Consider the following 576716-nt stretch of genomic DNA (forward strand, 5'->3'; position numbering starts at 1 on the left):
GTATGTCCTGGGAGACGGAGTCATAGCTCCCCAGGCAGAAAAAATTAAAGCCATTACCGAAACTCCTTTTCCGGCCACAAAAAAGCAGCTGAGAGGGTTCCTAGGTCTTATAGGGTACTACCGTCGGTTTATACCTCAGTTTTCCGAGATAGCATTACCCCTGACTGACCTCCTACAGAAAAGCTCTCCAAACAGCCGGCTTACAAACCCCAGTGAAAGCGCTTTATGGGCCTTCCAGAACCTGAAGGCGGCCATAACCACAACCCCTGTTATGATCTCCCCGGACTTCAACAAACCCTTTCTGGTAGCTACAGACGCCTCCAAAACAGGGATAGGGGCAGTATTATCTCAGATCGGGAGGGATGGGATGGAACATCCCTTACTCTCTATCAGCCGCAAATTGTTTCCCCGGGAGGTTAAGTACCCCACCATTGAGCGCGAATGCTTGGCCATCAAATGGGCCATTGAAAAATTGCATTATTACCTCGAAGGTAAACCTTTTATCCTGTACACAGACCACGCACCATTGAAATGGATGTATAGAAACAAAAGCCAGAACCAAAGGATTCTTCGCTGGTTTTTGTCTTTACAACCATTTGCCTTCGAGGTGAGACATCGTAAAGGGAGGGACAATAACAATGCTGACTATCTTTCCCGCACCTCACCTCTCCCCAAACGGGAGATTCCAGGGGGGGAGGTGTGTGACGGTGCCGGGGGGAAGGAACACAGTTATGTGAGGGACTGGTGGGTACCCGATCCAAATTTACCGCCTCTTGTCCCCCCCCAGCAGAGCGAATGGTTTCCATCACCTACCCTGGAGAGACGGATCGTGAAGGACGACGAGGGTCCCTTTAAATGGAGTCCCGAGGACAGCCTAAACACGCCCAGGAGTGATGTCATGACGCGAGAGACGTCAAAAGGAAACGAGAGGCAGCACAGGACGGACGGCGATTCCCGGAGGAGTACTGGAGTGGACCGAAACGAAGAGGAGAGAGGAGCGGACAGAGGAGAGGACGGGAACAGCGAGAAGGAGGAGAGACGCGACTGGGAGGAGGCAATCAGCAGACGGGAGGAGAGGCGCGGTCCGGAGGACGCAGGCCGGGAGAAGAACGAAGACGCCCGAAAGAAGCCAGGAGGCTCAGGACACCGCGATTCGCCCCGCCACACTCCCAGGGGAGGAGTGTGGCTAGAACAGGTTAGGGATCGTTTGGTGGGCTGGATGGGACGAGGGGAGAGAGCGAACAACCCTACTGTGTGAGCTGTACTCCTGTACCCTCTCCCTGAGCGTTTCACTCTGCCCTACCTACCCACAACCTCCCCTCCACCTGCGGTGTATCACGGATTGAGTTGTACATAATCACATGCTTAGGATAATCCCCTCACACCCGGCCCTGGTTTTAGGGAGACACAGGAACACTGCTTCTACTGATAAGACCCTTTATTTTCTTTCCTTTTTGGGGGACCTCATCCTGACCGGTTGGGAAGTACCGTGGCCCTCACCCATCCTGACGAACAAGTCCCTAACGAGAAGAGGAGAGAGAAAACTTAAAGAGACCGGACAAAAACACCATCACGGATCCCCAGAGACTAGCCATTAAGAAAAAGAAACGTTATCAATCAATAAAACCTACCTTACCCATCCATCGAGTTGTGTCTGTCCCTGACCAGTCGTCACAGCCCTATACGCAGGAACCACTGCCAAACTTCAGAAACGACTACAACGCATACAGAAAACCTCCGCACGACTCATCCTCGACATCCCTCGCCACAGCCACATATCCGCCGACCTGAGAAACCTGCACTGGCTCCCCATCACCAAGAGGATCACGATCAGGCTCCTCACCCACGCACACAATGCGCTCCACAACATGGGCCCCGAACACCTCAACAGCCGCATCTCATTCTACACCCCCATCCGCCAACTCCGATCCGCCAGCCTCGCCTGCCACCATCCCACGGATTCGCAGAACCACCGCCGGAAGAAGATTGTTCTCCTACCTGGCAGCCAAGACATGGAACTCTCTCCCCGCACACCTTCGAATGACCCAGGACCATCTCGCATTCAGGAAATACCTCAAGACCTGGCTATTCGAGCAGTAGCAGCACCCCCCCTCCCTTCAGCACCTTGAGACCCTCACGGGTGAGTAGCGCGCTCTATAAATGTTTTTGATTGATTGATTGATTGATGATTAACCTCCCACTTCACATCACCGCCTCTTCTTTCCTTGAGAAGAGGCTCTGATGCACCAAGATACCCTCGTGGGCGATAGTGTGCTTTACAAATACACATATCTTAACATAACAAGAATATAAAAAGCTGGCTGTTCAATTAATATACCTACCTTAGGCAAAGCTAGACACAAACTCCCGATCAACACCGAAATTCCTTGCTGATGGTAGTGTCCTTTACAAATTGATATAATATGACATAGCATAACATAACATAACGTACCGTAACATAACAAGTTAGTATGCTATGATTGTAAATGTAGAATGGATCAAGAGAAATAGTGTAAAAATGGTGAGTAATTACCCAAAAATGGGTGAGGTTTAGGGAGCATTAACGAGGAGTTTGGGAGGACTAAACAGAGGTGCACAGAAGAGTTAGACAATTGCAATTTACTAAATGCACTTCTAAAGTTGTTAAAGTGATAATGGTGTCAAAACAATCTTAAATGTACTCCTGCAAAACATTGGAGTTAGTTAAGAGCTACACAGTGTTAATCTCCGATACATCAAAACACTCATATACAAAATAATTGAGGCTAGGAATTAAACTAAGGCCACATAGTAATTAATGTTACATTAATTAAATTAGTTCAACATATAAATTAGGTATACATTTGTTAGCGATAAAAAGTTAAGTCTGAATAATTATTTTTTATTTAATAATTGTTGGAAAGTGGGTTATTCATAGTGATAAGTAGTGAGTTACCACTATTAATAAGGTCAAAATACAAAAAAAGGATCAGTCAAGGTCTCAGTAAATTGTTCCCTTCCTCAACCCTTGGTAGGTGGCAACGAGCTGGCAGACAGAAACTTAGGAGACAGGTCTGTAAAGCATTTAGAAACACCATCACATTGATTAAGTAAGACGTAACACATAAAAAACAACATCTCGAATTTATAACAATCGATCATATTTTTATGAGCAAATAGACACCAAAACGACAAAAATCCAACGCAGGGAACTGGAGATATGGATTTTTAAAGAATAAACCCTTACCATTGCTTAAAAACATATAGCTTCAACTTGGAACATATGGTTGCACTTGACCGGGACAAAGGCAATGTTTGAGACTGACTCTGATGGAGCTCTGGTCGGATAAACTTGGCAGGAGGCCTCGGTCAAAGCATTACATTTACACATAATCATTTTTCTGGAGCTTTCTATCTCTCGACATCGAGCGAGGCATCTCTTTAGGCCAGATTTGCGTCAACATCATTGGCTTAGGTTTTCTGCAAGGCCCCGGTCAAATCCTTGAAGTCTGGTTTGGGATCAACCTGAAACCTAGGCTAGGTTACGGTTGAAGGTCACCAGCTTGACTCTCAATGTCATGTCGGTCACCTTATGGAGCTTTCTACCACAAAGTTCCCAAATTTCACCAAACTTCTGTATCTTCTTCCAGAAGGTCTCATTGATGGCTCAGTATCCACAACCCCAATCCATGGGTCGAGAATCTCTGAGATGCTCCTTGGAATGGTGGGACTACAATTCTCACAATGCACTAGGCCAAAATTTTAAAAGTTCATTGGTAGTACTCCAGGATGGGGACTACTTGGTGGAGATGAGGCAAGTGGGCTCAGTTAACCTGTAGCTTGCAGGAAGTCCACTCCTTAATCCTCTTGAAGCAAGGCAAAGTCCTTAGGGCTGCAGTCCCAGAATGTGCAGCAGGTGCAATCCCTTAGAGGCACAGATAAGGTTTCCATCAGGTCAGTCCTTGTTCTCTTTGTAATTTCAGGCAACAGATCTGAGTTGCTTGACAACTTTTTCATATTTATGCAGTGTTTCTGGGCATCAAGCAGGGTGCACCCCTGACCAATGGGATGCAGGGTGTCTCCCAGGTGCATGACCATTTCCTCCAAAGTGTGGCATATTCTTTCCCAGAAAGCCCTATTCTTTTAAAATCCAACATGAAGAGATCCTCTCCTTGGAGTTTAGATCAGGCTAAGCCAACTCACTGGTATGGCTAAAATTTTCTGGCACCCCCCTTCCATCCTGTTCCTTAATCCAACTACAGGGTGGCAGGATATGGGGGTAAGCCTGTGCTGTCCTAAAGTGCCATTTTCCCTTTGAAGACCAGTTTGGCTACCCCTCCTCCCTCCTGCCTTCAGTTTCTGCAGTTTCAGTTCTGTTTCCACAGGAATTCCATTGTCTCTCTAGCAGGCTACGTCATGCCTCATAAGAGAGCTTGGCTCAGCCTGACAGAGGTTAGCCAACCAGGAAAGGCAGCTGGAAGGCATTGGCTTACAGAAAAGAAAGTTTAATAACTTTTTTCTGTGATAGGTATTATAAATCTAACAGTGGCAAGTTTTTGGATTTATCCTAACTATCATTTTATGTTCTTAAATTATGTTTTGAGCTCCTTCCGCTTCCTAGCAATATTTATACTTAAAGAAATATTCCAGTATTAGCCCATGAAGCTAATTATCTATAATGGGGAAAATGAATTTGGCTGTTTTCCCACACCAAGGCTTATGAAACATTTTATAATGTCCCCGCTTATAGTTACATGGCCGCCTTCAGCTGGGGCACGTAGGGGAGAGGTGGCTTAAATATACTACTTTGGAAGTACCTTGAATTCAAAAGTCAAATTTGGAAATCTACTGGGCCTCTAAACATCTCTGCCCTATGATATACTAGTGGTGTTTAGGTAGTTTGAATCCTCCTTGCCATATTATATACTAGGGACTTACAGGGGTCTGTTGTTGCCAATTGTAATCATACCTAACCACCACATAACTTTAAAGCAGAGCACTGACCCTGGGTCTGATAAGCAGAGCCCTGGGCATAGTTAGAGTAATTTACTAACAATACCAAGCAAAGAAATGGGGGTAATCAGGGCAAAAAGGATGACTTTCTCACAATAATACACATAATTTTAACAAAATAAAATGACATTATTTTTTTAACTTGTTTTTAAATATATATGATGAATGTATATAAATGAAAAAAATACAAACCTTATTAAACATTAAAGTGAATGCATAAACAAGTTCACTAAAGATTGTAAAAGGGTTTACAAAATCATTTAATATATTTACATTTTTGTATTTTAATACACTTTTATTTTAAATGTATATCTGACATTAAAATATATTTAAACGCTTTTTAAATTAACAAACTTTTCCACAGGGAGATTTACACCACCGGGGCAGGTGAAAAGTTACTTTCAGTACCTTTACAGTCTGAAATGTATTCATGGGCAGCTCCACCACCATTTGGATGGGGTAGCCACATATAAGCTCACATTTAGGGGCTCATTACGATGTTGGACGGAATTGCCACCGAGTGACACTGTCTCAGACTCGGGACCGACTGACACGCGGTTGGCGGTTCCGATCGCCAGATTACAATGCAACCAAACACTCTTCAGTCGGAGGTCCATTGTTCCCTATGGGAGCTTGTGTTCCGCCTGACAACCCGCCGTAACAATGGCTCCTATGGGGAAATAGGGTGTGTTCGGAAAACCCTGCACCCTGTTGCAGGCACCCTATTTTGCCTGCCACACAGTGCAGGGTTTTCCAAGCGGCTCCCTCTGGTACCCCCTCGGCCATCAACCATAGGCCGCGGAGGATAGGGGGGCCCTGCCCGGGCCCCGAAGTCCCTTTCCAACAACCTTTCCGTCTCAAACAGGCCGACACGGAAAGGCTGTTGGAAATCGACATTGAAATCCTGACGGCAGAAACGCTGTCCATAGGGGTGTACGATGCGGTTCCGACCAACACGAATTCTCAGCGAGTCAGTCGGAACCGAGACGGAATGACCAGATGGTTTACATTCCGACCGCAAACATCATAATAAGGCGGTCGGACTGTAAACCTACCAAGTCGGTTGGAAGGGCTCTGACACGGTCGGAAAGCTACCGAATGTCAGGCGGAGGTTACTCGACATCGTAATGAGCCCCTCTGATGTAAATCTCCACCTGGAAATGGTGAATAGCAAAAAAGTAGAGATTTACGTCTAGGTGTGGGAGTAGATCTACATGTGTAAATGTATGTTTGTGAATTGGGCTCTACATGTGGGGCTTGACTAACTTCAAGGCCTGGCTGGAGTACAATTGATCTTGTTTTGTAATGGTTAGAGAAGTTAGTAAAATTAACAGTGTATTTGGTGATTAGCAATTGTCATACTCAAGTCAAGTCAAGGATGCTTTATTCAACAACTTAATGTCATAAAAGTAAACATAATATACAACAATACATTTCATTAAAAAAAAAGCATTCCTAAAATCAGCCAGGTAACCAAATCTTAAAATACGTACAAAGCAAAACATTTGCACAAAATTCAAAATGCAAATGGGCAAACATAATTGAATACAAAGACTCCGCTTATGTTGTTCCTTTGATCCATCAGAAAAGCGAGCCCTGGGATACGTATTGTACAGGGACTTTTATAAAGTGCAAGGTACTAAAGAGATATACTCAAGGCAAAATAGTCCACAGTCATAGCTTACCCGCTAACCACACAAAATACCAGGACCTGCTAAGCATACAGTACAAAAAGCATTGTAAAAAGTGCAAAGTTCAATAGGGCAAACTCATGAACTAGGTTAATCCCCGTTTAGAACACATATTGGGCCTCGAAGTAAAAAAAACATGTAAAAACCATGATGACAGTAAAAAGGCTACACCTAATGGCTCCTGTTAAAAAACTTGCAACCCCAAAACAGACCATGGGGTAAGCTGACATCTGGAGGTAGAGTAGGGCAGGCCTAACTTGAGCAAAATGACAATCTCTGAGTAATGGTAATATGAATTTCGTACGTAAGGAAACATAATAATCACAAGAGAATGTCCTGCTCAGAGAAATTGTCACAGGGGCAAGGTTCCAAGGTGCCAGGTTTAGAAAAGCCCTGAGGGACTGATAGAAACAAATTAGCCATTTGCAGACGAAATCTTGTTAAAACAAAACGATGGAAAGATTTACCAACACTCAGTAAATAAGGTTGGACTTGATTATTCGTGGATAATGTACATAGCGTCTTACAGATGGTTTTAACAGCTCCTCTTCTTCCCTTAGTCCCTGGCGCTTGGACAAAAACTGAAGTTTGATATTTTTAATTGTGAGTTTGTCCATAGGTTTGGGGCTTAGAAATAAGTCAGGACAGCCTAGCCAGTTTGTCAGTTCCTTTAAATACCTAAACCAGGGAATGTGTTTGGCTCTGTCTAATGCTAGGCAGTCAGTGGTTATTATTTGGTTTAAATTTGTAATGGGACTTGCCCATACTCTATGCCAGCGCATTAACAGAACCACTCCAATCTGATCTGATATAGAACCCACCCCTAGTTATTCGTGTGTTATGCATGCAGCTGTGGAGTGCGGAACTGCCAGGACCTTACATAAGAACTTGTCTTCCTCCTGCTGAATGCCCTTCCCTTCTTAATATCCCCAGATGTCACTGCCATAGGTTGCCATTGGGATACATTTTTACTTGTACATCTTCGTCAGGGCCACAATGGGTTTAGTCCCTAGCTTTTTAGCAAAATTTAGTGTGGCCACTTTATCCCTTGCAAGGGTGTTCTTTTTTTTGCATAATTTGTGGGCACCATGACGCACTGTCGTCAAAAATTACCCCCAGGTAAGGGAAAGTTGGGCCCTCTGTTAAGTCTATCCCTTTGCAATAAAACTTTGTCTTTTTTTTAGACTTTCCGGGGCCAATAGACATAGTGTGAGTTTTTTTTCATTTATTGATAAATCTAAAGAATCCATAAAAGCTACAAAAGCATTTAAAAGTGATTGGAGACCCATTGCCGTTCTAGCTAATATGACTGTATCATCCGCATATAATAATGCGGGGATCATCTTATTGGCGAACCTAGGAATATCTTTGCAACTGGCTATTAAAGAGTCTCCCAGATTATTTATGAATTGTGTGAATTGGAGAGGGGCCAGGATACAACCTTGGTGTACCCCTCTTTTCACATCCCAGGTGCGCGTCAGATCCCCATTACTGTTATATCTGACAGCCGCCGTGTTATTCTTGTGGATAGCATGTAAAAAGTCCACAAGCTCTGATTTGAGACCCATATCACTTAGGATAGACCACAACTTTGATCTGTTAACACAGTCAAAGGCTTGCGTCAAGTCCATAAATGCCAAGTGTATTGTTCCCTTTTTGGCGATGGTGTACTTTCCTACCACTAAGTGTACATTTAAGCATTGGCCCAAGGTCCCTTTGCCAGGCCTAAAGCCATATTGCAGGTTGGAAATAACATTTCGGTCATCCAGCCATGTCATTAAACGATTTAGTATGACTTTTCCCATAATTTTGGCTGCAGAATCTAAAAGTGAGATTGGCCTATAACATGTCGGCTAATCCCTTGCACCCTTTTTGAAAATGGGAATAATAACTGCTTTCTCCCAGGATATTGGGTATCCATTTGAGCGCCCAGCGTTAAAAACATTTGTTAAAATGCTAGCCCATGCATTTGGATCAGCTTTGTATAGATCGGCCGGTACTCCATCGGGGCCTGGGGCCTTTCTGCCAGCTGTAGTTACGATTGCTTCATAGACCTCCTCTTCCCTAAAGTGGAGTGGTGTACTAGTTTGTGCACGTTCCCTATACTCCTTTGTTACTCCCAGGTTTACATCGCTAAAAATGTTTCCAGAATGTGATACCCATTTGTCTGCTGGGATTTGACAATCAATGTTAGAATTAGGAGTTTCAGAGAGGAAGGGGCTGTTAATTATCAACCAAAAATTCGCACTATCTTTCAGTATGCTAGCTTGTTGTAGGGCATCCCAGGCTTGTTCTTTTAACTCCTTCTTCCTATTATGGACTGCTATTTTATAAGCTTTTCTTTTATCCCTAATTTCTGTTTTGTCTCTGGGGGTATTTTTTAGGGCCTGTATGAGCTCCGTATGGGTTGCTGAGCATGCTCCATTGAACCATCTTACAGCCTTCGAACGTCTGGTCCCACCAGTAATTGTGAGGTCAGATTGAATTTGTTTTGTTCATTTCTCGAAGGCTGTTAAAATAGAGCTGTCCTGTATGTCAGGGTCTAGGCAGGACTCAATTTCAGGGGCGCAAATTGTATATAAATTGGTTAAAAAATTGTCCGGGACTATCCTTTCCCACTTTAGCCAGCGGGCCTGATCTTTAGTGCTGATATTAGTATTTGTCAAACAGGTAGCAGATTCTCCAACTCTGGTAGCAAAAAATAAAAAGGCAACAGTAAGTGGGTTATGGTCACTAAAGCTTGACCAAGTGACCAATAAATCCTCAGTAAATAGAACTAGTGGAGCGGACAATAGGATATAGTCAATAGTGCTAGCTCTTCCATTTCCTGTGTAAGTGGGTACTGGCACCATATTGTCCGACTGTTGAAGACAGCATACATTTTGATTTGCTAAAATGCCTTCAAGCAAATTACCTGAAGTTGTGTGCTCAAAATGATTTAATGGAAAAATTATTTTCCCCTGGTCCTGGTTTGAGAAGCAATTTAAATGACATTGATGAATGTTAAAAATCCCCTAAAATGATTATTTCAAAATAAACTGGTTTAGCCTCCCTCATAACATTCCAAGAAGTCCTTTATCTCTTGTAGATGTTCCAGCTCATGCCCTCTGGTAAAGGAATTATAAAAGTTTATAACTAACACAGTGGGGCGATCCTTAAAGGACAATTCTACTGCCAAAACATTCTGAGATTTACAGTCAACCAAACATGTCTTACAAGAGAGTTTTAGTGAGAACATCAACAGTAAACCCCCTCTCGCTCTGCCCAGGTTTGACCGAGTGGTACAAAAGGGGGTGGTGATGGACGGAGCATCAGAACCAATCAAACTCTCACACCCAGTCAACAGATCTGGGTTTAATCCATCACCGTTCTTTAGCCCACTCTGCCACCCCAGTTCAGACATAGCCATATGCAAATCAGTCTGACCCTGTGCCTCATGGGAACAGTCCAGCCCGAACTGCCAAGCCATGCCTTCCCTGGACTGGAAACAAGCTTCCTAGGACTGGTTTCTGGCATTTCAGCCGTCTTCAGCCAGGCTTGCTTGAATCCAGTGGCAAAGTGAGCAAGGGACTCACGTCTGAGCATACCCTGCCAACTTATGGCAAACAAAGCGGAACAAAAGGGGGTGGTGATGGACGGAGCATCAGAACCAATCAAACACTCACACCCATTCAACAGATCTGGGTTTAATCCATCACCGTTCTTTAGCCCACTCTGCCACCCCAGTTCAGACATAGCCATATGCAAATCAGTCTGACCCTGTGCCTCATGGGAACAGTCCAGCCCGAACTGCCAAGCCATGCCTTCCCTGGACCGGAAACAAGCTTCCTAGGACCGGTTTCTGGCATTTCAGACGTCTTCAGCCAGGCTTGCGGGAATCCAGTGGCAAAGTGAGCAAGGGACTCACGTCTGAGCATACCCTGCCAACTTATGGCGAACAAAGCGGTACAAAAGGGGGTGGTGATGGACGGAGCATCAGAACCCATCAAACACTCACACCCAGTCAACTGATTTGGGTTTAATCCATCACCGTTCTTTAGCCCACTCTGCCACCCCAGTTCAGACATGTCCATATGCAAATCAGTCTGACCCTGTGCCTCATGGGAAGAGTTCAGCCCGAACTGCCAAGCAATGCCTTCTCTGGACCGGAAACAAGCTTCCTAGGACCGGTTTCACAAAAGGGGGTGGTGATGGACGTTTGACTGAGTGGCACATTTGTGAAATGAAGTGAAACAGTCTAGATAAAAACAATCATTAAATTCCCAGGTTTCCTGAAGGACGGTGATATGATGCAGTGATTGAAACAAAAAAGGAAGGTGCACTAGCAAAATGTACAAGTTAAAAATGAAGTCCTTCATATTTCCTTTATTCTTGTAATGTAAAAATGTGTGGTAAAAACTCAGCCAACGCGTTTCGTTCGAAACATAACATAAGTCAGTCGTTTTCATCCAAGTTTTGGAGACCTGCTAAAGCTTGGACTCTGTTGCACAATGGCAGGTTATCTATATTGGTTTTAGCCACAGGCCTCCCTGGTTTTCGTGGTCATTGCCATTGCATAAAACCTCCTGCCTGACTTGGGGGGTAAAAGTATTGTAATGAGACTACGCTTATTTGGGAGTTTGAACTACTCTGGAATGCACTGCCTAGTAACATCTTGGCTTTTTTTGAAATTAACAACTATACAATCTCCTACACCAACCTTTTTGGTTTGTTGGCCTATCCACCCCACTCTTCTGGCCATAATAATGTCAGATGATATATACTGGCCATTTATTATATTTTTAGTACACCAGTGGGTCACTATATGTATTAAATCCTGAGCGGTTTCCCTAGTTTCTTGGGAGAGAGAGGGAACCTCTAACAAAACTGCAACTAACGGGGCCGATGCAAGGGGCAAGTCAAGAGTGCTTTGGTTCACAACTTTAGGTATGCCATGATTAGGCTGATTGTGTGTGGATAAAAATGCCCTCTCAGGATCCAGGGGTCCTCTGACCTGGGCTACCCCGGGGTTCTGTGCGGCAGGTCCTGTTACTTCAGATATATTTGACTGACATGATCCATTGAGTATACCCTTAGTTCCTAAAGCAGTAAAAATATTTAAACATCGGCCAAGTGGGTCCGGTTGGGTTTGAATCTTATTTTGCAGTGGAATTCCTGCCCCTGCCCCTATTGGTTTTGGCACAATGGTCGTAGAGCATTGTGTCGCGATTAGCGTGTATCAATGCCAGGGTGCGGCGCGTAATAAGAAATGCCTCCTATGTGCCCCCAAGAAACAGCGTGGAATGCGGAATGCTTGGCACGTAAGGGGATGCCGGGGAGTGCGTAACCACAAGACACTACACTTCCTAGCATGCCTATGGCAGCCGAACCAGAATCCGAATTCGGCTTCGCCGCCTGATTTGCCACGATAAAGCACCTCCCTTCCCAGGGATCAGGGCTTGACAATCCTTCCTGCAGTTTTACGCGGATGGTAATCCCAGCGGGATCCTTATTGGTACGAGGTTTCCAAGGGCAGGAGAGCAGCAGGACGGCACGACTTCGCAAGAAACCTAAGCGCCAGACACATTGGTGAGAGAGGTGCGCAGGAGCGCCCCGCCAGGTACTTCATTTGTTCCTCCTCAACCTTCATGAATCATATTGCTATTGTTTACACGTCTCTTTCACACTCCACTGCTGTGATGTAACAGCACTGGGGATTGTGTTTTGGCAAGAAGTCCTTTTCTTGAAAGACTGGGAGCTAGATTGTTACGTGACATTACATTTCCTTGAAGGGCAGAACCTGGTAGAAGACCTGCTCCCCAAAGCAGGTGGACGTCCACAGCCCCTGGTTTTCCGGTGTTTGCTGCTACATGCCCCTGTGAGTGGCTGGGTGAAGTTTTTGGTTGACGTAACAACACGTGTGTGTGTAATGTGGGTGGTCTGGGGCAGCGCTGATCTAAACCCTTCTTGTTTATTTCCCTTATGTAGTTTGTGCCCGGGGAGCTCCCTCTGCATCTGTGCTGAACCCTGGAAACAGAAGCAGAACTAGGAGGCGCCTGGTTGTTAAAGTTGCACTTTCTTAATTTCTCCCCTCCCCTTTTCCCCGGGGGGCTTTCTCACATAGCGGTGTCTCCCTCACTCTGCGTGGGACTGCGCCTCAGGGTAGAGGGGGGATATTCTATGCTCCATCGTTCCCGCCGGTGTTCTCCCGAGGTTAGTGGCAATTCAAACTTTGTGCTGCTGACATCGTGACACATTGTAGGATCTGCCTCTTATGTTGTCCCCACTTTTTTTCTGATGTTTACACTGGTTTCTGGCTATAGTTTGGCTGGGACCCTGCTAATCAGGGCCCCAGCCTCTCTGTTCTCTCTAAACAACATGAAGTGCATATTAGGTGCACTAGTGATTGGATACTGTGGTGCCTTCTGAGTCCCTAGTATAGGGTACCTTAGTTACCAAGGGCATAGGTACTTCACAGGCCTACCAGGGGCTGAAGCATGTATTATGCCACCCCTGGGAAGCAGACTAAATCTGACACCACAGGCCTGCTGCTGCAGCCTGGGAGTCAGCACTCCTCACGGAGATATAGGTTCACTATATCTCTCCTGCACACTCATTTAAACCTATCAGTCACCCCTAAGGCAGGCCCTATCAATCCTGAGGGCAGGGTGCTTGGTTTCCATGTGAGGGGGAGCCTCTGCCTGAGCAGGGCCCCTCTACAGCTCTCAGAGTCCATTCTCTGGGGCTGTTTGTGAATGCAGTCAAACCATATACTCTTAAGTGCATTATAACCTTGCAGTAAATGCTAACTTTGGGATGGCTGCATCAAAACATGTCGTGTTTGGTGTCAAACGCTTTGGAATCATACCCCCACACCAGTAACTGGTGTGGGAGTATGATCCCACCCTTCTAGAGGGATAGACATGTACCTACTGTGGCAACACGGTAGAATCCTGAAGAGCCCTGGCATCTCAAAATGGATGCCACCAGTCACAGACACTGGGCTGCCCTCCTGCTGATGACCGAAACTCACAGTGGAGGAAGCCCAACAATAGGTATCCTGTCACAGGGAGGTGTGACCACCTCCCAGACAGGGTTTAGTGTATTGGGGCTGGGTGGGTGCACTCCTAGAGTGCTTTGAAGTCATGCACTGGGGGAGCAGTAGGCTCCTCTGTGCATACACCAGTTCAAACCAGCTCAGGGGCTACCTGCCCCAGCTCTGGCGTGAAACTGGACAAAGGGAAGTGGGTGTAGCCACCCACTCCTCTGACCCTCCCATAGGTGGGGTCATAGAGCTAGTCCCTCCGTTCCTTCCAGTATAAGTTAGGGAACCCTTGCCATTGCAAACTAGATACCCCTGAACGATGCTCTGAAGACGAATTCCGGACCTTCGACGTTCCACTACCACTGGAAGATGGAAGAATCTCCCTTGGAGTCAAGGAGTGACTCCCCTGCTTGGCAGGCACCAAATCTTGCAATCAAAGGTCGCAAACTTCAGCGCAACTGCCGGAGCCCGAAGTCCCTGCAGCCCAGGAAGAGGATTTCCTGACTTCTCCAAGGCCATCGTGAGTCCCCAGCGACGCTGAGGCAAGTGGACCCCACGAGTGACGAGGAACTGCAATCCCTGGGTACCGTGCACTATTTTCGAGTGCAACCCCTTCACGACGTTCTACGAACCGGTTCTTTGGGCCACGTGTGGTCCAAGCCTCTAGCAGGAATCCTTCCGAAGATCAGAGGCCTACCCCGTCCCGAGTGACCGTGGGCCCCTGTTGAGTGGATCCTCCTGAGGAGTCTTCGCGATCCCTTGCCGGTTGGCTTGTGGGTCCCCTGAAGACTTTCCTACAGTTCCAAAGGGCTCCCCTGGTTGCTCCAGGCCTGCCCTGACTTACCCTTGCTGGGTGAGTCCCTCAGACCTTGCTGGTCTGCACCGCTGATTTTTTATCCTTTCCACAAGACTTGCTGTTACCAGGGCTTGTTGGCTCCAATCTGGTCACCGACACCGCAGTAAGCTGCAGACTTGGTGGGACACGCCGAATCCAGCTCCTGGTTGTCGTCGACGCCTCCTGGACCTCGTTGCTGAAGAGTCAAGACACCCATGGATCACCTGAAATCACCCGACGACTGTGGGCATCCATCTTCCTTGCCCCGGGTCACTGCCAAGTGACTTTGAACACTGTCCCCTCTGCTTTCAGGTCTTCCTTCTTCTGAATCCAGCCTTGGATTCCACCGGACACTTCTCCTGTCGTCACAAGCAGCAAGTCTTCTTTGGCTCCCATTGAAAACGACGCCGCGACCAGACACCAAAAGACACCTATGCACCCAGCTTCCCTGAGTGAGGTAACTTCAGCACTACGGTGCTCCTGTGGGGGTTGGCTCTAGAACGACTTACCCTGTAAGTGACTTGCTTGTAGACTCTCCCGAAGTATCCTTAAACTCTTAATTTCTAATCGCGACTTGCTCCATTGAAGTCAATAGGGATTCAAGGCTGTGTTCTCACACTGCATGAGTCTCCCGTGGGTCCTTTACTTACCTGCCTTGGGTGGTTTCGTGAGGCCCCAGCACTTCTAAAAGCCCTAGGCCTTGTCCCTTTGCAAGTCGTTGTTCTGAAGTCTCTTTTTTAGTAAGTGGTCTGGTACGCCCCTAGGGTCCCAGCCGTATTTGTGCTTAATTTATTGTGAAACGTTGATTTATGCATATGTTCCTGACTTCTAATCTCATAAAGAGATTAGCAGAGAGTTGTTAGTAATAAATACATATATATTGGATATATATACACACACCTGTGTGGTGTCCTTTCATTTAGTGATTCAAGAGATTATAAGGTAAAACAAGCTGCTTTACATTCCTCTAAAGACTTAGCCTGAAGGCTGTTCTCCATAGCTATCACTAGGATAGCTTTCTTGAAAGGTTGTCTTAAACCTACTACCATAAGAGTCGAATTGTACTGGTGCAAGTTGTCCACTTTAAATAGTGAACCGCATTTACCAGGCCAACTTCTCACAAGCATTTATTACAATTGGTGATTAAATTGTGGACTTATTCCTCTACTTTTTCTATTTTTAGGTCTCGCCTAGACAGCGCTTGCGCTGTCTCTCCGAGACATGCAGTATGCACTTTAGTGTAGAAGCTTCATGGAAGTTCCACCCACTCTCCGCCCATCTATTCCATTGGCTTAGGTCAGTAAATGCTGCCTTCCCATTGGTATAAGTCTTGTTAGTCCCGCCTCGTGACGATTATGTCGTCATTTGTATCCTTCCAAGGCTACCGGCCCCTTTACTCATGGCACTTTTCTCTGGCTGCAGCCTAATTACAACAGCGTGCACGCGATGACGTGCTCTCTTCCTGGCCGGCTTTACGGAATGCAGAGGGCGAGCCTAACTGGAGCAGAGTAGAATTTGCATTTGCAATGCATCGGTCTCGCGTTTGTGATCTGCATTAACCCTGCCTGGCAGCAAGTCGCCATGTCTGCCAGCGAGTCACCATATTCGGGGCTACTTTCCTCCGTCTTCTAAAGTTGTTTTGCGCTCACCTCCCTGAGAAGCAGCTGCTTGAAAATCGCTCTGCGCGGCCAGACTTGCGTTGCGGGCGGCCCCTCCGCGCCAGCACAGACTCCCCAAGTCCTGCCTGGTGCCCCCTCCCTCACCTGTGCTCCTCATCCAGGGGTAGATGCGTAGGCTGCTGCCTCCCTTCAGCTCCTGCTCCCGGCTCGGGTGCTCCTTGGCGCTGCTGCCCTGCTTCGAGGGGTCGCCTGCCGGGCACATCATGGGCAGGTTCTGGTCAAAAGGAGAGCACTGCATGTTGAAGGATGCCTCCTCCAGGTCGTAGCTGGCCGGGTAGAGCCCCGGGGTGCTGTGGGGTTGCAGGCTGTTCCCATTGCTTTAAAGTCCCGAGATGTAAGCGCCCTACGAGGCCGGCGCATAAGCCCCCGGCCGCTGGGGGTTAGAGGCAAAGGCGCAAGAAGTTGCTCGGGGAAGACCCCGGACGGGAAGACAGACCCGGTAGCCTGGTATTTGGAGAACAGGACATTGGCATAATACAGGCATAATACAGTTAACTCATAATCCGGCCGGGTGATTTGTGGGCCGGGACGTGTTGGTGTCAGTTTTACGAGGTACCGTGATATATTACGGAATTAAGAGTTCAGATTTACACCAAAAAGGGCCCCCTTTTTCCTTCCGGACCATGTAACTCTGGGGCACGTGACCGGCCCGGGTCCAATCAGGGCTCAGCTTCCCACTGCTCCTGTAATGTTTTTTAGTTGCAGGCAAGCGCGTGAGCATAACATTGACACAGTTGAAATGGTTTTTTTTCACTTTAAGGCAAACACGCATTTCGAAAAACTTCTAACGTTTGAGCTTATGCAGAGTGGGTTTCCAGGCACGTAATCTTGTTTTACATATTAGTATTAAAGCCTCGAGCATCCGGGAACACTAGGAGCCATGTAGGGATCCGGCATAGAATTAGCTTTTTTGTTCGCTGCCAGAGGCATGTAGACACACTCACTGGCGACTCTGCAGACTGCAGTGCCGGATTGTTTTAAGCCTGACCCAAAGATGCCCGTCGTTAGCAATGTGGATCCTCCCTGATGCGGGACTGCACAGGCGCAGTGTACTGTGTGCTGCCTCCTCCCCCGCCACCCCCACCTCCCCCTCCCAGGTGGCTATCAGAGGGATACACTCCGCCAATTAGAACGCGGCTTGTTTTGGCGCCGGCCTTGAAGGTGGTCTGTGCAAGAGCAGGCTGATACTGGTGTTCCCTCACAGCCACACAGACAGTCATGCCCCCCTCCCCCCTTACCGTTAAAGTGATCACAGTGGAGGTGTCTAGGAAGTCAAGGGGACGCAGCTGTTGACCGAAGGTGAGTAGATATCTGGGACAATGGAGACAAGAGCCGTGACGTAGATAGGCATACCTGGATGGCCGATCGGCAGTGCTGTGATGAGGTCCCTTAAAGCTTGCATCCGACTGAGAAGGTGAGGGGACTATGCGAGAGCTGCGGCTCCCGATGCTTGATCCCGGCTGGGGGTTAGTAGTCTGGGAGGCGCAGCTCCCCACGAGAAGCTGGGGGCCGGAGACGCTGCTCCGGACCGGGGTTGTTTCACTGTATTCCCCTCTGGCGGTGCAACCGTCATGTCGAGACATTCAACAAGTGGCACTGCTCGCTTTTGGTCATGCCCGAGGAAACCTATTGCTGCAGCGTCGAGGAGCTGCTACTGGATGCCAACCAGCTGCGGGAGCTGCTGAAGGTGAGGGGGTGAGGAGGGCCTCCGGACCCAGGGTCAGTCACCTGGGGAGGTGTGCGAGTTGTCACCTGTGTCCCGTCGTGGGCACACTGCATCAGGACACCAAGGGGGGGAGGGAATCGCGGGCTGCACCCGGAAACTCGATGCTGGCAATGGAATGACTGCATACTGCAGCGTGTTCCCCACTTTCCTCCTGCACTGTGGGCTGTGGCACAAATGCAGCCTTTTGTGGACAGCTGTGACATGTTAAGTCAGCTCCAAGCAGGCTTTTATTCTTCCCGATGGACAGAAACTGCTCTAGAGCTCTTCATGAGTGAATCATGAAGAGCAGCACACTCTGGTCGCGGCTGTGCTCAGCAGTGCAGCAGTTGACCACTGGCGGGGAGTGGTGCAGAGTAAATATTTTGACTTGTTCAATTACTTGGGAAAAGAGCCAAAAGGTATTGACTCGCAGCTTCATGTCGTCTTTTAAATATGTTGATATGCGTTGCTGCTTTTGTTCTAAAACATGAGCACAGTTTGGATTTAAATTTAGTATTAATACGTGTTAACCAGAAATAGATTCCCACGCGCGCAATCATAAACTGCTTACTGGGTGAAGAGAATTTGTTAATGACCAAGTGTGCACCAAAAGTACAACTTTTAGTTGCCTTTTCCTTTGTGGTTAGTTTTAATGTAACCAGGTATGTTTTTTTAGCGTGAAAAAATATTTTTGCAATAAGGTCTTTCAAGCTCTGTTATAGTTTATAAGTCCCTTACTTTCTTTTCAGTGATCTACTTTTATTTTGGAAGAAGTTGAAACCTATTTATTTTTCAAGTAGCACTATTGCCAGTTTTATTCTAACATACAACTGTTTTGGGCAGCTGTCCCTGTTTGATATGTTGGTTTCGGCTGGCACAATTCTGAGCTACACTTCTTGTGGTTTGTGACAGGTTTTGCAAACTGAGTAATGTACGGAAGGTACTGGAGATTGAAAAACACTCTGAAATCCCCGGACTGGCTTATGACAGATGTTACGTTCTTCAGAGAAAGTTACAATGCTAGGCCTTCTTCACTAGATTGCTTTTTGGTATTAGATCATCATGGTTTCATATGGACAAATTACATCTGCTGTACGTAATCTATTTACGGCATTAACACATTTTTACTTTCAAATCTTGTATTTTCAATGAACTAACCACCCGAAGGCCCTGATTTTATATTAAAAACAGAGCTTTGGACGATACCATTTCCAGCTGAAAGGCAATACTTCTCTCCATGTGTTCCCATACCTGGCGTGTCACGCAGTTTGGTGCTTACTGTCCCTCCATGTTAAACACTAGTAGATGTTTCAGCCCCAGGCTAATGTGCTGCATAGCTAAATGCATATAAGGCCCAAAAGGCGAGACCGATGCATTGCAAATGCTTGTTTGTTTTATTGGCACTTGGTGAGCCTTTTATCATTGATTCAAGCTTTGTAAATAAAGAATCCAGTAACTGTCCTTGGCTCAAATCAGGTTGTGGAGATGGCTGTGTCCACATTTGTAACCGTGAGGATTTCCTTATAGACCTATTGTAGACATTTCGTTTTCTCTTCGGTGGTGGTACATCTGGGGCCGCTTCAATTCCCTCTGGTGTTTTATCGACTAAAATATTAGAAGACGTGATTGACTCGCCAGAAATAAGTATTTGACTTGGGGGTGCAGAGATTGGTAAAACTACTGGGCATTCTTGAGGGACCATGTCAGCCACAGAGTTTCCTTGTTCTCCCTCCTCCCTGATAGTTTGGCTTTGAAGACATTTTCCAGCCTCTAAAGATAGCCTTGACCGAGCGGAGGCTATCTCCTGCGTAATTGCGCGGGCAGCTTTGGTCAGAAATGAATCCATTTTGCCCACCATGCATCCCCCCTGAGTACTCCCGGTGTATCGAGTGTTTTTCCTTTTGCCCATTTTCAGACATTAAACCACTAGAGCCCCTATCTCTGTCTCTGTTTAATGTCATTATGGAGTGCTTGAATGTTCAAATTAAACAATGTGATTAAAAGTTACCTCTCTCTGTGTTAGCTGAATTCCGTTATGTAATATTTGGTATCCCCACGGGATCGGGTATCCCCTGCACTTCGGCCGACTCCGGAGGTCCTGCCTATTGGCCATCTCAGACGAGCCTCCAGCTGCCCCGCCCACCCCAGGAGAAGCGAGCCTCGGCTGTAGCAGGCAGAAGCAGCTGCACACCGAGCAAAGCTGCTGTTGGAAATGCACCTTTCTGCGCTAAAGCCGAAGAGCCATCAAATTCATACAGGGTTAAAAGACACCGAATGTCGATTTCCTTGGGGCATATTGTTAAAATAAATCACCGAATCTGTTCATTGTAATGTATTTACAAATGCAAGAAATCGTATAATTGGAAGTGGCAGTCCTTAAACAGGATGATGAAAACAGTGCAAGTGACCTAAAAGGCTTGGTGGCACGTCTTATATGTTTGTATTATTTTACTCTGAGCCCTTATGGTACGAGTTGTTTTCCCTCTAACTTGTATTTAGGATAGGCTTATCACTCATTTAAAAAAAAGCAACAGGGGAAATTCACATTAGCACTGTGAAATGCGTGCTCCTTGCTCAAGTTTTGAAACTCTCTGGCAGACATTAGTTTGTAATGAGGGTTTTACATCTGTGTAGCACAGCGCAACGTTGTATATTGTCATATGTAGAATGATATTTTAGCAGGTTATTTTAATAAGGGCTTTTGTTAAATGCTACTAGACATCAGACCCCTACCCCAGTGTGCTTTGTGAGTGGGCATGTTTAAAATAGGCTGTCCTAAGGCAGAGCAGTTAGATTATCTATCTATCTATCTATCTATCTATCTATCTATCTATCTATCTATCTATCTATCTATCTATCTGAACTCTGATGCACACTCTATTGAGCTCAGAAGGATGAGATGCTGTAGATATCAGAGGATTGCAGGATCCCAGCTCGGAAGGATAAGATACTGACTAGGCCCCTCGCACCAGCACTCTGTTTGGACTAGATCCAGCTTGGAAGAATAAGATGTCGACTAGGCCCTTCATGCCAGCACTCTAATGTCTGTCTGTCTGTCTGTCTGTCTGTCTATCTATCTATCTTCCAATCTGTCTGTCTCCCTATCTCTCTGCCTGTCTCCCTATCTCTCTATCTGTCTTTTTGTCTCTATCTATCTATCTATCTATCTATCTATCTATCTATCTATCTGTCTGTCTATCTCTCTGTCTGTCTATCTATCTATTACAGAAGATATCGGAGGATTGCAGGATACCTTTACCGTTGTCTTGTATGATATGTGATTCACTTTCCCTCTTCCATCCCTCTGCTACCGTTCTCAATCCAAATAACTGACCAACATATCCACCACTCAAATTGCTTTCATATTTCACTATACAAATTCACCACTAATCCATTTATGGGTTCAGGAGTAGCGTGCTACTCACTGAAAAAAGCACTTCAACACCCCATCAGGGGTAACAAGCGCTGTATAAATGCAAACTTTTTTCCCTCTTCTATCCCTCCACTATTCTTCTCAATCCAAATAACTGACTAATATCCACCACTCAAATTACTTTCATATTTCACAATACTAATTCACCACTAATCCTTTATGGGTTCCGGAGTAGCGTGCTACTCGCCGAAAAAAGCGCTTCAACACCCCATCAGGGGTAACAAGCGCTATATAAATGCAAATACAATACAATACAATCTATCTAGCAATCTATCTGTCTGTATGTCTGTCTATCTGTCTCTCTATCTGTCTATCTATGTAATCATCATGACACAGAACACTGTATCGAACTTGTAAGGATGGGAGGCTCACTAGGCCCATCGTGCCGCCCCTTTGATGCACAATGTATCAAGCTCGGAAGGGTGGGAGGCTAGCTAGTCCCGTCATCCCTCCTGCTAAACAATCTTGCTGTTGTAAGCATGCAGAAGATTGCCAGAATACTCATGCACACTGTACCTCAGAATAAAGGGGGTCTGAATAGCCCTTCGTGCCAGCACTCTGATGCACACTCTATCATGCTTAGAAGGATAAAATGCTGACTAGGTCTGGCATGCCAGCACTCTGATGCATACTCTATCAACCTTGGAAGGGCGGAGGGCGGACTAGGTCTGTTGTGCCAGCACTCTGATGCACACTTTATCGAGCTCAGAAGGCTAAGTTGCTGACTAGGCCCCTCGTGCCAGGACTCTGATACAAACTGTATCAATCTTGGAAGGATGGATGGCTGGCCAGGCCCATCGGGCCAGCATTCTGATGCACACTCTATTTAGCTCAGAAGGATAAGATGCTGATTACTTCTGAAGTGACATACTCTGATAGATCTGCCAGCCATCGAGTGGTCTTCCCCAAACATTTTGCTTTCCTCCTCCATGGACTCTGAGCACTTTACCTCTGCTAACCAGAGCTAAAGTGCATGGGCTCACTCCTTGAAACATGGTCACATTGGCTTATCTCTAATTGGCATATTTAATATCCTTTTAAGTCCCTTGTAAAGTGGGACTACCTTTGCTCATGGTCTGTAAATTAAATGCTACTTGTAGGCCTACAGCACTGATTGTGACACCCACTTAAGTAGCCCTCTGAACATGTTTAAAGTCTGTCATCGCAGAATGTGTATGCTCATTTAAACTGCCATATGAACCTTGCAAAATAAACCTTTTTCCAGGCCAAAACCTTCCTGCTTAATATATATAAGCCACCCCCAGGGTAGACCTTGGTCGGCCCAGAGGGCAGGGTACAGTGTTTACATATCCTGGTAGTCAAAAACTCTTAAATTCATTTTTCACTACTGCAAGGCATACCTCTTCCACAGGTTAGCATTGGTGTTATTTTATTACATTTAATAAGCTGTGATTTCTAAATGGAAGCAGGTTACCAGTTTGTGTTTGGTGGCTTTGAAACTGTATTGAAAAATCCTAACTTATTATGAAGTCAGATTTTAGCTTACAATTTTGAAAATACCACTTTTGGAAGGTTGGCATTTTCCTCCTGCCTTAGCCATTTGGTGCCTGTAACATTTCTCTTAGTCACATGACTGGGTGTAGCTGACTGATGGACTTTGTGTGTTCCTTCTAGACAACCACACCCAATAGGACGCAGCCCTAGTTACTCTTGAATAGGCCATGTCCTGACTCCACTCAAAGGGCTGCTTACTCCAAGTAGTTAGTCTGGAGACAGGGCAGGGAAGGCAGGATGCCTGGGGACTTCAAAGGAAAACCTCTAGAAGTTCCTCCCCACTTTAAAGGCTCAGCTGGATATAAATACTGGACCTCAGACATCAACTCTTCAGTACACTTCTGGAAGTGTGGATACTCTGCCAAGAAGAAGGACTACTGCCCTGCTGTGCTGACCTGCTGGCATCTTGCCTGAGTGAGAAGGACTGATCTGCATCTGTTGAACCCAGGACCCCAAAGTGACTGAATGGGCTACTTAGCAGTCATCCTGACTTGGGCCTCAGGGTCAGAAGGTTCCAGTAGTCTTGAGCTCAATGCCTGGAATGTGCCATTTGTGAGTATACACTGACAAGTGGTGCCACCTCAGTCCTGGACCCTTGTAAGTGGGCCTAAGTTGCTCTGCCAGGTTTTGTGAATCCAGTGGAATGGAAGCATCTTCGCTGCTTCTAAGCGCAACTCTGAGCAGAACCAATGTTTGCCACTGCTGCTTGGAACAGTACCGCAACAAAGAGCTGCATTGTGTCCCAGCCCAATGACACATCAGAACTGCCAATGTGAGACGCATTCTTGGTGCTGGACTTCTCATCTCTCATCGACGGCAGCCTCGAATACAATGCCGAGTGGAGAATCACAGCCTCTTAGCTCCTCAGTACTGAGGTATTGCCCTAACTGTGCAACGCTTCCTTGAAGATGAAATTTGCATGCAAGTCCTCATCAATGACCGTGCAGGGCCTTGCACCGCAGCCTTGCTGCACCTCAGAACCGACGCGTCCCTTCAGCTGGGCGATGCATCTCTGACTCAGAAACACACAATGCTGTGCAAACCAGGATTTAAGGTACTTTGTTCAGCAAGCCTAGCAGGGTCCCTGTGGCCGGCCCACGGTCCATCGGGGTTGGCTTGAAATAGTGACTTTGTCTGGTCCGGCGCAACCAGATATCAACAGTTGGCGCTTAGTGACTTTTGATGCTATTTTAGCTGAAATCCTAATACCTGCATATCTCCAGTTCTATTGATTGGATTTTTGTTGACCTGATCTTCCTTTATTTATAAAAATGTACTCTATTTTTCCAAACAGGTGTGGGATCCTTTTATGGAGTCTTCTCACTCTGTTACTGTTTGAAGTGTTGCACAAATAGTTTACACATTGCCTCTGAGGTGAGCCTGACTGCTCTGTGCAATCTATCCATTCGTCTTTATTCGATCTCCCGAAGGAAGATCATAAAAGATACATACAATAAAAAGAATCATTCAATATAAGACACATATGTTAAAAAAGCTAAAAATTATAAAATAATTTACAGTATGTAAAGTGACAGTGCTACATTTGAAATCCAAGCACAGCCAAACTAAAAAGACAATAAAAGGGGTAAAAAGTAAGATGCCAAGGACAAACGTACGCCTTACAATACAAGACCCACAACACTTCTTAAAATGGAAAATAGAAACTTTTTCTTCAAAATATGCTCCTTCTTTTAGCTAAGACACACTTCAAGAAGCTAACAACTGTGCGGCATACACAGTGGTCATTGAGTTGCAGCAGGTAAAATAGGGCGGCTTTATATTTCAAAAATCTATATCTAGGTAATAAGGGTAATAAAAATGTCCTTGTGTATGCAAATAAAATTGACAAAAGAAGACAAAGTGTAAGATAGTTTGGTTTGAATGCTCATCACATGGACAATTACAAATAGAATCTGAAGAATACTGGCTGAGAGGAAAACAAATTAGCCAGAGGAAGGAGCCTAACCTGAACCTTGCCAGCACTTTTCTCTCATACACATTAATCATGTATAATAAGTATGAGGGAGTAGTTTGCACCATTTGAATGACGCAATAATCTCAGACTGCAGGTTTGGCCACTTCTGTTAGTTCTCTAGTTGCTTGGTTATGCTTAAAAAAACAGTCCAGGACCCAGTTTCTATCTTTCTTCATGATTATGTCAGGGTGCTCAAACAGGCGGGCACATCCCAGCACCATGAAACTCTGTTTGATTTACTTTAACCACGCGATGGCCGAGGCTTGCTCACAGGATAAGCAATCTCTAATGACTGCCTGATTAAGTTTAGCTTCTTTCTTGTACCAAATAGAACACCAAAGGGCCAAGGGTAAGGCATTAATAGTGTCTTGAGCAAACCCAAGCATAACTCCAAATGCAGTGGGAAAATGCGGGGTAGAGGGAGGCACACCTAGTAAACAGCAACAAAATCTATTCTCTTCCGTCTGCATTGCAAGGGCATCCCTATATCCCCAAATATCCATTCCATATGTCAAGATTGGCAAGCATTTCCAATTATAGATCTCTAGAATCGGTGCAATGGGTTTTTTGCCGATGGACATGGCAAGCGAGGAAGTGGTACCAATAGCTTGAGTAAAACGCATTATCCTATTTTTGATACAGGTAGACCAAGTACAGCCATCATCAAAGTCCAAACCCAGGTAAGGGAAGGAACTAACCCTGTCTAATGTTTAGCCAGCGATATTGAAGGTGCGTGTCTTCGTGTTTCAGGGTCCGCAGACCATAGTAAATGTTTTCTTAAGATTCGTCTCCAAGCCCAGATCTTTCATGAAGCTGACATAACTAAAAATAGGTCTCTTAAGGCTGGTGGCCGTCCTGGCTAGGAGCACCGCATCATCAGCACATAGAAGTGCTGGAACTGACTTTTTCTCCACACACTGCACGTCTGCCCCAACGGATACCAGAGTTTTTTCCAGATCATTTGTGTAAAGGAGGAAAAGAATTGGGGCGAGCACGCATCCTTGGCGCACCCCTAGCTTAATTCTAAACGATTCTGTGCATTAATTAGCACTAGCATACCTAACTGTTGCCGTAAGATCATGGTGAAGAAGTCTTAAAAATGAAACTCACCCTTCGTTGACGCCCATATTCTCTAAAATAGACCACAGCGTTGTTCTAGATACGTAGTCGATGGCTCTTGACAGGTCTATTAACGCCAACTGTGTGGAGACTGCTTTAGGAGAATGTATGTCAATACTTTGCATGATTTTAGTGCAATGTTTTTACTTAGCATAAACCATTACTTCGCAAGTTTTAACTGCACATGCAATTATAACGCAAATGGTTATAATGTACTATGGTTTATGCTAATTAAAAACATCGCACTAAAATCATGCTTACACTACACTACCTTACACTACTTAAACACCACTACACTACCCTAATCCCTAATACACTACCCCCTACACGACCTTACCCCTTCCCCCGCATGGCCCATACACTCTAACACTACACTTCACAAACCCCCGGCACTACCCTAAACCCTAAAACACTACCCTACACTACACAAACACCCCACCACTACCCTAAACCCTAAAATACTACCCCCTGCACGACCCTCACCCTTCCCCCAGTCCTCTCTCTATACTACAACACTACCCTGCACAACACCCCAACACTATCCTAAAACACTACCGTACACTACACAAACACCACAACATTACCCTAAACCCTAAAAAACTACCCCCTGCACAACCCTCCCCTGACCCCCAGTCCTGTCCCTACACCCAAACACTACACTGCACAACACCCCAACACTAACCTAAACCCTAAAACACTACCCCCTGCACGACTCTGCCCCTACCCCGAGTCCGTTCCCTACATTAAAACACTACCCTGCACGACCTCACTGACACTACCCTAAACCCTAAAACCCTAAAACACTACCCTACACTACACAAACACCACATCACTACCCTAAACCCTAAAATACTAGCCCCAGCACGACCCTGCCCCTAACCCCGTCAGGTCCCTACACTGAAACACTACCCTGCACGACCCTCCGACACTACCCTAAACCCTAAAACACTATCCTACACTACACAAACACCACATCACTACTCCCCAACACTACCCTTCACGACCCCCGACACTATCCTAAACTCAAACACACTACCCTACACTACTCAACCAAAACCCTACAGCCTAAAAGACTACCACTGCACGACCCAAAAAACCTACACTTACCTCTCTCTCCTCCGTGGTTCCTCTCTTCTCCGTCTTCCAGCGACGTCAGATCTGCATATAGTTGTTTGGAAACGGAAGCGCCTTCCAAACAACGATGTGGATATCGCATACCATTAGTACACATGCATTGTAACAACGCTTGCGATGTTACAACTTGAGTTCTTATGGTACGCGTTGTAACATCACAAGTGTAGTAACGCTTGCGAAGTAATGGCATGCGCACTAGCAGCCACGCACTAAAGGCTGTTTACCCCATTAGCATACTTATATTTGGCCACAATGAAGTGAAGGTTGAGGCACTGCTCAATAGTCCCAAGCCCCTTTCTGAACCCATACTGATATGGGGCAAGTATTCTATTTTTATTAGTTATTAGGGGATTTTCATGTCCGTTGCTGAAGGCTTTTGCATTCCCAGTCCTGTTTGTCCCTTGGATCTCTGTCGTCTCCAGTCAGCCCTCAGTGGGGCCCATCAGATTCCCGACTCACATGCTACCAGAGCACGGAGCATTCGATGAGGTCAAGTACAAGCTGAAAGTTTAATATAGCGCAAAGAGATTCTGTTCATTCCGAGCCCGACCGGAGCAGTTCTTAGCTACAGGAGTAGCTCTACAAGACCTACCAGCACCGCTGCCCGGCTAGGAAGCCCCAGCACACCCCGTGGCCGCAGAGGAGGGAGAGGCGCTGGCCCCGGGACTGCGAGGACCAGCACACAACAACTCCAGCTGGTCCTCTTCCCGTGCGAGCCGCGCCCCCTCCCAGTGCCACGCCCCCAACTGAGCGCAATAACTTCTCGCGGCACCCGCTTCGCGGGTGCCACTCGCAAAGAGATTCTGTTCATTCCGAGCCCGACCGGAGCAGTTCTTAGCTACAGGAGTAGCTCTACAAGACCTACCAGCACCGCTGCCCAGCTAGGAAGCCCCAGCACACCCCGTGGCCGCAGAGGAGGGAGAGGCGCTGGACCCGGGACTGCGAGGACCAGCACACAACAGCTCTCGCTGGTCCTCTTCCCGTGCGAGCCGCGCCCCCTCCCAGTGCCACGCCCCCAACTGAGCGCAAAACCTTCTCGCGGCACCCGCTTCGCGGGTGCCACTCGCAAAGAGATTCTGTTCATTCCGAGCCCGACCGGAGCAGTTCTTAGCTACAGGAGTAGCTCTACAAGACCTACTAGCACCGCTGCCCGGCTAGGAAGCCCCAGCACACCCCGTGGCCGCAGAGGAGGGAGAGGCGCTGGCCCCGGGACTGCGAGGACCAGCACACAACAGCTCCAGCTGGTCCTCTTCCCGTGCGAGCCGCGCCCCCTCCCAGTGCCACGCCCCCAACTGAGCGCAATAACTTCTCGCGGCACCCGCTTCGCGGGTGCCACTCGCAAAGAGATTCTGTTCATTCCGAGCCCGACCGGAGCAGTTCTTAGCTACAGGAGTAGCTCTACAAGACCTACCAGCACCGCTGCCCGGCTAGGAAGCCCCAGCACACCCCGTGGCCGCAGAGGAGGGAGAGGCGCTGGCCCCGGGACTGCGAGGACCAGCACACAACAGCTCCAGCTGGTCCTCTTCCCGTGCGAGCCGCGCCCCCTCCCAGTGCCACGCCCCCAACTGAGCGCAATAACTTCTCGCGGCACCCGCTTCGCGGGTGCCACTCGCAAAGAGATTCTGTTCATTCCGAGCCCGACCGGAGCAGTTCTTAGCTACAGGAGTAGCTCTACAAGACCTACCAGCACCGCTGCCCGGCTAGGAAGCCCCAGCACACCCCGTGGCCGCAGAGGAGGGAGAGGCGCTGGCCCCGGGACTGCGAGGACCAGCACACAACAGCTCCAGCTGGTCCTCTTCCCGTGCGAGCCGCGCCCCCTCCCAGTACCACGCCCCTATAACCAATCACAGCGTAAAGGCGGCCCCCGTAACGCGCATCGCGGGACGCGCGCGGGGCGCATTCCGGGGCGAAGACCGGGCAAAGAGCGGGCCGTTTGAGGCCGTTCGAGGCCCGGAGAGACCGAGAGACTGGCCTGGGCCCCACCCTCTGTAAGTTATTACTCGCCCTTTTCGTATACTTATTGTCCAACTAATACCTATTCCAGTCACGGGAAATTTCACGTACTACATCGCCTTATAACATCACAAGATGGTAGTCACAAGAGGGACAAAAACACTAGCTCCAGGAAGCGTTAGAAAGTTACTGGGCCCTATGGACGGCTTCCTTGTAAAAGCAAATTCCCTCATTGACCAAAGTATTACCCTTATGGAAAAAAGAGTTTCATTGGACTTAGACTTTGCCAAACGATCCTCCCTGGGTAACCTCGCAGAAGCTAGAACCCCCGTCCTGGCAAACAAAAAAGCACCAGGAGCTGCGAACGAAGGTAGAAGCTACTTCCCAAATAATGTAGATCTATCCGTATCTGACCTTGCAGAGTCGCCCTCATCTTCAGAACTAGAAAAAACCCCTGAGCTACCCCCCCGATCCCCCACCCAGATATCACCCTCGGAAGATACCCAAGTTAGAGGAAGGAGAGAAGGAGCAATTAGCAAAAATAAGCCTACCCGAAAAATTCCAACTATACCTAGAACTGCTCCCCCTCCGAATACTTCCGAGGCTTCACCAATTCTTCTACCAGTTTCTTCACCACCACTACACCCAGAACTTGCTACTGCAACTGTCCTTCACGGTCAACTGGAAGGTACCACTCCTATTCTATTGGACTCACCAACCCAACTACCCACGAAAAAGGCCCCGGAAGATCACGAAAATCTAATTTTCATAAATAAGATAACAGAAATCTTCAAACAACTCCTAAGACCTGTAGAACAAAAGCTCACAAAGATAGAAATACAGATCTCAAAGCTTATTTCGCCCCCACAACACAATCAGGGCCCTCCCCCAAAGAAGAAAGCGAGCGCAAATTCTCCCCATAATGCCCTCTTAAACTCTTTGGGTGTTAGCGCAAAATTTTCCATTCCCCCAACAGTCACGCCTCAGACAGTAGTACCCACCGTACCGCTTCTTATCCCAACTTCCCCAGTTACCACGACCCAAAACACACTAAACACCACGACTGTAGGTTCAACCATCTCAAAACAAAGCAAAAATAGACCACCCACAACCACTCGGCCACAATCAGCCCCAAGAAAAACTGTTCCCTTAATGACCCCGGCACATAACCTCTCTCCTCAACCAACCCAAAGAAACACCCAAAGAGGGAGGGGAGAAGTTAGAGCTCATACTGACCTTCCTCCTGAGGCCGCCCCTTACGTAGCAGTTATGATTGGAGTAACTGAACTACCTCCTAACACGACGGAATCGCCATGGTCCCTAAAAAATAAAGTATATCATTGGTTGCAGACAAATCGCCCCATGCCACCAAACTGCCATGGTAGGATTTCCTCTCTTTGCAGGACCCCGTGGGTGGGGAAAGGCACCAAACAATATCTAGGGGACTGCATCATCATCACCTTTGAGGACCCATGGGTGGCAGACTATGTCACCTCTTGGGAACAACTGAATTTACACGGAAGCATTAGAATTAAACCCCTCTCATTTTTCTATCCTTTCATTCAAACCTCAAATAATAACTTCTTTGAGGACCCCGCTTTCCCTTGGGTGGAACCATCCCAGCGCCAACCAACTTTCCGCGACATCAGACAATATGGCGCCTCCCGCTTCCGGGAGCAGGAAAACCCTTGGCAAATAGTCAATCCTCGCCATCAGGGGGTAAACTGGGGAGATTGGGGATACCAACAGCAGAGGATGACCCGTAGAGAACCGCCCAGATGGGTTCCTTGGCACAACATTTTAACAACAAATAGATATAGTCCTCTAGAAATGGTGGATTGACCACCAAGGGACCTAGAACATACCACCCAAAACTTGCCATACTCCCCCTCCTTAAGCAACAACATTGTCACGACCCCACCAATTTTAGCCCCGAAAGTGAACTCCCACACAATACCTTTTTTATTTTGGAATGTGGCGGGCCTACGAACAAAGATCGAAGCCCCCGTTGCCATTAAATTCTTAGAGAAAGGCAAAATAATTTGCCTTCAAGAGACCTGGGCAACCTCAGAGCTCCACCTATTGGGGTACAAAACTTACTCCTCATTTGCAACTCAAAGAGAAACAGGCAGACCCAAAGGAGGTTTAATAACCTATATTGCTAACACTCTATCACATCTAAAAGTGTCCAATCTTTTCACCGACTCTAACTGCCAGATACTCTCCCTCTCCTTTGCAAACAAAGACACTATTACCCTTGTCAATTCATATAACAACTTAATGGAAAACGATTTCCTGACTTTTGTCCAAGAAATGCAGGAGAGACTAAGATCCTTCCAACACAAGGAGGACAACTCTAAAATGATCCATCTTATCTGGGGAGGTGACTTCAATATTCATCCCTGCCCAATGGCAGCTACCCAATGCTGTGGATTTGTCGACGACAATGACGTTCCCCTAGCCCACTTTGTCCAAAATAAATCTGGCAACGCCCTGAATAACACCCTATCAGAGTTTGACTTATTTATCGCTAATTCTCTGAAGGCGGAGAAAAACCAGTTCAATCCAACTTACGTGGCTAGAGGTCACCAGACAACAGTGGACTACATCCTGCTGTCCCATGGTCTCGCTACAAAAATCAAAGACCACCAAGTAATTGGCAACACACTAAGTGATCACTACGCACTGAAGATTGAACTCCATTCATCTGAACATAAAGCCAAGGTCACTGATATAGCAACTGCCCTCGCTCAAGACAGCCTGCAATTGCGTAAACATAATGGTTATTCCATAAAATGGGAAAAGATCGACCCCCAAAACCTCATAAAAAAACTAGTCACCCAGGCGTACTCACATATTTTTAATTGTTTGGACCCAGCCCTAAACCATACGGAAGTCTTACTGAACTTTGCAGAAATTCTGACAGTAGCCAAGAGACTACTCACGGGGAATACAACCAATAAACTTACAGAAAGGAAAGGTTGGTTTAACCACAACTGTACGAGAGCCCTAACTGATCTAAAATCTGCCCTCCACAAAAAACCAAGAGACGTGGGCCTTATCCAATCTCTAAGAAGAAAATACAAACTGGAACGCAAACTAAAATTACAACAAATGAAAGAGAAACTCTGGAATGACCTAGACAAGAGCTCCCAATCAAAAAACAGCAAGGATTTCTGGAGAACAATTAGATCCCCATTCCTCTCAGACAACAACTCTCCCAAAATAGAGGTCGCTATAGACGAGGGAACTTGGATTGCCCACTTTGAAAATATATTCAAAGACCAAGGAACCACAGACCATCCACTTCATTTACAAAATGAAGTACAATATCCAATCCCAATATCCTTTGACATCTCCGAAGTCCTTGCGGCTCTGGAAAAAAGTAAAACAGGGAAAGCCCCGGGGCCTGATGGCGTCCCTGTGGACCTTTTTAAATTTAACCAGGAGCTCTGGGCACCTATCCTGACGAGAGTATGCACAGCAGCAGCCAGTGAGGGCATTTTGGACTCCTGGACCAGATCAATCATGGTCCCCATCTTTAAGAAAGGGGACCGACAGGATCCAAAATGTTATCGTCCCATATCCCTTCTGGACTCCCTTGGCAAAGTGGTGGGGCGGGTCATTTTGGAGAGACTACATCAGTGGAGCGAGGAAAAGGGTATCATCTCGGACTTACAATTCGGCTTTAGAGAAGGCCTTGGGCCAGTAGAGCAGGCACTCAACCTTAGCCTCATAATGGCCAAATACATGCATGCAAAGAAATCGACGGTATACATGGTCTATGTGGACCTGTCTGCCGCTTTTGACTGCGTTGCACACTCCAAACTATGGTCAGTCCTAAGAGAAATGAACGTGGACCCCTCCCTGCTGGACCTTCTTAGAGAGCTCTACTCCGGGGCCTCGGCTAGAGTTCGGTTTGGAAAGAACGGTGAGCTGACGGCATCATTTGGCGTGGAGCGAGGAGTTAGGCAGGGTTGCGTCCTGGCCCCCTTCCTTTTCTCGCTCTACACAAATGGCCTGGAGGAGGAGATTCTGAGGGGGGCTCAGGACCTCCCAAAAATGAAACAGAGATCGATCCCAGCGCTCCTCTACGCGGATGACGCTGTCATCCTGGCCCGAACGCCACGCGAACTCCAGCTCTCACTAGACAGATATACTACCTTTATGAACGCCTTGGATCTAAAGGTTAACGTTAAAAAAACGTTCGTCATGATCACGGGGGGGTGAAGAAAGGAAAAAAAAGTAGTATCTTTCTCGATAGCCAACCATTGGAGGTCGCCACACAATACCCTTACCTCGGGATCATGATTGACGATAAGCTAACCTGGAAACCAGCAGTGGAAGCGAGATGCCACCTTTTTAAGCGCTCAATAGCAGCCCTGCAGTCCTTCTCGAGGAAATTGGGAAGGAGGCGGCCAGCAGAACTCCTAAAAATCTACAACGCAAAGTGCCAAGCGATTGCTCTCTATGGAGCAGGGGTCTGGGGCCATAGAGATGTTGGAGCCTTACAAAAAATCGAAAATCAATTTATAAGATTCCTTCTTGCTACCCCAAAAGGCTCATCAACCTACGCCTCCCATATGGAACTGGGAATTCCGTACCTCCAGGATCTCCTTAAAATCCAGCCATTGCTTCTATGGAGGCGTATATGGACTTCGGATGCTAACACACTATCACAGTCGATAGTGGCGGACACAATGTCACTCGATCACGCCTTTAGATTAAAATGGCTCCGCTACATCAGAAACTTTTTTACAGACATGGGGCTTGAAAAAAATTATCTCCACCCAGAATCGCTTGCTGCCCTCCCAAAAAAGGAGCTCAAGGAACTTACACTACGGCACCTGGAAACACTAAGGCTGTCAACCGAGGCCGCAAAACCCTCAGTGGTTCAGGCGAACATAGTCCAGCTAACTTTTGGCATTCAACCATACCTCACTCTACATACTAAATCTTACGAGAGGATGTTGCTTACTAGGCTCAGACTGAACCTCTTTTTCAGACTGGTTGCTTTTCCTCTAAATAAGGCCTGGGACTCAAACCTGCCTCCATGCCCCTGTGATGCGATATCAAATCAATCAAACATTCACGTCATTATCTTCTGTAAATTTTATCAACCCCACAGAAAACTATGGATACTCCCGCTATGCAGGCGATGGGGCCTAAGACAATGTCGACCGGCCTTCCTTAGACTGCAAACCTTAGAGTCTGAAGAAGTCTGTTACCTGGTCCTAAACTTTTTAAAATGTATTATGAATCATAGAAAAAACCTCTAACAAACTGCATTAGGAACAAACATTGACTGCTAGAAACAAAAAAAGTTCCTTTTTTTTCTTAAACAAAATGACAGCTGTTTTCTCTTTTTTATTGTACTTGATTGTTCTCTTTTATGGTTTTCTCTGTGATAAACCGAATAAAGAATTATTATTATTATTATTATTAGTATTCTATTTTTATTAGTTCAGTTGAGTAAGCGATCTAGGACTAATCTCCCAATAATTTTGGCTGTGGAGTCCAGGAGGGATATTGGGCTATAACTTTTAACGTTGTGCACATTATCTTCTTTAAAGATAGGTACTATTATAGATATACGCCAAGACCTGTGCACCCTTAAGCTACAAACAGAGTTGAATACAGAGCTGAGGACAGGACTCCAGAACTCCTGGTCCTCCCTAAACAGATCAAGCTGGACACCATCGGGTCCTGGAGCCTTCTTACACCTACTATCAACAATTGCTTTCAGGACCTCTTCCTCATTAAACTCCAGGTTTAACACCAGTGGGACGGGTGACTGAAATACATTGTCGGCCCCACCGTCAGAGGAGTACATCTGAGAAAAATGCACCAGGCAAGCCTCCCCCGGGCTGTGAACCTTAACTTTATCTTGCTGTGATGGAGGAGATAAAACAGAATGCACAGCTTCCCAAAAGGCCTATAAGTCCCTTTGTATTTTATAGGCTGCCAACTGTGAGTCTGGGAACATTCGCCAGAACAATAGCGTAGGGGGCAGAGGTGGGAGGTAAGTCAATTACAGGACGCGTGTTTGTGCTGGAATCACATGCTACTGGTGGCTGGACAGCTTGCTTATCCCTTATGGGGTGTGCTTAATTGTTCCTGGATGTTCTGATAAGAACTGGGCCAGTGTCACAGTCAGGGACTTGGTTATCAGCTGCCCCTCCACCCCTAAGATTGGAAGATTGATTAATATGGGGAATGGGGGTGCACTGAGTCTCCTGAGAACAAGTGAATGCCCTGAAGGCTGGTTGTGTTACTATTTTGGCTTCCAATTAGTCCAAGCGATCAATAATGGGGTACAGTTTCATATCCAATAGCTCGCCTATGCGACAAGTAAGCTGGGCCGAGATGTCCTCGGCGGCAGCAGATGCTGGCACAGGTACCTCCTCATTGCAGGGCCTATTTCGGGGGGCCATTTTAACTTTAGCTGCGGGACATTAATTTTTGTAATTTTAACATATTTCCTTCTACGCTTAGGTTTTGGGCTGCTCTCTGGGTCAAGCTCACGGTGTTGATTGCTATCCACCATGCCAGTAGGACTACGCTCAATTGCAATGGACTCAACTCCCTTTCCTATTGCTGGAGGCACCCCCACCCCCCTCCGGGCAGGCCATCATAACACCCTCTCTTCCCTGGTAGAACATCTCCAGGTAAGCCAGCAGGCGGGCTTGAAGCCGAAGTACTAGGTGTACTCAACCGGGCAAGTTCAGGTAGACTTTGAGTACTAGGCTGGAGCGGAGGTAACACTAGGGCAAGCTCCTCACTCAGGTGTAAGGAAGAGGCGTCCTTCTACCAGCCTTATTTCATTAGTGACCATATCCACAGCCTGAGTTAAATATTTTTCAATGTTTAGAGCGAGTACAAGGTGGTGGCAGTGCACTAGTAGCACCATGCTTGAATACAGCAAGTAACACAGTTCAAAATATAAAGAGCGACCAAGCAGAAGAAGATGGAAGGGCAAAAAGCTCAAAATGTGCCCTTGTTCATGCGCCTGGGATATCCAAGGTCAAGTCTCGGGAGGGTGGCCCAGCTCAGTCTCACCCGAGCAAAGTCAGGCCCGTCTTGCCCTAGTGTTCGCCCGGGCCGAGCGCGTGTGTTGTCCATGCAGCAGGAAGCCCAGATGTATTTTGTGGCGCTCGGGCACCAAATCCAGGTGTCACAGCCCCTCCTCCGAGGGCTGCAACTAGTGCAGCAAGTTACGGCGTTCCCGTGCAGTGAGAAGCCTCAATGCTTTTTGTGGCGCTCCGGCACCAAATCCAGGTACACGGCCCCTCCTCCGGAGCTGGAGCTAGTGCGACAGGTTACGGTGTTCTTGCACAGCGGGAAGCCTCAATGCTTTTTGTGGCGTTCTGCCGCAAATCCAGGTGTCATGGCCCCTCCTCCGGGGCTGAAGCTAGTGCGGCAGGTTAATTTAGGGTTTGCGTGTGACTTGACCCTGAGAAGAATTGTGGTTGCTGCTTGAGAAGGGTTTCACCCCCCACTTATTCAGTAACCCAATTTCGCACAAGCTACTTCTAGGGTGGTCTTCAAGCAACAGGATGAAAAATCAATGGCATCAGAAGTGGGATTGAAAAAGATTTTTTTAAAGCGAATTTAAAGCTTGATCTGTCCAATGTTATTTGTTGTAATGTAACTTACCTGTGTATTCTGGTTTCTGGAGTTCTCCTACCTGTTCTGGAGCATTCAGTCATGTAGGTTCTTAGAGTGTAAGGCTGACGGCACTCGATAGATGACAGTTGCTGCTGGATCGTCGAGGTGGTCGGATGCCAGGTTGCGTTCTTCAATAAATCTTCTACTTTTACATCTGTTCTTGGGATTTATTGCAAGCAAGCATCTCAACAATTTTGGCGACGATATCCTCGTTGGCCTCGACGTTCCTCAACGCGACCTGGTGATCCACTTGGTTGTTTCGCCCTCTGTTGCTGCTTGTGTCTTCGTTTGAAAGAGGTGACCGGAACTTGATATTGCAAGAAGTTTACGCGATTCAAGGTACTCTTCTCCTCTATTTGGGATGTTTTCGTTGTTTCCCGTGTGAGTTGGATTGCGGAGCCCGCTCGAGACTCAGCGCACGCTCAACGGCAAAGTCAGTTCCTACGTCACACTGGGTGAAACGCACAGCGTACAGAGAGCGCGCGTCTGGATGCGTGCGTGAGTAACGCTGTGCGCAACGTAGGACGGAAGCTACGTGCCGCCATCTTGGCTCTTTCAGTTTATTAATTTTATCGCGTCACCTCAAGAAGTCACCATAGAGTGCTGCAACTCTTATTTCTCAGCGGTGACCGTTGGTATTGCTTGGTGAGTTCGGAACCTCTACGGACTTTTATTGCTTGGGCGAAAGTGACTTTGACTTTACTTGACAAGGGGGAGAATACAACGTACTGAGACTATTTTTGGCTACTGTGGAAAATCTCTTTATTTGTGTGTGAATTCATTTTTCTGAATCTTCGTTTTTGGTGCACTGTTTATTTACACATGGCGGAATCACACTCAAATGTCATTATGCCTCCTTCCTTTTTACCATCCCCAGGTTCACCCAGTATTATATGGGAAGATTGGGTGGGAATGTTAGAGAATTACATCGTAGCTCTGGATGGTGTTAATTTCTCTCCACAAAGAAAGAAAGCTTTACTACTTAGTGCCTTAGGGAGTGAGGGTCAACGGGTCTTTAAATATCTGCCGGTTGCTATGGGCGCTAATGGCCAACACATGGACGACGAATACAAGGAGGCGATCAAACGGCTTGAGACTAGATTTGCCAAGTCTATCAATCTAGTAATGACGAGGTATAAATTTTGTACCGCAAAAGTGTGGCCGCAAAGGACATTATGCACGCATGTGTAAGTCGTCAGATATGTTAGACAAATCCAAGTATAAGGTGAATGTAGTCCAACCAGGTGCAGGGGTGAAACAATCTATTAATCGTGTATTAGTCTTGGAAGAGGAGACCAACAGTGTGCGTGAGGAATTATGTCAAGACATACGCAGAGTAACTAGACCCATTGAAGTGTTTAATGTATGTGGAGTGAATGTTACTCTTATGGTGGACTCTGGTTCTATGTTCACGATTATTCCTGAATCTCTTTTCCTCATGTTGTGGAAGGGCGTCACTTTATTGGATAAAGACATCAGTCCAGTGAGTTATCAAGGGGAATTGATCGACATTTTGGGTTATATGTCTGGTGAAATCAAATTTGGTACAAGGAGTACTCAAGGTAAAGTGTACATAGCTAAAGATGGTCCACCAATTATTGGTTGGATGCATCAGTATGATTTGCACATTATAATCAATCCGAGGGCTCCAAATCAGATAATGGTGGTTGATGATGACGTGCAAATTGATCACATCTTGCAAGGCGCACACAAGGTTTTTGAAGACAGATTGGGCTGTGTAGAAGGGTATCTCCATAAGATCATCCTTAAACCAAATGCTAGTCCAGTGCAACACAAATTGAGAAAAGTGCCCTTATCTGTGAGACAGGGGTTGAAAGATCTTTTGGAAGATCTACTAAAATCTGGAGTTATTGAACCTGTAGAAGCATCCTCATGGATTTCACCTGTAGTTTTGATGCTTAAATCTGATGGCCGTCTCAGATTCTGCATTGACTTAAGGTCTCTCAACAGAGACATAGTAATGGATACGTTTCCTCTACCCAACATCAATGAATTGTTACAATCGGTAGGTGGGGGAAAGTATTTTTCTAAAATTGATTTGAGAAGCGCGTATCATCAGATTAAGTTACACCCTGATTCTATGCCACTCACAGCGTTTATTACCACGGAGGGAACGTTTCAATTCACCCGCATGCCGTTTGGTTTAGCCTCGGCTGCGAGTGTCTTTCAAAGGATGATGTCCAATATGTTGAAGGGGTTGGTGGGAGTAGTATATTTCCAGGATGACATATTGGTTTCGGGAAAGACGGTGAGAGAACATAATGCTCTTTTGAGACAGGTGCTGTGGAAATTGGAAAATACAGGGCTCACAGTCAACAGGGACAAATGTAAGTTTTTGACGGAGCAGGTTGAATATTTGGGGTATACCATTTCAGACAAGGGATTAGCCCCTAAACGTGACCTGTTGGAGGCTATAAAAGATGCGCCTCTTCCCAAGGACAGGGACCAGCTTAGATCATTTTTGGGCTTAGTCGAGTACTATTCCAAGTTTGTCCAAGGTTTTGCGGATATGCCTGAGCCATTAAGATGTCTTCTCCGTAAGGGTGCCAAGTTTATTTGGGGTGATGAACAGCAAGAAGCTTTAGTTAACATCAAGCATGGGATTTGTAATGCTGGAATTCTAGCTCCCTTTATGCCCAAGAGCAAATCTTTTCTCACGGTGGATGCAAGCCTCACAGGGATTGGTGTGGTATTCTCGCAAAACCAACGTGGGGGGGAGAGAACCATAGCCTTCGCATCTAGAACTTTAACTCCAGCTGAAAGGAATTATTCAGTAATTGAGCGTGAGGCACTGGCAGCGGTATGGGGAGTTGAGCATTTCAGGGTGTATTTGTGGGGTGCAAGATTCGTCCTCAGGACGGATCATAAGCCTCTCTTGAAAATTCTGTCGGCGGGAGTCGCTGGTAAAGGATCTGCTCGCTTAGCGAGATTGGCTGCAAGGTTGCAAGAGTACTTGTATGAGGTTGAATTTATACAGGGATGGAGGAATTTGCAAGCGGATTGTTTATCTCGGTTGTCCTTAGATTGGGAGTTGGTAGACAAGGATTTGGTGAAGAAATCTGGGTCTGAAGAAGCAGTAGCTTTTGTATGTGAAGTTGGTGAATGTAGTTTAGGAACGTTTTCCAAATCTCAGTGGATGCAAGAAATGGAGACTGATAAAACGTTAGAAGTTGTAGCTTTAATCAAGAAAGGTGCTCCTCGGGAGAACATGGTTTCTGTTGCGGTTAGACCTTTTTGGAAACTTCTAGATGAACTCTCTGTGAGCAGCTCCAATGTAGTAATGAGAGGGGATAGATTTGTGCCTCCGGATGGTTTGCGTTTGCACATCTTTAGACTAGCTCATGAGGGTCATCTTGGTCAGGGGATGACTAGTAGAAGAGTAAAACAAGAATATTGGTGGCCAGGAATGGACGATCAAATTCGTAGATGGGTAGAGAGTTGCTCACTCTGCAAGGAGAGTGAGAAGAGACTGAAAGTGGGGAATCAGAAAGTCATGGGACACATTACTGATCCAGGGAAGGCGTGGCATACAATTTGCTTGGACTTTATTGGTCCCATGTCTGAACTATCATCAGACATGCGTTTTGCGGTGGTGATTATTGATGTTCATTCAAGATGGTTGGTGGTGACATTTTTGAAGGATATTACTACTCAATCGACAATTGGTGTGTTGGGAAAATTGTTTGTGGATGAAGGTGTACCTCACGTGATGTTGACGGATAATGGTACGCAATTAACTTCTGGTGAAATGCGTTGTTTCTTGGAGAAGAGTGGTGTTAAACATGCGTGCACTTCTCTATACAATCCCATGGGGAATGGAATGGTTGAGCGGGCAAACAGGTTAGTGAAAGGGACCATTCAACTTGCTTTGGCAAATGGACAGTCTCCTAGACGTTTGGTGGATGAGATGCTTTGGGCATATCGGGTCACCACACAAAGTGTGACCCAGGTTTCTCCGTTCCAAAGCATGAGAGGACGTGTTCCAGGCTCTCGGTTAGTTCCTGGTTGGCTCAGGGAATGGATAGTTTCGCGTGGTGAACATCCTGAGGAGTTTGTTGGCTCGAAGTTTATTGTGGGAGATTGGGTCAAATTGAAGCTTGGTAGAGTCAAGGCGGGGTTGAACAAATTTTCTAGTCCTTGCAAGGTGATTGCTGTAGGGAAACATTGTGTGGTGGTTGAAGGAGGACATAAGTGGAACTTGCGCAGGGTAGCTCTATATCAGAGAGGTGGTTCTGTTGTGGAACGAGTTCGTGATGATGACGGGTGTTCAGGTATGATGTTTATCCCTGATAAGGCGTCTGATCTGGAACAAGAGGAAAGGGAGAAGGGTTCTCTTCCGGAGTAGCTTACAGATGCTCAAGGGGTTGGAGATGGTGTAGATGGGTCCCAAGTGAGGTGCAGTGTTAGAACACGCAGGCCACCTTCATATTTGCAGGATTTTGTCACCTGTTAACTTGCATGTTCTGTGTGTTCTTTTCATGAAGATATATTTGGGATTTCCTTTGTTATTCTATTAAGGAGGAGGATGTGTTGTAATGTAACTTACCTGTGTATTCTGGTTTCTGGAGTTCTCCTACCTGTTCTGGAGCATTCAGTCATGTAGGTTCTTAGAGTGTAAGGCTGACGGCACTCGATAGATGACAGTTGCTGCTGGATCGTCGAGGTGGTCGGATGCCAGGTTGCGTTCTTCAATAAATCTTCTACTTTTACATCTGTTCTTGGGATTTATTGCAAGCAAGCATCTCAACATTATTACTATCAGAATTTCATCCAGTTGACATTGAGACTCTAACCAAGCTTATTTTGAGAATGAAATCTGGTCCTTGCGCATTGAGAAAGCAAGTATGGTCAGCTGCCTAATGACTTCACGGAAGTCCTCTCTCAATCAAGGTATCTGTTGGACATGGCCCTCCTTGTAGGGTCACTCCCAAACTTTTTGCTTTATCCCTTATGTTTTCTTAATTCGTTTTTTTGTTGGCATTAGGACTCACAACTTTACTACTTCCATCCAGTGTTAAAATGCTTGTGATTTCTCCATGAAACACCATGCATCTGATTGGTAAATTTAATTTAATTTATTTCTAAGTCCTAGTATATGTACGGCCGGACAGTGAACGGAAACCGGCCCTGGCAAACAGCTTGGCCAGCCCCCCAGGGAGGGAGGCTGAGCTGTTTTCCAGGGCCGGTTTCGGGCACTTTTGATACAGGGGGCTGATATTACAAAACCAGCCCCGGTAACAAAACCAGCCCCCATCCTGGCGGCCCACTGGGGAAATGCCTGGTGCCCACTTTGGCCAGTCCGGCTCTGAGTATATGGTACTAGATACTTGTATATTAAGGGGCATATTTATGAAAGGTTTTACGTCATCCTTTGGCTACACAATGGGACACAGGGTGAAGCAAAACCTAGACTAAGATTTACGAAGCCATGCAAGGTCAGCTCGGTGACCCTGAGTGACTTGGTAAATCTGGAGTAAGCCTCACAGTATTGTTTTTGTGCAGAAAGATGCCCCCTCCTGCACAAAAACAATCTTGTTTGCTGCTCAGGCCCCTTTGCACAATGGTGCAAGAATATCTGCATTTGTGCTAGGCAGACACAAGTGCACCAGAGCAAGGAAAGAACAGGAATGTGCAATATAATGTTAAATATGGTGCATTCCTGTCGCTAACCTGTCACGCAGCACTGCAAGGTATCTTGCTCCACTGCGTTGCATAACATTTTGAGAAATCTAACCCAAGATGCTATTAGTGGGCCTACAGCACTCCTTGTGCCACCCACTACAGTAGCACTTTAAAACACATCTCTGGCCTGCCATTGCAGTTTTCAACTGCCAATCCGACCTGGAAAAATACACGTTTTGCCAGGCCTAAACCTTCTTTTTTTAAAACATATTGCCTTCCTTGTCTAGTCCTTAAAAAGCCCACAGTGCACTGATAATAAAAAGTAGGGCATGTGTTTTTAAGTTTGCATGTCCTGGTAAGGAAAAATCTCCTAAATTAATTTTTTACTACTATTAGGCCTGTCTCTCCCATTGGATAACATTGTTTGACTGTATTACATTTACATGTTAACTTTTGATTGAGAACAGATAAGGATGTCAAATTTGGACTCCAACGAATTGTAACTTAAAATCCTCTTTAATGGTAACGTTTGATTTTAAGTTAAAATTCAGACTGCCACTTTTTGAAAGATGACATTTTTTGGTCCTGCCCATCTGGTGCCTTCTGCCAGTATACTGGGTCACAAGACTGAGTAGTTTAGCCGTTTAGCTTTGTATATTCCTCAGAGTAAGACAAAAAGGATTAGGTGTTGGCAGGTTGTGCCTTGCTGCTGGGATAGCTGGGGGTCGGGCTGTTTCCTGCCCCACCTATACTTCAAAAGGACTGACTGCCTTCCAACATACACACACAATGAAACCTGACTGGCCTGAGTCTTTTTCACCCCAGAATTCTTAGAGCCTTCAAACCAAATGGATGGGTAACATAGGAAATGCCTCCACTTCAAAAGCCGGCACCAGGTATAACTATTAGAACATTGGATCATCTTTTCAGTACATTTCTGAACCCGTGGAAAACTTCAGCAGGATTTCATGGACCTCCAGAGTACTGCCCTGCTGCTTGAGGCCTGCATTGGTCCCAAGGGGACTGCAATGCTGCTACCAAAGGACTGCCCTGCTGGTTGAGACCCACTTTGCTTCCCAGAAGATTGCCCTGCTTCTAGAGCCCAACCTTTCTGCTAGTAGAGAACTGGACCATCTCCTTGAAAGCAGGACCAACAGATGTGACTCTAAGGGCTAACTGGCTAGCCTCCTGTATAAGATACAGGGGCATAACAATCTCCAGAGACCTTGATATTATCCAGATAATCTCCAGAATTCAAGCTGTGCTGTTTGACCCCGTTACTCACTTTCCGCTTTTCGTATTTGCAGAAGCGAGTCGGAATGTATACATACTACAACGATAAATGCCACTTGGCTTTCTGACTAGAAGGATATATTCGTAACTTATATTAATGGCCTTATTTATACTTTTCCATTGAACATAGGTAGTGGCTGTGTGGTTGTATTTGATTGAGTCTCCAAGGTTTTGGGGCTAAACGTTTGTAAAAAATACCCCAACGGCACAATGTTTATATGCCCTGGCTGAGCTAGATCTGTGTTTGACTTTTCACTTTGCTAAACAGTTCGATCCTGTGCACACACTCATTTATTGTCGAACACACATTGTTATATTCCATATAGGTACTTCGATGTAGGCTCAGGTAACATCTCAAATTTCACCTATATTTTCCCCTATATTACATACACAACGGTTCTTGGGGGATTGACCTTTTACCTAGATACAACACTGCACACAGAACATGGGGTTTCCCTTGTTGCAGCCTCATACATTATGCATGAGGAGTCTTGGAAACTCGGCAGGGCTCATCTCCTGCATAATAACTATGTATAAAGTTAATTCCCCACGTCATCCTAAGTCCAACACTGACAAAGCAAGGTAGAACTCTCGGGGAGACCTTTGGGTATAAAAACCCCACATATTGCTGAGACAAAGAGAGGGGATCAGGACTTCCATGCCATTACACTGACGCGAGACGCTGAAGCTCCCTGCATGCAGATACTTCAGCTCGCAGTGGTCTGACATCCTTTGCGGGGTGTCCAACCTGAGACCAGGATGGGGTCCCACAGTCTAACACTTCAGGTACTGGGGGTTGACTTTATCCTAGAGGGATTCTTGGCTCAACACCTACATACATGCTAGGTACACCTAGATACATCTAGTTAGGATTGCATCGTAGGAGTACGCTTTTTTTGTCATGTATTTTATATACTTGCCTGTATTCATGATTATAGCAGAATGGTAGAAATCTACCATCCTTTTACTTTCTTAATGCTTCTAGTCATTTATATCTGCTGTCTAATAATTGTTACAGCACATCTATTTTACAGTAGAATAACGTCTGTTCAATAAATACTTATTGAAAACGTCCCTACCGTTTATTCTGTGTATCCCTCTGAGACTAAGTGAGCGCGAGTGATTGAGCAAAAAGTAGTACACTGTTTCCACGTCCTGAGGGATCAGGGTAGTCATGTTCGAGAGTTGCCAAGAACTATTCCTTGGTAATAGGAGTTTCTAGTGGCACTGCGAGCTAGCTGGTATACAAGCTAACATACCCAGTGGGGGTGCTCAGAATAAGTCTGGCACCAATCCTACAGTGTATGTTGTCTAAACGAGCAGATCCTATATAGGTCGTATAGGAACTAAACAACAACAGCACAGCCTCATTCAATGGCCAACTCCCTTGAGCATGTCCTTTCCCCTGGCCAGAACCAGCTGCTCTAAACAATTCTTGCTTAGGAGACTTTGTGGCGCTTCATTCATAGGAGGGACTTTGATGGTATAGTGCCAAAAATGGATGTTAGCCCCTTCCGTGCTCCCGTTGGCCAACGGCCATCGCAAGCACTACCTGGCTAGTGCAGCGCATGTCCGTTGGCCGACGCGGCCCAGCCCAAATTTGTGCCATGGTTAAGCGGTTAAATACTCCCAGTCCAACTTAAGAATTTATTTATTTATTTATTGAGTTTTGTACAGCACAAACCTGACCCAAAGGCATCTGAACGCTTTACAGAGTTAGCACAGCAGCAATTACATGAGTTACATAAAAGGCAAATGAAAGCACATAGTAACTATATAAAATGTAGCATACGATAGCAGGATATGTGAATGACATAGCAGCAATTACACAAGTTACATAAAAAGTAAATAACAGTACATAACAACATGATAACAGTATACAAAGAGGTATACAATACACAGTAGGATATGTGAATGTTATAGCAGCAACTACCCGAGTTACATAAAAAGAGTAAGTAGAAGTGCATAGTAACCATATTAAAAAATAGTATATACTAGGCAGTAGGATATGCAAATTATATAGTTATGAGGTAGTTATGGTATGGTGTTGCGAAGATGGAGAGAACAGAGAAACAGTTTTTGCCCAAGGCAGTGGTACTAATATTTCAATGGAGGTTGTAGGGTAGGAGCATTAGGCCAATCAGATCATTTAGTGGGGACGGTTTAGGTATTTATTAAAAAGAAGAAGTTTAATTTTCTTCTTGAAGTGAGGGAATGAGTGATTGTCATGTAAATCCCGAGGCAACGAGTTCCAGATTCTGGGAGCATTACCAGAGAATAAACAGGTGCATGATTTTTCTCTCTTGAATATGGGCGAAATCAGGAGTAAACTGTTGGAGCTTCAAAGAGGTCTCTTTTGGCTGGCTTTTGATAGATTGTTTGCAAGGTTAACCGTTTTTTCAGTGTAGAAAGCTTTGAACATTATTCATGCAATTTTGAATGTACATCTTGAGTGGCTTGGCAGCCAGTTGAGGTACTGTGATGTGGTCTAATCGGCTATCCCCCAACAGGAGTGTAGCTTTCAGAGGAGCTAAGTGTGTATTTGAGGTATCTGTGATCATTGCGTTACCATAGTCCAGTTTGGAGAGGACTAAGAATTGTACCACAGTCTTTAGGTCTTCAATGGGGATGAAAGGTTTTTATTTTTTAAGCATGTTTTAACATATAGAAGGAACTTTTAGCTGAGGCGTTAATATGCTCTTTTCTGGTCAGGTTTTTGTCAAGTGCAATACCCAGAGACTTTACAGAGTTGGAGATGAATATGTTGCAGTTTAATGCGGTGAGGCTGTCGAACCAGATATCAATAGGGAATGACTTTTCTTTTGGGTGTATGAACAGGAGTTTGGTTTTGCTGGGATTAAACTTACAATGGTTGTTGGACAGCCAGGATTGAACCGTGGAGAGAGTGCTGTCCAAATGCTGGATGTCTTTAATTTATGAGATTTTATTGTAGATTTGAGTGTCATCTGTTTAGAGATGATAGACAATTCTGGCTTGTTTCAGGGTCATTGCAAGGGGTTCCATATAGAGGTTGAATAGGGCAGGAGACAGGATTGACCATTGCCGACCTCCTTGTGAGACTGGTGTTACTTTTGTGATTGAGTTATTTTATTTGATTAACTGTGAGTATTCATTCAGGGAGGAAGCAAACCACTGAAGGTCATTGTCATTGATACCAGCACGTTGTAAGCGGAGTTTAAGGAGGATGTCATGGTTGACAGAGTCAAAGGCCACTGGGAGGTCCAGGAGGACTAGGACTAGGAGGCAGTTCTGGCCTTCATCCAGTGATCTGTGTAGGTCATCTACAATGTTCAGTATTGCAGTCTTTGTGCTGCAGCCTTTCGTGAACCCTGATTGGAAGGTGTTGTGCAGGTTGTATTTTTCAATGTGTTTGTTGAGTTGTGCCAGCATACATTTTTGATGATTTGGCCAGGAGGGGGAGGTTGGTTGGGAGATTTACAGTGCTGCATGAAAAGGGACACATGGATAACCTAGTTACAGTTCCTCATGACTTGAAGACACATCCCTTGCAGGCGTGATCTACTGAGAGTGGTTGGCAGAGCTTTTGGCTGGCCAGTTGCACGACAAAATGTTGCTTTAATGGATATGCTGTAAAGCCTCTTTTCGGTGCCCGTGCTGGATTAGAGCCAGTTGCTTTAGTATGTACTCTAGCTCGTGCCTGTCAGCCTTCGAAGTACTCGCTTATTCTTTTTATTTTTTGTGGCTCTATAAGCTACGAAAATAGGCCAACTTTGATATAAAGTTATAAATGGGTAGTAACATTGCAAAAGTGGTGTTTTAAAGATAGTAAATACAAACATAACATAAAAAAGTAGCTGGCAGACACTACCAAGGTGAAATGCACTTTGCTAATGTCAATCTAGGGTGAGGATACACACATACATGCCCCGCCTTACAGGATCGGCAAATTACACATACACACACACACCATCCCCCAAAAACCTATCTACTTCCACTTACCTGCTCAGTGAAGAGGGATGATGTGGTGATGGCTGGTCACAGCAGGTCACCATCATGCTCTAATCTGTGGCGGCCAGGTAGACGGTTGCCCGTGTCTACAGTTCTGCTTGGCTTGCCATGCTTGCTTTCCATCATGCTGCCACTGCCAGGCTCACGCAGCACAGCACTTAGAGTGCTAGTAGTTTTTATACAGTGGCAGTGCAGAGCAGCACATGTACACTGAGTTTGACAGTGACTGCAGTTTGTGGTGGGCCCAGGCCACAAGCACGTAAAGGCAGTGTTAGAGACAGCTTTAACTGGTTTCTAAGCCTGGGCGGAGTTCACAGAGTTCCCCTACGTGGAACTCCGCAAAGTGCAAAAAAACTCTGCTGCGCTCCGCAAGCTGTGGAGTGCGTGAGATAAATACCATTCACAGTGATTTTCAGTGCCAGATGCTTGTCTGCACTGTGCAATTATCACAAATGGCACCATCCACACAGCGCAAGCGGGCCCTGCTTCCTTTCTGCTGCTCGAGTACATTTTTGTAACTCGAGCTGCAACTTTCTCAACGTGTACGGACAGTTTCTCAATGCGAGCCGTCATGAGCATGCGCGACCACTCGCAATGAAAAATCTGACCGCCTGCATTGAGGAATCTCGCTGGGAGGTTAATTTTCCACGTTCGCAATCGCCAACTTGATGTTGACGATCGCAATGAGGAAAAATCTCGCCAGGAGGTGGATTTTCCTCGCTCGCACTCGCCAACTTGACGTTGACGAACGTGAGCAAGGAAAAAAACACTGCTCTGCTGCCCTCCGTTTTTCACGTAACACGAAGTGCAGAGAAATCTGCAAACTCCGCGGAGTTCATCACCCAGACTTCTTGGTTTCAGTTCAGTGCAAGCTGATAAAAACATTATGCTATGCATTTTTAATTTGCTCCACGACATTCTAAAGTTTGTCCTGAACTTTGTCAGCCTGCCCATCTCCCAGCACAGCCATCAGCTGCTCTCGATCACAATTTACCAATGGAATTAGAAAATTATGATGTTCTTTGGTGAAAGGCAGATATGCACTGCTGACATCAATACTTTGATGCGTAGGACTTACAGGAGGTACCAGGAGGGTTTCTTGGCCCCCAAAGCCCCTCAGGAGTAAAGTGGACTTCATCCCCCAACCAGTAATGTGCCAGGAGGCACATTTGCAGAGTGGTGGAGAAAACGGGGTGTAGCCTCCAAAGACCTCTTAGCAATCCCACTGTGTGGGTTTTACTGGAGGTAACAGGAGGGGTAGCTGGCCCCCAAGGACATCCTATGGGGCCAACTACCCCTCCTATTACCTCCAGTAAATCCCACACATCAGAATTGCTAAGTTCTCATTGCAGGCTGTGCCCCCTTTGCCCACCACTCTGCAAATGTGCTCCCTCGAATGCTCTTGGATGGGGATTGAAGTCCCCTTCGCTGCTGGGGGTCCTTAGGGGCCAATTAGCCTACCTGCTACCTCCAGTAAGCCCCACACAGTGGGATTTCTGAGAGGTGGACACAGGCCATGCCTCCTTTCTCCACTACTCTGCAAACACACATCCTGGTGCTTTCTTGGTTGGGGGTGAAGTCCCCTTGCCTCCTGAGGGTCCCTGGGGTCAACTAGCCCTCCTGTTACCTCTAGTAAGCCCCACACAGCTGGTTTGCTGAGAGTGGTCAGAGGCCATGCCCCCTTTTTACTCCACCCTGCAAACACGCCTCCTGGTACACTGCTGCCTGGGGGATTAAGTCCACTGTAGTCCTGAAGTCCTCAGGACACTAGGGGACCTCATCACCCCACTAGCAGTGCACCAAGAGGCACGTTTGCAGAGTGGTGTAAAAAGGAGCATGGCCTCGGACCACCTCTCAGCAATCCCACTGTGTGGAGCTTATTGAATGTACCTGGTGGGCTAGTTGACCCCTAAGCACCCACACCAGCGAAGGGGACTTCGACTTCATCCCCCAACCTAGAGCGCACCAGGAGGCATATTTGCAGAGTGGTGCAGGGAGGGGGCAGGGCCTCCAGTGAGTTGCTGTTTTTTAAAATTCTTTTTATCTTAGGAAGGGGTCTGTGTGGCCCACGTTCCCTTGACCCTTTTGGGCCCCGGGGACCCCATCCCTGGGGCCTGAGCCATTAAAAAAAATATATGTATATTTAAAAGGGAGGGTAGTCACAGCCCCCCTCCCCAGGCCGATTTCAGCCCCAGGGACCCCATCCTCAGGGGCCCAGCAAAACTTTTTTATGGAAGCGTGGCCCCCCTTCCCTGGTCCACTTTTGGCCCCTGGTATCCCATCCCCGGGGCCTGCCCTGCTTTAAAAATAATTTTCTTTTGGCCTTATAGGCTTTAAAAATTGCTTGGCCATTTTTAAATTTCATTTTTAATCTAACGGAGGGGGCCAGGCGCCCCCTTACCATGCCGAGTTCAACTCCCATCATCCAGGGCCTGGCCTTTCTATTTTATTTTTCAAATAAAGGGAGGGGGGACAAGTGGTCCCACTCCCGGGCCATTTTTGGCCCTGGGTACCCCATCCCCCGGAGCAAGGCCATAATGATGGGGACTGCAGGGGGAGCCCCAATGCCCCTGCGTTCCCTGCCAGCTCCTCGCCTCCTGCGGGAGCCGACATTGCTTTTGGGCAAAGGGAGCTGCAAACATGCAGCTCCCTTTGCCCAAAAGCAATTCTGCTTTGCTTCATGGAAGTGAGAGCAGTTTTCCTGCCATAGCAAACTGCAATGTCCCGGGGGTGGGCACCCCGGGACATTGCTGGAGCCAGCCCTGTGTTGGTCACAGTCCACAGGGCCATCTAGGGCTCCTGGAGGGGGGCGTGGGGCCCCCCTCCCAGAATTTACATAGCCCCAGGGAGGTGGGGGTCCCCGGGGCCCGCAACGGACCCCCGCATTTACATAATCTATGCCCCGGGGATTTGGTGGTCCCCGGGGCAGTGTGGGGAGACAGGAGGCCCCCACAACCTTTATTTAAAAAAAGCCTTGGGGAGGTGGCAGGGGCGAGAGGCTTCCCGCATTTGAAGATGAGAGACCAGGGTAGGTGGCAGTCCCCGGGGCAGCGTGGGGGCGGGCAGGAGCCCCCATTCCCTCTTTTTAATAAAAAGCCCCAGGCAGGTGGCAGTCCCCAGGGCTGCAGGGGCCCGATTGCCCTCAGTATATCATTAAAACTGTCCCAGGGAGGTGGTGTCCCAGGGGCTGTGGGGGCCTAGCAGGTCCCTGCATCCTATTTTGGCATTGCCCCCAGGTCCTAGCCCACCCAGGAGCTTAAGGAAACAAAGCGCGGGTGATCGCACTTTTAAAAAAAATATTCTGCAGGATTGATGATAATATTTCTAAATATATGAACTTCTCAGGAACTGTTGAACGGATTTACACCATTTAACAAAAAGGTCGCTTTCTGAACATAGAGCAACCTTTTTGCCAAACTTGGTGTAATTCCGTTTAGCAGTTTGGGCTGTAGCCTTGTCTAAAGGTTCCTATGGAAATTAACATGGAGAAAACGCATTTTGGGACCCCCCTTTTTTTCTCGTCCCCGGCTTGACGATTAACCCTAAAACTTTCAAGACAGGAGCTGACCGGAGCGTCCAATTAGTTTTGAAAATTTTGCGAAGATTCGGCAAACGGCGCCAAAGATATTGGCAAAAGAATAAACACTTCTTGAATAGAAACAAGGTCCTAACTATAACTACCTATTGGCGACCGCCAGTAGTTAATATATGTTATACCAGTCCTTAGTGCTGCATCGCACAAAAATAATCCACAAGTCTACTCTGCTGTTCAACAGTTTATTCAGGATATACACGAATATCCCAACACGTTTCTGAGACATCAGTCTCCTTGCTCACAGGTAAGGAAGCAGACACTCTGCTTGTTACTTATTACTTTCACTGATGTACAATTGACATCGAAAGAGCACTCAGTGCATATTATGAGGGTCTGCAAGCATGGGCACTATTTTAACATAAGTGTGATCTAAGCCATAACATAATGAAAATAATGCAAGTGCCCATTGCTTTTTATTTAGAAAACAAATGCCGTACCATTTTGAGTGACATCTCGCAATAAATACTATAAATACAAATTAAACATTTATCAATCTTTTGGTATGAAATAATGGCAATTCCTAATGTCATGCTGACATGTCTGGTGGTGTCTGCCTACTGCACTTGCTCATAATTTCATGAGACCTAATCACCATAGCGTGAACAATTCAGATATTCGTTTAGGGCATTATTTTTACCCAAAAGCTTTCAATCCCTCATGTCCATTGTGTTTAAAACTGGATATCATTTTCACCTCTCATGTACATAATATTTGAAACTTACTGCGCTAGGCACAGGAGTCTCAGAAGCTATAAGGAGCTACAGGATGCCGCCCCAGTGGGCGTGCATCAACTTCCAATTTTCCAGCGCAACATTTGGAATGCAGTTATAACTAAAGAATTACACTTTTGGTTACAGCGATCTAATTGTGGGTTTAAGACACAGTTAAAATCACCCTTAATAATCCAAGGGTATGCTCAAATCTGGTATGGATGACAGTGAGGTAGTCCAAGAAGGCTTGCTGTGCTCTGTTCGGCACATACATACTGCCTAATAAAAGGGGCCTGTCATCTACCTGTCCTTCCACCAGAACATATCGCTCTTCAAGGTCTATTTCCATGGCCATGCATCGAAAGGGAACTGTCGGCCTAACCCCTATAAAGCCTGAATATGTTGTGCTGTAACATTGACCACACCAATGTTTCTGGATACGCGCGTCTTCCCCTCCTGCATTATGGATTTCTTCGAAAAAGGCTATCTGGGCTTCACGCCTTCTAATATATTTGTGTACTGTGTGATACTTGCTGTCCCCATTACCTCGGACATTCCACGTTAGGATACGCAGCCTGACCATAGCACAATGTGTAGGCAATGGAGGGGAGTTATAGAATTAGGGTGAACCCAAACAAAGTCACTGGGACCTGGGTATAACATAGTACAATCGGGAAGCTGGTCCCAGTGGAACAATTCTAAGTAGTATACTTGTCAAAAAATAAATAGAAACTTGACACTTGCTGTGCATAACTCAAGGTTCACTGTTATTTAATCACATTGAACGCAGGTTCATATATCAACGGAAAAAATACAAATATGTATCAGGCAAGTGTCCCACCAAATAGGAGAAGAAGGGGAAAGAGTATTGTGCATCAAGTGAGGATTGAAGGAGTCAAAAGAGAAAGATGGTGACATTAAATATATCATAACCATTATTTACATTAAAAAGAGGGCTTTCCTTAGCCTCACAGTTAAACAAATAATGAATACAAGGCCATTTTATTTTTGGAAGGACAGTCCAACAAATTGTTGGCTCGGATGGCACACAAAGGAATGTATGTTGACGTTTTGAACCCCCAAATCATGTATGCTGTTTAGATCCTTACGGCAGGGTCTCCCTCAGGACTGGATTGGGGGCACCATGTGCCAACCACAAATGGATGGCGTGAAAATGGTAGGCGGGCTCACTAGCTCCAAGGTCAGAGAACAAAAGGATGGCGCTGGATATAATTCTTGAAGGTTCCACCCTGCTGTAAATCACTCCATAATGCAGGGAAATCAATCCTAAATATTGAAAACGATGAAAGGGCCCAGGTAAATTCAGGAGTTCTAACAATAGCTTATAAGGGGAAGCAACTTCCCAGTTTACTTGAAGCTCCCCGCATGTGTCCGTCTGCTGCCCTCTCTGTGTATCCATCTCTGTCAAACGTAAAAAATGGAGGGGAGGCACCGAACAGTGGAGGGAAGGTCCCCTCATAATTATGGTGGTTGGTAGTATGTGAGGAAGGCAGTACGCATTGTGTGACCTTGCAAACAAGTAAACTAGAACCACTAACTCCCAACCCCAACTGTCCAAACAATCAACAAACAGACCCACAGTTGGGATTATCCTTGTGGCATATTGGAATGCAAATCTATATCTAAGGAGAGTGTCTAGGGGAAGATTGGCATACCGTGATCAGATACAGTACATCCAAAAATCAGCTCGCCATCAAGGTGGTACAGTGACCCATTGCAGCTTAGTGATAGTCAGTTATATAAGAATCTGCTCCACCCAGTCCCAAGCACTGGCTGTTTCAGTGAAGAAATAGCTGGCATTGCTCACCATTATCTTCAATTTTGCTGGGAAGAGTAGCGAGTAGGCCAGTCCCGCCTGTTTCAAGCATTTCTTTACTCCCAGGAAGGAGGCCCTAAGTCACTAGATCGCTAGAATGTAATCTGGGAACAGGAATAATGGCTCTGTGGCCCTACTGCTCTTTGAATGGCCTTTTTATCCCTGTAGTTCATAAGTCTGGCCACCACCGCCGGCCTGGCAGCAGCTTGTGGTGGCGGTCACCGCGCCGCCCCTCAATCGGCGTGCTCCACAAGGTATTGAGCTTATAGTTTCACAGGTGCCACTGCTTGCGCCAACCATGTTTCAAACAATAGCACAGGGTTGGTCCCTTACTCTCATTTGGGGATGTCCTTCAAATGCCAATGAGAGATAGCCCGCTGATGATAGCGCTGGTGCTATATGTGCACCTGTGCTATCTGTAGTACAGAAGGGGCCGCACAATTGTCTGTGGCCCCTTCTGTAATGCCAAAGTGCCCTGGCACAAACACAAGTTGCTCCCCTGGGGCACTTTGTACAATATGGCCCCTGGAATAATTTGTTTCTGCTAAGTAAAATCAATGACATGGGTACATGTGGCAACTGTGGGTGCATAAGTGGAAGCGTCTCTCACTGAATTTCAATTTAAGTTATATTGCATTCGATTTATCAGAGTCATTTCAAGAAAATGTCTATAAATGATAAAGCAAAAATGTAGTGTATGGCATGCAAAATGTATAACATAAATGGAAAAACTATTAGCAGAATACAGGATGAAAATTGCATAACACAGCTTAGTTTCTTTTATGTTTGAGAATGTATTGAGGAAGGTGAAATTAAACCAGAGTTTCGGATATGAAGTGAGCTGGTGAGGAATTGTTCTCCTGACTTGTCATATAGGCCAGTTTTACCAGAAACCTGGGGCAATAATCCCTTCCTCTCTCTTCAATCTACACTCCTCTTTCAGCTGCAGACCAGTATCCAATACTGGTATAGAACGTGACTCTAGTTAGGGCCTCATTCATGGCAACTAGTTAGTTGGACAACCAGGTTATAGGGCACAGAGTAAAGGAAGAGGAGTTCACAGAAAGGTTTGGGGCAAAATTGTACTTGTTCGAGTGTATTGCCTGCACTACTGAGGCTGGAGAGTGCAGACCCACACAATGATACGTGGGAGGATGGAGACTGGGATACCCTTGGAAATTTTATGAGGACCTTTTACCATAGGGTTGCTCATCCTGGATACTACTATTTGATGGTTAGTAGGGGAGAAAATGTGTGCCCGGAGATTCTATTCTTAAAGGTGAGCACGTTTCAAGGCCGGGCCTGCCTTTTTGTATGTCCTTATTGCTATTTCAGGAAAGAGGATGATGGATGATAGCCAGGTGAAGAGACTTCAGACTTCACTATGCCAGTGTATTAGATACTGCTGCTTTGAGCCAGCATCATAACTACGTGTTGTGAGAGACATTATCTTCAACAAAGGCTATGTGATATCTGCATTTTTGCCTGTACTACAGTCAAAGAAGACATCAAAAAAGGAACACTTTAGGTAGTAGATCCACGTCCTGTCTGAAAAATGAGTATAATGGTTGTGTCCAAAAAACGTGTATGTAGTTTCCGTTCCTCTTTACCATGAAAGAGAATGTTTTGCAGAGTACTCACAGAGGTGCTATGATGCAGGGCTGTTATCTGCATGTCACCCAGTCTCACAGAGGTGAGTGTGTATCACCAGAAGTCTTTAAAAATAGCTAGAGAAGCTGTGAGTCCGCCTAGCACTAGGAGTACTGTATGACTGCTCAGAGAGTGAAGGAGAGGGCCTAGGCCTAGCCATACTGTAGGAGAGGCTGTCCAGGAGGAGAAGACCAGCTTTGGAGTGCTCAAAAGAGGCCGAATTATACTGGAAGCCAAGCCTGTGCTATCTGAAGTTGTGTGATGTCAACTGTTTCCCTGTGCAACTCGTGTGGAATTGCATCAAGAAACTACAAGACAGCCAACGGTGTGCTATCCAGCAGTCTTGCAGTGTGCCTGAGGCACTTGTCCAGGTGCTGCCCAATTTGTGGTACATCCTGTGAGAGCCATCATCACTGCTGTAGCGGTACATGGAGTCTGCAACTGACAAAGCCATATATTCACCGTCCTGGCTTATCATGCTGTTCATTTGAGTGGCCTTAAGGATGTGGGAGTCTGCCACCTGATGTTCAAACTCAACTCAACTCTATGCTACTCCAGTGTACAACGCTGTATTACAGTCTATCATAGTGCACACCACAGTAGTTTACTCTATGTCACTGTATACCACTCTACTCCACTCTGACACTCTATGCCCCTCCACTCTACCACAGAATACTCCACTGTATGCTACTCCACTGGACAATACTGTACTCCAATGTATGTCAATGTAGAGCACTGTAGTCCACTGCATGCCATTCTACCACACTTTACTCCACTCTCTTTCACTCCCTCTACACCACTCCGCCCCAATTTATTCCATGCTTCTCAATGACACAGTACTCCACTGTACTACTCTACTCCACTCTATGCCACTCCATGACACTCTATGCCACTCAGCTCTAAGACATTCTATGCAACTCCACTGCACCACACTCCACCACACTGTACTCTACTCAACATCACTTTACTCTACAAGACTAGACTCTATGCCACTCCTCTCTATGAGTTTCCTAGATTATATGACATGCCACACAACTCCACTCTATGACACTTTACTACACTCTATGCTACGTCACTCCACTGTACTCTATGGCACTGTACTGTATGGCATGGCACTCCACTCTATGACACTCTATTTCACTCTATGTTATGCCACTCGACTAGACTCCACTGTACAACACTTTACCCCACTCAGTGTCACTGTAGGACACTCCACTCAATGCTGCTTCACTATACAATGCTCTACTATACTCTAATCAACTCCACTCTACAACACTGTACTACGCTCTATGCCACCGTACAACACTATCCTACATTGTATGCCCCTACACTCCACTGTACAACACTCTACTCCAATCTGTTCCACTTTACAATACTCTACTCTATGCTAATCTACAACACTCTAAGACACACTACGCAACTTCCTCTGGGACACTCCATCCCACTTTACTCCATTTTACACTATGATACACTACTTCACTCTACTCTATGACACACTACTCCCATATACTCCACTCCACTCTACTGTATGCCACTGCACTCTACTCCACTCTATACAACTCCACTGCACTCTACTCCCCGCTTTGACACTACTCCACTGAACGACACACTGCGCCACTTCACTCTACCATACATACCCCCACTCTATAGCATTCCACTGTACACTAGTGTAATCCAGTCTATTACTTTAACATCCACACATATGTATATGTGTCTTTTTATATACAAATATATTTATATATAGGGCTAAATAATTAGTGAAATGTATTCACTTTACCTATTAATTGTATATATTACTACTTTTTACTACTTTAAACTGTATGTATATGACTAAAGTTAGATTTTTGGATGATATTACTGTAACAATATTTTTAACACAATTTTTTTGTTAACAATATTGTTTACCATAAAAATGTGTCATCAAACCCAACTTCCAGGGTTGTGGCCCAATGGCCATCAGATAGGGGCCTGAAATGATGAATACTTAGGTCTTCCTATTGAGTGCTATATTCAATTTGATCTGTCTTGAGGCACACTAGAGGTAGTTTGTTTATGAGTGCCATTGAAGGATCCTTTGGGTAATCTGCATGTCGTGATGTTTCGTAAACTAAGGCACTGTCTTAGATCTACAAGACTTGTTCTCACACTAACAGGTGATACAAGTGAACTTAGTTCAATGCACCAGAGCTTGAATGTGAAAGACAGGTTGTAGCCTTGCACAACCCAATACATAGTTGAAGTTGTGTCTGGCTTTTGGGTTACTAACCAGCAGCAGCAGCTAGTGCCAACATAAAATAGTGTGGTAGCACGGGGGGCAAATAATTTAGAAAAGCACTTACCTGCTAGTCCCCCTGCCGCTCCCACTACCTGCCGCCTCAGTGCTTCTCTCTTCCGGAAGTCCCTGGTCCAGCACAGGCTCCCAAACTCCCCACCCAATCCAGGCACTGCTCTGATGCTATGAGAGCAGCGCCTGGATTGGTCTTAGTGGCCTGGTTAGGTGCTAACTAGACTGGGAGCCTATGTCATTTCACCACCGAGCTGTACATACAGCTGGATTAAGAAATCTAAGTGCGTATGTCTATTTGGATGGCCTAAGATTGCAGACCAAACTGGCATGTCACTTACAAGTGCCCTCCACTCCTACTCCCAGTCCCTGCACTGTCACGAAAGGATTGCTTGGTCCACCCCTAGACTCGGCAGCGTTGGATACCAGTGAAAACTAAAACGATAATAAAATTGTTTTATTATCATTTTATTTCTTATCCTGCAGTGGGGGATTCTCCTCCTCTATTACAGTCCCTAAACAGTGATTCAGAAACGCAGGGGTGATTTGAGAGCCCAGCGTTGTTCTTTTCAATATCACACACAAACACTGCACTAAGAAGAATGCTTTTATGGCATCACTAACAGAATATCGGAAATAAATATGGTATGGACAGAATCTAATGTCAAAAATATCAAGGACGAAACTATTGAGAAGGTATATGCAAATAGGTAAGTATAAATTCACTATTCTTAACTCCAAGTCTATGTACTTTGATGCTACATGGTATTGTCAAGGTACATATATGTGGAGTTATATATAGTCAAACTTTGCTTACCTATAGACATCTACCCTTATGATATTTTTGTCCTCAATATTCTTGATAGGACGGTAAATGGAGAGGGGCCCCCGGACAAAAGGGACAAGGCTCCATGTAAGACTAAAAAGTATAAAAAATCTCCTTTTGGGACTTCAATCAACAACACCTTTGTTTTTACAAACATTTGTTCAAACATTCACCGCAATGAACTCAGACATAATTCCATAACGATCGCAACACTGATCAAGTCAAATACTATAAAAATTGCCAGATAGTTCAGATCTTTAATGCCAAATCTTTACACATTACATTTAGGGCATGTAGGAGAGTAGGATCTGCACTTATGTTGCCCCCACTTTTTTTCTGATGTATACACTGGTTTCTGGCTATAGTCAGGATGGGTCCCTGCTAATCAGGGCCCCAGTCTCTCTGTTCTCTCTAAATGACTTGGTGTGCATATTAGATGCACTAGTGATTGGAACTGTGGTACCTTATGAGCCCCTAGTATATGGTACCTTAGGTACCTAGGGCATAGGTACTTCACAGGCCTACCAGGGGCTGAAGCATGTCTTATGCCACCCCTGGGAAGCATTCTCAATCTGACACCACAGGCTTGCTACTGCAGCCTGTGTGAGGTAGTGTTAGCACTCCTCACTGAGATATAGGTTTCTATATCTCACCATACACACACATATAAACCTACCAGCCACCACGATGGCAGGGCCTATCAATCCTGAGGGCAGGGTGCTTGGTTTACAATGTGAGGGGGTGCCTCTGCCTGAGCAGGGCCCCTCTGCAGCTACCAGAGTCTATTCTCTATGGCTGTTTGTGGATGCGGTTAAACCATATACTCTTAAGTGCATTAAAATGTTAACTTTGGAAAGACTGCATCAAAACATGTCATGTTAGGTGTCAAAGAACTTGGAATCATACCCCCACATCAGCCCATGATGTGGGAGCATGATCCCACCCTTTTAGAGGGGACGGCATGTAAAACAATAGAAATCCTACAGAGCCCTGGTATCTCAAAATGGATGCCACCAGCACAGACACTGGGCTGCCCTCCTGCTGCTGACTGAAACTCGCAGTGGAGGAAGCCCAACAAAAGGCATCCTGTCACAGGGAGGTGTCACCAACTTCCAGACAGGATTTAGAGTATTGGGGCTGGGTGGGTGCACTCCTAGAGTGCTTTGAAGTCCTGCACGGGGGAGCAGTAGGCTCCTCTATGCATATGCCAGCTCAAACCGGTTCAGGGGCTACCTGCCCCTACTCTGGTGAGGAAATCTGAATTTTGTGACCAGTTATGTCCCCTATCTTAGACCCCAACGGCTCCATGTATATGCCACAAGTACATGTATGTTCCCTCCAGTTCCAGTTATGAAGACGCAAATACATGTGCGTCCAACGTCAACATGCCCTCTTTCAGATCCGCCATAAATGGGTCGGATATTTCATTCTTAAGTATGAAAGGCCACCGACTTTATGTGGTTCACTTTCCACGTTTTACAGTTCATGCAAGTAGGCCCTGAATTCCGCCATCAAGCCTTTTCCTGCCTTCTGCCTCTGAAAGCTCCAGTCTGAGCTCGCATCTGTATCCATGAACTTTGTCCTACTCCCTGCGCGGCTACCGGTGCCTGATACGGCCTGTTGCCTGCCAAAAACTGCATCCAGCCTTCAAGTTATCTGCTCCGCTCCTCGTCCAATGCATTCCTGTCTAGCAGTTTAGGTAAACATCCTTCCAACTACCGAGCAAAGGGCCCGGCTTCACTGTCTTCATACAAGTAATTCATAGCCCTGTTACCATGCCCCCTCGCATCTCATGTAGACACTTAGACGCTTGCACACACATTAACAGTCAGTATAGAATAGATTCTGTTCGAGAGACCTTCTCCTTTCGGATAATATAGTTCCTTCAACATAAGATATTAGATATGATTTGGGATTAGGTTGACCTAACCCTCCAGACTTCTGTCTCCACATGTAGAGCTAAATGTCAATTCCCCTGCACCCCCTAGTTGCACGTCAATCACACGTCAATCACACGTCATGCGGCTGCGCGCGCATCTCTGCCAAATATTTCTGCTGACATTGCAGGATTTTCCTATGGATCCGCCCACTTGTGACATCACTCTTAATGACGTTTCTAATATACGCCTATTGACACGCCTTTCCTCATTACGTATGTGTATACTTATCTTTATTATCAGCTGTTACGCCTCCTGCATCTGTCTCAATGTAATGCTTTCCCTATATATGTCGTTACTTGTCAATAAAGTGCCGTCTATCCCTTCCTGAACCTTCGTGGTGATGGAATACGATACCTGTGGTCCGAACCATATTTCCTTGTAAGGAATAAAGCCCTTTAAGAACCTCTAATACCACGGATTCTGCCTCTTATTTTTACTGAGTTATTCTTACTAGACTTTACCGCATAAAAAATAGTACAGGTAATTTAAATATTTACCACATAATTGGCGCCCGAACAGGGACACTTTCTCATCTCACGCGCCGGCGGTGCGTTGCAGGCCCGGTCTCCTGCCACAGCTGAACGGACAACTACGCGTACCCACAGGATTTCCTGTATCTCCCTCCGGCCGAGCGGGGGTGACTGAGGCTGCGATCAACACCCAGACGAGGCGGTGAGAAGTGCGAAGTATCCCGACCAGAGCCTAGCTGAGAGAGCAAGATCCGAGGTATACAGAGGCCCACCAGGTTCCGAAGTTCCGAGTCGAGTCCAGTCCGATCCAGTTCAGTTCCGTTCCGAGGCCTTCCGTTCCGTGCTACCCGGTGAGTACCATTGCCGGGGAGGCATTTAAACGTGCACATAGTTTGTGCCGGTCAAGACGGGTTTGGGTACACAGATCCGGTCTGCACTGTTTCAGCAGTGTATCTGTACTGTTTAGCAGTATATCTAGTATGTCTTATACATAATCCAGTATAGTCTAGTATTAGTGTTATGTCAGTAACTAGTTTTCTTCTAATTATCATTGTTCGTTCTAAATGTTAAATGTTAAATGTTTTAATATGTTTTAGAATTGTGGTATGAATGAGGAGTCATTATTGTGTTTATTGTATTAATTGTGTTCATAATCAAGTAACAAGGTTTAAAGATGCCGCTCTTTTCAAAACTAAGACAGATTAAAACTAGAAAAGGGATACTCGAAGAAGCTGTTCCCATTCCACCTAGGGACACCCCAGGGTACTTTATGTACCATAAGCATGGCTTAGATGCCGTATTATTTCTTGATTTATGGGTGGACTACACCAAGGATTTACCAGAAAGTCAGAGGTGGCCCGCAGCTGGGGCATGGGATGCAGATTGCATCATGAGAGTCGAAGAGGAATTATGGAAAAAGAAAGCCAGACAATCACAGAAAGATGCCATTGAATTATGGCGTAAAGAATTGCATAGACGCACAGAAAAAGCGCTCAGATTAGAAGAGAAGAATAGGGAGAATTCAAATAAAACCCGAGAAAATCTATTACTTGAGGAGGGTACCCGAGTAAAATCAGAACAAGTAGACAGACAACGAAACGCACTTATGAATGGTATGTATCCTCTTCTGGCCGAAGGGTTACCTAAGGCCACCCCAGAAATACCGAAAGACTTGACACCTCCATTACTCCCGTTAAAAGCACATCCCAAGACCGCAAAAGATATTTTCCTTTCCTCCTATTTAGACGATACAGCTCCCGAATATGTTAATGTTTCGCTACACACACCACCTGCTGATGGTGCTCAACGCCAAGATCATCCGTCTGTACCTCCGCAACAACAAACTCCTACACACATTCCGACAGGCCCATCTGTTTCTACCGCTTTTCCCACATCTACAGTTTCTATCTTACATCCAACAAATCCTTTCGTGCCCAGCACCTCAGACGGTGCTACAGGAGGAACGACAGACATTTTCGCCACGCCACCCCGAGGAAATAAATTTTCCCTTAGAGATTTAGCACACCAACGTACACCCAAACTAGCATCTCCCGACATGTTTAAAGAACTTCTAGTGGATTGTAGATACGATCCTGTGCCCGGTAAACGGGACGAAATGCTGCTGTCATCATTACGCATACGACGAGCTACAATGTATTTAATGATGCTACCAGGAATGACGGCCCATCTAGAAAATATATATTACTTTGTCCAATCAGGGCGAGGCCCTGAAAGTATTAACAACGCCATGGAATACCAGAAAGCGGAGGTACAGGGGCAATTGTTACGCTTCTTCATAAACTGTGTGATCAGAAATCAAGACCGGCCTGGGGTAGATCCGGATGAAATGCAAAAACTTGCCACATGGGGTCGGAATATATCAGAAGGGAAACATGATAGACAGTCCTGTATAGTAGCCATGAACCGAAAGATCCGCAAAGAAGTAGAACGAATACATAAAGAAAGATTAGAGACAGACGAACCTGAACCAGAAGGAGAAGAGGAGGAAGAATCAGAAATATCGGCAGGACAGTTAGAAACGGTGGCTTATGTAGGTAGAGGAAGATCTTTTAATAATACCAGGTGCTTTAATGATTCAATGCGTCCGATACGTCCAGAATGTAACAGAAATTTTCAAACCCCTATAATAAATATAAGGTCTCCTGAACATTTATTCCAGGCTGCTGATAAATTACTCCGAGACCGAAGGGGGTATCATATGCTCGATTCCATGGATGAACAAGAATTAGCCAGGTCAGCAGTACTATGGGCTGACAGTCCCGGAAAATACAGTGATGGTGCGTTAGCACACACGTTTTTGAACCTTACCCCAGATGAACAGCGTTTAGCTGGTATATACATGATTCAACACCTCCTTATATTATATAAAGGCCAACATTCCGATCCTGGTCCCCTACCTGACATATTGACAGAATTACTCACGAATAGATGGAGAAGTTCAGGTACTGATTTAATTAAAGAAATTCTAGAATCTCGAAACCAGTACATTGTTTTTGTATGCCCAGAACATGTTTCAGTTCCCATCAAGGAAAGAATAACGTATTACATGGACAGACAGAATCCCTTACGCGAAGTACACCCAATAAAAGGTGATGACAATCAGTTTAAACGTGTGTTTGTATATACACCCATAACTAAAATTGAATTATTAGAAATGAAGAAAGTAGTACCTAGCCATGACAAGGACCCAGCAGGTTTCCACCGTGAGATAAAAGACATGTTACTCATGGGAGAGTATACCTACCCCGACATTATGAAAATATTGAAAGTATTAATGCCTGCCGGCATTTACGAAAAACTCAAGGAAAAGGACTGGGAGGTGGGAGACCAAAAGATAGATTGGACAGCATTAGAAACAGAAGAAAAGGCCCGAGCTCCAGGTTCAGGGCTTGGGGACAAGACTACAGCATTACCGGGACTGCTAGTGCAAGTATTGCCACGTTTATTAACCACGAAAAAGGAAGACTGGGGTGCAATCTCAGCCTGTAAACAAAAACAAGATGAAGACACTAGTGATTTCTATGCCCGATTTGAAAAATGTTTTGGTATTAATAGTGGCATAAAAGCAAGTAGCGAGTCATATCCACATCTGTTTGTGACAAAATTAGTTGAAAATTCCCTGCCCCAAGTTAAGAATAGAGTATTGAAATTCGAGAGTACCTGGCAAGGTAACACCCCGTCACAAATGTTACAAATGTTACAATATCACCACAATAGAATTAGAGAAGAACAAGAACATGAACAAAAACGTATGAAAGACACGAAAATGAAGATGCTTGTTGCCCAGTCAGTTCCAGCTGACAGTCATAGACAGTCCAATGATTCAGTAGGTCCTGTAAAAGGGACATGCAACTATTGTAAGCAACCAGGTCATTATATACAGGATTGTGCAGTTCTAAAACATAATATCTCCACGGGTAAAACTCAGGAGAGACCACGTCCACCTAGACAGGATCAGATCCAACAACGAGCCCCTCAGCAAGCACAATCGATGCCAGCTCCGCAACAGGCAGCTCCATCACAGACCGTAGCAACATCACAGGCGCAGCCTATTGCTGCAACACAAACAACGACACAACAGATGTACCAGTATGCACAAACTGACTATCCCGATTATCAACGATACACATGAAATAGCCTAGAGAAGGAATTTGGCTTACCCCTTATTGAGGTTCCTGTAGATCAAGAGGGACCTTATGTACAGAGTGAAGTATTAGGGAAAGACAGGAAGTTTTTACTCGATACAGGGGCAAGCAGAACAACAATAAGTCGTAGCGAAGTTCCAGGGGCACCCCTCTCAGGCTCACAGAATATTTCCCTTGGATTTTCAGGAAAGCCTATCATTAATGAAGTATCACAACCCCTTCCACTCACGGTTGGTCCATTGACACGAACTACAGATTTATTACTTACTAAATCATGTCCAGAAAATTTGTTGGGTATAAAAACATTGAAAGCTCTAGGAGCTATAATATGTTGTTCCCCGGAAGGAGTACGATTATTTTTGCGTGACTTTAAAGGCCACTACGTATCTAGAGACATGGACCACCGGTTACAGACTTTACCTACACATTTATGGGCACAAGGCCCCACTGATGTTGGTTGCATGAACATTACACCATATCGAGTCACACTCAAAACAGGAGTGGTACTACCACGAATGCGACAATACAAGCTACCCCCAGATGCTGTTGTGGCTTTGCTGCAAATCATTGACGAGCTCATTGCACAAGGAGTGGTTGTGGAAACCGACTCCAATGTATGCAATTCCCCGATAATTCCGATTCTTAAACGAACTGATCCAAAAGCACCGCCAGTATATCGATTAGTTATTGATCTGCGCGAATTAAATAAATGCATTGTACCACAATACCCCGTGGTCCCAGACATCTCTTCATTACTGACAGCCATTGATTCCAAAGCAACGTTCTTTACTGTAATTGATCTCAAGAACGCCTTCTTTAGCGTCCCAATCGATCCGGAAAGTCAATATTTATTCGGATTCAGTTTAAATGGACGAAGCTTTAAATTTGCACGCGCACCTCAAGGATTCACAGAAAGACCCAGCATCTACAGCCAAGCACTGAAAAGAGAACTTGACAGTATCCACATGCCAGTTAACACTGCCCTGCTTCAATATGTCGATGATCTGCTGATCACCTCCCGAAGCGAACCTGAATGTGAAAAAGCATCACTAACGGTTTTACAGTTCCTAGCCGACAAGGGGCACAAGGTGTCCCCTTCTAAGCTGCAATTTTGTGTCCAGCAAGTTGTGTACCTTGGGCACTCGCTGTCCAAGGAGGGAAGACAGCTTACACCTGACCGCATCCAGTTAATCATTAACATGCCGCCACCTAAGACACAAAAGGAGGTGCGGGCTTTCATAGGCCTCACTTCGTACTGTAGGCAGTGGATCCCTCAATATGCATTTCTAGCAAAACCACTCATTCAGTTGACAACACAGGAGGCAGCGACATCGACTGTCCTCCCTTGGACTCAAGAACATACACATGCCTTTGAATGCTTGAAGAAAGCTTTATGTCAAGCACCTGTTTTAGCAACACCATGTTACAGTAAACGTTTTACACTTTTTGTTACAGAACGAGAAGGTACTGCTTTGTCAGTACTCACTCAGGAACAAGCAGGATCACACAAACCATGTGCTTATTTCTCCAGTACACTAGATCCCGTAGCTCAGGCTCTTCCTGCGTGCCTGAAATCAGTAGCAGCAACAGCTTTAGCGATCAGACAAAGCGATGCCATAGTGTTAGGACATCAATTGACAGTACAAGTACCACACGCAGTAGAGGTTCTCTTGAACCGCACACAAACACAACACTTGACTATAGCGAGACTTACCGGTTATGAATTGACATTGTTTCAGCCACACATAGAAATCAGACGTTGCAATACATTAAATCCTGCCACACTTTTGCCAGTAAAGGGAACAGACCCATTAGCACATGATTGTATTGAAATCATTACTATTACGACGAAACCCAGACAAGACTTGACTGATATTCCATTATCAGATCCAGACCTGACATTGTATGTAGATGGTTCATGCATGAGAACAAGTACAGGAGAATTAGTGGCCGCTTATGCAGTCACAACAGACACTGAAGTCATTGAAACAAATTGTATTAACACTCTGTCAGCTCAAGCAGCAGAGCTCATCGCTCTGACACAAGCCTGTATTCAAGCCACAAATAAGAAAGTTAACATATACACAGATTCACGTTATGCATTCGGAGTCGTCCATGACTTCGGCGTCCTCTGGCGAGAGAGAGGTTATTTAACTTCTCACGGTGCCCACATCCAACACGGACCCCTCATTCAAGCTCTACTAGATGCAATTCATTTGCCCACTGCAATATCTATTATGAAATGTAAAGCCCATACAAAAGTTACCGATATCATTTCTCAGGGTAACGACCTAGCTGACCGAACAGCTAAACAAACTGCTCAGAATCAGACTTCTACAACTGACACGACAAAGACAATAGTTCCGACACCAACACATTGCATGACAGTTAAGGATCCCGCTCTTGATGTAATTGACATACAGACACATGCTACACCAGAAGAAATAAAGAAATGGACTGAATTAGGAGGGATCCAAACGGATCAAGGATGGATGACGAAGGGAAAATCTACATGGTTTCTCCCCGACTCCATGGTTCAAGTCATCATTAACACAATACATAGTCCAGCGCATCTAGGAGAGAAAGCTATGCTAGATAGTATTCAACACATTTGGTTTAACAAACACTTGCGAGCAGCAGCTAAACAAAAAGTACGTACCTGTATGATATGTTGCCAGTTTAATCCAGGTAAAAGCATCCCCGTAGAGCAAGGTGGATTTCAACCTCCCGATTACCCTTTTGAAGTCCTCCAGATGGATTATATCCAGATGGAACGATGTTGAGGATTCAAATATGTTCTCGTAGTTGTCTGTGCTCTTTCCCGTTGGACAGAAGCCTACCCGGTTTCAGATTACACTGCCCCGACTACTGCCAAACAGTTAGTTCGAGAATTCTTCCCACGGTACGGTTTGCCCCGTGTCGTATACTCAGATAACGGCCAGCCATTCTCATCCGAGCTCATGAAACATGTTTCACTTCTGTTAGGCTATGAATGGAAATTCCACTGTGTCCGACATCCCGAGGCAGCAGGTCTCGTGGAGCGCCATAATCAAACTTTGAAAATTAGACTGTCCAAAGTATGTAGAGAAAAAGGTGTCGATTGGATAGTAGCTTTACCAGTTGCACTCTTTTACATGAGAATGGTAGCACACTCTCGAACAGGGCTATCCCCGTATGAGGTGGTCTTCGGTAGACCACCAAATATGTGGGGGACGCCTATACCTCGTAAAATCACTGATGTTGACAGTAATATGCTGACAGATTATCTGGCTTCCTTGATGTCTGCACTACAATCTTGTCGTTCACAGGTAGCTGCAGCTTTTCCCGATAACACTGAGGTGAAGCCCCATGACGTGGTTCCAGGAGATCTGGTTCTTGTGAGGAACTTTGACCGGAAGACCCAGCTGGAGCCTAGGTGGCAGTCGCCTAAACTCGTCTTACTAACAACAAGGACAGCCGTGAAGATTGAGGGACGTAAAGGGTGGTTGCATTCGAGTCATATCAAGAAATTTTATGGACTACCGTCCGATGTGAACACTCAGCCCTGCATTCCCTCACAGATTGACTCAAAGCTCCCTTTTGCTGAACAGTCCGAAAGTGAACTTTATAAATTGAAACTAAGGTCTAGCAAGTCAGACAATTTGATTGTTTAAGTCCTCTCCAAGGTGAATCGGTTGAATTTGTCTCTGACATGTATCCTCTAGACCGAAACAGAGAAAGAATTAGACAGAAGCAGCTCGAAAGGCATGCGTATTGTAAAACACTTCGTAGTCACTGCATAGTGACATTATTAATTATGTTTTTTCTAAGTCTTCTAATCATTGCTGCGAGCATACTGTTACACATGTATTATCCTATTTCTAAGCGTGTTTTCAATGCTACTGCCGAACATTCTTTTAGCGAATTACCCCCGCATGAGTTGTCCTATAGATTTGCGCTGCGCAACAATACATTCATTAGTATGTTACATCATTCCCATCAGACCAGCAATGCTACAAACTGTTGGATATGTGGTCGACTCCCTCCTTATCAGAACTACAAGGGAGTTCTGCCTCTCTTTCCGTATCCATTCACACACAATGGCTCCTGTGGAGCATGGTTTAGTTTGATTAATTCCCTAGATTCAAATTCTGTAGTTTATCAAGACAACTGGGTATGGGGAAACCTGAACCTAGTTTTACTTAAAGTCTGCTACCCTAACAAGGAGGGACTTCCCAAAAGAACAGGAACTGATCTAGAAAATGAAGTATATGGATTAGGTAACTTTACACTTAACCTCATGATTCTGAATGTTGAATCTGAATCCGTACCAATCTTGCCCGCCATGTCAGTATTTCCAGTTAAAGGTGAATTATGTGTAAAAAAGAATGGTTCAATACATATGGGCCATAGTAAATGTACCACTGTAATAGAATTCAGTGATCAAGGCAAGTCTACATTTAGAGCTTCTAGTCATTCCTACTTCGTATGTGGCCAGACCGCATATATACGTTTACCTCTAGATTGGGATGGTACCTGTTACATTGCATTCCTTTTGCCACCTGTTTTTCTAGCCCCTCCTGACTATCATAGAAATACTCATTTAGTACACAATAGACAGCAAAGAGATCTCCCCATTGTCGACTACACTGAAACGGCATGGGAACAATACACAGATTTTAATAAAGGTTTCTTTCCCTATATAGGTACAGTCACTAATAGTAAGCTGATACGTAGATTAACCAGAACCCTTGAAGCAGTAGTGAATGAAACTACTTCCGCCTTAGGCAACTTAACGGAGGAGCAGTCTGCCATGCGGATTGTTGTTCTTCAAAATCGTCTTGTCCTTGACGTCATCCTGGCCGATAGGGGCGGAGCTTGTAGGGTCATCGGATCATGTTGCTGCGTTTTCATACCAGAAAATTCGCCGTCAGTATATAAAGCCATAACTCGCCTTCATAAGATTGTAAGCCAGATACACCAGAATCCAGGCACCTGGACTTGGTCCGGTTGGTTTTGGAGCGTGTTGTCAGCCTGGGGATGGAGGATCCTGTCCTTCCTAGGTATTGGCTTTCTCATACTATTCAGTTGTTGCTTATGTCTACAATGTGGGCCAGCGATTTGTGGTCTGTGTGCCACATCGTGTATCCCACCTTCAAGTTTTCATTCAAGATCCCGGAAGAAGAAAGAAGAACAAATGATGCTATATGAACAGATTGATGGATTACTGAAGATCGATATCTCATAAAGGGTCCGTAGGGGACAAGGAGGGAATGAGGAAATCTGAATTTTGTGACCAGTTATGTCCCCTATCTTAGACCCCAACGGCTCCATGTATATGCCACAAGTACATGTATGTTCCCTCCAGTTCCAGTTATGAAGACGCAAATACATGTGCGTCCAACGTCAACATGCCCTCTTTCAGATCCGCCATAAATGGGTCGGATATTTCATTCTTAAGTATGAAAGGCCACCGACTTTATGTGGTTCACTTTCCACGTTTTACAGTTCATGCAAGTAGGCCCTGAATTCCGCCATCAAGCCTTTTCCTGCCTTCTGCCTCTGAAAGCTCCAGTCTGAGCTCGCATCTGTATCCATGAACTTTGTCCTACTCCCTGCGCGGCTACCGGTGCCTGATACGGCCTGTTGCCTGCCAAAAACTGCATCCAGCCTTCAAGTTATCTGCTCCGCTCCTCGTCCAATGCATTCCTGTCTAGCAGTTTAGGTAAACATCCTTCCAACTACCGAGCAAAGGGCCCGGCTTCACTGTCTTCATACAAGTAATTCATAGCCCTGTTACCATGCCCCCTCGCATCTCATGTAGACACTTAGACGCTTGCACACACATTAACAGTCAGTATAGAATAGATTCTGTTCGAGAGACCTTCTCCTTTCGGATAATATAGTTCCTTCAACATAAGATATTAGATATGATTTGGGATTAGGTTGACCTAACCCTCCAGACTTCTGTCTCCACATGTAGAGCTAAATGTCAATTCCCCTGCACCCCCTAGTTGCACGTCAATCACACGTCAATCACACGTCATGCGGCTGCGCGCGCATCTCTGCCAAATATTTCTGCTGACATTGCAGGATTTTCCTATGGATCCGCCCACTTGTGACATCACTCTTAATGACGTTTCTAATATACGCCTATTGACACGCCTTTCCTCATTACGTATGTGTATACTTATCTTTATTATCAGCTGTTACGCCTCCTGCATCTGTCTCAATGTAATGCTTTCCCTATATATGTCGTTACTTGTCAATAAAGTGCCGTCTATCCCTTCCTGAACCTTCGTGGTGATGGAATACGATACCTGTGGTTCGAACCATATTTCCTTGTAAGGAATAAAGCCCTTTAAGAACCTCTAATACCACGGATTCTGCCTCTTATTTTTACTGAGTTATTCTTACTAGACTTTACCGCATAAAAAATAGTACAGGTAATTTAAATATGCATTTATTTAATTGGCGCCCGAACAGGGACACTTTCTCATCTCACGCGCCGGCGGTGCGTTGCAGGCCCGGTCTCCTGCCACAGCTGAACGGACAACTACGCGTACCCACAGGATTTCCTGTATCTCCCTCCGGCCGAGCGGGAGTGACTGAGGCTGCGATCAACACCCAGACGAGGCGGTGAGAAGTGCGAAGTATCCCGACCAGAGCCTAGCTGAGAGAGCAAGATCCGAGGTATACAGAGGCCCACCAGGTTCCGAAGTTCCGAGTCGAGTCGAGTCCAGTCCGATCCAGTTCAGTTCCGTTCCGAGGCCTTCCGTTCCGTGCTACCCGGTGAGTACCATTGCCGGGGAGGCATTTAAACGTGCACATAGTTTGTGCCGGTCAAGACGGGTTTGGGTACACAGATCCGGTCTGCACTGTTTCAGCAGTGTATTTGTACTGTTTAGCAGTATATCTAGTATGTCTTATACATAATCCAGTATAGTCTAGTATTAGTGTTATGTCAGTAACTAGTTTTCTTCTAATTATCATTGTTCGTTCTAAATGTTAAATGTTAAATGTTTTAATATGTTTTAGAATTGTGGTATGAATGAGGAGTCATTATTGTGTTTATTGTATTAATTGTGTTCATAATCAAGTAACAAGGTTTAAAGATGCCGCTCTTTTCAAAACTAAGACAGATTAAAACTAGAAAAGGGATACTCGAAGAAGCTGTTCCCATTCCACCTAGGGACACCCCAGGGTACTTTATGTACCATAAGCATGGCTTAGATGCCGTATTATTTCTTGATTTATGGGTGGACTACACCAAGGATTTACCAGAAAGTCAGAGGTGGCCCGCAGCTGGGACATGGGATGCAGATTGCATCATGAGAGTCGAAGAGGAATTATGGAAAAAGAAAGCCAGACAATCACAGAAAGATGCCATTGAATTATGGCGTAAAGAATCGCATAGACGCACAGAAAAAGCGCTCAGATTAGAAGAGAAGAATAGGGAGAATTCAAATAAAACCCGAGAAAATGTATTACATGTAAAATCTTGTGGAATGATGTAAAAAAGGTGAAAAGATACTATAGTCTGCATTCACATAAAAGGTACCTTCAAGTGGTCAGTGGCTAAATGGTAACAAATGAAACGTAGGGGATAAAAGATATTACAGCAATGCGTGAGATATAGTATTTGGTATCCCCATAATAAATGACGTAAGAAAGCAAAAGGAAGGGTGCTATTTAGCTGAGAAATACTGTGATCACCATTCAACAAAAGACCATGTCAAAATGAATCCTGGACAGTTCTATCCCAAGAACCACAGGGGATACCTAACATTATAGGCGGTATACGTCATTATATTTAGTATCCCCTAAGGGAACAGGGTGAGAAATCTTGTGGAATGATGTTAAAAATGTTAAAAGACCCTGTAATCTGCTATCAAATAAAAGGCAACTTCAAGTGGTCAATGCCTAATTGGTAACCCATCAAACGCAGGGGACAACAGATATTACAGCAATGCTTGAGCCATAATATTTGGTATCCCCATTGTAAACGATGTTAGAAAGCAAAAGGAAGGGTGCTATTTGCAATAAGAAATACTGTGCTCACCCATCGAACATAAGACCATGTGAAATTGAATCCTGGTAAGTTCTAACACGAAACACAGGAGATACCAAATATTATAGCTGGTATAGGCCATTGTACATAGTATCGCCTAAGGCAGTGATACTCAAAGTACGGCCAGGGAGCCGCTTGCGGCTCTCTTGACCTTTATGCGCGCCCCCCTGGTGAAAAGCAGTACGAACAGCTGAACAGTAATATTCAGATTTATTTTTTAAATGAACAGTCAAACGTTTATTAACCTGCAAATAAATGCTTGCCCATTTATTTAACATTTTTGTACACCTCCTTACACAATCCCTGACACACCCAGACCCCCTACTGCCACCCTGCTGGCATCAATGCGGGTCTCGGTCACACCGCAGACTGTATTTTGTGGCCCCTTGGCAACTGTTTGCGAATACCCATGCCCTACGGGAACTGGATGTGCAATCTTGTGGAATGATGTAAAAAATGTGAAAAGATACTAAGGTCTGCTATCAAATAAAAGGCAACTTCAACTGGTAAATGGCTAAAGGGTAACCTATCAAACATAGGGGATACAAGGTATTACAGCAATGCTGAGCTATAATATTTGATATCCCCATAGTAAACAATGTTGGAAAGCAAGAGGAAGGGTGCTATTTGGCATAGAAATACTTTGCTCACCCATTCTACATAAGACCATGTCCAATTGAGGCCTGGAATGTTCTAACCCAAGAAACACTGGGGATACCAGATAATATAGCCAGTATAGGCCATTATATTTGGTATCCCTTAAGGAAACCAGATGCTAAATCTTGTGGAATTATGTAAAAAATGTGAAAAGTTACTGTAGTCTGTTATCAAATAAAAGGCAACTTCAAGTGGTCAATGACTAAAGGGAAACCCATGAAACGCAGGGTACGCAAGATACTACAACAATGCTTGAGCCATAATATTTGGTATCCCCATTGTAAATGATGTTGAGAAGCAAAAGGAAGGGTGCTATTTGCAATAGAAACACTGTGCACACCTATCCAACATAGGACCATGTCAAATTGAATCTCGGTATGTTATAACCCGAGTAACACAAAGAACACCAAATATTATAGGCGGTAGAGGTCATTATATTTGGTATCCCCTTAGGGAACCAGATGTAAAATGTGAATAGATACTGTAGTCTGCTAACAAATAAAAGGCAACTTCATCTGGTGAAGGTCTAAAGGGTAGCCCATGAAATTTAGGGGATATGAGATATTACAGCAATACATTAACCATAATATTTGGTATCCCCATAATAACCGATGTTTGGAAAGCATTAGGAAGGGTGCTATTTGGCATAGAAATATTGTGCTCACCTGTCCAACATAAGACCATGTCAAATTGAATAATGATACGTTCTAACCCGAGAAACACAGGGGATACCAAATATTATAGATGGTATTGAGGTTCCGTGAAATCTGAATCTGCGTTATAAATATCATGGTTTCGTTACGATTTTGGTAACAGCGAACCGTAACTAGTGAGTTCGGCTAGTACGTGTGTTTTCGTCACATTACACCAATGGATTCACTGCGTATTTAGGGTTTTCGTTCCGAACCCTGGGTTCCATTTTGCGCATGGTAGCCATTTTGTGGTTGCCCTCACATAGGCCGATGACTGTGGTTAAACAAGCTCTTTAGTTCTTCGCACCTTAGCTCGAGTTTGTGCTGACTCCTACATGACTTGAGTGAACTGACCTCGTTGCCTGAGGCCGACCCTGCCAAACCCGTTCCCGCCCGCTAGCTGATCTTGATTAAGGGTCAGAGCACGGGATCTCGTAAAGTTTTATTGCACACAAACATGCCCCATCCTACTTCTATCTGTTTCTGTTTCTTCTTTTATGGTCCATTTACGATATGGGTTGTGGTCTCTTTATTATGGGTCTGTCCGGCTTGTCTAAAGAAGAATGTTGGGATTGTTCGATGATTGATCATGGGCCGGACAACTGAAAAGTGGGTTTTACCGTCATGCGATACTTTTGGTGTGGTTACATGCGATTGGACAATTTGTAAAATAATGGGTGTTTGTCTGGAATGTGATGTTTCTGGCATAAAAAGGGATGACTTGCTTTGTAAATTTGAGCAGTCTCCTGAGAACTCATACTGTGATGACTTCTAGGACTTCTGTTACTGGCTGCAGCCAATAAATTCGATCTCTGACGCCACCAAGAAGTATCCTGTGTCTCTGTTTTCTAAGACAGGTGAACCCGAAGACTTTGGGCGTGCCCCTGGCGCCGCTGGGTTCTAAAAACCCGGTTCTTCAGTTGGCGCCCAACATGGGGCGACATCAAGCGGTCCGGTCCAAGCCCGAGGATCGAGAGAAACTTCGTGAGGAAACTCTGGAGGAGGGCCCCCACTTCAGCGACCCCTGCAGGTCGATAACATGGACCGAAGGTCTTTTCCACGAGATTTCCCCCTTCTGACGGCTACGTAAAGACCGCTGCCCTGACTGTCGCCCTGTCTTGGACACCTCCCCTTTTGTGAAACTTCGTAAGGCGAGACGATCGACAGATCTTCTGGGTGGCGTAGCAGACGACTTGGTTAAGTATAAGTGGGTCGCTCCCACTAATTTGTTTGGTTCTTAGTTTTACTTGGTCCTTAGTTTGAGCAGTTCTTGGTTTTGCTTGGTTCTTAGTTTGGTTCTTAGTTTGTTTGGTCCTTAGTTTTGATTTGAAAATTGCAATTTCCAAAGCCGAGGGTCTCGTATATTTACGAGTGTATCGGTAGAGATAGCCCCTTGAAGTTTGAAGCTCGATTAGTGAGCGAAGATGCCTAATCGTATAAAATTTGGTACTTGGTTTTGTTGTGGTTATAACAGGAAGTTCCGATTGGAGGACTCGTGTCCGATACCTCCAGTTGGAACTCCGACTTATGAGCTCTATTCTAAACATGGCATGGGCCCCATTACATTCAATGAAGTATGGGTCCGCTACACTAGGAAAGATGGTGTCTTACGATGGCCCCAACATGGTAGTTTTGATACAGAGATTTTAGACAATTTGGAAGCAAAATTATTTAGGAAGAAAGCCCGGCCGGCAATGTTCGACTCCTTCCGCCTTTGACGCAAAGAAGCCAGACAACGAGAGATAAAACAAGCTAAAAGAGATAAGAGAGAAAAGGGTGTATCGATAATGCAAGCTGCTAGGCAGTTTAAAGAAGATGAAGAAGATAAAGCGATTGAGGTGTCAAATAGGCAACATCATATGGCTATTGACAAATGTTATCCAATTTTGTCACCCCCTCCTGTGAATCCTGTTAAGGATCCCTGAAAAGGATCCATTAATGTCTTATTTGTTAAAGTCACCTCCCCCTTACGTGCAAGGTGCTACTGCACCGATATTACCGCTTGTTGTACAACAGGTTGCTGGTCAGCCTTTAGTCCCTCCGCAACCCCCTTTTCCTGTTACACAGTTGGTTCAGGCTCCTCCGGCACCCCCTCTTCCTGGGTTGCCTACTTTACCTTTGCCTGCCTTGACTCAGACTGCTGTGCCTCTTGCTCCTGTCCCTTCGACTTCCTCCACTTCTGCGTCTTTTTCTTTGCCATCGCAAGGTACCTTTTCTCCTGTTCTTATGACTGCTTCCCCTTCTGTTCGTCGGCGAGTAGCTGACACTGTTGCTAATTTCTTAATTCCTCTATTTGGGTCGCTAGTCACGACCCCCGTTTCTGATGACAGACAGAGACGTAGTCAGCTCCCTGGTTCTGTGGAGCGTGGAGTGTTGGATTCGTTGGCTCGTAGGTGGGTTACGAATGTTTCTAGGTATGATCCGGGAGTGGTTCTGAATACGTTCCTACAGTGGAAAGAGCCGACGCAGCGGTATGTTTTTGATATGATGTGTACTTTGCTTCGGGAACAATGGGAAGATGATGAATTGGAGTTGGCTCCTGTTGGATTGCTTGATATTCAGAGTGAGTTCGCCAATGGGACGATAGTGGGAGCTGGTGTCGAGGATGCGGTAGTGACACTTCTTACATATAGGTCTGCACTTCCTCCCCAGCCATTGTTTGAGCCTGATACCTCAGTTAGAAAGAAGGTACGACAATATCCAATGAGAGAGGTTCCTCCAGTTTGGAGAGAGAGAGGCGCAAACGCTAATCCACCTATTTTGGCTCATTTCCAACGAGTTTGGATACATGTCCCTTGGAAGAGAGCTGAGGTTTTGGCTCTTAAGCAAACCTTACCCGACCCACGTAAGAATCCCGCGGGGTATTATAAGGAGTTCTCCCAGACAGTCGACGCATGCATTATGAATCTAGCTGATGTGGATATGTTATTGGGTAATGTAGTCCCTCAACCGTTGTGGGCGAAGATTCGCCATGAGGATCATATGGTAGAATTAGGTGATACATGGGTGAATATTGCGGCTACAGATGCTAGACAGGTAGGAGGAGCTAAACCTGAGCCTCTAATTGCGGATTTACCCGGTAGAATTATTAATATGATGAAAACGATGCCAGCATTATGAGTGAATTGGGACAAGTTGACAGCATGTAAGCAGAAGAAGGACGAAAGTGTGTCTGATTTCTTCACCAGGTTTGAAGAGACTTTTATAGATCATAGCGGTCAAGATATGAGTACGGAAGGTGGCCAGAGACTGTTTGTAGATAATTTGTCTTTAATTTACTTCCCGAACTGTGTAATAAGTTGAAAGATTCTGAGAGTTCTTGGGCTGTCTCTTCGTCGGCTCAGATATTGGCGACTGCACAGTACTACGAGAATAGGGATAAGGATGAGAAAGATAGATTAGAGAAAAAGACAAAAGACTTAAAAACGAAGGTTCTTCTGCAGCAGGCGTATCCGCCTCGCTCGAATCAGCAGGAATCACAGCAACGTCTACAGTTTCAGCAACCTCCATCGTTTCAGAGACTGTCACAGAAACCTGAGTATTTTCCTCCAAGACCACCTTTGGGTCTGAATCAGTGCGCGTATTGTAGAGAGGAAGGTCATTACAGGAATGAGTGCCCTGTTTTACGACAACATGCGAGCGGTATGTTGGCTCCAAGAGGTCGTGGTAGTTTCCAGCAGGTGTCTAGGGGTAGAGGACGTGGCACGTTCCCTCAGAACGAACGTTCTTTTCCCCCACAGACGTCTATGAATTATTTTGATCAGCAGAACGTACAGACTGGCAGATCTCTGCAATATTATGTTGATGATTGCTAAGTTGAGAATGAGAGTACTGGCTATAATGATTGCTAGGACAGCCAAGGACAAAGAGAGGGAGTAGTGTCAGTTCCAGTAGACCAGGATGGACCTTATGTTGCAGTGGTTACATCGGGTGTGGTAGAGCCTTTTCTTTTGGATACTGGTGCAGCGAAGAGTTCTATCATGCACTCGAAACTCCCTGGCGCACCTTTGTCTGGCTTAACGAATATTTCAGTGGAATTTTCTGGCGCCCCGGTTCGTAATCCAGTTTCCAGTCCCTTGTCTCTTTCTATTGGGCCTTGTGAATTGGAAGCACCCCTTATTTTAACGACAGGTTGTGGTGAGAATTTGTTGGGTCTGGATTTGTTAAAGAGACTGCACGCGACATTGTATTGTTCTCCTTCGGGAGTTTACCTTACATTGGGTAAGAGAGTGACCTCTCCGATGTATCTGTCTAGAGATCAGCTTCCACTGGAATTGCGTTCTCTCCCTGATACTCTTCGGGCTACTGGTCCTAATGATGTGGGTCTTTTGGGGATTCCACCATATGTTGTGACGCTCAAATCGAATGTTAGATTGCCACGTATTCCCCAATATCGGATTTCGAGTGATGGTGAAAGAGCGCTTTTAGCGATCATCTATGATTTAATTGAGAAAGGTGTGATCGAAGAGACAAGAGGTAACGTGTGTAACAGTCCTGTTCCGCCTGTCTTGAAGCGTACTGATTCTTCTCAGCAGCCTGAGTATCGGTTTGTGATTGACCTTCGAGAGGTTAATAAGATTGTGGTGTCCCAGTTTCCTGTTGTTCCGGACATTACTGCTTTGTTGACTTTGATTCCAGCTTCAGCTGCCTGGTTCTCCGTCATAGACTTGAAGAACGCTTTCTTTAGTATTCCAATCGCCGAAGAAAGTAGAGATATTTTTGGCTTCTCTTTGGGAGGACGAAGCTTCCGGTTTAAGCGCGCTCCTCAAGGCTATTGCGAAAGTCCGTCCATCTATAGTCAGGCTTTGAAAACTCAGCTTGATACTTTTGTGTTGCCTGCGGGTGCTGCTCTTATTCAGTATGTTGACGATCTGTTAGTGGCTGCTGATAAGGAAACTCGTAAAGAAACTACTCTTTCGTTGTTACAACATTTGTCTGATTTGCATCATAAAGTGTCACTTTCAAAGTTACAGTACTGTCGCCAAGAAGTGACCTACTTAGGTCATCTCTTGTCGAAGGAGGGAAGAAGGTTGACCCCAGAACGAATCCAAGCGATTGCTCAAATGACTGTGCCTAGTACGCAGAGAGAGGTACGCGCTTTCTTGGGTATCACGTCGTACTGCAGACAGTGAATTCCGAATTTTTCCTTGTTGGCAAAACCTTTGTTGGCTTTGACTTGTAAGGATACACCAAGTCCTCTTCCCTGGTCTGACGATTGTCATAAAAGTTTTTCTGAATTGCGTGACACGTTGTGTTCTGCTCCGGTGTTGGGTACTCCTGACTACAGTAAGCCTTTTACACTCTACGTTCATGAGAGAGAGGGTTGTGCATTGTCAGTTTTGATTTAAGAAAACAAGATCCCTATGCTATTACACAATGGTACCACACTTAAGCGACTTGAGAAGCACTTCCGCGTACGAAGCCGACTGTTTGAGGCCACAAGGTGACGAACAATAAGGGAGGAGTAACTCGGACCTCCGTCACCTTGCATGAAACTGACGATTCGGCCATAAGGTGAGGAATATTGAGGGGGAAATGCCACGGACCCACGGCTATCAATATAAGAATCAGTGTCAGGATAATTAAAAAATACATCTACACAAAACATTTAAAATCTGCAGCGTGCCATTACGTGGACCCACAAGTGAAAACTGAATAAAAATCGGAATATTGAAGTAAATAAACCAGGTCCCTGTAAAATAGAAGAGGACCTGAAGCCTATCACCTGTCTTGATAAAGATGGAATTACAAGAATAACCATCGAAACGCGTCGACGCATCTAAAATAACGCAATCCAAGGGAGAACTGTGGTTGACTGCTAGTAGATATAACGGTGCATACATATCACCAACCACTGTCGTATATATAAGAACCGTTAGGATGCGTAATTTATGACAAAGTGTATTGTCTTCCCTTTTCTTCTGTTATGCGAACTCATAACAGGTTGTGAATTATATCAATGTGAAAATCTGTATAGGTTACTTTTTGTGTTTTTAAGTTTATGTAAATGCACTATTGATTTTATGAATTTCATGTATACTTTTTAAAAAATAAATGTAATGAACATTTGAGGCCTTTTCATATTAATTTGTGTTAGATTCTTAAGTGTGGTACCATTGTGTAATAGCATAGGGATCTTGTTTTCTTAAATGTGATAAGTACCCCATTCCCTTCAAAAGATAAGGGGTCTCTCTCGGTTACTCATACAAAAATACATTGTCAGTTTTGACGCAGCAGTTTGGTGAGAAGCAGCGTCCATGTGCGTATTTGCCGAGTTGCTTGAGAGCTACAGCAGCAGCGGCTGTTTCCATCCGTCAGTCTGCTGGGTTGGTGATGGATAATACGTTGGTGGTGATGGTTCCACATGCAGTGGATTCTTTATTGAACAGAACAAAGACTCAGCATCTTACTAGTGCAAGGTTGTCGGGTTATGAGTTGACGCTTTTGGCCAGTCACGTGCACATTAAACGGTGTAACGTATTAAATCCAGCGACATTGTTGCCGATTTCTGTGGATAGGAATGGTCAAGAACGGCATGATTGCTTTCTTTGGACAGAAGAGGAAACGAAGGGTAGAGTTGATCTAAAAGATACTCCGCTTTCAAATCCAGATGGTACGCTATGGGTTGATGGGTCATGCTACAAGCTCCCGAATGGTGATACGACTGCGGCATATGCCGTGACGACATTGTGTACGATTGTTGAAACTGCACGAGTGAGCTATAATTCAGCACAAGCAGCGGAATTGATCGCATTAACAAGAGCGTGTGCCTTGTCTGAAGGAAAGAGAGTGAATGTATATACCGATAGTCAGTATGCGTTTGGTGTAGCACACAGTTTTGGACGCTTGTGGAGAGAGAGAGGATTTCTTACGTCGCATGGAACTAAAATCCAACATGGACAGTTGGTGAATGAGCTTCTTGAGTCACTTACTCTGCCGAAGCAAGTTGCGATTGTGAAGTGTAGTGCTCACCGAAAGGTTACGGACGATGTTGGCCGTGGTAACGCATTTGCGGACGAAGTTGCGAAAGAAACAGCGAAAAATAAGATGGGTCGAATGTATGTTGCAGGCCCTGCGAGATGGATTGGCGCGGCTGGAATGTGTGAGGATACGATTGAGAGTGTGAAATCGATTCAGGCCGAAGCTACGGAGAGTGAAAAAAAAACGTGTGGAGAGAAACTACGGGTAGATTGGATTCGACTGGTTGATGGGTTGAGTTGTCGGAACACCAAAGATGGATGTTACCCGATGCGTATGTGCTTGCGGTGGTTACGATGGCACATGGAATGTCTCACATCAGTGCGAAAGGGATTTGTAAGCTGTTGGCTCCAGTGTGGGAGAATGGAGGAATTCCCAAGTGTGCGGAGAATGTGGTCAAAAATTGTATGGTGTGTCTGATGTATAATCCTGGTAAGGGAACTCCCAACTCCAGCTGGTCACTTCACGCCTCCGACGTATCCGTTCGAGGTTTTGCAATTGGATTTTATCCACATGGAAAGATGCAACAATTTGAAATATGTCCTTGTAGTTTGTGCCTTTTCTAGATGGGTAGAGGCATACCCCCTAAAAGATAATAGTGCCTTGTCCACAGCTAAAGTCTTGCTCAAAGAATATTTCCCTAGGTTCGGGTTGCCAAGGATGGTGTGGAGTGATAACGGAAGTGAGTTTGTGGGCAGGATCATGAAGAGAGTATGTGAGGGTTTGGGCATAAAGCAGAAATTCCACGCTGCGAATCATCCCCAATCAGCAGGTTTAGTGGAGTGCTATAATGGCACTCTGAAGCTGAAGTTAGCCAAGATTCAGGCGAGTTCTGGTCTCCAATGGCCCGATGCCTTGCCATTGGCCCTTTTGTCAACTAGAACTACAGTGCATTCCCGAATTGGACTTAGTCCGTATGAAATTGTTTTTGGTCGACCGGCAAATGTGTGAGGAGTGCCGAGACCAACAAAATTTAGTGACATCGATTATCCTGTGTTGGTAGATTATTTGTATGACCTGACGGCTAAATTGCGTGTCTTGCATCAACAGGTTCATGATAGCTTGCCACCAGCATCTGTAGACCCAGGTCATACTATCAATCCTGGTGATTGGATCCTGGTAAAGAATTTTCAGAGGACTAAGAACGATCAGCCCCGTCGGACGGGCCCTCACCAGGTGTTGTTGTCTACAAGGACATCTGTAAAAGTCTTCGGAAAAAGAAATTGGATTCACGGCGTACACTGTAAGAGGGTACCTTTACCACTGCCGTACGACCAGTGGATCCGCGAAGGCATCGCAGACACAGAAACTGAGAGATTACCGAAATTCACACCGTTTAGCGACGCTGAATTGGTATGGACAAGGTCTGAGAAAGGAGATGACGATGTCTTGCAAGCAGCTGTGCCTTCACCTTTAAGATTGGACACCACTGAACCTGAACTGTTGTTTCAAAGTCAGACAGAGGCTGGTAAAAGTCGTTATAACCTGCTGTCTAGAGACAATGGACTAATAAAGAACAAATAAATTCTTTCATTTTGAGAACAGCACTCTCTCAGCCGAAGAACTGTTTTGATCCTTTTTTCCTTTTTTTCGAACCACCATCCGGGTTCAGCTGTAAGGTCGCGGTGTAAAGACTTGGGATTGCAGCCGTGTAGACACAAGGTCAATGGTTCTGGTTGGTCCTAGGGCGTTCCCTGGACTGACAGACGCACTCCTGAGCAGAAGAAAACCAACTGCCGCGAACAGCACGGTGAGAGGATGGAATTTTTTGAGGTCAAGAGAGCTATTGAGAAAACAAACTTTAAGATGAAACTATGCAGGATAATGCATCTCAAATGTTTTCCGATTACATGTATTATGATGTTTCTTAGCATCACGTTAGCTTTGGTGGGTTGGATTGTTTTTTCTACCCAATTGACTTCTGCACCCACTTCCCAACCTACGTCTTTTCCTATTACTACTTCTTTGCATTCTTTTCATATCTTACCCGAACACGAGCAGATTAGAAGGTCAGAATTTGTAAATAACTCATTTGTACAGCTTCTGCATCAACATCAGTTGGTAGTGAACATCACTAACTGTTGGGTGTGTGGTCTTATGCCACATACTACGGATAGAGGTATTCCCTATCTGGTTCTGCCGTTTAGTCAGAATGGGTCTTTATGGGCTTTCCAGACGATGTTCATTTATGCTATCGAAGTCTATCCCCTGCGTTCCATAAGAGATAACTCGAGTAATAAAGCCTTGGTGAAGGGAATTGCGAATAGGAGTAGGGATATCGATACGTATAGGACTATTCCTAAGGACGAGTTACTAGCTTATGTTGGCTGGAACGCGACTGGATACAGTGTTAGCCTGAGTGAAAAGCAGAGACGAAAGAGGTCACCTCCGATTTGGATCGTACCCCATCGGGGTCAATTTTGTCTGCAAGGTATTGGCAGGAATCCGAAAGCTCAGTTAGGGAAGAGTGTTTGTACTCAGACGTATGTTTTTACGTCTCAGTCTTCCCCTCCGTTTTTGGCAGCCAAGGGTACGTATTTTGTTTGCTACAACAGATCATATACATGGTTGCCCCCTGATTTTTCGGGAACGTGTTATGTTGGATATTTGTTGCCTCCTATGTATACTGCTGCCGCAGATTACCACAAGACGAGAGTTGTCAGGGGTGTCTTCGATCAGAAAGATACCGCTGGACAAGAAGTGGGAGACTTCTTTAAGGGTTTCCTACCGTTTTGGGGACCTATGGTTAACAGTAGGAGCTTGCGGCAATTGACGAGAGTGGTTGAATCCACCATAAACGAAACTGCCGGTGCCCTTAGTAATTTGACAGCGGAGCTTCAAGCGGATCGCCTTATGACATTGCAGAATCGTATGGTTTTGGATGTCATACTTGCAGATCGAGGTGGAGTATGTAAAGTGATCCAATCGAGTTGCTGCATTTTCATTCCAGATAATGCTCCGACAGTATACGAGGCCATCTCCAGGCTACATAACATCTCCGAGTCAATACATACGGACGGAGGAGATTGGTCGTTAACTGGATGGTTTTGGGGACTGTTATCCGCTTGGGGATGGAGGATTCTGACGATCATTGGTGTGGCTTTAGCGATTCTTTTCTTGTGTTGTCTCTGTGTACAGTGTGGTCCTGCCATATGTGGCCTTTTGTGCTACTACCTGTGTTAGGAGACCGCCTGTCTTGAGAAAGGTACAGAGAGATAAGATGATGCTTCAACAGCACCTTGATGATTTGATGAATATCGACATCAATTCAGATGCAGACTGAGATTGCCTATGTAAGGGCAAAAGGAGGGTCTGAGGTTCCGTGAAATCTGAATCTGCGTTATAAATATCATGGTTCCGTTACGATTTTGGTAACAGCGAACCGTAACTAGTGAGTTCGGCTAGTACGTGTGTTTTCGTCACATTACACCAATGGACTCACTGCGTATTTAGGGTTTTCGTTCCGAACCCTGGGTTCCATTTTGCGCATGGTAGCCATTTTGTGGTTGCCCTCACATAGGCCGATGACTGTGGTTAAACGAGCTCTTTGGTTCTTCGCACCTTAGCTCGAGTTTGTGCTGACTCCTACATGACTTGAGTGAACTGACCTCGTTGCCTGAGGCCGATCTTGCCAAACCCGTTCCCGCCCGCTAGCTGATCTTGATTAAGGGTCAGAGCACGGGATCTCGTAAAGTTTTATTGCACACAAACATGCCCCATCCTACTTCTATCTGTTTCTGTTTCTTCTTTTATGGTCAATTTACGATATGGGTTGTGGTCTCTTTATTATGGGTCTGTCCGGCTTGTCTAAAGAAGAATGTTGGGATTGTTCGATGATTGATCATGGGCCGGACAACTGAAAAGTGGGTTTTACCGTCATGCAATACTTTTGGTGTGGTTACATGCGATTGGACAATTTGTAAAATAATGGGTGTTTGTCTGGAATGTGATGTTTCTGGCATTAAAAGGGATGACTTGCTTTGTAAATTTGAGCAGTCTCCTGAGAACTCATACCGTGATGACTTCTAGGACTTCTGTTACTGGCTGCAGCCAATAAATTCGATCTCTGACGCCACCAAGAAGTATCCTGTGTCTCTGTATTCTAAGACAGGTGAACCCGAAGACTTTGGGCGTGCCCCTGGCGCCGCTGGGTTCTAAAAACCCGGTTCTTCAGTATAGCCCATTATATCAGGTATCCCCTAAAGGAACCGTATGTAAAATGTTGTGGAACGATGTATAAAATGTGAAAAGATGCTGTAGTCTGTTAACAAATAAAAGGCAACTTCAACTGGTGAATATCTCAGGGGTAGCCAATGAAACATAGGGGATACAAGATATTACAGCAATACATGAGCAATAATATTTGGGGTCTGTGAGAAGTTGGCCTGGTATATACTGTCCACTAGTGGTAGTGGGCACCTTGCACCAGTCCAAACAGCCCCTTAGAGGTGATAGGTTAAAGATAACCTTCATTGAAAGCTATCTTAGTGGTAGCTATGGAGAGCAGCCTTCAGGCTAAGTCTTGAAGGAACGTAAAGCAGCTTATTTTATCAGTCTATAATCTTGTGAATGACCAAATGAAAGGAGAACCACACCAGGAATATATATAAAATATATGTATTTATTCTAAACACACCATACTAGTCTCTTTATGAGGCTTGAGGTAAAAGTACATACATAACACTTAATAGCACACAGTAAATTAGCACAATATATGTCGAGACCTAGGGGTGTACCAAACCATATATCAATAAAGTGGTATAAGAACCACAACTTTGCTAGACACAAGGCCAAGAGCCTGTAGAAGTGCTGGGGCCACAAGGAACCATCCAAGGTAGTGACACAGGGGACCCACATGGGACGCGTGCAGTGTCTGAACCCAGCCGCGGATCGCCGGTAACTTCAATGGGGAAAGTCGCGGTTGGAAATTTAAAGATAAAGGACACTTGGAGAAGGACTTTTAGCAAACCCCTTTAGACTTAAGGGGTTCTAGGGCCAACACCCACGGGAGCACCGGAGTACTCGAGTTACCTCACCCAGTGAAGCTGGGTGCATAGGTGTCTTTTGGGGCCGGGAATTGTCATTGTTTTCAATGGCGATCTGCTTCAAAGTGCTGCTGCCATCGAAGTGGAAAGTGTTCGGGGTGATCCAAGCCTGGATCGAAGATGAGAAGAACCTGAAACCAGAGGGGACAGAGTCTGGGTCACTAGCCAGTGACCAGGGGGCACGATAGACGAATGCCCACCGAGGTGAAGCTTAACTCTTCAGCCATGAGGACCAGGAGGCGTTGCCGATGACCAGGAGCTGGATTCGAGCTGTCCCACGAAGGATGTCGAGTGCTGTGGTGTCGGTGCCCGGATTGGACCCAACAAGCCTTGGCAACAGCAGCCCACGCAGAAAGGAGAAAGATGCTTTGGTGCGAATCAGCAAGGTCTGAGGGAATCACCATGCGGTGGGGAGTCAGGGCACATCGGGAGGGTTGCCTTCACAGGGACCCACCAGTCGATGGACCAGGGATCGCGGAGGAGCCTCGAGCGGAGATGCAAGAAGCGCGCTAACGGAACACTCGTGGAGTGTAGGCCCACAATCTTCGGTGCAGATGGTATTCGGGGCTTGGGCTACAAGTCACCCAAAGCACACCTTCAAGAGACGTCGAGAAGTCAATGCACTTGCAAATGTGCACGGTATCCAGGACTTCCGGTTCCATGTCACTCACGAGGGCTGCGGGACTCGGGTTGGCCTCTGAGAAGTCTGGAAATCCTCTTTCTGGGCTGCAGATACTTCGGAGTCCGTCGGGAGCTTCGGAGATGCAGACCAGCAAATGCTTCGTTGGTGCATGCCAAGCAAGGGAGTCACTCCTTGACCCCAAGGGAGATTTCTTTTGTCCTCTAGTCTTGAGTAGAGCGTCGATGATTCAGTTGCAGAGTTTCATCCAGGGATATCTAAAGTCCTGTTGCCAAGGGTTCCTTACTTATACCTAAGAAAGGGGTTGGACTTACTCTGGGGATCCACCTATGGGAGGGTTTGGAAAGAGAGGTGGATACACCCATTTCCTTTGTCCAGTTTCATGCCAGAGCAGGGGCTGGTAGCCCCTGCAACCGGTTTGAACTGGACTATGCACAGGGACACCAAATGTGAAGCCAGTGCAGACTTCAAAGCACTCTCAGAGTGCACCCACCCAGCCCCAATACACTAAAGCCTGTCTGGGAGGTGGTTACACCTCCCTGTGACAGGATGCCTATTGTCCAGGCCTCCCCTGCCGGAGTTTCGATCAGCAGCAGGAGGCCAGACTCGTGTCTGTGGCTGCAGCATCAATTTTGTAATGCCAGGGCTCTTTTAAACTGTTACCGGGTAGACCGGTGTGTACATGTCTCTCCCTCTAGAAGTGTGGAATTATACCCTCGCTGCCAGGACTGGTGGGGGTAGGATTCCAAAGTGTTTGACACCAAACACGACATGTTTCCGTGCAGCCATCCCAAAGGTAGCATTTACCGCGAGGATATAATGCACGTAAGAGCATTTGGTCAGGCTGCATCACAGAATAGGTTCCGAAGGCTGCAGAGGGGCCATGCTCATGCATGGGCACCCTCCCACACGAAACCAAGCACCCTGCCTTCAGGATTGATAAGACCTGCCATAGGGGTGACTGATAGGTCTCTATGTGTAGTGATTTAAGGTAGATATAGGTAGCCTATATCTCAGTAAGGGGTGCATGCACTACCTTACCCAGGGTGCAGTAGCAGTCCTGTGGTGTCATTTTGGAAGGCTTCCCAGGGGAGGCATAATACATGCTGCAGCACCTGGTAGGCCTCTGGGGTACCTATTCCCTTAGTACCTAGTGTACCATATACTAGGGACTCACAAGGGTACCCCAGTAACCAAACTGGAGTGTACCTATAGTACATGTAATCAATTTGGAGAGGAAGCAGCTAGGTTCGGGTCCAGGATAGCAGGGCCCCAGCCAGACTAAAGTCGAAAAACAGTGAAACATCAGCAAAAAGTGGAGGTAACCATAGTAAGCAGATCCTACTCTCCTACAGTATCCCCATAGTAACAGATGTTGGAAAGCAAAAGGAAGGGGGCTATTTGGCATACAAATATTGTGCTCACCCGTCCCACATAAGACCATATCAAAATGAATCCTGGTAAATTCTAATCCAAGAAACACAGGGGATACCAAATATTATAGCTGGTATAGCCCATTATATATGGTATCCCCTAAAGGAAACGTATGCAAAATGTTGTGGAATGATATATAAAATGTGAACCGCTACTGTAGTCTGCTATCAAATGAATGTCAACCTCAACTGGTCATAGGCTGAATGGTAGCCCAAGAAATGTAGGGGATAGGAGATATTACAGCAATGTGTGAGCCACAATATTTGGTATCCCCATAGTAACCAATGTTGGAAAGCAAAAGGAATGGTGCTATTTGGCATAGAAATACTGTGCTCACCCAACCAACATAAGGCGAAGTCAAATTGAATCCTGATAACTTCTCCCGAGAAACACTGGGGATACTACATATTATAGGCCGTATAGGCTATTATAGTTGATATCCCCTAAGGGTACAGATGCAAAATCCTGTGGAATGATGTACAAAAATGTGAAAATATACTGAAGTCTGCTATCAAACAAAAGGCAATTTCAACTACTCAATGGCTAAAGGGTAACCCATGACACATAGGGGATACAAGATATTACTGTAATGCGTGAGCCATAATATTTGGTATCCCCATAGTAAATGATGTTGTAAAGCAAAAGGAAGGGTGCTTTTTGGTATAGAAATACTGCACTCCTCCATTCAACACAAGGCGAAACCCGGTAACTTCTAACCCGAGAAACACTGGGGATACCAAATAATATAGGCCGTATAGGCTATTATAGTTGATATCCCCTTAGAGTACGGATGCAAAATCTTGTGGAATGAAGTACAAAATTTGAAAAGATACTGTCGTCTGCTATCAAACGAAAGGCAATTTCAACTGGTCAGTGGGTAAAGGGTAACAAATGAAACATAGGGGTTACGAGATATTACAGCAATATATGAGTCCTAATATTTGGTATCCCCATAGTAAATGATGTTGGAAAGCAAAAGGAAGGGTGCTATTTTGTATAGATATACTGTGCCACAGCATCTAACATAAGGCAAAGTCAAATTGAATCCTGGTAACTTCTAACCCGAGAAACACTGGGGATACTAAATATTATAGGCCATATAGGCTATTATAGTTGGTATCCCCTAAGGGTACAGATTCAAAATCATGTGGAATGATGTACAAAATGTGAAAAGATACTGTAGTCTGCTATCAAACAAAAGGCAATTTCAACTGGTCAAGAGGTAAAGGATAACGATTGAAACATAGGGGATACCAGATATTACAGCAATGCATGAGCCATAATATTTGGTATCCCCATTGTAAATGATGTTTGAAAGCAAAAGGAAGGGTGCTATTTGGTATAGAAATACTGTGCTCACAGCATTCAACATAAGGCGAAGTAAAATTGAATCCTGGTAACTTCTAACCCGAGAAACACTGAGGATACCAAATATAATAGGTCGTATAGGCTATTATAGTTGGTATCCCCTAAGGGTACGAACGCAAAATCTTGTGGAATGATGTACAAAATGTGAAAACATACTGTAGTCTGCTATCAAACAAAAGGCAATGTGAACTATTCAATGGCTCAAAAGGTAACCCATGAAACATAGGGGATACAAGATAGAAGTGTGGCTCAATGATTAGAGCGGCAGACCCTGATGCAGAGGTCTAGCCCGGGACCAGGGTTCAATTCCCCGCCTCGGCGGGTCTTGGGCTCAAAAATTCCACGGACCTGGTAATTCTCGCCTCGGTGCCTATTCCAATCATGGAGTCCCACTCTGCAACTCTGGGCAATAGCTTGCTTAATCTCCACAACGGCCCCCACAACGCTAAGGATGCCTGGCCTCCACCTTGGGGGTGCCCAGGAGTGGATGCCTCACAGGGAAAGCCAGGATGGGTTCCACAGCGGTATTCGTAGAAGCGCCTTGAGACCCTTGCGGGTGAGTAGTGCGCTATACAAGTATCAAATTTACAAGATATTACAACAATGCGTGAACCATAATATTTGGTATCCCCATAGTAAATTATGTTGGAAAGCAAAAGGAAGGGTTCTATTTGGTTTAGAAATACTGAGCTCCTCCATCCAACATAAGTCAATGTCAAATTGAGCCCTGGTAACTTCGAACCCGAGAAACGTTGGGGATACCAAATATTATAGGCCGTATATGCTATTATAATTGGTATCCCCTAAGGGTATCGGAGTCAAAATCTTATGGAATGATGTACAAAATGTGAGAAGATTCTGTAGTCTGCTATCAAATAAAAGGCAAATTCAATTAGTCAATGGCTAAAGGGTAACCCATGAAACAGGGGATACAAGATATTACTGCAATGTGTGAGACATAATATTTGGTATCCCTACAGTAAATGATATTGGAAAGCAAAAGGAAGCGTGCTATTTGGAATACAAATACTGTGCTCTTCCATCCAAAATAAGGCGGTCAAATTGAATCCTGGTAACTTCTAACCCGAGAAACGAAGGGGATATCAAATATTCAAACCCGTACAGGCTATTATATTTGGTATCCCCCAACGGTACAGGATGCAAAATCTTGTGGAATGATGTAAAAAATGTGAAAAGATACTGTAGTCTGATATCAAACAAAAGGCAATTTCAACTATTCAATGTCTCAAGGGTAACCCATGAAACATAGAGGATACGAGATATTACAGCAATGATTGAGCCATACCATTTGGTATCCTCATAGCAAATGATGTTGGAAAGCAAAAGGAAGGGTGCTCCTTGGTATAGGAATACTGTTCTCCCCCATCCAACCTAAGGCAAAGTCAAATCCTGGTAACTTCTAACCCGAGAAACACTGGGGATACCAAATATTATAGGCCGTATAGGCTGGTAAATTTGGTATCCCCTAAGGGTACGGATGCAAAATCTTATGGAATGATGTACAAAATGTGAAAGGATACTGTAGTCTGCTATCAAATGAAAGGCAAAATCAATTGGTCAATGGCTAAAGGGTAACCCATGAAACATAAGGGATACGAGATATTACAGCAATGCGTGAGCCATAATATTTGGTTTCCCCCTAGTAAATGATGTTGGAAAGCAAAAGGAAGTGTGCTATTTGGTATAGAAATACTGTGCTCCTCCATCCAACATAAGGCTATGTCAAATTGAATCCTGGTAACTTCTAACCCAAGAAATGCTGGTGATTCCAAATATTATAGGCCGTATAAGCTGTTAAATTTGGTATCCCCTAAGGGTACCGGAGGCAAAATCTTGTGGAATGAAGTACAAAATGTGAAAAGATACTGTAGTCTGCTTTCAAATAAAAGGCAAACTCAGTTGGTCAATGGCTAAAGGGTAATCCATGAAGCATAGGGGATACGAGATATTATGGCAATGCGTGAGCCATAATATTTGGTATCCCCTTAGTAAATGATGTTGGAAAGCAAAAAGAAGGGTGCTATTTGCTATAGAAATACTGTGTTCCAGCATCCAACATAAGGCAAATTCAAATTGAATACTGTTAACTTCTAACCCGAGAAACACTGGGGATACCAAATATTATAGGCCTATAGGCTATTATAGTTGATATCCCCTAAGGGTACGGATGCAACATCTTGTGGACTGATGTACAAAATGTGAAAAGATACTGTAGTCTGCTATCAAACAAAAGGCAATTTCAACTTTTCAATGGCTCAAGGGTAACCCATATAACATAGGGGATACAAGATATTACAGTAATGCGTGAGTCAAAATATTTGGTATCCCCTCAGTCAATGATGTTGGAATGCAAAAGGAAGAGTGCTATTTGGTGTAGAAATACCTTGCTCCCACATCCAACAGAAGGCGACGTCAAATTGAATCCTGATAAGTTCTCACCCGAGAAACACTGGGGATGCTAAATATTATAGGCCATATAGGCTATTATAGTTGGTATCCTCTAAGGGTACAGATGCAAAATCTTGTGGAATAATGTACAAAATGTGAAAAGATACTGTAGCCTGCTATCAAATAAAAGGCAAACTCAATTGGTCAATGGCTGAAGGGTAACCCATGAAACATAGGGGATACGAGATATTACAGCAATGCGTGAACCATAATATTTGGTATCCCCATGGTAAATGATGTTGGAAAGCAAAAGGAAGGGTGCTATTTTGTATACAAATACTGTGCTCCTCCATCCAACATAATGCGATGTCACATTGAATCCTGGTAACTTCTAACCTCAGAAACACTGGGCATACCAAATATTATAGGCCGTATATGCTATTATATTTGGTATCCCCTAAGGGTACCGGATGCAAAATCTTGTGGAATGATGTACAAAATGTGAAAAGATACTGTAGTCTGCTATCAAACAAAAGGCAATTTCAACTATTCAATCTCTCAAGGGTAACCCATGAAACATAGGGAATACAAGATATTACAGCAATGATTGAGCCATAACATTTAGTATCCTCATAGTAAATGATATTGGAAAGCAAAAGGAAGGGTGCTCTTTGGTATAGGAATACTGTTCTCCCCCATCCAACATAAGGCGAAGTCAAATTGAATCCTGGTAACTTCTAACCCGAGAAACACCGGGGATGCCAAATATTATAGGCCTATAGGCTTTTATAGTTGGTATCCCCTAAGGGTACGGATGCAACATCTTGTGAACTGATGTTCAAAATGTGAAAAGATACTGTAGTCTGCTATCAAACAAAAGGCAGTTTCAACTTTTCCATGGCTCAAGGGTAACCCATGAAACATAGGGGATACGAGATATTACAGTAATGCGTGAGTAATAATATTTGGTATCCCCATATTGTATGATGTTGGAAAGCAAAAGGAAGGGTGCTATTTGGCTTAGAAATACTGTGCTCCTCCATCCAACATAAGGCGATGTCAAATTCAATCCTGGTAACTTCTAACCCGAGAAACGCTGAGGATACCAAATATTATAGGCCTTAAAGGCTATTGTGATTGGTATCCCCTAAGGGTATCGGATGCAAAATCTTGTGGAATGATGTTCAAAATGTGAAAAGATACTGTAGTCTGCTCTCAAATAAAAGGCAAATTCAATTGGTCAATGGCTAAATGGTAACCCATGAGACATAGGGGATACGAGATATTATGGCAATGCGTGAGCCATAATATTTGGTATCCCCTTAGTCAATGATGTTGGAAAGCAAAAGGAAGAGTGCTATTTGGTATAGAAATACTGTGCTCCTCCACCCAACAGAAGGCAATGTCAAATTGAATCCTTCATAACTTTTATCCCAAGAAACTAAGGGGATACCAAACATTATAGGTCGTATAGGCTATTATATTTGGTGTCCCCTTAGTGTACCGGATGCAAAATCTTGTGGAATGAAGTACAAAATGTGAAAGGAAACTGTGGTCTGCTATCAAATAAAAGGCTAAATCAATTGGTCAATGGCTAAAGGGTAACCCATGAAACATAAGGGATACGAGATATTACAGCAATGCGAGAGCCATAATATTTGGTATCCCCCTAGTAAATGATGTTGGAAAGCAAAAGAAAGTGTGCTATTTGGTATAGAAATACTGTGCTCCTCCACCCAACAGAAGGCAATGTCAAATTCAATCCTTCATAACTTTTATCCCGAGAAACTAAGGGGATACCAAACATTATAGGTCGTATAGGCTATTATATTTGGTGTCCCCTTAGTGTACCGGATGCAAAATCTTGTGGAATGAAGAACAAAATGTGAAAAGATACTGTGGTCTGCTATCAAATAAAAGGCTAAATCAATTGGTCAATGGCTAAAAGGTAACCCATGAAACATAGGGTATACAAGATATTATGGCAATGCGTGAGCCATAATATTTGGTATCCCTTTAGTAAATGATGTTGGAAAGCAAAAATAAGGGTGCTATTTGCTATAGAAATACTGTGCTCCCACATCCAACATAAGGCAAATTCAAATTGAATACTGTTAACTTCCAACCCGAGAAACATTGGGGATACCAAATATTATAGGCCGTATTGGCTATTATAGTTGGTATCCCCTAAGGGTACGGATGCAACATCTTGTGGACTGATGTACAAAATGTTAAAAGATACTGTAGTCTGCTATCAAACAAAAGGCAATTTCAACTTTTCAATGGCTCAAGGGTAACCCATGAAACATAGGGGATACGAGATATTACAGTAATGCGTGAGCCATATTATTTGGTATCCCCATAGTGTATGATGTTGGAAAGCAAAAGGAAGGGTGCTATTTGGTATAGAAATACTGTGCTCCTCCATCCAACATAAGGCGATCTCAAATTGACTCCTGGTAACTTCTAACTCGAGAAACGCTGAGGATACCAAATATTATAGGCCGTAAAGGCTATTGTAATTGGTATCCCCTAAGGGTACCGGAGGCAAAATCTCCTGGAAGGATGTTCAAAATGTGAAAAAATACTGTAGTCTGCTATCAAATTAAAGGTAAATTCAATTGGTCAATGGCTGAAGGGTAACCCATAAAACATAGGGGATACAAGATATTATGGCAATGCGTGTGCCATAATATTTGGTAACCCCATATTAAATGATGTTGGAAAGCAAAAGGAAGGGTGATATTCGGCATAGAAATACTGTGCTCCCCCTTGCAACATAAGGTGATGTCATATTGTATTCTGGTAACTTCAAACCCGAGAAACACTGGGGATACCAAATATTGTAGCCGGTAAAGACAATTATATTTGGTATCCCGTAAGGGAACTGGATGTAAAATCTTGTGACATGACGTGAGAAGGTATTGTAGTCTGTTATCAAACAAAAGGTAACTTCAACTGGTCAATGGCTAAAGGGTAACCCATGAAACATAGAGGATACAAGATATTACAGCAATACGTGGGTCATAATATTTGGTATCCCCAGAGTAAACGATGTTTTAAAGCAAAAAAAAGGGTGCACTGTACTCACTCATCCAACATAAGACTGTATCAAATTATACCCTGGTAATTTCCAACTCGAGAATCACAGGGGATACCAAATATTATAGGCCATATAGGCTATAATATTTGTTATCCCCTAAGCGTACTGGCTGTAAATTCCTATGAAATGATGTACAAAATGTGAAAAGATACTGTAATCTGCTATAAAATAAAAGGCAACTTCAAGTTGTCAATGTCTAAAGGGTGACCCATGGAACGTAGGGGATACGAGATATTACAGCAATGCGTGAGCCCAAATATTTGGTATCCCCATAGTATATGATGTTGTAAAGCAAAAGGAAGGGTCCTTATTGGCAAATGAATACTGTGCTAAGCTATCCAACATTAGACCACGTCAAATTTAATCTTTGTAAGTTCTTACCCGAGAAACACAAGGGATACCAAATTTTATAGGTGGTAGAGTCCATAATATATGGTACCAGATATTATAGCAATGCAGAAGCTGTAATATGTGGTATCCTCATAGTACAATATTATTGAAAACGGAGGGAAGGATTCCATTTGGCAGGAAAATACTTTGTTCACTCAGACAACAGAATGTCATGTACAATTGAATCCTGGTATGGTCTATCCCGAGAAACATAGGGGATACCAAATATTATAGCCCTTATCAGACATTGTATTTGGTATCCTCCAAAGGAACTAGATGTGAAAGCATGCGCAATGAAATCAAAAATGTGAAAAGGTATAGAAGTCTACTAGCAAATAAAAGGCAACTTAAGTTGATATGTGGCTAAAAGGTAACGCTTGAAAAGTTGGGGATTCTAGATATTACAACACTGCAGAAGCCGTAATATGTGGTATCCCCACAGTAAAATATTATGGAAAACACATGGAAGTGTGCTATTTGGCAGGAAAATACTTTGTCCACAGAATGCCTTGTCAAATTGAATCCTGGCAAACTCTAACCCAAGAAATATAAGGGATACCAAATATTATAGCCCAAACAAGGCGTTATATTTGGTATCCCCGAAAGGAACCATATGTGAAAGCTTGTGGAATCAAATGAAAAATGCAAAGTATTAGTGTAATCTACTATCATATAAAAGGTAACTTGTATTGGTCAGTGGCTAAAAGCTAACCGGGCAAATGTTTGGTGACACTTGGAGATGTCCGGGCTTATGTCATTCTTATTAGGCTAGCCCCAAATGCTAACTCCAGAACTGGTGTAGGTTGAACTCCGAGAAGGAGAGTGTTAATTTCACTGGTCATACATCTGGGAGGGCAGTGCACACAGGCTTTGCATAAAGAGAAAAGGATTTCTCCATCTTGGATTTTGAGAGTGAGGGGGCACTGTGGGATTGTTTACAGAAGGGCAAACAGGAACTGTTTCAAAAGTGGGTAGGGTTACCCCTAGGAACTTTTATCCATTCGCTTTGGGCGCCATTAGGAGCAATACACTAGTTGGTGCCAAGCATTAATATGGAAGCTCAGGCACCCTTTTTTAATCACACTTTATGGACCTGTGGAAGAAGAGAAGAGGACCGGACCTGATTTCTGTAACTAGAGCAGAGTCTTGAAGGATTGGACTTGCTTCCCTTTGTAACCCAGACAAAAAAGTAGACGCTTATTGACCTGTGTAGCTATAGGGCCACAACACGCTGCAAGAGTTCTTTTCCATGAAGTGCCCAGCTGACCAATAACAACTGGACCTGACTTGAAACCTGCTGATGGCCTCTCCTGGAGTGAGTCTGGACTCCCAACAGTTGTTTCCCAGGTCCTGGAAACCTGAGCTGTGTCTAACTGCACTTGTCATACAACCTCGGAAAAGTTGGGACCTACAAGGTTTTATATTTCCAGTTCTCAGGAGGACCGGAACACACAAACCCATTCTATCCACCCAAGGCATAGCCACGCTGGTTTGAAGAAAGTGGTTTCTCCCACTTTGACCTTCTCTGCAGTAGCAAATCAGTAGGCCCTGATCAATAAGGTACCCGGCCTCATGGAACTCACCGTCGGATATAGCCTGGTGGCTTGACCTAATAAAGGATTTTTACTTCAATTTCAGAGACTGAGTCCCAAGGAAAAACTCTACTGTGGCCATTGACTATCAATGGTGTGTAATGCTTTTCAGTGCTATTATCATTTTAATCTTCAAAATTCATATCTGTTGTATCCCTTAATGGATTAGTCTTGTTTTGGTGTCATTTTGCTTATTAAATTTTACTCTATTTTTATAATTCGGTTTGGTATTTTTATTGCTTGGTGTTTTTTACTTTATTACTGTTCTGACAGCGGATAAGTACGTCACACATTGCCCTAAATTAAGCCTGTCTTAGCTACACCATCCCTATCAGCGGGTGGAGCTTTGGTTAATTAGTGACTTTGAAGGTCCACGCTGTCTCGAGTTGTGATTATTTCTTGAGATGTATAGTTGTCCCCCCCAAATATGAATCCAATTTCTTGCAATCATAGAAGAAATGCATATTTTTAAAGGACTGCTTTGTGTGCTTCTTGTTTTAGGCCTAAATGTCAAAAAGAAAAAAATACATAGTTGTATTGCTTTTTGGGTTGAGCCTAGGGAACGCACATGTGCTGTCTGGATGACCTATTATATTGATAAAGGAGTTTGCTCATGCCTGCTGCTTACCATTGGTTCAATCCAGTGTCGCTCTTCTTTGTTGCCTCCTAAGTGGTCCATGCAGCGATACCTCACTTCAGTTTTCCTTAGAGGAGCACCGCCTAAATACAGTTTATTTCCCTTGCATTCGTCATCTGTTGTTGGGGAGAACAATTTTTTCTTATTGTTGCAGCGCGGCACGCCATTCTTTATCACTGTGCAACACATGTAAAGCCCAGCTCGTGTGTACAGCTGCCCACCCCTGCATTTCTCTCTTTCCCAGCCCACAACCCCCATTTCTCTCATCAGTCAGTGGTGAGAATAAAATAGTGGAGGCTCGCCTGGATGCTGTGAACTTAAATGTATGAAGTCTGCCCTCTGTGTGACAGTGCCTCTGCTAAGAGCTTTCTCGCTTCTTTCGCTAGTACTTGTTTTGTGTTTCTGCCACTGTATAAGGTTCGCGAGCTCTCAACCATGATTATGATACCTTAACCAAGATGGCGCATCCTAAGCTGATTACCTTCAGCGTTGATAGTACCTTAACTAATATGGCGCCCTTAGGGTGACAATGTACGGGTGCTCCACTGGTCAAAATAATCCAGTTTTTGCCTTCCTTCTGCCTCCGGTGCTGGCTGAGCTGCTGGAGGCCCTGGAAGGCAGCAATGAGCTCATGGGGTCTACGCTGCTGCAACTGGGCCTGGCGAAGCAGGAGTAGGTAACGCCCATGGCCTTGGAGCTCCATTTGTTCAGGTAGGGCAGGGGTGGTGGGCTGTCCAGGCTGGTACAGCATAACAAGTTCGGCAGGAGTGCTTTTTAATACAACACATGCTGAACACCTGAAACTGTTTTCTGCATCTTTGCAAGGCATACAAAATGTTTCTGGTGCGTGCTTTGGGTATAGTTATACTTCTGATTTGTGAGCCTAGACTATTGTTTTTTCAGAACACAGTGCAGCCATATTTCTTCTTCGTAGTGCTTCAGTGAGTGTATGGGACAGGTGTTTGCTGAGAGAATAAGGACTTTCACCTACCCATCAACTAAAGCAGTACATTAAACATTCTGGGGCCGTACTACAGATGAGCATGCCAGCGCTAATTGTCGCTGTGCACCAGAGTATGTCTGTGCTTATTTGCATTTGCGTCTGTGCACTAATGCAATATGTGCACAGACACAAACGCTTATAAACAGAGTTCAAAGTTTTCACCAACATCACAGCGCATTACAGACTGATCCTCTGTAATGCCGTTGGGCGCATAATCTGGCGCACAGTGACAATTAGCGCTGGCACAGTCATCTGTGGCTTGAGCCGGGAGTCTGCACGCTACGTATCTGCACCTTTTAAATTTGCATATTTCCACGATCCGAGGTACTATTGCTGCTATCTTTTAAAGTTGTGTTGTTAAAGTTACTTGTACTGTTTAATGCTGGGCAGGAACCACTGTCAGCTGCACGCTACTCACCAGAGTCTCCTGGAGTTTCCTCGGTGGCAGGGGCCGCCATCTTGGGGGGGGATCACGGTTGGCGGTGCAGCTCCTTTGGCCCTGAATAGATATAAACAGCGCATGATCCGAGCGCGCAGCGGGCGCGCCGAAGATGCGCCTAGGGCAAGCCCGTCTGCGCCCGTCCGCGCTCGGACAGCGCTCTGCGCTGAAATCCCTGAAGGCATGGCTACTGAGTTGAAAGCCTCTATCACTTATTCTAGGATACAACTACTGGCTTTAAACAAACGCACAATTTCACGTGGTTGCGTCTGTTTGGACCTCAAGAGAATGCCTGGATTAACAATGAACGTTTGTACGGGGTGTGAAATAACCCTTCCAGAGCTTGACACCACATATACAGCCAGGAAACTCGGTAGGATGAATTTGAGTAAAAAAGTTATTCCTGCCTTTAATTGCGTTCTCTTAAATGCACGCTCTTTGGTGAAACACAGTACTGAATGTGCATCTTTAATACAGGATAACAATGTTCAAATCGCTTTTACAACAGAAACATGGACTGATGAGGCTTCCGGTCCGGATCTTGTGAAAGCAATCCCTCCAGGATTTCTATGTTATACGGCTAACAGACCCCAAAAAAAGGGTGGAGGATTGGCAGTTATTTATCATAGGTCCATTAAAGCTAGTTTTGATATAATGTTTAATCCTCTGTTTGAAGCTTTATCCTTCTCGCTTAGTCTCTCTGATCACTATGTGTTCAAGGGAATTCTAGTGTACAGACCTCCGGGTCCTAGGAATCTATTCCTAGCAGAGGTCGGCACCCTTCTGGAAGCTGGTCTGACCCTTGACTCGTACACTATACTGGGAGATTTTAATTTTTATCTAGAGGACGGGACGGATAAAGATACGCTAAATCTTTTAGATCTTATGAATAGTGCCGAGTTAAAGCAACTAGTGAAGGGACCTACACATTTAGCAGGGCATACGTTAGATGGAATTTTTACAAATGCTCTATCCCTCTCTGTTTTAAACATTTTACCCCTTCCTTGGTGTGATCACGCTGCAATTATGTTTGAATTGATCATTCAGGGAGGTCGGGCGGGGATCCCCTCTCCAGGAAAACAAAGGAGATTAGAGCCTGGAATAGCGTAGGAGAGAAAGAACTCAATGAGTTACTACGTTGGACCCAGGACTCTCTGCCCTTGGATGTGGAGAAAGCCTCGGTTGCCTACACCACGTGGTTAGAGGATGCCTGTCATATTTTAGCACCTAAAAAATTAATTATTCCAAAGAGGATTCATCCTACGGCTCCTTGGTACTCTCAGGAATTAAAGACTCAAAAAGCGAAATGCAAACAATTGGAACACTCCTGGAGAAAGGACTACCATCTAACTAATAAAACCCTATATAAACAAGGCCTCCTTCAATATAAACAGATGATCTTTAAGGCTAAACGTGAGTTCTTCGCCGGGCAGATACATTCAGCCAATAACTCCTGTATGGAACTATATAAAGTTGTTACTAGGCTTACTCATCCACCACCTGCTATCATCTCTACTAGCCAGGTTCTCTGTGAAGAAATGGCCACTTATTTTCAATCTACAGTGGAAGCTATTTATAACACTTTTAGGGATGGTGCAGGAAATACATTAGGGGTTTTGCCCCATGCTGTTGAGGTGGGACCTGGCCCAAAGTGCACCATGGAGTATTTTCCTCCTATAACTTACTCAGACACTTTTGAGCTTCTTCTGTCTGCCAGATCAGGCTCACCTCATGACCCTTGCCCAGTAGCAATTGCGAAAAAGGCGTCAGAACCTTTAGCTGAGACACTCACGACTCTTTTTAATGCTATGTTTGTTGAAGGAATGTTTCCTAAATTGTGGAAAATTGCGTCCTTCTTGCCACTCCTAAAAAAGCCTAGCTTAGATAGTAAGGACCCTAGTAGCTTTCGTCCCATCTCACGCCTACCTTTGCCCTCTAAATTGGTGGAGAAATACATGACTACTGCTTTGAGCTCCTTTTTGCATGAAGCAAAGGTTCTGGATCCCACTCAGTTTGGGTTTAGAGAGGGTCACAGTACTGAAACTGCTCTCCTTAAATCTACGGAAGAGATTAGGAAAACTCTGGGCCAGGGAGGAATGGCGGTATTGATCTTGCTTGATCTCTCCGCGGCCTTTGATACGGTCCACCATGGGGTGTTGATGGATCGTTTATGGGACTGCGGAGTGAGAGATAAAGCTTGGTCTCTCCTCAAATCCTTCCTCTCTGATAGAAGCCAGACTGTCTCACTTGGTGAGTTTGTTTCTAAACCTTTCTCTCTTCCTTGTGGAGTACCTCCGGGGTCCTCCCTGAGCCCAACGCTTTTTAATGTTTATGTCTCCTCTCTGGCCCCTTTGATTGCATCCTTCGGCTTTGGTCTAACATCTTACGCCGATGACACTCAAATTGTCATCTCTCTGCAACCAGGTCAGGAAGAGGCAACGGGTGAGAGGCTTCACGATTGCATGGGGGCAGTGGGAGATTGAATGCTGCACAATTGTTTGAAATTGAATGCTGACAAAACAGAGGTAATCCGGTCCGGGAATAATGTTAATCTCTGGACCCCTGGTTAATCTCTGTGCTTGGTTTTTCGAGTGCTCCATGATACTGGTCCATTCCATTTGATGCGAAAATTTCAATGGTATGTTCCTGGAAGATCACTACGCTCATTGGGAGCTAAACTTACTGTTGTGCCCATCTCTAAGAGAGTTAGATGGGGAGGCAGAAGCTTTTCCGTCGGGGCAGCTAAGGCCTGGAACAAACTTCCTGTTGGCCTAAGAAACTGTAATGATCTATTTACTTTCAGGAAGGCGCTGAAAACGTGGCTGCTCTAACTATCTCTGGTTAAACTTTAGGAGGATTGTAGCAAGCGCCGGGACACCTTCGGGTAGCTGCGCGCTATACAAGTTTTCATAACATAACATCTGTAATACGGCCCCAGAATATGATATCTTTTATTTGGTCCTCCAATCAAGTAAGCAATAGAGATACTGGGAAGCTGCTGCTGTGAAGGTTCACTCGGAAATGTTGCAGTCCTCAGAACAAAAAGACGGTAATGCTGCCCCTGCTGGGCCAGTCATGCAATCCCTTCCTTGCCTTCACATGGTTAAAAGTTGCAAGGCTCAGGAAACATGTAACATGCCTTTTGTGTGCATGACATGCACCATAGAGTTTACAAATAGGCCTATATTTTGCAGTCTCAATGCCACAGAGTGGCATAATTGTGTTCATCAACAGGGCATTGTCAACGTGTCCTTGCAACGTGCAGAACACCACATGCAAGTGCTATAAATGGGCCCAGTCATCAGACTTTTCCTTAATCAGTCATAATTAGCAACTGTCTCTTGTAAGGTTTGATGGAACACATCATTTAAGATTTCAATGGGTTAAACCAGCGTCCAAGTGTAATACTGTGTTGGAAGACTGCAGATTAGGCAGTCATCCAAGCAGCTGCCAACAAAGCATAGTTTCGGGGTAGGGGAACAAAACCACCACCAACTTCTGAATTGTAAATGGGATTTTATATTTATTGAGATCTGGGCCACCATGTAGCCTGATATAGCTATCATCCAGTCTTGACCAAAGGTCCAATAAAAAACAAAACTTTCCTTTTTATAAATACCAACCATCTGTAACTTTCCTAACCATGCATCACCTACCATCTTTTCATTCAACTGATCACCCAAACATCCATGCATGTACTCATACAGCTATCCATCCATTCAAGCATTCATGCAAATAGCTATCATTCCACCAACCCATCCATCCTAACTGCACCTCTGCTTCTTAAATGCTCATATTATCTAGATGGTAGCCACTACACACCACATACACCGACTCTACTCTATAACACATAAATATTTACATTTACAACGCCAATAGCTATAACTCTCGTTTTCTAACTGATCACTCCACTGCAAACAAAAACAAGCATTTGCAATGCAATAGGTCTCACATATGTGAGAGTTTAAGCTAATGGCATTGTAAATGACAATGCCTTTTATTTATCGGTTTTGTAATCAACACATAAATAAAAGGCATTGTCATTTACAATGCTAATAGCTCAAACTCTTGTAAACACGAGACCTATTTCCTTGCAAAGAAGCAACTGCTATTGTCCTGGACTGCTTGGAAAGTGAAAGCGAACATTCGCACGCTGAATGTTGCAGGAAAGACTGTTCTGCCTACAGTAGGAGAAACTCATTTGAAAATGAGCATTAGATTGTGCTGTGCAGCATGAGGCATAAGCGTGCACCAGGTTCCGTGCGTGAAAACCAGCCATGTGGGAAACCAGAATTAAAGTGTGCTGTGCAGCATGAGACACAAGTGTGCACAAGGACTTGTGCATTAAAACAGCATTATGGAAAACCAGCATTAGAGTGTGCTGTGCTACGTGAGACACGAGCGTGCACCAGGGTCCATGTATGAAAACTATAATTAGTGTGTGCTTTGCAGTATGAGGCATGACCGAGCACCAGGATCTGTGCGCGAAAACCAGCCATGTGGGAAACCAGCATTAGAGTTTTCTGTGCAGCGTGAGGCATGAGCGTGCACTAGGATCCGTGTGTGAAAACCAGCCATATGGGAAACCAGCATTAGAATGTGCTGTGAAGCGTGAGACACAAGCATGCACCAGGATCCGTGTATGGAAACCAGCATCAAAATGTGTGCAGTGCCACGTGAGACACGAGCATGCACCAGGATAAGTACATGAAAAATACCCCTGTGGAAAACCAGCATTAGAGTGTACTGTGCAGCATGAGACATGAGTGTGCACCAGAATCTGTGCATGACAACCAGACATGTGAAAAAGTAGCATTAGAATGTGCTGTGCAGCATGTGACACAAGCGCGCACCAGGATTTGTATAGGAAATCCTGCCCTGCTATGTGGAAAAACAGCATTAAAGTGTGCTGTGCAGTGAGTGACATGAGCGTGAACCAGAATTCCTGTACAAAAACCTGCCACGTAGGAAGCCAGCACCAGAATGTATGCCGTGAGCCCCTAGCATGCACCAGGATCCATGTACGAACAAAGGCAGTAAGGGAACTAGTCCCAGAATGTGTGCTGTGCAGCCTGACACACGAGTGTGCACCAGTATCTGCGTACAAAACCAGTAATATGAGAAACGAACATCAAAATGTGTGCCTCCAGGGTGCACCAGGAGCCATGTATGACAAGCATTTGCAATGCAACAGGTGTCGCATCTGCGAGAGTTTAAACTATTGGCATTGTAACTGACAATGACTTATTTATCTGTTTTGCTAATTAACACATAAATAGAAGGCATCATCATTTACAATGCCAATAGCTCAAACTCTTGTAAATGCGAGACCTATTCAAAGAAGCGGCTGCCATTATCTCGGGCTGCTCTGAAAGTGAAAGCATGCGTGGCACACTGAATGTTGCAGGAAAGCATGTTGTGCCTGCAGTAGGAGACACTCATTAAAGAAAATAGTGCTTACAGACTAAAAATTACGTACTGTGTAACAACTGAAGTAAAAGGGCCAGTCCTCATGGGAGGTTACAAATGAAGACAAGGTGGTACTAAGGAGGGACTAACAAGCCTATTACGAATCAGAAGTCAGCATTTACAAAGGACAATGACACAAGCCAATGAAAAATTTGGGAAGAGAGTGGGCAGGGCTACTATTTCATACTCCAATACATCATGCCACAGAGTAGCGCATGTGCTGCCCAGGCTCAACCTAAAAAATAAGTAAAAAACATTGTCATTTACAACGCCAATAGCTCTAACTTTCACAAAAGTGTGAGACCGATTGCGCTGCCAATGCTTGTTTAATTAGCATGGACACAAAAATATAGGGCAGCTGGTAAAATGCTAAGTATGCTGTATGAGTCTAACTAAACATGCACTGTTATTCAACTTACTGTGCAAGTTATATATTTGTCAAATCACTTTGTAACATATTCATTAAATGAAAATCAAAACACTTTATTTCCCCATTTTAATACTTTGCTTTTTTTTTTACCTTCACCCTTTAATCTTTCGCAAGTTTTGATATTATTTTGCCCTTATTTGAACCCCTGCCATTGTTTCTATTCTCTTCCCCTCATGTTATTTCGTTTCGCTTCAATATGCTTCAGCAATAGTTTCTTTGCTTTCACTTGCTGTTCCCATTACGACTCACTCTCTGTATTTATTGAGCTTTCTGTCTATCTCTCTGTATTTATTGCGCTTTCAGTCTGTCTCTCCGTGCACAAGTTTCAGGTGATTTATCGCCAGAGCCGAGTTTGGCATCCTGTTGAATAGTGTATCCCCCTAAATCAGCCCGAGTAGTAATCAGCTGCTTCTGTCTGAACCTGCCCGGGCCGAGTTTCGTTTCCGAAATGTGCCGAACTGCAGGGGATACACGATCCCTTGGACATACCAGATATTACACAACACCGGTCCCAAACTTCAAAGCACGCTTTGCAGATTATGACCTAAAACAGCCAGGGGAACTGGCCTGGCCCGGCCTGGCCCGGCCCGGCCCGGCCCGGCCCGGCCCAGCCCAGCCCAGCCCAGCCCAGCCCAGCCAGGGGGTCGGGTCGGGTCTGGCCCAGCCCAGCTGACGAGCTGCGGGAACCCTGAAGCTTTTTAAATGCGCCTCCTGGCGCTCGCGCTGCTGTCAGGGTCACGTTAGGGGCGGCCGCGGTGCTGCTGGGGCTTGAAGTTCTCGCTTCCGTCGTCCTCAATGGGCCCCGGTAGTTGCACAGAAGGGCGTCCCGCACTGCCGGAGCCCTGAAGGGTTTTCAAATGTGCCTCCTGGTACTCGCGCTGATGTCAGGGTCACGTTGGCAGCAAAGTACGGCCGCGGTGCTGCTGGGGCTTGAAGTCCTCGCCCCCGTCCTCAATGGACCCCGGTAGTTGCATAGAAGGGCGTCCAGCGCTGCCGGAGCCTTGAAGGGTTTTTAAATGGGCCTCCTGGCACTGGCGCTGCTGTCAGGGTCACGTTGGCGGCAAAGGAGGGCCGCGGTGCTACTGTGGCTTGAAATCCTCGCCCCCGTTCTCAATTGGCCCCAGGTAGTTCTCGCCCCCGTACTCATTTGTGGGAGTATTTCTGTATCTGCGTGACCCTCCCCAAATCCCTCATTAAATATCCATTGGTCCATCCTATTTTCCAGTAATTATTCCCTAGTCTTCAATAGCTCACTCATGCCCCCACATTTACAACAAACCCACCGTACGCCAACATGTGTGGAAAACTCCACCACGGCAGAGATATCAGTACAGAAAAGACAAGGGAGGAGGCTTGAGGACTGCATGTTGTAGTAAGTAAAGAGTCTCTCAGCCCACCTCAACCTCTATCTTAAATACATATGAAGTGTGATTGTCGGTCTGGTTAATATATAACTTTCTGCTTTAGCTGAGCATTCCCTCAGCATTAGTTACAAGTCTGGGGCGTTCACTGCAGATACAATGCATGAGGCAAAGTAAATAGACTTTGCTCTTGCTTTGCTCTTGGCGGCAGTGCCAACCGTGGCCTTGGCGCACTCCGAGATTGTCACACAGCTAGAGAGCGGATCGATTCTCCTCGAGGGTCGTTCCCAAAGGCCTTCAAATATAATAACATCCGGGCATTGACTTCGATGTGAAGTAATTACTTAGTAAAAACTTACTTTAACATCGTAAAGATCGCATCCCCTTTTCAAGAAACTTCTCAACTGTGCTCTGTTAAAAATTTACATCTGAAAGTTCCATTTACTTTACAACTGACCAAAAAATTAAGCGAAGCACAGAGGGAGAGGAAGAGTGAAAGGGCGTCTCTACGGTCCCGCTAAGGATGAAGCGTGTCCCGGAGCCCGAGTTTGACTTCCGCCTGCTCGCCGGCATCCTTTGCGGATCGGCCACTGTGGTCCTGGCCATGAAGTGGATGCGGAGGAGGCGGACGGCGGACAAAATCCGAGCAGCGCAGGCGAGGCGAGAGGAGGGCCTGCGCCAGATGGAGGATGCTGTCCGGAGGTTTCAGCGACAGGTAATGCTTGTACCCACGTTTCTTGTATTGTGCTACATATCGCTGTTGGCCTGTTTCCGAGAATCGTAAATACCCGGGGACATAATTACTCCGTTTAATCGCTCTTAATTTACCTGCCTTGGAAACATGAACGGCCAATTCGGCTTTACCGTATTGAAAGTCGTCGCGGAGTTGAGTGTTCAGGTTCAAGATTTTCAAATCATTTTTGACCAAGGTCTTTCACGTCGCAAAATACAAAATACAATACATCTGTAAGAACACTAAGAACACACTATCAAACACTAAAACCTATATCATTTAAAATTCGTCCAGATACATAAAACAGAGACTTTGCTTTTCACTTCTTCCCTGTCCTTTCAGAGCTCCATTTTGTTATGCTCATCACTACTACAGCTGTGATAGATGCATTTTCTGGTCAGCCCAGTGCTGAAGGGGCACTTTTCAGAGTGGGAGGTGCTATGTTATATCACTCAAAGTCATAGGGGTTGTAAAAATCCATGTGTCACACAAAGAACAAGTGTAGCAAATGAGCCGCACACATTCAGCAGGATAGAGGTAAAAGTGTGGTATGCAGCAACATATTACCAAAGCATGGATTGATAGCACAGTAATTTATAGATAACAGATTTTCCATTGAAATTACCATAAAATTCACACTGGCATACAGTGTTGCTGATAAAACTGTAAAGCGCACAAACCATAATGTGTGGAAATACGAATCAGCAACATTTTTGCATTTGCACATCACCAAGTAAAGTGTCTTTGTTTTGCTCCCATTAAAATCTTTGTTTTCATTACACTTTAGAATTCCCCCAAAATGTGCCTCGTTTGTCCTTTTCTAACTGATGATGTATTTTGAAATAGTTATGCAGTTCATTTACGTGCAGACACCACCCGTCCATGTGGGCTCGGGGCCACGCCCTCCACATTTCTTCCCAGCATCAAGTGTGTCTGTCAGGCTGGAGGAGGAGCCAAGATGGCGACCGGAGCAGACGCTTGAGCGCCCGGCTCCGTCGGCCCTTGGCCTCGGACTATCATCCTGATTCCTATCCTCGCCGATTTTCGAGGTGCAACGTGTGCGACGACGCGCTGACCGCGCCGCCGCTTTCCCGGAGTCTTAGCCCGCCCGGATGCCGGAGTTCTTGGTCCCTTTGTTCTCCGCACTGGACCCCTGCTCTATTGTGGCCTCGGCCGGCCCCCTGGAAGCTCCGCAGTCACCGGACCCGCTGGTGCAAACCTGAGCCCCGCGGTCCCGATCCCGCCTCACACCACGGACTGTCGCCAGAAGAGCCCGGGGAGAGACGCCCGGACACCTCCTGCACCCTGCACCTGACGGGCTGGAGCTAGAGGGTAAGCCCCGGTGTGGCGGGTCTCCTGCCCCGCTCTGTGGACCGCGCTGTGAAAGGCTGCAGACCCCCTTCTTCTATTGCCTAGTCGGCTGCAAAGAGAGCCCGAGGGAGGGGAAGCGACTGTTGGCTTTCACCTGTTGCGGCGCAGACCTGAGGGGAATTGCCTCCTTGTCACGACCCCCCCCTGGCCACGGTACCGTTCAGCGGTAAAACATGGCGTTGATTGCCTGCTCGCTGCTGGGGGGTGATGCTCCGGTCTCGCCCGCTGCCCGCTTCGCCCTCCCGCTACCAGACTCCAGCTCCCCAGTGCCGTCCCGGATTGCTGCCGATGTGGGGGCGCAGCTTCCGCTGACATGCGGCTCCGTTCTGGCTGCCCTGCGGGACTTTCGTCTGCAATTGTGTGTTGGCTTGCAAACGCTGAGTGAGCGGTTCGACTCCATACTGTCGGCTGCGGGTCGTGAGCGCCCCGTTTGTGATCAACAAGACGTGGGTCTGCCAGTGCTTTGGTCCTCTTGCGGGGACGCAACGACTGTGTATAACTGTGCTACACTGGTGTCTGCATCTGGCTTTCCCGGCACCCAGGATCAATCGCTCTCCTGCTCAATTGCGGATACTTTGTTTCCCCGTTCATTGCTGCCTGCTTTGTTGTTGCCTGCCTCACCGCGTCCGCAAGAGTATCCAGCTGAGCTACACCTGACGTCCTCGAGGAACCGTTCACGGTGGCCTACGGCTTCTTTTATGTGGAACTCCTGTACTTTACAGGCCAGGTCTGGATTTTATATGGTGTGCAAGGGGACCTCAATAGATGATCGGCGGCCATTTTGTGACTCTACTTCTCCATCTTCTTCCAAGCGGCCATATTGTCTTTGTCTGCACGGGATGCGGGGCCTTCATGAGGGGGCTGGTCTAATCTTAAGCCCGCGATCGGGCCAGGGCTAGATTGATTTATATCACCATGATTTCACGGACGGGCTGGACTGGGACTGGAACTGTTTGCATATGTTGTGCGCACTCGTCGCGATCTGTCTGCCTTCATTTAAATTGTTGTGACACGTTATCTTCACACGACCGCCTTTGGGTGTAGTGGGGTTTCAGTGTGTGGAGGCGTGGCTGGCCGGTGGTTTCGGGCGCTCCGAGGTTACGTGGGCTCCTCCCCGCTTTCTTTCTTCTTTGTTTTCTTATTTTCTTTACTCTATTCCTACTTTCTCTCTTGTCTATATTTCGGGTTCATTGGGCGACAGGCACTATGCTGGGGGGGGGGCAGGCCGTAGCCTCCGCATTGGTGTAGGGTGGGGGGGTAATTCACTGTTTCTTTTTAGTTCTATGGGCCTCTTTCTTCCATGTCTCTGCGCTATACTTGTTTCGATTCGGGGTCCGGGTGTGGGGTGGATTGAGTGGGGGCGGCTTTGAAGGGGTGCGTATTTACTCATGTGATTATCCTGTTATCTAACTGCATCGCCTCACTGTCTGAGATTTTCTATGGCCGTTTTAATGATGCTGCTGCTCTCCCGTGTAGTGAAGCCATATTGCGGACTCGAATCTCCTTGGTTCTATCCTCTCCTGACTTTTTCCTCGATAAAAGTATTTTGAAAACCTTAAAATTAACCTTCACTTCTCCTTCCCCTGGTGTCAAGGATCTCTCCAGTGTATAACTCCTGAATCGTTGCTAATCTTGACCATGGATGCACAGGGGATGTAATGTTTGTCTCAGTGCTTAACCGTATTGTGGCCGGCCTGATGGTTGTAGGCCCGTATTTGTTCTTTTAATATGCACAAATAAAGGTTTTTAAAAAATAAAAAAAATAAAAAAAAAAAGTGTGTCTGTCAGGCTGAGCAAAGGTCCGCTTGACAGACACTCTTCTTGTTGTGTCAAGCAGCCAGGAGTTAGACATGCGCAAAATGCACAGGCTCCTGGCTACCTGAGCTGATGAACTTTTCCAGGCGGAGGATTTCACAGCCCTTTGTGCGTGACCGTCTCAGCCTGGCAAAAGTGCCTCAAGGCCCTTCCCTCCAAGACAGAGTGGAGCGTCACTGATTGCCTCGGACCTGGGTGCTCAAGTTTTAAGCCCTAAAGTGCCCCGAGCTGAGTGTCAATCAGTGACACCACATCACAGATTGGGGTGAGGTCAGCAGTTTCACTCACCCCATCCCACTCTGCGATGAGTGAGGGGCTGCTGCGTTCCCGTCTACAGCGAAGGTCTGCTTGGTGCATGCATGTATGTATGGCTGTATGTGTATTTGTCAGTGAGTGTTGTGAATGTGTGGGTGGGTGCGCGCATGTGTGAATTCATGGGTGTGAGTGAGTGTATGTATGTGTGCCCCCCGGCCCTCTCCCAGGTAAAATTACTGCCCACCACTGTTTACATGTATTTACATTTATGTCGTGTGCTCTACAGCCTTTCCTTTCATGCTGCTTGTACCCAGCAAGATTTTCACATAGTTTCACTTTACAAAATCGATTAGCTTTGCAGTCAGAGAAAGTGTAGCCAATCTCTAGCATAAAGGAATAAGAAGCAATTTGTCAGAAGGCATGGCCTGACTTTTGACCTGTCTAGGCACAAGTCAGAGAGGGTCGGCTTTGACAGACCCAATGACACTGTCCCCAAGTGTAGTCATTACCTCCCTGCTAACCGACACACAGGTCTGAACATGTTCCCTCACATTACCAATATATCCAATGCTGGGATTCTCCCGGACTCAATCATCACCCCTGACACCCCCTCCAATTCTCACAACAGTCAATTGCTCACCAGCAGGTCCTCACCTGCTTCCTCACCTACATACAATCACACTACAACCGAGCCTCTTGAGGGAGGTACACGGCGTGTGTTGGGATGCTTGCCCCAATGAATGAGAGCACCCTAACAACTCCGCGACCCCTATTCTCACATGCACTGGACTTGCCATGTCTTCCCCCAATACCTATGCAGGATTTATCAATTACACTCTCACTCAGATGCTCCACCGTATGGGTCGTAAAATCGACTCTCTCACAACGGACCTAGCGCATCTTAGACAGGACCTATCAATTCAGGCCATCCATACCCTCTCTCCCAACAATAAGAGCATGAAATGGCCACATAACCCTGTCTCAGTGAAGGCCTTACTAGGCACCCCTTGGCCTTCCACTCCACTGGGCTGGCAGGCTCATAGGCCCCGTCTTTCTCACTGCCCCCTATCTTCTCGGGAAGCTGTGGCACTCAGTGACTCTTACCTCCCCAAGCTCCAGACTACTACTATCAACCTTTCCTCCTCCATTCCAGTAATAATGGGCACTAGCAGAACCCCTGACCCCCTGCCCAACTCAATACCATCCAGCCCTTACAATCTGTAACAGACAATCGCTGCCTACTAGCTTCCTTGCCCGCCAACTGTAGATTGGCTGTAAAGTCTCCGACCGTGGCACACAATCCCTCCACCATCCCAGTTATAGTGGGCATTAATAGATCCCACGTTACTGCTGACTCGCCCAGACCACCTGCTCAATTTACCACCATCCAGACACTACAACTGACTAAAGACACCCCTTACTCCTTATCCTGCTTGCTCCAACTGCAGATCGGCAGCTCAACACGCTACTGATATCGCGGAAACCCTACTCAGTGAGGGAATTGATATCGCCTCCCTCACGGAAACCTAGCTCAATGAACATTCAAATGCCATACTTGATTTTATTACCCAGCCGGGTTACTCCATCATAAAACAGGATAGACAGGAAAAAAAAACTGGTGGCGGTCTAGCCATAATCCACAAAGCTGAAATCCCTCTATCCTTACTAATTAATACTGAATACTCAACCTTTTAATACTTCGGCATCGAAGTTAAAGGTAATAACTTCACACCTATCAAATTCCACACCATCAACCACCACCCTGGAAATCGCACCCTCTGTGCCGAAGAGTTATCAGACTTACTAACTCGGTTCTCCTTAACGGACAAAAAGGACGTATTACTGGGAGACTTTAATCTGCACTGGAACAACGCCGAAGACCCCACAGTCAGGCGCGTCATTAACCTTCTAGAAATGAACAACCCTAATCAACTCTGCAATAAACCAACTCATATCAAAGGTGCTACACTTGACGCGATTACCACCAAAAATGAACTGGTCTCCCTTAGAGACATCTTACCTATAGACTGGTCAGATCACCTGCTCATACTGTTCAACATTGATACCCCCATTAAACCATTCTTAAACTCTTCAGTGAAACCTAAGCAATGGTCCAGAAACATCAAACAAGTCCCTCTTAAGGACCTTGAAGCCCAGATCTGTGAACAACTTTAACATCACCCTTTCTCGCAGAACGTAAACGACCTGAGCTCACACTCTAACACTGCTTTAACTGAAGCTCTGGACCTAGTGGCATCTCTCAAGTTAAAACAACAAAGATCAATCCAATCAAAATCTTGGTTTAACTCGGATCTCAACAACGATAGAAGACATCTTAGGCAAGCTGAAAGGACCTGGAGACAAAACCCATCGTCAATACATCTTACGCTACTCAGAACTGCAAGGATGACATATAAGAAGCACATCTTTGGAGAAAAATCCACCTTCTTCTGTAACCAACTCGACCGCGCTAAAAATAGGCCCAGAGAAGTATTTAACATTGTCAAACGACAAACCACCTCTTCCTCCTCACATGAAATCGTAGCCTCTAAGGAACGCTGTGAAGAAATTGCCAGTTTCTTCACAGACAAAATAATGAAAATTGATCAATCTTTCCTTCCAGTCACAACCCCACCCCCCTTACAACCAATCTGCTCAGACATTCCACACACTACCTCATTCTCTTCCCTGGACCTCGCCAAAGAAAATATGGCTTCTTATAGTACTAGCAGCAACCCGTTCAACATCAAATTGAAAAATAACGCAAATTGGTCTGTCTTCCAACCCATGACTGAACTGGAGGTTTTCAATATCATTGCAAAACTAAAACCCACATCTCATACCATGGATCTCCTCCCTGCTAAAATAGTAATCAACCTTAATCACATTATCTCCCCATGTTGTACAAAAATCATTAACTCTTCTCTAGCCTCGGGCTGTGTACCTGATTCCCTTTAACTAGGTCAAATCACTCCCATTCCCAAGAATCCCAGGGCTGCCCCGAATGAGCTCAACAACCTCAGACCTATCGCCAACCTCCCATTCCTAGCCCAAACTATGGAAAAATGTGTCTTACAACAACTCAATCGACATATTGAGGTTTCCAACCTACTTGACTCCTTCCAATCAGGCTTCAGGAAAGGATGTAGCACTGAAACTGCCATGCTTAATATTACAGATGACATACATAGATCCTTAGACGATGGTGATGCATGCATACTTATCCTTCTTGACTTATCAGCGGCCTTTGACACGGTGAACCACACAGCCTTGCTGGAATCCTTGAGGATCCGTGCCGGTAGAAATGGCATTTTCTTAAAATGGTTCACTTTTTACCTCCAACACCGATCACAACAAATCAAAATTAAGTCTTGCCTCTCGAAACCCACACCAGTCTCTTGGAATCCCGCAGGGCTCAATCCACTCCCCATCACTGTTCATCCTCTTTATGGAGCCCCTTTCTATAATCCTGAAGCAAGCTGAAATCAAATTCCACCTCTATGCAGATGACACAGAACTATACTACAAAATGTCACACTGGGTAATATCCAGTCGTGGTTGAATGCTAACCATTTAAAATTAAATCCCACCAAAACAGAAATTATCCTGTTCTCCCCAAAAGTAATCACCTTTCTATCAAAAATTGGATCAACGACCTGATGGCTCTATACTGTACTCTCACTCTCTCCAATTTGGCTAAATCCTTAGGTTTCACCCTGGATAAAGACTTGTCAATGAAAGAACACATCAGAATCTCAGCCAAAGGAGCGATATACACACTCAAACACCTTAAAAAAAAAAAATCAAACCATTAATTCCCTCGGATGACTTCAAATGGGTCGTTCAATCTCTGGTCCTCTCCAAACATGACTACGGGAATACTATCATCACAGGGACCCCGAAATCGCACCTTGCCCCCCTCAGATCTGTACTTAACATGGCAGCCAGGCTCATAACAGATATTAAACGATTTGAGCACATCACGCCTGCACTCAAGACCCTCAAATGGCTTCCTATAGAAGGAAGATGCAATTTCAAGACCGCCTGTATCACCTACAAAGCCATTCACTTGCACACCCCTCAATACTTAGACAACAAACTAATAAATCTGGAAGTACCAAAGCATTGAGAAGCTCCAACATGCTTCTTCTTGTTCCTCCCAAACTAAAAAAGAAATCTACCCAAGTCCGATCTTTCTCGGGTAACGCTACCTGCATATGGAACTCCCTACCGAAGGACTTACGATGCAACCCTTCCTTCTCTGGCTTCATAAGGGACCTTAAACGCCTGATCCTCAAGATATACTGGAACACTTGATCACTTCTTAACCTTGGTTCTATCAGTCTCTCTATTTGACCCGTTAAACAGATGGCTGTTGATGTCAGTTTTTTGCCCCCTGATTACCTTGAATGTTCGTTCTTCTATCGGACTCTTAAGTGGAGATTTGCCATGAAGCATTAACCGCCTTCAGGGCCTGGCAGCTGTCAGTGTACATAGTGTATTCCACCTGCATTGCCTATTTTTACCAAGTGTATTTATTGCTGTTTGTACATTAGCTTAAGATTGTTCATATGTCAGTATCAGAATCAGAAAATGCTTTATTCGATTTTAGACAATTGATAAAATCATAAAAGCAGAGTTTAAAAAACAATTCATACAAAAAAGATTATAAATACAGTATAAAAACAGCTCACCCGACGATGCATAATTTACAATTTAAAATCTAGTCAGTTATGCTTTTCCTTTTCCTCAAGATGCTTTTCAAAAGTCCGATCATAATGCCAATGCAATACACGTTATCCAATAATTGTAGGAATAGGAAAGCCGGGCGACATTGCCGCCAAGCCTCCTGCTTCAAAAAAGGCTTAATCCATCTAGCACGTTCCTTAGAATAATATGTGCAAAAAAGGATCACATGCATTGTTGATTGTGAGGATATATTATCACATGGACAAAGACTGAGATCCCTGGACCAGTCGTTGACAGCTGGAAATGTAACCAAACGATGGAAACTGTCAAACCTAAACCTAGTCAGGATATATCTGTCAAATCCCCCCATGCACCACGCTAGATAGGGTTGGATGGAGTAGCTGGCCAGGGTCAGTTAGTGCTGGATCACCGAACTTTTATTGAATTCCACTGCCATTCTAAGACACTCAAGATGGGTCAGGCATAAGACTTTGAGCTCTTTCTTGGAAATAAAGCACATTAAAAAAATTACTAACATAATTCAACATGGGGATTTTTTTAACCTGATCCAATCTCATTGAATCCTTAATAATTTCACGATTCAACCCTAGACTGGAGGAGGTCCAGACTCTATGCCAGAGCAAAATTGGTTGCATTTTAATTATGTCGGAAATATGGGAAATCCCCAATTCGCTGTGGCAATTAAATACAGATGAGCTCTAGGGAACAGCTAGGATAAACCTTAAAAAAGCGTCTTCTACAACTTGAAAAGGAGTGGCATCATAATAGCCCCAGACTCCCGCCCCATACATTGCGATGCTTAGGCATTTAGCTTGATAGATTTTCAGAAGGATCCCAGGGGGCCTTTTACCCATTTTTTAAAAAAATTAATCACTGCAGCGATTGACCTCTTAAACAAAAGGGACCTGCTCTTGACTGCAGGTCCTCAGGAGCCTGTATCCTCAAACAAAACGCCAAGATAGGAGAACGTTTTGGTTGATTCTATTCTACCACTCCCAGCTGATAAGCTATTGCATATATTCTTCCCCTTCCCGCACGACATTACAAATGTTTTCTTTACAGTGAGTTTAAGGCCCCGATTATCCATAAAATCAATATAAGTGTCGAGGGCTCTCTGTAGTCCGAGCTGGGTTCTAGCCATTAAAACCGCGTCGTCCGCATAGAGAAGGGAGACAGTCTGCTTATGATTGATTTGCGGGGGATCTCTTGCCCTGGCCACCAGTTCCTCTTCCAGTGCGTTGGTATATAATGAGAAAAGGAACGGGGCCAGGACGCAGCCTTGTCGAACACCCCTCTCCACGCGGAAGGACTTTGTGCACTCTCCCTTTAATCCATATCTCACCTTAGCTGAGGCCCCGCATATAATTGCCTCAAAAATTGCACCAGTGCGGGCTCAACTTTTATGTCCTCTAAAATATTCCATAATCTATTATGATCAACACAATCAAAGGCGGCGGGAAGATCAACGAATAACACGAATAACTTCCCAGCCTTTGCTTGGGTATACTTCTTCAGTAAAACAGATACGTTTAAAACCTGCTCGATTGTACCCATCCCTTCCCTAAAACCATATTGAACCGTGCTTATGATGTTATTATCTTCAGCCCACAGTTGGAGTTTATTCAGAACGACCCTTCCTGCGATTTTCATAAGCGAGTCTAAAAGGGATATGGGTCGATAGCAGGCGGGATTTTCACGGTCCCCTTTTTTAAAGATGGGTATTATCACAGACTCGAACCAGGTTTTAATGAAGCCCTGTGCACAGCATGCTTCTAGAATTCGAGTTAACAAGGGGGACCAAAGCTCTGTCGTGCTTTTGTATAGATCTATTGGAATCCCGTCTGGAACAGGGGCCTTCCCTCCCTTACTTGCATTAATGGCCGCTAATACTTCCGCATGAGTGAATTTCTCAAACCAATTTGCGTATCGGCTTGGGGCAATAATAAAATCTATCACTGAATTAAAGCCTCGCCCAATAAACATAGAACCAAAGTCTACTGGTGGAGAACACAACAGATTGGCGAAACCCAAATCCAAAGATACCATAACTTCATTAAATCTTTCACCCCTATCTTAGTGAGCGAAGTGGACAGCATGGTCATTTTCTTCTGTTTCCATGCCACGTGACCCACATTCAACTTGGGAACATGTGGTAGTATTAAAATCACAGCCCCAGATCAAAATGATATCCATCCCTTTTGGTACTGTTATTTTACACAAATCATCGTTAAGGCTTTTTAAAACATCACCCAGTTGATCCCTGTCTATATTATTATAAAAGTTAACAACCACTATCTCAACTCGAAAAAGCAATTGTATAGTGACAATTTGATTTAAAAAAGTTGACTTTGTCGTTTTAATATTTTGGACCCATAACACATTGGAAATGTAGACACAGATCCCCCCCTTTATGTCTCCCGTGGGCTGACCTCTTAGCTGGAATATGGAACATCTTAAAGCCATAGATATGTAACTCATTCAGCAACCACATCTCCTGGAGACAAAGGATTTTGAAGTTAAAAATAAAATCAGACCATACTGGATTATTCACCTTGGATTGGAGGCCAGCAATGTTCCAAAAAGCCACTCTGACAGTCCCTGGGACCGATACATCTAGGATATCAGTCCCTTGACCACCGCATCCTGACTTTGGCACCCTTCCCTCTGTGTGTCAGAGACCATGTTAGGTTCAACAACTACGCTAGATGATGTGTCTTTAGATTCCCCCCTACATAGTGAGTCATTCTGAGCATCATTTAGTGATCCTACTAGTGTTAAGTGACACGAATTTCGAGGAACCAAAACATCATTATAGTTATGGTGATTAATGGTTATAAGGGGCAAATCAGCTACTGCAACATCCCCGCAGGAAACGGCATTCTGAGATACATACAAATTCCCAGAGGGTTCCATAGAACTTGTCCCCGTATAAGCTTTGGGGACCAGACTTGTTATAGAGTTATACTGATCCTTTGTGGCCAAGAGTCAGTCAACCTCCTCAAGGAATTGTAAAGGCCCAAATCTATTTGTAACCTCTAGGTTATAAGTCAAGTTACTGTTAGGCTGTAATCTTAAGTGCAAGGCTGTGTGCTTATTAAGCATTCTGGGCAGATAGAACTATCCGAGGGGAAGAACGTTAATACCTTCTAGCATGAAATTATTAACACCTGTTCGAGCAAAGATTTCATGAACTAAGGCTCGGGAGTCCAGCGAGAGAACAAAACAGTCCCCTTTACTAGATCCCACCCAGGGGACACGTCTCACCATTTTAAAAGAGGAGAACATCTCTTGTGTCAGGCCTGCTTTAGTCCCTAGACATTGTATAGCTTTATTCCTCAGGGTGATCCAGGATTCTTTTTCACCTTCAGGAAGCAGGGGGACGTTAACCAAGACCACGGGGTAAGGAAGTGCAGGGGGGGGAAGATTTAAGTGAAATAGTTTTGCCGAAAATTCCTGATTTTTTTTACCGCCTGAGTTCCTGTACTGGGACGTGAATCAGGTTGGGATAAATTACCCCGTCTTGCATCGTTAGCGTCTTTTTCACCCCTCTCACCTCCTTGTTAGGTGGGTCGCTAAGTGCAGAACCCTTCATTTCCGTGGGACCCACTGCTCTACTAGTTCTCTCCCTCTCAACAATCTGCTTACTGCATCCCCGGGTACTAACTACAAGTGGTTGAATATGATTTTTAACTGTTCCATCGCCCCCGCTAGATTCAGGCTGAGTGGTTGTCGCTTCCTTTATGCACCCTGTGATGGAAACCAAATCTATTTCTATTTTAAGCAATCTCTTCTCCAGAGTGCCAATGGATTCTTTAACAAATTTAGAAAGGTCAGTCAATAGTCAGACTCATCACCCCCGTCAGGTCATTAGCGGGCTGGCCTTTACCTTTACTTTTGGAACTTTTTGCCCGTTCTTTACCTTTATTGGTAGGTATAAGATCTTTCCCCTGTTGTAACTCAGGAGCCGACTTATGTGTGTTAGAGGTGGGAGGAGCTTAATGTATCAGTGTTGATAGGGTTATAGGGGCGTCTTTCTTTTTGGAGATACACACTCTTTTTGGTGGTGGCAATGGTTCAACATCCGGATCGATCAGAGAAATCTCATCGGACACGATCTGGACGCAGCCATTACAATGTTTCACAGGCAAGTCGTGTAGATGTACCACCCCCCTCTGCACACTAGAAGGAGGAGTTTTGTCCCTACTGTTTTGGGATAAGCCATGTGAGTCTTTATTCAGAACCTCTTATACATTGGAAATTTGTTTTTCGAGCGCGCCCACTGCCCCCGTTAAATATTTCATCAATGTGTGATGTTTGCCCAGGGACTGAATTATGTAGCTTTCTCTTCCCCATGTCGTTATTTCACATGCACCTCCAGCCCGAGCCGAGTTATCAGTCCCCAAAGTCACAGTAATTTGAAAACCGTGCACCTCCTTTACTTCAGTACATGCCCCCGTTTAGATAATACTGCGGTTGGAGCAGTCCTTAAAAAGTCAGTGAGGTTACCGCATTCAGGAAGTCTTGGTTGTTGAACCGAGTTCAGTTATGGTGTGCTTGGATAGCACATACCTAGAGCCCGGAAGGTTAAATGGATTGCCAGGCCCAGCCTCTGCCTGTCTCGGACGGGCTCAGACGGGCCTGCCCTTCGTCCGGGCGCCGTCCACGCACGCGTCCCGCGTTGCGGGAGTCTGCAAGAGTTTTATAGCGCCTCCAGGCGCTGTTGGAATTGCTGGCAGCTGTGCGCCCAAGCCCGAGTGTGAGGCTGTCTGGGTATTGTGGTCCTACAGGACCAAGCAGGAGACAACAGGAACTGTCAGTAACTAAATGTATTGTTTATTTCCTGGCTCCTGATTATGTAAAGCGCTCTGATACCCCCGGGTCTAGCTAGCGCTATATAAAACTTATGATGAATAAATAAATAGGCACAGCAACTTCACTAGATAAAAACAAAATTTGAAAGGCACCTTTCTTGCTCATTCACTGAAGTCCAGCATCATTACTTTTGGGATGCTGCAGCATCCCCAACACCCTTCTTCCAGTGCCTATGGGCCACCCTACTGTTTACACATCATTCCTTCATTAATAAATTAATTCATTCAGTCAATCCTTAATCTTCCCAGCATACTCTTCGGTAGATGTCTTGTGAAGTGCTGTGTCCACTGCACTGCTTCACCACAGTGGAGCGCTCTGGGATTGTCAAACACTTACAGAGGGCAATGGCACCAGAGGAGTTAAGTTTTGCTGGAATATGACTCTGTAGACGGCAGGGTAATAAAGAGAAAGTTTCTGATTGCTTTAAAAAAATACTGTTGGTCACTTTTGTTCAAACTTCAACTGTGAATTGTGCTGTTAATTATTGCAGAATAAGAATGGCCGGTACGTGTATACCTAGACTTCATTTGTTGAATTTCTTGAATAAGTTGCTATTACTAGCATAGAGATCTTACGCAGGGACTGCGACTCTAGTGTCCGAAACCATGATGCTGAAATGTCACGGGCCTATAGTGTATACTGCAGTAGACTACAATGGCAATAAAGGGTTTTAGAACAGTAAGCCCTGTGCCTTGGGTCACAGTTCAGAAAGTTGATTTACTGCCTGGCTTCCATCTCCTGCTTCGGAGCAAGGCGGGGCAAGCAGTCTGGGAAGGACAGCAAGACTTAAATACATCAATTTGTTTAGAGATTCAATCGTATCTCTAAATAAATCGATCTATTTAATTTTTGTACAGGAATATGTATCCATTTCGGGGGGGGGGGGGCACAGCACCAGAGCCCCAATGGACAAACCGCCCCTATGATGCACTCTTGGGATTATTCACTTTGTAATATATTGAAACCTGCAATGCTTGAACAAAAACAAACATTATTTTTAGTTAAGTGCAGTTGTAACTTCCCTACTCACCTCAAGTGTATTGAGTTTATGCAGTTATTACACTGGCTGCGGCCAGATCTAGCTGACTCTATGAACTGACAGCAGGTTATCGAGCAAAATGCTAAGTGCAGTTTAAAAAAACAAAGAATAGATAACTTTTGAGCTCTTTTTTTACTCAGCTATTTTCCCGCTAAAACATTACAGTCATTAACTATCATTATAGTCGTCTGGCTATTTACTGCGCTGCTGGTGTTCCTTACAAGAAAGTGGGATTTTGTATGCATTTTATCACACATTCCATATATTTGCAGTCCTGTTTCAAAGTTGCAGATTAAACTGCTTAAATATATTTAGCAACAATTACAAGCTGAATTTTGGTGTTTCACAGTCACAATCACAAAATTATCACTCTCGTAGTTGGAGTAACTGTATTCATAGGTTGAGGGGGGAAACTAACATGGGTGGGGCGGAGTTAAGATGGTGGCATGTGGTTGCAAAGCATCCACAAAAGCTTGCAGTTATTAGTCTTCAAGCGGGGACCTGGCTGCTGCCAGGTAGACTGGGTTCTGATGCCATCTCATTCTGCAGGCTCAACAAGCTCAAACAATTCAGTTCCTGCTGTTGTGTTTTTCTTCCAACATCACTGTTCAACTATTTGGAAAGTGTTTTGGGTCCCATATCTCTAGGCCCTTCCTGACTGGGTGAGCCCCCTTTCAGGGTACAGAAGGGGTCAAATTTTGTCTACTTAGAGTTTCAGTGTATATAGCTCTTACCTTCGATGATCACGCTTAGTTGTGCCAGCAAGATAATCCAATTGCTACCTTCTTTGCAATCATTCTTCATATGTTATGAACTCTTTATGCCTTTCCTCAGTAGCTTAGGAAGCATCCGGGAAGATTTGCAGGGATTGTTCTTCTCTAGACACACTGCACAGTTTTGTTAGACAGACTCGATGTGTCCCATACATCGTCTCTTTTCAGGATCAACATGAGAGTAGCACTAGTTTCCTCTCTCTGATTGGTTGGCATCAGTGATCTCAGATCGAAGCACCAGGTTGTGATTTTTACAATCATCTCACCATGGATCTGAATTGTTTCAGACACCCAGTTTGCCACAAAATCTCTTAGGTTGTCACCTACCCCGACTTCGGGAATATTTAGTATAAAGATGTTTTATGATGTATGCTAAGGATGTATAATAATGTTGTTGAAGGAGTTTGTACAGGCTTCTATCTCGAATCGAAAGTGCTCTGATGGCAGGCCTGTCACCTCTCCTTCTAGATGTAATCACAAGAGCATGGCAACTCATAACGAGAAAGAACAGAAAGATTGTTTCCCAAGTCGAGAGAACAGGTTGCAGGTCACAGGACTCTTGCTGAGCTTAGAAGGAAAGCCTTCCTTTATGGAAGAGGAAGCCTCACACACATAATAGCTTCATCATCGGCATCCTCTCCCCACCCTGGAAGGAAAGTGCCACCAGTAAAGACTCAACGTCTTCGAAGACTTAAAAGTAGGAGGGAGTTCTTAGATAAAAACTGCTGGATAAGGCGGGATCCAGATAAACTAAAAATACCTCGAGGTTTCTCAGTATTTAATCTTTATTAGTGGGGACCCCAGTTATGACTAAAACCAAAGACGAAGGAGTACACTATGAACATGTTTCTGTCCACCTATTCTAGACTATAATGTCCGGGGCATTCTTCAGGGCTTTGGATCCATTTAGCAGCATAGGCTGCTCTAGGAGTCAAAACTCCATTTTATTATTTTTTACCAATAGCCCAGGTGAATCCTACCTTAGTGTGGATCTATATAAACGTATATTAACCCTAGGCAATAGAGGATACCGGCATCCTGGACTACGAGGGAGCGATGTCCTTTGTAGGCACACATTCATCAAAAGGCACATCACTCATGAATACCTATGTGTCTTCACTCCCAATCACTGGTACATTCTCCTTCTAGAACTTCAGGGATGACTTTCCGCATCTTTGTGTTGTTCTCAGGCAGAGCTGCACTGCCTTTTTAAGCATGCCATTCTTCTGTCCAGCAATGCTACTGTTTCCTACTACATGTCAAATTTAATTTTTAATCTCAATGCGTTCTTGTTGAGCCTATGGATCATTTCACGATGACACCTGGGTTCACAATGACAAGGCTTGTCGTTATTACTTGAGATGGGTACTCGCCACCTTCAACTAATATGCACGTTTTTACACTAATATATCGATCTTCCTTTCACCAGATGCCTCTGGAGCATGTTCAGGAGGTATCAAAGGCATGTTTCACTATGTCTTCCCAGACCCGGAGATAAAGGTCCCTTACACTGCACTTCATCCACTTCTGTGTGTATTCTAGAAGATGTGCATCTTGCATTCATGTATTCAGTCCAAATGATGCTCTCTGTCACAACCTCCTGAGGAATGATGAAATAATTCCCAATTTGGAGCGTACCCATAATGATTCTTGTTTCTGTATGAGATGTTGAATGGTATAATGTTGCAGCATTTGTACACCAAAGTATCATTTAAAATCCTTTATTTAAAACAGTTTGACTGAAGTGCTTCAGCATAAATGTACTGTCTGTGTAGAAACAATGGATCCATATTGGGAAACTTGAAAACTCCCCACTAGCATGTGTGTTTCAGGCCAACAATCCGCACTTCATCAGGATTTTACAGGATTATAATGAAGCAGTAACCCTTACAATATTTAACCGCTACCCGAGGGAGCCAGAGCAGATTGGAAAAGATAACAACACATTGTGCATAAATAACCAAAGACATCACGTTATTGAATATTCTAATAACATTAAATAGTGATAAACATTACAAATTCCACTTAAAGTGGATGCTAAACAGTAACAGAATTGTAAGTATACATAGTTTAGTTACAAGGATAATATTTGGAGATAGTGCTCCAGGAATAAGTATTTAAAAAAAAATTAGCTCTGAAAAGAGGGGTTAGTGTGCATCATGGGTTAATTGAGATCCATTTTTGAGTGGCGTTTCCTGTGAACAATTCTGAGACAGTTTTTATATCTTGCTTGGCAGCAAAGCAGTTGTCTGTCCTTATGTGGTCAACATAAAAACACCTTGAAGAAGCACTGCAGACAGAGGGACATTGGCTCTGCCCACATGTTGATTAGTTTGAGTTCAGGATATGATGGGCCAAAAGAGTGCTTGTATTGCACTTCTATTGGCTACCAGCAAGTGTTTCTTCGCTCAACCAAACCTGGTTGTCTCTTTTAAACATAATTATGTGACACTGGGGGCATGCAAATGGACACAAACCTCCATTATTCTTTAATGGCACTGGCTGAGAGGGATTTCCTCTCACCAGTATACGTGATTCAGCAGCAGTATGGCCAGTAGACGTGTCATGACAGCGTGACTCTGCATGTAAACTATATCGCAGATCAGATCTGCCTATTCATTGCATGGTAGTTTTAGCTCCTGTGCAGTCATTCATTGTGAGGCCTGGCTTGGTTGTGCCCTACTCTTATGAGTGGGTGTGTTTTCTTTAGAGTTGGCATGCACAAGGTGAATACAAAATTTGCTAGTTTTCACAAAAAGGAACTTCAATTTGATTAAGCACATGAAGGTAAGGAATATGCTTCTCTCTCCTTACTGGCAAAGAACAGCAGGCAATCAAGAGCTACCAAATAACTCCAATAAAGGACTACGTAGTCCATTACATTTCATTAACCTAATATCCCTTCATCCACCAATCATTGTTCTTACAAGTCCTCAAAACTATAACTCCAATAAAGGACTACGTAGTCCATTACATTTCATTAACCTAATATCCCTTCATCCACCAATCATTGTTCTTACAAGTCCTCAAAACTGACACATGCCATCTTGCTGCCTCATTCTTTGCCAGACGCATCAACTCTCAATAATGTACAATAACCATCAGTCCAACAGCCAAACTTCAATTTGTCTTGTGATAGTAGAACACTATGCCACTCATTGGAGCCTTCTAATATGTGTTTTGAAAATCACTTTTGCTTTTGATCAATACTTACAAGGTAAATAACAGATATGGAACAATCTTTCCCTCATATATTTTTAAATTATGGGCGGCTAAACAACATCATTAAACCCTAGAGCAAAGCAATACAAGTGCAATTATACAGAGACACAACATGAATAATCAATATAATGAAACAACATACAAATATGCCAAATGCAACAAAACTGTATACAAATTGGGTGGATAATCCTTGCCTCCATGTCCTTAATAGAATTGATAATTCTTGTCGCGAAAGCTAGCAACTTTTCTATTCTGTGGCAGGACCGTAGGTTTAGAGTATGCTGAAGCATCCATGCTACATTCACAATAGCTTTAAAATAGTACTGTTTAAACATTGAATCTGGAGACCAGTCACCTACTTTTAATATGTCCTCTAACGTGGATCCTAAACCACAAGCCTTTGAGACCATGGCACTTCTAGCACAATGTGCTATGCAGCGCTGAACATCAATACCAGCTTCAGCCATCACCCGCTGATCCATCTAGCTATAGTTGCTGAATAGACTGGTTTATGAGGCTTGAGCAACGCAATCAGTAACTGACCATTAAAATCGTACTGAATAGGTCTGGTGCATTCTTCGTACGCCTTGTGCATCTGACAAGACAACATTTCCCATTGTAAAGGAATGCAGGGTACACTATGCATCTTAAAAAGGTCTTTGTTTGTCTGGCAATGAAAATGGACGGGACTATACTCTACCTACTAGGTTCAGAGCTTTGACATCTAAAGCTCTCCTGCAGGAAACAAAAAATAGCCAGTTCACTATTATATCTGCTTTAATGGGATCCTGTTCCAGCACAAACTCAATCAACCTTTCAATGCTGACCTATACCACTTGTGAGAGGGCTGTGTCCAGGGTTGCTTGATGTAGTTTGCAGCTGGCCCCAAAATCCCTGGTATTTGTGATTGTCACCTGACATTTTCTAAGCCATGAGATTCAATTGGCCCTGTACCATCATGGCATGTAGTTTGCTCACAGAACCTTTCAAAAACTCCGGAAACATTGGCAATGATATCAGGAAGTCCCAAGTTCTTTCCAGCAGTATTTCAAGTCATGGTTGCACCTTCAAAATTGAGCTGATCCCAACAGATCTGCTAGTTGACTCATTGCTTGTGCCAAAATTTGTGCTATCAAAGAAAATGGGGGAAATGTGTAGCTCATGCCCATGGACCAATTCTGTTGAAATGCAACCCTCACCTTTGCTAATGTAGCTGGTTTCCATCTGAATAATTCCTCCAGTTGTCTGTTCAGTTTTAATGCAAATTGGTCCATCTTGCAGGGTCAAAGAGCATCCTGGATGGCCAGAAACACTGTTGGGTGCAGTGCCAGTCACTGGCTTCTGTCACGTTTGTTTGACTCTGGATGTATTCTGTAATCACTGTGATCCGGTTGGCCAAACAGAAGTCCCAAAAATATTTAGCTAATTCTGACAACATCTTTGATCTAGTGCTGTCTAAATAGTTTATGTATCTGATCACTGAAACATTGTATATCTTCAGCAGTATGCAACAATTATTTTATTTTGTTAGGTGGTTTTTATGCCCTAGGAGCCTGGCAAGAGCTCCAAGCAGTTGATATGAAGGTCCAACTCCATCTGAGACCACCTGTCTCCAGTGAGGAATTCACCACAGAGCATGCTCAAAACTCGTTGGCTAGTGTCTGACTCTATTACTATGTCTGGATGGGGTCCAAAAAGTGCTCTGACAATCCAAGCTTCCATGTTGCTCATCTACCACTCGAGCTCAGCCTTGGTTTTATCGGAGTTAACCCTTTTCTCAGGTGTTCAAACTTGAGCCGTTGTAATGGTGTTAAGTGGAGAGGACCGGGGAATATTGCCTGAATTGATGAGGATAAAAGACCCACTATCCTTGCAACAAAACATAGGGAAACCATCTGTCTGCTCAGTGCTGACCACAGCTCTTTCTTGATGTCTCTTATCTTAGTTTTGGCAACTGTGGTTGTGCCTGCACTGAAAATACTTGGAAGACTAGGAATTAAAAAGATTGAATCGAAAGGAGAATCAATTTCTTCTCGTTTGTCATAAAATCTAAGTCTTGCAAGGCTTGAATTTCCCATCTCAAATGTCGAGGTAACAACCCTAGAGTCTGTGCTATGATCAGACGAGCACCTTTCACAAACTCTCCACCACCGGTTTCATTACTTTGTGAAACACCATGGCACTGATGAGACAGAAAGGTAATGCTAAGCATTCATACCATTGCTCCCTCACATGAATTGTAGGAAACTCCTGTGAGGCTCTTATATGGGAATCATTAGAAAGGTGTCCTTAAAGTACAATGGGACCATCCAATCATCTTGTTGCAAAACATCTCTCTCAAAAGATGTAAATCTTCCATCTTAAAATGTCTGTACATCACCCAATGGTTGAATTCCCTCTGATTTAAAATGAGTGTGTAACCCCATCCTTTCTTCTGAGCCAATAATATAGTGCTGCAAAACCTCTGTAAGGCTGGGAAGAGGGAGCAAGAGTTTGTTTGTTTAACAACTATTGTATTTCCAAGTCAATAAAACTTGTGTCCCAGCTGGCACTCACCATTGGAAGGGTGTCTTATAGAATTTTAGTATGAACCCCTGAATATTCTCTCACACGAAAGGATTCTGGGGCAGCTTTCTCCAATTGTGCACAAAGGAACTCACTCTGCCCCCAGGGTCTCTTGAGACACAGACAGAAGTCTTGCGTGCATAAGCTTTGTTGGTGGCTGACTGGTTGTTGCCTCTATACCTGCCTCTGGCATATTGGCCTCGCTGATATCGTGACCTGAAGGGAAAGAAGTTCTACAGCTGGAGCCTTCTTCCTAGTTCGCCTCTCTTGCAGAAGTCCTGTCTTCTCGGTGGGCCTTGATATTGCAAATGTTTTGAAAAATTTCCCCAGCTTCACCAGGGCCTTTCAAAAAGGTTGGGATGAAGTACTATTTTTTGAGTGTGCACTAAGCATTGTCCAAGGCTTTAAAGATCTTTACAAACTTGCCAATATCTGACGAATGCCAAATAGAGGCTTTCAGCAAAGGGACTCACCTCAGCTGAAGCAAGAGCTACTAATTTTGGGTCAATACTCGTCCGCATTTATTTTCATTTCTCTGCAGATATAGCGCAACTAGCTTTACCTAACAGGCACACAGTGCACTGGGGTCAACATGCTAAAGTGTCCGGATCGATGGGAAATCCTGTTTCCATAGTCTCCAGCCAGGGACCTGTAACATACAGCGGTTTGGCTTGGCAACCTCACCAAGCTCAATCTATACCCTTCTTTGGGTCCCTTGAATACTTCTTTAAGAAGGTAAGAATACTGTGGTCTATATTACGGGTGCTGGCAATCCTGCCATGTAAGTCCGGTCTGGGATATTCTGCTCTGAACCTTTTGCACACTTTTATATCAAAATTATTTTGTACTCCATTTTGTAAGCTTTTTTATGGGGGTAGGGGAGGAGTTTTCCATAGTGCGAACTAGATCCTCAGGTGTCAGAGTAGTTTACATGAGCACCAGTTGGTTACAGACGGACTAATTAATTCTTGTGAGGCACGGGGGGATTAAGTGATTTGTACACAATCAAAGGATGTTGAGCGTCCTTGCCGAGCCTCAAACCCGGTTCTTCAGCTTCGAGGTCGACCGCTCTAGCCATTTGGCCACATCCTCTCTCCCAGGTTTTCAGGCACTGCTGGGACTGGAGCCCAGTTAGAAGACATCAGGTGTATGATGTCCTTAGGGTCAAAGGCAAGCAGGTTAGAAGCAAGAGGACTAAAATCCTAAGTGTTCATTGGGTCAGTTGGTCTTTTGCGTTTCTGCATGCTGGCTGCATCGTTATCAGAATGGTCTGACTCTGTTGTTCATGTCTGTGGTTGGATCAGACTGATCAGAGGTTTTTTGGGGATTGTTAGGGGCCATACATTAGTTACGGTCACCCATGAAGTTTTGAGACAATCTTGTCAGACTTTCAGCATGAGGCCAGTATCTTGGCTTGGCCTTAGCCTTTTGGGGTTTGTTGACTTAAGTCAGTCCAGAGTTAGAACCAGAGGATTAGTAGTACCCTTGTCATTTGGGATATTGCTGAAGCTGCTTTGTGATGGTTTTTAGAGTGGTAGTGTACTTAAGGCTCATATTTACCTGAAGCAAAGGATTCCCACTTTGCTATCCTGGGTCTTCAATGTATTGCTGGCAGCCAAGCAATCCCAAGGGGTAATATTGGGGAGCAACCCCAAATATAGTATAACTACGAGTGAGTGACTGGGTTTAAAAAGGTAAAGCTCATCAGAAGGAGCTGTAATCAATAATTATTGCAGTTCATCAACTCTGCAGAAGAGGGTAATAAATACAAACTTTGCATTACTGGGAGCTCAAAGAAAGAAAATCAGCCGCAGCAGTCAGTGGAGCAAAGCTACTGGGGGTTTAAGAAAGAGAAAAAGTTGCTATCTTGCATGATTCAGGGGGGCCATTTTGGGATCTTTGGCAAGCCCAGCACATGCTATTTTGAAATATCGTATTAGGCACTAGGAACTCTTGAAGGAGGGAATACAAATATAAAAGTGAAATGTGAACTTTTCAGTACTGGGTCCAGTAGCCCCATATGCCGTAACTCAAGGAAATGCTAAACCTTGGTGTAGATTGGTAAATACTATTATAGAGGCAGTGGCTCCTCAGAATGAAGAAGTGTTGTCCTCCTTCCTAGGGCTTTAGGAATATTATTCATAGTTCTTGAAGGATGTTGCTAGTAAATAAAATGTTTGACATTATTCATGAAAAACTGGTGACAAAGAGAAGCAGTTGGAGCCTTTCGAGATAAAAATTTGGTCTGAATCAAGTGGAACCTGACAGAGAATATATGTTAGGGTTTTGATCACTTACAGCGCCGGCTGTGGGGTTTTAGTACATACAAGCAGATGATAGTAGGATCCTCTAGCACATTTCTCCAGGTCTTCCACAGCATAGCCCTCCTTGGGAGGCGCCCAGTCATTAGTCAAATTATCCCTGCCTCACTACGCATGGTCCATCAGGATCATGGAAACATAGCGGCAAAATGCCATCTAGCAAATCAACCACCAGCAAAAGAATGCTTACATCTTCCATAAGAGTTGATGACTGTGTCATAGTGAAACACTGTCATCCTGGTGGATGTGTTTGGTTGCCCATTGTAATCAACCCGCTCATAGTCATTGAGCTGAATGAGGCATTGGGCAACATGAAGCAAGGAAAGTAGATTATGTGCCAGAATATGTCTTTGTTGAACAGGAATTGAGTAACAAAGGCGTCAAACATTGTTTTCATAGATAGGTGGACTTGAAAGAGAACCCTTTCATTGAAGATTATTTCTGATGCCTTAGGTGTCTGGTTTGGTCATGATTTGCAGAGGTGACTCTGGAGGACTGTGCACCCTTTTGCGCACAGGGAGCTTGGGTCAAGGTCACTTTCCTATTGGGGGGGTTTCTCTAGGTCCCAGCTCCCCTGCAGGAGGAGCCAATAAGAAGGGAGTCTAGACTTTGACTTCAGTATCAGTACTGGCCTTGTTAATGTCATGTTATCCATGAGGCACTTGCTAGCAGTGAAAAATCCCAGCATATCAATTTTATTCCGAGGCAACAGAATATTATAAGGTCAAGCTTCCAGGAGAAAAACCTTGGAGGCTCTCTGTAGCAAGGCTCTGGCCTGGTAGGAAGATTCATGCCGCCCATGCTTTAGTCATCATCTTGAGCTGAAGAGACTTGAAAGAGTCTACACCACTAAATAGGAAACTCTGAAGAGGAACTCAAAATTGAGTAGAAAGTCCTCTGACCATAAACTTGTAGATGATCTCTTCCACTTGGGTCTCCTATTCCACAATATTGCATAAAAGCATACCATTTGTTGCTCTGTTTTTCCTAAATGTAACCACCATTTTCAATTGAGTTCCATATTAGTAGTCTATTTTTGACACAGCACTCTGTGCCTGGCCACATCACACAGGTGCACAAACATGTAAATCAAACTAAAAGTGACAACAAATTACCACAGTGTCTGCTAAAATAGAACAGGTTTCTTCTGGAGTCAAAACAAAATATTCATATGTGCTTAATTTCATTGTATTTGTTCCCTGTCAGAAATGTGTGACTGTAGCCCTGTCTTGAAAGGGTACAAGTGATGAGAAAAAAACTTTTCTATTACCTAGTCCTGCATCACTTTTAGCAGGGGAGTAGCTTGGTCAGTGAGATTGGGGGGTTGAATTTCAGATTTTCTAACAGTAATGAGAGAGCATATGAACCTTTTTGTCTGTGATTATGTAAACATTTCTGGTAAAATCTGACATGCACCATACCTGACTGAAAGCACCTGCACCCGACTTTTTTTAACGAGAAGATACATTTATTAGAGAGGTGTAACACCCCAAATACCCCCCTTGAAGCTACGCCCCTGACTTTCAGTCACCAACAATAAGCATTCTAGAATTTTACTTTGTTCGATGACATCTGCTTGGGTCTTGAGACATATTGTGATATAATTCACTGGATGATCCTATTAAATAAATGCACTTACACTGGAACCCCTTAAAGAAAATCATTACTTGTGCATGCAGTTTGGGTTTGTTTAGAGATTAACTTTGACTTTGTGTCTCTGGGAGACGAGTTAACATACATTGTTTTTCAACTCTTTTATTTTCAGCAAGAAGGAGTGAATATGAATGAGATCCTCTCCTTGTCTCTCATAGAGCTGACTGCACAGCTAAAGGATGGTTCACTCTCCCCAGAGAGCGCTCTATGCGCCTACATGTGGAAGGTAAAAAATACTAAATCTTGTCGTTGCTTCAAGGGTTGTGCTCATGTTCAGTGCTTCAGTAACTCCAGGATCAGCACCAAGGGAACACAAGGATCCTGTCTACTATTAAGAGTCATGATTTGATTAAGTGATTTGCCCAGAATCACAGGATGTTGAGCATCTCTGCCGAGAACCGGATCCGGTTCCACAGCTTCGAGGTCGACCGCTCTAGCTGTTAGGCCACATCCTCTTCAAGACACAGAATTCGAGCTCATAGTCATTTTATTACCTGCTGCAGAAGCATTAGGGTCCTACCCCTAGCCCCCCCTAGTAAGGGTAATAGGGCAGTTACCTGCTCAATGTCTCATTTGAGCCTCCGCCAATGCCTCAGACAGTAAAACTGACTAAAAGAGTGTGAAGAAGCATAGCCAGGAAAGCACATCAAATCCATACCAAATAGCAGCAACAATAAGCACAACTTTACAATGCTCATCAATGACTATTTACATGGCACTATTTTTTCTGTACTTACCCATTATGCAAAATATCTGAGACTTGCTAAGGAACTCCTCTGTTCCCCTCTTTTCCAATTATGTACATGATTTTGGATTTTGCATGATTTCAATACATCCTGATAAGTGCAGAGTGCTCAATTGCATCCTGTCTAGGTTGATACTTGTGTTAATAACACCACAAATACAATGCAAATCAAACTACTCTTACTTTTGCAAGGTAAGTACAAGCCATGATCTACAATGATATGAAACAGCGATCATAAACATGACTTTATTCTTTGCCAGAATAATGAATGGATACCTCCAATAAAACTCAAAACGGACAGTTATTTTGCCCTGGAAGTGACATCACATCTGTATCTGTGCGTTCAAGGGTTCCACAGAAGTGACATTACACTTGAGTTATATGACAATGTTAGTCATTTGACCATCAGGGTCATGTGACTAGGGGTTGAGATGTCATCACAGTCAGGTGACCGAGGCCAGTCGTGTGACCTAGGTTGTGATGTCAACATGGTCAGGTGACAAAGCTGAGTCACGTCACCTGCCTGTATTGTCACCTGCAAACCATGACCCTGAAAGGTCATGTGACCGGAGGGTTGTGATATCATCAGGGACAGGTGACCATGGAAGATCAGGTGAAAGAGTTGTGATGTCACCTGTAAGCCATGACCTCTGCAGACTATGTGGCAGATTTATAAGCCCCTTGCGCCACTTGTGCGTCACTTTTCCCATGTTAAAAATGACGCAAAAGTGGCGCAAGAGGCTTGTAAATAAGTCCCCATGTGACCAGGATGTGATGTTGAACAGTACTCCCACTTTTGGAGGCAGTAAATACATATGAGGAGCTCTCTACAACACACCAAACCCAATAGTTTCTATCGGAAAGAGATCTAACTATTTTTATGAAGACAGAACTACATCACCAGAAAGACACCTGCTACAAAGGTGAGCAGTATTGTAGATGCATTGATGACTCTCAAGATGTCAAAACCGTGTCTGAACACGCAAAATGGGCTGCAGAGTAAATATCTTTATTAACATTTATTTATATAGCAAATCTGTATATATTTAATTTTAACTTACAGATTGTCTTTCTTTTATTTTTGAACCGCATAAACTATCAGCAAAAATCACCAGGGTAGAGGGAATTCAACTGATGGTCAATGCCAATAATTAGGCTAATTTTCACTGCTTATGCTGTTAAAAAAAGGCTGTAGATTCCACAGTCCTAAACAAAGAGCTGTGTAAGAAATGTGCTTGTATGTATAATAACAATGCCAATTTAGAAAAGTAAACTATGGCCTTGCCCTTTGAGGACATATGGCTTGTTAAAGGTTTTTCAGCAGGTGTTGTGAATGCCTATCTCAAATGTGACTTATACTCTCTGTTTAGGTCATAAAATCAATGATCCACAACAGGAGGTGCATAAGTGTCTAAATCCTTGATATGTCAAGAAGTATCCATCATGAATGATTTTTGTTAGACCCACACAAATGGCCCAATTACGATGCTAGTTGGACAGTCATAGTACCGGCATCATTGTGGTAAAGGGACCGACTGACAGGTAGTCGGAGTTCCTGACTACCAAATTAGGATCCGACCACCTTGGAGGTGGTCGGAAACATGCCTATTTGCAGTGAGGCTTGTGCTGCGGCCAGGAAAGAGCCGCTGCACTAGCCCAAATGACAAAAGTGCCTGCCACACAGGGCCTGGATGTTTGTCGGGGCACCATAGTGCCCCATGCCTCATAGCGGAGGTTGCAGAGGTACGGGGGTATTGCTAGGGTCTTCCAAAGTCTCTTTCCACTCTGCCTTTCTATGGCGGTCGGACTGCCATAGAAAGGCAGAGGGGAATGGCCATCATAATCTCTACAGCTGTGCCAGAGCATATTGTGAGAATTACATTCCGACCACTGAGCCCGTCAGAACTACAGCAGTTGGTCCCTCAACCCTTGTGGTTGGACTGACTGCATCTTAATGCGGTGATCTGACCGCTGCTTCAGATGCCGGTGGAACCGACACAGATGTACCTTCGATGTCGGTCCCACCGACATAAGTAATGAGGCCAAAATTCTATAAAATGTTTAGTCTACTGTCTCATTTGACCACGGAAAAATACAAAGAATCAGGATGAGTGATAGTCATTGACGTTGAGCAGAAAAAATATAAAAATGTGCGACTTTGTGACAACGTATCTGCCCCACCAAAGTGATTTGGTACTTCCAAGTACTTTAGACATTTTCGCTCAGTTAAATGTTCCTCCTCTAAGCCACAGCTACTAGGGGTTAATCGCAGGTTTAAATTACTGAATGCTTTGACTGGACTTAAAAAGATAGTGAATTAATTACTTGGGACACCAATCCACCCCAGTTATTGAACCACTTTCTCAGAGACATGTTTTCATATTTTGAAGACAAGGAGCTGGATGGCAACAATAAAGGTTTTGTAAAGAGAGCAAGCTTTGCATGAAGAAGTAAGCAGTTTGACCTTCTCGAATGCATACATTTTGATCTCTTTTCCCAACTCATCAAGGGTATTTGTATTAAGATCAAGCCTAGTGAAACATAGACGCTTTCTGTCACGTCAGTTCAATATAAACTTGTGAAACTGTCTGCCAATTTATTTGTAAAGATGGTGAGAGTGTCATCCAGCGTCAGACTGGCAAATGTTGATGCTTTATAGCTATCAAACATCAAGTATGCTGGTAAAAGAGTTGCTCTGAAGATATTCAGAATGACCACCAGCACAAGGTTAACCCAATAGCCAAACTTTATTTTTAGAACAGCTACCGAAAATTATTATCATTGGTTTTGCAGATAACACAGCTTTTAGTGGACTGCATACCTCAAGCTCTTTTAATTTAAAAATCAACAACATCACATACGCGGCGCTATTCTACAAAGGGGCTGTGGTTCCTGCAAAACCATACGCACCCAACACTGAGGACAGTAATTTTGTTAGGGAATATCTGGGACTGGTTTCGATAACAGAAAAGCATCTGCAGGACTCAGGGGTTGATGTTTCAAGAGAAGGATATGGAGAAGGGTAAATGTTGTTTGCATTTGATTTCATTCCAAATATGTAATAAGGCGACCACTATAACTTGATCAAAAACTCAAATCTAAAAGCTGAAAGACATTTAAAACAACTCCTTGTGGCAAATGTGAATATTGTTGCATTCTGTGTGTTTGACAATATCATCCAAATAAATCATGCCAGACATATTTTCTTTAATTGTTGTTAAAATGTTGTAAAACTGCCCCACATATTCCATCACTCATGACATCTTCTGTGACATCACTGATAAAATCACTGTAACACTGGCAATAAAATTATTGATCAGAAAACTGTGCATGGCAGTGGTATGATTTATACTTAACTCAGGACTTATAGTTTCTTCAGATAACTCTAACTATAACTGCTGAACTATATATATATATATATATAAATATATATATATATATATATTACCTACTGACAGTCGTCAGCAGGTAGTTATAGTTAGGACCTATTTTCCATAGGAAATTCACAACATTCTATTTCCAATAACTTTGGCGCCGGTTGATGATTCTTCTCGAAATTTTCAGAACTCGTGGGGCGCTCCGGTCCGCTCCTATCCTGAAAGTTTCAGGGTGATTCGGCAAGCGGGCACTGAGAAAAAAGGGGGGTCCCAAAACGTGTTTTCCCCAGGCAATTTTCCATAGGAAACTTTAGACGCGGCTACAGCCCGAACTGCTGAACGGACTTACACCAAATTTGGCAAAGAGGTAGTTCTCGTGGGCTAGTTGGAACCCAGGGACCCTCAGGATTGAAGAGGAATTAATTCCCAACTTAAAACGCGCCACAGGGCGTGTTTGCACATATGTCACCTCAGGCCTCTTTCTTTTGTTCTTTCTGCACGTCTTCCTTCTTCCTACACTTTTCTTTGTCTTTGAGGACTTCTGTTGCTTCTTTCTGCATTTCTTTTTCTTCTTTCTGTGTGCTTTTTCTTCTTTCTTCACATGTCCTACCTCTGTAGGCATAGTTAGAAATTAGCATTTAAAAAACCTTAGAAATTAACTGAAAAACCATAGGTTTCAGGCACGTTATAGTTACAAATTAGCATTTAAAAATCCTTTGCAATTCACTGAAAAATACATAGGTTTCAGGCACGTTATAGTTAGGAATTAGCATTTAAAAAACCTTAGGAATTCACTGAAAAAAACATAGGTGTCAGGGGTGTTATAGTTAGTTGGACATTTCACTTGTACAAAACCATAGATATTCCCCCGTTATAGTTAGTTCAGCTAACTATAACTCGCGCTCCCGCAATGCACTGCTGAGGACGTCACATATTACATCACTCATGACATGGTTTGTGACATCACTCATGACATCACTGATGACATCTCAAATGACATCACTGATGACATCATCCTTGTGATAGAGTGGCAGACCTCCTTTCAGCCTAATATAAACTTTGACACACACTCAAAAAAAGAAACTAACATTTTCAAAACAATGGACATACCAATACCACTTACAACACACCTATTTAGTAATTCCAAGATCTACACACACATCCACTCATTCACCAACAGTCCTATACAGTCACTGATACATGTACTCACTCATCATATGTACTCATACACCTATACATCCTGTTACACAATTACACTCCTCCATAGAGTTACTCACACACATAGTCACACATGCAAACAAAGTATCAAACATCCATTAAATTGCATAAACAGTTATACACACACCACCACATTTACTGGTACAGAAACTTACACGTACTTAGTCTCTTAAGCAATCGCTTATAGAAAAACAGACTAATTTATACAGGAACTTTTCCTATCTTTTACTCTCACATATACTCACTTATATACATACTTATATACTTATATACACCAATACTCACATATAGTAGTTTAAAATATATGTAGTTACTTATAAAGACACTATTGAGACAGTCATTCACTCACTAACACACCCATACACACACACATCATCCCATACAGTCCTGCACACATACTGTCTTCAACACATACAAACAGTGACTCACTCATTCATGCATCTATGCACTAAGTATTACCCCCACTGAACCATACAGACACTCAGACACTCATACTGATACTCGAAAAACCAACTAATAACCTATTTAGACACTCATGTAGCTACTCACGAACCCATGCAGCCACTTATACACAAAGTGAGAGACTGATACAGATATTTACATATTTAAACATTACTCACTAACCCATGTGTTCACTAAGATGCACTTAATCAGTCCGTTACACAATCCATTTTACAAAACAAAATCAGCCATTTAGACACTTATATACCCACCTATTCTTCCATCGACCTTGAGATATACATATATAAAAAATATTTAATTTTCAGAAAAACACACATTCACTGGATGATGTCACCAGTGATGCCATCATTGATGTCATTTGAGATGTCATCAGTGATGTCATGAGTGATGTCACTGACCATGTCATGAGTGATGTAATATGTGACGTCATCAGCAGTGCATTGCGGGCGCGCGAGTTATAGTTAGCTGAACTAACTATAACGGTGGAATTTCTATGGTTTTGTACGAGTGAAATGTCCAACTAACTATAACGCCCCTGAAACCTATGTTTTTTTCAGTGAATATATATATATATATATACATACATAGATAAATAGAAACATATCTACATTATCTACTGGCGGTCGCCAGTAGATAGTTATAGTTAGGACCGTGTTTCCATAGGAAATCTGAAAATTCTATTTTGAATAACTTTGGCGCCGGTTGCCGAATCTTCGCAAAATTTTCAAAACTAATGGGGCGCTCCGCTCAGCTCCTACCCTGAAAGTCTCGGGGGGATTCGTCAAGCGGGGGCCGAGAAAAAAGGGGGGTTTTCCCCATACATTTTCCCGTAGGACCTTTAGTCGAAGGTACAGCCCGAACGGCTGAACAGAATTACTTGAAATTTGGCAGAGAGGTAGTCCTCCGGTCAGGGAAGTGCCTTTTGCATATATGGAGTCAATCTGCTCAGTATTTCCAGAGAAAATTGCATTTAAAAGCACATACATATCTATAGCCGCGCACCGTGCGCACCCTAACGTGCGCAAGCGTAATTCTGATTGGTTGTTACATGTCAGTCAACGTTCGAATCGGTCGAAATCAGGAAGTGTCGGCCGCCATTTTGTTTGTTTTCAGTGCGAGAGTGGAAAAGGAAGGTGGCGAACGTGAAAAGGGGGCAGGGTAGAGAGTTCCTGACCCCCTAGCCTTTGTCAGGTGGTCCCTGAAGGACCCCGAAGGCAGAAAAAAACATTTAAATGTTTTTTTAAAAAAAATCGCGGGGGTGCGCGCACCGTGCGCGCACTATGCGTGCACGGTGAAAAACCATAAAAAAAAATATATATATTAAAAAAAAAAAAATAGATACATAACTTAGCATTTAAAAAACCATACAAATTCACTGAAAAAACAATAGGTTTCACACACGTTATAGTTAGCAATTAGCATTTAAAAAACCTTGCAAATTCACTTAAAAAACCATAGGTTTCACACATGTTATAGTTAGGTGGATATTTCACTCGTAAAAAACCAATGAAATTCCCCCGTTATAGTTACTTCAGATAACTATAACTCGCGCGACCGCCACTCTATCACAAGGATGATGTCATCAGTGATGTCAAGAGTGATGCCACTGACCATGTCATGAGTGATGTAATATGTGACGTCATGAGCAGAGGATTGCGGGCGCGCGAGTTATAGTTATCTGAAGTAACTATAACGGGGGAATTTCATTGGTTTTTTACGAGTGAAATATCCACCTAACTATAACATGTGTGAAACCTATGGTTTTTTAAGTGAATATATATATATGTAGATAAGTAGATATATATACACACACACACAAATTAGTCTTGACCCTGATCCCCATGGGAACATTCCAGCCTGAACTGCCTGGCTAGTTCTTCCCTGGACTGTAAACAATCATCCTGGAACCGGTTTTGGGGCATCATCCCTCATCAGATACGCTAGCTTGACTCCAGTGCCATGGAGAGCACGGGACCCACATCTGGGCATACCAGCCCCACTCGGGGTGACCAATGCAAAAAGAACAGTTGATGAACAGAATGCTGATGAATGTCAAACATTCACCCCAATACAGAGATCTGGGCCTAAATCCATAGTTTTTTTGCTCCCTATGCCATTCCAGTTTAAACCCAGCCATGTACAAATCAGTGTTGACCCTGTTTCCCATGGCAACAGTCCAGTTCGAACTGCCAGACCAGGTTCTCCCTGGACTGTAAACAAGCATCCTGGGACCAGTTCCGGGGCATCACCCTTCATCAGCCAAGCTAGCTTGACTCCAGTGGCATACAGAGCACAGGACCTATGTCTGGCATACCCGTCCCACTCGGGTCGACAAATGCCAAAAGAACAATTGATGGACAGAATGCTGATCAATGTGAAACATTCACCCCAATACAGCGATCTGGCCCTAAACAATCATCATAGATATAGATAACATACTTAAAGCAAACTTTTTTGACAAAAGAATCCATAGATGTAGGAGAGTGGCATCGACTGCATAGTTGCCCCCAAAGTTTTGCCGATGTTTTGACTGTTTTATGACTCTAGCCAGGCTGTGGCCCTGCTATCCAGGACCCCAGCCTATCTGCTTCTTCTCTAAACCGATGTGAGTACCTTAGGTACAACCCAATTGGATACTGAGGTTACCCTGTCAGCCCTTGTAGATGGTACCCTAGGTACCCAGGGCATGGGTCCCTCAGGAGCCTACCAGAGCTGCAGCACTTATTGTGCCACCCTGGGACAGCCATATCAAATGACACCACCAGACCACTACTGTAGTCTGAGTAAGGTCCCCCACCTATGTACAACACATATATTCTCATTGGTCACCCCTCTAGCAGGCCTTGCTAATCCTACAAGGCAGGGTGCTGAGATATGTGTGAGGGGGGACCCCTACCTGAGTAGGACCCTCTGCAACCCTTGTAAAACCATTGCTGTCCCGCCTCAACTCTCATTGGTGGGCTCTGACCTGGACCCTCCCCTTATCTTCTGGATAAAGGTGAATGCTGTGTCCCCAGAGCCTCAGATTAATCTTGGACTTTACAGACTTGACCTTCGACGAGCTGCTGCCCAGCTGACTGTAGAAATCTCCCTTGGGGTAAAGGAGTTACCCCCCTGCTTGGCAGGCACCTGTAACACTGCAAGTGACCCGGTTGGAACTTCGCTGCTCCTACAGACTTCGTCGACTCCCAGCAACCTTGAGGTGGGTTTCCTAAGCATCCCAGAGGCCAGTGAGTGTGCACAGCAAGTCTGAGCACCGTGGACCGCGTGGGTGCTGAGATCCCCAATACCCCAGGACACCGGCCATCTCTTGCATAGCACACGACCCTGACCAGTGGGGAAGTTGTGCTTTGGCCCAATATTGAGCCAACCTCTCCGCAGCAACTGTGCCAAAGATCAGCGCCCTAGCCCCCTCCGGTGGCCCGTGTGCCTCCTTTTACGCACTCCAAATTGCTGCCTTCCGCGGTCCCTTGTCTTTTGACTGGTGGGCCCTAGCGGAGGTCAATCTCAACTTTTAAGTGTTCCCCTGGTTGCTCCAGGCCTGCTCTACAGTCTCCTCAAAGGAGACCTCTCACAGACCTCGTGGGTCTGCACCAGTAGCTGATTTGTTCATCTTGCGTGGGTTGCGGTTGCCAAGGCTTAGTGGATCGAATCCGGACACTAACACCGCAGCGACCCTCATCCGTCGTGGGACAGTCGCCCTCCAGAATCTGGCTTTCCTTGAAGACTCCCGGAGCCCGTGGCTGCAGATCCAAGCTGCACCTCTTTCCACTTGAAGCACCCGACATTGAAGGGCTCTTTCCTTTGAGCTCCCTGGTCACTGTGCCGTGACCCAGACTCTGTCCCCTCTGCTTTCAGGTTCTCCTATACAAGATCTAAAACTTCATTCTTCACGACATCATCAACGCTTTTGGCTAGCAGCAGATATGTACATTCTCCCATTAAAAATCAGCCCGCGACCCGACATCGAAAACGACCTATGCACCCGGCTTCCCTGGGGCAGGTAACAGTGGTACCTCGGTACTCTCTTGGTAGTGGGCTCCTCAAAAGCTTAACTCTAAGCCCTTAACTTTGATAGAGATCCCGATAGCAGCTATTTGCACTGCACGCGCCTCCCGTGGGTCCCCTTCCTCATAACCTGGGGTGGATTCTAAAGGGGCCAGCGGTCCTAAATGCCCTAGGCATTGTCTGTAGAATGGTCTTGGTTCTTATACCACTTTGTTAATATGTGTTTGGTCCCCCCCTGGGGCCCTGTGATTCCAGTGCTATTTATTTTATCTATCAATGCTTGTTTGAATTGTAACTTTGCCTCTAGCCTCATAAAGAGACTTGTGGGATTCTGTTTAGAATAAATACATATTTTATATATATATATATATATATATACCTGTGTGGACTACTCTTTCATTTGGTCATTCAAGAGGTTATCTATGGTAAAACAATAAGCTTAACACTCCTTCAAGACTTAGCCTGAAGGCTGCTCTCCACAGCTACCACTAGGATAGCTTTCTTTACAGGTTGTCTTTTAACCTAATACCTTAAGAGTCGAATTGGACTGGTGCAAGGTGGCCACTATAACTAGTGACCAGCATATGCCAGGCCAACTTCTCACAATAGAGTACATCCATACATTTACGGATGTAATCAATAATATACATTTGTGTTACTTTTTTCTATTCTTTTCATGTTTTTTTTTCAATTTTTTTATTTTTTTTTCAATTTCTTCACTGTTTATGGTACCAAACTCAACTCATTTATTTAACATTTCGAACAGATGGAGCAAAGTTACTCAGTGTCAGGCCTGTGCCCAAATTACAACACGTACAATGTTAACTTTACAGAAGAGCGGATCCTTATTCTATTCGCTTTTCAGGTATGAACCTGCACAAAGGGTTCCTCTCATAGACATTTCTAATCTCATTCCTGAACGTTTCATCTCACTATAGGTGCCAATCCACTTCCGATCTCTGTCATCAAGGAACAAAATTATTAAGGACCTCACTGCATGTGCAAAATAGCAAATATATAGCAGTAAAACGTTAATAATAAATATTCAATACATAAAGGTTTTGCACAAAAATAGAAATAGTCATTCTAATATAATATATCCTCTATAAATATTACTGCGAACAAACCACTCTTAAATGTGCTTGAACGCAACATATAACCAATTTCTCGATCCATATCACAAAATCTTATCAAATTCATATTTAAATAACTTAATACATATAAATAATCTATCTATATAAATTACACAAGCACATGTGAAGAGTTCATATAAGTCATTGAAATAGAACAGGGCCTAAAATTCATCTATTCAACATTCATCAAACGGCAATGTAATTCTTCTGAGTTGCCTTCATATTAAAGAAAGCATGAGCAGGCTAACACATATACACAGTAATCTGTGATGCAATTATAATAAGCATTGAAAATGCAGTAGGTCTCACATTTATTTGAGTTAGAGCTTTTGGCGTTGTAAATGGCAATGTCTTTTACCTATGTGCAATGGAGTTTATGTGTGTGGTGTGTAATGGAATTATGTAGGTTGAATTGTAATTGTTAGTATTGGAGCAGCATGAAGCGTAAGTAAGGAGAGTGAGGAGAAGAATAGCATGAAGAAGAAGGAAGGAGTGATGAGTGATGGGAAGAGCAGTGTGAGGCACAAGGAAAGAAAGTGAGGAGGAGAAGAGCAGTACGAGGCACAAGGACAGAGAGTGAGGAGGAGAAGAGCAGCGTGAGACACAAGGAAGGACAGTAAGGAGAAGAGCAGCGTGAGGCACAAGGAGAGGAGAGTGAGGAGAAGAGCAGCTTGAGGCACAAGGAAGGAGAGTAAGAAGAGCAGCGTGAAGTAAAATGAAGGAAAGCGAGGAGAAGAGCAAATGCCACATTTCCAGATAAGCAACCCCAATGTAAATAATTACCTGTGACACTAACTGTGTATAAGTATGTACTATGCAACTATCCTTATAATCTGGTAGGGATCTAGGACAGGGCCATATGAGGGAATCAAAGACCCTAATATAAGCAAGTAAATTTGGTTCTCTTGCCCACTTGTTTCGTATTCAAAAGCACGATGGCAGTGCCGGTGCACGTCACAGTCATCATCCCTGGTGCAACTGTGACTGCTGCACTAATCATTGCCATGGCGCCTATCCAGCCTTCCTGCACCAATAGTGGATACCTGCCCCTTGTATTCTTAATTTTAGCATTGGTACTGTACAAACAAGAAACCTTGCAGCACCGAAACAAAAGCTGCTGGCGCAGGACCCGCCCTTTGTGATAAGAAATCTGATGCAATTTTCAATTGCTACTGTAAAGCCCAACCAAGTGCAAGTGCATATGCAGGAAACCATTGCAAGGTGACTTCCAACAAGCAGATAAATTGAACGAGCACTTATGCTACAAACACAATAACACACTACTCCCACATCCTAAGACTTTGAGAGGACATGTAAAGGACGAAACATTTAGATATTTTAACAAATTAATAGGTGTTTAAAAACAACATTCTATAAAAACTGGTAAAAGTGTGTTTGGGCATTTACTGGCAAGTTACCTCATGCCATTTATTACACATGCTGCGCTAATCCAGTTTGGAGAAATCAGCAATCTGTACGATGGGGGTGATATTCACAAGACCGGGAGATAAACATCGCCAACCCAGGTGAGCGCACCTGCACATAACGCCGTCCATCGCGGGAAACCAACGCCATGTTAACGGCATATTCCCAACACCCCAGCAACAGGTGATAGCATCCGGATAATGCGTAAGATGTCCGCGATAAGCCCACCTGGACGCCGATATGAAAGGAAACCCCAACGTGAAAACAGCTGCGATGGGCCCAACAGCGATAACAACTTCAGCGATAAGCAGTGCAGTGGGGCGTGGTCCACCTGCCTCACCTACCTCATCATCGCCCGGTGCATCTGGCACCTGGATCAATGGGGCACTGTTGCACACACACACATGCGGTGCAATACACAACATGCAATGATTCCCTTACACACCGTCATTGGGCTCCACAGGATCATACCACCTGTGACGTCCATTCACCTGAAAGGTGACTGCAACACGCCAAATGTGCGTCCAACAATGCCCCTGGTGTGTTCGTGGGCTACATTGTACTGCCTCTGGGCCTGGGTTTTAGGGGCACGGAGGGGTGTCCTCATCAACGGGCAGAGTGCATATCCCTGATCACCTCTGAGAGGTAAGTGAGACATGGGTGAATTGTTGGTTCTGCATGCTGCGTTGGCAAACTCACAAGGGCTGTGGTGTGTGAGTAGTGTTACTTTGCTATTCAGATCTGCCATGTTTCACTACTGGCACATGTGTGGGATCAATGTGGAGCATGTACACACACAGCTCCACCTCCGCCCGAGCATGTCCCCTTGGCTGCGCGGTGGCATCACTTGCACTCCCAAGGCATACCATTGTCATGCCCTTCTGCGCATGTACGCATGCCTGACAACAACACCTTCCTCTTTTCCACTCTGAACCGCTTCCTAGCGCATCCATGCATGAATCATGGGAGCTGTCCTTTGCTTATCTGTGTCTGAGGAAGGATGAAGCAGTCACCCCTCCAGGGTAGGGGTGTGATTCGACAGTGGGTCACACTCATGTGCAAACACGTTTAAATGCACGGCGAATGTGACGTGTCAGAGCAAAATCCAGCATGCCCATCAAAGGGGACACCAAGACCACCCTTCATGGCTGTCTCTCATTGCTTACCAACAGCAGCTAACTCATGTTACACAACCAAGGCTGCTGTGCCTTGCAGATGGAGTCACATACTTGGTAGCTGTTCTCCAGGGCGCAACTTGCTGTAGCAAGGTCCTATTCCCGCCCACGCAAGGGAGTATAGGTTCTACACTTTGGCCGTCCATTCCGACCTTGGAAGCAGAGTGCAACATGTTGTTCAGGTACAAAGCCCTTTTGTTCCAACAGAAGGTGACCCTCACTTCCGCCAGAGACACATTCATATTGCAGGTGCCTCGAAACTCGAGTGAGATACAGTCACCCCTTACAACTGACCTCCCACTTCATTGTGTGGGACTAATACACCAAATATGCTATGCAGTGCAACTGAGACGACAGGCCTTGCACTTTTTTTTTAATGCGTGGGACCTGGCATGGTCTCTTCCTTTTCACACTGTATCCGGGGTAATACCAACCTTCATTCATTCTATTCCTCCTTTCGTCTTTGCCGTGTGCCACATGATATTGGTGATGGAAGCTGGTCCCCTGCATATCCCCTATGTGTTTCATAATGACTGCTCACCGTGGGGCTCTGCACAGGCCAGGCCAGCTACAACTGTACCGCAGATGCATGTATGAGGCTTTTGGATGCTTGCCCTTTGCAACAATGGGCGTAAGTTACGATGTGCATATTATACTTGCGTGCAACAAGTGCTTTGTTGCAAGAGGTGTCTCTTCTCCTGTTGATGGCTCCCTTGGCGGCGCATGAGCAGGATTGTAGTGTGGATGTTCAGATGACGCGTGCAGCTTTACTTGGAATCGTGGCTCAATTGGATATCTGTGTGGCTGCGCAGACTTTTCTACAACGTAGTTTCATTGAATATCACGCAAATCTCCCTTTTCTGGTTTTGGATGCTTCAGATCATGAGGTACATGAATGTTCCTTCGACTTACTTAATTGGATGTCATCTCTGTTTTCTGGCAATGAGGGGGATGAAATGTTAGAGGGTATTGCATTCCTTTGCCCACGTACCTTCATGGATTGACTGCTTAGGTCCTCACAACTATGCTGTCTGCATCATTGACTGTTCTTCCAAAATCTCAGTGTGCCTTTGACTCTGGTCGGCGAACATTACATTGTGCTGCCCATTTTGTATTATTTCATTTGACTCTGGTCGGCGAACATTACATTGTGCTGCCCATTTTGTATTATTTCATTTTTCCGAGGAGTTCCGCACAGGTTTTTTAACACTGCCTGACTTTTGAACTCTGTTTTGTTTCTTCTGTCTATGTCCTACAGACTCACCAGTGGGAGGGTATCATCTGGGGTTATGGGGCCCTTTGGATACATTGTTGACATTGCTAAATTAGCAAGAGTGTGCTTGCCACATGCTGCTGCTTTTGCGCCGCCTCTGCTGGAGTTTGTTTTAGTGGCACTTTGCCTCTGCCCTGTACATGTTTGCAGTTTTTTTACACGTCCTCGGCTTTCACTTACAATTCTGTCTGTTCATGTTGTGCAATGTCGATCAACAATGTCTCTTGTTATTCTGTACTGGTTGGACACTATTACCTGGTCATGACATGTCAGCAACAGCTCCAATGTGGAATAATCGTGCTTTGATATGCCGTGGTTGCATGTTTGTGAAACACACTTGGAGCTGTGCTCTGCTGTTCCTATGATGTACACCTTTGGGGTTTCATGTTGGGGGTCTGCTTATCATGCCTGGGGATCCTCTGTTATCTGACAGAACATCTTCCTGCCAAGGGGAGGGTGATTTTGCCTAGTTGTTGTGCCTTTTTCACAGTCATTGTGACATGACGGCTACTTTTGTATTCTATGGTGTTGTGACACTGCTAATGATGCTTGCCGCATGCATTTTGCTGTTCACCGTGCTTCGCATACTGTTTCATCACTATAGTCAGAATAAACGTTTTGGATCTATTTAGTGACTCGGATTTTTCTTATTGTGGACAAGTTTGAGGGTGCGTGAGATGGTCTTGTTCTCCGCTGCCTGGGTGTTTGTCCGGGGGGCGTTGTTCTGGAGTTAGGGGTGGTCCTGGGGGTGGTGGCGGTGGGTGTTGTGGCCCTCTTGTCTCTGTGCTGCATGAATAGTTGCTCCATCGCCTCTATTGGTCTTCAGATGTAGCTCTGGGCTGGGCTCCCATTCTACTGCAGTCTTTCATCCTATTTAAGACCAGAAAAAAGCAGGTCTTGTGTCTCTGCTGCTAATGTGCATTATCGCCTGTTTTTGGCCCATATCGCCGATCTGGCTGGTCATTGAGAATATGGCAAAGTGGGGTTATCATAAATGTTTGGACGGGCACGCCTATTCTGCTTATGATCAGAGTTAGTTGTCACTGTCAGCCTTGCCGTTGTTTTTAGCAGCAGCTATCACGGGAAAAGTGGCGATGTAGGCTGTTTGCGCAGGCTTGTGAATAGGGCGATAAATCTATCGACACTTTAGTGGTCGAAAAATGCAGATAAATCGGCGATGAGTCCTTGTGAATATGCCCCTGGGAGTTGTATCGCTCTTGCCCCATGAGCTCCCAAATTTAAGAATGCTAAGCAATATAAGTTAAAAAAAACACAGAACCGGTACCACGTGACATAATCACAGGTTCAGAGGGTGTATTTGTAATTTAATACCTATTGGTAATTTTAGTGGACGATATTTGCATTAGCCTTCAGCGATAACACCAACCTCTCGTAGAGGCAGACAACGCAATCAACGCCAGGATGAGGAGTGTTACATGCAAGTGCATGTTCCATATCTGAACCTCACCGGGCATGACATGACAACAGAATAGGAAAGGCCTCTCTCCTGGCGCTTGTGCTGACAATGCTCTACCAGTTTTCCTGACAAAGCCCGCCATGGGTCAGGAGCATTAGGGGGCTGCTGCCCACTTCCCGTGCACGCAACAGCAAGCCAGGCAGAGTTCTGGCACAGCGGCTGTGGGGGTGCTAGGAAATAATGTGTGGCCACCAAAACAAGCATGTCACATCCCAAATAAATGAAATGCAACTTCTGGGAATAGTTTACATATACAAGATAAAGGCATGGAAGCAGTGTGTGCATCGCTGCACACACTGCAACCTTACATTAAAAAAACAAATAAAAACAATAAATGGGTGCTCCGGGTGCTCTCACTTTCACAGATGACAAACACTTTACACTTGAAGAATGCAAGGTTGACATTTCAGGAAGTTCCAGTTCCGTATTCATAAAAAAGGCCTGAGGAAATTTACTGATCAGCAGGGAGCGACTCCCCTCTTATTCAATCTAAACACAAATAAGCCACCCTGGGTCAAAACAGAATAATAACGGAGTGTGGAGAGATCCCATTTTTTGGATGAATTCCCTCACCCACCCGTGGGTGGCATGCTTCATCATTGGGAGCCTCCTCGCACTGCGAACCTGGTCGCAGTGCAGGCTACAAGCCCCTCACTGTGAGGGAGGAGCTCAGGGATGTTTTGATTATGGTTGAAAAGAGGTATACTAAAACCTTCAGACAAGCCGAGTATGGAGTTGATATAGATATATTGTGAGCTTCTTTCTCACTTTCAAGTGTCTGAAGTGTCTTTAATGTCACCACATCTGAGGTCTTTAGAACAATTTGTTCAGATGTGCTGCTCATGTTGTGCTCCTTAGGTGGCTGATTTGTCACGCTTTCATTTAAAATATTTAATTAATTTTAATTTTCCTATGAATTTATATACGTTGATTCTAGGCAGATTGCAGTTAAAATTGCTCTCTGGGCAGAAAGTCAAACCAAGGGATAATAACTGGATTTCTACTTGCGTCAGTTGAGTTTCTGTTAGATAGATGACCGTTTTGTCTTTGGATGTTGTTACTATCTCCACTTTTGGCTTGTGCCCCTCTGTTGGCATTTGTTACTTGATTTTCTCCTCTCCCGTCTTCTTTGATTTAGGCACCGCCTTGTTTGCACTGGGGATTTCGAGGACGAAAAGTTTGTCTATATATATATTTTTTGTTTAGCTTATAACTTTGGTGTCGTTGGATGAATCTTCATGACATTTTCCAGACTAATTCTTTGTTCATATCAGCTCCTATGTTGAAAGTTTGGGGGTGATTCGTCAAGGGGGGGCTGAGAAAAAAGGGGGGTCCAAAAATGTGTTTTCTCCATGTTAATTTTCATAGGAAACTTAAGACAAGGCTACAGGTCGAATGGGTGAACGGAATTACCCCAAATTTGGAAGGGAGAAGGGTCTTGGTCTAGAAAGCACGCTTTTGTTTATTTGGTATAAATCCGTTCAGTAGTTTTGGAGAAATATCGAAATTTACAGATATTGATATTTGGGAATTCTGCCCTCTGATTGGCTGAGGCGTTACGAGCACGAGCTTGCTGCTTATTGGCTGCGAGCGATGCGAGCGGTTGCAACTTGGAAGTGTTGGCAGCCATTCTGTGATTCTGTTGAAGCGAGTAAGGGGGAAAAAAGGGCGAAAAAAGTAGGAAAGTGAAGGGTAGAAGCACTGTAACCTCTGTGGGGTGATTAGGGTGTGCTATACAGGGGTGCGAAGCGAACTACTCATCCCTACCGGTCTGAAAGTGCTGGGCTATGGAAATTAAGTGAGGTATTGCCTAGAGTCTGATGCTGCTAAGGTGAGCTGCTGTGGGACTCGGGGATTAAAGCGTGAGCTCAAACCGTGTGTCATATGCTGTGAAGTCATGTGCTCTGGCCGCTGTGCCACATCTGTCCAAGTAGTGTCAGCATGTAGTTATACCTATTCGGAGGAACTTTGGTTTTGAACATTGTAACTTGTGTATGGTACTTAGGGGGTGTTATACAGGGAGTGCGAAGGTAAATTCACGCGTATCAAATCAATTCGGTATTTGTAAAGTACGGGTCTTATGGCGCTGGGGTCATAAGCTGAGCTGCTGCCGGACTCGGGGATAAAGCTGCTAAACTACTGACCCCTAACGGTCTGAAAGTGCGGGGTATGGAAATTAAGTGAGGTTGCCTAGAGTGTCATGCTGCTAAATTGAGCTGCTGCTGGACTCGGGGATGAAATCGTGAGCCCAAACTGTGTGTCCTATGCTGTGAAGTTATGTGCTTTGGGCACTGTGCCACACCTGTCCAAGTAGTGTCCGCAATATTTTATACGTGGTAGGAGGAAGTTTTGTTTGGAATGCGGTGACTCGTATATGGTGCTTAGGTGGTGTTATACAGGGAGTGCGAAGGTAAATCAATATGGTATTTGTAAAGCGCAAACAACTCGCCCCTATGGGTCTCAAGGCCCTGGAGGCCGGCGTGGAAATTATGTGAGCTATTAAGTGAGCTATTGCCCAGAGTCACATGGTGCTGAGCTGAGCAGCTGCCGGAGCAGGGGATTAAACCGTGTACCCTGTGCTCTTAACTCATGTTTTCTGGCCGCTGCGGCATACCTGTCCAAGTAGTGTCAGCATGTGTACATACGTACTAGGAAGAACTTTTGTTTTAAACAGTGTGACTAGGGGGTGCTACAGAGAGAGTGTGAAGTTCAATTCTGCCGTTTCTAATCAATCCGGTGTTTGTAAAGTGCAAACTACTCACTCATACGGGTCTGCAGGTGCTGGGGGCCGGCGTGGAAATTAAGTGAGCTATTGCCCAGAGTCACATGGTGCTATCCTAAGCTGTAGCTAGAGCCAGTGATCAAAGCGAGAGCTCTGTGCTCCAAAGTCAGATGGTCTGGCCGCTGCACCACAGCTGTGTGGAGAATACATTTTGGCGAGGGTCTGGAAGTTGCCGTTACCTGGCCCTAAAATAGCGGGCCTAAGTTGTCAGTTATAGGCTGACTCTAATTAGTTGGAGCTACATGTAGGTGCAGAGGATGTATGACGTTACAACGCATGCTCTTACAACGCATGCTGTTACAACAAAAGTTTTACAACGCGAGTGCATTGACAACGCAGGACATTACAACACAAGTCTTTACATCGACTTGCACTAGATGGCGTGCTAACATTAAAAAAGTGTAATTTACTATTCCAACTCCAGTCCACGTAACAGTAGGGAAGGTGTTGGGATAGTAAACTACACTATTTTTAATGTTAGCACGCCATCTAGTGCAAGTCGATGTAAAGACTTGCGTTGTAATGTCCTGCGTTGTCAATGCACTCGCGTTGTAAAGGTTGTTCCCCAGGTGCAGATGCACAACTTCAGGTTATTCAGAAAAACTCTGTTTCCTTGATCACTTCTGTAGATATGAGGCATATCAAAACGTATGTTGTTGTTGTAGATCGACCCCATTCTAAGATCTCTGAGGTATGCAGACACAGCTTTGTTGAAGATATTTTTCTAGATTTTTCAATCTGAGGAAAAAATTGGTTTGACCATTTCCACTTCTGTCTTTGGCATATATTGGAATATAAAAAGACAGTTTGAGGCAAAAGTAACATCAATTGTGCAAAGGTGTCCTTCATAAGCATTTCCAAACCTACCCCAGTCAATGTCCCTAGATCATTTCCACCACAATGCACAGTCATGAGGTCAGGGTGTGGAAGATGCAAAGAGGTTTTAACCAAAGGTAGCAATTGGTGCCACTTCAGTTCTCTCTGTGCAAACCATTTAATGTCCACCTAGGTCTAAGTCAATACGTCTCTGTTCTGTATGGCTGGAAGGTATGGAAAGATGTCTCTAGCTCATGCAGTTCCTTCGTAGAGTAAGAGGTATGTTTAAAGATGGGGAAAAATCTTTTTTTTCCACAGAAAACGATAATTGATTGGAAGATAAGAAGCATTGGGTACTAAAAACTAGGGTGCATATTAGTTGCGTGAAAAAGCATGTTTGTCATTGGTTAATAAAGAGCAGTCCAAACGTGGAGTACATACGATAGGATGAAATGTGCTCAGCTCAACCAGACGTGCTACTTGCATTTGAAAGGTACATTTGGAACTTAAAACAGTGGTGAACTTTTAACCCGCAGGTGCTGTTACATGTTCAAGAATATGCTGAAAAATAAACCTTACGTTTAAAAAAATTATGAACTTTTAACCTGCAGGTGTCGTAGAATGTTCCAGAAAGTGTGGTGATAAAATAGGTTGAACTTCTGACCTGTATGTGGCGCGGGATATTAAGTAGCTTTTCATATGCAAAATGAAAAAAAAACCAATGGAGATAAGTTTTGGAATGTCGATAAAGGAATGAAGTATTCTGATTTGTTCTTTACATGTATTTATATGTGGAGCGACAGAGAAATTGTGCCATTACTGGTTCCATTCTTGATGAAAGCGGTGCATTACATGTACTGTGTGACAAAGAAAGAATTGCCAGTGTGAGTGACATTTGAAATCTGCATACCAACTACAAAGGTGAGGTAGAAATGAACAAGGTGTGTTATGTGTTCTGTAGTAGTGATTAAGTATTTGAGGTGATATTTTTAAGTTTGAAAGTATTTTTCATTTCAAAATAATTTACTGTTAGAAAAGTGTGGTGTTTCATATTGGCTATAAAATATGCATAAAGATTGACCTGTTGTTAAATAAGTACTTTATATATGTTTAGGACTTTTTCACAAAGAAGTGTAGTTTGTCATCTTTAAAGGACTGTATGGTTTTGAAAATGAGGTACAGCGTTAATTTGGATTTGCTAATGTTTTCAGGCGAGATAAACAATATATCCCACGTTTGTAAATTATACTTTTTGTGGAAATAGTGGGGAAGGAGGGGGTAGGAGATGTATGTATTATTAAGTTAAAAGCTATAAAACCAAAACCAGAAATGTTCTTTGGACAGGTTGTGGTCTCATTTTTGACACTGAGAGGTAGATTTGAATATGAGTCGAGGTAGGTTGTTGTACTGTGAGGCCGTCTACTGTGTTTGGAGATTACATGGAGAGGAGATGAAGATGATAAAAGTGATACGTTCCTTTTATATGTAGGCATAGTTTGAATCATTTGATCATAGGTTGAGATATAATATGAACATGGTTTCTGGTTTGCATTTCAGAATAGTTAATAGTTTTAGTAGTTTCTGCGTAGTGAATAATAAAAAGGTAGATATACTAAAATATATGGTAGTAAACGTATTAATGATTGTCTGTTCTTATGAAATAGAAGTGGTTGGGGAGTGTTTCTTTAGAAGAGATGTTTTATAAATGTGTGAGAGATAAAAAAGAAATGAAAATGTTCGGTATATTTTCTGTATGACTTTCTTGACATTTGTAAACTACATGTGATTATAAGTGATACTAAATGTCAGGCTGTGTCCCTGTGCTGAATATACATAGGTGTTTAAGTGGTCCAGGTTTTTCTGGTGCTCAGCTCCACTATCCCTTTTGAGACATTCGTCAATTTTTTCATTCCATTTAATGTCCTTAATATACATACAGTAAAGGGACGGTAAAGGGACGATCTATCAAAAGTTTGGGAATTAGAACTTTGTTTACTCTCCCCCCCATACACTCTACAGAGTGTTTAAACGACTTTAGTAACGTACAGATGTCTAGCTAGTAAAGGTGGCATAGTGCCACTGGGCTTGTTTATAAACCGTGCTATGGGATGGATTGTGTTTGAATACTTTTTGCTGATAAGCGTTCCGGCAGACACCTGTTAAGATTAACCCTGTGTATGGTTATACTGGCGCTACTAGGAATGGTGGGGGTTTCTGTTTGATTTCGTACGGTTAAGCAAGGGCGGGGGTGGGGGAGGTGGGTATATTGGTGATTAAAACACAGACTTTAGTAACGTGCAGATGTCTAGGTACTAAAGGGTGATGTAGTACCACTGGGACCATTTATAAAGCACCCAATGGCATGGTATATGTTTTACCCGCAAATTTGCATGTTTTAATACGTTTTGCTGATGAGCGTTTCGGTAGACATCTGTTGACATTAAGCCTCTGCATGGCTATAGTGGCGCTTCCAGGTTTGCTGGGGCTCTTTGTTTTATTGCGTAAAGTTAAGCAAGGGCGGGTGTGGAGGTGGTGTAGTGGTACTGGGACTATTTATAAACCGCCTTATGGTATGGTGTATGTTTTACTTGCAAAATTGCAGGTTTTAATACCTTTTGCTGATGAGCATTCCGGCAGACACCTGTTGAAATTGAGTCTATGTATGGCTATAGTGGCGCTAACGGGAGTGCTGGGGCTCGTTGTTTGATTTTGTAGGGTTAAGCAAGGGCAGGGGTGGGGGAGGTGAGTATGTTGATTATAACACGGACATTTGTAACGTGCACATGTGTAGCTTGTAAAGGGGATGTTGTGCCACTGGGTTCATTTATAAAGCGCTCTATGGCATGGCAAATGTTTTATCCGGAAATTTGCATGTTTAAATACCTTTTGTTGCTGAGCGTTCCGGCACACACTTGTTGAAATTAAGTCCCTGTATTCCTATAGTGGCTCTACCAGGTTTGCTGGGGCTCTTTCTTTGATTTCGTAAGTTTAATAAAGGATGGGGTGAGGGTGGTGTAGTGGCACTGGGCCCATTTATGAACCGCTTTATGGGAGGGTATATGTTTTACTCGCAAATTTGCATGTTTTAATACCTTTTAGTGATGAGTGTTCCAGCAGACAGCTATGCAAATCACACAACATTTCTGTGGATAACAAATCTTCGTGCTTATAGACGCTCTTCCACTGTGGTAGAAGGCTGCCAGTATTGATGGCAAATTATTAAACTTGGTGCCATTGTAGATTTAAATGGAAGCTTGGACCATTTCTTTGCTACTATGGTGCAGTCAGGGCTTTAAGTGAGAGAAAAAACTGGGGGGTGCTCTAAAAGGGGCGTGGCAAATCTCTTAAATGGGTGTGGGCTATCCAAGTAGGGGTGTGGTGTAAACCAAGATAACTAGCATTGTGTGCTTAACAAAATCCCCTCCAATTATCCTACCTTCGGAAAACAGACTCTTTAAAGGATTTCCCTTCCTCCTACAACGTGGCTCACCTAGCATGCTGTCTCCACTTCTCAGTAGTGAGCAAAGTAGTGAGCAAAATGAGCATGCGCACATCGATGTGCATGCTCTCACTGCAGTCCAATAAAAAGAAAACTGATTCCTTTGCACGGGCCGAAAATAGAGCCCAATAGAGATCCGTTTCGAGGCCCCCTGAAAATAGCTGCCGGTGCTCAGACCCGGCCCACTTCAAGCCCTCCAACCATCTTTCAATTCATCCATACATTCCTACCTACATACATACATGCATCTTTCCCTGCACTTATCCTAAGCATCTATCAGCCCACTCGCAATGGTAAGCAGTGTGCCATCCATCCAGCCATACACCCATATATCTATACATACATCTGTCCCAGAACCAATCCTAAGCATCTATCAGCCCACCCATCTATCCTAAGTACTGGTCCATGCATCCATTCATCCTTCCATCCATTCATACATCCATCCATCTAGCTATCCATTCATCATCTGGCCATCCATCCACTCGCACTTTATTCAAATATCCGTCCTTATTTCCATGCACCCTCTGCCCGATCCTAAATACCACGTATTATACTCATTCACCCAGCCTCTTAAGGGGCCGAAAAGACTGGCGATAAGCATTGACAGGCAGATGTTTCTGATAAAGAACAAGAAAGCTTTGAGTTCCTCTTTGTGGACCAAAGTTCACCACCCTTCGCTGGTGGGATTTTAAACAAAGGTTGATCCAGCGAAAGAAATGTAAAGCAGCTTATCAGTGTAAGACGTTAATTTAGAAACAACGTTTAGTCCATTTCTATATTGGAACACTGCTTTAAACTGGCCGTGACTGACACATACTGAATACCTGTAGTTCTTACATTTGAGAGAGCATACCAGACGGCTAATTTGGGGTGGTGAGAATCTGCACTTCTATATTACCATGTGAAGCACAGTATAGGAATATAAAGGTAATTCCAAAGCTACTATCTTCATATTAAAGAGGGGGTGTGAGAACTAAGTGAGCCAGGCAAAGCGTGTGTTTTCGTAGCACTAAAACAAGACACTGTGAAAGGTCAGAGCAGGGTTGTGCTGGAGTTGGTTGCCTGTGGTCCTCTCCAGAGGCACAACCAGAGCGAAATTTTGGAGGAGGCTAATTCTTTCAGCAATAGGCAGAGTGGGGATGTAGGGGCTCTAAAAAGGGGTGAAAAAGAACAGAGCCTCATTTACAAGCAAATGGTCTTATGAAGACCTGTGAAGTACTCGGGTGCTGCTCTGTGTGTGCGCCCGGGAAGCTGTCTCAGGGAGTCCAGGGCAATGGGAATTGCGCGCCTAGTGGTCTCTCTGCTAATCACCTCAAGATGATGTTGCACCTGCACTGCAAAAAGAGAAGGGAAATCCTGGGAGAAAATGGCTCTCTTTAAAGGATTTCCCTTCTCCTACAACGCAACTCACCTGGCATGATGTCTTCTCTTCTCAGTAGTGAGCAATGTGCATGCTCTCACAATCTCACTGCAGTCCAATAAAAAAATAAAAAAGCAACGGACTACCTTCGCTAGGCCCAAAACCAGAGCCCCATAGAGACCCTTTTCGAGGCCCCCAAAAATAAACTGCCGGTGTTCAGACCCCCAAACACCCCCCCACTTAAAGCTTTGGGTGCAGTGTTATGTTTGTGAAGTTGTAGATAAAATTGTTAGGCTAATAATGGTAATTTTTGTGTGTGCCGTTTGGTTGATAATATCATCCAAAGTACATAGATTACAATTTTTAAAAATACTATCTATAAAGTTGTCTGTGGTAGGTTGCAGAGGGAGTGCTGTGGGGTGGTTGGGTGCGGCAGAGAGGTGAAAAGTACGAGGTAGTGCAGTTACATATAAATTGTAAAGGTGTATGTAAATAATTAAATAAATACTTGCTGAATGTTCTATGGCACTACCCGTCATCCTACTGCACCCTGCCCTGCTCCATCATGTTGCAGCACCGCCTCTGGAAGCCGTCAGCAGAACTTATGTAATTGTATGTTATATTTTAACATATTAAACAGATGTAAAACATAATTGAATCTATTTTTTCTTTTTCAGAAAATTATTTTGTTTGGATTAAAATTTGAAAATGCCTAGAAGAACTGAAAAAAAGGAAAGAGAAAAAATATATATATTTGAACAAAAGGAAAGATTTTCAATTAGAAAAAAATGAGAGTACTACACAAACAGTTGCTTCAGGTAAAAACACTAGACAATTTCTGAAAAAAATCTTACAAGCATTTAATGAAAATAACAAAACACAAAGCAAAAAGAAGAATTTTTCAAGTAAGGAGAAGCAGACTTCAATTTCAAATACCAGGAAAAGAAAACACGATAAAGAATCAGTATCTGTTACCCGGAGACAAAAACAGTTTCAAGAAATTCGTCAGACGTTTTCGAACTAGAGTGATTCAGAATGTAATGAAAACATGCTGCAAATATAAAAAGAAAGTGCTGCAATTCAAACAGAAGCAGCGTATTGAAAGTATAGTGGATACTGCTTTCAGTTTAAAACAAGTTATTCATTGTGATTTTGAAGAGGATCAAAGTGTTGGATAAAATAATCAAAGTGTTGAAAGAGAAAAGTAGAAGAAAAAGACTTGTAAACAGAACCAACTTTTGCAAAATCTTTAGTGAACATTGGAAACATACTTCTACTAGTGAGCCTTTTTTTAATGAGGAAAGTTACTTCCAGGAAAATAGTTTACCATTTGCAGTTGATACTGGAGGTCGTTGCTACGACGTTCAGGATGGTTGTCCACTTCCAAAAGATGAAATGGTTGGTAAAAGTGCAGAAGAGTTATTAGCTGAAGAAGTGCAAAGGAAACTTACACAAGCTCCTGTGTATAGGTGGGGTTGTAGCAGTATTTGTAGTATTCGACAGGAATCTATTGATCTAATGCGAAATTTGCTACGGGAATATGCACACAAAAGTATGAAACAGAAGATTAAGTTGTTACAAGGACTAGATCCATGTAATGTAAGAAAATATACTGAGAAGCATGGGCATTCTCTGGCTTGTCTTTCAAGAAAAGTTTGTAAAAGTGTTTTTCATCACTTGAGGATGTTAGCAGTACACCATTCAGAAATGCGGAAGTTTGTAAGGAAACTGTACTATGTAAAAAGTCCTGCATTATGTTTAATTGAACTGATTACAGCTCTTTTACATGGTTCTTTATCAGATGTTCAAAAAAAGTGTGATGATATTGAAATGCGATATTTTGGTTCAGAAGAGCAGTCCATAGAAAGTGAAAGTTTGACCATTACAGATGTTGAAGGAGATGGGAAAGTGATTAGCACTGATCAGTTTGAAGAAGAATTTGGAAAGTTTAATGCAGTGTGCTCTAAAATACCAAACTAGGTTTGTGTTTGTTGTCGACGTACTCATCATAAAAGACAAACTAGGAATGTTGATTTGTATTTGAAAAGTGAAAAGGAGAACTATGGTAAGTGGGAAGAATTTGCAACTTACTTGTTGATGGAAGGTCGATTTGAGTTAGGTAGTGATCAACGTATATGTAAATATTGTTACAACAAATAGAAGAGAACAAAATGCCTGCTAGAGCAGTACATAATAACATAGAATTAGTAGCTATTCCGGAGGAACTGGCAGAATTGAATACATATGAGTGGTTCCATCTCAATCTGATCATCCTTTACAAACTATAATTCGGATGGAGCCTAAAACAGGTAAACTGCCAACAACAGACTTGCAAAGAGGGCTGAAAGGAAGAGTGGTGTACTTACCTTTGGATTTTAAGAAAAATATTGAAACTATTGCTGGAGAGAGAGGAAAATGAGGCAGTAGTCATTTTAGTAAATGGTGTACCAATAAAGAGTCAGACAATATGGCAAGAATTTGTGGATGTTAATAAAGTTGAAAAGGCTACCTTATATCTATTATATATGGAGAACAATATTTATTACAAAACTGTAAATGTGGATGAACAGGTAATAAGTTTAGAAGATGAATCTGAAATTTCAAGTGGTCAAATAGAGAAAGTGGACAAGTCAAGGACTGAGGAGATTTATGAACATTACACAATATGTCCTTTGCATTCAAAAGAAGTAATAGGAAGCAGCAGTGAGTTATTTCAAATGAAAAAAGCACAGGGAACTCCAATGAGTGTAAGGGAGAAAAGCTTGGAAGCTTGTTTTCCACAGCTGTTTCCTACTGGAGAAGGTGGACGATATGATGACCGACCTGTATGTATTCCAGCTTCAGAATATCGGTCAACAAGATTTTATTCTGAAGATCCTAGATTTCGACAGTGCATTCCATACACATTTTACCTTTTGTTTGAAAGTGATCTGTCTTCTCTGTCATATGCAGTGAACCACATACTTAAACGTGGAGTTCATCAATCACTTCTTATTGCGAAAGTTTTTGTGGAGAAAGTTCAAGAAACAGTTGAAAATTTAGAAGCACAGTTAATCAATATGATGGCATGTCAACGTGGAACAAATGAGTATTGGTATCGTCATCATGGAGAACTCAAGTGTATGTTACGGAACTTAGGTACAGCAACATGGTTTGTCACACTTAGCTGTGCAGATTATGCATGGGAAGATTTGCTTGAGTTTCTAAGAGAAGCGAATTCCAATATAAAAAATGTTGAAATAAAGACTCCTGGTGAACTGTGTTCATTGGATCCTGTAAATGTGTGCAGATATTTTAATCATAGGTTTCAAGCTATGATATCTTTTATCTGCAATAAAATTAATCCACCTCTTGGAGAAGTTACCGATTTCTTTTGGAGAAAGGAGTACCAAGCAAGAGGTGCACCTCATATACATATGCTACTATGGATCAAGGATGCGCCTAAATTTGGAACTGATTCTGATGAAACAGTATTGTCTTTCATCGAACAGTACATGACATGTGAGATTCCAAGAGAAGAAGGAGATAGAAGCTTGAGACAACAAGTTTTACGTTTCCAAACTCACTGTTGTGGAAAGTACTGCAGAAGAAAATACAAGTCTAAAGGAAAATTTTACACCAAATGTCAGTTTGGTTTTCCACGTCCAGTCATTTGTAAAGGAAGAGTAAATTCTTTTTTTTCTTCTGTAATGCACACAATAACTCTGAAATCTCCAAAGAATACCTACAACTTAAAAAGAAAAGAAATGTCAAAGTATATCAATGACTACAATCCAGTCATTTTAAAAATGTGGAATGCGAACATGGACATCCAGGATGTTGCAGATAACTCAATTGCTGTTGCACGTTATGTTACATCGTACATAAAAAAATCAGAAACAACAGAAATGAAACAAATGTGGGAAGAAATTGCACAAGAGAAAAGCCTTATCAAAAAACTTGTACAGCTTTACTTTGAAAATGCTTTCCCACCGAGAAATTGGATCCTATGAATGTTCAGACCACTTCTGCTCTTCCAGTTTAAATTCAAAGTCACGAGAAATAATTTGGGTACGTTTAGGTCTTGCCTGCAAATGAAATAGTGTTGAAATCATTTGAAGAAATTGAAGAATTAGTAGCAAATGAACCAGACAGTACAGACATTCTTAAAACTAATATGTTGGACACATACTATCCGAAAAGGAGTCGACATCTGGAACAGCTATGTCTGTATGAAGTACTTCAACATTACTGCTTCAAAAGAAATGTTATACAGAATTTAAAAGAAGGAAAATATGCAGTAGTTGGATGTCATGGTTGTTTAGTAAAACATACAAAGGGTAATCTTATAAACCACAAGAAACTCAGTTGTGAAACTCCAGATAAGCGAGAATTTCACTATTTAGCACTTCTCCAACTCTTTATACCATGGCGTAGCAAAAGTGAATTACTTGGAGACTTTGACTGCTATGAAGATTCTTTGAATGCATGTAAAGATAGCATTGCATGTACAATTTTCCCTACATATTTAAAAATGCTGACTGATGAAGTTGAACAGGAAAGGACTATTACAGCTGAAATAGCTAATGAAAGTTCTCAAGATAGTCAAAGGAGTGGTCCATGTAGTCAAGATCCTCTTGGACAACCAATACTAGAAAATGAAGCAGCGATTGCTATGCATGAATTCGAAATTGCAATGCAACAAGCACACAAGGAGAATAATACATTGGAAAACTTAGAAGAACAAGTCAATGTTGAACAGAAAGAAATATATGAACAAGTGAGAGAACAGATAGAACATAGTTTGTTGCATGAAAAAAAAGATTGTGTGTGTTCATCTTTTAAACCTCTTCTGATGTACATCAGTGGTCAAGCTGGGACGGGTAAAGGTTTTTTAATTAAAGTTTTGACCAGTTATCTTCAAAAAACTACTGGTTCACATTTATGTAGTGTGGTAACAGCTCCAACTGGATTAGCTACACACAATGTTAAAGGAGTTACTTTGCATAGATTACTGATGTTACCAGTTGAGCATGATAATAAATTAGAATATCAGAAGTTGTCCGGAGAAGCTTCTTATGAAGTGTCAAGAGTGCTGAAGAAAATGAAACTATTAATTATTGATGAGGTGAGCATGGTCTCAAACTTAATGCTTGCTTTTGTACACTTAAGAATGCAACAGGTATTAAAAACAGATGACGACGTTCTCTTTGGAGGAAAACATTTAATTGTATTTGGAGATCTGCTACAACTAACCCCTGTAAAAGGAGAACCAGTGTTTAAAACTTCTACATGAATACACTAAGAAATCTTTGGGAAGTATTGGAAATGTGAATCTGTGGTTACATTTTGTATATAAAGAACTCCCTCAGAATATGCGACAAGCAAGAGATGAAGATTATGCAAATATTCTAACAGATGTAAGAATTGGTGTTCTAAGCAAACATGGTAAACAAGCTTTTCAAAGTCGTCTACTAAAGAATTTGTTTACAAATGAAAACACACCAGCAGAAGTAACGTACAAGACAATGAAAGACAAAAGTCTATAGTTTGCTTAATGCCTACAGTGGAAGAGTGTTATACATTTAATAGAGAGCTTATGAAATTGGAAAATCAAGAAATAGTTCACATTGAAGCTACTGATAAAATCGAGCATCAAGGAATAACAATTCTTCTTTCAGAAAAACTCCAGACTTAATTGGATTCTTTGGAAAAGTCTGTATCAAAAACTGCTTGCTTAGAAAAAAAATGTAGATGTATGTTTAAACTGTCGTGTAATTTTGAGGCGTAATTTGAATGTAGAAGAAGGTTTAGTGAATGGAGCAATGGGGAAAGTTGTTGATTTTGTGAAATTTCAAAATAGAAATGGAATTGAATTCTTAAAAGTTAAATTTGATCAGATTACAGAGGTAAGACAGATTGCGCATTCTGCTGCATGTTTTTTGCTTGTAAAAGACTTGTATGGTCGTAGAAAACAGTTTCCCTTCTGTTTAGCATATGCAATAACTATTCATAAATCTCAAGGTTTAAGTGTAGCTAATGATTTGGTAAATGAGAAAAGAAAAGATGTAAAGAAGCAGAAAATACAAACAAGTGATGATGTTGCATTATCTCGAGTTAGAACGTTGTCAGGTTTGTAGTTAATTGATTTTAATGAGAACAAGGGTAGTGCTGATGTTAATTGTGTAAGAGAATATAATCGTTTGAGAAGGCTTTGTGCTCCAAGTTTAGGTGAATATCCTATTTATGAGAAACGTGTTGTGTGCTCAAAACGCAAACATGTTGAAGAATCAACTATGGTTGAAAAGCAGAAAAAAAATCAAGAGAAAAGAAAAGATGTAAAGAAGCAGAAAATACAAACAAGTGATGATGTTGTCGGATACCAATTAGAAAATGCTTCTGGTGTCAACTGCTATGGTAATGTTATTCTAAACGTTATATTTTATCTTGAAGATGTTTATTGTGAAATTCTGGAAAGTCAGGAAAAAAGATTGTTAGGCACTTTATACTTTATTTCAAGAATTGAGAACTGATAGAAGTAAGATCCTTTCTGCTTCTGGTATTCGCCAACTGTTGGATACATGTACTGGATCTTTAACGTTCAGTGCTAATATACAACAAGATGCACAAGAATTTCTGATGGTTATGCTTGGAGTACTAGAAGATGAAGGAATTCAGATTGAGAGTTTATTTGGACTCAGTTACAAATGGGAACATAAATGTGAACAGTGTTCATTAACTTCAAGCCCTATAGTTGACAGAGAACGATTTCTATATTTAACAATACCTGACTGCAAATCTGTACCATTTTCCAAATTAGTAAAAGAATTGATCACGAGATGATCTGTTCTCGTTTGAAATCAACAATGCTATTTACATTATGCCTACAAAGATATGGAAAATATTTTATTATAATGCTGCAACGCTGTAGACCAGATAGAAGAAAAGTGGAAACCAAAATTAAAACTTTTGTTGCTGGTCAAGTATCTATTTCTGGAAGAACTTTTGCAACAGTTGCTATTGTTTTCCATGCTGGAAGTACTACTATACATTGTATAGTTTATTTAAAGTGTAATAATGGTTGGAGTCTCTGCAACGATACAGACTTGGAAATTAAAGCGAGATTGCCTTATGAATTACCCAACTCATACTTGATATTTCTGAAACAAAGATTTTAGAGATACACCATTTGGTTTAGTGGGAAGGTGTAAAGATACTTTAAGGAATTCATACTGGATGATTTCAAAGCGAACATTTTGATACATTATTTGGCGTATCGGGAAAATGTGAACAGAAACTACAAAGTTGAGGTGAGATTTGAAGATTGGAAATAGTATTGGATGTGTTATTTGTGTTGATTTTTTATTATATTTGTGAGAATTAGGGATTTTTTTTTTTTTTTAATCTAGTTGATTGTTTTTTTCCCCTGCTGTTTATGATGTGATGTTATGTTATGTTAAACTTTATTTGTTTAGCACACGTACACCAGGTTGGTTTCTTGGCACTGCTCTGAAGGTGTTAGACTGGATGTTGCTAGTAGGCCTGTTTAAATAGCCAAGTTTTCAGAAATTGAAACTACATTGACATTGTAGGAAAAGTCTATTAGTCCAATCGATCATAGAAATAACAAGCAAAAGAAGAAAATCCCATCGTCGGAGAAGAAGTTTATTCATCTTCACAGCTCCATGTATAATTATGAATATCGTAACGTTCCCCCTAACGCTCACCACCACCCGAGCCCAGTGTTCAAAGGAAAACACTCTGCGTGGTCTCCACGAGCAAGATACAAGAGGTGCTCGTGGAAGCCCCGCTACCATGGACAAGATGCAAAGCCACACAGTACAATGTATATACAACAGACATCACTGTGAATAGTGAAGTTAAATAGAAGCTGATGACAGCAAAAAAGGGAGAAAAATTGTTTTCTGAATGTTAAATTATTTTGTATTATTTAAAAAATCACTGTAATTTGTGAAATATATTACATTACATAGCAGTTTTGCAGTTTATGTTATGTAGTTGAAAAGTTAGAAAAAACAGTACTAATGACAAATAGCACAATAGTAGTTCGATATTTAAAAACCTTAGAAATTCACTGAAAAAAACCATAGGTTTCAGGGACGTTATAGTTACTTGGACATTTGACTCATATAAAACCAGAGAAATTCGCCCGTTTTAAGTATACTCCTACTATGCGAACTCAACTCTATGCATACCTACAGTGTGTGTAGGTGTAGAGCCAAAAATCTCCCCAAGGGACGATTCAACCCCATTACTTGATGGGATAGAGTGAAGGACCTAGTCTTGGTCACGAACTGGACACCGCTCATGAGATGTCAGGCTCCTGTGTGGTGATTTCTAAGCATGCAAGGACCCTCGGTGTCAGCGAAAGTTCCTCCTCTGCTTATCTATTGGGATACTCATCTTTGATAATAGAAAGCAGCGTTACCATTTGCGTATAAATTAGTGATGTTATGGACATGAATATAGCCCTGTCACCCGTGCATGAAGATAGTGATGACATTTGTACATAGTGCGAACCGAGACATTGTACATGATGTTCAGGGCATAGTGATAAGGTTGAGCGAGGCTAGGTGTGAGAACAAGTTTAGTATCAGAGAAACGAATCCAACATTGTCGTGCCTGTAAATATGTGCAAAAGGTCACTGCTGAAAATGATATTTGTGATGACAATGTAATAAATAAGGTACTTTGCTACATGGGCCTAACTTGGGATATAACAACTTACAAAGTGTTTAATTGCGGTAAAGAGCTTTGTAGTGTTGTATGTAAAGGGTATGAATGAAGTACAATCGCAAACTTACCTTTCTCTATCGCAAGTGGAGAAAAAACTCCACGGCTCCACAGAGTGCAGAAAACTCCTTTCTGCAAACAGAGTGAAGTTCAATGGCCGGGCCTAATTTTAATGTGATATGTTCTTTCTTATGGGAGCATTTTCACAGCCATTTAAAAGTCATAACTGTGCTGTGTTGGGTGTTTGTGATATATTTATCTAATGTACTCCAGTAGGTGTTGAGCTGCCCTGTGGGGATAAAGCAAATAAAGCAGTAAATGGCAGCCATACCGTCCTAGATAGATGAATCACATGACAATCATGCATTTAACATAATCTAGTGCATTACTAAGATGGTCTGCTAACAGCTCTTCACAGGAAGAAAGGGAGAACAAGATGAAGGTTTGATGTGTTGCCCCTTGATAAACTTTCCATGGCTATGTCAAGACTCCACATAGCTCTACTACTGGTGCTAACAATGATGTTCAGATTTAGGAGCTGCAGTCACAGGCTACAGTGAAGCAGGACTGCAGCCTAGAAGTTATTCCTACAAGATTAAATGGACCACTGAGACAACTCAATGGGATAAATTATTGCCTCTGTTGAAGGGGGTTGTCAGAAATCCTTATGAGAAGTCAGAGCAAAGAAATAGTGTGGAAGGTAGAGGTGAGGCTGAAAAATAAATCAAAACATATAAAAGCAAAGAACATAACAGAAGCACAGCTAAAAGGAATGAGAGGACTCAAATACACTGAGAGTACAAACGTACAAAAAGTGTGTAGTAAGGAAGACCACACAGGTAGGTTGTAATTCAGGAAGATTTATTTCATGAAGATAACAAGTAGTAAGGTTCAAGACATCAGGTAGTTAAGTGGTATATAAGAGCCCCACCAGGAGCTGCCTGTCAGCTGCTCAGCCCATGACCAACTGTCACTCTTCCTCTTTCAGTCCCAACATTCCGAGGCATCATCAGACTCCAACATTCTAATGAGTCAGAGCACAGGCACTGGCAGAACAGGGGAGGTAAAACACCATACAATATATATGCAGGATACTACATATATCCCTTTTCCTTCTAACAGAAGAACAATGCAAAATACGATTAAAGATAACGAGAGTGAACAAAGAACAGATAGCAAGAAAGGAACAACGAAGTGACAGAGAGAACGTCGAGGAGTGTGAGCAAGACTGAGCGAACAGTCAGGTAGGAGAATACGAAAAAGAAGCAAAGAGCAAGAATATACAAGTAGAAAAAACCCAAACACTCCGACAATGAAACGAATACGGAAACACAGGAGAGAGAGCAGAGATAGGCGAAAGAAGCAGAGAGTGAATAAGAACAAAAAGATTAGACGCATACCCATTAACAAAGGGCTAGGAAGGCGAAGGAAGCAGAGGAGAAAAAGAAGTAAACAACCAGAGAACAGGGAGACATAGACGCACCAAGGACAAACCCCCGAACGCACCCACTGGCTAGGCAGGCAGGAAGGGAAGGAAGAACAAGGCACGACGCAAACCGGATACCAGCCTACACACAGACACAGAGAGGAGGGAAAGCGGATCTCCTCCTGAACAGGGAAGAAAAAGAATGAACAATAACAGGAGAAAAGGCTGGAGACAAGGCAAGACAACAGGCAAAGTAAGTCCAGAGACCAAGGATGAAAAACAAGTATGACATCACGAGGAAAGCTGGAGATAAGTGAAAACAGAGAAGAGGAAAAGAAATACAAATGTGCAACTAATCCTCTCCCAATTTTGAAAAAGACAATTCAAATAAATTATGAGAGTAGCATTGCATTGAAAAAACAGCAATATGACTCAATGTAGAAAGACAGTAACAGCCGATGGGACTAAGACCCATGACCGTCCTCTACTCCTACGCAAGAGTGTGAGGAGCACTGTGAATTGGACTGTAACCTATATGACGCCCTATGTAGGGTGACTGTGTAAATGTATATGGGTATAAGACCCATGAAATAGTACCCAGTGTAAGGGTGAATATGTAAATGGGACTGAGACCCAAAATGTGAAAGCCCGTTAAAGGACAACCCTCATGTAGAGGTCACTTGTAGAATAATAAAGGGACAAACACCCATAAGACGCACCCTGTGTGAGGGTAGCGATGTGAGCGTAGATGGGACTGTAACTCATGTAACGGTGCCCTATGTAAGGGTGAAGACCATGTGTAGCCTGTGTAGGCAAATGTATGTGAGAAAATGGGGCTAGTACCCATTCCCATCCCTGTGTGGGAAAAGTAAAGTGTAATGAACACATAGCAAGTAGGCAAATGCGTGCATGAGCTAATGGGGCTAGGACCCATTGCCATCCCTAAAAGAAGGGCGCAAATGTAGTGTGAGCATTAGAGAAAATAAACCCTAAGCCCTCCCTATGTAGGGAAGAAAAAAAAAAGTGTATGGTGTACACATGTGAGAATCACATATAAACCCCACCAAGGTGTGTACCCAGAGCCAAAGAACATAATACCCACCATGCAATCCCCTGTATGACAATGATGGGGATGGACATTACCTAATGTAAAGTAGCAACAAACCAAAATCACGTATGCATAAGAAAGTGTAACAATACAGCACATTAAAATGTAATATGCTGGCAGTGAGCGTTAATGGCGAGAAAGTCACCAAAGTAAAAGTAAGGATGTAAACATGGCGAGGCGTACATCTGGCATTGAAACATAAACGTATTTGAAATAAAAGATGATGCATGTCATAGTATAGTGACAATACAAGCTTGAATGTGCAGACAATGACTTTAAAAATCCTCATGCACAGTCCGCTAGAATAAAACGTGCATTGAAAATGCGGTTGTCATCCACGTGCACAGTAAGTGCAGTTGTAAAACAAGCATATGTTGTCCAGGAATCGAAGGTGTACCAAATGGATGCAGAGAAGCAAAGACAGGAGGTACTCACAGAATTGACCACACATAAGTGAGAGTATTGAGAACATGTTCTGTGTGGGTCACAGAATAACCTTAGTCATAGACGCGCTCCAGAAGTGAAGAGGGAGTGTAGCTCCGACACTGCGCTGCACCGGAGGGCAAAGCAAAAAAGATTTCCAACCATGGTCTGAAAGATGCGTGCAAGTTCCAACCTGAAGATGGTGGTACGCATGGCACGCCATGCTGGGAGGCTCACGGTGCGCTTGTGCGCCAAACTATTGACCGTCAGCAGCAACTGTCGGGATGATCAACTCGTCATCGAGACTGAGGTAAGAAACTCGCGCCATAACTCCCGCATAATGTTTTCAACTGCCAAACTGTAATTCGTCCCAACTGATGTCTGGCCAGTGCCATGGTTAAACGGCCATTATACGTGTAGAACGTAGAGATAAGAAGAAAGACAAAATCACCACAGCAGTTTAAATGCTTCAAAACGCTGTGTCTACCAGAGATGGTACAAGTGGTGCAGCCAAAAGAAACATATCCTGACGAACTTCACCGCTACGCAAAAGCACTACGTGATGAACCAATGTGACAGAAGCAAAAAACAAAGGTGACTGAGGGTCAGGCACATGTGAAGAGGGTGACGGGATAACAAACGTCTGTTACCTCCAGCATGCAGCCTCGATCAAGCACCTCCCACAGCAAGATGACAAAAACGTGGAGATGTGGGGAGGAAGTGCGCAAGGACACACAGCATAGGCAGCCGCAAATGACTCGGACCCCTGTAGTTGGAGGGTGATTCCAGCACATGTATGAGGCAAAGGTTGAAGCCTTAACACAGTAGATGATGCCACCACAGAAATACGCCATGAACCAACACAGCATCCAACACTAGTGCAGCCCCTAACGAAATTCAGCAGAATGTGCAGATGATCACACAATGCAGGGAGCGCAGACCAACAGCGTCAGCCACACAGTTTCAAGTCAGACACTGGAAACTCCCATACTACTTAATGTAGAATGGAGACAGACATTCCACGACCACATCCTCTTACCATAGTTTTGAAATAGTGGTGGAATAGACAGGTGACTGAAAGTTGTAGAAGGCGTACTACAGACTGTAGTGGAAAATCCAATGTCCAAATAGTGTAGAGTAGATGAGCACAGAATGCCTGGGCTAGGGCTGTCCGGTGGTGAGGACACTGGTGGGGCATAAAGGCTCAACATACAAAGGCTGACCCAAATGTCGTATGAGTGAATCACTTTAAGTGATCAATATGAACGACTGGAAGTTCACTCCGAGAATTAAATGAGAAAGCAAATAGTAACCTGATGGCAGTGACAATAACAGTAGATCAGCTTCAAAATGAAACACGTATGTGCGGCAATAGTCTGGCAGAAGGACAGTCATAAAATCATGGCCTCCAGTCCAGATGCAGCATGTTAGATGGAGTAGTGAGAGGAGTACAAAAAGGGTATTATTGATACTGTAGATGAAACACATAGTGCGATGTGAACACAGCAATAGAACAGTCATCATGTGCACAATGATGCAACTCAACATCATTAGCCATCATAGGAGTGCAACAGCAAAGTACTCAAGATGCAAAACCACTTATATGCGATATGCGCGGAACCGTTGAGCAATTACGACTACCCAGATTGAAGTTCAGCAGAAGAATAGTTAGGATAAACAACATGAACATAAAACAAGAACATAGAAGCAGAAGGGAGAGTGCAACAGCAGAAAATTTACAACAGCCACCATGCAGCATAGGCATACCAGTTGAGTAATCACAATACAATTTCTTTTTTTAATCTACCTGGTGCTACAACATTTGGGATAGCAGGGTAATCGCAGATGGTAAACAGAAGAGAACTATATACACTGGCCAGTCCAGTTTCTACACAACTATTCATAAGAAATTCCCTGACCATCTCAAGTCCTGAACTGGATCTTCAAATATCTCCCATAAGTCACACTTAAGGAGCTCCTCTCCTCAAGCGCCCTCTATCAATGCATTAGAATACTCATAAATCTGCCCCACCCCTCATAAGGCCTCACCTGCCCCATCTCAGAATGGATACAGAGCTTGTCATTGCCGGTCGCCATGCCGTCAAGATCAACTACCCTCCCAACCTCTCAAATAAATGCAGCCAAGAAACACAAACATATGCTACTAAAAACTCGACACGCAATTCTTATATCTGACTTTTATTTCTGTGCAAATAAAGGGAAATAACCAATGATTTGATATTCTACACCAGAAAACAGGCGCAATGGAGGAATGTCTTCTACTCCATGCTTCGTATAACAGATACTAGAAAAACACAGGACGGCCTCAAACTTACAGCCTTGCGCTTGTCTCTCTACAATGCGAACACCACCATTTCCCTTTAGAATAACGGGGTTATCCTAATTCAAGCTTCAGATGACAAGTTAGCCAAGATGAATAATATCTTCCCCTTCCTCAAGACTGCTGCTAACTCCAAGCCGTCTCTTTCGCCCTCAAAACATGATCTCACAAACGGCATCAATCTCTCATCCCTCCTCAGGCCTGGGGTGATCAAATCTGATCATAACCCCCCTCACTCGTGAAGCAACTTCGGTTTCATCCAGCCACCTGACTGAGGATCATCAGAACCTACACAGTCCACATCACCTATGAACCAAGCAGCTACTGGACCTACAATTTCTCGCAACTCCCGGGCTCCTCACGGATCCAAACTGGTTCCCTTGGTGAGGATTCCTCTCCCTACTCCCCACCCCCCTCCTCCTCTAGGGACCCTCCCTGCCTGATCCACCCTAACACGCCCCTTTCCTCACCTTAACACCATCTGCCGCACACAACCCCTATCACCCGCCATTCACCAGTGGCTCCTCTCCCCTCCCTAACAGAGATTTATCAAGACCACACTGCTTCATGCATCACCCTTAACCTGCTCAATGCCCCCTTGGTCACCCAGAAAACTAACAGCATCAATTTCAACATTGAATCAAAGAGGGCCCTTCTCCCAATATATAAAACCACAGCCCCACCTGCCCACCAAGAGCCACTCATCCCCCCTAGTTTAAGTCTCAAAAACAATGCATCCTGGCACACCTTTACTCACCTCAATGAAAGTGACATTTACAACACCCTCCTTGCAATCAATCTGTCTAACCACTTCAGTGACCCTCTTCCGCCTTCCATTTTCAAGGAAATAAAAACCTCTATCCTTCCCTTATGGTCCAAGATCTTCAATGCTTCACTAGTGCAAGGCACGATCCCCGAATGTCTAAAAGCAGCACAGGTCTCCCCTATCCTTAAAAAACCTAATGCAGACAGTTCTGATCTGAGCATCTTCCGCCCCATTTCCAACATCCCCACACTGGCAAAACTTCGTGAAAAATGTGTGTTAATTCAACTCTGCTCACACATAGAGAAATTCCAACTGTTGAAACATCATCAATCTGGCTTCAGGAAAGGGCACAGAACCGAATCGGCACTCACGCACATCACAGATGACATCTTAAAATTTCTAGACCATAATGAATCCTGCTTATTGATCCTCCTCGACTTATCTTCTGCCTTTGACACTGTGAACCACATAAAACTACTATCTTCTCGGGAACACAGGATGTGCCTTTCGGTATTGAAGTGGTTCACTTCCTTCCTTCAAAACAGAACCCAAAGAATAAGGATGAATCACTCTCTTTCCCAGCCCCATACAGTAACTATAGGGGTTCCACAGGCGTCTCCCCTATCATCCATACTGTTCAATCTATTCTTGGAACTGTTAGCAAATGCCTTGAACTCCGCGAACATCCTTTTTTTCATATGTATGCGGACGACATTCAACTTTATCTGAAAATCAACCCACCAGAATACATCATCTCACTCAACTCAATCTTGATTAACACTCAAAACTGCCTCACAGAAAACAACCTCATGCTCAACACATTCAAAACTGAATTCCTTCTCATCGCTCCCCCTAATCACATTCCCTAGACTGACCTTTGGATGAAACACCTCGCAGCCTTCAACTGTTCCCCCCACATTATTAAGTCAGCTAAATCGCACGGAATCACACTAGACTTGCACTTGCTGATATCTGTACAGATGCGTCACTTTCTTGTAAATCTGCCCCTTGGAACTCTCTTCCCTCGGCAATCCGTACAATCTCCTCAACCGCTTCCTTAAAAAAAGAAGTAAAAAAAACCTCCTAATGCTCAAGTTCCTGCCTGAATAGGCCTTTACTACTAGAGTACATTACTGCCCTCTATTTGGTCTTCTTGATTAACTTTGGACATTATTATATACCCGGGAATATCATTGTTTAGCATGCATTTTACATACATATGTTCAAATGTTCCTCACCTATTGCTGTATCTGCCCTAACCTTATGTGAAGAGTTCCGACACCTACAGGAGTCTTGCACGCGTCTTGTATAATTATGTAACAAACAAATGTTTTTGCTTCCTAGTACTGTAGCCCCCTCACCCAAAATTGTTAAGCGCTCTGATACCCGTAAGGGTCATGTTCGTACAAAACTTTATAAATAAATAAAAAATAAACTTAAAATAAACAAGGACTGTTATGAGCCCCGATGTAGCCCAATATGGGGCAGCTATATGACCTTTTAGCTAAATTTGTCCTACCTTGCTCTATATAAAAGCTCTGGCGCGGACTTTTTACCTATTTATGTGGCAAATAAATGTTGTGTGGTTTTCTTCGAAAACTAGCCTCATTTATTATGCATGAGGATTCTTAGTATCACAGAGTAGGATTACCATCTTCTGTATAACTCTGTACAAAGTCACCTCTATCGTCATCCTTGGACAACAGACCCACAGTACCATTACGCATCTAGGTAGAATCCCTGAGGGCATTAAAGACTTACATATTTACTGGGCAAACTAGAGGAGAAACGTCCATGCTGACTCAAGACGCTGAGATTCCTGCTTGCAGAATCTTCAGCACACAGTGGTCTGGCATCCCTTTCGGGGTGTCCACCTCATACCCAGACAGGGTCCTTCATTCTCTCCCATCATCTAATGAGGTTAGTTCTTTCCTAGGGGGATTCTTGGCTTTACACCCGCATACATGCAAGGTACACTTACGTGCACTTAGATAGGGTCTGCATAGTAGGAGTACGCCTGGTTATTGCATGGTATCTATATGCTTGCATATATTCCCTGTTTTAGCACCATGGTAGATTTCTACCTTTTATTTACTCTGTTAGTGTTTGCAACCTTGTATATCAGTTTCTGTCTAATGGTTGTTGAAGCGCATATATTGTATACTAGAATGACGCTGGTTCGATAAATGCTTATTGAATAAAATTCCCATAGTTTATTCTGTGTATCTCTCTGTGACTAAGTGAGCACGAGTGACTGAGCGAAAAGTGCTGTACTGTTTCCTTAAACCCTGAGGGGCCAGGGTTGTCATGTTTGATAGTTGCCAGAAACTGTTCGCTGCTTGGTAAGAGGGGGCTTAGGGTGGCACTGGATGCTAGCTGGTCTACAGGCTAACATATCCATTGGGTGTCTGGAATCAGTTTGGACACCAATCCCGTAGTTTATGTTGTCTAAACAGGCAGATCCTATATAAATTTATAGGAACTACACATCAGGACCAGCCGGTGTTACTAAGGCACAGTAGTAAATAGTAACAATTCAACTGAGATGTGACAAGAACTCAGTAAGATTAAAGAAAAGAACAATTAAAAGTCAAGGTCCACCAAAATATAGCGGGGACACATGAGCAGGATAATCAAAACAGCAGGTTCATCCAGGTGCAACATGAGCTAGGTAGAAGTAAAGTTAGTGAAATTGCAACGCAAGTTTCATCCAGATGCAACACGATTGTAAAAATATATTGCAAAATAGTGGTAGGTGTACTCTGTAATAAGATAATCTTATAGGAGAGAAGATAACGAGATAGGACTGAACCAGACGTGATGTTAGTGAAATAGCAGGTGAAAGAAGACAGCTCATAGTATGGATCAACAGACAAGTTTAGGTGTAAAGTATCATTCATCTGTGAAGTGAAAAATTCAATGTCATGTTATAATACAAGCTATGATTCGTCCAAATGGGTCGTAGGTGCGAGCCGGGTCAGCCCTGTAGAATAATCCCTTGTGCCTTTTGCTTCTTTGCTGGTCCTGGCGGTGGAACAAAGTACCTGCATTTGTAAGTAAAGTTGTTCACCAGTACACAGTAAAGACATTTAATTCATACATTTTGTTTAAGGCTTTGGAGGTGCACAGGCAGGTGAACTGCCTGACTGGATACCTTCCTGAGTGTGAGGAGCAAGTTCAGGAGATGAAGAAACAGAAGGAGAAAGGCCTGCTGTATGGAGTACCAGTCAGTATCAAGGAGCACTATGGCTACAAGGTGAGACCCTTTACTAGCACTCCTACATTGATGTAAAGACCTGTACTGTTTACGGCCTCTAGAAGAAATTATGAAAACACTTTAATTTACACAACAAAAGTTACATTCAGAATGCTGTGTGCTAAACAAGAGCAACTTTAGCAAAACAGGCAAAGGTTTATTTAATCAAAGAAATTGTCGCTGTGACTCTTACGATGTTCTATACCAATAGTTTGGGTAACCTTTTCTTTAAATGAAATGTTGGTTCCACATCCGTAGCAATGGCAAGAGGTCGCTGGAAGAGCTAATATTAAATGCCTAAGTGCATCTCTTCCAATGTAATTGTATTTTATTATTCAGAGGTATCCATTACAGGAAGTGCAATATCTTCACACAATATGCAGCCAATAAGGTCTGAAAATTATCAAAGCCATAAAGATTGTAAAAAGTATAAAAACAATAATAAAATTATAGGTTCTTTTGTTACTTAGCATAATCAATCTATGCATATTCGTACAAATTTTGGTTCTGTATTTTCATGTCAATTTGAATTCATATATAGTCTATGTAATCATTTTCTTACTAAAGGCTTCCAGTATAAATGTAGGCACTACCATATATTTAGTATATATCTTCAGTATAACAGAAAAGGATGATTACCTCAAATACCTAATTTGCAAAGTATATGGTCCATATGTTTTCTAGTGTTTCCTGATTCAATTCTCAAAGGAATAAAAAGTAATCAAAAGCATCCTGTTTCATTCCAGACAAAATGTTCTCAAGGCAAATTCTATTAGTTGATATTCATTTTGAGCATTCGACATTTGCAAATATCATGAAGTTCATCTTTCTAACCCACTTCAGTTGTTGTATTGGCGGAGGTCAGGTTGAAAGTGTCAGGTACTTGTACCATGCAATGAGTGAACCATGTGGCGATCGGCGTGTAATCATTGTACTCACTCTCTGCCGATATTTCCTCTTGAAATACTCCGTGGTTGCACGGTTAGTAGATGTACTGTGTAGTGAAGGACAGCTGGCCAGAAATGTGTCAGGATGGGACATTCTTGCTTTCTGAGTGCAGCAGAAAACCTCTGCATTAACTTCTTTCCCATTGCAGCAATATACTAATAGTAACTGAACAACATAAAAGTAGACCCGAATACATGAAGGGCTATCAAGAGGAATAATTCTTGTTTAATAAAAGAACCCTCACTCACCAACCTAGTTGGTGACATGCTTCATCATTGGGTTCCCACCAGAGAGGCCGAGTGCCTCTCCGGTCTTCTGCGACGCCTGACTACAGCGGACCGGTTTGTGAAAGTGCAAATGATAGTGCAAAGGTTAAAATTGCCTTAACCAGTCCAAAGGATTTTTAATGGCAGAGTAGTAAGGCAAGATTAAAAACTGTAGTGAAGTGGATGTTGAGACTGAGTAAATTGGTCGGTCACATCCTAAAAGATAGTGAAGTGTGGTCTACATGTTTCAGCCTCTAGGGGCCTATCGCAAGGCTTTCTTCAGGATCAGGGGTCAGGGCGGTATACACACGCTAAGGAGCACCTTAACCTGTGGCCTCAGGAGAACCGTACTGCTTACGGTTCTGGTGGCGCCTTCAGGACTTCTGAAGGTGTTGCGACTCTGTAAGACAAAAGCACACATGGGCAGTCACACATGTCACTTTACATATATACAAGTAGGCAGTTTTATACCGAGTCGTGGTGTGTGCACTTCGAGGTGAGACCTTTAGTCCTACATTTAGCCTAAGGTGATAGTGCTAGGGTGTATGACTGATTAGACACTAGTCCGATCGCATCAAATCGAGGTCTGGTTAACTAACCAGGAGATTTTAAATAAGCCAATATCATAGTGCTAAATGGAGGTTTATTAGTGGCATTCCAGCTCAAGGACTACCGGTTTGAAGTGATGTTAAAGCTGAGGGTGAACATGACTAAATAAAAATTAAACGCGTTCGTGTAGTTTGTGGCATCAGGTTTGACAAGGGATTAAATATAAAAAAATTGCTGCTATCTCTCTGATGTTCACTGCATGTGCTCCCTCATAGTCACTCAGCTATCGTCTCTTATTGAACTGAGCCACCTGGACTCAATGCACACACCCCTGAACCTCACACAACCTGACGCCTGGGCAAAACCCGAGGTTATAAATAAAAGAGGCATGAAGCTCTAGGGCTTCAGTCCTTGTCATACAACTAGGTGTGTGCAGGTTGTGAGTTATTCTCTGCGTGGCAGCAGTGAAAATGACTAGGCCACACAGAACACTGACGACGAGGGTGGTGAGACACCCCCATGCTTTATCACCAGGCCCTACCTGTAACTCATACCCTTCTCCCCAGAGCTGCAACACCACCCTAGTGCAACACACGCCTGTCGAGTCCCATCCAAAGGGCGCTCACAGCAGCAGGTTGACTGCCAAGGAGACATCAGTGCCCCCTGACATGCCAGGAAACCGGAGGATGATGGAAGAGGCAAGAGTGCTGTAATTAGCAAGGAACTGTGTAGTGTTCTGAACTAAAGTTATTTGATGAAGCCTTGGGTCGAAGGGATTCTGTGGAATGTTGGGGGTATTGGAATTGTGTGGGTAGAAGTGTGAATTGGTAAGGTGTCTGTGAGCAGCATGGGGCGATTCAACATCCTGTGAGCGATGCTGACTAAACTACGATGTTTGCAAGGGCTAGACTGACCATAGCAGGCATCGGGTGTTTCCCCAAGAGGCTGGACGGGTGGGGGTGTTTTTGTTACTTAGGGCTGATTTTACAGCAGTGCTACAATATCAACCACAGTAACAAAAGCAGTAGTGCTGGGGGCTGGTTTAGTTGAGCAGCAGTGTTTCACACTTACACCCTCGACCAAAACCATCCAACCCCTTCCCCCCTGCACCCACCGGGGGCCAGTCCGGTAAAATTGCCAGGGCTGCTTTGTGTTCTCAGTCGGGGTCTTATGTTTGCACATGCCAGTGTGTACTAACATCCTTATAAACTGTCCCAAGCTTCTCATCAGAACTGGAGAATTGCTTCGAGCAAGCAGATCACCTATTGACTGGCTGCTGCAGCAGGAACTACTGCGGTGCTCTGTCGCCCTTGTGTGATAAAAAGTGGTAGCTTGTATTAGAAGGTTTTGAAAGTTGATTCCGTGGACCAGTCCACTGCTTTCGTTATGTCTTGAAAATGGGTACCTAAAAAGTACGATTTCAAGGCAATAGCTGCTCTCATGGAGTGAGCTCCGAATTAACTAGTGCCAAAACCGGCTTGTAACAGAATCCATTTTACCCAAAGTGCCAAGGTGGCTAATCACACTGGATGAAATAGTTGCCAAAGGTGAATTCAAGGTTGACCGCCATAAGATTTTCTCAATTCTATCATATGATCATCATATTCCTTCAAGCATTGCACAATGCACAGTTCTGGATTATCTGAAAAACTAGGATATGCGATCTGTTTTGTAAAAGTCTTTATTCTCCTAATCAAGCCCCAGGGATTTTTTATCTGACACTCTTCAACTGAAAACTAAGCATGGGACCACAGTCAGTTTTTCTGAAAATTGTTTCTTGGATAAATCTGAGGGGTATATTCACAAGAATGTGTGATAACTACTGCAAGAGTAGGGTAACGCAACTTTCAATATTGCAGCCCATCGCGGGAAAATAACCCATGTCAACGTGGACCGGCAAATGTGCACAACCAGGCAAATCACATCTGTAACCCCAGGGATATGTATCATGACAATGCACAATTCCAAACATTAACCTGCAAAAATGTTTAATTCACACATGCAGTGCAATTGGACATCTATTACTGTCCCATGATTGCCACGGACCGACACAATGTGACGTGCTCATGAGAAGTTGGTCTCAATGATGTAGTTACTATGGGCCATTCCTGCCGCAGCTGCAGTGGGATGTGGCCCACCTGCCCATCACCATCATCATCGTTCGGTACCTCTGGTACTAGGATCCATGGGGCCCTGGTGTGAACACAGATGTTGTGCAACACACAACATGCAACGATCATCTTGCACACGACGCCTGGGCTGTACAGGAGCTTCCTACCTGTGCAGTCCAGGCACCTGAAACGTGACTTCAACACACCAAATGTGCGTTCAACGAAGCCCCTGGTGCGTATGTGGGCCGTATTGTACTGCCTCTGGGTGGTTGTGTTCGGGTTCAGGAGGGGTGTCATCAGCAAGGGCAGAGTGCATATCCTTGATCACCTGTGACAGTGCAGGGAAAAAAGAGTCAATACTTGGTTCGGCAGGATGTGTTGGCAGGGCCACCAACTCAGTGACGCCTGTGCTGGCTGTGTGTGGGGTGAGTGTAAGCCAGCCATCAGGGAGTAGCCCTGGATGACCATGGAGTGGTGTAGTTGTGTCTGGTAGGTGGTCGTGTAGTCTGACATGTCGAATGTGGCTTGGTCACGTGTGCATCCCCACTGATGTGCTTTGTGCGTTATTGGCTGTGGGATGTTTGGTGTGTTGATTTGGTACTTACCAACGAGCAGTCCAGTTCCATATGTGCCATACTGGAAGCGCTGATTGATGATGGACTGTTGGAAGATGAAGAAATCGTGCACACTACCTGGGTAGTTTGCGACAACATTGGTGAAGAGTCCCCGGTGGGCCACTATTGCCTGCACATTGATGTAATGCATGTGCTTTCAGTTGCGGTAGTGGTGTGAAGTATCCGGAGGGGACACAAGCGGAACATGTGAGCAGTCAATTGCCCCCAACATGGCCGGGAATCTGGCTATGGCGTAGAAGCCTTGCTTTGTCTCCAGCTGTTCCTGCACAGTGTTGGGGAAGTGAAGGTACTGAGGTATGAAGCTGAGGATGGCATCCAGACTGGCTGTGAGACCCCTCCGACTCTGGCAGTTGTTGGTTGGAATGTCCCAGAGGCCAACAGGTGCAGCACAGCCAGCAGCTTTGTCTGAGGTGGGATGTTGGTCCTCTGCTATGTTGGGACTGTCAGCCTGTGGGCGATGTTGCTCATGATTTAGGGAATGGTTGTCCTTTTGATCATGTAGTGGGCAATGACTTCAGTGGGCATTATGTCTGTGAGAGTGGTGCATTTTCGGTAGGTCCGCTGTCTTACTCTACGCTGCCTCTGTGGTGGTTCGGGGGGGCAGGTCCGGGGGTTAGTGGTGGTCTGCGTTACTTGCACTTAATCTCATTCACCACGGGACTTTAGGATCCTGGAGAGTGTAGCAGCTCCTACATAAAAACATCCCTGAGCTCCTCCCTCACAGTGAGGGAGTTGTAGGAGGAGATACCCAAATGATGAAGCATGTCACCTATAGTGAGTTAGGGTATTCGTCCATAAAGGGATCTCTCCCCTATGGAGAGTTGATATTTAAATATAATCTGTTACAATAACTACACATCATTATTATAGACCCGAGGATTTCTAGTGTTATTATCTAAAACAAACATCCAGTCTTGGTCTCTGAGGAAATCTCTGCGAAGGTTAATCCCCTCCATCTTGAAGTGGTGGTAGAGTATACACCCATTGAACTCTTTCAGATTTATAAATGCAGGGTCGGAATGACAGGGGCAAATGGCATCCTTCTTCAGGAGTTGGAGTACCTCCTCTTGCATATAGTTCCGATTTTATTGGAAAAATGAGAAAGGATGGGAAAGGAAACATTGGCGAGGAATACCATAGAATTCAATCTTGTAACCTGTTTTTATCTCTAGGACCCATAGGTCAGACATCAAAGAACTCCCCTTGAAGAGGAAGAGTTGAGTTCTGTACCCCAATACAACTGACAAAGGACGAGTGACCCTTACCTTGGGGGGGGCCTGTTCCAGTTTTGTGGTTCCCTTGGGTAGAATGACCTACACAAGCTCTTGCATGATAAAAGGTGTCTCTGGGTTGGTCTGTATAGCCGCGACCGCAGGCTTGAGTGGCACTGGGGGGCCTCATAGAGTTGCTTGGCCAGACAATTGCCCTGTATAACTGCTGACCCGGTGCAAAAAGGCGATAGTTGGAGAACTTGTGGAGGGACGACTGGGCCTTGTCAAAAGCCGTAAAGGTTTAGGCGAATTTTCCCAGGTCTTTACAAAATAATCTCTGAAGAGTATTCTGTTGGCCATAGTGCCTGCTTCTGCCATGGCGAGTATGGTCAATTTATGGTCAATGCAAGTAAGGACTGATCCCCGGCGCTCCACACAGAACAGTTTGCTTGTCTAACCGGCATTACCTAACAGTGTGAGCGATGGATAGCCCTCTCGTGGATGGGTCCTGCGTGGAATATGCGTGGTCAAGGGCAGGGCTTGCGAGATGCCTACCATTGCCTCTGTGTGGGGACAGTCGTCAGACTTCGCCCGGGCTTTGCCACTTCCAGGGAAAGGATCTGAGAGACCTGGGGGCCAGGTCTAGAGGGGGTACAGTCAGGGGCATGTGCAGGGTGTACTTTCTCAATGGGCGGGTAAATGACTGGAGGGCTAACTCCAAATCTCATTCGACAGAGTGCATGATTGAAGCATCTAAGGCTTACACCATACTGTCTGCAAAAATGTACCTCTCATCTACGGTTTCGTCATAGGCCATATCTAGGGGGACAGTTCTGTTCTGCCATGATTGATATCAGGTGTTTAACAGGTGGTAGACGTTGAGTGACACAACCCTGAGGGAGAAGGAGGGCAACTCAGTTAACAGGCCGTAGTAGGGAGGTAGATCGTTGTATGAAGGATGCTGCCTTGGTAATATGCAGGGTCCGCATGCCCCAAAGGTCAAACCTGTATATCCTTTGTTCTTGCCCTGGCTGCAGGGCATAGAGACGCGATAAGGACCTGCCTCCATGAGCATGGGAGGAACAGCTCACACCTGCTGAGTCACACGTATGAGCTCACCCACCTTATACAGTTTGGGTTTCCCGCTGCGTGCTGGGAGACAGATACAAATAGGAGAGATTCCTGTCCGTAGCAGCAAAGCTGTTGGATTTGGCCCTTTTTTCAGGGTCATCCCAGAACTTTTTGCCTTCCTCCGGTGTTTTTTCTGACCTGTTGGTGGTGGTTTCACGACTCCGGGCACTTTCTCACTGCTGTTCAGTGTTAAAGTGCATGTGCTGTCTATGGTAAACTTGGTAAGATTGATGTACACCTGTTTGGCGTATTTAATTTACCTATCAATCCCTTGAAAAGTGATATGTCATATACCCGGGCCAGTAAATTAAATGCTATTGGTGGGCTTGCAGCGCTGCTTGCGCCACACACCAAAGTAGTCTTTCAAACCTGTCTCAGGCCTCTGCTATTGCAGGGCCTGAGTGCGCTGTTTAGTGCCGCTGTGACGTGGCACATAAAGTGGTTGCCAGGTCCGTGACTCCCCTTTTACTACATATCCGTCACCCCTAAGGTAGGCCCTAGCTAGCCCTACGGGCATTGTGTGATGTAGGTAAAAAGTAGGACATGTGCCTTAACTGTGTGGCATGTCCTGGTAGTGACAAACAGCCTATTTGGTTTCTCACTGCTGTGAGGCTGCCCTCTCATAGGAATGCATTGCAATTCCCTTATATGTGTTTTTCAGTGGTAATTCCTGACATGAGAGGAGCAGCGTGAACACGTTTGGTATATTTAGAATAGTGGCGATAAATGCTGCGTAATGGTGTTTGCAGATTTATTATCACTATTTTAGGACTGATGCTATTTATCTTTGTGCCTGCCTGTCGTGTATTGACTGTTTGGCCTTAGAGTGACAGGGGCTGGGGAGGAGCAGTGGCTCTAGAGGGTCTGGGTGTGTCAGCGCAACGCCGAATAGGCCTGATCTGAATTTGGAGTAGTCGGAGGAGCAGCACCGAACTTGAATAGGGCTGTGCCTGCCTTCCACAATGCTGGCTCCTCCCCCAGTAGTGTGAATAGGGCCAGAGCCTACAATGACAATGAGGAGTGTTGTGCACTTGATGAGTGCCCCCCAGAGTTGGTTTGGACTGGTCACAGAGCCCTGTGCCAAGGGGAAAAACAAAGACACATTGTGGTATAAATATTGGAGCTGTGACCCCATGTCTGTTGGACTTTGTGAACTCACTGAACTGGTGCTTACTGAAGGACTGCTGGGTGCCAGGAGGAACTACCACAAATGACTTCCTCTCTGCTGGAGGGCCCTGTGAGCTGGCCTACCTGGGCCCAGCTCTGCTCTGTGTGACCTGAAATCCAGTGTGTGGTGAGCTCTGTGTTCTGCACCTCGGGAGCGCTTTCTGGAGAAGAGTAACCTGTGAAGTGCAGCCCCTTTCTCCTGCCACTAGGGAGAAGGAGTGGGGAGTACTGCATTCTTGTACCCCTGAAGTGTGGGGGTCCTGGCCACTAAAAGCACATGGTGGGCACTTTGCAGGTCGTCCCCTATCCCCAAGAAGTGGGCTTGTCTTCTGTACTCGACAAGAGCGGCCCGCGAACCGGAAGTCAGGCAGGGAAAAGCTTGACCGTAGGCGGTGCTCCCCTTGAGGAAGGAATGGGATGATGGGCGGAGCTCCCCCAGAAAGGAGGAAGCCGATGTGCACCCAACAGGGGGGAGCAGCGTCTTCCAGTCCGACACAGCTAGGGGCTACGATGTCCGCAGGAAGTTGTGGAGACGTTGCTCTGAGTTTCCCGATGGTTTAGCACCACAGCACTGGCGGAGTTAGTGCAGCTCACAGGTGGTGGGTGAGTTTGAAGCCTTACGCCTCTATCACCCTCGTGGGGCAGCTGCCTTGAGCAATTGGGTTGTCCATGTGGAGGGGAGACACTCAGTGCCTCCCCTTTCCCTATCTCAAAGGGAGCGTTTCTTTCGACATCATGGACCGGCAGAGAGGACGCCTTCACGGGGGTCCTGGTATGGCAGAATCAGTCAGAGCAGCCTCTCCGTCACGCTTTTGTGCACTAGGGGCTATTCCTGGTAGGGTTAGACCAGGGAGAGACCTTGACGGATGCCCCCGGTAGTTATAATTTCCACAGACCCTGTTGTAGGCAGGCACGTGGCCCAGAAGCTTACGGGAAGGACACCCGATAACCTAAAGAGGATCGCAGGTATCGCACTGGGTGTGGTGCTCATGGAGTAGTGTGCGTATGTTATATGTGGTCATTGCGGTGCACTGTTCTTATGGTTTTCACTGCATCTTTTTGGCTTCACACTGCAATAAGTGTTTTGAAGTGCACTACTGCTGATTAAGTTTTGCATAATATGCTATGCTAGGTAATGCTATGATGTTCATGCCTAATGTGTTTATGCTAAGTGACCCATTTCCAGTGGTTACTGGTTGTCTTCACTAACTGTGAATTATGATGGTTATGGCAGTGCTCTGATTGGCCCTATAGTGTATATAATCCCAGTAAAGTCATGCCAGGTGGCACAGTGTATATATGTGATATGTTCTAATGTGTTTTATGGATAATACAAAAGCTATTTTTACATAACCTTGTGTGGAATTTCTTTTGTGATGTGCCTAGTGTGTCGCTGCTGTGTGTGTTGCGCAAACGCTTTGCACATTGCCTCTGGGATTAGCCTGACTGCTCTGCCAAGCTACCAAGGGGGTGAGTAGGGGTTATCTTCAGTGTGTAACTCCCTTGCCCGGACTAGAGTGGTGGTTTCTGCCTGGCTTAGGCGCATGCCCTAGCCAACTAGAAATCCCATCTCTAACAAAAGCACTCTGTTTCCTGGCCTTACAGACACCCTCTTTGGGTGTGGGAATGTAGCGGCAGGCATAGAAGGCCAAAAGCAAGTTCAAATGAACAGTCAAATGCAGTACATTTAACCAACAGTACATGAACAAAAAAAGTACTTCTCTGTAGTAGCATAAGCAGCAAAGAATGAGGATTAAAGATGATGCCGAGGTATTTTATAAAGGCACAGGCACGATGATTGGTACTGTATGATATCATTACTGGAATTATGGGAAATGTAGTTTAATTTGATTGGCAGCTGTTAAGGATATATCAATAAACAGCAAAGAAACGGAAGCCTCTGGTCCTGACATAGAATCTGATGCTGAGGGACCAGGGGGATGGCTGGCTCTTAGCTCTCCCGACCCTGAATCAACTCCTGCCACAGTGAGGGCAACACCAGGCCGGGCCATGTGACTCAGATGCTGCCACACCGAATGGAGCACCATTATGGTGGACAATGCCAAAAAAGTGCCTGTCAGCCCCGGGTGCCCCTGCTGCACAGCTAGATGGACTGGTGAGTGTGCATAGCTCCTTGGCTGCACTTTAGCCATTCAGCCAATTTATTGACCCTGCCAGTGTGACCCTGGGGTGGAAAACCAGCGTTGTCCTCCTCAACAATTACTTCAGAGTCACAAGAGCAATGGATGACGCCATCAAGAGATCCCAGCTTCTCCACTTTGTGGGTGAAGATATCTTCAAGCTTTTTGAGCCATCAAACATTCTGATGCCGTCATCAGGGTGCTGAATGCATACTTCAATCTCCAGCTAAACCCAGACTTTGAGCAATTCAAACTCCGATAGGTACACCTGTGCGAAGGTGAATATATCGACACCTTCTATGCATGTCTGTGGAAGACCACGTGCACAGATGACCAGGTCAAGGAAGACACGGCACAAATAATTCAAGGGTGTAGATCCACATTGCTCAGAAAACATCTTGATCCTGGCGAACTTATACAACCTCTCAGCATTCCACATGGAAGAAATGGAAGCACTATTAGCAAAAACATCACAGTCCTCGCACTCGTGACAGCTGCCCCATATCCAGTCAGAAACAGTGTATGCCATATGTTCCTGCCCTACACCAAGACATGCAGGCTAGACTGGTCATAGCAAAGGCTCCCACTGTAGGAACTACGGAGCTGAACAACATTCAGTGCACAGGTGTCATGTCAATGGGAATTCATGCTCCAGTTGCGGCATAATATACCACTTTGCCTGGGTACGCTGCAGCAGGGAAAAGGGGCAACAGCCATGAGGGAAATGCACACCTTCCATGGCAATTTGCACCCTCTCCCTCAAGGAAGGCGCACACCGCAGACAAGACAGCCAGACTTTGTGGAGAGGTGAAGTCTAAAGTGACAACACGAGTGATAAAGAATATGTGTTCCTCATTTCATACATGTTAAAGTCGAAATGCAGCAGACACCCCCAGCCGGTGTGAAACGTTCAGATATCCAGCACCTCTGTGAAGGCCCCCAGTCGACACGAGGGTGTCAGTAATGTGATGAGCGTAGGGCAGTACAACTACATGAGCCCTGGGCCAGCTCTGTGGCTGACTGAGACGAAGAACTGCTCATATTGAGGCCCACAACCCTTCCCATTAGCCAGAGTGCTGGAAGCGATGGTGAAACACAACCAAAAAGAAGCACCTGCAAGGTTCCACATCACCATGGAATGAAACGGGACACTGCTGGGCTGCCACACAGCTGAGGACCTTGAGTTAGTCTCTTTTGCACAGTCAGTCCATTCACTCCAAGTCGACCGACTCCTGGACCAATTCCCACTGCTGTTCCTAGGGCTGGAATGCTGGAATGGTGCTCCAGTGAAACCGCTGCCACTCCGGCACAGAAGAGTGCCTTTCTACCTCTGACCGTTGGTGGAACACTTATTGGAAGAGCTTGCATAAAATGAGGAAATCTGTTGCCTTGTATTTTCCTTTTTTTACTTCTTTGTTATCAGCTTAATGGTTCCTTGGCTGTGGGCGTGCCAATAAGCACTGGACATGGTGAGCTTGTCAGTCGAAAAGGTGGGGGTGTTCTGGATTGCTTTTTAAATGGCTTTGAAGATGGTGCAGGCTGGAAATGGAAGCGAGTGGAGTTACATTAGGGTGGGGGTGACATGGTCAGGTTTACTCATCCCCAAGATGAGGTATGCTGAAGTATGTTGGATTTCAGAGGGCAGCCCCATTATTGACAGGGACACGATTATAACATAAATACCACATTCACGAATCTACAGGATTTAGTCAACGAGAAAGGATTGTGGAAGTCCTGCATTACTATTTAGTGTACCCAATTTATGTAATAATTGATTACAAATTGTATAACAGTTTGATCATTTTGAAATTATCTGGATAGATTTAGAGTTTGACGGACGAGTTACTCGGTCTCAAAGAACGGCTATCCAGTGCCATAGGATATAATGCACATGTAATAAGGTAGACAGAATATAGTCATGTTTGTGACAGAGTAACCAGTGTGCCAAACTGTAAGCCAGGCCTATAATCTTAAAAGAGTAACAGGAGTAATGGTGACAGACTGTGAAGTAAAAGTGCAAATAGTGCACTTAAAGAGGGTAAGTGGAATACATTTCACATAGGACAGTCTGGCAAATAATGGCTGTTTAAATCACTATAGGCTTCCACTGAAACAGCAGCCAGGTCTCGTCCCCTGGCTCTGCCTGACCTCCTTTTAGTAACTGCCTTCAGTTTTATGTCCCATTAAACCAGATCTGCACAGTTATTCCTAAATCCATGGAGTTTAACTATTAATTGCATGGACTCATGGGGTATTATTTCGTGGTACTGGTAAATTCAAATACAATTGCATAACTACAATTAGAATTGCAACTACAAACATGGGTGCTGAGTTTGGAAGCTGACACTAGTGTGCAACTCGTAATGAGGGACTAAGTCAGGAATGACAGGTGATGGCATGCAGGATGCCCTTTAGGGGGTCTGTGTGTAGTCCATGTAGCAGGGCATTTTGCCATCTAGAAGTGGGAGTACAAGGGCTTGATCTGCAGTTCTAACGTTGCTTTTTGGGAAGAACGTTGTTGCTTTCCTTAATTAAAAAGATGGCACCAGGCCATGTTTAGGAAGTGTTCCTTGAAGATGTTGGTGTCTGTAGTGACCTTGGGCAGGGCACTAGGACCCTGCAGTGAACCATGGGGACCCCAGGGTAACCGGACACCACATCCGGTCAAGGGTGTGGGGAGGGGACAGTAGAGGGGACGAGGAAGCGTGGACAGACGTGATTAGGAGCAGCTCTGTGAAGAAGTATAATAAAGGAAAGAGATAGCCCCTACCTGTGTCCTATGTCTCTGTGGGATCATGGGGACACAACAACTGGCGACGAAAGCGCGCGTGATTCAAAGGAACTCTTGCGAGAGCGGCGGCCATCTTTAAGTCAGGCAAAATGGGCCAATAGGAACAAAGAACAGTGTGGCAGCCATTTTGAAGTCAGGCAGCCATTGAAATCAATAGGAAAACAGAAAAAGAGAGAGAAAAAAGGCATAAAAGAAGAGAAAAACAGCGAAACAAAGCAGGATACAGTGGAAACAAAGGGGCAAATAAAGAACTAAAGAAAAAATAAATAAATACAAATAAATAAATAAATAAAAGAACAGGGGAGAAGGACCAGAGAAGGAAAATGTGCGACAATGATGAGAAGACGAGCACGCAAGCCATGTTCCGCAGGCCTCTACTGTTGAGCCTATCGGAGCCACAAGCGGGCATCCGGTGGGAAAGATGGATCAGGAAATTTGAGCGCTACATGAGCGCCACGGACGTCCCGAATAGCAAGCAACTGCACCTGCTTCTGAATCTTGCAGGGGATGAAATAGAGGATTTATTGTTAACATTCCCCGCCGATCAAACGGCGGATTACAAGGGAGTGATAAAGTGTCTCACTCAGAAATTTGACCCCAAACGAAATGTTGATTTCGAGAGATACACATTCAACGCTGCATGCCAACAAGGAGAAGAGAGTCTAGATGACTTTGCAACGAGACTGAGAAAATTGGTCACGTACTGCGAGTTTGACAAATTTGACAATGAACAAGCAATAAGACTGTGCATCATCGAAGGTTGTCCATCGGAGGAGTTCAGAGCATGCATTCTGAAGGAACCAACGACGCTGGAAAAGATATTGACGATGGCTCGCACGGAGGCAAGGGCCACAGAGCACGCCAAGCAGATGGAGCTAGGAAAAGAGAAGAGAGTAGCGTTAGCACATTGCGTCTCTGGGAACTTCAAAAAGAAGAAATTCCAGGCGCAGACTGTACCAAAGAAGGGCGAACAAACATGCTACCGGTGCGGCCTCGAATTCCCACATGTCGGTGCCTGCCCAGCTATGGGTCAAAAGTGCACGGTCCTTCTCAGGGGCTGCTCCTAGAATATGGAACTCTCTCCCACCAGACATCAGAAGAATTCCCTCACTGACTCGTTTAAAAAAGGATGCAAAAACCTTCCTTATGGGCACATATCTTGTCTAACATTGCCTTAACTACTTTTATGGCACAAACTATGGCGGCCTTCCCCCCCCCCCCCCCCCCCCCTTCCCCCCTCCGAACTACCGGATCTCCTCTAACATCAGAAACTTGGGACCTGTTCAGTACAACTAAAAACTTACTCGTAAATACATGCCCCTCTTTACCCTTATACTCCCCACCATTGCTACTTGAGCTGTAATTGGTTGATTCTAAATCTGTCTGTATATAATTTTCTCTCCTGTAAAGCGCTCTGATACCCTAACGGGTCAAGTTCGCGCTCTATAAAACACATAAAATAAAAATAAAATAAAGTGCAACAGGGACAACCATTTTTCAAGCACGTGCATGACTAGACAATTCAGAAGTGAAAGAGGCAGAACAATGCGACCAAGGCTGTCCAGCAACAGGTAAGCACGACACATGGAAACAGCAAATCGCAGCTCCTCCGACGAAGCAAAAGAAACGGCAGCTCCTGTGTCGAAAGCGAGACTATATCTCATGTCAGATGCACCAAGAGAAGGAAAAGAGACAGAACACATTCATCTTGTGGAAAAACAACAAATAAAGAAGACCGCCACGGTGGACATCGGCGTAGGGAGCCACCAAGCTAAGTTTGTACTTGACAGTGGAGTAACATGCAACATCATGTGTGTGAGAAGTTGGCCTGGAATATGCTGTCCACTAGTTATAGGGAACACCTTGCACCAGTCCAATTCGACTCTTAAGGTGATAGGTTAAAAGACAACCTTTAAAGAAAGCTATCCTAGTGGTAGCTGTGGAGAGCAGCCTTCAGGTTAAGTCTTGAAGGAGTGTTAAGCTTATTGTTTTACCATAGATAACCTCTTGAATGACCAAATGAAAGAGTAGTCCACACAGGTATATATTAAAAATATATGTATTTATTCTAAGAATAATCCCACTAGTCTCTTTATGAGGCTGGAGGTAAAGATACAATTCAAACAAGCATTGATAGTTACAATAAATAGCACTGGAATCATAGGGCCCCAGGGGGGGAACAAACCATATATCAAAAAAGTGGTATAAGAACCACGACAATTCTACAGACAGTGCCTAGGGCACTTAGGGTCGCTGGCCCCTTACGAAACCACCCAAGGTAGTGAGGATGGGGACCCACGGGAGACGCGTGCAGTGGTGCAAGCTACTGTCGGGATCTCTATTAAACCCTATGGGGAATGTTGCGGTTGAAATTTGCAAAAATCTAGACGCTTCTAGGAGGAGTTCAAGTTCAAGAGTTTAGAGTTAAGCTTTTGAAGGGCCCACACCCACGAGGATACCGAGGTATCAATGTTACCTGCCCCAGGGAAGCCGGGTGCATAGGTCGTTTTCGATGTCGGGTCGCGAGCTGGTTTTCAATGGAAAAACGGGAAGAACTGCTGCTAGCAAGAAGCGTCGTCGACATCGTGCAGATTGAAGATGTAGATCTTGAAGAGAAGGACCTGAAAGCAGAGGGGACAGAGTCTGGGTCACGGCACAGTGACCAGGGGGCTCAGGAGAAAGAGCCCTTCAATGTCGGGTGCTTCCAGGTGGAAGATGAGTAGCTTGGAAAAGCAGCCACGGGGTCCAGGAGGCATCAAGGAAGGCCAGCTGCTGGAGGGCAACTGTCCCACGAAGGATGAGGGTCGCTGCGGTGTTAGTGTCCGGATTGGATCCACTAAGCCTTGGCAACCGCAACCCACGCAAGAATCAAGAACAGCTACTGGTGCAGACCCACGAGGTCTGAGCGAGGTCTCCAGTAAGGAGACTGAAGAGCAGGCCTGGAGCAACCAGGGGAGCCCTTGGATGTGAAGATTGACCTCCGCTAGGGCCCACCAGCCGAGAGACAAGGGACCGTGGGAGGCAGCAATTTGGCGTGCGTAAAGATGCGCCCACGCTTCGCCGGAGCTGGCTAGGGCGTCGATCTTTGGCACAGATGATGCTGAGAGGATGGCTCAATAATGGGCCAAAGCACAGCTTCCCCACTCATCGGGTTCGTGTGCTGTGCAAGAGGTGGCCGGTGTCCTGGGGTATTGGGGATCTCGGCACCCACGGGGTCCACGGTGCTGAGCTTTGCTGTGCACACTCACTGGCCTCTGGGATGCTTGGAAACCCACCTCAGGGTAGGTAGAAGTCTTCGATGTCCGTAGGAGCAGCAGAGTTCCAACCGGGTCACTTGCAGTGTTTCAGGTGCCTGCCAAGCAGGCGGGTAACTCCGTTACCCCAAGGGAGATTTCTTCATTCAGCTGTGCGGCAGCAAGTCGAAGGTTCAAGTCTGTGAAGTCCAAGATTAATCTGAGGCTCTGAGGACCCTGCACCCACTTCATCCAAGGATTAGGGGAGTGTCTAAATCAGAGCCCACCAATGAGAGTTCAGACGGGAGAGGGTGGCTACACCCTCTCCCCTTTGTGTGTTTTCCCGCCTGGGCAGGGGACAGGATGCCCCTGAACCGGTTTGAGGCGGTGTATGCAGAAGTAGGCACTGGATAAGCCTACGTGCAAGTTTGAAAGACATCCTATGGTGCACCCACCCAGTTCCAATCAACATAGTCTGTCTGGGGAGGTTGGAGCTCCTCCCTGCAACAAGATCCCTATTGTCCAGCTGTCGTGGCTGGAGTTCTGCCCAGCAACAGGCAGCCAGAGTTGTGTGGGTGGCGGGTAGCATCCTTTTTGTACTACATGTGCACTTTTAAATTGATGTCTAAAATCTGCCGCTTTTACCATATCACCCCTCTAGCAGGGGGGGGTTGTGCCCTCACTCCCATGACTGGATTGGGGGTATGATTCCACGATGTTTGACACCAAACATGACATGATTCTGTGCAGCCACTCTCAAGTTATCACGCTATCGCGATTACTTATAATGCAGTTAAGAGTATATGGTATGGCTGCACTACAAACAACCTCACACTAGTTTTAACGAAGGTTGCAGAGGGGCCCTACTCAGGTAAGGGTTCCCCCTCACATATATCTCAGCACCCTGCCTTGTAGGATTAGCAAGGCCTGCCTTAGGGGTGACCTATGAGGATATATGTGTTGTGTGTAAGCGGGATACAGGGTACTTATATCCCTGTAAGGGGTGCAAGCACCACCTTACCCAGACTACAGTAGTGGTCTGGTGGTGTCAGTTTATATGGCTGTCCCAGGGGTGGCACAATAAGTGCTGCAGCCCCTGGTAGGACTCTGAGGGACCCATGCCCTGGGTACCTAGGGTACCATCTACAAGGGGCTAATAGGGTGTCCTCAGTATCCAATTGGTATGTACCTAGGGTACTCACATCAGTTTAGTGAGGAAGCAGATAGGCTGGGGTCCTGGATAGCAGGATCCCAGCCAGACTAGTCAAAAACCATTCAAATACCAGGAAAAAAGTCGGGGGCAACCATATAGTCAGATTCCACCTTCCTACATAACCCCCTCCCCCCCCCCCCAACAAAAGGAGATAAGGCTAACCATGTCCAGATAAGCCTTTATTTCCTGAGTGGCCATATAAGGAAGAACCTGCACTAGCATGGTTGCTCCCAGTCTCATGGTCCACTGAGGGAATCCTACCCCAAGGGGTTTTAGAGTTTCTCCAAAGTCTAGGGGAATGACCTGTATTGCGTTTTGGTACAGAAGCAGGCTGGTGGGGTGCCTGAGTCTGGAAGTGAGGTCCTATTTGGGATGGTCTCAACCTCCTCAGGACACTGGTCACCATGGAAGCCTTTCTGTCCATGACTGTGTCATAACTGGCCCTAAGGGTCAACCTCTGGCTGCCTACAGCTGGGGGTTGGGTCCCTCTGGTTGGAATAGTGGAGGGCACTGGAAGGTTTGGGGCAACTATGCCCCAGGTTTCCCTGTGCCCAACAAAGTCCATCTGGGGGGTACCTGTACCTAGGGGTAAGGGGGATCCCTCAGTTTGTAGAGGAATAGTCACCTGGCTAGAACTACTCTGCTGGGTGTCCCCAATCTGCTGATGAGTGGGTTCCTCTGGACAGGGGCCCACTAAGGGTCCACTGACCTCCCTGTCCTCTGCAGCCCTGGGCTGACTCAGGCAGGGTAGAGAGGAGCAGGATACCTGCTCCAGGCTGGGTACCACCTTGGAAGGATCCCCTGCCATCAGAGCTGTGGCCAGGACAGGCCTGACCACTTCTGGGGCAGTTACTTCACAAGGGGCAGCATCAGTTCCCTTAGAAAGCTGACCCTTACCTTTAGTCTGGTGGGGGAGGACTGTTCTTCACCCCCTATGCTCTCTGTTTGGGTGGAGTGATCCATTGTTTCAGGCTTCACTCCCTTTAATTCCTCCTGGGGTGGAGGTGAGGCCCTCAGGGACCCATCCACTCTCTCAGGGATGCCTAACATTCTTAAATGGGCATTGTGGTCTACCTCAGCCCAGGCTGAGATTTCCAGGTCATTCCCCAGTAGACAATCTACAGGTAAGGTTGGGGACACTGCCACTCTCTTTGGGCCAGTGACCCCTCCCCAGCTGAGATTTACCACTGCCATGGGATGGTCTGTCCTAATTCCATCAATATTGGTCACCTGGTAGCTAAACTCAGGTAAAAGCTGTTCTAGGGGCACTAGTCTCTTTGTCACCATGGTGACACTAGCCCCTGTGTCCCTGTAGGCCACAGCCTTCTGACCATTGATCATGGGCTCTTGTCTGTACCTGCCCAAGATATTGGGACTCATGGTAAAGTTGGCAAACCCCATGCCACCATCACAGACTAGAGTTGCTTGTGTAGGGGACCTGATTAGGCCAGAGTCCACCTGAGTTCTCCGAGAAAGCCCAACTAAGTTTTGGGTGCACTCCCACCACCTGGGAGATTACTACTAGTAGTAACAGGAGGTGTTGGAGCTGCAATGGGAGTAACATTTTCTTTATTGCCATTCTTTGGACAACTGGAGTCAGTTTTCCAGTGGCCAGGTTGCTTGCACACATGGCAATATAGTTTCTTATTGGAAGAGGAAGGATTTTGGGACCCACCCCCAGAACTGGATTTTTGGGGCCCTTCAGAGGACTTTTCTGTTTTATTATCCCCACCTTTATCTTTGGGCTTTGTGGAATCTTTCTTCTGGTCACCACCTTGGCTCTTGGGCCTAACCCTGGTTCTGACCCATTAGTCTGCCTTCTTACCCAATTCTTGGGGGGGGGGGGGGTCAGATCAGAGTCCACCAGGTACTGATGTAAGACTTGGTTCTGACAGTTATTAAGAATCTGCTCCCTCATGTTGAGATTGTATAATCCTTGGTAATCATTTACTTTACTGCCAGTTAACCAACCTTCCAGAGCCTTGGTAGCACAATCTACAAAGTCTACCCAATCTTGATTCTGTGCTTTCTGGGTATCTCTGAACTTTAACCTGTATTGATCAGTGGTTCGACCAAACCCATCTATCAAAGCATCTCTCAAGATATAATAATCATCTGCACCCACTTCCCTAACAGAGAGGAGCTTGTCTCTTCCTTTGTCAGCAAAGGAGAGCCATGAGATTGCTGCCCACTGCTCTACTGGGACCCTCTGAACTTTACAGGCCCTTCCAAGTGCAGTGATCCATTTATAGATGTCATCCCCTGTCTGATAGGGGGGCACAATCTTATGCAGGTTCCTATTGTCAGGAGCTTTCTCTCTAACTCTAGGGGTATTATTACTGCCACCAGGGGTCTCTAGACCCCACTTTCTTGAAGCTTTCTGAAGCTCCAGGGACTCCCTGTCTAATGCTAGCTGTTCTCTTCTGAGTTGAAGCTTGGCTTGCTCAAACTGGATCAGTCTGCATTTCCTCTCTTGGGGGGATTCTCTTCTCTGAGAAGAGGCAGAGGTCCTTTTGGATCTCCCAGAATGGGTAGACCCCACTGAGGGGGATCTGTTCCTTCTGTTTGGATCCACCACTCTCCCATTAGGGATGGAGGGATTGCCCCTGGGCCATCACCTCCATGTTGTGAGTGGTCTGGTTCATCCAGGTCAAGTTCATTTTCCTCTTCCTGGTCCTCATCAGAGTCCACCAACTGGGTGTCCTCTTCTGTGGGATGCAAACCCAACCTGTCTACCCCCTCAGACACTAGAGTCTGCTTGAAGTCTGCAATGAGCAGGATTTCCCTGAGACGTTGAGTGTTGGCACCTTTGGTTGTCTTCAGTTGTCTAGTAGTGCACATCTCCCTAAGCTCAGCAAAGGTGAAATTGTCATACTTGTCGACTGGGACCCTCTGTGGTCCTTCCAGGGCCTTATGGGCTCCTGATCCTGAAGACATTTCTAGTGTAGTGGAGTGTTGCATCTACCTACACTAGGTGTGGCCTACTGAACCCTTTCTTGAGTTGTAGTAAAGGTGTGCTAAGCCCTCTACACACAACTCCAAGTTCAGTAGAACTTATTGTATTCTAAGCTAAATTTATATGTACCTATAGTACCAAAGTGGTTTTCACTTTAGAAAATCAATTTGTTTTCTGGTAAAACAATGGCAAGCTTGAATCCCACCGCTGCACACCAATGTGAGAAGTTGGCCTGGCATATGCTGTCCACTAGTTATAGGGGACACCTTGCACCAGTCCAATTCGACTCTTAAGGTGATAGGTTAAAAGACAACCTTTAAAGAAAGCTATCCTAGTGGTAGCTGTGGAGAGCAGCCTTCAGGCTAAGTCTTGAAGGAGTGTTAAGCTTATTGTTTTACCATAGATAACCTCTTGAATGACCAAATGAAAGAGTAGTCCACACAGGTATATATTAAAAATATATGTATTTATTCTAAAAATAATCCCACTAGTCTCTTTATGAGGCTGGAGGTCAAGATACAATTCAAACAAGCATTGATAGTTGCAATAAATAGCACTGGAATCATAGGTCCCCAGGGGGGGACCAAACCATATATCAAAAAGGTGGTATAAGAACCACGGCAATTCTACAGACAGTGCCTAGGGCACTTAGGGTCGCTGGCCCCTTACGAAACCACCCAAGGTAGTGAGGAAGGGGACCCACGGGAGACGCGTGCAGTGGTGCAAGCTACTGTCGGGATCTCTATTAAACCCTATGGGGAATGTCGCGGTTGAAATTTGCAAGAATCTAGACACTTCTAGGAGGAGTTCGAGTTCAAGAGTTTAGAGTTAAGCTTTTGAAGGGCCCACACCCACGAGAGTACCGAGGTACCACTGTTACCTGCCCCAGGGAAGCGGGTGCATAGGTCGTTTTCGATGTCGGTCGCGAGCTGGTTTTCAATGGAAAAACGGGAAGAACTGCTGCTAGCAAGAAGTGTCGTCGATGTCGTGCAGATTGAAGATGTAGATCTTGAAGAGAAGGACCTGAACGCAGAGGGGACAGAGTCTGGATCACGGCACAGTGACCAGGGGGCTCAGGAGAAAGAGCCCTTCAATGTCGGGTGCTTCCAGGTGGAAGATGAGTAGCTTGGATCAGCAGCCACGGGGTCCAGGAGGCATCAAGGAAGGCCAGCTGCTGGAGGGGAACTGTCCCACGAAGGATGAGGGTCACTGCGGTGTTAGTGTCCGGATTGAATCCACTAAGCCTTGGCAACCGCAACCCACGCAAGAATCAAGAACAGCTACTGGTGCAGACCCACAAGGTCTGTGCGAGGTCTCCAGCGAGGAGACTGAAGAGCAGGCCTGGAGCAACCAGTGAAGATTGATCTCCGCTAGGGCCCACCAGTCGAGAGCCAAGGGACCGCGGGAGGCAGCAATTTGGCGTGCGTAAAGATGCGCCCACGGGTCACCGTAGCGGGCTAGGGCGTTGATCTTTGGCACAGATGATGCTGAGAGGTTGGGTCAATAATGGGCCAAAGCACAGCTTCCCCACTTGTCGGGTCCGTGTGCTGTGCAAGAGGGGCCGGTGTCCTAGGGTATTGGGGATCTCGGCACCCACGGGGTCCACGGTGCTGAGCTTTACTGTGCACACTCACTGGCCTCTGGGATGCTTGGAAACCCACCTCAGGGTAGGTAGAAGTCTTCGATGTCCGTAGGAGCAGCAGAGTTCCAACCGGGTCACTTGCAGTGTTTCAGGTGCCTGCCAAGCAGGGGGGTAACTCCTTTACCCCAAGGGAGATTTCTTCATTCAGCTGTGCGGCAGCAAGTCGAAGGTTCAAGTCTGTGAAGTCCAAGATTAATCTGAGGCTCTGGGGACCCTGCACCCACCTTTATCCAAGGATTAGAGGAGTGCCTAAATCAGAGCCCACCATAGAGAGTTCTGGCGGGAAAGGGTGGCTACACCCTCTCCCCTTTGTGTGTTTTCCCACCTGGGCAGGGGACAGGATGCCCCTAAACTGGTTTGAGGCGGTGTATGCAGAAGTAGGCACTGGAGAAGCCCATGTGCAAGTTTGAAAGACATCCTATGGTGCACCCACCCAGTTCCAATCCACATAGTCTGTCTGGGGAGGTGGGAGCACCTCCCTGCAACAAGATCCCTATTGTCCAGCTGCCGTGGCTGGAGTTCTGCCCAGCAACAGGCAGCCAGAGTTGTGTGGGTGGCGGGTAGCATCCATTTTGTACTACGTGTGAACTTTTAAATTGGTGTCTAAAATCTGCTGCTTTTACCATATCACCCCTCTAGCAGGGGGGGATCATGCCCTCACTCCCATGACTGGATTGGGGGTATGATTCCACGATGTTTGACACCAAACATGACATGGTTCTGTGCAGCCACTCTCAAGTTATCACGCTATCGCGATTACTTATAATGCGGTTAAGAGTATATGGTATGGCTGCACTACAAACAACCTCGCACTATTTTTAACAAAGGTTGCAGAGGGGCCCTACTCAGGTAGGGTTTCCCCCTCACATATATCTCAGCACCCTGCCTTGTAGGATTAGCAAGGCCTGCCTTAGGGGTGACCTATGAGGATATATGTGTTGTATGTAAGTGGGATACAGGGTACCTATATCCCTGTAAGGGGTGCAAGCACCACCTTACCCAGACTACAGTAGTGGTCTGGTGGTGTCAGTTTATATGGCTGTCCCAGGGGTGGCACAATTAGTGCTGCAGCCCCTGGTAGGCCTCTGAGGGCCCCATGCCCTAGGCACCTAGGGTACCATCTACAAGGGGCTAATAGGGTGTCCTCCGTATCCAATTGGTATGTACCTAGGGTACTCACATCAGTTTAGAGAGGAAGCAGATAGGCTGGGGTCCTGGATAGCAGTATCCCAGCCAGACTAGTCAAAAACCATTCAAATACCAGGAAAAAAGTTGGGGGCAACCATATAGTCAGATTCCACCTTCCTACAATGTGCATGTCAGAATACCAGAAAATGAGAGTGAAACCACAACTATCACCGTCAACAGTGGATGTGTTCACTTGGAGTTCAAAAAGGCCAGTAGAAAATATGAGAAAATTCACGGAGATCTTGACATACAAAGACAGATTCTACCAAGAGGAAATACATGTGCTCAAAGGAGACATCCCAGCACCATGCCTGCTCAGCAATGTGACGGCACAGGTGATGGGTCTACTAGCAATGACATACCACATGTCGGAAGCAAAAAACATCTTACAAGAATACCCTGCTATACTGAAAAGTCTTGATAAGCTGAAAGGGAAACAAATAACATTGCACATCAATGAAGCGATCAAGCCGGTGGCTCAGCATCATAGACGAGTACCAATACATCTCCAACCACAAATTGAAGATGAAATAACAAGCTTACTGGCACAAGACATAATTGAACCAGCGGAAGGACCAACGCCGTGGGTGTCTCCGATTGTGGCTGATCCTAACAAAAACACCTTAAAGATTTGCATCTGCGTGGACATGAGGATCCCAAACACAGCAATCGCAAGGGAACGTCACCCGGGGCCACACCTGAATGACATAAGCTGCCTCACTGTAGCGTGCCGGTTCTCGATGCTGGACTTGTGCAAAGGATATCATCAGCTAGAATTAGATCACCAGTCCAGATACATCACAACATTCTCCACACATCTGGGCCTGTTCAGATATAAGCGACTAAGCTTCGGAATCTCGTTGGTAGCGGAGATATTCCAGGAAACAATACGGCAAGTGATAAGGCCAGTGTGGAACAGCCTGAATTACAGTGATGACATTTTGGTATTTGGAAAAACAGACAAAGAGCATGACGCAGCGTTGCGTCAAGTGTGCACACAACTGGAGCAAGCAGGCCTAACATTAAATGGAGAGAAATGTGAGCTGGGGAGAGGGGAACTAGTGTTCTTCGGGCACATTTTCTCCAAACAAGGGATGAGGCCAGATCCCAGCAAGGTTGAAACACTGAAGAACGCAAATCCTCCGACGGATATTGCGGAAGTAAGATCATTCCTGGGCCTCGCTAGCTACTGTGCGCGGTACATACAGGACTTCGCCACAGTGAGCACACCACTAAGAGAACTGACTAAACAAGGGCAGAAGTTCATCTGGTCCCAGGAATGTAACAAGGCATTCGAAGAAATAAGACCAGCAGTGATGACGGTGGAACATCTGGCCGACTTCGACCCGCTACTATGCACTGAATTGACTGTCGATGCCAGCCCAGTAGGACTAGGAGCAATTCTAGCGCAGCACTTGCCAGGGAGAGACTCACAGAGGAAAATTGTTGCGTATGCAAGCAAAAGCTTAACAGACATTGAAAGAGCATACTCGCAACCGGAAAAGGAGAGCTTAATAGTGGTATGGGCATGTGAACACTACCACATGTTTATGTACGGAAAATCATTCACAATAATAACTGATCATCAGACGCTAGTGACGATCTATGGCAGCCCATCAGCTAAAATGCCACCCCGGATTGAATGCTGGGGCATAAGACTAATGGACTATGATTTCACGATTGTGCACAAGCCAGGGAAAGAACACAATCCGGCAGACTACATGTCGAGACACCCATTACCGCAGGTCCACGAGACGACATCAATGGCAGAAGAATACCTCAACTTCATACTGAAACAAAACACCCCAGCGCCAATAACACTACTAGAGCTAGCAAAGGAGAGCAAGGATGATGCCACGCTGCAAACAGCAATGGACATAACGAGAAAGCAGAGATGGAAGCACGTCAACAATAATTGCACCTGGGGAACAGGAGTATGCAAAGAAGAAGTGCTAGCTCTCAAGAAGATCAATGAGGAACTGTCCGAAACAGACACAGGGATAATGATGAGAGGGACGAGAATCGTGATACCAATCTCACTCCGGAGGCAACTGGTCAATCTGGCTCATGAGTCACACCGAGGCTTAGTAGCCACCATGAAACTACTAAGAGAGAAAGTATGGTTCCCCGGCCTGGATCGCATGGTAGAAGAAACTATAGCGACATGCCACCTCTGTCAAGTGATAGGACCACCGGCTAAGCATGAGCCACTACAAATGTCGGATCTTCCAAGAGCGGTGTGGACAACATTAGCAGCTGATTTCTTTGGGCCCCTAGACACAGGCAACTACCTGCTTGTGGTCATCGACGAATACTCATGGTTCCCGATAGTACGACAGGTCTCATCAACATCAGCCACAGCAACACTACCGATATTGGATGACATCTTTACAGCATGGGGCTCACCAGAAACACTAAAAACAAACAATGGCCCTCCATTCTCAGGAGAAGAGTTCCGCAGATTCATGGTCTATCTAGGGATAAACCACAGGAAAATAACACCGCTGTGGCCTCAAGCGAATGGAATGATGGAGAGGTTCAAGGGGAACATCAAAAAGGCAGTTCAAAGGGCAAAGCTAGCACAGATATCACTTAGTCAAGCGCTGTGCCAAGTACTACGTGATTACAGAAGCACACCCCACAAATCCACAGGAAGGTGCCCAGCAGAGCTAGTACTGGGAAGAACGAGTCGGACAAGGCTACTGCAAATAGAAGTAACAGTGCCACCAGATCACAGCAGCATTGCAGATAGAGGGACAGAGAGGCGAAAGAAAAAATGAAAAGATATGCAGACGCCAAGCGACACGCCATCTCGTCAAACATAAAGGAAGGAGACACGGTAGTTGTGCATCAACGACAACAAAGAAAATCTGACAGCATGTTCTCCAAAGACCCGCTAACAGTAAGAAAAGTGAAGGGCCCAATGATCACGGCAGAGTCAGAGCATCAGAGGATAACAAGAAACAGCTCACACTTCAAAAGGATTACAGGAGAAGGAAAAAGAAGAAGATGACACGGAGACAGCAGAACAAGAAAAGCAGGATCACAACAAGAAAGAAACAAGAAATAGAGAGGGACTAGAGGAAGAGCAAAAGACGGAGGCCGGCCCGCGAAGAACATGCAGACACCCAAAGAGACTAATAGAAGAAATGTAGTGATGGGAAGCATACTGAACTATGCCATGACAGACCTGCATCTATCACCTACCTACACATCTGTGTATTGTCACTTTCTCGTCATTCTTTGTGACACAAGGGGGAGATGTAGTGACCTGGTGCAGGGCACTAGGACCCTGCAGTGGACCATGGGGACCCCAGGGCAACCGGACACCACATCCGGTCAATTGTGTGGGGAGGGGACAGTAGAGGGGACGAGGGAGCGTGGACAGACGTGATTAGGAGCAGCTATGTGAAGAAGTATAATAAAGGAAAGAGATAACCCCTACCTGTGTCCGGCCTCTCTGTGGGATCGTGGGGACACGACAGTGTCCAGGGTGCCTTTAAGTGACTTGGTGTTAAATGAATGTTGGGGGGTTGAAGTCATCCAGTTTTATGCCGTGAAAGTTTGTGGTAGTAATGGCTTGTTCTGCCATGAAAGTTTGTGGTAGTCTTGGCTTGTTCTGGGAAAAGAGTAGGGGGCAGATATACAAGCCCCTTGCAACATTATTACGCCGCCCTTGCGGCACTTTTGTGATGCAGTGGCAGCGTAAACAATGCGCCACATTGCAAACGTGATGCATCTAGGGCGATGCGTCACGTTGTGAAGCTCTGCACTACATTATATCTGCGTCAGGTGTAATGTATGCAGGATGGGCGTTCCGACACAAGAAAGCCTAATAAAAGTGACGCAGTGAAACCTACAAGATTTCCCTGCGTCACTTCTGCGACACGACTGCGTCAAAACCTTACGCCTGCTTTGAGCAGGAATAAGGAGTGATGCAGCATAATAGGAATAAGCATTCCTGAGTGTTGCTGGAGTTGCATCGTGCTTGCGACACAACTCCAGCAATGCCTTCCCTTTACGCCAACAGATGCGTCACACATCTGTCAATCCTTGCACCATGGTGTGCCGCATTTTAAATGCGACACATTCATGGTGGCGCAAATTTTGTTTTTGCCTGACGCAAATGAACTGACACATCTCTGCTAATATGCAGAGATGCGTCAGTTCTTGTAAATCTGCCCCTAAGAATGTATCTTTGGTTGGTTTGAGTTTCAGGTAGGTGCTCGAGATCCAGGTCTAGATACTGTGCAAGAAGTGTCTGTGGTGTTGGATGTCTGTGGCGGAGGAGAATTTCAAGCAAAGTTGTGTAACATCGGTAGATTGAAGAATGTTGATGTTGTATGTGAGCATAGCCTTGAAAGGCTTCATATGGAGTTGAAAAGGGGAGGGTCAGGTTGCAAATATTGAGGACTCTACACGCAATAGGAGTTTCAAGGGCCTAGAGGTGTCCACATTGACAAATCGGTGCTGGATGGATAAGCAGGAGGACAACCAGTGAAGGACGTTGCAGTGAATCTCATTAGAGGCGTCAGAGTGGGGTGGTTGATGGTGTTAATCAGGTGATTCAAGCATTACCTGTGCCTTTGTGTGTTTGAGTGAGTGTCTGTGGCTGTGTCTGTATACATGACTGTGCAAGGGAGTAGACAGGAAAATAAAATACACCCCTCCACTCTTTGAACCATTCCCCAAATGGGTGTGGCAAGCGAGCGTGGAAATTGTTTGGAAGATTGTTGCCTGGAGAGATTTCTAACTTCTTAAATGCCTTTCCTTCCTTTTCTCTATACTTCCTCCAGCCTCTTGTTCTTCTTTTTGCCATTCTTCTTTCTGCCTTTTTCCATCTTGCTTTCATCCCATCTGTCCCTCCTTTCTCTATGTTCTTCATCCACCATCTATCTTTCTGCCTTTTTCATCTATCATCCTTCTCACCACCATTTTTATCTATCCTTCCTTCTCACTTGTGTTCCATTACTTTTCATCCATTACTCCATCTTACTTCCTTCTTTCCATTCATCTCTATTTTTCTCTTGTCGATTTAATTTTCTCTCAATTCATCCATCATCCACCCTTCTCTCATGCATGCACCCCACTTACTACCCATCCATCTCTGTATTCATCGATCCATCCATCCTCTCGTCACCCTTCTCTTCATCTCTCCACCCCCCCCCCTCCTCTTCCACTGCAGAGATCACCTTTATTATCTTCTTGGAGACCAAAGTGAAAGGAGCGTGACTAACATCTTAAACGTTCCCTGCTACCCTGAACTGTCCTAGTGACACCCGCCCCCGCTCAAGCTGATAAAGTAAGAGAGTGTATGCCGCTCCTTGTCCCTGCGTGTGTGCTTGGGCCTGCATGTGCATGTGTTTGCTGTCTGATGCACACCCTGAAAGTATGGGTGTGACTGCACGAATACCGACGTTTTACACAAATCCTACCTGTTAAGACACGCGACACCAGTAGTGATGCTATATAAAGGACAAGCATTATAAGTGTATGCCAATGTAAGCATTATACTAAAACTGGTGTACTGCATCACATTACATTAAATTACTGCATTGCACTGAATCTTACTATATTGCATTACACAGTATTGGAGATTGTAAATGATAAAAGGTTACTCCAATCCCAGAGGCACTCCACATTCAAAGCTAAAAGGAAACTATATTTTTCAAACCTATTTTGTGCTTCAACGATAATAATCGATATAAAACAGAATATGAAGTGGATGCATTCTTGTGCTGAGGAGTGCTCGTAGGCGTACCTCTTGTGCCTCGCCCACTCATCACCCGATACTCGCGCTCCTCACCCTAAAGAGCACTGGAATCATAGGCAGGTTAAAGTTTGCAGAGGTTTCTTGAGCAAGCACAGGACCACCATAAAGTGCAAGACTGGAGGCTGCCTGTGAGGACCTCATACCCACTCTAAGTAAACAGCCCACGTGAACCAGTATTGTCCCTCAAAGGTATGGTGTAGCTCAGCTGTGCACATGCATCGATTTAACATGGCCATGGTTACACTTACGTGTACCGGCCACGACCATAGATAGAGTCCTCCTTCAACCTCCTGAGAGCAGGTGAAAATGAGGCGCAGCAAAAACAGGCCTTCACCCCCTGCTGTGTCTTGGTTTGGCAGTCCAGCACTTTGTTGGGCTAGGGAAGGTGTGGGTGATTGGTGAGGTCCTGGAACTGAGCCGACAGCTGCACTGCAGCAGGTGAAAAGGATGGGGTGTGACCAAATTATTCCAACCTGAAATGGCCTTGAGACAGGGAGAGATGCAAGTGCAGGCCGGGTTGCACTTAGGGTGACCAACTGGCATGGGTTCAAATTCTGGACGGTGAGTGTAAAAATTCAGGACAAAGGATCAAAATTCAGGACAAAAATTCAGGACAGGAGGTCAAAATTGAGGACAAAACTTCGGGACAAAAGGTACATTTTACAGACACATAAAAGGAGGTTGCGCAATAGTATATAATTAAGCCCATCCATATCCAAACATATTCAACCATTTGCAAACCTATCCATCATGTATCCTTCCCTCCATCCATCATTTCACTCATCCATCCCTACATCCACCCTTTCACTCATCCATTAATTATCCATTCATCCACCCTTTCACCCTATCTATCGGTACACTCATCAATCCACTCTTCCACCCATCCATCCATTCACTCATCCATCCAGCCTTTTAGCCTTTCACCCATCCAGCCATCCTTTCACTTACTCATCCATCTACCCAGTCACTCATCCTTCCACCCATTCACCCTTTCAGTCATCAATCCATCCTCCCTATCTCTCTCCATCGACCCTTTCACTTAGCCATCCTTCCTTCCACCCATCCATCTACTCATCCACTCATGAATCCTTGCATTGACACTATCAGTCATCCATCCACTCTTTCACTCATCTACCCATCCTTTTGTCCATCTACCCTCCCTTTCACTCATCGGTCCATCCATTCACCCTTTCACTTATCAATTCATCAATCCATCCATCATTTTACTCATCCATCCACCTATTCACTCACCCATCATCCACCCTTTAATTCATCCCTCCATCCTTTCACTCATCCATCCACCCTTTTACTCATCCTTCTACCCTTTCACCCATACATCTATCTTTTTACATTTTGTCTTATCCATCCTTCCACTCCCTCATCCATCTATCCTTTCTCTCATCATCAATTCACCCTTTCACTAATCTATCCAGCTATCCACCCATCCCTTCACATACTCACTCACCCACCTTTTCATTTTAATTATGAACTGAGCCTTTGTCTGCAGAGTTGCAGACAGAAGAGGCCCAGCGGGAAAGGGTTCACTATGCCCTTGCACGTAGAAAATCTGAGTCATGAGTCATACATGATGTGCAGCACCAGGCCATCAGGTGTCTGTGACATGGTGTTGTTTCCAGGGCTTTAAGTGGGATGAAACAACTGGGGGTTTCTCCAAAGTGGATTTTTGATGTAATTAAGGGCGCGGCTTTAAACACCTAAGCTAAAAATCTGTGCTTAGTATAGTGTACCGCCTGACTGGTATTTTGCGTCTTCTGTCATTGTATCAATATAACACAACAAGTGATGTTATACCTGCAACAAGCCAGAAATATTGGCTTTGTCAATTGTTTCATAAAATAAAAAAGCAGCAATCATGGCTTCCTTTGATATTGAAAATGCATCAGTTCTAAAATGGCAAGACTGTCACCCTAATAGCCTTTGACCCCAGTGGAATGAAATAAACGTATCCTTTGGCACGTGCAACCATGCACACAGTGCACCATAAAGCCCCTGTCTCACCTTTTATTTTTCACGCTAACCAATTTAAAAAATGATTACACAAGAGACTGGACAAACAAAGCTTTACTAACACAACGCATTGGACAAAATTCCACAACTGTATGGAAAGAATAGTGCGATCCCAAAGAAGTACAGTGCACCACAAATGGTAGAAGGGTGCAAATGCTGGTAACAGAACTGGTCAATACATAGTGTTAGACCTGTCAGCCCTTTGGGTGGTCCCTCCTCATCATTATTTATTTTGTCCCACTTTTGCCTCAAACCCTGTTATAATTTTTCCTTTTTGGGAACCACCAGACTTTTTAGTGTTGATGCAGGGTCAGGGAGCCATTTTCCCTACCCCTGGAACTTCTGTCTGAGGGCCTGAGACACAAAATGGTGGCCACCCATTGTCACCTGTGACATCATCAGAACCCACTGGAGATTTCTAGAACCTTCCGTAACATTCTGGAACCCTGTGACAGTGAGAGGCAGTTTAGAATGTTGGGAGGCCATCTCAGAGTGGCAGTTGGCATCTGACTAGAGAGGAGAGAGGACAGAGATAGAAGGAGGTCGGAGGAGGGCAGCAGGGGTGGAAACCAGTGCTTGGAGTGGGGTCCAGAAACCCACCCTTGATGCTAGTCCCTACTGACCAAGCCCAGCCTAGAGCCCTGTGTGTTACAAAGACCAGAAGAACCATCTTAAGGCACTGGACATTTGGAACAGGCCTTAAAGAAGAAGAACAGCAAGTTCCTGACCTGTTCAGCAGTGTCCTCCTGGAGTCCTGACATCGAGAAGCCTGGAGACCTGGGGCCTGAGGTAGAGAAGCGGCGCTGACAGTAAGCAGACGTCGTACCCGGAGCCGCCAGAGGTCGAGTGAGGGCGCCGACGGAGGTCGTGGAGAGGCGCCGGAGGTCGAGTGGAGATTCACCCGAGGTCGAGGTGAGGGCGCCGACGGAGGTCGTGGAGAGGCGCCGGAGGTCGAGTCGGGAGTCACCTGAGGACGAGGTGAGGCGTCGACGGGGGAGTGAAGTCCGCCCACCGGAGTAGCCGGAAACTTAGGTGAAGCGCGCCGGAGGTCGGGAGTGGAGATCGCACTCCGGAGACACCAGGAAGTGGGGCGTCTGAGTCCCTACGACGCCGGAAGGCGACATCGAGACGAGGCCATCCAGCGACATCGAGTCGAGACCGCCCAGCGACATCGAGTCGAGACCGCCCAGCGACATCGAGTCGAGACCGCCCAGCGACATCGAGTCGAGACCGCCCAGCGACATCGAGTCGAGGCCGCCCAGCGACATCGATCCGGAGCCGCCTCACGGCGTGGACACGGTGCCGAGCAGAGCCGATCATCGTGAAAAGGGCAGTAAGTGGTAGAGGGGGCGTCTGAGGCCCCGTGGAGCCCTAAAAGACCATTCTAGGGGCTAGAGGGGTGTTAGAACCAGCCTGGGAGTGCCAGGGGTGAACTGAGACTGGAACAGTGACCTCCATAAAGGGTTGTGTAGTTTGGAGGGCCAGATCTTTAGATTACTCTTGTTCTGCCTCAGCTTAGGCCCCAGCCTTGACCAATCTAGGTGGGACACCCCCATGCCATCCAAATGACCACGAGCTGTGTATGGGCAAAGTAAGACCAAGTTACCTCATGAAAGTGATTTGATCTGTAACTGTCATTGATTGCTTTTCCTTATTTATTGGAGGTGCTTTATTTATTGTCTTCCACTAATTTATTCTTGCACTGTATTTATTGTCTGACTGTATTTATTTGCCGTCTGTATTTATTGCACATCTATTTATTCTTTGCTTAATGAGGACCGGAACCTATTTATTGAAATTCAAATGTAGCATTATTTATTTGACCTGCTCTTTTAAAGGAAAATCCTATTGTATTGTATTTATGTTATGAATCCTGCAACTAAGAGAAAATAAGATAAAGACATATATATTTTCAACTTGACTTGCATTATTTTTACGGTGTAGTGTCGTTTTTGGAACGGATGAACGCATGGTTATTGTGAGGGTGTGACGTACGCTTAACACGGTGCCTGAACCCCAACCGCTCGAGCCAAGCTACCACTGTGCTGGGAACCTGGTGACTGCTAACCCGGTTGCCCGGTTTCCAACACATAGACTAATGTTCCAGGGCGCAAGACGATTTCCAGAGCAACCTAAATACACCGTAAAGACCTCATCACTGCTTGACCTGGCTCCATTCTGTACTTGTAAACATTCAAACCTGGATGGCTCAGAATAAAATATTCTAGTGGGGTGGCATACTCAAAACTTCACAATGTACTCTAAGTCCTCGGCATTCAATGAAATGTTAAGAGAGAAGAGATAATTAATAACTCTCCTTGGATTCACAACTTATGGCGAAATCAATCTTCTTTCAATAGTATAATGTATTGCGAAATCAATCTTCTTTCAATAGTATAATACTTTACTCAATAGACTCAATGTATTATAAAAATAAAAAAAATAGGAATCAGCCTTGCTAACACGTTTTGTTCCTTACAGAAACTTTATCATGGTAAAATCTCTACACGAAGGGCCAAAAACACATATCACATGGCAGTTCCAAGACATTTGAACTATTAAAAAATCTTCATCATTCCATTGAGTCTCATCGGCATCTGTTGTTTTTCTAGAGGTGAGAACAAGTGCATGAACTGCAGGATTAGATGCGTTCACTGTAGAGGATTAAACCCGAGATGCCAGTAATGTTTTCAAGTTTATTCAGCAACGTGTGCATTTAGATAAGGGGGTACACTATTGGGCATCACTCAATCCAAACTCCTCCCACTCAAAACTACTCTACACTCCACTTATCCCAGTTTCAATTAAAGTCAGTAATGTCACTGCAAGCCTCATCTAGTTACATTGTCTTTAACCCTGGGTGAAGTACTACGCTACGCTCGCGTAATTTGCGAAGTTTGCGCTACTTCACACTACGCAAATTGCACGTAGCACAGTGCAAACACCTGTAGCGGTCATTTTTTGCTTGCTTGCGGTCCTCAACGTCAAATTGGCGACCGCGAGTGGGCAAAATGACATCCCGGCGAGACTTTTTCCTTGTTCGCGATCAGCAACATCAAGTTGCCGATTGCGAGCGTGGAAATAAACCTCCCGGCGAGATTCTAAACGCGGGGAGGTCAGGTTTCTCATTGCCAGTGGTCGCGTATGCTCGCGACCGCTCGCGATGAGAAACTACCAGTCCGCGTTGAGAAAGCTGCCGCTCGAGTAGAAATCTACTCAAGCGGCAGAAAACGGCTGCTTGCACTGTGCAAGATGCGGTTTGCACTGATTGCACAGTGCGGTCAAGCATCCGGCACTGTGCAATGAGTGCAAACAGCATTTTGCACAGTGCACTACGCAGTTTGCGTAGCTCGCGTAGTGAGAAGTGCACTTCGCGTAGCTACGCGTAGCGCCACTATGCGAACTACGCCCAGGGTTAAATTTGTCTTATGTCTAGAATAAAATTGAAACAGAGAGCTCCTGCCTACAACACAATCCAAACTAACTCTCCGAGTTACCTCTCTAATCTTCTCAAACTTGCTGGCAGCCAGAGAGGACTCCTTAGTGAAAACAAAAGTCTTCTGGAAACGTCAAGAAACAACTTACCCCCAGCCCCCCCACCCCAGGCAGTCTTCTGTCTCACAGAATGCCCTGCTCTGGACAAAGGTTGTAGGAGGCCGGCAATATGCTTTGCAGCCCAGACTGCCCCATTGTCATTCTGTATGTGGCAATCAGCCGCAAACAGAATGACAACGGGCGGGGTGGGGCTGCTCTTGTGCTCGAGGAGGAGTGCGAGGCAGCCCCATCAGGGGGCTGAGGCTTCATGCAGGGAATAGCACTGTTCCCTGCAGTGCCCAAAAGTACGGACAAAAGGCATCCATAAAAAGGATCCTCGCAGACAGCGGACGTGAGGTCCAAATTACGGACGGTCCGTGAAATTTACAGACGGTTGGTCACCCTAGTTGCACTTTGCACCAGAGAGAGCCCCGGAGCAGTTCTGGAACCGAGCACAATAAACACTGCACGCACTTTCTTTACAGTGCACAGCGGCACTCTGATATGACTCTCACCTTTATCTTAAAGATATTCATTGACCTTCGGCTGAATTGGCCCCCCCTTGAAGGGTGGGGCACCTGGAGGGTTGCGGCCCGCCTGTTCCGCAGGGGATCCAGGGGGCTGCCTTACGCCCATGACCTGGAGGGCCTGTGTGCCTGGTGTTTTCCAACAGACACACATCTTTACCTTTGGAGCTTTCCCCTTCCCTGCTGCACTCACAGGTAATCAGGCAACATGCTCACTCGGACTGCCTGAAATGCCGAATAGCTGTGTACGGGCAGACACTACCATATGAAATATTGGTTGCAAGGGACACATCACATTCTCCACCATATGCATTCTGATCGGTAACTGATTCAAATTGTCACTGACTCTTCAGACAGAGGGGTGGCCTAAGGCCAGTCTATATTTTATTTTAATGTAAATACAATTTTCTTAAACTAAAAAATCTGGCATTCAAATGAAGTTCTCTAGGCCAGACCTAAAATGTGCCACTTAGACATGAGCTAAGTAGCAAATGTTAGAATTGATGAAAGTATGTCCTTCGATGTATATTTTTACATGTTTCAGTAGTAATTTTATAATTTATTGTAGCCATTTCCAATGAACAACATGTAATGACTCCTTCTTCTTAGGGGCATGACTCAAACTGTGGCCTTGCATGTTACATCGGCATTCCAGAGTCAACTGACAGCGTGATCGTGCAGGTTTTGAAGAAACAAGGGGCCATTCCATTTGTGAAAACAAATGTCCCCCAATCCATGTTTAGGTGAGTACAAATTTACTTTTCCTGTAAATCCTGTAAAGAATGAGAACCAAAATTAGACCTAAAACAGTTTACTAACACTATATAATGACCAGACCTCGCCAGAAGGACTGTATTGAAATTGCGGAATTGGTATTGCCTGATTCCAGTCTGTCTCTTGGGATGTCAGAGCGGATTTTTACTGAGAAACAGAACTGTAAATTGTAAAGAAAAAGAAAAAAAGTCCCACAGTAATTCAGTTATTGCATCACATGAAAGACAGAGTTTTGACTCCCTGAAGTTAGTTTCAGGAGTCAGCAGAGCTGGGCACTGTCATGCTTTGTATTCAAACTTCTCAGTCCACACAAAGATATACTGTGATCACAGATTAAATAAAGAGAAAAACCTATATAAAAGTGTTTACATTTTCCAAGCACTCTAAACAACACAAAGGATATTAAAACAAGATGAAGAAAATAAGTATGACAACATAAGAATAAGACAGCATCAATTACTAGAAGATATGCTGCATTCTGTCTTCTACAAAGTCCCCCAAAAATGCCTATTGAACAAACATTATATATGAAGTATTTTTTACATGTATGCTTTGCCATTTGTATAAGATACAATGGCACTTGATAGCATGTCTTCATTAGTGCAATTTGTTTTGCATTTTATTGATCACCTATGATGAATTCAATTTTACCTAGCTCAGCAAGTATTCAAATGTATGCACTGATGCTTGCATGCAGATATTTGTAGAAGGGATTTGGGAAAAAGGGGGTGGTGATGGACAGAGTTTCTGAATGATGCAGAATACTCTTACCAAGTCAAGAGATCATGGTTTTAATCCATCACCGTTTTTTAGCTCACTGCACCATCCCAGCTCAGAACCTGGCTACATGCAAATTAGTCTGTACCTGTCCCAGTGCATGATGGGAACAGGGCAAACCAAACTACCAAGCCAATTCTTATACTGGGAAGGAAACAAGCTTCCGGGGACCGGTTTCTGGCATCACAGCCTTCGTCGGCCCGGCTTGCCTGAATCAAGATGGTGCAATGAGCAAGGGACTCACGTCTGAGCATACCCTCCCACACTGAGTGTGGATAAAATCGATTTGGGAAAAAGGGGGTGGTGATGGACAGAGTTTCTGAATGATGCAGAATACTCTTACCAAGTCAAGAGATCATGGTTTTAATCCATCACCGTTTTTTAGCTCACTGCACCATCCCAGCTCAGAACCTGGCTACATGCAAATTAGTCTGTACCTGTCCCAGTGCATGATGGGAACAGGGCAAACCAAACTACCAAGCCAATTCTTATACTGGGAAGGAAACAAGCTTCCGGGGACCGGTTTCTGGCATCACAGCCTTCGTCTGCCCGGCTTGCCTGAATCAAGATGGTGCAATGAGCAAGGGACTCACGTCTGAGCATACCCTCCCACACTGAGTGTGGATAAAATCGATTTGGGAAAAAGGGGGTGGTGATGGACAGAGTTTCTGAATGATGCAGAATACTCTTACCAAGTCAAGAGATCATGGTTTTAATCCATCACCGTTTTTTAGCTCACTGCACCATCCCAGCTCAGAACCTGGCTACATGCAAATTAGTCTGTACCTGTCCCAGTGCATGATTTGCATTTTATTGATCACCTATGATGAATTCAATTTTACCTAGCTCGGCAAGTATTCAAATGTATGCACTGATGCTTGCATGCAGATATTTGTAGAAGGTTCATAACACACGATATGGCCATATGGCCATAGAACAGCTACTGGTGCTTTATAATAAGATGTCATGCGTAGGTTGCATAATCTGTTTTTGCATAATTAAACAACATTTAGGGTAAATTATACGAAGTTCCGTGAACTGGAAATCAAATACTTAGTACTATATTTCAGCATTAAATGCCCCCTAGCATTTTTTGGCACCAAAAAAAATTGAAAAAAACACAATTGATGCAAACAACAACTGTTTGCACACTGCATGTTTGCATTGTTCCCCTGCACCTGTGCTATAATTTTACCCCAATCAATGGTGTAGTTCTGTGATGTGGAAGAATTACATAATTTCAGGAATTTCATTTCACACGAAATTCCCAAAACTACGCCGATTTAATTTAAATTTCACCTGGACATAATCAGCCTATAAACCTTAACCATCAGAATAATGGTAAATAATTATGGTCATTTCGGTGTTCATATAAACCAAATAAATATCAAAATAACACAAAACAATTTACCTCATGCATCCCCTCCTCTAAGGAGAGGAAAGGCAAGGAACTGTACCTAATTTGGGTTCCTCCTTTTTCCAAAATCGTGTCAATGAAAGGCTGGAGGGCCTTGAAGTGTTATTCACCATAGATAGTTCTCCTGCTAGCCAAATGGAAAAGTCCTCTTTGAAATGTTTGTTATTTTTGTTAGCATGACTAACGTCAACCTGTTGCTAAAAGATGTGCACTCTATTACCTAGCATGATCATTCAGAACGTTCATTTTCTAGGCTCTACATCCTCAAAAGAGTTAGTGCCTCTCATGTTGGCATACAATTAGGGCTGGTTTGTATGTTACATATGCATTATCAGGAAAACCCTGCAACGTACGACAAGGGCCATCTTTTTTTGTTTTTCACAACCAATGTCTTTGTGAATTTGTAAAAAAATAAAAGAATGCACAGTGGCTGAAAAAACACATGATAACCGTCAGCATTCTGTTCTTCTAAAAGGCATCCAGTGCATAGGCTAATGCTCTCTCAGAATCGAGATTCCCATAAGCCAGTCAGGGATCTCAAAATATTGTGGCAGTCCTTTTCCAAGGGGCACAGCCAGGTTCTCTTCCAAATTTGCAGCCTGGCAGGCCCACTCGAAAGAGTCTAAATAACCCTGTTAGCCTTCAATTCTACTCTGGATTATTCCTTAATCTTCCTCCCCTCTCCAGTCATAGATACATTCCCATTTACATATTGTTAAGGTTTGTACCAGTTGACTGATAATTAAGTCACGCAGTTTTCTCGCAGTGATGTCAGCAGTCTGTATTCCTCGAAGGGGCCGAGTTCTAGCAGTGAAGTTAGTGGTGCCTATTCAGACTGGAACAAAATTGAAGAGAAGTCTCAGGCAGTGATTAAACAGAAGAGCAGCAGCAGTCAGGGATTTTTTCGCACTTTCATCCAAAAAGTGCGTGACAAGAGCCCATAAATGCAGTCGTTTTGTGGCAAGTGAAATTGAATGAACAAGAGTCGTGTCTAATCTATGGTTATGCCAAATAGCATACCAACAGGCGAGGTACGATATTTTGGAGGTATCTTTCCAGTTCTTTGTTATCTGCTGAAAAGCAACGGCTAATAATAGACAAATGATTTGGGGTCTTGAGTGACTGCAATGCCAGGCAGGAGACAAGCTACCTAAGAAAACATTATAAAAGGATAAGGGAATTTTGGTTTTGAAAATTATATTAATTTTAGACCAAACCTGTTCCCAAAACTTAAAAACATTCGGGCATGTGATTAGCATGTGATTCAAGTCTGCAGAATCGTGAGAGCATGGCCAACATGAACTAGGAGTATTGGCAGGTATCCTATGTAGATGCGCTGGATTAAAAAGCAGTCTGTTATTGATGAAAACAATTGTTTGAGTGGTGTTCACTGCTCTAGAGGATTTTCTAAATGTTAACCATATTTTGTTCCAAAAGGAACTGGATCAAACAAAGCCCAGGTCTGTCTCCCAAGAGATTTCTATTTTAGACTTATCTCTGTTTAGGGGTGGTTGTGTTAAGCGAGAGTAGATGGTAGAGGCCTTCGGATGTATTTGAAGAAATATGTTCCAAGTGTTGTGAGAGGTGGGAGATAAAGAGGGTGTATGTGAGAGTTGAGCATATGTATCGGAAATCGCAATTTGCAAGGTTTAAAATTTGTGTTTGAAGAAGTTCGGTAAATGGTACAATTTCTGTGCTTGTGAAAATTGGAGGGGTATGCCTTGATCATATAACTGGTATACCCATATTAGGCCTTTGTTTCTCCAAGTTTTCCAATATATCGGTTTATTTTTAATTAATACCCGATTGTTGTGTCAAATTGTAGAGTTAAGAAAAGTATTCATATCATTTGGGATTTGAGGAAGGGTTGCAGTAATTTACATGAATGTTTAATTACTGGTGTGAGGCTGTTTTGAGGCTTGCGAGTAAAAGAAAGATATTCTTGAAATGAGAAAGGTTCCATGAATGAAGCTTCAATGTCAACCCATAATGGTCTGTTAGATGTATGGTCAAATATCCAATGTGATAACTGCTTCAATTGAAATGCTTTATGATAATTGGAAAAGTGGGGAAAATTAACGCCTCCTTCCGATTTTGGTCTTGTTAGTTTTTGTAGTGCCATCCTTGGTTTCTTATTGTTCCATAGAAATGTTGTCAGTATAGAATTAATCTTGTGAAAGTGTTTAGCTGGAATAGGTAATGGTATATTGGAGATGATATAAAGAACTACAGGGGTGAGCATCATTTTGATGGTGTCTGAATGGCCCCACCAGGAAGATGAAGTGGATGCCACCTTGCAGTGAGTGTTTTCAGTTTATTTATACATTCGTCTAAGTTGAGAGAGATAGATGTGGCTATGGAGGGAGAAAAGCAGAGACCAAGATATTTTATATGTTTGGAATTCCATTTAAAATTGGAAATCTGAAAATCTTCCTTAAACGTACATTTGATTAAGGGCATGATCTCACATTTGTCAGTATTTAACTTATACCCTGATACTAAACCATAAGCTTCAACCTCTTTTAGAAAAGCAGGAAGCGAGGATTGTTGGTTAGAGAGAAAAACGGAAATATCGTCAGCATAGGTTGCTAATTTTATGTGTTGAGTTTCGGATGAAAAACCTGTGATGGATTGATTCTGTCTTAAACGAGAAAGAAAAGGTTCTAACGCTAGATTAAAAAGAAAAGGGGATAGAGGGCATCCCTGACGTACACCTCTGTGAAGAATGAAATAGGGAGATACAAGACCATTGGCGGAAATGGCTGCCTTAGGCTCTGAATACAATAAAGCAATCGGGGATATAATGTTTGGGCCAAAGCCGAACCATTTGAGAGCCTGGAAGATAAATTGCCATGAGACTCTATCGAAGGCTTTCTCCGTGCCAAGGGCAATTGCAGCAAGTGAATCTGAGTGATGAGACATCTTAGATAAAATGCTAAAGAACAATCTTGTGTTGTCTGTGATGCTATGATCTTTAACAAAGCCTGATTGCTCCTTACCAAGCAATGAGGGAAGAATCGGTTCTAATCGTATTGCTAGTGCTTTTGAAAAAATCTTATAATCCACATTGACTAACAAGATGGGTCTATAGTTTTTGTAATATCTAGAGTCTTTACCATCTTTCGGTATTAAACATATGAATGCCTCTAGAAAGGAACCTGATGAATTGCAAGATGAAGTGAAGGAAGAGATGAGAGAGTGTAAGTATGGAATAAGCAATTGGGTGAAGTGTAAGAAAAAGTTCACTGTAAAACCGTCAGGACCTGGGGTTTTATCCTTTTTGAGAGTTTTAAGTGCAGCAATTAATCCATCTCGTGCAATGTCAGATTCTAAAGTATCCACATGGGGAAAGGAATTATCATGTTTCTGGTTAGTGGAAAAATATTGAAGAATAGCTGTATCCGAAGATATGGTTTCTGGTTTGTATAGTGATTCGTTGAAATAGACAAATTCCTGAAGAATTTCGGAGTCTTTATACTTTGGTGTTTGATTATCATCTATAATGGAATCAATGTGAAGCCTGTTTTCCTTAATCTTAAGATAATTGGCCAATAATTTTCCCAATTTATTTTGACCACCTTAGTCTTTCGCGCTCGTTTTCAATAAAAATAAAGAGGTGCTCTCAGTGGAGGATTTATTAAAAGCAATCTTTGCATTTATAAGATCTTCCAAAGAGGTCTTTGTTTTAGAGGTGTAAAATGCGTGTTCTAGTGTTTTGATTTTAGTGAGAAGGGTGTTGTGAATTATCTTAAAAGATTTGCGTTTGTTGGAGGAGTACCTCATGATGAAATCTCGGGCGGTCGCTTTAAAGGCATCCCAGATTGTAGAAAATGGAAGCTCTCCAGTTTGATCATTTAGAAAAAATTAATGAACAAAAGTAGTAAAAGAGGCATCAAAGTTCGGATCAAGAAGTAGGGAGTTGTTGAAACGCCATCTTTTCGGGTATGTGGATTGTTGGAGAATATCTAGCTGGATCATGACGGGAGCATGATCAGAAATGAGGAAGGGCCCCATATCTGCTAAGAGCAAAGATTGGGAGACATTACATGTGATGAAGATATGATCAATTCTGGATTGTGTCTGATGTGGTGGGGAAAAAAAGGAGTATTCTCTTAAAGTTGGATTACAGAGTCTCCAGGCATCAATCAAGTTCTTCTGTTCTATGGTTCGTAAAAAAGCTTTATGGGTTTGTTTGGGATAAAGGAGACCTTTGAGTTGCGGTTGAGAAAGAGATCCATTACTTGGTTGCAGTCACCTGAGAAAATAAGGTTTTCTGTGGGATGTTGTAAGAGGAATGTGGAGAAGTGGGTCCAAAAAGAAATATCTCCATTGGTTGGTGCATATATGTTAAGTAAGGTTATGGGAGTTTTCCCTATCAGGAGATCGGTAAACACCCGTCTACCTTAATTGTCTGAGTCTTGAGAGAGGAGTTTGACATTAATTGCTTTATGACATAAAGTTATGACACCATTTATTTTACCATCACCTGGTGAGAAGAAGAACCGTGCATCACAAAAAATATTTCCAAATAGAAAATGCAATAAAGTACAAAGTTAAACATTATGAAAAAACATTCAATGAGTATATGAGTACCATATAAAACAAATATTAAATATGAGAAGAAGAACTGTAAGAACTTTAGAATATATGTTATAATATGAACACATTCAAAGATAATATCAATTAGTAGAGCCTTTCGAACAAGTTTACAATAAAAATGAAAAACTGAGATGTACAGAACAAGAACAATAACAACCAATAAAACCAGCCAAACATTTTTTATAATAAGTACGAAGATATGAAAGAACAAGTCTGTGTGTGTTGAAGTGAAAAAATAAAGGAAGAAAGAAAAGTAGAGATAATAAAATAAAATAATATATAACATGTATTTAGAGGGAGGAGACAGAAGAATTGCATAAGAGGGACAGCATAGAATGAGATTCAATAAAAAAAGAAAGATTCTACCTACATAAAATCCAAAACATGTAAGGAAAGGGGAGGGAGGAGGCCATATGGAAGGATGACACGTCTAGACACAGCAAGGTCGGGTACGGAGATTCCAGGAGGAAACGTCAAGATAGACGGATACATCAAACAAGCGGGGGTGGAAACCCGTACAGGAACTCGTAAAGAAAAGATATGCTAATGGTCATCAAAAAGCATTACTTAATAAAAAGAATCCTTAAAACCCTAAAATAGAAGCTAGAGAGACGTAATCTGAAAAAAAGAATAATGGTTAAGATACGGCAAGACAAGTGAACGAGTATAGTATACTAATGCTTAAACAGAAGTCTTATAATAGACATGTAGAATCAAGAAAAGTGAAAAGGTCAGACAATGAGTCTAAAATGGAATCTTTTGAAGCGTGCACTGGAAATATCAATTTTTTCTGGGCAGTGTGCGTTGAGAAAACTTTGTAGCTTCACTGGATTTTCGTATGTAACAGCATTATTATTGAAAGTGACTTTGAAGAGGCATGGATCAAATAAGCCAAACCTAGCTCCAATTGATTGCAGGGCGGGTCTCAATGCTAAAAACTCTTTACGCCTGTCTGCTGTAGGTTTCGCAGAGTCTTGAGGGAAGTAGAGCTGGGATCCTGAAGAGGAGATACGCTTGATGGACCTAGCCACTGATAACACCTTGAGGAGATCCGTGTATTCCAGGAAGTATAATATAATTCCTCTTGGTTTCCTCATACTTGGGGACGATGAATGTTGAGGACCTAATCGGTGCGCACGTTGAATATTGAGAGGGGTATCTTCAGGCAGGTGCAGAACTGTTGGCAAGAATGTCTTGAAGAAAGTGATAGGGTCCAAACCTCCAGATCCCTCCGGTAGACCATAAATACGAAGATTATTTTGGCGGTTTCTATTTTCAAGGTTTTCGACTTGCTTCTGTAAGGAAGTGATCTGTGAATAGAAATTTTCAACTTTGGCTTTGGATGGGCCCATAGCTTCCACATTGAGTTCTACGTTGGAGATTCGTTCTTCCATTTTTGACCAACTTTCCATCAAGAGTTGTAATTTAGAATTTGTTTCTTCAACAATAGGACATTAAGCTCGGATTTCTTCTAAGAGCAGATCCATGGATACAGAAGTTGTTTGTTTTGGCGAGGAAGGAGGATATTTTTTCAGCCTTTTTGATGTTGCTTTATTAGTTGCAGAAGAAGTACTTGTGGAGGCTGTCAAGGATGAAGAAATCAATTTGGGAGATGAGTTTGCATTTTCATCCATTTGAATGGGAGTAGTGCGCAGTTTTGATCGGACAATGAAAGTGCGACTAGTATAACCCAGCACCGATTGTATTTTCTTCAGTCTGCCCATACACCACTAAGACGGGTATGAATGCTTAAAATGTTACGTGAGATTTCAAGAAGACAGCCCTGTTTAAACTGTATTCACCTTATTAAGAGTGCTGAGTCTATCAAGTGGTAACATAGGGCAATTTGTTGGGTTAAGAGTCAGTCCAAATATAATATAATAGTCCAAAAATGGAAGCCATAAAAGTCGCAGAAAACACATAAGTTTAGGGAAAAAGAGCAGAAAAAACCTGAGGAAAAATGCTTCTTTACAGTATGTTGAGCAGATATAGAAGGATAATGTTCCCAGGAAATAATGGCAGAATTGACTATATAATATAGTCTCACATTTGATACGTGTGCAAGAAGAAATGTACCTCAAAACGTAGGAGATGATTATATAATTGTAGGCTACGCAGTAGGTAAATGCGTAGCGAGTTGTAAGGAATGCCTCGAGGAGAGAAAATAAAACGGCACTTCTCAATACCTCTGTAGTGTTCACACTGAACTGGTATCAAGCAAGCGCTGAGTAAAAATGCGTCGTGTCTGAAGATAGGCAGGAGCTGAGTTATTTATGCTATATAATTTTCCTCACCGCTCTGATAGGATTTGAGGAGCGACTTAGAATACAGGAATATCCATTACTTCTGTAGTTTACACCAAAAGAAAAGAAAACGCTGTGTCTGAGAACAGAAAACAAGCGTGAGCCAAGTTATTTAAGAGCCGTTATTTTCCTCACCGCTCCGATAGAAAATACAAAATGGCAGGCGTCATCTCTGTCACTGTAAGATTAATGGAGCCTAGTCAGCGAGAACCAAGTGTGTCCACATACAGCTTAAATCCTCGTCATCTTTGGAGGTTCCGACGGCTGTTCTTTTGGTTTGAGGGAGTTCCGTTTCAAATTTCAGCACGAAAACTTCCCGGTTTCTCCTCTGACGCGAAGCAGGTCACGGAGACAATGCCATCTTCACCGGGCGCTAGCTACGCCCCCCAGAAACATCCATTTTACAATGACCGCTTGTGCGGCAGGCAGCAAAGGCCCATTTCCCATGAAGCCATTGTAAAATGGATGTCTTTAAATATCCTTGCACTGTGTGGCAGGTACCAGACCTCATCATGGAAGCCACTGAGGGACGGAAAGGCAGACATGGAAAGGCTGGTGAAAGTGACATCATAATCCTGACGGCAGAGCTGGGGCTGGCTCCGCCATCATTATGGTATTATATGTGTTTCCGATGGGCTCCTTGAGCCCATTGATAGCGCAATGGATGGTCCCTCTGAACAATGCCTTAGCCCGTGCATTGTAATGTGGTGGATGAATCGCAATGCCAGTTGTTGGGCGGACTACAACTGACGGTCGGTCGGTTGCGGTTTGCTTGACATCGTAATCAGGCCCCATTTTTCTAACACTAGTCTCAAGGGTCATGAATGCCTACTACTAGGTTAAATCCTTTCAGAGTACCTTCAAGTAATATATACGATTTTGATATTTGATACTATTTGATGTCATATTCACAATGATACTCAATAAACTTCTCTCCTTCTTATTTACTTTCAACCAGCTTAATGTATCACCTCTCAGCAATGCCCTTCTCAAGGCATACTGTCTTTTGAAGTGGAACATGTCAACGAAGTTACTAACTCCAACTTACCCACTATTAACTCTTCAGTGTTTTTTTAATACAGCGAGCTCCTACCTGTTTCCTGAAATCACAGCTTTGAAACCACTGCCAATATTGTCTCCTATTTCAAAGCTTACAACCAACCATTAATCCACCAAAGCATGTCCTCCTTTACAATATCATCATTTATTGCTGTTGTGCCTTCATCACTGCCAAATACTCATAAATACCCCTATGTCTTGGTATGCCAATTACTCCCTAGCCTCTCCAGGCAATACAGTATTTGCTGTTAAATTCATTTGCATCCTACTTTACATTCATTTTGTCAATCCACATATGTCTATTTTCCCAATGTCTGTCTTTTCTCTGTGATTATGCGCACACATACTTAATAAACTCACCGAAAACACGCTGAACCATTCTTCTTACTTTCCTTTTGACTCACACAAAACCCCTACCTATTCTGTCTGCTTTAGTGCATCACCTACCCATTTGATCCTATTATTACGTTCTCCTATGGCTGCTTGCTTCTCCAAATTGTACGTCTCCTTATGGTACAGTAAGACATTTCAGGCTTTATAATTTCTTTTAGTGATATTTATGAAGTTTTGGAGCCCCTGTGCTGACTTCGCTGACGTAGGACCTTTCCCTAACTCAACTGTTATTCCATATTCAAGTTTCTTGAGTTAGACTCTTGAAGGGCTATGCTTCTTTTGCCCTGGACCTTAAAATGGTTACCCCTTAAAGACTGACATCTTCTGCCTAGGCTTTCTCCTTTGCAATCTTTAGATGCTTTTTTTAATTTGGGGACGTTCCTTTATGGAAATGATACTTCCTCTGCTCTGCATTTTGTACCCTGCAATGACTTACATTGCCATCTATCTGTTGTATGCTGGTGGATTACCTATATTAAATCTATGTTTAGCTGACAAATTATTTACTAATGAGCTAAAGCATGTAACTTTGACTTATTTGCTAATAAACCTTAATGGTTTTTAACTCATCCTCTCTATCATTCTGGTGGAGCTAGATGGGTTTCACTGTAATTTGGCTTGTTAGTTCCCAGAATGGGATCCACAGTAGCAGCTGGTATCAAGGAAATTGGTGAGGCAGTGTGGGGCAACATTAAAAAAAAAAACTTACCTGCTGCCAGCTGCCTTGCCACTCTTCTACTCCTCTGCTAGGGCATAGGCTGAGACTCAGAGAATCCCCTAAAGCCAATCCACATGCTTCTTACATGCTGGGAATACTATTCCAAGCATGGGAGAAGCGTTGGGATTGGCCTGAGCGGGCTGGTATTGCGCTCCTAAAGAGTCTAGGAGCCTGTGCATGCTTTCATCCACGTGGCAACGCAACTCGGATTGGAGAGATATCAGTATGCATGTCAGTTAGACCGTCCTAATACAGCCGGTCAAACCGACATGTGCACTTGCAGCAGTGCCCACCACTTCCCCTCCATGCTTTCTGCAGTGCTGACGTGAGGACGGCCCTGCACCCAAGACTCCGTTCCAAGAAGAAAAATAAAATAAAACAGTTTTATTATCATTTTATTTTTCAAATTTGCATCTGCTGGCAAAGGGGTGATGCTCCTCTGCCATAACGGAGAAGGCGCAGCCACTATTTTTAGTCCACTCAGCTCAACAGTAAGGAAAGTGTTGGACTTAGGAGGGGTAAGATTCGCTATTCCCACTCCAGTCTCATTATACATAATTAAACTCCAATTAATAAATTACATCTAAATATAAATTACCATACAAATATGGTATATTTTCATTTTCTTACCAACCTACTCACCTGACAAATATTACAGCATTAAAAATAAATGTTTAATAAACATATAAAAAAATGAAATCCATATTAAAATAAATAAAAAGTTATAACAATTACATAATAATAAATAAATTAGATACTATATATAACGAATCAAAGAATTTTTTTTTTTTACAAAAAAAGTATTAGATTAAAATACATTTAAATGAATTCAACTACCCAATCTTTTCCACTACAACCCTAGAAGATCACAAATAAAATATTATTGAATAAATCAGCAATAAACACTTTAATAAATTAACAATAAGTTAAATAACTAACTAACAATTAAAACTTCATTAACAATATTTTACAATTGTGTATCCATTCCATTCCATTTCCAAGCTTTATTTCGGTCATTATAGACCATAAAAGCAAAAGATAAAATACATACATAACTGGATTTGGGTGGAAAGAAAATCATCTTTAAACATTACAAAATGTGACCAAATACAATAAATGATCAAATTTCATAGCAGTTAAGAAAAAAAATTAAATTTAAAAAAAGGTTAAAACAGTGATTTCATAAGTTAATATGGTTAAAACAGTAGGAAATAGAGAAGGGACATTTAACATGTGTGGGGGGAATTTAAAAGCTTGCGGCGTCTATGCCACATGGAGTTGATGAAACGGGACACAGCAAAAACAATCGGAGGATAAGTGTCAGTTCTCAAAACTCTAAAGGCCTCCAGGCACTGTCTGTACCCCAGGTTCCTACATAATGGTAAGAGCCAATACCTCCTGGCTGCATTATAGCCAGGACAAAAGAAGAAAACATGAATGGCTGACTCTTCTTGACTGTTACAAGCAGGACATCCAACAGGAGAAGCTTTTGACCATTTGCTAGTAAATGCATGAACCGACAGGCAACCCAATCTAAACTGGGCATAAGGTTTGCTTGCCATGAATGGATGAACAACATCAAGGAAGGCCTCAAATAAATACTGGTCTTAAAAATTGAGGAAGTCAGAGGTTAGACGGCCTGGTGTTGTGCTCCCTTGGATTTCAGCCAATCTAGCAGTCTGTAAGCTTTAACTAGTTCAAGCCGCAATATTGTCGGGAACACTTCCTCAGGGTGGGTCCATAGGTTCGCCCGCCCTAGTCTGAAGCATAGGTCTTTTATGTGTACCAACCAGGATAGTTTTCCCACCCCTGGGAGCCCCAAAATCGCCTTGATTTCAGACTGGTAGGCTATTAATTCAAGGGTCACCAACAGTCGCGCCAAAAAGTCAAGGAATGTAGTCCAATCTCCTCGTCTATGGGTCTAATCCCGAGGTCCATACGTAGGGGATAAGAGGAGTGCTTGGCGGTAGACCCAAGAGCTGCCTCATAAACTTGTTCTCAGTTTTAACCAGTCCACCTGCAGGACGATGAACCCAAAGTTCTGCCCCATACATTATAGCACTCCTGATTTGGACTTTGTAAATCTTGGTCAGGGGACCCGGTTGTCTAGATGTTGAGTTCCTATATAATTTTACTATTCCCCCAGCCATCTGTGCGAGCCTTAAGCCTGCCTTTTCTTGCTGCGGCCCCATCCAAAAGTTTCTGTCAGCGGAACACCCAGGTAATCAAAGACAGCTACCCTCTCTAGCTGGATACCATTTAGGGTTGGATTTGGGCAAGATGTTTTACTGGGATTAAAAACCATTTACTTGGTGTTTAATGTGTTGATCTCTAGCCCCCTGTCTTTGCAAAATAAAGAGAAGATGTCAAGGGTCCTTTGCATGGCCATGGGCAACTTGGATAGTAACAAAGTGTTGTCCGCAAACATCATTGCTGGGAGCTTGTCACAGGCCAGCTTTAGGGCATCAATGTTAGCAACCCCTTTTAATTGGTCCACCAAAGCGTTGATAAAAAGACAGAACAGAGTGGGGCCCAAAACACACCCCTGCCTTACACCTCTATTCGATGGGAAGCGTGGGGTTAGTTCCCCATATTTCCTGTATCTCACCTGGGCAAACTTTCCAGTGTACAGGCACTTGATCAAAGACAGCAAATAGGGCGGAATGCCCATTTGCTCTAGTACCGCCCAAAGTTTGTCACGAGGTACCTGATCAAAGGCTGATTTAAGGTCAACGAAGATCAAATAGAGGCTCCCACCCTCTATTGTCACCGTATCACTTAATGGACTACCCACCCAATACCGCTGCAAGCAACAGTCTGCTACTAAAGTATAACTCACTATAACTAATAAAAAACCTAAATAAAATAAATACATTTCAAATTCAAAATAATAATATAACACTTAAAACATTGGCATATTTAATAATCAATCAATACATAAATTAACAATAAAAAACAACCGAAGTAAACATATAATTAAATAACTTTCCACCCTGTCCCCCTACAAACTAAACAACCCCCTACAGAGCTATAAATCACTAATAAAATTATTTTTAAACTAAATCCCTTCAAATTGCAAACTACAATTTTTTTAATGAATAACAATTGTACTAACAATTCAAACATCTAGAATTATTTTATTAAACTGAAACACAGTAAAATAATGTTTTTTAACAAATATGTTACTGTAAATATTATTAAAAACAGAGATGTTCTTAACAACTATATTACTTACCAAAAAAATATATTCTCTTCAATACCATGATATTTTTGCATCTCAATATTTTGTCCGATATTTATGAGTTCTGATATTTGGAACTCAATATTTTGTCCAAACACCCCCAGAATGCACTTTCCATACATAGAGGTCAATATATTTCCAGTGGAGCAATCTCTTTACCGATTACACCAGAGCCCGGAGGTATAGAAAATTGTGCTGGATCACCTGCATCTGGAATAACCTGTCACTCACCATTTGTGATATGAGTAGAGCATATATGCATCCACCATGGGAGAACCACATTGCCATATCCAGATGATTGTCCTACCTTTGCACTGTAGGGGCCTTATTATGATTTTGGCGGTCCGACCGGCTTCGGACCGCATCTGCCCCGCCGGCAGCCCACAGCACTGGCAGTGCAAAGACTGCTGTCTTACGAGTTGACTATGGGGCTGGTGGTTTGGAGGCTGGGATCATGCAGCGGTGGTGAGTACATTTTCCAATATATATTGATGCATGTGTGTGCATTTAGATGCACACATATGTATGACCATATACCCATTACCGGGGTTCAGCCCATAGGTGGGCAGTCCTGGCAATGAGTATATTGTATAAAAAGGACTTACCTGTAGATTGATGCTTAAAGGGTCATAATTCCCGGGGTGTAGATCCTGCTGTAAAGGGGGAATTGAGACTCTGCCAGGAAGAAGAAGAAAGGGGTGAGTACACACCCCAGATCCTTCATCACCACCACCTTAAAGCAGTCAGTCGGACCGCCGTGGTCCACTCGTGGAACAGGCAATTCATAATACGGACAGCAGTGCAGCTCTCCTATACTGCCCTATGGTGGTTGTCTTTCCCTAATCGCGAACCTGGTGGATAGCATTCTGCTGGTGGTCTTGGCGGTCCAGTGGCGGTCTTCACAAAGGCAACCCACCCAACTTGTAATAGGGCGGTCGGACCGTCAAGCTCTCCACGCTCCATGCCATCGCCAATATGGTGGTCTATGGGACCGCCAAACTCGCAATAAGTGAGAGTTAGCAACTACTAGTCTCACCTGTATCCTCAATCAGGCAAGAGAAGTGTGTTCAACAATGTCAGAGCCAGAATTAAATTTACTCTTGGCTCCTACATTGCAGTACCAGGCTTGTTAGACGTCAAGATGCCACAACCCTTCCAACCTCCATCTTGCCTTTATTAGAACGAGATTTACATACAAGTTTCATAATGTTCACTCTTACCACACGTAAACTGTTCTCCTATGAAAAAAAACCCTGGTTTGTTCTTTAGAAGTAAAGCTGTTCCAAGGAGGAGGAGGACGTGTATAATGCTTGGTGCATTAGGCAATATAATGAGAGCGAACATATGCCCCGAGGGCAGGAAACAGTACATTTAGTGCCTGGGAAAATGTACTCATTCTTAAAGAGACTAGGTGAGGTACAGGGGTGCTTACGGGATAATGTCTGTGAGAAGGCTGCTAAAGAAACTGTAGTTTTGGATTGATAGCTAAAATGGCTGTCAGTAACAAACACTCAAGTGTGTAAGGACTGCTTTAGAACACAAGCTATTCGCTGAACAAGAAATAAATTGACTAACAGCAATCTTATATCCTTCTAGGAATACATCACCACGAAGACCAAAACTACATGGTTTTAATTCTCCTTCTTTAAAAGAATAAACTGTTCCTTTCTGTGTGTGACTTCAGAATTGCTGTTCAATCTCTCAGTCTCTTGTTTCTTGATGGAGAAAACGTGTTAATACATGGCTTTACCAACACCACCTTTGTCCCCCTAAATTGCACCCTACCAACCGCAGCTCACCTCATCAAGATCCTGAAGGCATTTGACTACATCACACCTACCCTTCTGATACTCCATTGGCTCACTGTATATGCCCTTATTCTCTTCACAACTACCTGCATCGTCTACAAGTCCACCATGAATGAACCTCAGCATATATAGAAGGAAAACTAACCATCTCCTGTGGATATCAAATCACTCTCTAGGTAACAGGAAAGGGAAAACTCAGGAAGCATGTCTTAATCGATAAGCACCCAGGAAGTGGAACAACATCATCACTCTACCCATCAGAACTACTCCAACTCTCCTCCTATTCAGGAAAGAGCTGACGATTCACCATTTCAAAGAACAACTTTCAACCTATATCCTCAGGAAGCTTGATCCACCCTACTACCTGCAGGTGCCGGCCTTCCCTCCTATCAGTGAATAATTGTAGATTGTAATCCCGGCCTCTGGCCCTGTGCAGTGCTATGTGGCTCTTAGCTAGCTTTGCACCAGAGAGTCTGCTCATGTTACATTAGCTGGAAGATGAATTTTCCATTCTCTTCAGTTTTTCGTAGTGGGTGTAGCCTGCTTGCAAGATCACTTTGTGTACGTTCTGTGCTGGTGAAATGTATAGGATGAAAGAACGCACAGTTCTTAACATACGTATTGTTTTCAGTGTATGTTGCAATGTGCATTATCTGAGTGAATGATCTCCCATCTGTTCCATAGGCTCCTTAAGGCAGAAAAGGCGCGAGAGACCTTGGTGTTGCTAAACAGGGTCCTGATGTGAGGCCTTCGGCATGCAGTTATGCAAGAGGTTCTACATGTCTCAGCAAATATTATAAAGCAACAAATAAAGCTGGGAGGCATTTGGAAAAATTAGACGAGTAAATTAGGCAGGTGTGATAAACAAGGTTACTGTTCAGTTTTAATCGTTCAGACATGCATTATTTATATTATTTGGCTCAGATGAATTCATGCTGGCGTGGTCCGATCTAATTTACCAAATTTTCATTTACAACTATTACTGGAAATTAATATGATTATCATGATGGCACATTGTGTACTTGAGACTTTATTCGGCTAAATGTTCCATCACGAGAGTGTGGGAAAAACACAAACTAACCAAACCCCAGCAGCTGTTTGCCTCATGAGTGAGTCTGCGCGATATTTTAGCGCAAAATATGTCATTGTGACAAAAATGGACATAAAGATACATGTGGCCCCACAAATAGCGCAAAGTGCCAAAGCTGGCATTTCAGAAGATAACATATCATTTTTTGTAATGTTTTGGTATTTTGTATTATTTTCATAAAGGAAAATATCTGAATTTCACCCAGGCTCAATCATTATGAGGATAATTCTTACTCTCATATGCTTCTGAAGAACACATCTTACGGGTCTGATTCACGAAAAAAGCTCTGTGTGTACCTGTAATTTGAAGTGTGCTTGCTGTAGGGTCATATCATCAAGGGCATTATATCGCCGCTTTAACTACACTTTTTGCCGCTAAAGCGGCGATATTTTTATCGCCCTATCAGCATGCTGTCGCTAACAGCTGTTAGCGACAGTTTACTGGGAATGCGCCCCTTGTAAGCACGCCTCCGATCGCATCGCTAATGAGATGCAAAGGAGGCGTGCCTGACAAGACTCCCTTGGGACAATATCGCTAACCCAGCTTCGTCATATTGACAAGGAGGGTTAGCGATATTTAAAATCACGTTAAGTATGCCTTAATGCAGGAATTTAACGTCTGTTAAATTCTTGACTAAGGCATACCTAACATGGGGGGTGGATTGTGTGGCTAAGACCACAGACCCTATCATCTAGGATATCGCCGTTTTCCACCACGGAAAACGGCGATATCCACACTATCTCTGGAATTTTTATCGCCTCGGCAATGCGCGTTGTTGATAACGCGCTAACCAGGTTATAAATTCCAGAGATAGCGGCGACAAATATGCAAGCGATAAGCGCGCTTTGCGATATTTATCGCCGGACTTTGATAATATGCCCCCTAATACTTTTTGGTATTCACTAGTCTTGCCAGTAAAGCACCTGGAAAGGTGCGACAGCTGCAGATTTCCAGACGCACTACTAAGAATCTCAATACAGTAATCAAATAGTCTGACCAATATGTGCATAAGGATTTTTAATATATATATATGCACTTCGCAGCCTTTTTGCAAAAACCAACAAAGGGGGCTATGCTAAAACAGGACCAAAAATGGTGTCAGATCCCAAAAAACCGACCGAGGCTCGTCAAAGCCACTGTTGTTCATACTGTATTGAGATATTTAGTTGGAGGGTGAGAATAGTGTGTATCTTTAATCCCTTTACTTTTGGGTATAGAAGTACTGGGACTGTAACTCTGCCTCCGGGCTACCACTAACCCTGTACCCAGGTCACAATATTGGAAAAGTATGCTCGTTGAGAATGGAGCCTCTGTGCAAGCACAGGCTCTTTTTTCCCCTGTTGATACAGCACCAACCGTAGGGGTGATCCATTGGCCTTTCCCGTCCTGGGGCCGTATTACAGAAGTGCCCCGGCATTTGTGCTCACTTTGCGTGCCCCCGGCGCACTTTGGTATTACAGAAGGGGCTTCAGATTCTGGTGCAGCCCCTTCTGTAATACCAATAGCGCTGGCACACATAAAGCGCCAGCACTATCATCAAAGGGCATTCTCTCATTTGCTTGGGGGCATGGCCCATGCAAATGAGAGCATCCATTTGCCTCTGTGCCTGCGTTGTATTACAGATGTTGTGCAGAGGCAAAATAGCTGTCAGGACATACACTGGCAGTGCGCCACCTGAATGATTGCGCACGGTCAGTGCGTCACCTGAAGGCAGCCCTCTGGAGGGGGGTGGGGGGATCCCATGGACCTCCCAGACATCCTCTTGCAGGTGGGTGCAGTAACGCACTGCACCCAGGTGCAACATATTGTTTGAATATGGGCAGGTGATGTTCCTCAGGCTGCCCTGCCCATTGTACTTTTCTTCATTGGAATAAACTCACTTGTTCCTGAGTTACATGGCTCCTGTGTCATCTTTACCACATACATTTCAGTTTCCTGTGTATCACTGTTTGAAGCAAGAAAATGTTCTCAGACGTTCTTATTATCTGCAGAGGTCATAGTTTCATTTGGGGTCTTGGAAATCTACTGAGTGTGAACCTCCCAACCCTCCCAATAACTGGGGCTCTCACAAAAGTATAGCCTGCTAGCACACAAGGTTGGTGCATTTAAATGATATGGAGTCTGATTGCTTATAATGGTAGTCAGCATAACTTGGTCACTGTGGATATCAGGAAGCCAATTCAGGTGGTAGGACCAAAGTGTGGCTGTTACTGGAAGGATGCCAAGGGATCCTGAGCCCAGCCCCGCGTGCGGCAGCTAGTTGTGTTCCTAGGTCTCTAGAATCATCTTGTAAAACCATTCCTTGCACTTGCGTAAAAATCTGCTCATCCTCAGAACAAGAGAAACAAAATATCCTAACCTGAATACACCCAGGAGAAACTCAGAAATATAATAACTTGAAGATATGATATTTATTCCCTAATAGATACACATTTAAAAAAAGAAGAAACTACTTCTGTTCTTGCTGAAACTTGCAGATTTGCATGCACAGTTCTTAAATTAATATTTGTACTTTGGATCTCTTCAGCTTTGAATGCAGCAACCCAATATATGGTCAAACTCTGAACCCCCTGAACCACAAGAAGACCCCTGGTGGTTCCTCCGGAGGGGAAGGTGCTCTGATAGGAGGCGGAGGATCCATACTCGGATTGGCCTCTGATATTGGTGGCAGCATCCGGGTTCCTTCAAGTTTCTGTGGACTATGTGGCTTTAAACCAACAGGAGCAAGACTGAGGTACATAACCAGACCTTGCATGGGTACCGGCTGATACTGCAGAGCTGTGTTCAGTTTTTCAACAAGTCATGAGGTGCACTGAATGATTGTGCAGGATACAGGTTGAGTGTGCTTAAAATAAATAAGGAAAAATGTTTTACAGAAACCTAGGAATAATGCAGTCATATTCTTTACAGATATTTCTTGCATTGCACAGGGTTTGAATCAATTCTTTGGATAAAGTAGCTATGTGTGTGGGGAGTGAAGCATAGTGTAATCACAAAAGATGTTTAAGTTCCAGATGCACACATCAGGCTTTGGGAAAACTTTCTTCTCCTTGACAAATAGATAAATGGCGGTAGGGCAGGGCTACAATGTATGAGCTTTTATTGGAGACCATTTTACGAATGATCCTCACAAATATATATCTGCGGTAAATTGACATTCTTCAGTATGTGTACAAGTCAGTACAGCAGTTTCATAGCCGATGTTTTTTGGCACAGACTATGTTGAACATATACCGATTGTGAAGTAAAAGTAGAGCGCTATCCAAATGAAGAAGGGGAGAAGGAGTAGAGAAGGGTCCTCACCGCATACATCAGGACTGGAGTTTGGCAGACAAGCTTGTGGGGGAAAGGAAAGGGTGCGTGTGCGTGGGTGTGAGGTGATCTGGTTCCAGTGAGTGTGCATTTTTTTAAAGGAGAATGCTTTGTTCATATTTTGGTGCCAGTCAAATGAGCAAAGGGGCTGCCAGTCTGCCACAGTCCTGACCAGTGATGCTCATTTCTGTCAATTGTGCTGCTTAAGTATCCACATGACCTGTGTAATAGCCCACATGTGGCTATGATGCTCCTCACTTACAGAAGTGGTACATCTCAATTATGCATGTTGTTCTCAGTTATGCCAGGTGAGGCGGTGCCTCTGCTGTTTCTCAGATAAGACTCCGGCTACTCTGAATGATGCCATTTCTGTTCATGACTTACGCCCTTTGTGGTGCTCAGCTGTGCCACCTGTGCTGCCCAATTAAATGATCTATTCAGCTCCAGGAAGACAGTGGTGCTGCTCATGAATGCCAGTTCTGCCCCTGGAGAAGTTCAGTTGTTCCAGCCGTGCACCTCAATTATACGAAACATGTTCCTTCTGTGGCTCAATCATGCCAAAGTGCAGATCAACTATGCCTGCTGCTCAATGAAAGAGGTGGTGCAATGTAATAATGGCTGTGCTACAACTCAGTTACACCTCTGCATGTGATATCAATAAAGGCATTGATCTTGGCCATATGTGCCCCCGCATAGGGCAGTGGAGCCATACATAATGTGCAGTACTCTTATACCCCTGAAGATGCTCAGTTCAGGTGGTTGCACTGCGCACTTATGCCTTTTGTGACATTTAAAGGCTACATGAGAAGCCTAATTCTTCTGTGTCATTTTTCATTTATTTCTGTGGTGACGTCCAATCAAGGCGGGTTTGGCTGGACTCTGCCAGGCGGACCCTAATGTACCCTACCACAGGTGCAACATATATCTGGGCATGGTATTCTGATATATCTGACTACCCATACACAGTTGACCAAACTTGTGTAAGGTTATGTAATTTAACAATAGTGTGAGTACAGTGAGGGTAACTAAAAGCAGTGACCCCGCCTTGGTGTCACATGCCCTATTGCAAGCAAGGAAAACGGGCCCCCGGGTTGGTAATTATTAAAATATGTATTTGGGTGCAGTGGACCGGTCATACCCCCTACACCTGCTGCACTAATGACAGTTGCTCCTCTACTTGCAGGTCTTAGAGTTCCCCTATCACTCTGTCTTTCCTTCTCTCCATCGTTTTCCCTCCATTCTGACTCTGCTCTCTATCACCTTGATCTCTCTCTCGCTTCCTCCTCTTCCACTTGCTCATTTCCTACCTATCTCGCTTCTCTCCCGGCATCCTTACTTCTGGCTCCTTACTTTGACTCTTTTTCGTTTTGCTGGCACGTACATCGTTTCCCTTTCTCCCTGATCCTTAATTCCTTCTGTCGTTCTGTTACGTTTTCCTCTCCTCTCCTTTCTGTCTCTCACCCTCTTGTTTTCTTTCCTCCCTTTCCACTCCTGCATTTTTCGTTCATCTTCCACATCTTCCTCTCCATTCCTATTCCTACCGGAGTCCGGCACCAACGAGTAAACTCAAAGCCAGGCTCGCTCTTTGACACATGTTTAAAGGGCAGCCTCTAACGCAACGTCTTCTGGTGCAGGGCATTCTGGGTATCTCCGACCTCCGGGGCCTGGCTTTACGACACCACTGGTATCTGCGCCCCTGTCAGGAAGGTGATACCTCCCCCAGAGCGCGAATACATTGCAATTACAATAGTAGAGTTCACTTAAGCAACCGAATCTAATTAATGCCTCTTTAACTAAAGAAACTATAGGGTGTGTGTTTGAAATTCATGTTTTAGCTCAAACCTTTTCATACTTGTGATTAACATATCATATTTTCTCTTAGTTTCAAAGGAATAGCGAGTCCTGTGCATGGCCTACTTGCAGGTAAATTGAGTTTTGTTACAATGTCCTAACACATAAAATGATTTCATGAGATTGTTTTTTGGCATCAGATTTGAAGTATGACCAAATCTACAGTGGTGTCACAGTGCTTGACTGACGAATTGGTTTCTACTCCCTTCATCAGGAGAGACTCTTACTTTGCCTCTGTTTCGCTTCCAATTCCTACTAACAGTAGCACCTTCATTGGATTAAACCCGGTTTAGTTCTCAGTAACTATTCCTGTTACAACCGCAGGTCTAGGCGAGTCACAACCCTTTGGTATTACCTTTTCCTTTCCCATACATGGTAGGAATAGAATGTTTTATTATTTTATGGTATTTCTCCGCCACATATTGCCTTGGGCCACGAAAATATATGCTTTTGCTATGAACAGACATGAGTATTTAAGGCAGCTACCGTCCAGCTTCTGAATTAGATGAGGATTATGGCGCTGTTGCTTAGGGTTAGTCAATCCTGGGTGTAAGAGTGGTGAAAGGTTGTGCTGCCTGCATGTTAAAGGTAATTGTACTCTGTAAGCCTCTGGAGGCCAGCCATTGGTAGTTCAGAGTCTATGGGCCTAGTTACGGGTACGGCGGTCCTGTGACTGCCATACCCGTGGATGGCGGTCTGACCGCCACCATCGCATCGGGCCTCCCGCCCGATTACGAAGGTGGCCTGGGACCACCTCAAGACCACTGCCAGGATCCTGCAGCGATGGGGAATGCAGGCAGGAACTGCATTGGTACCAATGCCAACATGGCCGAGCAGCTTTCAACCGACCTTTCCATCAAGCATTTCATGGCGAGGACCCTGTGATGAAATGTTTGGCAGAAACGTATGTAAAGGGGCCCCCGACAAAGGCCCGGGGAAAATCTGCTCATGGGGTGCCTGCAGGAGGCACATTATGTGTGCACCCAATAGTGTATGTATGTAGTGTATGTGCACTGTCTGCCATGCACGTCACAGATGTACTGAAGGCGCTGTCATGGCAGCAGTATGCTTTTTTGGATCTCCTATGAGTCAAACATTCCTGTCTCTGTGACACCGCCACCGCACCTCCAAACCTGGATTTCTTTCTTAATCTGGCGGGTGGGAAACTGTAAAACTCTTAATAAGGCCCTATGTCTTTTTAATCATGTTAAGTTGCCCTCAATGTCTTTTGCCACTTGAATTTGATCAGTTGGATGGCCTTGGTGTTGACTGTTTGCTGGTTACTCAAAGGGATGTGAACATGGAACCAGTATGTGAAAAACCTCCAGCTCTTGCTTCAGAATTGTGTCCCTTTCAATTACATTAATTACTCATTCAAGCCTCTCAATTAGCTTTTTTTTGGTAAACCTGTGTTGTGTAAGCCTATTTACAGTATTAGGCCATGCCATGACCACTCTTTTGCTTAGGGGCCCATTAGGTTGGCGGTCGGAAAATCTCCCCCACTGACTGACTGTGTCTGTGTTGCCTCTTCTCGATGGAGCAGACAAAATGTCATGTAGAATGTGTGGAACTCCATACCTGCCCCCCAAAGTAGGATGCACTTGCATCATCCAGAGAAGTATTTAGATAAAGGCACAGGTAGGCATGGCCATCAGTGGCTCTTCACATGTAGGGTAGATTACACAGGGACATCGTTTGTAGAAGGAATGAGATCCCATTGTCCCAACCCCTTGAAGCCAGCATATGCCCTACCAGACAGCTCATGAGTACAGACAGGCCACGAGGGGTTGGTCAGAAAGTGGTCCTTCGAATCGCTTGAATGTTGTAGAGTAATTATTACTGAGTTGTCTATTTCACATCTAAACAGTTGTTTTATGGTTCACAACAAGTAATGTCATTCTCATTAATTTTAGTGCCAGCATCACTTGGGCCAATGGCCAGGGATGTGGATAGCCTGGTGTTGTGCATGAGAGCTCTGTTATGTGAGGACCTTTTCCGCTTGGATCACAATGTGCCCCCAGTTCCCTTCAATGCTGAGGTAAGGAACATCATAAAAAGTATATACCAGGACACCATATCAAGAGGATCTCTCTCCTTACTCTGGGTTTAATATGAAGAATGTTAACATGTATATACTTGCACCACTATTCAACAGAATCCATTGTTTAGTATGTATATTAGTATTACTTTATGAACTCCAAAATTCAGTTCACACATTTGAGGCTGGAATTCTCTGCCTCGGTCTCTTTTATCTTTTCTGCATGAAGATGTCCACAGCTGGTATGAAGAGCTTCATACACAGAGGTATACATTTTTATAATAGAATCAGGAGGGACAAGGGCAAGTGGTGGGAAAATAGGGAATGATTACTGATATATGGATGATGTTAATGGAAATGAAAGGAGGGGCTTGGAAGTGTGGTGACATGCCAGTACAACAACACTGGAAATATCCTGAACAACAACTCCGGAACAACAAGTTCCGGCGTCATACAAGCCAAATAAAGTCTTGCCCAAACAATGACTAAGGGCCCCCATCCAATCTCTCTAGGAAAGCCCTCCGTACAACTTGGATACGGAGGGTTTTCCCAGCGAATTGTGCTCTGCGAGTCCAAGCGACTGAGTATGTTGCACCCGTATGGTGACGGGCTCGGTTTGGAAGGTGGGACCCATGGGTACCCTCAGGGGACCGATTCGGAGGGCCCCGGATGAAGGGGGACCTGCTACAGCCCCCTGAAGTCCAATTCCCACAGCCGTTTCATCTTGCTGAGACCGAGTCGATACGGCTGTCCGAATTGTGCATCATACTCACTCGTTCGGAAGCCGGGTCAATGGCGCGGCATGACTCGGCTTCGAACAAGTCGTGACTGACAGGATTGGGATCGGAAACAATTCGGTCGACGCAGACGAGATCTTCACATTGTACTTGGTCGTTTGGAACAGGAGATGATTTGATCGGAAACATAGGCTCTGAATCAGATTTGCTCATTCGGGAACCCGTCTGGAGGCCTTCCTTGCGAGATCGTACTCAGTCCCTTAGCGTTTACAACGCATGTGCGTATTTAAGGCTAAGTCGACTAGTGTTCGGGATGGGCGGGGAGAGAGGAGCAAAGGACAGGAACAGGACAGGTAAGAGGGGTTTGGGTTCGTTTTTAGGAGGTGGTAGGGGTTCATGGCAGTTTTTAGGGGGTGGGGGTTCGGGGTAGGGTTAGGGGGTGGGAGTGGTATGGGATCGTTTTTAGGGGGGTGGTGGGGTTTTGGGTAGTTTTAAGCATTTGGGTTAGATTTTAGGGTGGTGGGGTATGGGGTCGTTTTTAGGGGGTGGGAGGGGTTTGGGTTAGTTTTTAGGGGGTGGGAGGGATTCAGGCTAGTTTTTTTAGGTGGCGTGAGGGGTATGGTATAGTTTTTAGGGGGTGGTGGGGATTGGGGTAGATTTAAGGAGTTCCGGTTAGTTTTTAGGGAGTGGGTGGGCACGGAGTAGCTTTTAGGGGGTGGGAAGGGTTAATATTTAAGGGGTGGGTGGGATTCCATTAACCATGCATTCCTTTACCATGATAATTTGGGGTTAAAGAATGCGCGGTAAAAAAAATCGTGGTTAAGATGTGGAGACTGCATTGTTGAGGTATTCGTTGTTTTGCATTGAAATTAATAAAAATAATAATAATGGCAAAAACTTGCAACCAAGTTTGTAAAACATTCACTACATCTTATACTGCAAGGAAATAACCTAGTATTGTAATAATCAAATGTATTAAAAAATATATCAATCAATCAAACAGCATTTGTAAAGTGCAACAAGGTCCCCCCTAGGGGTATCTGGACACTGTGTCTCAGTCTGAGAGCCATGTCTTGAGTTTCTTTCTGAAGTATGCCAGTGAGCGGATTGTGCGGAGCTGGAGGGGAAGGTTGTTCCAGGTCTTGGCAGCAATATGGGAGAAGGAACAGCCACTGCTGCAGCTGTGACGGAGGCAGGGGGTGCGATGGCGAGTGAAGAGGAGCGCAGTTGTCTAGCTGGTTACTGGAAGTTCAGTCGCTGGTTGAGGTAGGCAGATCCTAATTCATGGAGGATTTTTTAGGTGTGGTGAGGAACGTAAACTGGCATGTTTTAGGATAGGGAGTCAGTGGAGGTCTCTTAGGTGAAGATCGATGTGGGTTAGTTTGGGACATCCAGGATGACTCGTTGCAGCATTCTGTATGGTCTGGAATCTGCTGAGGAGCTGGGTGAAGATGCCGGTGTAGAGAGCATTGCTGTAGTCGAGGCTGCTGGTGACAAGGACCTAAGTGATTTTCTCTCTGGTGAAGGTTGCGATCCATTTGAAGATTCTGCGGAGCATGCAAAGTGTGTGGAAGCAGGAGGAGGCAATTGTCTTAACTTGTCATTTCTTGGTTAGTTGGCTGTTGAGGATGATGCCGAGGTTGCGTGGGGGGTTAGTCTGTGTGGGTGTGGGTCAGAGTTCTGCAGGCCACCAGCTTTGGTCCCATGTGGAGGGTTCTTCCAAAAGATCAGTACTTCAGTTTTGTCAGAGATTAGTTGGCCGCAGTTGTCTCCCATCCATTCAGCTACATTTGTCATGGCATTACAGAAGTTGGGTTTGGCATTGAAAGGGTCCTCGGTTAGCGAGAGAATCAGTTGAATGTCATCTGCGTAGGAGATTTTGCTGAGTCCATGGGATCTGACGACATCTGCAAGGGGGATCATGTAGATGCTGAACAGGGTGGGGCTCAGGGATGATCCTTGTGGTATGCCACATATGATGTATTTGGGTGTGGAGGTGAAGGGAGTCAGTCAGATGATCTGTGTGCGTCCTGTAAGGAAGGAGGTGAGCCACTTGAGGGTGTCTTGCTGTATGCCCGTGTTGTGAAATCTGTTGATGAGGGTGTTGTAGGAGACTGTGTCGAATGACGCAGATCAGTTGAGAAGGATCAGGGCCAAGGTTTCTCCACGGTCGAGGAGTGTTCTGATCTCATCTGTGACAGCAATCAGCACATTCTCAGTGCTGTGGTTGGCACGGAATCCTGATTGAAATGCATCCAGTAGGTAGTCTTGTTCCAAGAATTTGATGAGCTTCTGGTTGGTGGCTTTCTCGAGAACTTTGGTCGGGTAGGGGAGCAGGGAGATCGGACAATAATTTGAGATCGTTGGGGTCAGCAGAAGCTTTATTTAGGAGGTGTCTGCCTTATGCATGTTTCCATCTCTCCGGTTGCTGTGGAGATGGAGGTGTTGAGGATGCTGGTGAGTTGTGTGATGATGGAGTTCTTTGCGTGGTTGTTGAGGTGGTAGGAGCAGAGGTTGGTAGGTGCCCTGGAGTGGATGGAAGACATGATGGCTGTGGTGGTCAGGGTAGTGGGCGGTGACTAGGTGGTGATGGTTTAGTTGGTGTTCGCTTGTTGGTGGAGGTCGTTGGGGTTGAGGGTGGCAGATTGGAGTTTGAAATTGTTGTAGATGTTGGTGATCTTGCTATGGAAGTAGTCTGAAATGGTGTTGCAAAGAGGGGATAATGGTGTTCTATGTGGCTGTCGGGTTGGAGAATTCTTTGACTATTTTGAAAATTTCCTTTGTGTAGTTGAATGCAGAGTTGATGCAGGTGGTGATGGCAGCTTTCTTGGATTCTTTGATGTGCCAGTGATAGTGGCTGAGGGCTGTTTTGTGAGCTGCTTTGTCGGCGGGGTTCTTGGTGGTGCGCCATCATTTCTCCAGTGGGTGGCAGTTCCGCTTGGTGGTCCTGTGATCTGGGGTGCACCAGCTGGCATTTTGGAGATCTTGTTGGATTTTGTAGTTTCGACTGAGCGATTCTGTTGGTGCTGTTGGTGATCCAGGTGCCGAAGTTCTGGATGGCCTGGTTGAGGTCTGTTGAGTCCTCGGTTTTGGAGGTGTTGAGGACCTGTGACCACTGAGTTTAACATGACCTTACTCCAGCTGTGGTGGGAGGAGATCTGATGCCTGGTGATGGTGCGCTGGGCATCAGTCATGGTGAAGTGTACAATAGTGTGGTCAGCCTGGGGGAGTTCTGTGGTATGGCTGAATTTGATTCTGTCGCTGGAGGTGAAAATGGGGTTGAGTGTGTGTCTGGCTTTGTGCGTGTGTTCGGTGACCAGTTGGGTGAGGCCGATGTTTTTTGAGATTCTCCAAGAGGGCAATGGAGTTGGCATTACTGGGGTCATCGTGGTGAGAGTCATTGTGGAAGAGGTGTGGCGCAGCGGCCAGGGTGCCTGACTCCGGACTACGGGGTTCACAGTTCGATCCCCTCCGCTGGCGGCAGGTTAGCCCAGCACCATGTGACTCTGGTCAATAGCTCGCTTAATCTTCCCGAGGGCCCCCAGCACCGGGACACCACTTCGGAGGTAGCTGTGCGCTTTACAAATACTGGTATTTCATTTACAAATACTGGTATTTCAATTGCTGGGGGGGGATGAGGTTCAGGATGGCATCGCAAATTGTTACTCAGGGTCCTTGGGGTCTGTAGGCGAGGGTGCCTTATCGTGGTCTGTCGGTTTGTAGTAGGAAGTTGAGGTGTTTCATGAAAGGTGTGGGGTTGTTGTTGGTGATGGTGCATCTGATGGTTTCCTTGAAGATGATAGTGACGCATCCACCTTGTTTGATGGTGCGGTGTTGTTGTATCATTTTGTAGCCTTCTGGTGTAGTGGTGGTGATGTCAGGTTTTGAGGAGGGGTTGAGCTAAGTTTTGGTGATGAAGGCAACATCGCTGGAGAGGGTGGCAATGGTGTCCAAGATTTCTGTGGTGTGCAGAGTGAGCGGGCATTGAGCAGGATACATGGAGCAGTTTTGGGATGTTCCTTATCTTTTGGGCAGGAGCGGTGTGCGATCTTTCGTAGGTTGTGTCGCAGGAGAAGTGGCAGTGTTGGCAGGTGATTGATCTTTTGGTGGATTGTGGGGAGGAGTAGATTCAGCTGATTCATCGTCTGGTTCCAGGTCTAGGAGTTCCTTGGGGACCTGGCACTAGGAGTTGTCAAACCGGTGGTGCGTTGGCAACCCACCCGTTGTGCGTATCCACTGCATGGCCTCCATTAGTGGTCCTGGTGGATGGTCCAAGTACAGGAAGTGCAGGAGCAGAGAACAGCAGGCAGCAAAGGGGCAGCAGGCAGTGTAAGGACAGGTGAGGCAGGCAACGCAGGGACAGAGGCAACAGGCAGCGCAGGGGCAGCAGGCAGCACAGGGACTGGCAGTAGGCAGCATAGGGTCCGGAGCAGCAGGAAGCACTGGAGCAGCAAACAGCATAGGGACAGGGGCAGCAGGCAGTGTAGGGGTAGCAGGCAGTGCAGGGACAGGGGCAGCATTTAGCTCAGGGGCAGGGGGTATAGTACCTTAAGTCAGGGGGAACAGGCAAAAGAGGGGTGGCCCTGCCAAGCCTCTTCTGGGCTCTGACGGGCACGTACGGGCCTGCCCTTTTTCCCAGGCTTAACCCAGGCCTTTGTCCCGCCCATGCCATGATGCGGGAGCCACAGGCAATCGTTATCCTGTGCCGGAAGGCACTAGACAGTGACTTCAGGGATGATGGGAATTTCAGTCTGGTCAGGTCAGGTCCAGTTGGCTGGCATAGCCGGGTGGTGGGAGGGGGTCTTCAGGCGCTCTCTAGCGATGGGGCAGGCAGGAAACAGGAGGGGAGACACCTCCTGCAATGAAGGTCGGAAGGTGGCTTCCCCTCTAAATATAGACAGTTTAAAATATATAATTAAAGATCATGTTATCCTTTTGAGCCGGTGTGTGCTGTGTCTTGTTATTGTAATAATCCTAGCTGAAGAGGAGCTAGAGGTGGGTGTTTCATATTTTTGGGAATTAAATTACTATGTCTTATTTCATTTTAGTTTTCACTTAACTTCATTTATTTTCCCTACCTTCTTCTCTAAGGCAATATCTAGCCCAAACGCAGAGATCTCCAGAAGTAGTTTGAAATGTATTTACAGTAGTGAATCTGAAAGAAACACGTTAGTTAGATTCCTCACCTTAGAATATCCCCAGGCGTCAGACTGGATCCGGAAGATTTTTCGTCAGCAATACCCCTTGCGCGTCGCTAGGCGTCGTCTGCGGCTCCGCGTCCGTCGTCGGCGTCGTGCGCCGGGATGACGTCGTCGGAGTACTTAGACGCCGCCCTCGCGCGCTGACGTCAGTTCTTCTTTTTTCCGCGCCAGTAAGCGCAGATCCGGGAGAGCTACCCCTTTTAGTCTTTTTTGACTAAATCTTTTTGATCATTTTTGATCCTTGTCTGTCGACATCTGGTGCCGGTAGGATGCCTGGGTTCAAGGCTTGTGAAGATTGTCATCGACTGATGTCGGTGACCGATCACCACCGCCGGTGCCTCTACTGCTTAGGCCTCGACCACGACGCGGAGTCGTGCAACGACTGTCAGGCCCTGACTTCGAAGGCTAGGCGGGAGCGGTCCCGCAAGCTTCTGGAGCTTCGCCACTCGGCTCCGCGTCGTGCGCGATCCCGGTCCAGGAGGAGGTCCAAGGATCGCTCGCGGAGCCCTAGCCGACGCCACCATCGCTCGTCGGGCTCCAAGTCGTCGGGTAAGTCTAAACACTCTAAGAAGTCGAAGCGGCGACATCGCTCTTCGGACTCCCCTCGCCGGTCGCGCGACTCGGCCGAGGGTCCAAGTGGTTCCACCCCCGCGGCTCCGGCGGAGCCGCAGGTGCCGCGTCCGCCCCCATACCTTCCGGTCCCTGGGGCTGACGCGGCGCCGGCGGAGATCAGTGCCTTCCTCTCGGCCATGAGGAGCCTGGCCCCGCCGTCGACGCCCGCTGGCGCGCCTTCGGGCCCCGCGGACTCGACTGGGCGACCTCGCGTGCCGGCGGCTCCGGCCCCGGCGCCGTCGACGACTCCGGTCTCGACGCCGCAGGTCCCCGCGGGGCCCTTGCCTGGGCCCCAGTCGACGCCGGTTGACCTTGTCACTCCTCCACCGGCGCCGACGCCTGAACCACCGACGCCGTCACCGGCGCCGCCGACGCCGACGCCCGTGACGCCGACGCCCCGGTTTAGCCCTCATCCGGACCCGACGCCGGCACGGCGTCCGCCGACGCCGCATCCGACGCCGCTTGAGACCTACCATCTCTACAGTCCGGTTCCGATCATTCCTCCTGTTTATCAGGAATCGGAAGAAGGGGGCGACTGGGAGGGGTTCGAGGACCCTCTGGCTGTTCAGTCACAGCTTTCTCAGGACTGGGCAGATGAACTGGGGGAGGCCAGCGGACTGGACACCTCGCCAGACGCTGGATTCACTTCTCCTCCGACCGTGGCTTCGGAGGAGGGTGCAGCATTTTCTGTGGTGCTGCGCAAGGCGGCTGAGGCCCTTGGGCTCGAGTTGCCTGCCGTGGCTGTGAGGACCAACATCCTCACTGAGGTGCTTCAAACCTCAGCAAGCTCCACTGAGCCTCTGCTGCCGTTCAACGAGGCCCTCACTGACGTTCTGCAGGGCACCTGGTCCAAGCCCTCCACAGTTCCTCCTGTGGATAGGAACGTTGCCAGGCGCCACCGCCCTGCCCCGGGCGACCCCAGTTTCCTGTCCCAACACCCCACCCCCGAGAGTCTGGTTATCCAGGCCTCTACTTCCCAGTCCTCCTTCCCGACCGCTCCGCCGGACCGGGATTCCAAGAGACTCGAGCAGTTTGGCAAGAAACTGTTCTCGTCCCTTAGTTTGGGCCTGCGGTCCTTAAATACCGCCTGTCTCTTGGACCGTTATTCCCATTCCCTGTGGGATACGGTGGAGGACGTGCTGCCCCTGTGTCCGGAGGAGGTCCGGACGCGTCTTACCCAGGCTTTGGCCGATGGGAGGGATGCAGCACGGCACGCCATAAGATGTGGGCTTGACACCACGGACTCGCTAGGTAGGGCGATTTCCACCACGGTGGCGCTCCGCCGCCACGCCTGGATGCGGTCCACGTCATTTTCCGGGGATGTCCAGAACACCCTCATGGACATGCCCTTTGATGGCACTCGCCTGTTTGGTGAGAAGGCGGACAGCGCGCTGAACCGTTTTAAGGACTCCCGGGCTACGGCCAAGTCCTTGGGCCTCTCGGCTCCGCGGGCGCACACCTCCGCTTTTCGCCCCTTTCGTGGCCAAGGAAGGGGCGCCTCCTCACGTCCGCAAAGCCACCAGCCGCAGAACCAACCTGCGCGCGGTCGCGGACGTGGCTTCCGCCGTGGCGGAAATGGAGGACGACGTGGTCAGCCCACATCCACCCCGGCAGCATCCGCCTCAAAGCCTTCCTAGTCCGAGCTTTCAGGCCCATACCACGCCAGTGGGCGGCAGAGTTCGCCATCACCTGCTCCACTGGCGGTCCATAACATCGGACAGGTGGGTGCTGCAAATCGTCCGAAGGGGCTACTCCCTCCCCTTCGAGACGACCCCTCCAGCCATGCCACCACAGCACCACCGTATCTCGGGGGATCATTTGGATCTTCTCCGCGAGGAAGTTTCGGCTCTCTTGGCCAAGGGGGCCGTCGAGCGCGTTCCGGGTCCAGAAGTAGGTCGTGGTTGTTATTCCCACTACTTTCTGGTTCCCAAGAAGGGCAAGGGGGGCCTGCGCCCTATCTTGGACCTCCGGAACGTCAATGCCTTCCTCCGAAAGGAAAGGTTCAAGATGCTAACGTTGGCTCAGGTTTTAGCTGCCCTAGACCCTGGAGACTGGATGGTAGCGTTGGACTTGCAGGACGCATATTTCCATATCCCCGTCCTGCCGGCCCACCGGCGTTACCTGCGGTTCACGGTGGGCCAAGAGCACCTTCAGTTTACCGTGCTCCCCTTCGGCCTCACCAGTGCCCCTCGGGTGTTCACGAAAGTGATGGCGGTGGTCGCAGCTCATCTGCGCAGATCAGGGGTCCCAGTCTTCCCCTATCTCGACGACTGGTTGTTGAAGGCGGGCTCGCCCCAGGCAGTCGTCTCCCACCTCCAGACTACGGCGGATCTCCTGCATTTGCTGGGGTTTTCCATCAACGTGCCGAAGTCACACTTGAGTCCCTCTCAGAAGCTCCTCTTCATCGGAGCGGTTCTCGATTCGGCGCAGTTCCGGGTCCATCCTCCGGAACAGCGGGTCCGGGATATACAGGCCCTGATTCCCATCTTTCGGCCTCTATCCCGGGTTTCGGTCAGGCTAGTGTTGCGGCTTCTGGGGCTGATGGCCTCCTGCATCCTACTAGTGCATCACGCCAGGCGGCGCATGCGGGCTCTGCAGTGGGACCTGAAGTTTCAGTGGGCCCAGCATCACGGCAACCTGTCCGACCATGTCTTGATCTCGGAGGGTACTGCACAGCAGTTGCAGTGGTGGCTCACGGACCGCGAGTGGGTCAAGGGCAAGAGCCTCTCCCTTCCCCAACCGGAGCATGTCGTAGTGACGGATGCGTCCCTCCTGGGATGGGGTGGCCATATGGGAGAGGCGGAGATCAGAGGCCTCTGGTCTCCGGCGGAGTCTCGTCTCCACATCAACCTGTTGGAGTTGAGAGCGATCCGGCTTGCACTGAAAGCCTTCCTTCCCTCTGTCAGGGGAAGTGTCGTGCAGGTGTTCACGGACAACACCACCGCCATGTGGTACTGCAACAAACAGGGCGGGGTGGGGTCGTGGACCCTTTGTCAGGAGGCTCTGCGCCTCTGGACATGGCTGGAACACCAGGGCGTCACCCTGGTGGTTCAACATCTGGCGGGCTCTCTGAACGCCAGAGCAGACGAACTCAGCCGCCGGTGCATGATGGATCACGAATGGCGTCTGAACTCCGAAGTGGTGCACGGCCTCTTTCAGCAGTGGGGAGAGCCTTGGTTAGATCTATTCGCCACCGGAGAGAACGCGCAATGTCAGCAGTTCTGCGCGTTGGAATTTCCAAGGCGGCACTCGCTCGGCGACGCTTTTCGTCACGAGTGGAGTTGCGGTCTGTTGTACGCCTTTCCGCCTATACCACTTCTGCCCAGAGTGCTGAAGAAGATCAGGCGCGACCGGGCCCAAGTCATCTTGGTGGCTCCGGATTGGGCACGAAGGTACTGGTATCCCGAGCTACTCAGCATGTTGACCGATCCCCCGATACGTCTGCCCCTTCGGGAGGATCTTCTGTCGCAGCAGCAGGGGACGGTCCTCCACCCGAACCTGTCCAGCCTCCACCTCCATGCGTGGAGATTGAGCGGCGGCAGTTGATGCCATTTGACTTGCCTCCTGAAGTCTGTGATATCATTCTGGCAGCCAGGCGTCCCTCCACAAAGTCGGTATACGCCTGCCGGTGGAACAAATTTGTGGCATGGTGCACAGCAAAGGCTGTGGATCCCCTTTCCGCCCCTCTTTCTGAGGTTCTCCTCTTCCTTCTTTCTCTGGCCCGGCAGGGCTCTGCCCTGGGCACCCTGAAAGGTTATCTTGCTGCCATCTCCGCCTTCTTGCGGCTTCCTGATCAGCCTTCTCTTTTCAAGTCCCCTGTGGTTACACGCTTTCTCAAAGGCATTACACACACGTTCCCTCCTGTCCCTTTTGTAATGCCTCAGTGGGACTTGAATCTGGTTTTGACATTCCTGATGTGCGCTCCCTTCGAGCCTCTTCACAATTGCCCTCTTCGTCTTCTAACTCTAAAGACTGCTTTTCTGGTAGCCATCACCTCGGCTAGACGGGTGAGTGAGCTCCAGGCTTTATCTTCAAAGCCTCCTTTTCTATCTGTTCATCCGGACAAGGTTGTCCTTCGGCCTCGTCCCTCCTTTCTTCCTAAAGTGGTGACTCCATTTCACCTTGGGCAGTCTGTCACCTTGCCCACCTTCTTTCCGCCTCCGCATCCTTCCAAAGAGGAAGAGAGGCTCCACCGTCTGGACCCAAAACGTGCGCTCTCCTTTTATCTGGACCGCACAAAACAGTTCCGGGTGGACGACCAGCTTTTTGTTGGGTACGTGGGCGCTAAGAAGGGGAAAGCTGTGCACAAACGCACCATCTCTCGGTGGGTCGTTTTGTGTATAAAAATCTGCTATTCCTTGGCTAAAAAGGACCCTCCTGTTGGGCTGCGCGCCCATTCTACTCGGGCCACGGCGGCTACTACTGCCTTGGGACGGGGAGTCCCTTTGCAGGACATCTGTCAGGCGGCGACGTGGGCTTCGCTACACACGTTTGCCAGGCATTATTGCCTTGACAGCCAAGTCCGGAGGGATGGCTTCTTTGGCCGTTCTGTCCTCCAGGACTTTCTGGTGTGATCTTGGTTCGCAGACCCACCACCGGGGATGGTATTGCTTGGGTATCTATTCTAAGGTGAGGAATCTAACTAACGTGTTTCTTTCAGATGAACAAGTTACTAACCTTCGGTAACGATGTATCTGTAAGAAACATTAGTTAGTTAGATTCCTCACCGACCCTCCCATCCTCCCCGTTCTGCGAACTGACATCTAGGGTTAAGGTTATCCTTTTCAGGCCCCTAGATTTTATTTTTGGCACCAGTGTCGGTCTTTGCATGGCTCTGCGTTCCTGGCGCGGAAGGCTATGTACAAGAACTGACGTCAGCGCGCGAGGGCGGCGTCTAAGTACTCCGACGACGTCATCCCGGCGCACGACGCCGACGACGGACGCGGAGCCGCAGACGACGCCTAGCGACGCGCAAGGGGTATTGCTGACGAAAAATCTTCCGGATCCAGTCTGACGCCTGGGGATATTCTAAGGTGAGGAATCTAACTAACTAATGTTTCTTACAGATACATCGTTACCGAAGGTTAGTAACTTGTTCATTTGGTTGCAGAATTTTTACCCCCTTATCTTCGGGGCGGAGATTTGTGAGAAAACCTAAAGGGAGATCTCTACTTGGAAATGCTGAATTACACCCATAAAGAGATCCCCATCTAGCCGTAATGGACTTGCCGAGCTCTCCACACAAATTACAAATGCTTACCTTTGTGAACAGGGCCCTATATCAAGAGATTCACTCGCTTTGCCCTGAGTTTAATAAATAGACTAAAATATGTATCTAATTTAAATTCTTTTTGCAGAATGACAGCCTAAGCCTGCCCATGTTAAAGCCTTGGTCCAGAACCAGTTCTGTGAACTAGAGGGCAGCACCAAACATGGCCTCTTTTATGACATGGGACTAGTGTTAATAGTCAAGCAGATAAGTTTTCCCTTTTTAGGATGGAGTGTGACCCACTGCTCACATTGATGTAAAAGTTCCACTTCAATAAAAACACCCAGGCCCATGTACCAACGTTTTGTGTGCATGTTGTGGGCATGTATGGTTGCTAGGACCAGAGTAATTTAGTTTAGCATGGCATATGACGGAGGATGCATACAGTTTCCCATGACAGTGAAATTGTATTGACTGTACTCTTGAAGTTGGAGGGTAGAGACCAAGACAATGAATTTAGGGAGGATGCAGACAGAGGTCCCTTTTGAAATGCATTCAGATCCTTTCAGCTATGGACTGATGATTAAGGACCTTTTAAAAAGTCTGACCGGCAAAGTGCCATGTCCGTGACCACTAGGAGACCACCGCAACTGTGGCATTCCGATTGCTGTATTACGAGTTTTCTGAGGGGCCAGCGGTGTGGCTGCGGCGACATGCAGAGGTGGGTAATGTAATTCCATATATATCAGTGCCTGTGTGTACATTCCAACTGCATATGTGCACACATATGCATGATATATGTGGAACAATACCATCTACTTATTGCAGGAGTACGACCCATATGTGGCAGTCCCAGTAATGGGTACATGGTACCAAGGCACTTAACCTGTATTTCGCCGAGGATGGGGTCATATCCCCCCGAACTGCAAAGCCACGTCCTCCCTCGACCAGAAACAAGCATCCTGGGACCGGTTTCAGGGAATCGCCCCTCGTCAGCCAGCTTAGCTTGAATCCAGTGGGGCAGTGAGCACCTGACCCACTCTAGGCATACCCTTCAAACTTAGGGTGACAAAAGCAAAAGTAACAAATGATGAACGGAATGCTGAACAATGCAAACATTCACCCCCAGTCACAAGGATCTGGGTTTAATCCAGCGTTCTTTTGCTCACCATGCCACTCCAGTTGGGACCCAGCCAGTTTGATTTACTCAGCATTCCGGCCATCATTTGTTGATTTAGACCTTTATGTGGTGGTCCGACCACCATGGTCGGCTCGTTGGGAAGCCAACTCATAATACGAACGGCCGTGATGCTCCTTTGTACCACCCAATGGAGGCTGTCATCCCCCAACCATGACCCCGGCAGTCAGTGTGGTGTTCTGGTGGTCCAGCCGTGGTCTTCGTAAAGCACATCTGCTCAGCTCATTATACAGTGGACAGTTCACCACTGCTGGACTGTCACCACCAGGATGATGGTCCAGGGACTGTCTTAATGAGGCCCTAAAGTTTCATGAGCACTGCCATATGGCAAACGGAAGGGGAGGAAGGGTGAGTCAGAAGTTTCTGTTATGAGTAGCAAGAACCGTTCTTGTTAGGGCCTTCCTTTTTATTTGTCCCTAATTTCTGCTTAAGGTAATAGCAGCCAAAGTCTCCACATTTCATTTTGATAAATGTTGGATATTTCTGCTTGAAGCCAGTACCATTACTATCTGCTGTGAGAGCCATCACTTTGCACAAAGGCTATATCTACACTATAGCCCAAAAATTACAATTGAAGGGGAACCATGTCAAACCAGATAATGGATCAACATCCCCGTCTAGAAAATGAATGTAAAAGTGGAACCCAAACAACCCCACTTTGTTAAAGTTCCAACCTACTTCACTGACCAAGGAAGGGCATGATCCGTAGAGTACTTGAAGTGTTACTGTGATGCCAAGGCTGGTGGCTGCATAACTTTTCAGTCTCCCAGGGGTGGTGAAACATCACATGAAGTCTGCACAACTTGTTTTGGAATCTAAGTGTCTGCCTACCACCTAGAAGCCTGCCTGTCTGCCTTCTCCAGGTAGTAAGGAGCCCACTCTCTGGAAGGGACATTGTCCAGGAGGAGGAGCCAGCTGCATCTCATTGTGTGGAACATACAAAAGACGCAACAATGTTTGGTTGCGATGTTTGTAGAGCCATAATATGATGAGCCCTAAGACACCAGTGACAAAATACCCCAATCACCATGCTGGTGACCCAGTAGGTTTTTCCTGACTTGTGATCCCTTAAACAGAGTCTGAAATGTGGTCAGGAATCATAATTATGACCAAAAGATGGTGTTTTGTTATTCCTGGACAGCATATTAACATGCTGAACACTGATAAGTACACCTGCACATGGCATGGAGATGAGATATGTTAAATTCGAATTATCTGTATCTACAGGATATATGAGTTCATGGTTCACACCTTCACATATTCTTTGTGTTTTTGATTCAGCAGAGGAAGAGAGAAATTCTGTTTGTATTATTATGTGGTATTTCCCTCCTACAGAGTCCCATATAAATCAGATTTGGGCCTTTCAAGATGACAAGATATTGTCAATAATATCTGTTTTTATATAGCACTTCAGATCACATGTCTATGGTTTCAGACACTGTCAGTAACACATGTTATTGGGATCCAATTTAATATAACTGAATTTATTGATATTTAAATCTTGCTGCATTTCAAACTTCGACCTGCAGATCACTGCATGGCTCAGTGGTATGAGTTCAACACACTGAGCCACCTTGTTGACTGTCTTAAGATACAGAAAATATGCTGTTCGCAAGTTCTTGGTAACCACTAGCTTCCCTTTGCTCATTTAACATGGTGACTGGCAGATATGGTGCCCTGGGTCTGTCTCACCTCAAATCTAGTTCTTATACACAAGAAGTAACCTCAGTTCTAATTCCTTTCGTACATTTCTTGGATTCAGGAAGGAAGCGTTCTATGTCAACACCTGAGGCTTCAGGTTCAGTGCTGTAAATGTGTTGTTGGCCCCAAGGCTCTTTCTACCACTCCTTTAACTTTATTTTAACATTCTTTTAAATCAGTTTAATTTAAATTGTAACTTAAATTAAAAGTAATTTACCTTAATAGTGACAATAACTTGCAACCAAGCTTATAATACATCAGTAAAACTGATGCTGTAAGGAGGGGGCTAAAATGGAAATAATATAATTTATGGAACTCACAAACATGCATAAAAGAGCCTCAAGAATATTTCCAGGAGGAGATGCTTGCCATGAACAAATATCAAAAGTGCTGCTCTCAGCAAGGCCATATGATCTTTTTGATTTGATCTGGTTCTACTGGATTACAACACAGGATTTTTTCCCATGCATCTGACTTTACCACACATAACTTTACCACACAGGAAAGTATAAATCGTATTGTAATTTTTGTTTTTGGGAGGAGTCCTCCAAAACACAAATTTGTATAACATAACTTGTTTTTATTTGTATTGGGGGTAACCACCCCTTTTGAAATTACCCTTACCTCCCTATGCCTCTAGCCCAATACAACCCTAAAACACCCCTACCACCCTATACCCTTAACCAACCCATAAACCCCAAATAGTCTTACTAACCTATACCCCAAACTACCCCTACACCCTAAAAATACCCTTATCACCATATGCCCATACCTACCTCTAAACCCTAAAAATACCGTTCCACTCAATACCCTTACCCACCCCTAAATGCTAAAACTATCCTTACAAACCAATACCCTGAACCTCCCCTAAACTCTAAAAATACACTTTCCACCAAATACGCTTACCCACTCCTAAGCCCTAAAAACTCCTTTACAACCCAATACCCTTACCCACCCGTAACCCCTAAAAATACCCTCATAACCCATTACACTTACCCCTAAACCCTAAAAATACTGTTACAACCTATACCATCACCCACCCCTAAATCATAAAAATACCTGTTTGCACCTAATACCCTTACCCTGCCCTAAGCCCTACGAGTACCCTTAACACTCTATAACCCTACCCACCCCAAACCCATAAATGTCTGGGTGTATGTGTATAGATATACACACACACACACACACACACACACATACTTCCCTTAAATAGACTTACAGTACATAGTAATGGTATGCGTGGTAAAAGACCCAAAAATGCATGCGTTGTACGTGCATGCATGTTAAAAGCTGTGTGGTTAAGGCACTGCATGGTAATTGCTGCGTTATAAAGGCTGTTTTCCAACATCACCCTCATTTCCCTTATTTCCCTCCAGCACATCAATCTATAGACAAGGACAAAGAGATTAAGTTGGATAAACAACAACCTCCAGCTCAGTCAGATATGGATCTACTCTTACACATGGGCTGGACACATTTTCCTTTCCAAGATGCTTCTTTGTCCGAAGAACACCCTTCTTATACCAACTCTATGTTCAAGGAGGTTCTGGATTTTTCTCTCCAGTTAGAATAGACCATGTTAAATATCTTTATTCAGATTCTTTCCATGAAAATGGAGTTATATCTCTTATTTACATTTAAAGAGGATCTTCTTGACACTAAGCCACTGAAATGGAAGAAATCTTATTCTTTGTTGGAGTTAATTGACATTGAATTACCAATGATGCAAACTATGTACCTTAGGACAGTTTGACCTATGTACCATGTATTGCTTTTTTCTTAATGTCATGTTTTTTCCAAGGCCTTATGGAATTTGACAGGTATGTCTATCCCTTGCCCACCCATAAGATCATAGGATTCCACTTAATCAACTTTTGAAAGATTGGAAAGAGACAACTTAATAGGCTCTGCATACCAGCTTGGAGACAGTTGATGTGGTGGTGACGTCTGTAGAGTCTGGTGGAGTCCCACTACACTTGGCTTGAAGGCGCTGAACTAAACTTTAACTAAGGAGACTTAAGGTTGGTGCACAGAGATATGCACTTTGATCACAAGAAAGCACAGAGCTCCGTATTTTGCCCTGTGTTAATCCTCCAGCTATCTTCCTTCCCCCAAAACTGCCAAAACTTAAATCATGTAGTGTAGAAGCTTAATTATCTGTCAGTATTCTAGTGCACAAAAAGTAAAATCATTCCAAAGCAATCCATTGCAAGATTGGTCACTAAAGGCCTCGTGTATTAAGGGTTTTAGCGTTCGCAATTTCAGTAAATCAGAGGGTTTGTGAACGCTAAAACCCTTAGCGATTCAGAACGATTTGGAAAAGGTTTTCTGAATCATTAAATGGGTTTAGGAAATCATTACGAATCTGTATTTAAAAGGGTCTCGCTGTTGACTTAACCACCAACATCTTTACCGCAAGTAGGAGAGCCACTATTAACATAGAATCAATGGAGGCAGTTATTTGAATATTTAATTGCTATTGGTGGGGAGAAATTTACCTTCTTCCAAGATTGTGCCCTGAATGCAACTAACATTACCAAGTAACAGAATTATATAGTGAATGAAGCAAAGAGTAACTGTTCTATCAATCTGCTGCAGGTTTCTGTGACATCACAGAAGACAAGACCGCATGCAGTCTTGTGTGATGCCAGGGAACTTTGGGCCTGATTTACAAAGGTAAACTTAGACCAAAAGTCAAAGTTTAAACCTAAAGTCTAACTATACTACTACTAAAGTTAGACTTTTGGTCTAAGTTTAGACCAAAAGTCTAACTTACACCAAAAGTCTAACTTTAGTAGTAGTAAAGTTAGACTTTTAGTCTAAACTTAGACCAAAAGTCTAACTTTAGTAGTAGTAAAGTTAGGCTTTAGGTCTAAACGTAGACTTCAGGTCTAAACTTGGACTTTTGGTCAAAGTTTACTTTTGTGAATCAGGCCCTCTGAAAGTACAAACTTAATCTGATGTCACGCTTTTGCAGGTACAATATTTTTGTAGATCAACATACACAAACACAGTTTCATTTACACTTTCAATAAAGACTGTTGTTAGGAAACAAAGCAAGATGTTCATGCATGAGTACATCTATTTTAGTAGAATCCAAATATTTTGCCAAATTCTTGTGAGCCTCCACTTTTTTCTGTGCAATGTAGAAACATTTCCATCTACCACTTCTGCATGTCTTGATAGAGACAAGGAAAGGAACCAACATAGTGTTCTCAGATGGCTCTGTAAGCAAAAAGAGCAGTGTGATGTCAGTGAAAATCATTTTACAAACTAGTAATTGCAGGGTACCAGGGGGATGTCATCTCGCAATACCAGCAATTATGCAAGCAGATTTTGCACGCCACAAGTATTGCGCAACTCAAAATCTGGGTATTGGATTTCAGAACGGCACCAGTTTCTATACCCTGTAAAATATGACAAAATGCAAACTATTTTAGCAATGTAAAGGAATATGACCACACAGCAACTTAATCCACATGTTTAAAGATCTCATTAGATACTTGAATAGATATACCATCGTTGGAGGCTGTTTATACCTGAATGTGAATTAATTGTTTGCAATTCACTTAAAAAAAAAATCGCAATATAACACATTGGCTTGTTCATACTCTATACATTTGTATCCTGTTTCCCTCCAGGTCTACTCAAGTTCTGCGCCACTTAGGATTGGATACTATGACTCAGATGGCTATAACATGCCGGTTCCATGTATGAGACGAGCAGTACAGGAAACAAAAATACTCCTTGAGAAGGCTGGCCATACGGTTAGTACATGCTGACTGATAGTGCAGCACAGCACAATGCTTAAATAAATAATGTTTAACCCAGCAGAACTCCTCTCCAACATGTTCAAATGTCAAAAGATAAAGGTGACAATGAAGGGCATGATTAAAGTTTTTAATTTTTTTATTTAAGGTGTAAATATATCAATACATTTGCATATTTGTATTCAGCTGCAAAATATAAAGAAAGGCTCCTAAATCATTAGTCATGAAAGTAAACAGATAAATAATGAAAAGTTTTTGGTGACTAACAATACACAAAACGAATCATTTTCATCTTGCTTGTGATATTGCCATTAGACTTACTTCCAAAAGTCGGTCTCAGCATATTATTTGAGGCAAAGATTTTTAAAGTTATCAGAGAATTTGTTAAGAACTCAGGGGTGTAATATGAATGGTAAATCAAATAGCACAAAATCACCTTTGTATTAGAATTGATTGGGAAACAACACGTATGAGTGTTTTCTTCCTGCCAAACCTGAGGATAGAACTCGAAAAATAGCTTCTCAACTGGAGGTATTTAACAATGTTTTTTAACTGGAGGTATTTAACAATGTTTCCCCTAAATTTCTCCTGTAGAATTGGGAAGGATTAGCTACACCAAGCTGTGCCTATTTGTGGCGGTGGCATCCTCCATTCCCAGCATTGTGTGCATTGTCATGCACAAGCTGACAGGCACCGCAAGGTGCCTGACACCATGTCCATGACAATGCAGGGGGTACCATAGGTACCCCCCATGTGCAACCCCCACACCCCCAATACACTGGGGCCCGCAACGGGCCCCCAAAAGCAGACTCCAGATGGTTTTCCATGGCGGGGTATCCGCCATGGAAAGCCATGCTCCGCTGCCTATGCTAATATGGTTGGCGGTGTCTAGCAGACACCACCACCATATACAGCCCCTTTTCCACCCGGTTGACTGGTCGACCAGCGGAAAACCCGTGGACGGTCTTTCCGTCCGCCGGGGTACCCCCGCCATACTAATATGGCAGGGGGGAAATGGGTGGCGGGCGGGGAAGGATGTAGGGCGGACCACCACCGTCATGCAGGCGGTGGCGATCTGCCCTACATCCTAATCGACCCCAAAGTGTTTATTACACCAATATATATATACATATATATATATATATATATATATATATATATATATATTACCTACTGGCAGTTGCCAGTAGGTAGTTATAGTTAGGACCTATTTTCCATAGGAAGTCTGCAACATTCTATTTGGAATAATGTTGGTGCCGATTGACGAATCTTCGTGAAATTTTCCAAACGTTTGGCCAGCTCCGGTCCGCTCCTATCCTGAAAATTTCACGGTGATTCGTCAAGCGGGGGCCGAGAAAAAGGGGGGTCCCAAAACGCCTTTTCCCCATGCATTTTCCCATAGGACCTGTTGACGCAGCTACAGCCCGAACTGCTGAACGGAATTACACTAAATTTGGCAAAGAGATAGTCCTCAGTTCAGACTCGTGCCTTTTGCTTAAATGGTGTAAATCCGTTCAGTAGTTCCTGAGAAAATTAGAGTTAAAAAGATATATATATCTGGGCGGAGCCTAACCACACATCTCATCATGTGATCTGATTGGTTGTCAGTACTTCATCCAAGAAGAGTTGGCAGCCATCTTGGGACCAATATACATGATAGCACCTCATTAAAAAGCATTGCAGTTAATAGAAGGTTTTAAGACTTTAGTTACATTATAAATCATTTGTTGATGGTACCATACTCATTTTAGGAATTGTGGTGTGTTCTAAGGTGATTTTACCATGTGAAAAAGCCTTCTGCTGTGATATCATGAATCATGTTTGAGACAAAACAATTTTCTCATGCTTTTCCCACAGAGGTTCGGAAGGTGATCTATAAGCTAAACTGAGAGCATATTTTCTGTAAATTCACATTATCTTTCTCAGTCATGTGAGAATGAAGTCTGACATTCTCAGTAAAACGTACATCCAACAAGGGCAGAGACTGTCAGTTGATTCCTTTGTGTTCTACTGCAGCTTCCCAGAGTGTTCTAAAGAAGAACTAGAGCGCTAACAGTCTTATGACAAAAGTATGGCACACCTGAAGCCATCTTGATTGGAATAAAGTGGTAACACTTAAAACATTTAATTTACAAAGGAACAAAATGTGGAGGTTCATTTTGCCATCGAAATTAAGATTAGTGCTGCAGAAAGAAAAATTAGGGCACATTTTGAATTCTCAAATCCTCTTCTATTTCATAAAAAAATTCTGACATGCAGACTGAAACATGCACTTTGAATACCAGCAGCAGACTTCCCTGGTGAGCAGTAGCTTTACTACAGTGATCTAATGAGCAACTAGAGTGCTAACATTCAGAATTTATGGCAAATGTGTGACACATCTGAATGCCTTCTTGATGGAACCAAAGTAAAAAACTGAAAGTATTTCCTACTGAGGAGACTGCAGTAAATGAGGAAATTAGGAAACTTCAAAACAAATAAATCTCCCAAGATGGCCACCAGAGACAAAACAGCCCAAATGTAGCCCAAATATCACCCAGATGTAGCCCAAGTATAGCCCAATGACAGAATGTCCCAGAGTGTTCTTAAGAACAACTAGAGCGCTTACTGTCTTATTTATGACAAAAGTATGGCACACCTGAAGCCATCTTGATTGAAATAAACTGGTAACCCTTAAAACATTTAATTTAAAAAGGAACACAATGAGGGGGTTCATTTTACCATAGAAATTATGATTAGTGCTGAAGAAAGAAAAAGTAGGGCACATTTTGAGTGACTTCTCAAATCCTCTTCTATTTCATAAAAAAATTCTGATATGCAGACTGAAACATGCACTTTTAATACCAGCAGCAGACTTCCGTGGTGAGCAGTAGCTTTACTACAGTGATCTAATGAGCAACTAGAGTGCTAACATTCATAATTTATGGCAAATGTGTAACATATCTGAATACCTTCCTGATGGAATCAAAGTAAAAAACTGAAGCATTTCCTACTGAGGAGACTGCAGTAAATGAGGAAATTAGGAAACATCATAACAAATAAATCTCCCAAGATGGCCACCAGAGACAAAAGAGCCCAAATGCAGCACAAATATCACCCAGATGTAGCACACATGTAGCCCAATGACAGAAGTGTGTAATACACTTATTTTTTGTGTATTTGTAGTTTTATATAGTGCAGACTTGTCAGGTAATGGAGTGCTTTACATGAGCATTGGTTACATCACACAAGATCAAATTCATTTTGGTTGTAGACATGGGGAGATTGAGTGATTTGACCAAAATCACAGAATGTTGAGCTGGAGCAGAAACTCCAACCTGATTCCCCAGTTGCAAAGTTTGCAGCTCTGGAAGTAACACCACATCCTCTCCCCTAAGTGCAACATTTAATCCAGTGGTCAACTGGATAAAAAATCATAAAGATTACAAATAATTTAAAAGTTCTTTGTCGCTATTTGAAAACTCAGAAAATATGTCCTCATTTTAGATTTTTACAGCACTAACCATAATTTTGATGTAAATAAGACCCTCTCATATATGTTATTTCTAAAGGAAATGCTCTAGGTATTTCAGTTTGGATTACATCAAGATGACGTCAGGCGTTCCACACTTTTGTAATAAATATAGAATGTTAGCAATCTAGTTGTTCATTGAGATACTGTTGAGAGGCAGAGGCCAGGGGCACGGACTCTGAAAATTGAAGGCAGGTAGGAGAGTGCAGAGGCAACAATTTGACCACACTGGGCAGGCAGGAGGGGCAGTGGCAGCACAACAGACTATGGAGGGCAGTGGAAAGGGGGGCAGGGGCAACAAACCAACAATACAGGACTGGCAAGAGTGGTTGTGGCAATATAATAGACCATTGTGGGCAGAAGGAAGAGGCAGTGGTAGTACAACCATACATGCCAACAGCCCCGTTTCAGCCAGGAAACGTCCAATGTTTTTAAGCTCAAATGGGCTTTATTTGATCTGTCTCCTGTCTACGATCTCCTCTTTTTCAATGTAACTCAAAGGGGAAAATCAATACCCCAGTTTTTTTTCAAAATCTCCCTCTTACCAAGTTCAAAATGTTCGCATGTATGGTACATTGGATCATTGTAGGCAGGAGGAATTGGGGTAGGGACATGGACTCGGATAACAGAGGAAAGGAGGGACATGGAGAGGTGCACCAAACTGACCCTACAGGGCAGGCATCGGGGTTTGCAGCAGCACAATACATCACACAGGGCATGCGGGACGGGAGTGCAGCACAACAATCCATAGAAAGCAATAGGGAGGGGACAGGACCATGCACATGGACAACAGAGAACAGAGGGGAAAGAGGCAATGGAAGCTAGCTGACCATAATGGACAGACAGGAGAGAAAGGTTCTGCATAACAGACCATAAAGGGCAGGAGGGACGGATCAGGGGCATTACATTGGAACAGACAAGCCTGGAGGGAGGAAATAGGGGTCTGCACATGGAAACAGAGGGCTGGGGGCAAGGGGGCAGGGCAGGAGCAGCAAGATGACCATGGAGGTCAGGCAGGATGGGCACTAGAAACAAGACACACCATGGAGAGCAACAGTGAGACTATGATGGCATACACACAGACCATGGAGGGAAGGTGGGAGGGGGTCAGGGGCAGCTAGCTGACCACACAGGGAAGGTGGGAGGGGCCATGGCAGCACAGAAGACCATGCATGGCAAGCGGGAGGGTTAGTGGCAGCATAATGGCTATGATGGGCAAGAAGGAGGGTGCAGGGACATGCGCAAAGGACCATGGAGGATAGAAGGGAGGGCCAGGATCTGGGCACAGACAAGAGAGTTCAGGGAAGGGGACTCACAACAGACCGCGTGGGGCAGACAGGAGGAGCAGTTGCAGCACAACAGACCAGGGAGGGCAGAAGGGTGTGGCAGTAAAATGGACCATGGAGGACAGGAGGAAGGGGATAGGGGCTTGGCATGTGGACAGGCAGTGTGGAGGTGGCAGGTACAGGTTACAGTCATCTGACAATGCTAGGCAGGTGGGAGGGGAGTGGCAGCTCAACAGAACACTCAGGGTAGATAGGAGTGGCAGGTCCATGGAACATGGTGGGCAAAAAGGATGGAGCAGGGGCATGCACAAAGACATCGGAGGGCAGGGGGAAGGAAAATAGGGGCAGCAAGCTAAGCACAGAAGCTAAGCAGGAGGTCAATGATGGGCCATAGAATTGGGCAATGGAGGGCAGGAGGAGTGGGCTGATACATCATGCTAAATGGAGGGCTGTGGCAGCACATCAGACCATGCATGGCAGAAGGGAGGAGGCTAGTCCATGGATTCAGACAACAGAGGATAGGGAGGAGGTGGATGGGGCAGCAAGCTAACTGTTCAGAGAAGGTGGGTATTAGGAACTTTATTGTTTTTAAAATGTGTGTCTGTGCGAACTACTTAAAATATGAAAAAGTATGCAGAATAATCTCACTTTTATTCAGAAAGAAGAGGACGTTTGTGACTGTGACTCCTGGCTCACTTGGCAGAAACACCCCCTGACCCTCCACCCCCCCATCGCAAAATGTAATGCCGGTGAAAAGGGTAGGTGGACGCAGTGTTATATAGAACATAGTCCTGAGAGCACGATTGAAAATTAAAACAAGATATAGTATATGGTATAAACTATGCACCAAAAAGTGTGATATAAGATAAACCGGGGCGTGAAATATAATATGCAATACATTGTGCGCAATGACAGATTCATTGGAGAGCGCGAGATAGCACAGGCACTAGCGCGTGCTATGCGATATGCGCCTTGGAGTGTAATATGCACAGGGTAGTGTTGTGTAACCTATCTAGTCTCTAAAGTTGTAATATAAAATATGTGCTGGGGAGTGTAACGTTGCATATGCACTGTGACAAAGATATGGATCCCAGATTGTAATATGTATGGCATAGCACTGTGCGTTATAACATAGGCATCGAGGAAGGCACGTTAGATGGGGCAATATAACCCATGCGAAGGCAAGTGTGGCATGACATATTCACGAGGTGGTGTTACAGTGCACATAGGCTAGAGAGTGTCATAGCATACGCACTAGCTGGTGGAATACAACACAGAGGTGTGTGGCACTCGGCGGACACTGGTGGATGTAACACAGCATTGGGCTCAGCCAGGAGCACGCTGTGACTCTCAAGTGAGGTTCGTCTCCTTTCCAGAGAGTAAAATAAAAAGTATTACACATCCGGTGGTGGATGTGTGTTTTATTAACCGTGAGGGGGGTTTCTTGCATAGTTTGGTCGAATTTTTGTCGAATCCCCTTTGAATGGCTTGGTGTGCGTGTGTATTAAATGTGCCCGTCAATAGCTACCCATGTTTGTATAAATAAACGACAAGGGTGTCTACTTGGAGAGTACCTACCGGCGGGGGCACCGGGATTAGGCACGGTAGGGTATCAGACACATCAGAGCTTCACTAGCGGTGTAAATACATTCCACGTGGATTCATTGTATGCATAGTCGCCTTTTAATGAATATCACGCAAATCGTCATGGTGATAGGTACATACGGTTTGTCCAGCATGTCCTAGGTGTTTCTATAAATATATATTTATTTTAAATAATAAAAAACAAAGGCCGGCCCTGGGGGATGGGGTCCCTGGGGCCATAAGTGGCCTGAGGAGGGGGGCAACACAGCCCCCCTCCTAAAGAATAAAAAAAAAAAGCCCATGACCCGGTGCTTGGGGTCCCCAGGGCCGATTAAGGCCTTGGGAGGGGGGCCACGCGGCCCCCTTCCAAATTAATTTTTTTCAACAAAAAAAATTAGGGTGCAGGCCCTGGGAGATAGGGTCCCCAGGGCCAATAAATTAGAAAAAGAAGGGGGGCCACACAGCCCTCCTTCTTAAAAAAATAAAATAAATAAAAGACCGGCATCATGCCGGAGGCCATGCCCCCTCCTTGCAGCACTCTGCAAATGCACCCACTTGCCAGTTGTAAGTTGAGGAATTAATTCCCCTTCAATACTGAGGGTCCCTGAGGGTCAACTAGCCCAACAGGTATCTCCAGTATGCGCCAGGGAGCTGCGTTGCAGACAGGTGTTCTGAGGCCACGCCCCTTTTTTACACCTCTATGCAACGCAGCTCTGTGGCGCTTACTGGAGGTACCTAGTGGGCTAGTTTGACCCTTGGGACCCTCAGGATTCAAATTAACTTAATCTCCCAACTAAAAACGGCCACAGGGCGTGTTTACACAGTGGTGAAGGGAGGCGACGGGGCCTGAGTTAACGTGTGCAAACACGCCCTGTGGCGCGTTTTAAGTTGGGGAAATAATTCCCCTTAAATCCTGAGGGACCCTGGGGGCCAACTAGCCCACCAGGGGCTTCCAGTAAGCTCTACTGCGCTGCATTGCAGAGAGGTGGTCTGGGCCGTGCCCCTTTTTACACCTCTATGCAACGCAGCTCTGTGGCGCTTACTGGAGGTACCTAGTGGGCTAGTTTGACCCTAGGGACCCTTAGGATTCAAGGGGAATTAATCTCCCAACCTAAAACGGCCACAGGGCGTGTTTACACAGTGGGGAAGGGAGGGGACGAGGCCTAAGGTGACGTGTACAAACACGCCCTGTGGCGCGTTTTAAGAGGTAGTTTTAATCCCCTGCCCTATTATATACTAGGGGCTTACAGAGGAGGTCATGCTAATCACAGGGGGGCCCCAACGCATAGTGTTCCCTAGTGTATGTAGGTGTTTTCACTGTATTCTGAGTGTCTTTTAACATAGCACTGGCTCTAGGACTGGTTAGTCAGACTCAGTTACCACCAGTATCCGTCTGAAAAAGTTTAGGGTACAGGATGATTTAGCAACAAGGCTTCTTTCTGCTATTCTGTTTGTTCTCTCTGTACGTTATCCTTCTTCCTGCACTTTTCTTCATCTTTGAGGACTTCTGTTGCTTCTTTCTGCATTTCTTTTTTTTCTTTCTGTGCGTTTTTTCTTCTTTCTTCACATGTCCTATCTCTGTAGGCATAGTTAGAAATTAGCATTTAAAAAACCTTTGAAATTCACTGAAAAAACCATAGGTTTCAGGCACGTTATAGTTAGGAATTAGCATTTAAAAAACCTTCGAAATTCAATGAAGAAACCATAGGTTTCAGGGGCATTATAGTTAGCTGGACTTTTCACTCATACAAAACCATTGAAATTCCCCCGTTCTAGTTAGTTCAGCTAACTATAACTCACGCGCCCGCAATGCACTGCTGATGATGTCACATATTACATCACTCATGACATGGTCAGTGATATCACTCATGACATCACTGATGACATCTCAAATGACATCACTGATGACATCACTGATGACATCATCCTTGTGATAGAGTGGCAGACCTCCTCTCCCCCTAATATAACCTTTGATACACACATTCAAAAATAGAAACTAAAATGTTCAAAACAATGGACATACCAATACCAGTTACAACAACCTATTCAGTAATTCTAAGATCCACATACTCATTCACCAACAGTCCTATACAGTCACTCATACATGTACTCACTCATCATATGTACTCATACACCTATACATCCTGTTACACAATGCCACTCATCCATAGAGTTACTCACACACATAGTCACTCATGCTAATAAAGAATCAAACATCCATTTACTTGCATATACATTTATACACACACCACCACACTTACTTCTACAGAAACTTACACATACTTAGTCTTTTAAACAATCGCTTATAGAAACACATACAGGAACTCTTCCAATCTCTCACTCTCACATATACTCACTTATATACATCAATAGTCACATATACTAGTTTAAAACATATGTAGTTACTCATAAAGACACTATTGAGACAGTCATTCACTCACTAACACACCCATGCACACACTCATCCACCCATACAGTCCTGCACACATGCTGTCTTCAACACATACAAACAGTGAGTCACTCATTCATGCACCTATACACTACGTAATACCCCCCACCGAACCATGCAGACACTCATACTGATGCTCAAAAAACCAACTAATAACCTATATAGACACTCATGTAGCTACTCACCAACCCATGCAGCCACTTATACACAAAGTGAGAGACTGATACAGATATTTACATATTTAAACATTACTCACTAAGCCATGTATTCACTAAGATACACTCAATCAGTCAGTTATACAATCAATTTTTCAAAAACAAATCATCCATTTAGACACTTATATACCCATTTATTCTTCCATCGACCTTGAGATATACATATATAAAACATATGTAATTTTCAGAAAAACACACATTCACTGGATGATGTCATCAGTGATGTCATCAGTGATGTCATTTGAGATGTCATCAGTGATGTCATCAGTGATGTCACTGACTATGTCATGAGTGATGTAATATGTGATGTCATCAGCAGTGCATTGCGGGCACGTGAGTTATAGTTAGCTGAACTAACTATAACGGGTGACATCATCCTTGTGATAGAGTGGCGGTCGCGCGAGTTATAGTTATCTGAACTAACTATAACAGGGGAATTTCATTGGTTTTTTACGAGTGAAATATCCACCTAACTATAACGTGTGTGAAACCTATGGTTTTTTCAGTGAATTTGTACGTTTTTTTAAATGCTAAGTTATGTATGTATTATTATTTTTTTTATATATTTATTTTACAATAAACTACGTATTTAAAAATGTTGGGGGGGTTTTTCACCATGCACGCACAGTGCGCGCACCCCCGCGATTTAAAAAAAAATAAAAAAATTAAAAAAAATGTTCTGCCTTCGGGGTCCTTCAGGGACCCCCTGACAAAGGCTAGGGGGTCAGGAACTCTCTACCCTGCCCCCTTTTCACGTTCGCCACCTTCCTTTTTCACTCTCGCACTGAAAACAAACAAAATGGCAGCCGACACTTCCTGATTTCGACCGATTCGAATGTTGACTAACATGTAACCACCAATCAGAATTACGCTCGCGCACGTTAGGGTGCGCGCACGGTGCGCGGCTATAGATATGTATGTGCTTTTAACTGCAATTTTCTCAGGAACTACTGAACAGATTGACTCCATATATGCAAAAGGCACATCCCTGACCTGAGGACTACCTCTCTGCCAAATTTCAAGTAATTCTGTTCAGCCGTTCGGGCTGTACCTTCGACGAAAGGTCCTATGGGAAAATGCATGGGGAAAACGCGTTTTGGGACCCCCCTTTTTTCTCGGCCCCCGCTTGACAAATCCCCCCGAGACTTTCAGGGTAGGAGCTGAGCGGAGCGCCCCATTAGTTTTGAAAAGTTCGCGAGGATTCGTCAACCGGCGCCAAAGTTATTCAAAATAGAATTTTCAGATTTCCTATGGAAACACGGTCCTAACTATAACTATCTACTGGCGACCGCCAGTAGATTATATATATATATATATATATATATATATATATATATATATATATATACATATATTGAGAGAGAGAGATATATTACCTACTGGCGGTCGCCAGTAGGTAGTTATAGTTAGGACCACGTTTCCATAGGAAAACCTCAACATTCTATTTTGAATAACTTTGGCGCCGGTCGACGAATCCTCGCGAATTTCTCAAAATAGGTGGGGCGCTACGCTACGCTCCTACCCTGAAAGTCTCGGGGGGATCCGTCAAGCGGGGGCTGAGATAAAAGGGGGGTCCCAAAACGCGTTTTTCCCATGCATTTTTCCATAGGACCTTTAGAACGAGCTACAGCCCGAACGGCTGAACAGAATTACTCAAAATTTGGCAGAGAGGTAGTCCCTAGGTCAAGGAAGTGCCTTTTGTAGGTCTGGTGTAAATCTGTTCAGTATTTCCGGAGAAAATAGCATTTAAAAGCATATATATATATATATGCGCGCAGGGTGCGCGCACCGTGCGAGCACCGTGCGAGCACCCTAACGTGCGCGAGCGTAATTCTGATTGGTGGTTACATGTTAGTCAACGTTCGAATCGGTCGAAATCAGGAAGTGTCGGCCGCCATTTTGTTTGTTTTCAGTGCGAGAGTGAAAAAGGAAGGTGGCGAACGTGAAAAGGGGGCAGGGTAGAGAGTTCCTGACCCCCTAGCCTTTGTCAGGGGGTCCCTGAAGGACCCCGAAGGCAAAAAAAAAAATTTTTTTTTTTTAAAAATCGCGGGGGTGCGCGCACAGTGCGCGCACCCTGAAAAACACAAAAAAAAAATTTTTTTTTTTGCAAAAAAAAAAAAATTATTCGCAGGGTGAAAACCAAAAAAAAAAATAATAATAATTTTTAATACGTAGTTTATTGTAAAATAAATATATAAAAAATAATACATAAATAAATTAGCATTTAAAAAACCGTACAAATTCACTGAAAAAACCATAGGTTTCACACACGTTATAGTTAGGAATTAGCATTTAAAAAACCTTGCTAATTCACTGAAAAAACCATAGGTTTCACACATGTTATAGTTAGCTGGACATTTTACTGATAAAAAACCAATGAAATTCCCCCGTTATAGTTACTGTAGGCAACTATAACTCACGCGACCGTAATCCTCTGCTGATGACATATGTGTCTTTATGAAAAAAAAATATTTGTAATATATGTATAGCTAAAATTTAAAGGAAGAAGACATGGGCAAATAAGTGTCTAAATACAGTATTAGCATCAGCAGAGGATTGCGGTCGCGTGAGTTATAGTTGCCTACAGTAACTATAACGGGGGAATTTCATTGGTTTTTTATCAGTAAAATGTCCAGCTAACTATAACATGTGTGAAACCTATGGTTTTTTCAGTGAATATATATATAGAGAGAGATATATATATAGAGATAGAGATAGATATAGATAAATAAAAAACTACATAGATAATATGAAAAAACAAAAATAGTTGTAAACTGGTTAAGTACAAAATGTGATAATTAATTTCAATATATTAAAGTAAAATATCAAACACCCTTGCAAAAACACATTTATTAAAAATAAGATTAGCATCTGAAGAATAAAATGAAACGAACAATATTAAAAGTAAGTAAATATTAATATGCATTTTGTTTAACTAGCAGAAGGGAAAGTGTTGGACGTCGGATTGGTTAGATTTACTATTCCTAATCCAGTCTAAGCAACAGTAGGGAAACTATTGGACTTCAGAGGCTTTTTAGTTACTGTTCAGAGGCTTTGGATTTACTATTCCTACTCCAGTCTAAGCAGGAGTATGGAAACTGTTGGAATTCAGAGGGCTTTGATATACTATTTTCACTACAGTAGGGACAGGGTTGGACTTCAAAGGGATTACATATATGAATAGAAGTCCTTTTCACTTGCTACAAATATTGCAATACCAAATCAGAAATACTGTATTACAGTGCATAAAGTCAACCCTAATAATTTAAAAATATGAAACATTTTTAAAATATAACATGAAAAATAAAAAATAAATAAATTAAAATACATTAAAAAAATTCTCTCACCTAACTGCAAAAGAAATCTCAAACTTTTAAAATAAGTAATAGATTATTCAATGTTAAATATTACTCACAATACAAATAAAAATGAAAAATCATTCCACAAACATGATTTCACACACTTACCATTAAATTAATTATGAATTCAAATAAGACAAATAATTAACATCATTTCAATAGTATGATTGTACGTAACAAATTACCCATTAATCAATTACAAATGAATAACAATTAATTTAAAAAATACTAGAACTTTAACATCTTCCCACCCTATTCACCTACAAAAAATATCACACTATTAAATCTTGCAGTTGAAATAAGCACATTAACATTAAAATTAAAATACATGTTAATAGAAATAAAGCACTACATAAAATACGTATTTACATATTTAGCTGATTTACATATTCAAATAATATTTATTTATTAAAACAAAATTAATTTATATTAAAATAAAACACATTTTGGTGCCGATTCCGATTCGGCAAAATAAAATACCGTACGACTCGCATCCGTATTTTTTTTACTTACGAGTCGCTCAAGTACCGTACAAACTGCCAAGTACGATTCGCATGGGAAAAACTCCATACGAATCACATCCGGAAAACTCCCCCACACGTCCTCCGGTCGGAAAATGTGTCCGACACATCCCCGGACGATTTACCGTACGAGTCGGAAAAATGAAGTCCGACCGCGCTAGTACGATCACTCCCGTCCGTTAGATTTTACAACTGTATGCTAAAAACACCGTACGGACCGAACTCCCACAGCAAGCATGGAGACACGTGTCCGCATACGCGCCGAACACCCCACCACAGACCCCGCATGTACGCACAAAAGGCCCCCCGGCCGCGGATGTACGCACCGAACCCCCACCCCACCAGTGTATGTACGGACCGAACCCCCACCCCACCAGTGTATGTACGGACCGTACCCCCACCCCACCCGTGTATGTACGGACCGTACCCCCACCCGTGTATGAATGGAACATACCAACACCCCACCCGTGTATGTACGGACCGTACCCCCACCCCACCAGTGTATGTACGGACCGTACCCCCCACCCGTGTATGTACGGACCGTACCCCCCACCCGTGTATGTACGGACCGTACCCCCCACCCGTGTATGTACGGACCGTACCCCCACCAGTGTATGTACGGACCGTACCCCTACCCGTGTATGTACGGACCGTACACCCACCCCACCCGTGTATGTACGGACCGTACCCCCACCCCACCAGTGTATGTACGGACCGTACCCCCACCCGTGTATGTACGGACCGTACCCCCCACCCGTGTATGTACGGACCGTACCCCCACCCCACCAGTGTATGTACGGACTGTACCCCCACCCCACCCGTGTATGTACGGACCGTACCCCCACCCGTGTATGAATGGAGCGTACCAACACCCCACCAGTGTATGTACGGACCGTACCCCTCACCCCACCAGTGTATGTACGGACCGTACCCCCACCCCACCAGTGTATGTACGGACCGTACCACCACCCCACCAGTGTACGTACGGACCGTACCCCCACCCGTGTATGAATGGAGCGTACCAACACCCCACCAGTGTATGTACGGACCGTACCCCCCACCCGTGCACGTACGGACCGTACCCCCACCCGTGTATGAATGGAGCGTACCAACACCCCACCAGTGTATGTACGGACCGTACCCCCCACCCGTGTATGTACGGACCGTACCCCCACCCCACCAGTGTATGTACGGACCGTACCCCCACCCCACCCGTGTATGTACAGACCGTACCCCCACCAGTGTATGAATGGAGCGTACCAACACCCCACCCGTGTATGTACGGACCGTACCCCCACCCCACCCATGTATGTACGGACCGTACCCCCACCCCACCAGTGTATATACGGACCGTACCCCCACCCCACCAGTGTATGGATGGACCGTACCCCCACCCCACCAGTGTATGTACGGACTGTACCCCCACCTCACCAGTGTATGTACGGACTGTACCCCCACCCCACCAGTGTATGTACGGACTGTACCCCCACCCCACCAGTGTATGTACGGACCGTACCCCCACCCCACCAGTGTATGTACGGACCGTACCCCCACCCCACCAGTGTACGTACGGACCGTACCCCCACCCGTGTATGAATGGAGCGTACCAACACCCCACCAGTGTATGTACGGACCGTACCCCCCACCCGTGTATGTACGGGCCGAACCCCCACCCCACCCGTGTTCGTACGCACCCTACCCCAGGCCCACACACCAGCACCCTCACCCAACATCGGGCATGTACGAGTCGTACTAAGCCATAGCAAAGGACAGCACTGTACAACAACATGGCCCATGTACGCACCGTACAGACGCCAAAAACACTCCTACTGAACCAGAACTAACCAAAAAAACACAAGGACAGTCAATCCGAGGCACACAACACCACAAAACATATCCAACACGGACAAATACATCCTATACACTGACCTGCAACTGACAAACAGATAAACAGAGGCCCAAACCACTACCACTCCTTATAACACACCCACCCAAAGTTCAAACACAGCCACACCCACAAATGGACCAATAAAAAGGCCCAACACACACAAACCATGATCCTTTGCAACAGATCCACTGCTGCCAGAAACAACGCACTGCACCATACTTCAACAATCAATACACCTTACACTTGCACTCCTTCACACAACCACCATCACAAACACACCCTCATCACATTCACACACTCCCACCCACAACCATCCACACCCACACCCCCACAACCATCCACACCCACACCCCACACCATGCCCACCAACAAGAATCCAAAGTTCACAAAGGACGAGCTGGAGTCCCTTGTCGACGAAATCATCAGAGTCGAGCCACAGCTCTTTGGAACATTGGTCAGACGGACAAGCATATCAGAAAAAACCGCCATGTGGGAGAGGATAGTCAATTCCGTGAATGCTGTTGGGTCCACCAGAAGGACCAGGCATGAGTGCCAAGCCAGGTGGTACGATCTGCGGAGGATGGTCCGCCGCAAAATGACGGACGAGCACAACCAGGCCAACATCACTGGAGGAGGGCCATCCCGCAGACCGGTACACTACCATCCCTGGGAGGAGAAGGTGATGACCACGCTGGAGCCGTTGGCATGTGACGGACTAGAAGGAGTCCGAGAGCCTGGTGAGTACACAAACAACTCACCTCACATAGGGGGGAACGCCATATACAACCCAAATACCAATCATGCACACAACCCCCCCAAAGCCAGCACCGGACACAACCACACTCCAAAAACACACACATGCCACTAGCGCCTCCATGCCCCATGCCCCAAGCAAGGCCATGCCAAATCACAGGCCACACAAAACACCAACACAAGACAGGATGTCCCCGATGCCCGGAGGGTGGGCCTTAAAACTAACATAGAGCAACTCTGAAGCACACAACAATGCCCTCAGCCCATATGGCTTAGGGCACAGCCATACCAACAGTGTATCCCCACACAGTACTGTTTTGCCTGCTAATGGTGGCCGCGTTGCAGGACGACATGGGTATCAAGGCACAATTTGCACATAACAGCAGCCAATCAAGACGCAGCACACTGAAAGAGTGTCAGCACACACCGCCACTGCAGCAGCGCACACTCAGACACTCCACCCAATGGGTGCCCGCAGAGAAGAAACAAACCCACATGAACAAGCCAATGGCCTTTGCAAGACCTGCAAACTGTGTGTGCCCAGGAAGCTGGGCTGAGGTGACAGAGGGTGACACACAGAGGGAGGGAGAGGGGCAGAGAGAGGGACACAGACAGAGGTGGACACAGGGAGACAGACAGAGGGAGGGAGGAGGCTGACAGAGGGAGGGAGAAGGGGAGACAGAGGGAGAGGGACAGAGGTAGGAGGCTGATAGAGGGAGGGAGAAAGGGAGACGGACAGAGGGAGGAGGCTGACAGAGGGAGGGAGAAAGGGAGATAGAGGGAGGTGGACAGTGGGAGGAGGCTGACAGAGAGAGGGAGAAAGGGAGCTGGACAGAGGGAGGAGGCTGACAGAGGGAGGGAGTAAGGGAGACGGACAGAGGGAGGAGGCTGACAGAGGGAGGGAGAAAGGGAGATGTACAGAGGGAGGAGGCTGACAGAGGGAGGGAGAAAGGGAGACGAACACAGGGAGGAGGCTAATAGAGGGAGGGAGAAAGGGAGATGGACAGAGGGAGGAGGCTGACAGAGGGAGGGAGAAAGGGAGATAGAGGGAGACCAAATCACCCTTGGGTGGTGTGGCCATGTCCGCTCGTCAGCAGGTGGACTGTGTGCATGTAGACAAGGTTTGGCAGTGCCTTTACCCCCCCTTCTACCTTTGATAAACACTAGGCCATGTGTCAATCTGTGCACGAGTACATCCGTGCTGCAGGCACAAACAGAACCGTACACCCAGTACACCTACCCACTGTGTTCGTCAGAACCCTGTCACAAATTGTTAAGTTACCTACCTGCATTCTCAAATAGCATGGAAAAAACACAATTTGGCCACGTACAGTGCAACACGTAAGGTGGCTCTGCATGGCTTGCTACGCCCGCTCACTACACTGCTGACTGCGTTCCCAAAATATGCATCAACTAAGATTGTGTCACACATAGGTAAAGTGTCGAAAGCTGTGGCCAAGGGACATACCCATGCACAAGTGCACTGTGTGAGGAATGCTAGCCAAATCCAACCACCCAGAGGAACTGTGCCAAATCAAAAAAGAATGAAACATGGATGTTGCATGTAACACAATTAACACTGTCTCTCTCACACACAGGTCAACGTCGTCGATCTCCCCCCAACACTGGGGGGGAAGACTCACAGGACCAGGCTCTGCGTGAAGAGGACCCCAACGCCAGCGACGTCTCTCACCACTCCGTGGATGACCCAGACCAACCTGGCCCCTCTGGTGTCCAACCACCTGCAGCACGTGCGTCAGGTACAACTTTGCCAACCACCACCCCCATTCCTGCCACATCCCAGGAGACACCCAGGAGCCCTGCCCGCACACAACAACGCAGCCAGTCTGTCCAGGAGGGACAAGGTTCTTCGGGCACCCAGGAGGAGGCAGGCGACACCGCAAATGCCATCCCTCAGGGGTCCCGGAGACTCGATGTGCCCACAACGGCAGGCCAGGCGCAAGTGGGCAGGGGTGGTGGGAGTGGAGGACGGCGGAGGCCCGAACCTGCCCAGTTGGCTCAGGACCCGGCTATGGCACACGTCAGAACCATCCTGGACGCATACCGGCGTGACTCCAGAGGCATCTCCCAGGTAGTGGAGACCCTCAATGAGATGAAGGCCCTGCAGGTTGAGCATCATGCCAGGATGGAGGCAAGACATGCAGAGCACTTGGTGGTGCAGAGGGACCTGAGCCAATCCCTCCGTCAGATCACCCAAAGCCTGGCAAACCCTGCCTGTGCCAGCAGGCGTAGAGCAGCACCAGCCCCAGGGAGGGAGGAGGAAGAGGAATCATCTGACGGAGCGTCCCTTGCACCGTCAAGCCAGGCGTCTGAGGGTCCCCGCAGGAAGGTGGGTCGTCCACGCAAGAAAACGTGAGAGTCAGCGGAACATCACCATCTCCCAGGTCACCTGGCCTGGCACCTGGCCCTATGGCCCAACAGCAGCACAGCAGCAAAGGACATTCTCTGCCACATGGCCTTGCTGGTCACTGTCTGACCAATGTTGACAAAGACTGTGGCACAGACTCTGATGACTGTCAATGGCAAGGACACCAACTCCACCTGTGAACTTTGGATTCAACACTCCCGCCAAGCACCTCTTGTCACCCCCCCCAAACACGTACCCCAGCACTAATAAAATTCATCACAATCACAAGATGATGCCTTCATTTTGCATTATTCCACTACATGTGTGTGTCTTAAAGTCAAACCATGCCTGATTCCTGAATTAACTCCGAACCACCATACCCTGGGGTCTGAGTCTGGCACAGGACACACATGGGTCACAACGTACCATCCAAGACAGACATGGAGCACCATACTCAACCGTGATGGGCCCAACCAGCTGAGGGGGTGCCCGCACAACTGTGCCCACAGACTTATTTAGAAGAGCAACAGTCATGCGCAGAGGTCAGGGATCATGTGGAGTGTCTTGTGCTGGGAGTCTCAGGTATGTGTAGACACGTGGCAGAACCATGTCCTGCATGCTTGAGTCAGGTGGATGTGGCGAATGGTGGGCCAGCCAAGGTTGGATGCATGGAGATGGCACAATAGGGTGTTGGATCACAGTGCCACAAGGTTGTGTTGTGGGTGTGCGTGGATTGAGAAGGTCATCCTGCAGCTGGCAGTGATCCACTCCCCCCATCTCTGTTTGACGTTGATGTGGCCTGGTCGCCGGATGTAGTAGCAGAGCTGTGCAGATGCACCCTGGATGTAAGGTAAGGTAATTGTTTATTTGTACATGATTAATTAAAATCTTTACAAAATATCATAAAAACATCGAAATGAGTGTTTTAAAATTCGTTGATACATTGCCATTGGCTAAAAATTTACTTAAGATCAATTAAGTAACCTTAAAATGTTTTTTTTTTTTTTTTTTTAGTTGTCGTCAGGTGCTCTTAAGTCTTTTACACATTAAATCGAAAAACTTTACGACCTGGCAATTCAGTTTGGTATATTTCGGATTAAAACACAGTATTACAGCTTGTCTACAAGTCCGCGTGCCAAACTGCTTAAAAAAAGGGCGTAGTAAGTTATGCCTTATGTCATTCAATTTAGTGCAAATACAGATCACGTGAACAATGTCCTCCTTGCCAGTTTTACACAGCCGGCACTGCTCTGAGGAGTTATTCCTCTCCCAAGGTGGCAAATGTGGGAGTATAGGAATTACTCCAAGGCGTAATTTCAGAAACCTTTCTTTGATTTTTATTTTCATGCCAGTACTAAGGTATACTTGTGGTTGTACTGGCCCGTAATCACCCAGAGTTATCCAACCATGCGCTCTTTTCGCCAGATCATTCTTATCTTCAATTACTGAGATAATGCGCGCCGACTTTTTTGCAATTTTTTTAAAGGTCACGTGGTCTGTTGGAGTTTCCCATAAGTCTTTCAGGCCCAAGGCTTGAAGTGATTCCAATAAATAGTCTCTGGCCAATGACTTTTGGTGACGAAATAGCTCCCCCCATACGTTGGAACTTAGGGAGCCGTTCTCAGCGGTGCGAATCTTGTGCCAGGTTCCTGCGTACGCGCACTGCCTTCCTATTGTCTGTTTAGTTATTCCAAATTCCAGCCGAATCTGAGCAGGAGAAACGTATTTGGGAAGATTGAAAATGGCCCTATATGATTTGGCCATAAGTATGTCCAGTAGGGCAGCATCCTTCCCATGCAGGGATTCGCTCCCGTATGTGATGGTCGGCTGCAGTTTTGCACGCAGTATTTGTAGGAGGGGTTTAAGTGTAAGATCGGGGAGTTTTGCCTTTAGTGATTTGATGGCCAGGTGGATCATAGTCGCCTTCCCTCGTAGGGATTCAAGTTGTGGCTTGGACGTGTTTTTTGCGTCCAGGATTACTCCCAGGTATTTATAGGTTGTTACCAGGTCCATTTGCTCTCCATTCAGGTACCAACGAGTTTCCCTTTTTTTCTTATAATTCACAGCCATGGCCTTGGTCTTTTTAAGATTTATTTGAAGGGCATTTCTTTCAGAGAAGGTATATACAACATTCAAAAGATGTTGAAGGCCCGTTGGGGTGCGACTTATTAACACTAGGTCGTCTGCATATAGTAAGTTGGAGAGGATAATTGACCCGAGTTTAGGCGCATGGTTGGAGCATTTGTCAAGTTCTCCTGGTAGATCAGCCAAGTAAAGATTAAATAAAAGAGGAGCCAGTACGCACCCTTGTTTTAGTCCTTTTGTTGTCTTGATAGGTTTCGAAAGGTGTGTTCCTGTTCCAAGTTTGATTTTAATCCAAGTGTTGGAGTGAAGTAGTATTAACACATCTAAGAGATGTTTCGGTATGCCCCAGTGGCTTAGTTTCTGCCAAAGTTTGTTACGATCTATGTGATCGAATGCGGCAGTGTAGTCGATGAATGTTAGATATAAAGGTGATTTAGACTCTTTGGCCTGTCCCATGAGCAGGGACAGCGCCATGATGTTGGTTGTGGTGCCTTGGCCTCTACAGAATCCTGTTTGAGTGATCGGGATAATGGATTTTTCAGCTACCCATGTTGTTAACTCTTCCAGAATTATACCTGCAAAGTATTTGGCCTCTACATCTAATAATGCAATGAGTCGGTAGTTATTTGGATGCTTCTTACTACCGTGCTTATAGATCGGGCTGATGACTGACCCATACCAGGACTCGGGAAGTATCTGGGTATAAGTTAGACTATTGAATAGAGATGCCAATGATTTGCTCCAAAATTCCACGTCTTCCTTATACAACATGGGTGGAATGCCGTTTGGGCCCGGTGCTCCCGCGGATCGCCCTCTTTTTATTTGTCGTTGTACGTCAGCTGGGGTAATTAATTTTTGCCATTGCTCCGCACATATCGTAACTTCTGCCATTGGTACTAATTTATCAAGCTTAAGTGAGATCTTGGATCCATTCTCATTTTTTTCCTGGAGTCTTGTGGATATGCGGCTGGTTTCTATGCCTTCGATTTTGGGGCACATGGTTACTGCATGAGGTATGTGTGTTACGGCTCCCTCTGTGATGTCATCATTGTTAAAATGCAATGACAGATATTTTGTCCAAGCCTCCTCTGGTATGTGTGAGTTTTGACCCCGGTGGTCGGGGTTATTTATTTTTTTAACCATTTGCCAGAATTTCGAGCTGTTTTTCTGCTTCCCTTCATAATGGAGTTTTGCCCATAGGTTTTCGTTCTGTTCCTTCCTTTTTTCCCATTTCATCCGTTTCAGATGTTTTTTTGCTGTCTGTAGGGCTGTTCGCAAACTGCAATTTGTTGGGTCCTTTCGTAACAGCCTTAGTGTTTGATTTATTTGCCGTTTTTGAGTCTTCATTTCTAGGGTTGCTAGATTTTTATTAGGGACTCTCTTCCCCTGGCGTGACGTGTTCGGCTTGTTGTTTATCAGCTTCTCGCTAATTTTTGTAATGAAGTTTTGCCAATTTTCCAACGCTTTGCGTGAGGAATTGGCTGCTTGAGTGAAAAGATTTTTTGCTGTTGTGCTTACTGACCTAATGTTGTCGATGTTGCATCGTAACCGCCGTAGGTTTGACGTGACTTCCAAGCAGGGGCCTTTGTATATTTCCTTTTCCGATTTCGAGGTGACTTTTATTGTGGTTTCTAAGGGTAGATGGTCGCTGAGGTCACTCATCCCTATTCTGAACTTTTTGGTCCAGCTAAACATGTTTAAAGATATAAACATGTAGTCAAGATGAGAGGTTTGTTTATTAGAGTGGAAGGTTGCAACTGGTGGGTTGTCTTCGTCATAACGCCCATTTAAGGCCCTTAGGTTGAGATGTTCCAAATTTTGGAGCAATGTTTTTGAACACTTAGTTAGTTTGCTGTTTTTTACCAAGCCTTGTGTGGGAACGCCCCATGCCACATTCAAATCTCGAATAAGGTCATCGTCTTGGTCCTCACTGATGAGAAGCATGTTAAAATCCCCCGCCATGATGATTAAGTCGGAGTCCTGTTCTTCCCTTATCTTCTCCAAGGCTGCTCCCAAATCTTTTGCGGCCTTTTGCTTTTGTTTTGGATGTATGTATACATTGATTATGATTACTTCTTGAGGCATGTTCCGTAACCAAAGGGAGGTTTTTACCACCTGTATTGCACTCGGGGGAGATATGTGAGAGTCTATTTCTATGATTTCACCTATGGTTTGTATAGATGCAAAAAGCATTAATCCACCTGATCTCCGCCCAAAGATGGAGTTTTTGTTAGCCGGGATACAACATGATGCGAACCCCAATAGATCTAGTGCTTTTCCTTCCCACGTTTCTTGGAGCAATAAGAGATCAAATCTGTTCAGATATTGAAGAAATTCCGGGTCATTGCTTTTACTGGCTAAGCCATTGATGTTCCATGAGCAGATGCTGATATCCCTCTTCCTGTTTGAAGGATTAGCTAGTTCTTGCCTTTTTTGTCAAGTGGCGCCAGCCATTGTGCTAATTGTGCGTTGGATTGACTTCCAATTAGGATTACAATCTCGCGGAAAGTAAGTGCTGTAATTTGGATTTTGCCCTATTTGTAATTTACTATTGTCTTTGGAGTATCGCGTCGGGGAATTACTCCTAGCACCTCTTAGAATTGAGTTGGTTCTTTTGGGTGCTAGAGACCTATTAGGTGGTAACAGGGGTGTTGGATAGCGGGGGCGTTGTTCTAATCTCAACTCTATCCCCCATTGTCGGAATGTTTCTTCTTCTTCCATGATTTTGCTCACTGTCTCGGTGGAGTTCCAGGTTGCTTTTGTTATTTCCGGGCGGTGGGGTTCGGTGTTTGGCTGAAATTCTATTTGTGCAAGTTCTGTAGAGCTAATGTTTTCTGGGGTACTAACTGAGTGCAAGAGTCTCAGTATGTTGCCCCTGTTCAATATGTCATCCCTTCCTCTGGATGTGTATTCAGGAATGAAAAGGATTGATGCCGGATTATACAACTGCTGGGGTACTATCGAATTTGAAAGTCCCGCGTTATCTTGGTGGAAGGGTTGAGGGGAACGTACTAGGCGTGTTGTGTCTGAGTGGTTTAGTTGCTGCATTGCATTTTGTGGCCTTGTGTTGCTGTTTAAGTGCCATTTTGATTGAAGCGGCAACTCTGTTTTGGTGGCTGTAGCGTTGTCCGCACTTTTTTTTATTCGAGTGTGATCAACAGGTGCTAGATCAACGTTGTGAGCATTATGTACCGATTGGTTTAGATTGATTTGAGGGCATTCCTGTTCAGGTTCTTTTAGGGCAATATCCTGGGTCGAATTGGATGTGTGTTTATCGCAAGGTACTATAAAAGGAGAAGTGGTGCTGTCTATGGTCTTATGGGAGGCTGGTGGTTGATCATTGTTTTTTCCTTTTTGGTCGCTAGTTGCTGCTAAGGCGGGGAGGGACAGTTGTGTCTCTTTGTAATGCCTTCCGTTCATTGGCAACCTGTTCCTTCCTTTCCTTTTCTTCTTTCTACGAGTTTTATTCAAAGCTTGGTTGCTTGTTAGAGTTGAATTATCTATGGTAATGGTCGTGGGGGCAGTGTCCGACCTATCAGGAGATGGTGTTTGTTTTAAGAGTAGTTTGGTTGTTGGGCTCTGTTCGGCAGGCGGCACGTTCTCTCGATTTGTGTATGTTGATGAGGATTCTGGCGGTAGATCCGAAGTTTGTGAAGTCGGAGTTTGTAAGGCTGTCAATTTTAAATCGTTTATCAAATCACCCAGCATTGCTGGTAAGGATGATAGTTTGTCCAAGATCGGGTCGTAGGTTTGTACTTGTGGAAAGTTTGTTTGGGACTCATAGACAGCGTCTTGGCCTCTTTTTATGAGACCATTTAATTCTAAGATTTTCTGGTCAATTCCTGAGATTGTGTCCGCCATAGTCTGCAAAACTATGAGTTGCAAGTCCATTTTTTGAGATTGAAATTCTAGAGCCGTAGTCGAGTGCTGCAGAGTTTTCAAAATTATTGTCCATATTGAATCTTTGCCCAGATTGTCAATGGTGCTATTTTTATCCAGTTTTGGTGATGCGTCGTTGGGTGGACTGCGTCCGACTGATTCCTGGTTGTAGGTTGCAACCAGTTCCTCCCATTCCTGTGCTGCTATGGAGGACATGTCGTTGTTTGCGTAGTTGTCTGTAGGGTGAAGATCATTGTACTGTGGCAAGGTGCAACGTTGAGGTGAAGTCATTGTTGCTAAACTGTCATTTAGTAAAATTTTTCCTATGCAGCTTTTGAGATTTATTTGAGATGTCTGGTTTTGGATCAAAGAAATTTTGGCCGGTTGATAGCTCTGGATTCTGCTTCCTGGTTCCATTGTTTTAGTTTGCTGCAATTTTTGTATTTCTTCGATGTCCTGGGGTACCTTCTTCGGTTTCTTTGGTTTTGGCGAACTACTTAATGGTTGAGGACAGTGTAAGTCTTTCCTTTCCTCCTCTTTGTGGCACTGGATCTCAGAGTCCTTGCTTTTACCGTGGCTCTCCAGGTGTTGACGTTGGTGGATTACTGCCTCTATGGTTTCAACTTTCCTTGGTAGGATCCAGTTTTTGTTTACGAATATATTGGGCGGTTCCTTTCCCAGATTTGTGTGACTGGAAATTGCTTGGACTGCCAAGGTTGCTAAGTGAGTAAGTGAACCCACTTTCCTATTATTTGCCTTTGATGAAGATGGTACTAACTTTGCTTCAGCTGCCTCAATATTAGATATGTTCAAAGGCCCTGCTTGCCTGAGGGGGCCTGTTAGGTTGCTGTCGGCATTTTTTATATAACTTTGATTGTGTTTGCTTGGTAGGAGCGGTGTGTGGAGGCCCAGGATGTTCCCTGTCTTAGAAAAAATTGCTGATCCAGGATCTTTTAGGAGAGAAAACTTCGTGTATATCTTTGGTTGGAAGAAACGTTTCTTTTTCTTCACTGGCGTTCCCTCAATGGTTATGAGATTGTTTAGACCCATTGGTGGTGATTTTAATACCGAAGGCGGGGACACCTGGGATAATTCCTGTGATTGCTGCAGTTGTGGAGAAGCTGTCGCTAGACAGGGTAATACAATAAGTTCCTTATCGTTGTCGAGACACTTTACGTTTGAGGATTTGTTGGAATCGAGAGTGGGAGTTAGTTCGCGACTGGTTCCTGGTTCTTGATCAGTGACTGACATCGTATTTCCACTGTTTTTTTGACTTTCTGACTCCAGTTTCCTTTTCCGAGGTTTAGATGGAAAGTTGATTTTGAAATTTGATTTTGTATTAGATGAGTTGGAAGGTGAATGCCTCACTCTGCCCGATCTCATTTTTTTTTTTTTTTTTTCCCTTGGTCTTGCAACTTTTGCAGCTACCTCTAGCAGTGACTACGCTCGTGAGTCGTTGTCTGCTTTACCCCCAGCACACTATAGGAGATGTAATCTTCTGTAACAAGAAGGTAATTCTGGCTCGTCACGGGAACACTCTAATCCTTTTTTTTTTTTTTTTTTTTTTTATTATTAATATTATTATTTTTTTTTTATTTTTTTTATCAGAACATCTTCTGCCGCGTCCAATTCTTTGCCCAGTGGAGGATTCTCCGACCACAATGTAGTTGTAAGTGAAACCCAAAAGGACAGGGAGATCGTCAGGGCTGTGATCATCGACTTTCAACTTTCAACTCACTGTGAGACTAGACAATGGGCGACAGGCAGTGAGTGGTGAATGGTGAATAGCGAAAAGTGCAGAACCACTGGCAGATCAGACTCACCGGTGGTCATTTGTCTCCTGAACCGCTCCTACTGCCGACTGCTGCCCGCTGCCTCTGCTACATCCACTAGATCCACTACGTCCTCTGCAGCTCGCAGTGAGTGCTCAGCTGTCAGACCTCCTTACTGGCTTTTCAGCGCCCTGTACACCTGTCCTCGAATCTGCAGACCACTCTCCTCTCCCCTGTTCCCCCGCCAGTTGGAGGCTGCTGGGAACCGCGGAAGCCGCCCAACACTGCGGGCCAGCAAGTTCACGTCCAGAGAGGGGATGGGAACAAGCAAGGAGTCGGCAAGGAGCCGGCAGGTGAAACGGGCGCGGGAGCGGGCAGCGGTAATAGCGGTAATAGCGGTAATAGCGTTCACTAGGTCGGCTCCGTTTGGGCTCAGCTCTGTGGTCTGTGGTCTGTAACTCTATGGGCCGCAGTTCTGTGGTCCGTAGCTCTTTGTTCTGTGCTCTGTGTTCTGTGCTCAGTCACGAAGGAGCTCTGCGCACAAGATCCTCCCTCCCTTACCGTGAGGTCCGTAGTTAAACACTGACACCAACCTCTAGCCTTGGAGTCCGTTCGCCAATCCCTCTTAAACCGCCAAATGAGCCGCCAGGAAAACTCGCCGTCCTGCCGTCTGAGCCGCGCTGGACCAGGAGCTGGGAGCCGGGAGTCGGGGGGCCGGGGGCCGGGGGGGCCGGGGCCCGGAGGCCGGGAGCTGAAAGCCGCTGGTCACTCTACCCGGAACACTCTTTGCACCCACTCCTCCGCGCTCCTGCCGCTGCAGCTGCTCCCGTTGAAAACTACCGGCAACTGCCTGCCTGACGTTCAGTAAGCAGAAAATCCCGGAACCTGGATGTGGACAAGTATCATGGGATTTCTAACGCACATGTCCGTAGAGTGAAGGGTAGGAGTAGACACGGATGTCATAGTTGACCTGGGGGATGGTCTCCCTCTTGCCTAGAGGTGGATGGAACTGGGGATCTAGTGCATGATGCAGAGTGTGCTGCCGCATGAGGCACAGATGCTGCTGATCAGCATAGCACATGTCAGCAAGCAATCCATGATGGACACCAGCTCATTTGCGTGGACACTGGGTGCCCTTGCAGCAGGGCCTGCAGCAGCATGCGCCATGTCAAGGAAACAATGCCACAAGTAGCACACACAGACAAGGATCTCAGGAAGGAACAATGCAAAAGGTGCATGTCAAGGAAGGAATGTCTGGTTCAACATGGCACACACACACACAATGGATTCACATGCGGCACAGTGGCCGTTGTGGAGACTGACAGGCCACAAAACCTACACAGCCATGGACATCATGCACAATACAGAATCTAATCCCTGACAAACAGCTTGCATCTTGCTACTCTACACATAGACTCAAATGTACCATCTCTGAGAACAATGCCAGACATGCCGCATGCACATTGGCAACAGACCACCCTTGACAGAGATGAGGCACCTTGGAGGCAGAGGGACACCTTTATTACTCATGTGTGTTGGAATGCCAATGCAACTCTGTCTACACATACACAGGTCATGTGGATGAAGACGTGGGACCAACACTGGCACCCCCCTTAGCACCACAGATGCTGGAAATCCATGGCACTGGCACACAAGTGACGGGTGACAGCTAAACACCCCCAGCTGCTCACGGAGACCCTGCTATACACCATTGAGCCCCTAATGGGGAATTCACACACCATGTCAACCCGGTGCAACCCGTATGTTTCCGAGGCCAGTGTCACACACATTGATGGCTCCATCACAATCCCATTACAGATGACTGTCACCAAGTCTGACCCTCAATTCAGGTGAATTCTGCTCCAGGTCATGTGCTCCATGGTGATTCTACATGTATGCCAAGTAACCAAACATGAACAGGAGCAGTGCACACACATTCAAAACAAATACCACTCCCAAAAAGCCGTGCTGCATCCCTTACCCGAAGGAGATTTTCTAACTTGTCCGTGCATGTAACGCTGAATCAGCACATGTTGCTGTGATCATGAGGAATAGCAGGAGCACAACAATGCCACCAGCAGACAGCATGCGCAAGTACCTGTGGATGGGAGACACACCAGAAGTCAGCCAAAAGAAGTACATCCGCATGCATGCACATGTACTCGACACGTATTAGGTTGTCAACATGCTAGGTGACAATGATGACTCAGGAAAGACATTCTTCTATTGCACCATCACTCGAGTGACACATCCAAACACACCTCAGACTCACTTGGAAGACATGCAGATGGACACACACATTGCAACACATGCCACACACAGCCCAATGCGTGCACACTCAGACACTGGAACTCACCACTAAGCAAAGAAGTCGCGTATGAGCCGACTCCGCATGTCCTCCGCCGCCTCCTCCTCCACATCACTTGCCTCGTGCCCAAGCCCTTCATCCTCCACGGGTGGATGGTCCTGCTCATCTGGATCCAGGATGAGTGGCACAGCTTTCTCCACTGCCATGTTGTGCAGCATGCAGCACACGAGGAATATCTTGCAGACCTTCACCGGTGCATATGGGAGTGCGCCACCGGTCTTGTGGAGGCAACGGAATCGGCTCTTCAGGAGGCCAAACGTCCTCTCTATCACTCGCCTGGTCCACCCATGGGCGTTGTTGTAGCGGTGATCGGCAGCCATGCGGGGGTTGCGGAGAGGCGTGATCAGCCATGGCATGTTGGGATAGCCAGCGTCCCCTACATGGAAACATCATGGACAAGAGTGGGTCAGGAGAAGCAGTAAGACAGGAAGATGACGTTAAATACAGGACTGCCAGAGTATACCCACCAACAATACATGCTCGTTCGTTGCGCAGCTGCAGCATCATTTCAGGCACCCTGCTACGCCTCATGATGTACGCATCGTGTGCTGATCCTGGAAAACGAGCACAGACATGTGAAATCACCATGTTGGCAAGACACACCGCAAGGTCATTAATGGAGTGGTAATGCTTGCGGTTACGGAAGGCTACCTCCTGTGCCTGTGGTGGTACCAAAGCCACATGTGTTCCATCTATGGACCCAATGACATGGGGCATCCCCCCCAGGGCATAGAACTCACGCTTGACAGCTGTCAACTGCTCAGGAGTTGGGAATTTAATGAACTCATCAAGGTGCTCCAACATGGCCTCTAAAAAATCATGCAGAGCACGGCTCAACATGGTTTGGGACATCCCACCCACATGGGCAATGGTATGTTGAAAGGTACCCGTGGCCAAGAAATGTAGGGCTGCCATCACCTTCACCTTGGGTGTCAGTGCACCAGGATACCTGTGTAGCGGTTGGAGGTGTGCTGCCAGCCGTGTCGTCAAGTCCTCAATCAAACGTTGGGGGAAGCGGTAGCGGTGTATACAGTCATTTTCACACATGTCAGCCAAGTCCGGAATTGCTCGAGGGAGAGGCGGAGCCCTGCAGTGAATTAGAAGGGACAACGAAGAGTGAGTACAGTACACCACCAATGTCAATGTACTCAGCACATGGTCAACAGGCAATACACATATGCTACATACAGAGTCAGGTCTGTGCAATATGCCCTGGACACGTATGGCAGCCATGTGACACTCCTACCAAGAGACAGCTCCAAACGTTTATTCTCAACCTCATAATGCCATGCCATAAAACTAGCTGTGGGCCAGTGTAAGTGAGCAGGCAGACGCATTACAGGAGTGACAGACAACCAAATATGTGCAGAGGAACGATGTTCATTGTACAGACAGGTTGCGGAACACTAGAGGCACAGGTCACATGTACTAGAAAAATGACACACCACACACCTTGCCATTAAGGATTACATTTCAAGAAAGATCCCTCATACATTGAGAGGATGCAGATATGTCCTTGTTTTGAAACTCCGTGTCGACGCATACACACACACCTTACGTCGGATTCCACATGTGGCCTGGTATGCGTAACACTGTGCCATGGCCATCTACACACAGACACATGTTGGTTGCAGCAACTGCAGATGCATTTGACCAAACACCTACAGCAAGCTAATGGCAACACACGACACATACATGACATAGTCACATCGTGCAATGCGGGTAGTCACATGTCAGGTGTAAAAACCCCTGTAGCTGGCATCAGGGGACAGTTGCGTGTGTTGTTGACTGTGCCATGGCAGTGACGCTTTTCACAAGTGTTCTGTCCTACATGCACACATGTCAAAGGAGTGAAGGGGATGTCTGGCACACAGTCCACCATCACACATGACATCTGTACACATCTCATCATACATCTATTGCCTTCACAACTCAGGAGTAATGTGCCACATTACAGCCTGACACACCTGTGCCCCACACATGTAGTACTGCACAGACAATGCCCTGATGTCCAGCCTTGGACAAGTATGTCAGCTCTATTCCTTTCTGTGTGCTGCCTGTCACCACTGTCAGGTGTGAAATGCACCGTACATGCGCTCTGAGGGCGTGTACGTTCCCCATCACTATGGGAGTGCTGCCGTAGGCCTACCCATAGTGAAACGGCCCGTACACGCGTGTGTACGGGCCGTTTCACTATGGCTTTGCTCGCGTGTGCGTACCCATAGTGATACGCCCCGTACACACGTGTGTACGGGCCGTTTCACTATGGCTTTGCTCGCGTATGCGTACCCATAGTGATACGGACCGTACACGCGTGTGTAGGGTCCATATCACTATGGGAGTGCTGGCGTATGCGTACGCCATAGTAATACGGACCGTACACGCGTGTGTAGGGTCCATATCACTATGGGAGTGCTGGCGTATGCGTACGCCATAGTAATACGGACCGTACACGCGTGTGTAGGGTCCAAATCACTATGGGAGTGCTGGCGTATGCGTACGCCATAGTAATACGACCCGTACATACGCGTGTACGGTCCGTATTACTATGGGAGTGCTGGCGTATGCGTACGCCATAGTAATATGACCCGTACATACGCGTGTACGGGCCGTTTCTATGCTTTTGGGGTTCCCTAGGGCCCTGGAACTCACCGTACCTGTGTGTGAATGTCCAAATTACATAGGGGACACATGAGGGACAAGTATAAAGCCCTACATGCATGCTGGTTGTCATGGAGACCGAGTTTCAAGTTTGAATTTTTTCATCAGTTGCCCAGCCAATGTCGGTTTGAAAGAATCTACATTGTTGCAAAGTGGTTGTAGAGTTGACATCATGCTCATTTAAAAAAAAATGCTAAGGCACTGACTGTGGTAGGTTTAAAGTGATTGGAGGAAACATAGGATGCAAATGTGAGTGACCAATCACTCTGTACTCCTGTGCATGAAACAGGGCAGCTAGGCAGATATAAGGCAGCCAGGTCCCATGAGAGAGCACTTGCCTGCACTACCTTTGATTCCACACCACAGCTGCTGCTCTGATTCCTCTGGCACCATGTCCAGGTCTGTGGAGAGGGCCCAGCCTTTCACCCACGAGGAGAACCAAGCCCTGCTGGATGTGATCCTCCCACAGTACCCCATGCTGTATGGTCGACCAGGGGTTCAGGTGAGTGCTGAGTCCACTAGCAAAGACTGTGCCCCTTTTTTGTGACTGTGACTTCTGCCATTGTGTCCAGGTGTAACACACATGCAATGTACTGTAGGGTGGGTCCCGGGTGGGGGAATGCCTAATGTCTCCCAGCCAGAGCAGGCTGTGGTGCATGTCTGCTCTCCTCACTTGCATTGTGTGTACTGGGACAATCACTGCATGTGGCATTACACATTCTGCCTGTCTAATCCTCCTGGGAATGTTGTTACTACAGTCCTAATGTGAATCTGTGCTCCCCCCAGTGTGACAGGTGGCAGTACCCACAGATGTGTGTTTGTTTAGTGTACCTGTGCTGACAGTGTACAAATGATGTGTTTGTCCCCTGGACATTGGTGGGTGGGTTTAAGTCCCCTGTCATGTGGGTGAGTGCATATGTGGAGTGTAGCACCTCAGCTGCATGAGGGATGGATATACCCTGCCCATCTGATGTGAGCAGGGAGCAGTGCTGTGTGTCTGCGGTGATGGGCCAGCCCCACACCTGTGACACCCCCCAGTCTAGTGGCACATGTGCAGAGTGAGGTGTGTAGCTGCAGTCGGCAATGGCAGGTGATTGTCCTGTGGCTGTGTGTGTCTGTCCACTCTGCTGAGGGCGCCTCAGTGGCCTGTGGCATGTGACTGCTTTGAGGTGCTGCACATAATCCTGGTGTCACTTGTGATGCACAGTGTGTGGCTGGATGATTGATTGTGTCGTACCCCTCATGCCACCTGTGTACTCTACAATGCCACCTAGTGCATTTTGCCTTCCACAGAGGAAAATGTCCCTATGACACAGGTGTAATGTGTTTGATGCATTCTATGCCCTGTTAAAACCAGCCAAGTTGTCCTAATGTGTGTCTCTGTGACATGTCGCAGGTGTATTGATGTTGTCTCACTTTTTCTTCCTCACAGGTAAGCGCCTGTGCCAAGGAGCAAATCTGGAAGGACGCCGTCAGTGCCGTGAGGCAGACCGATGGTCGGAAGCGGCGCCTAGCCCAGGTGAGGAAACGCTGGCAGGATATCCGGTGCTGGACGCGGAGGATTGCACGGGTCCTGCTGGGGGACTCACCTGTGAGCCAAAAGAACCATGGGCGCCGCCGTCTGACCCACATCCACAAGCGTGTGCTGGCGGTCGTCTTCCCTGACATGGACAGGTGCTTACAGGAAAAGCAGCAGCAGGAAGGGGGTAGGTACATGTGTGTTTGTTGTGTGTCACCAGCATTTGTAAGTGCACAGTTGCATGGATACACTGGCAGGGTTTACATGTGCAGTGCAGTTCCTGGTCCCCAAAGTGTAGCGGTGCTGTCCTTCCTCCCTTCCCCTCCTTGCCATGTGTACCCTGGTGTGTGTGTAGTCACACTTGCACAAGGTTATCTAGGCTGCCAGTTTATCGATGTGCCCAATGCTTGCAGCTTCATGTGTGGGGGTGGTGTGTAACAGGTTTTGGGACCTTGCCTGTGCCCTGTCCAGTTCAGTACTTGTGGGGTCCATGTCAGTTGGCACTGATGCTGAGTCCAGACATAGGAGTGTCCTATTTTGTGGCCTGTGACATGATGTGCATGAGTGTGAGATATGCTGAGTGCAGGGATGGTGGCTTGTGTTGCAGTCAGTACCATTCAGGACCATGGAGTAGTGTGGCCACTACTGTCACCTGGGGCATCTTTTCCTAGGTATCATGTGTGTAATCCAAAAATGTCGACAATCTCCGTGTCTACAGCATAGGTTGTGCTCTGTGCCATTGTACCCTGCCACCATTTGCATTTACGTGAACTCTGCTACATGTGTCCACTGTACAGGCTGACCAAATGTCCCTTGTTCATACTCACGGGGGCCAGTGCCTGTGTGTCTTGGTAAAATGGTCTGATGATGGCCATTTGTAGATGATGTATTTGTACCGGCGCACCAGGGTTTTTTTGTGTCCAATCAGGATTTCTTGCAGGCCATGTGTTTTTATTCCAGACTAAGAGATGTAAGTGCTTCCTGTGTCTCCAAAAATTGTCTCATGTAGGGGGTGGTTGGTGCGGGCAAGGCCTACATGTCTAAACCTGGAGTCTCCTTGCTAGGTCTGGGCAGTGTGTGATGTTTGTCTGGACATACACTCAAGGTGCAGTGACCCATTAATGTTGGGCATGTTTTTAAGTATTACCTTTGCAGCATGTGCCTACAGTTAATAGACATGGTTCCTGCTCATCCCTTTTTACGCCAACGCTGTGTGCCGCAGATGCTGTGCTGTATTGTCCCCAGTGCCTGGCTCCTCTGTCCTAATCCATATCATGTTATTTGCTTTTGTGTCATGCTCTCCATAGTTGCTCAGTGGCATGGTGGGTCAACCAACTGTGTGTTGCAGGGCCTACATATGTACCTTGTATTGTAGATGTTACTCATGTTGCTTTTCAGGAATAGCACTGTGACCTATGTGGATTCTACTCATGTGACATATGTATACAGGTGTCTGATTATTTTCTGTCTCTTCACCTTGCCCACAGCATCGTCGGGGGACACCGAGGGAGACACTGGCACGGACCGTGTGGCGGGAGCGAGCACCAGTGCCAGCAGTGCAGAGCTGTCTGGCACATCGAGTGGCACGGAGGCCGGCGGGAGTGCAGCGGAGGACCTGTCTAGTCACACCACCAGCGACTATGACGCAGACGGGTCCGAGGCTGAGCACTCCGAGGGGGCGGTGGCTGGTCCCACAGCTGACACCAGCACTCCATCACTACCCGCCCCCTCCATTCCGATCACCGGCCTCCCACTTGCTCGCGTCCCTTCCCGCCGTGCTCGGTCACCACGTGTCTCCTTCTTGCCAGGCACCGCACCCCCTGCCCCTGTCTCCACTGCTGCCACCAATGCCGAGTCTGTGGACATCCTGCGGCAGTTGCGGGTTGGTCAGACTGCGACGCTTAATGTCCTCCATGGCCACAGCCAAGTGCTGAACCAGATGGAGGCATACTTGGAGGGCATTTCAGCCGCACAGTCTGACCAACGCAACTTGCTGAGGTCCATAGACTCGACACTGACTGCAGCAGTGGGTCTCCTGCAGCGCTACGTCCCACCCCCTACCCCTGCCCCATCCACACTTCCCACTCCCATGCCTGTCCCACGTACACCCAGACGTCAGCATGCACGCACCCCACCAGACACAGGCACCACACCAGCAGGGCAAGCGCACACCTCCTGGCACGCACACACAGGGTGAGGTAGGCACACCCACTGGGTCGGGGGGCAAACGTAAGTCACGCAGCCAGAGTGGGAGTCCGCATTCTGCAAAATCCACACCCTCCAAATCCACTCCCCTCAGCTCTCCTGGCCACGAATCCAGCAAGGATTCCTTCATGGCCGCTCTGTCCCTGAGCCCAACAGTGTCACCACCCGGCAAGCGGGCAAAGGAGTCCCCGGTCAGGGTAGTTGAGTGCTCCCCCCTGTCCACACCCTCCCCCAGTGGCGCTGCGACCCATTCATCCGCCCCCCCCCCTCCTTGGGGCCTGTGGTTCCTTCGGGTGCAGGGGAGACGCTGGGGGACCTCGCAACCGTGTGCAGCGCCATCCTCACCACCTCCTTTGGCGCTGCCCCACCCCCTGTGGTGGAGTCCTCCGTCCCTGCACCCACAACGCCTGCCCTTGCCCCTCCTGTCCCTGCGGTGCCTGGTCCTTCCCCCCCACATGATGCCCCCCCCGTGGAAGACAGGGTGGTCTGAACTGTGCAGGCAAGCTGGGGGACACGCGTCCCACTGTGTCCCCCATCCAGCTGTTACTCATGGACTGCCCTATGGGCTTTGTAAATATTGAACTTTCTACGAACAAACAATTTTTGATCATGCTGATTAAAGCCATTTTTTTTTTTTTTTTTTTTTAAAACCTTTATTCTTTTAAATCAGTGACACAGCTATTCAGCCGACAACCCGGAGGTACGGCAGCTTTAGAACACAACACATGCGAGTGTCCACATTGCACAGACAGGAGAATCAAAGGTTCAATTTTAAATAAACACAAACCCAAACCTGAACACAAGCAAGGCGATAAGTACTGAAAGCGCAAAAAGGGCTCCCATCGGGGGGCGCGAGCCCCGTTTCGTCCATCAGACACAGGTCTATAATAAGGGAAGGGAGGGGAAGTCAGAGACTCAAAAAGACAAACACATCCCAGCAAGGAATACAAGGCCGGAAAGAAAGCTAAGGGGAGAGCTGCTCCTCAGGCGGGTCCGGGTCTGGGGGCAGGTATAGGCCCCCTCTGTATTGGTTCCATTGCCCCCATACAGAGTGCCATTTCCGAGGGCGCCCTCGAGCACAGTACACTGTCTTCTCCCGAAACATGCTCCAATCTATGTTTTCCATCCACGCCGTCAATGTAGGAGGCCTAGGAGAGCCCCACAGGCGAGCGATGTCGCGCTTGGCTACCATGTTCCCTAGGGTCACCCACTGAGTCTGCGCCGCGTCGTGGTCAGTAGGACCCCAAACATTCAGGAGACAGCACCGCGCCTCCTGCTGCATGACGATGCCCGTCACCTCCCCCATCACCTCGTGGATTCGCCTCCAAAACTCCATAATCGCACCGCATTCCCAAATAATATGTAGGAAGGTGCCCACCCTACCACAGCCTCTCTTACATAAGCCCTCCTCAGAGAAACCCATATGGACCAGCCTGGGCCCTGTCACGTAGACCCTATGGAGTATTTTAAGCTGCACCAGCCGCAGGCGCGCGGGGATCGCGACCTCTTTGGGAGAAGAAACTGCATACTGCCAATCCTCATCATCTAGTTCGAGGCCGTCCCTGGTCCAATGACCGCGCAACCCTAGAAGAAGATCCGCCCGAACATTAATCAGTTTCTTATAAATGAGCGAGATCGTACTCTCTGGCATATGGCCATCCAGGATCCGGTCCTCTAACGGAGAGGACTCGGGCACCTTCTCCCCCTCTACAAGGACTGACCGCAAGGCGTGGCTCACTTGAGCGTATCGGAAGAACTCCGTACTCCCTAGCTCATATTCCTTCTGCAGCTCCTCGAATGACTTTACCCTACCCTTAATCAAAAGGTCTCCAACCCTGGATATACCGATCAAGTCCCACTTCTCAAACCCTTTTGTATGCCAAAGCTTTCCCAGAATATCAGAGTCAAACAGAGGGGTGGCAAGGGTAAGCTTACCCCTCCAGACCAGTGAATCCGTCGCCACCTTCCATACATGCACGGCCACTCTGGTGGGCCCCGTAAGGTTTAAGTCCGACGACTTCGAGTACAACGCTCTGTGGTAATTACCCCCCCGCAGCAACCATCGGTCCATTGCGTAGCCGGGGCTCAGCGCCGGACCATATACACCATGGTTAATCGCGCTCAACTGAGTGGCCCAATAATAACGCTGAATGTCTGGAAGCGCGATACCCCCGTCATACCACGGAAGCGTCAACTTAGCAATCGCTATGCGCGGACGCCCGTCCCACAATAGCGCGCGCTGGTGGCTTTCGACCTCACGGAAATAACTTGCCGGGACCAAGTCAAGGGTATTCTGGAGGGCATAGAGGAAACGGGGAAGAGACATCATTTTAAACAGGGCGGCCCGGCCAAGGGGGGAAAGCGGCAGCCGCCGCCAGCCCGCCACGTCCCGTCGCAAACGTGCCAAGGGAGGGAGTAAGTTCTTCTCGTATCGTAAAATGGGGTCAGTGGAAATATAGATCCCCAAATACAAAAAGCCCTGCCGGGCTATCTGGATCGAGCAGTTGCGCGGGACAGGCGGGACATCCCCACACAGGACATACAAGTATGACTTCCCCCAATTGATAACAAGACCAGAGTTCCTGCCGAAAGAAGTCAAGACGTCACAAACCACTATCAGAGATTTCTTAGGCGAGGCGAGGTATAGCAGAATATCGTCGGCGTAGAGTGAAATACGATCTTCGTGGTCAGGCGACCAGCAAATCCCACGTATATCCGGGTGCCATCGTATCCACGCCGCCAGCAGTTCAAGGGCAAGGGCGAACAACAACGGCGACAGGGGACAGCCCTGCCGGGTGCCTCTCCCGAGCTCGAACGGTGTCGACGCCCGCCCGTTCACCACAACGCTAGCAAGAGGCCCCTCATAGAGCAACCTCACCCAGCCTACAAATCCAGGCCCAAAGCCGAACTTGGCTAGCACAGCCCACAGGTATGCCCACTCCACCGTATCGAAGGCCATCGTGGCATCGAGGGATGCCACAATAGCCGGCTCCCGCATCGTGCCCGTCCTAGCAATCACTCCATGAAGGCGTCTAAGATTCAGTGCAGTGTTACGGTGCGGGATAAAGCCCGACTGATCCGGGTGGATCAAGTCGGCAAGTACCCGGACCAGGCGGTTAGCAAGGATCTTAGCAAGGATTTTCGGCTCGGCGTTGAGAAGTGATATTGGCCGATAGGAGCCACACTTGTCCCGGGGCTTACCGTCTTTATGTACTACCACAATCGTCGCCAGCCGTTGATCGAGCGGAAGAAACCCATTCACCCGCGCCTCCACGAACATGGCGCGCAGGTGAGGAGCCAACTTATCCGGACGAAGCTTATACAGCTCAATCGGCAAACCATTTGGGCCCGAGGCCTTACCGGAGCGCAACGCACGGATAGCACCCGCCACTTCGTCTACAGTTATGTCTCCATCGAGGTCATCCCTATCAATGGCAGAAAGGCAGGGCAGAGCGATATCACGCAGGAGGTCACACTAGTCCTCAGTCGGCCTATTCGAAACCGAGGTGTATACCATACGAAAATGGTCCGAGAAACACTGAACTATACCGTCAGGGTCAGTGACAACCTCTCCCCCATCCATCGACAACTCCGGCACCACTCGATTAACACGCTCTTTTTTGTCCAACCACGCCAGCAATTTCCCGGCCTTATCACCAACATTGTACAATCGACCCTGCTGCTCCCTATTGAGGGTCTTGGCAGCGTTCGTCACCAGATCCCTATATTCCAATTGGGGTCACGAAAGTACCAGGGGTTAATGGGAGCTACCCTACCCCCCACCACCCGGCCAACATCCAGACGGGCCCACACCGGCGAATGATCAGATATGCCCCGTGCCATGTGCCTAGCCTCAGATACCAATGAGGCGTGCGCAGCCAGAGTAAGCAAATAATCAATCCGAGAGAGACTCCCGTGGGCCCCGGAATGAAAGGTATATTGTCTCTGAGTGGGGTGCCGTAGCCTCCAACAGTCTACCAGACCAAAAGTATCCATAAAGTCGGGAAGCCACTTCTGAGCACCCCCGGTATCCCTGGGCGGGCACCTATCGAGCATTCCGGATCCAACCGCATTGAAGTCTCCTCCCACCACTAGCAGCCCTTCGGGGAGTTCCAACAAGGCCTTGCCCAATTCAGCAAACGTGGAGGCCTGCAGGGCAGGGGGGACATAAACAGAAACCAATACCAACGTTCTGCCCTCCCACCTCCCCGCCACAGCCACAAATCGCCCCCTGTCGTCAGCGATGGTGGAGTCAACCTCAAATGGTAGGGAAGCTCTAACAAGTATGCCCGCACCCCTGGAGCCCGAGGAGAACCCCGAGTGAGCAATGAATTTATAACCCTTTCTGTTAAGTGCATAACATGTATTCCCTATAAGGTGGGTCTCCTGCAGGAGGACCACATCTGGCGAGGTCCGTTTCAAGAATTGCAGGACTATCCCCCGTTTAATACGATCCCCTAAGCCATTGACATTCCAGCTAATTATGTTTAAGCCCCTATCCCCCATCCCCAAACACAAAGAGACCTCCACCCCCCCCCGGAGAACCACAATCGGACAATAATGACAACAATTGCTACGCCTTGCAAGAAACCCCCCCCCCCCAACAACAACCCCAACATCCCGAATCCCCCCCCTCCCTGCACCCCTGCGTCAGCTTACCAAGCCCCCCCAACTTGCAGTGTGCCTGTCGCCCTATCAAAACCAAATCTACAAAAAGTACCCCAAGGGAGGAAAGTGCTCCTATCTTCCCCCCGCCGCCCTCCCATTACTGCAGTAGGGTGCGAGTCACTGTTCGGGGCTGAGTCAAAACAGACCGACACCGGAGGTATCACTTTTGTCCATCCCGGTCGCCTTCCGCTCCATCCACGCGGTCCCGGCCGGGCTGTCGCCTAGGGAGCGCATCCAACCAGTCCCCTGCCATGTCCGGTGATTCGAAGAAGAAAGTCCGATCCTCATACACCACACGTAGCCTGGCGGGGAAAAGCATGGCATACTTCAGGTCCATCTCCCTAAGCCGCCGCTTCACCCCCAGGAAACTCTGCCTCTGTTTCTGCACCATCTGGGTGAAGTCAGGATAAAAGCTCACAGAGGCATTCTGAAAAGGCACCGGGCCCGTCACCCTCGATGCTTGCAGGATAGCGTCTCGATCACGAAAATTAAAGATCCGGGCGACAATCGGCCGCGGGGGGGCTCCCACCTTAGGCCGTCCGCCAGGCACTCGGTGAGCCCGCTCAACCGCAAAGAACCTGCCGAGGCCCTTAGGCGCAAGATGATTCACCACCAAGTCCTCGACGAGTAAATCCACGTAGAGCTCCTCCGAAGTTTCCGGGACCCCAATAAGGCGCACATTGTTGCGCCGGGCCCGACCTTCAAAGTCCTCGAGCCGGCGGGCGGAGCGGTCATTCGCGGTTCGTAACTTACGAACCTCAGCTTGGAGTTCCGAGACATCGTCCGCGAGGCCAGTAGTCTTGAGGTCCAGGGAATTGACCCGCTCATTGGTTTTGCCCAGGTCCGCGCGAATCAGATTGACATCAACCAAGATCATGTCCACCTTATGTGCCATGGTCTCGAACTGGCGCCTAATCGAAGATTGCATCCCATCTATCGCCCCCTTGATATCCTGCAACGATAACTCCGAGGCTGGGGATGAATCGGCCTTCTGTGCTTCCAGCGACTGTCCGGATCCACCAGGCGACCCCCTCTGCTGGGCATAGCGATCCATGTTGTTGGATTGGATATAGCCTCCCCGCCTGGTAGTCTTAGACTTCGGCTTGTCTGCCTCCGATTTGGTCGACATCTCGATCAGCAGGGCGGTCAGTGGCAAAAAGACGTCCCTCTCTCAGCCAGAGGAAACAGGGTCAACTAGGACCTCAGCAGCCAGCCAGGGTCGAGTGGAGGTCCTCCAGTTAACAGGGGATCGGCACAAAGCACTCCCAACCCAGAGCAAGCCAAGGGCGAGAAAGCGAAAGTGAAAGTGCAGCAGCACCCGTCAGCCAGTTCACACCTCCCAAGACCGCTGTTGTTCAATTAGTGGCCGGGCATCCTGCCAACGCAAGCCCCTGGCATCCTTCGGAGGTAGGCCGCAGTCTTCCGCCATGCACAACTTCGGTCCCCGGTGGGCGATCTTAGCCCGGACAACGTCAATCGCCCCAGCTGTGACTCATCTGCAGGATTCCGTGCATGAAAATCAGGATTTAGGACAGGATGATTGCAGGAGGGCGCGAGGGTCGCGGGAGCTCAAGGCTCACGCAGCCATCTTGGTCAAGCGCTAGGCTCCTCCCAAAGCCATTTTTGTTTCCTTTGAACACTTCTGCTTTTCTGATATTGCTGTTGGTGGGGCTGCTACATGATTTTGGGTGGTGATCATGTGTTGGGTGTGTGGGAAATGTAGTAGTGTGCTGGTCATAGGGGGGACCCTGGTATCTGTGTGCCATCACAAGGTGTTAGCTAAGTTTCTTTGTTCATGTAAGCAGTTAGTGCATGGTGAAATTGTCCCAAGGTGTGTTCCTTCCTCTGTGTACCCTGACATCTTCCCTGCAGGGTGTTTCCAATATGTTGTGCTGAGCTGTGTGTACATTAGCTGGGTGTGTGACGGACCCCTTCAACTTTGGCCATGCATGCAGAGCGATGTCTCCACCTGCATCCTTCGTGGCATCCTTGGTGATCACTGTACTCGTGTATGTGGACTGTTGACATGACTTCATGTGGACATGTTCCCTTTTAGGCAGTATGCATGTGTGTACTCCCAGCCTCGCACACATGTGTTACATGTACTGCAGGGTCTTTGTGCACCTGACTGACAATTGTGGCCATTGGATCTGTGGGTACTCCAACCTTTTTCTTTCCATGGGCACTGCTGGGGGCCGCTCCACACACCCCTCCTGTTTCTGGGCACTGCTGGGAGTGATAGGCACCCACCCCTCCTGTGTCTGGGCACTGCTGGGAGGACTCTGCACACACCACTCCTATGTCTGGGCACTGCTGGGAGTGATAGGCACCCACCCCTCCTGTGTCTGGGCACTGCTGGGAGGACTCTGCACACACCCCTCCTATGTCTGGGCACTGCTGGGAGTGATAGGCACCCACCCCTCCTGTGTCTGGGCACTGCTGGGAGGACTCTGCACACACCCCTCCTATGTCTGGGCACTGCTGGGAGTGATCGGCACCCACCCCTCCTGTGTCTGGGCACTGCTGGGAGGACTCTGCACACACCCCTCCTGTGTCTGGGCACTGCTGGGAGGACTCTGCACACACCCCTCATATGTCTGGGCACTGCTGGGAGTGATAGGTACCCACCCCTCCTGTGTCTGGGCACTGCTGGGAGGACTCTGCACACACCCCTCCTGTGTCTGGGCACTGCTGGGAGGACTCTGCACACACCCCTCATATGTCTGGGCACTGCTGGGAGGACTCTGCAACCACCCCTCCTGTGTCTGGGCACTGCTGGGAGTGATAGGCACCCACCCCTCCCATGTCTGGGCACTGCTGGGAGTGATAGGCACCCACCCCTCCTGTGTCTGGGCACTGCTGGGAGTGATAGGCACCCACCCCTCCTGTGTCTGGGCACTGCTGGGAGGGCACTGCTGGGAGGACTCTGCACACACCCCTCCTATGTCTGGGCACTGCTGGGAGTGATAGGCACCCACCCCTCCTGTGTCTGGGCACTGCTGGGAGGACTCTGCACACACCCCTCCTGTGTCTGGGCACTGCTGGGAGGACTCTGCACACACCCCTCATATGTCTGGGCACTGCTGGGAGGACTCTGCACACACCCCTCCTGTGTCTGGGCACTGCTGGGAGGACTCTGCACACACCCCTCCTGTGTCTGGGCACTGCTGGGAGGACTCTGCACACACCCCTCTTGTGTCTGGGCACTGCTGGGAGGACTCTGCACACACCCCTCCTGTGTCTGGGCACTGCTGGGAGGTCTCTGCACACACCCCTCATATGTCTGGGCACTGCTGGGAGTGATAGGCACCCACCCCTCCTGTGTCTGGGCACTGCTGGGAGGACTCTGCACACACCCCTCCTGTGTCTGGGCACTGCTGGGAGGACTCTGCACACACCCCTCCTGTGTCTGGGCACTGCTGGGAGGACTCTGCACACACCCCTCATATGTCTGGGCACTGCTGGGAGGACTCTGCAACCACCCCTCCTGTGTCTGGGCACTGCTGGGAGTGATAGGCACCCACCCCTCCTGTGTCTGGGCACTGCTGGGAGTGATAGGCACACACCCCTCCTATGTCTGGGCACTGCTGGGAGTGATAGGCACCCACCCCTCCTGTGTCTGGGCACTGCTGGGAGGACTCTGCACACACCCCTCCTGTGTCTGGGCACTGCTGGGAGGACTCTGCACACACCCCTCATATGTCTGGTCACTGCTGGGAGGACTCTGCAACCACCCCTCCTGTGTCTGGGCACTGCTGGGAGGACTCTGCAACCACCCCTCCTGTGTCTGGGCACTGCTGGGAGTGATAGGCACCCACCCCTCCTGTGTCTGGGCACTGCTGGGAGGACTCTGCATCCACCCCTCCTGTGTCTGGGCACTGCTGGGAGGACTCTGCAACCACCCCTCCTGTGTCTGGGCACTGCTGGGAGTGATAGGCACCCACCCCTCCTGTGTCTGGGCACTGCTGGGAGGACTCTGCACACACCCCTCCTGTGTCTGGGCACTGCTGGGAGGACTCTGCACACACCCCTCCTGTGTCTGGGCACTGCTGGGAGGACTCTGCACACACCCCTCCTGTGTCTGGGCACTGCTGGGAGGACTCTGCATACACCCCTCATATGTCTGGGCACTGCTGGGAGGACTCTGCAACCACCCCTCCTGTGTCTGGGCACTGCTGGGAGTGATAGGCACCCACCCCTCCTGTGTCTGGGCACTGCTGGGAGTGATAGGCACACACCCCTCCTATGTCTGGGCACTCCTGGGAGTGATAGGCACCCACCCCTCCTGTGTCTGGGCACTGCTGGGAGGACTCTGCACACACCCCTCCTGTCTCAGGGCACTGCTGGGAGGACTCTGCACACACCCCTCCTGTGTCTGGCCTTGTACACTCCATACATACACGGGTGTGGGTACGGTCCGTATATACACTGGTGAGGTGTGGGTACGCTCCATTCATACACGGGTGGCGGTACGGTCCGTACATGAACTGGTGGGGTGGGGGTACGGTCCGTACATACACTGTTGGGGTGGGGGTACGCTCCATACATGCACTGTTGGCGTGGGGGTACGCTCCATACGTACGCGGGTGTGGGTACGGTCCCTACATACACGGGTGGGGGTACGGTCCGTACATACACTGTTGGGGTGGGGGTACGCTCCATACGTACGCGGGTGTGGGTACGGTCCCTACATACACAGGTGGGGGTACGGTCCGTACATACACTGTTGGGGTGGGGGGACGATCCATACGTACGCGGGTGGGGGTACGGTCCGTACATACACTGGTGGGGTGGGGGTACGCTCCATTCATACACGGGTGGCAATACGGTCCGTACATGGACTGGTGGTGTGGGGGTACGGTGCGTACATACACTGTTGGGTGGGGGTACGCTCCATACATGCACTGTTGGGGTGGGGGGTACGCTCCATACGTACGCGGGTGTGGGTACGGTCCGTACATACACTGTTGGGGTGGGGGTACGCTCTATACATACACTGTTGGGGTGGGGGTACGCTCCATACGTACGCGGGTGTGGGTACAGTCCGTACATACACTGTTGGGGTGGGGGTACGCTCCATACATACACTGTTGGGGTGGGGGTACGCTCCATACGTACGCGGGTGTGGGTACGGTCCGTACATACACGGGTGGCGGTACGGTCCGTACATGGACTGGTGGTGTGGGGGTACGGTCCGTACATACACTGTTGGGGTGGGGGTACGCTCCATACGTGCGCGGGTGTGGGTATGCTCCATGCATACGCGGGTGGGGGTACGGTCCGTACATACACTGTTGGGGTGGGGGTACGCTCCATACATCCCAGCCCTCATAGCAGTCCACCTGCTCTACAGGAACCGACGCAGACGCCGCAGAGGGTCAGAACAACACCCAGGGGCAAAGGGGGGGGGCAAGGGGGGGGCAGGGGCAGGACACAAAACCCCCAACCAAGTCACAAATCATACATGCCCTGGACATACCTGACCTTCAGGGCCTGGTCACTTCGAGGGGGTGGGGTCGTGTCCAGCAACGGAAGTGGATGTACACGCGAACCGGCAACACAACAAGTCCGGTACGTACCGTACCCACGCCTTAAGAGCGTGGGTACGAGTCGTACCACGCCCACCCCTACGTCACCCCAATAATGGCGGTACGGCCCGTACCCATGTTCCAAAGGCCTGGGTACGGGCCGCACCCCCACCTGTGCATGTACGGCGTGTACCAACACCCCAACAGTGCATGTACGGACCGTACCCCCACCCGTGTGTGTAGGGACCGTACCCACACCCGCGTACGTATGGAGCGTACCCCCACCCCAACAGTGTATGTACGGACCGTACCCCCACCCGTGTATGCATGGAGCGTACCCACACCCGCGTACGTATGGAGCGTACCCCCACCCCAACAGTGTATGTACGGACCGTACCCCCACCCATGTATGCATGGAGCGTACCCACACTGGGTCCATGGCTGTCCGTCGCGTACAGGTGCTCCTTGCGCACGTCGTCCTGATTTCCCGGCAGTTTTTGGCAGGCGGAGAATTTTATCCGTGCGGGGTGACGTCGGTGCGGTTCGTACGTCCTGGTTCGTGAAACGCTGCCTGAAAGCGTCCCGACGTCACGTCGGCGCTTTCCCCGGATCACATTTGTATGTATATTTTCGTCGGTCGGTGTTTTGTACGACTCGTACGGAAATGGTGTTTCCGTGCAAATCGTACTTGCATGTTTGTAATGTTTTTTTCCCGGGTACGAGTCGGACTGAGAAAACGCTCCGACCGACGGTTCGTACCCGGTTTTTCCAGGATCGGAATCGGCACCTTTATGTTCGACTTCCATCAATCAATCAGGGTTTGTAAAGCGAAGCTACTCAGCCATGATGGTCTCAAGGCGCTTGGGGAGGGCTGTAGATCCATCTGCGTTATGGTGTTCAGTCTAAAATATAGGTCTTGAGGTCCTTCCTGAATTGGGTAAGAGGGGGATTGTCTGAGGTGGGTTGGCAGGGTGTTCCAGGTCTTGGCAGCGGCGTAGGAGAAGGATCTTCCTCCGGTTCTCGTCTTGTGGATCCGAGGGACGGTAGCCAGGGCCAGCCTGGGGGAGCGGAGTTGTCTGGTGGGGCTGTGGAATGAGAGGCGGTGGTTCAGGTATGCTGGTCCTGCATCATGAAGGGCTTTGTAGGCATGCGTGAGGAGCTTGAAGCTGATCTGTTTGTTGACTGGGAGTCAGTGGAGTTCTCTGAGGTGTTCGGAGATGTGGCTGTGGTGAGGGATGTCAAGGACCTGTCTGGCTGTGGCATTTTGAACGTTCTGAATTTTCTGAGGAGTTTCTGGGTGACGCCGTCATAGAGTGCATTGCCATAGGCGAATCTACTGCTGATGAGTGCGTGGGAGACTGTTTTTCTGGATTCGGTAGGGATTCATCTGAATGTCTTTCGAAGCAGGCAAAGCATGTGGAAGCATGAGGGCGTTGATCTGATGGTTCATTGTGAGCGAGGTGTCTAGTAAGATACTGAGGTTTCGTGTGTGGTCTGTAAGAGGGGGCGGGGTTCCCAGTGTGAGCATCATGAGTTATTCTAATCTGAGGGTGAGGTACCTACTTCTATTAAGGTTCAATAGGTTCTCCGACCTAAATAGGGGTTCTATTATACCTCAAAGGATGTAGCAGAGGTTCCGCACATTGGCAAGAGTTTCAATGTGCAAGCTGCTCCCTGCACCTACCATTCACCTCTGCTCTCCCGTTTCAAGGTGAAGGTAGGTGCAGCCTAGGGCGGACAACCTGAACCTTTACACAAGTAGGTACCAGCCCTTGGGGTACTACTCTCTAACATATAAAGTGTGGGGTAAGCAACTCACTCTTGTTCAAGGTCCTGAAAAAGTGCCACAGATCTATCTGACTAAAAGGGGCGTGAAACATGTTGATCCATGTTTGATCGTAATAAGGAAACCAAACTAAGCAATGAGGGAACATTGCAGCCCCTCCAGTAGCACCAACCTATCAGTGTTTTTAGCCTGGCAGGGGAATCTATATATTAAAGGTTTTAGTGATATCCCTTAGTCAGTTTTAACCCACTTTATCACTAACACTTCACACCACCCCACAAGGCCATCCCTCGCTCTCATCAAACGGTGCAATAAACTAATAGATCTCTACCAAAGGGACCATTCAGGGGACCAGTTGGGCATTGCAGCGCCGGCCCGACAAGGAGAAACCACCAATGATTAAGCATGACATCCCTTGGGATGTGTGAGGGCAATAAAAAACAGTCTTGTTGACTGTCCCTTACCTTATGTTCAAGACTTATACTCTCTCTCTTCTTTTCTGTCAGGAACAGTGACCCCTATTTTTGGATTTCAGAGTAAATGTGGTACAGACATGGGTTCGAGGGGCTCTGGAGTGGATATTTTTATGGTCTTGAGAGTGTCATCAGTGGAGAGCGGGGTCCAGTTGAGCAGGATCTGTTGGGGTGCGGCGTGGTTGAGCGCGGTGGTGTCGAGCATGATGGCAGGGTATTGGGTGTCAAAGCTGTTGTAGCTAAACCTGATCGTGTGGTGGAAGAAGATGCCGAGTTTGTCGCAGACGTCTTGGGAAGGTGGGATGTCCGTGGCCTCGCTGTTCGGCCTGATGAACTCCTTGACGATGGTGAAGAGTTCTTTACTATTGTGTGCGTTGGCGTTTATTTTGTCCCACACTTTTCCCCTATACACCTGCTACTAAAATATAACTTGTTACTAAAAATACACTTAAAATATACATTGAAATTAAAAAATGAAAATAAAATATATAATAAACAATTTATAAAAAGTTACACAATTAATAATCCATTAATAATCCCATTACAATAATTTAAATAAATAATTAACTATACTAATCTCATTACCATTAAATTTTAAAAAAGAGAAATTGAATGAACTTTCCACCATATTTCTCAACAAACCCAATAACCCACTACCTCACTATAAATTACATATACAATTAAAAAATAAATTACTAAGGCACTTAAAATTGCAAACTATATTAAAAAAAAATCATAACAATTATACCAACCATTCTAAAACCTAAATGAATATATTAACTAAAACACATTAAATTCATTAACCAACGATATTCTTGTAATTGTGCTAAACAAAACGATATTAAAAACAACAATCTTTCCTGAAAATGATGTTATATACCAAAACAAATAATATTCCTGACAATAATATTTATGTATCAAAATACACCTACCAAGTACAATTGTGAAAACTCTTATTCCAAAACTGTTTTCTGGGTAATAGTAACCATAAAATATCTGAGGATATCTGTATGATTAGAGAAGACAAGGTTTCATGCAACCATGCTTGATGCTACAGAACTCGGAGGTAACTGATACAACCTGATTCAACACTGTTTGCAGGGAAAATATCTTTTGAAATCCTAGATGTGCAGATACACAAAACTGTTCCACATAAACTTCATGTAAAGATTGTTGTTATGAAAATAAACATGATGTTCATGCATGAGCGCATCCACTTGAAGAGAAACACACAATATCATCAGTCTTTCTATTTGGGTTATTCTTTATAGAACTTATGAGGGGTTCAAGAAAACTGGAAAATTGCAAGAGGGAGAGAGGATACCCATTTCTGGTCCTCCTCAGTATGTTAATTGACACAGCATTGTCTCTATTCAGGATCAGGTCAATTGTGATGCTTTAATAAAGGGTCTGAATCAACCTAGCGAACCGATTAAAACAATCCATATTTTTAAATATGTCAGTCAGATATTCCTAGTTCACAAGGGCAAAAGCTTTCACGACATTCAAAAACAGAGCAGACAAGGTGCACCAGGACATTCACTGGCATCCACTCTACTGCAAATTAAAAGGCACAGTGTAGTTGCCACCTACATATGTCCTGAAATGAATTAACAATGATCTGAGTGCCTACTTCTGTTGATCATACCAGGCCAGATGAAAAAAAATAATTTGATAACAATGTTATGGACTGTGTTTAACATTGCTGTAGGTCGGGATGATTGTCAAGACTTTGGCTTTGTATCTGGTTTCAGGAATGTAAATGGACATTAAGATTTTGTACACACGTCTGCATGCATCCATGAAACTTTAACTGTTTTGCATTAAGTTTGTCAGCTCTCTATTTTGAGCACCCTTTTAGTACTTACAATTCCTGGAGAAAAGTCTTGTGCATCTGGCAAGTTAAAATTTCCAGATATAGTTATTGCAGCAGGAAACACTGTGTGATGAAAGTTAGTTATATGGTTAATTTATCTTCTTAGATGCCCACACTAAATAAATAAAAACATTTGTTTAAAGTTTATCTGAAAAGCTTCTTTCACTTTTTGAAAAATTTTCCTATAGCATGAACATTATTCAGCAACTGAAGAACCTTATTTTATCAGATGTGATTGCTGTGTTTTTCAAATCTATCAGCCCTATTTTAAAAAAAAACATTTTTTTTGATTAGAAGAATATAAAATAAATCTGAAAGTGTGATTTTTAATAACAAAACACACATATTTTGCATTTTTCAAAAGACAAAGGAGCAAATATTTCCTCAGGAACAAGTAATTACAGAGACAATCGGTCTGCATGAATGTATGAAGTGTTTGCATAATGCAAACCTAGCCAAAAGGCAGCGGAGCACTGTTCATCAAGCATCGAGGGATACATTCTTGGGGGAAGAAGTGTACTGTTACTGCATTGTGATGTAGTGTTCCTTAAAGAGGTGCATCTTCAACTCTTTCCTGAATTGGAGCAGTCCTGATGAATATGGGGATTTCATTACAGATCTTGGGTGCAGAGATAGAAAAGCATGTTGATGCCTTTTTGTTCTACACATCTTAGTCTGTAGTCTGATGGTGTCCTGACTGGAGATGTCCTTAGAGACCTCAGATATTGTAAGCTTGTCTGCATAAGTTGTCGGAATGGCTTTGTAAATAATGCAACTGGTTTTGAAGACAGTGTGGTCCAGTAAGAGGTGCCACTGGAGTTCCATCTGCAAAAAGAACTATTGATGGACGGAATGCAGAACAAATCAAAAATTCACCCCCAGTCAAGAGATCTGGGTTAAATCCATCATTCTTTTGCTCACCATGCCACCCCAGTTTATACTGGAGTTCCATCAGCATGGGGGTAATCTGGTCATATTTCTTCAGACCTTGGATGACATGTTGCGTCGTGTGAGATTCCCTTAATATGCTCAACATGGAGTCTGGAAGGCCATTGAACATGGCATTACCTCCATCAAGATGCAAGAGTACGAGTGTGTGGACAGCAATTCTGAAGTTGCTTTTGGGGATAATATTATTTCACTTTCTGTGATTGTGAGCCTATCTAGATCCACATCATACCATAACACCCTTTTATCAAGAATTCAACAAAGTGGTGTATCTTCAACAGCTCTGGCTTGGTTAAAATCCTTCCTTATAAAACGTAAACAAACCATGGTCCTAGGACATTTCCTCTCAACCAAACACCCGTTTACTGCAGTCATCCCACAAGTGCCTTCTCTCAGCCTGCTCCTATTTAATATCTACATGGCTCTGTTGATCTAGTTAATATCTTCCTTCAATATCGATACAACCTCATACGCAGACGACACACAAATGATCTTGGCTCTGGGTAAAGACACCACCAAAAGAGAGCTTAATTTTTAGCAATGTATGACAAAGGGCATCCGCTGGATGAAACTAAACAATCTTAAATATAACACAGATAAAACCAAGATATTATTGATAGTAAAAGACAATCCCTTTAACCTAATCCAATGGTGCCAGAAGATGCACCTGCTCTACCTAACACAGTGGAAATCGCCAGGAATTTGGGAGTAAAATTTAATGCTTCTGTCTCTTTCCGGCCACAGGCTCTTGCAGTGGCAGGAATGTGTTTTAATCTCAGAAAAACCCTTAAAAAGTTCTTCAGTTACATACCCTGCTCTGCAAGGAAGACAGTGACAATTGGACTGATCCTTTTGAGATTAGATTACTGTAATATCCTTCTCACAGGAACCCACAAACAAGTAGTAAAAAGGCTACAGATTGTACAGAATTCAGCAGCCTGTCTTGTGTTAAAAATGCCTTGTCAATTATCGGCCACTCCAGCACCAGGATACTCCCGAAGGATTGACAGCCGCGCTTTACGTCTTGATTTCTTTAGCATCAAAATAATAGATAGAAAAAGATGAATGATCTTTCCTTTCACTCCTGATGCTCCTGAATATGTTTTGTACAAACAATTGACACATTGTCAAAAGATCACAATCATTTAAAAAACATGCATTATTCCAGAATGAGATTGGCCTTATATATACAATTAGATAAATGCCTTAAATGGTTGACCTCTTGATCTTTGTAAACTCAATACTAATGGTTCCACTTTCGTCCAAAGTATCTATTATCAGTAGGTTACACCAACACTTGTTTTAATGTTTAGCCTATTTCTATTATATATTTATTGCCACTCCTTGTTCTGACAGTTTCATTTTACCTTAATTTAAAAATAATTCTGTCCTCTCGAAGTATACATCCTCGATAATGAATGTGTGTGAGAGGACTGATTCTTGATTGAGACACATGGAAACTGTAGATTTGTTGTGTTTATTGTTCAAGTGTGTTTTCTTATTATGACCGAATATATTAAATTACATGTCATTTGAAATGTCTTTTAACATTATGTATGCTGGAATGTTTTTTATTAAATAACTTATTGACTTGGTTTCAGTAAAAATATATCAGTTGAAAAGGAACTTGAGTCCCACTTAAAAGGGCTTTATTTCGAGTTTGACAGAGGGGATACAAAATGTACTGCAAGCTGTATTACAAATGCCAGAGGCTGCTATGCCTCCACATTTGTGATGGAGTATCACATGTGTCAAAGACTACATTTTTTTTCCACCCTAAATGGGCTTCAACATGGCCTGAATAATGAAATGATTATATTATTTATGCCCCTCCCCCATTTTTCATGTCTATTTAGCCATTAGTTTTCATACTCTCTTTTTCCGCCATACAAGGGCTTCAAAATGGGCATGAATAATCAAATTATATATTTTTTATGCCCCCCTTTTTTTTAAAACTCAAGAAAGTCTGCTCCTTTTGTGACCTCAATTTTTGACTTTTTTAAATGATCAATATGGTCACAATGAATTCCAATATTTTCCACATAGATATTATGGTCTTCTTTTGAGCCTCAGTTTTAATTTTTTACCCAAAATAAAATAATAAAAAATCATTTCTAGACCCCTCTGGGCAACCCCCTGGACACTGTATCAATAGAACTAACAGTACAGGTACTCAGGTAACTCAATTTCCCAACATGCCCACTTTGGGCATCCAATCAGCAGCCTCCACATCATCCTAGTAGCACCGACAGGCCATGCGGTCTGCGAATACCACGCCGCAATAAGGCACCCAACACTGTCTTAGCTATGCCGTCCTCAGTCTCCTTGCTGCTTTCGGCATACCGAGGTCGAATCTGCCCTGGTAGGACTATCTTACCAATGTGGGGTGAGGAAGCCTATGATGAAGCATGCCACATGACGTGGGTGAGGCTCCCTTATCGAGGAAACCTGTTTCTGGTTTCCCAGCCCATGGAAGTGAGTATGGAACATTTTCCTGTTCCGGAATTCCATTGTGCCCAATACTCTTTGGGTTCATAAACTCTAAATAAAGCCCAAAGATGTTGGTACCTCTGGCCATATATAAACAAAGACTTCAAGAAATCAATAATAAATCGGCACAATTCACAGAAGTGTGATGAATTAAAAAATCACATAATTAAGGAAAGACATAGTAATTTCCGAGAATCAGTATATCCATACACTAAGATGATTATTATATTACCCATCAGACACAAGTACCAACAAGAAAGACGGGGCTAGACAATGCAAGTCGACCTCTGGCTCCAGTACTAAATATATGAGCAATAGAATGTAAACTATGGACCAACAGTCCAGTTTAATCAGGCTCAGTTCTGGAAAGACTCCTACCCCCAGAGAGTATTTCCACCAGCCTATGGGCCTTTTCCAGATAAAAGCCAAGAGAGCGGGTCAAGGGAGAAAATGTAGAAAACAACAAGAAACATAAATAAACAACTCACTAAGGATTACTATTCACACAAAGCGAGCAATGCAACCAAATTAGGCTCCTTGATAGAAGAAGATAAGAACCTGGGACTAGAATTTTACTGTCAACCTTACAGAGACATCTTTAACAGCAATACAATCCAAAGAACCTAATCTATACTTGGGATTCGGTCTCCACTCAAAATCATGACCAATTCGAGTTGAATCACATCTGTTTTTCTTCAACATACAACTACATTTATTTTTTTTAACTACATGTATGAAATGGATTCTCACAATGAGAGTGGTCTTAAGAAAAGCATCTACTTATTTGTGAATCATAAGTGCCAGCACTACTGAAGCAATACATTTTCTAAAAAGTAGTGTTGAAATTTGCAGAAGGGAGTAAACAGATGAAAAACATTTTAACATTATTCCAAAATTGGAAAGATGGACCAGGTAGTCTGTAAGCAACAGAAAGGTCATTATCATAAAAAAGCTGATAGGGGTGGTGCCATTTGTATACAAATCAAACAGGCTTATAATTGCCTACTTACAGATGACAAGAGTTACAAAAAACGATAAGGAGACCCCATGACCACCCTCCAATCTGAAATAAATGAGCTTGTGGAAGAAGCCCAACACATCCTCTCCCTGTCAAACGAAGCCAACACATCCAAACACAACTTCCAAGAAGGCATGGAAGCTGTCGCCAAATGGATGAAAAGTAGCTGCCTACAACTCAACACCGACAAAACAGAAGTACTTATCATGGGCCAACACCCCGACGCCTGGAACAACACCTGGTGGCCCACCACCCTCGGCAGCCCACCCATCCCCACGGACCACACACGCAAACTTGAAATCATCCTAGACTCTGAGCTCAAAATGGACTGCCAGATCAACTCCGTCACATCCTCCTGCTTCCACATCCTCTGCCTCCTACGTAAGACCTTCAAATGTTTCCCCTTGAGCACAGAAAAACCGCCACCCACGCTCTCATCACCAGCAGACTCGACTACGGCACCGCACTCTACGCCGGCATAAACAAAAAACTCTCCTGCAAGCTACAAAACATCCAGAGCACCACCACAAGACTGGTCCTCAACTTACCACGTCACTGTCACATCTCCCAACACCTGCGCACTCTCCACTGGCTCCCCATCGAGGCAAGAATCACCTTCAAGATCCTCACCCACGCACACAAAGCCCTCCACAACACCGCACCAGTATACCTCAACAGCCGAATCAACTTCCACGCACCCCAAAGAACCCTACGATCAGCCCAGCTCTCCTACGCTGTGGTACCCCACAACAGAAAGACCAGATCAGGAGGCTGCTCCTTCTTCTTCCTCACGGCCAGTGCATGAAACGCCCTACTGCTCCACCTCAGGCAGACAACATCCCTCCCCATCTTCACGAGAAACCTCAAGACCTGGCCCTTCGACAGACCCCATCCTTGATGGACTGGAACCTGCACCACCCCTCCCCCAGCGCCTTGAGACCCTTACGGGTGAGTAGTCGCGCTCTAACAAACCCGTGATTGAGTGATTGAAGATGTGATGGTGGGATACAAAAGTAACAATCGTTGGAAATGCAATAGGCATCGCATTTGTTGGAGCTATTGGTAATGTAAATGGCAATGTTTTTTATTTATGTGTTGTGGAGTGTATGTATGTGATGTGTTGTGGAATTATGTGGGTTGTAATGGATTGGTTAGTTATGTAATTGTGTGGTCTGGAGTGAATTTCTGTATTTGAATTATGTGGCATGGTGTGCTGTGTAATTATGTGGATAGTAATTATGTGGTATTGAGTGTACTGGAATTATATGGAGTGGCATTGTGTGTTTTGGAGTGTAATTATGTGGAACTGTATTTTGTATTATGGAGTGGTATGTAGTGGGGTTTAATGATGTGGTGTGCTGTTGAAAGCTGCACAAAAACGCCTATAAATAATACTTTTAAAATTACATAATACATGATGCAAACGGACAAACTTTAATGCACTTGGTAAGGAGATGCCCTCTTCACCCTAATAAAAGAAATAGCTCCATTGTGTGTCCTTTTCTGTACACAGATGGCGGGACATCGTGGAAAGGTGAATGCCGTCGGCCCCAGCGTATTTCACAAAGCCCCGGTCTGAGGTACAAACAGCAGCGCTTTCCCATGTGCTGCCGAGTGGTTGAAGGGAGGTCAAGTTCAAAAGTTTACAAACGGCATCTTGCCACCAAAGTTGCAAAAACAGCGAAACCAAAAAAGGGAAAAAATCTTTATTTTGAGGATTACAAAAAACTCAGAAAAGAAGCTTGCCCACAGTTAATCCAAGCTGCCATCTTGTGGTTAATATAACACCCCACTTTGCAATCCCCGTTTGATTGCAAAGTGGGATGGACGAGGTCAAGAGGCGAGGTCAAGAGGCGATGGAATGACATCAAGCGAAAGACCAAGGAGAAACTCGCAGCCAACCAGAAGGCCGCACTGCAGACTGGAGGTGGGGGCCCAGCGCCACAGCTCGAGCTGGATGAAATGGAGGAGCTGGTGTCAACGGTCATCATTGTGGATACTGTGGCCGGAGTCGGGGGTCTGGAACTGCTCGACAGTACACAACACAACCGCAACGATAATGCAGAAGAGCAAATGAATGAGCAGCTGCACAGGCAACGTAAATTAGTGATTGATAAATGCTACCCAGTTTTGCCGCCCCTTCAGCAAGATGTGTCAGAAGAAAAGGAGAAAGATCCCCTAATGTCACATTTGCTGAGTTCGCCACCCCCGTATGCGCAGAGTGCTACAGCGCCTCCGCAGCCTTTAAATGTACGGCCTCCAGTTAATTTGCCGCAAGCTTTCCCGCAGCTGCCAGCTCCTCCTCAGCCGGCTCCTATGCCTACGACGCAGCCCTCTCAAGGGCCGCCGGTTTCGCTGCCTATCTCTTCTGCGCTTCCTGCGACTTTACCTAGTACATCAGCTGCCTCCCTCGGCGCTCTTCCTGATACGACCCCTGTACCTGTATCTGCACCCGTTTTTCTTCCCTCTGTCTTTCCCCCTGTTCTTGCCTCAACTTCTCCTTCTACACGACAACGAATAGCTAGTGCGGTCACTAGTTTTATATTGCCTCTCTTTGGGTCATCTAGTACGACCCCTGGTTCACAACGTACGCAGTTGCGTAGTCAGCTGCCAGGTTCTGAGGAGAAAGAAGTATTAGACCGCATGGCATATAAATGGATTGTTTTTCCTTCAAGATATGATGTAGAGTCTGTTGTAAATGTTTTTCATCAATGGGAAGCACCAAAACAGAGATACGTTTTCGAGAAAATGTGTGTATTCCTCTGCGAGGAATTGGAAGATCATGGTTTGGACTTAAGCCCGCAGGAATTGTGTCATGTACGGTTTGAATTCGGAAAAGGTACGATTGTGGGTCCCGATGTTGAGAAAGCAGTTGCGACATTATTGTCTTTTAGGATCGAGGGTCCTTCTCAGTCACTGTTTGAACGTGACTCCTCGGATAGTAAGGTTGGACAATACCCTATGAGAGAGGTCCCTCCGGTATGGAAGGACGCAGTTGCGGCTGATGCCGCTAACGGTATTGCTGCTATTCCAGCTCATTTCCAGCGTGTTTGGGTACATGTTCCTTGGAAGCGATCAGAAGTTTTAGCCCTTAAGCAGACATTGCCTGACCCCCGTAAAAACCCCGCACGATATTATAAGGAGTTATCACAGACTGCAGAATCATGTGTCATGAACCTAGCTGACATAGATATGTTGTTCGGGAATGTCGTTCCGCAGCCTTTATGGGGGATGATTCGTAATGCAGATCATGCTGCAGAACTAGGTGGCACATGGGCTAATATCACTGCTACAGACACTAGACAAGTTGGTGGTGCGAAACCTGAGCCCTTAGTAGCAGAACTCCCTGGTAGAATTATTACCTACATGAAGACTTTAATGCCAGCGATGCGTGTGAACTGGGATAAATTATCCGCATGCAAACAAAAGAAAGACGAAACAGTGTCTGATTTCTTCACCAGGTTTGAAGAAACATTTATCGACCACAGTGGTCAAGACATGAGTACGGAAGGTGGTCAACGGTTATTTGTTGATAAATTTGTGCATAATTTGCTTCCCGAGTTGTGTAAGAAATTAAAAGATTCAGAGAGTTCTTGGGCTGTTTCCTCATCAGCACAAATACTAGCTACTGCACAGTATTACGAAAATAGGGATAAAGATGAGAAGGATAGAGCAGACAAGAAAACAAAAGAATTAAAGACGAAGGTTCTTTTACAGCAGGCTTACCCGCCACGTGGAGATCAGAATAACTATAAGCAAGGTCAGAGTAACTATCAACAACCCCAACAGTTTCAGAGTAACTCGCAAAGGTTCGGGTATTCCCAACCGCGTGTTCCTGTGGGTCCCAATCAGTGTTCGTATTGCAAACAAGAAGGTCATTTTAAGTATAGTTGTCCTATATTGTTGCAGCGCACGAATAATGTCTATGGCGCGAGAGGTAGAGGTGGTCAGCAAGCTCCTAGAGGTAGAGGGCGTGGGAATGTTCCCCAGAACGCGCGTCCTCTTCCGCCTCAAAATACGATGAACAGTTTTGATCAGCAGGCCAATGTAACTGGTGGGACAGCTCAGTACTATAATAACGACTATTATGCAGAAGATGGAAATGCGGAAGGTGATGATTACTAGGACAGCCATAGACAGAGAGAGGGAGTTGTTTCAGTGCCAGTGGACCAGAGTGGACCGTATGTCAAGGTGACTACAGCGGGTGTATCAGAGCCTTTTCTATTGGATACTGGTGCTGCAAAGAGTTCAATTATGCACTCAAAACTCCCTGGCGCGCCTTTGTCTGGCGAAATGAATGTTTCAGTAGGTTTTTCTGGCGCCCCGGTTAGGAACCCGATCTCTAGTCCTATGCCCCTTTCTGTTGGACCTTGTGAGCTGAAAGCACCCCTTATCCTAACGACAGGATGTGGTGAAAACCTGTTAGGATTGGATTTGTTAAAGAGATTACATGCAACATTATATTGTTCCCCCTCGGGAGTACAACTTACACTGGGTAGGGAAGTGATTTCTCCAATGTATTTGTTAAAGAATACACTGCCAGCTGAATTGTCGTCTCTTCCGGATGTCCTTTGGGCTACTGGCCCTAACGATGTGGGTCTCTTAGAAATACCGCCATACGTGGTCACTTTGAGAGCCAATGTTAAATTGCCACGCATTCCCCAGTACAAGATCTCTAATGAAGGTGAGAAAGCGTTGTTAGCGATCATCTATGACTTGATTGAAAAGGATGTAATCGAAGAGACAAGAGGCAACATTTGCAATAGTCCGGTTCTGCCTGTTTTAAAACGTACTGACCCTTCTCAGCCACCTGTTTACAGATTTGTGATCGATCTTAGAGAGGTCAATAAGATAGTTGTGCCACAGTTTCCGGTTGTCCCTGATATAACTGCCTTGTTAACTATGATCCCAGCTTCCGCTGCTTGGTTCTCAGTGATTGATTTAAAGAATGCTTTCTTTAGCATTCCGATTGCAGAGGAAAGCAGGGATATTTTTGATTTTAGTTTAGGAGGTCGCAGCTTCCGCTTTAAACGCGCTCCGCAGGGCTACTGTGAAAGTCCATCAATATACAGTCAGGCTTTAAAGGCGCAGCTTGATACAATTGTCTTACCTAGTGGTACTACCCTCATTCAGTATGTTGACGATTTACTAATCGCCGCGGATACTGAGGAGATTTGTAAAGAAGCTACATTGTCATTGTTGCGTCATTTGTCCGCCTTTCATCACAAAGTGTCTCTCTCAAAACTGCAATATTGTCGACAAGAAGTGACCTACTTAGGTCATCTCTTGTCGAAGGAGGGAAGGAAACTGACCCCAGAAAGAATTCAGGCCATTGCACAATTGAGCGTGCCAAGAACACAGAGAGAAGTGCGTGCTTTCTTGGGTATTACTTCATACTGTAGGCAGTGGATCCCGAGTTTTTCTTTGCTGGCAAAACCTTTGATAGCATTAACATGTAAAGATACCCCGAATTCCGTCCCGTGGTCTGAAGAGTGTCAGAAAAGTTTTTCGGAATTGCGTAATGCATTATGTTCAGCTCCTGTGTTGGGTACCCCCGACTACAGTAAGCCTTTTACATTGTATGTTCACGAGAAAGAAGGTTGTGCGTTGTCAGTGCTGACACAGTCTTTTGGAGACAGACAGCGTCCATGCGCGTATTTTTCGTCGACTTTGGATCCGGTAGCCAAGGCATTGCCAAGTTGTTTGAGAGCCACAGCGGCAGCAGCTGTTTCTATTCGACAGTCTGCTGGGTTAGTAATGAACAACACGTTGATTGTGATGGTGCCACACGCAGTGGACATGTTATTAAACAGGACCAAGACACAGCACTTAACTAGTGCTCGATTGTCAGGTTATGAGTTGACACTGCTAGCGAGTCATGTGCACATAAAGAGGTGCAACACGTTGAATCCAGCCACTTTACTGCCGATTTCAGCAGACACAGATGAGATTGAACAGCATGATTGTCTGTTCAGAACAGAAGACGAAACAAAAGGGAGAATGGATCTTAAAGATACTCCCCTGATTGAGTGTGATGGTACCTTATGGGTGGATGGTTCGTGCTTCAAGCTTCCGAATGGTGATACGACTGCTGCATATGCTGTCATGACTTTGCACACGATTGTTGAAACTGCACGTATACCACATAATTCGGGTCAAGCAGCAGAATTAATTGCACTTACAAGAGCATGCGTGTTGTCGAAAGGAATGAAAGTGAACATATATACTGACAGTCAGTATGCCTTTGGCGTGGCCCATAGTTTTGGGCGCTTGTGGAAAGAACGTGGGTTCCTGACTTCGCATGGAACTAAGATTCAGAATGGTCAGTTGGTGAATGATCTCCTTGAGTCGTTGACCTTACCATTACAAGTTGCGATTGTGAAATGCAGTGCACACAAGAAGGTTATTGATGATGTTGGTCGTGGTAATGCATTTGCTGACGAAATCGCGAAAGAAACCGCAAAAGATGTGACGAATCGAATGTATGTTGCAGGCCCTGCAAGATGGATTGGTGATGTTGGAATGTGTGAAGACACGATAGAGAGTGTGAAGTCCCTTCAAGCTGAAGCCACAAGGAAAGAATTGAGCATGTGGAAAGAAAGTAAGGGTAAATTGGATGAAAATGGTTGTTGGATTTATTTGTCAGAACACCGGCGATGGTTGTTACCTGATGCATATGTGCTTCCAGTGGTCACGATGGCACATGGAATGGCGCATATCAGTGTGAAAGGAATTTGTAAGTTGTTGGCTCCAGTATGGCAGAATGCTGGAATTCCCAAGTGTGCAGAGAATGTGGTCAAAAATTGCATGGTATGTTTGAAATACAATCCTGGTAGGGGAACCCCAACTCCAGCTGGCCATTTTGCGCCTCCATCGTATCCGTTTGAGGTTTTGCAGCTAGATTTCATCCACATGGAAAGGTGCAACAATTTGAAATATGTACTTGTTGTTGTCTGCGCTTTTTCAAGGTGGATAGAAGCATATCCCCTAAAAGACAATACTGCCTTATCCACAGCTAAAGCCCTTGTCAAAGAATTCTTCCCTAGGTTTGGAATGCCAAGAATGGTATGGAGTGATAATGGGAGTGAATTTGTGGGACGAGTGATGAAGAAGGTATGTGAGGGACTAGGTATAAAGCAGAAATTCCACGCTGCAAATCACCCCCAATCAGCTGGACTAGTAGAGTGTTACAATGGCACATTGAAGCTCAAATTAGCCAAGACCCAAGCGAGTTCTGGTCTTAAATGGCCTGACGCTCTGCCCTTAGCACTCCTATCAACAAGAATGACTGTGCATTCACGGGTGGGACTTAGTCCCTACGAAATCGTGTTTGGCCACCCGGCCAATATATGGGGAGTGCCAAGGCCTACAAAATTCAGTGAGATCGAACACCCAGTACTGCTGGATTATTTGTATGCATTGACGGCTAAATTGCGTGTTTTACACCAACAGGTGCATGATACTCTGCCCCAGGTCTCTGAAGCTCCAGGACATCCTATCAATCCTGGATCATGGGTGCTGGTCAAAAACTTCAAAAGGGCGAAGAATGATGAGCCCCGTTGGACCGGCCCCCATCTCGTCCTTCTTTCCACGAGATCGGCTGTTCGAGTAAAAGGGAAAAAGAACTGGATACACGGCGTTCACTGCAAGAGGGTCCCTTTGCCTTTGCCTTACGACCAGTGGGTCCACAAAGGGATCGCTGACTCAGAGACTGAGACTGTGCCTCGTTTTCTGCCGTTTAGCGATGCACGAGTAAAAGGAACGCTTTCTGAGAAGGAAAGCTATGACATCTTGCAAGAAACTGTGCCACCGTCAATTCGATTGGACACTACAGAGCCTGAACTCTTGTTTCAAGACCAAACAGTATCTACAAGAAGTCGCTACAATCTGAGGCCGAGAACTATGGACAAATAAAAATTCTTTTTCTTTGGTAATTTTTTTTTTTTGAGAAGTGCAGCTCTCTCTTCCATCTGAAAAACGTTCTTATTTTTGCTTTTTCGAACCGCCATCCGGGTTCAGCTGCAGGGTCGCGGTGCCAAGACTTTGGGGTACAAGCCGGAGACTTTAGGTCAACGGTCTGGTTGGTCTAGGGCGTTCCCTGGACTGACAGGTGTACTCCTTAGCAGAAGACACTCATCCGCCGCGAACAGCACGGTTAGAGGATGGAGTTTTTCGAGATGAAGAGACCCGCTGAGGAAATAAATTTTAAGAGTAGAATATGTAAAGTAATGAATAGCAAACGTTTTGTAATATTATGTCTGTTTGTCCTATTTAGCATGGTGATGTTTTCTGTAGGATATGTATTATTGTCTTTTCAAGGGCCGTTTGCACCCACTATACAGCCCATACCTCCTCCTACTGTTTCCTCACACTCTTTCCACCCTCTGCCTGAACACGAACAAGCTAGACGTTCTGAGTTCGTAAACAATTCGTTTATTCAACTTCTGCACCAGCACCAACTAGTTATGAATACGACAAATTGCTGGGTGTGTGGTTTGATGCCGCATACCATTAATAAGGGTATACCATATCTAGTGCTGCCGTTTAGCTATAATGGGTCATCATGGGCATTCCAGACTATGTTTCTTTTTGCACTTGAGACTTATTCCCCACGACCACCGCGTTCCATTAGACCTAGCACGAACAATAAAGCCTTGATGAGAGGAGTTGCTGATATGAGCAGAGATATCGACGCATATTCATCTATTCCCAAGGATGAGTTGCGAGCTTATGTGGGTTGGAACGCGACGGGGTATAGCATTAGTCTGGGCGAGAAACAGCGTAAAAGTTCATCCCCGATTTGGGTAGTACCCCACATAGGCCGGTTCTGTTTACAAGGTAATGGTCAGAATCCAAGAGCTCAATTAGGGAAGAGTGACTGTGCTGAAACTGACATTTTCCCATCACAGTTTTCCCCTGCGTTTTTGGCTGCCAAGGGTACATACTTTGTTTGTAATGATCGAGCATATACATGGTTGCCCCCTGATTTCTCGGGCACGTGTTATGTTGCAAATTTGCTACCGCCGACATTTACTGCCGCCTCTGATTATCACAAGACCAGAGTTGTGAGAGGCGTCGTTAGTAAGGAGGATACTGCCGGTCAGGAAGCGGGAGACTTTTTCCTGGGTTTCCTGCCGTTTTGGGGACCAATGGTCAATAGTAGGAACCTGAGACAACTGACTCGTGTAGTTGAAACCACTGTTAATGTAACGGCTGGTGCCCTTGGTAACTTGACAGCTGAGCTCCAAGCGGATCGCTTCATGACGTTGCAGAACCGTATGGTTCTAGATGTCATACTTGCAGACCGTGGTGGGGTATGTAAGGTTATCCAATCAAGCTGTTGTATTTGCATACCAGATACCGCTCCGACAGTCTATCAAGCCATCTCCAAACTGCATAAGATTTCCGAATCCATCCATGTGGATAAAGGAGATTGGTCGATGATGGGGTGGTTCTGGGGACTGATATCAGCTTGGGGATGAAAGATTCTAATAGTCACTGGGACGATCTTAGCCATTCTTTTCCTGTTCTGTCTATGTGTACAGTGTGCTCCTGTAATGTGTAGCCTCTGTGTTACATCATGTGTAAGGAGACCTGTATCAAGGGACGAACTAAGCAATAGGATGATGCTACAGCAACATCTTCATGACTTTATGAATATAGACCTGGACTCAGATTAGTATGAGTATAGTTATTGCCTATGTAAGGGCAAAAGGAGGGTCTGTGGTACTGTAAGTTTCGGAACCATGTTGGTTGCATGGTCCTACCCTGCCGATTTTGGTATCAGCGAACTGCAAATGACTAATGCGGTATGTATGAGTGTTTTCGTCATGTTTCACCGATGAATTCACCGTGTATACGATACTACATGTCGAACCCTCGGGTTCCATTTTAAAAGGGTAACCATTTTGTGGTTGCCCTCACATAGGCTGCGCATTGAGGCCATGCCTAGGCCTAAAGGACACGTAATCTTTCTTTGACTTCTTTGTGACCTATGCAAACTGACTCCACTGCCCGAGGTCAGTCCTGCCCGGCCGGTTCCTTTTACTGCAGCCTTATGGGATTAGCATCAGGGCCCAACACATCATAAAGTCGTGTATCCCACGCGACTCCTGACTAATCCCTTTCACACCTGACTCTGTTTCCTACTTTATGGCTTGTTTTACGAGGAGGAGGTGTCCGTTTTATTGGGGTCTGCTGATATCTGATGAGGGTTCTGAGCCTCGCTGGGTAAATAATTATGTGCTGACCGAGCTGAAATGTGGGATTATCATCATGACTGTGCTCTTTCTTTGAATCGAAAATATGTGAACGACCACTTGTAAAATAGGGGCGGTGTTGCCCAGAGCGTAATATTCCGTATATAAGAAAAGACTGGTTTTTGGTTGGGAGCAGTCTCCTGAGAACATACATCGTGTTGTACTTCTCGGATACCTGTGATTGGTCTGCAGCCAATAAATACGATCTTTGACTTCACCTAGAAGACTCTGTGTTTCTGTGGTCCGATACAGGAAGAACTCGAAGTCTTCGGGTGTGTCCCCTGGCACCGCTGGGTTGGTTCTGAAAAACCCAGTACTTCAGTGGCGGCGCTCTCTCTCTCCCCCTCTCTTCTTCTCTCTCTCTCTCTCCCACTCTCTTCTTCTCTATCTCTCACTCCCCCTCTCTTCTTCTCTCTCTCTCTATCTCTCTCTCTCTTCCTCTCTCTCCCCTTCGCTCTCTCTCTGTCCTATGATGTGCACAGGCCACACCTTCTCATCATGATTTTTGTCTTGTATGCTGTGACCTACGGATTGGCCCGAGGGGAGCCGCAATGTGTCTTCATTACATTTCAGTGTTCATTTTAATAAAGTTTGATTTGTTGCTTTGGAAATGAATGTGTGATGCTCATTTTTGTGACAACAGATGTATGTCACTAGTTGTGATTCTCAGACATCATGCGGATAATTTTGTACGTGATTGGGTGTAGCTGATGTGGTATGTCTTTGGTCGGGGGTGCCGGGGAGAGGGGTCCTGGGGGTGGTTGCGACTGGTGTTTTTTTCCTTTCGGCCCTTCGGGCTGCATGTTCAGTTGCCCGGGTGCATCTGTTGCTCTTCAGGTGTGGCTCTGGGCTGGTCTCCCTTTTGTGGTCCAGGCTGTGGTCCGACTTAGCACCGGTGTTATTTTCCTGGTGCTAACGCGCTTTATCGCCTGTTTCGTGTTCTTATCGCCGTTATGGCTGTTCGTTGTGAATGTTGTGGATTGGTGTTGTCGCTGCTTTTGGCACAGGAACGTCTACTCTACATCTCATTGGCGATAGTTGTGGGGGCATCCGCGGTGATTTTTTTTTGCGGCAGCTATCGCAGGTAAACTGGTGCTGTGGGCTGTTAACAACAGTTTGTGATTGCGGCGATAAGGTTATCGCAACTTGTGATAAAGTGCTGTTAACTCGGCGATAGCTCCTTGTGAATATCCCCCTTGAAGTGCACAGAAACAGGAGATCCACCAGCTCACCCCTATACAAATACATTTAGTTTGTAAAACAGCTCCTTGTTGCCGTCGCATACTTGCGCCAATAGCACTGTGCGATAGAGCACACTTTCCCCATTCATGAAGTTGCCATTCACTCTGTATTAGGCACTTTTAAAAATATGACAAATTATCACCCGATTTTAAACCTGATAAAATTGCCTTTGTTATAGCTAGATTACACAGGAACGTCTGTTGAGCATGTGACCTCGTGGTACAGCCGCTGCCACGAGCAGCATTTCAGTGACTACACGGAGCTGCATATGCTTTGTATGGGGTGAATTTGGCAGGAAATCCGATTTAATTTATTAGTTCCCATTTACAAACGACAGCGCCCTCCACACAGGGAGGGGTTGGATGCCAGCTCTGCGCCTCTAAAGGACAGTGGTATTCAATTTAGCCGCTAATAGACACATTTCTGCAGTGTAGTCCAGATGGAAGGAAGCATAGTTCTCCAAGGATGTGGACTTGGCACTAGATGAAAAACGCATCGCCTGCATTTTACCTCATGAACCAAACTCTTTCTATCAAGAGCACTTGGACCTCCTTGCCAGTAACACACTTGTTTGCAAAATGTCTACCTTGGCTTTGTTATGTCTAGATTAGACAGGAGCGTCTGTTGAACATGTGCCTCTGTTCTACAGCCGCTGCTGTTTGTACTACTGATATGGGCTTTCCGCTGAGGATGGCTACCACGATCCTCTGGCAGAAGAATTTACAGAGGCAGTGCGCAACAGTTATGGCAAGGAGGAGCTGCTGCAGATCTCTTAAGTGGCCCTGTGATGCCGTAAATAGTCACAAATCACTGCGCTCAACGGAAATCAGAACTGCATATCTCAGTTTGTAAGGTGAGCTGTTGCCCCTTTTGCCCCCACTTGAGTTTATGGCCAGAGTGTGGATCCTTGAAAAGATTTACGGGTGATTAGAAGGCACAACGAATCATAACAAGCCTGTGAAAACACAAGCAGAGGCAGGTGAACTAAAACCTGATGGGAAGAGGTGCCATTTTGCGCTGTGCATGGAGGTAGAACGGGATGGTCAACAAATCGCCGAGTCCCGAGTAGTCAAGCATACCTCTTTCTCGTGACCAGGCACAACAGGTTTTGTCTTCTTCCTGCATGGCGCACTGCGCATGGTCAAAACATGAGATGCTGTTCATCAAAATACCAATTCTCCATCAGCAGGACTTAACCACTTTTTAGTGCAGCAAACTTCCGTGCCCCACCTAGCTTTAATTGATATGATGCGGGGCGATTTTTTAATGTAATAAAGCATTGTTGTGTGGTAGGGCTTTGTTGTTTTCAGACCAGCGGGCTAAGTGCATTTTGACGAGCCCAATCCCCCTAAAAAGAAGCCCAAACCAAAGGAACATCCTACCAAAAACAAGCACAATTGACTGTAGACATTGAAAAGTGCAAAAAGGTTAAAAAAAATACAGGCACGGTGCAGGAGGCAGCACTAACACAACTGTGGCATTAAGAGGAGGTGGGAGGGAGGAATATTATATTTAAACGTAAGCAGCTATGGTGTCAAAGCTGAACACAGGCAAACAGTAAGAAAGCAGGAAACCAAGAAAAAAATAGTCCTCCAAAGCACAAATATAGAACCATAACAGAATGAGATATTACTTAGTCCCTGCTGCCTGGGAGGAATAAAAGAGAACATGAGGGACAAAGAGGCAGAATTGACGACTAGCAAGCAAGGATTTTTAAAAGACACTGAAAGAAACATATCAAAAGCCCACAAAAGAAGTATCCTAAAGTATACAAGAGGTCATACGCTTCCGCTCGACCATTAGTCAAGCATACCTCTCTCCCGTGACCAGGCAGGTAAGCGTAGTGAACAGGTTTTATTCTTTTCCTGCAAAATGCACTACGCATGCTCAAAACATAAGACGCCACTTACCAAAATACCAATCACCCATCAGCAGAGCTTGACCCACTTTTTTGTAAGGCAAACTTCTGCACCTCAACTAGCTTCAATTGATATGATGCGTGCTAGAAATGGGATTTCTGGTTGGCTAGGGCATGCGCCTAAGCCAGGCAGAAACCACCACTCTAGTCAGGGCAAAGGAGGTACATGCTGAAGATAACCCCCGCTTACCCCCTTGGTAGCTTGGCACGAGCAGTCAGGCTTATCCCAGAGGCAATGTGTAAAGTGTTTGCGCAAAACACACACACAGCAGCAACACACTAGGCACACTATAAAAGAGACTTAACACAAGGTTATATATGTGGCATTAAGAGGAGGTGGGAGGGAGGAATATCATATTTAAATGTAAACAGCTATGGCGCCAAAGCTGAACACAGGCAAAGAGTAAGAAAACAGGAAACCAAGAAAAACATAGTCCCCCAAACAGCAGATAAAGAACACTAGCGGAATGAGACAGTACTTAGTCTGTGCTGCCTGGGAGGAACAGAAGAGAACAGGAGCGACAAAGAGGCAGAACTGATCACTAGCAAGCAAGGATTTTTAAAAGACACCGAAACAAACAAATCAAAAGCAGGGGGATGGCTTTAAGCCCACAACAGAAGTATACTAAAGTAAACAAGAGGTCATATGCTTACTCTCGACCTAAAAAGTAGCAGATTTTCCTTGAAATGATAAACCTGTATTCCCATATTTTTACATAATCATAAGCATTCCCAAGACACTGTTTAGATTCTGAAATACGATCAGTAGAGTGGCAACTTTCTAAATTTTGTGACTGTTTTCAGGCAGCTCGTAGAGAAAAGGCCATCCTATTTAAAAGAAACAAGGATTATGTTTAGCTTGAAATATTCAGAGTTAGCTTTCAAAAAATTGCTTCATGTATGAGAATGATTATTACTCACAAGTATAAGGTACATCAATGACCAGTACTTATGCGCCCATATTAGCAAACTTACACATACATCCTTTTGAGAGTTGAATTGTGTTAATTAATTTCAATATATGTGAGCTAAATATATGTATATATGTCTCTGGAAACAATACAATCATGATATATTGATCATTCGGAAAGACAGCGAACACCTAGATTTAAGTTTCAACAACTGGGTGAATACTTCAGACCCGCATCTCACATTTACGATATCATGGAATGAAAATTAGTTACCCTTTCTTGGTCGAAGCTGGCCAGCGCATGTGCTGCTCTGCTGCATGCTGTATTGAAGTATGGAATAGAAGCCCAGCCCACTCTCCGCCTATATTTGTCATTGGCTTCTGTCATTGTCCTTTGTAAATGCTGGTTTCTGATTCGTTAATAGCCTTGTTAATCCCTCCTTAGTACCCCTTTTACTTCGATTGTTACACAGGAGGTGTTTTTTAGTCTGTAAGCACTATTTTCTTTAATAAGTTTCTACTACTGCAAGCACGGCATTCTTTCCTGCAACATTCAGTGCGCCGTGCGTACTTTCACTTTAAGAGCAGCCCGGGACAATGGCGGCCTCTTTTCTGAATAGGTCTTGCATTTACAAGAGTTTTAGCTATTGGCATTATAAATGACAATGTCTTATATTTATATGTTAATGAGCAGAACAGATCAATAAAATGCATTGTCATTTACAGTGCCAATAGCCTAAACTCTCCCAAATGCAAGACCTATTGCATTGTAAATGCTTGTTGATATTTGCATTGTGTCAAGGGATGGTACAGTCTACAGTAAAGTACACAACACTGAGCCACTGGATCCAGGCTAGCCTGGCAGATGATGGGTGACTACCGTTGAACTGGTCCCAGGAAGCTTGTTTCAATTCCAGGGAGGTCCTGGCTTGGCAGTTCGGGCTGGTCTGTTCCCATGAGTAATAGGGTGAAGACTGATTTGCATATGGCTGGGTCCAAACTTGGGTGGCATAGCGGGCAAAAAGAACAATGGATATAACCCAGATCTCTTGACTGGGGGAGAAAGTTAGAATCAATCAGCATTATGTCCATCATTTGTTGCAATTACACACCGCTGTTTTGACAGCATCTATCCTAGAGCCTAAAAATAAATTTCCCTTTGAGAGGTTCGGAGGATACATTGGAATTGTTTTGAACTAGGGAATTAGTATGTGAAAGATGACACTTTGGCCAATGATTTGGAAACCAGATATAATGAAAAGAGAATTATACAGAGAGCAAGTAAATTGCTGCTAATAATAATAGAGAATCGTTGCTGGAGAAATTGTAAAAAACACATAATAAAGCATTACAAGTGAAACTGTGCATAGCCCAAAGCCTAACTAGGTCAAAAATTCAGCAATAAGTATTGGCTTTTCTTACACATTAGTAATTTAAACTTACAGAGCATTATTCTTGCAGCTAAAAGGGTTTGACATTTTAGGGAGCATAGCACTAAGCCTTCTAATCACAAAATACCAGAAAGTAATTTATGTACAATGCCCTTCTGGCAGGCCATTTCATTTTCTGACTATTGTGGAGTATGTAGAAACATTGCCTAAAAAAAGACCATTGAACATGGCCTTGGGACACTGTGGGAACAAGAGTACAGCACAGTCCCAAAACCAGCTGCAGTGGAACACAACTGAAGAGTAGTGGGAAGGCAACAGGTACTGATCAGTGCATCGACAGTAGGACACACTGATATCAATCAAAGCTGTCATAAGTGAAGTTAGCAAACACAAGATGAAGGACCGAGTGCTGAACCTTTTCAGCCATTCACCCCAGTCACAGATGTGGGTTTAATCCATAGTTCTTTAGCTCACATTGGCACCCCAGTTTGGACCCAGCCACATGAAAATCAGTCTTGATCCTGTTCCTCACGGGAACAGTCCAGCCCGAACTACCAGGCTAGTTCCTCCCTGGATCAGAAACAAGAATCGTGGCACCGGTTTCGTGGTATTACCCCTCATCAGCTAGGCTAGCTGTAATCCAGTGGCACAGTGAGCAGGAGACTCACGTTTGGGCATACCCATGGCCACTAAAGGGCGAATATAGCAAATGCAACAAGATGATGGACGGGGTGCTGAAACCTTTCAACCACTTACCCCTGGTCACAGATCTGGGTTTAATCTACCGTTCTTTTGCTCACTATGCCACCTCAGTTTAGACCCAGCCTTATGCCTGGTGGAGGCATTGCCTGTATATACCAGAATAGCCTTATGGTGAAACAGTCACACACAGATGTTGTCCCCTCTTGCGAATACCTGTGCCATCACTAGCAACCGCAGACCATTATGCAAATTGCACATGTTTTACCATCCGCCAGGAGATAACCTTCTGTTTGTTGAACAAATCATGGAACTTTTTACTTCCAATAGGGACCAACATTGTCCCCAAATCTTCCTCAGAGACTTCAACCTTCACTGGAACTACTTGACGGACCCGGCAGAAAAATATTCTCAAAACCTTCTAACTGTGAATGCCCCACATACATTCTGGGCTCAATCCTGGACCTAATTATAGCTAAACCCAATTCTATTCAACTGGATTCGATTGCCCCATGTGACTGGTCTGATCATCATTAGATCTCCTTCCACATCATTGAACCTTGGTCTAAGAAAAGATCAGAACCTAAGAAACCCAGGCACTGGAAATTATCTTTCCAAAACACAAACATGAATGAATTGGTATCCCTAAGTAAGAATACCTTGCTTCCACCTATTGACATGTCTGAGGTACAGGACATCACAGAGCATTACAACAACTCTATATTGAGTATTCTAGATACAATTGTCCCCTTAAAACTAAAATAAAAGGTTCACTGTCTGAGACTAGCCAAAGGCTCCTAGAGAGGCCTACCGTCCCTTGAACACCTCATGCACCTGAGATCTAGAAAAAGCACCTACAACAAACATATCAGGAGGGCAAACCCAAACTTCTTCAGAAGCCAACTAGATAATACCAGAAACAGACATAACTCCAATTGAATTATCTTCCCACCAACACAGTCCAGTACAAAGCCAAATTGTGAAGTGTTTGCCTCCTTCTTCCTTGAAAAGACGATTAAGATTGAAACTAATTTCCGGACTGCGATGAAAAAACTGATTGTCCCATTTCCTACTAACCCCACATCCCCGTTCCCACCTCCGCCTCAGCCTTTGCCTGCTCCAGTGTTCACCCCCCAAAATAATGCCTTCTGTAGCCAATTCACAATCATTGACGAACCTTACATACTACTTTGAAACCCTCAAACCACTTCAGTGACCCCTTAACCCTCAAGTTTATTCCATGAAATGAAGTGGTCCTTAGTCCCACTCTGGACCACAATAGTAAATGCTTCCATACATTAAGAAATGATCCCGGATTGTCTAAAATCAGGGCAGGTCACACCCATCCTCAAAAAACCCACCATGGATCAAAATCACCTTAGTAACTTCCATCCTATCACTAGCATTTTAACTCTATCGAAGCTCCTAGAGAAATGTGTTCATGTTCAACTGTGTAACCACATTGATCAATTCCAGCTTCTAGATTAATTCCAATCTGGTTTTCATCAGGGCCATTGTACTGAAACGGCCCTTACTCACATAGTAGATGGCACTCTAAGAATGCTGCATCGGAATGAAGCCTGCCTTCTAGTCCTGCTTGATGTCTCTTCAGCTTTTGATACGGTCAAACATGATGACCTCCTGGACTTCCTGCAATGCAGGATGGGTGTATCAGGTTCAGTATTAAACTGGTTTGCTTCCTTTCGTAACAATAGAATGCAAATATATAAAGTCAATCGAACCCTCTCCAACTCTACGCCGTCTACACTTGGGGTCCCTCGGGGGTCTGCACTCTCACCCACGGTCTTCAACTTGTTCATGGAGCCTCTAACAGAAATGCTCAATTCATCCGGAATTCACTATCACATGCATGCAGGTGACACCCAACTGTACCTGAAAATCTCCTCCCCAGAAGCCATCAGGTCACTCAACTCAACCCTACTCTAAAACACAATACTGGCTGACTTCCCAACATCTCAAGCTAAACTCCTTCAAAATGGAATTCCTCCTTATCGCACCACCTAGACAGGCTCCTGTTGTTGTTGAATACATCAAACACCTAGTGACTCTCAATTGTACAACACAAATTATTGACTCCACAAGGGCTCTTGGAATAATACTTGATAAGACCTTGAGTATGCAGGAGCATCTCAGCTCAGCCACGAAAGGAGCTAACTTCCAAATGGGTATCCTAAGAAAGATAAAAACCCTTCCTCCCCGGATGACTTCAAGTCTCCTGTTCAAGCGCTAGTAATTTCCAGGTTGGAGTATGGTAGCGCAGCGCTCTGTGGGCTACGCAGCTACAAGTTGGCACCTCTCAGGGCCTCCCTGAATTTGGCTGCAAGGCTTATGAAGGGATCCAGAAGAAATAACCACATCACACCAGACCTGAAATCCCTAAACTGGCTGCCTTTCTGAAGCTAGGATACATCTTAAAATTGTTTGTATGACACACAAGGGTCTTCACCATAACACACCTTTGTAGCTAGCTCAAAATCTGGAACTATCTGGTGATAGTAGATCTTCTAGGAGTTCCAGCAACCTGCTGCTAAAACCTCAAAAATTCCAAAGAAAGAAAACCTATAATAGAGCTTTCTCGGGTATTGCCCCAAGAATCTGGAACTCCTTGCCTCCGGAAATCAGACTGAATCCCTCAATGGCATCTTTCAAAAAAAGAAGTGAAAGCACTACTGATAAATACCCTCTGATCTGAATGTACCTACTTCCACTTGTTACCATTTGTCGTTGGTTTTTGAACAAGCTGACTTTTCTCCTCCTCGAGTGGCGCTGCTATAATGTGTTTCACACTTGATCCTATGACTGTTCTCAACATCAGTATTTGTTTTATTTTTCATATATGCTCACTTATATCTTTTTGTGGTGTCACAATACATTGCTCCTCTTGTATACACCAGTATCTTGCTTTATCACTGATGTTGTTACTGACCCACTTGCCTAACTCTGTTCGTCCTTGATCATTTGTAAAGTGCTCTGATACCCACCTGGGTCATGTCCGCACTATATAAAACTATATATAAATAAAGCAAATAAATGAATATGCAAATCAGTCTTGACCGTGTTCTTCATGGGAACAGTCCAGCCCGAACTGCCAGGCCAGGTTCTTGTGGCCTGACGTAAAGGAAGAGCAGATGAAGAGTGAGCCAGATGGAACATTTCTATTGATGATCGCTCCTTTCCATTGCACATTTTGAAGTAAGCAGGAATCTAGAGACATGGTTTAAACACACATGAAGGCCTAAAAAATATAAGAAAAAAGTTAAAGAATAGAAAGAAAAAAAGAACATTGCCAAAGTTAAATAGTGTTTCTCCAGCTCTGGCACCAAAGAGCCTTAGGGCCTTATTATGAGTTTGACGGTCCAATGGACTGCCAATTGTCAAACCCACGGTGACGGTGTGGCTACTGCCACACCAGTCGTCTGACTGCCCTATTACAAGTATATGCCGAGGAGTGGCAGTATCGGGGCCGAAGTGTGGAGCTACACTTTGTTTTCCATCCTTAACCGTGTTGGGGGCATATCTTGGCAGTAGCTGACCGTGAGTCAGTCAGAGTGGCATAAAGACCGTGTAGAGCACCGCGATCGGTGCCAGAGTACAAACCAAAAACATATACATATAGCCAGACATTGGGACAACTAGGTGGAACCCTGAAGGCAAAGGGGGAGTAGTGATGAGTGACTCGGGGTAAGTACCAAAACCAAAACCAGGCACTGCCATCTCCTGCGGGACAACCAAAAGAAACCATTAGTGAAATCGCCATGGGAGAAAGAGCCACACAAAGGAGGGACAATTGCAGTAATAGACCTATAAGGAGCCAGCATTTCTGAATGCTGCAGCTAACAACCAATGGCGATGGGTGGGTTTGCTAAAGCCCCACAGAGAGATACAACAGGTATGCACTGATGCTTGACCTAAAATTGCATAAACTGCAACAGGACTCAGTAGGAAATATTTGTTTGTTCACTAGGAGTTTCCATTTAAACAGCTCATTGCTTCGGTCTGATATCAGTGAGTCTCATAATAGCGGCTTTTAGCATTATGGCTGCCCCTTCCCCAGTCACAGAACACCCTCAGTATTATCTGTGCGTCATTGAATTATACAGTAAGAGGTGCAGTCCTTTCTTACAAACTAGAAGGGCCTATAAAATAGTGATTTTCAGCAAATTCACATTTTCAATTTAGAGTACACAGAAAACATATATTTTTTGCTTATTTGAATAGGAATTCCTACACTCAGAATGGGAATTACGCATCTATGTAATGTAAAATTGTTTCCTTTCTACAAACAGACTGCATGTGCACTACGGGGTCTGAAATATGTCGGAGAAATGAAATACAGTTAAATGATATGAGATCATGGGCGGATCACTGACGAAATATCGAGAAGGAGAATATCGAATTGCCAAAATATCGAAGTAAAAATATAGAATGCCAAAATATCGAAGCCCTATCTCCAAACAGGTAAGTACAAAAATATAGAATCCAAAATATCGTTGTAAAAAATATAGTTAGTCAAAATATCGAATTTTTTAAATGTCTTAAAATTAATGTAAAATTAATGAAATAAAACATATAATTAACTGAAACATACTTAAAAATACTTAAATAACTTTTAGTTTAAAAAAAAAAAGAATACATATATATTAACGTAATATTAATTAAAAATATGCAATATTTTTTGCATAGGATAGCAGGCGGGTAAAATTTACTATTACCACTCCAGTAAGTGCAATAGTAGGGAAAGCGTTGGCTAGCGGGAGGGTAAAAATTAGTATTCCCACTCCAGACAGTGCAATAATAGGGAAAGCATTGGATAGCGTAGGGGTAAAAATTAATATTCACACTACAGAAAGTGCAACAGTAGGGAAAGCGTTGGATAGCGGGAGGGTAAAATGTACTATTCCCACTCCAGTGAGTGCAACAGTAGGGAAAGCGTTGGATAGCGTAAGGGTAAAAATGACTATTCCCACTCCAGAGAGTGCAACAGTAGGGAAAGTGTTGGATAGCGTAGGGGTAAAAATTACTATTCCCACTCCAGAGAGTGTAACAGTAGGGAAAGCGTTGGATAGCGGGAGGGCAACATTTACTAATCCCACTCCAGTGAGTGCAACAATAGGGAAAACGTCAGATGGCGTAGGGGTAAAAATTACTATTCCCACTCCAAAGAGTGCAACAGTAGGGAAAGCGTTGGATAGCGTGGGGGTAAAAATTACTATTCCCACTCCAGAGAGTGCAACAGTAGGGAAAGCGTTGGATAGCGGGAGGGTAAAATTTACTATTCCCACTCTAGTGAGTGCAACTGTAGGGTAAGCATTGGATACCGTAGGGGTAAAAATTATTATTCCCACTCCAGTGAGTGCAATAGTAGGGAAAGCGTTGGATAGCGTAGGGGTAAAAAATACTATTCCCACTCCAGTGAGTGCAATAGTAGGGAAAATAATAATTTAATATTTTATTAAAAATAAATAAATTATTAATACCAAAAAAGTATTAAAATTAATTACCAATTACACAATATTTAATAATTAATTAATTATAAATACCAATATTTTTTTTAATTAATTACCTATTAATAATTAACAACCAATGAATTTTCAATACCGAAAACTAATAAATAAAATCAATACCAATTAATAATTAATTAAGAATAAATTAATTAGCAATATACAAATATTATTTCAATAATTAATTATTTACAATTAAATTAATTCGCACCATATTCCCCTATAAACCCACAACCCGCTACAAATAATCAATTAATACAATTAACATAATTAGCAATTAAACAATTAATACAAATTAATTACCAATTAATACAAATTATTTACCAATTAATAATTAATAAACAACCAATTAATTTTCAATACCAATTAATAATTACCTAATAACAATTAAATTACTTCCCACCCTATTCCCCTATAAACCCACAACCCGCCACAGAAGTAAACCGTAAAATTAAATTAAAAATAATTAATAATTCCTAAAAATTATTATTTAATGTACTATAATTAAATTACTTTCCACCCTAATCCCCTATAAACCCACAACCCGCTACGGAATTAAATTACGCAAAAATTAAATAACATAAAATTCATTACTTTAAAAATATTCAAACATACATTCCAAAATTAATACATACTTTTAACACATATACTAACACTTAAAACACTATAAAAAATTCGATATTTTTAACAACTATATTATGACTGTCGATATTACTTACTTCTATATTATTTAAATCGATATTTCTTACCTGATTTGCGATATTCTTCACCACTATATTTTGGCAATTCGATATTCTGTCCATTCTATATTAAAAACTCGATATTCTATCCTGGCGATATTTTTTATTCGATATTATGTCTGTATACCATCATGGGCATAGGAAGTGTGGGGGATGCGGGCATATATCCCCCTCACATTTTGAAGTGGAGGAGACATGGGAGGACAAGGGTGGGGAGGACGAGGGCACAGAAGAATGCCCCCTCTCTTTTCTGTCAGTCACAGGGTCATTGGCATGCCAAAGCACTAGTGCCAATGGTCCTGCACTTGACCTGTGACCTCACCTTTCGTTGTGCTACAAACCTCCAGGAACATTTTCTCATCTTGACCTCGCCGCCAAGGCTGCCTGCAGTCTGCACTTCCAGGACAAAGGAAGAGAGATAGTTTGTTGATTGCTGTTGGGATTCTGTCCCTTTTCAGCCCGGACCCACCATATTTTACTGCTTCACACTATGCAATTCAGCCACTCAAAGGCTAATATTTTGTTGCAATGTTTATTTTGAGCAGGTAAACCTTGCCCAATTATTATCAGAAATAGTCTAAGCACACATTTTGGGTTACCTTGTGTCAGATGTGTTGGACTGTCCTAATATTTACACAAATAACAATGTAAATATCGCTATTGTATCTTATTTCTTGTATAGCGCTTCTCAACCCAATCCAGGGGGCCGGAGCTTTTTACCTCACACATACATATTATACATTGACAATAAATCATGTGTGAATAAATAAATATACAGGGTGTGTTACATAAAATAGTGAGCGTTACAAGGAGTAGGAGCCACATGTCCTTTACTTCATCGTTCACTCTGCTATATTAGAAGGATTACAATTTATGAATTGGAAGTCGCTAAAGGATCTCTGTGTTAAAAGCAATAACCAACGTTCCCATCTACGTAAATTGAAAATCTGTTATCTGTGTGTCACGTGATGTGCTTTGCTGGCGACATATTAATCTACTTTGATTCAAAACTGGGGCTAAACAAAATACCTGTCTCTCCAACAAGCGCATGAACCTCCAGAGTTATCTAACCATTATTATTAATCTGAGATTGACTAGGTACATAAAGATCTATTCTGCTGCTGCCTTAACCCTATAAAATATTCTCAAATGCAGAACAGATATATTGCCACATTTCTCCTTGTTGCCAATTTCTTTCTGGCAGAGTTTTTATAAATACATGTATAAGTGGAGGCCTAGTTCTTGTGCCAGGGTTACTTCACATCTTTGGCACAACTCTGAGGCAAAATTGAATTTGTTAAATATTGTAATGCGCTCAAATGTACTCAGGATAGACCTGCTTAACAGATGTGAGGTCTTGGAAAATGATGACGTTTTTTGTAATATCACTTCTTGTGAGGTCATGGGTTGTGATGTCACGTGTGATAGCATGCTCTGTGATGTCACTTACATACTGCCTAACTTGGTTAGTGCCCCACTTCTTTTTTTAGGACTTGTATCCTGGTGGGTAGAATGGAGAACTGGTGTTGGTGGTTGTAGGAGGCTGGCTTAGTATATAGTGCACACTCTTAGGAGTGATGCACCATGCAGTAATCCAGGCAACACTTATGGTAATTTTAGTGCTGTTTTACCACATTTAATCAACAGTGTAGATTAGATTAAAAAGAACTACATAGTGTTTCTAAAAATAAGCCTATTTATTATACAACTGTTAGAAGGTGGTTCTGACACTCTGGGCCGCCCGAATGTTTCGCTTTTTGAGCACCTATTTGTTGAGCTTTTACTTGGGGAGAACCTCGTAAGTTGGGACTCACCCACAGTGAACTCATGGTGAAAGAGACTGCATGTGGATTTTACTGGTGTCCCCCTAGCTTGACTAGGCTGCTGCACCGAAGCTGGAGTAATGGACACCGGGCTGGTTACATGCAGACCCATGTGTACATGCGTGTGCACACTTGTTGGGGCTACACAGGGGAGATTCCTGGCTTGCGCAGCCAAGAAGCTGGTGCAGATAAATTGGTGTGGCAGGACTTATGCAGAATTGGGTGGTGACATGGAATAGGCTTTCTACACTGGGAAGAAACATGCCAAGGAAAGTCAGTGTGTTTTACTGTGTTTTTCACTTCATTATTCCCCTATGGGGAAGTGGAGCCCCAGTGTCACTTTCCTAAGGCCTACAAATTCCAGACACGCACTAAAGTCCACTGTAACTGGTGTGAGAAGAGGTATTCTGCAGAGTCCAAAGTCACAGTTGTACTGCTTTTGGGTCATCCAGAAATGTTATATTTCTCTGAGTCAGCTAATCACCAGGGCCTGGCTGGGGGCTCACCCTGCCAGGCTGAATTAATGACCTTCCTCTCCAAGCCATGGCCTCAGAGTCCAAGCCCAGCACAACAAGCATTCCAAGGGCGAGGGCCTCCACTCCAAGCAGAGAAGATGGGTGAAGCTACAGGTTCATCCATCAGTAGCTGACACCTGGTGTCAGGCACCAGGCTGCTCTGGAGGGAAGGCAGCGAGGGGGGGGAAGGGGTTTTCAAAGACCATGTGGTAGGAGACCCTGGACGACACCATCTTGAACCAACCCAGAGGCCTGGGCAGGAAGGAGGGAGCCGGGGCAGTGAAGTGATGTGTCGCTGTTTGATAGGACAAACAGAGACTTCCTGCCAGCCCCCTCCCCAAACGTTAAAAAGAACTTGCACAGGAAGAGAAGCTTTCTCTGGGGTGTGGTCTGCTGAGGCAGAAGGTGCTGCAGCCTGGCGCAATGGGCAGTAGGAAGGAGGAATCCCCTGACTATCCCAGGATCCTGAACAGCACCAGGAGAAGAGACCAGGACCAGTGCGCAGAAGCAGGGGCCTCTGCGCAGGGAGAAGAGAGGCCCAGGAGGCGAGCCAGGCAAAACGCTGGCGCAGGGAGCCAGTGAAAACAGCTCCCTGCTGAATGCCCCCTCCTTGAGACCAGGAGGGTGAAGGAAAGTGCTCTCCGTGACTGGGGTGTGCCGCAAGGAGCAAGAAGAGGCCAGAATCTCGAAGATCGGACCCATGGGGCCGAGATACGCCCTCCAGAAGGTAGGCGACCTTTGACCTCTAGAAGGACCGATGACGAAGCGCGTGGGGCTCCGCCGCCGGTCCATGATGTGTCCCTGGGGTGGGTCAGGTCCCGGAGGCTGCCCCCACAAGAAGAAAAGTCGGGGAGCGACGTCGCACTCCCCGTGAAAAATGCCCTCGCGGGGTGCCAGGAGCCCACCCTGGCCCCCGCCGAAACTGGAGGAAGGGGAGCGCCATTGCACCCCCCTGGGAATGGGGGAGAGGGGCCCGGGATCCCAACTCCGGGCCCGCCGAAGCCGTGAAAGTGCCATGTAAGGAGGAGGCGGGACGCGCCGTCGTGTCCACTGTGAAGAGGTCTTTAGGGGCCCGGGACCCCAACCCTGGGCCTGAAGCAAAGTCGGGGAGTGCCGTCGCGCTCCCCGTGAAGATTTCCCCCACGGGGTGCCAGGGGCCCACCCTGGCCCCCGGTGAAGAAGCATGAGACGGGGAGCACGGTTGCGCTCCCCGCAAACGGTGAAGAGGGGCCCGGGACTCCATCTCCGGGCCCCGAGGAAGCAGAAGTCGGGGAGCGCCAGCGCGCTCCCCATGAAGAGGAAGAGGGGCCCGGGACACCATCTCCGGGCCCCGAAGGAAGTCCTGCGCATCTGCCTGCCGGAGCGGGCAAACCATAACTACGTGGCCGGCTCCCGCGGCAGCACACGAGGATGCTGGCTGGATGGGAGCCGGTGGGGGCAGCCGGGGGTGGGCTCCCCATGCTGCCCTCCATCAAGAAGGCATGTGGGGGTCCCGGTGTGACCGGGACCCCAAAAGGAACCAGAAGAGGAGGGAGGGGCCCTGGTGGGACCGGGCCCCAAAACCAGAACGAGCGGCCGGGGGTGGGCTCCCCGAGCCTAAACACTCACCTGGGGATCCGGGTGGGATCAGGCCCCAGAAAGCAAAAGAAACGAGGCGCGAAGCACCAGCAAGAAGAGCAGCTCGGCTCTCCCCGGAGCAGCGGGGGAGCCGCTGCTCTAATATCCACAAGTTCCCATAATGCCTTGCAGACCAGGGCCAACCTGCAAGGGCAAACAGCGTTTCCTCTGCTTGTGGTGGCCCCAGGAGAACGGGGTCACCACCACACGTGTGCAAAGGTGCAGGGGGAGCTGCAGGAGAAGTGCAGTCTCCCCCAGCACGAAAATGGAAGTTCCTCCCTAAGTCTCATGGGGACTTGAAAAGAATAACCCCTCAAGGGCTCAGCCAACATTTTAGCACCTCCTGGGTTGGAATTTTAATTCTACAGCTGGGGGTGTTTCGAGAAGTACACCAAGTGATGAAGGGTTGAGTTGGGGATGTCTGGAGAAGGGCATTCTCTGGTGGTGAAGAGGTGTAATTGCACCTGTAATGCATTTACTAATGTTATTTTTTTCAGAGGGTCTGGAGGTCACATGTGTAATGTGGAGTACCTGTGTAAGGTGATGTCATAAGCAAAGTGGGGTTATGTTACCTGACATTCCTGCTAGGGTGTCTGGCTGTATATGCGTAAACCTGTGATTCATCTGTGATTCGTCTGTGATGCTTTTCGGGGTTGTAATTGCAACGCATTCTAATGTCCAACAAATGTGATGAGTACTGTCATTCTAAAGTGATGCTTAAAAATGTATTCTTGCTGCTGCGCTTAGGTGAAGAACCCAGACTGTTAGCCCTTAAGATGTAGAGGTGTATCCTTCATGGTCAGTAGGAAATGCTCAGTCAGGGTTGTGTGTCACCAGGGCAGGTCTACCTATTTTAAATGCCTATTGAGGTAACAGGGTGGGTCGCCGCTGGGATGATGCCAGTGCGCAGGGCCCTCACTCCAGGTTATGTTCAACTAACTGTATTTGGGGGCAAGATGACGGGCATACATGGAAGTGGTGGTACATAGTACAGATGTCTGCCCGCCATCATAATGAGCCCCTAAGTTCTGTCTAAGAGGTGGTGACACCTCCCTGTGACAGGAAACATTGTGTTCTACCAGAAGGAGGTCAGAATCGTATATGTGGTTGGCAACAGCACTAGCTTGCTAGCAGACCCTGAAAGGCTGTTACCGGGCGAACAGTGGGGTCCCCTAAGGAGCTCCACAGTACATGGGATCACACTTCAGTACTGGATTCGGTGTTGGGGTATGATTCCAACATATTGATACCAAACATGACCAGGTTTAGTGCAGCCATTATATAGTCAGACATCTCGTAATGACTGTTGGCCACTATATACCATAAAATGGCTGACCTCAATTAAGAAACCTGGAGAATCGACTCCGGGGTTTGTAGGGGTATCCTGCTTATGAAGGGGCATCCTCATACTTGTAACCCAGCACCCTACCTACCATAAGGGTGATAGGTTTTAAGTGCAGTGACCTAAGATAGAAGGAAACTTATATCTGTTGTGAGAGGTGCAAGTACCATCTCTCACAGGCTGCAGCACATGGGAGACCTCTCCTGTACCTATGCCCATGGTACCTTACTACCATATACTAGGGAATTATAAGGGTATGCCAGTAGCCAATTGTTGATGTACCAAAGTACTTACCAGAGTCAATTTAGGGGAGAGATCATAATTGCTGGGGTCCTGAGTAGCAGGATCCCAGCAGACTATAGTCAAAACACACTGATAGCAAACAAAATGTGGGGGAAACCATTAAAGCAGATCCTACTCCCCTCCCCCCCCACCCGTAAGGACATGAGACTAAACTTGCACAGGTGAGTCTTCATTTTCTAAGTTGAAATATCTGGATAGTCCATTGAAATGGTTACTTCCAGGTCTATGTTCCACTTAAAAGTCCATCCCCTGTAAGGAAATGGACCACCTCAAAAGTTTGGGGTTTTCACCCTTCATCTGTTTAAGCCATAAGAGGGGCTTATGGTCTGTCTGAACAAAGAAGTGAGTGGCAAACAGGTATGGCCTCAATTTCTTCAAGGTCCATATCACAGCAAAGGCCTCCCTCTCTATAGCTGACCAACGCTTCTCCCTGGGGGTCAACCTTCTGCTTATAAAATATACTAGTTGATCCTGGCCCTCTGCATTAAGCTGTGACAATACTGTACATATCCCTATCTCAGAAGCATCCATGTGGACAATGAATGGCTTGGAGTAGTCACAACTTTGCAGAATTGGAGCAGAGCACATGGCTTGCTTTAGATCATCAAATGCCTTCTGACAGCTACAAGTCCACTGAACTTTAGGCATTCTTTTGGAGGTGAGTTCATTAAGGTGTGTCACTATGGACCCATAACCTTTACAGAATCGTAGTACCCAGTCAGGCCCATGAAATCTCTGACCTGAGTCTGGGTAGGGGGATCAATCCAGTCCATGATGGTCTGAATTTTGCTCTCACGAGCCAAATGCAAAAGCATTGAAACCCTTTCATGAAGCTTTTGCATTCGACTCGTGAGGGACTTCTAATAACGACTAGTGGAACTGCAGCTTGATGTAATAATAATTTCAATGCTTTTGCATTTGACTCGTGAGGAACATCTAGTAACGACTAGTTGAACTGCAGCTCTTTGTAGAATTATTTTGATATTGGATACTATAATATTCACTGTCCACTGCTAATTTCGTCCCATAATGCTTTGCAGGACCTTTGGTTGGGAGTGTATTTTTGCCAATAACTGGGCTTGGGGTGGTCCTAAGAGGATGGGGCCACCACCGAATCGTTCAAGAAGATGTGCTTTTTGTTTTCAAGGCATCTGCTTGGTTCTCTCCCTAGGTTAGGGAGGATCCCAAAATCATCACGTCTCTCACTGCTCGTTAATTTATTATTTTCACTTTTGTGAAATGACTATATGCATTTTAGCATATACAGACAGAGATACTTTTTTTTAAATCATAACTTGTACTGTGCAAGATATTGTTTGTAATTTTTGCTCAGAGCAGACAAGCACACAGAGTTAACAGCTACGCACTATGCAGTTTGAGTAGCTGAGCATAGTTCAAAGTGTACTTCACGTAGCTACGTGTAGTGCTACTGTGCAAACTACGTCCAGGGTTACAAAGCAGTGACGTAGCTAGCCATGAAGTTAGTGCCTCTGTCTGACAAGACCTCCTTAGGAAACCTAACTCTGAAAAGGATTCCGAGGAGGGCCCTGGCCACTTCAGGAGCTGTAGTGGCCAAAGACTCTGGGTATTGATTTGCATAGTCCACCACCACCAAGATGAAACTATGTCCAGATGCTGTTGGAGAGTATAAGGAACCTATAATGCCCATCCCTACCCTCACAAAGGGAACCCCAAACACTAGTAGTGGGATAAAGGGAGCGCCTGTAGTGCTACCTGACTTACCAATGGCTTGGCAGGTGACACGGGAGTGATAAAACTCCTTGGTGTCCTGAGACATGTGGAGCTAGTGAAAGTGAGGGACAAGCCTGTCCCAAGTCTTGCTTTGCCCAAGACGTCCTGCAAAGGGAATGTCATATGCCAGGTCAATAGGAAACTCCTGAACTTCTGAGGTATGACCAACCTCCTGGTGCCATCAGGCTTCGGGTCTCTACTTTCAGAAAACAAGAGCCAATCTTCCCAATAAGTCCTGCGGGACCCATTGACATTCCCTACTTCCTCAGCAGCAGCATGCTGTCTGAGTTGTTCAGGAGAGGGGCAGGCATTCTGCTCCAGACTCAAGGCTTCCCTGGAATGTCCCCCTGCCCCCAAGTAGCTCTGCCTTGTCAGGCCCAAGCCCCTCTGGGACAGTTCCTTCACAGGTACTAAGATTATCTCCCTAAGGAGGATGATTCTCACTGGGAGTCTGAGAAGAAGATAAATCTTTTCCCTGCCTGCTCATTCTCTTGGGAGCTGGTCGGTCCATTTTTCAGGATCCAGGGTTCTCTCAGTGCCTAAGTTCTTAGCCTGAAGCCTAGAGACAGCAAAGACACTGGCTGAAATTTCCATCATTTCTGCATGAGTTTTGAACTCCACTTCATACCAGGCTGAAGTTTCCAAATCATTGCCCAGTATACATCCACGGGTAGGTCTGAGGATACTACAACTCTCTTTGGGCCAGTTACCCTTCCCCAGCTGAGATTGACAACTGCCATGGAATGATCTGTCCTGACATTGCTAACATTGGTCACCTGGCAAATCTGACCAAGTAGAATCTGCTCAGGAGACACAAGTTTCTCTGTCAACATAGTGACACTGTTACCTATGTACAGATTCCTGACCATTAGTGAGAGGCTGTTGTCTGTATTTGCCCAAGTTAGTGGGACTTACAAAAAGGGCGGCAAGCGCAGTGCTACCATCACAGACTAAAACAGCTTGAGCAGGTGTCCTGACTAGGCCATAACCCACTTCAGTACCCTAGGTTAACCTAGCTAATCTTTTCGGAGCACTACTACTACCAGTGCTATTGCTATGGGAAATAGGAGGCTTAAGAGTAGTAGTAGCAGTATTGGTGCTAGACTTAGAGTAATTGACATCCTTTGCCCTAGGGTCTTTTTCCGTACACAATTAGCACCAAAGTTTCTTGTTAAAGGAGAAAGAGGATTGGGACCCCCGACCAGAGGAAGATTTTTGGGGACCTTCAGAAGACTCTTTCTTTTCTTTAGATTTATCTCCACCTTTCTCTTGGGCCTTAGAAGCATCTTGCTTCTTCTGGTCACCACCACAATGAGACTTTGTTTCACCCTGGTGCGGACCCACTTGTTTGCTTCTTTGCCAATTCGTGGGGAGAGGTCAGATTCAAGTCCACCAGGTACTGGTGCAATTGCTGATTCTGATATTTATGAAGGATGTGCTCCCGCACAAGTAAATTGGACAGTGCTACATGATCATGCGCATTACTTCCATGAAGCCAACCTTCCAGATCATTATTAGCACTATCTACAAAATCTACCCAGTTGTGAATGTGTGCTTTCTGTGTGTCCTAAAACCTTATCCTGTATCACTCAGTGGTTAACCCAAATCCATCAATAAGGTCACTCTACAAGACTGTGTGACTGTCTGCAGCTTCTCCATTTACAGTCAAGAGTTTGTTTCTACCTTGTTTTGCAAAGGAGAGCCACAGGATATCTGCCCACTGCCCAGAGGAACCATCTGAACTTTACAGGTCCTCTCTAAAGCAGTAATCTACTTATGGATGTCATAACCCTCCTGGTAAGGGGGTCTATTCTGCTCAAGTTCCTAGTGTCAATGGAGTGTTCCCTAACTCTAGATTCACTAGTGCTGCCACCATGGGATTACAATCCTCAATTCTTTCTAGCCCTCTGGACTTCTAGGATTACTTTGAGCAGATGTTATTCCCTTTCTAAAGAATCCTCCCTCTTGCTAGAGATGGAGGTCCATATTGAAGTGTCAGAGGAGGTTGAAATAACTGAGGAGGACCTGAACTCTTTGTACCCTCCCAGAAGGAATAAAGGAAGTCCTACATCTAGGGCTTCCCTCTTTGTCACTAGTACTATTCCCTGAGGGACTACATTTCTCCAGTAAGGGGTCTTCAGACTCTTCTTGGAGATGCTCAGAAGCAGAGGCATGGGTGTTGGACAGCCCTGGCTCATCTTCTGGAGCATCACCACCCGTATCCATATTTTTCTGCCCATCTGACCTTTTTACTGGTAGAAATAACTATTCCCCAAAGATTACTTCACTGTTTATACGCAACTCTCCAAATTCCACTTGTAAATAAATCATCATAGTCTTGAGGAAGACCTCCACGCCTTCAATCATTGTTTAAATTAAATGTTCAATATTTTGGCTCGATAAATCCTAGCACGAGGCCTATTTGCTAGTTTCGGGCATTTGATAGTTTTCGTGAGCCTTCCATTTAATGTGTTATGTGCATCCCACAAACTACTCGTTTGTGACCTTCTACCGCATGTATTCATTTGTAATCATCACACAACAACACCATGTTTCTGGTGTTCATCACTAACAGCTTACATATGAGTTTGCCACACAACTCATTCTGCATATTTCCCTATACTTGCAAACTATGACTACACTCCTGCCTTTATCAATGTTTCACTACAAAACTATGCAATAGTATTTGTTCAATGGAACGTACGGCTCTCAGACAATAGGCGATTTATATAGGGTCACTAGAAAGTCCAAAAGGTTGTCCTTGTCCCCCCCAGAAATATAGGGTCTCCAATGCCCCTGCATGGGATCGCACTTTGTTATTGTCAGAAATAAGAAACACTTTTATTTCTTCAAGAAATCAAACCGCGGCTAATATCTGGAATCTGTTCCAGAACGTTGTGCAAATCAGAAATAAGAAAACATTGCATCAATAAACAACAATTTATACCAGATCCATCATGTAGGCCCCTGCAGTGGGGACACCCAACCCTCCAGGGGTCCCCAACTCTTTAGGGGGGCCCATCCAGCCCAAGGTCAATGAAAATCTATGAGGTACAGGAGAATGATGGGCCTCTCATTACATTCTGCAGGAGGGTCCCTTCATTTTTATATATATTAATTATCCCCTTAAAATATGTTACAAAGCAGGAATCTCGTTATTGCCAGAGCAATGAAGCAGGCAAACGTCAGTGCAGCTGTTAAGTGGAGAGTACTGATCCCACCGAAAAGAATAACATGGTGAAGAAGCTGAAAACGACTCGGAGGGTGAGGAGGGAAACAGAGGGCCTGTAAACACATGCAATCTTATGGAGTACTATTGTAAAAATAAGAAATAGTACCTGTGCAAGCCACTGGCCATAGAAAGAAACTGGCCATAGAGAGGAAGCTGTACTTGGTCCAAGCGTGACTGAGTGCAGGAAGACATGAAGAGAAAGGGGTAGCAAGAGGCACTGACCAAGGAGAAGCAAGGAAATGAGAGTGACATGGGAGTCAACCAATGATAAGTAATGGTAAGCCTGTTTTTATTTTTGTTGTTTGCAAAAGATTTCATAGACAGGGCATACATACTGTCTCAGGTGTAACCTAAAAATAGGCAAACTTAAAGATCTGTACCAACAATTTTTCTATGGACTGGGCATGCAGCGCGTACTAAGAGGAGCATAATTGCAGAAGTAGCACAGATTAGACTGCAGATGTTTCATGACCAAAATTACACAAATCCATGATTGAATTTCATGAATACAGACCTGCATTATTTCCACGAATCCTAGGTATCTTTAAAACTCTCCCCGGTTAATTAGAGTAGAGTGATAAAAAGAAAACCATGGGAAGTGACAGTCTCTAGGGTCTTGTAACAATGGAAAGAGAGATATTGTATATGGGCCATGTGCTGTGAACTCCAGAATCGGATCCACTAGAGATAAATAGATGACAGCCAATCTAATTTATATGGATTAATGACTGCAATTTGTATCGTCCGGTAGCAGGGGACACTCCTCGGTAGACTACATAGCCACTTATAGAAAGAAACTTAATTAAGACAATTTTTGCACAGTTTATTCCCTATCTTAAACATGAAACAATATTACCATTACTTCAGCTAAATAAATAATTTAGGCCAACACCCCCTGTCACCACCCACACTAAGAACCTTAAAATCATCATTAACTGCAGATGCATCATGACAGTCGAAGTCAATGTCTTCTTCGCTTCATGCTTTCATACCCTGAGGATGCTGCGGAAAATTTCAAATGGTTCCCAATCAGCACCTGGAAAACTATCACGTATGCCCTGGTCACAAGCAAGCTTCACTACGGGTACGCACTCAATGCCGGGATCAACAAAAAACTCACCACAAGGCTGCAGACCAGTAAGCAATCAGAATCACTCTGAAGCTCACACATCACACCAGGGCTGGACTGGCTATAGCGGGCACTGTGCATTTTACCAGTGGGCCGGTAAGATGGGAGCTTTTTTTTGGCCCATGTGGGCTATATTTGTTATTGAGGACCAGTTATGCAGCACTGCTATAATATCAGCCCCTTGTAACAAAAGCGTCAAGTGGAGTTGCCAGGGCTGGGTTCCATTCCCAGTCCGGCCGTACATCACACAACACCTGAGGGAGCTCCACTGGCACTCCATTCACAAATGAGCACAATTTAAAGTCCTCACTCCCACTTTCAATGCACTACATAACACTGGTCCAGCATATACAATCTAAAAGCATCTACTTTCAAAAACCTTTCAGACACCTCCTCTCATTTGCAACTGCACTTGAGAGACACCAGAAGAAAAAGTCTGCATGCTGCTTACTGAGTTCCATGAGAAGGAAGTAGACTTGGGACTAGATTCTGCTCTTACCCATTCTTTGAAGTGTTCTTAAGGGTCAAAACAGTTAGCCTCCATTAGATTCAGGGACAGAAAAAGTTGAAGTAGAGCATGTTGGGAGATGGATCATCAGATCAGTGTTCACTGAAGTGGAGAAGTGTGGCTCAATGGTTAGAGCGGCAGACCCTGATGCAGAGGTCTGGCCCGGACCAGGGTTCAATTCCCGCCTCGGCAGGTCTTGGGCTCAATTTCCCCGGACCCGATAATTCTCGCCTCGGTGCCTATTCTAATCATGGGTCCCACTCTGCAACTCTGGGCAATAGCTTGCTTAATCTCCACAACGGCTCCAAAAGCGCTAGGATGCCTGGCTTCACCTTGGGGGTGCCCAGGAGTGGGCACTTCACAGGGAAAGGCCAGGAAGGGTTCCACAGCGGTATGTGCACTGCGCCTGAGAGACCCTTTCGGGGGTGTGCGGAGCGCTATATAAATGCACTACATTTACATTTACATTCACTGTGAACCATGCTGGTGTCCTAGTCAACCGAGTGGTTGAACCGCATATCACTGCTGAACTGTGACCTGAAACCTAAAAGTTATCTTGGACCCATAAGAGTGACGAGTAGGATCGTATTTAGCATCTGAAGGAAATAGGACTCCTGGCTTTAAAATGAAGTACTGTCGGAGAGGTCTGTCCCCCATTTGTGGCCCTGTCTGGAGTTCCTTTGAAAAGTCAGAAAGGCTGGAACACTTTGATTGAACTAAGTGGAATGGTAACTGGCACTGCCCCTGAACTCTGGGTCACGCTGAGGGTGAACAGTTTACAGGTAACTTTTTCTTTTCTTCATTGCCGGCACAAAGGTGGTTTCTTGTGGCTCCATGTGCTAATGAACATGAATGACGTTTGATCTTGGTAACCCCATTGTTTCTGTGCATGTTTTGTGACATTTTGGTGGCTTCTTAAATGATAGAAATTAAGGTGGATGTCCATTCTGCCCTTACCACGTATACATTTTAAATACAGAGCACTTGATATCTCCTGTTTATGACAGATGGCCTGCCATCTGCCAAACTCTGAATAACTCATTTTGCATTTACATCATATCTCCTGATACCCTTGTTCAATGTTGATGTTTTTTCCTTGTTTTAATTATTAAATTGTACTCTTTGTAACTGGCTTTCTGTGGAATTTCACAGTTTTGTTAACTAAGGTTATTATTGTTTTTGTGTTGCTTAAATTTGTGACTCACCTTGCTTTGGGGAAATAGCCTACTGCTTTGTGCCATTAATACCAGGGTTTAAGTGGAGGATTTTTCATTCATATTGAGGTTTGACCTAACAGCATAAGTGTTTATTAATTTGACCAAGCCCTTCCTCAAATTAATAATCCAGAATCTCATATGTGTATTGTTTTAATTACTGTTAGAAATACTACCATTATTCTAATGTAATGAGAATTATTAGAATAATTATTGTTATAGTTATAATTCCTTTTTTCTCTTACAGCTTATACAATTCACTCCTCCCCGAATTGACTACATGTCAACTGAAATTTACACGAGAGGAATATTTGCAGATGGTGGCAGTAGTTTATTGGATGCATTGTAAGTATGTAGCACATTAAACTTGACTGCTCTCTGATTGCACATTGCAAATTCCATTTTTCTTAGCTTTCTCATTGGCTTACATTCTTTTACTGAGGTGGCAGGCCTTTATTTATTGTGCAACTGGCGAAATGTTTGCGACCATTTCTGGGCAAGGATTAAAATTGTAAATGTCTACACATAAAAAGGCAAAAACTTTGATGTTATTTAGAATTTCTGGATTTGGCTGCCATAGGTGGTGTGTCAGAATTATGGATATTTAATGGTGGATGTAACATGACTGGATAGGCTTGGTAGTTCTACAGAACCCAAAGGAGTCAACAAAATCCCTAGGGGGTGAGCAGCGCGTCTGCAGTGGAGAGACTCTTACAGCCCAAACAGGCGACTACTGCAAGAAGAGAGGAGATAATTTGTTTCCTACCACTAAGAGAGAATGACAATGTCATGCCTCTCATTCAAACACAGTGCTTCTACAGGATTGACTCCTCGCATTGCTGAGGTGGCCAGGATGAGCAGGGAATCAGGACGATTGCAGTTTCGTGGTAAGGTTTGCAGGATGGATAGATGGCAGCCACATTGACCCCAAACCCCCTGTCCAAGGCCAGTTGTATTTTAGAATACCTTAAAAACTAATATCGCCTGACATTATACGGATGAGAAATATATTAAACCATTTATAAGCAGGAAAATTGCCCTTGCACCTAGGCGTGATAATCAATTGGGAACTAATTAAAAAGAAAAGTCTTTAATTGCTTTCTAAAAATGGCCAACGTGGGACACGCCCCCTCAAAACAACAGAAAGTCATTACGATGCTTAGATGCAAGATAGGCAAAGGATCTGCCACCAGATTTGGCCCTGCACATTTTGGAGACCTGTAATAGCAGTTGGATCTAGGAGATCTGGATTGTTGATTTGGCTTAAGCCTTTCCCTAATATAGTCTGGACATTTCTGGCAGAAAGCCCTGTAGGCACACACTAAAGCTTTAAATTTAATGCGCTTAGAGACTGGTAACCAGTGCAAATGTTTCAAATGTGAAGGGACCGATTGACGAAAAGGGATTCTCAAAATCAGTCTTGCTGCTGCATTCTAGACAATCTGTATATGAAAACATAACACTGGAATGACAAGGTACAGAAGGCTAGAATAGTCCATTCTAGATGTGATCTAGACGATGGTCTTCCAGGTAATATCTGGAACACAGCCCACAATACAATGCAATCTGCGTGTATGGCTGTGAGCCCTAACAATTGGGCTAGTTAGGATGCAAAAGTAAAGGATAAGAAAAATAGAACAAGCCCATCCCCCCACCCTCCCCCCTCCCACTTGCCATTGCATAACACTCTGCTGCCTATGTCCCAGTTCAATTCCTGACCTACTTCTATTGACTTAACATGTCCCTTGCTCTCTAATGTGGTTCCTCTCCTTGTGGTGTTGTGTGGGGCAGTTCTGTCAGGCGCAATAGTCGCAAATACCTTGGGCATGTGAGCTCTTTGAACTCGGAGGATAAAATAGACAAGGTGGGTTTCCAGAGAACTTGGAAGGAAGCCCCGGTGTTAGTAATTGAGAGAGATTTTCTCTCCATGCCTAGTATCCTCCATAGCCTGTGAAGCCAACCCAGATAAGTAGGCTGTGTAGCTGTCCCGCAGTGTGATAAGATATTTTAATGGGCTGCCCACAACGCTAATGCAATGTGTCGTTCCCTTCTTGATCGGAGTGAAAAAGTGAGGGGGTTTGGAAGTCCCAACAAAGCGTAGGCCGGGAAGCGAGGGAGTTGGGTATCGAAGTGGGTATCTATGTCGTCTAACACTTGCGACTAGTAATTTGAAATTAGAGGAAATTTCCAGAGTGGATGAGTCAGGGTTCCCATCGAGTCACATGCTCTCCAACAGTGAGGGGATCTAGCTGGGTTGTCCCTGTGGAGCCTTAGAGGGGTAAGGTACCAGTAGGTAGCTATTTACGTTGCCGTTTCTATGCTTGCAACACTACGAGCCATTTGTCGAGCCCTGTAATATATGTCAGACCATCCATTCTGCGATAGTGTCCTTCCCAGTTCACCCTCCCATCTGAGTTGTCCCAGGAGATTTGTCCGTCCCGTGGGTACGTCTAAGGAAGCCATAGAGGTCCAACGTCACCCGTGAGTCAGTATTCTTCATAAGTAACCACTTCTTAAATGGTGTAAGTGCCCTTTGTGCATTTTCCTGGACTTCAGGCTGCATGGCCCAGCATGGGATTTGTTGGTAATGGTATTGTTCCGATTCTAGGAGGTTCTGTTCTATGCAAAAGTCTGTGACTGTCAGTGGACCCTATAAGTGCCTGATAGCTCGCCGGCCTTCTTTTGTCCATTGGTTGAATACTTTAAAGTCAAGTCCGGGAGTGAACGCAGGGTTATACACAATTGGCGTGATGGGGGAAAGGAATGTGGTGAGCCCGCGAGTTGTAGCCACCCTGTCCCGAGCCGATAGTGCAGAGTTTATAACCTTCGATAGGTATAAATTGCGCGGCCTGTCTGACTTATTGAGAAAGGGGACGCCCCACAACGGCTGTCTGGCTAGTGATCTGTCCATGAACAGCTTCTCTGATTCCTGCCTTGACCATTCCACTAAGGGACGCAATTACACTAAGGGACGCAATTGTACTGCCCAATAATAGGCTTGTAGATTTGGGATCCCCAGACCTCCCTCTTCTGGGGGCTTGTAACCTAGTTCCCTATTTAGTCTAGGTCTTTTGTCGCACCAAATGAAGCGTTCAAAATCGCGTTGCATAGAGTGCAAGACTCCCAAAGGGGGAGCAAGTGGGAGGGCCTGAAATAGGAATATGATCTTTGGTAAAATTGTCATTTTGACTGCCGCTATACGGCCCAGCCAAGAGAGGTATTGCGGTCTCCACCTGTGCAGACAATCACGAATATGTTGCAGCAGTGCCGTGTAGTTTAGAGAGGTAGTACTTTGAATGCTAGATGTGAGTTGAACAACTAAGTAGGGGATGGCCTCTTGTGCCCATTGAAGAGTGTGAGTGCGTTTGAGGAATTCTAGAGTGTCTGGGGTAAGGGATAAGTCAAGAGCCTGAGATTTGTGGATATTAATTTGAACCCGGAAGCCTGTCGGAAGTCATCTAATTCTGTCATAAGGGCAGGTAGAGAGTCTCTGGGGTTTTCTAAGGTGGCTATTACGTCGTCTGAGTACAGACTGATTTTAAATTCCTCACCTCCAAATAGCACTCCAGATACCGCTGGGTTGTCACGAACCTTCTGGGTCATAGGTTCTGTGTATAGGGTGAATAAAAGAGGTGAGAGGGGACAGCCTTGTCTCGTTCCTTGTTGAATAGGGAAGGATTTAGAGGAAAGGCCATTTACGCGAACAGAAGCAATGGGGTTGGTATAACTGCTGAGGACACAGTTAATAAATCGTGCAAGCAAGCCAAAGTGCTGCATAGTCGCTGTGAGATAAGCTCAGTGCACTCTGTCAAACGCCTTCTCAGCGTCTATAGAAAGAATCAGGCGTTCCGTCTTGAATCTCTCAGCCTTGTTTATGATGTGTAACAGACGTTTGGTGTTGTCAGAACATTGACGCCCCGGCACACAAAACCTGACTGATCTGGGTCTATCAGTCCTGGAAGATAAGGGGAAAGTCACTGCACTAGTATCCCGGTAAACACTTTAAGATCCACTTTGAGGAGGGAGATTGGGCAATAGGACGCACATTGTTGTTTATCGTTACCCGGTTTCCGTATGACGGTGACAAGCGCCTCCAACATCGAAGGCGGCATGGGTGAGGAGGTGCCAGTGGCATTATAGACCAGCACCAGTATCGGAGCTAATATATGGCAGAAAGTTTTGTGAAATGGGGAAGAGAAGCCATCGGGCCTGGGGATTTAAATGGTTTTAATTTAGAGATCACCGAGATCACTTCCTATAGCTTCATCGGAGCATCCAGGGCTTCTGCCTGCATGGGCGACAGCGTAGCTGTCCTCACTCCACGCAAATATTGGGTCGGACTAGACACTGGGAGTTGCTGTGCCTCATATAAGGCCGCGTAATACTTCCGGAAGGTGTCTGCAATGTCCTGATCAGTCTTCTGTTCCTGACCCGTGCTTTCTAGAATAGCGGTTATAGTCGAAGTCTGTCTTTGTGCTCTTAGTTTGTTCACCAGCAGTCTCCCACCCCTATCTCCTCCGTTATAAAAGGAATGTCAGAGAAGCAAAGCAGTGTATTCTGCCCTGTCCATATCTAATCCTGTCAGTTGGGTTTGTGCCACCTTCAGATGCCGCCAAGTTCGAGGGGCACCTGTCTTCTGATGGATGAGTTCTAACTCCCTCACCTCAGCAGTGAGTTACTCCTGTCTTTCCTCCTAGATCCTGTAGTCAAAGGAGGTGATTGTTTTGAATTCCCCCCTAATCACCGCCTTCAAGGCATCCCATAGAGTTGCAATTGGGGTGTCTGGAGTGTCATTGATATCAAGGTAGTCAGTTATTGCCTTCGTGATCCACTGTACAACCACTAGATGTTTGAGCATGGTCTCCTTGAGCCTCTACATGTGGCATGCAGTGCGGCGCCACTGACACTTATACTGCAAAGTGATTGGATATCGGGCAAAGGAGAATCTCTACCTGGTGCGTCTGCTGAGTTGACGAGTGAGTGGTGAGGAGATAGTCAAGTCTGGCGTATGTTTTATGGGGGATGCACATAAAAAGTATACTCCCTATCTGTCGGTGGTGAGTTCTCCATAGGTCAGTCAGCCCTCCCTGTGGAAAGGGACCTAGTCTGCCCACTCCTCTGGCCGGTCCTATCCAGCTCATTATAAAAAACCAAATAGAGGTCTCCCCCTATTATCAGTGTCCTATCGGGAGATTTGGATAAATCCAGGAAAACTCCTCGAAGGAACTTCTCCTGGGCCTCGTTTGGAGAATAAACTGTGCCTACCGTGAAAGTGTGGCGACCTAGCGTAAAAGTGTGTGCCAGGAGTGTACCCTTAATCTCAGCTCGCTTGGGGCCTAGTTTGCCCTGGAATCGAGAAGACACAAGAATTGCCACCCCCGCAGTCTTATTGGTATGGGACAAAAATAGCTGCTGAGGAAACGCCCTTGTATGCAATCTAGCGATATCCTTGGACACCAGGTGTGTGTCCTGGAGCAGGCAGAAGTGTGCATCTGTGTTTTTCCGGTGCGAAAGAATGGCCCGCCTTTTGACTGGATTATTGAGGCCTTTCACATTCAATCTGATAATTTTAAGTATAATGGTCATGTGAGAGATGTGGTCTCTACTCTGCGTTCCGGCCTATGTTTACTTAGCAGCTTTAATTGTAGGCAATCTATGGAGAGTTTGACTTCTGTGCGTCTATATCCTAATTCCAAAGGAGTGTATATATGCAGTAAGGAGTAAAGGTGTGCAAGGAAGAGGGATGTTTAAACCCCAAATAGTCCAACAACTAAAAAACTACATAGTGAGTGAACATTACAATAGTCCTGGGTGGGAGACCCAATGGTGAAGGCATCAGATGTCAGCAAGACCCATGCCGCCACCCTGCCCCGCTCGGTGCCCTACATCTCGTATGGTAGGAGAGACCACTGTGGAAGATTCCTAAATCCCCCATGTCTGCAAAGGTATAATCGAGTGAGTATCGGTCTGCAGTGAGAGTGTCTTCCTCGAGGGTGGCGATGACTGCCTTCTGTTCTTTAGCGCTCGTCTCGGGATCTGGTCAAAGGTGTAAGGATTTCCGACCCACCCTCTGCCACCTTCCTGCTCTCTGATGTCTGTTGGTGGGGCCCTTCTGAGTTGCGGTGCCCGGATCTTCCTCGGGTAAGTTCAGTAGTTGCTTGGCCTCCAGTAATGATCGGATGTGGTGCGTCTTCCTGTCCCATTTAAAAATTAGTCGAAATGTGTGTCCCCAAGAATATGGAATGTTATAAGTCTGCAGGTGAGCGGTGACTGGCCTAAACTCTCTTCTTTTCTTTAGGGTAGAGGCAGCTAGATCTTGGTAGAAGAGGGATCAGGCTGTCCGAAACTCTATAGGTTGCTTGTCTCGTGCCTCACATAAAATTCGTTCTTTGAGCGCAAAATCATGGACGCAGGTAAGAGGGTGGGGCCGGCGCCGCTCTTGCTGAGCCTACCCTGAGTGTACGATCTAGCTGAATGCGTTGGTCCAGCGGGGCACCTAGGATAAGTCGAAAGAGATCAGCTACGTAGGCTTCAATGTCCGACCCTTCAGCTCCTTGAGCGACAGCCCGAATGCGGATGTTGTTCCGCCGGGAGCGGTTTTCCAGGTCCTTCGCGTGCGCCTGAAGATCTAGCTGCTGGTCTTGCAGGTGGAGGACCTCTTGCTGCAGGTGATGGATTTCTTTGTCGCTAGCGGACGTTTGCGTTTCCAATGTGTCCACCCAATCTCCTACCGAATCCAGGTCTCTTCGTATCTCCCGGATTTCCTGAGCCAGCTCTTTCTTGACGTTATGAAGGTCCTCTTTTAGGGAGGCAAACAATGTCTCTAGAAAGGAGCGTGTCACAGGCGCCTCTGCTTCCCCACTCTCCGAGTTCAAAGCCCCCCCAATCGTGGACGTCATTGTGTCCATGCCGCCTGTTTTAGACTTGAGGAGGAGGTCTTTGACGGAGCGTTCTTTCTTGGTTTTGCCAGTGGCCATGTCGAGGAAGGGCCGAGTGGCACTGCCTACGAAGGGCAACCCAAGCACTGTTCTTGCAGGGAGAATCAATGCAAGTTGGTTGCTGGGTACTTGACTTACGGGGGAGGGGGCGTAGGCTCTCTCAGTGTCCAAGCTTTACCTCAGTATCCACCAGAGTCTAATGGGCGCATACAGCAGGCCAAATCCCGTCACCCCTTCGCCAGTGCTGACTGTCCTCTATCCAGGCCTGGCGGCGAAGCGCGCCCCTGTCTTCAGCTTAAGCAGTGACTTGGAATCTTACAGCGTGCCTTTCGATAGCCTGAAGAGCAAACTGTGTTTGTTGTAGGTGGATCAGGGCTGTCAAGACTGGCCAAGGCTCTGCAGGATGGCGGGCTCTCACCGGGGAAGGTCCATGTGGGCCCCTCGGACCATCAAGGCCTACGCAAGATTCAGGGCTTTCGGAGGCAAATGAGCTATCAGATTAGGGCGGGGGGGAAGGAAAAGCTTCCTCCCCCTGCAGTGCCACAGTGAGCATCCGGGCGCTACTCCTCTGTTGGAGAGAGGGGCCCTCTATTCTCCTGGCACCCCTTGTTCTTGTCCAAAAGCATGCTCTCCAAACCAGGAGCCGAATGTGCCCTTTTCTGTTTGGCATCCTGTGTTGCTTCCCCTCAGCAGGGCGCCAAAGTCTATGACGCTGGCCTCCCAAGCCCTCAGGAGTGTGTGCGCGCTGGTATGAGGATGGTGAAGGGGAGCAATACTCACATCTGCGTGCTTCAAGAATTGCTGACCGGGGCCCTTCCCTTCGCTGCAGCGCTCTCTTTGGAGGTGAATGCTCTGCGCCCTTCTCCTGAGTCAGAGCGCCGATCCTCTTTACGCTCTAGGCCTCCTTCCTCCACCTCCCAGCCAGGCCTCAGGTCTCTGCGCCAGTCCGGGGCCTCTCAGGTCACGCGTCTGCACACAGTCAGGAGGGAGAGAACAACACTCAACTCCCCCATGGCATCGAGTTTGCCAGCCAGAGTCTCCGCAGGCCTTGAGAGTCTGGAACCGCTCCCACTACGGAGCTCTCAGTAGTGACGTATGTCCCTCTCTCGTCGATTCGCTGAGGAATTGTCCCCAATACTGCCCCCGGGGGCTATTATGTTGCATGGCTCCCGGTGTGCTTCAATGCCTCCCAGCACAGTCAGACAGGGCGGGCCAGACCTCAGGCAGTCCGCCCCCTGTAGGCCGACAGGGAACCACTCCGTCTCGCAGCCAACGTCAGGTCCGCTAGCAGCCGTGATCTGCAGTGCCGTACCAGCAGGTGCAATTATCGGGTGTTTCCGCAGTCTCTATCAACCAAAGGTGGCCTCAAACAGTAGCCAGGGTCTTGTTGAGTGTCTCCGCAGGCTTGAGACGTCTCTCTGACACAGCTTCGCAATGCTATTTTAGCCAGGACTGGACGGTAGGATGGAGCAGCAGGCAGGAACGTCCTACTCATCCGCCATCTTGGCCATGCCCCCCTTCAAGCATTTCTTTAAAGATATGAGTTTCATGAAACAAACTGATGAAATATCTTACATTTGAGACACAAATGGTACACTGTTATTAAATTTGATGCCAAGATTACTTACTAAGGGAGAAGACTTAGGTGTAGGCCCTAGTTCTTCAGGCCACCATTTGATAGGTTCTGGGGAACCCTTTGTTCTAAAGAAAAAAATTATGTCTTATCTCAGTTTCATTTAAGACATTTGTTGTCCATCCAGTCAGATACACCTCTAGGCACTATTTAAATGTTGACAGAGCAGCACAACTGTCTTCATGAAATGAGAGAAGTCGTTGGATATCTTCCGCACAGGACATAACTTTTATACCCCAGGACTCTACAAAACTGACAAGTGGCTCGACGTACATGTTGAATAAAGCACGGCTTAATGTAGAGCTCTGAGGGACCCTATACACAGTGGCTTTGCAGTGGAGGTAAAAGTGGGGAGGTGGACTGCCTGTTTTCTCTCATTCAAATTTGATTCAATCCAAGCAAGTTAAATCTAAGAAAAAGCCTTTCCTTGATTCCCCAACATTCTGAATCTGTCTAGCAGAATTGGATGTGACACTGTATCAAATGCTGCTGACAGGTTCAATAAAACCCCTGCAACGGAAGTGCCCTGATCTAAATTGCTTTTGATAAATTTAGTTACTTCAAGAATGGCAGACTCAGTGCTAAAGCGGGTACGAAATCCTGATTGTGAGTCATGCAAAATATTATTTGATAGGTACACAATTACTGATTACCAAACTTTTTCAAAATTTGGGGAATTGACAGCAGAAGTGAGATTGGTCTGAAGTTGCTCAGTATAGTAAGATCTGCTTTAGGCTTCTTCTATAGAGGAAGTAATAGAGCCTGTTTCCAACTCACCAGGACTATGGCAGTTCTTAAATAAAATAAAAATATAATTCAAAATAGTATTAATTAAGGCAGATATTACACTTAATGTGAGCGGTGCAGGGATCTAATGAGTATCCAGATTTACATTTCTTTAATTCCTTGGTTGGTTGTTCTAAAGGTATAGCATTCAAAGTCTCTAACATGGGACTAGGGTCTTTCTTTAAGTCTATTGGATCAGAGGAAAAGGCTTTCTCAATAAATTTTGAAGGAATTGTCTGAATTGTTTCATAAAAATAGTTAGACAAATTGTTATTGTAGTGTCTCTTATAAACTCCAAAAGGGCAATATTTTTGCTGATGACATTTAGAACATATTTATGTCAGCTGATATGCTGACCTTATTTATTCTGGTAACACACCTCCAGCATTGCAACTTCCATCATCTGACTGATCCTCCATACAATTCCTCTGTCCCCTGGCCTTTTAGGGCTGAGGTGTCTATAGACAAACACTGAGGAGCTGTGGCTAAAAGGTATTTGTGCAGCTGAAGATATGAAACTTCAAGCTCTTAACCCTTCCCATTTGTCTTTGGAAATCGAGTTATAAAGATCAGCAGATTTGAACGTCTCCAATTTCTTAGACCAGGGATCCAATTAAGAAATCCTGAGTGAAAAAATGACCTGATGAATTGATTTCATTACTATCCATGCAATATATATTATTAGAGCAATACATATTGATTGCTACTGCTATTGTGTTACAGGTACAGCTGAAGGCACCTTTGAGGCCACTTCTAGAACACAGCTTACTTAGGAGCACATTTCTGTGGGTGTAACCACCCCCCCCCCCATGAAAAAGAGGAATGATTTGCCCACACATCTCTGTCTTACTCTGGTGGAAACATGCAGGCTGGTGCAAACTAAGGGCCCATCACCCAGAAGCCACTGCAATCACTTGCTGCAGCCCTTTATTGTGGTATTCTTGCCCCATACAAAGGCAGGCTGGCATTGCAACTGCAGAGACACTCACAGTGTTGCTGGTACTGGACTGTGGATGTCTCTGCACGTGCACACTGAACTCTAACCTATGAGTACCGCACAATTATGGATGAAAGTTATGACGACACCCACCATTGGGGTGGGTGGGGTACCTGCAGAGAGACACAAAGCACTTGTTAGATCCACTGCTATATCCCTGTCAGTTCTTTTGAGTACATGCGCTAATTTCATGAGTTACACTTAACGAGGATGCTTACCGTTGTCTGCTTGGAGATCCAGTATTTCATTCATGACAGATGATAGCTCTACAACAGCCACTTTTAGAGCATTCAGCAGGTACAAATATCTAAAACTGAAATGACCAAACATTCAGTGTTTTGAAAGCTAGTATTTTAAGAGACCCAACCCTGGGATTTCTGTAAGAAGGTCCCAATTCATATAAAGGTGAACACTATTTCTTATCTTGGCCCCTTTAGAAGCATGGTGTTTCTATTTGCCCAGCAATGCACCATGTTTTGTCTCAAACACTTAGGTCCATATTATCAAGAACGGGCGTAACATTATCGCTGCTTTAGCGGCAGGAAACTGCCACTAAAGCGGCTATAAGGGGCTTGATGATATGCCCTAGAGAATTCCAATAGAAGCCCAGGTTTGATGTCCTTCCCACCAGAACCTGGGCTTCTACTGGAATTCTCTAGGGCATATTATCAAGCCCCTTATCGCCGCTTTAGCGTCAGTTTCCTGCCGCTAAAGCGGCGATAATGTTATCGCTTGTTCTTGATAATATGGCCCTAAAGACCTGCTTTTTGTATTTTCTCTTTTCATAGCACAATGAGATAATGAGTTTCCACAGCTCATCTTTTAACAGCTTCATAGACACCCTTTTCCACTTCAGTGTTTATGTGCTTTTATTATCTGTAATTTATCTTTTGGCTTATATCAATTTAATTCATTTTTTTTCTCTCTTAAATGCTTCACATGTGGTCAGAGTAAAACACTGGAATATTCAAACAAAAGATAGTAAAAACAGAGTTCCTCTGTGGGTTCTGTTTTTGTTCTACCTATGTTCCATTCACCTTTTCCTAAATCCTAAGAGAACAGTACATTCAGAAAAAATTATGAAAACCCATATTTTCTGCTCAGCCTATAGCTAGGCAAATCTGACCTAGACACCAAGCCCTACATTTCCCTATTTTTCAGTCGGTAGCACGCAACCGATCAATTCCACTGGATAATATCTAAAACTCTATCATTTAACTTATCATTGTAAAAAATCATCTATGACTTTATATCATAAATGAAGGAGCCATGCAGGGGAATAGTGAGCTAGTTTCATTGATTTTCTTTGGTCAGGTAGAGCACTGGATAAGTGCTGAAGCTAACACTAACCTTTCAGAAATGTGTGGAATGTGTGCCTTCTATGAAAAGCTTTGTATCTAACCAAGTTGATACAGATGAATCTCAAACTTTTCGGAAGATTCGCGGTTCATGAGGCAACACAATTTTTGGGAACTTTGGTAAGCATATTTTGTGACAGATGGTGTACAGAGTTTCGCAAACAAATGCAGTTCTATCTCAGGAAGCAATGTTTCAATTGGAGTCTCCTGCATGTGAGTGTTATTTAATTTCATCGTGCTACTTCTATTTGTGCTGAGCCTCTGGGGCTCCATAACGTCACCATGCACCGTCTAGGCCGAGGTGCGGCAGAGAAAATACATTAAGAAGGATCTGTCCGCTCGCGGTCAGTCCCGAATAACACCTCAGTGTGAGTTATATAACTCCGCATGGTGGGCTGGATGCACACTGTTAGTAGGTTACAAGTGCATTAGTCCCACATGTGTCCCCAGCACATTGGGGATCAGTAATCAGGGCCGGGTCTAGGATTTTTGGGGCCCTGGGCAGAAAGGGAATATGCGAGGCTCCTCTGATTTGCATAGACTTGACCCATTCAGGGCTGTTTGCTTCTGAATAGATGCCTCTGCTCCTGAAGCTGTAGCCCCTCCCTCTCAGCCACCTACAAGCACGTCTTAGCAGCTTATCAAGGACAGAAGGTGTGAGGGTTGCTTATCACCAGAGGGGGTTAATACTGCCAGGGAGCTAAACAGCAGGGCAATAGCCATCCAGCTGGGCCTCTGCGTGGGTGCCGTACAAACCTGAGTTTGCAACGGTGAATAGGGAGGGGGCCCCCTGCCTTTGGGTTCCCCTAGCTACACCATAGCGGGGAGGTCAGGGAAGGGGGCCTCCTAAGGTGGCACACTTGCAAGGTGGCACCTTTCATGTCATGATATGACTGTCACATGGTATAGGCCCCAAGTTGGAGGGCTGACTACGGGGCCCTGGGCAGCTGCCCACACTGCCCATGCCTAGCGCCGACCCTGCGAGTAAGTGTCCAGCCCATGTTGGAGAGAGGTATCAGGTGACACCTATTGTACGTGGTGCGCAGCTGAGGATCCATGCTGCACAGTGGTGGAGCAAGGCTATCCCTTGTACCTCTGCCAAGAAGGCAAAGTAGGTGGAGCCTCTCCCAGGAGGAGGAAGGGTTGGGCCATGGAGACCAGCTGACCAGGCAAACAAAGCCACACTAGACTGATTGCAGTGCATTGAGCGGTCCTCAAGGGCCAAGTGACAATAAGTTGATCGTCACCTCGATGGTGAGAGGGTACCGAATGCTCAGACAGCAGTTGGTGTGCATGCTGTGAGTTTTCTGATAAGAGACATTTGCAATACACAGAAAAAAGTAATAGAAGAAGAGAGAAAAGTAACACGAAGGGGGTGGAGGATAAGACTGTGGGGCCAAGGCTGAGTGGTGGAGAATGCAAGGTTACCAGGGTCTGACAGGCACATAGTGTGCCAGAAGCAGGCGAGGTGGACGCTCACGCCCTGAGGCGGCTTCTCGCAGCGCATCGGCACCCAACAGGTGTCCAGGGGCACTGAATTTCCACCAGCCTAGTGAACTAGGGCTGGCAACAGGATGGCAGATGATGCAAGCAGGATGGTGGAAGCGGCAGGAGCCAGGAAGGCAGGACAGGGCCAACAGGTGGTCGCCGTGGGAGTGCTGGCACTGTTCAGTAAGATGCCAGACCCATCAAAGGCAGCCCCTTCGTGGAAGACATGGGTGCGCCATTTGGAGAACTATATTTAAGGCCTACAGGGGAAAGGGACAATGAGGTGAAAAGGTTCTTACTCTTGCTTTTCGTGGGAGATAAAATTTACAAACTGTTTGATCACTTCCCGAACACTGGGGGTGAAAGGATCTATGATGCAGCAATCACTGTGCTCAATGCGCATTTCGACCCTAAGACAAACCCCCATTTTCAAAGCTTCAAGCTGCAGCAGGTGAGGCAGCGTAAAGATAGTCTATAGATGTGTTCTGTGTACGCCTGAGAGCACTAGCAAGCACATGCACTGATGACAACCAGCCGTAGGAGGTCAGGGCACAGATATTACAAGGATGCTGTTCAGCGACCCTCAGGAAACTGATCCTCAGACAACCGGGGATTAAGTTAGAAGAAATGCTTGTGATAGCACGCACCTATGATCTGTCCAGTGCAAGGGTGGAGGAAATGGAAGGGGGCAGGTCGGCCCTTAAGTAGCAGTGGAGCACAAATCCAGGTGGAGACCATAGATGCCCTAAAAATCTGCACTCCACCACAGAGGGGGGGGGGGGGCAGACCGGAATTGGGAGAGTCATGTCATGCTATCCAATGGGACACAGAGGAAAAGTGCCACGTTCCACAGATATGGAAGGTGAGGGAAGAACTGTGCTGATTGGATGGAGGGAAAATCATGAGACGACTCTGGATGGTAATACCGAAGGCACTGGAAAACAGAGTAGTAAAGTTGGTCCATGAGGCACACCAAGGGGTAGTAAGGACCAAAGCCAGGATGAGAGAGAAAGTCTTGTTCCCTGGCATAGATAACAGAGTGGAGGATATGGTAAAGAACTGTTTGACATGCCAGGTCATTGGGAGCCCAGTGCCACCGGTCCCAGTGGCCACAGAAGACATGCCCACAACCCCATGGACCTAAGTTAAGGAAGCCTTTGGGAGCTTCCAGATAGCAGGCTTACATTGGTCATGGTGGATGAATATTCAAAACACACTGTAGTTAGTGGCCACAATGGCTTTCTCTCATGTGTGATCCCTACTGGAGAAGATGGTTGTAGAATATGGATTGCCAGAGATAATCAACAGACAAGGGACCTCCCTTTTGAGGTGCTAAATATTCAGGAGTACTTAGGAGCATTGGGGATTGAGCACCAGAAGATAACACCTCAGTGACAATAAGAAAACAGCACTGTGGAAAAGCTCATGAGAACACTGAATAAAGTGCTCCGGATTTCTGTGGAATAAATGGAGGATCTGGAGTGGAGTCTTCATCGAGTTTTGCAGATGTATCACAATATTCCTCATTGCACAATTCAGTGTACCCCCATGCATTTATGTTTCAGAGGGCCAGTCAAAGACAGCATCCCAACGGGACCAGGTTGGAGCCCGGCCCCGGTAAACCTGGAAGGAACTCAGGCCAGGTGCAACAAATCTAATGAGAGACCTAGCCGATCCAGAATAGCTAACCCCGACAACTGGAGGAAGGTGACATTGCTAATCAAAGACCATCATCCTGGGGGGGGAAGTTTCATGCCCTCTTTGAGAGAGGGACATGCCTAGTCACAAGAGTACATGGGGCCATGATCAATACCCAGAGGTGCCATGAGACTGTCTCCCGCAACATCTCCTGGTTCAAGCGTAAGGAGGGTCAGGACGGATGGAGGTGAGCACCTCTGTCAAGTAGGAACGGAGGCAATAAATGGGTAAAAGAAGGTTTATTTCAAGAAATGGAAGCACCACCGGTTACACGTCTTCCAGCTCCGATATGCTCCTAACAACTGTCTCCCTTGGCTCACAGGCTCGATCAGATGCTCTATTCTAGAACATCATGATCACGCCATGAACCAAGGTATTCAAGAGTAAACAATAAATACAAGAGACAAGAAAAGCGTGCACATGCAAACATGTACGAGAATAACAAAGCATGCTCATGCAACACACCTTCCCCCTTTAATACAAATAAAAAAACAATGATAAAAAGAATAAAAGAAAAACATGGAAAAACAAATTACTTTACAAGTTTGTTTTTGATGAGAGAAACAAAGTCAGGCATCCATCCAGGTTTCTTCCGAGAACAGTTGCCCAACTGGTCAGTACATTTATTATTACAGGGTACATTACTAACATCGGGAACAGTGATGGGAGTCTCCACAAGGTCATCATCACCTAGTGATCTTGTGAACCTGATTTACCTATGTTTTGTCTGTTTTCCTCAGACATGTAACCGTCATTGTTATGATATACATTCTTGTTGACTTTGAGAACAGCTATTCTGCTTAAATTCCATACTCTGCCATCAGTTAATCTCACAGTTTTTATTAGTACCTCCTTGACTTGGAATGGACCCATGAATTGACTCTCTCCCTTTTTTACTCTCCAAGGTTTCTTGACCTTCACTAACATGCCAACATTAACAATGGATTCAAGTTTGGAAACTTTCTTTTTGTCAAATTATTCCTTATTAATTGTATGAGATCTAGCAATCCTTTCTTTCACAGCTCCTAAATCTAAGTTAGAGGAAGAAGATGGGACCAACCACAATGGGTTGCACTTAGTCCTCGGCAATCTACCTCTCATAACCTCAAAGGGAGAACAACCAGTCATATCGTTGGCGGTGGTTCTATACATCCAGATAGTTTTATAAACCTGCAACTCCCTGTCAACGCCTGCAATTTGTATGGCACTTTTGAGTAATCTATTGAATCTCTCAATGACACTGTTGCCACTGGGATTGTATAAGGACGTGGTACAGTGAGTGAGACCAACCCTTTTGAAATAGTCTTTAGCCTTACTGGATAAAAACTGAACGCCATTATCAGTGATTAGGCGCACAGGTGAACCTTCCTCTGTGAAGGTTTCATCCAAAAAAATTAAAGTCAATTTTCTCTACAATTTTGACTACAGGCCACTTAGAGAAAATGTCAATGGCAGCAAGAATAAACTTAGTACTAGGTCCGAATGGGCCCATGATATCTATGGAGATAGTGATGCAGCGTGGAATACAAAATCCCTCCCTACTGCCACGGACCAAATGATCTCACACACGCACACTATCCATACATTCGCTGGTGGCGCCCATAACACTCACCATCAGTGCGTGCAAGAGGCGATTATCCTTCCAAGCGCTGAATAATGAGGGAGGAAGATACCACTTTACCTTAATGAGCAACAAACCTACAAATCCTTCTCATACTCATTAGGCCCTAGATTCCACATTTGGTATTACCCTCATAACCGGGACGGATCTGTTAGTTGTAGTTTAAGTGAAATTCTAATTCTCTAATTAACCTTTTCATTAACACATTTCAATGAATAAACAATCCAACTCATTTCTGTAGATGTTTAAATCCAATTTATATTAATATTGCAAATTAAATCATTCATTTGATCAAGTTGCCATTCATATTTAACTATTCTGGCTAAAGTCGTCCTCTATGTCAAATCTGGCAGTCTCGCAAATCTATGCCCATCAATTTTAGCAGGTTAAGTTCATCAGGAATTTGGGCATTAATTCAGTCCGTCAAAGATTCAGGCTAAGAGCTGTCCTGCAGTGTCACCGTCCTCTCCCTCAGCATATCATCAGGAAATCGAAAAGCGCGCTAAACACCTCTCTATTCTATCATAATTTATAGTAAAATCAAAATCAGAATGTTTCAAAGTTTGGGCATCCGAGTTCGCTGATTGGACAATCAGGGATCATCCTATTGGTTTCTCACGAAAGTGTCTTTTGGGTTATGACCCTTGTCAGTTCCGGTTCACACAACAGTCTTTGTTTGGAATACTTGGACGGCGTCCCAGACTGTCCTTGAAAGGTACATGTTCATGTGGGGTCAGGTCCAGGCCACTGTGTATCTGTTATCAGCGCGGGCGCACTTCACCCAAGCCTTGTTCAGCGTTGGCAGTTGGGTTAGGCACCAAAGTCAGCCATCTTTCAATAGGCCAAAATGGACAACTTAAGCAAAGAAACACAAAAACGTAATTAATACATAGAAATGACTAATTAAATGTTATTCCCTCGCTAATACCCATATGTGTGTGTATTTATCTAGCCAAAAGCAACACTCAATGCAGTTTATACTTACAAAATAAAGCACGAATCACAATTACATCACCAAAGCAACATATATCATGCAACATTCTAATTATCTATCATTAGTATGCGTACGAAATTTAGTTCACGTAATTAATTAGGCCATGCAGATGCAAATCCCATGTGTATTTCGATCATTAATAAGGTTGGTTAGTTATTTTCACATCACTCCAAACCATTAGTACGATTATAATTAATTAATTAATTAATTAATCTAATTAATAAAACGACATGCAAAATGGGGTGGGTATACAAAATTTTGCATAACCCGCTCCAGCAATCCCCCCTTTGATGATTTTATCACCACACCACCCAAAACCTTTGTTCTGTCTTTACGGAATCTTTCAAATGTTTTCTTGCTCTTAATCATAATTCAGTTTCACCTACGTCTTCTCTTTTTACTGATTCATATATACTCTCCTTCCACTCCTCCAATTCTATTTCTTCAATTTCTCTTTCTTGTTTCTTATCTTTTCTTTTTGAATTTTCTCTTTTTATTCTTTTCTTATTTTTCTTGTTTCTACAGCACATACAACATAATCTTATCATTAAAACTATGCAGATTACACATGTTAATGGAAACAATATTTTACCTATAAGTGCACTACCTATTTTCACTAAGAAATTCTTAATAGCAGCTATTTTCTTTCCAATTCTATCCCAAACACTTTCAACCTCCAGTGGTGCAAGTTCATCATGCAATTCAGTAATATTCTTAATATAAGTTTTCAGATATTTGCTTTCGTCAGGAATGTAAGTACAACAATGTTGAACTTTCCGCATTCCACAGACTCCACCCTCTTTTGCCAATAAAATATCAAGGGCAAGTCGATTTTGCATTACCATAGCACGCATGGCAACCATTTCAGTATTAACCAATAAAAATCCTCCAGCGGTGCTTGTTGACAAGCGATCCACTACAGTTGACAATTTTCTAATTTTGTTCGCATTCAGAGTTATTCCCACTGCTGGTATCAATGCCTGAAAAATATCACCTACAATTTCTGCCCAAGATTCTCTCTTGGTCCTAGCTAAATGATTACTTAAGCTATGTACACCATCTTCTCCTCTATCCATATGAAAGATTTTTGGAAAGACCAGGCCTACGTAACATGTGCCATACCAATGGTCTGGCAAACGATAATATGCCCTGTTCCCACAAATAAAATATAATCCAGGAAAGACTGGATCTCTTCCACCTTTGAATCCCCATCCACCCATGATTCGATATGTATCATGGCACTCACTATTACCTAGAAAATAATTCTCATACGCCGTTTGATTCCTTCGAATGCAAAATTTCCCTTTCTGAGGCCAATCTAAAGCTATAGTTGGACTAGCTTCTCCTTTCAAATGTTTTTCTTTCTCTATATCCCAGATTGTTTTCTCCACTTTCCCTTCTGCTGCTTTTCTTTGCATTTTCAATCTCCTTTCCTCAACCATGTCTAGGAATGTCTTTTCCTGCTTCTTCAAACTGCATGTTAAATTGTTTCTAAAAATATACTCTAATGTTAGTTCCTTAGTTTCTAAGAAAAATTCACCTAATACCTTAGCTGGTTTTTACTTTGTTTAATTTATTATAAGAAGGCACTTGCGCAAAAATGTTATCTACATATGAAAAATAATATTCTAATTTCCCTGTCTCATAAAATAAACTAGCTATTACACTACATACCATAGGTTGCTGGAAGGTGATGATGTGTCACTCCCTCAGAAACAGATGCAGGTAACTGCATACATACGTAGCAGTCCCGTACATCCATTGTCTTTACATATTCATACAATAATTTTGAAAACACATTATTAGAAAAATCTGTTATTGACCTGTCTTTATGCAAATAATTTTTATCTATTCTAGTTGGAACTACTTTTGAAATCTTCCCTATATTAGTTTTTTTCTCACTATGTCCTTCTAAAGTGTCTATAGTAGCCTTAAAGGAAATGACAAGAGCAAGGATGCTCCATAAAAGCATTAATAATCCTGTACAACAACAACACATTTTACACCATCTTTTCATGAATGTACATCTACCTTTACTAGTTTCTATGTTAGCCATCTTGTTAAAATGGACCGTGTCTTTTGACTTAGCCTCTTTTACTTCACAACTAGTTTTTCTAACCTAAGGTTCCAACACCTATTTTGGTTCTACCAGTCACTATTTTTAATTCAAAATCTTGTTTTCTTCATCAATAGTTTTCTTAACTTATTCAGTTTGGCATCTCATCGTTCTTCACTCTCCTCTCGTCTCCCAAATATGGATTTTCCTGAACTTCCGTTTCTTCTTCTCTAATGTCGGACAAGAGAACTCTCAGGATTTCCGATTCTATTTCATCCTCAACCACTTTCAGTACAGTCTCCTCTGGATTTCCTTGACTATCTGCCTCTTCTCCCTGTTCAGGCAGAGCCACGTACGTCCATTCTGGTGACTTATACTTCTGGTTAGGTTTCCTTGTTTTTCTACTCTCTTTGTCTTCAGTTAATTCGTCTTCTTTTGATTTTTCTTGACTGGTCACTTCATTCACCTGTTCAGCTCTCGGTGAATTTACTCGTGTCAGTCTGTATCTCAGTTTCCTTATTTTATTGGGCCAAACATCATCTCTTGCAACTCTTTTTACTTTACTTCCTTTGTCATTCTTTTCATTCCTCCAAGCTCTCTTTCTTAGGACTCGACTTTCAGGTATTTCATTTTCACTCTCTTCAGACCCTGTCTCAACTTGCTTTGTCTTTTCAGCAACTTCTTCTTCCACCACTTGTTTAGTTTTCCCTACTTCTGTCCCTCCTCGGGTCTCCGGCACGCAATCTTCCTGCTGGCTACTTGTCCCTTCACCTAACTCGTTGTTGCAGTTCCCTACACCTCCTCGGGGGTCTTCCGCAGAAATCTGTCCCTCTCTCTCTGTACCTGTCCCTTGTTCACTTAGATTTGTTACTTCAGGTGGAATTTCTCTCAGTCTCTCATCCTGTACTCCTGAGGCACAGCCGGGAGCTCTGCTCGTAATTGAACTGTTTTTAAAACTTGTGTGTTAAATTGATTTTAATAATTGCGCACCTCTCCCTTACCTACTAGTCTGGTTGGGGCACTTATCCAAAATCCCTAACACCCGTGCAGCCGATTTGAACGCTGCCACGGGGTAGGAAATCGCCATCACCGCCATCAGCGAGCGAGCCTGCTCACAGGCCACGCCCACTTCATCAGGCCACGCCCACTTCCCTGGGCCACACCCCCCTTGACTACTTAAAGCGCTGACGCTCAGCCTTCTCCAGATCCTGTACTCCTGAGGCACAGCCGGGAGCTCTGCTCGTAATTGAACTGTTTTTAAAACTTGTGTGTTAAATTGATTTTAATAATTGCGCACCTCTCCCTCACCTACTAGTCTGGTTGGGGCACTTATCCAGAATCCCTAACACCCGTGCAGCCGATTTGAACGCTGCCACGGGGTAGGAAATCGCCATCACCGCCATCAGCGAGCGAGCCTGCTCACAGGCCACGCCCACTTCATCAGGCCACGCCCCCCACGCCCTCTCCCGGCATAAAATCATGTGCAGCACTCGGACGCGCAGCGGATGGGCGCAGTGTGCGCGCCGTCAGCGCGCCGAAGGCGCGCCAAAGGCAAGCCCGTCTGGGCCCGTCCGGGCCCGGACGGTCCCAGGCCCAGCCACTATGCCCACTTCTCCCAAGAAATGCCCTGTCTATACCCGACATAGGCTTTTGGCCCTGAATACACTAAAACATCCCTCCTGCAATTATACCCTCATGGGCGATAATCCATTTACCGGCTGCAGTCTCTGTAATCCTCCCGGCGCAGATATTGAACGCGGTGGCCTCCAGCTAGGCCTACTCAACTGCAGGTCGCTTGTTAAACACGCCCACGAAATAAACCTCCTGATCTCAAACCACGCCATGGACATTCTGTTTCTCACTGAGACATGGCTCACCCCCAACAACGGCCCTGACATTGTCAACGCGCTCCCTCCGGGCTATCAAATCTGTTCTCTGAATAGACCGCGTGGTAGAGGAGGTGGCCTAGCCATAATATTCAAGGATTCCCTCACCTGCAGAATCTTAGATGGCAACATCAAAGACTGCGAAAGCTGCCACTTCACAATCCAAATTTCACCAGTAACATCCCTGTCGGGACTGCTTGTATATCGCCCCCCCGGCCTACTCGCCGAATTCCCCAGCAAGCTCATCGACCATGTCACTCTTGAGTCCACAACTACCTCTAACTACCTCTTGTTAGGGGATCTCAATCTTCACTTTCTGGACCCAGTCGACACTCAGGCAGCCGAATTTTTACTGGACATCTCCTCCTCTGGTCTCTGCTTAAAGAACCCACAGGCCACTCACGACAAAGGACAGCTACTTGACCCCATCTTCACAAACATTCAAGACCTTAATACCCGCGCTCACTTCCCTCTTCCCTGGACCGACCATTTACTGGTCCCCTTCGAATGGCACATCAATATTCCTCCACCCCAACCGCCCAAAATCAGAACTCTTATCAGACGCTGGCACAAACTGGTCCCAGAAGAATGGGCAGCCAAACTTAGGGAAGATATTCCCCCTCCCTCTCAAAACACCATTACAGCTGACACTGAATTCAATACATGGCTCACCCAATCACTGGATTGCCTCCTACCGAGATCCAGCACCCTTAAACGTACCAAGAGAGTTAACCCCTCTCCCTGGTACACCCCCGAATTGAATCTCTTACGGAAGGAATGCAAGAGAAATGAACGCATATGGAGGAAAGACAAGACAGCAGACAAGAGAGGTACGTTCCGTGCTTCCATAAAAACTTACAAACGGGAGCTCCAAAAAACCAAGAGCGCATTCTACGAAGATAGAATTAAAAACTCGCCCTGCTCTGCCCAAGAAACTTTCGCTATTCTTAAAGAACTTCTTCAGGCTCCAGTTCCCCCTGCAAAACCCCTGGACCCCAAAGCCGCGGAAAGTAAATGTATTCAACTGGCCACTTTTTTCGACGAGAAAATTAAAAAAATTCTCGCATTCCCTACCCCCCGCCGGCCATACGGACAGGGACGCTTCTAACTCTCCCGACTGCCACAGTCATTCCACCGATGCCCCCTCACCCCTTCTCGACACCTTCGGCCCAGTATCCACGGAAGAGGTCGCCGCGACGCTGGCCACAATTAAAAGTGGCTCCCCCAGCGACCCTGCTCCGCTTCGTTTCCTGAAAAAAGTGTCCAGCACCATTATCCCTCCTCTCACGTCCCTCATCAATGTCTCCCTCACTCAGGGAGTAGTCCCTCCCAGCTGGAAAGCGGCGGTGGTCAAAGATCTTTTGAAAAAAACTTCACTGGACCCCCAGGACCTAGCCAACTACAGGCCAATCTCCCTCCTCCCCGGAAACAGTAAAATCACGGAGAAGCTAGTGAATAAAAAACTATCACTATTTCTTGAAAGTAACAACATACTCAGGAACTCCCAGACTGGTTTCCGCCCCGGCCAGGGCACTGACACCGCCCTCCTGGCGGCAGTGGAGAAGGCCAGAAGCATTCTAGACACAGGAGGATCAGTGGCAGTGATCCTCCTGGACCTCAGTGCGGCCTTCGACACTGTAAATCACCAGATTTTAATCCAGCGGCTGAGAGATACTGGAGTAAGGGGCACGGCCTTGAAGTGGCTCATGTCTTTTCTAGATGGTCGCTCTTTCCAAGTCTGGGAGAATGACAGCCACTCTCCCGCGATCCCCCTCCGCTGTGGAGTACCGCAGGGCTCATCTCTTAGCCCTACATTATTCAACGTTTACATGTCTCCGTTGGAGGAATTGGTCACCCCGTTCGGCGTGACGATCATCAATTACGCCGACGATACCCAGCTGGTGGTAACCCTTTCACACCCACACCAAGATCCTTCCGATCTCCACAGCTGTCTCACCGAAATCCACAGCTGGATGAACACCTCAGCGCTGAAACTGAATGGGTCCAAGACCGATATCCTGCTGCTCGGACATAAAGAGCCCTCCCTGCCGCCTAACATCTGGCCCGACTGTTTAGGTGACCCCCCTGCCCCCAAGGAGGAGGTCAAGAGCCTGGGCGTATGGCTCGAAAAGGATCTGAGCTTCAGAACTCAGGCCAAAAAGACAGCAGGAATATGCTTTGGTCTCCTCAGGGCATGTAGGAAGGTCTTCCCTTTGCTTCCCGCCACCTCCCGGAAACTATTGATCCAGGGCCTCATCCTGGCAAGGTTAGATTACTGCAATGCAATCTACCTGGGTGCCCCGGAAGCTACTTTTAATACCCTGCAGAGAATCCAAAACGCCGCTGCCCGACTACTCACTCACACACCAGCCAGATCTTCGGCAAAGCCAGCTTTGAAGCTCCTTCACTGGCTCCCAGTCAGAGAGAGGGTTGCTTTCAAAGCCCTCTGTCTGGCCCACAAACTTCTCCACAACAAAGGCCCACCCATCCTCAATAATTTTATCATCCCCTACAAAGCGACAAGAGCTCTTCGATCAAACGGAGAGAATTTCATCACGGTTCCCAGAGTAAAAAAAGCTCGGTCTGGAGGACGCCGTTTCTCGGTCCACACTGCCAAACATTGGAACAGCCTCCCTCGGAGTCTAAGAACCGAACCAAATCTCCTTCAGTTCAGGAAGGCACTGAAAACTCTTCTCTTTCCCTGATTCCTCTTCCCTCCTGCTGCTGTTCCCCCCCGAAGTCAGGTTCAAGCGCTGGGATGCTCAAGGGTTACTACGCGCTCTACAAAAACCTTAAATAAATAAATAAATAAATCTGGTACTTCCTTTTCGCGAATTTCTTTTGTTGCGTCTTCAGTACTTTTTCCTCTTTTCTTCCTGTGTTCCTTCTTGGAACCCTGCGCTTCTTGCTCGTTTCCAGAATCACTAGTTTTGGAAATCTGCTTTCTTCTTCTCAGAGCGACACTTCTGGGGACTAAAGCTGATCTTTGTTCTGTGTCCCCCCTTTCAGAGCTTCCTTGAGTCTTTGACCCTTCGTCATCTGATTCAGTGCTTGATTCTGATTCATCAAAGTATTCTTTTCCCGTGCTATCCACTGGATTTGGAATTCTCAATGTATGACTGGCATGGATCCAGTTTTTCAGTCCAGCACACTTCACAGCTGTGGTCGTGGTCAAAATGACTTGTTGTGGTTTTCCCCACCTTGGAACCAGACAATTTCTTCTTCTGTGGACTTTTATCCTTACCCAATCACCTGAGCTTAGATCATGGGCTTGCTTCTTTTCAAGTGTGGTGGCATCTGGTCCAACCTGATGAAACACAGAATGAACTGCGTCAGCCAGGCCTTTACAGTATTCCAAAACCATGTCATCAGAAATTGTCATCAGCTTGTTGACTGGTATAAACACATGTGTCATTGCACGTCCCATGATTATTTCATGAGGACTCAATCCTGTTGTTCTGTCTGGAATGGCCCTGATTGTGCGGGAAATAGCCCAATCTGGCAACACTGTGGGTAAGTTCTTCGGCTGCAGTCTTACAGCAACTCCATTTCCTTTGTGGAAGGTTACTCCTGGGAGGGGTTTCCTGTGCTTTGACGACTTCCTTTCATAACAACAAAAAGGAGAGTTTAAGGAGGTTTGCAATGTATAAACAAGCATAGAAACAAGACTGTTCAGAATTATTGTATTGATTCAGGGTAGTATGTTTTGATTGTTTTCTGTTGTGGGAATATAGGAGTAGCAATTGTGAATTTTACATTTCTCTAGAAGAGCAATAGTTGCACTATGGCATCAACTAGTATGAACCAACCTCCGCCTTTTCTTAATGAGGCGGGGGAATGTGAAAAAATAGTTGTTTCCTATCTGATAGCTATTTAGGGGGAAAATGTTCTCCATTCAAGAAACAACATATTTTGTTACATAACTTGGGGATTGAGGGACGAAAGGTTTATGAAAATGTTACTGACTCAGGAGTGACTCAGAAGGAGAGAAGGGTCAAGAGGATGTGTATTCCTTAGCTCTAATTAAATTAGGGAAATACTTTGGTCAGAAGATTAACATGGTGTTAGTCTCACAAATTGTTTTGTAGAGTTCAAGGTCAAAATGAGAAAGTCACAAGTATTATAGATGTTATAAGGGTGTTGGCCAATTTGTGTGACTTCGGTACTTTGAGCAATTCTCTCATTAGGGACCAGCTGGTCTGCTGTACCAACAATCCTAAAATACAAGAAAATATATTGACAGGAAATCCGGATTTAAAGGTGACAGTTGAGATAGCTAAGAGTGTAGAGCATACAGCCGAATGTTTAAAAGAAATAAAACATAGTAAAATATCGGACACAGTGGAAGTGGTGAAAGACAAGTCTCCTGTGGATGTTTTGGTAGGAGATGGGGGAGAGTGTAGGAAAACTAATGATTTACAGGGCAAAAGAGGGATAGAGGAGGTCAGGAAAGATAAACTCAAATGTTTTTGTTGTGGGAATTTCAACCATTTAGCCAATAATCCTGGTTACCCTGCTCTGTCCATAATATGTAGGAAATGCAACAAAAAAGGGTCATTATGCCAGATTATGTAAACATCTGAGTGTAGAAAGGAGAAGTGTTAACTGTATTGGAAACAACAGTGATGATGAGAAGAAATTGGCATTCCATATAGATGAAGATAGTGTAAGTATGGAGACCACTCATCCTGCATGTATGATTTCTTTGAATGGGGTGGAATTTAAAGTGTTTGCAGATTCGTGTTCCCCGTACACATTGATTGATCATAGAATTTTTATGGAAAAGTTCAAGGGCAAGTATATTGAACCGAGGGGTTACAATAAAGATCCTCTTCCGTTGGTGGGAAGATAATCATGGGGATCACTTTTAAAGACAGGTCAACCATTAGTAATGTTTATTTAACAAAATGAGGTTCTAATTTATTGGGTTGGGCTCACCAAAAGGATCTAGGGATTGTATTGGACCCTAATAATGTCGAACAAGCTTTGTCAGTGCATATATCCAGAGAGGGTGATCTCTAGATGCTATGTGAAGGGTTCCCTGAGGTATTTTCTGAAAAATTGTGACATCTAAAACATTTCCAGCATAAATGAAGGTGAAGGGCAATGCTGTTCCAGTGGGACACAAGGTTGGACGAAAACGTCATCTCATGTAGGGGCCTCTCAAGGGAGAATTGAATAAACTTGTAGCCCAAGGCATTATAGAATCCATTGAGATTGGATTAGATTCAGTGGAGTATCTGGGACACACAATTTCCAAACATGGGGTAAAACCTAAATTAGACTTAGTTTGTCATTAAATGGTCTCCTCCACCTTAGAGTAAGGATGAATTGAGGTCTTTCCTAGGTCTTGTGAAATACATGATGAAGTTTGTCAAGAGCTGACATAACTGCGCCTTTAAGAAGTCATTAAAAAAAGGAGTAATGTTTGTGTGTGATGAAGCATGTCAAAAGTCTTTCAACCTCACCAAAGAAGCAATAATTAAAGCTAGGAAATTTCGACAATCGTCAGAAAACTATTTTGACCACAAATGCTAGTGGAATTGGTATAGAGGCATCTTTGTAACAAGTAGTTGAGGGGGAAGAAAGAATAATATCCTTTGAGTCAAGGGCCTTAAAGAATGCTGAACAGAATTGCTGCACAGTAGAGCGAAGGGCCTTAGCTAGTTCATGGGCCATAAATCATTTTAAGTTCTTCCTGTGTGGTTTTCCCTTTGCTGTGCACACTGATCACAAGCCCCTGATATATATGTTTTCAATCAAAGGAAGAGACGTTACTAAACCTCGTATTGCCAAATGGTTGCTAGGCTTGGAGGGATTTCATTTTAAAATTGAATTTGTGCCAGGACTGAGGAATAGTGTAGCTGATTGTTTATCTAGACTACCCAGCAAGGAGGGAACGGACAAGGATGGGTGTGAAGAAAGAGAGGTCATTGGATGGGTTGAGATTCTGGGTATCTTGGTGGATGAATGGCATTCTGAGATGGAAAATATGTAGTTCTCAAACGAGTTAGGGAAAGAATCATCTAGTCAGACCAGGATCCCTTATTACAGATCTGCATGATTTTTGGCCAGTGAAGAATGAATTGAGTATTGTTAATGACAGAGTTATATTAGGCCGCAGATTGATTCCCCCGGCTGATATAAGGAATAGAATTGCCCTAATAGCGCATGAAGGACATCTCAGAAAAAATATCGCCAAAGTTAGAGCCACCTATTGGTTTCCCAAAATGGATAGTATGGTAGAAAGTATAGTGAAGGATTGTTTAACGCGTAGTCAAGGTCTGTGAGAAGTTCACCGTTGTCCGGTCAGTTTTCCTTTCAAACCCTAGGACAAGTTAGGATTGGACATTATAGACCCTTTAAAGAATTCCCAATGGATAGGTAGGTTCATGCTGGTGGTGGAGGATTATCACTCATTGGATTATAACCAAAGCGGTGAATAACTTCAACATTAAAGTTCTCATCAGCTTTCTTCAAGGGATGTTCACGACAGAGGGAGTCCCCAGCACATTGATTAAAGATAATGGGGTTCAGTGTGCTTCTGAAGAAATGCGTCAGTTCTTGGAGAAGTAGTCCATTCATCATCTCAAAACAGCACTGTACTGTCCAAAAGCTAATGGGTTGGTGGAGAGGGTGAACCGGATGATTAAAGAATGTTTACAATTGGCTTAGGTCTCTGGGAATCAGGCAGATGTGGCACTCCGAAACATGTTGTGGTCCTACCACACGGCTCCTAATTTAATTACTAATGTTTCTCCCTTCCTGGCTATGAAAGGCCGGTTTTCGAGGACCAAATTGTTATCCAATTGGTTGGAAGGTGGAGAGCCTCGATGTGTGTGTTGTGAGGAAATGGAAGGGTTGAGAAAAATCCACCAGAAGAGTTACAAAAAAAAGTTATGAAAGTGGTCAGGTGTAAAGGAAGGCACATGGAAGGTGGGTGATTTGGTGTTCATCAAACTTCCGGTTTCTAGACAAAAAGGGTTCATCAAATTCTCAAGACCAATGAATGGTGGGAAAAATTTGGTCACATTGGGTGATGGTAAAACCTGGAGTATGGATAGAGTTACTTCATGTCACCCTCCATGTTTAACCATGAGCACACTGTGGAGAGAAGTGAGGAGTCAGGTGAAGGTTCCAGCAATGGGTCGGGAAGGAGGATGGTATGTCTGTCCAAACCTCCAGGGTGGCACAAAGATTATGTGATGTCATAATTGTATTTATTATCAGGAAATGTATTTCATGTATATCTTCTCTTCTATGAGCATTTTGCTGCGATGGGAAACGCCCCTGGTGTAAGAGGGAGATGTGTTGTATCTTAGGATGCATACTTTAACACATTGTTGTGAGTATTAAGTTATGTATATAATGGTTTACCCCTTTCCTTCCCTCTGCCCCCCTATTCTCTTTCCCTTCTCGTTGGACTCCCGCATTCCATGACAGTTGAAATGTGCTGGAATCTGTTGATCATTGTAACAGCTGTGAGGGCTGCTGGAACTGTCACTTAATAAATTGTGGGCTTGGGCTGCCCTCGTCTGGCAGAGAATATTATTTTAGCATCTCCATATTTTTCGTGCTCTCTCTTTTGCTTTGTGGCTAAGTCTGATGAAGAAAAGTAAGTCCTCAGAAGTATCTCAACTTCGGAGATGAGAAAGCCCGTGAACGAGGAACCTGGCATGTGCTGGGGAGGCCGGGTGGGTGGAGGTGCACCGTAGGAGTACTGGAAAAGGAGCAAAGATTTAAATTTGTTAAAGCAAATATAGTAGTGAAATCAGATAGAGTCAGTGTGTAAGAAGCTAGAGCAGCATAGTGTGGTGAAAAAACTTGATTACAAATTAGTACAGACAACAAATGTTAAAGGAATGAGATGTAAATAGGTTTTGAAAAAGAACATGTTTAGCATGGATAAAAGGAGAGTTAAAAAAGGATTAAAGGAAACAGGGTCACTAGAAAGAAAAACATTTTTTCACCTGCGCTACATCTTATGAAGAGTGTCATAAGGAAATGACGAAGATTTACAGTGAGGTAGGGATATTTATGAGGATGTGTAAAGGATAATATGAGGATGGAAAATGTCAACGGTACAGGTGATGGCATTAGAGGGAAGGGAGACGATATGGTCAGGGTGCGGAGAGTGGATGGAACCAAATGATCAGAGGGACAAGAGGATGATTGATGGAAGAGTAGTGACATAAGCAGCGCATATTTCATGAAAGAAAAGGTAGGGGTAGAGAGAGGAGAATGCCGGGAGAGCAAACAGAGAATACTGAAACATGTGCTAGTTTAGGAAGAAAATACAAGGTACTGTAAAAGAGAAAAAGATAAATTCAAGATGGGAACCAGAGTAGTAAGAACTGCAATGCTGAGCTGTGTGAGATGGTAGAAATGTATGTAGTCAAAAAGATGAAAGGAAGGAGAAGTGGTTTTTAATACTAGGCAAAGAGAAAAAGCTAAGATCATCACTCAAGCAACCAAAGGGTGCTGGTGGATAGAGGATGACCATGAATTTAATGAGCAAAATGTAAGAGAATGAGATAAGTGGAGCTCAAAGGAGGAGACAGACATGAGATGTGGGGTGTGCAGAGGAAGTACAGGTGGAGTGATGCAGGAGGGCTTTGCCACTAATGCTATCAGTGACAAAATCTAAAAGTGACAGGTGGAATTACGGTATCACTCTCACCTACCTCCATTGGCAAAATGGGAATTAGAAATTGTGGGTGAGGAACTAGAAAGAGCTGTAGGGTATCGGCCTGGAAAAACGATTAGGGTGGCGGTTGATTTGTTACAAATTGGAGAAGTATTCAAGAGAGCAATTGGACATACATTTAAAGCTTTCAAAAAATAGTGGCAGAATACTGCAACTAAGCTCAATTAAAGACCTATTAATAAGACTTGCAATATCTATTTACTCAAAACTGGAACACCCAACTAAACATAGACTATACTAACAGTGAAACATCATTACTATTGTTTTTCACAGTGATGGGGATATTGTTGATTCCAATTTGAAACCACAGATCTCTGTGTACAAGCTTTCAAGGTGGACAAAGAAGATCCTGTCTTTCATCCTGAGACCACTGGTAAGTTGAGGCTTAGGTCTGAATAAAGTTATGACTACATTTTTAGTTAAAAATATTATTGATTACAAACCTAATGCATTTAAGTGGGCCTTTTAGTGATATGTTATTTAAGCAAGATAGTGTATGTTGGTGATTTGTGGACAAATGGTCTACTCCAATGTAGCTGTCATTGTTGCTATCCGCCTTCGTACCTTTCCATATTTAGTGATTTACTGTGGTCTTTTTGTGCATGAACCCATGGTGCGGACCCAGGACACAAAGGAAACATCATCCACAAACATTAAAATCAGATTGATCAAGTTGTTGCCCACCAAACAACCATTTGATACAAAAAGACCAACTAGATATTCCCATTTCTGCATGTTGTGTCTTACTGCTATGCAAGAACAACGAGTCCTTGAGGGTGATGCAGTAACAATTTAAACAGATTGTTCCATTCAATTCATCTAGGAACTTAGGGCCTGATTTAGATCTTGGCGGGCGGGTTACTTTGTCACAGTGGTGATGGATATCCCATTTGCCGAAATATAAATCCTATAGGATATAATTGGATTTATTTTTCAGCGGATGGGATATCTGTCGCCATTGTGGCAGAGTAACCCATTTGAATCCAAAACAAAAATTTCATGCTCAACTTTAAAGACTGGTTGCTGCATATTGGGTTATGGTCTTCCATAAAATGCATTCTTAGAACTCCCCATCTTGGGAGTCCTCAACCACAAAGAAAACATCATGCTCGCCACCAGGTAGAGTTTTGAAATCAACTGTAGACTGACTGACCTGTAAACTGTATCCAACACATTGGGCCGGCCACTGTCTGGAGTTTTCTCTCAAAACCTCAAGTTATACAGCGTGGGTAGCCCACACAATGACTTCAGCCTACCTTGTAAGCATATCACAAACTCGTCAACTTATTATAAAGAGCATCCGACATAACCATTTTCAAGTCCGTTGTCAGTTGTTAGCAATGATGCCTTGGCAAAAACATTTAATTCATTCCAGTTCATCTCTCCTCACAAAGCTGAGAACCGCCCCTGAACATCTTCGTGTAACTTTTTATTCAAATAATATTACAGTAGATAGAGTTGCTCCCTTTAGTTTATAAAGTAATAGACAATTTCCAAATAGTTTTTTAAATAATTCAATCTAGAGCAACAACATACCAAGGAGAGAACAGACTTCAACTTAGTACTATGTGATGCAAAGCCTCCTCAGAGAAGAGATAGAGTCACTGTAAAATCCATATGAGATGATACCAAGAATGAGTAAATGAGACGAAAACATTGAGGTATGAAACTGAGCAGAAAGTTTGTTTAATACAGCATTTTCTTGTATTTTAATGTAAAGGATTATAACAATTATATTCTTTTTTTGTAATGCATTTTATTGTTTTTACAACAGTTCACAGCCACCAAGATTACCAAAATAGCAATACAGTAAAGAATGTAGGTCACATTAACTCATTGTTTTCATGTCCTTCAGAACTTGCTAAAGTTCTTGCTCCAGTCCGTCATTCCCCTCTCCACTACGTTGTCGGTTGTCTCCACCCTTTCATCCCTGGACGCAAATCAGCTCTCTATACCCCTCTGTAAATTTTCATTGCTGCCAAATCTTTCGCACTACTTGGGGCAGCCCCTCCCCTTGTAGACCTGCCTTTCCACCAACATGCACCAATCCATTTCTTTTTCGCAGGAGTTCAAGTCCGAAGCCACATTCATCCTTGCTACTATCAGTCCCAGAGAGAGGAGCGGGATTACTTACAAGCCTCTTGCGCCACCGGTATGCCACTTTTTCCCCATATTAAAAGTGACACATGGTCAGCGCAAGGGGCTTGAAAATAAGCCCCGAGGTTTTTTATATGTAAGGGGTGTGTTCCATCTTCCTAGATGTTAGGCACTGCTAGCCTGGGAGAGATTTCAGCCTGAGTTCCAGTGATACACCTCAGGAAGTCCCATACCACCTCCCAGTAGATGACCAGCACTGGGCATTCCCATAATGTGTGGAGAAAGGTTCACGGTTGGCTGCATCCCTTGACACAGGGATCCAAACATATTTTCCCAACCCTAACCAACCTAAAGTTTGTGTAGTAGGATCTAAGTAGAATGCACAACTGGATGAGGTGGAAGCAGGCACGCATCACTATCTCTCGGGGTCACAGATTGTGTAGTCCGCGTGGTGCCTGCCACACTGTGCAGGGATGTTTGCAAACATCCATTTTACTATGGCAGCTAGTGCTGAGAACCTTTCTGTCCGCTGCACAAGCTGCCATAGTGAAAGGGATGTTTCTGACCGCCCTATGGGCAGTCGCATCCTAATACTGAGGTCGGAACCGCTGACCTAAGGTCGGGTGGTTCCAGAGCAATACTGTGTCAGGAGGACGCAAGTCCACATGACATCGTAATGAGGCCCATAGTCTTTATCACTAGCTTGCCACATTAGCCAACATAACCCCTTTGTACCAAGCGCAAGATTTCCACAAGGCAACCATCTGGCATACATTCATAAAATTATAATTTTATACAACATTACAGTTAGGGAAGCAAAATGCTATATCTCCCAAGGGAGACTAATAAGAGTTATTGTAGTACATATCTTCTATCCCCAGAGTTTGTTCTGGTAGATCACCAATACCAAAACCCTTGCCTACTTCAGTAATCTGTTAAATGCTTTGTAATAAAGTGCCTGCCTACAGGCTTTAGCACAGTGTAATAACAATCCATCCTTAAAATCCTATTGTCTTTAGCACATGCTTTGTCATAACGTTCCATAATAAACAGCTCAAACCATTGACATCTGGAATGCTTTTCCCTAGAACTGATGAAGCTTTTACCCTTTAACATTGGTTTCACACTCTACATAAAACCTGTCTATAAAAGTGCACACAAACTGGCAACCATCATGCACACTGTAATAAAATTGCAAATATGTAGAAAAATACTGTGTGCTAAACAATATATAACCCCTCGCAACAGGGTCTAACAAGCATTATCACAATAAAACCCCCCAGGGTTAGTCTGAGTGGATGACCAACATCAAACCTCTTTCCTATTACAGTAATCTATGAGATTCCATGCAACACAATCACTTTCTATGGGATTTGAAATAAGAGTAATTGCAAACCACACCCAATTCCCATCGACTGTCACATATACTTTACACAATAAGTGTGTTAGGCCTAGTGTCTATGTCATAACATTCAATAATAAACAGAACAAGCCTATAGCCAGGATCATAGTCTTGCCACCATAACCAACTCAGTCCTTAATTTTGCCACAAGCAATTAAGTGTAACAAATGCAGTTTTTTTGTGCAAGCACACAAATTCGGCCCAATCAAATCCTGTACTCAGGGGGATCGACATGTGAGTGGAGCCTCAGCCCCTGTCTCAGTAGTGCTAGACAATCTATATTTTATTAATCACATACGGTCAAGTAAAAGTTGCACTGTCAAGCCAAACCTAACAATCCATGTAGGTTAATGCCTGCCCTCATCCCATCAGTGCTGCTGCCAGAGAAAAACACAGTACAATAGTGAATTATCTAAGACTCTTTAATATGCATTACATTGACCTATGTGCGCCCCTGTAAGTTTAAGCTCAGGCAGCTGGATAAATAAACAAAATGATCACAGATGCGTGGAGGTCAAGCGCTTTTTGTGGAAGCATACAACCTTTGCCCAATAAAAAGTACTCCTGTCTCACATTATGTGGGAGGAGCCAAAGCCACTGTCCTGTTGTTTCTTATGTAATTGTCTGGTGAAAAAAACATGCTAAACGGATATTGATAAGAAAGATGCAGTTCACCCTGAGAAACATAGGGCCGGAATGGAGGTTAAAACTTCTTCTTTTACAAAAAAGGATAGTGTCAGGTAATCCTCATTCTAAGTTGTATTACAATGCCAGTAAAAGCCTGGCGGAACCCCAAACAGTAGGAAGAAAAATTACCCACTCACTCAGGGGCAAAACTACAAATGTGTCACAGTCATTTGTTTTTAGTTTTATAGAAGCAAACTCCCACTTTGGAAGTTTGTTTTCGTGAAACAAAATGTGTGCTGGGACGGTGCATGTAACATGGCGACCTCTGAGCAAACGTTCAGTAGTTTCAGAGGAGCCACTGCGGCAGTGGCTCCTCTGAAGGAACAGAGGTCTCTTGCAGGCTGGCAGAAATCTTTAAATCTGGCTGGTAGTGGTGGTCTGTGAGTGTGGCAGAATTATTAGTTTCGCTCACCTGGCAGACAGTGGTTCTCCTACAAGTATCTAGATTGGGCCCTAAGATATGATACCAGTAGCCATTATGCATTTTCTGATACAGATGTCCAGCTTTCTATTGATCATTAATCAAAATGTAGCATTTTTACTCAGTCACCCTTTGCCTTCAGTTTTCTGGACACAAAATGTTTCCCACATGAGCCTAGCAATATCAGCAGGGTTTTCTGCAATTAACAGCCACAATTTCATCAATCACTCAGCAACCACCGCACACTCCTAAGTTGATACCCGGTCTGATTTAGAGTTTGGTGGATGGGTGTCACAAATGGGATGGGAATCCCGCACGCCTTATTGCAAGTGCATTATATATAACAAGGCAGACGGCAGCTATCCGTCAGGTTCATGACGAAAAACTCATCTGCAAATTTCTAAATCAATCAATCAATCATAGCATTTGTGAAGCGCACTACTTACCCGTGAGGGTCTCAAGGCGCTGGGGGGAGGGGAATGCTGCTTCTGCTCCAAAAACCAGGTCTTGAGGAGTCTTCTGAAGGTCTTGGGTCTGCCGTAGGTGGATGGGGAGGGTGTTCCAGGTCTTGGCGGCGAGGTGGGAGAACGATCTGCTGCCGGAGGTCGCTCTTTGGATGCGGGGGACTGTGGCGAGGGCGAGGTCGGCGGAGCGAAGCTGGCGGGTGGGGGTGTAGAAGCTGAGTCGTCTGTTGAGGTACGCTGGTCTGGTGTTATGGAGTGCCTTGTGTGGGTGGGTGAGGAGTTTGAAGGTTATCCTCTTGTTGACGGGGAGCCAGTGCAGGTCTCTCAGGTGGGGTGTGGTGTGGCTGCAGCGAGGGATGTCGAGGATCAGGCATGCAGAGGCGTTCTGAATGCGTTGAAGTAGTTTCAGGAGTTTGGCCGAGGCTCCTGCGTAGAGGGCGTTTCCGTAGTCCAACCTGCTGCTGACGAGGGCCTGGGTGACCGTTCTTCTCGTTTCGGTGGGGATCCACTTGTACATCTTGCGGAGCATGCGGAGGGTGTTGAAGCAGGAGGAAGAGACACCGTTGACCTGCTTTGTCATGGAGAGGGTGGAGTCGAGGATGACCCCTAGGTTGCGAGCGTGGTCAGTGGGTGTTGGAGCTGTTCCCAATGTGGTCGGCCACCAGGAGTTGTCCCAGGCCGAGGGGGTGGATCCGAGGATGAGGACTTCCATCTTGTCCGAGTTCAGCTTCAGTCGGCTGTTCTTCATCCACTCGGCGATGGCTTTCATTCCTTCGTGGAGGTTGGTTTTGGCGGTGTGGGGGTCCTTGGTGAGGGAGAGGATCAGCTGGGTGTCATCGGCGTAAGAGATGATGTTGAGGTTGTGCCGTCAGGCGACGTGGGTGAGCTGTGCCATGTAGATGTTGAACAGCGTTGGGCTGAGGGATGAGCCCTGGGGTACACTGCAGATGATCTCGGTGGCTTCGGAGCGGAAGGTGGGGAGGCGGATGCTCTGTGTTCTGCCGTAGAGGAAGGAGGTGGCCCAGTCCAGGGCCTTCTCTTGGATCCCGGCATCGTGGAGGCTGTGCATAGTGTGCGATGGCAGACCGTGTCGAAGGCGGCTGACAGGTCCAGGAGGATGAGGGCCGCGGTTTCTCCGTTGTTTTGCAGGGTCCTGATGTCATCGGTGGCGGCGATGAGGGCAGATTTGGTGCTGTGGTTGCTGCGGAACCCAGACTGGGATGGGTCCAGGATGCTGTTCTCCTCGAGATAGCGGGTCAGTTGTTTGTTGACAGTCTTCTCGATGTCATTTGCCGGGAACGGGAGCAGGTAGATGGGCCGGAAGTTCTTGAGGTCCTTGGGGTCCGCCTTGGGCTTCTTGAGTAAGGCGTTGGTCTCGGCGTGCCTTCAGCTTTCCGGGAAGGTTGCTGTCTCGAAGGAGATGTTGATGGCTTTCCGGAGATGGGGTGCGATGGCAGTGCTGGCTTTGTTGAAGATGTGGTGTGGGCATGGGTCTGACGGCGATCCGTAGTGGATGGTGTTCATGATTTTGAGGGTGTCGTCGTCGTTTATGTTGGTCCAGGAGAGCAGGTGGTCGGTGCGGATGGTGGTCGTGGGGGCAGAGGTCTCAGTGGTTGTCGGGGCAGTCGTGGCGTTGAAGCTGTCGTGGATGTCTGCGATCTTGCGATGGAAGAAGGTGGCAAGCGAGTCGCACAGGTGTTGCGAAGGTGGGATGTCGTTGGAGCTGGGGTTGGAGAGTTCCTTCATGATGTTGAAGAGCTATTCACTGTTGTGTGCGTTGTTGTCTAGGCGGACTTTGAAGGAGGCCCTTTTGGCGGATCTGATGAGATGATGGTGTCTGCGGGTGGCGTTCTTGTGGGCTGCATAGCTGTCCGGTGTTCGTTCACGGAGCGAATTCCTCTCTAGCTTTCGGCAGGTTTTCTTGGAGGCCTGGAGGTCTTCAGTGAACCAGCTGGCTTTCTTGCTGGTGTGGCTGTTGGAGGGTTTCTTGAACGGGGCGAGGGTGTTGGCGCAGTCGTCGATCCACTGTCTGAGGTTGCAAGTGGCGGTGTCGGTGGGGTCGGCGGGTGGTTAACCGGGCGAGGGTGGTGGTTAGCTGGTCTTCGGTGACTTTGCTCCAGCAGCGGCGGAGGATCTGTTGGGTGCGGTGGTGCGTGGTGGGTTTCCGGAAGGTGAAGTGGATGCAGCGATGGACGGTCCAGTGGAATTCGGTGGTGTGGTTGAAGGAGACGTGGGGACTTGCAGAGAAGATGGGGTCAAGCGTGTGGCCGGCGGAGTGGGTGGGTGTTGTGACGAGTTGTCTGAGTCCGAGGTTGACGAGGTTGTCGATCAGGGTGGTGGAGTTGGTGTTGTTGTTGTTCTCGAGGTGGAAGTTCAGGTCCCCGAGGAGGATGTAGTCCGTGGAGGCAAGGGCGTGTGTACTGACGAAGTCAGCGATGGAGTCGCTGAACTGTGGTCAGGGTCCGGGGGGTCTGTAGATGAGGGTTCCTCTGAGGGTGGTGTTGGGGTCGGTGTGGATCTGAAAGTGCAGATGATCGGCGGTGTTGAGTGTGTCGTCGGTAAATCAGGCCCTAAGTCGTGAATCATATTCTCTGCTCATTGACTCCTAGTCTCATTGTTTGCATCTTTTTTTAACATGTTTTTGTTCTGCAGCAGCAACTGTGATGTTAACTAAAAATGTTTTCTCTTAGTTTCCACGGATTTCTAAGGCGTTGGATGCCGTGTGTGGAGTAGGGTAAGTTGCTACATTACAATTACATCTGCAGTAGCACTTCTTAACTCTGTCATTATTTGAGGACCATTCTGCAAGACAAATTTGTAATTGAATTGATGTTATTTGGTAAGGAACTCCAAAGAGTTGGTGCTGGAGCTAAGATGACTCATTGCATGTGTTTTACTCTTAGGGACAGATTTATCAGTATTTCACACAACGAATCACAACGCAATGCAGGAAGGCAACTTGCTGCGCTACATGAAAGGGAGAGGTTAGGAATGCTTCATATTTACCGATGTATGGCGCATTCCTACTCTCTGCCTGTGCTGGTGCACCATCTGTGCCATAGTGCAAGGGTGTGTGCATTGAAGGAAGGATTGTTTTTGAGCAGGAAAGAACACCTTCCTTCATAAAAAATAAACCTTAAAGGTTTTTTTCTCTTTCTAAGTGTGCTGCAGAATGCACCCTTAGAAAGACGAAACAACGAGGAGAAATAAAGATAATTCTTCTTGTTGCGCCTCCCTTGAGAAGGCATTTTTACACATTCCAATGTTTACTAGTCTTAGTGAACACCCATTCTCTACCCATGGATCACCTCCCGGGGAAGAGTAATGCAAGGCCTTGCGTTACTACAGATTTACAAAGCAACGCAGTACCATGCAAGGGGGCATTGCTAGGTAAATCTGACTTAAGTATTGCTTTGCCCTTGCGACACCATGTGTGATGCAAGCGCAATGCAATACAATAATCATTCTGGACCTCAGTTCTCAAAAAACATATTGATTAGCAGAACTAGAATGCAGAGATTTCATTGTCGACCAAGGCCTGATGTTGTTGATTAGGAAAGGATGACTTGATGTATGAAGGCCCTAATATTCACATTTTTAAAAAGAAAATGTATTTATTTACTAATTTATTCATTTGCACTTTTATATAGTGCCTAATAGACCCCCACATATCAGAGCACTTTGCAGTAATGAATAGGAAAATACAGTGGACAAAAATGTATGTGACATGATTAATAAAACAGTGGGATTACACAAGAAGTCACATAAGTATGAGAGGCATGGTTCTATTTACGAAGAAAATGTTATTTGCACATGAAAGACATGTGTTTCAAGAAACAAAAGGATTACAAATGAGTTCTTTGGACTCTGGATGCCTGAAGCTGTGTACAAAGACATAGGATATGAGTGGAGGTTAAGTTAGCATGTAATTTTAAAATTAGTGGGTGTAAGAAATTGGTTGGGGAGGTGGAAGCCCCACTCAGGCAACAACAACAGCCCTTGTTGGGCTAAACCGCAAAAGTCACTAAATTAACTTGTGCTTAATCCTTTGGTAGCTTGGCACAAAGCAGTAAGGATTAACATAGAGGCTATAGAGAGAGTATTTATACAACTCACAAACAGTAATAATTTGAAAAACACAACACAAGAAAAATCCCAAACCAATTTAGAAAAATAGAGTACATTTTATTAACTAAAATAATACCAGACAACAACAAACAGCCAATCAGTAAAACCTGAGACATTGACTTTAGTAATAAATATAATGCCAAATACACAAAGTGCCCACTGTGGGTATCTGGCTGCAAAAGACCGGGACAAAGTCTCAAGTTTAGGGTGACTGCAGCGGAGTGCAGGCTGGATGCAGGAATCAGGTCAGTCCTGCTCAGAGTTGTATCCTACATTCATGATGCGAGGCTTCGTGTTGCTTGGTGTTGGTTCCGATCAGGAGCTGTGCAGCGCCCACGATGTAAAGCACTGCGTTGAGGTGCTTCGCGCTGCTTCAGTTCTGATCAGAAGCTTGGAGGGCTGCAATGAGAGGTTCTGCTTCGAATTTGAGTATGCGGCATTGGTTCCGATCAGGAGCTGCAAGGGCTGCGATGTGTGGTCCTTTGTCTAGTTGTGTCATTCTGCGTTAGTTTCGACGAGGCTGGTGATCAGGAGCTGCAAGGTGCTGCGATGTGAGGTCCTGTATCAAGCTGATTCGTACTGCACCAGATTTGATGGAACCCACAGTGAGGCAGGGAGGAATACACTTGGATGCCTCCTAAGGGTCCAGGACTTGGGGCCACCTCCTGGGAATCTGGACTCACTGCAGGGAGCGGCCGGCAGCCGGCTCAGGCAGGTCCAGTTACAAGTCTATTGCAGCAGGTTAGCTGGGCAGTTGTAGGGATGCCTTTGGAGCTTATTGGGTCCTTGTAGCTCACACAGGAGGTCAGAACTGACACTTGGAATTAGTCTGGTTAACCTTGGATGAAGGCAAGCATGTCAAGTCTTCCTTCTCAGACAGAAATGCAGTCCTTCAAGCAGCAGGGCAGTCCTCTGGTAACAGGACTTTCCTTTTTCTGTAACTTCCACAGGTCCAGGGGTGTCCTTCTGAGTGGCTCCAGAGGTCCAATAATGGCAGCCTTTGTGTGAGAAAATTCCCTGTCCTACCTACATCTGGTTCCATGAAGTTCTTCCTCTATCGAGGCTCAAAAATGTCTGGGGAACAAAAGACAGTGAAGGCCTGATGTCAGATTTCTTTGTGTGTGTAGGAGGCAAAGCCATTTGAAGTGTAAATGGGGCTGTATACAGACCATCCCAGTCATCCTGCCACAGCCCATCCTGTCCACATTTAAGGATGGTTACTGACTGGAAGCATTATACAAACCCCAATAGCAGAGCCATTGACTGTCATGTGACACTGACAGGAGGTACAAATGGTTAGGAGAAGAAAATACCATCTTTCTAAAAGTTAAATGATGGATGAAATGCTAAACAATGTCAAGCACACCCCCCCAAAACAGAGATCTGGGCTTGAAACCATTTTTTTTTCTCACCACCCCACCTCAGTTTGTATTGCCCCATAAGCAAATCAGTCTTGACCCTGCTCCCCATTGGAACAGTCCATCCCGAACTGGTAAGCCAGGTCATCACTGGACCAGAACCAAGCACGCTAGGACCAGTTTCGTAGTGTCACCCCTCATCAGCCAGGATAGCTTAAATCCAGTGGAATGGCAAGCACAGGGCCCTCATCTGGGCAACCCCGTCCTACTTGGAGTGACAAATACAAAAACAACAATTGATGGATAAAATGCCGAGCAATGTCAAACACTCACCCCAATACAGAGATCTGGCCTACACCATTGTTCCGGGCCTAGGAGGGTCTTGCTTGGCAGTTCAAGCTGTACTATTCCCCTGAGCAAGGTCAAGACTGATTTGCATATGGCTGGGTCCAAACTGGAGTGGCATGGTGCACACAAAAAAATTGATTAAGCCCAGATCTTTGTGAATAGGGGCGAATGCTTGCATTGTTCAGCATTCGGTCCATCATTTGCACTCTTTCATTTTGTTGCCCTAGGTGGGAAGGGTATACCCAGACATGGGTCCTGTGCTCACTGTGCCACTGGATTCAAGCTAGCTTGGCTGACGAGGGATGATACCCCAAAACGACTCCCGGGATGCTTGTTTCCCGTTCATGGATGGCCTGACTTGGCAGTTTGGGCTGGGCTGATCCCCTGAGGAGGAGGGTCAAGACTGATTTGCATATGGCGGGTCCAAAGGGTGGTGGTGTGGTGAGAAGAAAAAAATTGGATGAAACCCAGATCTTTGTGACTGACGGTGAATGTTTGCACTGTTCAGCATTCTGTCCATCATTTGTTCTTTCTGCTTTGATCACCTTAAGTGGGAAGGGTATGCCCAGACGTGGGTCCCGTGCTCACTGCAACACTTGATTAAAGCTAGCCTGGCTGATGATGGGTGAAACCCCGAAACCGGTCCCAGGATGCCTTTTTCCGTTCCAGGGAGGACCTGGCTTGGCAGTTCGAGCTGGACTGTTCCCATGAGGAGCAGGGTCAAGACTGATTTGCATATGGCTGGGTCCAAGCTGGGGTGGCATGGTGAGCAAAGGAACAATGGATTAAACCCAGATTTTTATGACTGTGGGTGAATGTTTGCATTGTTCAGCATTCCGTCCATCATTTGCTCATTTTGCTTTTGTTGCCCTAAGTGGGAAGGGTGTGCCCAGTCATGGGTTCTGTGCTTGGTGCGCCACTTGAATCAAGAAAGTCTGGCTGATGAGGTGTGATGCCTCAAACTCAGTCCCAGGATGCTTGTTTCTGGTCCAGGGAGCATTGCATATGGTGGCATCAATATGAGTTATGTTGCATAGGATTTCAAGGGATTGCGAGTGGAGATTGAGAGCGACATCATGTACTGCTTAGCTGATAATTGTTTGGCCATTAGTCTGCATTTTCAAAGGTATTAAATGATCTGGTACAGAACACATGCTTTTCTGAATCAATATAGGTGGTTGTAAAAAAAATTATCAGTTGAAACAGGTGAGCGAGTCTAGTATGTACTGTGTACCCAAAAGATTAAGGAGCCAAGTGTTGAATGTCATATAGTAATTCATATGCAGGTAGTATACTTCAGAAAACAGCAGCCAACTTGCAGATGGTCATTATCTCCTGCCTTAGTAGCAGAATTATTGTTGCTCATCAGTGGAGAGTAGGCATATAGCCTTAAAAGAGAGCATTGCCCTTGGCGCCAGGTAATTATACAAGAATATCGGAATGTGATCACCCTTCTGGCATGGCAACCTTGGAAATGTAAATGTAGATGTTGTATACTTGTAAAGCGCACAGCTTACCCCAGCAACGGGGCGTCCCGGCGCTGTATACCGCTGGGGAACCCATCCTGGCTTTCCCTGTGAGATGGTCCCTACTGGGCATCTCCAAGGTGAAGACAAGCATCCCCGGCGCTGATGGGGCCATAAGTGGAGATTAAGCAAGCTATTGCCCAGAGTTGCTGAGTGGGATCCATGGTTAGAGTAGGCACCGAAGCGAGAATTATCGAGTCCGCTGACCTTGGCCCAAGACCCTGCCGCGTCGGGAATCGAACCCTGGTCCCGGGCCGACCTCTGCTTCCGGGTCTGCCGCCTCTAACCAGTGAGCCACACCACACCACGGGTAAACCAATGGGATATAATTTGTTTCTAGAGGATCAAGTCTCCAAAGGATGCTGGGTTCTGGAAGGGTTTGGAAATGGAAAAATGTTTACCAAAAGCACATTGAGAGCACTGCTTTGTATCCTCAATCATGTAAATGCATAGCTACATGGTAAATTTAAAAGTCCACTGGGTAGCAAAAACAAAGCTGAAGCTGGAATGAAGAAGAGTGGACCCTTCTATTAAAAGCCCCTGCTGTAAACATCAAAGTTTCTAAACAGCAGACATGTTTATGTCTATACAGTTATATACATTTTTAAGGGAACATGAGATGTGGAACCTTCGTACACGTAGCTTTATATTTCAGTAACTGTTTCTAGAATAAAAAGGGAGTTTCCTTATCTTTAAAGAGGGAAATGATAGAATACACACAATTAGACTATTCCTTGAAAGGTTTGTGAAGAGCTGGAGTGTAAGGAACTCTCAGGCTCCTCATCAGCTATTCATCTTAAAGATGCTCCAATTTAGGCTAGGACTTAGGGCCAACAAAATAAGTTGAAAATAATCTTTGACAGGGAAAAGCTGAACAAATCTGATGTTCCTCATTTCATATGTTCCTACCCATTCCATGAACATGTCTATACTCTGGGATAGATACTCTAGATAAAATGTGCTGGGGAGTTTTGCACCTTCAAGACCTTGATTTCTTCTGTTCTTCACATTGTATTTGTCCAAATTATACTTAGGTTTTGAAACTGAAAGTGCTGCTATTATTCGCTTCCAATGACAAGATGCCCAATGTTCTCCAACATAACTTAACCAAGGACCCACAATGTTCATCTGCGTTTGCATGCAAGTTAGTAATGAGTGCTTGCTCTGTTCGAAGTAGCACCATACAAAATTATTTTCATTCCCTGTGCATTTCCTGAAATGTTACAGGCAGCCTGTTCAAGTATTTGCTTTGATATCACATAGTGCTAGCTTCAGAAGGCAGAAAAGAAGGGTAAAGGACCAATCTTGGCTTTTTGCCAACCTCTGCCCATGCCTAACAGTGTGGTATTACAGGCCATACTTTTCGTGTACAAATTATTTGCCTTAAGTGACCCACCAGGATTCATCCCTGTCACCTGACTCTCTCTGCAAGTGAAGGAAACATTACAGGTGAATTTGATTCCTTCTGTAAACAATTGCGAAGGTATGTCAGAACAAAGCAAAATTCATTTTTTAACGTAACATGCTGAGGTGTAGTATAAACGAATACTGTGTTATGTGAACTTTGAACTTATTTCTATGAGGTGTTATGTTATAGGTTGCCATGAACGTCTGGAGAACTTGAACTCAAGGAAAATACCCAGACCTTCTGACTCACTATTGTAACAAAACACCAATCCATGTTATAGCGATATTGATTGTGACGACAATGGTGTTAACAGCTTCTGTTTTAGCACATGTTTTCCTGTGCTTGATTCCTATAGGTCTGCAAAAGAAGTCTGGGCTCAACATGCTGCTGTGCAGGTACACACATTTTATTTCCATTCGTATTTAACATCAAGTCTTTGAATTTATATCTGAAGAATGTTTCCACTTCATAAGCATTACTCCTTTGTGTGTATTTGAAAATGTAACAAATAACAATGTTAAGAGGCTGGTTTAGAATATGGTGGGATTGGAAACCCCTCCAATTCCTGGAGGAATTGTTAAATCCAGAGGAACATACATAAATGAGCTGTCCAGTCATTGCATTTCCTCGAAGATTGCATGTTCCATTTAGTGTGTTCATTAGATTTTGGTCATGGTATTAAAGACTTAATCCTACACTTCCAAGTACAAATAGTCCCCCTCTTGTTTGCATTCTCTCTGTCCCTGTCACCCCCACCTTCATTGCTCTCCATTCTCACTTCGTATTCCCCCCTCCTCTTTACATCACTAAATCCAGACACTATCCTTACCCTACACACTGGTGGTTGGTTTGTCGCACATCTTGCACAGAACACCTACTAAAAATACAACTAAAAAGGTATTCTAGATATTTATTAGTTAAGCTTTTAATACATACAAGTGACTGGTAATATATATATATATAAATATTAGCATGACTTACTCCTGTACAAATAGGAGTTGTAATCAAAGGCTGTCTAAAAAGTATTATCATCATAAAATAGCATTGGCATATTTATTTAGGACATAGAAAACAAGATGAAATGATCATATGAGCAATGGGAATATGCACATTTATGTTGAAGCCACGGTTTTTCTACGAGCTGAATATACCTGAGTTGAACTAAATTGAACTACATTTTTGTAAAGTGCAGCTAAAACTGAAATCTGCTGTGTCCTGGCACTCGGGAGAAGACAAGTTGATAGATGTTTATAAAAAGGACATGTTTTGACTTTTCCCTGAATGTCATATTGACGGCTTATGATCTGATATTGAGTGGAAGCTCATTCCAAATGCCAGTGGAGCAGAAGCAGAAGGATCCACCAGCAGGGGAGGGACAATGAGCAGGCAGATGTAGAGCGAAGATTTTATGGAGGTGAATAGAAGGTGATCTGAGCCCTAATATCCAATGGACCTTTGCCCGAAAGAGCCTTGTGAAAAATGTATAGTACCATAATTATGGTTCTCTTTTTTTCACAGGAAGCCACTGAAGAGTCTGTAGATGCTTGTATACAGATTGAATCTAAGAGACATCTAACAATAGTTGAGCATCTTTGTTCTAAATGAGTTGCAATCTTTTTATCAAGATGGAAGGGTGCCAATATACAAAGAATTACAGCTGTCCAGATGAGACATAATCACTGCCTGGACAACTGTCCTACAGTGCTCCATCAGAAGAAGTTGCAGGATTTTACACAGTATTCTCAAATAGAAACAACTAGAAACCCGTTTATTACATTTTGTTGAACATGTCAGTTTACAACTATTATTATGATTAAATACTTTACCAATGGTCAGACAGAGGAGGGGGGTCTGATGATGAGAACCTCCATGTTTTCCACATTCAACTTTAGGGAGTTACCAGAGAGAGGCTAGGTTAGCATACAGTGTGTGAAGTTCTCTGCCATGCACAGAAATTACGATCTGAATATGGTCAGCATACAAAATCAATTGCGAACTCTGAAAAACACTACTTAATACAGGGCGAGAGAGAGAGCAAAAAGTAGCAAGTTGGACAGCCTGCATTCTTGACATGATGGAAGATGTTAGCCTACGTAGCGATTTGTCCTATATATGAACAGCATTTGTCTGCTATAAAAGAAAGTGATTTGACACTGTGTTAAAGGCTGTGAAGAGGTCTAACAAACTTAAGGCAGCTTTTTGTCCCTTGCCCAGTTGCTCATATTCTGCCATACAATTTCAGAAAATGATAGTCGAGGAGACTCAGTATTACGTAAAGGTCTAAAGCCCAACTGAGACGGATCAGGTATCGACGTGGATCAACCTATTGAGACTATTAACCTCTTTTTATAAGGCTTTTAGTGGAAGGGGCAGTATTAATAAATGGGATTTAGATTGCTTAAAACTGCCAGATAGTCCACTGTCTTTTTTTAAAGAGGTATTCGAGCATGCTTCCAACTTGCTGGTAGCTCTGCTGCAGATAACAACAGTTTGCAAATGTGGGGAAGAGTCATCCCAATTCATTAAATGTCAAATGTGTTATACGAGGTGGGTAGGGATCTAAGAGTGACCCAAATTTAGTTTTCAGGAGCAATTGTTAAGTCAGTTCAGTAGATACTGAGAGAAATGAGTGAGAGAGTTAAAATCATGTCACTATCTTGTTGAAAGTCAACAAAATGAAGTATTCATGGGTGTCTGCTGTGTTCATAATTCTCTGGTATCCAGATATTCAGGAGAAAGTGGTGGATTACTTTAGGACATCAACTAGATGCTTCAATAGTGAAGCTTTCTAACAGCATAGATTTGTCTCTGACTCTATGGAACTCTAGTAACAGCCTATGTTACAGCAGCCTGCTATAGAAAAGACTTGTTTTTAACTAGAGGGACTCCTCAAAACAGCATTAGGTACAGCAGCCTGCCACAGGAACAACTTGTGTCTGCCACAACAGACACACGGTCACCCTCTAATGACAACCTAAGGTACTGCAGACTGCTACAGTGAAGACCTATATCTCGCTTAAGAGACCTATACTAATGGTCTAACATATTGCAGCTTGAGTCAGGAATGACCGCCTGCAGCTTTACAAAACAAATGCCAATTTGGATTGTGTACTATTGACTGATTTCTATTTATTTAAATCTTATATCTTTGGCAGGTGCAATCTTTTACAATGGTATTGAGTGGGTCTGAGTGTGCAAAAGCCAATATGTATGTCTTGTATTTTCAGTAGCAAGCTAGACCTTTTGGTTTTAGCAGTACTTGTTGAAAAGTAAGTCACATTGACTTTGCCAATGTTTGTTTGAAACTTGTTTAGAGGATCTGTGTGCGATACCAACGTTTTGCACTGCAGAACATCGAGCTAATTGACATTAAAAGGGGTGAGTATTGCCCCCAGTTAAGGATGCTAAGTCAGAAGCTCATGCCTAGAGTCAAAAAGTAGTCAGCCTTTTGCACAACATTGTGTTCAGGTTGCTCATTATCTCAGCACAGTCTCTGAATGGCAGAATTCTCATGCTATGCAAACTCTGAGGTCGACTATTCTTTGCATGGTTCCAACTAAAGCTAATTCAATGGCACCGAAAAGTGGATTCTGACTATATTGAAGCAGAGAATAGAAACAAGGATTCCATTAAAAAGAATGTTTGCATTAGAAGTGTAAAAGAAGACACAAAACACTTATTTCAGAGCAGTACCACTACATATGACTTTGTAAAGTCATTAGGAAGCTGAATATTATTGATACTTGTAGAAAGGTCAAGAGGTGCCAGACAGGTACATCATGTGGCCTATAGTGTCTGTTTATACTAGCTAAGTTTGTTTGTGTGTACTTTGGATATCTCCATAACACTTGTATTATCACTGGTGTCAGTTTCCTGCTCTAGCTTTTATTGAAAGGCTGATCCAGTCACCATAACATCTTTGTGCCCAAATCATGATTTAGATAGGAAGATATATTGTGCTTTTGCAACACATTAGGAGTAGATTCAAGGAGCAAACAATGGTTACAAGGCTTGTCCGTTCCTGTGTAACATAACATGCTCATGTGAATCATCCTTCCACATCAGATGGCACTCTGTGTGGGAGATGTGTGCTAGCATCCACGGGCAGCACATGAATAATTTTACAAATGAGGTGGAAGAGAGACTAACTAGTCCAGGTCTATTGGGGCCAGGAAGACACACTTATAGCAGCTCCTATAATTTTGGTCAGAGAATCAACTGAACTGAATGACTAACATCATGTTGACCTGAATCTCAGAGTGGTGAGCTAAGTGTGTTTCCATTTTTTTTTTTATTAACTCACTTATATGGTTTATGCTACAATTGACAGGATTTGCCTAAATCAGCCCATTACAAAGGGTTTAATATTTCTGGAACCAAATACTAAAATAAACAGATAGATTAGTTCAGAGATGCCTTTATTATTTTAGATGACAAAGTCCCTTCCAAACTGACATGTCATGTTCCTATTATCATCAGCTTGTGAAGTTTGAACTCGCTTTCAATTCACAAGCCATTAATGCATTCCCTTTACTTTTTGAAGGTACAACATTTTGTCTAGATTCCCCCATAGTTTCCTACCTATTCTACGTAACAGTGGCTGTCCCTATGATGCCTGCATAATATACAAAGGGGACTATCAATTGAATTTGTGAAGTTGATAGGAATGTTCTCTTTATGTACGAAAATACACTATTCATATTACATGGACTAGTTCTTCTGAGCTCAAACTCTAAAGTAGAATTCCTTTTAACCAAAATGTATTTGTAATAAGTAACCAACTGATCTCGTGATGAATCTCATTTATGAATTTAGTAGGCACATTACTAGCCAGTTAACTTGCATGTCATTGGGTTGATTGTCCACAACAGAAAGTTGTATGATGTCCATGCCTAGATTCCCTTTCAACTCTGACTTGTATCCTAGCCAAAGTGTTCTATTGGTTCAAAGCTGTTGTTTCCTTTATTTATACTTTTAGTTTGACCATGGGAATACCCCTGTAGAGGTGATACCTTTGTAGAGGTGATCATAAAGCTTTGTCTCATAACTCTAACACCCACTTGGGTACTTTTAGTTTGAACAAAACATAGGGGAAATTACTACAGAGCCTTTACATTTAGACATCTCTGACAACACTTAAAATGTCCGGATCCAACTCTAAATTCTTTAAAGAGGATGAACAAAGTGTTTGAGGCTCAGGCCTCTACATGCCACACAATCAACCAGCATACAGAAGATAACATTCTGAGGTTGATAGTAATGTTTAAAAAGTTTAGTTTTTGTGATGCTTAACTTGGGTTTCCCTTGTTCTATATATCTCACTGCATGAACATCAATCTAATCATCCTTGAATTTGACCACTTAGTTGTCAATGTCACCCATCCTACTGTCTGATGACAGCATTGAAACAAAATACATGCCTTCCACTGCAAACATGGCTGCTTATTTCCTATATGTATGTTGCTAATTGCTTTCATGACCTTCCAAACTGCTTTGATGCAGTCAATAGGACTAAACTATGGCAATCCTTCTAGATTTCAAAGTAGTTTTTAGTTGGAAAAATGGTCAAGGTCTGTGCTGGCAATAACACAAAGATGTGTATGGCCGAAATGGAACTCTCACTGTCAAATTTGAAATGATAATATTTGTGTATCAAGGTAACATCTATGGCCATCATGTTTTCAGTCTGTATTTCAACAGCATTGTAGATTAGGCAAGGGTTGAAAGTTGGACAATTCCATATTTAAAATGTCATGATCATTCTCAGTTTTTTATGCACAGAAATAATCTGCATATTCTCTTTGAAACCTTAAGTGAATGGTGAAGAGGTAGAAATTACAAAGATCTCGACTTGAGCCAGCCTGCTCAGTTTCTGCTTTTTTGTTGCAGAATGTTGTGCTCAGGACGCCGACTGTTGAGAGATAGGGAACCTCATATGGGTCAACAAAGCCTTTGCTGTACTCCTCCAAATGTTTCTGATCTCGTTTTTGTTGGCCTTAGGACTCTGTGCAATTTAGCACTGCTGACCAGTGATAAAGTGTGTGTGCTCACTCCTTAAAACATGATATTGACTTATCCCCAAATGGCATATTTGATCTACTTCTGTATCCCTAGTAAAGTTGTACTACATATACCCTGGGCCGGTAAATGAAATGGTACCAGTTCGCCTGCAGCTGTTGTTGTGCCACCCACTCTGTAGTCTTGCAAAGCTTTCTCAGGCTTGCCACTGCAGCCTGTGGATGCAGTTTTAAACTGCCATTTTGCTTTTTTATGGGCTCAGACCTGCCTTTTTAGGTCTCGCCTAGCGACGCAGAGCATGCGATGCCTGCTTGCGAGATCTATTGTCATCGATTTTGCTTGCGAAGGGAGACAGGAGATGTGCACGCGTACGGACCGGACAGGAGATGTGCCCACGTACGGCTCGCAGCCTTTCAGCACAACGCGCTTTCACTTTCCCTCCCCCCCTCCATCGGCTCCAGATCATCTCGGAAGCTCCCGGGGACACTGCACGGCGCCAGCAGTGTCGGAGCCATTTGCATAACCAGTGGCATTCACTTTGGCGAGTCCTGAAGTATAGAGAACAAAGGTAAATCCTCACCGGTATATCTGCGGTTTTATATGCCAAAGTATACATGCGAGCTGTTTTTGGTGTCATATATGTCAGAGAAAATGTAAATGAATGTTACTAGCGCATTGACGGCCGTAGCTTCAAGCACCATTGAAACTGGGTTACAGCGCACCTTTCTATCACACACTAATTCACTTACTACTTTGCACTGACACATTTTTTATAGATCAAAGTTGCACTGACACGTGTTTTCCATGTGTCAGCACAACTGCTGCTTCTCTCCCTGCAATGTGTACGCCACTGAAACTGGACCCAGGCGGAGCCATAGTCGCACTACAGAAACTGCATGCCTCGCCCAGCACGTGACCAAGCCGAAAGTCACACGGTACCCCCCACCGCCTCACACAGAAATATCAGGTCAGCCAAAACATGCCTACTCATATCTTTTGCTGGCCTTGTTTCCGGAGGGTTGCTTGTCAGGCGCATTAAGGCGGGTGGCACATGTCCAGCATGTAGGAGAGTAGGATCTGCTTCACATGTTTAACCCCACTTTTTGCTGGAGTTTCACTGTTTTTCAACTTTAGTCTGGCTGGGAACCTGCTATTCAGGGCCCCAGCCTAGCTGCTTCCTCTCTATCATGATTCCATGTGATGTAGGTACAGTTCAGATTGGATCTGAGGTGCCCTTATAAGTCCCTAGTATATGGTATACTATGTATCCAGGGCATAGGTACCCCAGAGACCTACCAGGGGCTGAAGCATGTATTATGCCACCCCTGGAAAGCCACCCAAAATGACACCACAGGTCTGCTACTGCAGCCTGGGTAAGGTGGTGCATGCACCCCTTACTGAGATATAGGTTCTCTATATCTCACCATATACTGCACATACAAACCTATCAGTCACCCCTATGGCAGACCTTATCAATCCTGAAGGCAGGATGCTTGGTTATATGTGAGGGGGTGCCCAGGCATGAGCTGAGCCCCTCTGCAGCCTTCAGAAAATCTTCTCCGGGGTTGTCAGTAGTGCAGCCTGACCATATACTCTTAAGTGCATTATAACCAAACGGTAAATGCTAACTTTGGACTGGCTGCACGGAAACATGTCGTGTTTGGTGTCAAACACCTTGGAATCATACCCCCACACCAGTAACTAGTTTGGGAGTATGATCCCACCCTTCTAGAGGGAGAGACATGGCAGCACTAGTATACCCAGTAGAAACTTAATAGAGCCCTGGCTTCACAAAATGGATGCTGCAGCCACAGACACAAGTCTGGCCTCCTACTGCTGACTGAAACTCCGGCAGGGAAGGCCTGGACAATAGGTTTCCTGTCACAGGGAGGTGTAACCACCTCCCAGACAGGATTATGTGTATTGGGGCTGGGTGGGAGCACTCTGAGTGCTTTGAAGTCCTGCACTGGGGGCATATTTGGTGTCCCTGTGCATAGTCCAGCTCAGACCGGTTCAGGGTCTTCCAGCCCCTGCTCCGGCACGAAACTGGACAAAGGAAATGGGTATAGCCACCCCTATTTCCAAACCCTCCCATAGGTGGGTCCCCAGAGCTAGTCCAACCCCTTCCTTAGGTATAAGTAAGGAACCTCTGTAACCAGAAGATTAGATTACCCTGGAAGAAACTCTGACGCCAAATCCGGGACCTTTGACGCTCTGCTAAAGACCAGAGGACTGAAAAAATCTCCCTTGGGGTCAAGGACTGACTCCCCTGCTTGGCAGGCACCAACAAAGCGATTTTCCGGTCTGCATTATCGAAGCTCCCACTATCGAAGTAATTGCAGCCCAGGAAGAAGATTTCCAGACATCTCAGAGGCCGACCCGCGTCCCCAGCAAAGCTGAGACCTGCAGCCTTTGTGAGTAGCGTGGAACCGGAACTCCTGGTCACCATGCACTTTTGCAAGTGCATTGACTTCTCGGCGTCTCCTGAAGTCATACTTGGGCTGACTTGTGGCCCCTACCTCGAGCACTGAATCCACCGAAGATTGTCAGCCTGGTCATTCTGAGTGACCCGTGGGCTGCCATTTTGTGTTTCGTCTTGAGGTCCCTTTGCGATCCCAGGTCCTTTGACTGGTGGGTCCCTGAGGGGGTAACTTTGAATTTCCTTGGGCTTTCCTGGTTGCTCCAGATGTGCCCCGACTTCCTACCAAGTGGTGAGTCCCACAGACCTTGCTGGTCTGCACCGAAGCATCTTTCTTGTTTCTGCGTGGGTTGCTGTTGCCAAGGCTTGTTGTGTCAAATCCAGGCACCGAGACTGCAGCACCCAGCATCCTGTGTAGAACAGCTCAACTGCAGCTCCTGGTTGTCCTCGACACCTCCTGGTACTCGTGGCTGAAGAGTCAAGCTTCACCTCTTTCACCTGAAATCCCCCGACATCGGTGGGCATCTGTCCATCGCCTTCCTGGTCACTGGCTAGTGACCCAAACTCTGTCCCCTCTGCTTTCAGGCTCTTCTCATATTCAATCCAGGCTTGGATCTCTTCGGACACTTCACATCTTCACGGCAGCAGCACTTCTTCGCCAGCTCCCATGGAAATCGACGACGCGACCTGACACCAAAAGACACCTATGCACCCGGCTTCCCTGGGTGAGGTAACAAGAGTACTCCGGTGCTCCCGTGGGTGCTAGCCCTAGAACTTACTAAGTTCAAGAGGGTTTGGTCCTGAATCATTTCTAAGTGTCCCTAATCTGTAAAAATCTAACCGCGACTTTCCCCATAGAAGCTAATGGGTGCTCGCGGCTGTGTTCACACTCTGCACACGGCCCCCGTGGGTCCCCTGTGTCACTACCTTGGGTGGTTCCTTGGGGTCCCAGCGATTCTACAGGCTCTAGGTCTTGTGTCTAGTTAAGTTGTGGTTCTTATACCACTATTTTTGTATATGGTTTGGCTCACCCCTAGGGCCTGACGTGTATTTGTGCTATTTTACTGTGATTATTGAAGTGTAACTTATGTTTTTGGACCTCTAGTCTCATATAGAGACTAGGAGGGTGTGTTTAGTGATAAATACATATATTTTATATATATACCTGGTGTGCAAGACTTAGCCTGAAGGCTGCTCTTCATAGCTACCACTAGGATAGCTTTCAATAAAGGTTGTCTTTAACCTATAACTAATAAAGGGTTGTTTGGACTGATACAGGGTGCCCACTATAACTAGTGGACAGCATATATCAGGCCAACTTCTCACACAGCATACTAGTGGGAGGACAGAGACATCTTTCAGCGCATTTACTTTAATGAAAGATCTCAGGACTCAGTTCATCAAAAAGGACTCTCTGTGTGACTTGCTTGTTCTCTGCCACTAACTCGCCTTGTGATTAGATAGTCACTGAGCGAGGTCGGCCAGATATTTTTTTTTTAACCAGAAAAATACATTTCCAATAAAACTGACAAAGTGCAACAAGGGAACCAATTTAAATACTAACACATTTTCAGTAAGAAAGATACTTTATCCTATGAAGATATATCCATGCAAAATCCACCTACCGCTATTCCTGAAATGGTTTCACCTCAGAATGCAGGCTTGGGCAGAAGCTGCTGCTGTGCAAATTCTGAAATGTATACTTTTTGGCTTCAAAGATGAATTAAAAGTTTCGGAAAATTTAATTAACTACATGAACTTTCACTTACATGTTTTACTGTTCATATCTTTATAATGAAGTGCAGTGGCATAACGAAACTTGAGGGGACCCCCCTGCAAAGTACATGGAGGGAGCCCCCCATTGTCCGTGCCAGTCAAGAGCTCTCAGGCCAGCGAACCGCCATGCTGCAGGGGCTCACCCCACCCATAAAAAAAGGATTCTGGTTCCTCCATTGGTCACATTCGCCCTCTCTTTGGGCGATTTACGTACATCAGTAAATACTGCTGCTGCACCCTCCAGCGAAGTTACATAACACTGCCTCCAGCCGGCCCACCAAACACATCCTCCTACTTGATGACCCACCTTCAAGCGAAGCCCGCTCAGTTGACCACCTCCAAACACAGACCCCTGCCTTCGTGCCTGCTACTAACGCATCCATTAACTCTACTCTCACCCTTACAAAACCCTCAGTTATGCTTTTCCGCCCGCCTTTAAAACCACCCCTCGGATGTCACTGCTCCCCTGTCCACCACCGACAGAAAGACTTATGGCCAGTCCCCACCTAACCACTGCCTACCAGTAAAAAGAGCCTTTCAGCTGCTGCCCCCCATGCCACTGTGGTAGTTTAAAACATGTTAAACAATCTCTTCAACTGACAACCTCTAAACAGTTCTTCCTGCTAGCCTCTATGGCATCAAAGACGTGCCTGCTACTTTCATCCTCTGCATGATGCACACAATAATATTAAATGGTCCGATTTTTGTTTCCTCACGCCAACATCAATTTACACTATGTACCCCACTAAACCATACCTCCTGTCAAAGGCAAACCTGATCCCATATGTAGCACCAGTCAGCATGTACACCACGGACAAACACCAGAGAGAATGCGCGATTCATGTAATTAAACCTACAGTGACAAAGTAGCATTTCCCCACCCACTGTCAGCCCAGCCAAGTCTGCAACCGCACAGTAGCCATCAATACCGGCAACGTCTAAAGCGCATTTCCACTTCCTTTCATTGGCAGCTCCATATATATATACCTATGCCTTCTGGGCGGCATCTACCACAGACCACAGCATTCTTTGTCTCCCTAAGACTAACCGAATGTTGTCGGTGAACGCTTCTCTTCCCCCTTTCTTACTAATAACTAATGGAGGATAATGAAAAAATATATAGTATTTTCTTATGCAAATAGCGTATCAAGCAATTGCTGCCCGCAGTCCTCACCAGATCCACACATAGGAATATTCTGCTATCTCACCATCCTGTCAACCCTGTTATTATCTGGAGATGTTTTTACCCCTTTCGTGAACTGGGAAAAGCAATACCTTGCACGAAAACAAGTCCCTTTAAAGCCTTTGCTACTTACACAGGCTGGCAAAGCACTTACTTTGTTGTTGTAAAGCAAACGGGTAACTCATTCTAGGACTGGAATTACTGCTTAGAAGTGTGGAAGTTAATACTGAGACGTAGGATGATTTTTTGCATGTCTACCAGACACTCGTTCTTCCCTGCATACGCACACAATGCAACAATACAATTAAGCTTAACAAATTGTTCAGAAATGTACCGGAAGGTTAAGAAATAGACCATATTATTTTTACAAAGAAAAATAGACAACGTCAACTTTATACCCCATGACATATAAGCCTTAGCCTGCACAGCTTGCCCAAATCCACGCCGCCTAATTCTACCACACACAGCACATTTGAACATCTCATAATTTTATGCCGCACAATTCAACTATTCAAGCAAGCCTGGCTGAAGACGGCTGAAATGCCAGAAACCGGTCCTAGGAAGCTTGTTTCCGGTCCAGGGAAGGCATTGCTTGGCAGTTCGGGCTGGACTGTTCCCATGAGGCACAGGGTCAGACTGATTTGCATATGGCCATGTCTGAACTGGGGTGGCAGAGTGGGCTAAACAACGGTGATGGATCAAACCCAGATCTGTTGACTGGGTGTGAGTGTTTGATTGGTTCTGATGCTCCGCCCATCACCACCCCCTTTTGTACGACACAATTCAACTATAACTAACATTCCATACCACATAATTACAATCCTAAAAATTAAAAAACACATATTTCTACTTCACAACAATACCACTCAGCACCACATAATTAACCTCCACATAATTATGCTCTAATCCATATTGCATAGATGCACTCCACATAAATCCAGTCTTTTCCACATAGCAACATTGCACATAACTACACTTAACACCATGCCTCATAATACCACTCAACATAATTTTCACTCAACAGCACACACTTCCACGTCACACAATTCAACTCTACACATTTCCATTCCACACCACATAATTCAACAACAAACTGCATAATTCAAACCAACAACACAATTAGACAACATACCACATACCTCCAATCTACACCACAAAATTCCACATAATGCTACATCTTTAACAGCACACCACATAAGTATACTCCACTACATCCACAACACAAAATACCATTCCAGATAATCTCACTCCAAGACACACAATACCACTCCATGACACACAATCCAACTCCACATAATTTCAGTACACTTAATAACCACATAATTACTATCCACATAATTACACTGCACACTCTCCCACATTATTTCACTACACAGACCCAATCCACACAACACAATTCCACAAATAACAATTCCAATCCAAACCACATATGTCCACTTGACACCACACACATGCACTCCACTCCAAATAGAAAACGCATATGTAAAATACATTGAGCCACATGCATCAAAATTAGGAATTGCGATTCCTAAATTGTGATTTTTAAGAAATCGCAATTTAGAAATCGCAATTCCCTATGCATGTAAGAATCGTAAAAGAAATTGCTATTCCTACACATTCCTTATTTGCGACTCGAAAATTGCGAATCGCAAATAAGGAATTGCTTCCAATTCATTGCTATGGACCTAGAGGCCCATAGGAATCAATGGGATTTGCATGCGCACTTTCCATGTACCAAATGGGTACTCGCAAATTGTGCATACAGTTTCAAGGGTACAAGGGTGCCAAAAGGACACCCTGATGCACCCCTGAAATTACAATTTAAAAAAACATGTTGCACACACACATGCCCCAAGGGCATGTATGTGTACAACATATAACTCTGAAAAATGCACTTTAGTTTATTTTTCAAAGTAATCGCAAATTACCATCAACTTTGATTTGATGGTAATTTGCATTTCTAAAATGAGAAATCACTTTAGATGCATAGCATCTAGGAAATCGCAATTTGCGATTCCCTAAATGCAATCGCAATTTAAGTAATAGCAAATTTAGCGATTACTTAAATAGCGATCACCCCAAATGCAAAAATTGCTGTCGCAAAGGGGCGGATTCTGCGAATTGCCCCTTTGCAACCGCAATTTCCAATGATGCATGTGCCCCATAGTCCTTTACAACATCAATAGCTCTAACTCTCACAAATGCGAGACCAATGCATTGCAAATGCTTGTTTACCTTCCAATGCGTCCCAGCAGATCCTGTTCCTGGAGCTGCAAACCTTTTCCTTCCCCAGTCAGCTCTGTGCTGCCTCGTCCCTTCTCAGATGAGCAGTACACTTTGGAGCAGGGGTCTCCAACCTTTTCTGTAGTGAGAGCTACTTCTGATCAGTGAAAATCGTTGTGAGCTACTGAAGGGTTAGCAACTCACACATTTTTCTGAGAAACATCCCACGCCCAGCTTCACTGACTATAAGCCTGATAAGCTCATGTTTTTATGCTTTGTATATTTTGGCATTGTTTTCACTTAGCATTGCCACCTGACCGGTTTGCCACCTGAATTTTAATGTCCAAGCTGGTACAAAAATAAAGTAAGATCACCTAAAGCCGGTATTTTTAGCGAGCCCTTTGTACATACTTCAAACAGCAAATATAAACAGAAAGCACTTTTAAATGTGCTTTAGTTAATGCATTTTGGCTCCAGATGTGCCCAGGCATGTGGTTTCCTATCAGTGGTTGACACTGCTGTGTTCAGGGCCTGTGATTCCTTACTAGTACCTCACACCCTGCTGAGTGACCTAATTCGAGGTCTGCAAAAATGGAGCACTGTAACAGTCATCAGCTTCGCAGGCACCCAAAGGGCAAAGGTGAGGTGTAATGACGTAACTATGTACTGCAAATGCTTCCAAAACCCCATGAACCGAACGTAGCGTCTGTGAGATTGCATGACTGACACATGAATGTAGGTGTCCTGCAATTCCAAAGACTCCATTCAATCCCCCAGATACATGGCAGAGTGCATCTGGGTTAAAGTCAGCATTTTCAATCTTTTCTCAAACAAGTAGGCGTTAAGAGGATGAAGTGCTTCAAGCTTTTTGGCATCCAACAAATAGTAGGAGTAGCAGTAACACCCCTTGCCTTTTTCCACCTCTGTGACCCCCTCTATGGCCCTGTTTGCCAAAAAGGATTGATGCTCCTGCAGAAGAATGGTGGCATGGCATACATACAGTATAAAAGCAGGTGGGGCATTTTGGAGGATGGGGGGCATTGGTGAGAGAATGTGAAGAATAGAGTGTAACCTTTGAAAAATATCTGCAACACCAAGTGATCCGATGTAATGGTCTTTCAGATCATGGAGGAAGAAGTCGAAGGGGCTTATATGCACTTGAGGTGGATAAGAAGCAAGATTGTTGCCCTTGGTAATGTGTGAGACCTCCATCACCATTGCGCCTCCTTGAGCTGCTAAAGGGCTGAGCGGGGTGTTACACAAGTTGCGAGGACTTTCTTTGATGGTAAGTGAGACCCAGCTAATAATTTCTGCATTTCCAGTACTGCTGGTGGATCTACCGAGCTGCAGAAGCCAGACGCAAGAAGCTTAGTCTACTGGCTCAAGTTTACGTAAACTTGTAAAGCTGCTTTCAAGCGTTCCAAAACAGAATTATCCTTTTTTTCACACCCTGCTTAGTCCGGGTCTGTGGTTCTTTACAGGCGTTTGATACTGCCTGAGAGGCTCAGGGCTTGGTGTCCCTTAGGGATGCTGGTCACTTGGCTCACTGCGGACTACCTTTCCTGGCAAAAGGCTTCTAGGCCTCAGGGGCTGCTATGCTACAGGCCTGTATTTAAGTAGGGGCTGGTGTCCCTCTGAATCTCTCTTCTCAGCCCAGTAGCGGTCTTCTCATCCACCCCAGCCCCGCAGGCCGCATCGAACACCAAAGCCACCAGCAAGATGCACCGGCCTCTGCCATAAGTCCCATCAACAGCTCCTTGCTGACAGGAGGGCATAGGATTGATCTGAATTACTCCCAGGCCCTATAAGGAGCCGGTAGCAGCATCGGGCGCGGTACCTCCTACCTCTGCTCGGCCTCTCTCACAGTGCGGGCGAGAGGAGGGAAGAGGGCTGTTGTTTGGTTGACGGCGCGTTCTCCCAACAATAAGTGGAAGAAGGGTGAGGGAGGGTCAGGAGTGGCAGGTGAGATTGGAGGGGAAAACACTTTTTGAAGCTTTGGCAAGCATGATCTGGCCTCAATGCAGCTAATGCTTACAGCAGCTAAACGAGCCCTCGGCCCCCCCGGCCCCGCAGGCCTCAGCTAACACCACAGTCACCAGCAGGATATACCGGCCTCTGCCATAGGTGCTATCCCCAGCTCCTCGCTTCCAGGTGGGAACAGGTTGGCTATAAATTACACGCAGGCCTTGAGAAGAGCCAGCAGCTGCACTGCTACGGAGTCTCTCACCTCAGCTTGGGCTCTCTCACACAAACCGGGCAGAGCAATTACTTTTCCACAGTGTGAGCGAGAGGAGGGGAGAGGAACGAGTTATTCCAACAATATGTGGAAGAAGGACGAGCGATGGACATGTGTGGCAGGTAGGGGTTTGTGGGAGAAAAAAAACATTTTGTAGCCCTGGCAAGAGTAACATTTATGAAGCACATAAATAATTGGCAGAAGAGAACTCTATCTTTTTCTAAAAATAAAGCACTGACTGGACATTGCTCTATTACGGAGTTTACAGCACTTTACAGAAAAGCACCTCATTTGTTAAAGCACTCTGTGTTAAAATTGCAAAATAATACTTCAGCAGAAGGCCCGGAATCCTTGAAACAATGTAACTTGGTACTTTGTTTCTCTTCAGCGTGAGGATCTCAGAGCAGGCTGCTGACTGCAGCTGCTTTAGAGCAAGCCGCTCTCTCACATCTCTCTACCAAAGAGCTGAGGGGGCCCTCTTCACCTACCGAAGACTGGGGGCCCCCCCACACAGCGGGAGCTGCAGGGGTGTTTGTTACGCCCCTGGTGTGGCAGGTGGGGGTTTGAGGGAGAAAAAATCTTTTTGTAGCCCTAGCAAGAGTAAAATAATGAAGCACATAAATAATTGACCCCAATGACGCTGATGCTTACAGAAGATAAATGAGCCGCCTCACCAAAACAACTATCAGGGCAGGGGCTTGCTCTGGGTGTGGAGCTGATCTGTCTAGCAGCGGGCTCCTTATGCTAGGCTTACCTTCTGCTCTGGGAGAGCTACCAGCAGCTCGCAGTCGACCAGTTGAACACCCCTGCATTTGGAGAATGCTCTGTCTGGGGCCCCCACCCCCATCTTTGTTCCGGACCCGGCTCTGACTAAAGAGAAACTTTGTTTCTCCAGTCCTGGGTCAGCGCGAGCAGCTCAGAGCAGGCTGCACACTGCAGCTGCTTTACAGCAAGCGTCTCTCACAGCTCTCTACAGATGAGCTGAGGGGGCCCCTTTCCCAAACTGAAGACTGCCCCCCGTTTGTTACACCCCTGCCTCAAACACTATAAATCCTTTTTGAACTCCAGCAGGAAAGGAGCTACGGAGTTCTCTTTTTTTAATAAATCATCTCTATATAATTTATAGTATCTAGTGTGTGTTAAAGAACTCTATCTTTTTCTAAAAATAAAACACTGACTGGATATTGCTCTATTACGGATTTTACAGCAGTTTACAAAAAAGCACCACATTTGTTAAAGCACTCAGCGTTAAAATTGCAAAAATAATACTTCAGCAGAAGGCCCGGCATCCTTGTTCCGGGCCTGGCTCTGACTGAAGAGAAACAAAGTAACTTGTTACTTTGTTTCTCTTCAGCGCGAGGAGCTCAGAGCAGGCTGCACACTGCAGCTGCTTTAGAGCAAGCCTCTCTCACAGCTCTCTACCGAAGAGCTGAGGGGGCCGCCTTCACCTACCGAAGACTGGGGCCCCCTCGCACCACGGGGGCTGCGGGGGTATTTGTTACGCCCCTGATGAAGTGCACACCTGAAGTATGTTCATTCTTGGGAGTAACACATGAAATAGCTTCATCCACATGAAATAGCTTCATCCATTTTTCACTGTGCCTTATCAATTTGTTCATGTGCTGAATGCAGTAGCATGATGTAGTAAACCTGGCTAGAGATGAGCCTTGGCATTAAGTCATAAGGCAGGCTTCTTGCACAATCATATGTATTCCATATCAAATTAAAGATTACATTATATCTTGATTTTTGAAAAGAAAGCGTGTATTTTTAATGTCCCCCTCAACAGTACTCCTTGCTTTGAGTTGACCAAAGGAGGAAGACAAGCTGAGTGACCCCTGTTGACTGTCGACCACAACCTACAGATTACTCACCACAGGCCATTTATTACGGTTATTGGTGGAATTTTGCCTTTAGCTTGTTATTCAAATTTACATAATTATGCCAAGTGTTGTACTTACTCCTTGCTCGTGGCAACATTTTGTGCGAGAGCACATGAGCAGTGTGAACAACCAGAACAGAAGCGGCTGTTGTTCATGGCACTAGTGGTTTTGAACAATTTTTTTAGTATGAAACATTTTAGTATCCAAAATAAAAGCGAGGACAAAATGCGCTAAAAATGAATGCTAAATGCTTCCTATGCACCCCATGTAATTTTTGCAGAATTACATGAAATTGCATTGAAGCAAACTACACAAATGTCGGACACTCCTAGCCATTCTGCCGAGATAACAAGTAGGACAAAACATATTCGAGAAAAGATTGTGAAAGAGTTTGACGCTCGGTCAGGCTTGTGCAATGGTCCCCACTAGATTGAAAATGAGGGTGAGCAAGGCAAAGCGCATTTCCAAAAAACCACAGGCCACGGTGTTATTGTCTCAAAGTACTGGCCACTTCCGCATTTACACATCTCACAAAGTCAGAGCAGAGCAAAAGCTATTTTATTGCACTAGGAAATTATAAAATGTATCGTCTCATTTTCTCCTCTCAATCATTACTTATCAAGTGGAGCCCACGCCCAAGAAAAGATAAAAAATCAGCCTAAAATGCTTCACAGGAAGCACCACATATACGCACGCCATCAAAAATGGTGCTGGTTTTCTCAGTATCTTCCTGTGAAAGAAATCAGAGGGTCACATGATCACACATTAGCAAGGCAAACACAGCATTCATATCTCTCCATTCAGTGAAATGGGTACCATTAAAATGAGTATTATTGACACCCGTTATTTAAAGAGCTTTGAAACAGGAGGTGTGTGGTGGGTATAAAGCACAATATAAAAACAATTAATAACATTGGGCCAGGACTCTTCTTTGCCTATGGTGCTAGTCATGTTAGGTTCAGTCACAGGAACAGTGACAAAAATGCCAGCGATATTTGGGGTTGTCCATGTGCCTAACCTCAACACAGCCATCTTTACAGTCCACCAACATATTCAAACTGCTGGAAAAAACTAGCATTTGCAATGCATTAGGTCTCACATTTGTGAGACTTTGAGCTATTGCCATTGTAAATGGCAATGCCTTTTATTTGTGTTTTCAAAACCTTCAAGAGGTGTGTAAACACTCATTTTGAACTTAGTCCTTGCTTAATAGAGGCCGTCCGTAAAAGAGGCGCAGTTACTGCCAACCTTGCTTTTCATAATCAATGACTATAAATTCAAAGTGCAGCACAGCTTTTCAAAACACATACATAAAAGGCATTGTCATTTACAATGCCAAACACTCGCAAATGTGAGACCTATTGCATTTCAAATGCTTGTTAATACATATGTCATCCTTAGTGTAGGCCCTAAAATGTCCACAGGACAGGGTGCATTGTATTTGAAAAGTAGGACATGTAATTTTCGATTACATATCCTGGTAGTGAAAATCTCTTAAAATTGTTTTTCACTACTGTAAGGCCTTCTTCTCCCATAGGATAACATTGGAATTACCTTATTAAATGTAATACTCTGTAACTTCCAAATGGGAACAGGTAAGCAGTTCATGTTTGGTTTCTTGGGAACTGAAATGAAAAATATGATTTTACGGTAAAGTCAGATTGATGGTTACAGTTTTGAAAATGCCACTTTTAGAAAGTGGGCATTTTCCAGCCTTAGCTATTTAGTGCCTGCAGCTTGTCTCTGGGCCACATAAATGAGCGTAGTTGGCAGCTGGTCTTTGTGTATTCCTCCTAGAAAGCTGCAGACAGTAAAGAGCTTATGTGTGCCTGGATGGGCCATCACTGGCAGGATGGGATGGTGCAGTTAGGCACATCCCCACTTACACCTGAATAGGGTGAATCCTGCTTTCACACTAAGGATTGCATGCCCCCTGTAGTTAGTCTGGAGTCAGAGCGGGGGAGGCAGAAAATCTGTGCACTTCAAAGGATGCACCAGATATACATTTTGGACCTCAAACACCAACTTCGTGACACTCCTGGACCTGTGGATAGTACAGAAGAAGGACTGCTGTGCTGCTATGTTGCCAGAGGACTGCTGTGCTGCTTAACTGCCAGAAGGACTATCATTCTGCTGCCCTGATACTCTGCTGCTCTGCAGCTTGCTACTCTGCTTTCTGAGAAGGAAGATTGCACCTGCACCTTTCATCCCAGGCTGAAGTGACACCAAGGGTCTACCAGCTGAACTGTTCTGAGCCACAGGGACATAGCAAGCTCCAGAGACTTCCTTCAACTGCCCAGCTTACCTGCTGCCTAGAACTGCAACTGAACCTGCACCTGGCCTCTGCTGGAGTGAGTTTCCAAACCCCAAGTGGGGCCCCTCAGGGTCTGGACCCTTGGTGTGACCTCAGTGGATCTCCCTTGAAGTTTTTGGGGTTCTTCATGAACGCGAACAGGCCAGTTGGTGCCAAAACCTTGCCACTCACACCCATCACCAACGAAGTTCAGGTAAACCAACTCTTCGTGCTACAACATCGGCCACTCAGAGGGACTGCCAACACGAAGCACCAGCAGGGACCATCCGCAATGCCGACAGGAACTTTGCACTACAGGGACAACCATCCACAATGCCCATCCTGCTCTTCGCGGTACTTTGACGGCGTTATGTGATGCTCTCCCTACTCCTAGCAGGCCCCTCCATTGTGAACAAACTCTTTATGCTGGAAGATAACTCTTTCAGCGGGCTATCCTGGTCCCTGTATCTAGCCCACGCTCCACCTGAACTTGTGACTTTTACCCGGTCTAGCAATACCAGATAACCACAGTTGCTTTTTGGTGCTATTTTCACTTAATCTTTATAATTGCACATCCTGGGCTCTACAAATTGGATTTTTGTTGTTTTGGTGTCAAACTCTTCATTACATTTTACTCCAAATAGGTGTGGGATTTTTCTTGTGTTGATTTTTCCCTTTGTTACTGTTTGAAGTGCCCCATAAATACTTTACACACTGCCTCTAAATTACGCCTGACTGCTCTGTGCCAAGATACCAGAGGGTTGAGCACAGGTTAGATTGGGGATTGCGTGTGACTTCACTCTAACAAGGATTGTGGTTGCTGCTTGAGGAGGGGTTCACCCTCCTCAATTTCTTACAGGGTCCAAGTGATGACTATGGAACAGAAGGTTAAGACAGTCACTAAAATGAAGTTGGTTAAAGAGGCAGTGCCCTGCAAGAACTGTATGAAGTGAAGGTGCCACAGCAATATTGAGGGCTCTTCAAGCAACTAATATATTGCAGGTTGAATACAACAATGTGCCTGCTTCTGTAAAGTGCAGGGTAGGCAGGAGGCTCTATGAGAATGCAGTAATGATATCACTTTCCCCCTGCCCATAACAGGGGGAAATTCGCCCTCTAGTAACCCGAGTGTCACTATGGTCTAGAATGATACACTCTTGGGGGCAGATTTACAAGTTCTGGCGCATCTCTGCAAATCAGCAGGAATGCGCCAGAAAAGATGTGACACACAATTCCCTCCCTGCGCCACCACAAATGCGTCGCACTTACAATGGCGCAAGGATAGGGCGTCGCATTTACAATGGAGCAAGGATAGGGTGATGCGTGTCACATCCTGCGGCACAAGGGCGGATGCATTGCTGGAGTCGTGTCGCAAGCGCGACGCGGCTCCAGCAATGCTCAGAGGTGCCCTATGACTAACATGTGCGTCACTCCTTACGCCTGCTTCAAGCAGGCGCAGGGTTTTGATGTAGCATGGACATAAAAGTGACTCAGTGAAATCTTGTAGATTTCACTGTATCACTTTTACGAGGTGTTCCTGTGATGGAACGCCCACTCTGCGCCGGAACGCCCACATGAAACCTAACGCAGGTTTCATGTGGCACAGGGCTTCACAACGTGACGTATCTCCCTAGATGCGTCACGTTGTAAATAAGGCACAATGTTGCGCATGGTTTACGCCGCCGCTGTTTCACAGAAGTGACGCAACGGCGGCGTAAATGTGGCACATGGGGCTTGTAAATCTGCCCCTTAGTGCCTCAAATATTGCCCATGGGTATGTGCACCTTAAACAGATGTTGGTACCTTGGTGAAGTGTTCACCCTCCACAGATGCCTCCTGCTACATCACAGCAAATTTCACCTTGTTATATTTTATGCTACAGTCTATGATTGCAAATGTGTTCATCTTGAGTACTGGTGTCCAAGGATAAGCTATATGCATTGCTCCACTTTGTTTGGTCCTGGTAATTAAGGATGGTTGTTGCAAAATCCATGCTGCTCAGGCAGGCTTGGGATGTTATCCTTTTTTGCATGTATTATAGGCTAGCTGAACTGTCTGGGGGATTCTTATCAGTCTTCTCTCTCCATCCTTAACTCTCCTACAAATGGCTACCTCTGCTTCTCACTCTTCTCATAATCCCTTCCCGCTTTCCATACTAGGGACACTGTTGTAAAGCTGAAAGGGCATTTGGGTGTGCTCATTTCTGCACAGATCTATGGAATAAATCACAGCTACTAACCTGTTTTATCTGCATTTAAACTGTCCCGTTTCCCTGGTCCTCCGCAGTTTTTCTATTTGAGCGGAGGGAAGTGAATCTCACCACCGCACTTGTGCGCCAAGCACACTTCCGGCTGGGTTAGCAACCTAGTGCACAGCAAGGCGTCCTGCTACATTAAGCAGTCGATGGGCCAGACGTGCAGTGGACATGCGCAGCGGGTGCACCGCTGACAAGCCAAAGGCAAGCCCGTCTGCACCCGTCCTTGCTCGGACAGCGCTCAGAACCAGCCAAGCTACCAGTTACAAGCCAGATACAGCTTCCTTTAAAACTAAACTCCAGTATACCAGGGACGTCTTAATAGGCTTAAAAGTATCAGGTAGGAGATGCCATGGTCTGCTCTTTGACCTCCACTCAGGTCAGGGCGCAACACATTGCTCCCATTGTGATCAGACGTTTTAGTACTCCCCACTGCCAACAGGGGTGCAGCGGTTTGCTTCTTTTTCTCCAAAAGGGGACTTAAGACTCACAATTACATGTGCACTTATCAATTCAAGGTCACTAATAAAAAATGCTATTGTCTTCCGCAAGTTTCTAGAAACCCACCGAATTGAAATAGCCTTTGTTACTGAAACATGGGCCAATGCCTCCTCCAACCCAGTCCTACTTATGGTCTTATCAGCAGGTTTCATTATACATAAGGTTGATAGAATGGGTAGGAAATGGGGTGGCATAGCTCTAATGAATAAATCCAGTGTCAGATCATGTTTTAAAACGTTACCTGACAACCTAGACTGTGAAGCTGATTTCAGGATTGAATGAGACAGTCAATACTAACTCAATAGTATTCTACTCTTTCGGTCACCTAATAGGAGGACTCCATTTATTGATAGTCTAGGTCATCTCCTAACACACAAGGCTGTTTTTTGCGACTTCACCATTCTGGGTTATTTCAGTTTTCATATGGACAATGTCACTGACCCAGACAGAGAAGCGCTCCTTGATCAGATGGCCAGCGTAGGACTATGCCAACTTGTCAAAGGCTCAACGCATGCTGCTGGCCACTGTCTTGATGGGATTCTCTGATAATCCCTATCTAAGCTGGACCAGCTCTCTTCCTTTAACCTGATCTGACCACAAAGCTGTCCTCTTTGAAATCCCATTACTTCAAAGGTCATGCTCCAATCAATCCAGGGAACCGTTCAATTAGTCGCCCCTGGAATAAAATAGAGGGTATGCAGATAAACTCTTGACTCTCAGAAACTCTTCCTAAAATGTCAGATGACTTGGACACTGCAGTAGCAAACTACCACTCTTGGCTCAAAACGGCAATGATAGATCTAGCCCCGCCTAAAATTAGACGGCGCATCAGACGTGCACCTTCAGAACCTTGGCTCAAAGCTCAGGAACAACTCTGCCATAAACTGGAGAGGAAATGGAGACTGGAAAAAAGTACATTCACCAAAAGCAAATACAAATCATCCCTTCAATTTTATTAAAATCTTATCCCCAGGGAAAAAGCTGCCTATTTCACTGAGAAAATTACAGCGGCCAATAGATGCCCAAAAACCCTATTTATCACAGTAAAAAACCTAGCCTAACTCTACAGGACACCTTTGTCAGTCAGGAATTCTGCAATTCCCTTGCAGAATACTTTCAACACAAGGTTAAGACTGTTTTTGACACATTTATGGACCAATCCAACAGTTTGGCACAGTCTCCCGCCCAACTCAGTAGGATACAACCCACAGCTGGAGTAGTTTCTTAAACTCTCTCATCTTTTACTGCCTTGACCACTGAAAAGACGACCAAAATAATTGGTGCAATTAAATCTGGCTCCCCCTCAGACCCATGTCCCACTAAAATTATGCGTCTATCTCCGGAAACTGTAGCCATTCCCCTCACAGCCATTTTTAATGCTATGTTTTCAGCTGGACGCTTTTCAGTAGAGTGGAAGAAAGCTTCTATACTCCCTCTACTAAAAAAAATACAGTTTTGACGCTAAGGACACCATGAATTACAGACCTATCTCCAGACTTTCCTTCCCTTTGAAAGTGATTGAAAAGGCCATCAATAGCGAACTGTCCTGCTTTATTAAGAAGAACGTAATCTTGGACCCCTCCCAATTTGGCTTTCATGCCCATTATAGCACAGAACTGGCACTCATTTCAGCCACTGAGGAGCTTGGGTGGATGCTAGATGGAGGGGGGAGCGCTGCCCTGATACTCCTGGATTTGTCGGCGACTTTTGATATGGTCAGTCATGAGCTGCTGCCGGACCGTTTGGCCTCCATTGGAATCAATAAGTTGAGTTGGGCAGCTATCAGTCTCCTCCATTCTCATTGCCTTGTGGCATCCCTCAGGGATCTTCCCTGAGCCCAACACTCTGTAATCTTTACGTCACTCTTCTGGCCAAATTGATAAAAAAGTTGCAGATTTTCCCTTGTCTTGTACGCAGTTGGATGACAGACAATTGTTTGAAACTTAATTCCTCAAAAACTGAGGCCCTCATATTTGGTACTAATCCCTCCATCTTAACGGACAGCTGGTGGCCGGTCCAACTTGGCTCCTTAGCTACGCCAGTACCTAACGCAAAAAATCATGGAGTCATCATAGTTACCAAGCTCTCTTTTGAAGCACAGATCAACTCCACCACTTCGGTCTGCTGCTTCAGTCTTAAAACTCTCAAGAAAATACTACCCATGATTCCCCTGGAGTTAAGATAAACCGTGGTATCTGTACTGATATCATCAAGGCTGGACCATTGCAATGCTCTGTTTACCAGCGCTTCTAAATGCAGTATCCAGAAGTAACAGACTGTTCAAAACACTGCCGCAAGAGTACTATTAGGAATCTCTAAATTTAACTTAAATTTAACTCTGTGACCAAAGCACTAGTTCATCTCCACTGGGTGCCGGTAGCAAAACAGATCCAGTTCAAATTCCTCTGCATTGCATTCAAACCATTAAACAATCTAGGGCCAATGCAACTGGCTAATCATTTTATGCCCTACATCCCAGCAAGATCCCTCAGATCCGCCGAGCTTGGGAATCTTGTTGTCCTGAGAATAAAAAGGGCCAGGTGGGGTGCTATGAGCTTCTCCAATACAACAATCAAACTTTGGAACTCTTTACCAACATCCCTCAAAATAGAGACAAAGTTGCTAAAATTTAGAAAGGGTCTAAAAACATGGATGTTTGGGCATAACGCTTAATCTATTTGAGCCGGACCCATCTTCTTTCATGGCTAGCGCCTAGACACCTTAGGGTATTTTGTGCTTTATAAATACTTCATCATCATCATCATGCAAACTTTGGCAAAAAAATCCATGCTGTTGTCCCAAAAGCCTTACGTAATTAAATTGAGATAAATTAAGAGTCTAATGAAAGGCCAAAAAGGAACAAAATTATAAATATGGCTTTTATGGTGGTATTAGAACATAGAAACAACTGCGGTTTCTGTTCCATTAGATTTCTCAAGAATGATCAATGTAAGCCTATTTGCTGTTTTTGCATTCTCATATTTCCCTGCCCTGTTCAGCTTACTCTGAGTCATCTCAGCACTTGCCACCTTTTTAGGACTTTTGCCAGTATTGACAGAATTAGACATTCCTGTTTCATGTTTTGTATATACAAACTTCAACATAAAAGCCCCAGCAAAGTGTGGAAAATCTCCAGATAGGGATAAAAATAATTCTGACTGCAGCATTTTGAACTATCTGAAGTTTGTTCAGTGATTATTTTGGCAGACCTATATAAGCAGAATTTCCGTACTTCTGCCCTGGGGACATAAGTTGTATCCTTTGTTGGAGATTGAAAATGTATTTAATCCTTTTTAACACCCTCAGTTGAAAGAGGTAAATCTTTACTGTATTTTGTCTTCCATGAAAAGGACCAAATCAATGATTACTACTAGGATCTTTAAGCTTTTGGACTGTTGCAGGTTTTTGCCTCAGTGATGAATCCAGTAGTATAATTCGATACTGATGTCTGTTGGTAGTGAAAGGGATGTTCTATTTTTCTCCCTTACACTTTCACATTCTTTACCATGTAATCTATCGACAAAAAGATAACAGTTGTTACATTGTTATCTTTTTGTTTGGTGAATTAAATGAACAACTCATACCCTTTCTTTCTTTCTTTCTTTCTTTCTTTCTTTCTTTCTTTCTTTCTTTCTTTCTTTCTTTCTTTCTTTCTTTCTTTCTTTCTTTCTTTCTTTCTTCCTTCATGCACAAATCACCTTGTGGCCATTGAACAATGCTTAAGTTTCCACGTTATATGTTAATAGGTCATGTTCTAAAACAAGTGTACTATGAAAATCTCAAACACACTGTTTAATTTTGCAATAATTAATTTGTTACCCACCCCTCCTAGATGTACCGTGAAGAGTTTGCTGATGAATGGAAATCCTTAAAGCTGGACGTTATACTGTGCCCTGCCATGGGCCCTGCCATGAACATTGGCTTGATGGGAAAAATGACTGGTAGCTATAAAGAGATCTAATTTCTTATGCATTTAGTGACTAGCTCTTGATTTATTAGGAAAAATGGGGATCTATTCCAGGGAACCTCAGTGATAGCTTTATTTCAATAAAACGTCCATGTATGGTAACAAACCACTCAATCTCCTCCTTTATTCCCCAGCTCCATACTAACATCCATAATAATCCAACTAAGATTCAAGAATGCCCCTATCTCAATGCCATTCATCTCTTTCCATACCACAGACAACATTGAATACTTCACACAGGAAATTCCCCAAATACTATAGTATGCACTTTTAATCGTATATACGTAACCATATTATTTCACATATCTGCTCTTTCACAACATTTGAGAACTACTAAACAATCTTAGAAGCACTATTGAAGCGTTTGTAATACTATGAATTATCATCTTCTATTGTAACTTCTTGTGAGTCTCAATTCTCTTATGATGCTTTTATTCTCTTTCTTGACTGTTCCTCACAGCATTTTATGATCATCTGAAAAGTCGTACTCAAAAATAACCCCAGTTTAGATGAAAACTGGATTAGGATTTCAGACAATCCGTTGATGGTAACAATAGTTCTCAATTTTCCCAATCACTGGTTTTGTAAAAATATACAAACCATTCCATTTACTGTTGGTCACTACGATATTTACCCATTCACCACAGACACACCACCCTTCCTCAAAGAAAACTTTGCACTAGCCATTTGTATCATTTGTTTTCTTTTAATCTCTTCCATACAGTTCTTCATTCTTCTTGTCTTTACCAAACAGCACAATATTGGGTTTATTTCCTCATAGGGATGCACAAAGGGTTATCTCTGTAGTGGTATGTAGTGTTAACCTGAATGCTAGTCTTTTAGTTATCACTTTCAGCCAGTCATCCCATGGGATTATCCCATTTTCATAAATTCCTTTGTTATTCTGTGAGGGTACTGACTCATATCATGAGACTCAGGTTGCATACAGAAGGATGTCTCTGTACTATACTTTAAAATTTTAAATATATCTCTGTTACTGCTGATGTGTGTTGATACCATTATGAGTAAAGATAATTATGGGAGATTCATCTATCTCAAATGTTTTCTTCATGAATCAAACTATCATCTTCGCCTTCACTTCAAAACCCTTATTAAAAACACACACATACCATCAAATACTGAAATATTACAGGATTGTCCCTATAGGGAATTACCATTTTTGTGCTGTGTACCCCCATATGTTTATATTGACTATTTTTGATGCAGTGCACTTTATCTCTGCTAATCACTGGTAAAGTGACTGTGCTCTCTCTTTCAACACAATGAAATTGGTATACCCCTAATTGGCATATTTAGCTGCCATATAGGTCCCTAGTATATGGTGTAAAGTATACCCAGGGCTTGTTAGTTAAATTTCACCTGTGGACTGCAGAACCCATTGTGCCATCTACTACAGTGACAGTGCACACATGACTAGAGGCCTACGATTTATAGCCTGGCTGTTATAGTTTTAAACTGCAAATTCAACCTGTCAAAATAACAGATTTGACAGGTTAAAGCTTCCTTTTAAATATTTATAAGCCGCTCCTAAGTAGGCCTTGTAGCCTATAAGGCAGGGTGCTTGGTATTTAAAAGTAATACATGTAAAAGTTTAATGTTAAATATGTCTTTTCAGCAAAAAAGTTCAACCCTATTTTCACTGTAGCAGGCTTAGCTGTTCTATAAGAAAGTCCATGTGAATGCATATATTAAAATTCAAAAGAGGGCTACCCTGTTGCAGGCCATTGTAGCTAACACCTCTTTCGTCCTGTTAGAGAGCCAGGCACCGATCCCAGTATGAGAGGAGCTGACCCCAGAACCGATTTTAAGTGATATATAGAGGAGGGATTACTACTTTTCCTGGCCACCCATGCAGGTGGGATGAGGAGCTATGCGCAAGGAAAAGAAAGGTCTGTCATCTTAGTTTAAGATAGAGAGATATACTGTGGGATTGTTTGCAGTAGGGCACACAGGAACTGCTGAAAAGGAAAGTGGGTACAGTTACCCTGGGAACCTTTTCCCTTATGGTTAGGGAGGGGCCAGGGGTGACCCCTCCCACAGGCTAGTGCCGGGTACAACTGTGGAACCCCAAGGCACCCTTTTCAGATAATAACTGGACCTGCGGAAGGGAGATGAAGGACTGCACCTACTCCTGAGCCCTGTAAAGAGAACTCTAAAGGCTGTATTTGCTCTTACTTGTACCCAGGACTAAAAGTGGACTCCAAAGCTCAGTTGTCTGACCTCCTGCTAAGCTACATGGTTACAAAAACTGCCATGAACCAGCTTTCCTAGAAGAACCCAGCTTACTAAGTTCAACTGGACCTGCCCTGCTGTTGACTTCTTTTGGAGTGAATCCTGACCCTCAAGTGCTGCTTCTGAGGTCCTGGAACCCTTGGCTAGTGTCAGAGTGTACTCCTCCTGACTAACCCTAAAATCTTGGACCTAGAAATGTTTTAAAGACTGTTTGCCTGGCGAACCAGCAGAAGACCAGAATCATCTTGCCAAGCAAATTCACTAATAAGCTGGACTTCGCCATAGCTTCTGCTTTGTTCTTCTCCCCAGCACCAAATCCAACTCAGCAGGCCGGACGGCGACCAGCATCCAACAACATTGAATCCTTTTTGGCTACAGCTTTTAACCCTGCCCCGTGGGAGGAATATGACTTCCAGAAAAGAGTTTAAGTCTGAAGGTAGAAATTTTCACTGGGCCTAAGACCAAGAAATAGCCAGTCAATGAAAATGTCTTCCAGGGCGCAAACTTCATACTTTGCCCGCTCTGAGCTTTTCCCACCTTCATCAATGTCTTCATGAGACGTTGTCGTCCGTCAGCCCATTGTCGATGAGCCCGTCTTTGGACACAGCCTGAAGCCTTGCTCTTCTGAGAACTCTACCTTCTTGAAAAAAGTTTATTGTGAAAGTCATTTCCCAGCTGGGACCATCCTTGTCCTTCTATCCAACCCACGCTCCATCGTGGTCAGACTCAAACTTTACCCTTATCCAGGTCTAGTACAACCAGTTGCCTGCAGCTGGCACTTTGGCTTTATGGCACTCTATTTTAAACTTTAAAAATTCATATATCTTATTGAACATCTATTGTTTTGGTATCATATTGTTGATTAAAAAGTAGTGGGATTTTTATTGAGCATGGTACTTCTAAATGTTAAGCCCGTCTACTCTGTGACATAGCTACAAGGGGTTTAGTGCAGGTTTACATTACTGAAAAGTTTACTGGACCTAACTAGAATAATGCTGATGGAGTGGAGATTTAGATTATATTAAAATCTCGGTTTACAATCATCTAGGCTAATCCCCGCTTTTGGGTCACTCTCGGTTCAATTGATCTTCTGCTGTTGTTTTAGAGAAGATCAAGAGCTGTACATCACATAATATTATAATCATAATCACTAATCAATTTGCAAACAATAATGAGATTTTGTTACTAGTTAAAGGGTCTTATTGATCAAATCTTTAGTAATTTATATTTACTTGAAAACACAAGTAATTACTTATTAATATCAAACATCAATATATAAACAGAAACTGAAATCAATATTAGTCAATCAGATGATCAATATAAATGTATTAAAGCACGTTCCATAAAGGAAAGAATCCCTTCTAGGAATGGGGAGAAAATGGTGTCAGTCAGAACCCATAAAGAACTCCAGTTCGAGGGGGAGTGTGAGAATATAAGCATAAAGCTTTAGCATCAAAAATCAGCCAAATAAATCAAAATCTCAATCAAAGCAGAACTTCTCATAACAAGAGGTTCAAGAAACTCAGTCGAGTCTCAGAGTAAAGTGGCATAAGGGTCTGCATCTGCCAAATGGGTATTGGAAAATGGGCAAGTGGAAAATGGACAATTGTGTGTGAACCTACTTTAGTAACATGCAGTATTAAAGACAATGCATTTTATCAGTGTTGCAGCTTGCAGTTTCTTCTTTCTTCAGCCAGCCAATCATCTTGCGATGCTCTAGCATATTTCTTATCTTGCAGTTTCACCTGGTCTATTTCTAATTTCTTTCCTTGTTTACAACTACTTTCTCATGAGGGGAACATTCAAATCTATCTTTCTAAATGACACACATTCATTTGTTAGCAGCAAACATTGTGCAAGTAAAAACATTTGCAGAATTCGATGAAAACGTTTGTTATTAATTATGAGCAAGCATGTTCATGGAAAGGTCAGAAATAAAACTTTCATACGGCTTAAGCATTTCTTTAGTCAGGTCAGCTTGTCAAGCAATGTTGCTTCATTCATTTGAGGCCTAGTAGGAGTAAAATGGTCACCTACTATAATTTTTTAATTTAAACGCATTTTGTTTTTCATTAAAAACCTGCAAGTAAATTCTGCACATTATTATAAGTTACATTATTTTCTCAGTATTATTAAACACCCTTATTTCTTGTGGTGGAGTACCATCCAGCCCAACTAATAACCCACTTTCTTACACTTGCCGTTTAATGGATTTTGTCATTTTTGCATCCTTCAACACACACAAAGCAAAAGGAATGTTACTTCTTCTTCCCCCTATTTAGTGGTTTGCAAGATAAACATAACTAGTTATCCTTTGGGTGAAATATTACTGATAGTGTTCTGGATATTTAAATGGCTTAACTTTGCAGCACTTCATTTACTTCATGGTTATTTCCCAATCCTCCTTGATCACTGATCATATGCAGCCTGATTGCTCCAAGAAACCACAATGCCATCTTGAAACATTTCCATGCCTCTTGTCTTGCTACATAATGTTTTGTAAATCTATGGAACAAGTCTTGCTAAATAATGTTTTTGTGAATCTATGAAACATCTTTGGTGCCACAGTAGACCACACATGTCCCTACAACTTTGAAATGCCCTGTGGTATTGTAAGCTTAAAACATCTGTTGACCAGAGTTGTCCCATACCTCATGGTGAGCAGATGAATCGTACAGTGTGAAATAGCTGCTAGTTTCCCACCAGGAGTGTAATCATTTAACGTATGTTTGGGAGATGATGTAAAAAGCAAACTTTTCTTTAATAACTTGAACATGACGTTTTGTCAAATAAAACCAGACCTGGAACACTGAGCACAATTTCTGTAGTGCTCATGACACAGCTGATGTAAGAGATTAAAATAATTTCACATACCTTGTAAACTATACGTTTAAATTATGAGCACACAAGCAGGATGGCATCCTGACTGGTAAAAGATTCAGAAAGACACATGTTCTCGGAATATAAATGCTTCAAAGATAAGAAGGTGACTGCAGGGGATTTCGAAAACTGTTTAAGTATGGAAAGAGGCAAGCAATTTGTAAAATCTAAAGGCATACATCTTCATAAGCTGACACTGCCATAGACCTAAGGAAAATCTTTCTGCCTATGTTTCACTGTGAGTGACCACGAATAAACTCATAAAGAGAGGTATAGCTCAAATCTAGCAGTAACTCAATTTTGGCAATGATTTTTTGTGAATCCAATTTTACAAGTGGCTATGCTTCTGTGAGGGTCTTAAAATGGCACAAGTCCTCTTTCTATTATTTCTGGGACTGACGGGCATAAAGAGGGTCAGTTGTACTGAAGTATAAAAAATGGTGATGTATAGAATGCAGTACACAGACACACTGCCACCTCAGATTAGACCCTGCCATATGCAAAACATAACAAAGGATTGGAATGCTACCTAGAGAGATTGACAATGGTTAAACTTATTGCAAGCATTCCTCCGATCTCATTTTTTGTGTTTGACAGTAAGTAGGTCAGGCAACGAGTTTATAAGATCAGATGAGGTGCGAAGGATAACAGTAGCTCCAGGTGATTTTCGATATAGTAATACCCACTCGATATATATGATTCTGTCACATGGCCCATGGGGACATTGTCGTTTTTTCACTAACTTAGCATGAGCATGTCACAGCTTGCCTGCTGCTCTCCTCAAGTCTTTATTTTCTGCAATAATTTCAATAACTACTTTCACATGAGAAATCTCTGCATGTTCCTGGGATTTTGACTGAACATTATGTGCAAGTTCCAATAACAATGCCCCTTGTTATTTTGTTCTGGCCAGACCTTAGCCTTTAGACAAAACATACTGATGCAGCTGTTGTTTGGACAACCTACTTGGGTTTTTAGTTGGGTACATGAATAGGTGACACAGACTTGGAGAGGCCGTTCCTGAGAGAAGAGCGAGACAGCACCTATGATGTAGATCTACCATCTATAGGCTAAGGTATGGTTTCTGCTTACAAAGCCCAGAGATTTTCTATCATATAATAATACTTCACCTTAGCAAGGGGAGGGAGGTTAGGCACTATAGTGCTTTCTCTATTGTCTTTCTATGATGACACCCCCCTTCATGATATATGGACTATCTCCTATGCTGTCAATATTTGTACTATGCATTTTTCTGCTTGCTGTGGCACGTATACTGCAAGCTAGGGCACGTTAGTTAAAATAAATATTTTAAACTGTTTTGTGTCTGTCAGATCTTACGAGAGAGTGAGCAAGAGGGTATGTCTTGTTACCACGATTCCTGAGAGATCTGGGAGTGTTGTGTTCTGGGGTGTCTAATCATTTGCTTCTCTGTGAGTGAGTAGGAGAGCAAGTGAAAAAGTATAGCTAGTCGGTCCTGGGTCGTGGGTACTTAGATGGTAGGAAGACCCAGTCCCTATACACCAAGGTCCCATATTCCTGAGCACAGTTCTGTATTTATGCAGAATCCCTGTAACAACTCATTGTATGAAAGAAAACTTGAGTACAGGTTACCCGGGAGCCTGGGGGGTTGCAACCATCTATTTTTAACATATTTTCACCCCTGGGAGCCAGAGACATGCTCAAAGATGGCAAACAGGATCAAAAAGAAAATATCAGTCAAACCGGCAAGGAGGCTGGGGGAAGGAGTTTAACTCCTACAAACCAAGGGGAAGAGTCAGAGAATTTGGTAGAAAGAATTGATAGCGCCTGGTTACTACATAATGAAGCTACCATTTTGGAGGCACCCCTGGCTACTGCAAGCATTAGTTTGCTAGTGGAAACAGCAACTAGTGAACAATCTGCAGTTATGGTTATGGGGAAAAAATATATTGCAAGGAAGAGCATGTGATGATTGAGAAAAAATCCTGTATGGCTAAGAAAGAGGAACATAAAAAGAATCCAATCGAGGGGGGATGCCAGTCCTCGGATTCAATTGAAAAGTTCTTCTCCCTAGTGGAGGAATCAGTTATATCTGATGCAAGTATGTCAGCTACAAGTGAAAGAGTGGCCTCTCAATCAAGCAGTAGCAGTCTGCGGGAAAAGGTTTCTGTCTCCAGAAAACAGAAACAATCATCAGTGAAAAAGGATTGAAAGAAGAATCCAGGGGAAGGTGAAGTATATGAGAAAGAGACCTCAGAGGAACTCAGTTGGGATTACTTGGCTACACAATTGTTCTCCCCAGGATTTGAGGTAAAAGATAAAGAACTCCATAAAGCTGTTATAAGGGGTGCAGAGGGTGAAACTGAGCTTTTAAGTAATGGGAATCTAGCTGAACCATCACTGTCTCTAATTCTGGAATTTTTGTAACTGTTCCAAGAAGACGTAAAGAATAATAACCAACAGGCTCGATTAGCCACAAAAACACTTCAGGGATCTGGGCGGAAAATTGGTAAAATTTGCTCCGATATTTCTGAGAGGCTATGTATGGTGGATACTCGGAGAGAAGTCCTGGAAAACAATGTGGCAAAGTTGAACACCCAGACAACATCAGAGGAAGGTGTTCTGACATATGTAATGTGGAAGCTCGAGGACTATGAAAATCGTCAGCGCCGTCATAACTTAAGGCTAATAGGGGTCCCTGAGAATAGTGAAGGTAGCGATATAAGGAAGTATGTAATAAACATGTCAAAAGTCTCCCTCCCTGAACTATCCTCCTGGGACTGGGACGAAGAGGTTCAACGCACTCATCGGTTTCCCCTGCTCAGACGTGGGTCCCTTGCTCACTTTGCCACTGGATTCAAGCTAGCCTGGCTGATGAGGGGTGTTACTCCGAAACCGGTCCCAGTATGCTTGTCTACGATTCAGGGAAGACCTGGCTTGGCAGTTCGGGCTGGACCATTCCCATGAGGCACAGGGTCAAGACTGATTTGCATATAGCTGGGTTTGAACTGAGGTGGCGAAGTGAGCTAAAGAATGATGATGGATTCAACCCAGATCTGTGACAGGGGGTGAGTGTGTGAAAGGTTTCAGCGCTCCGTCCATCATCTCCTTGTGTTTGCTTTGTTTGTCCAGTTAGCTTGCATTACCACTTGCAATATTGTTTTATTTTGGGAACTTTCTTTTACTTAAAGTGGTTTATGATCTACCCAATGCCAAATAAAACTTTAAGGGTATTTTATTTTTTCCCAAAACGGATGTTGCTCACGCTACTGTAGAGCCGAGATGTCGTATCAGGCAACTTATTAACCCCTTTCAGGGAGTAGGTGCGGTGATGTTCTTACAGAATTCAGCCACGCTGTAAGTAGTGTTACGGGGCCAGAATCATAGTTTTACCTCAGAAATCCAGGCCCAAAGGTTTTTGGATGATATCTTAGCTGGCGGGTCCAACGGTAAAAAATAAGAGTGAATGAGGCTGAATATACAGTAGAATTTGTTATCTGCAATGGTTTCACTGGCTGAGTTTACTGAGTAGGTGGTGTGGACGGGAGAGAGGTGGAGGGTTGGGGAAGGGTGGCTACAGATGTCCTCATCTAGGCTCATTGCTGAGCCTAATTGCCTAGGTTTTGGTGGTGAGAGGGGGGTTCATAGGCTGGTGATAAGAAGAAATGGTTCAATTTTGCATTTTACTATCTATTTGGAAATTAATTGGGGACTCCCTATTTTGGTTGATTTTGAATATCTGTGTGTTATGATGTGGGATAACATAGTAATCATCTATTGGTAAACTCCGAGTGTTGATTTAATGACACTAAAAAAAGGCAGAAAGTCTCAACTGGGCTACAAATGCTTGCCGCAAATATTATATAAATTTCTCACAAACCTAGGTCTTTAGAAGGAATCCTGGTCAAACACAAAGTGGTTCAGAACCCTATCAGTTAGGTTATTCTGTGCTCCCCATATTGTCAAAGCTTGGGGTAGTCACCAACAGGTTCGCCTCCTTCAATTTCAATTTACAATTTGAAAAAACTTTTACTTAAAGCAGTCTCCCCAATGAACCTCGTGGTGTAAAAGCTTGTGTAAAGTACACCGAATGTTTCTCTAATCATTTGATTAGTGCAGAAAACGTGAAAAAATGTGAAAAGAGACGAGATGGCACCTCGCGTGCGCAACACCAATTGAGCCTGCTGACTGGTACTCATCAGCTTTGCCCACTCTTCTCATCATTGGTAGCCATCACGCTCTAAAATAAAGATAAATGTAGAGTGTCCACACTTTAAACCCAAAAGAAACTGTTGCAGGTAAGTGGTGCGACTAAGTAGTGCAGATTAAAAAATGGAAAGAATGCACCCTCTATAGGTTCCAACTTTATTCTTCCTTAGGAGTGCACCTAATCCAAAACTTAAAAAAGGTAGCTAATCATGCATACCATTATCAAGTGCCAACATGTTTCATCGCCATGAGTATTTGTGGCGATTTCGTCAGGGCAACAATAGTCGCTAGGCACACGTCAAGGACACTTCTCAGAGTTTCATCAGGGGACTGCCAAAGTAAAAGACAAAGAGACATACACCTTAACCATCACACCAACTCGTTCTATGTGGAGAAAGAACTCTCATTAAAAGAACTCTCATTAAAATCCATTAGTTACCCTTATGGAGCCTTGATCTCTCGTACCAGCTCATACATGGGGGTCACCCAAAGGCTCCTTATGTGAGTCCTCGTGATGATTGAACATTCAGCCGTAATGTCAATCTAAGGATACATTAAGACCTCTATTATTTGCACACTCCCAACTATATATTAGCATCAACCGGCAATCTTGCCCATTCGTTATCGCTGTTCTCATCTCCCTCTACACCTTGATCAGCAATGTACAGGGCAACCAGCTCAAACGTCTCGCGCACTAATATAGAGTCACCCCGGAATATCGGTTTCCCTTCAGTGTTCTCGATCTAGTTATGAAGGGCCGTTTACATAAGAGGTATTTTTTCTCATACTTTAACATTCTTTTAACATTTCTTCGATATTCCTCCCATGAGTGAATAGTTAAAAACTGCGGGATTTGTCGATGTTATATACACCCCCCTCCTTATACTCCTCCTTACCGACCAAAGCCTCACGGAGCTCCTTCAATCGGCCGGTCGAGTATGTGGTGCTTCCGCGTTAGCTTATATTCCTTCGCCGCGGCCGCCAATCAGCTCGCGCAGTAAATATAAGCGCCATTTTGGATTGGGAAAGGGTTTTATACACGAACTCCTTAAAACTTTAACATGCCTTTCTAAATGTTACTGTTTTTTATTTGTTTTGTAGCTGTTTGTGTGCATTAAGGTTACAAACAAATATTATATGCCTGAAAGAAACACTTATTGATGGGACACAACAGCATTTATTGAAATCTTTCGGGTATAGGTTAGTCGGTGCAACAACTCAAGATGCAAGGGTGCTTGGTGAAGCTATTTTGGCTCAAGAAAGCGGTGTTCAATTTATATAAACATGATCTGATAAGTTTGGCCGTTGGGTTATCACAGAATGTCAGCTGAGCCCAGGAGCTTAATTGACATTATACACACTGTATGGGAGTAATTGTGACGACCCCTGTGTCTTTGACCTAATCTCCAAGGTACTCGCTTTTTAGCCCCTCCCTATTATTTTATGTGTAGACTAATATTAATCTGCCAAGTGATTGGTCTATGGCGGAGGGGAGGGGTTACTCCAGTAGGAAACCAAAGGTGTTCCAGACATTGAAGGGGTTGTGGCAAGCTCATGGTCTTGTGGACTGCTAGTATTCTCTGAAACCTCTGGACCCTGGGTTTACATTCTTTTCAAATCCCCATATGTTGCATGCTAGATTAGACTATATGTTTGTATCTAATGCACTAAGTTTGAGTTGTTGTACAGAGAAACTACCACAGGTTTTTTCAGATCATAATCCACTCGTTTTAGAATTGGAAATAGCCGATTTTTGTAATAAACCAAGACTATGGACCTTTGAAAGAATTTTATTATTGAATGAAGACTATATGAGGCAATGGAGCCTCTTATTTTTGGGTGATAATTTAGGGAGTACTGTAGTATGGTCGTTAGGGTCATTGTCGACATTGCCAAGTTAGCATGAACTCTGCTGCCATGATGCTTCTTTTGCGCACGTTACTACATGACTTTATGTTGAAAGACTCTGTTTGTGCCTTTCACATGAGAACTGTCTGCTTTCTGCGTTCTCTGCCTGTTCCTGGAGTTTAGTCTGAACACACTGTGCAAGGTCGGTAAACAATGCCCCTTGTTATATTGTTCTGGTCAGTCCCTAGACCTTAGACAAAACATGCTACACAGCTGCAGATGCTGGGCACTCGAGCTTTGATATTATGGGATGGCATGTTGGTATAACACACACTTTAAGAGGGACCTTTCCAGGGAGAAGAGATCTGCAGTTCCTATGATGTAAAAACTACAGTCTAGGCACTAAGGTATGAGGTCTGCTGATAAAGCCCAGAGATCTTCCTTTATATAATAAAACTTCTTCTAGTCAAGGGGAGGGTGGTTAGGCCTTATAGTCATTTATCCACTGTCTGTATACAATGATTTCCCCTTTCATAGTCTATGGACTTGCTATAATGCTAACTGTTTTAGGTTTATGCGTATTGCTGCTGGTAGTGGCTCGTATACTGCATTATAGCGCACGATATTTATAATAGACATTTTGAGTTATAACCGTGACTCTGTTTATTCTTATTGTGGACAAGTATGAGTGAGTGAGCAAGAGGGTACGTCGTGCTACCGAGATTGTTGAGAGAGTCAGGAGTGTTGTTTTCCGGGTTGTCTAATCATTTGTAGCTTTGTGATTATGAAGTAGAACAAATGAGACAATATAGCTAGTCGGTTCTGGGATTTTGGGTACTGAGTCGGTAGGAAGGCTTAGCCCCTACACACCGAGGTCCTGTTTTCCTGCGCATAGTTCTGTGTGTGCAGAATCCCCGCAACATGGCGTCGCCAACGTTTGATCTGGTACTTATTTTGCCCTCCTAACCACTCTATAGGCCCTGAAGTCCTCGTGTTTGAACAAAAAATCATGCAGGACATTAGCATTTTGGAAGAACAGCAGCAGGGTCGTATCCGTAGTAATATGACCAAGGCTGATTGGGCAGCAGTGCATTCCCTCCAGCACAATCCAAGTATCACCATCAAACCCGCCGACAAGGGGGGCGCGGTGGTGGTGCTGGATACTACGGACTATGAACGGGAGGTGGCCAGGCTGTTGGATGTGCGACATAATTACCAACCCCTTATGAGAGACCCCACTAAGAACCTACAGACGACCATATCCACCATGGTCGCGGAAGCCAAAGAGAGAAAGTGGATCACGGTGAAAGAAGCTGATTTTTTGGTCAATGAAAGGCCTAGGATTCCTGCTTTTTACATTGTCCCAAAAATCCACAAGGCACAGAGACCGCCTCCCGGACGTCCCATAGTATCGGGCATCCAATCGGTCCTTGAACCGTTATCCCAATATGCAGATTTCTTTTTGAGGGAATGTGTAATTACCCAACCCTCCTATGTTCAGGACACTACATCAGTCTTAAAAATCCTGAATGACATTGTTTTTGACCCCCAACATCAACTGTTGGTTACAATTGACATCGAATCGTTATACACCAGCATCCCCCAGGAAGCAACGCTGGTGGCAGCAGCACATGCCTTGGGGCCTTGCGAATGGTTTTACGATGTCCCTCAAAGCTTTGTCCTCCAATGCATTGAACTGGCCTTAACAAAAAAATGTTTTGCTTATAAGGACCAGCTTTATTTACAAGTGTCCGGTACATCGATGGGGGCTACATTTGCCCCCAGCTTGGCTTGTATTTACGTAGGCCAATTTGAGACCAACTACATATCCCACTGCACCAATCCCTTCCAGAGGAACATTGCCCTCTGGAAGAGGTACATCGATGATGTGCTGTGTATATGGACTGGCTCTGCTACAGATCTGGATAGGTTTCTTCAGTGGCTTAATGGCCTTGATGAGTGCCTAAGATTTACTTGGACTATTAGTAACACCACAGCCACATACCTGGATCTTGACATCATTGCAGTGAACCGCAAGTTGGTCACCAATGTTCATCAGAAACCCACCGACAAGAATTCCCTCCTTCACTATAAATCCTTCCATCCCAGGGCTTTGAGGGACAACTTGCCGGTCGGTCAATTCCTCCGTTACCGCAGGAATTGTTCTAACATCGAGGACTATGTACAACAAGCAGAAACACTATCGTGCAAACTGGAGGCTCGATCTTATCCCATCAGGGTCATCAAGCAGGCCAAAAAACGAGCCCTTAATACCCCACGAGCGGCCCTCCTGGAGAGAACACCTAAAACCTCAGGAGAATGCATTCCTGTAGTTACTACATTTGGTCCACTTTCAACCCAAATTAGACAAGTAATCAGGAAACACTGGCCTCTACTCCATACCCCGACCATGACCATGCCCCAACCTCGATTTGCCTTTAGGCGCTCCACCAGCTTACGCGATCGATTGGTGCATTCACGACCCAAATGTGAGGTGATGTCCACAGGCATTCCACCGGGACATCATCAATGCGGCGGTTGTAATGTTTGCGAACTGACTACTCCAACTAAGAGCGTCATGTTGACAAATGGTAAGTGCTGGTATTTGAATGCGTTCAGTAACTGTAATACTAACAATGTAATATACAGACTGACATGCCCGTGCGGCCTTCACTACATTGGATTAACCACGCGAAAAGTGAAGGTCCGTATACAAGAGCACCTGAGTACGATCCGAATGGGCAAATTAACCACGAAGTTGGTCCAGCACTTTATGACGGCCAGACATGGCCCTCGCGAATTACGTTGGGTGGTACTGGAACGTGTCTGGGGTGATAGCTACCACATTAATGCCAGACTAACAACGAAGGAAGCACGATGGATCTACCAGGAGGGAGTAGACCGACAGGGCCTGAATGATTGTATAGAATGGAATCAGGTTACAATTTAATATTTGTATCACACTGTAACCGTATCCATCAACCCCTGGGTCTAGATAATTCAGTAAACACACAGTGGTAGGTCGGAGAGGGTCACTATCGGACTCTGATTGTATCAATCCGAGTATATTTCACAGGATCATCTATGTGGTGTGATGGCATAGGTAATATAGTAAATGAACCAGCAAGGTGGAAACACCGGGGTCATTACACCTCCTACTCATGAAGGCGACTGAGTAGTGAAATATATGGTCCGCTAATAGTAGTAATACTATGCCTTACGTGTATCCTGCAATCCGGGTATACTTGTCCCGGAATACACAAGATGGCCGCCACGGCCTTCAGTGCGCGTTTACGCATGCCCATGACGTTATGCATACGTCCTCCAATACGGAAGCCTAGTCCGGTTTACACAATATGGCCGCGACAGTTTTTCAAACAGGGCTGCGCATGAGTAGAATCATTGTGCGCGGAATATTTAAACAGGTACGGGACACAGAACCCGTGATGGAGACCAAACAGAACTCGTAACGCGACACTGATGAGGTGAGATCACGAATGGGCTAAGGGCGGTGAACTGATACACCAAGACAGGTTAAGACAGACACTCGGAGTCTTTGAGAGTGGCCATGCAATATATCTAACACCCTCGTAGTTCGATAGTAGGGAGGGGAGTAGAAAAGCCCTGTCAGAGTATATACCATACATACCCAGATATATTGTCTAGGAAGATATTGAGGCAGGATTAAGAACACGTTGGGGTGCGCAATGTAGTCTCTAAGGGGTCAGTCACATACGAGGTCAGGCACCGGGCAATAATGACAGAAGCGAGGCAGCTAGACGGGGTACAGGGAGGACCTTGAGTAGCTGGCCATTACAATACAGATGGTATCAAATACATGTGTATATCTAGCGTAATATTGACACGTGAGGTGCTAATTTTCCGCTTTCTTATACATTTTAGATACATGAATCCGCAGGTCGCGGTCAAGCAACTCAGAAGCATCTGAGGTAGCACAGACCCTCGAGTTCCGTGGGGTTAGGTATGCTATAAGTGAGCAACCCTTACGGTAAATATGCCTGGTAGAAGTGATGCAGGCACTAGGTCTACTGCCTGATTGAATGTATGTCGACCCTGCGTGTGAGCATTCGTGGTGTCCAGCTGAATATGTATGTGTCTATTTTTTGTTTCCCTTAGGTTCTGACAGATATCACACTGGTCAGTACGAGCAAAGCAGAGAGGCTAGTCGACCCTAGCCCTGAAGAAGTTGCCGCCAATCCATACAGGCAACGAAACATGTCGGTTTTTAGGGGACAGCCACACAGCATTGAATAAAAAGTCTCATTTAGCTAGTGTGGGGCTGCCCGGTTTTAACTGGGAGTATTTTGGGTCCTGATCAGACTCATTCTCCCTAGTCTCAGGGTCGACACCCATTTCTTTCCTTCTTTTCCTGCACATAGACACAGTTTAGATTATTAGTTTATTCCACAGTAGGTACTAGAAAAGATACTAGACCTGTTGTGTCACTTTTCAGTTTTCACTTGGGACGGCAGTTGCCGATGATGAGAAGGTGAGGTAACGGACGAGTACCTGTCCGCTTACACCTCGTGGGGGTTACGTCCGTGAGGCACTGCCGCCCTCATTTTTTCTGTTTTTTTCTGTACTTTACCTTTGTGACGTTGAAACGGACATCAATCTCTGATGGTGCTGTGGATTGTGAGACTGATGTTTTCTCTTCTTTCCGCCTTTTCTCTTTCCTCTCCACACATGGTGGTGGGGGGCTCCATAGATTTCTAGGGGAACTTTTTGTCAAATTCATCTAGTTTACAGGCATTGGTATAGCCCGAGACAATAGAACTCCGTAGCATCTGATTTTCAGTAAAAACGGCTAATAGGTAACAAACTGTACAATAGCCAAGACGTTGAGTAGAAAATATTGATTGTTCTCTGGGCTTAAAAAACTAAGATTGATGTACGAGGCAGGTCCTTTGTTGTATATATGATATTGAGTGGGGGGTGACCTGCCTTATAGACCCCCTGGCTCCATTTTGTAAATGACTTATCTGCGAGACGCCTGAGTAGTGATTGTGCTTGTCCACAAACTCCTTACTTCTGTTTACGGAGACAGTTGTGATGGGGTAGCCTCCAAAATTGTGATATTTTATAGGTTTTTCAAGCTTGAATTTTAATAGGTCTTTCTCTTTCTTTTTACCCATTATTGCGCTGACACTGATAAGTTGTTATTATACTGCTGATTATGGCAGTTGCCATAACACCACCTAACCTGGCACCGCTCCCGGCGTATTTGACACAATTTGGTGTCCCTGCTGCAGGTGTTGTGTTAATTTTTGTTGTTGAAGCGGATGCAGGTCACCACTTTGTGGTATTTTATTCTTGGGTCACCTTTCCGGCAGTCGATGGAACAGATAAATTGTATCACGAGTATACTGGCACTGCCCTTCCGCAGAATTATTGACCTTATAAATCTCGTGAATTTCCGCTAATGGCTTGGCAACACACTATATGGTTTAATGGCACCCTTCCTCATCCTGTATCTGAGGTCCGTTTAGGCCCCTTGTCAATTGATAGGGCCACATGGCCCGTTTTGGCTGGGTATACCCCGCATCCAAATTATCCTAATCTTCCAGACGCAGAGCTACGCATATCACACACTTCATTAATACGTATACATAGAGCTGTTATTCAGTTCGTGTCATGGGACCACCTGGCATTGCTGCACAACCTCCGGGACCTGGTGGCGTAATCATCAGTCCCGTCATGATTAATTCAGTAATTGGCAAGCGATCGCAAAATAAGGATGAACTTCCTTATTGGCTTGCTGAAAGTTTGGACAACTCAAAGCTGTTGAGGGGGGCATCAGGACAGTGGCAAAGGTGCGACCACTCAACAGGGACAGGATCAACCTCGTCAGTTTGAGGTAAAAGCCAAACAAGAGGGACCGCTTCGTTTTGGCCCCCCGTATCAAAAGAAGAAAGTTGCTGCTTGAACAGCGAAATATACCTCAGACGGTTTAGGACGCTCCTCCTAAACTGGGGATGAGCAGTGAATCTGCTCAACAGTGCAGCAGAGGTTACCATAGTGCAGGAGGTCCTGCGTCCCTGTCTGGAGGCGAGAGCAACTGATCCATTTATTACAGTAGAAACAGCAGATACTCGTGTTTCTCCCCCTGATAGACTCAATGAAATAGTCCTCCAAATTGAGAGTGATATACAGCGTACAATTACACCGGTTGTTTTGGAAAATCTAAATTCTTCATATGACATTTTGTTGGCGGAGGCGGATTGGCCTCCACCATTTGTTTTGGCCACTTCTAGAGGAGAGGACGTGATACTTCTGAGTTTTTCACTATAGGTCCCTGAGGAGCATGCAAAGGATTATGCAGGAAAGTGGGCTTTGGCCCTTGCCCCGGCAGTGTACCATAATCAAGTGGGCTGGGATAAAGATTCACCAGCACACGAGATTCCATTATGGTCTATGCAGCAGCCACAACCGCAATGTCCAATCAGACAGGAGGCTAAAGCTCCTGTTTGTCACATCCTTTTTCAATTGGAATATCAAGGGATAGTTTAATCCTGTAACTCACCGATGAATAATACTCTTTTTCTGGTATCGAAACCGGACGGTTCATATCGCATTGTGTTAGATTATCAAAATTAGAATTTTCATTGTCGTACATTTGCGGTACAGAACATCCACAGCTTTGCGCTAGTGAACAGCATAGTTTGTAAAAAATATGAGACGACACTGGATATATCCAATAGTTTCTATAATCACAACTTGGCTCCTGACAGCCGTGACTTGACAGCATTTACCGCCATCGGCAATCAGATAAAAATGTACATGCTTGCCTATGGGGTATAAGAACAGCCCCGGGGCTTTTGCTTTACGTGTTGTGTCTTTATTACAAAGCATAGACCCTGATGCATTCTCGTACGTTGATGATATCTATCTGACACACGACAAACTGAGGCCGCATCTTAACCGAGTCGACAGGATTATATTATCGTTTGCGGACTATGGATACAACGTAATTTTGCAAAATCGCACATCGCTTGCTTGGCGGTGCTCCTTTTGGGCTACAAGCTCCACAATGAAGGTAGGGGGTTATCCCCCCACTTTCTGGAGAAATGAGCACAATTGCAATCTTCTTCTACACTGAAAAAGCTTCAGTCTTTGCTGGGATTTTTAAATTTTGGGAGGACATACATTCCCTATTTCGCCCAGCGTATCAAACTGCTCTATGCGTTGCTACAACCTACATTTACTTCTGCCTGCTGGTTACCAGAACATACCTCTATTCTACGATCTTTTCAGTCTGATCTGCTGGAGACTAACTTCTTGTTGACACGTGATAATACATCATCAAGATAGCTTTATTCAACTGAGCAAGTCATAAAAACACATACAGATAAAAACAAATAGATTAAAAGTAGCTCCAGAAAACAAAAGTTAAGTTCAAAGTTAAAATCTAAGTTAATACATTTGTGCAAATAAGCAAGTAGTGCCATCTTTTTAAGAATTACATATAAAACAAAGCTAAAAATAACACATTGATTGAAATCAATCTCATATGCCCGGTTGAGCTTAAATGAACCCAACTTAGCCTAGTTTACCCCCATATTCGTGTTGGATAATGGGTGGTTTCAATTAGGGTAATTGCAAGCCTTAGCTATTTTAGAATGGATCTGCCACATCCACCTCAAAAACTTGGCCACAGGGATTGAATACCTGGGAGAAGAGTCGGAGCGTAGAATTCGTAAGGCTTCTTTGTATAATCGTGTGCCCAGATTCTTACAGAGCTGGGTAAGCCAAATGTTCTACAGGCTCGCGTAAGCAGGACAGGGAAAGAGCACATGGGAATATGATTCTACTTGTTTGACGCAGGCAGGGCATTTATTATCCTCGGTGCAAGACCATTTGGATGAGAAAGACTTCAACGGCAAAGTGTCAGATCTAAATTGGAAGTAAAATTTCCGATCCAAGGGCTTTGTGATTTTATCGCAGTATGGCTCTTGGCTCGGGCATGGTTTTGGATTTGATGGAAGAGCCCCGTGACTGTGGAAGGGTTGTTAGATCTGAATTCTTCTTAGGCAACCATTTCCCAATAAATCTCTTTGAGAAAGTTTTTCGAAGGGAATGTCGAAGTTAAGGGGAGATCCCACAAGTGTGACAGACCCATTTTATAAAGCGTGTCTCGGAGCCAACTAATTTTATGAAATGGATCTAAATTAATAACATCCCTTAAGCCCTCAGTGTATACTGACAGTTCCTGCTTTACCTATAGTCGTGGCCAGTATAGAATCGGGCGAAGCCTAGCATGGTCCTTTAGAGCTTTCCTATTCCGAACAGTCCTTGGGGGAAGGGTGGGTTTGCTCTCTGAGAGGCTAGTGATTGGGCGTAAGAATAAGTTCTCTGCTAGTGTGAGCTGATTCAGGTTTTCTAAAGCCCCACAGTTCAGCCCCAAAGAGGGCTGAACTCACCACTTTGCCGGGTAATGGATTTTGTCAGAGAGGTCTTAACTTCCTTTCTAAGGGTGCCAGCTAACTGTCGGTGCTTTAGTGCCATAGCTTCAATGTGAGGCTTCCACCTCATGTCCTTATGAAGTTTGATGCCCAGATAGACAAAACGTCCATCTGCTCCAGGGGGGTGCACATCTATCATTATTTTCCCCCTGAAAGATCGAAGCTGGTTAAATGCCATGGGCCTCATTTATGAAAGTGACGCATCGCTGCAAGAAAACAGCGATGCGTCACTTTTCACTGTGCCCTCCTTGCGACACCAATGATGCGTCACATTTACAGTATGACGCATCATGTCACAAGGAGTTACAGATACGTGAGCATTTCTGACGTATCTGAAGGCGCAAAAATGACGCATTGCTGGAGTGTGTCACAAAAGTGACGCAACTCCAGCAATGGGTCATTACACATGGGCAAGTCCATTGTGAAATGTACCTGCGTCAGTCTTATGCCTGCCATGAGATATTGACACATTTGCGTCCTTGAAGTGGTGCAGTGAAATCTCATAGATTTCACTGCGTCAATTGTACGACCCTTCCTTGCGTAAGAATGCCCCTCCCTGCATGCATTATACCTGGCACAGGTATAATGTGGCGCAGGGATTTACAAAGTGACGCATCTACCTAGATGCGTCACTTTGTAAATGTGGTGCAACAAGGCTAATTTTATACGCTGCTGGTGCGTCACAAAAAGTGACGCACCGGCAGCGCAAAAGTGACACAAGGGCTCATAAATAAGCCCCCATGAGTTTGTGTTTGCGGTGTTGATTTTAAGGCCTCTCAAAAGACAAAACTCTTTGTAGCGGTTAAGGGCACGCTGCAATCCACTAGGTGTTTTGGATATTATTAGCGTTTTATCTGCGAACATGAGGATAGGAATGTTCCTTCCAGCTAAAACAGGGGCATCAGTATGAATGGCGCCAAGGAAATCTGCAACACCATTTATAAATAGAGAGAACAGAGTCAGTGCTAGCACACATCCCTGACAAACATCCTTATGCACAGGGAAAGGATCAGTCTTATTTCCTGCCGTCCCCCACCGTATATGTGCATAGTTGTCCTCATGGAGACAGACAATAAGGGAGAGCAAATCTAAAGGCAGCCTCATCTCCTTCAGGACCTCCCACAATTTGTTCCTGGATACCATGTCGAAGGCTGATTTTAAATCGACAAAGGCAGCGTACATGCTGCACTTGCCTAGAATAACTATACGCAAGTAAATAACAACAAAGTGGAACACCTGATCTATGGTGCTAATGCTGGCCCTGATACCTGCTTGTAGAGGGGAGAAAGCAGCATTATCATCAATTCAATCCTGGACCTTGGTTAGAACAAGCCTAGCCACCACTTTCTGCATGCAATCTATAAGGCTAATTGGCCTACCAGGCAAGGATTTATCTCCCTTTTTGTAAATAGTTATTATCTCAGCCCCCACCAGGTATGCGGAATTGGTGCTCCTTGGGCTATGGCGTCGGCAAATAGAAGTATGTAAGTGGACCATTTGGGCTTGTTGTGCAAGAAAATGTCTGCGGGAATGCAATCTAGGCCCGGTGCCCTGCCACCAGTTAGGACCCTGAGTGCACAACTAACGTCTTCCTCATTAAAAACGATAGCAGAGGGAAAATGGTGGATCAGAGATGGTACCCCATCATCAACTTCTTCCTCGGCATATTGAGTGGCAAAAAAATTAACCCACGCATGTGGGTCAACGTTGTTATCTGGTGACTGTACTACTCCTCCCCTGCTCCATTTAACCACATTCCAAAACTATTTAGAGTTTTCGCTATCACTGGCAGATTTTAGTTCCTGCCATCTCTCAACATCCCAGGATTCTTTGGCGCAGTAAACCGCTTTCTAGTATGTTGACCTAGCAGTTCTCACCCAATCCCCGAATTAATTGCCTCACCAAGATTTTTGCGTGCACTTCTGCACTCGTGGTTGTACCTTTGGTATTTAGGCAGATTATGCTTCATCCTGAGCTTGCTCTGTTTTTGAAAGTGACAGCGTATCTTTGAAAAAAATAAATTGTGCAGCTCTGTGAATTCTATGGCCGATTCAGGGGTAAAGTGGCGAGTCTCCATCAGTTTAGTTGTACATTCAAGCTCACTGCTAATAGTGGTTAATTTTTCTGGATATTTTAGGATTTAGGCCAATAAAACTCTGCGCATATTGTTAGAGACTGAAAGATCACCATACGTTCAAGAATGTCATTGAAATCAAAAGGTAGGGCCCGGATCTTAAGACCTATGTCTTGCTTGACCCAGACTGTGAGGACCCCTGATGGGCGGCCCCTAACGCCCCAGGAATCAGAAATGCAATAATTTAAATAACCCAGGTGAAAAAGTGTATCTATTGCCCAGGTTTCCTGAAAGGCACATACATCATGTTTCCCCATGAATTCGTACCAGTCGGGGACATCCCCCCTGTTTCTCAGATGGTGTGCGACATTAGGTATGTATTATTAATCAGCTGGACATTGGATGGTACGAGGCCAGGATCGTAATTAGGGTGATTTACAATCATATTGACTTGGTCTGGACAAATTATGGGATTCCCTATCAGGAGTGTGATAGATGAACTGCTGGTGCATTCTGTCGGACCTGCCAATGTACAGTACCCATTGGCCGGGGTATGCTGTCAATCCACCTCGCTAAGCTTAGACACAGGTTGATAGGGGGCTGGAGGGCTTTTGGGGGTAGATTTGATGTTTCCTTCCGGCGGGCTAAGTTTAAGACGAATGGCTGTTGCGAAAAGATGTTGCGTCCGTAGATCGTAGGCTACCAGATTCTCAACCAAATCTTGGTGTGATAGAGTTAGGGCAATGACATCCGTTTCAACCCCCGGAGTAGAATATCATTTGGCCCCAACACTGTCGTCCCTTATTATGGCACGGCATCCCCGCACTTTCCGTATCCAATGAATGGTTTTGTGAACAAGGGAAACCAAATCCTCTGTAATTAATCCAGGTGTGGGCTTCGGTACATTGATCATATATATTATACTTTTCTGCACTCGATTGATGCCTCTATTGTGCGGTAAGGAATGCCTACTGGCATGCAAAGATGAAGTGCTTGTTGATGGAAGAAACGCAATCACAAGAAAATTTAAGATTTAAACTACAGTTTCATGCATACAGATAGTCAGCAATGGTGGGTAAACAAAATCCCAAAACACTGTTTAGAATGTGCACCCAATTGACACACAGATTTAGACTTCAAATTCATATCTAAACAAACATTTATTTAATGTTTTCAAATTCATTTACACAATTTGATGAATGTTCAACTACACTCCATAGGTAAGAAGGAGTGGTTGCTCCAAAAGGGGGTGAGAGGATGGCAGTGCTTGTGCTAAGAAGTGGAAATTAGAAAAAGAAAAACATAATAAGAGACGTTTTCAAATACAGCCTTATAATCAATGCAAAAAGTATATAACTGGTCACGACTTATCAAGGAACCACTTATCTAAAGCCTGTCTACAATAAATATGTTTTGAACGATAATTCACAATAGCTTGTGAACTGACCGATAAATGTCGTCTAAGATCTCAGGAGGGGCAGGAGTGACGTGTGGTCCAGGCCTATTGGGGGTTAAGCCTAGACGTTTCGACCCGACTTAGAGATCAAGAGGGAATTTTATTCCTCAGCTAGCAGGTCTTAAGGGAATAGAAGCCATTGATAGACTTTTGAAAGGAAGAGCAATCTCAATTGATGGAATCTCTGACCTTTTTAATTCTGTTATGCCTGGTGATATGGTCAAACACTCCCATAAATATGAAATGAAGATAGGGATGGATATCTGATAGCACATTTATCTGGCACAATCCATTTTAATGTCATCTCATTTACAGCAACAGTTTTATAAGACTTGTTTTTTCTTATATTAAACACTGGATAAGATAGCTAAATGGTGGGTGGGGATAGGGAGATTCTGCCCATGATGTGCCTCATATAATGCAGATATTGCCCATATCTCTGCTACCTGTGATGAGCTAACAAATTTAAAAAAAGACATACCTAGATTTCTAACAGAGGTTTTAAAAAACGAGGTAGTTCTGTCCACAGATGTAATTCTACTAGGAATATCTGAGACAAGTCAGATGAGAAATGGCCATGAATAGTTTTTTTTCGCAATAGGAATTTTTTAGGCTTTGTATCACTTCAGCCTGGCTAGACCCCAGACCACCTGGATTCCAACAATGGCTGGCTGGGCTGTTAGCGATCTATAACTTGGAAGAAGCCATATATAAGTGGAAAGGGATTCGCATGCGACGTAAAGGTTTGCGAATCTGGGCCCCCATAACCGAGTGGATACGAGATCAAAGCAGACCATGAGAGATTTAAGGGTTTATGATCTTGTTGGCCCCGCTGGCTGTTAGGTTGTTTTTTAACAATATAAATTGCACTTGAAATTTAAGAATATAGATAGATTTAACTAGGATTTGTTATGAATTATAAATCAATTTTTTGAGATTTGTATTTATATCATCATGAAATGTTATTATTGTGTTTAACTTGTTTATGATTGATGAAATGTCACCAGCCTCGGGGGCGGGGTTGACGGGGGTGAGAGTGTGGAGAAAGGTGAAAACGTTTATGGATGAAAAATTAATTTTTTAAAAGAATCCCCCATGAAGTTTGATATTGCTGAGGGCTCCTTTCATCTTAGTAGGGGCTTGCAGTACATTACGTGCGTCAAACCCCAATACATTTTTTAATTGAGTGGCAAGTTCACCTATAACTCTATTTGTTCTTCACATTCTGCTGCATGTACACTAACTTTGATGGCTAGCGTACACTGGACACTTAACTATTTTTTGTTAATGTGTTGCATTGCACTGATCTAGGTGGCAGTACCAACACCCATCTCTTTAATGTTTTAAACTTCCCTGCTGGGATGGTGCCTGTCACAACAGTGACTGAAGAGGATGAAGAACAGCTGAAGCATTACAAGGGACACTACAATGACCACTGGGACAAGTTGTTGAAAAAGGTTAGTGCGGCTCTGAACATTTATCAGTATGATTCTCAGTTAGAAAATGTGAACCAGGAACCCATCCCTTTTGTGTACGTGCACAAAGTAAATGTTAAGCTACCACTTTGTCATGAGATCAGTATGCATTATGTACCTGAGTTTTCAGGTTCCACAATAACGGTAAGGAGATTTTCTTGATATGAAAAATAATTTTAAATTCCGGTAGCAATGGAGACCAAACTTCTCATCGCTCAAACTGTGATGATGTACCAAGCTTCTTTCACTTTAAAATTCAAGAAATCGTAAACTATATTGATGGGCGATAAAAACAAAGCATGCCTACTAATATTACAGTGTTGTTCCCATTGTGGCAGAGCAACTTTTTGAGTCTTTTCTGTCAGAATCAGAGGTTATGATCGTGCCTTAAAATCAGACATACCCCCAAAGTTTGTCCTATCCTGAGGTTTGAAAATACATGGGGCCTCATTTATGAAATGTCTCACATCGCAGGGGGAAACCAGTCGTACAGCACGTTTCATAGTACCATCCTTATGACACCATGGATGCACCGCATTTATTGTACGGCGATCCATGCCACAAGGATTTACAGATAGGTCAGTATTCCTGACGTATCTGTTGGCGCAAATTTGGTCCATTGCTGTAGGGTGTCTGAAATTAGACGCAACTCCAGCAATGTGTCCTTTCAGATGGGGCAAGCCACATGTGAAAGGACCTTTGTCACTCCTTACACTGCTTCGAACAGGCGTAAGGATTTGATGCAGTGGCATACTAGAAGTGGCATACATTATACTTGATGCAGGTATAATGTAGCGCAGGGGTTTACAAAGTGACGCATCTGCCTAGCAGTGTGACACATATTTTACGCCGCTGCAGCGCCACAAAAAGTGAGGCAACTGCGGGGTAAGGGCCTCATAAATAAGGCTCATAATGTTCTAAGTGACACCTCCACAATGTAGTTTCATTAATCGATCTACAGCTTTGAGCATGGCGAAATTATGGGGCAAAATAGGTCTCAGATGAGAGGGAAGGAAAGAGGATACAGGAGAAAAAAGGGGGTAGAGGACACCTCCCTTGAGAAAAGGAAGAAAAAATAAAGGCAGAAGAGTTCGGAGTCACGAAAAGCACAATAACCCACAAAAACAGAGCAAACAAAGCAGGGGCAATATTAAAACAAAATAGTTCGCTGCAGATGAGTAAAAGATTGATAAATGGAAAAACAAAACGGTAAAACATACATGGGTTCCCAAAACAGTAACAAAGCACATAACAAGCTGTAAATTATAAGAGGAAGAAAATGAAAGGAATAGTAAAATGTGAAGTAAAAAAAAGGAAATTCAATTTCGTGGCAGAAAATTGAATTAACGATTCAGAACCAGGATGGTGCTGCCCATATCAAAAAACAGTCAAACCCCAAATATCTCATTACTCGACCCCTATAAGATAATTGAAAAGCACCTCACTAGACTTCAATTTAACTCTCAAGAGACTCAAGATATTAAACTATTTTCTATCCTTTGAGTACTACGGAATTAGTACTGGTTTCAAGATTTGATGACTTCCCTCTGACTATGGATAGCTAAGATGAGCACTCTGAATCGCTCTCCTGCCCTTGGATACAGTGAATCGCTGTATTGTGTATGGTGTTAACCAGGTTGAGGAATGGTGACATTAATGATATACATGTAAATTGGTTGCCTAATCAACAATAGATCAAACAGATATCATCATCTTATGGACATATTTCTGATGGGAATCTGTATTTATTTATAAAGTGTAATATTTCGGCGCGGTTCAAATAGCTACATTAAACATTACCATTAATTCGAAGAAAAGAATTGATTGCTATATGGAAAATGAATCATGGAATATTGTGTTACCTTACTATTGTAGCCAAAATATCAAGGATAACAATCTTGATGCCCTTATCTGTCGATATTTTCTTTGTTTCCTTACCTGTCAATATTATCTTTGTGCCCTTACCTGTCGATATTATCTTTGTGCATGTGCTTGTCGATATTATCTTTGTGTCCTTACCTGTCAATATTATCTTTGTGCTCTTACCTGTCGATATTATCTTTGTGCATGTGCTTGTCGATATTATCTTTGTGTCCTTACCTGTCGATATTATCTTTGTGCCCTTACCTGTCGATATTATCTTTGTGCTTGCCGATATTATCTTTGTGTCCTTACCTATCAATATTATCTTTGTGCCCTTGCATGTCAATATTATCTTTGTGCCCTTACCTGTCGATATTATCTTTGTGCATGTGCTTGTCGATATTATCTTTGTGTCCTTACCTGTCGATATTATCTTTGTGTCCTTACCTGTCACTATTATCTATGTGCCCTTAACTTTCGATATTATCTTTGTGCATGTACTTGTCGATATTATCTTTGTGTACTTACCTGTCGATATTATCTTTGTGTCCTGTCTATATTATTTTTTGTCCTTACCTATCAATATTATCTTTGTGCCCATACTTGCCAATGATATCTTTGTGTACCTTACCTGGACCTGGACCTGTGTCAGTATCTGTGTGTTCTTACCTGTCAAATTATCTTTGTGTCCTTACTTATCAACATTATCTGTGTCTTCACTGTTAAGGGTTACTGTTTGTGTCCTTACTTGTCGATATTATAATTGCGCCATTACCTTTGATATTTTTTTTGTGCCCGTACATGTCAATATTATTTTTGTGCCCATACTCATCAATATTATCTATATGTCCTCACCTGTCAATACTATCTTTGTGCCCTTACCTGTCGATATTATATTTGTGCTTGTGCTTGTCGATATTATCTATGTGTCCTTACCGGCCAATATTATCTTTGTGCCCTTGCATGTCAATATTATCTTTGTGCCCTTTCCTGTCGATATTATCTTTGTGCATGTGCTTGTCGATATTATCTTTGTGTCCTTGCCTGTTGATATTATCTTGGTGTCCTTACCTGTCAATATTATCTTTGTGCCCTTACTTATCAACATTATCTGTGTCTTAACCGTTAAGGGTTACTGTTTGTGTCCTTACTTGTCGATATTATCATTGCGCCATTACCTTTGATATTTTCTTTGTGCCCTTACCTGTCAATATTATTTTTGTGCCGTTAGTCGTCATTATTATCTATGTGTCCTTGCCTGACAATATTTTCTTTGTGCTCTTACTTGTTGAGATTATCTTTGTGAACTTACCTTTCGATATTATCTTTGTGCCCGTACTTGTCAATATTATCTTTGTGCCATTACCTTTGATACTTTCTTTGTGCCCTTGCCTGTCAATATACATTTTTGCCCTTACCTGTTTATACTATCTATGTGTCTCTGTCTGTCAGTATAATCTTTGTTTCCTTGCCTGTCGATATTTTTGTCCTTGACATTGTGGCTACTGTAGTTATGTAGGATGAAATTTCAGGCTTAATATTCCGACCCACACTAAAAAAAAATCATTTGTAAGTGTGACTGTTACTATAATATCTCATATGATCAGTATATATAGTGAGTAAAAACCCTTCACCACATTTTTTTGCAACACTACACTTTTAACAAATAGATCTATATTTATCAATCATATAGTGTCAACAACGATCCACCCTATCAGTACGTTGTTTAAAGTATTTGTTGAATTTAACGAGGACGTGTGACCTGGTCCTCCACTGGAGTTTGCCTCTGTGGCGACGATTAGCCACACGATTATTCCTTTCTGACATCACGGGATGTCGGTTTGATAATTTGGCCAAACACTGCCATTCTCTGTTGCAAACTGATTCTCGTATTTGTATTTCCTCTGCAGGGAGCAACAGGAGGCATTGGACTCCCTGTGGCAGTGCAGTGTGTGGCCCTAACCTGGCAGGATGAACTGTGCCTTCGCTTCATGAAGGAGGTTGAGCAAGTGACGCACATGAGCAAAATGAAGTTCTAGGTTTTACAGGAGAAGAATTAAGGCTGATAATGCTGAAGGAAACTGTCATTGGAGAAACTTGAATGTCCTTGTGGGTTGTTATGGGGAATATCTCACTAGAAAGATGCAAACCTCTTTATTTCACCGAAATTGCATTTGCAGCAACAAATTAAGTACATTGGTATAGTGCACTGTATATGGTGTGAGAAAAGTTTCTGCAAGTTATAGCGGAGAAGACGACTGTGAAGCAGAATCTCTTGAGTCAATAACTTGATTTGGTACTGGCTTAAATTCGGATTGCACGTTAGTGTATAATATCAACACAAAATGTTAACATGCTGCTATATCATTATCACATGTTAGATTGTTATGTAACAGTCATGTGTCAATGTGTTATATCTCCACCAAATGCCACTGTGTTGTACCCCCTTCAAATCAGTGTCCTATATGATTATCACATGTCAATGTATTCCCACCACGTGGCAACGTGTTATATCACCATCACATTCACGTCAGTGTCTTATATTCACATATGATGTCAATGTATCACATACCTATTATATGTCAGTGTAATTACCTCTCAAATGTCAATTTGTTTCATCCGCATCACATGCCAGTGTGTTTTATGGCCACTACTCTCACAAATCAATGTGTTCTATTCCCATGAGGTGTAAGCATATCATTCCACATCACACTTCAATAGATCACTACACTATATCCGTAGCACACATGAATGTGTTATATCCCTCATCTATGTTAGGGAGAGGTCCGGTGCAGCGGCCAGGGCAGCTGACTCCGGAGCATGGGGCTCATGGTTCGATTCCCGGCACCGGTGGCAGCTCAGCCCAGCACCCTGTGACTCTGGGCAATAGCTCGCTTAATCTCCTCTATGGCCCCTCAGCGTCTTGAGATCCTTAGTGGTGATTATTTTGTGCTCTCCAAAAATACCGGGTACGTCGTCCCTGTGTGAATCTCTGTCACGAGTATTACCATTTATCGATCCACTTTAAAACTGCTGATGAGCGAAATAGTCCACTTCCTCTGTGACTGCCAGCCAAACAAGGGAGAAACCTTTACAGTTACAAACAGGGATTGTTCTGCCAAAATCAACATAACTCGGCAGTATACTGATAGTTTGGGATATAATCTGCCCTTGCATTTTGCATTTAATGAGTATTGCCTGTCTCATATACATACAGACTTTTTCTATACAATAGATGGGTGTGGGGGGCAGATGCTGTTCCCCATTATTTCAATCTGCCTCTTTTCTGCTGAAGAGGAACAGCGGGTCTCCTGCATAATTAGTGCTTATTTTAAAACATGACACATATACAAAAAACTCTAATTGCTGATATATTTTAGGTACAATATTTCCTAATTACACACATTTGCATGTATTTGAATGCTCTACTGTTAATGCTGTCTTTGACCGGAGATTTCAAGGTATATCCCTGTAATAGTTGTGATTATAAATACATGATTAGTAAAAATTTAAAAACATTTACACATAATATTACTTTTGGCAATGAATGAATAAAATTATTTTAGGAAATTGCAATTATGTTTTATCCTTTTATACTGCTGTGCGTGCTGGAATAAAAGCATATTGACCAAACTGCAAAAAGCCCAAAAGTCTATGAAAGTTCCCTCGCATTTTGCAGGACTTGAAACTATCCTCAGCACAACAAAAATGTGACCTAATGATGGAACAGGAGAAGGGAGAATGTTTAATCTGTGATGTATTTACTGAAAGAAGAACTTGTCAGACTGTCTCTGACACAGTCGAGGAATCAGGGTCTGTAGGCAACTCGCCTGCAAGGTAGGCACTCATCTTGACATCCTCTTAGGAAGAGTGACATCCACAGCTGCCAAGTCCCATGCAATTAGTGAAACCCTGCCCTGGCTATTTAGCCAAAACCATAATGCGTGATAGGATATTGGAGTCCCGACATACAATCTAAAAATGATTAGGTAGGTGATAGTAGGCTCCAGTACTGCTGGAAGGTATTGCTCTATGAAATGATGTGTCTTCAGCTTCTTTCTGATCTGCAGGAGGTTGTTCTGATGTTGTTTTAGATTCTAGTTGTGTAGATGGAGAAGCCCTGCCTTCTGGTCTTTCCCTTCTTGCATTTCTTCACTTCTGGTTTGTTGATGTCCACTTGCTCTCTGAAGTGGTTAGTTCGTCTGCCAGTTATGTGGTGGAGTCTTCCTAAATAATTTTAAAGGTGATGCAGTTGGTATTGAATTTGATACAGGCGTGGAGGAGGAGCCATTGTAGTTCCTTCACAGTTAGCATGGTGACTGAATTTCTTCTTGCCCTTAATGAGATAAGCTGCACTGTGTAGGATGCTTTCCGTTGCACCAATGTTGTGTTAGGGAGTTCATTGGTCCAGTGGGAGTGGACCAATGCTTGCATTGAAGTTCGTAAGTTTTTTAGGAAGGTGTCTTGGCTATGTGGTCCTTCAAGGAGACGTCTATAATGAGGGTGAATACAAGTGATTTTGAATGTGGTTTTCAGATTGTGGTGAGACTCTCTAGCTTGATGTTGGAAAGGTAAGTGGGAATCTGCGGTTGTCTGGTCCTGCTAGAAGAAGGAATTTATCGTTTGTTGAGATGTGCTTAAGGCAGGTGCTTGACATTCAATTCTGGGCTGGCTGAAGTGAGACTTTTAATTGCTGAATGTAATGAGCTGAAGAGATTTTGAGATAGAGTTGTGTGTCATTGCTGTACTGAGGGATCTTGATGTTGCTGTCAGGGAGCATGATTCAGAAGGCTTGCATTTAGAGATTGAGGAAGAATGTGGGACAGGATGGATAACTTGGCAACATCAAAGAATGTTATGGGAGTCTTTTGTTGAAAATATGTCATCATTGATGATGAGAGAATATCATATGAGGTCGCCATGATGGACATAACACTGAGTTTAGTGTTTAGCGGTGGGCTGAATGTTGTCTTCTTGTGAATTGGGTGGTGTTGAATTAAAGGCAGAGTAGATGTCTGTTTTAGAATGATGATGTTGGATCTTAGTTTTATATCTTGTCAGTTGAAGAAGAGGGTGATGATGTTACACTTGTCTGCTGACTGAGGGACTTGTGTTCTAATCTGGGCATCATTTTGATGCGATGCTTGACGGTACCGAAGAAAGCTTTGGCTCTATTGGTTCTTTTAGTTCTGCTTTATTTGTGGTAGTCTTGTTGAGGTTGGTTTTCATTGTGGTGCTGAGCAATGTGAATATCGAATGAAATGTTTTGAGCAATCGTAGGACGCCTTTGTACATCTCCATTTCTTATCTGACAAACTCGATTTCTACAAGTTCTTGGTTGTATCTTGATGCTGAGAGCATTGGTTTTGTGGAACATATTTCTAATTGTACACTCAGTTAAAAATGACTACAAAGGGTGGTTGTAAGGATGCAGTAACCTTGTGCACAGAGTGTAATGAGAACAATGCTCTTTTCCATCTCTGAGTAGCAAAACTGGTCAGGCCAGTTTTGTTTCGGGTTGCACAAAGTTCATTTTTACAAAGTTACTTTTCCACTAAACTCAAAATGTAAAGTACTCAATTTTTATATATTAGCATACAGTCCTATGGGCTTACAAGGTTCACTGCAGGGGTGACATATGAATGTACAAAAATGTAGGGTTTCCTCCTTGGAAAAAACTATTATCCTGGTATGCGTTACAGCAGTACATTGAAACTGCAGCCCAGACAGAGCAGAGTGGTGATCCTGGCATCCAAATGTGGGTCCTGTATGGTCACACTTCAGCCCCTACATAACATTTAACTTTTCATGCCATACATGTATTTTATGCATTATTTATAATGCTCTTAAGCCACAGAGGAAAAATAAATGTGCAACACCTCTTTTAGGTACGAAACACAGGCTCTTTGCCACTGGTGTGGTAAAGTGCACAAGATTCTAAAGACAGTTAAATCAGCCTGGAAAAAATGAGGGACAGTGACAAAAATCATACCATTCCTCAGACTCTCATTCAGGATTCTTGGCAATTGATATATGTTTACTCTTCTACCTTATGCATGCTATTCATATATACACATCCAGCGTAGTCCAATCTAGGATTCTTTCCTGCTCCATAACTGGATAACCCTCAGTAAATGTAACAAACCCTTGAAAGGTAAAGGGGATGAACAGGGTAATCAGGGGCACAAGGCTATGTACTCCCAAGTTTATGAATCCAAACGTAAGTAGTGTTCTAAGGGTAAGCATCCTCAAAATATTCGAACATCAACCTGGGCTCTGAGCACATACACCAATAGTGTAAAAAAAGAAGTAAAGTAATAGTCGTCTGATCATTGTCCTCTTTTCATCAAGTCTTCGCTTTATTCTGGTGATATAAATCAGCCTCACACCAGCCAACACATGTTTCGTCTTTGGGCGTAAGTCACCCTACAACTTCTTTAGGGCTGCATATTTTGGCGCGGTCTTGTGTGGTGTTTTATCTTATCTGCCAATTCCAGGCTTATTTACAGTCAAATATAAAGTAAACGTATATGTTTCTTGTAACACCTCCCGAGTACGGTAAGGCGTAAATCATCCTCGCATCTTCAAATTGTTGTGGCGTGCAAGCCAAATTCAAGATATTATTATTTCCTTTCTAAACCTAGTTGTAGGGATTACAGTGTGTTTTCAGCAACCCTCCTTTCACCTTCTCACTCCAAGAATAGGCATGGGAAACTTGAATCTAACTCTTGATAAGAAAATGAACTTCAGAAAGAAAATAGAGCAACCAGTAATTGAGACATTGAACAAAATCAAGGAATTTAAAAATGCTATTGTTAAACCCTCTGACAAAGGAGGCAACGTGGTCATCTGGGAAAGAGATACATATCTGAAAGAAGCATGCAGTCTACTCAATGATAGAGAGACATATGATTGCATTCACATGAAGGAATACATCAAAATAAAAGAGACATTTTTATAATAGATTGCAAACCTGGAAGGATGAAGATCTGCTAAGTTGAGATGAATAGACATTTTTAAAAAAAGAACATCCTAAAATTCCTGTATGCTACATGTTGCTGAAGATTCATAAGGACTCTTCCAACCCACCAGGCCGTCGCATCATTGCAGCAATAGGAATCATCTTTGAGAATGTATCCAAATACATAGATTACTTTTTGAATCCTATAGTAACCACATTACCATCGTATATCTGCGATACTAATGACTTCCTACGCAGAACTTTTGATGTAAAATGAGAAAAGGATAAACTTCTCATGACTTTGGATGTATCGACGCTATGCACCAGTATTAATCATCATGATCGACTAAGGGCAACACAACATTCTCTAACAATGAGACCTATGAAATGTATAGAACATAATAAGATGCTGTTGGAGATGATGAATTGGTGCTTAAAGAAAAACATATTTCAATTTAATGATGAACTAATTAAGCAGTTAAGAGATACTGCTATGGGCACCTGCTTCACTCCCAGTTATGCTAATTTGAATATGGGCTGGTGGGAGGAGTAGGTGCTCGGTAACGATGCCATGACATTTTGGACAGAACATGTTACTCTATGGCTGTTATATATAGATGATCTATTTGTTTTGGGAAGAGGCACAGAGGAAGAAGCTAATCAATTCCTCAATGATATAAATGACATTCAGCTAAATTTGAAGTTTACAGGCAAAACAAGTAAACATTCTATCAAATTTTTGATGTAATGGTATGGGTGGGGAACGATAAATTAGAAACCACTTTATATTGTAAACCCACAGTGGGCAACACCATCTTGCATTCTAAAAGCTCTCACCCGACCCCCCTGATTAACTCTATCCCTTTCAGAAAATTTTTCTGAGCGATAAGACTCTGTAGTACAGATGTAGATTACAATACTACCGAATAACAGATGGTAGAACGGTTTAGGGAGAGAGGTTATACGGAAAAGGTACAGAGAGCTGCCTCTATTCGAGCAAGATCATGTACAAGAGAATCAGCCCTATTTGATGCAGCTCGTACAAAATGTAAAAAACGAAAAAATAAGGATAAAGCACCCCATAAGTTCAAAACTACTTACAATATGGAACATAATAAAGTCAGTACAACCCTACAAAACAATTGGCACTTGATAAAAAATTATTCTATCACTGGCCCCCTGGTAGGTACTGGACCCCAGATAACTTATAGAAAATTTAAATCTTTGAGAAATCACTTAGTGAATGTTGATTTGAGTCAAGATCAACCTACACCTACATGGCTCATGTGTAACGATGGCTTTACATAATGTGTAAAAGTGTAAATCATGCACGAATGGAACAAATAGATCTAAAATCGTGATTCCATTTGCGAAAACCATTTGTAATAAGGGCCACTTACCCTGTAAAACTAGTTTTGTAGTCTATTGATTGGAATGTACTTGCAGCAACCAATATGTTGGAAGCACCACCCTCCCGGTGCATAAACCTACATTGCAACATTTGAGAGTAATTACGAAAAAGGATTGCACCTATTCGGTTGCTCGACACTTTGAAGAAATGCACAAAAGTGATGTAAAAGACCTAACATACAGCTGCTTAGCACATGTCCCAGAAAGAAAACAAGGGGGAATAGAGAATAGGAATTACGGAAATACGAAACCAACTATATACTAGAATTGGACAGCAAAGAAACATGAGGGTTCAATATAGATGAAGAAATGTATACGTTCCTGGACTAGGCCCACCCTCTCCATGCACCAACCATGGGTACCATTAAGATTATTTTCACATTTAGAATATTTTAGGTACTACTTCATTCTGATACATTTTTATAATTAGGATAACAGCGTCAATATGGGAATTGGCATACTCCCTTGCATGATCTCTATGTTGGACTTGAAATGGAGAATGGCACGTTTGGGTGTTACCTATAATATGTTGTAACTATTGTACGCCATGCTAGGTATGAAAAGCAAGGGAGCCCAATTACAGTCGGTCAGGGACCTTGGGTAATTAGCTATTTCTAAAGACAGTGGTCACTAGACAACAATTAATGAAGGAAGTCAGTAAATATAGACCCAATCAGTGCTATATTTTAACGCTGTCCAGCCGGACAGGTATTTAATATTCAATCAGTTAATTATACATAAAATAAGCAAGGAACAATTTAAGTAGGACACAAGCCTGCATCCAACTTTAGTGAAGAAGACGTACAATATAAAGCAGAAGGCTCAGGCAAAGCAAATTGTTTGTTTAAACCACATTTTGATAGAACAAACAAATTATGAAAAATACACCGTTACACAAAAATAATAAAATAAGGAAGTGTATAGGGTGTACATGTTGTCAACGGCGTATCGATCCTTAGAGAAGATCCTATGATCCTCTTCAGGACATTTGAAATAGCATGCCTGTGTTCATATGCATGCAATGACTATGCAGGTGTCGCAATGACTTAAGGGAGGTACGTCCTAGGTGGAGTAAGTGGCAAGATAAGAGTAGAGCTGCAAAAGCAGTCTCTGAGGTGCACAGTCGCACTTCAAAAGTTGACCAAGAGATAAGAGTGCTGCAAGGCCAAGGTCAGTAGGGAGCTGAAGTGCATGGTGATGCTGTGAGAGTTGACCAAAATAATTGCATTGCTGTGACAGATGATATAATTAGGCAACCACCCTCAGTGGGAGGAACTTATTGATTGGAGCCGCGTTGGTGGTCTCACAGATGTACGACAGGGACCGGAGGGAGAGCTGCTGATAATGGAGTAAGAGAGCCTGCAATGGCAGTGTTACAAGAGCCGCGTGTGCGGACTCGTATGCGGGGCAATTACCAAAGCCTATCTGGTGACAATGAAGATGCAGTGTTTCATGAGCCACGTGTACGGACTTATATGATCTCTTTCTGAACCAAGGGCTACCTTTTTGCCAAATTTGGTGTAATTCTGTTCTGCAGTTCGGGCTGTAGTCGTGTCTAAATTTTCCTATGGGAAATAACATGGAGAAAATGCCTTTTGAGAACCCCCTTTTTTCTCGGCCCCCGCTTGGCACATCACCCTGAAACTTTCAGAATAGGAGCTGACTGGAGCGGTACCAACGTTTTGAAAATTTCACGAAGATTTGTCAACCGGCGCCAAAGTTATTAGAAAAAGGAGAAACGCTTTTTGAATAGAAACAAGGTCCTAACTATAACTAACTATATATATATCTATATCTGCCAGTAGGTAGTTATAGTTAGGACCAAGTTTCCATAGGAAGAACATTTTTTGTTTTGCTTATAACTTTGGCGTCGTTTGATGAATCTTCATGAAATTTTCCAAACTAATTCTTTGTTCATATCAGCTCCTATGTTGAAAGTTTGGGGGTGATTCGTCAAGGGGGCTGAGAAAAAAGGGGGGTTCCAAAACGTGTTTTCTACATGTTAATTTCCATAGGAAACTTTAGACCAGGTGACAGGTCGAACGGGTGAACGGAATTACCCCAAATTTGGCAGGGAGAAGGGGCTTGGTCTAAAAGCACGCTTTTGTTTATTTGGTGTAAATACGTTCAGTAGTTTTGGAGAGGTATCGAAATTTACAGATATCGATATTTGGGAATTCTGCCATCTGATTGGCTGAGGTGTTACGAGCATGAGCTTGCTGCTTATTGGCTGTGAGCGGTGCGAGCGGTTGCAACTAGGAAGTGTTGGCAGCCATTTTGTGATTCTGTTGAAGCGAGTAAGGAGAAAAAAGGGTGAAAAAAGGAGGAAAGAGGAGGGTAGGAGCACTGTAACCTCTGTGGGGTGTTTAGGGTGTGCTATACAGGGGTGCGAAGTGAACTACTCATCCCTACCGGGCTGAAAGTGCTGGGCTACGGAAATTAAGTGAGGTATTGCCTAGAGTCTGATGCTGCTAAAGTGAGCTGCTGCGGGACTCGGGGATTAAAGCGTGATCCCAAACTGTGTGTCTTATGCTGTGAAGCCAGGTGCCCTCTCCGTTGCACCACACCTGTGGAAGCAGTGTCAGCATGTGTTTATACCTACTAGGATGAACTACTGACCCCTACTGGTCTGAAAGTGCTAGGGGTACGGAAAATATATGAGGTATTGTCTAGGTTCTCATGCTGCTAAGCTGAGCTGCTGCTGGACTCGGGGATGAAAGCGTGAGTCCAAACTGTGTGTAATATGTTGTGAAGACATGTGCTCTGGCCACTGTGCCACATCTGTTCAAGTAGTATCAGCATGTAGTTATACCTACTCGGAGGAACTTTTGGTTCGAATATTGTAAATTGTGTATGGTGTTTAGGGGGTGTTATACAGTGAGTGCGAAGGGAAATTTGCGCGTATCAATTCAATTCGGTATTTGGAAAGTGCAAACTACTCACTCGTTCGGGTCTGATGGTACTGGGGGTGTAAGCTGAGTTGCTACCGGACTCGAAGATAAAGGCGCTGAACTACTGACACCTACTGGTCTGAAAGTGCGGGGTACGGAAATTAAGTGAGGTATTGCCTAGAGTGTTATGCTGCTAAATTGAGCTGCCGCTGGACTCGGGGATGAAATCGTGAGCCCAAACTGTGTGTCCTATGCTGTGAAGTCATGTGATCTGGGCGCTGTGCCACACCTGTCCAAGTAGTGTCAGCAATATTTTATACGTAGTAGAAGGAAGTTTTGTTTGAAACATGGTAACTTGTATATGGTGCTGGTAAGTGATCCGCAGCTCTTGCAAAGGCAGTGCACCCAGGACATGCAGCAGACGTGCAGGGTATAGGTGGACGTGAATGGAGTCGACCGTGTGTTCAGGATGCCCTGCTATGCGTCAGTGGCTCTGCTTGTAGCTGCACTGGCTTGCCGTGTGCCAGTCTTGTGGATGAAATGGCACAGCTTGGTGCAATGAGCCGGGTCTGTGTGCAATGGGTGCAGGGCAGGGTTGTGGTGGGAGTACGTGTGAAGGCTATTTCATGAACGCTAACTACGACGAAGGACTTTTGAGTGTGGGATGTCCACTCGTTCTCAAATCGGGCAGTGGGTAGTGTGGGAGACGGATGCAAATATTATCTTATCTGTCAGGGGGGCTGGCTACTTGCAGATTCATTCTCGGAGCAGCAGATGTGTTAGCGCAAGATAGCTCAGACAAATAATCTTTCATCCTTACAGTAACTTCTCCAGGTGCATTCATACAGGATGTGTACAAAGGCCGGTCGTGGGTGTTGTGGGATGTCTGCGACCATGGTCATCATGGATGAGATGCCCAGCACGTGGCACATGGGCGGGTTCACTGTGTGTTACATTGCCAAACTGCTGCTCCTCCCTCCAACGAGCCCCCACACTTTTGTGCGCTGCGCTGTTGTATCCCGTGCACTCCTACGGCACACCTTTATAATGCCTATTGGCACATGTCATGCGGCATTCCAATCACACCGTGGCACTGCCGTTTGGAGGTGGTGCATGCCACTTTACAACATCGACTGCTGCCGCCCTTGTGGTGGCCACAGCAGAACACAGAGACACACTTACTGCACTTCTTGTACACGGACATGTGTGAGACACTCCGTTCCCTTTGCCGCCTGTGCGTGCAGGAGGATGCGTGCGTAGCTACATCTCCAGGCTCACTGCCAATGCTGAGGTGACATGGTAACATCCGCTGAAGACAGCACACTGTGATTATGCAGGGCCGGTGCCTATCATGCTAACACAATGACCACATGGACATACTTGCTCAGATTCGGGTTGGGGGGCGTTGGCGGTCCTGGGGTTGTTGTGAGGAGTGTTATGGCCATCATGGGTATCCGTGTATCATGTTCATTGACTCTATGGCAGCTGTGGGTGTTCAGGTGTGGCTCTTGGCTGTGTTCCTTTTAATGCTTCAGGTAGTCGTCCTGCTTAACACCAGCAGAAAGCAGGTGTAAAATCTCTGATGCTAACGCGGCTTATCGCCGGAATTTGTTTCGCTTCGTACTTTTTGGCTATCGTTGTGAAAGTTGTGATGTGGTTTTTTCGTGTACAGAAAAATAAACGAACTGGGCAGTGTATCCCATCAAGATCGAGCACCTGACCCCCAATTACCCCAATCAATATAAATACAATGAGATTTCTTTATTGATTTTGTGTGTACACTGTAAATGCAGGATCTCTGACATATTATCGACAGACACATTATCGAACTACACAAATATCGCATCAAATATATCGACATCAAAAATATCGACATTGTATACTTATTTAAAAAACGACACTAATATTGACACTACAATATCGTAATACAATTATATCGATCACACAAAAATCGCACACATAAATATCGCAATACTAAATATCGACATGAGTAAATAAATATGACACATGTCACAAATATCGATAACCAAAATATAGACATCAAGAATATCGTTTTTTTAAAATATATCGACTATTCTAACACTAATAAAAACAATATTTTAAACAACATAAAGACAATATTTTCCCAAAACATACATTTTTCAAATGAGATTCTACTTAAACATAAACATAACATTTATAGCGATCTCAATATTTAACAACATAATAAAAAAACACTGAAATAATTATCACATTGGCATTTCGAACACATTTAAAAAACATTCACTACACATTATAAACAATCTTTTTATATATAATGATTTAAAACTCTCCTCCTTTAATACTAAATATACTCTTACTTAGCATTTTCCATAAAAGGAAACCAATTAACTAAAAAAAAATCAAACCATCCAATAGAAAGGCCACATACAGAAAACAACCAATAACATGGACATTACAAACGTTAAAGGCAGGGAAGGTCCCCTGGGACTATTTTAATACAACATCTTTATTTCTTCCCTTTAACCTTACTGAAAAACAGCAGTTAATGTCTATGAAAGATGCTACATATTCATTGTTACATATTGAAAAATTAAAACCTTTAGCTTTCTCTGTAGCGGGATTGGATACAGGCGTGTGGTTATTACATGGGTTGATCACTCTCCCGTTCGCGCTTTTCAAGTTTACGTCCTGTATGAAACACTATGCTCTGGGTAGATATGAACAGCTGGGCACCGCTTTCATACATGAGGTTTGGTCCCTCCCTTTTATGTATAGATGTACAAGGGACGGTACTGAGGTTTATCTGACAGGTGAGGAATGTACAACGACACCTGATCATTCTGTAGTATGTAGACACATTCAATTACACGGTGCATGCAATGTACAAGCTCCAAATTTGGCCTGCGTCCTGAAAGGTATCCCAGTGCCAGTGATTACGCCATCTTTCACGCTGCTTGCAAACGGTAGTTATTTAATTTTGAACAATGAAGCTTGCTGCGGGATGTTAGTGGGAATCCCTTATATAGTGACTGTATAGCAGAGAGTTGTCTGCTGCAATAATGTTCTATTTCCACCCCCGCATGGGCGGCTGGATGTTTCCATCTGGCCTTCGATTCCGACCTTGAAGGCAGAGTTCAACAAGATGAGCAGAATAAGGGCGCTATTGTCCCAAAAGGAGGTGCCATTGACTTCCTCCGGTGAAACATTTGTCCTTCACGTTGCAAATACGCGTACTGAGGTACAGGAGCTTTTGAATACTGACCTCCCCCTACATTTTGGTGCTTTGATCCAAACAATTTTCAATGCCTCGTCCATGACGGGCCTGGCTCATTTTTTTAAGCTTGTGGGCTCGGGCCTCGTGACCTCTTTCCAAACTATTTTTGGTGTGATTCCGGCATTTTTTCATTCTATTTTCTCGAGCATCTTTGGAGGTGTCCCGCTGATTCTGGCGCTTGTGGCAGGAGTGCTGCTTTTACTTTTCATACTGCGAAATGGCTGCTCTTTCTGTGCCACACGACAACCTGTCCCGTCTGCATCTTCTCCGTGACAGGATGCTTGAATATTATGGTACGCTGCCATTGGCGACTTTGAGCCTGGCGTATGGATTATCCTTCCGGTATTCCTACTTCACCTGCGTACAGCCAGTCTTTCACTGCCTAGATTGTCCCTTTGAAAGGCCTTTGGATTTGTGCTTAACCAACACGGTGTCTCCGGTGCCGGATTATGATCGACTGATGAGGCCCTTAGTGTCTCACGAGTTTGCCTGTTCTGGTGTTCGGATTATGGCCTGTGGTGCGGCGCATGGTATCCTGGGTAATTGGGACATCGCAAGAGCAGCCTATGATTTCTTGAATATGAGCTATCTGGAGGAACAATTGGGTTGCCCTCTAATTGTGCTAGAGGCTCCGCTCATTGAAGAACATGTATGTTCCTTTTCTTTGATTAATTGGATGGCTAAAACTTTTCGTGGCTCTGCAAACGATTTCTTGTTGGAAGCAGTGGCCACGTATGCTGCATATACGTTCATGGATTGAGTAAACTGTGGTCCTCTATGTTTTTTCTCCCGTGCCTTTGGACTGCTGTCCACAGCAACATTTTTTAATTTTTCCCATCACACGTTTGTGGTTTTTTTCTCCCCTTTTCGGTTTTCATGTTTTCGGCTTTTGCCTGAACTATAAATTGTTTATTAATTGAATACGCCTTGTTCTGCTCTGTCGAAACTGAACTTTGCATTCTCTTTTTTCTTGCCTACTGTATAGTGCTTAGATCAAGGAGGCATGTAGTGAGGACTCCCTTAACACGTACATACATTGTTAAGTTAGCATAACCGCGTTAGATGTTAGAAAGCCATCTTGCCGCTTTTGCGCACGACACTGCGTTTACATGTTATTGCTTAAACAAACTGCTGACTCGAGCTTTGCCTCACACGGAAGCAATCTGTTGTTACCATCCCGAGCTCTGCGCAGCGACCTTGGTCTGTACATGGCGTAACAAAACAGTCTGGTTTGTTAGACAATACATGTTTTCTACTCTAGATTGATCGACCCACTATTTAGACATAACACACAGGCAGCTGTAAATACCTAAAAGTTGGTGCTTTTAATAACACAGACATCATGATTATTATTCAGACCGAAGACGAGCCTTCCTGCGAGAAGACTCCTGATGCTCCTGTGATGTGATTTCACTAAGCTGATCTTTGAGGTATGGGGTCCCCTATTGAAGCCTAAGAGACCTTCTATTAGCATAATAATAATATTAGCTTCTTAGTAAAGGGAAGGTGGTATTATCCACTGTCATTATAATATGATCACCCCTTTTATATTCTATGGTATTGTAACGATGCTGATGGTTTTGATTTTAATCATTTGTCTGCTTGTATTAGCCAAACTACTGCATCTTAGGACACGTGGTCTATAAAAATAAACTCTTTTTATTTTCACCGTGTCTCTGTTGATTCTTGTTGTGGACTGATGTGAGAATAATATACGAACAGGTATTTCCGATTCCCACCATTCCTGAGAGTATACTGAGTCGCTTGTTCTGGGTTGTCTTTTCATTGGGATCTCTGAGCCTAATCTCGGATAACGAATGGGACACTAATACTAGCCGGAGACTGGGTTCTGGGTTCTGAGGTGAGTTTCTGGTACACCACAATTCACTGAGTTGGCAGTATGTGCTGGACACAGAACTTAATTAATTTACTATTCCCACTCCAATCTATATTTAATTAAGATAAGTGCTGGACACTGAACTTAAATAATTTACTATTCTCACTCCAATCTATATTTAATTAGAATAGATGCTGGACACTGAACTTAATTAATTTACTATTCCCACTCTAGTCTATATTTAATTAAGATAAATGCTGGACACTGAACATAATGAATTTACTATTCTCACTCCAACCTATATTAAATTAGAGTAGGTGCTGGACACTGAACTTAAATAATTTACTATTCCCACTCCAGTCTATATTTAATTAAGATAACTGCTGGACACTGAACTTAATTAATTTACTATTCTCACTCCAACCTATATTAAATTAGGGTAGGTGCTGAACACTGAACTAAAATAATTTACTATTCCCACTCCAGTCTATATTAAATTAAGATAAGTGCTGGACACTGAAGTAAAATAATTAACTATTCCCACTCCAGTCTATATTAAATGAAGATAAGTGCTGGACACTGAACTTAATAAATTTACTATTCTCACTCCAACCTATATTTAATTAGAGTATGTGCTGGACACTGAAATGAATTAATTTACTATTCCCACTCCAGTCTATATTTAATTAAGATAAGTGCTGGACACTGAACTTAATTAATTTACTATTCTCACTCCAACCTATATTACATTAGAGTAGGTGCTGGACACTGAACTTAATTAATTAACTATTCCCACTCCAGTCTATATTACATTAGAGTAGGTGCTGGACACTGAACTTAATTAATTAACTATTCCCACTCCAGTCTATATTTAATTAAGATAAGTGCTGGACACTGAACTTAATTAATTTACTATTCTCACTCCAACCTATATTTTCTTAGAGTATGTGCTGGACACAGAACTTAATTAATTTACTATTCCCACTCCAATCTATATTTAATTAAAATAAGTGCTGGACACTGAACTTAATTAATTTACTATTCTCACTCCAATCTATATTTAATTAGGGTAGATGCTGGACACTGAACTTAATTAATTTACTATTCCCACTCTAGTCTATATTTAATTAAGATAAGTGCTGGAAACTGAACATAATTAATTTACTATTCTCACTCCAACCTATATTACATTAGAGTAGGTGCTGGACACTGAACTTAATTAATTAACTATTCCCACTCCAGTTTATATTTAATTAAGATAAGTGCTGGACACTGAACTTAATAAATTTACTATTCTCACTCCAACCTATATTTAATTAGAGTATGTGCTGGACACTGAAATGAATTAATTTACTATTCCCACTCCAGTCTATATTTAATTAAGATAAGTGCTGGACACTGAACTTAATTAATTTACTATTCTCACTCCAACCTATATTACATTAGAGTAGGTGCTGGACACTAAACTTAATTAATTAACTATTCCCACTCCAGTCTATATTACATTAGAGTAGGTGCTGGACACTGAACTTAATTAATTAACTATTCCCACTCCAGTCTATATTTAATTAAGATAAGTGCTGGACACTGAACTTAATTAATTTACTATTCTCACTCCAACCTATATTTTCTTAGAGTATGTGCTGGACACAGAACTTAATTAATTTACTATTCCCACTCCAATCTATATTTAATTAAAATAAGTGCTGGACACTGAACTTAATTAATTTACTATTCTCACTCCAATCTATATTTAATTAGGGTAGATGCTGGACACTGAACTTAATTAATTTACTATTCCCACTCTAGTCTATATTTAATTAAGATAAGTGCTGGACACTGAACATAATTAATTTACTATTCTCACTCCAACCTATATTAAATTAGAGTAGGTGCTGGACACTGAACTTAATAATTTACTATTCCCACTCCAGTCTATATTACATTAGAGTAGGTGCTGGACACTGAACATAATTAATTAACTATTCCCACTCCAGTCTATATTTAATTAAGATAAGTGCTGGACACTGAACATAATTAATTTACTATTCTCACTCCAACCTATATTAAATTAGAGTAGGTGCTGGACACTGAACTTAATTAATTTACTATTCCCACTCCAGTCTATATTTAATTAAGATAACTGCTGGACACTGAACTTAATTAATTTACTATTCTCACTCCAACCTATATTAAATTAGCGTAGGTGCTGGACACTGAACTAAAATTATTTACTATTCCCACTCCAGTCTATATTAAATTAAGATAAGTGCTGGACACTGAACTAAAATTATTTACTATTCCCACTCCAGTCTATATTAAATGAAGATAAGTGCTGGACACTGAACTTAATAAATTTACTATTCTCACTCCAACCTATATTTAATTACAGTATGTGCTGGACACTGAACTGAATTAATTTACTATTCCCACTCCAGTCTATATTTAAATAAGATAAGTGCTGGACACTGAACTTAATGAATTTACTATTCTGACTGAAATCTATATTTAATTATGGGATTAGTAAAATTCTAAATTATATTTAAATTTTCTAAATAATTATTTTTTCAAATTTAAAAATATATAAACATTTTAAATTAACTTCCCAACCTTATCCCCTATAACCCAACATTCCGCTCCTAAAATTATTTGTAAAATTCTAAATTTAATTTACAATTTCAAAATAATTTTTATTAAAAATTAACAAATATATAAACATTTTTAAAACACTTCCCACCCTTATCCCCTATAACCCAACATTCCGCTCCTAAAATTATTTGTAAAATTCTAAATTTAATTTACAATTTCAAAATAATTTTTATTAAAAATTAACAAATATATAAACATTTTTAAAACACTTCCCACCCTTATCCCCTATCAACCAACATCCAGCTCCTAAAATTATTTCTAAATTTAGAAATTTAATTTACAATTTCTAAATAATTTTTTTTAAAAATTAAACATTATATAAACATTTTTAAAACACTTCCCACCCTTATCCCCTATAAACCAACATCCCGCTCCTAATAATATTTGTAAAATTCGAAATTAATTTACAATTTCTAAATAAATTTTTTTTAAAATTAAACAATATATAAACATTTTTAAAACACTTCCCACCCTTATCCCCTATGAACCAACATCCCGCTCCTAAAAAATTTTTTACAATTCTAAATTTAATTTACAATTTCGAAATATTTTTTTTTTATATTAACAAATATATAAAGATTTGTAAAACACTTCCCACCCTTATCCCCTATAAACCAACATCCCGCTCCTAAAATTATTTTTAAAATTATAAATTTAATTTACAATTTCTAAATTTGTTTTTTTTAATTTAAACAATATATAAACATTTTTAAAACACTTCCCACCCTTATCCCCTATAAACCAACATCCCGCTCCTAAAATTAAATATACATTTCACATTTTAAAAAAAAAATTCGAATTAAATTTTACAATATATTAAAAAAATTAATTAACTTTTTTAAAACACTCCCCACCCTTATCCCCTATAACCCAACATTCCGCCCCTAAAACAATATAAATATTTCTCATATTATATACATTTTAACTATTTATACAAACAACTTCAAAATATTTACTAAACATACAATGACAATATTTTCACATGTCGATATTATTACTAACGATATTACTTACATCGACATATAAGTAAAAAAAAAAACGATATTTTTCACATCGATATTATCTATTTCGATATTTTGTACATTCGATATTTTTGACTCGATATTTCTGTCCCTCGATATTAAAAAGTCGATATATAGACTGCTCACCGTAAATGCACCCACTACCACAGTGGAATTCAATACAGGATTTTAGTAATTAGAATAGATCGCAAAGGTGCACCTTATGTGTTTTTCCACGGGAACGCCTACTCTGTATCTCATTATCAGCACTTTAATGCAACTAAAGCTGAGATAAATCTAACACACTATTCAGAAGCTGGTGCAAACTGCAGACATCACCAGTATTTCCGCGATAACTGCCCCAAAACTTAACACCGCGGTGGACACCACCAAATAACAGTAATAAGAACGAGAAAGAGTGACACAGCACTTAAGTAACAACCAAAAACTTTATTGAAATTTAACAAACTCAACACAAAACAACAAGGCGGAAGACTCCTGTCGGGTCCATCAATGTCCACGACACAGCCTGGAAAATAAAGCACAAAATAAGGACGTGTCTAATATGCATATCAGAGGAGTGAGACACAGAGAAAGAGAGAAGGAAACAAAATCCAGAGAGAAAGAGAGAGGGAAGGAAAGAAAGGGAGTGAGAAAGGGAGAAGGGAAAGAGAGAGAGATAGAAGGAAAGGAAGGAAGAGAGTGAGAGAGAGAGTAAAGAGAGGGAAGTGAGAGAGAGAGAGAGAGAGAGAGCGATAGACTGCCACCCCTGCGCAGCCATGGCCAAATAATTACCTGCTGCCACCGGAGTGTCTATCAGTTGGCACTCCACATGCCCATCAAAGCTCCGCGCCTGGCAGATCTCACAGATGTCACTAAGTCCTGAGTCATGAATGGCGGAGACCACATCAGCTGCTCCGCAGCCCAGCAGATCTCACACATGTCGCTGAGTCCTGAGTCATCAATGGCGGAGAACACATCAGCTTTTGGGGCCGCTAACCCTGTACAACGCAAGTCAGCGCCACGTGGTGGTAGGCTGCTGACGGCCATACAATTTAGGGTGCTACTAACCCTGTGCAATGCAAGTCAGCGCCACATGGCAGTGGGCCCCTGACGGACGTGCAGCTCAGGGTGCGACTAACCCTCTGCGCAACTCTTCATGGACTCTTCATGATTCAGACCCGTGGAGCATCCGTCCTCCAGTCACCACCGGCAATAAAGGATGTGACGTTATCGATGCATTATATTTGTGTGGTCACGTGGCCTGTGACGCATGTGCCGGATGGGTGTGGTGTGTGTGCAAACCTGCCCTCAGGGAGTGGCCGTGACATGTTGACAACTAGAGCACTGACCTGCACACCAACAGCGTGTACACCTGCGTCAGGTAGCTATCTGGGGGTGTGAAAACGTGTTTTCTCAATGGATTTTCCATAAGAAACTTTAGACAAGGCTACAGGTCAAACTGCTGAATGGAATTACGCCAAATTTGGCAGGGAGCAAGGTCTTGGTTCAGAAAGCGGGCTTTCTTGCATCAAGTGAAAATATAAAAGAAATGTCTCGGGGGCAATTTAATATACCGGAGCTCTGTTTCTGCAAGATAACGCTTTCACGCTGCCTCTGCCCAACATCACCACTTTGCAGCTATGCCATTAGAAGCCAGTCCGTCGGCTCGTAGCTCTCTACCTTTGCGAGCTAGTATGCTACTGTGCTTGTACCTCTGCAAACTACTACGCTGCTGTTCCTTTGGGAGTAGACGGCTTGTAGTACTGCATCTGTGAGTCGAGCGGATGGGCCGCAGTTGTACCTCTGTGAGTCTGGGTGCGAACTGTTCATAAATCACACTACATAAGAATTGAAAAACCATTTTGTGATTCAGTCCGTCAGCTGACATCTGTTTGAGGCATTTCTGAAAACATATTGGAGTTCTTTCTGTGAGAGATACCCCTTTCACGCTGCCTCTCCCTACATCAGCAGGTAACGCACCCTCTTCCCACATTACCAACATACCCCCAACAACCTTCTTGGGCCCGGAAGTGTCCCTGTGTGGTTGGACAAATAAGAATCTTAGTCTTGTATAGGTTTACATATGAAACATTTTATTTAAAGAAAACAACAACAAATAAAACTGAAGGGAGTCTGGTGCTGTGGTCGCTGCCACGAAGTTGGGGTCACTCACATTCAGGACTCAGGACACAATTCCACATGTGAGATTGGCTTGTGTTGAAGATAGTTAGTGGCACCACGTGTCGCCGGCTTGTGTTGAACAGGTTTTGTGGAACCTCGTGTCGCCGGCCTTGCTTACGGAAATATGCCAAACAGATCGAAGGGAGTCTGGTGCTGTGGTCACTGCCACGGACTTGGGGTCACTGCCATTCAGGACTCAGGACACAGTTGCACATGTGGGATCAGCTTCTGTTGAACAGGGTTAGTGGCACTACGTGTCGCGGCTTGTGTTGAACAGGGTTAGTGGCACCACGTGTCAAAATTTCAAATTGCGAGCTCTGTTGGCCGCAGTGTACACTGTTGTTGAGTGTTTGTTTGCACTTGAAAATGAATTTGTTGATTGTACTAAAGGTATGACTGATATAAAAAAAGTTCTTGAAGTAAGGATACTAAAAGGATATTATTTGGTTTTAGGCCTGTGATAGTTACTTGCCTAGTGGACTCTGTAATTAATGAATCAAGATTTAATTTTAATTTTGAGCCCTACTGACCACAGTGTAGGCGTATCATGAAAAGATGAAATATGTATAGAATATACTGTCGAAGTTTATGAGCCTGTGATGCTGCTTGGTGCGGATGGACCGCAGTGGGAGCTATGTCTCTTGCCTACTGCATCATCTGCAATCATGACTGTATCTGAATTGTGAGTCCTGCTGACTGCACTGTAGGCCAGAGGTAGTGGTGAGCTAGGGCCCACAGCCACATGCATAGGTTGGTGGTCGCTGCTACGGAGTTGGGGGTCACTGCCATTAAGGATTTAGGACACAGTTCCACATGTGGGATCGGCTTGTGTTGAAAAGGGTTAGTGGCACCACGTGTCGCCGGCCTTGCATATGGAAATATGCCTAAGTGATCAAAGGAAGTATGCTGCTGTGGTCGCTGCCACGGAGTTGGGGTCACTACCATTCAGGATTCAGGACACAGTTCCACCTGTGGGATCGGCTTGTGTTGAACAGGGTTAGTGGCACCACGTGTCGCTGGTCTTGCATATGGAAATATGCCTAAGTGATCAAATGAAGTATGCCGCTGTGGTCGCTGCCACGGACTTGGGGTCACTGCCGTTCAGGACTCAGGACACAGTTACACATGTGGGATCGGCTTGGGTTGAACAGGGTTAGTGGCACCATGTGTCGCCGGCCTTGCATATGAAATATGCCTAACTGATCAAAGAGAGTATGCTGCTGTGGTCGCTGCCACAGAGTTGGGGTCACTGCCGTTCAGGACTCAGGACACAGTTACACATGTGGGATCGGCTTGGGTTGAACAAGGTTAGTGCACCCCGTGTCGCCGGTCTTGCATATGGAAATATGTAAAACTGTTCAAAGGGAGTATGCTGCTGTGGTCACTGCCACGGACTTGGGGTCACTGCCATTCAGGACTCAGGACACAGTTAGACATGTGGGATCGGCTTGTGTTGAACAGGGTTAGTGGCACCACGTGTCGCCGGCCTTGCATATGAAAATATGCCTAACTGATCAAAGGGAGTATGCTGCTGTGGTCGCTGCCATGGACTTGAGGTCACTGCCATTCAGGACTCAGGACACAGTTACACATGTGGGATCGGCTTGTGTTGAACAGGGTTAGTGGCACCACCTGTCGTGCCTTGTTTTGTACAGGATTAGTAGCACCACGTGTCGCCTGCCTTGCATATGGAAATATGCCTAACTAATCAGAGGGAGTCTGGTGCTGTGGTCGCTGCCATGGACTTGGGGTCACTGCCATTCAGGACTCAGGACACAGTTACACATGTGGGATCTTTTGGCTTGTGTTTAACAGGGTTAGTGGCACCACGTGTCACCGGCTTGTTTTCAACAGGGTTAGTGGCACCATGTGTTGCGGCTTGCGTTGAATTCTGCCTGAATAAGTCCACATGGTGATGACATGTGGTGCAGTGAGTTAGTGGCACCTGAAGCATTCAGCGTGTGCGCACCCTGCGATGATGCGTGGTCCGGGCGGGCCTCACAGGTAGCAATGTCTTTACATGCTTTGAAAGAATCTTCATAGCAGTCAAAATCTCCAAGTAATTCCATTTCAGTCCTCCAAGGTTTGAAGAGTTGGAGAAGAGCTAAATAGAAAAACTCTCTCTTATCTGGAGTATCACAGCTTAATTTCCTGTGATTAATCAAACTTCCTTTGGCATTCTTTAAGAAACATCCATCAGATCCAATTACAGCATATTTCCCTTTATTTATTTTCTCTGTAACATTTTTTCTAAAACTATAATGTTGCAGTATTTCATGTTTTCCAGGTATGTACTTCTATTTGGATAGTATGCAAGGAACAGGAATTGAGTTATCTGCAACATATTGTATGTCCATATTTGCATTCCACATCTTCAAAATTACTGGATTGTAATCATTAATGTACTTTGATTCTTCTGTTCTTTTTATATTATAAGTATTTTTGGGTGATTTTCGAGTGATAGTATGCCTCACTACTGACATAAAACTGTTTACTCTTCCTTGCGATGACTTATGGTGCAGTGACTTAGTAGTACCTTTGGCGCTCAGCGTGTACGTACCCTGCGATGATGCGTTGTCTGGGAGGACCGCATTCGGAGCAATGTCTTTTGTCTATTGAATTCTGCCTCAGTAAGGCGACGTCTCGATGTCTTGTTTTGCACTGAATTAGTAGTACCTTTGGCGCTCAGTGTGTACATACCCTGCGATGATTCGTTGTCAGGGAGGGCCACATTCGGAGCAATGTCTTTTTTCTATTGAATTCTGCCTCAGTAAGATGACGTGTCGATGTCTTGTGGTGCACTGAGTTAGTAGTACCTTTGGCGATCAGCGTGTACGGACCCTGCGATGATGCGTTGTCCGGGTGGGCCGCACTCGGACCAATGTCTTTTGTCTATTGAATTCTGCCCCAGTAAGTCCACGTGGCGATGACTTGTGGTGCACTGAGTTAGTGGCATCTGAAGTACTCAGCGTGGGCGCACCCTGTGATGATGCGTGGTCCAAGAAGGCCACACTGGGAGCAATGTATCTTGCATACTGCACTGCGTCATCTGCAATCGCTACTCCATCTGAATTGTGAGGCCTGCTGTCCGCAGTGTAGATCGACGACAGTAGTTTGTACAGACATAAGTCTGCTGTGCTGTGCCACTGGGTTCGCAGGGGGCCTGTGTTGAGGAGAGCTGTGGTCATGGTGGCAGCCTCATGGCAGGGTGAGGCCCGTCGCTCTGGCACAGTCGTTGGTCTTCACAGTTCACAAGTGAACCACGCCCAGAGCCCCGGCCTATTTATTCACACTCCTACGCTGTAGTGTGGTACGTCGGACCAGCCCACTCCGGTTACCCTTATGCTTACAGGGGGGGACGATACAGCTACATGACTGAGATCATCCCTAGTGTTTGACGTAACATGGTCGGGTTCACTGTTCACAACACTACAAGCACCAGTAGTATTTGTGCACATGGAGAGGTGTGTGTTCTGCATACTGAGGTGTGTTCAGCACATCACCGCTACACTTTGCATTGTGTGCATTGTTATTCATGGGTGAATTGCTTCCTTCACATATAGTTTGTTCACACCTGTCCCAATATTCAGCTATTGTGTGGCTGAGTGGCCATGCCATTTTCAGAAAGTTCACTGTCTTGTTCTGTGCTGCCTCGGTGGTATAGGGGGGGTCTTGGGAGTGGTGGTGGGTGTTGTGGCATTCTTGGGTGTCGGAACTGCTTCATCAGTAGGTCTATGACATGTGTTGCTCTTCAGATGTGGCTCTGGGCTGGGCTCCCTTTCATACTGTATTTAGTTGTTTAATATTTAAAAAACAAGAAGACATTAAATAATAAGTAAAAAAATACAAAAACATTTTTTAGGATATTAAAGTTACAAAATATCACATTTTTTTCAAAATTACTGAGAAAAACATAGGTTTTATGAACATTATAATTGGAAATTAGCATTTAAAATACCTTTGAAATTCACTGAAAAAACCCTAGGTTTCAGGCACATTATAGTTAGAAGTTAGCATTTAAAAACCCTTAGAAATTCACAGAAAAAACCATAGGTTTCAGGGAAGTTATAGTTACTTGGACATTGGACTCATATAAAACCAGAGAAATTCGCCTGTTATAGTTAGTTGAGCTAACTATAACTCGCCCGCCCGCAATGCACTGGTGATGACGTTACATATTACATCACTCATGACATGGTCAGTGACATCATTCATGACATCACTGATGACATCACTGATGACATCATCCACGTGATAGTCTGACACACCTCCTCACACTCTCATATAACCTTTAAAACACGTACTCTAAAATACAGACTACCATTTTTGAAACTATGAAACTATAGACACACCAATAGCAGCTACTAGATACCCATCCACTGATTCCTATCTATATATTGTGAGCTAGACATACACTCATACAGTCACTCATACATGCTGTCACTCATCATTACATCAGTATAATATCCACTCACACACCTATACATACATTCACACAGTGCTACTGAATCCATAGAGTTACTCACAAATCTACTCAGTCATGCCAAAAATCAATCACACACCCACGTACTCACTTATGCAGATATATACACACCACCTGACCTATTTATACACACAACACCTCCCTTATTTATATAGATGCTATCCCATACTTACTCTCTTATACAATCACTAATACAAGTACATATTCATGTATGTAGACACTCTTGCAATCACTCTCTCTCACGTATAGTCAATTATAAACCCCAACACTCACATATACTGTCTAAAAACATATATAGTTACTCACATATATACAACTGAGACAGCAATTCACTAATCAACACACCTGTTCACACAGTCAGCTACTCATACAGCCCTTCCGAGATGCACTTTTGAATCTATACAACCAGTGAATCAGTAATTCATACATGTATGCACAAAGTAAGACACCCCTCACCCACCCACATACACACTCAGACACTTATACAGATACTCATACAATCAATCAATAACCCATATAGACACTGATGTAGCTACTCACCAACCCATGCACCTGCTTGCACACCAACTGAGAGACTAATGTAGACATTCACACAGTTTAGTCACTAACCCATGCATTCAGTAACATATGTTCAATCAGTGACTTATACAGTCAGTCATGCATCTAGTAAATAATACATTCAAGCACTTCTACATCCACTCATTCTTCAATAGACCTTGGCATTGATATATATGAAAAATATTTAAACTTTACTGAAACACACATTCACTCCATGATGTCATCAGTGATGTCATCTGTGATGTCATTTGAAATGTCATCAGTGATGTCATGAGTGATGTCACTGACCTTGTCATGAGTGATGTAATATGTGACGTCATCACCAGTGCATTGCGGGCGAGTGAGTAATAGTTAGCTCAACTAACTATAACTGGCAATTTTCTCTGGTTTTATATGAGTCCAATGTCCAAGTAACTATAGTGTCCCTGAAACCTATGGTTTTTTCAATGAATTTCTAAGGTTTTTTAAATGCTAATTTCTAAATATAACGTGCCTGAAACCTATGGTTTTTTCAGTGCAAAAAAAATAAATATATATATATATATATATATTCACTTAAAAAACCATAGGTTTCACACATGTTATAGTTAGCTGGACATTTCACTCGTAAAAAACCAATGAAATTCCCCCGTTATAGTTACTGCAGGCAACTATAACTCACGCGACCGCAATCCTCTGCTGATGACGTCAGATATTACATCACTGTATTTAGACACTTATTTACCCATGTCTTCTTCCATTAATCTTTAGCTATACATATATTACAAATATTAATTTTTCAGAAAGACACATATGTCATCAGTGATGTAATATCTGACGTCATCAGCAGAGGATTGCGGTCGCGTGAGTTATAGTTGCCTGCAGTAACTATAACGGGGGAATTTCATTGGTTTTTTACGAGTGAAATGTCCAGCTAACTATAACATGTGTGAAACCTATGGTTTTTTAAGTGAATTTGCAAGGTTTTTTAAATGCTAATTCGTAACTATAACGTGTGTGAAACCTATGGTTTTTTCAGTGAATTTGTACGGTTTTTTAAATGCTAAGTTATGTTTTTTTTTTTTCTTCAGGCTTTACACCGTGCGCGCACCGTGCGCGCTCTGTGGGCACTCGGTGCGCTTCACGCACCGAGCGCCCATGGTTCGCAGTGCGCGCAGGGTGCGCGCACCTCGCGATTTTTTTTAAAAAAAAAATTGGGTTTTTTTCCCTTGGGGGTCCTTCTGTGATCCCCTGACCAAGGCTAGGGGGTCAGGAACTGTCCACTCTGCCCCCTTTTCACGTTCTCCACCTTTGTTTTTCACCCCCTCAGACTGCGAGAGACAAAATGGCGGCCGACACTTCCTGGTTTCGACCGATTCGAATGTTTACCGACATCTAACAACCAATCAGAATTGCGCTCGCGCACGGCAGGGTGCGCGCACAGTGTGCGCACGGTGCGCGCGTATAGATATTGATATGCTTTTAAATGCTATTTTCTCAGGAAATACTGAACAGATTTACACCAGACCTACAAAAGGCACTTCCTTGACCTTATGGCTACCTCTCTGCCAAATTCCACGTACTTCTGTTCAGCCGTTCGGGCTGTAGCTGCGTCTAAAGGTCCTATGGAAAAATGCATGGGGAAAACGCGTTTTGGGACTCCCCCTTTTTCTTGGCGTCCGCTTGACGAATCACCCCGAGACTTTCAGGGTAGGAGCTGAACGGAGCGCCCCATTAGTTTTGAAAATTTAGTGAGGGTTTGTCAACCGGCGCCAAAGTTATTCAAAATAGAATTTTGAGATTTCCTATGGAAACTAGGTTATAACTATAACTATCTACTGGCGACCTCCAGTAGATAATATATATATATATATATATTACCTACTGGCGGTCGCCAGTAGGTAGTTATAGTTAGGACCCCTTTTCCATAGGAAAACCTCAACATTCTATTTTGAATAACTTTGGCGCCGGTCGATGAATCCTCGCGAATTTCTCAAAATAGGTGGGGCGCTACGCTCCGCTCCTACCCTGAAAGTCTCGGGGGGATTAGTGAAGCGGGGGCTGAGATAAAAGGGGGGTCCCAAAACGCGTTTTTCCCATGCATTTTTCCATAGGACCTTTAGAACGAGCTACAGCCCGAACGGCTGAACAGAATTACTAGAAATTTGGCAGAGAGGTAGTCCCTAGGTCAAGGAAGTGCCTTTTGTAGGTTTGGTGTAAATCTGTTCAGTAGATTCTGAGAAAATAGCCTTTAAATCAATATATATATCTGAGCCAGCTTACGGTACGCTTACCGTAAGCTTACCGTACGCGTACGGTGGCGTGCGCGAGCGCGATTCTGATTGGCTCTTAGATCTTAGTAAACATTCGAATCGGCCGAAACCAGGAAGCGGCGTCCGCCATTTTGTCTCTCGCACTGAGTGTTGTTTATCCAACAAGATGGCCAAAAACATGTTACGGGGCTGTTTTGACAACTCCCTCCCACTTAGTCATGGTGAGGTAGTCCCCAAACATCCCCCAAGGGCAAAAACGGTTTTATTTTTTTTTCGGCAATTTCGCCGATTACGCTTACCGTACGCTTACCGTAAGCGTACGGTAAAAAAAAAAAAAAAAAAAAACACTATCCACACTTCCCCCACCCCCTGTGCTTTTGGTGGCCGGAGGCCACCTAATGTACAGAGCTTATTAATAGGTAAAAAAAACTAAATTTTGGCAACATGAAATTATGAAATCGAAATAAAAAAAACACTATCCACATTGACCCCACCCCCTGTGCTTTTGGTGGCCGAAGGGCACCAAATGTACAGGGCTTATTAAAGTGGATAAAAACCGTGCACGGAACGAACTGCGTTAAGTGGGCGCGCACGCCTCGAATGGCGTAAAGTAACTTAGCATTTAAAAAACCGTACAAATTCACTGAAAAAACCATAGGTTTCACACATGTTATAGTTAGCGGAAATTTTACTGATAAAAAACCAGTGAAATTGCCCCGTTATAGTTAGTGCTGGCAACTATAACTCACGCGACCGCAATCTTCTGCTGATGACATATGTGTCTTTATGAAATAAAAATATTTGTAATATATGTATAGCTAAAAATGTATGGAAGAAGACATGGGCAAATAAGTGTCTAAATACAGTATTAGCATCAGCAGAGGATTGCGGTCGCGTGAGTTATAGTTGCCAGCACTAACTATAACGGGGCAATTTCACTGGTTTTTTATCAGTAAAATTTCCGCTAACTATAACATGTGTGAAACCTATGGTTTTTTCAGTGAATATATATATATATATATATATATATATATATATATATATATATATATATATATGCACACATACATACACACATACATACAAACATTACCTACTGGCGTATATATATAAATATTATCTACTGGCGGTCGCCAGTAGATAGTTATAGTTAGGACCGTGTTTCCATAGGAAATCTGAAAATTCTATTTTGAATAACTTTGGCGCCGGTTGACGAATCCTCGCGAAATTTTCCAAACTAATGGGGCGCTCCTCTCAGCTCCTACCCTGAAAGTCTCGGGGTGATTCGTCAAGTGGGGGCTGAGAAAAAAGGGGGTCTCAAAATGCGTTTTCCCCATGCATTTTCCCATAGCATCTTTAGTCGAAGGTACAGCCCGAACAGCTGAACAGAATTACTTGAAATTTGGCAAAGAGGTAGTACTCAGGTGAGGCATGTGCCTTTTGCATATATGGGGTCAATCTGTTAAGCAGTTCCTGAGAAAATTGCATTTAAAAGTACATAAATACCTATAAGCGCGCACCGTGTGCGCACGGTGCGCGCACCCTAACGTGCGCGAGCGCAATTCTGATTGGTGGTTACATGTCAGTCAACATTCGAATCGGTCGAAATCAGGAAGTGTCTGCCGCCATTTTGTGTGTTTGGTGTGTGACAGTGAAAAAGAAAGGTGGAGAACGTGAAAAGGGGGCAGGGTAGAGAGTTCCTGACCCCCTAGCCTTTGTCAGGGGGTCTCTGATGGACCCCGAAGGGTGAAAAAAACATTTTATTTTTTTTTCCAAAATTCTCGGGGTGCGCGCATGGTGAAAAACCTTTAAAAAATTTTTTTAAAACATTTTAAACGAGCCATTCCATATTACAGGATACAGTCAATTTATAACTATATACATAGGTAGTTTATTGTAAAATAAATATAGAAAAAATATAATAATACATACATAACTTAGCATTTAAAAAACCTTACAAATTCACTTAAAAACCATAGGTTTCACACACGTTATAGTTAGGAATTAGCATTTAAAAAACCTTGCAAATTCACTTAAAAAACCATAGGTTTCACACATGTTATAGTTAGCTGGACATTTCACTCGTAAAAAACCAATGAAATTCCCCCGTTATAGTTAGTTCAGCTAACCATAACTTGCGCGACCGCAATCCACTGCTGATGACGTCACATATTCCATCACTCATGACATGGTCATGGACATCACTCATGACATCACTGATGACATCTCAAATGACATCACTGATGACATCACTGATGACATCATCCAGTGAATATGTGTCTTTCTGAAAAATAAATATTTTTTATATATGTATATCTAAAGGTTAATGGAAAAATAAATGGGTAAATATGTTTCTAAATTGATGTTTTTTTGTGTAAAATTAATTGTATAACTGACTTATTAACAGTATCTTAGTGAATACAAGTATTAGTGAGCAATGTTTAAATATCTGTATCAGTGTCTCACTTTGTGTATAAGTGGCTGCATGGGTTGCTGAGTAGCTACATGAGTGTGTATATGGGTTATTAGTTCGTTTTTAGAGTATCAGTATGAGTGTCTGTATGGTTCAGTGGGGGATGTTACTTAGCGTATAGATGCATGAATGAGTGACTCACTGTTTGTATGTGTTTTGAAGACAGTATGTGAGCAGGACAGTATGGGTGGATGAGTGTGTGTATGGGTGAGTAAGAGAGTGAATGACTGTCCCAATAGTGTCTTTATGACTAAGTCCATATGTTTTAAACTAGTATATGTGAGTATTGATGTATATAAGTGAGGATATATGAGAGTGAGAGATTGGAAGAGTTCCTGTATAAATAAGTATGTGTTTCTATAAGTGATTGTTTAAGAGAGTAAGTATGTGTACGTTTCTGTAGAAGTAAGTGTAGTGGTGTGTGTATAGCTGTATATGCAAGTAAATGGATGTTTATTTGCATGTGTGAGTATGTGTGTGAGTAACTCTATGTATGAGTGTAGGTGTGTAACAGGATGTATAGGTGTATGAGTACATATGATGACTGAGTACATGTATGAGTGACTATATAGAAGTGTTGATGAATGAGTGGATGCGTATGTAGATTTTGGAATTACTGAATAGGTTGTTCTAACTGGTATTGGTATCTCTATAGTTTTCAAAACTTTAGTTTGTATTTTTCAATGTGTGTATCAAAGTTTATATTAGGATAAGAGGGGGTCTGCCACTCTTACACATGGATGATGTCATCAGTGATGTCATGAGTGATGTCATGAGTGATGTCATGAGTGATGTCACTGACCATGTCATGAGTGATGTAATATGTGACATCATCAGCAGTGGATTGCGGTCGCGCGAGTTATAGTTAGCTGAACTAACTATAACGGGGGAATTTCAATGGGTTTGTACGAGTGAAATGTCCAGCTAACTATAACATGTGTGAAACCTATGGGTTTTTTCAGTGAATTTGCAAGGTTTTTTAAATGCTAATTCCTAACTATAACGTGTGTGAAACCTATGGTTTTTTAAGTGAATTTGCAAGGTTTTTTAAATGCTAATTTCTAACTATAACGTGTGTGAAACCTATGGTTTTTTTAGTGAATTTGTAAGGTTTTTTAAATGCTAATTTATGTATGTATTATATTTTTTATATATTTATTTTACAATAAACTACCTATGTATATAGTTATAGATTGACTGTATCCTGTAATGTGGAATGGCTCAGCTCTTTTTTTTTTTATTTGGATAAAGTTGAACAGCATAGTTAATATCTTCTATAAACTTCTAAACAGTTTAAAATGTGTTTTTTTAAAGGTTTTTCATGGTGCGCGCACCGTGCGCGCACAGGCAATGTTTTTTTATTAAAGGAAATGGTTTTTTTTGATTTACCAGGGCTTTTAGGGACCCCCTGAGAAGGTCTAGGGGGCCAGGGAGTGTCTTCCCTGCCTCCTTTTCATGTTTTAGAAATCGGGTTAAAAGTAATTAATTTCTGATGCGTGCGTGCACCGTGCGCGCATACGTGCGAGCTCCGTGCGCGCACCGGCAATTTTTTTTATTAAATGAAATGTTTTTTTTTTATTTACGAGGTCCTTTAGGGACCCCCTGAGAAGGTCTAGGGGGTCAGGGAGTGACTTCCCTGCCTCCTTTTCATGTTTTAGAAATCGGGTTAAAAGTAATTCATTTCTGATCCGTGCGAGCACCGTGCGTGCACGGTGCGCGCATACGTGCAAGCACCGTGCGCGCACGGCAAGTCATGTGATTACGAAACAACACTTTTCATTGGTTCATAGTAGTTTCTGTTCCAGAATCTTCAAACACCACACCCGCTCCCCTCACTATTTCTTCTTATTTCCTGGGACAAGGAGCTGAACAGCTACTCTAGTAAAATCTTACTTGAAAATGGCAGAACAGCAGTCTACTTTAGGGAGTGAGGAGGAGACCTTTGTGGTAGGAAGACCAAACAAAAAGACTCTTTCATCTGGAAATTCTTCACCTTTCCAGAGGGCCAAAAGAAGGTCAATGCCCCGAAGGTGACATGCACTATTTGTGGAACTGTCTTATCCAGAGGAGATCCCAGCAGGAAATACTCATTTAGTATTTATTCAATGCTGAGACACTTCAAGACAGTGCATCCTGTACCTTATGCTCGAGAGACAACTAGAGCCCTAAGGGACAGCTCTCCACCTGCTCAGCCGAGCACATCATCTGCGGCCGCAGATTCTCCGTGTACCAGGCCACTGGACATCCGCCCACTTTTCCAGAAGGTGCACATACATTGTAATATGTGCAATGCTGTTCTTTGCTACGGTGAGAGCAGTATTAACTTGTTTGAAAACAGAAAACAGCAGCACACATGCTCCAGCCCTTAATTTTTTTCATTTATTGTTTTTGTTCCTGTTGAACAGTTTTTCATTACCAGGTTTTTTTTGGTGCTCTAAAAAAATAAAAAAAAAATGGGTAAAAAACTAAAATAAAATAGAAAACAAAAAAGACAAAAAAAAACAGTTCTTTTCAGAACTCACTTCACTTCTCCAAGAAGAGCTATATTCCTAATACACTGTGTTGTAATTTTATTGAATGAATGTGTAGTGTATACATAAATGATTGAAATGACTGAGTGAAGAGGAGGAAAGGACAGACAGAATGAGTGAGAAAAGGAAAGTATGATCAGTCATGAAAGGGAAGTGAAAGACTGACTGCAACAAAAGGACTAAAGGTAGAGCATACAGGTAAGAAGAGTGAATGAGTAAGGGAATGGCAGTGAGTAATGGAGAGTGATGGAGGGGGAGTGAGAAAAGGGGAGTAAGGGACGGAGATAGGAAAAGGGAGTAACAGATGAAGTACAGCAGGGTAAAGGGACTGAAAGTAAGAGAAGTGGAGTGATGGTGAGATAAGGGGTATGAGGATTAGAAAAGGGGGTAAGGGAAAGTGAGAGATGGGGAGTGAGGGGATGGAGTGATTTAGGAAACTGGAGTGAGAGAAAGGGAGTCAGGATTTCAATGAGCAAAGGAGAGTGAGGGAGAGTGAAGGAAAGAATGCGAAAAGGTGAAGGGGTGTGAGATACAGACAGGAGGAAGTGAAGTAGGAGAATAGGAGTGACTATGAGTAAAGGATAGTGACAGTTAGGGAAGGTAAGGGAAGGAGAATGACGGAGAAGGTTAAAAAATTAACATAGATGGAAAATGAGTGATGGAGAGAGGAGGAGTGGTCGAAACAGAGATGTTAAGGAAATTAAGGGTAAGACAGACAAAGGGAGAGAGACAGAAACAGGAACTGAGAAGAAGTAAGGCAGTTAGAATGACTGAGACATATGGAGACAGGGAGAGAAACATGGTTGAAAAAAAAATGATGGAGGCAGTAAACCTAGGGGAGTAGTAGAGAAGGAGTGAGGGAGTTACGAAAGAGCAGTAAAGGAAGAAGAGAGAGGGACGGGGAATAAGAAAAGCAGAGTGAGGAGAAGTGAAGAAAAGGGAGCATGAAAGTGAAGGGGTGAGAAATACAGATATTTTAAACTTACCTGACCAACAAAATAACTTAATTAGAAATAAATGGTTTTTTTTAATTACAAGAAAAATGGATTCAATTTCCTAAATTTTCTTTCTAGATCTGAAAAAAAAAAAGTAGCAATATTTAGCAATACATTTTAGAATACAGTACACATATTTTCATATTTAACAAAGTAATTTTTTGCCCTTTTTTTGCTGTTTTCAGAATATATTGAATTTCACTGAAAATAGTGATATCAATTGTATGTATCACTTAACAGCGGGCAAAAAAATAAACAATATGGAAGATTGTTTAAAAAAGCCCTGAATCTATCCTCAGTAAAACATACCTTGATAGAAATGTAACATATATATTAAAAATATCTTCTAAGAACAATAACTATTTGCAATAAATAACGTCTGTAAATCTTGTTGCTTAAGCACATACACCAAAATAATATCTGTCAAAGAAGTCCACAATAGAAACATTTACATTTCCATGAGGCCAAATGGTGATTTTTAAATCCTTTTTAGGTGAAATATCCAATGGTAATCCTATAAAATCGAAATAATGGTTTCTTCAGATGCTGCAATTTGTATCTAAAATTTTGGTTTTAGAAAAATTAAGTAGCAATTTGGTAATTCTGCAGGCAAACGTTGCTTGAAAATCAATTGAGAATCATTACACAGTGTCCAGCCTTTTTCACATTTTAGATAAACTGTGTAATGACCAGAAGTTATAGAAGGTCCATCATGGAAAATTATTGCAACTGCAACAAAAGTCTTTCCTGATATTGATAATTGATTTCCTATAAACTTCTTTATTAAAGTGTCCAATTTTGTTCCATCAGCTCAACAACGTTGCATCATTAAAATTATATACTGTCCATATTTCTTTAAGAATTACGTTGATAACATTTCTGATTTACATTGAGAACATTCCATGTTGTGATTTGCATCTTTAACTAATTTACTAAAAGTCACTGATTTACTCTCTGGTAATGTTAAATGTATGAACCTTTCAGAATCAACATTAGTGCTGCATGTGTTCATACGGTTTTCACAACAATGTTCCCATTTATAAGAGAGACCAAACATATTTTCTATTTCTACCCCTTCATCTTCCAGTACCATAAGCATATACATTAAGAATTCCTGTGCATCTTGCTGGACATTTTGTGTAAACTGTGTACATCCAGAACATACATCTAAAAGATTTCTAACATCAGAAGCACTTTCTATTTTAGTTTTATCATTACTCAACTTCTCATAAAGGAAACTCAGCAGAGAACAAAATCTTTTTTCATGATTTAGTATTATCTGCTCTTGCAAACTTTCAAGATAAAATACAACATTCAGCACTACATTAGCGTAGCAGTTGACACCAGAGCTATTTTCAAAATGACAACCAACAACCTCTTCAACATTGTCCTTTTTCTTTTTGCTTGCAATCACACCACTCTCCTTTTGTTTTCTCTTCTGTATATCCTCATTACAGATATTCTCAATTCTCCTTTTCTGACAAACAACACGTTTTTCAAACACAGGATACTGACCTAAATGAGGAGCATAGCTTCTTCTTAATCTATTATACTCCTATACACAATTTGCATCAGCACTAACTTTTGAGTCATCAAAGTCTATCATGAATTAACCAGATAATTTTTTCACTCGTGACAAAGCAACATATGCCATACCTTCTTTAAACACACTAGATCCAATATTAACAAAAGCACTATCTACAGTTAATCCTTGAGATTTGTGAATAGTTACAGCATATGCTAGAGAAAATGGAAACTCCTTCCTACGTACATATAAGTCTCTCACAAGCAAAAAACGAACTGAACAACGACTAATGTCTTTAACCGTTTAACCGTTTTATTTTTAAAAATTCAATTCCATCTTTTTTCTGGTAATTAACAAAACCCACAACTTTACCCATAGTCCCATTCACTAAACCTTTTTCTACATTCAAATTACGTCTTAAAATTACTCGACAGTTCATACATACATAAAGATTCTTTTCTAAACCAGCTGTTTTCGATATGTTTTTCTCTAGAGAATCCAATTTAGTTTTCAATTTGCCTGTCAATATAATAGTTATTCCTTCATGCTGTATTTTATCCACGGCTTCCATTTTCATAATCTCTTCATTTTCCAATTTCAAAAGTTCTTCATTGAATATAGAGCATTCATGTAGTGTTGGCATTAACCTCTTCTGTGCCCATGACGAGATAGTCTCGTCATGGAGCACAGTCGCGCTGTGCCCATGACGAGACTATCTCGTCATGACACCCACCCACGGGGGAAACGCCAGGCACAGGAGGGGGAAAAGGCCTGGCAGCGAAAGGGTTAAGCAGATTACAGTATTTTTTTTCTGCAATTTTCTTGTATATTTTCTCTGGAACTATTTGTTCTGTTGGAAGCAAATTACATAGCAATCGACTCTGTAAAGCTTTTCTGCCATGTTCTGTGAGTAGTCCAATTCTGATATCTTTGAGAATACTTGCATAATCATCATCATTTGCTTGCCGCATATTGGTAATGAGTTCTTTGTACTCAAAGTATGACCAAATATTCACATTACCTATATTTCCTAATGACTTTTTCGTGTCTTCATATGCAAGAGTATTAAATACTGGTTGTCCTTTAATTGGAGTGAGCTGCAGTAGATCCCCAAAAACTATAACATGTTTTCCTCCAAATAACACGTCATAGTCTGTCTTTAGAATTTGCTGCATTCTTAAATGCACAAAGGCAAGCATTAAGTTTGATACCATGCTTACCTCATCAATAATGAGAACTTTCATTTTCTTCAACACTCTTGAAACTTCAAAACATGCTTCTCCAGTTAGCTTGTGGTATTCTATTTTGTTCTCATGCTCTACTGGTAACATTAGCAAACCATGTAAGGTAATTCCTTTTATGTTATATGCTGATAACCCAGTTGGAGCAGTAACATCACAAGACAAAGTTAAATCAGTTTTTTTCTGTGGGTAGCTTCTAATTACTTTAATTAAGAAACTTTTTCCAGTTCCAGCTTGTCCACTCACATACATTCTGATTGGTTCAAATGATGTGCATGAGCACTCTTTATTGTCATGTAGTAATCCATGCTCAATTTGTTTTGTGACTTCTTCATAAATTTGTTGTTGTTCATCATTCAGTTGTTGTTCCAAATTTGGTAAGTGTATTAAATCTTCCTGAGCTTGATTCATAGCTGTTTCCACTTCAGTCATGGCTATTGCAGCTTCATTTTCTACGATTGGTTGTCCTAGGGGATCTTGACTGAGCGTACCAGAACTTTGACTGTCTTGAGAACTGTCTCTAGCTACTTCAGCTGCAATTGTAGCTTCTTGTTCAATTTCTTCATTTAACATTTGTACATAATTTGTGAAAGTACTGCATTCTATGCTATCTTTACATGCATTAAAGGAATCTTCATAGCTCTGAAAATCTCCAAGTAATTCATCCTCTGAATGCCATGGTTTAAACAGCTGTAAAAGTGCTAAGTAGTAAGATTCCTTTTTGTCAGTAGTGTCGCAACTCAGCTTCCTGTGATTAATCAAACTTCCTTTTTTTTGTTTCACCAAACATCCTTCCTCACCAATGACTTTATATTTTCCATTGTTGATGTCTTCTGTGGCATTCCGTGTAAAAATGTAGTTCTGCAGCACTTCATAGAGACACATGTTTTTAAGATGATGACTTCTGTTTGGGTAATATGTGTCCAACATATTTGTTTTCAAAATGTCTGTACTTTCTGGTTCGTTATCTGCTAAATATTCAATTTCTCGAATAGATTTCAGTACCCGATTTCGCATTCCTGCAAGGCCTAAACTTACCCAAATTATTCTTCTGGATTTGGAGTACAGACTTGCAGATGATAACCTATCTGAGCATTCGTATGACCCAATTTCTCGATGCGATAACATCATTAAACTGAAACTGTATAGCTTTTTACTGACAGTCTTCTCGTGAGAAATCTCTTCCCACATTTCTTTCAATTCCGTTTTCTCAGATTTAGTGATGTAAGATGTGACATACGGAGCAACAGCAATAGAATTGTCAGCTACATACTGAATATCCATGTTAGCATTCCACATGGATAAAATGACTGGGTTGTAGTCATTTATATATTTTGATTCTTCTTTTCATCTTGGGTTGTAGGTATTTTTCGGAGATTTTCTTGTAATGGTATGTCACACAGCTGACATAAAACTGTTTACTCTTCCTTTTGAAAGAACAGGTCGTGGAAATCCAAATCGACATTTTGTGTAGAATTTATCTTTACTCTTGTACTTTCGTCGACAGTATTTTCCACACCGATGACTTTGGAAACGTAAAACTTGCTCTTTTAAGTTTTTTTCTTCTGTGCTTTTAGGGATAGCACATGTTGCATATTCTTCAATGAAAGATAAAACTGCATCATCAGAATCTGTTCCAAATTTTGGGGCATCCTTGATCCCCAACAGCATATGAATATGAGGAGCACCTCTTGCTTGGTACTCATTTCTCCAAAAGAAATCCACAACTTCTCCAAGAGGTGGATTTTTTTTATTGCAGATGAAAGACATCATAGCCTCAAATCTATTATTGAAATATCTGCAAACATTAACCGGATCCAATGAGCACAATTCTCCTGCTGTCTTGTATTGGATGTTTTCAATATTTGAATTTGCCTCTCGAAGAAAATCCAGTAAATCATCCCAAGCGTACTCAGCACAGCTTAGGGTAAGGAACCATGTAGGAGTTCCTAAATTCCGTAACATACATTTCAATTCTCCATGGCGTCAGTACCAATATTCATTAGTTCCACGCTGACAAGCCATCAGATTAATCAATTGAGATTCCAAATGATCCTCTCGCTGTTGCACTTTGTTCATAAAATCCTTTGCAGACACATTATGTAGATGTACTCCAGTTTTTAAAATGTGATTTACTGCATAAGATAGTGCAGACAAGTCACTTTCAAATAAAAGATGGAACAAATAAGGAATACTTTGACGAAATCTTGGATCTTCTGCATATAATCTTGTAGTCCGATACTCAGAAGCAGGAATCTGTACTGGACGTTCATCATATCGTCCCCCTTTTCCTGTAGGAAACAGCTGGGGAAAACAACGAGCTTCCAAGCTCTCCTCCCATACACTCACGGGAGTTCCTTTTGCTTTTTTCATCTGAAACAGATCAATAGTGTTCCCCATAACTTCTTTAGAATGAAGAGGATGTATGCTGAAATGTTCATAAATTTCTTCTTCTTTTGACTTATCCACTTTTTCAATTTGCCCAGTTGGTATTCCTGTGTCTGCTAGTAAAACTTCTTCATCTTCATCCATATAAATTGATTCATAGAACTTATTATTTCTTTTCAAATATAAATTTGCTCTTTGTACTTTTCGTACATCTACTAGCTCCTGCCAAATTTTCTTATTCTTTGTAGGTACACCATTAACCAGAATAACTAATGGTTCAGTTTCCAAACTATCTGCATCAATTATTTCAATATTGTTTTTCAAATCTAATGGCAAATAGACAACTCTTCCTTTTAAACCTCTTTGTAAATCTGAAGGAGGTAATTTACCTGTTTTGGGCTCCATACAAACTATAGTCTGAAACGGATGGACACATTGAATGAGTATAGACTCATACGTATTTAAATCACTAAGTTCTGCAGGAATATCAACCACTTCTAAATTATTATGTACAGCTCTAGCTGACATTTTCTTTTCTTCTAACTTGTTATAACAGTATTTACAAATACGCTGATCTTCACGCAAATCAAAACAATTTTCCAGAAACAAATATGTAGCAAAATCCTTCCACTCATAATTATTTTCTTTTTCACTTTTTTTATAGAGATCAACATTGCTTGTTTGAGTTTTATAATGGCTTCTCCGGCAACAAATACAAGTAATATTTGGTCTTTCATTAGAGATGATAGTAAATTTTGTCATTTGATCTTCAAAATTTTTACTAACAGTGGGTTCTACATTCTCTTCCACATTTTCTTCAATAACTGTGTCATTTCCTGCACTTTCTTGTTCTGGTCCAAAGTAACAAAACTGAATATCATCAGTAACCTTCTCTACATCTGATACAGATCCACACAACAGAGAACTATTCAACTCATTTAACTTTAGTGCTGGACCTTTAGCAAAATACAATCTTCTCACAAACTTTCTCATTTCAGTATGATGTACTGCCAGCATCCTAAAATGGTGAAAAACACTTTGACAAACTTTCCTATAAGACAAGCCAGAAAATGTCCTTGCAAACCAGTATTCTTTCTCACTCTGCATGGATCTAGTCTTTGAAGCACCTTAATCTTCTGTTTAACACTTTTTTTTACTATATTCTCTTAGAAAGTCACGTAATTTATCAATAGATTCTTGTTGTGCAGTACAAATACTACTACAATTCCAAGTGTACACTGGGGCTTTAGGACGTTTCCCCATAACCTCATCAGCTAACACTTCTTCCTCATTTCTTGGAACCATTTTATCCTTTTCCATTGCACAACCATCTTTAACTTCATAACTTCGACCACTGGTGTCAACTGCATGCAGCAAACTATTACTTTGAAGATAACTCTCTTCATTAAAAAATGGTTCAGTACTTGAACTATGCTTCCATTCTCTTAAAAACACATTACAAAAGTTATTTTTTTTCACTACTCTTTTCCTTTTGCTTTTTGACTTCATTACATTGACTATTTTATCTAATGTACGGATCCTGTTCAAAATTAAAATGAATAGTTTTCTTTTTAATTCCAAAGCCTTTGCAACAATTGATTCAATATGTTTCTTTTTCTTATAAAATATTGCTTTCTTCCTATATTTTTTCACATCCTTTAGCAAATTGAACACCACTCTTCTCTGAATTTTTTTTTACGAATTATTTGAAATTCTGTTTTTCTTTTTAAGTCATTCTTTCTTGCTTCTGATTGTACATTAGCATTTAGTATTTTCTTTCTATTGTCTTGTTGTTTTCTTCTTGAAACACTATTTGCAGTGGATATACTTTGTAAATTTTTTCTATGTTTGAGGATATTTTAAAAAAAATCCTTAGTCTGCTTACCAGAAGACTTTTTCTTTCTTCCAACTTGAGGTTCTTCAACTAATTTCTGTTGTCCAGTTGTCTTCAAATATAGATGTTTTTGCTGTTATTTTCTCTTTCTTGATTTTATAGGCATGTTTAATTTATTTCAGTGTTGTTCAGCACTACCTAAAGGAAACTAAAAAAAAAATACATTTATGTAATTTAAATATATTACTATATTTTTTTGAGCTTTTCAAATCCTATCATATGAGCTGCCCCTTTCCTACGAGTGCAAGTCTTACAGAACAAGACCAACACTAATTAAATCTCTGACAACAATTCCTGTGTTCACACAGACTCATGGTGTGATTGTAGGCAGAAAACGATATTTGATTGGCAATTTCAAAGCACATTTACTACTGTGGTAGAGCAAGTGATAATTACTGTAACAGCCTGACACATTTTCCTTATAGTTTAGAGAGGCAGAAAAGAGCACATGTCCTAACAGCTACTTGAGACCATGAGCATGTGGAACCTGGGTGAGTGATTAGACTAGAGCAAAGGAAATGAGCCTTGGTGATGTTGAATGTGTTAGCGTTACACACTGCTATCTGAAATACCACACAGTGCTGAATAGTAAGCATGGGAGTGCAGGAGAAACAGCTGCCTGTGTGCTCAGAGAGTGTGTTTCTAGAGACTGTGTATTGTCAGGTGCAAGAGAGATCTGCATGGACGCTTGCACAACTGCATGAAGACTGCAGAGATGTATGTAAGATCACCTGTGGTAAGGGTTAATTGGAGTTTTGCACATGTAGGAACTACCTCACCCATTGCAGGAGTGGAAGGAAAATCTACCCTGTTGCTTTCAAATGTGTTAGCATTTGCCTCTCATCTGTGAGATAGTGATTTGTGCTGTATGCTAACCATCACAGTCCAAGAAAACAAGCTGCCCCTTTCCTACGAGTGCAAGTCTTACAGAACAAGAGCAACACAAATTAAATCTCTGACAACAATTCCTGTGTGCACACAGACTCATGATGTGATTCTAGGCACAAAACAGGATTCCTGGGTGATACCAGTACACCTTAACTTATGGTGAAGACATACTCCATAATATCTTACAAGTTCAAGGCAGTTAAATATCTTTCAAAACATAAAATGTAAAACACAACTTTAAAAGAAGAAACAAATTTCTATTATTTATATCAAAATACACCACATACATCCCCTCTCAAATCCATAACTCACCTTTAAAAGTAGTTAGTTGAGACAGAAATGTGCCACTCACACAGCAGATTATCAGAGCCAGAATCTCTGAGCGGTACTCCTCTCACCAGAACCACTAAATGGCAAAATGTCCCTCTCTTTTTTCACACATATACATGTTAACTTCAAATCACATTGCTTCCCACATTTTTTTAAATGGAAACACACATTTCTATTGGTTGCAAATTTGAACCCTTTCCAAATGATTCCTACCCCCAACATGACTTCTGCCTGCTACCATAGCAACAGATCATGGAACACTGATGTGAGCAGAGAGGTCAGAAGTTCAGCACACAATGTTTCTAATCCAAAGAGCAAGAGTGCTTGACTTTTCAAACCTAACAGCATATCCAAAGTAATCTTCTGTGGGAACACATTTTTCTGAACCAATACAAAACATGCTTTTAAAAATTTAAACATACAGCCTAGTTTTTAGTGTTGAATGGTCTGAAACAGCCAATGAGTTCTTTTTATTAAAAAAAAGTATGTAAGCCTCCATTTTACAACTATCTTTCTTTTCATATTGCCATTCTACTGAAAGACACCTTCTGAGTGCATCCAGATCTCCTTGAAAGATGTTCACAGTGTGGATTGTAGGTCATAGCTATGTCTACTGGAGTGAAAAGTATGCGGAAAAAAGAGGTATTGTGAAAGACCTTGCTTTGCCAAATTTAGACATTAAATGGATTGGTCAGAGAGAGTTAAAGTGGCACCAATTAATGCCTTTGGTGAAATCCTTTCTACATCCCCCACAGCCTGACCTTATAATTGTGCACTGTGGTGGAAATGACCTAGGCACTTTAACGAGGGTAGGTGTGGAAATGCTTGTTAAGGACACCTTTGTGCAATTGATGTCACTTTTTCCACAAACTACCTTTGTATATTCTAATATATGCCAAAGGCAAAAGTGGAACTGGTCCAACCAATATTGTCCGCAGAATGAGAAAGCAAAAAAGCACGTCAATAAGTCTGTTTCTGCTTTCCTCAGAGACTATGGTATGGGTTCTATATACCACAACAACTTGCGTTACAACATGCAAGGCATTTATAGAGGAGATGGTGTACATTTCACAGATGAAGGGAACAGGGTCTTCCTCTTGAATTTGAGATGTCATCAGTGATGTCATGAGTGATGTCACTGACCATGTCATGAGTGATGTAATATGTACCGTCATCAGCAGTGCATTGCGGGCGCGCGAGTTATAGTTAGCTGAACTAACTATAACGGGGGAATTCCAATGGTTTTGTACGAGTGAAAAGTCCAGCTAACTTTAACGCCCCTGAAACCTATGGTTTTTTCAGTGAATTTCTAAGGTTTTTTAAATGCTAATTCCTAACTATAACGTGCCTGAAACCTATGGTTTTTTCAGCAAATTTCAAAGGTTTTTTAAAAGCTAATTTCTAACTATGCCTACAGAGATAGGACATGTGAAGAAAGAAGAAAAAACGCAGGGAAAGAAAAAAAAAGAAATGCAGAAAGAAGCAACAGAAGTTCTCAAAGACGAAGAAAAGTGCAGGAAGAAGGAAAACGTGGAGAAAGAAGCCTTGTTGCAAAATCATCCTGTACCCTCAACTTTTTCAGACGGATACTGGTGGTAACTGAGTCTGACTAACCAGTCCAAGAGCCAGTGCTATGTTAAAAGACACTCAGAATACAGTGAAAACATCTACATACACTAGGGAACATTATGCATTGGGGTCCCCCTGTGATTAGCATGACCTCCTCTGTAAGCCCCTAGTAAATAATAGGGCAGGGGATCAAAACTACCTCTTAAAATGCGCCACAGGGCGTGTTTGCACACGTCACCTCAGGCCCCGTCCCCTCCCTTCCCCACTGTGTAAACACATCCTGTGGCCGTTTTAAGTTGGGAGATTAAGTCCCCTTGAATCCTGAGGGTCCCTAGGGTCCAACTAGCCCACTAGGTTCCTCCAGTAAGCGCCACAGAGCTGCGTTGCAGAGAGGTGTAAAAAGTGGCACGGCCTGGACCACCTCTCTGCAACGCAGCTCTGTGGTGCTTAATGGAAGCACCAGGTGGGCTAGTTAGCCCCCAAGGGCCCTCAGGATTGAAGGGGCATTATTTCCCCAACTTAAAACGCGCCATAGGGCGTGTTTACACACGTTACCTCAGGTCCCGTCCCCTTCCTTCCCCACTGTGTAAATACGCCCTGTGGCCGTTTTTTAAGTTGGGAGATTAAGTCCCCTTGAATCCTGAGGGTCCCTAGGGGCAAAATAGCCCACTAGGTACGTCCAGTAAGCGCCATTGCAAAGAGGTGTAAAAGGGGGCACGGCCTGCACCACCTCTCTGCAACGCAGAGCAGTGGCGCTTACTGGAAGCACCTGGTGGGCTAGTTGGCCCCCAGGGTCCCTCAGGATTGAAAGGGAATTATTTCCCCAACTTAAAATGTGCCACAGGGCGTGTTTGCACACGTCACCTCAGGCCCCGTCCCCTCCCTTCACCATTGTGTAATCGCGCCCTGTGGCCATTCTAAGTTGAGAGATTAAGTCCCCTTGAATCCTAAGGGTCCCTAGGGTCAAACTAGCCCACTAGGTACCTCCAGTAAGCGCCACAGAGCAGCGTTGCATAGAGGTGTAAAAAGGGGCGTGGCCTCAGAACACCTGTCTACAACACAGCTCCCTGGCGCATACTGGAGATACCTGTTGGGGTAGTTGGCCCTCAGGGACCCTCAGTATTTAATTCCCCAACTTACAACTGGCCAGGGGGCGTGTTTGCAGAGTGCTGCAAGGAGGGGGTGTGGCCTCCGGCGCGATGCTGGTCTTTTAGTTATTTTATTTTTTTAAGAAGGAATTTTTTCTTTTTAATTCTTTAGGAGGGGGGCTGAGTTGCCCCCCTCCTCAGGCCACTTATGGCCCCGGGGACCCCATCCCTCGGGCCGGCCTTTGTTTTTTATTATTTTTAAAAAATATATATTTATAGAAACACCTAGGACATACTGGACAAACCGTATGTACCTATCACCATGACGATTTGCGTGGTATTCATTAGAAGGCAACTATGCATACAATGAATCCACGTGGAATGTATTTACACCGCTAGTGAAGCTCTGACGTGTCTGACGCCCTACCGTGCCTAATCCCGGGGCTCCCGCCGGTGGGTACTCTCCAAGTAGATACCCTTGTCGTTTATTTATACAAACATGGGTAGCTATTGACGGGCACATTTAATACACACGCACACCAATCTATTCAAAGGGGATTCGACACAAATTTGACCAAACTATGCAAGAAACCCCCCTCACGGTTAATAAAACACACATCCTCACTTGAGAGTCACAGCGTGCTCCTGGCTGAGCCCAATGCTGTGCTACACCCACCAGTGCCGGCCGAGTGCCACACACCTCTGTGTTGTATTCCACCAGCTAGTGCGTATGCTATGACACTCTCTAGCCCATGTGCACTGTAACACCACCCCATGAATATGTCATGCCACACTTGCCTTCACACGGGTTATATTGCCCCATCTAACGTGCCTTCCTCGATACCTATGTTATAATGCACAGAGCTATGCCATACATATTACAATCTGGGATCCATATCTTTGTCACAGTGCATATGCAACGTTACACTCCCCAGCACATATTTTATATTACAACTTTAGAGACTAGTTAGGTTACACAACACTGCCCTGTGCATATTACACTCCAAGGCGCATATCGCGCTAGTGCCTGTGCTATCTCACGCTCTCCAATGAATCTGTCATTGCGCACAATGTATTGCATATTATATTTCACGCCCCGGTTCATCTTATATCACACTTTTTGGTGCATAGTTTATACCATATACTATATCTAGTTTTCATTATCTATCGTGCTCTCAGGACTATGTTCTATATAACACTGCGTTCACCTACCCTTTTCACAGGCATTACATTTTGCGATGGGGGTGGAGGGTCAGGGGGTGTTTCTGCCAAGTGAGCCCGGAGTCACCGTCACAAATGTCCTCTTCTTCCTTAATATATGTGAGATTATGCTGCATACTTGTTCATAAAGTTTTAAGTAGTTCACACAGACACACATTTTAAAAACAATAACGTTCCTAATACCCACCTTCTCTGAACAGTTAGCTTGCTGCCCCATCCACCTCCTCCCTATCCTCTGTTGTCTGAATCCATGGAATAGCCTCCTCCCTCCTGCCATGCATGGTCTGATGTGCTGCCACTGCCCTCCATTTAGTATGATGTACCAGTCCACTCCTGCTGCCCTCCATTTCCCAATTTTATGGCCCATCATTGACCTCCTGCTTAGCCTCTGTGCTTAGCTTGCTGCCCCTATTCTCCTTCACCCTGCCCTCCGATGTCTTTGTGCATGCCCCTGCTCCATCCTTTTGACCCACCATGTTCCATGGACCTGCCACTCCTATCTACTCTGTGTTCTGTTGAGCTGCCACTCCCCTCCCACCTGCCTACCATTGTCAGATGACTGTAACCTGTCCCTGCCACCTCCACCCTGCCTGTCCACATGCCATGCCCCTATCCCCTCCCTCCTGTCCTCCATGGTCCATTTTACTGCCATACCCTTCTGCCCTCCCTGGTTTGTTGTGCTGCAACTGCTCCTCTTGCCTACCCCGCATGGTCTGTTGTGAGGCCCCTTCCCCTGAACTCTCTTGTCTGTGCCCAGGTCCTGACCCTCCCTTCTATCCTCCATGGTCCTTTGTGCATGTCCCTTGTTGGAAAGGCGTTCGCCGGAAGGGGGTTCAATACACGTCTTGCCCACCCCTTTGACCCACCTCTCCCAAGTAAGCCGAACCAGGCGCGCACACCCTGAACTGCACTGCGAACAGAGGGACACCACACGTATTCTTTGTAGGACGATAGGTTCTTTATCGATGGTTTCAAGGGATCTTTATGACCCAAAAGGCAAGTAGTACAGCAGTGGCACAACGTACCACAAGTCAGTCGTGGGGAATGGGGGTAGCGGGACAGTCTTTCAAGATAGTGTCTCTGCGAAATACCCTGCGGAAGCTCACAATCCTCGAGCTGGAGGGTGTCGTGTCTCTGGGCGATCTCTTCCCGAGTCGTCCTCAAGGGGAGCGCCGCGAGTCTCTCAGCAGGCACAGGTGGTTGGAGTTCAGGAGCCGCGATTCCGTCCGCAGGGCTCAGATGGTTCAATAGCTGGGGGCCGCGAGTCACTCAGCAGGCCTAGGTGGTTCAGTGCTCGGGAGCCGCGACCTCGTCCGCAGGGCTCAGATGGTTTCAACAGCAAGAGGCCGCGAGTCACTCAGCAGGCCCAGGTGAATGCAGCGTTCAGGAGCCGCGACGACGTCCGCAGGCTCAGATGGTTCCAGGTCTTCTCTGTCCTTGTTTCTCCGGCACCCCTTGTTATACTCCGCTGGTCCTTTGAAGTCCGGAGGGCTCGCAGAGGGGGGACTGGGGTGACGGAGGGGGTTCGGCGGGATTTCCTGCCGCTCACTTCTTTGGTCTTTTCAGGTGGGTCTGGGAGGGACCCCAGACGCTCGGTAGGGGCGGCGCCTGCTCCCCAGGGGCCTGGTGGCCGATTGAGTCCTCCCGGGGAAGGCGACCCGAGGTGTGACTGGGCTGGCGCCTCTGGGTCTGGCTCGAGGGTTCCCGCTTCCTTGGTTGGACATGTGTGGTAGGGTGGTGAGTTGGTCAGGCCTCTGGCCGGCCCGCGGATCGGGGGTGGCTGGGGCGGCCGGAGTCGGAGATGTCGTGTCTTGAGGGTGGTTGCAGGTTGGCTGGATGATGGAGAGGGCCACGCCGTGAGGCCGGTCTCACACGCGTCCCCCCCAGCTGAAAGGCGTGGAGAACTACCCATCTACTGGGGGGTTCTCCTCGCCGAAGCGGAAGAACCGGGACAGGCCGTCGGCGTTGGCATGATCCGTCCCGGGGCGATGTTCGACAGTGAAATCCATCCCTTGGAGGGAGATGGACCATCGTAGGAGCTTGGGGTTCTCCCCCCTCATCCGCATTAGCCATTGCAAGGGCCGGTGGTCCGTCTGTACTCGAAAATGGGTTCCGAACAAGTAGGGCCGCAGTTTCTTGAGGGCCCAGACTACGGCAAAGGCCTCTCGCTCTATAGTGCTCCAACGCTGCTCTCTCGGCAGCAGCCTTCGGCTGATGAAGGCTATGGGCTGATCAATGCCCTTGTTGTCGAACTGCGAGAGCACGGCCCCGATGCCATGTTCGGATGCGTCGGTCTGGACCACGAACTCTTGGGAGTAGTCGGGGGCCTTGAGTACGGGAGCGGTGCACATGGCGGTTTTCAAGGCGTCGAACACCTGCTGGCACGGGGTGGTCCACTGCACCTTCTGCGGGAGCTTTTTGGAGGTCAACTCTGTGAGGGGCCCTGCGATACTACCATAATTTTTAATGAACCTCCGGTAGTACCCCGTAAGGCCCAGGAAGGCCCGAACCTCTGTCTGTGTGGTGGGGGGCTCCCAGGACTTGATGGCGTCGATCTTCGGCTGGAGAGGGGCGACCTGGCCACTGCCCACCTGATGCCCCAGGTAGACCACGGAGCCTTGTCCGAGCTGGCATTTGCTGGCTTTCACTGTCAGGCCCGCTTGGCGCAGGGCCATTAGTACTTGTCGGAGGTGCTGGAGATGCTCGTGCCATTGAGAGCTGAATATGGCGATGTCGTCAAGGTACGCTGCGCTGAACTCCTCGAGCCCGGCCAGGACCTTGTTCACCAACCGCTGGAACGTGGCTGGGGCGTTTTTCATTCCGAACGGCATGACCCTGAAGCGGTAGTGGCCATCTGGCGTGGAGAAGGCAGAGCGCTCTTTCGCTCCTTCCGTGAGAGCGATCTGCCAGTACCCGCAGGTCAGGTCGAAAGTGCTGAGGAACTGGGCGGCCCCCAGGCGGTCGATGAGCTCGTCGGCTCGGGGAATAGGGTGAGCGTCTGCGCGGGTGACCGCGTTGAGCCCCCGATAGTCCACACAGAATCTTAGTTCGGGGGCGACCCCTGGGGAGGCCGCCTTCGGGACCAGAACCACCGGGCTGGCCCAGGGGCTGTCGGAGGGCTCGATGACTCCTAGGTTGAGCATTTTCTGTACCTCGGTCTTGATGCAGGTGCGGACCCGGTCAGGCACCCGGTAGGCTCGGTGTCTCACAGGCGGGCAGTCGCCGGTGTCCACGTCGTGGACACACCAGTCGGTCACCCTTGGAATGAGGGAGAAGAGGTCTGCGAATTGTCCGAGCAGCTGGCGGCAGTCGTCGGCCTGCTGGGGAGTGAGGGTGGCCGACAGTTTCACTCCCTCCACGGAACCGTCCAGTTCTTTTGTGCACAGGAGATCGGGCAGGGGTTCGGTGTCTTCTTCTGCCCCCTCATCGGTGGCCAGTAGCAAACTCAATTCTGTCCGAACAATGTGGGGCTTGAGACGGTTTACGTGGAGGACCCGGAGGGGGTTCCGTGGGGACTGTACGTCGACCAGATACGTGACCGGGCTCTTCCGTTCGACCACCTTGAATGGACCAGTCCATTTGTCTTGTAGGGCGCAGGGTTTCACCGGAGCCATGACCCAAACCTGCTGGCCCGGCTGGAACTCGACCAGGGTTGCGTTCTGGTCATACCAGCGCTTCATTTCTTCTTGGCTGGCCTCGAGGTTAGCCTCTGCAAGTTCTCTAAACTTCCTCGTCTGGTTACGGAGCGCCAGGATGTAGCGGAACACATCAGGGGGTGTCCCCCGGGGGCTTGTCTCCCAGCCCTCTTTGACCAGGCTCAGGGGCCCTCGGACGGGATGTCCGTACAGCAGTTCGAAGGGGCTGAACCCCAGAGACTTTTGGGGAACCTCCCGGTACGCGAACAGGAGGCAAGGGAGGAGGACGTCCCATTTCCGGCGCAGGGGCTCTTCGAGGCCCAGGATCATTCCCTTCAGGGTTCGGTTGAAGCGTTCCACCAGGCCGTTGCCCTGGGGGTGGTAGGGGGTCGTGAACTTATACGTGACTCCGCACTGCTGCCACAGGGACTTCATGTAGCGGGATATAAAGTTCGTGCCGCGATCACTCACAACCTCGCGGGGAAATCCGACACGGGAGAAGATCCCCATGAGAGCCCGGCCCACCACGGGAGCCGTCACGGTGCGGAGGGGGATGGCCTCGGGGTAGCGGGTGGCATGGTCCACCAGGACAAGGATGAATCTGTGGCCCTGGGCGGTCTTCGGATCCAGGGGTCCCACGATGTCGATGCCGACCCGCTCGAACGGGGTACTCACAACGGGGAACGGTTGTAAGGGAGCTTTGCGTTTTCCGCCACTCTTCCCACTGCCCTGGCACATGAGGCAGGACTTGCAGTGTGCTTCTACATTCGCCCGCATCTTGGGCCAATAGAAGTGGGTCACCAATTGCTGGTATGTCTTGTCTTGGCCTAAGTGTCCTGCCAAGGGTACATCGTGGGCCAGGCCCAGGAGGAGGCTCCGGAACCGCAGGGGTACCACCAGTACTCGTGCTGCGCCTAGCTCGGCGGACTTTTGCTCGCTGTAGAGGAGGCCATTGTCCCAATAGACCCAATGGGTTCCGGTTTGGTCACCGGCGACCTGGGCTTCGGCTTGTTGTCTAAGTCCCTCGAGGGAGGGGCAAGTGGTCTGTTCCTGGCAGAACTCTTCGCGGGAGGGCCCCCCTTCGCAGCGCCACTGGGCCAACTCGGGCAGTTCTTCGAGTTCCATCGGGGCCTCTGGGGCGGAAGGTTCCGGTTCTTCCCCTGGGTTAGTGTCTCCTTCTCCCCCGGAAGGAGGGTTGTCTGCTTCTGGTAGGGGGTCCCTGCTCTCGGGGATAGTGTTCGGCAAGAGGGCTTCACCGCCCTTGGAGGGGGCACTCGTGCGGTCATGGAGCGCGTGGTGGCGCAGACCCATTCTGGTAGGCCCATCATCTCCAGGTGGGCTCTTCGTTCCACCTGCCCCCACGGGGAACTCTCCAGGTCGTTGCCCAGGAGGCAGTCTACGGGCTGCGAGGTCCGGACCGCTACCTTCAGTTCTCCGGAGACCCCTCCCCACTCGAAGGGCACCAGGGCCATCTGGCAGAGGCTCTCAGAATTGCCGGAGGATATGACCGGACAGAGGGCCCCGGCTAGGATCTGGTCTTCGGAAATTAGGCTGCGGTGGACCGCGGTGACACTCGCCCCGGTGTCGCGAAGGCCCTCGACTCGGTGGCCGTTGATGGTCACCCGCTGTCGGTACTTTTCTGTGTTGGCGGGCAAGGGTGTCCCGGGGACCATTTCTCGATCCCCAAGGGAGACCAGGGCCATGGCCGCCGGTTCCCATTCCTCGGAGTCTTCCATTTCTTCCCCCAGAGCCACGGAGGCCATCTGCCGGGCCGTGGGGTTGGTCGTTGTGGTTCGCTGATACTGGGGACACTGGGGGTCATTGGCGTAGTGACCGGGCTGCTGGCAGCGGAAGCAGGTGATCCTAGCTCGTGGACCTGGTCGTCCTGGGGCTCCGGTGCTGGCTGGAGACTGGGCCGAACCCGCCGCTGGTGGGCTGCTGGGGGGGCTGGTGGAGGACCCCCCGGCAAAGTCTCTTGGTCGGCCGTGGTTCCCTCCGCCCCTCTGGCGGGGGGGACCCTGACTGTTGCGGCCGTAGTCCCCCACGGGGCCCCGGGTGGCCCGGGTGTTCACCCAACGATCAGCCTCAGCGGCCAGCTTCCGAGGGTCGGTGAGTTTACTGTCTAGGAGATGCTGGCGCAGTTCTACAAAGCAATTGGCCGCTAAATGTTCCCAGGCTATCAGATCGAACAGTTCTTCGAAGGTGGAGACCTTGCTGCCCTTGATCCACCCGTCCAAGGCGCGGCTGTAAAAGTTCACGTATTCGACCCACGTGGTGCCCGGTATCTTTTTGCAATCTCGGAACCGTTGTCGGTACCTTTCGGGGGTGAGTCCGTACCGGCCCACGAGGGCTTCCTTCATGTGGCTGTAGGAGTTCATGACCGCGGAGGGCAGATCGAGCAGAGTGTCCCTTCCTTCGCTTAAGAACCGGCCCCATAGGCCAGCCCCCCAATCCTTCTGCGGGACTCGGTGAGAGGTCATGGCGACTTCGTAGGCCTTAAACCACTGCTGGATATCATCGTTCTTATAATACTCCTTTACCACATCCTTGGGGATGTGAACTTTGGTTTCCCCGGCGGGAGCGGGCGGTGGATTCCCGGGTGGCTGTGACTTTTCGTGTCTAGCCCGCCACTCAATCTCCTTCAGGCCACGCTCATGTTCTAGCTGGAGTTTCTTTTCGTCGTGCTCCCTTTGGAGTCTCTTCTCTTCGAGTTCCCCTTGTAGCCGTAACTGCTCGACGGCTAACTTCTTCTCTGCCAGTTTTATCTCTCCCTCGATTTTTAGTTTTGCCAGTTCCAGTTCGTGGTTGCGGCTTCTCTCTCGGTCCGCTAGTTCCTCGGGGGACAGGTTCCCCTCTGGCCCGTTGTTTCTCGCCGGGGTGCTTGGTGGTTCATGGGTAGAGTCTCCTTCCGTTTGGGTCGGGGGCGCCCCCGTCTCGACCCAGGCTTTCAGTACTTTCTGGAAGTCTTCCTTTGTGCTTAGTCCGGTGGTAGCGATGCCAAGGTCTTTGCAAAACTGTTTTAGTTCCCTATGCGTGTAATAGTCCAATTGATCCTCTCGGAACGGTGAGCTTATTTCGGTACCTGCGGCACCCAGGGAGGTTTCTCCTTCCATCTCTGTTTGGTAGTGCGTCAGTCGTTCACTGCACGCTCTCTTTCGGTGTCGGCTCGGATCCCGTCGTCTGCCACCAAACGGGTGGCCCGGGTGTTCACCCAACGATCAGCCTCAGCGGCCAGCTTCCGAGGGTCGGTGAGTTTACTGTCTAGGAGATGCTGGCGCAGTTCTACAAAGCAATTGGCCGCTAAATGTTCCCAGGCTATCAGATCGAACAGTTCTTCGAAGGTGGAGACCTTGCTGCCCTTGATCCACCCGTCCAAGGCGCGGCTGTAAAAGTTCACGTATTCGACCCACGTGGTGCCCGGTATCTTTTTGCAATCTCGGAACCGTTGTCGGTACCTTTCGGGGGTGAGTCCGTACCGGCCCACGAGGGCTTCCTTCATGTGGCTGTAGGAGTTCATGACCGCGGAGGGCAGATCGAGCAGAGTGTCCCTTCCTTCGCTTAAGAACCGGCCACATAGGCCAGCCCCCCAATCCTTCTGCGGGACTCGGTGAGAGGTCATGGCGACTTCGTAGGCCTTAAACCACTGCTGGATATCATCGTTCTTATAATACTCCTTTACCACATCCTTGGGGATGTGAACTTTGGTTTCCCCGGCGGGAGCGGGCGGTGGATTCCCGGGTGGCTGTGACTTTTCGTGTCTAGCCCGCCACTCAATCTCCTTCAGGCCGCGCTCATGTTCTAGCTGGAGTTTCTTTTCGTCGTGCTCCCTTTGGAGTCTCTTCTCTTCGAGTTCCCCTTGTAGCCGTAACTGCTCGACGGCTAACTTCTTCTCTGCCAGTTTTATCTCTCCCTCGATTTTTAGTTTTGCCAGTTCCAGTTCGTGGTTGCGGCTTCTCTCTCGGTCCGCTAGTTCCTCGGGGGACAGGTTCCCCTCTGGCCCGTTGTTTCTCGCCGGGGTGCTTGGTGGTTCATGGGTAGAGTCTCCTTCCGTTTGGGTCGGGGGCGCCCCCGTCTCGACCCAGGCTTTCAGTACTTTCTGGAAGTCTTCCTTTGTGCTTAGTCCGGTGGTAGCGATGCCAAGGTCTTTGCAAAACTGTTTTAGTTCCCTATGCGTGTAATAGTCCAATTGATCCTCTCGGAACGGTGAGCTTATTTCGGTACCTGCGGCACCCAGGGAGGTTTCTCCTTCCATCTCTGTTTGGTAGTGCGTCAGTCGTTCACTGCACGCTCTCTTTCGGTGTCGGCTCGGATCCCGTCGTCTGCCACCAAATGTTGGAAAGGCGTTCGCCGGAAGGGGGTTCGATACACGTCTTGCCCACCCCTTTGACCCACCTCTCCCAAGTAAGCCGAACCAGGCGCGCACACCCTGAACTGCACTGCGAACAGAGGGACACCACACGTATTCTTTGTAGGACGATAGGTTCTTTATCGATGGTTTCAAGGGATCTTTATGACCCAAAAGGCAAGTAGTACAGCAGTGGCTCAACGTACCACAAGTCAGTCGTGGGGAATGGGGGTAGCGGGACAGTCTTTCAAGATAGTGTCTCTGCGAAATACCCTGCGGAAGCTCACAATCCTCGAGCTGGAGGGTGTCGTGTCTCTGGGCGATCTCTTCCCGAGTCGTCCTCAAGGGGAGCGCCGCGAGTCTCTCAGCAGGCACAGGTGGTTGGAGTTCAGGAGCCGCGATTCCGTCCGCAGGGCTCAGATGGTTCAATAGCTGGGGGCCGCGAGTCACTCAGCAGGCCTAGGTGGTTCAGTGCTCGGGAGCCGCGACCTCGTCCGCAGGGCTCAGATGGTTTCAACAGCAAGAGGCCGCGAGTCACTCAGCAGGCCCAGGTGAATGCAGCGTTCAGGAGCCGCGACGACGTCCGCAGGCTCAGATGGTTCCAGGTCTTCTCTGTCCTTGTTTCTCCGGCACCCCTTGTTATACTCCGCTGGTCCTTTGAAGTCCGGAGGGCTCGCAGAGGGGGGACTGGGGTGACGGAGGGGGTTCGGCGGGATTTCCTGCCGCTCACTTCTTTGGTCTTTTCAGGTGGGTCTGGGAGGGACCCCAGACGCTCGGTAGGGGAGGCGCCTGCTCCCCAGGGGCCTGGTGGCCGATTGAGTCCTCCCGGGGAAGGCGACCCGAGGTGTGACTGGGCTGGCGCCTCTGGGTCTGGCTCGAGGGTTCCCGCTTCCTTGGTTGGACATGTGTGGTAGGGTGGTGAGTTGGTCAGGCCTCTGGCCGGCCCGCGGATCGGGGGTGGCTGGGGCGGCCGGAGTCGGAGATGTCGTGTCTTGAGGGTGGTTGCAGGTTGGCTGGATGATGGAGAGGGCCACGCCGTGAGGCCGGTCTCACATCCCTGCACCCTCCTTCTTGCCATCATAGCCATTGTGCTGCCACTAACCCTCCCGCTTGCCATGCATGGTCTTCTGTGCTGCCATGATCCCTCCCACCTTCCCTGTGTGGTCAGCTAGCTGCCCCTGACCCCCTCCCACCTTCCCTCCATGGTCTGTGTGTATGCCATCATAGTCTCATTGTTGCTCTCCATGGTGTGTTTTGTTTCTAGTGCACATCTATTCCCTCCCTCCTGGCTTGTCTGTTCCATTGTAATGCTCCTGATCCATCCCTCCTGCCCTTTATGGTCTGTTATGCTGCAGCTTTCTCTCCTGTCTGTCCATTATGGTCAGCTAGCTACCATTGCCTCTTTCCCCTCTGTTCTCTGTTGTCCATGTGCATGGTCTTGTCCCCTCCCTATTGCTTTCTATGGATTGTTGTGCTGCACTCCCGTCACTCATGCCCTGTGTGGTGTATTGTGCTGCTGCAAACCCTGATGCCTGCCCTGTAGGGTCAGTTTGGTGCACCTCTCCATGTCCCTCCGGTCCTCTGTTATCTGAGTCCATGTCCCTACCCCAATTCCTCCTGCCTACCATGATCCAATGTACCATACTTGCGAACATTTTGAACTTGGTAAGAGGGAGATTATTGATTTTCCCCTTTGAGTTACATTGAAAAAGAGGAGATTGTAGACAGGAGACAGATCAAATAAAGCCTATTTGAGCTTAAAAACATTTGATGTTTCCTGGCTGAAACGGGTCTGTTGGCATGTATGGTTGTACTACCACTGCCTCTTCCTTCTGCCCACAATGGTCTATTATATTGCCACAGCCTCTCTTGCCAGTCCTATATTGTTGGTTTGTTGCCCCTGCCCCCCTTTCCACTGCCCTCCATAGTCTGCTGTGCTGCCACTGCCCTTCCTTCCTGCCCTGTGTGGTCAAATTGTTGCCTCTGCACTCTCCTACCTGCCTTCAATTTTCAGAGTCCGTGCCCCTGGCCTCTGCCTCTCAACAGTATCCCAATGAACAACTAGATTGCTAACATTCTATATTTATTACAAAAGTGTGGAACACCTGACGTCATCTTGATGTAATCAAAACTGTAATACCTAGAGCATTTCCTTTAGAAATTACATATATGAGAGGGTCTTATTTGCATCAAAATTATGGTTAGTGCTCTAAAAAACTAAAATGAGGACATATTTGAGGGGGGGTATGGTGAAAAAGGTTGATATCGTACAGATGAGTGGTTCGAGATCTAGGTTCTACGGTATGTGTAAGGGTGTAATATGTTTATGGCTGGCTTTTTATGACCCTGGCCTCTAGTGCTGCATACATCATATGCACAGACTATAGTCTGAGCGCCCTAATGGGGTGGTGGGGAGTCAGAAGGTAGCGGAGTGAGGGGGGAGGGCCCCACAGGTACTGCTGGGGGGAAGGGGGTGGTGATTGTTTGCACGGCGCAGGGAAGGGAGGAAGGGGGGAAAGAGGGAAAAAAGGAAAATACCTGGTGCTATGAGGTTTTTGGTTGCTTTAAAGCTTTCTGTATAAAATACTTGAACGGGCTGGGCCAAAGGAGATGGGATTACTTAGCAGATAAAAATGGGGAAGCTTAAGATTTGTTCAGTTAATGTTGGTGGTTTGAATGACTGGAGTAAGAGACAAAGGCTGGGGCAATTTGTCAGATCAAATCAGATAGATTTGATCTGCCTACAGGAGACTCATCTACCATGGGCAAAAAAACATCTGCTAAGTATAAGAGGCTTTTATCTAATGGCATGTTCCTCAGAGACATCCACTGTTAGAGGGGTGGCAATATTGGCTAAATCCATTTTGGGAGGGGCTAGACGCCAATTTGTGGACACCTTAGGTAGGTGGGCACTGGTGGAACTCGAGCTGGGTTTTACACTGTGTACAATTTATGACTCCAACCAGGATGAACCTGAGTTATTTCAGCAATTGGAGGTAGAACTAACGAACTGGCCGAGTCCCTTTGTAGTATGCAGAGATTTTAATATCTCTGCAGTCTTTACAGATATTGTTAATAATGCTAATTACATAGGTCGCAAGCCTAAGGTATTTCGAGCACTGAGCTCATTAATTAAATCATATGGGATGGCGGATGTCTGGGGTAATAAAGAACCTAATAATCCAGGGTTCACGTATTTTTCATGTCCTTTTAAGAAATATACTAAATTGGATTACTTTCTTATCTCCTCGACAGAATTGAAGAGAGTTTGCATTAAAAAATTACCAAGAGTTATATCTGACCACAGTCCACTTATTCTACAATATGATATACATATTTTAAATAAGAGCCATTCAAGATGGACTTTTGAGCGGAGATTATTAGTAGATTCTAAATTTGTAGAGCATTTAAGGAGTTGGACCCAGAGTTATTATGACATGAATCGTTACAGTGCATCCAGAAATATGGTCTGGGACTCATTTAAAGCAGCTCTGAGAGGGGAAACGATCAGTTTCTCAGCCAGGATAAAGAAAGAAACTCGGGATGAGAATCAGAGATTAGTGGGCCAGCTGGCAGAGGCAGAAAAACTGCATATGAGGGACATTGCTCATGGGAGTGACGCCTCTGGAAGCCAACAGAAGATTCTTGTTATTAAAGCAGAACTTAATAAGTGGATAGCTCAAAAAACTGCTGATGAATATCAGACTCACAGAGGTAAGATGTATGAGACAGGAGAGCAGGCGGGCAAACTCTTAGCATTTAGGATTAGGCAGGGATGTAGTAGGAATACAATAACGAATATACGAGAAGGGGACCAGGAATATACAGAGCCAGAAGATATCCTTAAGGTTTTTAAGAACTTTTATCAGAAATTGTATAAGGAGGAGATTATGGCAGATACTGTTAGTCTGGAGTTTGAAGATATAGGCCCTCAGCAGGATATGCAGGATAGAGCAATGTTGGATAATGATTTGGTATTAGGGGAAGTGGTGGAAGCAATACAGGGTTTAGCAGGGAAGGCCGCAGGGTCTGATAGTATCCCGCTTGAGGTATATAAATGTATACAGGAAGTAATAGCCCCCTTGCTGCTGGATCTATTTAATGGTATAATCTGTTCCGGGGAAATCCCAGAATCCTGGAAAGAAACAAATATTATTGTGTTTCATAAAAAAGGCAAGCCTAAAGAAAATCCTGGTTCGTATCGTCCAATATCCCTCATAAATACGGACACTAAGATCTACGCTAAGGTTTTGGCTAAAAGATTAGGAGGGGTCATTGGCGGTCTGGTTTCCCCGTGGCAGAATGGCTTTATTCCAGGTCGAGGGACAACAGACCATATCAGGCGGGCCATCACGTTGTTTGATGTGCAGGCTGTTACGGGCGGACGGAGGGCCATGATCCTTCTGGACGCAGAAAAGGCCTTTGATCTCGTCACTTATTTGTGGAGGATATTGGAACGAAGGGGCTTTGGCCCTAAAATAATGAGAGCTATTAAGGCTATGTATATCGATCCTAAGGCTAGAATCCGGTTGAAGGGAGGTAGTTCAGAAAAAATCTTTGTTTCGCAGGGAACACGACAGGGTTGCCCCTGCTCACCAATCCTGTTTGCTCTATATATCGACCCGCTTGTACGGAAAATACTTGGATGTGAGGATATTAAGCCAATACTCTGTAAGGAGTTTGAAACAAAGTTGTTGGCCTATGCCGATGACCTAGCCATAACCACTACAGAACCAGAATTGGCCTTGACAGCTATTACAGGGATAGCCACGATGCTCGGGGTATCTCTTGAATGAAATCAAGACCCAGATAATATGTACTAATAACATTAGAAGGAAGGATGGTGTCAGGATCCGGAGGTGGAGCGCCGGCCAAGACTATGTGCCTGCAGAGACTACGGTTCCCAGAACCCTAGGAGTAGTGGGGGAGGAGCCACGGGCATAAAAGCCCAGAACGTACGCACGACGTTGTGCGTAATTAATGAATTTCCTAAGCTGACGGGCGGCGACCCGTACAACACGTTCCCGCGTTCTTGGAGAAGTAGGGTGAGCAGCACCTTTTGGCCGAAAGCGTCGGCGTTTCCCGACTTCCATTACCGCGAAGCCCTGTCGCAGGATCCTGAGTTCCCGGCAGAACGACTGGGAGCAGCTGCACCTGATTGGCCGAGCTCATCGGCATTTCCGCATTCGTTCAGCGGAGGGTTGTCTCTGGTTCCATAGATTCACGGCCGCTTGACGGGGAGCTGATTGGCTTCATCAGAGTAGCGGAGCAGGAGGGTTCCGAGTTTCCCGCTACCCCCGGCGGTGCCCGGACAAACAAACAGCAAGTATCTATAGAGTAGGTGTGTCGGTTGACATACCGTACTAGCAAGTGTGCTACATAAGGCGAGCACGGCTGGCTGGCCGTTGAAAGTTGTTTTTGCTGTCCTAGAATCTCCCGTAATTGGTCTGGATTAAGACCTACAGCTAACATTGTTTGACATCCGAGAGAGAAGTCATTAAGTAGACTAGAGGAATTCTTATTGCCTAGATAGGTGGAGTATCATTTACTTTACTTCCTTTTTTGGAGCTAACGCTGGAGAGAGTATCCAGCACACTGTATGCTATATTCAATACCAAGACTAAAACATAAAACCCACCAAGGCATCAAGGCGGAGGGCTCGTTTCTCGAATTACTGCCTTCTGTATATTAACACTGACCTAGAGTCCTGTTAGGTTCTCCAGAGTACGTGCAGTACTGTCCATCACTAAGTAGCTGAGAAGGAGACAGCCAACCCTCTCTCATAGATGGGGGTGTGATAAGAATGACCCATACCTACTGTGTTTTCTATTGCGTACTTGATGTTATGACAGTTGTGTATGGGTACGACAAGAGGGATGTTATGTTTCGAATGACATAAGGAGGCTCTTCATCCTCTTGAGAGAAACTAGTGAGAAATTACTGAGAGTAGGTATTAACTGTCTCGCATTGTGTTATGTTTTGTTTTGTATGTTAACTTTCTTTACAGGTTCTACTCCCCGCTGTTCCCATCCTTCCCTTCCCTCGCTCGATTGCTCCAGTCTTCCGTGCCTTTCGTGCAGGAAGTTGGTGGCGTCGGGAGGTGGACCCCATATAGCGTCGCCCGAATCCTGAGGAGTGTTTGGACCTGGGACTGATTCTTGACAGAATTACGCACCCACGTATTGAGACTCCTCCCGGTTCGGGGGGTAGTTAGAGACGCATTATGGAAGAAGTTTTAGTGGCGCTTGCCGCTGTGCAAAGGGAGTTGGCCGCATCTAGGGCAGAAGCGGCGGATTTACGGGACAAAGTGGAAAGGTTGGCAAGGAATCCTTTCGATGTAGGATCAGGAATGCATCCGATACAGGTCACGGTACCCCCCCCTATTCCGTTGGCCAATCCCGAGAGGTATTCAGGAGATCCCCATAAGATACAAGTGTTCCTCACTCAAATATTGATGCACTTCTCTTGTAGGCCCTCCTCCTTTCCTACCAATCATTCAAGGGTGGCGTTTGCTATCTCCTACTTGGCTGGGGATGCTGCCAATTGGGCGGTGCCCTTGGTACGCCATAACGATCCGGTTTTATCGGATTGGGATGAGTTCAGAACTGCTTTGGAGGGCGTTTTTGACAGGAGGACTACCACGTTTAGCGCGGATAGAGAGCTGCTGGAATTAAAACAAGGAAGGACAGAGTTAGTAACCTATTTAACCACGTTCAATCGGTTGGTCGCAGAAGCGGCATGGCCGGAAGAGAAGAGAATGTCTCTGTTCTATCAGGGCCTCTGTAGTGAATTAAAAGATGTCATAGCTCGCATAGATCCACAGCCCAAAACGTGTGAGGTTCTCATAAGTCTAGCCTTACGGTTGGACAGTCGGATTACAGACAGGGGGGGTGATAGATTTCGGGGAGAAAAACTGAGTAAGGACCCAGGGGGAAGTGGGGCGACGTCGGAGCCTATGGAAGTAGGCGCGGTACGTGCTCCATTGTCTAAAACTGAAAGGGAGTGCAGACGAACACAAGGCCTGTGTATGTACTGCGGTAAGAAGGGTCACTACGTCCGCGAGTGCCCTGCCCGTCCCAAAAGACCAGGGGGGAGTTATAGGAATAAAAAGGCAATTGCCACAGTGGCAGGAGGAAACGTTTCCGCAACGGGTGTAGAAGGCGCCGAAGAGGCAGAGGTCCACAGGTGGACGATTCCGTCCCTGGCAACCACGCAACAGGGTGACATCGAAAAACACTTCGAACTGAACATGTGGCTGGATACCAGTCGGCAAACATTTCAGATCAAAGCCATGTTGGATTCCGGGGCAACAGGAAATTTCATCCATAGTGGACTGGTGGACAGGTTAGCGCTAGGAAGGATAGCTAGGAAAATACCAGAAGAAGTGTTAGCGGTGGATGGCAAACCTCTCACCTCCGGTTTACTCCTCGAACAGACCAAAATACTAAGGCTAACTTGTAATGCAGGTGAGATGTGTCACATCGACTTCTTGGCATTGAATATTATCGATGCTCCACAGTATGAGATAATATTGGGGATGCCCTGGTTCAGCCTTCACAATCCCACCATCGATTGGAGAGGTCGAACCGTTCAGTTCTTGTCTGAGGAATGTCAGGAGCACATGGTGGTAGGAGGGTGTTCGGGGGCCACCGCAGTGGCCCACAAATGGGTAGCAGCCACGGCAGCCGAAAAGAACATTAGTCTACCCGAAGAGTATCGAAGATTTGCAGACGTGTTTAGCAAGGAACAGGCAGAGTCCCTTCCTCCACATCGGCCGTATGACTGCCAGATCGATTTGATTGACGGAGCAGTGATCCCTACGTGTAGGGTCTATGCTCTATCAGAACCGGAGACTAAACATCTACGAGAGTATCTCGATCATTTTTTGGAGATAGGTTTCATTCGCCCGTCCCGCTCACCGGCAGCCTTGCCGTTGTTCTTTATTGCGAAGGCGAATGGGGATTTGAGAGCCTGCTGTGACTATCGCATGCTCAACAAAAACACCGTTCGTAACCGGTATCCGCTACCCCTTATTCCGGTCCTGTTGGATCAAGTAAGGGAGGCAAGGGTCTACACGCGTTTGGATCTGCGCGGGGCGTACCATTTAGTACGCATTCGTAGCGGGGACGAGTGGAAGACCGCGTTCAAGACCCGCTACGGTCTGTTTGAGTATCTGGTAATGCCGTTCGGGTTGTGTAACGCCCCGGCGGCATTCCAGTACTTCTTGAATGACGTCCTTAAAGACTTCATCGATAGAACCGTGGTTGTCTATATCGACGACATATTGATTTATTCAGAGTCGGTCACGAAGCACCAGGAACATGTGTCACAGGTACTAAAGGAGTTAAGAAAGCACAGGCTATTTTGCAAGCTGAGCAAGTGCGAGTTTGGGGTGACGGAAGTGGAATTTTTGGGAGTGATACTCCGTCCGGATGGTATGTGTATGTCAGAGCGAAAGGTTCAGGCGGTACAGGAGTGGCCGGTTCCCCAAAATGTGAGGGATGTGCAGTGCTTCCTGGGGTTCTCCAATTACTATCGGAGATTTATACAAGGGTTCTCCCAACGGGCTATTCCTATTACCAGGCTTCTCAGAAAGGGCGTGGCATTCGCCTGGACCAACGAAGCTAACCAAGCCTTTGAATACCTGAAGGAGGCGTTTACCTCTGCACCGGTCTTGCGGCACCCACAGTTGGATGTGCCGTTCATAGTGGAGGCGGATGCGTCCAATGAAGCGATCGGGGCCATCCTTTCACAAAGAGACAAACACACAGGGCAGCTTCACCCGGTGGCCTATCTTTCACAGAAACTGTTACCGGCCAAGAGGAATTATAACATCGCGGAAAAAGAACTCCTCTCTATAAAAAAGGCATTCCAGGAATGGCGCCTGTATCTATGGGGGGCCAGGTTCCCGGTAAGGGTCTATTCCGATCATCGGAATTTACAGTATTTAAGAACCGCCAGGCGTCTGTCACCCAGACAGATGAGGTGGATGCTTTTCTTTGAGGAGTATAACTTCATCATTACCTTCCGCCCTGGGGCAGACAATCGAAAAGCTGACTCTCTCTCCCGAGTAATGGCCGTGGAAGGCAACGATGAAGATCAGGAAGAGGCTATCATTCCACCGTCCAAGGTGGTATGTGTCTTACGAGCAGAAGAGTATTTGGAAAGCATACGAACAAACAGGAGTCCAGAGGCTTGGAGAAGTTGGGCGGATAAGGGCCCGGCACGCAAGATCCAGGGAGGGCTGCCGTTCCAGAACAAGACATTGTTCCTACCCACACACGCCCTTAGAAGAAGAGCTTTTGAGTGGTGCCACGATTCCCCATTGGCCGGACATCCGGGCATACTAAAGACCACACAATTGGTGCAAAGATATTTTATTTGGGAATCTCTAGTCAGGGACGTGAAGAAGTGGGTGTCGAGGTGCGAGGATTGCGCCAGGGGGAAGACCGACACAACCACCCGCAGAGGCAAACTGGTTCCATTACCAACACCCCAGGCCCCGTGGCAAAATATCAGCCTGGATTTCATCACCGGCCTCCCGGAGGATCAAGGGCATTCAGCCATACTGGTGGTTATCGACAGCCTCACCAAGATGGGCCACTTTATTCCGTGCAAGACACTGCCTACAGCGGGACAAACCGCTCAACTGTTGTTACGAAACATAGTAAAGATGCATGGGATTCCTCAAGTTATTGTGTCAGACAGAGGCCCACAGTTTGTGGCACCGTTCTGGCAAGGGTGGTGTAAAGCTCTACAGATCGACTCGGCTTTGTCCTCCAGCTTCCACCCCCAGACGGATGGACAAACCGAAAGGTTAAACCAAACGGTGAAAAAATATCTGAGGTGTTATGCTGAAAGCGCTCACGAATCCTGGGTGGCCCTGTTATGGATGGCAGAATTGGCATATAACAAAGCCTACCACAGCTCCATCGGTGTCTCGCCTTTCAGGGCCAACTTCGGGTATGACGCTAGAATCCTGCCATTCGTCATGCCGGGTCGGGTTCTGAATCAGCCGTCACTACAAGAACACCTGAAAAAGGTGCGTCAAGGTCACTCCCGAGTGCAGACACACTTGAAAGCGGCCAAACTGAGGTATAAAAACTGGGCGGATAAACACAGGGTGGAGGGCCCACAGTATAAGAAAGGGGTCAAGGTGTGGTTGTCGACGAAAAATTTCCGTTTCAAGTTGCGGAGTGTTTTCCACCTCCGATACATCGGTCCCTATCGTGTGATCAAACAGGTGAATCCGGTGGCTTATAAACTTAGGCTTCCTGGATCGTTGCGCATTCACCCAGTGTTCCACTGCAGCCTTCTGAAGCCGGCCACAGGAGGAGTGCGCAAACCTCCCCCTGCGGTTTCCACGGACATCGGTCTGGAATATGAGGTTCAGCGCGTGATGGATTCCAAGTTCAGGGGAGGGAAATTGTGGTATCTGATCTCCTGGAAGGGGTACTCGGCTGAGGAGGATTCGTGGGTGCCCAGTGTCCACGTACATGCTCCGGCCAAGCTCAAGGGTTTCTATGAAAAATACTCGGATAAACCGGGTTCTAGGAGGCGCCTGGAGGGGGACCTACTGTCAGGATCCGGAGGTGGAGCGCCGGCCGAGACTACGCGCCTGCAGAGACTACGGTTCCCAGAACCCTAGGAGTAGTGGGGGAGGAGCCACGGGCATAAAAGCCCAGAACGTACGCACGACGTTGTGCGTAATTAATGAATTTCCTAAGCTGACGGGCGGCGACCCGTACAACACGTTCCCGCGTTCTTGGAGAAGTAGGGTGAGCAGCACCTTTTGGCCGAAAGCGTCGGCGTTTCCCGACTTCCATTACCGCGAAGCCCTGTCGCAGGATCCTGAGTTCCCGGCAGAACGACTGGGAGCGGCTGCACCTGATTGGCCGAGCTCATCTGCATTTCCGCATTCGTTCAGCGGAGGGTTGTCTCTGGTTCCATAGATTCACGGCCGCTTGACGGGGAGCTGATTGGCTTCATCAGAGTAGCGGAGCAGGAGGGTTCCGTGTTTCCCGCTACCCCCGGCGGTGCCCGGACAAACAAACAGCAAGTATCTATAGAGTAGGTGTGTCGGTTGACATACCGTACTAGCAAGTGTGCTACATAAGGCGAGCACGGCCGGCTGGCCGTTGAAAGTTGTTTTTGCTGTCCTAGAATCTCCCGTAATTGGTCTGGATTAAGACCTACAGCTAACATTGTTTGACATCCGAGAGAGAAGTCATTAAGTAGACTAGAGGAATTCTTATTGCCTAGATAGGTGGAGTATCATTTACTTTACTTCCTTTTTTGGAGCTAACGCTGGAGAGAGTATCCAGCACACTGTATGCTATATTCAATACCAAGACTAAAACATAAAACCCACCAAGGCATCAAGGCGGAGGGCTCGTTTCTCGAATTACTGCCTTCTGTATATTAACACTGACCTAGAGTCCTGTTAGGTTCTCCAGAGTACGTGCAGTACTGTCCATCACTAAGTAGCTGAGAAGGAGACAGCCAACCCTCTCTCATAGATGGGGGTGTGATAAGAATGACCCATACCTACTGTGTTTTCTATTGCGTACTTGATGTTATGACAGTTGTGTATGGGTACGACAAGAGGGATGTTATGTTTCGAATGACATAAGGAGGCTCTTCATCCTCTTGAGAGAAACTAGTGAGAAATTACTGAGAGTAGGTATTAACTGTCTCGCATTGTGTTATGTTTTGTTTTGTATGTTAACTTTCTTTACAGGTTCTACTCCCCGCTGTTCCCATCCTTCCCTTCCCTCGCTCGATTGCTCCAGTCTTCCGTGCCTTTCGTGCAGGAAGTTGGTGACGTCGGGAGGTGGACCCCATATAGCGTCGCCCGAATCCTGAGGAGTGTTTGGACCTGGGACTGATTCTTGACAGATGGGAGATATTCAGATTCAGCGATTTATTTAGGGGTTAGGATAAGTTCTGCAATTGACACAATTATTAAAGATAATTTTACCCCGTTGGTAACATCAATCGCGGTAGATTTAAAAAGAATAGATGCATTACATCTGTCTATAATAGGGAGAGTCAATGTGCTCAAAATTACCATGCTTCCCAAAATATTGTATCTCTTTCGCTCTATCCCGTATATGATTGGGGAAGGCCTGATGAAATCTATAGAAGTGGTATTCATGAATTTTATTTGGCAGTATGGTAAAATACGGCAGTCCATGAAATATCTGTCCCTCCCACAGGAAAAGGGATGATTGGCAATTCCCAATATCAGATTTTATCAATGGACCTGTTTATTAAGTCAGATGGCAATATTATTTGACTCTACTACAAACTTGTCTGATACCCCCTTTGGCAACCTGAATCCTCCTTCCATCTTCGAACTTCTCTTGGGCAGAGAAGCCTTTGGGCTCTTGTTGCGGAAAACTGATAGACGGTATTATAACAAAAAGCGATATAAGGTTTTAGATAGTGTTTGGGCAGTCTGGAAATTAGTACAAAGAGTAATGGCAATTCCGAAAATTAACTATTATACATCTCTTTGGAATTCCAGTATTTTCACGCAATTTAGTAATGATAGGATGGGGAGGGATTGGGAGCAGCAAGGAGTTGGAAGAATAGGGGATTTATTTGAAGGGGATAATTTGTTGAGCTTCGATAATATCCAACGGAAATTCGGAGTCCCGGGTAACCAAGGCTTAAAATTTGTACAAATCCATCAAACTTTGAAGGGTATTAGACCATGGATACCACCAGGGGGTAGAATTAATATGATTGAATATCTATTAGGAGGTGGAACTAAAATTAAACTGATATATAGATCGTTATAGAATACAAGATGATCTGGAAAAATCCGAGGCCTCCTGGATGACGAAGCTAGAAAATCCTGATGTTGACCTATGTAAAGCATTACAGCTAGCTGGGAAACTGTTCTGTTCCACAAATCTGAGAGCCCAACATTACAAAACCCTTTTTAATTTGTATTTTACACCAGCCAAATTATATGACTGGGGTAAAAGGGACGACGACAAATGTCCAAGGTGTCTGGAAGGGCCTGCTAACCTGCTACATATGTTCCACCAATGTGATAAACTGAATGGAATTCGCAGGGAGATAGAGAAGTTCTGGGAGGCCCTGTTAGCAGTCAAGGTCAATCTATCACCTACCCTGATGATAATAGGAACTGATAGCAACCTGGGTCTTAATAAGGAGACTGAAGCCTTTGTTTTTATATGCGTGGCAGTCTTGCGATTATTGCTAGCGGTAGGCTGGAAAGATAATGTAGTACCCTCCTTCCAGATGTGGCTGGCTAGACTCTTGGGGATTCATAATATTGAATCATCTTTATATACTCAGAGAGGTAGGAAGATGAGGGAGCTGGGGCTGGATATCTGGGCCCCTATCAAGTGCTGGAGGGATTCCCGTTTATAAATTAAGCTAATACTGAATATTGTGGGCTGTAATGAATTTAAGAGGTATTCAGCCTTTAGGTGTTTTGAAAGCTATGAGGTATTTTTGCTCTGGTCCCACTACTGTATTTATGTAGAAATATTATGTATTTATCTGAAGCTCCCCTTAACCTGTGTATTGAGAGCCAGATTCTATTTTGTATTGTCTATGATTATATATTTCTCTATTTTGTATATAATGTATTGATTATGAATTGCATCAGGTATTTAATAAAAAAAAATTAAAAAAGGAAATACTTTCAGTTTTTTATTTTGGTTCCATCAAGAAGGCATTCAGATGTGTCACACATTTGCCATAAATTCTGAATGTTAGCACTCTATTTGTTCGTTAGAACACTCTGGGACATTCTATCATTGGGCTATACTTGGGCTACATCTGGGTGATATTTGGCCTACATTTGGACTCTTTTGTCTCTGGTGGCCATCTTGGGAGATTTATTTGTTATGAGGTTTCCTAATTTCCTCATTTACTGCAGTCTCCTCAGTAGCAAATACTTTCAGTTTTTTACTTTGGTTCCATCAAGAAGGCATTCAGATGTGTCACACATTTGCCATACATTCTGAATGTTAGCACTCTAGTTGCTCATTAGATCACTGTAGTTAAGCTACTGCTCACCAGGGAAGTATGCTGCTGGTATTCAAAGTGCATGTTTCAGTCTGCATGTCAGAATTTTTTTATGAAATAGAAGAGGATTTGAGAAGTCAAAATGTGCCCTCATTTTTCTTTCTGCAGCACTAATCATAATTTCTATGGCAAAATGAACCCCCTCATTTTGTTGCTTTGTAAATGAAATGTTTAAAGTGTTACCACTTTATTCCAATCAATATGGCTTCAGGTGTGCCATACTTTTGTCATAAGTAAGACTGTTAGCGCTCTAGTTGTTCGTTAGAACACTCTGGGACATTCTGTCATTGGGCTATACTTGGGCTACATCTGGGTGATATTTGGGCTACATTTGGGCTCTTTTGTCTCTGGTGGCCATTTTGGTAAACTTATTTGTTATGAAGTTTCCTAATTTCCTCATTTGCTACAGTCTCCTCAGTAGGAAATACTTTCAGTTTTTTACTTTGATTCCATCAAGAAGGCATTCAGATATGTCATACATTTGCCATAAATTCAGAATGTTAGCACTCTAGTTGCTTATTAGATCACTGTAGTAAAGCTACTGCTCACCAGGGAAGTCTGCTGCTGGTATTGAAAGTGCATGTTTCAGTCTGCATGTCAGAATTTTTTAATGAAATAGAAGAGGATTTGAGAAGTCACTCAAAATGTGCCCTAATTTTTCTTTCTGCAGCACTAATCATACTTTCTATGGCAAAATGAGCCCCCACATTTTGTTCCTTTTTAAATTAAATGTTTTAAGAGTTACCACTTTATTCCAATCAAGATGGCTTCAGGTGTGCAATACGTTTGTCATAAGTAGGACTGTTAGCGCTCTATTTGTTCTTTAGAACACTCTGGGAAGCTGCAGTAGAACACAAAGGAATCAACTGACAGTCTCTGCCCTTGTTGGATGTACATGTTTTACTGAGAATGTCAGACTTCATTCTCACATGACTGAGAAAGATAATGTGAATTTACAGAAAATATGCTCTCAGTTTAGCTTATAGATCACCTTCCAAACCTCTCTGGGAAAAGCATGAGAAAATAGTTTTCTCTCAAACATGATTCATGATATCATAGCAGAAGGCTTTTTCACATGGTAAAATCACCTTAGAACACACCACAATTCCTAAAATGAGTATGGTACCATCAGCACATGATTTATAATGTAACTAAAGTCTTAAAACCTTCTGTTAACTGCAATGCTTTTTAATGAGGTGCTATCATATATATTGGTCCCAAGATGGCTGCCAACACTTCTTGGATGAAGTACTGACAGCCAACCAGATCTCACGGTGAGATGTGTGGTTAGGCTCCTCCCAGATATATCTATCTTTTTATTATATCAAAATATCTTTATTGAAAATTTTGTGCAAGAACAGAACAGGAGCTGGTATCAGGGTCCAAAGCCACAAAGTACATGTAACGGTGCTTCAACTGATCAGCAGACAAATGCCAGCAATAGACGAACCCCTTGACAGTGAAATCGCCCCTTAGTCCCCAACTCCTGAAGAAAGAAAGGAAGAATGAATAAAGGCAGAAAGTGAAAGGAGAAACTGAAAGGGGAAGAGAAAAGAGAAGAGAGAGTTGTCTAGCGCCTCAAGCCTCTTAATAATATAGCATAGTACAACAACAAATATCCGGCCATGTCAGTGACCGTAAATGTGAAGACCACATGGGAATCTTCTTCCAGAAAGTGAAATCATGGCGGCTTATGAGAAGCAAAATAATCGTCCAGGGTAGACCATATGTTCCTCGTGGAGGTTTTCCAAGGTGAATGTTGCAAAACAATATTGTCTGCCCCCCTGAGGTGTATGACCCAGTTCATCCAACACTTGTAAGAGGCCTTGCTAGTATCCTTCCAATTGGTGAGCATCATTTTAACTGCAGAAATCAACAGTAGATCAAGGAGAGCTTGGTCCCCTTCCGACTGCAAATCCACCTGTAAAAAAGCAGTTACCACGGACGGTAGGGACCTGGGGAGAATACAGTTAAACAAATTAGACAAAAACAAGTAGACCCTATCCCAGAAGGGTTTCACAACAGGACAGTGTAGAATAAGGTGAGCCAAATCACCTCTGTCTTGCTTACAATTCCAACACACATCATTTTCCCGGATCCCCATGGAGAACAGCCTAGCCGGTGTCCAAAAGGCTTTGTGTAATAGCCAAAATTTCGTTTGGGAGAGAACTGGGGAAATCTTATTACGTGTAACTGATCTCCATAGCGGGGACCATGAATCTTCGGTTAGCTGATTAGCCGAAAGCACCTTCCAGTAATCTACTACCTTAGAATTAAGCTTGGAGGATTTTGGGCGCAGAAGTTGATAAATCTGGGAGACCTGATGGCCAAGCCTATTAAGTTTTGCTACAAACTTGGGTAGCGATGGGGAGCTAGGAGACATTCTGGATTTCGTAACGGCAGCCCTCACTTTCAGAAAATTATAAAATTCGATATCAGCCAAATGGAAACGAGATTGAAGTTCACTGAACGTCAATGGGTATGCATCATTTACCAATTGATGGGGAAAAAAGATACCTCTTTTGCACCAGGAGTCAAGGAGTAACGGCTTACCATTATAAAGGAACTTGGAGTTTAGCCAGAGCGATTCCATATTGGAGCCCTTCATACTGACATCCATGGACCTATCTATTTTTAAGAGAGCTAATTTAGTATTCTTAAAGATGGATCTGGAGTGGATGGCGACAAGGCGGTTAGCCGTGAGAACTGAGAGGGGACGTATGTTATGGAGGAGAGCCCCTTCCACTTCCAGCCACACTGGTATATAGTGATCAGGAGGAGAAACCCAAAGCAGGCCCTGCCTCGCCAGAAAGGCTTATTGGTAGAGACGAAAGTCAGCCAGGTTAACGCCTCCCATTGTCTTATCAAGCCTCAATTTTCGAATGCTGATTCTGGCTTTTTTACCGCGCCAAAGAAAGGATGTTAAAAGAGTATCTAATTTATGGTGAAAGGAGTCAGTTAATAGCAGTGGTAGCATACTTATGAGATAATTAACTAAAGGAGTAACCATCATCTTGATAGTCTCAATTCTCCCCACCACGTGATGAATTTTGGGGACCAGGCATCCAAGAGTGTCTTAATTTTCTGTAGGAGTACCTTTTCATTTTGATACAGGGTGTCCATAATATTATTACCAAATTCAATCCCCAAATATTTAATAAAACTCGACTGCCATGTTAACCCAGAGTCCCCCAACATTTCTCTAGTACAAAACACGTTTAGTGGTTTAACTTCTGATTTATCTCTATTGAGTTTATACCCGGAGTGCAGAGAATATACTGCAATCGTTTCCATTAGGCCTGTAATGGAGGAATCCGGACGTTCTGTAACTATCAAAATGTCATCCGCATACGCGGCCAATTTGACACGTACACCATTGATGTCCACACCCGCAATATCCGCGTTGAGCTTGATAGCCTGAAGAAGAGGTTCCAGCGCCAAGAGGAAAAGTGATGGAAATAGAGGGCATCCCTGTCTGGTACCCTGATATAGGGGGAAGGACTCCGAAAGTGACCCATTGACAGCTATACGTCCAGTCGGTTTCAGGTAAAGTGACATAACCATTTTAATAAAGTCCTTACCCAAGCTAAAGAAATGCAGGCAACGTTCCAAGAACGACCAGGAGACTCTGTCGAAGGCCTTCTCGGCGTCTAACGTAATGGCAATCGAGGGTACAGATTTGGTTGCAGCATTTTCTAATACATGGCATAACAGACGTGTGTTATCGTTGGATAACCGGTTCCGGAGGAACCCCACCTGGGAATTGCTTATTAATTTATGAAGGACCAAATTGAGCCTGACCGCAAGTATTTTGGCGTATATTTTGCAATCAAGCAGTGCACTTCTCAGTGTCAAAAGTCTGATTATTTGAGTATAGGTCCTGATAAAATTGTTTAAAAGTATTGAGAATGCCCTTGTGTGTTGTGTGGGTTAGGTTATTAGCGTCCTTGATTGAAGAGATAACATGTTGATTTTGTCTATGTTTAAGATATGAAGCTAAAAGTTTCCCTGCCTTGTTGGCCTCACAGAGATTCAGCGCTTTAAATGTATTAATCCACACCCCCGCTCGTTCACTCAATATCTTATTGTACTCATACTTCTTCTGTGTCAAAGTCAATAGTAGAGTAGAATCGTTTAAGGAGGCAATATGGGCAGTCTCTAAGTCTCTAATTTCCCGTTCTAGTTGGAGTAGTCCCTGATTCAGTCGTTTATTTATTTTTGTTTTTATAGCAATGATTAGCCCCCTTATAGTGGCCTTCAATGCGTCCCAGTGTGTATTTATATTAGTATCAGACACCTTGTTGTGACCAAGGTATTCTGAAATGGCCTCCGCAATCTTCTTTTTATCTTCAGGGTCTGATAAGACATCATTGTTAAACCGCAACCGTTTGGGAGTTTGTTCCTTGTGACTTCCGGTTAAGTTAAGAGAGATGCAAGAGTGATCAGAAATCAATCTTGGGGCAATATCAGAGGACTCAATGAGGCTGGTGTATGCCCCAGAGACAAGGATATAATCAATCCTAGTGTATGAATTGTGAGGGGCCGAATAAAAATTATAATCCCTTGTGTCTGGGTGTTGGAGTCTCCAGGGATCTTTGAGGTTAAATTTAGAGCAAATAGTGGTGAGCTCAGCGTGTGAGCTCGTAGTTTGGTAGTGGCAGTTGGACTGTCTGTCAATTATCGGGTCCAGGGGAAGGTTGAAATCCCCTGCCATTACTATTAAATCCTCCTGAGGAATACTATCTAACCTGTCAGAGACGCTAGCCCAAAAGGTGGGGTCATCCGTGTTAGGCCCATAAATATTGATCACATGTATTAAATCTTCGCCTCTCCTCAAGTGAGTGAGCAAAAAACGACCTTCATTGTCATGAGTGGAGGATTCTAGCGTGATATTAGCAGATCTCGAAATCAGGGTTATGACCCCTCGTTTCTTCTTAGCTGCCGGAGAGCATGCCAATTGCGAAATCCAGTTACCTTTAATAAGGTTATTGTCCACTTCGGAAAGTTTAGTCTCCTGTAGCAGCACTATGTCACTTTTGGTCTTGGCTAAATACTCTAAGACCTTACGTCTTTTCACAGGGTGGTTAAGGCCTTTAACATTTAGGGAAACTATCTTCAAATCGCTCGAAAGGACACCTTGTTTGTTAGTGGCCATTAAGAATGATTTCAAATGGTGAACTCAACAAATATGGGTCGTGGCATAGGGACAAATGCAAATATTTTAAAGACCACGGAGCAGGCCCAATGTGGAAGTCAGTAAAAACATACCTCAGCAACTGTATTATACCCCTGGAAGCCGGACAATCCCATCCCGAAAATTGCATTCGGTACATAGGACACCTGACATGTCTAGCGGATAGGAGACGCCAGATAAAGAGAAGAATCAAGCAGAAGGAGAAAAGGAAAGAAAAGAGAAGGCAGAAAAGTAGAAGGAGAGCAAATGAGGAAGCAACTGTGAAAACCATGAAAATGGTTATGAAAACGTGCGCGCTCTCAACCCAATCCCCCCTCACACCTTCCCACCCCACCCCTATCTCAATACTTAGCATGTGGGAGGTGCGACGACAGAAGCGTCCACCCGCACTCCAGGGGAAACAACATGGTCAGAACATATACACAGACATACCTTCCCAGTACCCAACTATCAAAGATCCTTCGGTTAAAAATGCAAGTCGAAAGACAAATAACTACCGTCATATCCAAGTGTCAACTCAAACAAGTAAAGATCCGTACAATCCAACAAATCACAAATTACATATGAGCCAATACGATGTACCGGAACCTTTGAATAAGACAATGTCAAGGGGAGCAAAGGAATCAGTACATGCACTACACCGGGCCTGGTGAGGACTTTCTCTTACTGGCCAAGAGCTGTGATGAATCCATGTCCTGAGTAGGAGGGCCTTCTAGATAGGACGCAAGGGCTCCGGGGTCGTTGAAAAAGAGGTGTTTCCCCCCCTCGGTGATCTTGAACCTAGTAGGACCGACAAAGGAGAACAGGATACCCCTGGACCTCATTTTGTCTCTTAGACTTAGGAACCCCCTACGAGTATCCACAGTAGGCTTCGAAAAATCTTGGGTAAAAATGATTTTGTGACCCTTCCAGATGAGATGGTGGTTTTTCCTGGCATAGCCAAGTATTGCTTCTACTTGTCGGAAACGCAGAGGTTTACAAATGATTGGACGGACCCCCTGCCGTGATGAGGATTTGAATGAAGGGATTCTGTGTGCTCTGTCCAGTTCAAAAGGTTGATCGAACGTTATGCCAGTGAACTTAGGTATCCAGTCCTCCAGAAAGGCTAAACAGGAGCCCAGAGCATCCTCTGACCCCTCCGGAACACCAAGAATTCGGATGTTGCCCCTACGATTGCGGTCTTCCAACTCGGCCGTCTGTCTCAAGAGCATAGAGGACATATTCATCAGGGCCTTTGTCTCCTTACTCGACTTGGAAACGATGTCCTCAACATCACTGATCCTCTGTTCAGCTACGGAAAGTCTGTTATTCACAGCATTCATATCTGCTCTGATGGCCGTTATCTCCAGCTGTATAGTATCAGTGGTTTGTTTGGTCGACTTGGCCAACTCATGGACATCAGCCAGCTTTTTTAGGATTAGCTCCAAAGTACTATTGATATCTGGTTTCACTTTGATAGGTGAGTCTGACTGTGAGGTTTCACCTTTATTTCTCTTGTGTACCAACTTAGATTTGCGGTCAGCCATTTTAGAGGTCGTGGTAACAATTGGGTAATTAGCTGGTTTTACACTCGGCTCGCAAAATTGACTAGTGACTTCCAATAGCGCCGTGCTGGGAGAGAGAGGATTACTGCATGGACTTTATGAAGATTGCATGGTTTATGAAGATTTAGCGGACCAATCGGCCACAACCCCTACAGCCTGCCGTCCAATTGCCGAGGTGTGGGAGGATTAGCCGCCAAAAGGCCGTGTGGCAAAGTCGCAGAGAAAAAGGTAGTGGCCCCAGCAAGTAGCCAGTGGTATCAGGAGTTATATTAGCGTGGGCAAATACACACAGCTAAAGGACCAAAGCTACCCCCAGCTTAGTGGCCAAGACTTACCCTCCGCAAAATCGCACACGGAGCGCACAGGGCTTAGCGTGATAGAGTTTGATGCACGGCTCCTTCCCTCCGTGAGTCACCACCCCTAGATTGCATCAGAGCTTCAGGGGTCCAAGACAGGATTCAAATTCAAGATCAAACTCAGATGATTGCACAATGCTGTCTGGGAGAATCCAACCATTCTCAAACAGATCCGTGGCTTGTACTGGGCTTGTACTGGGGTCGCGCTGGTAACTTGTAGGTAATCATCTCTTTGGCCGATTTAGCGTAAGTAGCGCTAGTTAAACTAGTTAAGCTAGTTAAGCGTGGAGCCTCTCCGCATCGCCGCCATCGCCGCCATCTTGAGGTCAGGCATGCCGATGTAGTAACAACCAGCTCGCGGAAGCAGCAGAAGGCGCTGAGGAAACATTATCAGCGAGGCGCCATCAGCGTCAATAAACAGTCAAGAGCGATGGACAATGGGTACTTGCTGTGAGACCACGGCTCAGCCGAACGGGGACATCTCGTTCGGACTATCGGGGAGGCGCCATTTTGTATTTTCCCCGCGCCGCGTCGCGAAGCAAAACCTTCCGGGAAGTCGACTGTGCAGGGACCGCCGTTGGTTTCAGAGGGCTCCTCTTGTGCCAGACTCCTCACATAGTGGTTCACGCACTACCTGAGGCGTGAACAATCAGCCGCAGGGCACGGGAAGGGCAGCGTTTTCCCCCGGTCCGACGGAGCGACTGAATCAGGCGGCCATCTCGATTGCCGTCCAAGCCACGCCCCCGATATATCTATCTTTTTAACTCTAATTTTCTCAGGAACTACTGAACAGATTTATACCATTTAAGCAAAAGGCACGAGTCTGAACTGAGGACTACCTCTTTGCCAAATTTGGTGTAATTCCGTTCAGCAGTTCGGGCTGTAGCTGCGTCAACAGGTCCTATGGGAAAATGCATGGGGAAAACGCGTTTTGGGACCCCCCTTTATTCTCGACCCCTGCTTGACGAATCACCGTGAAATTTTCAGGATAGGAGCGGACTGGAGCTGGCCAAAAGTTTGGAAAATTTCTCGAAGATTCGTCAATCGGCGCCAACGTTATTCCAAATAGAATGCTGCGGATTTCCTATGGAAAATAGGTCCTAACTATAACTACCTACTGGCGACTGCCAGTAGGTAATATATATATATATATATGTATGCAAAAATAGAACTCTGGGTAGTTCTCAAGTTTAGGTAGAAAGGAGCTCTGTATAGAGCACCCTCAACACCAGCAACACTCTAGATCTGCTCACCTCAAAAATCTGCTTTTCTATCAAAGTATTTAAGCATAGGAAATACATAATTTATTCATAATACCGAACTGTTACTGACCGCCAGCACGAGAGTGCTACCCTAAGCCAACTTTGTTGGGACTCCACTGTGTGTTTGGAATTGCCTTTTTACTTATTGGGCTTTTCTCTTCGTTTGTAGCACATCCGTCCTGTGGTGGTTTGAACCATTGCGCTTCTAACAAGTCATGCAAAGAGGCATTGCGCCTCTAAGATCGCAATGGGGCCGAGTCATATAGTCAGTGGGAGTGACTATAAGAACATTTAAATGGGTTCCAGGTGTGACGATTTGTAAGTGGAGCTGGCACTGAGGAAAGCGTGCAATGCTGAAACGCGTCTGCCAAGACGCTTCACATTCTCTGAGAATGAGCGCAATGAATAAACCCTCTTGAGCATCACCCTTGCTGTGTTGGACCCCTTTGTATTTTGAGGGGGTATTGGTCTATATATATCTATATATATATATATTTATATATATATTGCTCTTGCCAGTTGTTTGCAACTTCCCTTCTCCCGGGAAAAGGACGGAAACAAACCCAGTTCTTGTGGTTTCAATGATTTTATTTCTCAATCACCATAATCGCCCTGACGCATTTCGGCCTGACACGGCCTTGATCACATGATGCGCTCATGGAGCCCAGGTACTTAATTTAAAGTGCAAGGTTCAGAACACATGGTAACCAATGCATAAACATAGAAGATATACGTTTGTTGTTGTATTTCTATCATCATTTGATTGTGCAAAGTCAGCAATACATATCTGAATCGTTTCATATCAATTATTTTTAAAATGTATAATAAATACATTAAAAAAATGTCATGTAAAATACATAAAAACTTGTTATGAAAATATTAAATTCAGTCGTTATAACATAGTGTTTATAAATTCATATATGTACAACGACAAAGGGCTGTTTCAATAATTCCTGTTTAATACAGTAATATCCACAACACTTCAAACAGTTATGTGATATAACCCATTGTTGCTGGAGCAGTTGTTTGAATCTATTGCTTATAGTTATGATATAGATATTAGTTGTTTAGTATATTTTTCTAAATAATTCAAGAAAGTGCTGAATAAAGTGTAAAAAAACGTGCGCTACCTCGGAACATACCATGTTACTAAAATAAGTCAATTTAAAATGCAGTGTATGTATTTAAAAAAAAAATCTAATAAATTAAGTTCAAGCCTAAATTCTTTTAGCAGCATCCTGTAAAAAGAAGAGAAACATTCTGATACTCTGTTCAAGGAGAAGTTACCTAAATATATCATCATCAAATGCAGGAATTATAGTTATAGATCTTGTACATTATAACCATGTGTAAAAATCCTCACTTGAATTATGTCCATTTGGGGTCTTAGTGTCTAACTCAATGATATATTGAGTTTCGAGACGTCTGAGCTTTGCCTCCCTATTGCCCCCTCTTCTGGATAATGGGATGGAGTCAATTAAAAATAGGTAAGATTGTTTAGGTCACTACCGTGCACTTAAAATGACGCGCAATTGGATAAGTTGGGTTATTGTTGGTAACTGCTCTCATGTGTTGGAGTATTCGCTTGTGGGCTGTAACTTGGTACTGCTCACATACTGCAACCCACAAGAGCAACCCAACACAAACACAACAAATTATGTGCGACATGTGAGGAATTTAGTGATTTTTACAGAATCCTCAGTAAACGTGGTTTTATATGCTGTTCTGCTTATTCCATATTTGCATGCCTGACAGTTGTTGCATTTTACAAAACCTCTGCGGGTAGTGAGCCAATTGGAAGTTTTTAGGATCTCTGGACTGCTACTGACTAGTGAGTCCCTCATGGATTTAGATTTTCTAAAAGTGATACTTGGATGTTTTGGTAACAAATTTCCAATTGTGGGATCACTTTTGACCACTGGCCAGTTCGTCTTGATAATATTACGTAAAGAGTCTTGCTGACGACTGTATTTTAAGATGTCTTGTTCCAGTTTCTGTCTCTTTTTTGTTATTAGAATTTTTAGGGATTTTTTGTCGAGTAACTTGTTCTTGTCTATTCCATTGGATTTCGGCATAGCTGTGTTTATGGTTTTTTCTTCATAGCCACGTTCAAGAAATCTAATTTTGCTGAGTCGTTATGCTTCGGCAAGATCAGACTCAGTACTGCATGTACGACGTATCCTCAACATTTCACCATATGGGATGCTCTGAATGAGATGTCGTGGACATGTTGCATGCAGTAAACTGTTGCCCGCAGATGGTTTACGGTACAATTTAGTTTCAATTTTGTGGTTTTAGATGTAGACCTCCACATCAAAAAAGTATACATTTGTGCTGCTAATAGTCGCAGTGAAGTGAAGGTTAACAATATTATGATTGATCTTATCCACAAATTCCTGGGGCTGATTTTTCTGTACCTTGCCAGGCTACAAATAATTTGTCAATGCAACGTAACCACATTTTAACATGACCATCTACAGTTGCCTTATGTTCTCTGTTCAAAACCATCTCCTCCCATCAACCCATATGCTTGACTACTTATGTACAATAGAACAATTGAACTGGTTTCTATATAGAACATGCACACTTTTTATTCTCATGGAGAAATCCATGTTCTACATTACCTTTTACTACTTCAAAAATGTCTTTCTGATCTGCATTCAATTGCTGTATTGGTAGTTCTAGATCCACAGTTTCCTGTCTTACTTGCTGCATTGCATGCTCCACCTCATTCATAGCTATAGGAGCTTCATTCAAGAGGATCTTGACTTCCAGGCACTGAACTTTGACTGCTCTGGGAGCTCTCTCTTTCTATCACAGAAGCAATTGTTTCTTCCTGTTCAATCTCATCTCTCAACATTTGAAGATACACTGGAAACACAGAGCACTCAATGCTGTCTTTCACAGTCGAATTCTCATAGTAGCACACTTTCAGTTTGCCATGGCTTAAACAACTGTGACAAGGCTAAATAGAAAAACTCTCTTTTGCTGGGAGTTTAGTAAATTAGCTTTCTATGGATGATTCTTAATTTTCTTTGTTATGTCTCACCAGACATCCTTCACATCTAGCCACTGCAAATTTACCTTTATCTATATTTTTACTGGCATTACTTCTGAAAGTATAATGTTTAAGTATTTCATAAAGACACATCCTTTCAATATGATGACTTCTTCTGTAATAGTACGTATCCAGCATGTTACTCTTCAGAATATCTGTACTGTGTGGCTGAACTTCTGCGAGATACTGAATTTCAGGAAAATACTTCAATACTCTTTTACGAGTATTAGCAAGCCCTAAACTCACCAATAGAACTCCTCTAGTTTTAGAAAACAAACTAGCTGAGCTTAACCGGTCTACACATTCATAGGAGCCTATCTCTCTGTGAGAAAGAATTTTCAAACTAAAGCTGTACAATTTCTTCGTAAGACTCTTTTCTGCTGAAATCTCCTCCCACGCCTCTTTCATCTCAGTTTTCTCTGACTTAATTATATAAGATGTAATGTACTGAGCAACAGCACTTAAGTTGTCTACAACAAACTGCACACCCATGTTTGCACTCCACATCTTCAGAATCACAGGGTTGTAGTCATTAATGTATTTGGAGACCTCTGTTCTTCTTAGATTGTATGTATTTTTGGGTGATTTCCTTGTAAGTGTTTGTCTGACTGCAGGCAAAAAGCTGTTGCCTCTTCCTTGTAACCCTGGGCATAGTACTACGCTTCGGAGCATGCATAGTTTGCACTACTACGCACTACGCACGTAGCACAGTGCAAAAACTGTGCTACAACATGTAGCGTAGCAGCAATATCAACAATACCTCCACAAATGCTTTGATAAAGCAATTTTACATGGTAAAAAGCATATAATCAATTCACAAAAGTAAACTGTGAATGAAAATATTAGGCAATGAGAGAGGTGATGATTTTGAAACCCTTTCATGAAGCTTTTGCATTTGACTCGTGAGGGACATCTTGTAACGACGAGTGGAACTGCAGCTTGATGTAATAATAATTTCAATGCTTTTGCATTTGACTTGTGAGGGACATCTAGTAACGACTAGTTGAACTGCAGCTCTTTGTAGAATTATTTTGATATTGGACACTATAATATTCACTGCCCACTGCTAATCTCGTCCCATAATGCTTTACAGGGCCTTTGGTTGGGATTGTATTTTTGCCAATAACTGTGTTTGGGGTGGTCCTAAGAGGATGGGACCACTATCGAATCATTCAAGAAGATATGTTTTTTGTTTTCAAGGCATCTGCTTGGCTCTCTCCCTAGGTTTGGGAGGATTCCAAAATCATCACCTCTCTCACTGCTTGCTAATTTATCATTTTCACTTTAGAGAAATGACTATATGCATTTTAGCATATAAAGCTAGAAATACTTATTTTATCAAAACTTGCACTGTGCAAGATGCTGTTTGATCAGAGCAGACAAGCACACAGTGCTATCAGCTACGCACTATGCAGTTTGAGGAGTAGCTGAGCCTATTTCAAAGTGTACTTCGCGTAGCTACTGTAGTGCTACTACGCAAACTACGCCCAGGGTTACTTCCTTGTGAGAAGACAGGTCATGGGAATCTGAAATGACATCTTCGCTATTGCTCTGTATTTTCGCTGACAATATTTTTCCGCATCTATGATTTTGGAATCGTAGAATGATTTTGGAATCGTAGAAATTGTTCTCTCAATATCTTGTCACTACTCTCCTTTGGGATGGAGCAAGTTACATACTGCTCAATAAAAGACACAGACTCATCAATGTCTGTTCCAAACGTTGATGCACCCACAACACCATGTGAATATGAGGAGCACCTCTGGCATGGTACTCTTTACACCAAAATAAATCAATCATTTCACCAAGAGGAGGTTTTGTTTTGTTCAAGATGAAAGCCATCATTGCTTGAAATATGTGATTAAAATAGCTGCAAACATTTGCAGGGTCTAGTGAGCATCTTCAGATGAATGTCCTTTATACTTGAATTTGCCTTCTGCAAATATTCTAGCAGGTCATCCCATACATATTCAGCACAACTCAACGTGAGGAACCAGGTAGGTGTGCCAAGGTTCCTCAACATGCACTTCAGTTCACCATGACACTAATACCATTGTTCATTAATCCCACGCTGACATGCCATTAGGTTTATTAAATTGTATTCCACATGCTCATCTTTTCCTTGAACATTTTCCAAAAGTTCTCTTGCTGATTTATTATGCAAATTAATTCCTGTTTTTTAGAATATTATTCACGGCATATGAGAGGCCAGACAAGCCACTCTCAAATAATAGGTGAAATATATATGGAATACGCTGACAAAATGTAGGATCTTCTGAATAAAGTCTACTACATCTATACTCAGCTGCAGGTATTTGCACAGGTCGCTCATCTTACGTGCCACCTACTCCAGTAGGATAATGACGTCGGAAACACAGAGCTTCTAAAAAAAAATCCCCGACACTTAATGGAGCTCCTTTTGCTTCCTTCATTTGAAAAAGCTTAATGGCATCGCCAATAACCTCTTTAGACTGCAAAGGGTGGATGCTATAATGTTCATACATTTCTTCTATACTGGACTGAGCCACCTTCTCAATCTGACCTGTTGATGGAAATGCCTGATCTTCCATATGTGTGATATTTTGCAGGCTTTCCACATTTCTACGGTAAACATTGTTTTGTACCAGATATAAAGTTGCTTTTTTAACTTTGGTAACATCTACTAACTCCTGCCATATCTTCTTGGTAGGCACACCATTTACAAGAATTACTAGTCCATCCTCTAAATCTCTATCTACCCCTTTCTTTTCAATGCTTTTTTGACATCTAATGGCAAATACACTACTCTACCTTTTACACATTTTTGGAGCTACGTTGGGGGTAGCTTGCCTGTCTTTGGCTCTATGGGTACTATAGCCTGAAATGGATGTATAGTTTGGATTAGAATAGACTCATAAATATTCATACTGTACCCTGAAATGAATGTATAGTTTGGATTAGAATAGACTTATAAATATTTAAACCTTGAAGTGCTTCTGGAATGGGAACCGGTTCTAACTTGTTATGCACAGCTCTAGCAGGCATTTTATTGTCCTCTAATTTATTGTAGCATTATTTACATATAACTATACATATGACTTGTGTGGACAAGTCAAATCTTTCTTCTACAAATAAGTACAGTGCAAACTTTTGCCAGTTATCATTATTCTCTATTTCACTTTTTAAATATAAGTCAACAGACCACATTCGATTCTTGTAGCAAGTGCGTCAACAGCATATACAAACATACTCTGGTTTTTCAGCACATCCTGTCTTAAAGTTTGTAATCTCTTCTTCAAAACGATCAACTGTAGTGCCTGTGTCCTGTTCTGCAACTCCTCCTGTTATCAACTATTCAATATCCCTACAGTCCTGTTCTGGACCAAAGAACCTATACTGCACATCATGACAAACCTTTTTCTATCTCTACCACATTACCATGCAAAAGTGCCCTATTCATTTCTCCCAAACATGAAGCAGGTGGTTTCACATAATACAGCCTTCTAACTAAAGTTTGCATTGTTGAGTGGTGTACGGCTAACAGCCTAAAAAGATGAAAGGTGCTTTGGCACACTTACTTTGAAAAACAAGCTAGTAAGTGTCTCTGCAAATTTATATGCTTTCTCAGCTTGCAAGGATCCAAACCATCAAAGTACTTATTTAGTATTTTAAACTTTTCTTTAAAACTATATGTAGGAATTTCCTTACTATATCAGTGGATTGCTGTCTAATACTACGAGCAGTACTACGTCTCCCTTGTACCTCCTCTGCAATAACTTCTTATACATTTCTCGGTATCCATCACCTCTTTTGCTATAGGACTACCATTCTTTATTTCATAAAATCCTTACCTTACCATAAAGACTTAAGTCTTCCCGACACCACATAAATGCCACCAGGGAGAACTCCAATTGAGCGAGAGACATGCAGAACCTTGGCAAGTAGCTTTTTAAAAGCCAAGCCGAGTAACAGTAACCCGCACACACAGGCCCCACCAGGGCAAACCTGCAGCATGTTTGAAGTGCTACCTCCGTGGGTGGCACAACCAGTGCTGCAGGTCCACAGAGGAGGATTTGAGTTACATTACCTAGGTATATGTCTTAACCTAGACAAGGGACTAACAGCTAACTCAATCATGTATACAGCAATAATGTACACATCAATCACCAGTATGTATATGACAAGCACAGCGCTTTGGCACTAAATGGCAGTGTCAATGACGCTCAAAGTCCTAAGGCTAGCACATAGATCAGTGGAAAACCAGAAGGGACAAAAGCAAAAAGTTGTGGGAAAGCACCCTAAAAAGAGCAATTTCCAACACCTTGACAAAGTGAAAAGCACCCTAAGAAGGGCGATTCCAAAAGCTTGACAAAGTGGATCGTCCTTTTTTATGCCAAAAATGAGTAAATTGGGCCATTCCGAGCTTGCTATTCAGCCCACGGATTAATTTGTATTCTGATAAAAGACTACGGGGGATATTTACAAAGAACTGGCAGAGTGAGGCGTTAGTCGTCATGGCTTAACTCCTCACTCCGTCCTTTTCAGAAACACAAGGATATGGTACAGCCTTGCATTTCCCTCTGCTATACTTAGCAGTGTAGCACCAACGCAGGTACCCTTGCATGAATGTATGACAATACAACGCAAACATTTACAACGCATGCCTTTACAATGCAGTTTTTACATCGCAAAATCCTTCACAATGCATATTTTTACATTGCATGTCATCAGTATGCATTTTTAAAAACTACACTTACATCGCATTCCATTACAACGCATACCATTACAATGCATATTACTTTTAGGGCAACAGTAGGGTAAGTGTTGGATAGTGTAGGGGTAAACATTACTATTCCCACTTCAGTGAGTGCAACAGTAGGGTAGGTGTTGGATAGGGGAGGGGTAAAAATTACTATTTCCCAATTACTTACGTTATATTGCATTGTAATGACATGCGTTGTAGTGACATGCGTTGTAATGACATGCGTTGTAGTGTCATGCGATGTCATGGCTGCGTTGTAATGGCATGCAATGTAAAGGATGTTGCATTGTAATGACTTTGGGCCGATTCACAGAACTAATCTCAGACAAAATCCTAAACTTACTACTTTTGGTATTCACAAAAGGCATTTAGTAGTAGTAAAGTTAGGATTTTGTCTTATGTTAGGATTTTGTCTTAAAATTAACTTAAGACAAAATCCTAACTTAAGACAAAATCCTAACTTTACTACTACTAAATGCCTTCTGTGAATACCAAAAGTATTAAGTTTAGGATTTTGTCTCAGATTAGTTCTGTGAATCAGCCCCTACCTTGTAAAGATAGTGCGATGTAATGGCTGCGTTGTAAAGGTTGTTTACCCCCTTGCACCATAGTGCAAGTGCATCTGCGTGCAGGGGAAGATTGTTTATGTACAGGAAGGTCCCCCTTCCTGTACAGAAACAATCTTGAAATGCCATTTTATCACTTCTATGTCTGCTGCTTAATACAGCACACATGGAAGTTACCATCCTAAACAAAAACAATCCAAGGCGTTTTGCTTTTTACATGTGTGCTGCACAAGGCAGCACACATGGAAAAAGCAAAAACTAGGAGAAATAAAGCATTTCTTCTCATTTCGCCAAGTTAAGACCAGGTTTTACCTGGCCTTAATTTTGGTGCTGCCTCCTATTTATGCTGCCTTTGTAAATAGGGGGCAGCGTCAAAATAAATGGGTGTTGTGGTGGAATGCCCATGGCAAACACCCACTGCCCACTCCTTTCACCTAAGCATAGCGTGAAAGGGGGCCTTATTTATAAGGCAGCGTAAAGCCACGTTAAGTGGCTTAACGCTGCCTTGTAAATAAGGCGAAGCCCCTCTCGCCACGGAAACATCACTAAAAGTGACGGTTCCAAGGCAATAGGTGCTTGTAAATATGCCCCTCAGGGATAGATTTACAAGGAAGTGACAGAGCGCAGAGTTCGCCTCCTTGGCTTAACAATGCACTCTGCTAATTCTAAAACACAGGGCTGCACCATATTTACAAGGATATGGTGCAGCACTGCGTTTACCCCTGCGCTGGTGCTAATTTAATCCCCTACTACTAACGCAGACACCCTTGCACCACAGTGCAAGGGTGCCTGCTCTGCAGGGGATGATTTGTTTTGTGCAGGAAGGTATCTGAATTGGTGTTTTGTAACTTCACACATAGAAGTTGCAAATAATTATTGTTTATTTGTAGGAAAGGACACCTTCCTGCACATTAACATTCTTTTGCTATTTTTATGTGTGCTGCACAAAGCTGCAAACATGGCAACAGCAAAAACGAGGAGAAATTAAAAATGTCTACTCGTTGCGCCAGGGTAAGAGCAGGTTTTCCCTGGTCTTTAATTTTGGTGCTGCCCCATATTTACGCCACCCTTGTCAATATGGGGCAGCATCAAAATCAATAGGTGTTGCGGTGGAACGCCCACCACAACACCCATTGCCCGTCCCTTTCACACTAAGTATAGCATGAAAAGGTGCCTTATTTACAAGGCACCGTTAGGCCACGTTAAAGTAGCCCCTATTACCACTACAGCATCTGAAAAAGTGACATTGTGGTGGCATAAGGGGCTTCTAAATATGCTTTTAAGAGTATTACTTGTTTCTTGGTTAGAATATACTTCTGATATTACAGCTTCAAATGGTTTAAAGCAGGGATGTCTTTTATTGTCCCTGTTATTTTCTTTATATTAGACTGACTTTCCTGAGATGATTAATAAGGTTAATGCACATTCTCCAAGTTAGGTTCTAAGCCAACTTCTCTATTAATATATGTTGAAGATCTAATCACGATGTCACCCACGCAAGTTGGCCTCCAAAAACAGCTAGATGCTCTAGTAGTTTAAAACTTTAAACAACAAAAGAGTGTGCGCATAGAATACCAGTGGTAAAATTAAGTATATATGCACATATAAGCATACAAATGTATATGCATATGTAAATTGACGAAGTGCTGCTGAAAAAATCAATCAGATATTTGCGTAGAACCCTCACTCACCGACCTAGTCGGTGACATGCTTCATCATAGGGTTCCACCAGGGGTGCCTACTGCACCTCTGGTGTGCTTCAACGCTTGGGTTATAGCGGAGCGCAGATATCAGACAAACGGAATTCTCGAGTGTGATAGGGAATGTGAAGTTTAAAAATGCCCAAAAGATTCGCCAAATTTTTTTTAATAATGACGAGTCAGGCACTGGTTAAAAACAGTGTAGGATGACTAATACTGATAATTATTGATCAGATACATCCTAATAGGTATCTAAACAAATGGTCGACATATTTCAGCTTGTTATTGTTAGTCACAAAGCTTTCTTCAGGACCTAGTAGACAATACCAAAAAATCACCTTGGCGTTATAAGCTCTCTAAGGCTTACCCTAACCTAAGGTTCAAAGAACCGGACACACTCACGGTTTCATACGGGGCCTCGAAAAATCCACAAAGGCCTCAGGATATCTGGAAGAAAACAGAGTACAATCTAGAGTACTTCTATTATTTGTACTACTTAAGCGCAACATTATCTAACCACTATTAGTACATTTCAAAATGAAAAATCAACAGCACGTAGACACATGATGTGCTAACATCGGAGAGTTACTTTTGTACATTGACAACATCTCTCGTTGATCAGTTTGACAGAATCGTGAAGGAATTCAAAATCTTTTTAAGAGAAGACATTCCGATCCATCATGCATAAAACTAGTGAATTTCCTCAATTATGCCCATTACCAGACACTTAAACTGTGGCACATGAAGTAAAATGAAGAACAAACAAGGCTTACATTTTAAAATGAAAAACTTTGCTCCTTAGGCAAGAAGGTGGGTGGCGGGACTACAGAACAGCTGAAGTCGGGAGAGAAGAAAACAGGGAAACCACATGACATTACTATCCCCGTAACTTCACAACCCGGCATAAATCACTGTATAGCGAGTGAAACAATGTACTCACTTCATCCAAGTCCTCGGCCAGGCAGATCAACCTCATTAGTACCACCGAGCCCGGAGACAACGGACGATGAAAAGTCCGAGTTTATGTAGTGTAGAGAAATGCCGAGACTATGCTACTCGACTTCCTGGAACCGGCCCACAAGTCACGTGACCAGCGCGGAAGACGTCTGCATCGGCATAGAAGATGGACAGCGCCATTTAGAGAGCTAGAATGTAAACTCCTCTTAGTGCAATCAAAAGGATGGCACAAAACGTAATATGAATCGCAACCCCAGCGCAGACAACATGGTATTAAAAATAGGAGGCTCACAGAGCCAAAGAGAGTTGCATATCAACCCGGTTTAAAGATAAAATTAATTAATTCCCAAGTTGAATCTAAGAGCCAGTAGATCTACCCAAATTGTAATGCAACCAAACAATGTTCATTGTAAAGGTGCAAAAAAAGGTGTAAAAAAAGGTTGCATATCAGCCACATGCCATGTAGAGTTCAATGCTTCACAACTATAGCTACGGGTGATAAAAATCAAACCCGATAGAGGTTTAACAAACGAACCTCGTTAGTTGGATGGAAGGACAGTCCCACAGACCTTAACAAAGTGGCAAATCTCGCCAAAGAGTGTTACTACAGGCATTCAGTTGCTGCGTCTCATGACCGATCCCCAGGGGATATTATCGTTTAACCCAACAAGATGTGTGGACATACGATAAATCCAACGCTGTTCTTTTTCGAACAGTAACTTCGATGAGTTGGACCCTGTTTTAACTTGCTCTATTATGGTCCAATGTAGATCATCCACAGTGTGGTTCAAACGTCCAAAATGCTCAGTCAGTTTGGTAGTGTTTTTTTACAGCGGATGTTGCTGCGATGTTCCCCAATCCGCTGTTTGACCTTCCTGGTGGTCATCCCCACATAGTTAAGCTTACAGGGGCAGGTGATTAGATAGACCACATCAGTGGTATTACAATTAGTGTGTTCACGTTGTGTCCATAACTTCCCATTTTCCAAGCTCAGTGTCTTAGTGGCTGAGGTCAAATAACAAACACTACATGAACCGCAGGGGAAATGCCCCGAGACTGGTGGTAAACCCCATGTACTAAAAACAGAGGATGCAGTGGAACTCCTCAGATTTCTAGGTCTAGTGTGGACCAAGGAATCTTTTAAACTTCTGGCCTTTTTATACGAGAACAGAGGTCTCTCCCATTGGATGTTATTGCTCTCTAGTATCCGCCAGTGTTTTTTGATGCACTTCGAAATTGCATTTGATGCAACATTAAAGGTAGTTACACATGTCAGTGGAATGCTAGTTGCCTGTTTGGGTAAGTCTTGCAGAAGAATATCTCGAGGTTGGTTCCTAGCCCTCTTGTAACTATTGGAGAGGATCCTATCAGGATAACCTCTCTCTCGTAGCTTCTGTGTCAGCTCTTTTGACTGGGCTCGATAGTCATCCACCACACTGCAATTATGACGAATTCGTAAAAATTGCCCATAAGGCAGATTCTCTTTAAGAGGTCGTGGGTGAAAGCTAGAGAAGGTCAAAAGGTTGTTCTTTGCAGTGGGCTTATAATGAGTTCTGGTCAGTAATCTCCCTTCTGTCAAGGTAACCACCACATCCAGAAAATGAGTAAAGAGCAAATTAGGATCACAGGTATTGATCCAAAGGAAAAATTCCAACAAAATATCTTCAGGGCCTTGCCAAATGATCAAAACGTCGTCTATATACCTCTTCCAAAATGAAAGATAAGAGGAAAAGGGGTTAGACGCACTCAGAATGTGTTTACATTCGAAATCATAGACATACATCCCAGCCACACTCGGCGCAAAAGTGCTGCCCATCGAAGTGCCGGTGGACTGGAGATATAATGTTCCCTGGTATTCAAAAAAGTTTTTCTTAAGTGCCAAAGTAGCGCAGTCAATAATGAATTGTCTAGGTGTTTGAAAAGTCCAAGGGACCGAGTCCAAAGCTTCCCCAATGACCTTGATGGTGTCGTCCTGGGGAATGTTCGTATATAGACTCTCAATGTCCAATGATACGAGGATGGTAGTATCCTCATTTACCCTAAGATCTTGTAAAGATGCCCAAAAACTTTTTGTATCTTTTAAATAAGTCGAGGTGTTCTGAATGATGGGTTTCAAAAAGAAGTCACAATAGATTGAAAGGGGTTCTTGCAGGGACCCTATACCCAAAACTAACGGACTACCTGGAGGTGGTAACTTGTTTTTGTGTCTTTTTGGCAGAGTATAAAAGTATGGAGTTTTCTCTGCCCCTTTCGTAAGGAAATCTGCCTCATGTTTGGTAATGAACTCACTGGACTCTGCATGTTCAACAAGGTTGTGGATCACAGCCTTTAGATGTGGAGAGGGGTCACTAGGTAGCACCTGGTAATTTTTAGGGTTATCCAGAAGGCGTCTACATTCCTGATCGTAATCAGTAGCGTTCTGAATCACAATACCACCCCCCTTGTCTGCTGGTTTTATCACAATAGAGGGGTTGGATTGTAGGGACTGTAGGGCCTGGAATTCCACTGAGCTCATGTTCTTAAAAGTGCCTTGGTCCTGAAATGCCTACACGTCATTAAAAACCGCTTGCTCAAAAGCAGTAATTTCTGGTGGAATCAGATGGGGGGGAGGAGTGAAAGTCGATTTTAGACGTAAACCCGTGTCACTGGGATGATCTACAGTGATGTAGAAGAACAGAACAAAGTCTTCTATGTTTGCTCTTATACTCCTCCTCCCCTCCGACGATCACACGCCAGCTCCTGTGCCGGACGTGGTTTCGCCGGATGTGAATGCACTTGTATTTCCCGGGTAAGCGTGTAAGGTTTCTCGCATGAATAGTCCCATTTTAACTTCGTTTCACGGATCTTCATTGCTATTTACCGCTATGATTTATATGCACGTTTGTTTCTTTTATTCTAGTCATGCCGGGTGTAGACGCATTTAGCATTTCTTTTGACTCACGCTATTCTCGGGTTTCTCTTGGTATCGTTAATGGATTCTTCCCACTAAGGTTTTTCGATTGAGCACACTTTATTATTCCACTGACCCTAGACACTTTTTTACTTCTAATGTCCACTATGACATGTACTTTTCACAAACCAGATCTCTTCGTTGTTTCTTCACTATGTGTAGACATCTACCTTGGTATGCACTCATTTCAGTATAACTTTCTTGTAGTGCTTGCTATGTGCCGCTTGAGGACCTTAGTTTTGACTCGTCTTTTGTCATTTTACAGTTCAAGAATACCCCTGATGAAGGGTTCGGTTTGAACCCGAAATGCATTGGGTTTACTGCTGTTACCTCTGTGAGATGGAGAAAATCTCTCAATGTTGAAAAAACTTTATTGACAATGATAAAGTATACCGCAAATAATTGAGAATAAATCAATTGTTTTGGAGTAAAAATTTGGACTACTGGTATATATATTCTCCGCATTGGATGAAATTCATTTGAGGCTACTCCAGCCTGTTGAAACCGTGCTCGCGTTAGCAAAAGGAACCCTTTCCTATTTGCACCATAGACTGGATGTTTACCATAAGGCGCCCCTGGACAGTCGCCTCAGCGCTGGTAGCACTCCCTTAAACACGTATAAACAATTTTGAATGTCAGATTGAGTGCACGTTGATACTTTGTTCTGTACTTCTACATTTTTGTCCTCAGTTCTCAACGTCGCACCACGATTATGTCTTTCGATGAAATAGCTCAATTGACTACCAATAAAGCTGATACTTTAGCTTTCTCACCAGAAGCAGCTTCTGAAATTTATGATCTAGTACAAGAGGCAAGACTCTTCGGTCCTCAAATTTCTTCGACTGCACAATTATTAAGACAGCTTGAATATGTCAGCCGCAAGGAAATTAACCAGAGACTCCACGCGACTACCCTCATCCAGTATCACAAAGCTAAAAGAATACCTAGAGGACTACGGATTGCTCTTAAACCTATGCTCTGCAAAACTAACAAACAATTCATGGAAAGATGGTACCAGATCCTCAATAAATGCTCTTTAGACCTGATTCTTTTAATCGTAGAAGAACTTTCTAATATCCTCAAAACATTGGAAGTTGAAATTGCAACTATCAAAGAAGAATTATCAAAGAAGGAATCTGACAATTGGGATGATCTCCTACAAGACCTCAACACGAAACTTGACAGATATGCCAAAGAAATACATGAGCGCAAAATCAAAAAGTTCCGAAGAGATACTATTGATTATAAGCTGGATGAAGTTTACACCTGGGCAGAAGTTTATAATCAACGGAAATGGCAAAAACCCACAAATGTTAATTCTTCCCAAGAAAGTGTAGTGTCAGACTCAGAAGTAGCCCACAATCGTCCTCCAGTGAATCACAGCTCCAACGTCGAAGAACCGGCCACAGAGACCCCATCTACCTCTCAAAGTCGGAAATCTTTTTTAGCCACAAGCCCTGCCGCAAATCATCAACCGGAACAACCTCCACAAAAACAAGGAGGAGCAAAAGGAAAGGAGCATCTTTCAGAAACGGACAAGAGATCTCTCCGGAGCAAAACACGAGCAACCTAGTTGTCAACATCTCTACAACCCAACTTTCCAAAGCTCAACTCAAAGTCCTAAATAAAGGCACTTCATATGTACCTACTTACCAAAGCAACTTAGCTGAAACTGAAATTGCTTTCTTCAAATTCGTCAGAATTCTAAGGCTCAAATATTTTTTCAGCACTATTGAACCTTCCACCACGCTGTTTGATTCAAGTCAACCTAAAGAGTTCAAACCCAAAAGTACTTTTTGTTCTCCAATCTCACATAAGTCTATTGACTCCTTTGAGCGATTGGTTAAAGCGGAAATCACCAACATCAATTTCCGGAAACACACCAAAGTTAACTTTTCAGCCAAAGATTGGAGCACTCTAAAACAGTTGGCTAACAATCCTCTTTTGACTTTCAGTAAAGCTGATAAAGGTGGAGCGCTTGTAGTACTCGACACTAGTTTTTACGAAGAAAGCGTGATGCATCATATCGCTGACTCTGACACCTATACTAAACTTGATCAAGATCCTACACACAGTTATCAAGTTTTCCTCAAACAGATTCTAAAGCGTGCTGAAGAGTTGGGCTGGATTAGTAAAAAAACAGAAAAGTTTCTCTACACAGAATATCCACGTAGGCCCAAACTTTACATGTTGCCTAAGATTCATAAGAATCTGGAAAACCCACCTTTTCGACCAATAGTGTCCGCCTGCGGTTCCCTATCGGAACCTTTAGGCAGATATCTTGATTACTTTTTACAGCCTATTGTTCAAAACCAAGTGTCTTACCTCAAAGACACTACTGATCTCCGTTTGGACACGCAAGACATTGTACAATGGTGGTTATGCACAATTGATGTGACTTCCCTCTATACCTCTATTCCCCATGGAGATGGTATTGAAGCCACTGAATGGGATCTATTGAATCATAATCACGTCTGTGCCGAAAAAATATTCCTCTTGGAACTTTTGCAATTCTCATTATACCACAGTTACTTTGAATGGAAGGGTGTATTTTACGCCCAAAACAATGGAACATCCATGGGATTTGCTGGAGCGCCTTCGTACGCCAATATCTTTATGGCTAAACTAGAACACGAACACATTCTGAAAAATCATAAATGGTCTCATAATCTGGTCCTCTACAAATGTTACATTGATGATATTTTAATCATCTGGAAAGGTGATCGTCAAGATTTGGAATGTAACATATCTGAACTCAACCACATCCATGATCGGATCAAGTTCACTCATCATATAGACCAGCACCACATCAACTTTTTGGATGTACTTATTTCTATCACCCAAGGAACCATTCAAACTAAAGTGTTCATTAAACCTACCGACAGAAACAACTCTCTCCATTTTGACAGTTTCCACCAGTCCTCTTTGAAGAAACACTTACCATACTCACAATTCATTAGACTCAAAAGAATCACTTCGGATCCTGATGAGATGACTTCCATCACTAATAAGTTTACAGATCGATTCTTGCAAAGAGGATATCCACCACAATTGTTGAACGAGGCCAAACACAGACTTACTATGGTTGAACGCAATATCTTACTACAACGCACCAAGAAGAAACAGACCAATCCGTTAGTTTGTGTTCTCAAACATTCCACACAGGCCACCACCATCAAATCCATCATGATGAAACATTGGAACATCATCCAGACAGAACCAGATCTTTCTACCCTGTTTCCTCAAAAACCTATTTTTGCTATGCAAAGATCTAAAAATCTGAAAGAACTACTCAATCCACCATCCACCACACTTAACACGACTTTCAAAGGCATGCAGAGGTGTCTCAATTGTGTACACTGTAGCAATGTAATTTTGGGTGACCTTTTTATCCATCCTACCAAAGGCCACAAAATCAAATTACGCTACTCCAGCACCTGTGACACATCCAATGTTATTTACATACTTAAATGCCCTTGTGGTAAAATTTATGTTGGAAGAACAGAACTCAAAATAAAAATTCGCATTGGAGAACATAAAAGCAATATTCGAACGAAAAATGAGAAATCTACAGTCGCAGTTCATTGGATGGAAGCTAAACACAACATCTCTCAGCTACGCTTCACTGTCTTAGAGTCACTCAAAATCCGCAATGATGCTGACCCACAGAAAACTCTTGCAAGAGCAGAATTTTATTGGACCAAAAAACTGCAATCCCTACAGCCTCTGGGACTCAATGATCGTATCGAACTTAATTGTTTCCTATAAATCTGTTTTGTCTTGCATCCAATATGTTTCTGATTTTCTCTCAATATTTGTTTCCTCTTTAATTATTTGTCTTCACTTACACAGTCATTTTATACATCACGTTTCTTATGTGTACTTTTCTCATCTTCACTTGAATTTCTCTTAATATTTGCTTCTTCTTCAATTATTTGTCTCCACTTACATCGTTATTCTGCATATCACGTTTCTTATGTGTACCTCTTCTATCTCCACTTTAATTTGTATAATGGTTCTACCACATTGCGTACCCTTTTCTATGTTTATTTGTACGTTGATTATCCGTCTTCTATGTTTGCTCTTATACTCCTCCTCCCCTCCGACGATCACACGCCAGCTCCTGTGCCGGACGTGGTTTCGCCGGATGTGAATGCACTTGTATTTCCCGGGTAAGCGTGTAAGGTTTCTCGCATGAATAGTCCCATTTTAACTTCGTTTCACGGATCTTCATTGCTATTCACCGCTATGATTTATATGCACGTATGTTTCTTTTATTCTAGTCACGCCGGGTGTAGACGCATTTAGCATTTCTTTTGACTCCCGCTATTCTCGGGTATCTCTTGGTATCGTTAATGGATTCTTCCCACTAAGGTTTTTCGATTGAGCACAGTTTATTATTCCACTGACCCTAGACACTTTTTTACTTCTAATGTCCACTATGACATGTACTTTTCACAAACCAGATCTCTTCGTTGTTTCTTCACTATGTGTAGACATCTACCTTGGTATGCACTCATTTCAGTATAACTTTCTTGTAGTGCTTGCTATGTGCCGCTTGAGGACCTTAGTTTTGACTCGTCTTTTGTCATTTTACAGTTCAAGAATACCTCTGATGAAGGGTTCGGTTTGAACCCGAAATGCATTGGGTTTACTGCTGTTACCTCTGTGAGATGGAGAAAATCTCTCAATGTTGAAAAAACTTTATTGACAATGATACAGTATACCGCAAATAATTGAGAATAAATCAATTGTTTTGGAGTAAAAATTTGGACTACTGGTATATATATTCTCCGCATTGGATGAAATTCATTTGAGGCTACTCCAGCCTGTTAAAACCGTGCTTGTGTTAGCAAAAGGAACCCTTTCCTATTTGCACCATAGACTGGATGATCTACAGTGATATCAGACTGATGTTTCTCAAAGAAGAACTTCAGCTTTAGTTTCCTAAAAAATTCTGAAAGTTCACAATGTAGCCGGAAACGATCAAGTCGTGCAGTAGGGACGAAACCCAATCCCCTCTCTAGTACCTCACTCTCCGACTGAGTGAGAATAAATGAGGATAGATTAGTCACTAAACTCTTCGGTTGCTGGTCCCGGCCTTGCTGCGTGTGTGGTTGCCTATCCCCTCCTCCTGCTCCCAGTGTACCTGATTGTTTCCTCTCCTTCTCTCTCGTCCTCGCCGTCCTCTGTCTAAAAAAGGAGGGCGAAAGGAATTCTGTGGGAAGGGAGGTGATTGCATGTAACCGGGATTCCAACCCATAAAAGGAAACTGAGGGGGTAGAAACTGGTTATGATAACTTAGACCTCCTTGATTGGGAGAAGGATGCCAATTAGGTTGGTACTGATAAGATCTGTTCCTGCCTCTCCCTCGTTGTTTAAATCTAGTAGTTTACTCAGGAAAACTTGAAACTGTATAATTTTCTAAGGACACCTATTTCTAATAATCTTTCATGGTTGAATCATATCAAGGGACACATTTCTAAAGCCACTGCAGTAAGATTGGTCTTAAGAAATGTTTTAATTGAGTGGGGGGCAGGGACATTTCTTCCCTATTGCAGATATTTGTTTGAAAATTCTGTCTGTAGTTTAAAACTCATTGGAAGCCCACCCAATTGCTGCCCTGAAAAGCTATGCCAGCATTGAGTCTAAACTAAGGATATCTTACTAAAGACTGGTGCAGTCATCCTCATAGAAATGATTTATTACAGCTGTTATTAAAAAGTATTAATTGCAGGGCTTTCGGGTTAAATTCTACACTATGCATATAGTTTTTTTTTTGTCTTGAAGATCTTATTAAAAAACTTCTATGAGGTGTATTTGTGCATGACTCTGAAAAGGTTTTTTACCTTTACAAAATTAATTTGGTATTTGGCTGTTCGACTAGATCCCTCGGAAGATGGATAATTTGGTTAAATTCCACTTATCGAAATTGAAAACAAATTATGACATTTAAAAACTCTCAAAGTAATTTAGCACACTGTCGGCAGATTTCAGGACTACAAATTAACTGTTCATATATTACTCATGGTACAATGCAATTTTATTTAAAAGCAGACTTAAAATCTCAGGTTAGGAATACCTATGTGGAGTTCAAATCTGGCCTACTTCAATTAAGTGTCAATCCTTGGGCAAAAGTCAGAGGAGTTCAAGGGCCACTTGGTTTTCAATCTTGTAAGTCCATAATACACAATCTGGTTCATGTGTTGTTCTTTTTCCCACGTCTAGAAGGTGTGAGATTTAAATATGTTGTTCCAATATGGAAAAAATATTCTTGTAAAACATATGATTAAGCATTATTTTTGATGTTGAATATTCGAACCATCGCAATTTGGAAATTGTTCACTGAGAGACAAGAGGTTATTGTTTGTTATCTTGAAATGATGTTGGTTGAGTTTATATCTTTTGATTGTCAAGTATATATGTATATATAACTGTATGTAAAAAACTGGTTTAAGAAAGCAATGAAGTATTAATTAACTATTGCATGATGCACTTTGTTTTGTTTAAACATTTATAAGTGGGTTTTTTTTAATCTGTGCTGGGGGATGCTTGAAGGATTAGAATTGATGGGTGATAAATTCCGTCCCAGTTACAAAGTAGAAATCGATTGGGCCATTTTCTTTCTTTATTTATTCAGATTTTTCCCTGTGTTCAGGCCATTATATATGATGGTTGAATTTATATGACTGGCCAAGGCAGAACCCCCTAAACAATCTGATACACAGGGGTGGAGGAGGAAACCAATAACACTGATGAACCAGGAGACATGACACCAGAATGTTGCGTAGGTTGGGGAAGCAGACAAGATGAAATGCCTGCAATCAAGGAGGTCAGGAGATTACACAGGTTTCTCTGCTGTTCTGTTAGTATCTCTCAGAGTGCATTCATCTCACCTACTAACTGCTGTACATCCCAAGAGATTGTTAATCAAAGAACTATTAGCCTCATGGACACCTGGAAAGCAACCATTGAGACACAATCAGGTGGAGCGGTGATGGGCAACACATGAGGGCTTAGGGGTGTAAGGGGCAAAAGTGTCCTTCCACTGCTGCTGCTGTTCTGGCAGGGTAGGAGAAGGTTGAGCAAAGGGTGCCGCAGGATCCCCCTTTGTTTGAGGTCCTCTGATTTAAGGAAGCAATGGGTACAGACCCAGATGATTGTGGAGTCTGCTTTAAGGGCACCACAGATATATATTTTTCTAGGCTGGGAAAAGCCCTCTCCTTGTCCAACTCCCCCACCCTCAGAGCAGGCTTAACAGGCTCTGGCCAGACTCTTCTGGTGCGCAAAGGCAGGCATACTCTCCCTGCTTATTGTAGGTATCTCCGCCTCACTGTTCTTCTGTCCACCTTGAAGTCAAGGATCTTGTTCTTTGCCCGGGTCACCTTTGATTGTTGTTTGCTAAAAAGGAATGAGAACAAAACATAAAATGATGAGTGCATATGTCTAACACCTCATATACATACAAATACGTTTCACATATATAACATCAATAAATAAGAGAAAATTGAGATTTTGAACCCTTTGACCACCCTATGTCATGATAATGTGTAAGGAAAGTCAAACATTTTTCACTGTGGTAAAACATATTTCAACTATTTATTTTAATTATTTAGTCATGATTCTCAAACGTTTTAAAACAGGCTTTCACTGCATGACATTTTTGGGAGTAGAGACACATATGCATGCTGTCTGGTACACATGCCTCTTCAGTTTTCATGGATTTTATTTTAAAACTTTATAGAATATAAAATAAAAATGTATAGATCTATACAAATGTTTTATTTAATTATTGAAGTTTAAAAACATGAAACCACTGTATGTGAAATAGCATGTTAAAATTACCCAGTGTGAGCCTTACATGCATTTATGTTGCCAAAATTGCAAATTAAAAAGTAACATAAATCAATCTCCAAGATGGGTTTAATGATGGTATATGGACCCAAAAGATTAAACTTTCCATTGTGCCAACATAGCATTACTATTTAAACATACATGAGTTCAACTTCCAAAAACATATGCAAAATGAACAATCGTCCAATCTATTTGTTTAATATAATAATAAATGTAACAAAAAACATGGACATTAGAAGAAAATACTAGCATGCAGGCATGACGGGACAATACTTTCAAATCAAATATACATGTATATTATCATACAGATATTACACATGCCACCTCTCTGCTGCCTGAAACATTACAGCACTGGATGGAGTGTTGGTCTAGCTGTTCCCAGTAACCTCCTATGCACTGTTACCATTCAGGGGTATTGCAAAATTGGGTGGCAGTATAGGTAGAGCACATTCTGGGCCTTGATACGAGGCCAGCACAGAATTTCCTGTGAACGCTTGTGACAATCATGTGCTTTGTGGGCATGAACACCTACGGCACTGTGGCGTTTGACAATGTCTCTCCTAATCTGGACCTGTGGTGCAATGCTAAGCTTGGTCTCTGGGCCCTCATAGAGCTGAGAGTAATTTTGGAGGACCCCTTTGGAAATTATATTCAATTGCTCATCTGTAAAGCTGGAGCCTTCTTGTCCTCTCCTTGAGCCGGTTTGGGAGTTTAGTATGTCTAAGGAGCAGCAGGATTCAGGAGGATGATGTTGTAGTGAGAGGATTGCTCAGAAGGACCAGGAAATGACCAACTTCTTATTCCTGTATTTACATTTTGTTTGATGGAGTAGCCAGAGTTCTCCACCCCAAAAAGGGAGGTCTTGTCACTCATGTTGAGCTCTCTGCCCTGTATGCAGAGGCCCCCGCCCCATATGTAGAAGTCACCACCCTGTATGTAGAGTACTTTAAAAACATAGGGGGAGGAAGATAACAGGACGTTAATTATGACATTGTCAAAATACAATTCAAGGTGTAAACTTGTATGGATAAATACCACTACATCCTAATCTGTGAACTCAAATTTCCACATCAACGACCCCACCAACGCCAACTCTGTCACCCTCCTGGAGAGCCTGAACAACATTGGCTTCAGCCAACTGGTCACCGGACCCACGCACAAACCCAGACATACACTCGACGCTTCTTCACCTTCAGTGACAGAATAAAACTCACTCATATCACAGAACTCATCAAGCCATTGATTACTTCACCATCTCTGATGCCCAGCTTACCATCGCCAAGTACCAAAGCGCCACCGACCATAACTGGAGCAAGATAACCGAGATGCAATGGACACAGGCCCTCAGCACCACACAACCCGAACCTTCAGCAGACCTTGACCGCCTGGATCCCCAACTGTACCAACAGAGTTGCCCTGTTGAAATCAGCAAAGGAAAACAAAACCTCAAAACGAGTCAGTTGGCACACTCCAGAGCTCAGAACAACCAAGTGCACCAGCTACCGATTCAAGTTGATGTGGCGCACCACCAAGAACCCCTCTGATATGGCAGCTAACCAAGTAGCCCTCAGCAACTACTACTGGAGCTTCAAGAAAGCCGAGAGAGCACCCATCACTGCATGCATCAACACCGCAGTTAACCAACCAAAGGAGCTCTTCGAAATAGTCTAGGAATTCTCCAACCCGACAGCCATTGAGAACATCATCCACCCCTCCCAAGAACTCTGTGACACACTCTCAGACTACTTCCACAGCAAAATCATCAGCATCTACTACAACTCAGACCCTCAACCCACCTCGCTCAGCCTCAGCAACCTCAACCTCCCAGCAAACACCAGTGGAACGATGATCATCTGGTCTCTACTTAACACTCGGACCACCACAGCCATCATGCAGTCCATCCACTCTGGGGCACCCATGAGCCCTGCCCCAACATTTCAACCTCAGAACCAACTCAATGAGCATGGAACTCACCAGCATCCTCAACACCTTCATCTCCAAAGCAACCTTTCCAGAAAGATGGAAACAAGCAGTGGTCAATCACCTCCTAAAGAACTCTTGGCCGCCCCAGTGACCTCAAAAACTACCAACCAATCATCAATCAATCAATCAGGGAGTTTTAAGTACGCTACTCACCTGTGAGGGTCTCAAGGCGCTGGGGGGGTGGGGTAGACTCCAGTCAGTCGAAGAGCCAGGCCTTGAGGGTCTTCCTGAAGATGTGCAGGGTGGGGGCATATCTGATGTTAATCGGGAGATTGTTCCGGGTCTTGGTCGCAATGTAGGAGAAGGTTCTTCTACCCGTTCGTGCTCTGCGGATGCATGGGGGTTCGGCAAGGGCGAGGTCAGTGGATCGGAGGTTCCTCTTAGGTGCGTGAAAGGAGATTCTATTGTTGAGCTATTGGGGTCCGGTGTTGTGGAGGCATTTGTAGGCGTGGGTGAGTATCTTGAAAGTTACTCTCTTCTCAACGGGGAGCCAGTGGAGGTTCCGCAGGTGTTGGGTGATATGTTTGTGTCAAGGGATCCCGAGGATGAGTCTGGCTGTGATGTACTGTATGGTCTGGAGTTTGTGGAGCAGAGACTTGTTGATCCCGGCTTACAGGGCGTTTCTGTAGTCCAGTCTGCTGGTTATGAGTGCATGAGTGAGAGTCTTCCTTGATTCGGGGAGGATCCATTTCAAGATCTTCCGGAGGATGCGGAGAGTGTTGGTAGCAGCTGGAGGCGACGGAGTTGAGCTGTCAGATCATGGAGAGGGAGGAGTCGAGTACGATGCTGAGGTTTTGGGTGTGGCCGGTGGGGGTGGGAGGGCTGCTGAAGGCGGTGGGCCACTGGGTGTTGTTCCATGCAGAGGGGGATGGTCCGAGGACCTCTGTCTTCTCCGAGTTTAGCTTCAGGCAGCTTCTGCTCATCCAGGATGTGATGTCCTTCGTTCCTTCCTGTTAGTTGAGTTTGGTGGTGATGGGGTCCTTCATGAGGGAGAGGATGAGCTGGGTGTCGTCGGCGTAGGATACTATGCTGAGCCCGTGCTGTCTGATGATGGCAGTGAGGGTGACCATGTACATGTTGAAGAGCGTGAGGCTGAGTGACGATCCTTGGGGTACTCCGTAGTTGACTTCCATAGGTTCGGAGAGAAATGGTGGCAGTCTGATTCTTTGGGTTCTGCCAGTGAGGAAGGAGCAGAGTCCGTCGAGGGCAGTTCCCTGTATGCCGTTGTCGTGGAGTCTGGAGGTGAGTGTGCGGTGGGAGACAGTGTTGAACGCTGCAGAGAGGTCGAGGTGGATCAGGGCAGCGGTGTATCCTTGGTCGGGGATGGTCCGGATGTCATCTGTGGCGGCGAGTAGAGTGGTCTTGGTGCTGTGGTTGCTTCGGAATCCAGATTGGGAGGGGTCGAGGATGGAGTTTCCTTCGATTAATTTGGTTAGTTGGTGTTGACGGTCTTCTCTGTGACTTTGGTCACAAAGGGGAGGGGGACAGTAGTTCTTGAGGTCTATGGGATCTGCTGAGGGCATCTTGAGCAGGGTTCTAACTTCTGAGCCTTTCCAGTCATCGGGAAAGATGCCGATATCAAAGGTGGCGTTGATACTACGTCGTAGCTTTGGAGCGATGGCGGTGGCGGCTCTGTGGAGGATGTGCGGAGGGCAGGGATCCATGGGGGATCCTGAGTGGATGCCTTTCATGGTCGATGTGGTGTCTTTGGTGGTGACTGGGGTCCAGGAGGAGATGGTGGGCTGGCTGGCATTGCTGGAGTAGAAAGTGGTTTCGAGTCAGGTGTCTGGTCGTTAAAGTTGTCATAGAGGCCCTTGATTTTCAGGTGGAAGTAGGAGCCAAGCTTGTTGCAGAGTTCCTGGGACGAGGTGAGGCACATGGTTTCGTTGGGGGGCTTGGTGAATTCCTGGATGACGCTGAAGAGTTCCTTGGAGTAGCTGGAGTTGGCGAGGATCTGGCTCTGGATAAAGGACCTTTTGGTGGATCTGATCGTTGGTGGTATTCCGTCATGGCGTTCTTGTAGGTGGTGTGATCTTCTGACGTTTTGCTGTTTCTCCAGTTTTTCTCGAGACATCTGCAGGTGCATCTGGATTCTTGGAGGTCGGCAGTGAACCAAGTGGCCTTCCTGGGGCACGGTTTGTCGGGGTTATTTAGGGGTGCAAGCTCGTTTCTGCAGTTGGAGATCCATCTGTGGAGTTCTTTGGCTGCAAGGTTGGCATCGGTCGAGGTGGTGGATGCATTGCGGTTGAGGGTGGAGTTGAGCTGCTCCTCAGTGACATGGCTCCAGTTTCTTTGTGTAGGGCGGGGGCAGGTTTGAGCGGTGTGGGTTTGTTGACAAGTGTACCCAGTGGTGGTCTGTCCATGGGGGTTGCGATGGTGGTGGAAAATGAAGCACAAGGGCCGGGGGTCTGTAGGTGAGGCTGCCGCGAAGTGTGGTTCTAGGGCTGGTCTGGATCTGGAAGTGAAGGTGTTCGGTGGTGGAGAAGGAGCAATTCGTGGTGGAGGTGGAGAGTCGGAGGGAGCTCTTGTGCGAGATGGCGAGTCCTGCTCCCTGTGGGTTGGGGTGGTCCTTCCTCTGGATCTTGTATCTGTCAGGGATGACAGTGGCGATGTCGGGGCGGAGGAGGTGTTGGTCCAGGTTTCTGTGAAGAAGGCAACGTCTGGCAAGACGGTGCCGAGGAGGTCCCAGATCTCTATGGCGTGTCTGTGCAGGGAGCGCACGTTGAGAAGGATGCATTTCAGGGCTTCGATGGTGTTAGTGTCTGATGTGGGGGCAGTGCCCATGGGGGGTCGGAGGGTGGTGAAGGTCTGGTGGCAGTGACGGCAGGAGAACTGGCCGTGGGTGGTGTTCAGCGTGGACAGCTGGCAGTTGTTGTTCCTTACGGGGTTGAGTGCGAGGAGGGCAGCTGAGTCGTAGCAGTGGATGGTCAGAGATCCAGGGTCCCTGGTGCTAGTCGTGGTAGGGTCACGGATGGGCACAGACGGGCTTGCCTTTGGCACAGCGCCGCCATTAAATAGGGGAGGATAGAGTAAAACGCAGCTGGGAGGTGGGAGTGGAAACCGGCAGGGGGGAGGGGCGGCAGGGGCAGCAGCAGTTGGGCAAAAAGGCAGGAAGAACGGGCAACGAAAACAGGCAGGTGGGCACAAAACAAGGGCACAGGCACAAAAAGAGGAGAATAGGAGAATAAAGGGCAAAAACACTGAATAACAAAGGTAAAAATACAGAGGATAAGAAGAGGAGAATAAAGGGCAGAGACCGAGAAGCAGGCTGAGATGCGAGGCAGATAAGGCGCAGGCCTCGAACCGTGGTCAGCCGGGGTGCAGGAGACAGAGGCATTCAAGGTGGAGCTACACAACTGGGAGAGCAGTATCCTGGCCAAACCCATTTCGCTACTCCCCTACCCAGCAAAGAATTCAAGAAATCCATCAACCAACAGCTCACCGATTATCGGGAACACAACCACCTCCTCAACACCTCTCAATCAGGATTCCACGCCAACCATAGCACTGAGATACCCCTGATCAATACCACAGATGACATCAGAACTCTCCTCAACCATAGAGAAACTGTGGCCCTGATCCTCCTCAACCTATCTGCTGCGTTCAACATTGTCTCCACCCACACCCTCATCAACAGAATCTACAACATCGGCATACAGCAAAACACCCTCAAATAGACTGCCTCCTTCCTTACGGCATGCACACAGAGCACCCAATTGCCCCTATCCACCTACGCACCCAAGGACATCATATGCTGCGTACCACAAGGATCAGCCCTCAGCCCCACCCTGTTCAACATCTACATGAACCCCCTCACATACATCGTCAGATCCTAGGGACTCAACATAATCTTCTAAGCAAACAAGACTCAATTAATCCTTTTGCTCACTGAGGACCCCTCTAATGCCAAATCCAGCTTCTGCAATTCAATGACGACAAAGACAAATGGATGAGAGACAGCTGCCTCAAACTCACCTCCAACAAATTGGAATTTCTGATCTCCAGCAAGAGCACCTCTGCCTCGGACCACAGCTAGTGTCCTGAAGAACTCGGCCCTTCACCCACACCAACTAACCATGCATGCAACCTCGGAATCATCCTCGACAACCAACTGACTATGAAACGACAAGTCAATACAATGACCTCCTCCTGCTACCACATCTTTTGCATGCTCTGCCAAATCTTCAGGTGGATCCCAATCAACACCAGAGAAACCATCACACAGGCCCTTATCACCCGCCGCCTCAACTACAGCAACACTCTCTAAGCCGGTAACTCTACCAAGCTCCTCAGAAGACTACAGCCCGTACAGAACTCTGCTGCCAGACTCACCCTAGACCTCCCCAAATGAACCCACATCACTCCACACCTCAGGAACTTTCACTGGTTCCCCATCCAGAAACAATGCCAGTTCAAGATCCTCTTACACGCCTACAAAGCTCTTCACGATCAAGGACGATCCTATATTAACCACTGACTGAACTTCCATCTGCCATCAAGGAATCTGCGCTTCACCCTCACACACACCCCGCACACCCAACACAGCGGCAGCAGGGGCTGCTCCTTCTCCTACATCACTGCCAAGTCCTGGAACAACCTGCTTGTCCACTTCCGAACAGAACCTTCCCTGGCGGGCTTTAGAAAGAAACTCAAGACCTGACTTTTCGATGGAGACACAGCACCCTCAGTGCCCGGATACCCCTGAAGGTGGTAGTGTAGCGCTTTATGAATACTGATTAATTGATTGTGTATACCATGTGAATGAATAGCTCCATTGCACAAATGTAAAAGTGATCTAATAAGTGTGAAGGACGTGTATAAGTATATGAATAAATAGAGCATAGCATGTTTGATTGTGGCTTTAAGGTAATGAAATAGTATTGTCTCAGAATTCATTATATGAAAGATGTAATAGTCCACCATTCATCATTGACAAGACGCTGTCCAACCAGATAAATGCGGAAACAAAACAAGTGGCTCCTCTGCAATATAGTCTACTGGTAATTTCCACTTGCACACCCAGACCTAATTTCTGTGCCCAAACCCAAGAACTTGAAAGTGGCTGTAAAACATCTTCTCAGGAGTACAGCAGCACATCTCCCTCAGATATCAGAACCATCAGTTAAGGATACCTAAAGTCTGTTCAATGATGACAGGTGTAGTATGTGAGACCGATTGTGTCTCCTTTGAAGTAGTGTGTATAGATGTCGGATGGGTGAAAGAAGATGGGGAGAGAGAGCATACTCAACATTATCTGCAACAAAGACATGATATTTCTTAAAATGCATTTCTAATCTAAATATGTTACATCATGTACAGATATATGCAGTGTCTGTTTGAGTAATGTGTATCTATTGCGATGCACTGAGTAATCAGTGTATGTGACATGCCATCCCACAAATGCACATGCAGCCCCAATATGGGACGTTAAAACTTGCCTATGAGTCATGTCACCAAAATCCCCAGCAACCAAAGGACATTCTTGAGTGAATGACAAAATGCATAGCTGTGGTGCATTCTTCTAGGAAAGGAAGTTTAAACATCAATGAAGAAGATGCTGGCATCACAGACAACTTGAACATTCATGCAATGCCAGCGGTGTCCATTGTGGAAAAGGTGTTGCCTGCGGTGAGGTGGCTGAAATGCCATGTGGATGCAATCAATTGCACCTAATACATGAGGGAAGTAGATAGAGGCATAGAATTCCCTTAACATTGTTTGCTTTTCTGCAAGAGATGATAGGGTGGCAACAAACTGGCGGAGATTTTTAGTGATGCCTCTCAGTGCCTGGTGCAGGCATCAAGATTGGTTTGCCTGTAATACCTGTTACAGTTAGCACTCTAGCCTCCGGCTAGAGCGCGAGGGGGTGATACGCAAGTTGCTCTCACGTCGGCGGACGTAAGGCGCGTCGATATATAATAAAGGAGCAGGCGAACAGATCGGCAGTTCGCGCCCAACGACATTACCGGTGTGTGTGTGTGTTCATTGCGCGCCGTGCGCGCTAGGCCCCAGTCAGGTGTGCGTATGAGCTGCAGGCCCCCACCCACCACCAATGAGGGTGAGAACACAACACTGGCGACGAGGGGGGCCCCTGCATCAACTTCAGGGATCTGAGCAGACCTGTTAACCCACGCCACCGGCCTCTGAGCAGCAGACACACCCCTCAAGCCTGGGAAGGCATCGCCTGGCAGTGCAGCACACCGAACCTGCCTATAAAGAGCCACCAACAAATCAAGTGAGTGGCAGAATATTGTAGTCACAGCAAGCACGTGGGTGGTTTTCTACGCCATAATGAGCGACACTGAACAGGCCGGCCCGGCAAGGGCGCTGCCCCATCACCCCGCGTCAGGGGTTTTGCCTTCATTCAGCGAAGCCGCTGACCCCACGACAGCTGCCCCGCGATGGCAGACCTGGCTGGGCAGGCTGGAGAACTATTTCATTGGGTCAAGGGAGACAGATGGAGCGGTGAAACGATCCCTCCTCCTACACTACGCAGGGGAAGAGGTGTACCTCCTGTTTAAACACCTGCCTAACACGGGGAACCCAGATAACTACCCGGCAGCGGTGGCGGCTCTGAATGCGCACTTCGACCCCCAAGTCAACCCAGAGTATGAACACTTTAAACTACGCCAAGCGAAGCAGCGCAAAGGGGAATCTGTGGATGCCTTCCACACGAGGCTGCGAGCCCTCGCAGACACGCACCTCGTAGGGGACAGGGCCAAAGAAGAGATCCGGGCGCAACTGATACTAGGAATCAGGAGTAAGACGCTTCGAGGGCTGATACTTCGCCAACCCAACATCACGATGAACGAGATCCTGGTCCTGGCCAGAACACATGATTTGTCAGCAGCGCGAGCGGAAGAAATGGACCAAGCATTAGTCAAAGGTACAGACAAAGGTGTAGAAGTGAAGATAGAAAAGACGGACGCGGTGCAAACTAAAGAAAGGCCACAGAAGCCCCGTGACCGGCGGCCCCCAGCTCAAGCCCGGCAGTGTGGATACTGCGGGTATGATGACCACCCACTCAAAGCATGCCCGGCTAGAGGGAAAACGTGCACCAACTGCAGCATCGACAACCATTTTGCGTCGGTCTGCCGGAGGAAGACGCAGAGAAGCGGAAACAAGCGGGACAGGCCGCTGAGGAAACTGGTGAGACAGCTATCGCACACGTCGCTGTCGTCACAGCCGAAGCCCAGGAAGGGACAGACCAGGAGCTATCAAGACTCAAGCACAGAGTCCGACGACGAAGACGAAACGTACCTCGTGTCGTTCACCAAGGCCCTAAAGAGTACCAGACGACCGCAGCCACGGTGCGACATACTCATAGCCGGATCGAAAGTGAATGCCGTGATCGACACAGGCGCGTCCGTAACAGTGATGGGTGTACAGCAGTATAGCCGCCTCAGACCAAGGCCTGAGCTCCGACAATCCAAGGCCAAGATATACGCCTACGGAAGTGACACGCCGCTTCCGCTAAAAGGCAAGATGACTGTAGCGGTGCAGTCGGGACAAGCAGAAATTGTCATTGACATTTACGTAATCGACCAAGAAGTGGACACATTGCTCAGTGGGCACGCCGCAGAGGATCTAGGGCTCATCACGTTCCTCCGGATGGTCCAGGACAGGCAAGTCGAAGACCTATTGGAAGCATTCCAAGGCCTATTCTCAGGACTAGGGAAGATCAAAAGGCCACCGATATGCCTCCACATCGACCCCGCGGTACAACCGACAGTCCTCAGGCACAGGCGAATCCCATTCCACTTACGCCCGCTAGTAGAGGAGGAGCTCCAAAGGCTGGAGGAACAAGGAGTCATTGAGAAGGTCACAGGACCCACACCGTGGGTATCACCAATGGTAATAGCTGAGAAACCACGACAACCTGGGAAGATCCGGCTGTGCATCGATATGCGCCTCCCAAACAAAGCCATCAAACGGGAGAGGCATATTACACCGACCATGGATGACATCGTGGCGGATCTAAACGGTGCCCGATGGTTCTCGAAACTAGATCTGAACGCGGGCTACCACCAGCTCACCCTAGCGAAGGAGAGCCGGTATATTACTACATTCAGCACGCACCTAGGACTGAGACGGTACAAACGCCTAAACTTTGGGATCTCGTCGGCCGCCGAAATTTTCCAAAATACCATCAGACATTTTGATCGGCCTACCTGGCGTCCTAAACGTGAGCGATGATATCTCCATCTACTCTAAGACAGTGGAGGAGCACTACAGACATGTCTGAGCCACCCTAGCACGTCTACAGGAGCACGGTGTCACCCTACACCGGGAAAAGTGCCAACTGTTTCAACAAACGATCAAATTCTTCGGCTACGTGTTTACTAAAGAAGGCATTCAAGTGGATCCCCGGAAGTCACACGCCATCAAAGTGACTGCAGCCCCTGCGTCAGTGGCAGAAGTCCGCAGCTTCCTGGGGATGGCCACTTATTGTGGGAGGTTCATCACGAATCTTGCCACCCTGGTCGAACCTCTCAGGCACCTCACCAAGACAGACATGATGTGGCAGTGGACAAACACCGAAGAGACAGCGTTTGAGGCGATCAAGGGGGCACTACTAGACCAAACCACATTGGTCTACTTTGTCCCGAGCAAAAAGACCGAAATCCTAGTGGATGCGAGTCCTGTGGGCTAGGGGCGGTCCTGACGCAAGAGCAAGAACCGGGTCAGTGGGCAGCTCTAGCATATGCTAGCAAGGCCCTCACGGACACAGAGAAATGATACTCCCAAATCGAGCGTGAAGCCCTGGCGATCCGATGGAGCTGCCGTCATTTCCATTTGTACGTATGCGGACACCCGTTCACAATGGTGACGGACCATTAGCCGCTGGTGCCACTATTCCGAGGGACAGCGCTGCACCCGCCCCCACGCATAGAGCGATGGGCCATTGGCCTTCAACAGTATCACCTAAGCGTAGTATATCGGCCAGGTGCTAAGAACCCAGAGGACTTCCTGTCCCGACACCCAGAGAACTGTAGCAAGCCCACGCCAATGGACAGTGAAGAGGAGGCGGAAGGTCACCTCGACATGGTGGCTGCGCTGACGTGTCCCCGTGCCTTAACTCTAGAGGAGATTCTAGAGGCGGCCGACCAAGACCCAGTATTGGTCAAAGTCAAAAGCACCATCCTCGAAGGCTCATGGCAGCACTTCCTACAGACAGCAAATTCATGGTCCAACGAAAACAGAGACGACCTCCAACACATGTGGAGAGTATGCCACGAGCTGAGCGTGACCAGAGGGGGACTCATCCTAAGAGGCTCCAGAATTGTCGTCCCAGCTGCCCTCAGGACAAGAGCTACGCAGCTAGCACACAAAGGACACCAGGGGACGGAGAGAATGAAGGCCCGGATGAGAGAGAAAGTCTGGTTCCCGAGCATGGACGAGTATGTAGACGACACCGTTCGCAGCTGCCAATCATGCCAGTTAACCAGCGGAGCCCAACCACCGGCTCCCATCATAACCGAAGAACATGGACAAAGCCCGTGGGAGAAAATCAGTGTGGACTTCGGGAGCCTGCCCGACGGGCGAGTCACGGTAGTAATCATCGACAGCTACTCGAAGTACCCGATAGTGGAGGCGTTGCCGTCCACCGCTTTCGTGTACGTGGGCCCAGCCCTGGAAAAGGTGTTTGGTATGTTCGGATGCCCCGAGGAGCTGCAGAGTGACAATGGGCCCCCATTTCAAGGACACGAGTTTGAAGAGCTCTTAAAGTCACATGGCATCCGCCATCGCCGCATCACACCGCAGTGGCCCCAGGCCAATGGGGAGGTAGAGCGGTTCATGCGCACCATCAACAAAATACTGCGCATCGCCATGTCCGAACAGGTAGACCCGGAACAAGAACTGCAGCGATTCCTGGGGGAATACCGCAGCACTCCCCATTGTTCCACCCGCCAGGCGCCCTGGGCCCTAATGTTCAACGGAACTCGCAGGGATGGACTACCAATCGCCCCAGGCTGGACAGCACCGCTATTCAGTGAGGAGAATGCGTTCCGGAGGCACCAAGAACGCAATGACAGAGTCAGCAAAGCGCGAAGAGCCGTGCCTAGAGAGATCTACGTAGGAGATACGGTGGTTCTAAGAGAGCGACGGCCCGGAGGAAAGTTCAAGACACGTTATGAAAGAGGCTACTGGAGAGTAGTCGACTGGCATGGGACCATGGTGCCGGCGCGCCGGGGAAGAGATCTGGTCAACCGGAACATATCATGGTTCAAGGTGGTGAGGAGGCCCGCTGACGACCGGGAGGCTACGGGAGTCGGCGAAGACCATGACTCCGGAGCCCTCCCGGCGAGTGTACCCAGCTCCGTCCCACGGGGCAGCCCAGGGACTGATCCGGACAACAACGAGCGCCCAGGCGGCGAACCAGAACAAGAGGCTGCACCAGCAACCCAAGCCCCGGCCCCTCGGGGGGCCTCGAGGTATGAGCTGAGAGAGAACCCCAGGCCCAGCAGCCGGTTGAGAGACTTTGCGTGCCAAGTAAGTGACGCCGCGAATTAGCAGCTGAACAGCCGTCAAGGACTAAGTTGGAGAGGGATGTTACAGTTAGCGCTCTAGCCTCCGGCTAGAGCGCGAGGGGGTGATACGCAAGTTGCGCTCACGTCGGCGGACGTGAGCGCGTCGATATATAATAAAGGGGGCGGGCGAACAGATCGGCAGTTCGCGGCCAACGACATTACCGTGTGTGTGTGTTCATTGCGCGCCGCACGCGCTAGGCCCCAGTCAGGTGTGCGTATGAGCTGCAGGCCCCCACCCACCACCAATGAGGGTGAGAACACAACAATACCTACGCTGACAGAATGGCATGAATCCTAAATTTCACAGTCATGCTAAACCCTCTTAAACAGGTTGCCACTCACACAAAATCTTCCTGGTGCACAACTGATTAACTCCCTTATTTCCTGATTCCCCCATTGTTCGATTTATTGAGGCATTAGTATTGAAAACACAATCCCAATTGCTTATATCATTTATTTCATGTATTTGTGATTCATGTTCATTTCTATACTGAGGCAAATTCAAGATAAGGAAGAATTTCATGGGATTTGTTATAGAACCAGTATGGGAAAAACCTCACGCTGATTCAGAACGTGCTTGAGGACTCTGGGTAAAAGCATCGTGTAAATTCATTGACATAAAAGCATGCGGGAGGCGCTTCAGCAGGTGTTCACGTATAAACTGTCAAAACTGACACGCGTTATGAAAATCAAACACGAGCGCTACAATTATTTAAGCAGCTCGCGCCTCCATTAACGAGCTTGGGGGCATATTATCAAGCCAGGCGATAAAAGTTTTATCGCCTGTCTTGATAATATTCCCCTAAGCCTCGTCAGCAACGGATTCTGAACCTGTCTGTTTCTCCGCTCCTGAGTGTTCGACTGCCTCCTGATTGTTTCCTGCCTTTTCCTGAAGTCGTCCTCAATCCTCTGGCGCCCTCCTGTGGCGGTCCAGATTTCCAAAACCTTCTTCCTTCTGTGAACAGGACCCGATCTTCCTTCCACGAGTTCTTCCGGTAAGACGCTCCTAAAAGAGAACAAGCATTTGCAATACAATAGGTCTCGCAGTTACACGAGTTAAAGCTATTGGCATTGTAAATGACAATGCCAATAGGCATTGTTATTTGCAATGTCAATAGCTCAAACTCGCGTAAATGCGAGACCTAATGCATTACAAATGCTTGTTTTTTTTATGCATTGGTTGCACACCTGTACTTTGTTATTATGTAGCTCTTTAAATAAAGTTTCTATAACAAAAAAAAAATGTATCTAGAAAACTAAAAATTTGAAATTATCATTCAAATAGACGGTTCCACATGTCCACTACCCGGGGAAAAAACAAGTCAGGAAAATGCTCGACTATCTAGAACAAATCAATGCTATAATTGTATTTTACAATAAGGGAGAAAAAATAAAATGCACCAATCTGACACTGATTTACTCTGATGTGTAAAGAAACTGACTCAAACGCACACTAGAACTGCCAAACAGGACTCGTTATGCAGCAAGAGAATCCCAAATTACTCACCAATTACTCCTAATGGCTTCTCGCAATAGCATTTTCCTGCGCTTCATGCTTCCGTAACCGACTGTTCATTCTTTATAAATGTTCACAGAAGACACACTGCAGATTTAAATACATGGACACACTTCCAAATAAGGAGGAGAATGTGGTTTGCGCAGGATCACACACATCAGTAGGAGATGCGGCGATTCAGACACAAGTCTCTGGTGGCTGAAGTTTTCAATTAACTCAATCCGGAGCTATTGAGCATTATGTTCTGTCCGGCATCATGATGCACGAGCAGCACAGAGCAGGATGAAAAGCACCCAGATGTGAGCGCGGATGTTTCACGGTGTGTACAAAGGGAGCGGAAGTTAGTGGTCTCACACCTAGAAAAAGAACTTGCTTCTTTAAAAGCACTGTGCCAGGGACGAATCACCCTAAAGGGACTTACACAGCAGTGTAGAGTTGGTTATGGACAGGCAAGTACCTAGGTTTGTGCATACACTTCGCCCAACCCCTAACAATGCACGCGTCTAGAAGTGTAGAGACAGGGCACAAATCCTACTAAAAGAAGTGGGGGACTAACCAAGTACGTGTGACTTAAAGCGCTCTAGACTGCCTTGATGTTGAGGTTTCAGAGCAGCAGTGCGATCTGAAGCCTGAATGCAGCCCCACAGCAACAAAGCGGCAAGGGGTGGGAGGTACAGGGCAAACTAAGATGAGGGCGGGGTACAGAGGGCTTGCAAACACACGCACTCTTAAAGAGTGCTAATTAAAACAAAACAAGCCCGGCGGAGCGTGGCGCGCGCTTGGCGGGGGCGGGGGAGCGCATTCCAGCCGGTAAATATTTATGGTCCTCTCATATCCATCTCGGTTCGGGATGCGCACGTTTCGGTCCTGAAAGCACAGAGCGCACGAGGCGGCCCTGATCAGAGGGCATTAAACATGCGGCCCAGCAAGTGTGCAGCACGGGCCGCTTGTTAGGCCTTTCCACTGTGTATTATTCATGAGCACGCAATTAGCGGGTTTATTATTAATGAACATACACTTGGCTGCAGTGATTGCCGATGACTTCTGGTCAGAAATATGCTGCGCGTTAAATCAAGCCTCCTCGCTCATATTTTTATGGCGACGTGGATTATAAGGATAAGAGACTCCTCTAATGGATTCTAGCTGTTTTTTTTATGTTCAGATGAGCAACCTTCGATGATATTGTTAAGTGGGATTACACAATGCATATGGACGCAGCTCAATGGGCTCAGCCCCTGCTGCAGATGTGTGTGAAATGTTCTCGTCATCTGCGTCACAGTCGTTCGTTTCTCCGAGGTCGATAAAATAACTGCCTGGTGTTAAGCACTGCTATAGCGCTGCATACATACCTGCTGCCTGTGGCAGTAAGAGCTATAGAGACGCACGCACCCACATTGCCAGACCTATGCAAATGCTACTACTGCTTATTATGTGTACACACAATGGGCACGCTTTTGTGAAAAGTCCCAGAAATTGTTGTCATTTATAGATCAAATTGCCACTACGATTGCTTGAGTGAGGGTATTTCTTTGTTTAATCGTTTTCGATTAGGTGAGTGCCAGGTTTGTCAGAAGTTAAAGTGAAGCCTGGGGCAAAACCTAATGCCAGGCCTTCTGAACGCTTCTTCCATTTTGGCCAGGGGCACCTATTTCTAAATATTAACAAGCGGCCGTGCGGCCGCGAAAGGGAAAGTGATTGCGATCGCGATCAAACATCAAATTGGCCGTGCAGCAGCGAAAGTGAAAGCAAATGGTGTGCAGGCTGCCAAATGGTGCGCGCGCCCGGCGCACATGCACTGTATTTGGAGGCCTGAAAGCACTCGTTTGCACTTCCAGATCACCCATTTACAAAAGCTCTTGCGAGAGCAGCGCTAAAGCGCTGGCTCAGGCGAGACCTAAAAAGAGGACAAGGTGCAAGTGAGCTCGCTACCGATAGAAGACTTCTACCGGTAAGTACAGTCTTAAATTGTTTATTGGACAAAACGTAAAATAAACAATCAGGAAACTCTTGGAGGAGTTATCCAAGAGTACGCACTTTTGATTTTTATTTCAATTGAACTTCTGGGCACTTTGGTTGTTTACTTTAATTTGGATCCACGACAACATCGTGACATTGCTATTTGTGCAAAAGACTCTCAAAGAAACCGGACTCAGTGAAAAAACGAACTTCAGAAACATTTGTTAGTACTCATGTAAAGAGGCATTTGTTGAATTTGATATAGATACGTGAGAACCATTAATCACAGGTATTTATTAGTGTGTAAGTGGACAAGCAAATACCTTCAATAATTTAATGATAAAGGGGCATATTATCAAGCCAGGCGATATGTGAAGGACATCTAACATGGGCTTCAATTGGAATTCTCTGCGGCATATTATCAAGCCGATTATCGCCGTTTTAGCAGCATTTTTCTGCCGCTAAATTGGCAATAATTTTATCGCCTGGCTTGATAATATGCCCCTAAATTACCTAGTATGTGATTACTCTGAATCTAGGAACCCTGGGGCATATTTACAAGCTGGCGATAAAAAATTATCGCCGCTTTTGCGGCCGTTTTCGGCCGAAAAGCGGCGATAATTTTATCGCCTAATTAGCAAGGTCACGCTAACGCGTAAAACCTTGCTTTAGCGTCGGGATTCCTAACGCCCAGCTTTGCATCTCTAATGAGATGGAAAGTGGGCGTTCCTGACCTAACATGACAGGATAAATGTCGCTAAGCGACATTTCTCCTATCATCAAGCCCCACGCTATGAAGCATAGCGTCAGGAAAAGTAGCGATAACCCCTGTTATCACTACTTTCCTTACGCCTGCTTCAGGACTGACTTAGCCATGATATCCTATGGAAGATGGATATCATGACTAACGCCACACTACGTGAGATTATCGCTGGGGTTCCAGCGATAATCTCACGTTAGGCAGTTAGCGTGAGTATTTTTATCGCTGAGGAGATAAGCGTTGCTAATAGCACGCTATCTCAGCGATAAAAATCCACATTACCCGGCGATAATTATCCTGACGCTAAGAGAGCTGAGCGATAATTATCGCCGGTTGTTGCTGATATGCCCCCCTGTTCTTTGTCTATTTACAGGTTAGCCAAGCAGCCAGTTTTTCAATCTAAAAAGACCAGAGAGAAAATCTTTAGGAGTTCTAGACTGTTTTAATAGGTATTGAAAGATAATTAATCGTGAAAATCCGCTGAGTGTTATATACAGAATCCAGATATTTATTGATCCCATTGTATACTATATCTCATTATCAGATATAACAGAACATCTTCCAGCAATCTGAAAGGCGAACTTCAAGATAGGACCAAAGAAGGCGGTCAGAGACGACAAGAGGTTTCGCGTTTGAGTGGAAGGTTCTGTTCTCCATGTCTTTTCTCTCACTCCCATTCCTTCTCTCCCCCGGGGCCCTTCTGAGTAACAGAGTTTACTACTACCTCTGTGCTTTGGGGAGTTTCCGGGGAGACTGGGGTTTGCTCATCACCAACGGACAGCAGGAGTTTCAGGTGGGTGCTTATCTTGACACCGATGTGACCCACTTGAAACACCAAGTGCCAGTATTTTGATATGGGCAGAGATATCCTGGGAGAGAGCCATCAGTGAATCAAGCTCCTTCTCCCAGTCTGGAACCATGTCAAGCATCACTTTAGGTGATCAGTATCTGATAAAAACGGCTTTCCTGCACATACCAAATCTATTGATCCATTGCCTGTAAACCACCTATTTCTTCCAAATTCCTCAAATTAAAGAGCTAAGCTCTGAAGGCATTCACCAACAAAGTGAAACTAGCAAAGTTTTTGGGTGTATGAATCCATTTTTAGGTCGAGCCTAGCGGAAGTGTGCCTGCGCTTCTTGCTCTGCAAAACTGCTGTAGTAGAGTATGGGAGAGAAGCCGCACCTATTCTCCACCCATATTTTTCATTGGCTTGTGTCATTGTCTATCGTAAATGCTGCCTTCAGATTCGTTAATAGGCTTGTTAGTCCCTCCTTAGTATGGCCTTGTCTTCATTTGTACCCTCCAATGGCGACTGGCCCTTTTAGTTCAGTTAGTACACGGTACCTGTTATTTAGTCTGTAAGCACTATTTACTTTATTGAGTTTCTCTTACTGCAGGCCGGACATGTGCTGCTTCAGCTGAAACTGCTTGTGTTTTTTTAAGCAGCACGGCTGCCCCCGTAACACGTGTGCCTGCTTTTAATGACTTTAACCCGGCATTATCTCATGTGTGTTTCAACCCCCCAAGTAAAATGGATTTAGAAATCATTAGCTAATTAAGTCATGTGAATTCCAGGTAGTACATAATCGTGTGCTAATGGGCTGAAGCTGACAACAGCACATCTCTGTTACATGTCATCTGTACTAAAGCCAACTGATGGGTTGTTTTCAAAAGCCTGTTTTATTAACAACACCACCACCAATACCATCACCAATACCACCACCATCAATACCACCACCATCAATACCAAAACCAATACCACCACCTCTGCCAATACCACCACCAGTACCACCACCACCGCCAATACCACCAACACCACCACCAACACCACCATCATCAACACCACTAATACCCCCACCAATACCACTACCACCACCACCAATGCCACCACCACCACTAATACCATCAATAGCACCACAACCAATACCACCACTAATACAACAACCACCAATACCACCACCATCAATACCACCACTGCCAATACCACCACCACCAACAATACCACCACCAATACCACCACCATCAACAATACCACCACCACCACTACCACCACCACCAATACCACCACCTCCACCAATACCATCACCACCAATATCACCACCATAACCAATACCACCACCACCCACACCACCACCAATACCACCACCACCTCCAATACCACCTCTACCACCACCACCAATACCACCAACACCACCACCATCAATACCACCAACACCAATACCACCACCAATACCACCACTAATACCCCCACCACCACCTTCACCTTCACCACCAACACCAACATCAATACCATCACCATCAATACCACCAATACCGCCACTACCAATACCACCACTACCACCAGAACCACTACCACCACCAATATAACCACCACCACCAATAACACGACCAATACCACCACCAATACCACCACCAATACCACTACCACCACCACCATTACCACCACAATAGCACATACACAAAAATGGACAGTGGACCAACTTAGCATAAGGCACCAAACCCCGAGATTTTACCAAACAGTATATTTAACAAAAAACAAAAGTACTCCTGTGTGCAAAGCTACAACGGCGCCTTCTGTCCAAAAGAACCTGACCCAATCAAGGTAAAAGAAACAAATGAATTTGTATCGTAGTTGCACCACATCAATCAAATATGGTTAAATGATCCATATTGAGTCCATCGAATGATAAAATATCCTTCTTTATTTGTTCATTTATGATCTTCTTTTTTGTAAACAGAGCACAGCCAACGCGTTTCGTTCTCACAGAAAAACTTCTTCAGGGCTGTTGAATTTAAATATACATAAAAATATATAAGAATGTGTATAAAAACCTCTAAATGCATAGATGTGCAAACATAGACATAAGAAAAAAGAATGACATACCACATTCAAATTGAACAAACATCACACAACATAATGAAACATCCTCATATGCATTATCTCATTAATAAAGATATTGCAATTCATAACAATACAGTAATAACTATATCGTTTCAAATCCAAAGAGATAGACCCATGTGTGACATTTAGCAAATCAAATGTAAAAGACAATAAATCATAATTCATAAGAAACACACAACAATCAAGAGCAGGACTGTACACAAAATGGTAGAAACAGCTTTATGAGAATATAAAATCACTGGTCCAATACGACCTATATATCCATTGATCGTGATTCAACTGTAAACACAAACATAATACATAGCCAATGATAAGTACAGCTAATTAGAACCACCGAACAGGGGAAATATCGCGTACCCATCTATAAAGCACATCAAAATTAGGGGACCTCGGGATATTCGACATACCTCATAACTTGATAATGATGTGTGTACCGGTCTAAGGTAACTAATGATATTTTCAATGGTGTGGCAATATGATAGTCACCCAAAGGTTGGTTAAAGTCATAGTAGCGACAGGGAACATCACCACCGCACCTATATGGATTTAATCGTCAGAGAAACCATATCTTAGTATAAGAAGAACACGTACTAGGCAATCCCAAGCTTTTGTTACAATGCCACTTGCAACATGATAAATGAAAAATCTCACAATTTCCCCAACCTATATTCTAGGATGAGAAATTGTAAAAGGTCGTATTAAATGAGGTGCATATGAGAATAAGCCAGGATTCGATTGGTCAGGAGTCACTGGGTTAAAAAACATTATAGATCGAAAAAGACACATGTGCAAGTAATCTCAAGTAACCCGAAACTCGCCAGATGTAATAAAGCATCGTAGTTAGATTCGTTAACATAGCATTAGCTCACTGCACGGTGGAACAATTATATCCTGCTAGTGGTCCGATGAGACGCTCTTAAAATCACATCAAACCGCCTATGCTATGATAAAACAAAACAATAAAAAACACAACCACCGCAGTAACCGCAGATCAGACACCCGTGTAGTGTGGACGATATCGGGGTCTCAGGCACATTACACACAAATAACCCGAATCTGTCCATGGTCTTAAAAGTTTATAGAATTAATAAGAAAAGCGCACTAACTGCTGAAATATTCCTACCTGTCTTTGGTGCATAGTTCCGTATGACGATCCTCACGCCATCAAGAATCCCGCAAATATTTTGAAACCGTAAGTGGCGGATTGCCGTCATTAAAAACAGGCCCGAGCGTGCGTCTGACATCATATGTACGTACGCACATGCGCGGTCACCACAAATAGAAACTAATCAGGAATAGCGATTATAGCCGCCATCCTGTAGCGTAAGCTGCAACACATATTGATGCACCCAAAAAACGGGCGCTCTAAAAGGACTAAGCCTAAGGGGGCATACAGATGTAGTAAACAACTGCCCGATGTACCATACTAGTATCTGACATCATGTGTATATCGCCTATGCGCGTATAAGCGGCCATTCCATACAATTACTAATCGAGTACAGCGAACACAGCCGCCATCTTTTAATGTCCACCAGGGCGAATATCAATGCACCTACAGAATGAGCACTCTAAAATATCCAGGATTTGAAAGGCATTCGAATATCGTGCATATCTATATAATATATCCTTATTTAGCCTATCAATCCCCCAGATCGCGCTACTGATTCAAGACCCCAAAAAAATAAGAATAAGTTGAAGTGACTTTTTGGAAAAAAGAGAGATTACCTCCATGTTAAATAGGGGTGTGCACCTAACATCATCAGTGCACATATATATTCGTCCATATCAACAGATAGGAATTAATTTTTACTGTTTAGTTTAGTGTATAAGAAGTATAGTAACCCTACATAATAGTAAGGCAATAAACTCAGAACAAAACGAGTATAAGCATATTTCGCATAAACAGACAGCATCCCCATACAGTTGTATATTGTATGGATAGACAATATGGGAAATGATATTTCTCCCAACAATATTGACCGATATTGGTTCTGTGGTTCTTAAAGATAAAAAAAAATGTAAGTCAGAATTGGATTTGAGGGACAAAGTAGAGGGAGAAAAGAAAAGGGTGAGAATATTCTAAGTTGTTGGTTAGAAAACAACGAATTGGCACCTTCATATGACAATACCAACATCCAAGGGGCAACCCGTACATGTTTTAAAAAAAATATAGTGTAAAACATGGGACAGAATTGATGACAGTACAGTAACAACATTTTGCTTACAAATCGTGTCCCATGTGGTAAAAGATTTAGCAAGTATCCAACAAAAGACATACATCAGCGTTTGAGGTATAATTCAAACAAATTGTCAGTACCACCCGTATAACATCTTGACATTAGTTGTTCACAGAAAATAATGCATTTCATCATCAGAGTTATGACCCATCTGAATACATTTAAGACGACATATCCACATGGCCTCTTTTTTGCGGAGAGTTAATTCTCTATTTCCACCACGAGGATTAGGAGGAATATGATCAATCCCATGAAACCATATTGTACAATTTTCTCTGTGGTTTCCCTCATGAGGTATATCATAGGATACTTCAAATCATAATTTTTTAAAGCCCTTATATGTTCCTGAATACGTAGTTTGAGCGGTCGCACTGTGCTGCCTACATAGATTTTGTTGCAATCGCAGCCGAGTATATATACAACGTGACTTGTTTTGCAATTAATAAACTGCCTTATATCATATTCTTTAGTTGTGTTGTAATGACATTTTTTGATCTTATTTTTACCAAACGGGCAGACATTGCAACTTGAACACGTATAAAACCCCTTTGGTGTAGTGGGTAACCAAGAATTAGGACTTGTGTGTCTAGGATAGCTGGGACATAACAAATTACGCAGTGTTTTTCCTCTCCGAAATGTAATCTTCGGTGTCGCCGTAACATGTGCTCTCAAATTGGGTACCTCATAAAGTAAACCCCAGTGTCGCTTAAGAATATTAAATAAGCTGGCACTGTTCTTTGTGTATTGTGTGATGAAGGCTAGACGCAATCGCTCTGTCTTTTTCTGATTTACTCTTATATGTTTTTGTAATGTACTTGCTCTAGTGACTTTTTGGATTCTCCGATCTGCTTTCGTCAAGATGTCTTCAGCATATCCCCGTTGTCTAAACCTCTCTTTAACTTTACTGATGTTATTACTGAATGACTCATCAGAGCTACAGTTTCGACGCACACGTACCATTTCTCCAAATGGTATGTTTTTGATAACTGATTTGAGATGTGAGCTAGTTGCAGATAAAGTGCTATTGCACGAAGTACTTTTGCGAAAGATAGAGAATGTCCAAATATTCAATGCTACTTTTGCTGTGTTTGAGGGTAAGTAGTACGTTGTGAGGATTGTTGTTAAGAAAGGCATGATACTCCATAAGTTGACTGGAGGTGCCTTTCCACAACATGATAATATCGTCAATATACCTCCCCCAGAAAACAATCATATCCATCCAGGGGGAAGCATATTTTCCCCAGGCATGCTCCCTCTCCCACCAGCCCATGAAAAGGCCGGCGTACGAGGGAGCAAACCTACTTCCCATCGCAGTTCCTTGCGTTTGATGGAACCAAGTCCCATCATGCATGAAAAAATTACGTGAGAGAATAATGTCTGTCATGTCCATCAACATTTCATTGTGTTCAGCATGATCAGCCGTACGTGTTGACAAAAAGGATTGTACGGCCGTCATGCCGAAATGTTTGTGGATGCAGGTGTACAAGCCACTCACATCCATGGTTACAAACATTAAATCTTCCGACCATTGCAGGCCATCGAATTTTTCCAGAATGTCTCTGGTGTCTTGTATGTAAGCAGGCAAGTTGATTACAAAGGGCTGCAAAAAGCCATCCACATATTGTGAAAGTCGCTCCGTAGGTGAATCAATTCCCGAAATTATGGGGCGACCTAGAGGGAATGCACCCTCCTTGTGGATTTTCGGAAGAATGTATATACAAGGGGCGAGGGGATTACTGAAAGTTAAGTATCTATATTCTGCTTCGGAAAGCAATCCACTCTCACCCCAATCAGAGATCTTCGCATTGATGTATTTGACGAGGGAGGGAATTGGGTTATTTGCTAATAGCACCATCACCAATCCCATAACCAATACCACCACCATCAATACCACCACCACCAATACCAAAACCAATACCACCACCTCCGCCAATCCCACCACCACTGCCAATACCACCAATGCCACCACCATCACCAATGCCACCACCAACACCACCACTACCACCACCAATATAACAACCACCACCAATAACATGACCAATACCACCACCAATACCACTACCACCACCACCATTACCACCACAATAGCACCACCACCAATACCATCACCAATCCTACCACCATCAATACCACCACCACCAATACCAAAAACAATACCACCACCTCCGCCAATCCCACCACCACCGCCAATACCACCACCACCACCAATGCCACCACCAACACCACCACCATCAACACCACTAACACCACCATAAATACCACAACCAATACCACCACTAATACAACCCCCACCAATACCACCACCATCAATACCACCACCACAGCCACCACCAAAACCACAACCACCAATACCACCACAACCACCAATACCACCACCACCAATACCACCACTAATACCACAACCGCCAGTACCAATAACAATACCACCACCAATAACACCACCACCTCCACCAATACCACCACCACCGGCAATACCACCACCACAGCCAATACAACCACCTCCAATACCACCCCCACCAATACCAATACCACCCTCACAATACCATCACCAATACCACCACCACCAATACCAATGCCAAAATCACCACCAGTACCACCACCAGTGCCAATACCACCACCATCAACAACACTAATACCTCCAATACCGCTACTACCAATACCACCACTACCACCAAGAACACAACCACCACCAATACAACCACCACCCCAATACCACTACCAATACTACCACCACCAATACCACCACCATTACCACTACCACCACCAATAGCACCACCACCGCAATACCACACCACAAATACCACTACCACCAATACCACCACCACTAATACCACCACCAATAGCACCACCACTGCTAATACCACCACCTCCACCACCACCAATATCTTCACCAATGCCACCAACACCACCACCACCACCAATACCACCACCAATACCCCCACCACCAATACCACCAGCACCAATGCCACCACCACCACTAATACCATCAATAGCACCACAACCAATACCACCACTAATACAACAACCACCAATACTACCACCATCAATACCACCACCTCCACCACCACCAATACCACCACCACCAACAATACCACCACCAATACCACCACTATCAACAATACCACCACCACCACCACCACCAATATCACCACCTCCACCAATACCATCACCACCAATATCACCACCATAACCAATACCACCACCACCTCCAATACCACCACTACCACCACCACCAATACCACCAACACCACCACCATCAATACCACCACCACCAATACCACCACCAATAACATCACTAATACCCCCACCACCACCATCACCACCAACATCAATACCATCACCATCAATACCACCAATACCGCCACTACCAATACCACCACTACCACCAGAACCACTACCACCACCAATATAACAACCACCACCAATAACACGACCAATACCACCACCAATACCACTACCACCACCACCATTACCACCACAATAGCACCACCACCAATACCACCACCACCACCAATACCATCACCAATACCACCACCATCAATACCACCACCACCAATACCAAAAACAATCCCACCACCTCCGCCAATCCCACCACCACCGCCAATACCACCAATACCACCACCAATGCCACCACCAACACCACCACCATCAACACCACTAACACCCCCATAAATACCACTACCACCATACCACCACCACTAACACCACCAATACCACCACAACCAATACCACCACTAATACAACCCCCACCAATACCACCACCATCAATACCACCACCACAGCCACCACCAAAACCACAAACACCAATACCACCACAACCACCAATAACACCACCACCAATACCACCACTAATACCACAACCGCCAGTACCAATAACAATACCACCACCAATAACACCACCACCAATACCACCACCTCCACCAATACCACCACCACCGGCAATACCACCACCACAGCCAATACAACCACCTCCAATACCACCCCCACCAATACCAATACCACCCTCACCAATACCATCACCAATACCACCACCACCAATACCAATGCCAAAATCACCACCAGTACCACCACCACTGCCAATACCACCACCATCAACAACACTAATACCACCACCAATACCACCACCACCAATACCACCACTACCACCAATAGCACCACAAGCAATACCACCACCAATACAACCACTGCCAATGCCACTACCATCAATACCACCACCTCCACCACCACCAAAACTACCAACAATACCACAACAACCAACACCACCACTAATACCACCACCACGAATACCACCACCAATGCCACCACCACCAATACCACCACCACCAATATCACCACCTGCAATACCACCACCACCATTACCAATAACAATAACACCACCACCACCAATTTCACCTCCAGCAATGCCACCACCTCCACCAATACCACCACCACCAACACTACCACCAACACTGGCAATACCACCACCACCGCCAATACCACCACCACCAATACTACCACCAACACCACCACCATCAACACCACAAATACCACCACCAATACCACTACCACCACCACCACCATTACCACCACCATTTGCACCACCACCAATACCACACCACCAATACCACCACCACCAATACCACTACCACCAATACCACCACCACTAATACCACCACCAATACCACCACCACTGCTGATACCACCACCTCCACCACCACCAATACCACCACCAATACCACCACCACTAAAACCACCACCACCAATACTACCACCATCCCCACCACCACCAATACTACAACCACCAATACCACCACCAACACCACCAATACCCCACCACCAATACCAACACCAATACCACTATTAATACCAATACCACCACCAACACCACCACCACCAATACCATCAAAACCACCAATATCACCACTACCAATATCACCGCCAAAAGCACCCCACCAATACCACCACTAATACCAATACCACCATCAATACCACCACCAATACCACCACCACCACTACCACCACTAATACCACCACCACCAATACCACAACCAATACCATCACCACCAATACCACCACCACCAATACCAATACCACCACCACCAATACCACCACCAATATCACCACCACCAATACCACCACCACCAATACCACCACCACCAACCATCACCTCCACCAATACCCCTACCGCCAATATCACCACCAATACCACCACCACCAATACCACCCTCACACCACCAATACCACCACCACCAATACCACCACCACAAATGCCACCACCAATACCCCCACCACCGCCATCCATACCACCACCACCACTAATATCACCACCAATACCACCACCACCAATACCATGACAATCAGTACCTCCAATACCGCTACTACTAATACCACCACTACCACCAAGAACACAACCACCACCAATACAACCACCACCCCAATACCATTACCAATACTACCACCACCAATACCACCACCACCACAATACAACACCACAAATACCACTACCACCAATGCCACCACCACTAATACCACCACCAATAGCACCACCACTGCTAATACCACCACCTCCACCACCACCAATATCTTCACCAATACCACCACCACTAATACCACCACCACTACTACCACCAACACCACCACCACCACCAATACCACCACCAACACCACCAATACCCCCACCACCAATACCACCAGCACCAATACCAACACCACCAATACCACCATTAATACCAATACCACGCCCGAACACCACCACCACCAATACCACCACCACTAATACCACCACCACTACTACCACCAACACCACCACCACCACCAATACCACCACCAACACCGCCAATATCATCACCACTAATACCACCACCACCAATATTACCCCACCAATACCACCACCACCACCAATACCATCACCACCAATACCACCAATACCACCACCACCAATATCACTATCTCCACTAATACCCCCACCACCAATACCACCACAAATACCACCACCACCAATACCATCACCACCAATACCGCCACCACAAATATCACCACCAATACCACCACCATAACCAATACCACCACCAATACCACCACCACCCACACCACCACCAATACCACCACCACCTCCAATACCACTACCACCACCAACACCACTAATACCACCACCACGAATACCTCCACCAATACCCCCACCACCACTAATCCCTCCACCAGTACCACCACCACCAACATCACCACCAATACCATCACCATCAATACCACTAATACCGCCACTACCAATACCACCACCACCAATACCACCACCACCAATACTACCATCACCACCAATTACCACTACCAATACCACCACCACCAATACCACCACCACCAATACCACCATCACCAATCCAATACCACCACCACCACCAATACCAATTCCACTGCCAATACCACCACCAATACCACCACCACCAATACTACCATCACCACCAATTACCACTACCAATACCACCACCACCAATACCACCACCACCAATACCACCATCACCAATCCAATACCACCACCACCACCAATACCAATTCCACTGCCAATACCACCACCAATACCACCACCACCAATACCACCACCACCAATACCACCAATGCCACCACCAATACCACCACCACCAATACCACCACCAATACAACCACCTCCAATACCACCACCAGTATCAGCACCAATACCACCATCACCAATACTGCCACCACCCATACCACCAATGCCACCACCAATACCACCACCAATGCCATCAGCAATACCACCACCAATACCACCACCACCACCAATACCACCACCATCACCAATACGACCACCACCACCAATACTACCACCACCAATACCACCACCACCAATACCACCACCAATGCCACAAATACCAATGCCACCAATACCACCACCACCAATATCACCAGTACCAATAACAATACCACTACTATTGCCACCACCAATACAACCACCATCACCAATACCACTGTAGTATAGATGATGGGTTCATTGTTGACAGTGCTAGGTTTGAATGAGCTTCGCTGCCATGAGGCTGCGTTTGCGAACGACACTGCATGCGTTTATTTTGCAAGACGGTTTGTGCCCCTTTCACATGAGATCTGTCTGCCTTTCGCCTTCTCTACTGTGCTCTGAGGTTTAGTCTGCACACAATGTACAAGGTCGATCAACAATGCCCCTTGTTATTTAGCCCCTTGCACCTAGACATAAAATGCTACACACAGCTGCACCACTGGAAATCGTGTGCTTTAATTTTGCAAGCGAAACATTTCGTTGACACTTAGAGAGACACCTTTCCAGAGGGAAGAGCTGTGCTTTTCCTGATATGTAAACCTTTCATCTAGGCCTTGAGGTGTGGGGTCTGCTTACAAGGCCCAGAGGTCCTCCTTTTTATAATAAATTCCTTTTTATCACGGGGAGGGTGGTCAGGCACTCTAGTCCTTTTCCACTGTCTTTATAAAATGATTTCCCTGTTAGTATACCTATGGAATTGTGACAATGTTGACTATATTGTGTTTATGCATTTTGCTACTAGTAATGGCACGTGTACTGTACCATAGAGCGAGTTTGTTAAAATAAACATTTTAAACGATACCACGTCTCTGATTACTCTCATTGTGGACAAGTATGAGTGAGCAAAAGAGTTGTCTGTCTTCCATGATCTCTGAGAAGGGTCAGGAGTTTTTTGTTCTGGGTTGTCTAATCATTGGTAGCTTCGGTGTTAGTCGGAGAACGAATTAGACACTATTGCTCTTTGGTTCGGGATTTTGGGTAGTAAGGTGGTAGGTCGGTACACCCCCTATTCACTGAGGTCCTGGTTTCCTGCACATAGTTCTGTATATGTGCAAAATCCCCGCAACACCACCACCACCACCAACACCACCACCAATACCACCAATTCCACCACCAATACCACCACCAATACCCTACCACCAATACCACCACCTCCCCCAATACCACCACCAATACCACCACCACCAATACCACCACCAATACCCCACCACCAATACCACCACCACCACCAATACCACCAATACCACCAGCAATGTTCTCTCTAATTTTTTTCCTCTGTGTGAGGCAGTGTGAGGTCTCTGTGCGCTCCAGCCAAGGCACTATGCGACAAGAACCCGACCGCATGTGTGGGTACAGCGACAGGGGTTCTGAAACTGGGGTTCCTGCTTGATTGTGCAGATAAATAACCTAGGTACTGGAACGGAGGAGGCCTGTTTGATGGGGCAGGAAGGGCCGGACTGGGAACCCAAAGTAGTTCTACTGCTTAAAACCGGTCGCCAGCACTGGTGCTTTTGTTACTGAGGGCCCACATTGCAGAATCGCTGCAAAACTGCCCCAGTAACAAAAGTGGCCCCCACTGCTCCCAAAACTGACCCCCAGGCAAATGCCAGATGCCTGCTAAGACTAGTCCAGCCAGGGGTGTGGCCTTCGTATTGGTGACTGGCGTACAATGGTTGTGTCATGTTCGAAATGAGAAAGTGCAGTGCAGAGCATCTGCAACCACAACAATGCTACACTAATATATATTAGGAAACCGGGGCAACCGGCCTCATTCCACAGTGCCAGTGAACCTCTTCTTTCCTTACTAAATACACAGCGGCGACTCAGGGACATCTTAAGGACTTTGAGCGCCCTAGGCCAAAACATATTTTGGGGGCCTCTGTGTGGATCAGCTTTGAATTTTTGATCCAGTTTCAGCTTTCGCGTGTTCGTTTGGCCAGATCACTAACGGTGCACAGACACACTGGTTCAAATTCCAAATGTGTTTATAGTTAATATTCAGGGATAGTGATGTATTTTTCCAATATTGTAACACAGTAGAAGCTCACTAATATTACTGCAAATAATCACTGGGACATCCTCCCATTTCTCATATCTGAGATCCTGCTTGGATCTAAAATTAAAAAAAAATAAGGATGTTGCATGAATTAAAAACACATTTGTCATAAAATGTCTGTAATACAATCTCACACATTACCGAGATTAAAAATAAATGAATGGAAAATGCTATTTGCAATATTCTGTTTAAGAATTATTCAAGGTCATCAGGGCAAGACTCTCTGCAGAACAGAGCCGGCTCTACCAAAGCCGGGACTACTCCACTCTTTAAAACTGATAATCATGAGTTCACTTATCAGCTCTGAAGATGGTTTCCTGGATACGCGGGGGGGAATGCACATAGAAGTCCACCATGTGTGCTTTCAGAGTCACTAATATATGTTAGTGATTCTGAAAGCACACATGGTGCTTTCAGGCTTGCTCAGGGCTTTAAGTGGGATCTCTCAAAGGGGCGTGCCTGATGTAAGTAAGGGCGTGGCTTAAAAACACGTAACCAAAAAATCTGTGCTTAGCATAGTGTGCCGCCCGACCGTTATTGTGCTGCCTCTGTCATTGCATCCAGATAAATAATACAACAAGTAAAATTATACCTACAACAAGCCAGGACTATTGACTTTGTCAATGGTTGTTAGTTGCATAAGATAAATAAGCAACAACTACGGCTTCATTGAATATAATATTGAAAATGCCTCAGTTCTGAAATGATCAGACTGTGAAAAAACTATAAAACGCCCTCTGAAATTACACCAAAGGCTTTGAGCAGGTGCAGTGCTGCAGAGTTTTTACCCTGAGGGTGAGGGCAAAAATGAAGAGCCTGATACGGACCTGACTCTGCACCGGCTTTTAAAAACTCAGCATCGGCAGGACCCAGCCCACTTAAAGCCTTGGGCTTGCTGCATGCTTTTTGTTAATAGAGCGTGGCTGCAGGCAGATTGTGTGCATTTTTGAAATTATACATGTTAATTGCAGCAATTAACGTGAATACTTTAAAAAATGCACACAATCTTCCCACAGCCACGCTCTATTAACAAAAGAAAGGCATGCAGCAAGTCCAGAAGCAGGACGTGTGCTTTCAGAATCACTAACATACATTAGTGATTGTAAAAGCGCATGTTATGTTTTTAGGCTTGCTGCATGCCTTTTGTTAATAGAGGGCGTCAGACTGCCTTTTTGAAAGTTTTTATGTTAATTGCAGAGCCTGACATACTAATACACGGGGCTGCATTTAACATGAAAACTGTCAAAAAGTCACTCAATCTGCAGCGCTCTATTATCAAAAGGCATGCCTAAAAGCACGACGTGAGCTTTACACATCGTTCTTTTGTATTGTATTGTATTGTAATTGCATTTATATAGCACTTACTACCCCTGGCGAGGCGTTGAAGTGCTTTTTCAGCGAGTAGCACGCTACTCCCAAACCCATAAAGGAATTAGTGTTGAATTTGTATAGTCATATATGAACGTAATTTAAGTGGTGGATAGGTTAGTCAGTTATTTGGATTTGGAAGTTTAGCAGAAGGATAGAAGAGGAAAAAAGCTTTGTATTTATATAGCGCTTCTTACCCGTGATGTTGTGTTGAAGCACTTTTTTTAGCGAGTAGCACACTATTCTGGAAACCCATAACGGATTCGTTGTGAATTAGTATAGTGAAATATGAAGTAATTTGAGTGGTGGATATGTTATTCAGTTATTTGGATAGAGAAGGGTAGGCCGCGGGATAGAAGAGGGAAAAAGGTTTGTATTTATATAGCGCTTGCATCCCCTGATAGGGTTTTGAAGCACTTTTTTGGCAAGTTGCACACAACTCTGGAACCCATAAGGATTAGTCTTGAATTAGCATGGTGAAATATGAAAGTAATTTGAGTGGTGGATATGTTAGTCAGTTATTTGGATTGAGAAGGGTTGGGGAGGGGTTGAAAGGGAAAAAGGTTTGCATTTATATAGCGCTTGTAACCCTGATGGGTGTTAAAGTGCTTTATTGGTGAGTAGCACGCTACTCTGGAACCCATAAAGGATTAGTGGTAAATTAGTATAGTGGAATATGAAATTTGAATGGATGAAGAGGGCCGGACGAATGAGGACCCTACAACTAAATACATTATCTATCTTGTTGTGCATTATATACATAGTATTAAAAACAAATGGTCTTGGCAAAGAGCAGATACAAAAATAATTATTTCATGGTAAATCTTGTAGGGCTGCAACTGAAAAACCCATGGCTTCCTACCATCAGTGTTTGCCAGGTGCGGCATTACCAGTTAAAATAGTGAAACACTCACAATGAGGCCCTAAACGCTTGAATGTTATTACAAGCCTCTCTCCTATCCTTTCGCTAACAGCCCACATGTTGAAGCTCCACAGCAAGAGACTGGAAGGAGGCGTCTTACCCAGAGTTCAATAACATAACTTACACTAATGTTTCTCTAGTAATTGATGCTGCCTCCCTTGATAGTACATACTGGGAGGAACCTCCTGCCATCCTTCCTCTATGGTGGCAGCATTATGCACCCTCGTCAAGTGACATGTCAGAAACCCCCTCCCCATTAACTTTGAGCTTGGCTTTATAAGGAAGGATTCTTACAATCTTGCAAATGCTAATTTTTGTGGAAGCCAAGTAACTCTCGCTGTGGTTATCTACCGTCCTCTTCACTTCTTCTGTCCACCAAACCTCCTCCATACACCCTTACCTATTCCTCTTCTGAACTCTCTCTCCACTCTCCGAAACCTATACCGTCTTTAATACCCCTAAGTCTTCCTCTCCCCATCACTCATCTATTTATCCTCCACTTTGCGCCCCCGTCCTCATCCCAGTGTCAAACGCTTCACACAATCCGCTCACCATCCCCACTAAGGCCACTAGGGCTTTATGCTCAAATCTCCGCTTTCTTGTAACTCAACTTTCTTGCTCACATCCATTTTTTCAGATGCCTGCAGTTGACACCGCTCCACCTGTTACCCCGTCTTTTATAATCTGGTCTTAAGTTTCCTCCTCATGATCTTCTTTACCCACCTGATATACTTTTCCAGTGCTTCCTTTAAGGGCCACCTCTGCCTCCCTTCTGGCTCCCTCCTCACGGTACACTTTTCTTCCTCTCTGAGCTACCTTACATCTTTCCCTACATACCACCACTGAGATCATTCCCCTCCAATGCCCATTGTCCATCTCCCCAGCCATAACATGTTAACGTGCCCCTTTACGTTCACGCCTTTTACGAGTTTCTCTACTGTCCCCACTATTCCATGTTTCTACATCCAAAGCATCACCAACTAAGTCATCCAAAGCGAGTTCCAATGAGGCGACCTAGAACTACAGCTCCCAGAAACCACCGGGCGGTGAAAAGAAAATCCCACAGCAGGGGCATGGCTGCCCTAGAGACAAATAATCACCCGGATTCTGCCGTCCCTCCGGATCATCTCCCCTCCTCCTTTCCATCGCCCATGCTTGTGCTTGCTGCATTTATTTTCTTAATAGAGTACGGCTGCAGGCTGATTGTGGGCCATTGTGAAAATATTTATGTTAATTGCAGCACCATCATGCACTGCAATTAACATAACTATTTTCACAATGGCCCACAATCAGCCCCCAGCCGTGCTCCATCAAGAATAGACATGCACCAAGTCCAAAAAAACGATGTGTAAAGCACACGTCGTGCTTTTGGACTTGCTGCATTTCTTCTCTTAAAGGAGCGCGGCTGCAGGCTGTGGGCCATTGTTAAAATATTTATGTTAATTGCAGTGCATTACGTTGGTGCACTTAACAAATATTTTCACAAATGCCCACAAACAGCCCCCGCCACGCTTCATTAAGAAGAAAATACAGCAAGTGCAGGAGCCACCGCAACCAGGAAAATTACCATTTTTCATGTCGATCGCATTATAAAAGCGGCTGCGCGAATGCTCTCCAGGGATGTGCTGTGGGTGCACACGCAGCACTGCGTGCTCGGGGGAACAGACGTGCGCGCGCTGGTGTGCACCTTACTGGGAACACTGACCACCAGTACCACCACCAACACCAATACCACCACCAATAACAGTACCACCACCAACAATACCAATACCACCACCATTTTATTTATTTTATAACACTTGTAAGGCGCACAGCTACCCACAAAGGGTTTCCCGGCGCCGGACCAGCGTAACGTACAAACACCCACTGGAAAGAAACAATTGAAGCACATTATTTATCGAACAACCAGGTCTTTATGCTTTTTCTAAAGATCATGACATTTTCCTCCTTACGTATATGGATGGGTAAGGTGTTCCACAGAGTTGGACCCAAATAGGAAAACGATCTTCCGCCTATTCTAGCCCGCTTGAACCTTGGTACCACAAAATTCGCAGCAGTGCCTGAACGGAGGCTGCGATTGGGAAGATAGAGTTTAACAAGGTCCTGTAAATATTCAGGGGCAATACCAGCTTTGATTTTAAATAGGTAAATCAGGGTTTTGAACCGAATCCGGTTTTCGACCCTGAGCCAATGCAGGTCCCTAAGATGCTTGGTGATCCTAACGGGTCTAGGGATTCTGCAAAGCAGTCTGGCAGCAGCGTTTTGCACCAATTGCAGCCGTCTTATTACCGCTTTGTTTGAGCCCAGGTACAAGATGTTTCCGTAGTCAAGCCGAGATGTCACTAAGGCATTGACTACGGTCTTCTGGGTGGAAGGGGGTAACATCCAGGCAATTTTGCGAAGCCATTTAAGAATGGCAAAACATATGCCAGCCACTTTGTTGGCTTGCTGGGTCATAGATAAACTATCATCTATGATGACTCCAAGGTTTCTGACCTGAGAGGCTGGAGGTGGAAGTTTACCAAACGATGATGGCCAGTGGGGATCGCTCCAGAGATCTTTGCTGTTTCCTAAAAGGAGGACCTCCGTTTTCTCCCCGTTTAATTTAAGTTGGTTAACTGACATCCAATTAAATATTTCCTGAAGGCCTATTTTCAGTGCAGATGGAGCAGATGAGTCAGATTTTGAAAGTGAGAACAGAATTTGAGAGTCATCTGCGTAAGTCATTAAAACAAGGCCAAATTTTTCAGCAAGATCTGCTAATGGACGTAGGTACAAATTAAAAAACAGCGGGCTCAGTATCGATCCCTGTGGCACACCATGGGGAGAGTGGAATATCTCAGAGCATGCCTCCGATGAAGAGATCTGAAAAGTGCGGAGGGATAAGTATGATCTAATCCACTCAAGTGCCTTGCCCTCGACACCATTTTCCCCCCGCCTGTCAAGCAGTATGGAGTGAGAAATGGTGTCGAAGGCCGCACTTAAGTCCAACAGGACCAGTGCTACCGTTTGACCATCGTCCATGAACTCCCTGATTTTTTCTGTGACCCCAAGTAGGGCCGTCTCAGTGGAATAACCACTCCTAAAACCAGATTGGGACGAGTGAAGAAGCTCGTTTTTTTCCACGTAAAATGAGAGTGCTTTGTGGATGTGCCTCTCAAGAATTGTTGAGAAGGCAGGCAGCAATGAAATTGGGCGGTAGTTGGCCAATATCAAAGGGTCTGCGGCCGGCTTTTTGAGTAGAGGAGTAACCATAGCATGTTTCCATAGAGCAGGAACTGAGGCCTGCTCAATGGAGGCGTTCAGTATTTCCGCTATGGGGACCATAGCCGAGTCCTCTAGTTTACTTAGAATACTGATAGGAATGATGTCACGTGGGGAACCTGATTTGATCGATTTTAAGAGTTCCTTCAGTATATCCAGATTAATAGGAGGCCAGGCCCCGAGATGACAATTTCCTCTGACAACTTGAGGGATGTTAAAATGTTTATGCGTGGTTATGCTGTCTTTTTTGATGTTAGAGACAATATTATCAATTTTGTCGGTAAAGAACGAAGCCAGGTCTTGACATTGCTGGGTATTAAGAGGGGTAGGTTCCGCTCTTGAATTTTCACCAGCCAGCTCTCTTACGGTATTGAAGAGAGTCTGGGATTTATTTACGGCCATGTTAATGCTGGTGGTAACATAGCATGCTTTAGCTTTCATGCATGCTGAATGATAGCTATTTCTGGCTTTTCGGTAGACTTCTTTATGATGAAGTTCATAGTTTTTTCGCCACTGCCTCTCAAGATTCTTACATGTGGATTTTTCTTTCTTGAGAGCTTCAGTGTACCAGGGGGCAGGAGGGCGATGTATTTTTCCTTTGCAGCGGGATAGGGGTACGCAAGAATCCGCTGCACCGTTTAGCCATCTTTGTGTGGCTTCTGCTATGCTTTC

General features: G+C 44.8%; 1 protein-coding gene across 2 annotated transcripts; it reads left to right on the top strand.

Moving 5' to 3' along the window:
* The first annotated feature begins 105459 nt into the window (after window positions 1-105459).
* LOC146835071 (vitamin D3 hydroxylase-associated protein-like) lies at window positions 105460-443483 on the top strand. Of its 2 annotated transcripts, XM_085602735.1 has the most exons (15): window positions 105460-107038; window positions 131765-131878; window positions 174312-174455; window positions 210109-210242; window positions 230206-230412; window positions 232873-232913; window positions 234755-234879; window positions 253179-253304; window positions 342881-342978; window positions 373069-373168; window positions 380557-380600; window positions 386990-387029; window positions 413253-413361; window positions 437881-438026; window positions 441818-443483. In XM_085602735.1, exons 1-15 carry the CDS (start codon window positions 106847-106849, stop codon window positions 441944-441946), a joined length of 1749 nt encoding a protein of 582 aa, XP_085458861.1. In that variant the 5' UTR covers window positions 105460-106846; the 3' UTR covers window positions 441947-443483. The 2 variants fall into 2 exon arrangements, with proteins under 2 accessions (XP_085458861.1, XP_085458862.1); XM_085602736.1 differs by lacking the exons at window positions 105460-107038; window positions 131765-131878 and adding an exon at window positions 168169-168402.
* The last annotated feature ends 133233 nt before the right edge of the window (window positions 443484-576716 follow it).

This window comes from Triturus cristatus, chromosome 4_2, assembly GCF_964204655.1.
Source record: "Triturus cristatus chromosome 4_2, aTriCri1.1, whole genome shotgun sequence".
NCBI lineage: Eukaryota > Metazoa > Chordata > Amphibia > Caudata > Salamandridae > Triturus > Triturus cristatus.

Coding starts and splice junctions, on each gene's coding strand:
- LOC146835071 (XM_085602735.1), top strand. CDS start 106,847: ATGAAGCGTGTCCCGGAGCCCGAGTTTGACTTCCGCCTGCTCGCCGGC. Junction 253,305..342,880: donor TTGAGAAGGCTGGCCATACG/GTTAGTACATGC, acceptor TTTCTCTTACAG/CTTATACAATTCACTCCTCC. Junction 342,979..373,068: donor AGTAGTTTATTGGATGCATT/GTAAGTATGTAG, acceptor TGTTTTTCACAG/TGATGGGGATATTGTTGATT.